The sequence below is a fragment of the Myotis daubentonii genome, chromosome 5 (genome assembly GCF_963259705.1).
Source record: "Myotis daubentonii chromosome 5, mMyoDau2.1, whole genome shotgun sequence".
In the NCBI taxonomy this organism is placed as follows: domain Eukaryota; kingdom Metazoa; phylum Chordata; class Mammalia; order Chiroptera; family Vespertilionidae; genus Myotis; species Myotis daubentonii.
Window position 1 is genome coordinate 90,260,773 of NC_081844.1, and position 566,797 is coordinate 90,827,569.

A 566,797-nucleotide genomic window follows, 5' to 3' on the forward strand; every position below is an offset into this window, starting at 1 on the left:
CGAGTCAGCAGGACTGGAGTTGGCAGGTAGTTGGGTGTGGCAGGTCTGAGGGAGCAGGTGGTGAATTCCATCCCCTAAGCATTTAGTGAGCAGCTGTTGTATGTCAGGCTTTTGGCGAAGGGCTTACTGGTGAGATTGGAAAGGACCTTGAATGCCATTCTGTGGCTTCTCCAGTGAAACAAAGTTGAGATCAAAATGTGAATTTGTCACTTCTCGCCTATGAGAGATAAAGATCTTCCCCATCTCCAGGCCCTCTCGAGTCTCCTTAGCTCACACACCTCCATGTCAGGGGAAGAAGCAAGACTGGACGCGTGTCAGAGGAGTAGGATCCCAACACCCTGCTTCCAGGATTTGTAACTCCACCCGGGGGCTAAGGGTATTGGGGAAGCAGATATTTGGAGAATTCTCCCAGGGGTTGTTATAACAGTTGATCTGGGCTTTGCCGTGGAGACCCACAGCCACCATCAGGGCACTACCCTCCCAGCTCTGGGTCTCAGGAGGGGCGCTGGGGAAGGGAGATCGTTATCTCTGAAGTGTCTTTCACGCACGAAGCCAAATGACCTTGGCCTGAATCGCTGAGGGTTATGTAAGGTTAGGTAGCCACTTAGTCAAAAATAGCTCTCATGCTGACTCCAGCCCACAGAACAGCATCCAGGCGAAGGGGGCACAGATGGGCCGGCGCTGGGCACGCACAGGGAAATCCCCTCCCCGGTCTTCACTCTGGAAAATCGTTCAAGAATGTTCGATGGGACGTCAGGGCTGCTGACAGATGATGCCCCATGCTCGTCTGTTTGGCAGCAGAAATGTGACTGTTTCGCTGACACGCAGAAACCAAGGGACCATAAAGGCAGAAATCCAGGGCAAACACTAAAAGTGAGTAAGAGGGGGTAGCAGGCAGAAAGAGCGCTGAACTAGGAGTCTTCAGATCTGCCATTACCATTGACCCTCTAGGGCCAGGCGTTTTTATTTAATCACTCAACAAATACTGAGCAGCCCCTACCATATATGCCAGAGACCGTGCTAACACAAGAGGCACAGCAGGCTGTACCTGGTCTCATGGAGTTTCGGCTTGTGGTGAGCTGTCTTGGACCCCACCGTGATGATAACGTTTTCTGAGATCTTCCCTGTGCCAGGCACTTTACAAGACATAGCTGAACAAACCAGACACAGTCCCTGCCATGTGTAGCTTACTGTTTAGAAACAGACAAGTAAGAGATGAAAAAAAAAAAATCCAGACAAATTGTCTTTATAATAGAAATTGCAATAAAGGTTTGCTAAGGGCCCTTCCAGATCTGAGAGTAGGAGCTCTCTGTTGAAGTGGGGCTGTTATGATCTCGTTTGGGGTTCTGCCCAGTGAAGGAGCATGTCAGGGCCGCTGGTAGTGACATTGGAGAAAAGTCTTTGGACCCTGTGTGAGGAAGAGGCACCTCGTCCCGCTGTTCAGAGTGGGTGTTGGTCTGGCATTTTTGGAGGACAATTTGGCAACATTCACCAAAGCTTTAAAAGTATGTCTCTCCTTTGACCTAGTAAGTCCGCTTCTGTGTGTACCCAAAGGAAATAATTGGATACGTGCACAAAGATATACAGTATAATGAAACTCATTGCCTCCTTAGTTATGATAGTTAAAAATTTAAAATAACCAAGATAGCCAATATTAAGGGATTGCTGAAACAAATGGTAGTATATTCATAAAGTGCTATGGAATGATTAGGTAGCCCTCTATCCCACTGAATTGGAAAGATGCCCATAGGTTAAGTTAAAATGTTTGGTTTTAAAAGTGGAGGGCAGAAAAATTTAAACTCCTGTGTACCATTAGTGGGAGTATAAAATGGTATAGACACTGTGGAAAAGAGTTATGGCGGTTCCTTAAAAAATTAAAAATAGAATTACCATATAATCCAGTATACTTCTAGGTATATACTCAAAAGAATTGAAAACAAGGTCTTGAGGAGATATTTGTACACCCATGTTTACAGCAGCGCTATTTACAAAGACAAAATGTGGAGGCAACCCAAGTGCCCATTGGCAGATGAACAGATTAACAAAATGTATATACACACAGTGGAGTATTATTCAGCCTTAAAAAGGAAGAAAATCCTGACACATGCTGTAACATGGATGGAACCTTGAAGACGTTGTGCTAAATTAAATGAGCTAGTCCCAAAAAGACAAATATTGTCTGGTTCCACTTATATGAGTCACTTAGTGTAGTGAAAATTATAAAGACAGAAAGAAGAATGGTGGCTGCCAAGGCTGGGGGGAGGGAAAAATGAGGATTTATTGTTCAATGAGTATTGAGTTTCAGCTTTATAAGATGAAAAGAATTCTGGAATTGGACAATACTGAGGAGAGCACAACATTATGAATGCATTTAATGCCACTGAATTGTACGCTTAAAACTGGTGAAGATGGTAAGTTTTGTATGGTATTCTGCCATACTTAAAATATTGTGTGCAATAGAAACCAAAAAAGAATAAAATACTTAAAAATAAATTAAACTACAAAGATGCAAGACTTGAGTACTGAAACTACAAAATATTGCTGAAAGAAGTGAAAAAAGACCTAAATGAATAGATATCCGTGGTCATGGTTGAAGACATAAAACTGTTAAGATGACAACACTCCCCAAAGCAATGTATAAATTCAACGCAGTCCCTAAAAAAAATCCCCAAATCCCACAAATTCCATTTTTCAGAAGCAGACAACCTGATTCTGAAATTCACGTGGAATTGCAAGGAATCTCAAATAACCAAAATAATTTTTAAAAAGAACAACAAGATGTGAAGGCGCACACTTCCTGATTTCAAAACTTAATACAAAGCTACAATAATCAAAATAGTGTGGTACTGGCATAAGGATAATCTTATGTATAGATCAATGGGATCGAACTGAGAAACCAGAAATAAACCTGTACATCTTTGCTAAATTGTTTTTCCACAAGGATGCTAAGACCATTCAACGAGGGGGAGGGGAGGATAGTCTCATCCACAAATGATGCTGGGACAGCTGGATGTCAACATGCGAAAAATGAAGTTGGGTCATCACCTTATACCAGTGGTCGGCAAACTGTGACTTGCGAGCCACATGCGGCTCTTTGGCCCCTTGAGTGTGGCTCTTCCACAAAATACCACATGCGGGCGCGCACGTACAGTGCGATTGAAATTTCGTGGCCCATGTGCAGAAGTCGGTATGCAAACTCGCGAGCCACAGTTTGCCGACCACTGCGGCTTATGCCATAAACAAAAATTAACTCAAAATGGATAAAGACCTAACTATAAGAGCTCCAACTGTAAAAACTCTTAGATGAAAGCGTAGGAGGTAAGTCTTCATAACCTTGAGTAAAGCAACAGAAGAAAAGATAAATTTGACTTAATAAATATGAAAATTTCTTAAAAGTTGAGATACAATTGACATATAATATTATATTAGTTTCAGGTTTGCAATATAATGACTCTATATTTGTATATATTGTGAAAAAAATCACCACAATAAGTATAATTAACATCCAATACCACATGTAGTTACAACATTTCTTTCTTGTGGTAAGAACTTTTAAGATCTACCTTCCTAGCAGCTTTCAGATATGTAATACAATATTGTTAACTAAAGTTGCTATGGTGTACATTACATCCCCATGACTTATTTATTTTACAGCAGGAAGTTTGTACCTTTTGACTTCCTTCACCCATAAAGTAAAAAATTTTAATGTATCAAAGGACACTACCCAGAAGGTGAAAAGTAACCCACAGAATGGAAGAAAATATTTGCAAATTATATGTCTGATGTTATTTATTTGAATATGTAAACAAGTTGTACAACTAAACAACAAAGTGGTAAACTAACCATTTTTTTAAATGGGCAAAGGTCTTGAATATATATTTCTTCAAAGAATATATACAGCCCGGCCATAGTGGCTCAGTGGTTGAGTGCCGACCTATGAACCAGGGGGTCACAGTTCAATTCCCATTCAGGGCATATGCCCAGGTTATGGGCTCAATCCCCAATCATGCAGGAGGCAGCCAATCAATGATTCTCTCTCATCATTGATGTTTCTATCTCTCCTTCCCTCCCCCTTCCTTTCTAAAATCAATAAAAATATTTTTTAAAAGATTTTTAAAAATAACATATACCAGCAGTTCTCAACTTGTGGGCCACCAACCTGTGGGTCGTGACCCCTTTGGGGGTAGAACAACCCTTTCACAGGGGTCGCCTAAGACCATCGGAAAACACATATATAATTACATATTGTTTTTGTGATTAATCACTACGCTTTAGTTATGTTCAATTTCTAACAATGAAAATACATCCTGCATAGCAGATATTTACATTACGATTCATAACAGTAGCAAAATTACAGTTATGAAGTAGCAACGAAAATAATTTTATGGTTGGGGGTCACCACAACATGAGGAACTGTATTAAAGGGTCGCGGCATTAGGAAGGTTGAGAACCACTGACATATACAAATCATCAACAAGCACAGGAAAAGATGCTTAGTATCATTTGTCATTAGTCATTAGGGAAATATAAATCAAAACCACAATAAGATAGCACTTTATATGCACTAGGATGGCTATAATAAAAACAAAAACAAAACGTGGACAATAAAAAGTGTTTGCAAGGATGTAGAGAAATTAGAACTTCTGTCGCTGGTAGGAATGTAAAATGATGCAGCCACTGTAGAAAATAGTTTGGTGTTTCCTAAAAAGGATAATATAGAATGGCCATTTGACCCAGCAATTCCACTTCTAAATATATACCCAGAAGAATCGAAAATAACTGTGCAATAAAAAACTTATCCAGACATGTTTATAGCAACACTATTCACAATAGCTGAAAAGTAGAAACAACCCAAATGTGCCTCAAGTGATGAATGGATAAACAAATTATGGCATATCCACACAATGGAATATTATTTGGCTATGGAAAAAGAATAAAGTACTAATATGTGCCATAAATGAACCTTGAAACTATGCTAAGTGAGAGAAGCCAGACACAAAAGGCCACATATTATATGATGATTTCACTTATATAAAATACTCACCCATAGGCAACCCATAGAGACACAAAGCAAATCATGGTTACCAGGGGTGAGGAAAGGAGAACAGGAAGTACCCCTTAATGGGTTTCCTTTTGGGGTGATGAAAATTTTGGGGAACTAGTTAGTGGTGATGGTTGTACAACACTGTGAATATACTCAATGCCACTCAATCGTACACTTTAAAATGATTAAAATAGTGGAAAAAACTGTGTGTATTCCAGAAAAATAACTGAAAGCACAGATGCTAACATGCTTAGGATTTTCTGGGTAACGGTAGGAGTGACTTTCACTCTTTTTTTTTTTCTTTTTTTATATCTGGTCATTTTACAATAAGTATATGTTGCCTTAATAATCAGAATGATAAAGCCACAATGAGCTGTTTTCATTTGGGGAAGCAAGAAGGAAAAAAGAAGGAAGGAAGGAAAAGGGAGGGCCCTTGAACCACCCCCATCTTTGTCTCGCTCGCCTACTTGGAGATGAGTGGCTAGAGTTCCTGTTTAGACATCAGTTAGGACCCATTTGGTCCATAGGAGTGAAGCTACCAGCCAACAGAACTCTTCACAGGTCTTTCGGAAAGTTCTTGAAGACACATTGTGTAAGAAACGAAGTTCAGAACATAGTGCCACAGCTAGTGCCACACACACACACACACACACACACACACACACACACACATATACACATACACACACACACACACAATTAAGAACGTATGTACATACATTTGCAAATGCAAAGATACTCTCTGCAAAACGAATTTAAAAACCTCAAGAACATGTTTCCCCAGGGAGGGGAACTGGGTAGCTGGGAAGCAGGACAAGAGGGCGGAGGCCGGCTCATGGCCGCAGCCACCCCTCTCTGTACATTTTGAATTTGGTAGCATGTGCTTTTAAAGGCCTGTACTTGTTTCCTGCTTCATGTCATAGAAACAGAGGTTCAAAACATAGGACCAAACATTTTTAAGTCAAAATAAAACACTTCTTGTTTGTCTCTACCCTGTTCTGTATTTACCAAATTAACAACAGACAGTAGTTAACATCAATAAGGCAGGTATTCCTTTTAACATTCAAACAACACAAATGTTTAAAGTAAACACAGAACATTCCTCATGGCTTATTCTCAAAGGAAAAATATATTTAACAATAAAATGTATTTTAAATAAGATAGAGGTATCAGAGAACTGGGCTTTTTTTTTTTTACTGTTCTTTTTCCTTTTTTTCCTACGTTTTCTCTAATGACATGTATTCTGTTGGAAAAGGTCTGCAAGTAACCGAGTTGTTGAACATAAAGCACCAGTTTTATGCAGCTGGTGAAGCAGCCCTGGCCTGACCTTGACCTCCCAGCAGCCCTGGACCCTTCTCTCTGGCCTGCTCTCCGCAGCCTCCTTGGCCCAGACGCTCCCGCTGCCCTCAGACGGCCTGCGCTGCCTGCCAAGCTGCTCACCAGCCCCCGGCCCTCAGGACTGGCTGGAGGAGCGAGGACACGCAGAGGGCACAGTGCTTCCGGATTCCGCTCTAGGAGGGGCCTGGGGCTGTTTTCAAGGTGTGTGTGTTCAACAAGCACCGTGTTTTCCTCTAATAGTATAACAGACAAACGGAAACGAAGTTTTCAGGAGAATTTTTTATTCATGCTTTATGTTAGGTTGAGCAAACATTGGTTGTCCGTTTTAAAGAAGGGGGCACACAGCCCTGGCTGGGTGGCCCAGCTGGTGGAGCCACTCAGTTGGCGTTCCGAGCACCAAAAAAGTTGCGGGTTCTGTTCCGTTTGGGACACATACCTAGGTTGTGGGTTTGATCCCTGGTCTGGGCACGTGCGGGAGGCAACAGATCGATGTTTCTCTCTCTCTCTCTCTCTCTCTCTCTCTCTCTCTCTCTCTCTCTCAAAAAATCAATAAAAACATATCTTCGGATGAGGATTACAATAAAAAGAAGGGGCACACAGATATTGGGGGACACAGGAGAAGTGGGCTAGCCCAGAGACCACCTGCCCTGGCCCCCCTGGGTGTGGCCACCATGGGGGGACCTTGGTATTTGACTGCCAGTCCCCACCCCGAAGACAGAAGAGGGAAGCAAAGACGCCTTCCGCCTCCCTGTCCTCGGACATGTGGTTGGAAAGTCTCCCGGGGTTGTCCCCATGGTCTGAGACCAAGGGTTTGGAAGTTTTCTCCTGGGATGTTTTCTGAGCCGTTCCCTGTCTCGGCTTCTCTGCTCTGCTGTCCCCGGCACACATCCGAGGTGATGCTGGGTCAGACCAAGTGGACCCATCAGAAACCTCCACGGTCCTCTGGGTCCTGCAGGGAAGGTCCGACTGCCCCCGGACAGCTCCTCCATCGCCTAAGCTTCGTCCAGTTCAGAACCAGGCGTTTGCGTTTTCAATTCTAAATTCCAATTTAAAAACGAACAAAACGTTCTTTTCCCCCCTGAATTACAAAGATGTAGACTGCGCAAGGCAGAAAAAAGCAGAACCTCCGGGCCCCACCGTCACCTAAAGAGAGCCGCTGTGATATTATGGAGCATTTCTTTGAAGCCTTTAAAAAGAAATCCCGGAGTCATTTTTACTGTTGTTGTTCTATAGTGTGATCCTTCCATGTATCAATTTTGATTCTTTTTAATAAAAATCACTTCAACAGAAGCATTTGTTTATGTTGCTGTACATCCCAGCTCTGCTGTGCTATGCAATCTTGGGCATGTTGCTTAACCTCTCTGTGCCCCCCGTTTCCTTGCCTACAAAACGGAGTTAATGCCAGGATTTACGTTTCGGGGCTCCTGCAAGGACTCAGTGAGATAATGCAGGACAGATGCTCTGTCAACAGCCCGATGCCGTCAGTGTTAGCAATTCATCTACTGCGGGCAGAGCCGCGGCTGACTTCGTTTTTCAGCCCGTGTGAATAATGCTACAACGAACACGCCTGTGGCCAGAGCCTTGTCCATATTAAAGATTAATTCCTTAGGAGAGGTTCCTGGAAACGGAATTGCTGGACCAAAGGTCTAGACCTTTTTGAAGTTGTTGATACCGGTTGCTATTGCCACTCCTGCCAGAGAGGAGGGCTCCTGGTTTCATGCACTATTGACTTGTTTGTTTACTTATTTTCAGTTTTATTGGGATAGAATTGACACAGAACGTTGTGTCAGTTTCAGGTGTACAATGGGACGATTTGATATATGTATATATTGTGAAGCGTTTACAAGGTTAGTTACATTTAAGGTTAGTCACCACCTCTTTTGCCTCATGTGATGACCATTTTGTTGTTGAGAATCCCGGTTTTAAGTGTAAATCTGTCCTTAGTTTAAAAGCCGGCTTTCTCTGGACAAGCTTTCTCTGGCTGGGAGTCTGATAAGACGTCTTGGCATCATCGAGGGGCCTCTTAGAATTACCCTGAGACCTCGCGCTCTGTAAAACCGGGGCAAGGATCTTGCCCAAGGTGTGGTGACGACTAATCAGTGGCTAATGGCTGGAGCTGACTTTTGTCCTCATGGCCATAAAAGACCTTTGAAATTCTTAGGAACAGTGATAACACTAGGCCAAAGTTCTTGCCAGTTGGCCAGCCTGCCTCTCTCCAGCCCCCACGAGGCTGAGGGGAAGGGAGGTGATCACAGTCCCCGGTGTATCGGGCAGGTTCACTGGAGTTGGGGTCATGGGGGTGGGAGATAGTTCCCAGGTGATCCATTCACACAGGACACCACAGGAACGAGCCCCACACTGTGTCTACCACCCCACCCCTGATACGCCCGAAGGAGGTAGGTTTGGACACACAGTAGCAGAGGACTTAGCATGAGGTGAGGCTCAGCCTGGATATGAGGAATGGATCCAACCGTTCCTGTCACTCCCTCTGTCACCCAGCCACCCACCAACACCTCCCAGAAAGTCAGACTCAACATCCTCTGCAGCGGGATCTGGGACTCTGTATTTTATCAAGTTCTCCGCAAGATTTTTATCATCCACCAAGTGTATGAAGGAAACGTTGGGGGTACATACCCCCATGATATCTGCTCAGATCTCTCTGTGCTCAAAAGCCTTGGAAAGCTCTCACACTTCAGACTGAAGCCGCAGCCCGTGAGTGTGGCATGCTGGACTCCAGTTCTCCTGCCCGGACCGGCAGCCCACCTCTCCCCTCACTCACCACCCCTGTAGGCACGCTGGGCTTCCTGGCACCTGAACCAGGCAACCTTGTTCTCGCTGCTGTGTTAATTTGGTGAAATCCTTCCCAGCACGTAAGGTCCACCTCCGGACTGTCCCTGGATCCAGCCCCAGAGAGAAATGATTCCCTTTCCTCTGGAATCCCGTGGACCCTCCTTATCTGTGCTCTCACGTGGCTCTGGTCACTTCCCACCTCGTTTTATAGGCTTTGTTGACCTCATCTTCCCAAACAGCCTAGCCCAGTGGTCGGCAAACTGCAGCTCGCGAGCCACAGGTGGCTCTTTGGCCCCTTGAGTGTGGCCATGAAGTTTCAATCGCACTGTACGTGCGCACCCGCACGTGGTATTTTGTGGAAGAGCCACACTCAAGGGGCCACAGTTTGCCGACCACTGGCCTAGACACGCCTGAAGGACAGTCCCCAAATCTGGGTTATCTCTGTGTCCCCAGAGTGCAGGGCAGGCCTTCCTGTCACGTAAGGTAATTAGTAAGTATGGCTGACATGAATTAATTCCTGCCCACCATGCCGAAGAAATGCTAGTAGAAAAGGTAAATTAAACAGAGAGACTTTCACTTCTTTCTTTCCAATCTGGTGCCCTTTATTTCATTTTCTTGCCTAATTGCCCCAGCAAAACCTCACATACAAGGTTGAATAGAAATGGTGAGAGAGGACAGACTTGCGTTGTTCCTGATGTGGGAGAAGCCGTTTGGTATTTCGTTAATAAGTATGATGTCACTGTGGGTGTTTTGTAGCTGCACATTATCGGGTTAAGCACTTTCTCTTCTATTCCTAATTTGCAGAATGTTTTTATCATGAAACGGTTTTGAATTTTGTCAACTGCTTTTTCTGCATCAATCAAGATGATCGTGTGGTTTTTGTCCGTTAGTTTATTGATAAATGGCATATGCATTACTTGATTTTCAGATGTTAATTCAACATTTCCTTCCTGGGGCCAAATCCCACTTGGTCATGGTGTCTAATTCTTTTTATGTATTGCTAGATTCTGTTTGCTAGTATTTTGTTAACTTTTTTTTTTTTTTTTTTTTTTTACATCAGGCAGAGTTTAAACTACCTGAAAAAGCTGAGCTCAAAGCCAGTGGGATAGGGGAAAAAATCTTATGGTGAAGAAGTGGAGTTAGAACCCTGATTTCTTTTATTATTTTTTTTTAATTTGAAATCTTTTTTTTAAAAAAAAATCTTTGTTTTTGAAAGTATTACATAGGTCCTCCTTTCCCCCCATTAACCTCTTCCAGCCTGCTCCCCATCCACTCCTCTCCCCAAACCCTGATTTCTAATCCTCATTTCCCTTCCAGGAACCTAGTGTGAGCAATAGTGCCTCCAAACTTTTATAGAGTGGGTGCTGTGAGCCAGGCCTCGTGCCTGATGCCAGGGGGAAAAAGACCGCCACCACGCTCAGGCATAGACAGTAACAACACAGCCTGGGAGAACAACAGTGCGGTGGCCCGTGGGGCTCAGGAGGGGAACGTGTTGGTTGGAGGCATTCGGAGAGGCTTCTCTGGAGAAACAGATTCTGGGGAGGCCTTGAAGGATGAGCATTCGCTGTGAGGGGCCGATGAGGTAGTAGCATGTGAGATTATCTGTAAAATGTAACACTGTCGCCGAGAGTGGTCTTTATTATTACGGTATTGTGATGTTAAAAAAAAAAACACAACAACCCCACTTAGACTAATAGCTTAATAGCTACTGGTCTGCCTAGGAAAGGTTTTTGCCAGAAGCACTGGTAAATTCCTATGCAATTTTTAAGACAAGTTCGCTAGGATTGGAATCAGACACAGAGTAGGGGGGCAGGGTAGAGGAGTGCTTCTGAGTGCAGGCTTTGGTATCAGACCCGCCTGGCTCCAAGCCCTACTGTCACTTGCTCTCCAGGTGCCCATCTGTGGGATGCGGGTGATGCTATAAGAAGGTTAAAGGTTAAATGACATGTATGGATGGAGTTGGTGGCTCATGGTGGGTGCTCTGTAAATGACAGCTACTGCTCAAGGGGAAAGGACTCACAGCTCCTAGGGCTCAAGCTCTAGTGAATTCAGTTTTCCTCTTGAAAAGGTATTTTTCCTTTCTTTTTCTTTTTCTTTGCCACCCAGTAGCCAAATATGTAACATCGAGGAAATGTTTTTTCTTGGCCCTTACCTTTCTTTTCAGTAAAATCTCTTTAGATTGTCTTTACAAGACCTGTCAAGGGAAAGGTTTTTAAAAATAGTGCAATGCCAGCCTAAACCACAAAGATGCTCACCTCAGTGTTGTTTGCCATGGGGAGGCGGAGAGCGGGAAATGACATAGATGTCCGAAAAGAGATGATTGTTGAAACATATTACGAGACTTCCTTCAATAGGGCTGTAAACAGTGAAGAATACAGGTCCCATGAGAACCAGATTATTTTTCTCTCATTGAATGATGAATCTCTCAGCACCCAAAACAATACCTGCCATATAATAGGTGTTTGGTTTTATTAAAAGAATGAATAAAGAATTGCGGTAAGTTAATTTCCCAGGGACATCCTGGAGGAACGCCATTGACTATTGTTGCGCTGCAAGGCATGTACAAATGGACTAGAAGAGCTAGCAGTGGTTTTGAGAGGCTGTGGGTGGGGGGAGCAGGAAAGTCAAGATTTTAGAGCAGTGGTTCTCAACCTTCCTAATGCCGCGACCCTTTAATACAGTTCCTCATGTTGTGGTGACCCCCAACCATAAAGTTATTTTCGCTGCTACTCCATAACTATAATTTTGCTACTGTTATGAATCGTAATGTAAATATCTGCTATGCAGGATGTATTTTCATTGTTAGAAATTGAACATCATTAAAGCATAGTGATTAATCACAAAAACAATATGTAATTATATATGTGTTTTCCGATGGTCTTAGGCGACCCCTGTGAAAGGTTCGCGACCCACAGGCTGAGAACCGCTGTTCTAGCGAGAACAGAGCTACCAAGCGGGATGTTTGAGGGTGTTTACTGGATGACGCACAAGGTAAGTCTCTCCTCCACGGCTCACAAAGTCTTCAGTAAAATATACGGTGCCTGGCAGTGCTTTGGGGATTGGATGTTTTTTGAAGGGTGAAATGAAATACAGAGGCTTGGCCTCAATCAGAGAATACCCATGGGCATCCAGTCACATCTGAGTATCATAATGTAGAAGGAAATTTAATGATGTGGAAAGATGTCCACAATATATGGTTAAGGAAAATAATTGGGTGCAGGACCGAACGTGCGATTGCAACCCCGTTTTGGTTAAAGTAGAAAAACATGTGTTCTTGTTGAACCAGTGAGGTTAAGGAATATTTTCCCTTTATGATTATTTATGCTTTGCATTTCCTTTAATGAACATGTAATGCCTGTGAAATTAAAAATAATGTGAAGTACTCAATGAGCTTGAGCTGTCTTTACTGCGTTTGCCTGGCTGGTAAAGAAACTGAGCTGCAGCTGAAGTGACATTGTCAAGGTCAAGCCAAGGCAGAGTGGCCCATTGATTCATGGCCAGTTCGGTGACCTTTCCATTTGACTGGAAGGAAATACCTCCCCAGTCGTGTTCTGAGTGCTTCGGACACACACCATCTGAAATATCTGGAAAAAAAAAAAATCGGAGCATTCTCTCTCCCGTTCACTCCCTTTTGCTAGATTCCAGGAATTATGTTCAGGAGAGTGCCAGTGGTTAGAAGTGCATTCCTTCTTCTCCCATTTCAAAGGACACTCACCAGGTTTCCTTTTGCACTTCAGGTCAGTAACATGACCCTCCAGCTCCTCTGGGCAGAGAATCATGTCAGCAGGATGGGCTGTAAGCCTCCTGCAGATTGAGCCAGTTGTAATCTGTGGCTCATATCTGCAGATAAAATTTTTTCTATAAACATGTCTGTTCGGTGAGAGGGACACCCAGAGAGACAGAGACAGAGGGGCAGCCAGGAAGCATACCTTGGGCATACACTTCCCGCTCAGGCGCTGAAAGGGCCCTTTGAGATCACGTGTGTCATCAGCCACGATTGGAGAAACTGAGGCTCAGGTGGCACAGACCAATGCAGCACAGCCAGGGCCAGAACCCAGGTGGTGTTTGCTCCCTAAGCATCTCTCATGCCATCCTTCCCTGTCCTTCTTCCCACATCTGTCACAGGGATGCCACAACACCTCCCAGCGGATCTTCCTTTGGCCCAGGGCTGGGTCACAAAGGGTCCTGTAACCCACATTGAGGAATTGGGACTTTAACCAGGGGCAACGAGACACCGTGGAAGAAGTTTTAGTCGGAAGGGCAGTGGGTCAGATGGTAGATTTCAGGTGGCCACTGGAAGCCTCTGCTATGTCTGGAATGAACTTCCTAGGTGAGAAGTTCGAGTGGACTCAGGGAAACCACTGAGGGAGCTGCTGGAATCACCCAGGGGAGAAGCGATGGCAGCCTGGACCAAGGCTGTGGCAATGGAGGCGGAGATACGTGGGTGGTCTCCTTCACTCCTCAGGTCCTCATTGATCTCCTTCGGCACTTACAGTCAGTACCACCCAATGTAATACCTACTGATGGCCTTATATTTGCTAGGACTCTTTTAGGTATGATTGCACAGAAACCCAACTCCAACTAGCTCAAGCTCAACACTGTTGAGCAGTGTTGGGCATATGCTATGTGTTCGGTGAATGATGAATGAATGAGAGAATGAATGGCTCTCGACTCCTAGACCATTGTTTTTGCTACTACACATTAGGCAATATTGACCTTAAGCCTAAATTCCATAACCCTGAGCACTCTAACGGCCAGCTATTCTGGGCTTCCACCCAGCTCAGGAATCCCCTCCACAACATGCCTGACGGATATCCATTTGGCCTGTCTTTGGAATTCTCCAGGGACAGGATACTCGCTACTTCAAAAAGCAATCCGTACTTAACACAAACAATAGGTGCAAATTTTTAAGCTCATCTTTATTGAAGCATAATTTACATATGATAAAATGCACCAATTTAAGTGGAAAATTCAGCGAGTTTGGCAAATGAATACAGTTAGGTAGCCACCACCACAATACAGTTTAGAACATCTCCGTTGTGTCAAAGAGTTTGCTTGTCCTCCTTTGTAGTCAATCTGCTCTTCCCACCCCTGGCCTCTACTTCCTGTCACGATAATTTTGTCTTTTCTAGAATTCCATTTGAAAGGAGTTTATACTATTTAGTCCTTTGAGTCTGGCATGTGTCACTTAGCATAATGCATTTGAGATTCATCTATGTTATTGCATGAAACCTGCTCCTTTTGATTGCTGAATAGTATTCCACTGAATGGCTTTTAGCACAATTCGTTCATTTGCTCAGTTTGTTTATTCAACCCACCATTTGGGTTCTTTCCAGTTTTTGTTATACAGTGGGGCCTTGACTTACGAGTTTAATTCGTTCTGAGACCGAGCTCGTTAAGGAGCTCGTTAACTTAAATTACTCTATCAACTCAATGCAAAAAATCGGCAGAGAGACAGTTGGTATCTCAAAAAACTCGTTAGTCGGGACACTCGTAAGTCAAGGCCCCACTGTATTGCTAACAAAGCTGCTACGATAATTTACATATCACTTATGTACACCTACTTTTTAAACATTTCTATTTTATAAATACCTAGAATGGGATTTCCGAGTCATATAGAAGGTAAAAGTTTAACTTTTCTAAAAATTTGCAAACCTATTTTTCGGAATGGCATCATTTTACATGTGTATCATTTTGTATTCCTTTCAATATTGCCTGAGAATTCCAGTTGCTCCACATTGCCGCAAACACTTGATATGGTTTTAAATTTTTAGTCACCATAGGGAATGGGTAGTGGTATTGCACTGTGATTGACATTTGTTTCCCTAATGACTAATGATGTAGAGCACCTTCCTATGTGCTTACTTGCTATTTGTAAAAAAAAAAAAAAAAAGATGTAATTTTAAAAACAACATTTTCTGCTGTTAGAAATCTCCAAGTTCTATGGCTTTATTTCAATGTAACAAATATCTCCTGACCACTTACTTCATGTCATTCACTGTGAGGTCTGGTTTCTCTAACATTGAGACCCATTCCCTGACTAGAGGCACCAGCTATGTCCTGATTACTTAGAGGTTTGTCAAAACAAAGACAGAAAGATTTAAAACCAGACGAATAGATGGGGGAGAACAGGTTGCGGAAGAGTTCAGCTCTTCTTCATTTGGGCAGAACTTGGGTAGAAAACAGCTTGGGTAGAAAAATTAGAAGCAGAAAGAATTGAGAAGTTTTATTTTCATTGACATCCTCACTCCAGAATGGGTGCTGACCCTTCCCCATCTCTCTGTTCCCTGCTACCTAAGATTTGGGTGTGGTGGCACCAGACTGCCAGGCTGTCTGGCTTTGGGCCCCAGCTGAGCAAACCCAGGGAAGCTATTGAGCCAAATCCAGATCCTCAAAGCACCTCAGCCATGTGGCCCTCTCGCTTCAGCCTGGACCCGTGTGGTCTTGCATGGCCTATCAGGCACACGCCAGTGACAAAAGGCTCAGACTGTTACAAGGGTAACACGAGTGAGCTCAAATCCACTGACAGATGAGGAAACAGGCTTAGATAGGACCGGTTGCCTCCGGGCACAGAATGTGGCAGAGCTAAAATTTGAACTGACTTTTTAAAAACTCCAACTTCTATCTTTGTCTTTGTTTCTTTCATCTTCCTACCACTTCACCAGAGGCATTTTCTTTAATTAATCCCAATATCAATATACTTCTTTTATGGGCCAATTTTTTAAAAATATATACTTTTTTTTTTATTGATTTCAGAGAGGAAGAGAGGGGAAGAGATTGAAACATCAATGATGAGAGAGAATCATTGATCAGCTGCTTCCTGCATGCCCCCCATTGGGGATGGAGCCTGAGACCCAGGCATGTGCCCTGACTAGGAATGGAACTGTGACCTCCTGGTTCATGGGCTGATGCTCAACCACTGAGCACATCAGCTGGGCTATATGGGCCAATTTTGAAAAGGAATAAGGAAGAGGTGGAGGAGACCCAGTCCCTGGTCTTGAACTTATAAAATTTTCTCACTGAAGGTATTAGTGTATTAATAAAGGTAAGGTAAGCACAGAAGACAGGTAAGCACACTCCTTCCCACTAGGGGTGATTAGGGAGAGGCGGTGGGTAAGTAGGACAGGGGGCTCAAGGAACCTTCCACCCTGAACTCTGACGTCACAGAGATGCAGGCAGGGTGTCATTGATTTATCACACACTCATTGAGCACCTACTTGAGTGGCCCAGACACTGAGATGGCCATGAACCAGACAGACATGGTCCTTATCTCAAGAATCTTACAGAATGAGGACAAGTTCACTATTTTCCTCTTGGCACCTTATATCAAAAATATATACCCACCTCCCTGGCCAGTGTTGCTCAGGTATTAGAATGTCGGCCTGTCCATCAAAGGTTCTTGGGTTTGATTCCTGGTCCAGGGCACATACCTGGGTTGTGGGTTCACTGTCCCCCACCCCCCATTATTGTGGTGGGTGCTGGAGGCAACTAATCAATGTGTCTCTCACATCCATATTTCTCTCTAACTGACTCTCTAACTCTCTCTCTCTCTCTAACAAGCTCACATCTGACACTTCTCTGTACCCCTGTGGAGTGGACATCTGTCATTTCTGCCTACTCACCACCTCTCTCTCTGGTAAAGGCTCCTGATTTCCCCATATTATATTAACAACTTTTTCTGTGTGTCATGGACCCCTGGACAGTCTATAGAAGCCTAGTGACCTCTCCTCAGATTAATGTTTTTTAAATACATAATATCAACTATATGTGATTTAAAAGAAGTCAATTATATTGAAATAGTTATCAAATGATTAGAAGAACAAATTTACAATATAGTAATATATTTCTTTATCAACACATTAAATAACAAGACCTAGTTGGTCTAATAACTACCATCATTTCAAAATAGTGATAAACATAAATAGCATTTTGAGACATCTATGACAACTGTGATATAAAATGAAATATCTGTGGTTTCTATTGATGTTAAAGTTATGGGTACTTTTACTAATTTTCTATGACTTACTTGCTACATTTATAATAGAAGGAAATGCTAAATTTCAGTTAAAAGTTAGCAAAAAGAGAGAGAGATAAATTTTTCCCATTCAAATGAATGGTCTGTTGTTAAGAAACCTTGGTTTGGGGGGTTTATATAAAACTGCTTGATTCCTGGACTCAGAAGTAGGCATGTAACCCAGTGCTGGCCAATCAAAGCAGCGATTGACTTAAGGATGGGCATTTGAGCCAAACTGATGCAATCAGAATGAATTCTGGACTTTTGCTGGACACTTGGGACAATTCCTTCTGCTGGACTTGCTAAGGGGATGGGGCTTAGTGTTGGAGCACACCACCTTGCCATCACCAAGATGCAGAATGAACCAAACAGATAGGAGAGCAGAACCGAGAAGTGATCATTCACATCTCCTTGGCAACATTCCTCCTTTTAATGTGTTAATTGTGAAAGCCAATACATTATCTGTTAAAGCCAGTGTGAGTAGGGTTTTCCACCACTGCAACAAGAACAGTTACAACTAATAGAGTCCTGCAAAGTTTAGCAGAATGCCTGACACAAAGTAGTTTGCTGATGAAAGAATGATGAATGAATTTCAAATAGTGTAGTCACATGATTAATATGATTTGCTCAACTCTTACATGCAGATCTGGCTTGATTCTGTATTAAAAGGTGAAGGATATACTCCAAGTAAGCATTCCATTGGTTGAATGAATAACGGAAAGTGTCCACTGTCATCCTTTCCTATCCCCAGTTTTGCATATTCATCAGTGACATCACCAGGACCATATAACCTCCTGGAGACATCACCTGGAGAACACCAATCTAAGAATTAGGGCAGATAACAGGTACAAATTGGGGCCGTGGCACACGCGCCCTGGGGAGGACCACACAGCAATGTAAAGGAATCAGGTAGATCTGTTATGTACTGATGTAAAAAGACCTCCAAACACATTAAGAAGAAAAATTACAAAACAGTAATTACAATAAGGTTCCATTTTCATTAAAAACAAAATCTCCCATGCAAAACTTTGAGCTTCTTTATACATAATAAGTATGTAAATCAGAGAAAAGGTCTGAAGGGCCACTCGTGAAACACAATCGGTGGGCACCTCTGAGGAGGGAGTGGTATTGGGCCGGCTGGTCACAGAAACTTACCCGTTCCTTGTGTAATTTACACTTTTTATACAGGAATAAAATAAATATGGGCCACTTGTGTAAATTTAAAATGGAAAAATAATATAGCAACTCTGATAGAAGCTGTTTTTGTTTTGTTTTGTTTTATCCTCTGTGGTATCTGTCAGTATTCTCAGGAAAGCTAAAGAGCAGGGCTGTGCCCATAATGTTCTGCTATGCCCATGACGCTGAGCCCATGACGCTGAGCCCATGACGCTGTGCTGCTGAGCCCATGACGCTGTGCCCATGACGCTGTGCTGCTGAGCCCATGACGCTGTGCTGCTGAGCCCATGACTCTGTGCCCATGACACTGTGCTGCTGAGCCCATGATGCTGAGCCCGTGATGCTGTGATGCTGAGCCCATCCGCTGTGCTGCTGAGCCCATGACGCTGTGCCCATGATGCTGTGCTGCTGAGCCCATGACGCTGAGTCCATGACGCTGTGATGCTGAGCCCATGACGCTGAGCCCATGACACTGTGCCCATGACGCTGTGCTGCTGAGCCCATAACGCTGAGCCCATGACGCTGAGCCCATGACGCTGAGTCCATGACGCTGTGATGCTGAGCCCATGACGCTGAGTCCATGACGCTGAGCCCATGATGCTGAGTCCATGACGCTGAGCCCATGACGCTGTGATGCTGAGCCCATGACGCTGTGCTGCTGAGCCCATGACGCTGAGCCCGTGATGCTGAGCCCATGATGCTGTGCTGCTGAGCCCATGATGCTGAGCCCGTGATGCTGAGCCCATGACGCTGAGCCCATGACGCTGTGCCCATGATGCCATGCTGTTTCCATAATGCCACGCTGTGCCCTCTATACCTTGCATGCCTGTGAGGCCATGCCTTTTCCCTGGGTCTGCAGTTCTGGCTGCTCCAGGAGCCAAGGAGATTCCACCCCGTAGAAAGTGGCCCTGGGGTGGCCTACTGACCTGGATTCCCCTCTCAGTATCCTGACTCCAACCACCTCTGCTGCCAAACTCCACGTGGCCCAGATGATTTCTCCCGCAAACGCAAACGGGAGAGGGAATCAGAGCACCTCACAGTCAGGGCAGGGGCCCGGGGAAGACACCATCTGAGGCATGTTTGGGGTGGCTGGTCCAGTGTAAGCCCAGCATTGTGCAGACTGGGACTCTGAGTCTCAGAGTGGAGAAGAGAATTATCCAAATGTGAATTCAGTGCCAGAGGGACTCCAATCTGGGTCCCAGTGAGAGCTTATTTTACGGGAGATTCCCTAAAGGTCCACCATCATAGCTATTTCGTTATATTGAGATCTTGAGTCAACAAAATATTTGTTACAGTGTGTAACTGTTATTTAAATAACACATTTAGCACCTGAAACTGTTTATCAGAGGAGCTGGTTTTTAATATAAAAAGCAGAAAGCCAGCTACATTTTACTTTATGTATTATAAGGACAAAATTATAACAACACAAGTGAAAATATTAAAAGGAATTATTTCTGCCATCCTAATCATCTTTCATTTGTTCACTTTAGTTCACTCTAAAATACATACTGTACATGTGCATTTATGCATAGAGCTATAATCATTTACAAATATTTTATAATCCCGTTTCACTTCATGTTGTACATGTTTTTCTGGATGTTTTCCATATAGCGTTTTACCTTCTGCAGAGTATTTCATCATACATAACTGCGTTGTCACTGCTCTTATATTATAAACTACTTTAAACATACAGAAAAGCATAAGGAAAAATACACTGCACAGATTCAGCAAACATTAATATTTAAAAATATTTTTGAGGCTTGTTAAGGAAATTAAACATTACAGGTATCATTGGAGCTCTCTTCTGTACAATGTACTCTACCTCCCCCCCCCCCCCTGCCCACCCCACCCAGGACAAGCTACATAGATTGCAAGGCCCAGAGCAAAATGAAAATGCAGGGATGTTTCAAAAATCATTATGAATTTTAAGACGATGACTTCAGAGCATTCCACCCAGCACAGGCCCTTCTAAGTGCAGGGCCCGGTGTGCCTGCGCAGGTCGCACCCCCCTGCTGCCAGCTCTGACTCCCCCTCTCCTCTGCCTTTCCTAATACTGATCTGGGTCTCTGCGGTCCCATCTTTATGCTTTTTCTTCATATCCATGTATTGACCAGCATTATGGAGTATTATTTTGTGTATTTAAAAATATTGCATAAGTGGCACAATCCTGTATGTGTCCTTAGGCTGCTTGCTTATCTCACGTGTTGTTTTTGTGATTTATCTGTGCGGATTCGTGTAGATTTTATTGATTTTCACTATTGTCTAATATTCCAGTGTGTGATCTCACCACAGTTCATTTTTCCAGTACCTTTTTTTTTTTTTTAACCACAATTAAAAACACTGCAGTGAACACAGCTCTTGGTGCACGTGTGAGCTTTTGTCTGCTGTGTGTAACTCGGTGCACAACCCAACTGTCTGTCTTCCTAGATGTTGAGATTATTTCCAATATTTTTGCTTGGCATTAGTGTGTTGTGCTTGTATGTCTCCACTTGGATGGCCCACAGTCATCTGAAAACCCCCCACAGGGACCCCCCCCCCCCCCGCCACACACACACGTTACCTCTCCTCTAAGACCCATCATACACTGAAGACAGAAGCACCACTTTTACCTATGACCCACGCCTAGTGTTTCCCACTCCAAATAATGGCTCTAACACATCCTCTCCTCCACATCTCTCCTTCTTTCATTGTCTTAGCTCCAACTCCACCTCTCCCCTGGGCTCCTCTCTCAGCTCCTAACTGGTCCCTGATCCTCTCCAGCCCCACAACTTCCTCCATGGTGAGATCTGAACCCAGGTCCGTGCATGGTCCATGCTGACTGCATGCTGACTTGCCTCTCTTCTGCACATCATAGAGATCAGAGCTGTGAGTTACACATGTGAGTTACACATGAACAAAGATTGTATCACCTGTGGGTCTGCAGTAGTGCGGGCATGTAGCAGATTCTAAAATATATACACTTTGATTCTATTTACTGAATCAAAGTATATATACATATATCTATCGAAGTATACATCATGCTATAGTTTTCCCATCGTTTGAATCAGACCCTTAGTATAAATTCCCCAAAGGAGCATTATTGATGACTTAGGGTAATGAATGCAAAGTTCAAAGCTCTTTGTAAGTGAACTTGATCCACACAAAACTCTAGGTCCAGTAGTACAGATAGGATGATCCTCACCAAGGACTGATTTTCACAAGGTCCCAAAGCCAGTAAGTGACAGTGTAAACAACAGGTAGTCCAGTATTCTTGCCATCTGTTTGCCTTATTTGATAGGGACACTAAATTTAGATGTTGCCCTTTCATCTCAGTTGACTGTCTCTTTAAGTGTTGCTTTTCTGGTGTATACCCTCCCCCCCCCCACATAAACACATAAATAAAATAAACTGATAGTATTTATGCTTCTATTTTAAAAAGCTCACATATCTGGGCCATTTTTTTTTCTCCATCTATCAAATGGGCTTAAGAAGGGCCCTGTCTAGGATATTTTTGCTCTGTGGGCAGATGAGGGGAAAAAACCCCCACATTTCTATGCCACTTTTTTATTCCACATTCTTGAACCTGGACAGTAAAGTCAGTGGCTAACATGCTCTGCACTGCCCCTCCACAGTCCTTAAGTCTTATCATTGGATGGAAGGTAGAGATGGCTTTCAGAATTAACAATACAATACAGGTGCCTTTTTAATTCATCTTGGCTGGAGTCCGTGCCTCCTGGAGGGAAGCTGGGAAATCGGTGTGTGTCTGGCTCCCTGGCCTGGGTCATGGAATTACAGAGCTGTGGGTGACTGGCTGGCAGGAAACCTCAGTGATTGTCCAGACTCACGTCCTACCTCCCTCACTCCTTCAACAAAAATTTACTAAGCACTCGTGTTGAATAGAACGTGGGCCGGGATGGCAGTTGTGTTCACCAATTTTCCCATGGCACCTATTACAGTGGCTGGCGCATAGTAGGGGCTCCTTAACCATCTGCTGAATGATGGGTAGTTCCCTGCCACAGGTCACCTAGGAGAGCGTATTAAATGCAGATTCCCAGGCACACCACAGACCTACTCCATAATAATCTCTAGCGACAGGGCCCAGGTGACTGTCATGCTCTCCAGAGTTGGAGAGCCACGGCTGTAGTGCGTGTCTGATGAGAGCATCCTCCTATTACGAGAAGGGAGAAAATGCTGATGTTTTCACTTTTGAGCATTTGTCGGTAGTGTCTGTGATATTCAAGTCAAATAGGTTCATTTTGCTGTAGCCATTTCCGCGGAGCCCGGAGGAGTCTGGGCTTCACCCGGAGTATGCGCAGGGCGAGCTCTCACTAATCTCGGGAGAGGCGAGGCCAATAAAAAGGCTGAGGAGATAGGAGTTGAGCCACATGAAATCCAGGCTTGGCATTATTATTGTCCTTCACTTGAAAGTCATAAAATAAGAAATGTGCCACCGTCCCTGGGAGTGGTTGCCTAGCGTGAGGCTTCTCTCAGTCCCTTTCAAGGGACTGTGCCGTGGACCAGGCACAGGCCTGGGTTCAGGTCTCAGCGTGTCTCTAACTGCTGGGTCTTGGGCTAATCACTTTAACTCCTTTTAAACTTTAGTTTCTTCAGTCACAGAATGGACATTGCAGTGCCAGATTCTCAAGATTGTCAAAAACAGTCTGAGAGGATACGAACTCAGATGTCTGGCACATGCCCAGGATGGAAAAAACTGCACCGTTTGGGCTGCTACCTATAAACTGCCATCCTATTTCGGCTGGAAGGTTCAGCAGAGGGTCATTTAGCCCAGCCCTTTTGGTTTTCCAGGTGAGGAAATGGCCCCGGAGAGGGTAAGCAAATTGCAGAAGACGGTCTAGTGCAGCCGTGGGCAAACTACGGCCCGCGGGCCGGATCCGGCCGTTTGAAATGAATAAAACTAAAAAAAAAAAAAAAAAGACTGTACCCTTTTATGTAATGATGTTTACTTTGAGTTTATATTAGTTCACACAAACACTCCATCCACGCTTTTGTTCCGGCCCTCCGGTCCAGTTTAAGAACCCATTGTGGCCCTCGAGTCAAAAAGTTTGCCCACCCCTGGTCTGGCGCCTTAGATGTCTTGAGAGCTTTTTAATCTCAATGAAGAATTTCCAATTCCTCCGTGGACTAGAGTGGGTGATGAGGCTGGTGCTGTGGGTGGCCTTGATGAAGGAATTCCTGGGATAAGATGCTTTTGAAAAGGAAGCTAGATATCCCAGGTGAGGTGCCTTCCCACCCGAGTTTCCTGCCAGCCAGAAGTCCGTTCTGAGGACACAGTGATTAGGGCGAAAGTTCCTGCAGCTGGGCAATTTCTGGCCTTTCTATCAACCCCAGTTTTAAAGACAAACACCTTTGGGTGAGCACTGCTGAGGCCTTCCCTGGGAGGCCCTATCCGATCTAGCAGTGTCCATGGGCAGCAGCAGAACAGCAGGGCTTTGGGAGAGTTTGAGGCCTTAATGCTAATGGTGATGACACTGGTGACAGGGATCATGGGGACGAGCATTTCCTCTCTGCCAGGCTCAGGGTCAACAATTTATGTTACACGCATTGTTTCGTGCAAACCTCCCAAGATCCCCGGGTGGAGGGAACAGAGGCCCAGAGAGGTTAAGCAAGTGACAAGGGCACACAGCTGGTTAGCACCAGGATTCAAAGCTAGATCTACTGGAGTCCGGGGTAGCCAGCAGCCCGTAACTGCTGGAAGCAAGGCAAGGAACACTGACCAGTGCTTTCAAGGGGTATATATTTTATTGCCACTTTTACAGATGAGGAAACAGAGGGCCAGAGAGGTTCATGTATTTCCCATGAGGTCAGGCACCATGCCAAGCGTTTTACATATGTTATCTGCTCTGTCATCTTAACAGCCCCACCAAGTAAGTAACTCTATGATCCCCATTTGTGCAGACAAGGAAACTGAAGCCTGAGACGAAATGACTTGTTGGGGTTCAACACTCAGCAGTCTGACCAGAGGGCCCATGTGCTGAACTTTCTGAGTTTCCCAAGATTGGAACACAATATGGCAGGCCGGGTCCGGCACCTAGGACTCCTGACTCCCAGACTAGACGTGAACTCTCTGTTGGATGCATTGTTCCTTAAAAGTGCGTTGGCCCAAAGCCCAAAGAGTGAAATCACACCCTGCGGTTCTGGGAAGTTCAGATGGGAGAAGGAGGCTCTTTCTTGCTCTGGTGTTCAAGTCTGAGCAGGTGTACTGGGACTCTCCCCGATTCCTCCTCTGGCTGGGAGGGAGTCCACGCTAGGGCAGGGTGGGGCAGCCCTGGAAGTGTAGGTGGGGGAAGAGCAGGAGGCAGGTCTAAATCTTCCCGCCTTCCTGATTTTATCCTGGCCATGCCCTCATCTCCTGCCTGGCAAACCGCAGGTCATGATGATGAGAGTTCAAGGCTGGAGCCAGGAAGCCTGAGTTCAGGTTCTGGCTCAGGCACTCAATCTATGTGCACTTTTGACTCTGGGCAGGTTTCTTATCTATACAATGTGTGGTGCTGGGAGTGGGTGGTGGGAATCAAAACCATCCTGGTTTTTAGCTAACACATTATTTATGAACTGCCCACTATGTGCCAGGCACTGGAGACATGGCAAGTGGAAAGCAGATTCAAGCCCTGCTTCCATGGGTCTTGGAGTCTCGTAAGGAGAGATGTAGATCAAATTTTTACTGAAACAAATGTAAAATGGCAAATGGGACCAAGTGTTTTAAATGAAGGTCTGCGGAGCTAAGAGATCCCATGATGGTGGGGGTGGGGAAAGAGGGATTGGGTTGACAGTCTGAGGGGCAGTAGGGGGAGGATGCCCTGAAGATGTGGTTATAAGGTGAATGGTCACTGGGCAGGGGCCAGTACTGGGTGTGTAGAGGCCCATTATGAGATGGTTCATCCGAAGAACTTAGAGAAGGCGGGTGGCCCTGGGGAAGTCAGCAGAAGCCTGGACACTTCAGGATGTTGTGGGCCATGGTAAGAGAGGTTATTGTTTTTCTTTGGTTGTTGTTTTGGAAGAGGTTTCGGGGATTGAAGGAAGACTTGAGAGAGAGAGATCGCCAAACTTAACAGAATATGAATCAACACATCTTCAAGTTAAAGGGGAAAATGCCACCCCTTCCGAGGAGCCTTCCCTGATTTCTCCACCTTTGGACTATGGTATCCCTCCTCCTCTGGCGTTAGAGAAACTCAGGGGCAGTCTGACCTAGGCTTTGTCTTTCATCTACTGTAGTGTACTACAGCTTCAAACGCGGCCCTCGGCTTTCCCGGGCCTCAGTTTCCCCATCAGTGCAGAAGCAGGTTGTTTAGACGGACCCGCCCAGCGCTAAGGCAACGTGATTCGCTCTGGCAAAACCTGGGGGCTGCCCGCATTGCTGCGCAGAAATCGGGCTGCAGGCTGGGGCACCGTCACCCCGTTTCAGGAGCTGTTCTCCCGGCCGGGGGGGCCGCCGGCGGGATCACGGTTCCAGACCTGGAGCAAGAAAGTGGGGGCGCGACCCCCGGCCGGCTCAGGCACCGCGCGGCCCCGCCCCCGCAGCCAGCGGGCCCTGCGGCAGCCGCGGCCCGAGCTCCGCCCTCCGCCTCCCTCGCTCCCTCCCCCGCCTCCCTCCGTCGCCGGCTCGCTCCCTCCCCCCGGCCGGCTCGGCGCTGACTCCGCCGCACGCTGCAGCCGCGGCTGGAAGATGGCGGGGAACGACTGCGGCGCGCTGCTGGACGAAGAGCTCTCCTCCTTCTTCCTCAACTATCTCGCCGACACGCAGGTACTGCCCGCCGGGGCCGCGGGCCCGGGGCCAGGGTGCTGAGCTGCGGGGGTTGCCGCCGCAGCCGCGGAGGCTGGGAGACAGCGGTGGGCGCATCGAGGGGATCGGGGGTTCCAGGCTGCAGAGCCCCCTGCCGTGCACCCGGCGAGACGCTCCGTTAGGGGGGCAGGGGGCTGGCGGTGCCCCGCGCTAGCCGGAGCGTGGTGGGCGCTAGGCTGCTGAGGAGGGTCTAGCCTTGGTCTCTTGGAATCCGCCCCCCCTCCCGCCGGCAGAGCTGGAGGAGGGGGGTGTACCGCGTTTCCTCGGGGAGGTGGAGCCGCGCCAAGGTGTGGGGGACCCTCGGGCTAGCTCCGGGTGCTGGAGGCGCGCCCTCAGGCTCCCGGCACTTGCTGCCGTACTTTCACGTGGACTTGTGGCCCCGGCACGGGCGCCTACCCCCGTCCTCGGAGTCACCTGCTCTTCCAGTCTCCAGTCCCCCCTCCACTCCCCATCGGCCCAGCGCTCCTCATCGGCGCCCGCAGCGCGGAGTTTGCTGCCAGTTGCCCGCTAAAGGCATAGGGGTCTACGGGGCACGTGGACATGCGGGCGGGTATAGCACCTTCCTGGTTGCGCTACTCGGCGGAGCGCCCGGGGTGGGGGTGGGAGGCCGGCAGGATGGGGGCGGAAAGACTGTCTGGGGGCGCCTGGGTCCCCCTGCGGCGCGCGGCCCCGGTGCGCGCTCGGCGATGCTGGGGGAAGGGAAGACGAGGCGGCAGTCCTGGCTCTGGGAGCCCCACCGGCGACACGCGCGTGACAGGAGAGGGTGCTCTGGTGTGCCGGGGGGTGGGGGGGGGGGCGCCGAGGAAACTGGTGACTTGGAGACCGAGGCGGGGGGTAGGGGACGGGGGGCTGCTGGTTCAAGCAGCCACCGAAAATGCCTGAACACGGCGTGCGCGCCCCCCACCCCTTCCGTGGTTTACCCAGCCCCCTGCCTGTTGAAAGCATAAAGTTTGGCCCCATAGTTAGGGCTTTTTCTCTGGGCGCCAGGCTGCGGGAAGCCGGGAGAATGGGGATGCGGCGGAGCCGAGAATGAGACCCCGGATGCGGGCGCCCGCCGGGCCGAGGAGAGGGGCCGCCCGGCGGAACCGGGCGCGGCTCCCGAAGGCTGGTCTGGTACCTGGAGCCGGAGCGCCAGTGCCGGCTCGTTTTGCATAACATTGAAAGGGAGGGGGGGAGGCGGAGGGGGCGGGGGTAGGAGGGCCGAGAGGGAAACTTTGCTTCTTGTTGTAATCTGCCTGTCTTTGGGCGGCAGCAGCTGTCATGGGACCGGTGGGCGGGGAGAGGCTTGCAAGCCGACTCCTAAGCCGAGAGACGCGACTTGGAGGGGACGCAGCGGCCGAGAGGTTCAGCTCCGGGCGGACTCCGGGAGGCGACTCCCGGCTGGCGGCTGGGATGGCGCGGCGTGGCTGGGTGTCGCCGCGAGGAAGCCCGCCACGCGCCGGAGAAGGCCAGCCCTCGTCCCTTGCGGACGTCCATGCGTCAGGAAGCCGCGGGGCCTCGTGGTCGGTGGCGGGTGCGCTTGGGTGGGTTCTGGTCAGGGGCCGAGGGGGCTGGTGACGGGCGATCGCGGTCCCCAGGGCGAGGGGGAGTGTGTGCCGAGTGGGCTGCGCGCGGGGGTGTGTGTTGGTGTGCACACGCCGCGCGCGCCGGGCGCGTCCCTTTACCTCTGACGAAACCGCAGTGGAGCTTCGGTGGCGGTCGCCGGCGCCGTCACACTCCCGGAGCGCAGAGCCCAGGTCTTCGCGGACTGCAGAGCCCGGTCCCAGCACCACCGCGGCTCCCCTGGCCTCCCACCCCCCGCGGACCACGGGGACCGAGGGGACAGAGTTGCCCCTGGGAAAGTTCTGTCCTCAGCCGGCGCACTTGTCTGGGAGTGTTTCCAAGCCTCTCGACTAAGACGCGGGTGAAGGAAGCCTGAAATAACCGGAGACTTGTTCAGGGGCCCAGAGCAAGAACTGACCGTGTTGGACCCGACTCCAGGTTTTAACTCCATCTTCAGTGGTCTTTGGCTCACCAATAATTAATTATTTGCCCTGCTCGCCGCCCAGCGGGCCTGTCCGGTAGGGATATTTTACCCAAGGAAACTAGAAAATTGGGTAATCAGGTGTCAGCAGAAGTGCAGTGAAAGTTAATCTGGGACGTTTGCTTTTTTTATTTCACCACGTGACAGGCTGAGGATCTTCTGGCGATCCTTGCCGGCCCAACTTGGGAAATGTAATCGATAGGGAGAGCTTTGCAGCCGTCCCTAGAAGGCTTAGGGAGCGCAGCATGAGAGGACTCGGGCGGGCCATCGCCAGCCGCCTCATTTTACAGTTGGGGTTAGAGGCTGTGAGGGGTGAGCCACTTGTGCAGGACCATGCAGCCAGTGGGTGACAGAGCCACCCAGGGCTCCTGACTCCAGGTCCTGTGTGTTACCTCGAAATAGCACTGGACTTGGAGTCAGAAGGCCTGAGTGGAGTCGCCTTCCCCACTCTCTGGCTGGGTGACCCTGGAGCAAGCCTTTTGAACCCTGGGAGCCTCCCTTTCTCCATCTGTCAAATGGGGCTGGTGGTGTCGGTAAGAGCAGCGAAGGGCCTGCCTGGTGGTGGGGGTGAGCGCTCTTTGCATGTGAGATGTCTGGTTTCTGCACTTCTCTTTCCTCCCCAGACCCTTCCTCTCCGTCCTCTTCTCCCATGGGAAGGGGTGGGGTAAGTGAATAAAAAGGAAATATACATGTTGTCTTTATCCAGAAGACTTAAGTTGTCTTTGGTGGCTAATCCAGGGTTAGGTCGAGGGAAGCGTTCTGTTTAGGAGACAACTTTTACTCATTCGGGCCAAAGTTCAGAAATCCAGCAGGCCAAGGATTGTGAAAGTTTCTTGGAAAGGTTTGGAACATGTATTCCAAAGGACTTCGGGTTGGCTTCACCTTTGCCCAGGCTGTGCCCCTTGCCTGCAATGCCCTCGTCCACCCATCCTGCATGGCCTCTTCTCGCCGGCCTTCCCAGCCTGGCTTGCCCTGCTTTCTTTCTCTTTCCTCAGGTTTTCTTAGTCTGTGTTATACCACCAGGCTCTTTGTTTGTGAGTCCTGTGTCCCAGGAAGATTCTAGAGCTAGAGTTGTGCCTTTCATCTTTTTGTGCCCCCACGGCACCTGTCCCTGTGCTGAGTTCCTTTGCTCGGCTCTTGGCTAGGCACATGAATTACAGGGGAAGCTCCCAGGCCGGCTGGGGAGACAGCTGGGCAGCGAGTATGAAGAGAGAGGAATGCAGAGGGCTGCAGCTGTGGGCAAGGACTTATGCTCCAAAGGCCACACCGTAAGCCCACACTAAATATGGGCTGTTTGAAGTCGCTTGGGACATCAATCATCCATGTCCGAAATGTCAGAGTTGGCAGGAACTTTATAAGTCTTCTGGCCCAAGCCCTTATCATTTGAAAATATTTTAATTGTAGAATTCATAGAAAATACTGGCAAGCATAGAGAAAGAAATTGAAAACATGTAATCTTACCCAGAGATAACCACTGTTAATTTTTATGTGTACTTCCAGACTTTTTTCTTTCCTCTTGATTCCTATTGATTATATCTTTGTAGAAAAATGGAGTCATTCTTTATATACTAATTGTAACTTGGAATCACACTGTCATAACTTGCTTTTTTCCCCCTTTTCCAAACAATATACTGTGACTACCTTTCCTCAATAATAAATATCCTACTTAATATCGTAATATCTTAATGGTTATATAGTATTTCTTTGAGGGTTGAGCCAAAATGTATTTAATCAGTCCTTTATTGTTAGTCATTTAAGCTGTTTTTTTTTATGTTTTTGCTATTGTAAGCTGTGCTGAAATGAATGTCTTTGCATATGTCTTCTTTCCTTCATTTAAATTCCTAGAAGTGAAATTACTCTGTCAAAGGAACTATGCAGGCGTTTGGTAAACACATTTCTGGATTGCTTTCTAGAAAGATTGTGCTGATTTCCACGCTTACCAGCATTGTGTGGGAATGCCTCCTTCGCCATTCCCAGATAACTCTTGGTATTTTCATTTTAACCAGTCTGTTCATCAATAAATTCTCTGTCACCCTTACTGTTTTAATGTGTATTTTTTTGATTCCTTGTGATGCTCAACCTTTCCCCCATATGATTATGGATCATTTACGGTTCTGTTCTGTAAAATGCTGTTTGTAAAAACTCGGCCCATTTTTCAGTTGGTATCCTCTGCCCTCATTGTTCTCAAACTGGATCTGAGCTCCCAGAAGGGCCCCCCCCCCCCCCCCCCCCATGGAGCATTGAAAAAACGGTTGAAGCCCTGGTGTTCACTTGCGAGGTCTGGAATAGTGCTGCCTCCACAGCTGTGGAGGCAGGGCCGGTTTCTTTTCCAAGTCCAAGTCCAAGTTCTAGCCTAGCCATCTGTAGGACCAAGTTGAAGTTGCAGCCTTTGCTGGGTGCCTTTGTCCACCCTTCACCTGTGTGAGGTCAGGGGGAGTAACTTCTTCACCTGAGCCCAGAAGGGGACCTGTTTGCTGGCTTTATGAGAAGCCCAGAGGCTACCTTCGCTGGGGCTCTCTCACTGGTGCTAATGATGAGATGCCTATGAACCCAGGAAAGGCAATAGCCCAGCAACTGGGCCCGGGGTGGGGGTGGGGGTGGAGGACTCATATTTCCCCTTCACCTTGGGGCCATCCTCTCCCAGCTGGTGTAAGCCAGCCAGCAGCTCCCCCATTACCAGGATGTGAGTCACCCTTTTCCTTCTCTCTGGAATAATAGGATACTGCTGTGGGTCAGAAGCAGCCTTGCAGATGGGGGCCTGGGCTTAGAAGTTAGGCCGTAACAAGAGCATTGCTGGTAACACTTCATCCGCAACGACATTTATTGAGCATCCTCTCGATGCCACGCACTCTGTGGAACTTTCAATGTGCATCATTCTGTTTCATTCTCATAAAGATTCTACAACGAGTAGGTGCTATATCCCCGTTAACTGGATGAGAATTGTAGTTTTCAGAGAACTCACTGACCAGCTGATGACTCTAACCTACACTACCTGTTGAGTAAGTAGCAAAAGCGGGATCAATGGGTGAGGTTCCCAGACTGCTTGATTCCAAGCTCTGTGAAGATAGGGACAGCTTTCTATTTCTGTCTTCACTGTATTTCCAGCACCGTGAGCAATTGGAGGCACAGTGTATAGAGAGAAGACAGAACTCAGAAATCCCTTTGCTTCTCTGGCCTCAGTTTCTCAATTTGTGAAATGCCCAACTCTCAGGGTTGGGCATTAGGTAATGTAATGTATATAAAATGAGCATCTGTCTGCTACTCAGAAAACTTGGCATTCTCTCTTTGAAGCACTTTAGAAAGGCAGCATCTAGTACAGAGCTAACTCCCATCCATTCAGTCTTTAAAAAAAAAAGTTTTTGTTGGTTTTAGAGAAAGAGAAAGAGGGAGGGAGAGAGAGATAGAAACATCAATGAGAGAGGAACATTGATCGCCTACCTCCTGCATGCCTCCCACTGGGAATTGAGCCCACAGCCTGGGAATTGAACCACTGACATCTTGGTGCATGAGTCCACGCTCAATCCACTGAGCTATCCCAGCCATACTAGCTGGCACATTCAGTGTTGTTGTTGTTGTTTTATGTAAAAAATGGGAGGCATAATTCTTGTTATGTGAGGGTGAAGAAAACACAAATAAAGTCATTTGGAAGATAATGAGCAGAGTTTTTTTTTTGTTTGTTTTTTTTAAAATATATTTTATTGATTTTTTACAGAGAGGAAGGGAGAGAGATAGAGAATTAGAAACATCGATGAGAGAGAAACATCGATCAGCTGCCTCCTGCACATCTCCCACTGGGGATGTGCCCGCAACCCAGGTACATGCCCTTGACCGGAATCGAACCCAGGACCCTTTAGTCCGCAGGCCGACGCTCTATCCACTGAGCCAAACCGGTTTCGGCAATGAGCAGAGTTGTTTACTATCTCTCCTCCTCCAAGATAGTCAAGCACCTCACATTCATCCTATGGACACTCGGTTGATGTAAGATCCCAGTTGATGTAAAATCCAAGGGATTGGATTGAACTTCCTGTTCTTCTCCCCATCTCCTAGGTCTTTGCCCATTCATAACTAGATTCCTGCAATTACTAACAAACAGATCTTGGCCACATTAGACTTTGTTTGTCCTTGGCCCTGATGGTAGATCAGTCCTCTGAGAGTGCATGTCTGAAGTCACTCCCTTGCTCACACATCACCCATGGCTCCCCAGTGCTTTTAAGTTAAATTAAGTTAAAGTTTTAAAGTAAACCTGATGTTCAAGGGCCTTCAGGTAGTTGAAGTTGGAGAGTGAGCCCCCCTCCCCCATCCTCAGTTGTGTGCTTTCCCTTTGGGGTCCAGGTCACACAGGATTATGAGTTTCCTTCCTGGAAGCCTCGGCTCAATCTCTTTTCTGTGTTCTCCATTCCCACCATTTCCATTACCCTGCAAGACCCAGCTCCCAAACCGTTGCTTTGGCGACGCCTTCTTGCTCACCTCCGGGCAGCATGCACTCACTTTGAAGTCAGCCTACCCGGGTTTGAGTCCTGGTTCTACAGATAGGTGGCTGGGAGACCTTTGGTGGGTCCCATAACCTCTCTGAGCATCTCTCTCCTCATCTGTAAAGATAAAGATAAATATTACTTCCCTTATAAGGTTGTTGCAGGGAGTCCATGGACATCAGATGACAGAACGCATGTAAAGCACCTAACAACAGCCCCCGAATAGTAGATGCGTCTCATTTAATCCAGGCCACATTAAGTGTTCAGGAAGCCACTCCAGGCTCTGAAGCTCCTCAAGGGCAAGGACTGTTGCTTGTTTCATTCAGAGTGTTTTCCCCACAGCAAATAGACAAGCGCCTGGACACGGTCATTCAGCCTCCTCCCTGAGTGAACAGAGATGCTAGGCCACGCGCCTCGTCAGGGTCGACACGGCTTCTCGTTTTGTATCTTCAGTCCATGTGTTCTGAGAAGGGACAGACTAAGCGATGAGTGTGGAATGACCTGGAATATCCTCCCCAGACCCCCACTCTCCCCATTATAATGCGTTCATAGTCTGCCTGCTCTTTAAGCCTCTGCTCACACCTGTCCTCTCTGGAAAGCCTTTTAACTTTCAAGAAACCTGTTTTTCTTCTGGTACCTCCCAGGTGGAGGGTGCCACTTACTGTCAAACGTATACAGGAGCCAGTGGCAGAAATGGTGTAGGACATCCCCATGGCCTCATCCCTCGGCTTTAGGCGTTTTGGACCCGTGGCTTGTCCACCCACCCTCACACCACATCTGTCATCAGTGACTTCTGCAGTGTGTATCTGCAAGGAGACTATCGCATGGGTTTCTCCCAATAACTGTGAGCTTGGTTCTATTTTCCCTATTTAGTAAGTGATGACATTGAGGCACAGAGGGTAAGTCACTCAGGGTCTTGCAGTAGTGAGCATCTAACCTGGGATTTGAACCTTGGCCCCTGAGCAGCTCCCTCTCCTGCCAGGCTTGGGAGGGCCCTTAGAGAGCATCAGATCTCCCCGAAGAAAGGGCATGGAGGCACAGGAGAAGACACCCAGCTGGAGGAGGCCCAGGTCCCTGACTCCCTGGCCAGTTCTTTTTTCAGTATCAGGACTTGGTTTTTTTGGTGTGTGTGTGTGTGTGTGTGTGTGTGTGTGTGTGTGTGTGTGTGGTAGTCTTGTTCCTGAGGGAGAGACAGGGTGAGGATGGTAGTATTGGAGAGACTCTTGTGCAGGGTAGCTGGGCTTTGTGGTGGCTGTGGGACTCTGGGTTGCCGCCTACCCACTAGCCCTGGACAGGCTGCATCATTTATTATTTTCTGTCTGTTCTCACCCCAAAGGCCTCACCTCTCCCCTTGCATTTGACCTTGGGTTTTCTCAGTAGATGCTCAGGACCACCCAATGGCAGAGACAGGGCTAGAGGGCCAGCACCCTGGGTTCACAGAGCTGAGAGGAGTGGCCTGGCTTGAGGTCACGCTGCTGGGCTAGGCATAGGACTGCCAGGCTCCTGGTGGCAGCTGGATTCCTGGGCTCCCACCCTGCCCTTTCCTTAGGGCAGAAACGGAGCTGCTGCCAGGTCTAGAGTAAGAGACCAGAGTGACTGTTACAAATGGGCGGGCAAAGCCATTGATCACTTATCCTCAAAGGCTGTAATTACTGCTCAGTCTTTTAGGTAAGAAAACAAACTTTTGCCCTAATTATTCCTTTTGGTAACCGAGGGCTTTGCATCCCAGGATTGAACTTCATGGCCTTGGCACAAGATTTCTTTGTGCCTCAGTGTTTTTATCTAGGTAATGGGACTAATAATAGCACACTATTAAAGGGTTTTAGTGAAGACTAATGGATGCCTGTCAAGTACTTACAAATACTCAGTCAATAGGAGCCATTGTTAGTATTAAAAACAGTCAAATGTAATGCAGACCCAAACTCTAGGCCAGTGGTTCTCAACCTTCCTAATGCCGCGACCCTTTAATACAGTTCCTCATGTTTTGGTGACCCCCAATTTCATTGTTACAAATTGAACATAATTAAAACATAGTGATTAATCACAAAACAATATGTAATTATATATGTGTTTTCCGATGGTCTTAGGCGACCCCTGTGAAAGGGTCGTTCGACCCCCAAAGGGGTCCCGACCCACAGGTTGAGAACCGCTGCTCTAGGCCCTTGATCCTGTCTGGGCCCTGGGATTCCTCTTTCTGAGTGTTAGGTTCTTCCCCCTAAACTTCTGGGGGGACTGAAGAGGAATCCATCCATCCTTCGCAAGTGTTACAATACTGGCTTTGAGGAAACCAAATTCAGTTAGATGCCACTTCAAGTGAGGAGAAGAAATATCAGATAGTGGTTAAGAGCTCTGGCTTTGGAGTTTAACTGCCAAGGGTTTAAATCAGGGGTCTTCACTTTCTAGCTGTGTGACCTTGAGCACGTGTCTTCTCTGACTGCAGTTGCCTCCTAAAAATTGGACATCATAATAGTAGGTTCTTAGGATAACTGCAGAGGATAAATAAGCCTGCAGCATGGCTGGGCCTATAGTAAGCGCTCAGTAAAGGGTAGCCACTATGATGGTGAGCATGACAGTGATGGAAATACATTAATGTAAATTTGAGCTTTCAGGGAGTTCAGAGAGCTTTAGAGACCATCTTGCTCAGTGCCCCTACCTTGAAGTGAGGAAAACAGATGGGGAGCAGACCAGGGGATGCCTTCAGATCACCCAGCCCCGGCAGGACAAGACCCCCATCTGCTGTCTGCGTGGCCAGGGCTGGCTCTGTGTGGTAGGGACGCAACTGTCTGGGACCCACTGTCTGGGAACTCAGCCGGGCGAGCCCTGCTTGGCTGAGATGGATGCTCCCCAGCAGCTCTGCGGCTGTGTTTTTTCCTTGTGCTTGCCTGGCAGAACATAGTCATGTAGCAGAGGGAGAGCGAGGAGACGGTAGAAACTGGGCCCTGATGTTGCCATGGCAAACATCCTTGGCAACGTGGCTGCTTGCTTGAGCCTTTATTTCTGGTCTCAGGCTCCTCTCAGGGAAGTGTGGTACCCAGGACACTGGGGAAGGCCCTGCCCTGGTTCCTTAGCACCAAGGATGACTGGCCACGATCCCAGGCCACAACCACCTCAGGTCAAAACGTCTGCAGGCCCACCCTGCACAACCTGCAAAACAGACTCCTGGGTATGGCATTCAAGGCCTCAAATGCATATCCATCCAACTACTCATCAAATACTGTGTGACCCACTGCTGCAAGAACAGAACAACATAATATTCTTAACATAGACCCTGGGGTTAGGTGTTCCCAGCATGGCATCCTCTTCAATCTTATCCTTTAACAATTATGGTGATAAGAACAGCTAACAACTGCTAACCCTTTCAAGCAATTACTCTTCCAGGCCCTGAGTAAATTAGTCACATGTACAATCACATTTAATCTCAGAGGAACCCCATGAAGTAGTCCCCACTGTTATCCCCATTTTACAGTTGAGTAGTCTGAGGCCAACTCCAGAATTTGCGATGCTGATGCTGCTCTGCAGTTCCTTCCCTAGACCAGGCAACCATGAGGTTTTCTACCATGAGACTTTTGTCCCCATCCCCTTCAAGGACACCTCCCCAAATTCCCCCTCTCAGAAGTGGCCCCCTTTTTGCTCTGTGATCCACATTTTTGTATGCTTTGCCTGCACTCTGTATCTATCATGCTGATGAGTTTATATCTGCCCTCCAACCCACTAAAAACAAAACAGAGAGGAAATGAGCTCAAGGGAGAGCTTTGAATGTCCTGGTGAGGAGTTTGGACTTGGCAGGCAGTGAGGAGTCAGCAAAGGCTTCCATTAGTATTGTTAATAATAACAGTAATCATAGACCATAGCTCACCTTCAGTGACCACTTGGAATGTGCCAGGTACTGGGGTTAGGTGTTCCCAGTTCTTGTTTAATCTTCAACTACCTGGTGAGGTTGGTACTATGACAAACAAGAAAACTGAAGCTATGAGAAGTCCAGGGACTTGCCCTAAATCACCCAAGCAGATAGTAAAAAGGCTGGGATTTGAACCTTGGTCTGCCTGGCTTCAGAGCACATGGCCTAAACCACTGCAGTGTCGCTAATCTGGCTGGGCACGTAGAAAGGACTGGAATGGGGGTGCTGGGTAGCGGGAGGAGGCATCTTCTCTTGGCTTTGGTGGGGGGCTCAGTGGAAGTGAGTGGGATGTGGGAGGAAGGTGGAGTGCAAGGGGCTGGCTCAGAGTGGCATCCCTCTAGCTGAGATAAGGCTGCAGAACAGGATTTGCTTTGGGGGGTTCCTTATGGGGAGGAATAACCATTTACTCAGGGTCCACTGTGTGCCAGGTTTGTCCCCATCCCTGGCCTTCCTGGAACTTTGTTAAATGTAAAACTCTGATCCCAGCCTGTGATAACCTTTGTTTATATAGTTACTAGAGACCTGGTGCATGAACTCATGCACGGGTGGGGTTCCTTGGCCTGGATGGCGATTAGAGCCATCAGGGCCTTCTCGCCCAGATAGGGGCCGGCTGGTTGGCGGGGAGGGACTGCGGGAGGTTGGCCAGATCAGGCTGGCTGGCCAGGGCGAGGGGCTGTGGGAGGTTGGCTGGCCATCCAGGGGGAGGGATCGCAGGAGGTTGGCCAGCCACAGGAGGTTGGTTGTGGGAGTTCACTGACCACCAGGGGGCAGCTCCTGCGTTGAGCATCTGCCCCCTGGTGGTCAGTGCGCATCATAGCGACCAGTCTGGTGGTTCAGTCACTTAGGCTTTTATATATATAGATTCTTTTCTCTACCCAGCCAGGACTGGAGTTGCCTAAGGAAAGGAACCTCATCAAGTTGGTTCACCATCAAACCCCCAGTGCCATCACAGTTCCTGGCACACTGTAGGCCCCCTAATAAAATAGTTGTTGAATATTTGATGAATATTGAATGACTAAACACACACTGTTTGATCTTTTAGAAAATTCACCAACTATTTGCTTGGCTCCAGAGGCCTGGTCTCTGTGCTTGGAGCTGAGTTGGGATGTGTGGGTGAGGGGAGTTTAGGGGGGTTATACCAGTCCCTACACCTTCCAAAGAGATTGAAACCAGCACCTTACACTGAGTTCATGCCCATTGCCCAGTGGCTGGTTCCAGCAGGACTGAGCAGGTTGGCCTCCTCTCTGGAGGAAGAAAGGGGGGATCCAGGGAGGTATAGGGGTGAGGGAGCACTTGAGACCAGTGAATCCAGTCTCCAGCCCAAGAGGGTGAACTCCATGCCCTACCAATCTTTCCCTTTAAGACTCAGGTCCTCCCAAATCTGATCACCCCTCACCCTTTCTGCTTAGGACCAATTAGCTCTTAGTTTAGGCATAATTCTTACAAGCCTGACAGCCTTGTCCTGGCCTCTGTGACATTAGAATCAGCAGGTTAGTTCTGTTAGTGTGTATCTCTGCAAGCACGGGTCAGGGGTGTGGTTCCGCTAGAGTCAGAAACACATGAACTGTGGCACCAAAGGCCATTTGGGTCCTTTAAGTGAAGGGGCAAGGAGGCCCCTTGCTCTTGAGTACCTTACTGGGTGCAAGTACCAAGCGCATGGGTCAGCGACAGCGCCTCATCCCCCAGGAAAGGTGTATACTGTTCAGTGTTCTCTGTGCAAGGAAGCAAGGAAGAGTGACACACATTTGGGTATTATCGTCTGAAATAGGAGGTCTGTTAAAAACAGGAAAAGTTTTATAGTTAGCTATAAACTTAGCTATTGCAAGAACACATTATTCCTTGAGGATGCCAGATGATTAAAGAGTTGGTCTAGCCATAAAAAGTTTCTTCGAAAGTGAATGCTGTCTCCTAATGTGAGATGTTGTCTTTTGTATTTCCGAGGCTGCACGAGGTGGTAGAAAAAGTATGTGGCAAATGCTGATCGGGCAGCTCAGTTGGTTAGAGCACCATCCCCATCGGCCAAGGTTTCAGATTCGATCCCCAGTCAGGGCACATAGAAGAATCAACCAATGAATGCATGAGTAAGTGGAACAACAAATCAATGTTTCTCTCTCTCTCAAATCAATTTTTAAAAATTCTGATTGGCTTCAAGAGACCATGTTGTTTAGTGATTAACGAGCACAGGCTATCTGGTTCAAATATTAGCTTTATGACTTAATAGCTGTGTGATCCACGGAGTGAGACAGCTGCTCTGTGCTCTAATTAGTCAGCCACCAAATGTGAACCATAATAGGTCCTACCTTCCTTCCGTTGGTAGAACTAATCAGTGGTTGTCAACCATGAGTGCCTATCAGAATCAACGATGTAGTTAAAAAAAATATAATAATAGTTCTACCTCGGGGCCACCCCAGACTTACTAACTGAGAATTTTTGAGTGCAGGCCCTATGCTTCTTTGTTTTCAGAAAGCTCCCTCTCATGGCAGCCCTGCTTTGGTCCTAAACAAGCAGGTACTATTTGTAGAGTGTCTGGCATTAACTCTGTTAGTCCCTTCCTCCCTCTGTCCTTCCTGCCTTTGCCCAGATTATGGGGTAGCACTTAGGATACAGACGACCATGCCGTACCGATCTTTATACGGCCTGTGTAAAGCAGGATGCCTTCCTTAGCTGGCATATCCGTTTGGTCTTCACATCAATCTTGCATTGTAGTCAGGAGGAGAGGAACATTCCCATTTTGTAGATGGAGACATGGAGGCCCAGGGAAGGATTTGATCGGATCCTGAAGTGAATCACTTTTCAAATATTTGTTTTTATCCCTGTATCTTGATCTCTTTGATCCTCAGCCACATATCTGCTTTCCCCTCTTCCAACCCACTCACCTCTGATGTCATTGTGATCCCCCCGCCACCACCACCTCCACCTCCTGAGTTGTCCCACAAGCAGATATGTGGCTGAGGATCAAAGAGATCAAGATACAGGGATAAAAACAAATATTTGAAAAGTGATTCACTTCAGGATCCGATCAAATCCTTCCCTGGGCCTCCATGTCTCCATCTATAAAATGGGAATGCAAGCCGTCTATGGACCCTCAGCCCAGAAATCATTTTATTTATCGGGACCCTTAAAGATCAGAGGGTGCTGCATGGCCCAGGCGGTTTAAGGGACGCAAGGGGATTAGAACCCACTTATCCTGACGCCCAGTTTGCTGTTGCACCAGCTATGTTCCGCTCTTGCTCAATGGGCAGGGCGGGGCTTAAGTGATAATAGAAGTAGTCTCCAGAGCTCCTGTACTTGCTGTTTCCTCTTCCCGGAATGCGGGGCTGCACCGTGGCCTGCTGCTCCTTCACCTCCGCATCTGCTGAGACCTCACCTCCTCAGAGAGGCCTCTCCTCACCCCCAGCTCCCACCCGCACTGTCCACTTTCTATCCAGTACCTGTTTGTCTTCTTTAAGGCATGAGCCTCTCCCAGACACTTTCTTGTTTATGAATTTGTTCCTCATTGATTACCTGTTGCCCCTGTGGGAATGGAAGCTCCATGACGACTGGACTTGCCTGTCTGGTTCCCCAGTATCCCCAGGGCCTAGACTAGGGCCTGGTAGATGGTTGGTGTTTGTTGGATGTTTCTTGAATGAATGAGTTTATTCAGTTCTGGTTGAGCTCTTAATCTGTACTGGCCACTGTGCTGAGCTCACTTCCAACAACCCCAGGAGATAAATACTATTAGCCCCATTCTTCAGATGAGGGTCCTGAGGCTCAGAGGGTGAGTGGTGGGCCTGGGGATTTAGCTCCTTTGCTGACCAAGCCATGCAAAAGCCCCCAGGGGCCCTGCAGGCTGGTGTGACTAGGGCCTTGCCCTAAAGGAGCCATGCCCCAGTGCCCTGTTGACCTCACACCACTTTCTCCTTAGGGTTGGGCAGCCGCTCCTCCCTGTCCTGTGGGTGCAGTCCCTGGTACCTGCTCAGCAGCGTGTGGGCCCTCCAGCCTTCTCCACACTTGCTCTTTGTCCTCGTGGCTGAGGGAGTGGCTGGCTGGCTTGCACTTTGTGGACCTGTGCCCCACGGGAATATGGCAGTCTTCTACTCTGGGGGTGCAGGTGGGGGTGGTCTGGAGGCTGGGTGCTGTAGCAGGTGAATGTAAAGAGGGAAAAGGCCCTCTCCCCAGAGCGGAAGTAGGCCCAGATTAGTGAATCAAGTCGTGGGAAGAGCAGGGTGGGCTGGAGGATGTGGTAAAAAGCATGGGAGGGAGGAGGGGGATTAGGAATCCACCCCAGAATGACGAGAAAAGACCTCCTTTGCTCAGATGACCTCACTGTGAGTTTTTAGTGATCCAGTTGCAGGACCACCCGAGGAGGAGCCGTGTCAGCCAGTTCCAGGTGACAGACTCAGCCCAGGTCTGGATTTGGAGGGCCAGTGGGAGGCAGACTAGAACAGTGATGAAGACCAGAGCTCAGAGTCAGGGTCTGCCCTTTAGCAGCTGAATGGATTATGGCATGTCCTTTAATTTGCCTGGGCCTCAGTTTCCTCACCTGTGAAATGGGATAATAATATGTATTTCACTGGGTGGTTGAAATGACAAGAAGATACACTGTCTGAAGAGCCTAGTGCAGTGTCTGGGTGTCGTTAACAATAATAGTGGTTTGATGGCAGTTTGGTGGAGGAAACTGGAAGACCCCATGAGTTACAGACCCCTGATTCTCACTTGGCGCCTCTTTTTCCATCCACGCAGCAATCACTCCCTCTGGGTGGGAAGTTAGGATTGCAGATTTGAACCAGGCCCATTCCCTGTCCTGGGAAGAACAGATCTGCCGTGGCCTTTTAGGGTAGCCAGCACAGAGGAGGTGGCCAGGCAGCTCGTGTAGCAGAAAGAGTATGAGGGATGAGCAGGAGCTGCTGACATGACGGGGAAAGGCATCGTAGGCAGAGTCCAGCCTGTCATAAGGCCCAGCACGTCCTGTGGCTGGGGAATGAGCAGCGATGACTGGGGGGAGACATGAGCTGGAGGAGACTCTCGTGAGGATGAAGAACAAACAGATACACTAAGTGCTCGGAAGAGTCACCAGCAGGAACACCAGGATTTCCAGCCCAGGAATCTAGCTGGAGGCTGCTCTGGGGCAGTGGGGAAATCTCGGGGAGGGTGACTGACAGTGACTAGGTTTTCCCTGGGCCTCATGGGCAGAATGGAATGAGTGCTATCACCCTGCTATCTGGGCAGCTCGAACCCAGGCCCTAGGCGTGGAGTGGAGGTGCAAGGCTGGGCACAGCTTCCCACCTGCAGTCCGGACTGAAGTCCTTTGCCCAATAAAGCTGCAGTCTCGCATGCCTGGTGGTTGGTAGGGGCAGGTCCACACAACCACCAGGTACGCAAGAAGGTTAGTAGCTCTACAGAGTAAGCCCTCAATAAGTGCAATCATGATAATTATTACCATAATTATCATGATTGTTACTCCTGTTACCCGTTAGCACGTGACTGAAAATCACAGAGCATTTTTACACCCATGGTTCACATCCTCCCGTGGATTTTCATTTTCATTTTACAGATGAAGAAACTGTGGCCCAGGGATATTGAAGTGTCTTGCCCAATACGGTCACTGTTGCAGGGACTCGACGGGAATGTGGACTTGTGGCCCACCAAGTCCACCTGTTGGAGGGAGGGATGGCTTTTGACCGGGGACCCTCAGCCATTCATGTCTGTGCCTTGTCTAGACCGAGTTCCCAGGATTATCTCCTTAGAGCAATGATCCCCAGTCTTTTTGGAGTTGCAACATCCTTCTATTGTGTGATTTTGCAATAGTTGCAACTCCCCCAGAAGAGTGTGACTTCCATAGATTCCCCTTGACATTAGAGTTGGGGAGAGAAAAATCGTGTTGAGAGAATTTTGTAGCTGCCCTGGAGATGGTGCAAGCATTGTACCTGGGAGTCTGGGTTCAGGTCCTGCCTGTCCCCCTTTGCTGTGTGACCTTAGACAAGTCTGGCCTCCTCTCTGGACTTGAGTTTCCCCATCTCTGCCATCTCTGCCATGCTGTGATTCATTCTTTCACTCTCGGGACAGGGAGGGCGGGGTGGGCTGTCTCTTACTTTTGTAAATTCTGCTTGGGGCAGAACTGCCAGGTGGTGTGTAGAGAGGGAGAGAATTGGTTACTGAAGACCAGAGGAGTGAGGGAACTGTCACATCTCGAACGGACAACATGGTTTCCCTCCATCCAGTGTGCAAAGCCAGTTGCAGGTTCTGGACGCCCCAGTTGCATCCCCTGTCCTGGTGGTAGGTACTGACTTCTCTTTGAACTGCAAGTTGGAAGAAATTTGTCATGGTTTCATGTGCCTTAAATGAGTGGGTTTGGAAGGAGGAGGAGGTGGAACGGAGGAGGAACTCCAGGCGAGAGAATCCCCGATTTCCAACCTCCCCAGTGAATCACGGAACATTTGGAAAAGTCACTCATGGGGGTGGAAAGATTGGGTGAAAATCAGGAACTGCAGGCCAGATTTTTTTTTTTTTCAAGGAGCCAATTATTCAAAATCCTCTACTGATAGATTCTATCTAAAATTGATTTCTTCCTTTTCCCCGCAGTACTGTTTTATCCATCTTGGACCCTTTTTTTTTTTTTTTTTTTTAAATCTGGAAAGTTGCCTTTTAGCTTTGTTTCAGCTAAAAACCTATTTTAATAGGGGAGACAAGGTGTCGGTGAATTCACAGATACCCCAGGGTCTGCAGTCCTGGCCTTGGGTGCTCTTTGAGGCTCAGGATGGCGGTTCTTGGGCTCTGGACCCAGCAGAGCTGCTGCTGGCTCAACCTCGAGGCCTGCAATTATTTAAAGAAAGCTCACATCAAGTGGAAAAACAGCAGCCATACTTACCACACCATGTGGCCAGTAGGCAATTCAACACCAGAGCTACCTAACTCCCTCCGGCCCTCACCAGCTGCCGCGTTTTGCAGCCGATGGATTAGGTGACGGGCGGGACTGACTGACGGGCAGGGCCATGTGCACATGGTGGGTGCCCTGGGTGCCCGCAGGCCTGGCCCTGCTTCAGCCTGGAAGACAGGATCTGCCTGCATCCAGGGGAAGCTCTGCTCTGAGCCTTATAGAGCAAGTTAATTTAAAAGCAGTTTTGTCAGGGCTTAAGGGAAGCTAAAAATTATGGAACTTAAAACAAAAATTCTCTATTGCTATAACTCAGACATTTGTTTAATTGCTCCATAGTTCACCATTAACCCCAAAGTGTTTTGGAGAAATAACGGATTGTCTTAAATTCCTTTTTTCATTTTATATGTTGTTGGTTGTTCAACAAATTTATATGCTTAAATTAATATTAAAAATCTTATTAAATAAAAAAGTTAAGTAATAATTTAAAAAATTCCAGTGTTAAGAACTAACTTAGAGAAAGTGAGACCACCTTTATCCTATAAATGCCTTTCAATTGACTATCTGATTATCTGCTTTTAAAACTTTTATATATGTTGTATTTTCTTATTGCAAAAGGGGCAAGTATTAATTTACTGCAATTTGAGAGAATACTGTTTGGAAAAAAAACAACAACAATAACCCAGCACCGAGAATTAATCAGTCAAAAGCAGTGCTTTTTTTTTTTTTTTTAAGTAACACAGGTCCCATCTCCAGCCAAGCTTCCCTCCTTGGACACACTTCTCCTGTTTCCCAGAGGTCATTTGTGGGCTCATTTCTGCCTGTGACCTTGAGAGGGAGTGAGCCTAGGCTGCAGCCATGGTTTAGTGTTGCTCACCCTGTGAGCTCTTCCAGCCTCTCTTCCTCTTCATGAAATGCGAACCATCCCTGCATGGCTGTGAGGATGCACGCATCACAGACTTAAAGCTATTTGCAGGTTGTAGTCATAAACCGAGGGAAGGCCGTGCTAGGACTCTGCCAGCCTGCGACCACCGCAGCGACTGAACACTGTCTGATCACCTCTAAGCATTTCACATGACCGATCACCATTATACCCCAGAATTTAATCACCGCCAAGATTTGGCGTTTATTCCACACACTGCATGTGTACCGCAACCGTCTATATATACATTTGTTAATATGTACAGACCAAGATAAACACTCTTGCTGGTAGAGAAGGCATTCAAACCCAGGCTTCCTGATTTAGAATATATTACTCATCCAGGCTGTTTGAAGTGTTAACTGATCCACCTTGTGATTCAGGCTGCCATTGGAACCAACCCAAGGGGAAGAGATTTGGGGGGCAGGGTCATGCAGAGCACACCCCAGGAAGAGCCAGCTACCTAACAAGTTAATTTTCATACTGGTTTCGACATATAGCATTGTTCAGTGGGCAAGAGACAATAGACTTGCTTTTGTATTTATTTTGAACATGTAATGCATGATCCTTCTTGAAAAAAAATGGTAAAAGTACAAATGGAAACCCTTGTAAAAGTTACAAATACAAGTCCCCGCTCCCATTCTTGTGTTCCTATCCCCAGAGCAACCCTGCTATCAACTTCTAACATGTTCTTCCAGAGATAAACCATGCAGACACCAGTATATATATAGATAGATATATAGATATAGATATATAGATATATAGATATGTAGATAGAATAGATATAGATATAGATATAGATATAGATATAGATATAGATATAGATATAGTCTGACTTCCTGCCTCCATTTTTTGCACAAATGGTAGTAAACTAAAAACATTGCTGTGCCAATTGCTTTTTTTCTAATCACATATCTTAAAGACCATTTCATACCAGTATTCAAAGAGAGATCCACTTCATTTTTTGGCTCGACCGTAGTTCCTTTAACCAGTCCTCGGTCGGAGATTCAGGTTATTCCTAATTTAGTGTTACTAGGAGGCTGCATGAGTATTTTTGAGTGTCATTTTGTACGCGTGTGAGCGGATGTATAGGGTAAATACCACAGAGGGGAATTGCCCAGTTAACCGGTGGGTGCATTTAAAATTATGATGCATATTGTCCCACATTCCCCGTCATGAAAGTATATCAGTTTTACATTCCCAAAGAAATAAAAAAGAAATGCTTGTTTCCTCCCACCTTCACCAACACAGATTGGCATTAAACTTTTCTGATCTTTGTCAATCAGGTGTCTCTCTGGAGTTTTGTTTCCTCTCCCATGAATTACCTATTCTGTTGTTAGTTTTTACTTATTGACTCGTTTTCCCCAATGTTCCCTCACAATACCCCGGGACCTTCTCAGGCTCCATCCTCCCCCTCTGGCAGCCTGGCTTGGAGGAGAAAGCCCACTGGGATTCGGGTAGGAATCTAGATCCTCGTCCTGCCACTTACCCACGGTGGGACCTTCACCAACTCCTCTACACTCTCTTGAGTCACTCACTGTCTCCCAGAAAGAGGAGGCTCTTAGTTCTACCGCAAGGTTGTTGGGTAGATGAGCTAACCAATGGAAAAGTGCTTTATAAACTGTAGAAAGCTGCAAAAACATCACATCACACTAATATCTACTTAATTTCAAATAAGTGATAAGAGTTTAGATTCCTAAAACTTTAGAGCCTAGGCATGTGGTTAAACAGGTGGGCAAAGGGAGGCCAGAGAGAATGGACCTGCTGGAGGCCTGTGCCAGAGGCGGGCCTGACCGGGGATGGGGTCCTTGTCTTGCTGAAGTAGGATCTTCCTATGGTAGGAACAAGGGCGATGTGCAGTTTTTTTGAGAGCAGCCTGATTTTTATAGTAAATGGTCCCAACTTCCACAACAGTCAGGGACTGCTATATGGCAGAGCCCCAAGAAGCCGGTCCTTAAGAATTGAGCAATACTTGCTGATGACTGCAGACGCTACACCAGGAGATGTCACTTTTTGGGCCACAGTTGCTTTCTCTGTGGAATGTAGAGGGCTGTTGAGAGGATTACTGTGACCACAGTGGTTCTCCATTTGGCACATGGTAGGGCTTGGTTGATGGTGTCATGATTACTGTCTGGCTTTGCCCGGGGGCGTGCTGACTGTAGTCAGGGAGCCAGGCACCGTGGGGTCTGACACCCTGGGTTCAAGGCCTTGCCCTGCCCTCCCTTGATGGTTGGGCATCTGATTTCTCCTCTCTGAGGTAATGATAGGGGTTCTGGCTGTACAAGGGCTGATTGGAAGAACCAATGGACTTTGTATATAAAGTACTTACCACGCAGAAGTCATTTAATAAAAGAATAAGTTATTAAGAAGGTATTTACAGAAGTGCCTATTATGTGCTGGCCCTGGTCCAGATGTTGGGGATTTAGCAGATAAGAAGCAGGGGCTCTGGCCTCGGGGAACGTACATCCCAATTTATTGTTGCTTTATGTTTCTCGTTATTGTTGGTCATAACATAATGGCAGTGTAGTTTTCTGGCCAGTGTTAGCAGAATCTGATGGAGATTCTGCTCGGCCCCTGCCTACAAACTCCAGGACACACTCTGCGGGGATTCCGGGATTTTTCCTGTCCCTATAGAGTCAGCAGATCACTTCCAGGAACCTTAGGGAACTTGACTCAGCCTGCCTCTCTTGACCTCCCGTGGGGCCTCACCCGCTCGCTGACCTGTGATCAGAGCTTCCTTGACTGGGCCCTCCAGCCGTATGGTCCATTGTCTTACCTGATGTCCAACCGATTGTTTGGCCAACGGGCGTGTCCCTCTCATCCAGCCCATATTTAATGCACATTTCCTCTGTGCCACCACCGAGCTTGGACCTGGAGACACAGCAAGTGAGCTAGACTCAGTGCTGCCGGTGGTGAGCTAGCACAGGGAGGCAGGCAGCAAACCAGATGACCTCCCGTGGGCCTGAGAAGGATAAGTCCTGAGAAGGGACTCAGTAAGACAAGGACATGCGACGAGGGGTGGTCTGGAAAGCCCTCTGATGTGATATTCACTCCGAGGCCTGAGAAACCAGGAAGGAAGCAACCTTTTGGGGAAAAGGGGTTCAAGGCACTGAAGAGAGCAAGGGCGATGGCCGTGAGTGGCTGAGCTTGTCATTCTCACGAAATATACCCACGACCCGTGCAAACCAGATCCAAGGGGAGGCCGTGTGGGGACCTGGGGTGTTTGAGCATCTTTTCAGAGCAGGTGATGTGCTACTTATAAATCAGAGCAGGCCCCACTGAGGGGATCACCAAGTCAGCCTGGGTGAGGTGAGTGAATAAATGCATTTTAGGTCATTGCGTGAGCTATAGTATATCTTTGAAATGAGTAAAATCTTCAAGATCGTTGTGAGTTGTAGAATCGAGGCCTTCCCGAGTTCCAAGTAGCTCCGGCAGGCTGTCTTAACGAATGAGGACTTCCTCACTGGCTCTCCATCTAATGGTGTCAGCATCCACAGCCACAGTGGACACAAAGTCAATTTCCACTCTTGGATCTGCGATTTAACGCCTGGCTGCTCAGATAGCTGCAGAGAGTTGAGGTCAGTGGGGGCTAATTGGGTGGCTTAATAAGAAAGAGGTTCTTAGAATTGGAATAGCTGGGCCTGGGCAGGGTCAGGATACAGAGAAACCAGCAGGGCTAGCCTGGGGGGGGGGGGGCTGTAGGGGGGAGGGGGTAGGCCCAGAGGAAGAAGGGAGGCCCTGCCAGAGGGAGCTGCTGGTCACAGAGCTGGAGTGACACGGATTAATGTGCAGGCGTTGGATTCTCATGGACACCCCTGCCCAGGTAGGCAGCTTGGGGCATTTTCTCACCTGGATTACTCTTTCCTAGTAACAGCCTGGGTGATGGGGACCTTTTCTCTTCCCTCCCTTTATACCATGACTCTTGCCCCCCATCCCACACATAGCACTGTCTGTGGTCTGTGCCAGCTGGTGTTGGGGACCATGACGGACAAATGAGGGAACATGGTGTAAGGCTAAAGGTCACTCTGCCAAATCATGTCCCACTGTGGGTTGGATTCTGGCTGTGTAACCTGCCTCTCACCTTATCCCCTTACATCCTTTTGACTGTTCATTTATTCAACAAATATTTATGGAGCCATAGTCCGTGTCAGGCTCTGTGTTAGGTGCTCAGGGCACAGTCACGACAGGACAGACCATGCCACTGTCTTAGAGCTTAGTGCCTGCTGGGATAGGAAGAAGTGGGCCTGTGCATTGCACATATTAGTATCATTATGATTATACTGTCACTGAAACTGCACATGACAGCTACGGTTATGAGACATACCTCAGAAGACAAGTACCGGGTCTTTTGAGGCTGGGAGATCCGACGGGATCTCCTGGATGGTCACTAGTTCTGCCCATTGTACTTGACCTTCCTCCCAGGCTCCATGACGTCCTGTGTCTCTACTGTGGGGCCATAGCCTGCTTTAAAAATGTTAACAAATACTTAATAATTATAAAATGTTCACATTTTACTTATAGATATAATTAATTGAAGAATTGGCCATTAATTTTATACATTCACAATCACTCTGATTTATATAAGTAACTTCTGCTTTGTTTTTAAATGTTTAAAATTTTTTTATTGTAAAAGAATTAGCCCTAGCTAGTTTGGCTCAGTGGATAGTGTCAGCCTGTGGACTAAAGGTCCCAGGTTTGATTCCGGTCAAGGGCACATGCCCGGGGTGCAGGCTCAATCTCTTTCATCATTGATGTTTCTATCTCTCTTTCTATCTCTCTTTCCCTTCCTCTCTGAAATCAATAAAGATATATTAAAAAATAATAAATTTTTTTAAAGAAATATAACCTCTAAAAGGAAATAAAAACCACCCCTAATTTCACTATGTAGAAGCTACCATCCTTGAACATTTCTTTTGTCTTTCTTGCCATATACATTTTTCCTTTACAAAAAATCAGATTGTCTTTGTGACTTTCTACTTAGCATTATAATGGATGATAGATCTTTATTAAAGTCTCATTCATCGTTACTAAGGTTTATGGAAGGTCTTGTCCATGGCCTTCCATTTTTTAACTCTCCGTTTTGATGAAAGCAGGTGATGTTCCTTGAGGATGTTGATTGAGATTCTGTTTTTTGTGGTTTGGTCTCTCCTCTGGGAGTCACTTAGATTTTACTCATACCTTCAGGCCAGTAATTGACTCCTCCTTTGTCTCTTCATCTGCTTGTAAAAATGGGAAATGACTGCCTGCCCCGTGGAGTGGATGTGGGGGGTTATCCTGCAGCCATACCAATAGCTGCTCCCCTGGAGCTGAGGGAAGAGGTGCTGCCACCATTAGGTCACCTGCCTGAAGCAGCTGTTGACCAGAATGGAATTTAAGCAGCACCTGAAGGGCGCTCCCCCTCCTCCTCACCCACCAGAGGAAGTGCATTTGGTTAAGAATGACTCACATCCCTCACCAGGCAGGCTTGGGGCACTCCTTGGGAGTTGGTGAAGGGCCTGGCTGCCAAAAGCGCCCCCAAGCTGGGGGCCACCCACACCTGCTCTGGATATTGAGGCTCAGAGACTAAGCTACCGACCCATCAGGCAGTGTGCTAGTGGCAGAACTGGGATTCAAACCCAGGGCTTTCCTACCACATCTTCCATGTTAGATTCTGTGGGGGTTCAGAATGAGCCACCCCAAGATGTGTCTCTGTGGTATGCGGATTGTTTTGAGGTGAAGACAACTTTAGCCAAAGGCTCTGGAGAAACTTCTGCCCACTCTGAACTACCTAGTAGAACTTGGATTAGGGGCCTTGCTCATCATAAGAGCTTACCAGAGATAACCTTTTGATTTATCTATGTGGCAGGGTATGCATGGAGTGTGTGTGTGTGTGTGTGTGTGTGTGTGTGTGTGTGTGTAGGGGGGGGTCTCTGACTTTCTCATGTATGCGGGGTTCCATACATATGTATGTAATTACATTTGCTTATTTTCTCTTGCTAATCTGTCTTATATCTATGTGATTATTAGATCAGCCAAGAGAACTGTGAGGGTAGAGAAAAGTGTCTTCCTTCCCTGCAATTGCTTCACCCCATGGGATGGAGCATTTGTTCATGCAAGGAGCTGGGAGGGGGGGGGGAGACAGACAAAGTAGGGTCCTTGCCACACCGGCACATACACACAACACCGGAGATGCTGCAAGGGCCAAGGCCATGGCCGGGATGTCCACTGGTTCTTTCCTTAGGCATATGCATGCCTAGCCAGTCCCTGTGCTCAGCACCTGGACATGGCCTTGGGCCAGCAGACCACATTGACCAACAGTCAGCCAACTGTCGGAAAGTCAAGGCCGATGGACCCAGGCAGGAAAAGATAGAATTCCTGGGCGGGGCTTGGTGTTGGGCTGGAGACTAGCTGCAGTGCCCCTGAGGCCAGAGGCAGGCCCTTGGCATTGAATAGTAGCTAAGGGCAGGGCTTTGCACTCAGACCACTTAAATGCTGGGTCTGAGGATTCTGCCATTGAACATGCTGTGTGACCTTGGGCAAGTGGCTTGGCTTTTCAGAGCCTCCCACCCTGTTTTGAAGGGTGTAAGAATGAGAGGAGAATAAAGGGACCTAATGTGTCTACAGCAGCCATGTGGCTATCATTGTCATTGTCCCTCACGGCGGTGACAGCAGGTGTGCGGAAGTCTGGGATCCGCTTGGGATTGGCATGGCTTGCCCCTTGTGGAGCACAATATAAGTGGAGCCCAAATGCTATGCAAATATGACAGACACTGTCCTACTAACAACCTCACGCACCTGCCACACAAATAGAAAGGGACGGAGGCCTGCTGTGCCTGGCTGCCTCTTAGAAGGGGAGGAGCGGAGTCATTTTTGGAATTTGCCCCGAGGGGTAGCAGATCCCGGCTGACCTGGTCCCAGGTGCACACCTAGCTGAGCACTCAAGGAGAGCCTGTCCGTCTTAAAGTAAATGCGAAAGAAAAGGCTCACGCCCTGAACTGGGGGCAGGCTGGGGGCGCGCAGGAGAGCTTCTGGAGCCGGGGCATATTTCCTGCTGCTCTAGTTAATAAAGCAGCACGGGCACCTGGGTGAGTCAGTGACTGGCACTAGCCCAGCATCCGGCTCCTCACACTTCACAATGCTGTTTTGGTTTCGTGGGCTCTGCAGAGGCGGCTTGGGGTCTAATCCTTCCTCTGTGGCTTATTACCTTGACAGGCTGTGGGTCCCCGCTGTCCTCAGTCTCCTCTTAACATGGGGAGCCCACCTTACCCTGTGGATGCCAGTAGCACCAGCCTCATCGTGGTGCCGTGAGGCTGAACTGGGATAAAGCGTGCTTAAAGAACTTAGCACAGTGCTTGCCACCATGAGCACTCCTTTTTTGCTCTCACAGCTAGGATGTCTGCCTCTATCTTGCTGTTCACGCCTTCGCTCAGTCTACTCCCTTCTTATTCTCTGGCCAGACTCTCATCCTCCCTGGGTTCCTGCCAGGGTGTAGGTGAGCTGCTGGGTGTAAATGCAAGGACAGTGACAAGTGGAGGAGCAGGTGCAGTGATTTGGTCAGGAGTCCCCGCGGCAGCCTCCCTGCAGATTCGCCCACCAGAGACTCTCTCTAGAACAGCGGTCGCCAACCAACCAATGGTCCGTGGACCACTTGTCGTCCATGAGGTTCGAAAGGTTGGTGACCGCTGGTCTAAGGAAACCTTTGGAGCAGCGGTCGCCAACCGGTGGTCCAGAGACCACTGGTGGTCCGTGATGTCCGAAAGGTTGGCGACCGCCGCTCCAGAAATCTCTCCTGCCTTCCCAGGCCCCGGCCTTCTCTTTGGCCTTGAGGGAGGATTCCAACACTCACTAGAGTGGAAGAGGTTTTAGAGGGCACCTCATCAGCATCCTCCCTGGCAGGGCTTGCATTTTCCAGCTGCTGCTTGCACACGTGGGAAGTCAGGGCGCTCACTGTCTCTGGCGGCCCCCTGTTATATTTGGGGGACAGTGTTGGTGATGTGTGGGCGTTGAGCTGAATCTGTAACTCCTGACCTCTGGCTGACTCTCCCTCGAGCCCTTGGGTCCCTTCAGGGAGGTGACCTGCCTGCTCCCTGCTCCCTTTCTCTCTCCTTCCCTGGCCCTGCAGCCTCCCTCCCTCTGGCCCTTGGCCCTGGTCCTGCAGTTTCCACTCTGGATTTCTGGGGGGACCACAGTGGAGTTGAGAGTGTCATCATGGCCCCAGGTCCTGGGGTGACTCTTGACCTTTTTTTTTTTCTATTCAAGTTATCGCTTGCTTGGGCTCTTAAGTTGAATGAAAGGCATCAAACACTCTGTGTTTCTTTCTCTTCTTGTAGTCAGGGCATGTTGATTGCACCGGGTGGAGTTCAGGCAAAGAGAGGGTGTTTTGCTCTCTTATTAATGCCCCTTGCACTTGGTCCCAGGTGTGGAATGTGTCCCTGAGATGAGGACATTAGAGTCCAGAGACAGCCCAAGGCCTCAGACGCCACCTCTCCCAGGGCTTTTACCCTTTTCGTGGGCAGAGCTTCCTTTCGGGGCTCTGAAGACAGTATGGACTCATTTTAGATAAGACTTTCAAAACACAAAATAGTTGGCGTGTAATTTCATAGACCGGTAGCCAGGCGCAGTCCAAAATAAGAACCTCTGTTGGAGTCCTCGTGCCTTCATTGGGCAGAGAAACTGAGGCCCAGAGACGCACTCCACACTTCCCAGTAATTGGTAGGAGGGCAGCGGGCGCTACGGATCAGGAGCAGAGGTGGTGGTGGGATGGCTCTGCCAGAGGCAGGGCTGGTGGGGTGTGCGCCCGCCCAGGGTTAATGGGGAGATGAGCAGGGATGAGGACCCGAGGGACGTCGGCCCCGGCAGGATGGCCTCCAGCCCTGCAGAGGAGGCTGGGTCAGTCACGCAGGCTAGAGAGAGGTGATGGGAGTTGGTTAAAGATACGGAGCCAGTGAATTAACTTATGGTCGAATTAAGACAGGCTCTGGTACAAGCATGACGTGATCCTTGGCCAGTGAAGGTAACAGACCCAGGGAGACAAGGCGTTGGGTTGGAAAGACCTCAGATGCCACCGTTTCAGAATTTTCCCAGAGAGGAGCTGAGGCTCAGCAAGGACAGGTAGCTGGAATCAAGTCAGTGCACGTGCGGGAGTGTACTCAGTCTCCAGTGTGCCGGGCTGGGGTGGTCTGCTTGGTGATTTGGGATGGCAATTTTATTTTAATAGCTAAGTATTCCAGTGCACATCTGAGGAAATATAGCTGGTACACATACCTTGTCACTAAGGATAAGTCTAAGGAGCAAAAAATGAGTAGATTTAAAGGCAAATATTAAATAAAAAAGAGTGGTGGGGTACAAAGATATGGTAAAACTCAGGCAGCTGACGTGGGGACCGGGCGCTCCACAGCACTCCGGTCCGATGACTGACACATTTGGCGCAGGCTGATTGATCCCTGGGTTCTGAGGATGGGAAAGGAGGGGACCCAAGCACCCATGCTCCTGCTGCCCTCCCTGGGTGGGCTTCCTCCCGAGAGTAATGCAGAGAAGGAGGGGCCCAGCAGGGCTGGGGCTACTAGGACTTCTCTCCAGAACCTGAGCCGAACAGGCAGTCTGATTCCAAAGCTTGTGTGTGACCTAAACCTTCTTTTTTTTTTTTTTCAAGTGAAAACTTCAAACATATAATACAGTTTCACTAACTCTAGTCCCCATGCTGTCCAGTACATCAGATTTTATAACTGGAAATACCTGTTGACCACCATTACTCACCATCCCTGTCGCCCCTGCCACTGGCTACCACCAATCTGGTCTCTGTGTCTTTGAGTTTGTTGTCTTTTATATTGCACATATAAATGAGATCATATGGTATTTGTCTTTTTCTGTCTGACTTATCTCATGTTGTCACAAATGGCAAGATTTCCTTCTTTTTTTATGGCTGAAAAGTATTCCATTGTATATATGTACCACTTCTTCTTTCTCCATTCACCCACTGGTGGACACTTAGGTTGTTTCCATGTCTTGACTATCCTATATAATAAAAGCCTAATATGCTTAAGTGTCCTAATATGCTTAATGACATACCTTGACCTGTCGGCTGTTCAACCAATCAAAGTGTAATATGCTAATGATTTGCTAAGGCCGATCAACTGCTCACTGTGAGGTGCATTGACCACCAGGGGGCAGATGCTCCGACCAGTAAGTTAGCTTGCTGCTGGGGTCCTGCCGGTGGGGACTGAGCAAGATGGGCCAGATATGCCTTGGAGTCCTCCCACGGTCCCTCCCCAGCTGGCCAACCTCCTGAGTCCCTCCCCGCCCCGATCCTGCACTGGTGGGATCCCTCGGCCTGTCCTGTGCCCTCTCGCAATCCGGAATCCCTCAGGAGATGTCAGAGAGCCAGTTTCGACCCAATCCCACAGGCCAGGCCCAGGGACCCCACTGGTGCACGAATTTGTGCACCAGGCCTCTAGTTGTAAATAATGCTGCAGTGAACACGGGAGTGTAGTTGTCATTTTGAGCTAGTGTTTTTGTTTCCTTCCTATAAATACGCAGGAGTATTCATCTTCTCACTGCCTCTCAACTAAACCCAGACCAAGTATCCTTCCAGCTCCTGGATCCCAGAGGGTTTAATGTGCCCTCGGTTTCTGTCTGCAGGCACCCTACAGAAGCCACGTGTCACTCCCAACCCGGGCGCATACCCTAGGGTTCTGCCCCTGTCCTTTACAGAGTACAATAGCACCCATCGTGGTTTCATTGGATTCCACTGAAGGCAAATGTGAGATGATGCAATGACCAGTTCCCCTACTTCCTGACCCTCACAGGGCAGGTGGCTGGCCTCTTTGGGGAAGGTGGATGTTCTCTGAGTGTGTCTGAGAGAGAAGCAGGTACCTGCTTGCACTTTGAGAACCTGAATGTGGACTCAGGGGGAGATGGCAGGGTGTGAGGAATAAGAAAAACCAGCGTGTTTCTTTCCAAGTCAGTTTGGCTGGTGGTGCTGGCCTGGCGTGGCTGGTGTGGAGAGGAGGACAAGGTCCCTGCTTGGAGTGGGTGGAGAGCTGTCCTAGCAACTTCCTGGCCCCTGGCAAGGATGTCCTGCGCCAGGGGAGGAAGTCTGCCCTGCGCTAGGGAACAACAGTCCTCTTTCTGTGACACTGGACGTCTTGGTTCATTTCCCACGCTGGCTGGGAGGGAAGGGTATGGGCTGGGGTGTCAAGTTCAGGGAGGTGGGCTCCTGGGCCTGATGGGGTGTTTGTGCAGGGAGCTACAAGAGCCCACAGAGACAATCCTGTGTCTCCAGCCTTTTCCCCTGCTCTGGGTGAGGCTGTCTGCAAAGATTCCTTGATAGTAAAGTTGTTTAGAAATGATGGTTTATTTAGGGTTCCTGGGGCAAGAGTCTGCCTGCCTTTTTCTCCAAGTCCACCTGGAAGCTTTGAGGATGTGTGGTGGGTGGCTTTGGGCTGTCTCAGAGGCAGGGGGTCTCAGACTTTATTGAAGGGTAGAGTCGGGTCTCAAACTGCAGGGGTCTCTAGAGGCTTGTTCTTAGTGTAGCGGAATTCTGAAATCTAGAATCTTCTCCAGTCATGAATTTTTGTGGATGTCCTTTGGTCTGCCTTTCTTCCCAAAGTGAGAACGCTTCTCTTAGCATTCCTGGAAATGCCGTACCTACTCAGCTGTCACCTCCAAGAACATTGATTCCCACCGGGCGTATCTCCTTCCTTTTGGGCATCTGACAGCTCAGGTGTTCCTTTCATTGAGCTGAACTCCGCTCTCCTGGAACTTTCTAGCATCTGTTTATATTGTCCGTACTCTCTTACGCTTCCCGTTTACAAATGATGATCGAGATGGCTGAAGGATGAGCTGCAGAACAGGTGGGCCCTCCCTGTCCCACAGTCGAGGGACACCGGCCACTCCCTTCTTTCTTGGCCTTGGTTTTTTTTCGCTTTAACATGGAATGAGGGTTGTATTAGCTTTCTAGGGCTGCTGCAGCCAATTACCACAAACTCAGTGGTTTAAAGCAACACACATTTATTATCTTCCAGTTCTGGAAGTTAGAAGTCCAAAGTGGGTCTCAGTGGGCTAAAATCAAGATATTGGCAGGGTTACATTCCTTCCCGGAGGGTCAAGGAGAGATAATCCACTTCCTTACCTTTTCCAGCTTCGAGAGGCTGCCCACATTCCTTGGCTTGTGGTCACATTGCTCTGACCTCTGCTTCCATTGCCACATCTCCTTTTTTGACTTTGACGCCCCTGCTTTAATCCTTGTGATTACGTGGGACCCACCCAGATAATCCAGGAAAATCTCCCATCTCAAAATCCTTGACTTCCTCACATCTGCAAAATGGGGCTGAAAATATTCCATGGGCCAATGCTCAACCACTGAACCACACCGTCCGGGGCTCAATCATTCTTGCTCTGCCCTCTACCCAGGTTGCTGGAGGGTGCAGTAGAGTGAGGCCTGCGGAAGATTCCTGGGTTGTAAAATTTAAATGAGATGATACAGGTAAAGTGCTTAGCACTGGGCCTGGCATGAATAAGGGCTCAATAAAGATTTGCTGCTGCTGTCATCCTCCTGGGGTCTGTCCCATGATGACCTGCCTGACTACAGTTGTCCCATCTAAGCATCGAGGGAGGAATGGGATGACCGCTGAGGTTCTAGCCGTGACATTATTTAGTCATTCAGCATGCAGACCCTATCCCTTAGAAGCCAGGCCCTTTTCAGGTGCCAGGTGTTCAAGGATGAGTGTGGCTGGGTCCCTGCCCCACATGTGATCTGGCTGGGCAGGGTCTGAGCCTCACCTCCTCTCCCTGTCACCTCAGCCCTACATCGGTCATAGACACTCCCCTCTCTAGCTAGGCCCTGGCCCTGTCGGCTTACTCAGAAAGTGGCTGAGATTCCCTAGGACCCACTCAAGGGAATCAGGGAGGTGAGGCTGCTGGTCTGGGAGCTGGGAGGGCCTTTTGCCCAGGGATTGTGTTCTGTCCCTAGGCCTGAGTCCATTGAGCAACCAGTTCACAGTGTAGATTCCAGGCTTTGGGCCCAGTATTTGCTCCCGTCAGGGATTGGGATTGGCCTATGTGTGCTCACAAGTCCCCATGCATGGGTGCCTCCGAGGTGGCTGGTCCACATACTGGCATTTGGGGCCACGCACCTTCGTTGAACAGATAGGAAACTGAGGCTCAGGGTGAGGTGCGGACTTGGCCAGGCCCCAGAGTGGGTGAGGGGCAGAGACGGATGGAACTGGTCACACAGCTCCACCTGAACCGGCCTCCCCTTTCCTCGTTTGGTGGGGGTGTGTTCATGGGCAGTTGAGGGGTGTGTCGGGGTGAGGTAGGGCAGCTCCCTGCCATGGAGGACTCTAATAGCCTCTTGATAGCCTCACGTGGCTGAACTCTCACCCCTCCTACAGAAGCCATAACTACAGGTCCATGAGGCTGCTGAGAAGGCACAACTGTGGGTCTCCAGGGAGCAAGGGACGGAGCAGTAATAGCAAGAGAGATGGAATCCAAGGTTCTTGTCCCTGTAATCATCACTGACTCATTGTGTAGCCTTGGACAGTTAGTTTCCCTGGACCTGTAGGCCTTCAATTTCCTTCCTTTCAAAGGGGCTCAGTCATGTGCCCTGACTGGGAATGGAACCAGTGACTTCTTGGTGCATGGGTCAGCGCTCAACCCTGAGCCACATTGGCCAGGCGGGACTCAATCATTCTTGCTCTGCCCACTACCCAGGTTGCTTGAGGGATCCAATAGAGTGAGGCCTGCAGAGGATTCTTAGAAGAGAGGGGGTCAAGCCTGAGATGGTACATGAGCTGAAACTTCCTTTTCAGCACTCACGGCAGACAGAACTAATCAATCACTGCACGTTTCCCCCTGCATCTGGACAGGCCTCAGAATCCTTTGCAAAACAGTGCTTCAGGCAGTCCTCCCAAACAATCGGAGCTGGCATTTGAGATAAGCATTTTCTAAGAGATCTAGCAAGGGATGCTGCGTCTGCAGCTGGGCATATCTTGCCTTGAAGGCTTCAGCTAGAGATACCTACTCCTCTTCCTCTGTCCTAGCATGGGAGCTGGGAAGTGCTCAGGGCTCGGGGTCTCTCCAATTCACTCATTTCCTTGTACCTCTCTCCACAGGCAGCACTGAAGGGAGCTGGGGAATTAGGTACACTGGATAGTTATAAGGAAAGTAAATCAAGTGAGGTAGAAATAAATCAACTGATGGGTCCTCCCGTCTTCCCTTCCCTGCCTCCTCCTCACATTCTCCAACACAACCAAGCTGGCTGAGGCCAACATTGCCTCCTAGTGGTTAGCATCAAGAGAGCACTGACTGCCCAGCCCTCTTCCCATCACCTCCTCTTTTCCCTGACCAACCATAACCCCACCCCTTTTCCTCTGTCATTATTAGCTTCCTCATACATATACATTTATTTTGGAGCCCTTCTGCACTGTGTTCTAACCCTTACAGGTGTTGTAGAAAAGACAGCAGAGTAGAGCACAGATGGGAGGAGGAAGAGCCTCATTTCCATTGCTACCTTATTGTGTGACCATGGGCACATTCCTTTCCCTCTATGAGCCTTAGTTTCCCCATGTGCACCATGAAAAGTTCGCCTGTGTTCAGTGTTTCCCAAAAGAAGTGCCAGAAGCGTTTCAAGCTGGGCAGCTCTTCATTGTATGGGACTGCCCGTGTATCTAGGACATACAGCATTCCAGGCTCCCAAATCAAATCATTGCTCCAACCTGGACTCCCAAATGCCACCCCCCCCCCCACCCCCCGCCCCGCCTCCCTGGGCAGGGGTACTATCCATGGCTGGCACTTGTAGACAAGGGGATTCTGAGATCATGTGTGAGGTGGGTGTTGGTGCCAGCCACAGCTAGGCTGCAATGGTTCATCCAGGAGCCCCGGGACTGACCCACCCAGAGGCCAGCGCTGTAGAGTAACAGACACCTGAGCAGTTAGACCCGAGTTTCTATCCCTGCTCTGCCACTAGCTAGCTCTGAGGCTTCAGGCAGGCTTGAACCAGGGCTGTGTGTGGTTCTCAGAGGATGGGAATAGCCTAGTAATCTTTTCCCTTTGGCAGCAGACAGGGGGTGAGGCTCTCTGGGCTGTTTGTATTCTGCACATGCATAGACATACACACATGTGCACACACCCTCACGTTCCTGCCTAGCTCCTGCCCTGAGTGCTAACCTCACCCTCTGCCCCCCTCTTCGACAACAGAAACAACCACTTCCTGGTCTGTTGCACTGGGCTCACAAGAGGGAGGTTATGATCTCCATTTTGCAGATGCAGGGCCTGAGAAAGGCGATGGGACTCGTCTTAGTTAAGCAGCAAGGCCAGGGCTGGAACTCAGTCGGCATCCATTTTTGTTGTTGTCATTATTGCCCAGGAAGTTCTGTGGTTTGTTTTATCTCCTTTTTATGGAGCACTTTGTATGCGACAGGGCTTTAGAGTTTTCTCAATCATCCGAAAGACACACATACACACACACACACACACACACACACACACACACAGCCTGCTCACTTTACAGATGGAGAAACTTCTGAGAGAAGTCCCCAAGCACATGCCAAGTTTGCCCAGGTTGGCATAGCCAGGATCCGTTCTCACCGTCTTTAGAGCCCGTTTCCCTTGTCCCCATACTCTCCCACCTTCTTCCCCAAGCCCACCACCCTGGGCCATGGCCAGCCCTGCTCAGTAGTAAGGCCTGGCCGGAGTGATGCTGACAGCCGGGAGCGAGAGGGGGTTTGCTGGCTCTGTGCCCGGAATGTGTTGGGGAATTCTGTTACTGTCCCACGCTGGCAGGGAAGAGTTAAGTGTCTGCCTCGTCCCTCATGGATCACAGAGGCCTCTTCACTCCTTTTACAGCCTGGGTCTCCTCAGGAGACTGCCTGTGGCCTCCCCCGCCCCCTCTGTCCTAACTTCTTGCCTTCTTTGGTCCTCTCTCCCCATGAGGGCTGCACCGCCCCATCCTCCTCCCAGAGCTCCCGCTTCCCATGAGGAGGACACTTGGATATGGGGATTTAAAACTCTCTTCTACACACACACACACACACACACACACACACACACACACACACAGCATGGACCAGCACCAGCGGGGTCTCAGCAGATGCCCCCGAACTAAGGTGGTGGGGAGGCCCACACTCCTGGCAAGAAAACTTTTGTCTGTCTCTTACCCTCAGCCTAGACCTTGGCAGGCAGGAGGGGGAGGGGTCTGTGAGGCTTCCTAGACCTCTAGCAGCAAGAGGGACCCCAGAGCAGTGAGTGAGGAGAGGCTCAGAGCAGGGCTCTCTGGTCGAGGGGACTTTCAAGGCTGTCTCATGGAGACTGCCCACCGTCTAGTGCTTGCAGCCCCTCCCATCCCACCAAGCAGCTTGTGTTTGCGCACGCCCAGGCCCAGTGCCCTCACTACCTCCCAGGGCTGCCTGTGGCCATCTTTGGGCAGATTGACTATCACAGGTGCTTCCTCAGGATACATGAGCTGCAGTCTCAGCTCCCTCCCTCGGCCCTGGCTCAGCCTCGTGGGACCTCAGAGTGAAGCTCCCCCCTCCTACAAGTCATAGCTCTTCGTCCCCCTCTCTCCCAGGTTCCCCACCAACACCCTCCTCCTCCAGACATTCTGCATCTGTAACTGTCCAGAGGTAGCTTAGGATCTTAGGCAAGACCTGGCATTCGTGCCCTCTGTTTCCTTGTTTTAAAAAAGGGAGTGAACTCATACAGCTTAACAAAAGGAAGACAAATAATCCAATCAAAAAATGGGCAAAGGAGCTAAATAGGCACTTTTTGAAAGAAAACATACAGAAGGCCAGGAGACATATGAAAATATGGTCAAAGTCACTAATCAACCTAGAGATGCAAATCAAAACAACACTGAGGTACCATCTCACACCCTTCAGAATGGCTATCGTCAACAAATCAACAAACGACAAGTGCTGGCGAGGATGTGGAGAAAAAAGAACCCTTTTGCACTGCTGGTGGGAATGCAGACTGGTGCAGCCACTGTGGAAAACAGTATGGCGTTTCCTCAAAAAGTTAAAAATGGAAATCCCATTTGACCCAGTAATCCCACTTCTAGGACTATATTCCAAGAAACACCAATCAGAAAGGATATATGCACTCCTGTGTTCATAGCAGCACAATTTACAATAGCTAAGATTTGGAAACAGCCTAAGTGCCCATCAGCAGATGAGTGGATTAAAGAACTGTGGTACATCTACACAATGGAATACTACGCTGCTGTAAAAAAGAAGGGACTCTTACCATTTGCAACAGCATGGATAGAACCGGAAACATTATGCTAAGCGAAATAAGCCAGTCAGAGAAAGGTAAATATCACATGATCTCACTCATTTGTGGAATATAATGAACAACATAAACTGATGAACAAAAATAAAACCAGAGTCATAAAAGTGTTGAACAGACTGTCCAACCTGTGAGGGATGGTGGGGGTGAGGGGGTAAGAGATCAACCAAAAGACTAGTATGCATGTATATTAGCATAACCAACGGACACAGATGGGGGTGGGGAGTGAGGGCATGTGCTGGGGGGTGGGGGCGTCCGGGGAGAAGTCAATGGGGGAAAAAGGAGACTCGATTCCAGTCAAGGGCATGTACCTTGGTTGTGGGCACATCCCCAGTGGGAGGTGTACAGGAGGCAGCTGATCAACGTTTCTAACTCTCTATCCCTCTCCCTTCCTCTCTGTAAAACATCAATAAAATATATTTTAAAAAAAATTTAAATAAAAAAAAAGGGAGTGTGACTGACTCTGTCATCTTAGAACCAACCCTCAGTTTCCATGATTTTATGGAAAGACTAGTGTCCCAGTGCATGGATTTGTGCACATTGAAACGAAATTAATTAGAATAAATATTTTAATATCGCTATTCGCGTCTTGCTAATAAAAATAGGATTCTACCTAGTCTCCTATCTACCTACTCCAGGACTTCTGTGAGGATCAAATGAGATGAGGCATGGGAAAATGCTTGACAAACATTTGGTTAAACTGTAAAACGTTTGCACCTGGCTATAAAGCAAGTCAGGTTCTTGGGTTGAAGAAACTCGAAGGAGGCTAGTCGCTAGGGAGAGGAAGCCGGGCGTTGTTACGTGACACCATTACCTGGCACCCACAGCCACCACTTCCAGGCTGGGCTGGGCTGTGGGCTGCATTTTGCGCCATGGGGTCTTGGCAGCATTGGCTGCGATTTGGTGGGGTGTCACTCTGGGGTGGTGGTGGGGCCTGTGTCCCACTTGGGGGAAGCCGAGTGCTGGTTTGTCGGCACCAGTCCGGTGGCGCTGTTTATTTTTAAATGGCCAGTGCGCTTTATGGCAGCTCCTGCATTGAGCATCTGCCCCCTGGTGGTCAGTGCGCATCATAGCTACCGGTCAGACAGACACTTAGCCTTTTATATATATAAATAGTATCCAGAGGTGCTAGAAACATCTCATAGGAGAGAGAGATGACCTGTGCCTAATGTCTGTATGTGACAGGGAGTTTATTCACAGACCAGTCTTTTATGGAGTAGGTGCCCTAGAAAGCAGTTACCCCCATTAAGTCTATTTTTTTGAATGTCACAAATCGAAGGGCTCACATCAGCCCCTCCTTGGTAGGGTCCTTCCCCGATTTCCGTTAACTACCAGGTAAAGTCCAGATAAGGGCCAGGCTCCAAATAGGAATGCAGCTCATGGAAGAGGTCTGAATTTTTTTATGTTTTTATTTTTTTCTTAACAAAATTTTAGCAAATTTTATTTATAGAAGGAGGTTAATACATTATGCATAATTAAGTAAGATTAATCACAGAAATACAAGGTTCCTTTAGCATTTGAAAGTCAATCAGTGGGACTTACCATTTTAGTAGACTAAAAAATAAAGAAACATTGGACAGAATTCACTGTCTATTCATGATTAAAAACTCCCAGTAACCTAGAAATAGAATGAACTTGTTCAACCTGAAAAGGAGCTTCTATTAAGAAACTTGCCGAAACCGGTTTGGCTCGGTGGATAGAGCGTCGGCTTGCGGACTGAAGGGTCCCAGGTTCGATTCCGGTCAAGGGCATGTACCTGGGTTGCGGGCACATCCCCAGTGGGGAGTGTGCAGGAGGCAGCTGATCGATGTTTCTCTCTCATCGATGTTTCTAACTCTCTATCTCTCTCCCTTCCTCTCTGTAAAAAATCAATAAAATATATTAAAAAAAAAAAAAAGAAACTTAACAGTTAACAACATACTTAATAGTGAAGTTCGAATGCTTTCCTCCTATGTTTGGGGGGGCGGGGGAGTTAGGAACACCTGCTCTCAATGCCTTTTTTTCAGCATTGTACTAAAAGTCCTAGCCACTGAAAGAAAAATTTCCATATAAATTGGGAAAAGATAAATAAAGTTGGCATAATGTATTTGTAGAAAATACTAAATAATCAAAACAGGTACAAACACTAATGGATGAGTTTATCAGAACATATGTTGAATACATAAAAATTCATTATAGGCAATAAAAACAATTGTATACAAGCAATAAATAATAATCACAAATAGAATTAAAAACAATAAGTTATAATATTAAAATATAAAGTAATTAGTGACAAATTTGACAAAAAATGTGCAAAGCTTATACACTTTATACACTGAAAATTACAAAACATTAATGAGCGATAAGGAAGGACACTCAACGAAATGGGATATACCACACACATGGGTAGGAAGACTAAATATTTTTAAGAGGTTAATTTTCTCTGAACTAATATATAGATTCAAAGCTATTCCAATAAAAATTTCAGCAGGCATTTTTTAAGCTAATAGTAATTTTCAAGCCGATTCCAAAACCTATACGACAATTCAAATGTCATACAACGGGGGCCTGAATTTTGTCTCTGCCACATCTTGGGTGTATGTCACTAAGGCTCTGTGAGCTTGAGTCTCCCCATCACTTAGGCAGTGATGAGGGTGGTTAGGAATCTGTGTGATGAGTGCAAGTGCCCAGCACATCATAAGTGCTCAGTAACTGGAAAACAACAGGCATGCCTGTGTCTGGCAAAGGGGACAAGGTCTGCCCTCAAGGTCAAGTTTTTGTATCCCCTTCCCCAAAAGTGTCATTGGACCTCCTCAGTACCCATGGAACATTCATGACTTCGGGTTTTTATTGAACATCTAATTATACTGGACTCTGAAGATACAGCTCCATGGAAAGACTGATAGACCGCTGCATCCACGATGCTCTCTGGAGACACAGACACAATGGTGACAAGCTCTGGGACAATGAGGAGATGCAGAAAGAGGAAAAAATGAGGGGCAGGGCCTCCAGGGAAGGCTTGTTCCAGGGTTGACTTTTGAGACCTCCTGTTTGAGGGCACACAGGAAAGGAGGAACAGAGCCACGTGAGGCTGGAGCATCCTCAGCCCACCCGGGAGGGCAAAGCCCCAAGCATGAGTGCTAACGCAGGATGAGCCCTGTGTGGAGACCAGCGGGAGCCCCAGGCCTGGCCCCAGGCCTGCAGAGTTCAGATTCTCACCCTGACCTGTCAGCCGTCCTCTGTATGACCCAGGTCGGCTCGCCTGACCTTGAATTGGGTGCAGGATTTTAAGTCAAACATTACCTAGTGTTTGGTGAGCAGAAGCCACGACTGGGAGGAGGATGTTTAGGTACTAGTCTGGCTCTTCATCATCTCAGCATTGAACCTAAGACAGGGCCCTTCTCACTCATCTGAGGAGTTTGAACTAGGGGTCTCTAAGGCCCTTCTTGCTCTGACAGTGTTATTCTAGTTTGTTCTAGTTTTGTAGAGAAGGGGTGTTTTGGGAAAGAGATGTACAGTGTGAAGCATGGTGAACTCAGAAAATTATTGATGGTTTCAAACATTTGGCTGTATTCATAGAAGTCCCGGACCTAGAATGAGGGGAGGAGATGATTCGGTCACCAAAGTAGGCAAACAGATGTGCTCTCAACGAAAGCAATGGAGAGCAAGATGCCTCTAAACCAGGTGCTCTTCCAGATGGCAGGTGCTGTAGAAGTGTGTTACTTAGAGGAAACAAGGTTCCGGGAGGGCCTGAGAGCTGCCTGCAAATATTTGACATGGGTGAGGGGTGGTACTGGCCAATGGAGTTCATGAGGAGAGGTTCCAGCTCAGGCTAAGAAGGAGCTTGCCAAACAGTCAGAACTGCCCCCAGATGGAATGAACTGGCCTGCACTGGATGTTAGGGAGTTTCCTGTCATGGGAGGTAGGAAGGGCAGGTGGGCAGCCACCTGACGGGTTGGCTGTCCTATGTCCTTTGGGGCACTGGACTGGATGATTCCTGCCAATTCTGGATGGCTGCCATTCTGTGACCTGGGTGGAGGTCTGAACTTGCCAACTCCTCTAGCATGACGTGGGGCAGTCACTTAACCTCTGTGTGCCTCGGTTTCCTTGTGTGAAAAGGAGAGGGAATAGCTGCCTGCCTCTCAGGCTTCTTTTGCAGATTAGTTGAGGTGGTGGCTATAGAGTTCTTTGCATGGTGCATCCAGATGTGAGCAGGGGATAATTGTCATTCCTCCCTCCCCCTGGCATCGTCTGCTTGCCCCCTTGCTGACATTGGGTGGTGGGCAGGGCGTGGAGAATCCCTATTCTGTCAGCTGAAGCTGACTGATCTATATAGCTGAGCTTCTGCCTTAAGGAATTTAGCCTTTGGGGGCAACAGAGTGAAGAGTAAGTACTAAAGCAGGTGCACCAAAACCTGGCATGAGGGTTGACACAGTCTATGGCCAGGGCAGACATCACTAATCAATTACCGCACTCTTTCCTGCTGATTTTGGATATAGTCTCACAATCCTTACCCAGCTATTATTAATTGTTAGGATTTGACCTAAGAAATAGACTCTATTCACCACTCCTAAATAAAGAAAAATAATTATTCATGACATTTTTGGTCAGTGCCAAGCAAATGACTGAGTAAATGCAGTGTTAAGGGGAGTGTATGTGTTTGGTGGAGAGAGAGGGTCGGGACAGCTGTGATGGCTTCTTGGTGGAAGTGGTATTGGGCTAAACCCAAGAAGGGGTGAGATTAAGAGAAGGAGAGAGAAGCAAGGAGGGCACTCCAGGCCACTGGCACAGCACAAGCAAAAGCCCCAGTGGTGCCGGGAGTAGTGCTCGTGACCAGCGTGAGGCTGCATGAGTGCTGACCTGCGAGTCGGGTTCCTGCTCTGCAAGTCATTTACTGTGTAACCTTGAGTAAGGCTTATTCCCTTTGTGTGAGGTAAGGGACAGTAGTTGGTCTAATGTCCTCAAAGCTGTAAAGAAGCTCAAAAATTTTTTCTGCAAAGACCAGCATCCCCAACACACACACACACACACACACACTCCCCTAGGAGTGGCCAGTGGGTCCCTAATGAATACCTTGTTTGTGGCGGCATATTCAAGTGTGATTCAAATGACTCAGAAATCTGGAGGCTGGAAGCAGTAGCTACACCAGGATAGTTATTGGGGAAAGAAGCAAGATGTGGGCTGAGTGGGCCTGGGCTTTGACAGATCCCTGAATTTCTGGAGGATGGAGCATTTTCCCTTAGGTCGGCAGAAGGTTTGGGTCCAGAGCAGCTGAGCTAGTTGTCTGGGCTCTGCACCCTTTCAAGTCGCCCTTTCATTCTTGGCCAAGAGGATGGGGAGGCTGGGTATGGGCAAGGGGGCTGACAGGTTCTCATCTATTTATAGCTGGGATTTGGGGTCATGGGGCCCTGGGTGCTAGGATGGCCAGATGCCAGATCTTTCCAGCCAATCATAGGATGGCTGGCCCCAGGGTCCTGCACACTAGCAGGTGCCCTAACATGAACCCACAGGGCTGGCCTGGGCTCTGGCCAGATGCTCAACATTCCCTCCTGACTCCCAGCGGGCCTCTGGGGTGCCGCCAAGTGCCTGCTGGGACAGAGGTGGGGAGGGGGCAGAGAAGAGGAAGAGAAGAAAGGGCTTGTGTGAAGGCCACCGGTTCTGAGCTCACAGGGTGGACGGAAGGTCAGGGTGCTTAGGGCAGAGGTTCTGGAATGGGCACCGGAACTCCTGGGTCCTGAAACAGGACAGAGCGAAGAGACCATTGGCCCACTCAGACCTTCCTCACCCTGGGGACATGCCTCTCCCTGCCACACTCAACACCCCAGAAGCCAGTTAGTTATTTTCACTGAGACTCACAGCCACCAGCAGCATCAGGGAACTTGTCTTGACCAATCAGCACATCTGCCCCATTTAACTGAGTTGCTCAACTGGCAACTCGGTTAAAGCTGTGCAGAGGTTTTCATAAAGAGAGTAGGGAAGGGGTTCTGTGACCTTCATGGTGACTGTGTGGGGCCTGGAAGACAGCAGACGTGGGCCGGAGTTGTGACCTTGGACTTCTGCCTTAGGGAGTTTAGTCTTTGGGGGCAACAGAGTAAAGAGGAAGTGCTAAAGCAGGGATAGCAAAACCTTCTGGGAACTCATCTAATCCCTTGGGTTTTAGGTTTTTCATCTGTGAAATGGGGAGAACTGACTGGGATGCTTTGAGGACCAGACAAGAGAATTAGAGAGGGTTTGAGTGTGCTCTGTAGCATTATGTAAATAGGAGCATTGCAACAGCCTTTTCACACCCCCACCGTGCACATGCACACACACAGGTGCTTGGCGCAGCCAGGCAGGGGGCGCAGGAGACTGCCGACTGGCCTGCCGAGGCTGACTGCACTGCTCACCTGTTTTCAGGTGCCCCAAACCCAGCAGGTCCAGGGTGGAGCTCCTTATTGCATTTCACCCCCACCCCAGCCCCATCCCCCCTGCCTCTTCCACCCAGGTGGCCGCAGCACTGCCCTCCTTCTTTACTGCCCACAGCCCGGCCTCATCAAGTCTTTCACTCCCACCCCAGAATACAGATCACAATCCATCCAACCGACCTGCGTCTCTTTGTTTTACTTCCTTTTTCCTCAGAGGCCACTCTGTCACACTGGCCATGAGACAGCCACCTAATTGGAGCCTCTGCTGCCAACTTGTCCCCGTCTCCCCGTAGCAGCCGGAGTCCAGGTTTGTCATGTCACTGTCCTGCAGAAACCCCCTCAGTGGAGCCCCATGACATTAGGGCAAAGGTGAACTAACTGTACCCCCCCCCCCCCCCACGCATGACCTCGAAGTCCTTCAGGCTCTGGCCCCACATACTTCCCCTCATCCTTCCCAGGTTCCCTGACCCACCCCCCACCCCCACTCCAGCCAACTGAGCTCTCAGTTCCTTCTCGTGTTCTGATCACCTGGGCTCCCCCACCTGACTGAATGGTGGGGGACCCCATCTTTCTATCACCGCTATAGTCCCAGTGCTAGGTAGTTGCCTGATGCAGGTCAGCGCTGAAATAGCTGTTTGGGGAAGAGGAAGGTGTTTATATACTTTCAGCGACAGAGAGTTCTCCATACTGATAGTCAGGGTTCAGGAGGTCTGGACCTTCCTTTGAGGCCTCAGTCTGGCCTGTGCAGCAGGGGTTGCGCCCTATGCCCTTGTCCGAGGGCCCTTTAGTTCTAAAGGTGGGACAGGAAAAAGGCAAAGAGGCTAAAGGCATGCACTTTGCAGCCAGACAGGCCCAGGTTTGAACCTTGGCTTTCATCTCTTGTTGGCCAGGTGATCTTGGGCCTTTCTGAACCTTGATTTCTTCCTCTGCGAAGGAGAGGGTGGAATGATCATTTCTACTGTCTCAAATGATACAGCACATGGCCTGACACTTAGTAAGCACCCAATAAACAGAGGCTCCCGCCTTTCTAGTTTACAGTCTGATGATGGAACGTGGCAGTTCAAATGACTCATAAATCTTTATCATTCAGAAATTATTTTCTCCCCATATGTTTTAGTGCCAAGTATTTACAAAGGGCCTGCTGTGCACTTGGTCTTGCCGTCTACTTGGTGGTGCCACGTGAGCGGTCCAGGTATGTCTCGGGAGCCTGCTGTCGGCTTACAGTTGTGACTGTTGGGGGCTGGTGGCAACCCCAACCCAGGTTGGCACTAAAAGAGGCCAGAGAATAGAATCCTTCACTGGCCCTCCCCCCACATTTACGAGGCTAGCTGCCCAGAGCAAAGGCAAACTGAGGTCTGAGCCTGAAAACCGTTCTTTGTGGGAAGACATTCCAGGGACAGGAGCCAGGATCCAGAGGCAGGTGTATCTGTGTAGATGCTTTCCCAGACACCCTGTCACAGGCTTGGCCTCACGTCACACCCCAGCTGCCTGCACGCTGCCGACGCTGCAGAAACGAGAGGCAGTCAGGAGGAATGTCTAGGTCAGTGATGGCGAACCTATGACACGTGTGTCAGAGGTGACACCCAAACTCATTTTTTTGGTTGATTTTTCTTTGTTAAATGGCATTTAAATATATGAAATAAATATCAAAAATATAAATCTTTGTTTTACTATGGTTGCAAAGATCAAAAAATTTCTATATGTGACACGGCACCAGAGTTCAGTTAGGGCTTTTCAAAATGCTGACACGCCGAGCTCAAAAGGTTCGCCATCACTGGTCTAGGTGGTAGGAAAGGGGGAGAAGAAATCAGAGGGTTGGAGTGAAGACCGTCCAGCAGCAGTAAATGTCAGTAAAATGAATAAAGCAATGAATGAACAGATTCATGAATGAATACAGGTCTTCTCCGGCCAACAGAAGCAGAATCCTCTCCCAGGCCTCAGAAGCAGAGCGCGAGCCCCCTCGGCTTATCAACATTATTAGGTGCCCAGAAAAGAAAAAAGGCATCAGAAAAACCCCACGGGGTTATGCTCAATGATTTTTAAACCTTTTAAATTCTACCCCAACATGCGGGTGAGAGAACACGGGCTCACGCCCCTAGTTAGCAGCTATGGATAAGAGGAAGCTGCGGGGCCACACGCCTGCTGGATGTTTTCCCACCCACCTCAGAATGTGAGCATGTAACGGCCAGGGTTGTTTTGGTTATAAGTGAAAGAGAGCTGTCTCGGAGTCATCCCCCGACAACCCCACCCCCAAGAAAGGGAACTTAACTGGGTCCAGAAGTTCCATCTCTCAACTGTGCTTTCCTTTGAGGGGGTGCCTTTGATGGCTGCTGTTGTGACCACCTTCTGTCCACAAACAGCTCAACGGGCAGCCACACTCCCTGTCTAAGCAGCAACAGCCCCAAACCATCCAAATCCAGAGTGAGCTGCTCTGTAGCCTGTGCTTCCTGGGGGCCTTTGAGGCTTAAAAATTATAATAAAAGGAGCACAATCGGAAGAGAGTCCGATGCTACGATGAGGCATCTTGAGAGGGTACAAGTGCTCTTGTTTTTGGAGCAGATGAAATAAGCAAAGACATGAATGACAAAGCGTATTGGTGGTTTGCTTTCCTGTCAATCACCCTGGGTGCATGCCTTCTGTTGGGAGCGGATCTCAGTGGCCCCACTGTGAAGTGGAACCTGGTGATCGAAAAGGAGTATGTGACACATACAGGTTCCCGGGCTGGGGCAGGAGCCTGGACAGTGGACAGTAACGGTTGTTTCATCACTTGGGAGCTTGCTTAAAAAGCAGATTCCTGGGTCTCCTCCAGAGATGGATTTAGGACTTCCCCAGGAGGTTCTGCAGCAGGGGGTCAGGCACCAAACCTTGGGAAATGCTGAGCCTCTAACTTCAAAAGGCACAAACTTCCAGTTATAAAATAAATACATCCTGTGTGTATTGTGCCGGATGACTCTAGTTAACAGTGCTGTTTTGCACACGTGAAAGTTGCTAAGAGAGTAGATCTGAAAAGTTCTCGTCACAAGAAAAAAATGTATAACTGTGGTGATGCGTGTTAACTAGACTTACTGAGGTAATCATTTCGCAATGTGTACAAATATTGAATCATTATGCTGTGTACCTGAAAGCAATATAATGTTACGTGTCAGTTACGCCTCAATAAAAACAACAACCGTCCTTTGATTCTATGAGGCTTCTCCTCGGCTCCCTTCTCTGAGCCACCTACCCTCAACTCTTGGGGCAGCCGAAGACCCTGCAAGAGGCCCAGAGCTCCCTCTTAAGAGCTTTTAAAGATGACCCCCAGCTTCTTCAGGAGCTCCCCATCCCAGAAGGCGTGCAAGGACCTGCAGGGTGTTCCTGCTCTGGATGGGGGCGAGGGCGCCACCCAAGTGCAAGGTCTCCTTTGGTGCTGTGATTCTGTGATTTCATTGCCTGGGGAGGCTAATCTTTTAGAGCCAAAGTCAGTATCTGCAGAATGGGTGGTGATTAGAGAATATTGGAGCGAGAAGGGAGTTTTGTTGTTGTTGGTTTTTTTTTTCACTGCAGGAATCCTCTTCTTTCTTCTGTGGACAGAATCTTCCCTGAAGACCCAATTAGTTAAGGAGACAAGAACAGCTACTCTGTTTGGACTGGCACCCAGCAGTCCCCTTCCCCCCTTTTTACAGCCTTTTACAGATTACGATAACGAGTGCCAGCCCATATCCAGGGCCTGGTGGTTTTTCTGTTCAAATATAAAAGGATACATCTATAAAGTTTCACTTATTCAATAAACATGGGATGAATGAGTACCTGCTGGTCCCAGGACGTCATTGTCCCCCCCCCACTCCCCCCCACCCCCCCGCTGCCCGCCCCGCAGCTGACCCGTGATCCCCGGGCCTTAGGTTCCAATTCTCCCCACTGAGAAGTGATGCTAAAGCCTTGGAGGGGTGGAAACAGGGCAGAGGGTGTCCTTGGGCAATACTTGGAAGGGCAGCGCCTTGAAGAGTGGTGCAGAAAACAAAGTCACCTTAGCAGGGAAGGCGGGAGCGGGCTGAGTGGTGGAAGATGTGGACAAAGGTGCTGAAATGGGAACATTCAGGGTGTTTAGAATAAAGGGTGGGGAGGGGCAGGGCAGGAAGCTGTAAAGTGGAAATTAGCATGGAAAGTCCTGGAACCAGCAGGGCTTTTCCTGGTCTCTGTGGAGACTTCTGATCCTTGGTGGCGTGTGGGGTGTGTGTGTGTGTGTGTGTGTGTGTGTGTGTGTGTGTGCAGAAGTCTTTCCTCTTGGGGCGTCTAAGATGTGGAGTCCCCATCCCATCATTCCTCACATTAGCAGCTTGCCCCAGACACAGGAGGGGTCAAAGAAAGACCCAGACCCCATCCCCAATGAGTTCACTCGGATGGAGGGGGATGGGGTTTGGATTCTGAGTGTCGTTTAGGGAGCATGGTTTTGTGCAGACACTGATGCTAGGAAGCTGCAGTCACATCCTGGCTTCCTGTCCTACTTCCCCCTCTCATCACTGAACCTGACTTTCCCCGTCTGCAAAGTGGGACTATTAATTTCTGCCTTGAGGATTGTTGTGAGCCTTAAAGAATATACTGATGAAGGATAAGAAACGGAAGAGCACAGACTTGATATACAGTTATGTTCACTAAAGCAGCGTGCATTTTGGGAGCGTGGGCACCCTTTGCAGTTGGCTCTGCCGGCCTCTGAATCGCAGCAAAGTGGAGGACATCGCCGCCTTCATTGAAACATTCTTTCTCCCATGGGAAAATATGACTTCCCCCCATTGGTGTCCTGGATCTGCCCCCGGGGCTCCCTGGAAAAAGCTCCTGTGCCTTTTCTTTGAAGACCTTCAGAGACGTGCAGACGAAAGGACAATGCCCACAGCGTTGGGACCGGACATCCTCGGCTTCATGCAGTCAGCGGCGAGGCGGAGCCCAGGCCACTGGGTTTGGTGGTGGGTGTGCCCTCCCTGCCCTCCCTCGGAGTTGCTGGTCTGCTGGATCTCCCCCAGGACAGCCTGCGGGGGCAGCTGCTGTTGCCTGCTCTTTCCTCATCCTCTTCCTGAGAACTGGGTGGAGGCAGTAGGGAGGGTCTCCTTGGGCAGGAGAGTGGTTTCTGGCTGCCAGGAGAAGCCCCTGACTCATAGGAGATGTTTTCCTGTCAGAAGGGAGAAGTGGTTATAGTGACAGGTCCCAGGGGAACGACTGAAGGAAGTTGGTTCATCAGAGCATCCTCTGTCTTCTGAAACTCCCAGGGCTCCATTAATAATAGCATAAGTAGCCCCTTGTTGAAAAGAATGCCCTTGCACTGCTGCACTTGGCATCCATGCAACAGATTTTGTGGGGAGGACAGCTCACAGCCCGGCTTCCTCATGCCTTCAGACACATCTCATCCTGCAGCCGCTGCCTTCGGATTCTAGCGAAGAGCCTGTGGTAGCCAAAACCGCTACGGTGGTGACAGGCACTGTTCCCTACGGGCTTTCTTTTCCTTCAGAGGCCACTGGTTCTTGGGTTAGAGAGCCTCAGCTCGGAGATCTGGTTGACCAGTCCACTGCAGATTAGAAACGGCGCCCAAGCAGAGAGAAGTGGGACTCGAAGACAGCAAGCCCACAGCAGGAAGAGTGCAAACCAAGAACCCAAAGGCCAGAGGTGATGACTGAAGGGCAGAGACAAGCCGCTCTGAAGACCCCAGGGCCCCAAGGGGAGGAGCAGTGCTGTGTCAGGGCAAAGGACTGCCTTGAGGGGGTGGCGGTTAAAACAATGGTTCTGGGGTTTCACTACTAAGGCCCTCAGGGCCAAATTCAATCAGCTGCCTGTTTTTTGGTAAATAAAGTTTTATTGGAACCCAGTCACACCCGTTTGTTTCTATGTTGTCTGTGGCTGCTTTTACATTGCTGCCACAGAGCTGAGCAGCTCGCTATTTATGGCTTAAAAGCCTAAAATATTTACTACCCGGCTCTTTACAGACAACGTTTGCCAACCCCTGATGATGTGAGTTATGAAGGAAGGGTTAAAATTCAGCCCGAGTTAGAGCAAGACCAGGAGGTGTGAAGTCTCTTGGGGAGGGACCTGCAGAAAGACTGGCTAATGGCTTGTCACTCATGTGATGGGGCTTTAATTGAGTGGGAAAGGTTTCGGATTGTGTGGGTTTCATAGAATTGCCAAATGTTAAGCCCGAGAAGGACACCGGACAATGTCTAGTTTGACTCTTGCATATCCATATGGGGAAACTGAGGTCTGGGGAGGCAAGAGGACTTGGTTTGGGAGCATAGGTGGCAGCTCTCAGTCTCAAACCCAGGCCACAGCACTCTGTTCTGATTTACTGTTTTATGGCACAGGCCTGCGTGCGTGTACACATACACACACACACACACACACACACACACACACACACTCTTCTCTAAGCAGGAAAATGGCAAAGAGATGTGTTTGCCTCTAAAGGGCAGTTGCTTATTTTGTCTTTTCTGTGTCCGTTGCCTTTGCATGAGGAGAAGGGGGGGCAAGGGTTCCTGCTTTGCCCTACATAAGGAGGCCGCTGTCCCCTCCTGGCCCGCCCCATAGCAACAGGGCTAAAATGGAAACAGGGAGTTCTGTTGAAGACCAGCTCCTGCACGACAGCTGCCTCCCGCCTGCTGTGGATGCAGCATTGTCTGCTGAGCACCTGCCCTTCCTGCTGTAACCCGATTGGAATGCAGGCACCAGGGGTGCACAGTCCTGGAGTGGGTCTTGGGGGAGGGGGGGGTCAGTGCCTCCCACCCCCCAGCGTGCCACCTCTACGCCTTGCCTTGTGTCCAGGGCCTCAGGGCATTCACCAGAAGCAGCGTCAAGCAGGCGTGAGCCTCAGTTTCCTCCCATGGTAAATAGGAGAGTTACTAGTAGAACCAGTTCTAAGGGCCCCTTTCATTCTGTTGTTCTCTAATTCTGGCACTTGTGCCTCCTTTGAAGAGGCTCTGAATCAAAAAGGGTTTTTTGTTGTTGTTGTTTATCCTCACGTAAGGATATTTTTCCATTGATTTTTAGAGAGAGTGGAAGGGCGAGGGAGGGACACAGAGAGAGAAACATTGATGTGAGACACATCAGTTGGTTGCCTCCACATGCGCCCTGACCAGGGCCCAGGATTGAGCCTGCAACCAAGGTACATGCCCTTGTCCGGAATTGAACCCAGGACCCTTTGCTCTGCAGGCTGATGCTCTATCCACTGAGCCAAACCAGCTAAGGCATAAAGGGTTTTGTTTTTATTCTAGCATGGGGGTTAAATGTCACAGCTTAGGGAGTCAGATTTCCTGGGTTACATCCAAGCTCAAAGACTTATTTACCTGGGTGTCTCCCAGGGAAGTTAGCACACCTCTCAGCCTCAAGTTTCTGCATCTGTAAAATGGAGATACGGAAGGAAGTACCTGCAGCTATTGTTTGGTTAAAGCAGAAGGAGGAGGTGGGACTATGTGGTTGTCAAGGTCTTTTCCTACATTCAGTTCTAGGGTTCCAACTGTGGCCTCCTGGGCCCCAGTGTGACTAGGGAATTTCCTAAGAGGACACTCCACGGCTCTGGAAACCCGATCTGGAGATTAGAGTCCTGGAAGAGGAACGTGAGGAGAAAGGAGAGTGGGGACTTTCCAGGGCACTGCAGGCAGAGGTGAGTCCAGGTGTCGGTGCCACATCCCTGCCAGCTGCTCCTCTAGGCAGAGCGGACCAGGAGGGAATGGCTTCTGAGTAGGATGAGGCCACAGCATCATGAGACCTGGGATACCATCGCGTCAGCCCCGCTCCTCTGCATCTTTCTGTAGAATCATCCTTCCCTTGTCTTCTGTTGAGGGATGATTTTTTGAAGGTTGTTTTTTGAAGCAGTATAATGCGGTGATTAAGAACCTGGCTTCGGCCTCAGACAGACCTGAACCAGCTGAGGAACCTCTGTGGGCCTCCTCAGTTTCTTCCTCTCTTTGTAAAATGGAAATAATAGCAGCTGTGAAGATTAAATGACAGTGCATGTCAAGAGCCCAGCCCACATCCCACGCAAAATAAGCCCCCTCAGTAAAATCTGAAGAGTGTCTAATATGTGCCAACATAGAGTAGGAAGCAAGACAGACTAGTTCCTGGTAGTCAGGAGTGTCCAGGCATGTGGGGGTGGACAGATAACCAACATGAAAAGATGGACAAGAGCATTTCAGTGATGTGGGTAGTGAAGAAAATAAGACATGGCCATGTGCTGGAGAGTGTCCCAGAGCAGGGAAGGGTGGCCACTTTATAGTGAGTGGTCAGGGGTAGCCTCTTTGAAGACGTGACATTTTGGTCAAAGTGTTGGAAGAAGCCAGCCATGCAAAAATGGCCTGTGCAAAGGCCCTGGGGCAGTGGCCAGCTTTTAAGCTGTGATCTAAATAATGCCAAGATGCTGGGGGCATAGTGAGTGAGGCAGAAAGTGGCAGGAGAGGATGCTGGCAAGATAGGCCTCAGATGTTTGGATTTTATTCTACATGTAATTGGAGAGTCTTTGAAGAGTTTTGAATAGGGAGTGGGGTGACATGGTCTGATTTCCATTTTTTGAAGGTTGTTCTGGCTACTTTAGGAGAGACCAGCTTGAGATGAGATGGACAGGTATGGAAGTGGGAGACCCATTAGGCAGCATTGTAAGAGTCTAAGCAAGAGATGATGACAGCATGAGCTATAGTATGGTGACAGCAGAGATGGAGAGAAGAATACTTTGGAGAGGCAGTGGACAGGGCTGGCTGATGGATTGAATGTGAAGGTGAGGGAGAGAGGAATCCTGTTTTGCTTCTGAGCAGCTGGGTGAAGGTTGTGCTATTTACTTGACAGGGAGGGGACTGAAGGAGACATTGCCTTAGGTGGAAATAGAATTCCATTTGGATATAAGCTTGAGATGCCAATAGACCACCCAAGTGGAGGTGTCAAAGAGGCAGATTTTAAATGGCTTTTTTGCAGGAGCAGCTGAGGACATAGGCAGGACACAGCCTGTTTTGAGCTGAGACAGCCTGAGTGTATATCTAACTGGGGCTTAACCCTCTCCCAGCCCTAAGCTTCTGGATTAGCTTTAAGGGCCTCACCCAACAGGCCGGCATGACCCACATCCCTCCCTGAGCTCCCGAAGGGCTCAAGGCTGCTCTAGCCACTCCCCTAGAGGACTCCTAAAGGCATGCAGGTGGAACCTTGGGCCCTATTGTGTCTGGGGGCAGACGCTGGCATGGCTTGAACCAGCTCGCCCTGAAGAACCTTGACAGAGCATGCCAGGCATGTGAACATGCTTTACAGTGGAACTTCGTAACCTCATGTCCATCAGCCAATCCCAGCGGATAGAATTCAGGGGTCTGTGAACTTGGATGGAAAAAAAATATTACATCTTTATTTTCACTGACCTCTAAGTGAAATTTAGCATTTCCTTTCATTGTGAATGTGGGTGACAAACCACAAAAGTATGAGTGGTACCTGTGATTTTTGTCACTAATGGAAATCATAGATATTTTCATAGCGCATTACAGTTACTTCAGACATCTAGAACTATTTATGTTCATCGCTACTTTGAAATTACGGGTGATCATTGCACTTGCTACTAGATATTACAGCAATAAGGAAGCCTGTTGTATTACTGTAACATAAATATACTCTTTTTAATAGTTTATGAATGTTTTTTTTAATATTATTGGCTTCCTTTGTAATCCTGTTTTATTTTAGGCTTCCCAGATTGCCAGTGGGACCTATGGCTCAAAAAAAGTTAAGGCTTCCTGCTGTAAAGCATGATCTTATTCCCATTTTACAGATACAGATGCTAAGGCTCCAAGAGGTTGAGTATCATGGCCGGGGTCACACAGCTGGTGAGTGACTGAGCCCACATTAATGCAGATCTTTCTGATTCCAAAGTCGCTGTTCGAACAGTCCTGTCACTGCCTCCACAGTAGCCCCATCAGTGAAACCCACAACCAATGTAAGCAGAATCTACAGCACAAAAACCATTCATATTTTATCTGAAAAAGTTAATACAGCATTTGCATTCTAGTTCTTAGAATACACTTGTGTTTTTTAATAATAGAAGATAGTTTTCCTTACTAGTGAAAATGTTTAATTTTCTATTGTGGGAGGGAAATGGAAGTCTGAGAAGAGGCATCCTGTGTCTTTGAGTGTTTCTCAGCCCGCCCACCCACCCCCACCCCCGTGCCCCCAGTAGGTATGTGACCAGAGACAGAGAAGTGTGATTCAGCTCAGTTGATTCTCATGCTTCCTTGTTGGCAGCCCTCTGAGCAGATGAGAAAACTGAGGCTTTGGGCTATCAGGTGGCTTGCCTGCAGCCATGTTGCTTCAGCCAATGGGATTCTAGTTGAGGCTCTTCCCTGGCTGCTGCTTTGGTCCAGTTCCAATGTCACAAACTTAGCTGCGGGTTCTCAAGCACATTACTTACCATCCCTGGCACTCAGCTTCCCCATCTGTGAAATGGACTGGCCAGTGTGTCTACCTGTCTTTACTTGGTTGTTATACAGTATGAGTGATATGACTGTAAAATGCGTGGTACCCAAGAGAGGCTGAACAAAGGATAGTGATTATCATGGGCCAAGTATTGCCAAATTTTCAGAGGTTCTCAGGCAGGGGCTGGGTGCTGAGGAGGGCAGGGACCGCCTTGCTGCCTGGGAGGAGAGATGGGACCGTCACCAAGTTCCCGCCAAGACCAAGAGCCAAGTCCAACCTTCGGTGTAGCCATAACCCAACGCTTCCTAGGTGAGCAGTCAGGACCGGGGACTAGGGGACAGACTCAGCCTCTTATCCCTGACTCTTTGTCTCTTCCTCAGAGCCCCAGCACCAGAGTGGCAGCTTCATTTCACGCGCCTCTATATTTAATAAGCAGGACCATGACAAGGTTTGGTGACCTCAGGGCCCAAATGGACTGTCTGCTGGCATAAGTGGTGCTTGAGTCATTTCCCAGGAACGAGCGCTGGGCAGGCTTCCAGGAGCTGAATTTACCCTCCGATTCTCAGCTTTCCTCTCCTCCTCCCCACCCCTAACCTCCATTATAGAGTCTCCAACTTCATTGTCTTCAGAAGGCCAAAGACCTAGATAGAAAGCAAAACAGCTATTCATTCACTAGCGTGTCCATGCCCCCACCTCTTCGGGGGCTCAGGTTCAGTGTCGGGGGAGACCCCAGAGGCCTGAGACACTGACCCCGGCCCTGGGGCTCCTGCCTGGCTGGGGGCTTCCACGTTGACCTCCCACTGTCTCCAACCAATTCCTTATTCCTATGGCCGAACTCTTAATATTTTCTTGTGCGGTCTTTTAGCAATAATCTCTGAACATCTAAACTATCCATCTGTCCTTCCATCTATGTTTTTTTTCTTTTTTTTTTAAAGTACAAACAGGATCATATAACATTAACTTCCCCTTTTTTCTTAACAGCTCCACTTGGTGATCGTCCCATGGAAATGCACATGGGGCAGGTGGCTTTGACCGTGGTGTGGTCCTTGCAGGTAGCTGGAAGGGCATGGGCCAGATGAGAAAACCCACAGTACGTAAGAGGAGCTTTGGCAGGGAATGAGGGAAGCAGTCCTGCCGAGTGGTTAGGAACCGAGCCTGATCTTTGAATTAGAAAGATTTGGGGTCGAATCCCAATCCTAGCACTTTGCAGCTGTGTGACTCTGGGCAAGTTTCTTCCCCTCTCTGAGTTTCAATTTCCCCATCTTTCAAAAGCAGCTAATAATACCTCCCATGAGGACTGTTGGGGACTTTCAGTGAAAGCACTTACCCCTCACAGAGGCAGGTAGCACATGCGAACAGGCCCCCGTTTTCGCTGGTAGTTTTTGCTGGTGTCGCTGTCGTGTGTCTGATGGGGCAGGGGGCAGCTGAGGCTGACAGGTAAGGCCAGGTGCATGCATGTTCGGTGTTTCTGGAGTGATATTTAGAGAGAGGAGGGCCAACAGATCGATCTGAAGCTTAAAATAGCCTGGAAGCACAAGAACAACAATAAATAAATGGGTTCCGGTGCTTTTAAACCTTGGCATTTTCTCATCTCAGCTTAGCTGGCCCAGACAGCTTCATCAGCGTTTACTGCTGAGGCTGGCAGCACACATCTCCCCTGGCCATGGCCCAACGCTGCTTTCAAGAAAATCAGATCTAGAAACATTTGGATCTTTGGTGCTGGGCCTGCCAGTCATGGATGTAAGTTGAGGGTGAGGCAGCATGGGGGACTGTCCCATGTGTGTGGAGAGTTAAGGCCTAGGATATCAAGTGTGAGGGAAGGTGGGACCTCCTAGGACAGGGGTGGGCAAACTTTTTGACTCGAGGGCCACAATGGGTTCTTAAACTGGACCGGAGGGCCGGAACAAAAGCATGGATGGAGTGTTTGTGTGAACTAATATAATTCAAAGTAAACATCATTACATAAAAGGGTACGGTCTTTTTTTTAATTTTTTTAGTTTTATTCATTTCAAACGGGCCGGATCCGGCCCGCGGGCCGTAGTTTGCCCACGGCTGTCGTAGGAGGTGGGGGTGAGGTGGTGGCCAGAGAATGGGGTTATTCATTCACTCCCCAAGTATTTATTAAGCACTTATTCTGCACCAGGTGCTGGGAATACAGTGGTGAGCATTAAGCAAATGCCCGTGCAAATAAATGTTGACCAACTATGATGGCTCTAGAAGGCTCAGGACCTCCAGAAGGCTGAGGCCAGGTGAAGTAGGGCTCCTCATCGGGTCTTTGGGGCTCAATGAAAGCTTCCCCCAAGGTGTAAAGAATAGATAGGAGGTAACTAGGCAAAGCGGATCTACATGTGGGGATGGTGTTCCAGGCAGAGGGAACAGCACATGCCAAGGCCCTGTGGGGGGAGATTCTGGCACATGCCAGCGTGGAAAGAAGCCAGTGGGACCAAAAGTTGGCATAGAGGGTGGTGTGTTAATTCTGGGAAATGATACAAGATGGGTAGGCAGGAGTCGGATCACACAGATCACGGGGCTTGAGGGAGGGTTTTGGTCTTTATCTGGGAGAAATCCCAGGCAGGCTTATCTGCGTCTTGGGAAGATGGCTGTGGCTGCCATTAAGGGGCGAGTTGATTGTCAATCAGAGCCTGAAGAGTTTACCCCGGGATTAGGTGGCGAGGACGCTCCATTGGCCCAGAGAAGCTGCAGCGGTTCCAGCAGTTGCTTCAAGACTCCCATGTAATAAGCTCCCTAATGGCCGCTGTCTTTTGAGCACTTGCTTTGCACCAGACACTATGCAAAGCCCTTCTCATTAAATGCTCATTAGAACCCTAAGGCAGTGGCTGGGGCTGTTATTATCCCCTTTCACGGAGGCCCAGAGAGGTTCAATCACTCAGCGAAGATCACATGGCTCAGCCCTCATGGTCCAGCTCCTCTGGGTTGACAGTTCCTGGATTGGTGTCCTCAGGGCCCAAGCCCTCGGCTTCTGTCTGTTGCTGTAGTGACCCTCAGCATCGGGTCTGCCCTGGCCATGCAGAGGACTGGTTCAGAGCTGGGCTGGAAAGACATTGTCATGTGTGACCTGAAGGGACACAGCCCCATGGCCCCTCCTCGCTCATCCCTCCCTCCCAGCCACTGGTTTCTGCCTGTGCTTCATACCCAGTTTTAAGCCATGAGCTGAAATGGCCACATCGCTGGGTTTCACGTGTCTCCTGCCTCCTGGGGATTCACACAGTCTCTGCTGCTTGTTTTTATTTTGCTTCTTTATTTCCTTTCCTCTCCTTCTTTCCCTCTGCTCCCACCCTGTCCCCATCTGTTGCTGCCCCGGGGGGGTCTTTCCTCACCTCCCAGATGTACAGGCAGGACTTGGGAGGGAAGCAGAGGCCTCCTTCCTTCTGGCCTTTCAGGAAGGAAAGAAACTGGCAATTCGGGCAGCTGTTACCTGCCGGGCACCGGGCTAAGCTGTGGGCATGCGTGATCTTACATAACCCTCACAGCGGTCCCGTGAGGTGTACACATCACCTCTACTCTACAGATGGGGACACTGGGGCTCGAAGGATTTAGGTGTCAGACCCAAGGTCACATGCTACAATCTGACTCCTGATTTAAAATATGTTGCTTCCCAAACTGTGCATGTGAGTCACCTGGGGAGCTTGTTAAAATGCAGATTCTGATTCAGGAGTGCAGGGACTCAGCATGAGATTCTGCAGAACTTAACAGGCTCCATGGAGGCTGATGCTGCTGATCCGGGGACCACGCTTTGAGTAGCATCTCAAGGAGCTGGCAGATCTCCCCGCGCCCCCCTCCCACTGCCTCCCCAACAACATCGGTGCAGACACGCCCCACCATGACGCTCCATCCCTCAGTGCCTGCCTCCTCCACAGGCTTTCCACCATGCTTAGCCATCCCAGGCCGACTCTGTATCTCCCAGACTCCATGCTAACAGACCACGGTCTCCAAGGCTGACCACTGTTGGAATGTGGGGAACGGAGGCTCAGAGAAGGGGAGGCCCCATGCCGATAGTGCAGAAAATTCAGGCTTGTGACTCCCAATCAGTGCTCTCCATTACTGCTTCATTTAGGAGTCAGGGGTCTTGGGCTTCTAGTATTGCCCCTCTTTAACTTGCTGTGTGACTTTAGGCAAGTTACTTCCCCTCTCTGAACTTCAGCTTCCTGTGGGAAACTGATATAGGGTTAAGCCTCGGACTGACTGGCTGGCAAAGCCACAAACAAGTCCTAGCTTAGAGGGCACAGTCCTCTTAGCATAATTAGGCTTGACCTTATAACACTCCCTAGATCTTATCTGGGAATCTAATGGGCTGAGGAAGTGCAGGAAGTATAACCATGGTGTAAACAAGTGAAACTCACAAGAAAAGTGTAACTTTGGTAACCACTGCATTGTTTACCGCTCACTATAAAAAGCTTGGTGAGGCCTGAGCACAGTGCAAGTCCTTCCTCTTGAGTTGGACTTGCCGCCTGGCCCCCCAATATTCCCAAATTATCTCCTGTCTTTTCTTTTTCATTTGTTGTGCGGCTCCTCTTCCAGACCCGAACCCTGAACCACGCAGAACATGGAGGGAAACACGACAGCTTCCCCATCGGAAAAAAATGCCTTTACCTCTGCCCTGTTCTGAGGATCAAATGGGAGAATGTCTAGTTTACAGCATAAAGGGTTTTTATGAGCCCCAAGACCCCCAATCTCAGTAGGTGGGAGAAACCTAGTAGGGCAGAGAAGCAGGTTCAGGTGGCACTTAGGTGCTGGGGTTGCGGGAACCTCACTCCCTGAAACATCTCACTGTTCTCTGTTTGAGAGCGCCACACTTCCTGCCTGCTTTCCATCAGGCTTTGGTGATCAGCATTGTCAGATGGTTCCCCTTCTTCAGTTCAGTGCCTGTAATTCCATCGCTAGTGCATAATACAGAGGACCTGGCCCTGGGGAAGGGGAGTGGGGGTGAAGCTGTGGTAATACCACCCCTCAGGACACATCACTGGTACATGAAAAAAAGGAAAGAAGACGTGTTATTCGTTTGACATAAATTTACTCTATGTGCCCAGTGAGCATGCTTTTTTACATAAGGCAGACTCACCTGTGGCTACATGGGACATGATGAATCAGTGGGGGTCTGCTAAGCAGGCCTCCTTGGCCTCTCTTCTCTGGCCCTCACCACATGACCAGGGAGGGCCTGCTGGGGCCCAAGAGAATCTGTTTCCCACCAACTTTATCTGGGAGCTCACAGATCTGGGATTCTCATCATCTGACTACTGGAAAAGGAAAGGCAGAAATTTCCATAAGGGAATAAATGGATGGGGAAGGAAACCAACACCTCCCCCCACCACCCCAGTAAAGGGGAGTGCATGAGAGGGAGACCTTGCAGGCATCACAATAATGTGAAGCAGAGGTGCCCAAACTGACCTGGGAAATGGGGTCTCTACTCACCCCCCACCTGCCCCCACCTACCCCACAAAGGTTTAGTGAGCACCTACTCTGTGCCAGGTACTATTCCAGGTGCTGGGAGTCAACAGAGACAAGCCCGGGAAACCTGCCTTCGCGTAGTTTACATTCTAAGGGGACACAGACAGTCCCTGGGTTCATGCTGTGGCAATCTACAGTGACTGGGAGGGGTACGTTGGGGAAGGACTTGCAAAGTACTAGCAGGGCTTTGAGACACCCCCCACCCCCACCCCCCGCCCCAATTTCAAAGTTCACCTGCTCAGAACAAGGAAAAGAGCTCTCTTCCCCTGCCCCACTGTGTTATTATCAGCTGTGGTCAACCTGAATAAACAGATGGCTAGAGGTTGTGGCAGCAAAGAATTTGGGAGTTGAGTCCGGATTCATATTTTGCATAGTAAAGCCATACTACGTTCCTGAACCTTAGCTTCTTCTGTAAAACAGGTGAATTTAAAAAAATAGTAATTTTTTTATTTAGAGAGAGAGAGAGAGAGAGAGACATTAATGTGAGAGTAAAACATTGATCAGCTGCCTCCTTCCTGGGGCTTGAGGCCACAACCCAGACATGCGCCCTGACCCATAATCGAACTAGCAACCTTTTGGTGCAAGGGACAATGCCCAACCCATTGAGCCACACCTAGCCAGGGCTAAAATAGATGAAATAAAGAAAAAATTTTTAATCCTCACCTGAGGATATATTTTCTTTCTTTTTAAAAAATTGATTTTAGAGAGAGAGGACGTATGAGAGAGAAACATGGATTGGTTGCCTCCTGTATTTGCCCAGGTGATCAAACCTGCAACCTAGGTATGTGCCCTGACTGTGAATCGAACCAGAAACATTTTTTTGGAGTGCAGGACAGTGCTCCAGCCAACTGAGCTCTCCGGCCAGGGCAGAATGGCTGGATTTTAATTATCCACTTTGCTGGGCTCCCATGTGCCACTCAGGCACTTTGAGTGGTGGATACCGCCTACCGAAGGAATGGCTTCTTAGTCTGAGGATTCAAATTAGCCTGGTAAAGCCCTTAAATTGCCCATGAAATAGTATGTATGAATAATAGCTATGAGTACGTGGGCATGGGAGGATATAGAATTCATGTACAAAATATAATGTCACCATATTTCTAATATGCAAGAAAGAAAAAGAAATTTGGTTTTATATGTATTTGTTTTTTGCCAAGTTCATAATGTTCAATTCACTCAGGCTAAATAAGAGTATGATGGGTTGCCCTGTATTGTTTTTAGTTCATAAAAATGGAAAACCTAATTCATCAGCTTCCTCATAATCCCTCCCACTTCAAAACCCAACGTCCTGGTGGGCTGTGGGGGTGGAGATCCTGCAGGGGGTTCCCCTGGGAGCCCAGCGTGGGAACCACAGGGCCAGATGGGCTGTAAGGCCCCTCCTGGCTCCCACGCTGTGCAGCAGCCTCAGCAGGGGCAGTTGTGGGTTGAATGTTGCTGAGTCATCTCTCTGCAGGTCAGATCGTGTGTTGGCTGACGAGCCGAGACGGGTGGATTAGTGGCAGAACCCTGGTCCTGGATTCTTGGGGAGCTGACTTCAGCCCCTGTCCACTGGGCTGGGGGAATCCTTAGCTATCTGCTGCCTTTTCACCCATGTGACAGTCCCTTCTCTGCTCAGATCCCCCAGGAGCCAGCCACCTTGGGGCTGCCCTTCCTGGGTGGCAGTGCCACCCCCTGGGCTCCTGGCACAATGGCAAGGCTACAGTCAGCTCTGGGCTGAAGATGTGAGCTGGCACCATGCTGGCCTGTTGAGCATGACATTTCCTCAAATGCCATGAAGGGGCTGCCTGACCTTCACTCTCCTGCCAGGACCCCCTTTCTGCCTCTTTCTGGGTTATTTATAACAGTGTTAACAGGTTTAAAAAAAAAAAAAAAAGGCTTCCCAGCCGAGTCCTGGCCCCACTCCCTCAGCCTCCCCTGCCAGCCAGGGCAAGAGACACATAAATAGAACCCAAGAACACGGACACTATAGGACCCCAGAGAACACCTGCTGACGGAGTGTGCTGGGTACTTTCTTTCTTTCTCTTTTTTAGGTCTCTGGCACTTTTTTTAGATTTATTTTTATTTTATTGTGGTAAAACATACACAACATAAAATTTACCATTTGGACCATTTTTAAGTGGGCAGTTCAGTGGCAGTAAGCCCACCCACAATGTTGTTCAAAGTCATCACTCTCCATTCCCAGAAATTTTTCATGATCCAGAGGCAGGTCTTTTTCCGTCCACCTGATAATGAGGATGGCTGGCATGTGCCAGTGCCCCTGCCCCCGGGCATATTCAGATTTTGAGGAAACTCCACAAAGGAAGGCACCTGCCAGCTGATGATTGCCACAGTTCGATTAGAACTTCGGTGGCTGCCCCTTTCAGTTGGTGTGGGATGGGCAGGTCCCCCAGGGCTAGTGGTACCCTCTGCCTCCCTTCACTTTGGGAAGGGGATCAGGACCTGAGTGAGTGCACTGGGCGGGGGGGGGGGGGGGGTGGTAAGGATCTCCTGGGTGCAGGGAGAACCTTGAATCCGCTCTTCTCTCTCTCTTCTTAAGCAAAATCTATTCCTTTATCAAACTTCATTCCTTTCCTTATAAATAGAGCAAGTATTTTGCAAAACGGAATGCTACTCACCACTCTGTTGGATCATTGATTATACCTCTGATAAAAGTTTAATGATAGTTCCTTACAGTGTATTAGAGTTTTCCCAAACACTCTCGCACCCAGAACACCTCATTGGACCAGGCTGGGACCGTTCATTCCCCAACAACCAGGGAGTTATGGACCCCACTGTAGAGATACAGAAACCGAGGCACGGAGTGATCTAGGATGTGATCTAATCTCATGTTAGTCACTTGCATCTGTAGTAACTCTCACTGTCTCATTCCACCCAGGCCAGGGTTAGGGTAAGGTAAAGGAGATGCCTTGGCTCAAGCATGAAATTCACAGAGATGCCAGAACATCAGTAATCAAGATAAATCTCATTTTAATACAGCATTTTTTTATGTATAAGTTAGTTAGTTAGTTTTATTGCTTGAAGTATTACAAAGGATATTACATATGTCTCCTTTTCCCCCCTCGCCCTTGACAATCCCCTGGCCTCCCCTACCCCTCAGTGTCTTATGTCCATTGGTTATGCTTATATGCATGCATACAAGTCCTTTGGTTGATCTCTTACCCACCCCCCACCCCCCGCCTTCTCCCCCCATACCCTCCCCGGCCTTCCCGCTTAAATGCAGCATTTTAAAATAATAACAATGGGTGCCAAAACATCCATGCTGAACAAAATACCAAATTAAAAAAAAAAAAAAAAAAGACAGGAACAATAAGAGTGCCATGCAGGGGTATAGAGGCGCCTAAAGCCAAAGGAAAAATCAGTACCACTAGACCCGTCTTTATTGTGAATTTTGATATTTTGCTCAGCATGTGTGGGGTTTTTTACATTCATTTTGACTGTCATTTTTTACAATATCGCGTTAAATGTGATCTGTCTTGATTACTGAGTTTTTTGGTGCCCACGTCAGGTGCCTTTCTCTCCTAATCCTGGCTCTGATTCCACTTCCAATCTTGGTGTCCTGCTGTGACAGAGGAGCCCCCTCCCGGGTCCCCAGCCTCGGGTCCTCATATGCGAAGGCCTTTGCAGCCGCCCCTGAGTGTCAGGAGAGCAGCTGAGGGTGGCATTTGATCCTGGCAGTCTATTTTTGTGCCTGCCCTTCAGCGACTGATAAAATGTTGCTCTCGGTAGAGCTGATGTGCTGAAATGGTGAGTGTCGACGTCAGGTGGCTTGTGTGATCGGATATCTTCATTCTTGACCTCGCAAAGGGGCCTGGAACCAGGAAAGTAGCTCTCGTTGGTTTTGCTCCCCCGGAGCTGGACAGAACTCAAAGCGTTGTCTGGTGACAGGCTGCCAGGCCATTTGGCCTCATCTTGGGGCTGTTACAGACAAAATGTCTGTGTGGCCTTCTCTTGCTTTTCTTGCTTTTGTGTACTGCCCTTGACGAGGTGCTGCCTCTTTTATTTCACTTGGATTATTGAGCACCTCTTATGTGGCGGGCATCATGCTAGGCACTGGGGAAACGGCAGGGAACCAGGCAGACATGGCCCCTGCTCACATGGAGCTACTCTCTAGGGAAGGCAACGACACCCAAGGAGATAAATGAAAAGTGGGGAAAGTTCTGGAGAAAGGTGGTGGCGACGGTGGCACAACAATGTACATATACTTAATACCACTTAGTCACGCACTTAAAATGGTTAACACGGTAACTTTCCTGTCATGTAGACTTTGCCATCGTTTGTTTTTAAATCCTGGGAAATAGGGGTAGATATCAGAGAGTTAGAAGCACTAATGGAGGGAATGACGGCAGGGTGACGGGTCAGAGGGATGGGGTAGCCACTTGAGAATACGGGGGTCAGCCAGGCCCATCTGGGAAGGACACTGAATCTGGGACGGGGTGATAAGAAGGGACCAGCCTGCAAAGATGGAAGACAGAGGAGGCAGCCCAGGCCCAGGGAGCTGCCAGCGCAGAGGCCCCGGGCTAGAAACTCAAGCTTTCCTGCAGTTCTTGAGGGAGCCGGGCTCTGGAGATGCCCCCAGGCCTGGTGATTCCCCATAACCAGCAAGTGATGAGCCAAGGGCGGCCCTGCCTCAACAGAGCTTAACAATGGATACCTCATAGGCTTTGCGGTTTACCAAGCACTTCTCCTGCCACTCTCTTTTGAATTCAAGAGGCCCTTGAATTCAAGTGCATAAAATTGACGGCAATCACAGACGAATACTAGTACAATTGTGTGTGTTACGCTGCCCCAAAACACCTTAGCTCGCTGGCTTGCTTGTGTCATGGAGTATATTTCAAGCTTTTGTTGTTTTAAAATAAAAAAAAATGAAACACACACCACCTTCCCAGGCCTGAGGCAGCCTTTACCCCTTAAAAGACAGCCCCCAACATGTACCAGGAGCTGCAGTGGGGCGGGGAGGAGAGAAGGGGAGGCATAGCTTCTGAGACATCAGTGCCCTGGGAGAGGAGTCTGGGCTCTGCACAGCCACCTGCCAGGATACCCAGGAGCTGTTCCATCCGGGTAACCTCACCTGGGCACCTCACCTGGGCACCGCTACAAGAGGCTTCACAGATCTGCATTGGATAAAGGGCCGCTTGCAGGCAGCAGGGAGTGGGAAAGGAGATGCCTGAGTGAGGTAACACCGGCCCCAGGAGACTCTCGGGTCTCACTTTCCCTTGCCTTTAAAAGGGGAAGAGCTAACAGAAAACATTTTGGTGTTCAGGCCTCAGCTGTTGAGGAAGCGGCCTGTCATTTTGGAAAAGCTTTGGATGGGGACCTGGAGATCCCTGGCCCTGCCAGGAAGAAGCTGGCTTTGCGGATCTTGGGTGACTCCCCGTTCGCTCTTTCCACCTGCAAAATAAGGCCTTCGTCTCTAGAATGCAGGCTCTTCCAGGGCCCCACGCCCTGGCTCTGCGGCTTGGCAGTCCATTGTGCGGATTTATTTCCTGGGCTGTGGAGGTGGGAATCCTATACAATAGTCACCTTATCTGGTGCGAGTGGGAACTGTGGCTGGGGGCGGAGGTATAAAGGGGAATTCCGAGGGAAGTGTCAGTGAAAACACAAAATCATAAAACATAACGCCTCATGTTATCTTTTAATGAAGCCGTATGTCACGTCCATTCATTTTGCCAGTCTTTTGCTGAAGACTGGTGCATAGACTACACCCCAGTGCCAGGGCTCTCAGTTCCAGAGTGGGGATTCAGTCAGTGGGATCGAGAATTTAGGATCTTGTCAAACAAATCTGAGCGCAGAGTCCTTCCAGATTCTTGTCAATTTCTCTTAATCTTTTGCTATTATCTCACCGGCACATACTTTTACGGCACTTTAAAATTTCATTTTATTTATTTTTTTAAATACATTTTCATTGATTTCAGAGAGGAAAGGAGAGGGAGAGAGAGATAGGAACATCAGTGATGAGAGAATCACTGATCGGCTGCCTCCTGCAGGCCCTCTACTGGGGATGAAGCCTGCAACCTGGGCATGTGCCCTGACAGGAAATGGAACCATGACCTCCTGGTTCATAGGTTGATGCTCAACCACTGAGCAACACCAGCTGGGCTCAGCACTTTAAAAAAAAATTTAAAAAAATCTCAACTTTATTGAATCCTTCCACAGCCTTCAGTGTAGTTTCCCTTGAAATCGCTTTTTTTGTACTCGTATTTTCGGTGTATGAACCATTTAATTATATTTTTGTAATTATAGTAATCAATGGGTTTGGGAAGAAACAACTGATTCCCAGTAAACAAACCACCCAGCGGTGGGAGCAGACGTGCGGGTGACGTAGAGCATCTCCTGCGGCTCCAGGTCGGTCACCTTGGGCGTTTTTACTGGAGGAGACGGAGGATGTTGCTTAACCTGGCTGGTTGATTCGGTGGAGGCTGGTCAGGGGAGCTCCGCTGTACCAAAGGCCTGAGAGGGGGCCTGGTTAGGATTAGCATTGGCTGCAAATAACAGACCCCCCCCCACCCCCCAAATGACTAGAAAGTTCAACAAGCTCCAAGTAGTTCTTCTGTCACAGCAGAGGTAGATGTCCCAGGGCCAGTTTGGCAAGTTACAGCACAGGGACCCCAACTTCCTCCATCCTGTTGCCCTGCCTACGATGCAGAGCTGCCCTCCCCAGGTCCCTGGTAATGCCATCCTCTCTGGTTGGCTGGGTCTGGCCTGGCCTTGTTGCTCAGTACTGAGCACTGCACCCCATTTTGCTCTCTGGGCTGGAGAACGCACTCTCACCAGGCCTGGTGACCCTCTGTTGGGTCTCCTTACAGCTGCATGGCTGGGGCTTGGGGCCCCACTGTGAAGGGCTGAGCATCACGAGGTTGTGCCGGCAGGTGGGGCCAGATGCTTCCACGTGGGAAAGGCCTTGAATGCCAGGCTGACATGTGAGTGTTTTTGTGGGAGATCCTTTCAATGGTCTGGTTCGTCTCTAAGTTCAGGCTCTTTTGCTCTTTTAAGCTGGGCTCAGGGCGAGGGTTGAGGATTCCCGAGTCCTATTTCAGAGGAGGCTGTAAGTATTTCTGTGGGAACTAAGACCAATTACTTTTCCTACTGTTCTCCTAGAAGCCTCTTTAGAAGTTTTCACCTAAGTTAATAGACTGGAAAGGTTTGAGTTTTTTTTTTTAATGTAAGAAAGATGCGTTAGTCATAACTTTTTCACTGATAGGTGACAGAAACTCCTACTGGCATGTAATCTAGAAAGGAAATTTACTCACAAACTGCAGAGTACGGGGACTAGCCTGGCTCAGGCACAGCTGGATCCACGTGTTTAAGTTATTTGTTTAATGTGGGGAATCTACCCCTCTCTGCATCGTGGTTCTGTATTCCCTGTGCCGGCTTCATTCTTACTCAGGCTCTTCGTGGGTGCTGACAAAGATGACTGCCCACTCTCCAGCCCCCTTGTCCAAATGCTCCGGCAAATTCCTGGTGTTCCCTCCCCTCCCCTCTGAACCAGTCAAACCTGTTGTGGTCCCTGGACAAAGCACATAAATTAGCCAGATTGTGCTTACGTGGACCTCCTGGGTAGAGGGGTAGGGTGGCTCGGGCTGCCACCACTGGGAAGGGCGGTAGGTAGGGGGCCAGCCAAATAACAGAGGTGGGAGGAGAAGATTGTCTAATGAAATGGCTTTGTGGGGACTTCAGGAATACCCCTCACTTCCTTCCTCGAAGGCAGGTCACAGGGCCACAAGTCCAGACCAGGCCAGGTCTCATCGATTCGGCTCCATGTTGGGCAGGCTCGGGCTCAGCAGGAAAGAGAGTCATGGTCACTCGACAGATACTGTGATGACACTGGGGTTGGGGGTTGGTGGAGGTTGAAGGGACACAGGGTAAAAGAACCAGTAGGTTTAGGACTGAGCGGAAGGGTCAGAAGACAAATTCGAGAAGCAGTGACCCTCTGAGAGCCCCAGTTTCCCCATCAGTCACATGGGGATGCCCACCATTGACTGCTCCCTGCATCTTGGGAAGGTACCAATGAGACCATGGCTGTGAATGTCACTTGAATGTCAACTGCAAGTGCGGTATCTGACCATCATTGCTGGGGTGTCTGACACATGCGAGGCTCCCACCCGTGTTACTTCATCTTTGTAAAAACCCTGTGAGGTAGGATACTTTCTTTCCTCCCCATTTTGTCAGTAGAAACTGAGGCGGCCAAAGGTATGCCCTGACCTCAGAGGCCTGGTGTTAGTTAGTGCAAAGCCAGGGGCTAGTTCTTTGTCCTCCTTGTCTAGGCCTCTTTCCTTTCCAAGACAGTCCTCCTCTCTGCACCTTTGACTTCCCCTCTGTAAAATTATTTGTTCATTAAATGCTGTTTTACCTAAATACTTCCTCCAAGCCTGTGTGGATCTCAGAAATGAGACTTGTACGGAATTGTATCAAATGCTTGAGCAAGAGGGGTCCATATGGTCTGTCTGTTTGACGCTCTCTTTTCCAGAAGGGGCAGTGAGAACCCGACTGAGGAGGTGACTCACTGAAGGATGCATAGCGAGTAGGGACAGAACCAGAAGCCAAGCTCTGTCACTGCCGCCACCCCTCCCCCTCCTGCTTCCTGCCACTCAGTAACTCAGAAAATGCTCTCTGGGCCCGGCACTCAGCGAGGAGATTTGCTGATTGCAGTCAGGAAAGTGGAGCCACCAATTTCTCTGGGAGATGCATTCTTTCTTAAGCAGGGAATCGATTTCCACCAAGATACACAGGCTTCCAATGAAGCCACTTACGTGAATCTGGATGAAGCACCATTAATTCACTGCCAGGGGCATTTATCTCCCTGGCTTGGGGCAGCCACGGTCCTTATCTGAGCAGGGTGTGGTGTTGCTGGAAAAATGGGTGCCGAAGGCCCAGCAACCAGATGGGTCTCGTGGCAGGGGTGTGAGCAGACCCTGGGGGGTGGGGAGGGGCCGAGGGACCATCCGGGTGAGGCCGGTGCACAGGACAGCATATCTAGCCCCTCACCTGTCCTGCGCAGCCCTGAACCTGCGACGTGACTTGGGTCTTTCTCAGCCCTCGTCTGCAGCCCTGTCTCCCCATCACTGAATGGGAATAAATGGTCTTGAATGTTCCTTCCCACGTTCAGAAGCAGGATGTCGGATGACAGCAGGCTTTGTAGGGAGCAAAGAGAGTTGGATTTGAATTTCAACTTCACCTTTCCGGGATCCTGGGTGCTATGGGTTGAAGTGTGCCCTCCAAAAAAAGACCTCTGGACCTCAGAATGTGTCCTTACTTGGAGATGGGGTCGCTACAGAGGTAATCGAGTTAGAACGAGGTCCCCTGGGTGGGACCTCATCCTGTATGACTGGTGTCCTTCTTAAAAGGGGACATTTGACACAGGGACAGGCAGACATAGAGGAAAACCATGTGAAGAGACAGCGGGGTAAGACAGCTGTCCTCGAGCCAATGAGACAGGCCTCGGGAGGGGCCAGCCCCGCCAACACCTTGATCTCCGACATCTGGCCGGGGGACTGTGAGGCCACCCATTTCTGTTGTTCAAACCCCAGCAAACTCATCCAAGTGACTCCATCTCCGAGTTTCCTGATTCGTCACTTGGGGACGGTGACACCTGCCCTGAAGGGTTGTTTTAAGAATCTGATGGGAAGATGCATGCACTGCCTGCAGCCTGGCCCGTGGCAGGTAGTGAGCCTCATTAATAGCAGTGGCCTGGTCCTGTGCTGTGACCTCCCAGCTCCACGGCGAGGCCCCCGGCAGGCGGCCGGTACAGAACAAGGCCTCAAGTCAGACCTTTCCGAAAGAACTGGGTCATCCCGGCATCCCTTCAGAAGCCTCTCCTAATATGGAGAAGGCCGGGAGATCACTGCTCATGCAGCGCCTAAAGGGTTTTCGCCAGAGTGGCCTCAGCCCTAATTGACAAGGCCGCAGAGCTGAGGTTTCTGCATTTTTATGTCCTGAACACACTTGGAGTGTGTCGAGCTGCTATGGGTAATCAATAAGGGCAGTAGTCATGGGCATTTTATGGGTGTTTGTAAAGGAGGTGACATGGTTTTGATGGGAAGGATAGTCACTGGGTGACTGAGTGAATCCTTTGTCCTCCGTGGGCCCCAGTTTCCATGTCTGCAGAGTGAAGGAGGGAGACAGGAGTTCTTAGGCAGCATCTCTGAAGGCCTACAAGTTAAGTACCAATTCCTTGCACGCGTATGCATCGCACATGCGTATTTTATGGAGAGCGTAAAAGCTCTCCATAGCTTTTGTCTGGTTCTTGAAGGGGCCTCTGAAGCCCAAATTGTCCACGATAACTCGCCTGGACAGCCTCTCAGGGCTGCTGATTCCTGGCCTGTCTCGGATTCTGATGATAACGTTATTTCTAAGGCTCAGGAAGCAAGTCCTACAGAGCCAGGTGCTCTGTTACTGGGATGAAGGGGATCGAACATAAAGGAATAGCTCCCCACAGAGGTTATTGCTGGGGGGTTTGCTGGCCAGGGAAGCCCCAGCTGCCCAACACCCTTGTGTCTCTGCGTTGGGCCCTCCTGTGTCCCTCCTGCCCTTCTTTTGGATGCTATACCTGCCGAACCCATCTGCCTGCTTCTAAGCTGGTCCCATCCCCATTGTACTTGGAGCAAACCCAAGTCTCTTACAATCCCTACCTGATCCGCCTCCACCTGCCTCTCTGAAGGCATCTGGTCAGTGCCTCATGCTCTGGGCTTGGTCCCCACTTGGGCCTCTGCCTTTGCTGGGCCCTCTGCCTGGAACGTTCTTCCCACGTCTTCCACCACCTGGCTCCTCCTTTCAGTGTCAACTCAGGTATCAGCTCCTCCAGGAAGCCTTTCCTGACCACCACCCCGCCCCCCCGCTGCCCCTCCCCCTCCCCGGCCCGCCCCGGCCAAACTAAGATAGATACCCGCCTTGTTAGCCTCCATCAGCGCACCTGGTTTGTTTCAGCAGCACTACCATGATCTATAATGAAATATTTATGTGTTTTCTTCCCCCATGAAGATGTCCACTTGTGAAGGAATGAACTGAGTCTTCTCTGTCACTGTGCCTGGCTCGAAGCAGTTACTAAGGGCACCCCCTAGCGTGGCTAAAATTAAAATGAGTGACAATGCCAAGTGCTGGTGAGGGTTTAGAGCAATTGGAACGCTCACACTGTTGATAGATGTCCAGTGCTACAACCTCTTTGGAAAACAAGTTGTAGCTTTTGTAAGTCACACACGCACTTCCCATAGAACCCAGCAAGTCCACTCCTAGGTATTTACCCAAGAGCAATAAAGACATATGCCACACAAAGACTTACAAACATTGTAGACTTCATAATAGCCAAAAATGAAAACCAAACCAGTCGTCCATCTAAGGAAGTCCCCAAGAGGGGGCTGAGAATCCACCCGACTGTCCCTGCGGCCAAGGCAGTTGAGTGGTGGTCAGGGTGTTGGCAGGGCCTGGAGTGACATGTGCTCAGTATTCGTGGTTGTTGAGTGCGCCTGGGCTGGAGAAAGACTGGGCAGGTGGGGGCTCAGGTGGTTGGGGGCGTCCCTGGAGACAGAGGCTGCCCGAGCACCGTGCTCCCTGGCCTGAGCAGGGGGCGGGCCACTCGAGAGAAGCTTGCTCTGGTGCTACCCATGCATGCCGGATTCTTCCAAAATGCCAATTAAGACATTTGACCTAAATTCGGATAAAAGCCTTTTTCCTGTGTCAAGTTGAGCTAATAATATACATTTATTCATAATTTATGAGGCCTAGTAAGTGGGAACAATTAAGGAAAAGGCCTCGCCAAACCTATTTCTCCTGTCACATAAGCTCTTTTTTTGTTCTCTGATGCAGTTCTGCCCCCTCTGCCTGCCATGAAATGCTGTTGTTTTTATTATTTAAAAAAATTGTTACTATGGCTGTGAGCTACCATTTCTCAAGCGCTTGCCGAGCCAGGCTATACCGTTGTTTCATCGTAACCTCATGAAGCAGGCGGGGGTTTCCCATTTTACAGATGAGGCAGCTGAGATTTGGAGGTGAAGGGACTGGCCCAGGGTTTCACAGCGGCTGACCGGGGCTCATGATTCAGATCCGCCAGACCCCTGGGCCTACGGTACTCCGTTTCAGTGTCAGTCTCCCAACTCAGGCTGTTTCTAAACTGGCAGAGCAGCCCTCCTCCTGGTAACTGTTAAACTTGGGAGATGGGGATGAGAAAGCGATGGCTTTCTGATTCGGGGGGGTCTGGGGTTAGGCCTGAGAACCTGCGTTATTTCTAACATGGTCCAGCTGCTGCTGACACTGCCGGTCCTGGGACCACCCTTTGAGAAGCGCTGGTTCAGGCAGTGATGTTACCAGAGTCCCCACCCCCGCTGGCAGGTGGGCTCAGGGCCTTGCAGACCTTTTCCTGTGCGTTGCATACGTGTTACGGTACACAGAGAAACGCGTAGCCTGGTTTTTCTCTTACACACGTGGAATACCTACTGACATCCTGCCGTTTAGTTTCTTGTCTAACATGTCTTACAGAGTGTATTCAGCCACCTCATCCTCCTCAACCATAAGATTCCGTGATACAGGCGATACTAGTTTTATTTACCTGTTGTCTCATGATGGGTGGGCTTCCCCATTGTAGACTTTACAGGTATTCCTGTCACGTCCCTGGGGACACGGGTGAGTGAGTGTCCAAACATAGTCCTCACTCGATAACATCAGCCATTATTATTATTATTGCGATTTTTGTTGCTTCCTTATTAATATGGAGAGATTGTTGTCTTCCAGAAATCTTTCAGCTGGGGGCAGGTATGGGAAGGAGTAGGTCTCTATTTACAGGTCCTCATAAGGTTTTCAACAAAACATTGCTGCTAAGAGAAAGGAGGGGCTACGTGGGTAGGGCCTTGAGGGATATATAGGAGTGCAGAGGAGAAGGGGAGAGAACAGCAGGCAGGATTGTACTGCCAGGGCCTGGCTTAGCTCCTGGTACATTCAAAAGATGCAAGAGAGTGGGGCAGAACTTGACATTTCTTGGTCATTTGGCAAAATGGCCTTGGCCAAGGGCGGTCGAAGGTCCGGACTGGCAGCATCATGAGTAGGATGGTCCCCGCTTGGGTTTAGCCAAGCTCAGCTCTGACCAGCCTCCCTCCCTCCTGTCTCCTCAGGGTGTGGGGTCCGAGGAGGAGCAACTCTGCGCCGACTTTCCAGAGCTTGACCTCTCCCAGCTGGATGTCAGCGACTTCGACTCAGCCACCTGCTTCGAGGAGCTGCAGTGGTGCCCCGAGAGCTCCGACACTGAGCCCAGCCACTACAGCCCCGACGACTCGGAGCTTTTCCAGGTATGACCTCCCGAGCCGCTGTCCCTGCCCAGCCGTGGCCCTCTCTGCCCCTGAAAGCCTGGCTCTGCTCGCACCACCTTCTTCCGCACTTGCTCGCGCAAAGAGGTCTCCTCTCGGGACTACCGAAGCTCTTACGACTGTGTCTCTTGCCCTGGATCTGCACTTGATCTTCGGCAGCTCTTGTCCTTGCCAGGCCTCTGGAAAGTGACGGCTGGGAAGAGCTGCTCTCTCTGTGCCCCCCCACCCCCATCCCAACCAGAACCCAGTCCCTCTGCGGTCAGGGCAGGTTCCAAGTCCTCCCTTCCCTGTGGTAGCTCACTCAGTTCTCTTCTCTATCCTGTGAGGCAGGCATGATCATTTCCCCATTTTGCAGATGAGGAAACTGAGGCTGGGAGGGTTGAAGGCATGTCGCCAGGGCCATCTACCTAATCGGTAACGAGCTAGATTCAAACCCAGCCTGCCTGCCTCCCAAGCCAGGGCTTTATAGCCACGATGATGCCGTGATGGGGATGCCTCCTGTTTACTGAGCAGCTGCTCTGTGGCGGGACCGCCCGGCTTGCGTATATTAATTCACTTAATTCTCTGAACAGCTCTCAGACATAAGTACAGTTATCTCCATTTTTCAATGGGAGTCTAGAGGGTCTTTAAATGAGGCAGTGCTGAGGACCGCTGTGCATACATATGCCTCTCATCCTGCGAGCTCCCAGCCCCGGGGCACGTACTGGGTGACGTTTCCTTTAAGAAGCCCTCTAACGTGGAAAACTAGGATGTCTGAGGTTTGCTTCAGAATAAAGCAAGCTCAGGACCACTCGAGATCTTGCTTCCTGGCACAGGGCATCAGTTTGGCTCAAATGAACTCCCACACAAAAAAGAATAAGGCAAGCTCTGCGTGCATTTGCGTGTGTGGGTGTGTGGGTGACCTGGAGGGTAATAGATGAAAGAAGATTGGCCATGCTGTTGAGGCTGGGTGATGGGTACATTCAAGTTCATTATTCTTTCCTGGAAATGTGCTCCCCCATGAAGGCTGGGGGAGAAGACCTAGCTCCCTGAGCCTGTCTGGCCCCGTAGTAATAACAGCAACAGTGTCCTATGTGCCACTTGCCATGCAGGTGTGCCATAGCATCACCTCGGACGGTGCGGAAGATGATAGCGTTGTCTCTAGACATGTTTACGAGCTCACTCTGTGTGTCAGGCACTGTGTTCATCAGTGCCCTGGGCAGCCTAGAGGGGAGAGAGACCCTAGACACGTAAACAAACCGTGCTCCTTGCATTGGGGGCACAAAAGGAAGTGAACTGGGACGAGAAGGGGTCCTAAAGATTGGGTGGCAGGGAAGGCGTCGGGGAGGAGATGCTTCAGCCGAACGGTGAGAAGGAGGAGCCTCGTGGAGACCGAAGAGCAGGGACGGAGGACACAGTAAGTGCAGAGCTGGGAAGCAGGAACAGAAGGGCTGGGGGGTAGAAGCTAAGGCGAGACCAGGAGATAGGCAGAGAGGTAGGCAGGGCCAGATCATGCAGGGTCTCTGTGGGCTAACGTAAGGAGTTTGATTTTTTCCCAAGGCTATTCTGATATACTAGGGGCCCGGTGCACGAAATTCGTGCACTGGGTGTGTGTCGGGGGGAGTGTCCCTCAGCCCAGCCTGCCCCCTCTCACATACTGGGAGCCCTCAGGCGTTGACCCCCATCACCCTCCAATCGCAGGATCGGCCCCTTGCCCAGGCCTGACGCCTCTGGCTGAGGCGTCTGGCCCGGGCAGCGGGGACCCGCAGCTGCCACGGCCCCACGATCGTGGGCTCCGCTTTAGGCCCAGGCAAGGGACCCCTAGCTCCTGGGACTGCCAGCTTCGACCGTGCCCAGCTTCCATCGCTGGCTCCACCCCTACTTCCTGCTATCACTGGCCAGGGCGGCAAAGGCACCTGATTCTCCGATCATGGCTGGGGGGCCCCCCAGCTCTTAGCTCCCCCCTGGGTTTCCAATCACTGTCAGTGGCAGGGGGCTTCTTCCTGCTTTCCCTTTCGCCTTCCTGCATTGTGCCTACATATGCAAATTAACCGCCATCTTGTTGGCAGTTAACTGTCAATCTTAGTTGTCAGTTAACTGCCAATCTTAGTTGTCAGTTAATTTGCATATAGCCCTGATTAGCCAATGAAAAGGGTAGCTCGTACGCCAATTACCATTTTTCTCTTTTATTAGTGTTGATAAGTAAAGGACTATTAATAACCCACTTCACAGGTGAGGACAGTGAAGCTCAGAGAGGCTAAGTAACTTGCCCAAGGTCCCACAGCTAGGAGGGTCAAGGTGTAGACTAACCTAGCAACCCAGAGCCCTCACTGCTACACAGCCTCTCTGCCAACCCCATGAGGATCAGCAGGGCCGGACTCCAGGTCTGGCTCCATCTGGTGACCTTCATTCTTTCCGTGAACAAAGGGAATGAGACCTACGCTATGCTGCTCCCTCCCTCAGAGGGCGCCAGCCTCCAGAAAATGCTTTTATGTGTGGAGACTGATGAGTGAGAGGGATTTAGATGCTGCGTGGGGACCATCCTCTGCTTACCCAGAGATTGGCCAGTCCCACTAGCAAGATCCTGCCAAGGTCCTACTATGTGCATGACATGGTCTCAGACACAAGTCAGCTTGGTGCACCCCCTCCCCCCGGCCCCCCACGGGCTCCCAGCTGGCAAGAAAGGCAGAATCCTCACTGATGCTTAGGACTATGCAGAACTCTGCCCACCCAGCCCCTCTCCCCTTGCTGGCCTGTGCCCCCCACCTGCTCCCAAGACCAGGCCAGCTCCACCCATTATACATGGATGCGCCTCTGTGCCTGTGATTATGTGATCGGTGCCTGATTCCCGCCCTGCCCCCTCGTGAGCCCCATGAGCACGGGGACCTGATGGCATTGTGCCTTGTTACAGCCCCAGCGCTCTGCACGGAGCCTGGCACTTTCTCAAGCTTAATATATATTTACAAAGTGACTACATCCTTCCGTGCCCAGCTCTCATGTTGGCTCCTTCTAAGGAAGTTGGTCAGTCACTTCCTCTCGTGGGTTCGCACCTTGTGTGTGTGTATGTGCATATGTGTGCACACGTGTGTGTTTATATGTGTCCTTTAGACTTCAAGCTCCTTGGAGGACAAACAGCATTTCATTCATGTGTGTGGGCCCTCACCCATTGTGGGGACTCAGTCGTACGAAGGCACCGATTGTAATGTTTCTTTCCTGCCCAGGGCCAGGTGTGAGCCAGTCCACAACCTTGAGCTGGGACTCCGGGGCCATAGGTTCTACCCGCCTCCTGCCACTAGCTGGGGCAGCTCCCTCACTTGACCAGTGGGACTCAGAGCAGTGCTGCCTTGGGTCACAGGTGTGAACTAACAGTCAAATGACACCGTTGCTATAGAAACAGACTGGGAGGGTGAAGAACAAGCCACTGGGACAGGTTTGACAACGCCTCGGGGGCCCTGCCCAGAGGCCTAGGGTTGGGGCACAGGCACTTTGTAAGCTTTTTTGGAGGAAGCAGCGTTTGGTTGTTCTGTCAGCTGTGCCGTGTGGCCCTGGGCAAGTAGCTAGCTTCCTTTGGTCGGGCCTCAGTTTCCCCATGTGAGCAATGAAGACGGAACATGGATTCAGTCAGTGGTTCTTAATCTGCTGGGGGAGAGTCGCAGGGTCCTTTAGATTCAGATGAAATCTATGGACCGACTCCCAGTGAAAAAGGGGGAAACTGATTTCCTGGGTTTCCCAGGCTCCAGTTAAAGCCCCCCACCCCCGACCCCCGAGACAGTAGAGGATTTCAGTGTCCTTGCCACCCTGATTGCCTAAATTCTGCCCTGTGACATTCCTTCAAGCACTCTGGGCCCAAAATGAAGCGTTTCCCCCCAGATTTCGTACAGACTCCTTTCCTCTAGCTTGAAATCAGCTCAGGAAGCTTGGGGGTGGGGCTGAGTCTATTAATATCCCTTCCTCCGCTGATTAACTCTCCATTAATTTACACTCCGCTTCCAAGCAGAGCTGGGGGAGCCGAGCTAATGGGCCAGGAAGAGGAGAGGGTTGGCCCAGCCCCTGTACTGTATTATCCTGCAGTGCCGATGGGATGATGCTGTGGGCAGGAGTAGCCTTTCTTCCCAGGGAGGGCTGAGGGGATGGCGGAGGCCTTCGGTTAGTTATTTTGTTGATGCCAACCTGTTGGGGGCTTCTTGAGGTCTCTGCCATTTTGTATCCATCTGAGCACAGCACCCGGCACACAGTAAGCCCTGACCCCCTCCTCTGACTTGCTGTCTTGTGTGACCTTGACAAGTGTCTTTCCTGGACCGTCATTCCACCACCCTAAAAAGAACAGCAACTGAGTTTCCTTGTGAGCGCCAGCTGTGCTGCACCGGCCATTGTTGCCTGGAGGGCTGTGCAGCGAAAGAAAGATGCTGGCGAGGAAGGAACGGCCACAGCTGCTTAGCAGGAAGGGATGGTACACTTAGGTCACGTGGTCAACATCCCTGGTCTCTGTATGATCCGGGAGGGATCCGCTGATATTTGCGATAATTCATAGTATCTCTGGGCCATCGGCCACCTCTGGGAAAGGGAATTCTCATTCCATCCAGTGCTTGATGACATCATTTCTGAGTAACATTCCTCTAGAATCTGTCCTTTGAAACCCTAATCTCAGTCTCTCCTCGTGGCCAGAATGCATTGTGCGGGTCATTCATTCTTCCACTCACAACATCTGCCTGGGCGCCTTCCGTGCTTCAGGCACTGTCTGGGCAGGAAGCGCTTTCATCATGGCTTCCATTGAGGCTCAGATCTGAGCCCCGAGCGCTCAGCCCCAAGAGTGGTCATTGAGTCCCAGGTTCCAAGACCTTAACTCCCCGTTCGGCTAGACAGATTGCTCTGGGGACACGGGGGCTCTGGTCTTTGGGTTGGGGAGGGTGGGGGGAGTCAAGTGAGCTCCATTGCATTCTTTTTTAAAAATGTATTTTTTATTGATTTTTTACAGAGAGGAAGGGAGAGGGATAGAGAGTTAGAAACATTGATGAGAGAGAAACATCGGTCAGCTGCCTCCTGCACACTCCCTACTGGGTATGTGCCGCAACCAATGTACATGCCCTTGACCAGAATCGAACCCGGGACCCTTGAGTCCGCAGGCCGACGCTCTATCCACTGAGCCAAATGGGTCAGGGCTCCACTGCATTCTTGAGCCAGAGTCCATGGATCCAGATCTACCCTTGGTCCTCCCCATCCCCAGGGCTCAGGTCAGGCCCAAGCAAAACCTTCTTGTGACCTTTCTTTTATTCTTAGCTGTGTTCCAAAAATGACAAACGCATTTGTTTTCTTCTCCCCGTGCCCCCCTTCGATTCACTCAGCTGCTGCTCCGGCTGCAAGGCCTGGAACAGATTTAGTGGGGCCAAACGGCTGTCACGGGATGTGTATTTCAGATGAACTTCCTGAAGGAAGGATCAGCAGCCTGACCTGGGTGGGAAAGCATGCTGGGGGAGGCATCCTGTGACAGCACGTGCTGCCAGAGCAGGCCCAGCAACCAGGGGTTACTAAATGGGGTCCTCGCTTCCTCGCCGAGAAGCAGGGTGAGCTCCGCAGTCCGGGCCCCCGGCGTGGGCTGGTGGGCTGGGAGGGTGCTCACGGGCCCTCCTTGCTGTGGATCTTCGACATCAGAGCAGGAAGGGTCTGGTTCATCTGTGCGTGGAGTGCTCGGTGCCCTGCCTCTGTCCTGGACTTGCTGTGTGACCCTGGACACCTCACTCGAACTCTACGAGCCTCAGTTTCCCCAACTGTGAGAGGGATTAGAATGGCACCCGGCTCTTACAGGCTGTTGCGAGGCAGTATTTACAAAGCCTTTCTGTTCCTCTTTTTAGCCAAATTCTTTGTCCCAGGCCTTTGTGCTTGCTTTTCCCTCCGCCGCGAACCTTCGTTCCTCCCCCTTTTGCCTGGCTGATGCCTTCTCATGTCTCAGGGCTCCTCGTGTAAGTTTCAGCTGCTCAGCGCAGCCTTCTTTGACCCCCCAAAATAACCTGCAAACCTTCACCATGTTCTTATTCTGCATCACAGCTTCCTTTTATCTTCTTCCCAGCCTCTCTGGTTCCCTGGAATGATCTTGTTTGTTTCCTTGTTTAACTCTTTTCTCCACTGGAGTGTAAGCTCCAGGAGGGGCTGTACCGGTCTTGGCATGTTGTATCACCAGTGCCCAGTCAGCGCCAGGCACAGAGTAGCCATTCAGTACGTATGTGTTAGGGGGAGGGAGGGAAGAAAGAGATGGGGGAGGAATGGTCACTACCACCACCACTACCACCATCATCATCTTCATTATCATCAGCACTATCAGTGTCATCATCATCATCCCATCACCATCATCACCACCATTATCACATGAATTATAGTAGTAAGTAGTAGTAGTAAGGACTTATATGTTAAATTGTTTAGTCCTCAACAATAACCTTATGAAGTATTACCATTTGACAGATGGAAAAAGCTAAGGAAATTGCCTAAGGACACATATTTGAAAAGTATGGGTTCTGGGATTCAACCTCAGCTCCAGAGCCCAAACTCCTAACCACCACACCAACTACCTCTCTGTGAGTGAGTGAGGCAGGCAGGCCCTGGGAGCCCGCAGGGAGATGGTAGCTGTGGTTGTCCTTGTCGTGGCTGAACCCTGAAGCTTCTAGCCTTTCCACTGCCTGCCTGGGCCCAAGGGTAAGAGCCGCTGGGACCCACAATGGGGTGCTGCTACCAGGGGCATAGACCAGCCTCAGGGCTCTGTCCCAGGGGTTGGATGCGGGAGGCTGTGGTGCAGAGCTGCTGTCCCTGGGAGAGGGGACAGGTCTTGGTAGCGCACAGCCCAAACTGGGACTCCCAGGGCAAGACCATTTCTTATCTCCTGCTGCCTGCTCCTACTCTTCTGAGATTCTTGGAGTGGATAACACATTTCCTGGGCATCTTCTACCGCAGCACTTCTGTGAGAATCTGATGGGGGAAGCATCCTAGAGGGTCTGGCAGGAGGGTGATGATGGTGCAGCTGCGTGTGCACAGCAGGCTTCTGCCGTGAAAACCGCTGAGCCGAGGTATGACTAACCGTGTTCCCTCTCTGTTCCACCCGTGCTCCCTACTTCAGATAATCGACAGTGAGAATGAGGCCCTCCTGGCAGCGCTCACCAAGACCCTGGATGACATCCCTGAAGATGATGTGGGTCTGGCTGCCTTCCCAGCCCTGGACGGTGGAGACACACCATCCTGCACTTCAGTTTCTCCTGCCCCCTCGTCTACGCCCCCCAGCCCCTCCCTGGAGAGCCCCCCTGCCAGGGCCCCTGAGGTGGATGAGCTCTCGCTGGTGAGAACCTATTTCCAATCAAAGAGATGGTGTTGGCCTGGGGTGTGGTGCTTGGTTATAGGGCTGGTGGGTTTTGGGAAACCGACTGTAGCCCCTGTAGAGGTCTCCATGCATCAGGGGCAATGGGGTTCACAGAAGACAGCCTGGATGGGAGGCCTCCCTGGGCCTCACCTTTACCACCCGTACAGCTGGGCTAGCCACAGAGCCTTCACACACATCTGCAGGCCCTTGGAGATTTCATGGATTGACCTTGTGTTGCAAAACCTTGAAATTACATGCAAGCATTTTCCTAAAAAATTATACATACACACACAGTAAAAACTCAAGCAGATGTGACAGTGAGAAGCACAACTTCCTTACTATCTCACGATCGCTTTTTCCTTCCCCAGAGCGTACTGTGGTTACTGATCTGTTATAGGACATTATTCCTCTTCCACCTTTTTATTTTTTTACTGCACAAAGGGAGCCTACGTTATATTCTGCTCTGCACCTTGCTTCTCTCAGTGTAACTGCGTGTCTTTGCCATGCTTTCAGATGAGTGCAGGTAGCCCTGTTCCATCCTTTTTCTTGGCTGCATAGTGTTCCTTTGTAAGGACATACCATGGCTTATGTAACCAATCCCCTTGTTGATGGATATTTCTGTTGTTCCAACTCCTTTATTGCTACAGTGCTGTAGTCACTGTCCTGGCTCAGTGGCCATTGCCACATGTGAGTGGATAAATTTCCTAGAAATGGAATTCTTGGGTCTACAGATACATGGGGTTTGTTTGTTTTTCCAGTTTAGACAGATACTTCCAGATTGCCCTCCAAACAGGTTGGACTGGTTTATACTTCATCAGCAAAAGTTAAATGCTCTCTGTGTGAGTATATGCAGAATGTGGGAATGTGCACACGGGGTCACAGCTTTCTGGGGAGAAGGTCTCAGCTTTTATGAGATTCTCAGAGAGGTCTAGACCTCGAGTTGCTCATACCATTGCCCTTGACTCAGGCTGAGGGTACAAATGCCAAGATCTCCTGGGGCGTGAAGTCCAGCTACACTCACCTGTGTTCGGCTCCTTACCTTGGTGCTATGGCTCCTGGAGGCCGGCGAGACCCAGAACTGAGGAGGTCTTGGGTCATGGAGAGTTTTGAGCTGGAAAGGCCTTTGACCACGGGGAACGGAGACCCAGAGTGGGGAGGCCCCTTCTGTGGTACAGCAAGTCGGTGTGCCAGTGGACACTGAACCCAGGACACCTTTCCTTCTTTCCTGCTTCTTTTAAGTTCCCCAAAGGAGTGTGAACCATTTAGTAAGCACCTTGGATGTGCTGGACACATGGGTATGTTCAGTCCCACATTGTGGCTCCTGCCAAGAGGGCCCTGCTTCCTGCAAGATTAGAATCAGACCTCCTGGGTTTGAATCCCCACCCCCATTCCCCACCCCCCACACCCATTTAACACTTGTGTGTCCTTAACCGCTCTGACTCGCTTCCTGGTTTGTAAGTGAGGTCAAAAACAGTGCCTATCTCAAAGGCTGTAGGTAATACATGAAAACCGCTTAGAACAGGGCCTGGCACACAGAAGTTGCTCAGTAAATGCTCTCTAAGTAATGATCCTGGCACGACCATTACTGGTAGTAACAAGGGGAATTCTCCCTGCCATTTCTGTATGGGGCTCTGGAGCAGGACCAAACCTCTGAGAGGCAGAGAGCGACCCCTGCTGGTCACAGACCGTTCCCTCCTGTGCCTGGATTGCCTTCATTCCACACGTTTTTGAGCAGTGTTTCAGGCACTGTGCTAGGCACACAGGAAAAAGACTCCTAGTAGACGGTCAGAGTTAGAAAGGCCCTGAGATGTCCACATGCTCAGTTCTTAGCCTGGAGTCATGGATGCCAGAGAGCCCACCATTGGCTTGACAAAGACCCATGGACCTCTACAAACCTGTGTGTTTTTCTGAGGTCAGCAGCTTCTAGCATATTCTTAGAGAGACTCTTAGGTAAAAAAAAAAAAAAAAAAGGTTCAGGTATAGTCATCTAATCTACCTGCCCCTGTTATTCCATGGAGAAACCAAGGCCCAGAGAGGGAAAGGACTTGCCCAAGGTCTCATGGTGAGTTGGGCTGAGCTGGGCCAGAACCAGGTCCCTTCCCTCCAGTCCGCAGAACTTTTCCTGTCCACGTCAGAGAATCACAGATGTGTGTGTGTTGGTGTGGGGTCCAGATGGGGATCCTCCAGCTCCTACAGGAGCGTGGAATGGCCTTTTCTCTGCTTCCTGGGCGTTTGGCACCCCTTGTTGGGACCACCTGGGGGATATGACCCCCAGAGAAGCACTCGGTGCTTTAGCAAAAACCTGCCCTACTTCCTGGCTTGCTCACGGCTGTGGCCGAGATGGCATCCCTGGTAGGACTCCAGTTGCACTCAGCTCCCTGCTATCTCGGCTGTGATGTGCTGCATGCCTGCCCTCTGGATGCAGACGTGTAAGCGTCTCAGCAGCTTTTATAGAAAAACGAGAAAAGCCAGACAAGATGAAGTGTCACATGCTTCTTCTTGTGTAGAAACCTTGGGTGGCCAGAGGCACTGTGTGTGTAGCATTAAGTGCAGAGAGCGGATTGTCTAACAACCCTAAACACACACACACACACACACACACACACACACACACACACCCCAATAAAAGGTAAATCCTTTTCAAAATTAATTACCTAGGAAGAATATCTGTGCCTTTGAGAAACCCAACCAGATCTTGGGTCATGGCTGCCCATTCTGTTAAAACGTGATGTGCAGGGTGGGGCAGAAGCAGGCTTCCAGTTGTGAGTCCGCGAAACACAGAGTTTATTCTTATGATGTATTCATTATTGTGTTACTTTCCATACAAACAACGTTAACCCTACTTTTGCCCCACTTTGTATATTGGGAACATAGTCTAGGTCCGTGGTTGGCAAACTGTGGCTCGCGAGCCACATGCGGCTCTTTGGCCCCTTGAATGTGGCTCTTCCTAAGCCTTAGAAGTACCCTAATTAAGTTAATAACAATGTACCTACCTATATAGTTTAAGTTTAAAAAATTTGGCTCTCAAAAGAAATTTCAATCGTTGTACTGTTGATACTTGGCTCTGTTGACTAATGGGTTTGCCGACCACTGGTCTAGGTCATCAGGAGCCCGTCCTATGCTCTTCCCAGTCCTGTGATGACCCGGGTCAGGCGTGGTCAGTCCGAGGGGCTAGCTGGGGCTCGGGCCTCTCCGTCCTCCATGGCCTCTGACTGTGGCTCAGCCCAGCTCCTCTTCTCTCTGCTTCTCCCGCAGCTGCAGAAGCTCCTGCTTGCCACGTCCTACCCAGCGTCCGGCTCCGACTCCCAGAAGGAAGGGGCCGCCTGGCGCCGGGCCGGCCTGAGGTCCAAGAGTCAGCGGCCTTGTGTCAAGGTATTTCTGCACATGCCCGAAACCCTTCTGGCCCCCAGGTGGCTGGGGGTGGGGGTGCAGCCTTCAGCTCCTGTCAGGGGTTTCAAGTTTAGTCGGCTTCCAGCTTCCCCCCTTGCTCCTCGAACAGTCCTGGTACCTGCTGTGATGGGCACCTCATGAGACCCAGGCCCAGGCCGGGGTTCCGGGAAGAGCCCCGCACATTCTCACACACACCCATGCTCAGGCAGTGTCAGACATGGGGCTAGAGCAGGGACAGGGGGCACGTGGCCTGTCCTCGGGGGCCTTTTCTATGTGGTGACAGCGTGAAACAAGACCTCGTGGTTTGGAGCCCACAGTAAGGAGCTGGGTTTCTTTCGGGGGAGCCTGTGGGGAGATGGCAGCTGTGTTATGAACACCCGGGAGCTAAGCCAGACCTTTTCCCCGCTTGGGCTCCATCTTCTGAGACTTCCAAGGAGAGGTTTCGGGGGTGATTTCCCAGCACCCCTGTCACTCATGGCCTGCACGCAGCCCTCCCCCTCCTGCCATGGGACACTCCTGCAGGGACTGGCCTGCAGTCCCACCTCGCGGCAGAGTGGGGTGGCCTCTCTCGCACCCCGGCTCTGTGTAGCAACCTGTCCCCGTGCCCTCTCCCTGGCTGAGTCCCAAGGTCTGCTCCTTATGTTCTGTTCTGTTGAGCGGGCAGCGGCTCGGCTCCTTGGTGAGCCGACTCTTTGTCCTGTGGGAGGCTAGGAAGTGGCCCAGAGACGTGAGACACACCTGACAGCCATTCTGGCCCCAGCAACGACACAGGTGCCCTGGAGGAACGCCCTGGACAGACAAGTGGGGACAGGGAGGCTGGTCAGAGTCTCTGGGGCCTCATTTCAGAGGGCCCCCAGTACCTGGCCACGGGGTCTTCCCTTTATCCGATGGGCACTGGGAAGCTATTGAATTTTTCTTCTTCTTTTTAATATATATTTTTTATTGATTTCAGAAAGGAAGGGGGAGAGAGAGAGAGAGAGAGAAACATCAATGACGAGAGAGAATCATTGATGGTCTGCTTCCTGCACACCCCACACTGGGGATTGAACCCACAACTTGGGCATGTTCCCTGACCAGGAATTGAACCGTGACCTCTTGGTTCATAGGTTGATGCTCAATCACTGAGCCACGCCGGCCCGGGCTCTTCTGTATTTTTCTAACAGCTTTATGGAGGTGCCACTCACAGATAAAAGGCACCTGTTTTGGAAATAAAATTCAGTGATTTTTAGTAAATTTACAGGGTTGCATAGTCATCACCACAACCCAGTTTTAGAACATTTCCTCCATCCCAGAAAGACCCCCGGTGCCCCCACCTATAGTTAATCCCTGTTCCCACGCCCGCCCCGGGCGGCCAACAGTGTGCTTCCGGGCACGGTTCCTGCGGCAGCGCAGGCTCAGCGTGAATCGGAAGGGGCGAAACCCAGGCTAGGAGCCGGCCGGCCCTTCGTCCCTCATCGCCTGAGCACAGCCAGGGGCCAGGCTCTGTGCTGGGAATACAATGAGTGAAACCTGGCCGTGTTGGATGAGCCCTCCTGAGCCCGGCCAGTGGCTGCAGGGGTGGGGCGGAGGGGAGGAGCAGGGTGGGCCTCCCGCCTCACTCCGGTCTCTTTCCTTCCTAGGTGGACAGCACCCAAGAAAAGAAGGGCCCCACGGCGCAGCCTCAGAGCCGGAGTTGTTCGGAACTGCATAAGCACCTCACCTCGGTGCCATCCTGCCTCCAGGCGAAAGCCCACTCCCCAGAGAGGGGCCTGCAGCCACCAGCCCCCCTGCCTCCCCGGCTCCCCGCCAAGGAGGATGAGGAGCCGGGCAAGGACTGCCCGAGCCCCCAGCCCGCGCCAGCCTCTCCCTGGGACTCCCCGGCGCAGGGCAGGGCGGGCCCCGGCGCCCAGGTTTCCCCGGAGGACATGCAGGCCGTGCTGCAGCTTATTCGCTACATGCACCCCTACTGCCTCCCCCAGAGGAAGCTGCCCACACAGGCCTCAGAGCCCGCCCCTCCGCCCTGCGCCAACCCCTCCAGGCAGGTCAGACCCTGGGCCCGGTCCCCGCACCCTTCCAAAGCCACGTGGGCTGAGTTTTCCATCCTGAGGGAACTTCTGGCGCAAGATGTCCTCTGTGATGTCAGCAAACCCTACCGCCTGGCCACGCCTGTCTACGCCTCCCTCAGGCCCCAGCACAGGCCCAAAGACGGTCAGGCCTCCCCTGGCCGCCCGTGTCCCGTGGAGGAGGTGAGGGTCGCGGCTTCACCCAAGAGCACCGGGCCCGGTCGCAGCCTGCGCCCACTGCGGCTGGAGGTGAAAGGTCATGTCAGCCGGTTGGCTAGGCTGCAGCAGGAGGAGGAAGAGGAAGAGGAGGAGGAGGAGGAAGAGAAAGAAGAGGAGGAGGAGGAGGAAGAATGGGGCTGGAAAAGGCCGGGCAGAGGCCTGCCGTGGACCAAGCTGGGGAGGAAGCTGGAGAGCTCGGTGTGCCCCGTGCGGCGTTCCAGGAGACTGAACCCGGAGCTGGGCCCCTGGCTGACGTTCACCGATGAGTCGCTGGGCCCCTCAGAGCCCCAAGGAGGAGGAGCTCTGCCCTCGCTGAGCCTGGCTCCCGAGGCCTATGACACGGAGGGGGAGCAGGGCAGCCCCACGGACGAGGATAGTGGCCAAGCCCAGCAGCAACCCCGGGGACCCCAGATCCCGGCTCTGGAGAGCCCCTGTGAGAGTGGGTGTGGGGACACGGATGAGGACCCCAGCTGCCCGCGGCTCCCTTCCAGAGGTAGTCGGAGTCCGTCTGCAGGAGAGGGGCAGGGGTGGGAGGTGGTGAACCCCCCTGTGCTGGGAGCCGGGAGCCCTGCATTGGTCAAGTCCCTTCTCCTCTCTGGATCTCAACTTTCCTTTCTGTACAATGGGCTAGCTGGGCGGATCTTCAGGAATTACCCGTACACACCATGCATGGGCCAGACGCCACTTAATGAACAAGGAGGGAGATGCCTGCCTTGATGGGGCTTGTGTTTCAGTGGGGGAGACAGGTGACCACAAAGTAAGCACAAAAGGAAGATAATTACATATTGTGATAAGTGCTCTAAAGAAGACTTCGTGGGTGATGATGTGACAGAAGGTGTGTCTGTAAATTCAGCTCCGCAATGAAGGTGAATTTTAAATGGCAACAGTAGTGATGATACTATTAAGAGTTACCTGTTCTTCTGTGTACTTGTGTGCTTACTGTGCCAGGCACTGGTCGAACACAGATGATCCCCATTGACCCCCTCGCACGATTATAATGACTCGTTATAATCCCCATTTTAAGACACAGAAATGGAGGCACCGAGATATCTAGTGATCCCTGCAGCTGGTTAGTCCTGCAACCATGGGTGCCAGAGCTCATAGCCGCTGGCCTTGGGATCCCAGCTCTTCCCCCTGTGCTACCCTGTGTGGCCAGGAGGGGTCGCCCTTCGCACTCGTCTGCTCTTTCTGGGAAACGGAGTAGATCTGCCAGGAGCTGATGTTGCTGAGACCCGGGGGTGAAGGTGGCTTTGGGTTGTTCCCTAAAAATGGCAGAGGCTTTTGGGTCGCATGCTGAGGGGAGCTGTGCTTGGTACCAATTGGGGTCTCCTCCTGAGGGAAGCATTTGCTAACGCTGCCCTGTTGAGGGATGTTAATTTTTTTCTTGTCTTCTTTTCAGACTCTTCCAGGTGCCTCATGCTGAGCTTGTCAGAAAGGTAGGTTTTGGAAATTTTCGGGTTATTATTCCATGAGACTTTGTTCTTTTGGGGGTGTAGGTTGTGGGGGGGGGGAGGCTGGGTGGTCCATCAGTCCTGAGCCTGTCCCTGCCCCCATGCCCATGCCCTCATTGCCCCTGGGGCCCTCGGAGCTGGGCTCCCTTAGAAGGGAGTTTGTTATTAGGCCCTAGTCTCTGCAGGGAAGGGTGGGGAATCTAGGCCTCCACCGTTTTGTAGGCTGTCCTCTCCAGGACCAGGGAAGGAGTTCTTTTCTCGATGGGAGAAAGCTGAAAATGCTGTGTGGCTTTGGGCAAGTCAGGCTCCCTCTCTGGGCCTCAGGTGCTCAATCTATACAATAAGGAGGCTGACGATCCTTGCCCTCTCTCCGCTCTCCAGCAGATCTCTCTTGCAGCTTTGAATTTCCTCTAAAAGCCAGGAAGGGGAGGGGGGTCCCCCAGCAAATTCTCCCCAGGCCTCACTTCCAGGGGCAGCAGAGCCAGAGTCTATCATGGTGTCCCCTTGCCCTCCCCCATGCTCGGGGAGGTGGGGCCTGCTGCTGACCGGCCTCTTTCCTTTCTGTCCTCCCCGCCCACCAGTGACCCTCCTTTTGGCAAGAAGAGTTTTGAGCAGACCTTGACAGTGGAACTCTGTGGCACGGCAGGTGAGCCGGGGCTGCCCTTGGGGGAGCTGGCACAATGCCTAGCAACGAGTCCCCACACCGAGCAGCCCCTCGGGCAGTGAGGGGTGCCCCCTTGAGCTCTCCCTGCCACTGTGGCACAGGCTGTGCCAGGTCTTGAGATGCATCATGAGGGTGTTATAAGGAGGAAACTCAGGGGCCAACCGGCCTGTGAGCTGATGTTGAGCTCAGCAAAGGCGGAGCCACTGTTTCCCCCAAAGGAGTCCGCAGTCCTATGCGGGAGACAGACTCACACCGTGATGAGTACCGTTTCGTTCCCACTAATTCCAAAGTATGTGTCAGAGCTCTGGGAGCACAGAGGGGCGGTGCGAGGGGCAGAAGTGGGGCCTGGGCAGATTTGCAGGGGGCGTTGGAGCTGGCCTTACAGAGTGAGTGGGAGTTGGGGAGACAAAGAAGGGGAAAGGCATCTCTGGCAGCAGAATCAGCAGGAGCAAAGGCAAGAGGAGGGGAAGTACAGAGGCCCCTGAGGGGACCTCTCACCAAGCCTTGTGAGCTGGCAGAACTGGGGGGTCAGCAAAGAGCAACCACAAGAGGCTGAGAGGAATGCCAGGCTGAGGGGCTTGGTGTTGATCCTAGAGACTTGGGGAGCCCAAGAGAGGAAGCGATCTGGGTGTTTTACCAAGTTCCCTCTTGTGCGTGGGGGAGGATAGAGGCCGAGGCCAGATGCAGGAGCACTAAGGACGCCGTGGGGATCAAATCCAGGAGGGAGGCAGCGGGAGGTCCTGTTGAACGACTGGACGGGGAGCAGGAAGTTATCCTGGATGGTCGGGGGCCTCGGCTGCCATCGCCAGGCTACAGAAGGGATGGCAAACGGGTCTCATCACATGTCAGCTCCGAAAAATGGGTGGTGGGCTCTGAGGAGTCCCAGGCTCAGCCAGGAGTGCAGTAACCGATCAGTGATGCCTGCCAGCCCATCGCGTTCGGGAAGTGGGGGCCCACTTTGCCATCCCAAACTAGGGTTTCGGTGTCTCTTGGAGAAGTGTTCTGACTCCACCTCACATGCGTCTCCTCTTGCATGGGTAGGACTCACCCCACCCACCACCCCTCCGTACAAGCCCACAGAGGAGGACCCCTTCAAGCCGGACATCAAGCACAGCCCAGGCCAAGACATAGCTCCCCGGCTCCCCACCCCGGAGGGCCTCCAGCTCAGGGCGGCCACAAGGGCGGCCCACAAGCTGCCGAAGCAGCACCCGGAGCGGAGCGAGCTCCTGTCCCACCTGCGGCATGCCACCGCCCAGCCCGCCTCCCAGGCCGGCCAGAAGCGCCCCTTCTCCTGTTCCTTTGGAGACCATGACTACTGCCAGGTGCTCAAGCCCGAGGGTGCCCTGCAGAGGAAGGTGCTGAGGTCCTGGGAGCCATCTGGGGTCCACCTTGAGGACCGGCCCCAGCAGGGTGCCCTGCAGGCCGAGGCGCAGGCCTCGGGCTGGGAGGAGCACGGAAGCGGTGACGCAGGCGCACCCCCCAAGGACAGTCTGCTGCTGAGAGACCACGAGATCCGCGCCAGCCTCACCAAGCACTTTGGGCTCCTGGAGACCGCCCTGGAGGACGAAGACCTGGCCTTGTGCAAGAGCCCCGAATACGACACTGTTTTTGAGGACAGCAGCAGCAGCAGTGGCGAGAGCAGCTTCCTCCTGGAGGAGGAGGAGGAGGAGGAGGAGGACAATGACGACGACTCCGGGGTCAGCCCCCCTCGCTCTGACTACTGCCCCTACCAGAGCCCACCGAGCAAGGCCAGCCGGCAGCTCTGTTCCCGCAGCCGCTCCAGCTCTGGCTCCTCCTGCCGCTCCCGGTCACCAGCCATGCGCAGGACCTTCAGGTATGGCGGGGTGGCCTCGGGGGACGATGGGCAGCTGAAGACCCCAGTCTCCAGGGTACCAGGGGAGGGAGGAGCCTTGAAACCGGGTCGGTGTTTCCCTGTGTGGTCCGTGGCCTGGTTAGAGGCCTGAGGGTGGTCTCCTCGGGGGAGCTGTGGGCTAGTCCTGCAGGCAGGCAGAGCCTGCTGAGTGACCGTCAGGAGAGGCCCAAATCTCCTGGCCTCAGGAGGGGAGAACCTCTACTTTCCACCATTTGGAGCCGTATGTCTAAATGAACTTACTTCTTAGTCACCTGTTTTCTGCTTACATAGTTGTAAAATGGCTGGGTTTTTACAGAAACACTAGAGGCCCCGTGCCCTCTCGCAGTCTGGGACCCCCCGCTCCTACCCGCCAATCACAGAGGTAGGAGAGGCTCCCGCCGCCACCACTGTGCTCGCCAATCGTGAGCCGGGCTTCTGGCTGAGCAGCACTCCCTCTGTGTTCCACTGTTTGGTCCATTTGCATATTAGCCTTTTATTATATAGGATATACATGCCCACACAGTTTAACACCTATGTGACACTTACATGTAAAAGGAAAATTAGCGTAATTCTATTCTGTGTTCTGCAACATACCTGGGTTTCAAGCAGTGATGAGGTTTTTTCCCTTTTCTCGGTGCTGCTGAGTTGCACTGTGACTTTCCAGTCAACCCCCCTTTTACCTTTGCTCAGGGATGATGCGAAGGTGCCTCATGAGCCTGTTTGCGCATCCCGTCTTTGCTCACTGAACCGGCCTGCAGAGGGAGCCGGTCCAAAAGCCAGTGGATTGCCGGGCAGAAAGAATGGAGGTTTGGCATATCTTGGTGGAGGCAGGTCGCTTCTCTCCCTGATCCCAGCCGGATCTTCCTGGGGGAGGGGAGCCTGAGGTGGGCTGGCGCAGGTCCCAAGCCCTCTCTCTGAGATGCACCTGAGTGACCACTACATGGTGCTACTGGGTCTAGAGCAGTGCCGCTGAGCCACCTGGAGGGCTGTTACCCGCAGATGGCTGGGCCCCACCCCCTGAGTTTTTGATTCTGTAGGTCTGGGGGTAGATAATTTGCATTTCTAACAATAAGTCCCCAGGTGATGATGCCCAGAGTCCCCAGAGTATGACTCCGAGAACCAGAATTCAGTAATAGAAAGATATCTTTTCTTAGAAAATTTCAGCGTCCTCTTTACCTATCTACGCCAGCAGCTCTTCACTGTTTAAAAATCTGATCAATGCAAAGGCTCCTCCCCCATTAAAAAATGTGCATATACGTCTAACTGGGCATTCGATTTTCATGGGACTCCCCAGGCACTAATGTCTAGAAGCCCTGGACTATGTTACTCAAAATGAGCTCCCCGGCGATTTCTCTAAAAGCCCTCCCCTATAATAAGCCAGGATGATCAGTCAGGACTGGCTTCCCTTAGACCTCTCTCCGCTCTCTTGCTCTCTTTCCGGCTCCGTTCTCCTTTCCCCCGGGGTTGCTGTGAGCTAAATGACTCAGTGTTTACATTAGGCAGTTTCTCTGCCACGTCTGTTCCTTGTTCCAAAGCTGCTGAGGTTCTATTCCTGTCAAACCCATCCCCCAGCACTGGAGCTGGAGCTGCTCAGGCTCCTCCCCGCTGACAGGTTCTGGGGTGTGTAGGCAGGGCCTGCACTCAGGGCCTGCTGGCAAAGAGTGGGGAGCCTTCCTAGAAACCCCCACAACCTCTTTTCCTCTGCTCGCTTTTGGGCCAAGTTCAGCCTGGCGTTTCTGCTCACTGGAGAAAGTTGACTGACTTCCTGCTGGGCTGCCTGGCCGAGCTCAGCACCTGGTAAGCCTGGTAAACTAGTCGTCAGCCTTCTCCAGACCCACAATTCTTTCCCTGTGCTTCCGCTATCAAACATTGATCGACAGGAAGCGTTGTGAGCTGGTTTAACAGCACAAACCCCTAACCCCGCAGTACCTTCCAGTCGCTCTCGGCTCTTCAGGGGACACTGCCAATTCCATTGCAAACGGATGGTGCTACTGTTATTGCAGCGCACTTTAAAGCTCGCACGCAGATCACGTCCCCGTCTCTTACCCGATCTGAGCTTCACAGATGCCTTTGGAGAGTGCATCCGCTTCCTATCCCCGTTTTATAGACGAAGCTGAGGCTCAAAGGGGTTCAGCAGAAATACAGAGCAAGCAGCTATTATGCACGTAGATCCTGGGCTGGGCATTTACCTGCATTTTCTGATTTGACCCTCACAAAAGGCTGAGGAGGTGGATGCCATCGATCTCCCTATTTTGCCGATGAACTGAAGCTGAGAGGGCTTACGGACCGGGCCCGATGTCACCCAACAGCGAGGCGGTAGAGCCGGGCTACAAGCACAGGCTGGCTGACTCCAGAGCCCTGCTCTATCCTCTGCGCTGTATCATATTCCCAAGGGTACAGACAGCATGTGGCAGAGCCGGACATGGGGCTGTGACGGCAACCCCAGCACCAACCACCAGAGGGCAGTGCGTCTGATTCAGCAGACCTCCTTCTTCCTCTGGCTTCTGCACGTTCTGGTTTCGGCAAATCCCATCCTGCACCTGAGCCTCAGGGTTTTCATCTAGAAAATGGGGAAACACAAGGCTGCATTGGTTTCTTCCTCAGATCAAATACGAGAATGAAGTGAAAGGGCCTTTTTATCCATAAGAGCCTGGGAAGGTGCAGATGGGTCATGATCAGCAAGGTGGTGGGTCCCAGCGATCTAGTCCCAGAAGGTGGCAGGAGGCGGGTGTCAGTGCTCAGCCCCACATGAGGACTGGCTGTCATTGCTCAGGGGGTCCTTGTAGTTCTGCCGCCCACCCCACATGGTCCCTCCTGAGAGTGAGTGCCTCTGCTTTGCTTGTTCACTGACAGATGTGAGAGCAGAGGGCCGTGTTCAGACGGAACGCCAAGCGTCCGGCATGCCAGGAAGCGGCGGGAAAAGGCTATTGTAAGTGACCTGGGGCCCCGGAGCCCAGAGCAAACGGGAACCCGCAGGGGCGTCAGGAAGGACCGGGACTTTGCAGGTCTGAAGCTGTTTCAGGGCAGGCGTGGTTGGGGGAACAGAGCCAGGCCGGCCAGGCCACACACTAATCCCGCCTCCACCTTCTGTGTGACATTGGGCAGGTACCCCTGCTTCCCTGAGCCTCCGTTTACTCATCTGTACACAAGAGAGTTGGGCCTTATGCTTCGTAAGGGTCCCCCAGCTTGATCAGGTCTAAGGGACCAAGAGAACCCATCCCTTGCTCCCCACTCACTTCTCTGATCCTCCCCCAGAGAGAGTGCACAGACCCAGCTGCCTGGTGAGCCTACTGCAAAGCCCCCGCCCCAAACATTAACCGGGAAGCCGGGGGTGGGGTTTGAGGGTGAGCCAGCCCCTCCATGTCACTGGAAAGGAGGGAAGGGGTAGTAAGACAAGGACAGAAAGACAGACGGACTCTCACTAGATTGCTTTCCCATGATGGGTGCTTTGGGGAGGAAGCAGGGGCACACACGGGGTCTCCCTGCCACAGGGGTACAGAGGTGTCTGCAAGCAGGTGCTTAACAGCACAGGCTGTGTGTGAGCATCCTCTTAGAATCCAGGTGTGTCCATGCAGGAGCTGTGACATGTGTGGCACCGTCCTAGGCCCTGGACGACCACAATGAACAAGACAGATGAGGGGCAGAAGAGAGTGCTTACAAGAAATAAGCACTGTAATGACAGGCTGGGAAGAACGCTGGGAGGGTGATCATGTCTCAATGAGACTGTCCGACTGTTGGGAGGATGTATTTATATGGTGGTCTGGAGGCGGGGCCTCTTCAAGGAGCTGAGCCCTGAGGGATGAAAGCAAAGACTTAGAACAAGGGGCAGAGGCAGGAAAGAGTGGGATGAATTCACGGAGCTGCCAGGAGGCCCGGAGAGGGGCTTTCTCACTGAGCTTAACGGAGACCCATCGTGTGCTGGTGTGGGGTGCACAGTTCCCACGACGGTTGACGGCAGAGCCTGGGAGGGCTCCAGAGTCGCTGGCCTTGACCTGCTCCTGGAGAAAGCCTGTCCCAACCAGAACCTGTCCGTGTTGCCCCTGGAAGCACAGGCTCCCAGGTCCCCAGGGACATGGCTGGAGTCAAAGCAGGTCAGAGTGACTTCCACTGGCAATGGCTTTAACTGGGCGCAGCCACAGGTCGAAGAGGAGAGGCTGGGCTTCCCCCACCCTCCGCTCTGCTGGGCTGCTCTCGGGGCCCGTGGGCATGGTGCCGAGCTCGCCTGAAGGTGGCCTCCGTCAGTGTGTCTAACGCCCTGGCAGAACCAAGGATATGTTGGCTCCAGAAGCCCTGTGTCTCCTGTCCCATCACGTTCCTCCCAGCCCACCTGACTCCCTGAACGACCAGGCTCCCAAGGGCTGCCCCCTACCACCTTGCCTCCCCACCCCAACACCTCCCCCACTACCCAGAAAAGTCTCAGACTCAAAACAAACGTGGATGCTCCTGAGTACGAGGTTATATTAACAGTGATGAGCCCCTCTGTTTTCTCCGCCCAATCTCTGCTCATGTGCTTCAAGGAAGCAATTGCTTCCTGTGGGGGTCACTTTCCCACCCCCAAAACCCCCTTCTCCAGCAGGACCGGTCCTCTCTGACTCCAGCCCCCGCTGGTACCACTCGCTCAGCCAGGCGCCATGGCCTGGGCACCAGGAATCCCTGGGAGCCTGCCACCATGGGATGGGGGCCCCGGGAAGCCAGGCAGTGACTGGGTCCCTCTGTGTCCCCTTCCCGAGCAGGGCGAAGGCCGGGTGGTGTATGTTCGAAATCTCTCCAGCGACATGAGCTCCCACGAGCTGAAGAGGCGCTTCGAAGTGTTTGGTGAGATTGTGGAGTGCCAGGTGCTGACGAGAAGCAAGAGGTGGGTGGAATCTGGCAGAGGAGGGGGGTGCGGAGGGGCAGAGGTCCCCATCCAGGGCTGGCCGTGCAGAAGATGCCCTACAAGGTTTGCGGAACAAATTTGAGGAAATGCACAGCCTGGACCTGGGGAAGGACCAGTAAGGATCGTGCAGCCCAGGAATAGCAGGGGACACGTGCTGATGGTTTGCTACGTACCCGTCAGTTTCCTTGCCTTCTCTGCACTTCCCAACTCTGTGCCTGTGACATAGACACTCATTCTTTCTATGGCTGACCTTTCGTTGGGGAGCTCAGACCAGGTGACTGAGCAGCTGGTTCGTGGCAGAGACAGATCTGCAGCCCATGTGTCTGCTTCAGGTTCTCCGCCCTAGACCTGAGACAGGGCAGCAGACAGCCCCTTGGGGGTGAAAGGCATGGATGCATTGGGACCTCCCTGCTGTGCAGGCTCCACACTGCTCACCCCTCCTCATTGCCCCACAGCAGCCACTCACAGACCGTCCACTCTCCTGGGCAGCCTGGTTTTTCCTCACTCACCTGGGGAAGCAGTGTTTCATCTGTCAGGGGCCTGCAGAACTAGGTTGTATATAAAGGTACAACTTAGATGTCAAAACCTTGGTCGGTTTTGAAATAATTCTAAAGTATCTCCTATTATACTTGCAAGCTACGTTATTAAAGTTGTTAAATCCTAATTTACTAATAATTTTTGAGGCTTCCATGAGAAAATAGTGTCTGCATAGAAATCATTGCATACGTCACATCCATCAGGATGGCCTCAGAAAATAACAAGTGTTGGCAAGGATGTGGAGGAAAGGGGACCCTTCTGTACTCGTGGTGGGAATATAAAATGGTGCAGCCACTATGGGAAACAGTATGAAATTGCCTAAAAAATTAGACATAGAATTACCATATGATCCAGAAAATCCCACTTCTGGGTATATATATATATATATATATATATATATATATATATATATTCAAAAGAATTGAAAGCAAGATCTCAAAGAGATATTTGCACAACCATGTTCATAGCACCATGATTCACCATAGCCAACAGGTGGAAACCAGCCAGGTGTCCATCCACGGATGAATGGATAAGGAAAATAATAGTATATGCATATGATGGAATATCATTCAACCTGAAAAAGGAAGGAAATCCTGTTATGTGCTATAAGCATGAATGAATCTTGGGGACATTCTGCTAAGTGAAATAAAGCCAGTCACAAAGGCATGCTGGATGATTCCACTTGTGTGAGGTCCTTAGACTAGTCAAAGTCATTGAAACAGAAAGTAGAATAGTGGATTGCCAGGGGCTGGGGAGAGAGGGTGAGGGGGAGTTGTTCCACGGGTATACAGTTTCAGTTTTGCAAGATGAAGAGATTCTGGGGATCTGTTGCGCAACAATGTGAATATACTTAACACGACTTAACTAGACACTTAAAAATAATAAAGATGGCTCTGGCTGGCGTGGCTCAGTGGGTTGGGCATCATCCCAGGCACTGAAAGGTTGCCAGTTTGATTCCTGCGCAGGGCACACTCCCGGATTGCAGGCTCCATCCCTGGTAGGGACCATGCAGGAGGCAGCCGATCGATGTTTCCCTCTCACATCAATGTTTTCCCCTCTCTCCCTCTCTAAAACTGAAGAAAAATATTTTAAAACAATAGTAAAGATGGTACATTTTATGTTATGTGTTTTTACCACAATTTTTTTAAAAGAGTCATCATACAAATGGAACTGTTTTAAGTTCTGTGCAGTCTTTAGGATACCATATGTAGATCACATGCCAAAGCAAAAAGCAAATTAATTTTTAGAGAAGGGTCAATTTGTTAATATTTTTGAAGCACACACGAGTCTCAGACGTACTACCAGCCTCAGACATATTTAAAGAGGCAGAAGGGGTTCGACTTTGGCCTGGCTCAGACAAGTGTCAGATTCAGTGGAGTGTTTATTAGGCACCTGCTGTTGGTAAGCCTGTCGGAGGGCGAGGGGAAACTCCACATTGTCTCTGCCCCTGAGTCTGCACAGCCGCCGGATTTATCAGTCGGGATTCTTTTTCTGGCTCATGGAACCGAAGAGCTGGGGGTGGGGTAGGACTGACTTTAGACTCCCTGAGCCTTGGCGAATGTCACAGATGTCTCCCATGAAGGGTGAGATGTGATGTGTACCAGCGATATTAGGGAGGGTGAGGCCAAGTTAGCCGCCGAGGAAATGGTGGGATGGGGTGTAGGCATGGCAAACCCCAAAAGATGGGAGTCATGGGGGAAATGGGAGTGTGAAGAGCAGCAGCCTTCACGGCGGGAGGCCTGAGTGGGGACCCCCTGAGCCCACTGACCTGTTCCCTCCCTGAGCTGAGCTGGCAGCAGCACCCACTGAGCGGGGGTGGGTGAAGAGTGGCGGCCAGCACTGGCAGGCATTCCGTAAAGCACCTGCTCTGACTGTCACAGAGGCCAGCTTAGCCATTGTCCTTGTCCCCGTGGGGGGGGGGGGGGGGTCCTGCGACATGGGTGCTGGGCCATTGGCTTTCTACCCCTCATCCAAGCTGGCCCGTGACCCAGTCCCTGCCCTGTCCCCGCAGAGGCGAGAAGTACGGCTTCATCACCTACCGGTGTTCCGAGCACGCGGCCCTCTCCCTGAGGAACGGCGCCGCCCTGCGGAAGCACAATGAGCCCTCGTTCCGGCTGAGCTGTGGGGGGCTCCGGGACTTCTGCTGGCCCAGGTACACTGACTACGGTAAGTCCACAGGCCCCACGTTCCCTGAGACCCAGAGCACGAAGGGCGAGACCTCCCTTCATGAGACCCAGACCCAGTGCCCCATCTGGACACAGCTCCCAACCCAGGCTCCCTGTGCCAATTCCTACAGCTCTGCAGCCACTTCCCCTGGTGGCTGCCGTCCTGCTTTCCTTCCGGTCTCTGGTCCATCTTGTCCTGTCCTAGGACGGGCACCAAAAAGAGATTCGGGTCTCCCAGGGCCTCTTGGAAGGTCCAGTCTTGTGTCCACAGCCACATGGCAGCACCATGACCTCACAGCACCACTGGCTGCCCTGCCCCCCTGGAGGGGCATCTGTGGTGGCCCCTACAGGCAGCAGCCCTGTCCATTAACAATACTGTGGCCATGCCCTCCCCATTTGGGGACAAGTTAGTGAAGAAAGACAAAGAAGTACAGTCCAGGAGAGAATTATTTGCAGGGGAGAGTCCGCCGCAGCCTCCTTAGCACGGGGCTAGGTGTCGGGGGGGGGGGGGCTGGGAGGGTTCCGGGCTGGGCAGCGCTCCACCTGGCGCAGGCCCATTTCTGGGACCCGGGTTCATGGCCAGACAGGGAGGGCACCCTAGTCTTGTAGCTGCCTTAGCGGACATGCACAAGGGCTTGCTAATGGGCAGGAAGCTCTTGAGGGAAGTAGGATTATAGGATAAAAGAACCCTGGGGTACTCTAGATCAGCCCCCCCCCCATTCTACCAATGGCACCCAAGGCCCTGAGACGTTGGCAACACAGCAGACGTGTGACAGCCGAGCGGCTGAGCTGGTGCCCGCTGTCCAGGGCTCCCCGAGGCCTTGGGCCACGTCCACTCTGTGGCGGCAGACTTTCTGACCGTACGTCCTTTCTGACCTGCTCACCGCCTTCCCCACTCACCGACTCCTCCACCCCCTGCCCAGATTCCAATTCCGAAGAGGCCCTTCGCGCGTCAGTGAAAAGCAAGTACGAAGCCATGGATTTTGACAGCTTACTGAGGGAGGCCCAGCAGTGCCTGCACTGATCACAGCCTTAACCTTCGAGGAACACCTCAATACCTCAGACAAGGCCCTTCCAATATGTTTACGCTTTCAGAGAAAATAAGTATATGAGAAGGAGAGCGAGCGTGCGCATGAGAGAGTACGAGAGAGAGAGAAAGAGAGAGAGAGAGAGAGACTTGAAACTGCTGTCCTTTTAAAAAAAAAAATCAATGTTTACATTGAACAAAGCTGCTTCTGTCTGTGAGTTTCCATGGTGTTGACGTTCCACTGCCACATTAGTGTCCTCGCTTGCGACGGGTTGTCCCGGGTGCGTCTCCAAGTGCTGGGTCAGTCACCCACCTCCCCTTCCCACCCCCCCCCCCCCCACCGACTTCCCCTCGTAGACGTGCAGCCGTATTCACCATAGCATCTCTTGTCTGTAGCGTGTGATGACGAAATTGTTACTTGTGAATAGAATCAGGATTATAAACTCATTTTTAATTGAAGAAAAAGTATATCCTTAAAATAATGTATTTATGGCTCAGATGTCCTGTGCCTGGGGTTATTGTATCGCTTCCTTGATTTTTTAACTATGCACTGTCGTGAGGTGTTTGCCACTGAGCTGCGCTGCTCCCTCTGCCAGGATGCCCCGCAGGTGCTGGGGGGCTAGGGAAGTGCGGCCTGTGGCCCCAAAGAGCGGTTTCTGGGCCGGACCTGCCCAGCCCTGCCCTGTCTCTCGTTGAGCGAGTTTGGGTCCGATGGCAGTCAGAGCCCTCCTCCGGTGCCCAGCTCAGGCTCAGAGTGTCTGCCTGGCCATGAGTCCTCAGATCCTCAGGAGGAAGGCAGCTCCCCAAGAGGTGAAATGACGTGCCCGAGGCCCCACGGGCAGAGCGGGGACCCAGCCCAGACTTCCTGCTTCCTGGTCCCATGCTGCCACCGTAGCTGGGGTAAAGGTGCAAAGTTTCAGGGCTGCGAGAGGTGAGGTCAGCTAAATTGGGCAACAAACTAGAAACCTCCAGGCTCATCACGGGAGTTATGTCAACAGCGGATTCGGCAGCATTGGGTGCGTTCAAGCTGTGGCGTGCGTTTTGATCCAGGGGTCCTGCGGTTTGCCTGCTCCCGTGGGCATGCATCAGAGCTTCAGTGACACGCCCGGAGCGTCCAGGACAGGTAGTCTGGGAGCAGTCACCCTCTCTGGACCAGTCGCCGCCCCGTCTTACTCCCTCCAGCTGGTCGTTCCTTTCCCTCAGCTGTGAAGTTGTTTGGGTGGCATGGGACAGGGAAGCAGGAAGAGGGTTGGGGACGGATGAAACAACCTCCCAGCTCCTTTCCCACTTAGGAAACATGCTGATTGGGCTTTACTTTAAATTTTGTGTTCTCGGGTGACGTCAGAGCCACGTCGGGTGGGGTGTTCCGCAGGTGCCTTGGGGGCATTCGTGAGGGAGAGCATGGCCGGGCAGGGGCTGAGCACGTGGCTGCTGCTTCAGAAAGAGCAGCTCCCACTGGATCCCTTTCCGACACCAGTGTTCCTTGGTACATTTTCACTTTGAAAAAGAAAAGAAAACAGGTCCTGCTGCTTCAACAAAGTTTGAAATTGACTCATTAAACTAAATAAGCTAAGTTAGTCCATTGCTAACGCCAGGCCTTGCAGAATGGATAGTTGGCGGTTGTTTTTTTAAGGTTTTCAAATACCTTAGTAGGTGAGCTGAGCCAATGAGCTTGTCCTGGGTGGTGAGCAGACGCCAGGCCCGCAGGGAAGGCTGGAGGAGGCAGGCTTTAGAAGGAAGAGGGAATCTGAGCTCCTGCATGATGAGTCACTTGATCTCTCTGGGCCCCAATTTCCTTTTCTGTGGAATAGACTGGGGAGGAATTAGGCAAGGTGATCTCCAAGGTCCCTGCCAGCTCGACAGTCTTAGCTTCTGCAGTGTCTAGCTCAAGATGTGTGCCACTACAGCCACATGCTTGGCCAGTGGCAGACATAACTAATTGACCACAGCACTGAAGTTCTTTGAACCTGATTGTGCTATGAGAATCTTCCTCTCAGAGCTCTGGGCAGACATTACTAACTGATCAGAGTTTAACCTATTTGACATCTTGGTCTAATCGTCTTAAAGGTTATGGTGGCTGGGTTTCATGCTGGCCCATTCCTGTCAATCATGTCCTGACCTATGAGAGGAAATTTCCCTGAAGCCATTACTTGGCACAGGACTCCCGATATTACTGTGACACATAACTTGGGGGGGTGGGGGGTGGAGACTGGACAAGCCGGTGTGAACCTGTTTTGGGGAGGCAGGGCTTATGAGGATGGACCAAATAAAGGGACTTCCCGCAGCACAGACCCGAACATCCTAAATTCCTTTTATAGCTACTCACTGCCTAGCACACAGTAGGCACAGAAGAAATGGCTATGGAATGGAATTTAAAGCCGTCTGCTGCCTCCTGCGTCCTCTTTTGCACCAAGGAGGGCCTTGAGATTTCACCCTGTGGTAGCCAGTAGGACTAGGCCATCTCTAAGCCCTTCCGATGGGCTTCTCCCGCCATTGCACTAGGCCAGAGGTTCTAGCATGGGCAGGTGGTACTTGAGGGTAAAGAAACGCAGATTGAGTGAAGGACAAGCCTCTCCCCTCCGCCAGGCCAGCTGATGCCGTCCTTTCACTTCAGATGAACACGGGGCTCTTGAAGTGACTGAAACTTGGCCCTTGAGCAGAGCAGAGATCTGAGCGTGGCAGGGGGGCGCGATGTGCCTGAGGTCAGAGCTGGGGGCCGCTGATGGGAGAGGAAGCCTGCCAAGGACACCCCGCAGTTTCTGCTCACCGTCCTCTCCATAAAAGGCCACAGGTTCTAAAGCTGACGGGCCCTGCAGACCTCCTGTGTCCAGAAGACTCGTTTGGTGCTGCGCATCACCAAGGAGACTCAAGGTCTCTTCAGAAGAACTAGTCCACCTCGGGCTCTTTCCCACCAACTTAAGGAGTCGCCCAGAGGGAGCAGCTGCCATTGGCAACCATCTCGTTGTAGCTCTGTCCTAGTGTTTGCTCTCGATGATGTTTACATGTGATTGCCATACAGCTTCCTGTAGACTGTGTCAGTAGCCGCCCACGCCGGGCAGGTTGTACTGTCCATCTCTGTGCCGTGCTGATGTTTTCCAAAAATATCCGATCCAACCGCTAAGTGGAATTCTTCCATCTCCTTCCTCAGTCGGTACAAGGCTGAATCAGAGTCCTCGCTCTCGGGGGCTCTGGTTACCGAAGGAAAATGCATCAAAGAGGTAAAGAATATGAGTGGATGGAGTGTAGCTAAGGCCCCCACCCCCTGGCCCCTTCACACCTTGTCCCCCTAATCAGAAAACGGCTTGGAGTCTAAAAGCACCATTTGGGTGTCTGCATCTACCGTGAGATCTGGCAGCGTTGCCTGTGGGACACGCTCAGGAGAGAGGCAGGGCTCCGGGGGCGGGAGGAGGAAGGGAGGAATGCTCTGAGCTCAACGATACAATACCCACGTCCTGATGTGGGAAGACATGATGCAATAAGAAGCTTCCATCGCCCACAGCCTATGCGCCTAGATCAGCGGTTCTCAACCTGTGGGTCGCAACCCTTTTGGGGGTCGAACGACCCTTTCACAGGGGTCACCTAAGACCGTCGGAAAACACATATATAATTACATATTGGTTTTGTGATTAATCACTATGCTTTAATTATGTTCAATTTATAACAATGAAATTGGGGGTCACCACAACATGAGGAACTGTATTAAAGGGTCGCGGCATTAGGAAGGTTGAGGACCACTGGCCTAGATGTTCTGACAGCGATTTCTTCTAGGCGTGTGCAATGCTCGTGCCCAGGCCGCTGTGCAGGGGGGGCGTGGGGGGAGCAGGGAGGACACTGGCAGCAAGATTCTTATGCCTGGACAGGTCAGACCCCACCCTGGGCTCAGGCTCAGTTGAAATCACAGCTGAGCCTGCAGCTCGAGAGATGGGTCCTGCCCACTGTGAAGCAGAAGCCACCCCCAGAGGGTCTGTCGATCTGACTCACTTCACGTCAAAACCGCGGTGGTTTTCTTAGCACTTGCGATTTAGCGGTCACCTTCAGATATGATCGAGGAAGGAAATTGGATGTACAGTCGCAAATAACGTGAACCTGATGGTTTCATAGGCCAAAGAAGAGGGACCCCCTCGTCCCTTCCCGCTGGGGCGAAAGGAAACCGCTTAGTACTTCCGTGCAATATGTTCAAGCTGGTCCCAAGTCCCTGAGGCATTTGCACACACAGATGGGTTCCAGGGCTGTCTGCCAACGCCGGAGGCACAGGGTAAAGGGAGGGAGAGCTTGGGAGCAGGGAAACCCACTTGCACAGAGATGCCCTTGGCCCAAAACAAGGCGGGGAGGAGAGCCCTTGGGAACCTGCTGCACGATGCGCAGGCAGTAGGCAGGGGCTGACTTTGCATTGACCCAATAAAAGCACTTTGAGAAAACCACAGCACTTCAGCCTGGCTCCATATGTCTACACTGGCAAATATGGGTCGCCTCTGGCTGTGTGAGGTACCGGGGCAGGGCCTTGGGAAGGGGGCTGGTGTGAGGGAGGAGAGAGGGGAGGGAGATACCTCTGAGACATCAGCGGCAGGAGAGCCAATCCTAGGGCTAGCCCTTTGCCGGCCTCTTTGCTGGAGGCCCTAGAAACGGGGAACCGTGAGTTTAGATCTCAGTACCTTTTTGTTCTTTAAATTAAAAACAGCCCAGCTGATTGAAATGGATTTGAAGACCAAGTCATTTAACTATAAGCCATCTCAGACTGAGAAAGTCGATGTTTCTCCCCAGCTCTGTGATCCTGGGCCTCTGTGATCCTTAGTCCAACATAGGAGAATATTGGATGAGCGCTGAAGTTCATCCAATAAGCTCCAAGTCCCTTCTCTGGCTGTGCCCAGCTCATGTTGAGGGTCACGTTCTCTGCCAGGGAACGGACCAGCAGCAGTTTCAAACACACACGGTCCTGGCAAACCTGCCTCATCCCCGGAGGCCGGCTCCCCAGGACAGACCTAAGCCATAGTTTCTGGTGGGGAGGGTGGGGAGTCACACCCCAGCGTGGCTAGGTGGCGATGTTGAATCTCACATTAGCCTCGTCATCATCCCCACCAAGCAGCTCTTAACCTGAATGTTCTGACCACTTGGCTGTTTCTCTCTTGCTCTCAGACAATACTAGCAATACACTTTTTTTTTTTTTTCCAAAACAGCTTAACGGAGGCATTTTTCACACATTTTTTTTCAAATGATTGTAAAACATACGGGGCAACAGGAGGCCTCGATCACACTGCGTATGTTCCAGGCAGCTTTTGTTTCTTGTTTCCTTACTGGTATTGCAGCGGTGGCTGGAGCTCCGTGATTTGGAGGGGCAGATTATCAGATATTCTGCCTCATCAGAACCCTTTGCACACCTGGAAGCAGCTCAGAGACCCAACGGCCCGAATCGGGAGCTGGGAAAAATCGTTTTGTAGGTGGTCAGCCCCGGGCTGGGCAGCCGCACCTCAGAGAGGTGTTTATCTAGCCAGAAGTCCCTCTGTGCTGTATTTTTCTTGTCAAAGGATCCTTCCAGGAAGCCTCATAAAACCTTTTCCACGTTGCTGGCCTTGCTCTGGGTGATGTTTGAAGGGATTGGTTCGCTTCCACTTAGCACTTTGCCTTATCAACGTCTAGTCGCCATCTAGTGGCCGAAGACTGTATCCACCAGCTACCCAGATGGAAGGCAAATAAATCCTTTCTGCCACTTTGCTGTCCAGCCCCCAACTTGGGAATGACATGTAATGTCATGAGTGAACTGTCTGTAATATTTAGAGCCCAGCGAACACTGCTCAGGAGACTTAAGCAACCACAGAGATGCACGCAGACCGAGCAGCATCCTAGCTCTCCTGTGGGCAGAGGAGGGGGCCCCTGTGTCCAGGTGCCCGGGAGGGGTGTGCTGGAACTGCACCAGTGGCCGCCCAGCTGCTGACCTTAAGTGAGCCCGCACTGTCCCCTCGGGACAAGCACCGAGATTGGGTGTCAGGATTCTGTGTGGGGGCTGCCATGGCCTTTGATAGGGTCCACCGAATAGCCAAACAGTTTATATACTTTCGTCGTTAGTTTTTGTTTCTGTATTTTGTATTTAAAAGTCTTAAGTGTTTTTTGCGTTAGGAATAAAAAGTCATAAACTATCCCCAGCTTAGTTTCCCGAGCGACGCTCCGATTCCGAGGGAAACGGGTTGGAAATCTATCTCAAGGGGCGTGTGGTCAGGCAGGCCGGTGGGACAGGGAGGTGGACCACTTTGCTCTCCAGGTGGCTTCTGGGGGCAGTGACCATCCAGAAGTCCGGCTCAGTGCAATCTGCTCTGGAAAGTCACAGCCACCCCCTTCACCTCCTTGTGCCACGGTCTTAGCTTTGGCTTTGAGCATCTGCTTCTTCCAGGGGCAGCTGCTAGTGTGGAAACCAACATCCGATCTCTCCCCCCAACCCCAGGTTTCTAGAGAGACAGTATTTGTAGCTAGCCTTAATCCACTGGGCAAGGTGGTCCCTATGTTCCAAGCATTTCCAAATCTTGGACTCAAATCCTTTTCTCTTGGTGTGATTATGCAGCCTGCCCTAGAGAATTCTGAGCAATAGGAAGCCAGGGCTTTCCCCGGCTCCGAGACAGGGTCAAACCAGGGAATGGCTAACCTTGTGAGGTGTGGGTATCCCCAGGGGTACTCCATAGGGGGCATTATTTATTAGGAAGCTCAACAAGGTAACTACAGCCTGGGGTGCGTGAGTGCAAGGCTGTGTGTGTGCGTGCGTGTGTGTGTGTCTGTGTGTGCGTGCACCCGCATGCCTGTCTGTGTGTATGTGTATGTGTGGAATTACATTGATGCATTTCTTGAGAAAGGTGCAAGAATTTCACCTACACAGAGGGACACATCGCTTTGTTATTTATAATAGTAAGCTAAATTTTAATTTTTTAAAGGACACTGCTAATGATTGGGAATCTCGAGTTTTTAGTTTTGCTATTTTTTTTTAATTGGTAGAGGATTTTTATATATTTTTTTCCATTTTGTTGGGTTGTGTCCTTATTTATATAAATACTTTATCCGTAAGAGGCAAGGAAGAAGCCTTCTTTGCTTTTAATTCTCGTGGTCGTCACCGTCCGTACTTTATTTCTGGCGTGATTCATCCGTCTTACCTTCTAAATGAGAAAATGTTTTCCTGTCTTTGTACATTGTCAGATTCTATAGTTTCATAGATAATTTAACCAGATTGCTCTATGTATTACTATTCTGTGAGTATAAAGTTCTATTTTAACGTCTGTAAATACTTCAGAACTGGCTTCTTTTCTGACTCCCACCGTGGAGTTATTGTTTACATCACAGAAACTGTAGAATCTCTATGCTCATGTACTGTAAATAGTGACGTGATCTGCTTATAAATAAACTTAACAAATACACTATGGAGATTAAAAAGGAAATACCACCCACCGCCCTGCCCAGGTGTGTCTTTCTTTGTTGGTCCTGCGTGCCATTGAGGGGCTGGGGAAAGGATTCTGGTCTTGGTGTCACCTTCTCAGCAAAGACCCTGGTCGAGGTGTGTCCCGCACCCCGTCCGGAATTTTCTGAGCTCACTTTTCGTTCCTTCACAGCGCTTTTCATGGATCATAATGAATCATTCAGACTTCCCTCGTATAACAGTGTCCCATGACCGGCTTTGGCCATGACTTTTAGAAAGCTCTACCACTTTCTACACAAGGACTCCCTTGTTTGGGTGTAGCAACTTTTCACACAGGCACACTAAATGAAGGTGCTGGATGCGATATTTTGACATTGTGGTTTCAGGCAGAAACACTCACCAACTGATGGACTCTAAAGCAACTTTTGGTCAGAGGTGGTGGCAAACAGATTTGAATTGTGCGCCGTAGTTTTAGGTGAGCTAGAAACGTTTCCCTTTGCTCACTTAACCCCCAGCCGGAGCGCCAAAGTGGCATTTTCCAAGACTGAGCCTTGGCTGTGTGTATATTTCCTTAGTCTCAAAGCACTCTGTGTCTAGCCTTTATTTTGCCCTAAAGCTGCGTTCATGTTTTGTTTTTTAACATCAGTATTTTTAAGTGCAATCTGAGTGCATGATACCCATGTGCCCCCAGAGAGTTGAAACGCTGGTGAAGAAAATCACATACAAATAACAGGTACAGTAAGCCATTCCATCTTATGTGCCAACAATTCTCAAATTGATGGTTTTTTGCCTACAGAAACAGTCTGTCATTGTTCGGGTGATTTATTTTTTTCCGATCTGGAATTTGTCTGGATTTCTTTGGTGGGAAGAGAACACGTAATTTTTCCCCTTAAAAATGAGCAGGGTGCCTACACTTAACGGCGGGCTCTCTGGCAGGAATGAGAGTCCTTAGAGAGGTTATGTGATTGATTACGCAGTATCTGTCACCCCATTACTAGATGCTCACCTCCAGGAGAACGGGGTGCTCCTCCATTCATGGCAGGGTGCCCAGCCCCACTAGTCAGGAACTCATGAATGGGCTAGTGAGAGGCGTCTATCCGTGGCCTGATGACTGTACAGAACCAGGGAGGCAACCAAGCCACAAAGTCTAAGGTGCAGTCGGTGGCGCAAGAAATAGAATGGGAGCCTGTGTTTGAGACCCGGCTCTGCCACCTCGGTGTTGTGCAAACTTAGACAAGGCACCTCTGAGGACCCTGGCCTCCCCGAATATGAAATAAGATGATCTGCTTAGATGGACTCCAGGGTCCTAAATCAGGCTGATGCTCAGCAGTACAAAATGATGGCAGGCAAAACGATGATAAGCCAGGACCTGGTGTCAGGCTGCTTGGCTTTGAGTCCTGACTTCACCACTTATCCGCTGGGTGTCCTTGGGCAGGTTTCTTAACCTCTCTGAGTCTCTTCCTCGTCATGTGATAAATGGGGCTAGTAATCATTTCCACCCTATCGGGTTGTTTGTGAGGATGAATTTAGACCATGCACAGTACCTAGGACATTAGAGGCACTTTGTCAGCATGAGGTGCAACCCTCATCATCTGTGTTCTCATTGGTACGAACCGTAAACGCGTGGCAAGGACCATGACCCACGAGGGAGGGCTGAGGACGACCGAGAGTGGAGGGAACCTGCCCCCGGGGCAGAGCCTGCACCGGCGGCAGCACCGCCTGTGTATTCCTGGGTGCCACTTCTGTACTCTGCCACTTAACCACTACATGTGACGTGCTCAGGGACATGCCTTTGCTTAAAAGACCACTGCTCTGAGAGTGTCCCTTTCAGGAGGCCAGGAAATCTAGCATGGGAGGTCAGAGATGAGGGTGCCAGGCCCAGCTCCCTGTTGACTTGACTGAAGCCATGGGCAGGGCTCATGCGTCAGGAACTCCGGCTGACCTGCTGTGGGAGCCCCAGGGACCCGTGCCCGCACACTGTGTTCTCTGAGTGTGGGCTTCGGCTCCTGGAGGGAAGCCAGGGAACTGTGCCGTGAACTTCGCACAGCCCATCCCCTGGCTGGCCCTCGAGCTCCTCATTTACCTAAAAAAGGGAGGTGTGGGCAGATCCGTGGTTTACAGACAGTTCGGAGGAACCATGTACTCCTCCTCCAAGCAACTAGAGCCAACACCACTTGTAGGAGAACCAGGGGCAGAGGAAACCAACGGATACTTCCAGAATATGGGCCAACTGACACTCTGCAACAAGAAAAAAGATTTAAAACCACTGAAAAGACGGCTAAAAGTGTAGAACTTGTCTGGGTCAGATTCGAGCAAACCAACTCTTATAGACATAGCTGCGCCAATGGGGGAGAACTGCTGTCCCGAGCTGGGTTCCCCAGAAGGCAGCCTCTGCAGTGGACCTCGTCCTGGAGCTGGGGTGGCCCTGCAGAGCTGTCCCCTGTTGGGCCAACAGGGCCAGACCTTAACTCCTGGCGTGGATCAGCCGTGGGCTGCAGGCCACCCGGGGGAAGGGTGTGCCCTTGGGCGAAGTGTCTCCGTGCAGCTGAGGTCATCCCCAAAGGGGCGGCACAGGGCTGTCTGCCGGCAGCACTCAGCCGCTGGGACCGCAGGCCTTCTCTCTACAGTAGAGGGTCCGGACAGCTCGTCACAGCATAACCGCCCTGGGTGCTAGGTGTCCGTTTGTTGCTTGTGATAATGATGTGGTTACATCAGAAAACGCCCAAATGTCTGGAGTGGTCTGTCTGGAATTTTCTTTTAAATACTTCAGCCAAGAAAAAGTTGAAGAATATAGAAGCACAGATGAAACAAAGGTGGCAGAAGCTCCATATTGGAATAGGGTGCTAGTGGGGGTGCATTGTATAATTCCCTACTTTTGAGAATGATTGAAAATGTTTAGAATAAAGTAGAGATGAAAGCATAGGACAAAAACATGACTCTGTGGGCAGTTGAACCTGGCGTTCCTTACATATTTAATTGATGTCTACGACAGCTAGAATGTCGGTTTTAGCTCAATCAAAAGTTCTCAAGGCTGAGAACTTGAAAGCCCCTCGCTAAGATGTAAGCTAAAGTCTCACTCAGCTTGCAACTCCTATGACTCTACTTCTCGGGAGGTGTCCTGTTCGCCCGTGGCTCGGGTGACCTCTTCCCACGCAGGGCAGTGCCATTCTGGTCAGCGGGTCCCCCGTGGGTTACTGGATACAGCAGGACTTGGATGCAGGCGCGCCCCCTCCAGGGCCGGGGTTCCCCCCAGGCTGATTTCCCGTGGCTGCTGCAATCAGACAGAAAGACAGCACACCAGGTGAGAGGAGGCTGCAGAGGGCTTCCCCTCTGCCCTGGTATCGACCAAGAGTTGCAAATTCAAGGGCTTTCAGAGGCCAACAGCTAACCACACATGCAGAAGGCAAGCCAAGTGCAAGGGGAATCAGAAAGCAGGAATGTTTCTCTACACTAAGAAAAATAACAGCAATCATGATGGTAAGTGGCGACCCACACTTGGCACTAATATCTGAGGGACAGCAGGGAGTGGCGGGGACTGTGGCAAACTGGGGAGATTCCCCTGTCCCATCTAAAGGGGTGGGGAGGGGCCCTAGCCAGTTTGGCTCAGTGGATGGAGCATTGGCCTGTGGACTAAAGGGTTGCAGGTTCAATTCCATTCAAGAGCACATGCCTGGGTTGCAGGCTCGATCCCCAGTAGGGGGCGTGCAGGAGGCAGCTGATCAATGATTCTCGCTCATCATTGATGTTTCTATCTCTCCCTCTCCCTTCCTCTCTGAAATCAATGAAAATATATTTTAAAAAAATAAAATAAAGGGGTGGGATGGGGTGCCACTAAGCTCCAGCTAATTGTTCCCATGCAGAAATGCCAATGGGTGTGGCCAGATGTTGATCTTTTCAAAAGACATGCCAGAAATCTAAACTTTTAAAATTGGAATTCTCTCCATTTGTAAAACACAGGCAGCAAATTCACACTTGAAACAAATGCAAGCCAAACAAAAGACATCTTGCAGGCTGTAAGTTAGCACAGCCCGGCCACTAGCCCATAAGACAATTTGTGCAAATTAGAAAAAGACACTTCTTCCCCTGGACACTTGACTGCCATTTTCTGGAAAATTGTAAGTATGATACAAATCGGTGGTGGCTGTCATACAGATCCTGGAGCTGTGAAAGCACGACTTACAAAACCCTGAGTGGTGGCCCCACAATTGTAGCCACCAGTTCAGAATCACCCCCACCCTGCAGAGCGGAGCTGGAGACCCGTCCCGGCTAAGAACGATGGGCACTGGACGTGTGCAGAGGAGGACAGTCAGTGTGGGGCGGGGACGAGCAGCCGTATCTTAGGAGGGAACTAGCGCCACACAACCAGTAAAGGAAATGACTTGGGGGCGCGAGACTGGGAAGAGATGGGAAAAATGAATCCCATTCGATTCCTGAAGGCAGGGCTATGGCCATTAAGTGGAAGTTTCAACCAGGAGAACAGTTTCAGTTCAAGGAAGAGTTTTCTAATATGACTGAATGAGGCTTTCCTGTAAGGTAGTGAGCTCTCTGTCACTAGTAGTGTGCAAGCAAAGGGTCATGACTGCATAGATAGGATTCAAACATCACACAGAAGGCTGGAAATGTGGCCTCAAATTCCTTTTAACCAGTAAGTTTAGGCTTTCTTCTTTGCCCCTGGGTAGGGCCCTCTGTCCAGTGCTGGTTGCACGCAGTCAGGGAATCCTTGCGGGGAGCCTCAATCCTGGGAACCAGGCTCTGCCACTTACTAACGGTGTGACGTGACCACAGTACGTCTGCCAGCCTCGGTGCCCTCCTTCGTAGGATGGGGACAATAATAGGTGATGGCAGGGTCTGAATGGGACCCCGTGTGTGTGGCTCTGCGGCCAGGCCAGGCCAGGCACACCGTGAGCACTCGGTATGGGGGTCAGGGCTCCCCCTCCCTCTCACTGAGAACCTTGCTTGGCTGCCTGCTGCTTCTGCTTCTCCTCTTCCAGAGCCTTCATCTTGGCCTCATACTCGTCAGCAAGTGCTTTCCACTCCTTGCGGTTGTTGGTGATCCCATCCAGCATGGGAGTGATCTCCTCATGGAAGCGGGAGAATTCCTGGGAGAGAGAGAAGCGGTCACCTCCCTCCCTCCTCAGAAACTCCTGGGAGGCAGGAAACAAGATTCACTCCCGTCCCCCCCCCACCCCCCCCCCCCGCCCCCCAACCACCACCACCAGAGTGTTAGGTGAGGAAACTGATATTCTGATATGCAAATCCGGGGCGGGCTGTGCTCGGAGCTGCCTGGTTCAGATCCAGGCTCTGCCAGGAGCTGTGTGACCTTGGGCAGGTCGCCTGCAGAGATAATACCTACCTCACGGGGCTGGTAACACACATCAAGCCCTTAGCCCAGGCTCCTTGTTTGACAACATACTGAGGATAACAGAGCATTGGCTGCTCTGCCCCGGTGCTCAGAGCATGCCCCTCCACCCCCCTGGCCCCTGAGCCTGTGTTATGTCAGAGAGGCACCTGTTCACCTCTGGGCGCACTTGAACTTCTTCCAAACCAAAGGGGTGCCGCTCACACAACAGAAAGAGCCCTGGACCGAGGGGGAGGCGGCCTGGCTCTCATCCCATCTCATGGCTGACCCCAGTGACCTCGGGCCTGTCATTTCTCATCTCTGGCCTCTGTTTCCTCACGTGGAACATGGCCTGAGTAAACGTAACAAGTGGGAGGTGAGCGGTGGCACAGATCATGTAAAAGTGGGTTTCTCAAGAGGGAGACGGCAGCTTTGAGCAAGAGCTCAGAGAGGAATTCCAGGTTATCTGCCGATGCTGGGTTACGCTGACCCGTCACATGCCCACCAGCTAGGGAAGTGAGGAGGGTGTGAGTCTGCGATGCTTCCCTTCCCTGCCTAAAACCTTGCTTAGTCCTTTGTCCCACAAGACCCCTGAGGCCTGTCTGAGGACCAGATGCCACTGCAGAGGAGAAGGGCTTTGTAAAATACCACCCGCTGGCCACTTGCCAGGGCTTAGGGTTCCTGCTGGCGTTTGGGAACCCCGGCTTTATCAACGACAAAGCCATGGGCCCGAGAAAACACAGGACCCACCTTGTAGACGAAGGTGCAGACAAAGTCAATGAAGCCGACCTGCAGCTTGGGGAGTTCGTCCGCCTTGTTTCTGTCCATCATGGGCTGGCGTGGGGGAGAAAGAGTTAACTGCGCTGGCCCCTCCTGCCGGTGAGGCATTCTTGCCAAACCAAGACCAAGCCTCCAACTCATCAAGTTTCCAGATCAAACTAGCACGTTTCAGTGCTAGTGGAACATGTTAAATAACACCACGAGGTGGACACTGCACAACAGAAGACCCACGCTCTTCAACAAATAAATGACATACGGAAGGTTAAAAAAAAAGAAAGAGGACGAGGAAACAACTGTTGATGAAAGAGACAAACACGGCAACAACAGGAGGGCATTGGTTCCTTGATTGGGTCCTGATCTGAGCAAATCAAATGAAATGATTTTCATTACTCAACAGAGAAAGTGAAGGAGCTGGGGATTAGTGGATATTCATGAATTATTACTAATCATTATCATGAGGTGATAATGGTACGGTGGTTGTGTGTTTGTTTAAAGTTCTTATCAAGCCTAACCAGTTTGGCTCAGGGGATAGAGTGTTGGCCTGCGGACTGAAGGGTCCCAGGTTCGATTCCGGTCAAGGGCATGCACCTTGGTTGCGAGCACATCCCCAGTAGGAGGTGTGCAGGAGGCGGCTGATTGACTTTTCTAACTCTCTATCCCTCTCCCTTCCTCTCTGTAAAAAAAAAAAAAAATCAATAAAATATATTTAAAAAAATAAAGTTCTTATCTCTTAGAGATACAAACTGTAACATATTCATAGAAGAAATGACCTCTGAGACTTACTTCCTTTAAAATACATCAGCCAAAAGATTAAAAATGCACAGGGAAGGGTCAGAGATAAAACAATGGCTGTCTGTGGCTAATGGTTGCATCTGGCTACAGAGAGCTCATTAGCCATGCCCTGTCCATTATAAGGTGTTAAAGGAAGAAGAGAGTCACAAATCCCACCGGCCCTTGCTGTTCATGCTCATTGCCGGCTCCTCACAGCCCTGCCACTCTCCTTCCGGCGCACTTTCAGCACCTCACAGGTGAGCCCATCCACACATCTGTGATTCTGTCCCCAAAAGGTCTCTCTCTTTTACCCACCTTTACCTCCTAGCCCCGCCCCAGACCAGGGCCCTCGGTGAACCCTCTAACTGGCCTCCAGCGGGGAGCCGGCTGACTGTCCAGTCCAGTTGAACTATCAACATCGGTGGGTCCTCAGCTTGACAAACAAGACCTTTCCTCCCCGGCACGCTCTGCTGTTAGAACAGGGCCCGGGAGGTGGCCGCCCAGGCTGTTGGAACTAAAAGGGAAATCCAAGTTTTGGTGTCCACTTGTCAGTCTCTGCTTAGCTGCGTGGGCTAAGGCCATCCCATCAGAGCAGGGTCCCAAACTCTGGGAGGGCCCCTTGCTGGGCTCACCCCCACAGTCTCTGCTGAGGGAGGTCTGGGGTGGGGCCTGTGAGTTTGCATCTCTAACATGTTCCCCAGTGAGGAGGCTGACGGTGGCCTAGGGAAAGGCCATCTCTATGTCAGGGGGTGGGGAGAGGACACAGTTCTCTGCCAGGGCAAGGTCACAGGTGTCCATCAGGAAGAGGTCACACACCCACGTCAGGCTGACGTCCCCTCGCTACTCACAATGGGGTTCTGCTGCAGCACCGTGCGCTCCAGGTCACCTTGTTCCCAGAATTCAGCAGCAACCAGCAGAGCTACCTGCAACAGGCAGACCCCCCCAACCCTGAGTCAGCCCCAGCCCCAGTCCTCCTGCCCGTGTCCCGCGATTCTATTCCACTCCACTTGGATTTCCAGCTCAACAAAAGCATAAACCCCACCCCGGCCCCGCCACCCCCACCTCACGGTCATCGTGGGAGGGTCCTAAAGTGAGCTCCTTGTCTTGCCGGAGGAGGACGGGGCAAAGTGGGCTGCCTCTGGAGCTGGGGACCCCAAGCTGCCTTAGCTGCTGCCACCAGTACTGGAACCCCCTCCTCTCGGCTCCGGAGGAGGCCATACCTTGCTCTGCACCTCCCAGGGCTTGGTGATGGCGGAGAGATCACAGGCGGTCATCATCATGGCCCTGGGCACAGGACACCACCCATCAGTCCAGAGCCATTGGAGGCTGCACGTACTGTTAACTCCATCTACCCCTTCTTTCTGTCCCCCAACTAGTGCGTGACCTCACCCCATTGTGAGGAGGGGGGGGCACTTCCCCACTACATCTGAGGGGGGGGCTTTGAAGTCAGACTATGGTTTAAATCCTGCCTCTGTCAATTACCAGGAGTTTGACATTGAGCAATTAAACCAACCTCTCCGAGCCTCAGTGTGCTTGACTGTAATAATAATGGTAATTTCTTCATGGAGTGGGTGCAAGATTGAATGAGATCATGTGTATCAAAATCTTAGCATGCGCCTGGGCATAGTATGTGCACAATAAATATTGGTAATTATCATGAACATATTCTGGGTTTTTATGATATACCACACACTGTCCTAGCCATTTCGTAGAGATCAATTTCATTTCAATCTCATCACATCTTCAGAGTTCCTTCTCGCCTGTCTAGTATAGAACAATGTTTGTCAACCTTTTCCCATCATCCTCCCCGTCTCCTGCCAAAAATCCTTCTTAGACAAAGTTTTTCTATAATTGCTCCACCATAAAATTTTAATTACCACAGACATACTGTGTATCTGTTTAGAGGGCCACAGGCCATTGAAACGTCTAAGAGTTTTTGCTCATCCCCCAAGAACCACTTGAGCCCCAGTGGGCAATGCTTGTGTGGCTCAGTCATTGTGAGGAAGCTTTGCATTAAGAAGTAGAGTAAGAGATTGTCAAAACTTATAAGCGGCACCCTTAGGATCTGCACATTTCATTGTAGGTAACGTTTGCCTTAAAAGAAAAAGGAAAAAAAGAGCTGTAAACAAATATTGACCTCTAGTTAATGAGATACGTGCTGATGTATTTGCAGGAAAGTGCGCTGATGCCTGCAACTTACTCTGAAACGCATCCAACAAATAAGCTGGATTAACAGATAAAGGGATGAATTGACAATGTGTTAATGGCAGAATCTGGAGGGTGGGCATAACATTCTTTCAACTCTCTGTGTGTCTGAAAAATTTTCCTAGTAAAATGTTGTTGCAAATAAAAAGTGAACTCATGAAATTTAAAAAAAAAAAAAGGAGTTGAGGAAAGGGTTGGGGAAAGAAAGAACGGATTGAAAGATGAACTCTTAAAGGAGTTTCCTAATAATAGGAAGGTGAGATAAGTATTATTACACAGGCAGGTACAACATAGGATGGAAAGGGAGGAGAATGGATAAAGAATTGGAGCAGGAGGGGAGTTCAAGAAGGTGTTTCAGAGACGGGGGGTAGTGGCATGAATGTCTTGGCGGGAATCCAGGGCCACGTGGTGTGGGGTTAATCCTTGCTGGGAGTGTAGACTGTATCCAACATGCATGGAGAGCTATTGAAAATTTAGGGCCCAGTCATGACCTCTTCAGAGCTGGGCTGTAGCGAAGCAGGTTGGCAACACTTGTAGGATGGAGAGGGTAGGAAGGAAGGAGGGGAGATGCTGCAGTAATTCTCAGAATCCTCTTCTGTTGAATTCCTGTAAATCATTCTTTTTAAAAAGTATATTTTTATCGATTTCAGAGAGGAAGGGAGAGGGAGAGAGAGAGAGAAACACCAATGATGAGAGAGAATCATTGATGGGCTGCCTCCTGTACACCCCCTATAGGGGATTGAGCCCACAACCAGGCATGTGCCCTTGACCGGAATCAAACCCGGGACCCTTTAGTCCGCAGGCCGACGCTCTATCCACTGAGCCAAACCAGCCAGGGCTGTAAATTATTCTTTATTTCAGTTTGTGTATGCTTAATTTCTGACTGGCCCTTTTTCATGTCTTTGACATTCTCACTAAGATCCTTGAAAGTCTCATGAAGATCCTTGACTAACTTTATAACCATGGTTTTGAACTCTGTATCCAGTAGTTAACTTATTTCCATTTCTTTCCTTTTGTGACCTGTTTCTTTGTCTCCACATTTTGGCTGCTTCCCTGTGTTTGTTTCTGTGTATTGGGTAGAGCTGCTATGCCTCCTGGACTTGGTAGAGTGGCCTTCTGTGGGAGGTGTCCTGTGGGGCCCAGTGGCTCGGGGTGGAGGTGCCCAGGCAGGGCCCAGCTGTGAAGCCAGGCGGGCTGGTACTAGTGCCGGGTCTGGGGCCTTTTATTGATAGGTGTGGAGCATGCTGTCATCAGCTGCAGCTTGCTTGAGAGATTTTAGTAAAGTCTGAAACCTGTGCCAGGACAAGCCATTGATATGGGAAAGCTGCTTCAAACAGCTTGGGTTGGGCTACAAATTGGATGGGGCGGGGTCTCAGGGAATCCTCAGGGCGGAGCAAACAGTGTGGGTCATGTTGATGGAAACTGGTTAGCTATGACAGGCCACCCCCCCACCCCGCCCGCCCCCTCTCCCCGCCCACCCCTACCCCCCCAGCACAGGCACAGTGACCTCTTGGAGCACCCTCATCTGGGAGAAAGTGCCCCGGAATTTCTGCCCCGATGTCAGACCACCCAGTTCCTCCCCTTATGTGTCTGGGTCCCGCGGTGCTGGAACTTGGAAGAAGCCAGAAGTGTAAGTTTGTGCGCGGGCCTTTAAGAGGAACACCTGGGATTCCAGCAGCCTCCGTGTCACTGAGCCCCAAACCCGCTGGTTTTTACAGCCCTTAATTGCGGGGACTTCTCTTCCCAGCTCTGGAACCCTGGGCTGGGGGTCTGGTGTGGGGCTGGGACCCCCTGTTTTTTATGGGCGGCCTCCGCAGGAACAATCTCCCTCCCAATTATAAAAAAAGCACACATCGGTTCCGCGCCACCGGCCCTGGTACCCCTCTCAAAGTGCTTTTTTCTTTACTTCTCTAGTTACAGGACTTCCATTCAGCCGGCTTTCAGGCGGTTCTAAATGATGGTTGTTCTGTATTTTAATTGTAATTCCGATGTGGTTGTGGGAGGCGGCGAGCACAGGCGGTTACTATGCTGCCATCTTGGTTCTTTTCTAAATATCTTTAATTAAGCAAACCCTCAAGCAAAAAAGCTTTCAGAAATGCATACATTTCTTAGAAACACCTTTATGTTTTGTAATAACTTCAGAAGACGCGCCTTTTGCTTAATGCTAAGTGTTGTAGATACCTTATGCTTACCGGCAAACAGATTAAACAAATGAACGGTCAGCTTTGCATACAAGAGTCACTGGCTTCCTGATACCTGTCAGGCCCTCAGGTGTGGCTTCACTGAGTGTTTACTGTGCTCGGCTGGAGAGATCATGTGAAAATCACTCCCAGCTGTTGGGGAAACACGCCTGTGTTTCATCGACAGATCTGGTGTGTGGGGGGATGGGGAGAGGACACTGGGGTACCAGAAAGGCCAATCCAAAGCCTCATGCCCTAAAAACAAGGCATTACAAGGACAAGAGATGAAGGAGATGATAAAAAGAAGTGTCCAGATAGGCAAGGCATTTGAGAAGTAAACTCAACAGGGCTTCGGGAGTAGATTAGACATGCAAAGTGAGGAAGAGGGAGGTGTCTGGGTGGAGAGTTAGGGACAGCATGGTTATCATGTAGAAGAGAGTAGGAGTATGTCATGAAGACTTTGCATGCTGAGAAATTTGTACCATTTCCTCTTGGCAAGTCTTCAAGAGCAGGGGATGGAGCTGAATGGGAGAACAGTATAAAATGCCATGCAGAACTTTGGAATCAGACACAATTAGATCCTCGGTCTTCTTACTTGCTGCACCTGGAGCAAGTGACTTAATGTGTTCGAGTCTCCATTTGCTCATTTGTAAAATGAGATAATCCCTAGCTGGTTTGGCTCAGTGGACAGAGCATCCACCTGAGGACTGAAGGGTCCCAGGTTTGATTCGGTTAAGAGTACATGCCTAGGTTGCAGGCTTGATCCCCAGTTGGGGGCGTGCAGGAGGCAGCCAACCAATGATTCTCTCTCATCATTGATGTTTTTATCTCTCTCTCCCTCTCCCTTCCTCTTTGAAATCAATAAAAATATATTAAAAATAAAGAAAGAAAATGAGATAACCATATTAGATTGGATCATATGAAATTCAGATTTTTGTGGATCAAAAACAGTAAAAAATCAGCAATTTCATATGTTCAATGTAATTCATCCGTCCTGAGATGATTTTGCTAGTGCACGCATTGTCCTCCTCTTCATTATCATTACCTTCATCACATTAAGCGCTTGTTCAGGGTTGCCAGGTGAGTTCAGCTGCCTGGCTGACACAAGCTGAGCTCCTGCCCGCCTTGGCCCATCCCCAGAGCAAATGTCTCTTCCATGCAGCTGTGCAGCTCAGTAGCCCTTCTCCCTGGCCCCTGAAAACATCCCAGCCAACCTGAACGGGCACCCAGGCACGCCCTGGCGTTACACCTGGCCTGGCGGGTATGGCCTGCAGGGGGAAGGTCTGAGGGAGCCTGAGAAAACTGTGGGTGTGCAGGAGACGGGTGGAGTGACTTGGGTTCCAGCCTTTGGTTCTCCACTAATGCCCATGTGACAGTTGGCGAGTCACTTTGTCCCTCAGGGCCTGACATTCCTCATTTGAAAAAGGTCCGACCAGGAGCTGGCAACTTTTTCTGAAAAGGGCCAGATAGTCAATATTTTAGGTGTTGTCGACCACAGTGATCTTTATAGCAACTACTCGACCTCATCATGATATGACGTGAAGGCAGCCATAAGGTCAGGGCCACTCATCTGTGAGGCTCAGGGCCCAGGATACTTTTAGGAGCCTATGATGGTGTTTAATTTTAATTTCTTTTAAAATTAGAAGAAATAAAGAGAATAATGATAGATATACAATAATGAATTCAGCCCGGATTATATTTGTTTTTATACCAACACAGTCAGAAAACATAAAATTTTAATTAATTTGTTTATTTATTTTAATGGAGAAAGAAGCCAGGAAGGCAAAGCACCCAGGGCCCACAGAAACGCATAATGCAGCCTTCCAGCCCTCCATAGAATAGTAAATTTTTCTATTTACAGGTACTGAAATTTAAATTTCTCCTAAGTTTCATTTGTCAGGAAATATTCTTCTTCTTTTGATTTTTTTTACCATCAACCATTAAAAAATGTAATAACCATTCTTTTAAAAAAAAATATATATATATATATATAAAATCCCTGATTTCAGAGCGCAGGGAAGAGGGAGAGAAAGAAACATCAATGATGAGAGAGAATCATTGACTGGCTGCCTCCCACATGTCCCCGACTGGATATCGAGCCCACAACCCGGGCATGTGCCCTTGACCAGAATTGAACCCCGGGACTCTTCAGTCCATAGGCCGAGGCTCTATCCACCGAGCCAAACCGGCTAGGCGCAGTGGTCGGCAAACTGCGGCTCACGAGCCACATGCGGCTCTTTGGCCCCTTGAGTGTGGTTCTTCCACAAAATACCGACTTCTGCGCATGGGCCACGAAGTTTCAATCACACTGTATGTGCGTACCTGCATGTGGTATTTTGTGGAAGAGCCACACTCAAGGGGCCAAAGAGCCGCATGTGGCTTGTGAGCCGCAGTTTGCCAACCACTGGGCTAGGGCATGTAATAGCCATTCTTAGCCCATGAGCTGTACAAAGTCAGCAGGATCTTCACAGCCCAGCACTAGAGGATCTCTGAGCCCTCTCAACTCATGGTTTGGTCAGACTGTCAAGAGTGGAAATCTGGAATTAAGTGGCAATACATGTAAAGGGTTTTATGAAGAATGGGAAGTCATTCCCCACACCCCCCACCCCCCCTCAAGAGTTATTTTAGAATCTTGGCCCCAGAGTAAACATATGAGCAGGGCAATCCAAGATTGTGGGAGTCTAGTAAAGTCAACAGACTTCAGACGTGTCAAGGGGTTAGGTCTGGACCTCTGACTAGAAGAAGCCAAGATAATCGAACAGGACAGGGGTGATGGGTGTTCCCCTCACAACGACCAATTCTGATGACCTGGGCATCTGTCCTGACCAGGAACCAAACCAGTGACCTCTTGGTGCATGGGATGATGCTCAACCAACTGAGCCACACTGGCCAGGGCTATCCTAATTTTTTACATATGTGTGTATGTAAAAATGTGTATATGTATACACATGTATGCATATTGGTCTCTATATATGTATGCATATATGTCTGTGTATATGTATATATATCAATGAAAGATTTTTGAGCATGTATATGTGTAATATATATTGTCTTTCGTTGATCTCCCTTTCATATTTATCTGCAACCAAATACACCCATCCGTTGAACTTATGTTCATATTTTTTTCTTTGACCATAGGCCTCCAAGTTTTGAAACTTTTTCTTTTGGATGAAGTTATTATTTTTACACAATTAACCAATAAAATACACATATTGCCTATTTTTATATTTAATTACTAAACACTCAAAGTAAATATTTTTGGAAATTCATCTCTTACTGACACAGGGTAGGACTATTTTTTAAAAATCAGTTAATGAATGGATATTTCTTATCGTTAGGCTGAGATAGGAATTAACAGCTATTTTCTGCCATTTTTAATTTGTATAGGTGTAGCTAATTAGAAACCTAGGGAATGGGTGGAGTTTTGTTACAACACTGTCAACCAATTCTTTGAATTTTTCCAAATTAACCATTAACAATCATACTGTAATCATTATTCTGAATGGTCTATCAGCTGGTGATTCAGTGAGATTCTCCTTCAGTTTTGTTTAAAGCTAACATTACGATCATTCGCTTCCTCAATTTCTGGGAGGTATGCCATAAAGGTTTGACCGAGACCTTCACATGAGTGTAAATTACACCCCTGACAGTTTCTCTGCAACACTTTGGTAAACCCAAGATACTCAGAATGGGTTAGACCTAGTAAAACATTACTAGTTATATCTCCCAGTGTTAAATGTTTTATAAAGTGCTTGTATCGAATAACAATTTTTAACTATTTCATCAAAACTTTGAAGCTACAAATATTTTTTAAAATATATTTTTATTGATTTCAGAGAGGAAGGGAGAGGGAGAGAGAGATAGAAACATCAATGATGAGAGAGAATCATTGGTCGGCTGCCTCCTGCAAAACCCACACTGGGGATAGAGCCCCGCAACCCGGGCCAGTGCCCTGACGGGGAATCGAACCGTGACCTCAGGGTTCATAGGTCTCCACACTCAACCACTGAGCCACCACAGCTGTGCCGAAGCTGCAGATTTGACTCATTTAATTTGTGGGAATGTTTGCCATGAACATAATTGGAAATGCCAGTCTTCTACTGTCAACGAAAGCAGGCGAATCAGATTTGTTTCTGTCAGAAAGAATCTGATTTTCTTTTTCAGCTCGAATAAGTATGTTAGAATGCATCCTTATTTTTTTTATTCTTAATTCTAAGAAAGGTAGAAGTAGATAGATGTGTAGGGAGACTAGATAGATAGGTAGATAGATAAATAGGTAGACAGACGGACAATAGTGATGTGGATGAAATCAAGTGCAGCTGCCTTCAGTACTTGTTATTGGTGAACTTTTGTCCTGATATCAGTGGTACATTCACTGAAGGAAGGAAGTTTGTAAAATGTCTCAGCTCCTGCTGCCCCGCTGTTCAATCCAAATTCCCTTTTGCTAATGCCTTGTTTTGCTTTTAATAAAAAATATGTAAGACAGGGAAGGCCTGAAGCCCGACTTGGGTTTATAATGCCTTGATTAAGAGGCTTTCAAATAGTCCCTCTGTTTGATGGCACAGAGGCCTTTGCTCCGTAAGAAGATTCAAAGAAGAGCAAGTTTGCCTTTATTTTGTGAAGTGGGAGAGGAGTGCGGGAACTGACAATGTGTCACCCTCTGTGCTTTCTTAGGAAGATACTGCTAAGCAAGAGAACACCGGTTCCTGCGAGGCCAGCCACACCACCATACATCTTGAAGGCTTTGGGATGGGAAGGCAGCGGGAGGGGTTTGTGTGCCTCAGTCTGAAGACTTCCACTAACACTACCTGGGCTTTTTCAGTGATTGAAGTCTGGCCTTTGCCTTTTTGAAAAAAATTGTATTTTGGAAATCCTTCCTATCTTTTTTTTTGTAAAGGCTATATGGCATTCCATTGTATGAAAAGTACAGAAACCTCATTTCAAATGTAGTAGGGCTCTGAGCAGTGGTTAGAGCGTCAACCCGTGCACCGAAGGGTCACAGGTTCTGTTCCCCGTCAAGGGCACATACCTGGGTTGCAGGTTCAATTCCTAGCCCTGGTCTCAGGGCACATGCAGGAGGCAACCAATAAATGGTCTCTCTCTCTCTCTCTCTCTCTCTCTCTCTCTCTTCCCTCCCTTCCTTCCTCCCTCTACTTTCTCTAAAAATCAATGGAAAAAAATATCCTCAGGTGAGGCTCAACAAAACAAAACATACAAATAAAAAAGTACTAGGAAGGCCAGAAGGGGGCGCTCTCTCATGCCCTACATAGTCCTCAAAGCATAATAGGGAGCTCTCTGTTTATGGTAGTCCTCCCAATTTCCTCTTCCCCTCTATAAAATAGTTTCCTCTTTGTTTTAGCAGACTTGTCTGCCATGGTTGCTTGTTCTGTATTGCAATTCTTTGTTAGTCCTGAATCAACCTATTTTGCCGGCAAAATATCTAGCTGACTTTTTGTTGCCCCCAAATGGATATTTAAGTTGCTTTCCATCTTTTTGTGTGATTACAAATAATGCTGCGATGAATAACTGTACATACTCCTTGGCACACAGGTGGGAGGATACCTCGGGGGTAAATCCTAGGTGTGGATTGCTGGGTCTGAGAGTATTTACAGTTGTCGGGGTGTTGCCCACAGTAAAGGCTGCGCCCATTTACTTTCCCAGCAGTGAATGAGATTGCCTGTTGCCACTCTCTGCCCAACCGCAGTGTGCTATCAAACGTTTAATCTTTGCCAGGAGGAGTGTAAATAATAATTATATCTCAGTGTAATTTGATTTTGCATTTCTCTTAATATGAGCACAGTCTTCTTCTCACATGTTTACACCCTCTGTATTCTTTTCTGGGAAAGAACTGTTCATGCCTTTTGCTCAGTTTTCTATTGGATTAGTCTTTTTCTTGAATTGTATTAACACTCTATTTACTAAGGAATTAGGTCTCTCTCTCTCTCTCTCTCTCTCTCTCTCTCTCTCTCTCTCTCTCTCTCTCCAGAAATGCTGCATATATTCTTCCCCAGATTATCACTTGCATTCTGACTTCAGCTATGCATTCCTATGTGTGTTGTGCAGAAATCCCTAATTTTTAGGTAGTCACGTTTACAAATAAATTTATGACTTTTGAATTTTATGTCTCACTTAGAAGCACTTACTCTGGAATTATTCTCTTTAACTCTACCAATTATCACAAAAATGAAGTAGATATTTTCCTTGAAATGACCTTAAATGAATAGTTAACTAAGGAGCATAGGCAACGTTTAATATAAAGTCCCCCTACCCAGGAACAGGGTGTTCTTCCCACTTGTTCACGTCTCCGCTGCGCCATTTTGAAATGTCAGGTGAGGCTGCTCCCTGGTCGGTAGTCTGAATGTGCCCCCTGCTCAGGGGAGCAGGTCCCACAGCTCCCAAGGATCGGGGACCCTGTGGAGGCCTGATTGGACAATGCAGGGCTGAGAGAATGGCAACTTGCCCCTTGTCCCCTCTTCCCTGTGCCTGTCCCAGCGGCTGCCCCTTCTCTGTTGCAGAGGTTGCTACATTTGTGACTTAATCAAGCCTCATCTCCACAGAAGCACCTGGAGATAAACAATCAACCTGACATTTCCTTGGAAAGGCCTGTTCTCCGTCAACACCCAGGACCCATCACAGGGGAGCCAGGGACTTGGGCCACGTATTCACAAAGGGCCTTTCATTTATGCTTCTCACCCCATCATGGATTGAGGTGACTCGTGGGAGCACATTGAGAGACGTGAAAGAAGGTATTTACCAGAGAACTTCTATTTGAGTCCCATTACCAGACCTCCTGCTAACAAGGCCACGATTCATTTTATATAAATCAGGTGACTCGTTTATGAATAGCACAGCTAGACTGCAGGAGTTGCTATATAGAAAGAAATACTAAAGTGAAGCCACATATTTTGAGTGACACATAGTTATCACTCAAATCATAATTAGCACAATACTCTGTTTTGTGCCGGGAGCTGGTCCATCCTTCCTGTTTCAAGGGACCTGGCGTATATGGCATACTGTTCTTAATATGTTTGCTCACCTTCTTGGCGCTGTGTTTTAACCAAGGTCACCTCTCTGAGAAAGGTTGTTTCCCCAGGTAGGGATTTTTCCCTGAAGTTAGGGAGGGGATAAAACCCCTTAACTAAGTGCCAGGCAGGTAGTTAATCACTTTAACTACAAACAATCACACTTAAGCTACATAATCTTTACTCCCTGGAATGGAGATAAGAAACGCCCTAACCTTTGGAATAGAGATTGATAGGATTGGAATCAACTGATATAAATACAGATGTAACAAGACAACAGGACACAGAACCTAGACACAGAACCTAGAGACAGAACCTAGCGAGAGAACATGGCAAAAGATCCTGGACAGAAACTGGCCACAGAACCTAGACACAGAACCTACACAGAACATAGACACAGAACCGACACAGAACCTAGACACAGAACCTACACAGAACCTAGACACAGAACCTAGAAAGAGAACCTAGAGACAGAACATGGCAACAGAACCTAGAGACAGAACCTAGCGAGAGAACCTGGCTGAAGATCCTAGAGACAGAACCTGGCTACAGAACCTAGATAGAACATGGCAAGAGAACCTGACTAGAACCTGGTGACTGAACCTGGCTGGAGAACCTGGACAGAACCTGGCTGGAGAACCTAGAGAGGGAACATGGCTACAGAACTTCGCTGGAGTTCCTGAACAGAACTTGGCTGGAGATCCTGACCAGACCCTGACAAGAGAACCTGGCTATGATGATCAACTGAACTCAGCCTCCGTGTCATTCATTCTTCACCGACTCCATCCACACCTTTGGGGACCCCTGGACCTGCTGGAGTTGGATCACAGCATTTTTGTAAAAAAAAAAAAATGGCCAAAACCGATTTGGCTCAGTGGATAGAGCGTCGGCCTGCTGACTGAAAGGTCCCAGGTTCGATTCCGGTCAAGGGCATGTACCTGGGTTGCGGGCACATCCCCAGTGGGAGATGTGCAGGAGGCAGCTGATCGATGTTTCTCTCTCATCGATGTTTCTAGCTCTCTCTCTCTCTCCCTTCCTCTCTGTAAAAAATCAATAAAATATATTTTAAAAAAAAATGTTAAAGTTATAATTTTACCACCAATTCCGAATTATATGAAGGAAACACTTCGAATATTATACTTTTTTTATACAGAGAAATAAAGTAACACTGTATTGTTTTGAATTTTAGTGCCAAAAAAAAAAAAGGTTAATCATATACCATGATTTCTACAATTCTGGTTTGGCATAACCTCATTTTCCCCCCAGATGTTAAAGGCCTCCAAAATGGACAGTACCCCAGGGGTCTTCTGAGGGCAGCAAGGCCTGTCACTTCAGCAGCTCATCTTATGATCCTGGGATAAGAGGATCAGGGTTTAAGCCCCTCTCAACTCACATAACGATTTCCTTCCGCGTCTGTTCCAGCATCATGTACTGCGTCCACTCCTGTTGCGTTTCAAATGTCTTCGATTGGTCCACGATCTTTTGGAACATTGTCCTCTTCCTACAAAACACACCGATGTGTTCATGGAGCAAATCTTAGAATAAGACACGCCTGGGCTTCTAACATCGGCCATTTCAGATAGAGGCTTCTTAAAACAACATGATTAACAAAACAGCATTAAAAGAACCAGGGCCTGGGAGTGAAGACCTATGTTTCTAATCCAGACTGTCAAACTTGTTATCTGATCTTAGCAAATCTCTTTTCCTGGATCTCAGTTTTCCATCTGTACAATGGGAGCGATACGATCTAACTCACAGAGCTGTGGTGAGAATAATGGTCCATAGCACAAGGGTTGTCTCGCACACAGTACACATGAATTGCTTGGAACTGTGATGTTTCTTATTGTAATAATCATTGCTATTGCTACTCTTATTCTTAAAATGAGAAGAAATACTAACTTGAAATACAGGGCGAGGTCTGTGGCAATGATGGCTATGTCCATCATGTGGATTGCATGTTCGTGCTGCCTGCGATTGAGGTTTTGGAAGATGTTCAAGCCCTAAGGAGAAAATCAGAGGAGAGGTGTGAGAAGTGATCCTGGCGGTAAAGTCACCCAACTACTGATGGTCACCCCAGATGATGGGAGAGGCAGCCCAGGCCAATGGGAAGAGCGCTGCCTGGCCACACGCGGGCTTCATGTGAGGTGGGGGCTCCTGTGCAGAGGGCCCTCCTCCTACCTCATCTCGCAGCAGTGTTTTTCCAAACTCCAAGTGGTGTCTTTCCAAGATGGAGGAGCCATGGAGCTTGGCCAGTGGGTTCTGGGATCTGAATGGCAAAGAAAGGGAGACACACACAGAGAGAATCAACATGGAATGGCGGAGATGAAGGTTAAAGACGTCACCCAGTCCTGCCACCTCCTAATTCTGCCGGCAGAGAGGCTGAGCCCAGAGTGAGAGGAACTTGTCAGACAGTGAGGTGGGAGCCGGGACCAGACATCAGGTCTCCTGGCCCTTAGGCTTTAGCGGATTCTGAGGGTCTTTGGGGTCATGGACTCATTAGAGAAGCTGTTGAATAGTGTGGACTCTCATCCCCAGAAAAAGGCACAAACATACACAATGCCAAGTGCAATTTTAGAGATTCATGTACCTCCTATAGTCATCCATAAACACTGGCGCTGGGCCATTCTTTAATGGTCACCAAGCCCTAAGTCCTCCATACCTGAGTCTTAGGGGAAGCCATTAAATCCCTCAAAGCAGTGTGTTTTTTCTCGTCTTTATTTAATAAATATTTTTTCAGCACTTACCATGGGTCACACAGTGACCTCAGTACTTAGCTTCTCACAAGATAAGATGTAAACACAGTCTCTAGCCTTGGAGCAGCGTGCAAGTATTGAGAAGACTCAGAGGAGCATGTTCTGGTGCTTGTTAATGACTTACAGATTATGGGCGCTGGGCAGAGCCTCAGTTCCTCATCAGTAATATGGGTATAACATTCATTCCTGCTCTGTCCAGCCCACAAGTTGGTCATGAGGGTCCACCAAGATCATGGTTCAAGGACTATGCTTCAGAGCCTATCTGGAATCTAAGCTCTGAGAGGACAGGGACTGTGTCTGTTTTGTTCAGCATGTACCTCCTTTGCATAGCTTAGGGCCTACCACACTTGTATTCAGAGCATTATCAATACAAGGTGGATGAATGATTATCAGTTACTAACCTCTTGGCTTAAATTAGTTCAGTAGGTAGGAAGGGAAGGAAGAGAGTGAGGGAGTTTAATGTATTTGTTTCCTGTTGCTGCTATAAAAAATGATGACAAACTCAATGGCTTAAAACTAAAAATGTATTTTATCTACAGCTCTACAGTTCAGTCTAAAATGGGTCTGCATACTGCCTTTCTTTCTGGAGACTCTAGGGGAGAACCTATTTCCTTGCTTTTTCTAGCTTCTAGAGGCCACCTATATTCCTTGGATTTTGCAGCTTATTTCCCACTTTCAAAGCCTGCCGTGTAGTATCTTCTCTCCTCTCTTACTTCCCTCCTCCCCCTTATAAGGACTCTTCTGATTACATGGGCCCCACTCAGATGATCCAGGATAATCCCTATATTTCAAGATCCTTCACTTCATCATAGTTTTGCAATCCCTTTTGAATATAGGGCAACATATTCCCAGGCTCCAGGCATTTGGGCGTGGAAATAGTTGGGAATCATTTATTCTGTTTGTTGCAGGAGTTTACCCAGACCCAAAAGGCAGGAGGAAGTGGGGGGCTATAGACAGCAGGACTTACTCCCGGGCCAGAGAGTCTGTCTAGAAGCTGTTCAGACTTGGGGAATGGATCCTGGGGTAGAGGGTAGGGAGGGGGGGCTGGGAAGGGCTGACTCACTTCATCTGGTAGAGGTTGTTGGTGCCTCTGTGGTCGATGTCGTGGCAGAAGGCAGCGGTGACCATGGCCAAGGCCTCCAGGTCTGTGAAGTATCGTTTCAGCTTTCCGGTCTGGAAGGACAATCAGAGGTGCCACTCACTCCTGTCTTGTAGGATTGGAAGCAGGACTGAAGGGCAAGTGGAGAGCCTCGAGCTTGGAAACATCAATCTGATCTTGGCTCTGCCCCTGTGGCTGCAGGGAGACCAGATGTTTGCCTGAGATGCAGGACTTTCCATGCTGGAACTGGAACTGTCCCAGGCAAACGGGGACGGCTGGTCACCCTCCCTCCTCCTGAGCGACCTTTGCTGGTCCCATCTCTCTCTGGGCCTCAGTATCCCAACCTGCACACTAGAGGCGAAGGGCATTGGGATAGATGACTGATGAGAAACTTGCGAGGTTGTAGGATTCGGAGGGTTTTTGAACATGGCCAGACTGGTAAAGCTAGCCATCCGAACCTGGTCTATCGGTTCAAGCACAGCCCTGGGGAATCTACCCCTGAGTCTCCCTCAAATACCTTGTTGAGTGTTGGGGGGGAGGGGAGGGTGTGTGCGGGGGGTGGGAAGAGCCTGGAGAGGTGATGCTGACTCTGTGACTCTAAAAAATAAGTCAAGTCTAAGCCGTGTCATCGTCACTTTATTTGGTGACAGGGCCAGAATTCCTGCCTCCAGGCTCCAGTGCCTACTCTGGCCTGACCATTCCAGCCACAGAGAAAGGAATGAGAATGAGGAAGGTGGGGCAGAGATTTGCATCATTATCTGCATGGGAAATCACTTAAGTGAACTATAAAGTGCTCTGAATCCTCTGAGCCAAAAATGAGGAACACCAACACACATTAGCACATCCATCCAAGGGCACGGCAGCGTTGTCTGTAAGGGCGAAAGGGCAAACAAGCCCATGCCCAGCACTAGTGCTGAGTAAAAAAATATGGTATATTTAAACAATACAGGATTCTCTGCACCATTCAATTATATAAGCCTTGAAAATAGTGTGCTGAGCAAAATAAACCTGCTTCTACTCAAACTCATAAAGATGGAAAGTAGAATGGCAGTCACCAGGAGCTCGGGAGTGTGGGGAACAGGGAGTTGTGTGGGATATGAAAACGTTCTAGATGGATCGTAGTGATGGTTGCACAGCATTGTGAATGTACTTAATGCCACTAAAGCAGTGGTTCTCAACCTTGGCTGCACATTAGAATCACCGGGGAATCTTTTTAAAATCCTGATTTCTGGGCCTCATCCTCCAGAAATTCTGTTTCTTTGTTATGGGGTGGGGCCACAACATTAATAACAAAGAAACAGAATTTCCGGAGGATGAGGCCCAGAAATCAGGATTTTAAAAAGATTCCCCGGTGATTCTAATGTGCAGCCAAGGTTGAGAACCAATGCACTAAACAGAGCGCCTAAAAATGATTAAAATTTTCCATTACGTATATTTTACCATAATAAAAAATATATAAAGAGTGTGATTGTATATTTATCTATTTTCAAATAAAAAAGAATATTATAGAATAATAAACAAAATAAGGGGTGTGTGTGTGTGTGTGTGTATGTGTTTGCGCGCGCACATACAAATAAGTTTTGAAGCTTCCAGTAGAGAATTTGGATGGTGCTATGCCAGGATTATCTCCAAATAACTGGACTGGGGTTATAATCTTGGAATTCATTTATGCTGAGCATGTGCTCTTTTGCATAATCTCAAAAAGCAATAAATAGAGTGGACAGCGCTGCTGCTGCTGCTGCTGCGTGGAGCTGCACCAGGTCGGTTGTCGCCGTACCACCAGCAAGGAGAACATGGTCTGCCCCACGTTGAAGCCGTGCCGCCAGTTGTGGTAGGTGATCCTGCGGTAGCCCTTGCTCAGGGAGTACATGAACCGCACCAGCGCCTGCAAAACACACACATCAGCCGGGCCCGCAAGGACCCCCCGCTGGGTGCCCTGCCTGCTGCACCAGGAGGTGGGAACTAGTCATTGATGGATAATGCTGTGCAAACCCTTTGCAACTGCTAAGCACTGTGGGAATGGACGTTATGAAATCAGGTGGATAGAAGTCACTCCGTTTATTTCCACCAATTGAGTTTCATCAGTGATTCCCAAACTGTGCCCCAGATTGCTACTGGCCGGGAAGAAGCTAACAGGAATTTTGCAGGGAAGGAAAAAACAAAAGGGGACTTTAAATCAGTGGCTTTCAAATTTATTAGAATCACCCAGAGAGATCGTTAAAACACACGTTCTGATTCGCTAGAGCTGGGAGAGAGAGATTGCATTTCTGATACATTCTCAGGCTGTGCTGATGTGGCTTGGGGTAACACTTTGAATCCAACAAATCTGGAAAATTCTCACACAATACACTCCCACCTCCACCTTCTCTGTCCATCTCCATACCCCTCCTTTTACAATAAGGAATTCTGCAGGGGAAAAGTCCTTCTTAAATGGACTTAACCGATGTTGCCCACTCTCATTTGACTATAGGACCCCCTTTTTTTCACCCCATGAACTCACAGCCTTCGGAACTCAGTGCCTGAAAGCCCACCTCAAGAAGCCAATGCACCCCAAATGCAGAGGAACTGTGTGTTTCATTTTTTATAAATGATTCATCTGTGCAACATGGCTAATACTTTAAATCCCAAAAGCCAAAGGTATAATCTTTTTAAGTATGGATTAAGTTTAAATTTCCAGATTGAGTTTTCAAAGCAAGGAAGCAAGAAAAAGGGAAATCAAAGAGATTTGACCTTACCTCCTGTGGAATATGAAATTTATCTACCACTTTGAGCTCATAATACATCTGTATCCCACATTTCACCAGCTCCAGTTCCGTCAGGGGCAGGTCACTGAAGTGGAATTTATTAATTTCATATTTCTCTGCATCTGGCAGCTCTTCTTGCTGTAGAAGGAATGGAGTCAAGTGACTGAGACAAATCAAGTGTTCCTGTGTCTTTCCCTGTCTCCCCCCAGGCCTGTCCCGGTCCCGGGTCTGCTGGGAGGATCAGAGCCACAAGGGTCACTCTTTGCAAACCTCCTCCCCCCTCCCCCATCATCCTCTTAACCCCCCACCCCTACACGCTCAGAGGACACCCTGTGCTTGTTAGGTCAGGGCCAGTGCTCACCAGGATCTCAGCCAGCTCCTCTTCCTCGCATTCCCACGGTTCCTTTCCATACACCTCTCTGGTTTTCTGCCCAACATAGCAGAGAGAAGAAAATAGGTTACTACATCTAAGGTCTAAATATGCCTCCACTTTACACTTCCCTTTGTCTCCTTCCTCTGAAGTCCTTGCAAGAGGACCATCAACTCAGAGAGGCTGCTGGTTTGGGGGAGTTGTCTTTTTTTTATATATATTTTTATTGATTTCAGAGAGGAAGGGAGAGGGGGGAAGAGAGAGAGAGAGAGAAACGTCAGTGATGAGAGAGAATCATTGATCGACTGCCTCCTGCACGCCCCCTACTGAGGATCGATCTTGCAACCCGGGTATGTGCCCTTAACGGGAAGCAAACCTGGGACCCTTCAGTCTGCAGGCCGATGCTCTATCCACTGAGCCAAACCGGCTAGGGTGAGGCTGCTGTTTACCATTCATGGATGAGCAAATTCAGAGTCGTGGGCTTTGGAGCTGGCATCCAAATTTGAGCTCTGCTACTTACTAGCAGTGTTATTGAATGCCTCTGATCCTCCATTTCCTCATCGTAAAATGGGGTCAAAGTACTAACTGGCCTGGCCGGCGTGGCTCGGTGGTTGAGTGTTGACCTATTAACCAGGAGGTCACCATTCAATAGCGGTCAAGGGTGCATGCCTGGGTTGGGGGCTCAATCCTCAGTCTGGGACATGCAGGAGGCAGCTGATTAATGATTCTCTCTTACCATTGATGTTTCTATCTCCCTCTCCCTCTCCCTCTCCCTCTCCCTCTCCCTCTCCCTCTCCCTCTCCCTCTCCCTCTCCCTCTCCCTCTCCCTCTCCCTCTCCCTCTCCCTCTCCCTCTCCCTCTCTTTCTCCCTCTCCCTCCTCCTCCCCCTCTCCCTCTCCCTCTCCCTTCTCTGAAATCAATAAAAATATATTTTAAAATAGTTTTTTAATTACTTGAAAGTAAATTGAAGTGACCCAGCAAGGGGCAGCTGTCCCCAGGCCTCACAGCAGCCATTATGTACAACCCTCTGGCCCTGGTCGGTCCATCCATTCATCCATTTCACTTGAGGGTCTGGGGCAAGCCCACCGCAGCCCATCCCCATCTCTCAGAGTTTTCAGTCCAACCCCCCCCCCCTCCCCCCGGCCACATCTCCAGGGCAAAGTCTCTGCCAGAGAGAAGGAGCAAGAAAAGGGCTTTACCCACCAGGATTTTCTGGATTTCTTCATTGTCACACTTCACATGATATTTTACCATATCCTGGAAAATATCCTTCCTATATTCCAGTTTGTTCATTGACTCATAGGTATCAGGATTTAAGACAGACCAGCCCAGGAATTGAACCAAAGACTGGAGAAAGAAGAAAAAAAAAGAAAAGAAAGAAAGATCAGAGGCAGAACAGCCAGGTTTGATCCTGCCTCTGTAACTTTGGGCAAGACTCTCAAAAACCTCCATTTTCTCCTATAAAATGGGTTTAATAAACCCTTCACAAAGAGATGTTGTGAGGATAAAATAATGCATGGAAATGCACTTTCAGTAAAGCACTAACATACATAAAGCTTCATTCTTGTACATAATAATGCCACAAGAGGGAATGTATTGTGTGTACGTTGGGAACAAAGGTAGGGGGGTAGATGGGAACTCTGTAACTTTTTGCTTAATTTTTCTATGAACCTGATGCTGCTCTAAAAGGCAAAGTTTATTGATTTTCTTAAAACGGGCCTGTGGCTTTCTCTAATAACATGTGGCCGTGCAGAAGGGAGAGCGAAGAAAGCAGACGTGGCAGTTAAGTCAGGGTCGCGTGAGCTCCCCGCCCTCCACAGATTGGGCAGCAGCACAGTGGGGTCCCCACCACGGGGCCCCCGAGACCACGCTCCGGGCGGGCTGACTCTGAAGCTCTGAATCTCAACAGCAGAAGACTTCCTTGCAAACCATACCTCCATGAGGGTCTCGTCCATTTCATCGAAGGGCTTCCCATCTTTGCGATTGTAAAACGTGGCCACCCCAACAATTTCTTCCTTCTTGTTCACAATAGGCATAGAAAGGACATTTTTAATCACCCACCCAGACTCGTCCAGAGGCTCTTTCTACAAGACAAGAACCAGAGTCGGTTTCCTTGAGACCAGGCTGCAGAGGCAGCTGCGATGCACTGCATGCCGAGTCATGACCCGGGTTGGCTAAGGGACCACGAGAGCATAGACTTTGTTGGGTTTTGCATAGCTTCAGTCACCAAACAAACGCTAAGAGCAGCTAGTCCATCTGGTTGGCGCTCCTTTAGCCAGATAGTTGGAGAGTCTTCCAGTTCAAATGTTCCCAAGATTCTTAAGGTGGAGAGATCATTGTTATTCTTTAAATAACACTGGAACTCAGCACCTGTGGGAGGGTGTTCCCAGAGGGATACAGAACATCCCCCAAGGAGCACAGGGCTATGGTCACAAAACGAATTCAAGACCTGCCTTCCCCCCGACTCTTTACTTAGACTTCAGGGAATCCTGTCCTTCTGAAGGCCATGATAAGGGAACAGATTTTATTGAAAGTGAATGGGAAAACAGTGAAGATTTTGAAGCAGGGAAGTTAGCTGATGTAACCTATGTTTTAACATAAAATATGCATCCTACAGAGGATGAGTGGAAGACGGAAGGCTAGAATCTGAAAACAAGATTAGATTTGAGTTATTAATGTGGGTAAACTGTAATCCATCAGATGACTTGGGTACAGACCAAGTCCTGTCATGGTTGTAATCAGGGTAACAACTCTCCGTAACAGTTGGGCCTGTCGCACTGATATAGACAAAATCACAACCCAAGACGGTATATTTTAACTTCGGAGGTATGTTCCCTCTGAGCTCTTTCATAATGTTCTTTAAGGAGTACAAAATAATTCAATAATTGACCTGGCAGTGGTTTTATTCTTCCCTTCTTAATTATTTCCTGATTGCAAAAGATTTGTTTTAGTTAAACTTAGCATAGGAAACTCAAATATTGACAGGATGCCTAGAGCTGAAGAGGTCAAGAAGGATAAGATCTAAACTTTGACCAAAAGAAGACAATATTTTGCTGAAAGGAAATTCGTCTAAAAGACGAGGAAGGATCATAAAACATGAAGGAGGTACATCAACAGAGAGAAACATTCCTTGGCGTGGCCTTCAGGCTCTGCATGATCTGGCCTCTGTCTGCATCTCCCCCTGCTCCTCCCCTCATCAGTCTCTCTCTCTCAGATTCGCTGGCCTCTTTACTTTCTTCCAATAAGCCTTCTCTTTCGTGAAATCTTTCTTTGCTGCCAAACATAATGTCTCAGGGACACATTCCTTGATTCTTCTCAGATTAAGTCAGCCCAACCGCTGTCCCCAGAGATTTCCTCCTCTATCCCGTGGCCCTTGTCCTGGCCTGCTTCTCCCGGCATGTGACCTGAGCTCCCTGGAGATAAAGACCATGCCTGGCTGGTCCACCGTTTTGACCAGGATAGCATTGTGCCTATACGCCTGACACAGAGGATACCCTTCACAAACATTTGTGAAAAGGACAAACAAAATCAACTGGAATACTAAACAATATTTCATGAAGATCCCAAGGAGGAAGACATGACATTCAGCTAGGGAAAACAGAATAAAACTTCACTGAAATTTCATAGCAGTTGAGATTGTCATTGAAGGGCAGAAGGGATTTGGGCAGAAGATGATGGTTGGGGAAAGAACAGCATAAGCAAAGGTCCTGGGGCCAGAAAGCAAAGGATATGAATGTTAAACTTGAATGGGACTTTGGAATTCACCAAATTAACTCCCTCCCCACTTCCCTGGGCACATGATCTTTTTTCCCCACTCACGTTTTCACTTGGTGGAGAATGCTTTCCAATAAAGTAGATGGAGTCTAATGTGTTCTGATATTCTTTCGGGGCGGGAAGTATCATGTGACTAATACAGAAAATAAAAATTACTTACCTGGAATTCAAAAAAGTCCTCTGCAGGTGCATTCATGATGTTGCAGATCTAAAAGCCGTGAAAAGGAATAATGGAGCTGTTGTTAGACTTGACAAAGTGCCAGGTGAAGCAATGCGTGCTCTTTCAGAAACACTGTGTCCTTGCCCAGGGCATCCACATTCTTTTCATCAGGTAGACACTCTAGAGATGGTTTTGAATTATTAACTGAGGCTACTGGACAGAAAAGCTGCCTTGTAAACATTACTTCTTAGCATTTGCTTTGCTCCCGAGTCATTTCCAAACTGTGAAAAAGTAAAGGCTACAAATTGCCATTATTAAGGGCTGTTTTGTTTTCCCTCTTTTATTGCATATTTGGGTTGTGTTCTGTTTTTTCTTTTTATTCGTATAAATAATGCTGCTCTAAGCATCTTTGAAACAATGACATTTGGGTTCTGTTTGTTTTGTCAGGGAAGAGTTTTTCCTTCCTTGGGGTACCAATGCCAACGTAGAACAAGGAATGAAGAGTGCTGTAGCCCTGCTGTAATTGCCAGATTCTTCTCCTGAACATGGGACCCCCTTCTTATTATTTTGTACTCCTACCATGCAGATGGCACTTCTCTGATCCCACGAGGGTCCTGCCTGTGGGGCCACTGTGTAGTTGTGTAGTGTGTAACGCACGGAGGCATGTGGCTAAGGGATGTCTAGGAGTTGAAATTCTGTCTGGTCTCGACTTGCGAAAGCATTTCCCTAGCCTTTCTCTTTTCATCCACTGATGAAAAGTGGTCTCAGAGGGCGAGCTGTCCCTGCTCCTTTGAGAACTGCTCACCCACTGCACCGTCCCTCTGGCCTCCCCTTGGACCAGCGCCATTGGTTGCCATCATTCTCTCCTGATCTCTGACCTCTCCCAGGACTCTTTCCCCTCAGCCCATGAGCATGCTTGAGTCTCTCCCGTCTTTGACAATGAAATCCTCCCTTGACCCCATGTTGTTTCCATTGCAACCATCCAGGTTTTTTCCTCTTGCTTTCACATTCTCTACCTCCTCATTACCCATCCACACCTCAGCAGACCACACACTGGTTTCTGTCCTCGCCACCAAATCTGCTCTCAGGGAGCACACCAATGACCTCCTCATTGCCAAACCCAATGGGCTTTAGTTCTTAGCTCACAGACCACTTGTGTTGCATTTGGTTGTCTCTATTCTTGTTAAAACTTTTTACTTCCTTGGTTTCCATTTTATTTCCTACATTCTCCTAAGTCTTTAGACACCTCCATCTATTTCTGTGTTGCACTTGGGGGATAATAGAGGGGTAACTAGACTCAAATATGGGGGTGATGTGCAGCTAACATATATGACCCTTCTCTCTGGAGCAGGGGATGCTGTTATTCCACCCTTGACCCTGAGCGGGTGGGGTATGGTAGGAGGCAGAGCATTTGAGCTTGGCTATCCATGGTAGGGCTGGAAATGTAGCAGAGATGAGGGGTTGGGAATGGTAGCTAAGTCTCTGGTAGGAAAGTTTGGGGTTTCGTCTGTGGTGAGCCTGGAAGACCAGCCAGTCATGACTTTGCCCTGGACATATGCATAAGTATCTTTATTTAGTCAGTGAGACTATTTCTGTGTATTTCATATTTCTCAAATGTCAATATTCTGTTCATCTCCTTGGACCAACTCTCGGGTGAATTGAGAAATTAGAGAATCGGGCTTTTCGACATCCTCACTTCTCATCATATTCTCCCCCACTCTTGAACTGAAATCCTTTCACTCTTCCACCTGATTTAAAACTCCCCTGCTTCTGAGTTGTATTACTTACCAAGCCATTTTGAGCAACATAAGTGGGGAGACCACTTGCTAAAGCCCAGTGGTCAGAAGGTGGATTCCTGTAAAGGCCAAAGACAAATGGTAACTTTTGCTATAAGGACAGTTGGACTAAAAACTTGAATCTGGGTTTTTGCCCTCCCTCCATGCTCTGGCTGCTCCTGCTCTGGCTGCAACTGCTTACATTACTATACCTGAATGAGTCTCAAATCTTGACTAAGTGTCTTAATGTATGCAACAGAGAAAGATAAAATGCTTCCAATTAATCTGTAATGCAATGCTTTTTGACCTTATAAATTATTACTTCATTAATGTCAACACAGCTCTTTTAGAATTTAGATATAGATTTTAATCATAGATTATACCTTTATCCTGTCTTTTTGTGCCATGCAAAGCAACTTTTGGTTTCAATGCTGCATTATAATATAATTTATTTTTTATTAAATATATTTTTATTGACTTAAGAAAGGAAGGAAGTGAGAGAGAGAGATAGAAACATCCATGATCAGAGAGAATCATCAATTGGCTACCTTCTACATGCCCCACACTGGGGATCGAGCCCGCAACCCGGGCATGTGCCCTGACTGGGAATTGAATGGTGACCTCTTGGTTCATAGGTCAATGCTCAATCACTGAGCCATGCCAGCCAGGCCATAGTATAATTTCTTTAAGTCACTTTATATGGCAATTAAATTTAATATGGATATAACCAACAATGTATATAACTCAAATGAAGTCATAACAATATGAATGGTTATGACCTAGTTCTTGCAAAGGCAGGCAATAGTAACTACATCTGACTACTGTCTGAGTGGCAGCAATTGTACAATGTCATGGATTCTATTTCAGAAATGTAAACAAGTAGAAAACCATATATTTTAGAGTCAATGAAATGGGAGGGATTTCTTTCTTACCCAACATGGCAACCTTTGTCATTTAACTGGAACATTCAGTTGATTTCTATTTAAAGTAATTAGTGATGTATTTAGATGGAAATATCATCTTTGTATTTTTTGCACCTACTTTATGTCCTTTCTAAATGTTTATTTTGTCTTCTGGTTTGATAAAGCATTTATTTACTATTCATATTCCCCCTTTATTTATTTACATGGCATATACGCTGGCAGCCGTTCAGGATACTTACAAATATTCTCTCACTTCCTTTTGGTAACATGATAGGGTGGCATTACCTGTCCTCTTGAAGTTGGGTATGGTCATGTGACTTACGGGATTACTTTGATGTCTTCCTTGCCGTGCAGGATGTAATCGATGACCTTGTAAAAGTTGATTTCCTAGGCAAATGAGATAGAGAAATATATACCCTCACCGTCTGAGACAGAACTTCAGCAGGGGTGTGCCCATGACACAGGCCGTGTTTTTCACTCTGTGTTCGTGGTTTTCCAGAAGCACCAGCCTGACTCTCCAAGGGTGTATCCCAGCTGCCTCTGCAGCTCACTGTCCTCAGCTGATTCTCATGGTTTACTGTGCTTCTCCTTAGACACAGCTCACAGTGGCCAAGCAGGGGCTGGGATCTGGGGCTGGTGAGAGGGATGGGAAGTGTTCTAAGGGGATCTGGAAGTTGAGCCCAGGAAGAAAGAGGGAGAGAGAGAGACTGCTGCTGAAGTCTAGGGAGAAAGGGGAGTTGAAAGGAGGCTCCAGTCCCACTTAGAATCATTGTCAACCCAGCCAGCCTCTATACAGGCCTCAGCTCTATGGTCATAGCCCCTTTTCTCATTCATTCCTATCGTCCAACTGCTCTCTTTGCTATGTCAGCTCTTTCATACCTGTCTGCCCAATCACGCCTCATGCCCCCTAACTCACTTTCCACCTCTTTCATCCTTCCCACCTCCCTGCACCATTAAAACTCCCATCCTCTTAGAATAGACCTGTTCAATTACATGACTTCCTAGCATGCATTTGGATACTGGCACGGCTCCTTTCCCTTAGCTCTCTGGGGCAAGTTCCAATACCTGATCAGATCCTTTCAACTCCCAGGTGTGACAGGCAAGTCAGCAAGCATTCAACAACGGGAAGAATGAGACTAGAGAGAGGAAAGGACTCATTTCTAGTGAGCCAGGACCAGAACCTTGACTTTTAGGCTCAGTGCTCATTCTGCTATGTCACTTACGGTTACCAGCTTAAAGCAGTGTTGTATTCTGCATCACTCTCACCTAGAACAGGGCCATTCAAAGTGGGGTCCCTGGACTGATACCTGTCTGCAAACTATTTATTGCTTTTCCATGATTATATGAAAATAGAAATTGAGAGTTGGCATTTAGGAACTTTTATAGCAGTTTGACTGAGTTAAGTTAGGTCTCTTGAAACTAAAAAAGAAGAGAGACTTACATTTTGCATGTTTGTTTAAATTCTCATTGTTTCTAGCTATATATTTTAACACATTTTGAAAGCATCAGTCCAAAATGGATTAGAAATTTGCAAAGAAAACAGTTCCTTCACTCCAGATATTTTGAGAAGTGCTGCTCTAAATATAGACATGTAGAAACCTGGGCCCCACACAAACCTCCTGACTCAGAACCTCCGCAAAGAAAAATTCCCGATCCAGGCAAGGGTGTCTGAAGGTCCACTTGGTAGGCAGGTGATCATGAGCTTCTTCATGTGGAAGAGGCTCTGCTCTTCAATGACCAGCACTGGCAGCAGCTACAGTGACCGAGTCCTTCCAGAAGGCACGCTCTGGCTAATCAGGAGGCAGAGGCCTGAGCTCTTCCAAGGACGACAGCTGCCCCAGGGTAGACAGGAGCCCCCTCGAGTAGGAAGCATCCAAGGGGAGACTAGATGAACCTCACAACTTGATGAAATGCTCTAGAGAGGTGGTCGCCAACTGGTGGTCCGCGGACCACTGGTGGTCCGTGAGGTCCAAAAGGTTGGCGACCGCTGCTCTAGAGTGAAGGCTCATGCTCTACTCTTGGTTTGACTAGGTGTACTCTCTGAGCCTCAGTGTCCCCAGCTGTAGTGCATGTGTGCTGTTGTTGTTAGGCACCAGAACTCTTTTCCCCAACAAAGCATGGGATCTAGTCATAAAAGGCAGTACCCTGTAGGCAGTTCTAGAAAGCAAAGATGGCTGCATTAGCTGCTGGGACTTTGGTCAAAAGCTTAAGTTTCCACTTGGGAGGAGGAGGAGGAGGCTGATTTCCATGAGCTTCTCGACCTTCTGCAGGTCTTTGCTGCAGGGCCATCTGTCCTTGGGCCTGGCTGCTCACTGCACTCCTAGGCAAGCTGCCAGCTCCCTGGGCGCCACAGCCTATCCTATCGAGGGAATTCACGAGACTCCTTTAGAAAGGTTAGAAATGGACGTGGGTTTTTTGAAACCTACAGGAAAACTAATATGCTTTCACAGAAAGCAACAAAAAGATCAGTGTGCCCTAGGTAAACAGGGCGTTTTCCATACACTGTAGCTCAGCCAAGTTGCCTTCAAGGCCATGTTCATGTAAGTGTTCTCAGCCGTTGGAAAGTCAAAACTGAGCCATCAATGAGCACCTTTGTTACCTTCCACCTGAGCTGCTAAGGCTACCACACAGGGGTCTTTGAAAGAGCCACAAATATAGCCGTAGCCAAATCATCGTGTGTGGAAATGTACTAGTTTTAAAACAAGTGCTATTTTTTGTTTTGTTCCCCTCCCCATAAAGCCTAATCAGCCTCTATAATTTTTTAATAATCAACACACACACACACACACACACACACAATTTTATTTTTAAAAGGAGATAAAGTGAGCGGTAACTGCCATTGGGGAGCTTTAGACCCAAGATCTGGGGAGGTTAATTAGTCAAAATCCAGACAAAAGCTCTATTTTTAATGTGAATGTGGCAGATAAAGTGAGGGAGTGATGTTAGCAGACAAAAGGGAATGTTAAAAAGCATGATGTGATGTCAGTTACCAGAAAGAAAAGCATTCTGGGTTTGAATATGTGCAAATTATTTGACCACCTCCTGACCTCCATCTCTTCAACTGCCAAGTGGGGAAAGTGAGGAGACCTCCTCCATAAACTCATTGAAAAGAGTAAATGACGTAATCTATGTTAAGTGCCTGGCAGATAGTGAGAGTCAACCCAAGTAGCCATGATGACTAGTGTGCCTACGGTGTGTCAGTGTATGATTCGCTTTAGTTACCAGGGCCCTCCTGGGTCAGCTTGATTACCAGGTGGTATAGATGAGGAAGGTGAGGCTTAGAGAGGTCCCCCAGGCCACAGAACTAGCTGGTGAGCAGGAATCTGAACTCAGGCTTTTTTCCCCCACGCCCATGCTCTTTTCAGAAGATTCACTTTTGGCCAATCTCATCATGCTGTATCTGGGCTCTAGCTCAGGCCTTTGTGTGCCATCCTCACTAGCTATCCAAGACCTGGAACTGACTTTGGAAATGAGTTCAGGGACAGCTCCCCTAAATGGGAAAATGAAAAGTCCAAGGAACTATTTGGCCAAGCTCACCTTACAAGTGAGCAACCAACCAATTCCAACGTCCTTTGCCTTCTGGCCTTTTTCCATCTCAATGTAATGACTCATAGTCTTGCAAGGATTGATTGAGCCTGTGCTACCTGAGATGGAGAAGGTTTTGGGGAAGGAAAAGTCTTAGCTATGAGTGTGCTAATTACCTCACTGAAAACAAAACTTCTTGAATTAAACAAATGACGGGCAGCTCTTCCTGGGCTGGTGCTCAGTAAGAAAATACCCTGTTCAGTTCAATCTTAAAGGTCAGGGTACTCGAGGGTGATGAGCCAGATAAGGTAAAACACGACATTTCTCTGGCCACCTGGGAGTTAGACATGACCTCTGATCTCAGGGCTCAGCTCAGAGAGCTGGATATCAAAGCAGCCACGGAAATTGAAGTTAGTTGAAGCTGATGGTGTCTGAAAGCTATGCTGATCTCTATTGCAGTTCCTCCCCTCCTAAATCCCAGGAGATACAAGTCCAGCTCATATTTTGGAGCAAAAACTCATAACATGTCAGCTATACCAACATGAAAAGCTGTACTTAAAAAGGAAATGTGCACCCAAATAGCTTGTGACAGTGGTATAGGATGCAAACCTTGAAGACTCCGTCTTTCCTAATGAAATCATGAACGTGTGTGAGTAAAAGAATAGTTTGAAACTGGACGACAGTAAGTGATAAAGGTCATTTTGGATAAGGCACAGCAGACCATGTAGATTCCAAAGTTGAAATCTCTTCTGGTGTGTTAATAAAGCTTACAGGCAAGGGTGTTCATATTGAATTCCCAGAGTTTGAGTCTACCACAAACTCACACACATCTTTATTTTGAGAAGGTTAGGGTTGGCTGGGTGGGGTCAAGCCTCCCAGCAGAAATCGACATGCCATTTCAAACAGGCTAAAAGGGCTTGTAGGAAAGCACTGGTTTAAAACTCACTCCAGGAAATGACTCTGCTGCTTGCTTACCCTGTGTGGCCTCAGCTAAGGTCACTCAGTTATTCCACGGGTTCTATAGGCCATTTGAGGGCTCAGTCTATTTACCCTGGACCATTTCCACATTCCCACTCATATCACATCAGTTTCTTTCAAATGTTTGTACCTCATCTTGAAAAAAAGCAATGGTATGAGCCCAGCGGTCACAAGCTCGAATGCCTAGAGGCCGGACAAAAACCAAAATGTGAGCAGGGGGGGCCAGGTGTTCACAGGAGGGGACTGTGGCAAACTGGAGAGCTCAGACCACATTCTACAGAGATAGCTGCCACCCAGCTCCAGTTGAATTTACCCTATGGGATTGTGGGTCCGGTTTTGACTGATCGTCTACTTTTCAAAAGAAACCGAGACTATAGATACGTATGGGAAATACCTTGATTTTTTTAAGTGCTAAGCTACCAATTCAATTTTTTAAAAGTAAAAAGATAGATTTTTAAATGTATGCAGTCAAACAAGTTTACTTATTCATTGGAATTGACCTCTGGCTACCAATTTATATACTCTCAATTAAATAGTAAGGATATTTCCAGGTCTTATTTTCTGAACTCCTGCTGGGTGAATTCTTAAAAAAGTTGCTTGATCTTTCTAGGGCTATGTCCTCTTTTGAGGAATGAGAATGTGGATTCCTTCTTGTTCAACCTACTAGGTTACTATGAAATTCCAACAAGATATTAAAGAACCTTGTAAATTATAGGACTTGGCTATAGGGAGGAATTATAACTTTAAGGGAGACATCCCAACCCAGAGAAGAAAAATACCCAGGTGATTTTTTTAAAGTCAGCAGTTTTTATAGTGCTTTACATTTGCATTTCATTCAACATTTTATCATATTGAGCAGGCCAGAGAGAGACCTACCCTTCCATCCGGAGTCCTTGGGCCAGTGTATGGTGGAGCTTCACCCATCAGGACTGGCCACACATCAAAAAATTCCTAGGCATGAAGAAAACGATAATTACATGTCTTGAAAATACATGATGGAAGGGTTGGCTAAAACAATGTCCTTTGCAGTATCATTTATAATAGTGAAAACTTAGAAACAGCCTAAGTTTGTTGTAGCATATAGTGACAATGGTGCTACAGATGTGTATGTATTGATTAAAAAGGTGTCCATGATATACTGACAAGTGAAAAATGTGAGGTGACAAAAGAATATAGATCATGTGACCCAAATGTTTAACTATATATAGAAAATGTTCTCAAAGAATTCACAGCAAAGGAGTAACAACTGGTTTTCCCTGGGTGATTGGAATGAGACTATAATTTATTTAGCAGTTATTCCATAGTAAAATATATTGCTTTTGTAATCAGGAAAAAAAAAATTTTTTTCCAAATGAGAAAGAAAAAGCAATGGTGCCGAATATGGATAGATAGACTTGTATCTGAGATTCAACAAGAAAGATGACATTGAAGACATCTGACAAAGAAAGACATGGGCAGAGAGAGAAGAAGGAGCCAGCAAAGGCACTGTACCATCGCTTGGACTCAGGAGAAGAAACCGACTGGGACACTGCAACAAGCTTCTTCCTGCTGCTCCTCTACTGGTTTCCCACTGTACTCAGAGCTGCACGGTCCTCCAGTGCCCTCTCTGCTCATTTGTGAATTTTTAGGGTCAGTGATAGATGAGTGCTGGATTTTGGTGGGTAGGATGCCAAGCCCTCTTGCTCTTGGCCTCTCTCTTATTTGAACAATCTTGTCTTGGTGGTTTGCCTATCCTAATATCATCCAGAGGACAACAGGACGAAATTCAATTCTGGGAGTGAAACATGAACTGGAGCCCTACCTGAGCCCCACAACATGCTTTCTGCTAGATATACAGAGATGGATAAGGCCCAGTTTGCACTCTGGAGAAACTTGCAGTCTCATGGAAGAAGCAATCAAGTAGTGGAGGACCGGTCAGGTGGATGGGCTAAGAACCAAACAGTAATGGAAGGAGAACACAAATGTTAGAGGAGCCCAGAAGGACAGGTGCTCTGGGCTGACACTGCCTGTGTCAGACACTGGGTGGCTCTGAAGATTGTCCTGAGGGGAAGCAGAAGTCGTCAGCAAGGGATTGGTGGAAAGTGGGGCATGTTTATGCCTGCCTTCCTCTCTCTCTCTTTCTCTCTTCTTCTTTCCTTTAAACAGCTTGGCTGAGATATAATTCACATACTATAAAGTTCTCCCAGTTAAAGTGTAAAAGTCAGTGGCTTTATTTACTCCTTTCATAATGACAATAGGTCAGGTAAGACCTTAGCAACTTGGGGGATAGGTTCTTAGAGTGATTGCTAGGAACACCTCTAATTGCTAGGGTGTTCCGTGTTTGGGGGATGACTAAATTAGAATGTTCCTGCTGAAATGTGACTTCCCCTTTCACAAGGAGTTTAAAAGAAATGGAGGGCGGAATGCTACAGCACAGAGCAGCTTGCACCTGGGGGCAGATCCTTTAAGGGAAAAATTGGGCACCTTAAGATGGAGTTTTTCTAAGTCAGCTACTCAGAAATTTTTTGGATTTAAAAAAGAACCATTGCCCTAGCCCAGTGGTTCTCAACCTTCTGGCCCTTTAAATACAGTTCCTCATGTTGTGACCCAACCATAAAATTATTTTCGTTGCTACTTCATAACTGTAATGTTGCTACTGTTATGAATCGTAATGTAAATATCTGATATGCAGGATGGTCTTAGGCGACCCCTGTGAAAGGGTCGTTAGACCACCAAACGGGTAGCGACCCAAAGGTTGAGAACCGCTGCCTAGCTGGTTTGGCTTGGTGGATAGAGTGTCAGCCTGTGGACTGAAGGGTCCCAGGTTCGATTCTGGTCAAGGGCACATGCCCGGGTTGTGGGCTTGATCCCAGTGGGGGTCATGCAGGAGGCAGCTAATCAGTGATTCTCTCTCATCATTGATGTTTCTATCCCTCTCTCCCTCTTCCTTCCTCTCTGAAATCAATAAAAATATATATATATATATTTTTAAAAGAACCATTCATTTGTATGATTCCATTCATATGCTACTTTCTGAAGGATTATCAGAGGGTTTTTTGCTACACTAGATCTAAGGTCTTTTCCAACCCCAGATTCTGCGATTCACCTACTCATTCAACCAAATATTGGGAGAGTCTCCATTGCTCTGTGCGCCATGCTCAGCATGACAAGGCATAAAAGTGAAACTGACAGGAATCCTGTACCTTGGACCTTTGGGATAGGAAATCACGAATCTAAATAACTCTGGAATGTTATTTGGTTATTCCAAGGCAGAGCATGATTAGGCTCAGGAGGCAGAGACAGAGAAAGAGCAAGGTGAGAGCTAGCGTGGGGAAACCTAGCTGAAAAACAATGCCAGGAACCTGCTCGGGCTCTTTCTCCTTGGCCAACGTATCTGGGGCAGACCTGGCCCCTGAGCATTCTGAGGGACCAGACCGAAGCCTCTGCCCCCACTTCCATTGCCTGGGTCAGCCCTGGGCTCTCCGAACCATAGGACAGGCTTCTGCCCACCTTTGAGTGCATTTTCTGAGCATTCCTGAAGTTGGCAGCTTTCTTCTTTCTGGATTGTCACCCTATATAGAAATCTCTTTGTCACTCACCCACACATTCTCACCTACACTTTCTTTTCTAGCTGACGAGGGAAGATGCGGGTTGTTTTTACTCACCTGTGCCCTAGATTGATTTCCCCCCTTTAAATGCTGGTGCTCCTCTCCTCAGGGTAAAACTGAGGCAGACTTTCTACAACTAGCCACATCCTCCCGTGCCAGTGACTGGGTGACACAAGGCTGGCTCCTCTCGGTGTATATTTAACCTGTTCTTGGAAAGGTTCACTCCTTTCTCACCTTCTGCTTGGTCATGTCTAAGAGCCCCACAGAGTATCTGTCGCAGTTGAGGAAGGCGCGGACCGTGTACAGGGCTTTGTGGAACTGCCTCTCAATGTCCGTAAGCTCTTCAAAGACTTTGCTCCCCGACCACAGCAGTATCTGCAGAAACACCAAAGCAGTCAATGTTTTCGAGGTACAAAGCGGCAGCTCACTGAGCTAGAGGGGAATGGCAACTCTGTCAAGTTCTCTAGAGTTTATCTCCTTTCACCCTCACAGTAATGCTGAGATAGAGACAAGGTAGTCACTTTATAGACAGAGAAACTGAGGTCCAGGGAGGTGAAATCATTGGCCAGCTTACCACTCTCTCCACTTCTTTGCTATCGTAGGTTGTTAAAGAGAAGGAGAATAACAAACACTGATTGAGCACAAGTGCTCCCCACACATCATCTCTTGTTCTGTACAATAATCTTTTGAGGGTAGAACCATAATGATCCCCGTTTTACAATGGGGACACTGAAGCTTGGAGAGAGTAAGTGGTTTGCTCGGGTCTTAGAGCTAGTAAATGACTTAGCAGGGATTCAGATCCAAGCTATCTGACTTGAAAACTGGCGCATATAATCACTCTGGAATAGAGCTTTATAAACATCCACTACCTCCTAACACCAGGGGTGTTGGGCAGAGACTGTGTGATGCTACTTACCACCTTCCTGATCACATCAATGTTCAGTAAAAAAGAAAAACACGTGTCCAGCCCATTCCCGTGAGCCAAACTCCCTACCTGGCCACGCCGAGTCTCACAGTTGTGCAGGTAACTCAGATGGAACACCTTCATAATTAGATTTGCAAAATTGAGGTACTTGAGCAGAATCTGAAAATCAAAGAGCATGTGGGGAAATAGATGAGAAGAAATCCCTCCTCTGGTCACTTCTACCATCAGCAAACTCATGAATATTTTAAAAGCTTCATCAGAGGCAATTTGAGCAGATGGACCGTGGAATGCTGACTCGCAGCATGTTGCATTATAAGAGTATAAAACTCACAGAATGTACAATGTCAATGTAGCTACTATTTATTGGGTTTGCAGTCCCTGTGCTAAGCCATTTATGTATGTTATCTTATCTGATCACCACAAACACCCCAAGAGATGAAAGCTGTAAAGTAATCCCCATTTTAAAACTGTTTATGTTAAAGCCCAGAAATCAGACACCAACGAGGGAAAGCCCCACGTCATTCTTTCTTACAAATAAAAAAAATAAAACAGAGGTTCAGGCAAATTAAGTAACTTGCCCAAGTCAAACAGCTCGATATTAGCAGAGCCAGAACAATCACCCCTCCATTCCTGGCTGCAAAGCCCAGGATCCTGCCGTGCCTCCCTCAGAGAGCGTCACACTAACCGCTTGGTCTTACGGATGGGGAAACCGTAAGACAAACCAAGCCAAATAGCAAGGTTCGGAAGCCTTCATGAGCTGGGAGAATGGGCTAGCATGGCCACCCCCACACTTTCCAAAGCATTCTTACCTCTTCGTCGCTCTTGGTGAAGTGGGGCCCACCCACTTTATTCACAGCCATGATTATGGCCACCACGTCCTTCCCATTCATTATGGGGGAAGCCAAGATGTTCTTGGTCTGGTACTCTGTGAGGGTGTCCACGAAGTCACAGAAGTGTTCATCCTGAAAGAAGGCAGAGAGGCAAGCTGGGTGGGCAGATGAAGGGCAAAGACAATAAAATGCCTCAGAGCTCCATGGTAGGGATGGGATGAGGGGGCTCCCTGTTCTCCGTTGACAAGAGAATGAAGACATTTCCATCGTCTCCCCTTCAGCAGGGCAAGGCAATCGGAGGGAATGTCTGCCCTGAAAACCTCTGGAGTCCAGTAGGAGAAGAAAGCCCGAGATGCACCTACGAAGGGCTGTGGAGGAGATGAGAGCAAAGCACGCGGGAGCCCTGGGATGGGGCCTTGCGGGGCTGACTTTGCCTGGGGAGGGAGGTTTAGAGAAGGTTTAGTTAAGCCCCAAACAGAAACTTAATGAGAAAAAGACCTTCGTGAGTATAATAAGCACAATTGCTAGCAGGCATCATGCCTGGCACTTCACCTGCACCATCTCAATGTAATTCTCCCGATAACTTACGAGATGGGGACCATGAGTGCCCCATCTTATAGAAGGGGAAACTGAAACTCGAGAAGGTTAACTTTACTTGTTACTTGGGTGTGTGTGACTCCAAAACCTGCCCCCAGCTCTGCTGCCTTTTGGGGAAGCCTGGATAAGGTCAGACCTCGGTCCAGGTCATTGAACAAAAGAATATGTTGCTTTCAGCTTTTCTGATAGTCCAGTTCTAGCGCCACACAGCCAGACCCATGGAAATCCCCCTCCTACAAACCTGAATGGGAGGCCCACTGTGCATCGGGCCTTATGCTGAACACTGGCGACACAGGGGAGGCTAAATGTCAGGCCAGTACACTGATAGATCAGTAATAGTGATATAGGACATGGTGGTTGGCTCAAAGCTGTGAGAGTACAGACACACACATACACACCCACTCCACCCTTAAAGCAGCCTGGGAGACCAGTATAGGGCGGTGCCGTTTGTGTGGTCAGAAAGAGGAGACAGATCCTAAATTGTTGTCTTCATTCCAAAAGAATCCACCTTCCTGTTTCCTGGTAACCCTGTAAGGTTTACCAAGTGTCAGCATTGCTTGGAACACATGCCAGCCCAGACATGCCCAGCTCATGCTATTGTGAGAATGGAGGTGTACTTCACAGAGCCAACTGAGAGAGCTTTGCAAGAAATGAGTGTGCAGAGTCTTTTCTCGATTCAGAAGTTCAGAGGGAGATGCTCTGCAGTGGGATTGAATAAATTGGCAACAGCATTATTGTCAACGAAGCCGTCTCAAACCAGGCGAAGGGTAAAGGAATTAAGAGAAGCCTGTCATGCTGTGCTTGAATTAGCATCGGTGGATTAAACAAAACCTCCAAGGAGGCATTAGCCACAGAGCATTTTCCATGTCCTTCTCTAAGGACACTGACAAATCCCTGAACCCAGGTCTGCGTGGGGCGTGCTCAGGCTCATTTCATGAGGTCAGTTCCATCTTGCAACATTCACTTCACCTCTACCAGGGAAAGCGGTATTTGGGCCTCACCTGCATCTGAGGCTGATGTTACCATCTTTCCCTTGAGTTCTCATCCTGGAATGCCCTTTACACATAATACAGCTACCAGTTGACTGGCACTTGCACAATTGTTGTCATCCTTACATTTTCAGCATATAAAGTGTTCTAAACTATGTCATAGAAACTCAGATGATCAGAGGCAGAAGGGGCCTTAGGAGCCATTTAGCTCAGATTGCTTATTGCTTAAAGTCTAGGAGTCAGACACCCCGCTAGGGAAAGCCTCAAGTCATCCATTTGTTCAGTTAACATGAACAGAGCACCTTCTGTAAGTATGTAGGTATTGTTCTAGAGACCCTGGGCTAGAGCAGTGAACAAGATGGGTAAACTTCTTTCCCTGGTGAAATGGGGTAGGCAGACAAAAAGTGGGTAAACAACTAAGCATTCTCCCTCCAGGTTGTGTGACTGCTCTGAAGGAGAAAAAGGGGGTGATGCTATAGACAGGGGTGGCAGGCTGAAGCTACTGTACTTAGTAAAGATGGTGAGGGAGGCTTCCCTGAAGAGGTAATCCTGAGAGCTGAGGACTCACAGGAGCCAGGCAAGTGAAGGGCATTCAAAGCAGGAAACACAGAGAAGGCAAAGGCCAAAGGCGGGGGTGCAAGGGTGGACGTGGACAATGATCTGAGAAACAGAAAGAAGACCAGTGTGGCTGAAGCACAGGGTGGGAGAAGGGAAGTGGAGGGCAAGGCAGTGAGAGACATGGGCAGGGCCTACCTGGCAGGGCCTTGGAGGCCACTATACAGGGTTTAGATTTTATTCCAATGCAATGCAACACTGCCTCTCATTCCCAGACTCCTCAGTTCCTGTTTTCAAACATTCACAGTGCCAAGCTCCATTGTGTCTCATGATGAGATCTACTGTTTATTGAATAATGACGATGTACTAGGCCCAGAGCCAGACAATTGACATATATTGTCTCATTACCCCTCATATCAACCTGCCACATAGAACTGCCACTTTTCCTGTTCTATAGACAATTCCTTGCTGGCACATGGTATAGTGACTTCATTCACTCATTAATACATTGATTGATTATTGATTGATTGATTCATTCATTCATATTCACCGAGCACTGACTTTGCCAGAGGCATTGGATATGCCAAGACTAGTAAGAAAGCTGAGGTTGTCCTCACTGGGTTCTCACAGTATAGTGGGGACATCATGTTAAACATGAACCCACAATTCCAACCATGATGTCGGGTGCCCCCATGGGATGAGTGGTACCTGGAGCCCCAGGGAGGGAGCGACTTGTCCTCTGAGTGGCTGCAGGGCCCATCAGTACGTTGTCAGTAATTGGAACCTCTCCAGGCATCAGCTTCCTCTTTGGTAAAAAGCAGAGTATTGGGACAGGTTCTCCTTGCAGTTTCTTTCTGATGTAGAGTGCTGGGTTCCCAGTCTTATAGGAGGAGGAAGAGAGCAGGAAAGCTGGATATCTGATAGAAGGGTCTTTGAGAGGACCGTCCTCAGAATGGGATTTGTCCGTGTCTAGGCAAAACTCACTGTTTTCCTTTACTCTCATCTCACATTACCACATTCCTATGCCACTTCTACAACCAGATGTGTGGGTGTTTTTCCTCCGCTGACTAATTCTCCGGCACCAGCTGAGTGTCCTACAATTCAGTTCAGTTCAGGCACTATCTACCTGGAGCTATGATCAGACCCCACAAGTTAAGGGTTCAGTCCCCTAACACTGTCCACACTTCAATCCCCAGTCACTGTCAGAGCCCCAAATAGAATAAGATTTCTCAAGCAGGAACAACAGGAGAAGCAAACACATGCAAATGCCCAAGTACACAAGACTTGGTGGCCTGCACTGGCTTCACCGCCAGGCCTGAGCCACCAGCCCAGAGACTGACCAAGGCTGGGAAACTTCCAGAGAAACACAGGCATGACTTCCAGAGTGAACCTTGAGGTGGAACAGGAAGTGGCAGGCTGTCCCTTAGACAGAGCTCAGCAAACTCTTGGACTGGGATCTTTGAAATCAGGGAACTAAATTCCCAGCCCTGCAACACCAGGGCCCAGAGAAGCTCTCGGTACCTCTGCTCTCTGTTTTTCCTGTAAATAGAATCTAAATCGAAAGCTCCAGAAGGGCAAGGAGGCATGACTGGACTCTTCTCCAAGTCCCATGCAGATCTGGCTCAGCGTCCATCCCAACAACAACAAAACAGTAATAACAGTAACAAGAAGCAGGAGCTGCCACTATAGGCCATTACAATGTGTCCAGAACCCCACTAGATGAGAAGCAATTCTCTCCTTTAATCCTACAGCAGCACTGTGAAGTAGGTATTCTCACCCATTTTATAAATTACGAAGTGAGCCCGGACAGGCTAAACGATTTGCCAAGGCCATGTTCTTAGAAAGTGACTGAGTCATGGTTCACCCCAGGTCGGACCTCAAAGCTCCACACCCTAACGTTCCGCTGTATGATTTGAAGTGACCTTTGGTTTTAAACAGCACCTGGCCCAGTGCCGTCATTTTACAGATAAGGAGGAGGTCTAGAAGAGTGGGGCAGTGAAGAATCTGGGCACAGGCCAGGGTGCCTGGGTTCCCATCCCCACGCTGCCCCTTTCTCTCTGCAGGACCCTGACCAAGTTACTTAACTGACCTTTCCAGGTTTCAGTTCCATCCTCTGTAAAACAGATATAGTCAGAGTGTGTCATAGACCATGACAATCCGTGTTGGCTACCCTTAAAATCTAGAGAGACTTGAAGGGAGGACACCCCCCAATCCAGTGATAGGCGAGTCCCCCGGAAAGCTCCCTGGGTGCAGGACCATTACCCTTGGCCCTGGGTGTCCAGGGGAGATGAGGGAGAGAGGAATTCCACGGGAGGTCCCACCTACTGTGTTTCAAAGAAAACCATCTCCCACACAGGCCCAAGCGTGTGCTTCTTATCTTGCCAAGGAATCTGAGTCAAAAAGAGGACCCGTTTGAATTCTTCATGGATGGATGTGAAGTCCTGGGCCTGCAGTAACTCCTTAGTGACTTTGAGCAAGCCCCTTCTCAAGCTCTCCTGGCTTCAGGCTTCTCACTCACTGAATAAAAGGTCAATGAGATGATCTCTGAACCCCATGGCTCCTCCTCTTTTTAAACTTAAAATCCTTAATTTGAAATAAAGTCAGAGGTAAGATGAGCACAGAGACACAAACTTCGAGGCTGGATCTTGGAAATGACCAAACACAGGCTCCTGGTTTAGCCAGTACAGCAATAAATGGGAACTGCATGGGCCTTGCTATCGCGGGGCAAACATTGTCTTAGGAGAGAATGTGTTAGAGCAGGGGTCCTCAAACTTTTTAAACAGGGGGCCAGTTCACTGTCCCTCAGACCGTTGGAGGGCCGGACTATAGTTTAAAAAAAAACTATGAACAAATTCCTATGCACACTGCACATATCTTATTTTGAAGTAAAAAAACAAAATGGGAACAAATACAATATTTGTATTTGCATGTGGCCCGCGGGCCGTAGTTTGAGGACCCCTGTGTTAGAGGAATTGATCCTTGGACTACACGGGTTTGAACTGCATGGGTCAACTTATACGTGGATTTTTAAAACCTGCACAGTTCAAACCGTATTGCTCAAGCGTCCACTGTCTGCCATAACGACCTGGTTGTGAATCTTTCATGCCAGGTGTTTACTGGGCATCTTCTGGATTCTGGGTCCTGAGATAAAGAAAAGAAAAAGGCAGGCATGGTCCCTGGCCCCCAGGACTTACTTATTGTGGTAACGGGTGTTAGGAAGGAGGCTGTAACAGGGATCTGGGATGGCCTCCTGGAGGAGGTGACCTTTAAGCTGAGATCTGAAGGATGAGTAGGAGTTGGCCCTGGCAGAGGCCTATGGGGAGAGCTGCATTCAGGGGATTTACCCCCGGAGATCAAAGAGGTCTTTGTCAGAGCTGCCAGTAGAATCCCACACAACGCTGGACTCTTAGAAGAAGGAGCCGAGTGCTCAACCAAGTGCTCGATGCTAACATGTCCAGGAATGAGGCAGACTGCCATCCTGTCTCCTGAGTTAACACACGAAGCAAAGCACCACCTCACCTCGGTGGTATCCTGCCAGAAACACACAACCTGAATCTAGGCATGAAAGCATGTCAGACAAGCCCACATGGAGGGACATTCCTGTAAAGTATTTGGCCTGTACCCTTCAAAAACATTCGCATCATGGAAAACAAAGACAGACTGGGGAACTCCTGCAGATTCAAGGAGACAAGAGACAGGGCTTCCATTGAGACGACTGGCCAAAAGGAATAGGACTGTTCATTAGATAATAGTATTGTGCCAGTGTTACATTTCCTGAATTTGATCTTGTACTGTGGATACTTAAGATCTTTTCCTGGTCTGGAAATACACAACAAAGAGCCCAAGGTTAAAAGGGCATTTCTCTGCAATTGACTCCCAAATGGATCTGAAAGAATGGAGACATAAAGCAAGTGTGGCAAGATATAAACAACTGATGAATTTAGATGAAAGGTATACAGTTCTCTGTACTATTTTTTAAATTCAACTCTTAAGTTATTACCCCCAAATAAAAAGTCATAAATAAGTAAAAAAAGTCATAAATAAGTAAATAAATAAAAAGAAGCACCAAGTCATCACCAGCTCAGTCATAGTGGCCAGCAGCTCCCCCATCCCAGTGGGCTTTGCAGTCAGAACGCCTCTAACCCCCCCAAATAATGCCTCCCTGCCCTCCCTCCTATGGGGAAGAGGGTACCTCTTCTGTGTTGGGGACGTTGGTGAGCTTTTTAGAGTGTGCGACGTGGCCCACCACGCCCATGTCCAGGGGGAACACAATCTCGGAGTCGGGCACCACCAGACACTCCTCAAGGACAGCATCTTTGTGGACATTGAAGAGGCGGGTGGCTAGCTCCGCGATGCCATTTCGGGCCCTGTACATGAACAGGCTCATGCGGTCTGCCTGCAGGAGGAAGCACAGCTTCTTCATGACATTGAAGATGCATTTCTCGGCCTGCAAGTTCTCCTGGAAGTCCCGCAGGAGGTCGAAGATGATTTCACTCTCCTCCACACTGCTCAGCGGGTGGTAGCTGCTGAAGTCCACGGCTGCCTCCTTGGCCCCCAGCAAGTCTGAGATGACCTTAGCTCGGTAGCGGAGGTCGTAATACTGTTTGGCAAAGCTGACATTTGAGTCCAGAAACTTCTCCACCTCCTCTTCCGTCACCTCGTCCATGGCCGGGAAGTTCGATGGTTACTTCCGTGGAGGGGCTGAGGCTGGCCTTCTGAGGACAGTTTGGTCGTCTGTGGCAAAACTGAGTCAGGATGCGTTCTGCTCCACCGCGACTTCTCTGGGTCTTGTCTGCAAATCTCACAGATGTGGCTGCATAGGACAGGGAGTGAGCTTGGGAGATTAAATCATTAGTATTCCCCAAGAAGAAGGATTACGAGGATCAGAGTGTTCCAGATGCCGCTGGGCCCCAGATGGGAGAAGGTGAGAGTTCTCTCTTCACCTTGGCCCACTAATAACTGAGAAGAGATTTTTGCACAGAGCAGAAAGTGAGCTTAACTAAAAAAACAGACATTGAAGCAGACGCTGCAGAGTAGGTGGCACAGGGACCATCTACTCCTATAGATTTGTTTTCTCTGCCCTGTGTAGTGTTTCTCAACAGTTGACAGAATCCTTCAATTACTGCTTAGATGTGTTTGGCTTCTCTTGGCGAATTGGAAGACGTAGTAATTGTGTTCTCTTTCCTCCATGGCAGGAATGGTTAGAGCCGAGAGGCACTGCCCACCCAGCTCCCATCCCCCAGCGCCTCACCCCTCCTCTCCATGGCCCCTTCCCCAGAGCCTCCCTCTCCAATTTGGAGCTTCAGGCTGCATTGCTAACCACTAAGACAGCTTCTCTCATGTATATTGTGGGTCTGGCACCTCTGGGCCCCTATTTCACAATCTCTGCATCAGAGTCTTTCCCAGCTTTAGATTTCAATGATTCTCTTATTTTCGAATTCGAAGGACCCTCATAAATACAACAGCAGGACAGAGATATTATAAGAAGACAGTTCCCAAGCTGCTAAAGGTGGAATTTTGGGAGTTAGACCTGGAACTGAGTCTGGGCCTGTCATTTGCTACCTGTATAAAGTATTTAATTTGTCCTAGACCTCACTTTGATTATCTGTAAAATCAGAGTTATTTTAGAGGGCTGTTGTGGAGATTAAATGAATAATATGCTGAATGGTGCAAAGCTATGCACCCAGTGTCTATTAAGTTGAAGCATATGAAATTGCCCCCCTTGGACCCTTTTTATCCTTCACAAGTGGCAATTTCATACTGTTCAATTTAATAGGAATCATCTAATCATTATTAGTTATCATAACTATCCAAGATTAACTGGCTTACCCTGTCATTGAAGATATGGGAGAGAGAATTCAGACATCAGTACTTAAATAAGAAGCTGAATCTAGGGATAGAAAGTTAGTAAGGAAGCTGTTGCAACCTTTCCAGAAATATGAGGAACTGGCCTGGGATGGAGGTTAAGAGAATGGAGGGAAGGAAGTGGGTACAGAAGCAAGAAGAGCATGAAAGGCACAGTGGCTGACTGGGGTAGTGAGAAACAGTGGGTAACTTGGGCACCAGTGGTAAACTTGGCACTGAGTGTCCCCCTTCAGGACATTTCTCTGGCATTAAATGTTGATTTAGCCTCTATGTCAGTGGTTCTCAACCTGTTGGTTGCAACCCCTTTGGCAGTCAAATGACCCTTTCACAAGGGTCGCCTAAGACCATCCTCCATATCAGATATTTACATTACGATTCATAACAGTAGCAACATTACAGTTATGAAGTAGCAACAAAAATAATTTTATGGCTGGGTCACAACATGAGGAACTGTATTTAAAGGGCAAGAAGGTTGAGAACCACTGAGCTAACCCTTAGGATTGCTCGAATAGCCTGCTTGGTCTGCCCCCTCATTTTATACTACCTTGGTGCACTCCCATATTTCATTTGTTTTTACACTTAACCTGGAGTTGATAGCAGTTCCTAATAGTTCAGCCACCTGTTGACTTGGTGACTCTTTGCAGTTACTTGGGTCTGTCCCTGGAGTGTGGTGAGTCTGTGAAGTTCTCCTTGTTTTACCATAAGGGTCTAACCTAAGTTAATAGATGAGCCATGTACTAAAAGTTTGTCTTTATGTGCATTTTAACCTCTGTGCATTGTTCGAAAGCTCTGATTCTAAAAGAGATCTGTAATTCAAAAGCAGTTAAGAACTTTGGGGAGTCCTAAAAAATCAGGTAAAATTGGCTCCTAAAAACAAGCTTTGTGATTATACTAGTAGAAAGGCAAAAGGTAGAAGGGTATACTTGGGCTTTAGGACTGGAGTGAGCTGAGTTTGAATCCTCTCCTGTAATTTAAAAACTTAGACATTGGGCAAATTACTTAATCTCTGGTTTCAATTTTCTCATTTGCTAATAATGATTAACAATGATACTTATTTTAGAGAATTGTTGTGAGGATTAGAGGCAGTATATGTATTGACTTTGGTTGATGGACAGTTTGCAATAAATGTAGCCACTAATAATGATAATGTAAGCTAAGCATACTTATAATGTAAGGTAAGCAGTGATATTTTGTAACAAGCAGAAGTAATGCAAATATATTTCCCTTTGTTTTGGGGGATCCTCACCCAATGCTATTTTTCCATTGCTTTCAGATAGAGTGGAAGGGAAGTGGGGGGAGAGAGAGAAACATCGATGTGAGAGACACACATTGATTCGTTGCCTCCCACATGCACCCCTACCAGGGCCCAGGATCAAGTCTGCAACCAAGGTACATGCCCTTGACCGGGAATTGAACCCATGACCCTTTGGTCTGCAGGCCAACGCTCCAACCACTGACCCAAACTAGCTAGGGCTATTTTCCTTTTTTTTTTTTTTTAAACCAAAACTTTTATTATTTTTCTCTTTGGAAAGTAATACATCTTTGTGTTGTAGAAAATTGAGAAAATGCAGGTAAATAAAAAGAATGATTACCACTCAGAAAAATATTTTGATATACATCTTTCTTTCCCAATCATCTACACTAATAAAAGAGAAACATGCAAATTGGTGTCACTTCGCTATGCCCACCAGCCAATCAGATGAGTATGCAAATTAAACCAACAAAGATGGTGGTTAATTTGCATACGCAGGCATGGAGCAAAGACTGAAGACAACGTAGAAGGAAGCCAAGCGCTACGGAAGGGAGCGAAGCTGCAGAGAAGCAAGCAGGGGGCGGAGGTGGGAGGGAAGCCTGCCTCTGTGGGTTTCGCTCCCTTCTCTGCTTTGCTCTGGCCGCAGGAAGCCCTATTCTTGCAGGAATCTTCCTGCAATGGGCCTCTAGTCTAAATATAATTTTTAAAACAAAACTATGACTGTGCAATATATATTTTGTTTGTTGAATACCATATGTAAACATTTCTGTGCATTAAATATTCTTTTACTATGTGATTTTTAATGGCCCCATAGATTTCTATTGGGTGACTGTAACATAATTTATTTAACACATACATCAACTATTGGTTATTTAGCCTGTTTCTAATATTGATGTTCTTTTTTTTTTTTTTTTTCAGAAGAAACAACAATTTTATTATAAAGGTGAATAAATAGAAAATAATCATATAGTTTTTGTAACTTTTGTTGAAAGTATTGCTAATTTTTTTAATGATGTTTATAATATTGATGTTCTTAATGAACATTTGTGTTGTTAAATCTTTACACACTTGCTTGATTATATTCTTTTTTTTTAATTGATATTTAGAGAGAGAGAAGAAGAGAGAGGAAGATGGAGTGAGAGAAACATCAGTGTGAGGGCAAAACATCAATTGGAGGGAACATATGTGATACTTTCAACAATAAAGATTTTAAAATTAATTAATTAACTAATTAATTAAAACATCAATTGGCTGCCTCTTGCACGCCCCTCACTGGGAATCAAGCCGGCAGCCTGGGCATGTGCCCTGAATGGAAATGGAACCAGCATTCCTCAGTGCATGGGACAATACCCAACCAACTGACCCACACTGGCCAGGGCTGATTATATTCTTGTCTTCTTAATAAAAAACTTGTTCAGAAAGACAGAATAGTTTCACTACTAATTATTTAAGAAGTTGTTCTGGCTATTTAAAAATATGAGAGTTTAAGTAAAAAATAATAATGGGAAAGTCAATATTTTAATGCAAAGATCATGTTCCATTTTGAATGGCCATCTCCCATAGAACCTAGCACATATCCCTGAAAGAACAAATCTGGGACCCCAGCTTGTGATAGCCAGGAAATGTCAAATAACAGATCACTTTCTGTACCTAAATATTTGTGACGAGAGTGAATTCTGCTCCACCCCAGGTATAAGAGTCACATTTCCTTTCTTTCTCCAAATCAAATGTTGTATGTTCCAAACTCCCACAATTCTAGCAGAATATTCAATCCTGATAATTATGGTGACCGCTGCCTCACCCCAGGGTCATGTGAAGGCTGTTGGTCTAACTCAGTCCAACCAGGAAAAAGCCCTCTGGCCTTCAGTCCACCCTGCTACCACGAATGTGCCCCTTGTCCAAGCTGGTATGGACCCTGACAGGCCAACAGTTCTGCTCTTCACTGGGCTCAGGGGTTGATTGTTATGGCTCCAGCTTCCCATGTCAGGGAGAGGCACAGATCCTTGCCACTCAAAGACCCTGAAAAACCTAGGCCCCATCTCAATCTTGGGGAGGCTTTCAAAAATCTCCTTTCCCCTGACTACATGGCTCTCCTGCCTTTCCCCCTCCAGGACAATCAGCCTAACTTCCTTCAAAGGTCCAAAGCAGGAGGGGATCTCTTTTTGAGCCTGAGAGTGGTTGCTTCCTGCCCTGCCACACAGTGGCCCTGAGAGGCAAGAGATCTAGAAGGGCCAAGCCCCCTCTGGGGATTGGGACCGAGGTGGCAGAGGAAAAATACCCATAATCATTCAAAGTACTATTTGTAATATATTTATAGAAAAGAAAACAACATGAATGTCCCAAATCAATGACAGTACACCCAAACAATGGAATACCATGCAGCTACTGTGGCCAAAGATGACTACAGCAATATTTCCCATACCACATGTTCTTCTTACAATGTGGCTTTGACACTTCTCCCATTGAGACTTGGGGTCTATTGCCCTCCCCTGAAATCAGGTGGGCTTTTACAACTTTCAACCAACAATGTGCAATAGAAGTGAGGCTATGTGACGTCTGAGACTAGATCGTAAGAGGCTATGTAGCATCCTCTTTGTTTGCTGGAATGCTGGCTCTTGAGGCCTTTAGCTGTCATTTAAGCACAGACTGCCCTGAAATTTCCATGGTGTGAGGAAGCTCAAACTAGCCCACACAGAGAGACACAAAGACAAGCCCTAGGACTACCTGCCGAGAGACGTCCAGACAGCCTTCAGCTGCTTCATCCCTCATTCTGTCCCAATTCTAGCCACTCTCTCACTATAGCTCTATGCGACACCACCGACCAAGCTTTTACCAAATTCCTGACCCACAGAAACCACGATAAATAACAGAATGCTTATTGTTGTTAAAAGCCACTAAGTTTTGGAGTGATTTGTTACTCAGCAATAGATAGCCAGAAAGCAATTCTGTATGCTCTGACATGGAACATCATCAAGGTATAATATTAAATTTTTAAAATTGTAGGATAGTGTATATTGAATGTCCCCTTTGTGTGTGTGTGTGTGTGTGTGTGTGTGTGTGTGTGTGTGTGTGTGTATTCTTGTATATGCATAGATCGCTGGTTTGCCAACTGTGGGTGTTCATTAGAATCTCCTGGGAGCAGGGGGACTTAAAAATATTACCAATGCTTGATCCCACTCTACACCAATTCAATCATAATATCTGGGGATGGGACCCAAACACCGTTATCTTTTAAAAGGTCTCCAAGAGCCCTGGCCCGTATTGCTCAGTTGGTTGAGTGTCATCCCATGCCCCAAAAGGTTGCCAGGTTAGATTATTTGACAGGGTGTATGCCGGGTCTCAGACTTGATCCCCAGTAAGGGGGCATGCAGGAGACAGCCAATGGATGTTTCTCTCTCCCTCTCCCTTTCTCTCTCTCTAAAAATCAATTAAAAAAAAAAAACTTTTCCAAGAGATTCTGATGTGCAGCCAGAATGGAGAATTCTGATATAGAATAACCTGGAAGGCACCATAGGAAACTGATGCTGTGTTTGCCTCCAGAAAGGGACACTGGGCAGAAAGGGACACTGGGGTAAGAATGGGAAGTGTTGGAGGGAGATTTACTTTTCACTGTAAACACTGATTTTTTAAATTTGTTTCATCTGCTTACACGTGTTACCTGTTTCCAATAACAATAAGTGTGTGTGTGTGTGTGTGTGTGTGTGTGTGTGTGTGTGTGTGTGTTTTAAGGAAAGCACGTACAGCAGTGAGAATGAATCAGAATAGCAAATTAGGAATAACCCATTCAATCATGGGAGTCAGTTTGGGGCCCACTATTTTGGGGCCTCAGAGGAAGGGACTGTCCTTGGGAATCCTGAAGTGGCCTCTGTCCTGAAATGAGTTATTTGCTGGCCCAAACACCCCCCACTTACTACACCATTAGTTTCTCATTAGAAAGCAGTTTGGGACAGAGCAATGGCTATAAAATGTGAGACTCCGGCTGCCAGTCACCCCTGTGAACAGGAGGAAAAATACTCAGGCTTAGATGGGAGGGGTAAAGAGATCTGGGTTCCAGTTGGCTCGGGTGCTGACCTGCTGTTATCAAGGAAAAGCAGATTACTAGCCAGCTCTCCATTAGCAGGGATTTGGTTTTCTGTTTCACCTTAGATTCCCACTGCAGAGAGCTGGGGCTTTGATCAAGGTAAGGTAGGAGTGGCAGGCCACAGTTCAGTTCCATGGAGTCCCAGGGATGTGTACATGGGGGCGGTGGGGGGGGGGGGACCATGGCACTAAATAGCAGCCTGGGTGGCTGACTGGAAGGGAGATAGGCTGACCCAAAGCTTCCTCTCTGGAACCATCCTGGCATTGGGTCATTGACAGCGCCCAGTTCTAAAGGCCACCTCAAAATTCACTACTTGTCCATTGCATGACCTTATTAACTAATTTAATATTCAGAGCCTCGTTTCCTCATCTGTAATATAGATTAAATCATCTGAAATAAGAGAAAGAAAATGATAACCATTATTAAATTGAGCCAGTCTTTATCGGTGTCTATTCCAGGCAAACATGGGGGTGGATTCTTCCATTTGACTAACACAGTGAGTGTAGTGGGTAAGAGCGGGCTTTGCAGTCAGATGTAACTGGGTTAAAATCATGCTATTGTGACTTATTAACTGTGGAACCTAGGGCAAGTCACCTAACATCTCTGAGTCTCATTTCCTCACCTATAAGGAAAATCATAATATAACACCTCCTTTTGTCAAAAAGCTGCTGTGAGGATTAAATGAGATAGTGAATGTGAAGAGTTTGTGCATCGATAAGTAAATATCCAGAAACTGGCAGCTGTTGCCATTCTGCTTATCTTGCAGCTTATAGGTGTAGACACAGTACTTTCCATCTTGTCTTACTTGACCCTCAAGACTCTGGAGGCAGGCTCTATAAAAGGTGAGAACGCTGATGTCCATTGAAACGAAGTGATTTGTCTCCAGTCATAAGCGGTAGAGTCAGGAGTGAATCCGGGTGTTCGGTTTCCTGATATGGCTTCTGGCTCTGGAAGCTCTGTATCTGGTGGGTGACAGAAACTTGAGGATCATCTCTAGATAAGAAAGGGAGTTCCTTAAATGACTGTGACGAGGTTCACTGGAAAGGGAAGGAAAGGAAGTTAACCATTTTGCTTCCTTCACAAGTCTTCTTCCTTTACCACCCAGTGGGCTTCCATAGGCAATAAACAAGAATGAATAACTTAATATATATACTCAACATCAAAATCAAATCAAAGTCATGTTTTGAGCCCTAAATTTAGAATGCCATATCTATGTTTAAATTAAAAGCAGGTACACTGGGGAAAATATAAAGATTCTTCAAAGAAAACTTGAAAACACACTCCAGTGCACTCTTGCGTCAACAGTGAAAAAGACTGTCAGGCTGAACAGTTGACTAATGACGACGCTCATTGAGATGTCTGCTCTTAGCTATGTTTTCAAAAGCATCCAAGTCATTCTGCTGGTAAATTGTCAAATCTGCCTGGAGTTACTGTTAGGTTCCAGTCATAGCTGTCTATTCATGAAAAGCTAAAAACAAACAAACAAAAAAACCCCCATAAAACTAACAATAAACTTTGGCCTTTGAATTTGAATGACTATATATATATTCATTCTCTCTCTCTATAGAATATATATATTGAATATAGATAATATACATATATATATTAGTCAGAGTGTGGACAGTTCCGGCTGATTAAATCAAGATTAAATCAAGACGGCATAATAGGATGTGACTGGCAGAGAATGTGTCGCTGAGGGGGGAGGCCTTAGGCTGAGACCTGAGACCCAGGAAGAAACCAGGTACCCGAAGCTCACAGGCCCCCGCAGAGGTCCGGAGCGAGCGGGGAGAGCGGGGAGGGAGGAGCCAGAGGACATCCAGTACCTTAAAGATAACAGGGACGATTTTAGTTTATCTGTAAATGTCAAGGAAAGCCACTGAGGGCTTTAAAAGGGAATTGGAATGACATTTTATATTTATTTTACTTTTTTTTTTTTTCATTTTAAAAAGAGCCTCTGGCCCTTGGGCCCTTGGATGGAGAATAAGTTACACTCGGGTAGGAAAATCTAACTTTCTAGGCGGCCTTTCCCATTCAGGGCCTCCATTTCCCCGTCTGTAAAGGGGTTTGGGAAGGAACCGGGTCCCAGGGCGTCAGAGACCCGCAAACGCGGAGCACTTTCCGGCTCCGGGCAGCGCGCTCCCGCGCCGTTCGGGACAGTTCTCCCCGCCACACCCCCGGGTTAAGGTGGAGACGCCGGGAACACCCACTTACGGACTCACCACCGCGGGAAGCAGCAGGGACCGCCCCAGAAACCCGGACGCGTGGCCTTCCAGCCAGGACAGCCAATCGCGAGGAGGAGAGCGGCGGGGGGGCGGCACCCCCTCCAGCCCGGCCCGGTCATTGGCCGCGGCCGCGTCTCCTGCCCGCGGTGCCACGTGACTGCCACGGCCTGGGCGTTCGCTCAGGATTAGCTCTCCGCACCCCTCGGCGGCTACCTGGTCTCCGCGCCCCCGGGTCCCGGCCCCCGGCCGGCCGGGCCCCGCCTCCTCGGGGCCGGAAGATGGGCGGGGAAGGGGACGAGCGGGTAAAAGGGAGGCTGGCTCCGGGCCGGCAGCCACTGCCCGCGCGGTCGTGTGCCCTCGGCTCCGCACCGCGGAGGACGCTGCGCGGGGCCTCATCGCGCGGGGCGGCCCGGACCTGAGAGGTGAGAAGAGGGGAGGGGACGCGAGCAGGGCGGAGGGCCGGGGAGCGATGCCGGCCTCCACGCGGCCAGCCGGCTGCCCTTAGGGTGGTCCCGGCCTGGGCCCCAGGCGTGCTGGGAGGAGGCCCGGGCCAGCTGTCGCCGTGGGCGTCGCGGGCAGCCCGCGGTCGGGGTTGTTCCGTGGGTGGGCAGAGGCGGGGCAGGGCAAGTGTCAAAGCCCCGCTCCCCCGCCGGCCCGGCTCCTCCGGCTGAGTGCTTGGCTCCTCCCTCCAGCCCACGCGTCGCACCGAGTGGCCCAAGCACGTCGCAGTCGCAGATAAAAGCGTTGCGCTTCGGTCGGGTCCTCGTCAAGCCACGTCGAACCCAGATTTCTTGGAGCAGAACCCAGGAGAATGAGCTGCCACCACTAACCCTCTTTCTCCTCCCCACAAACGGGCGACTGAGACCTGGACACCAGAGAGGACTTGATTATCTTGGTCTTTAAAATCACACACCTGGTTAAGTATAAATCAGGACCTGAATGGACTTCTTGGAGATTCATAGACTCACTTGAAATTCTCTCGTGGATGGATGGGGACACTGAGAGGACGCAGAGGGGACCAGGGCCTTGCCTAGAATTACACAGCAGATCCTGTGCAGAGCGAGGGCTTGTACTCCCCAACTCAGAGAACGGCAGACGGGACCCTTTCCTTGCACGGATTGGGGACTATGGAGCGTTAGAAGCATTCAAGACTTAAACTCCTTTCTGGTACCTGTTCTATTACCACCACCCCTCTCCTCTTCCCACCACCCCTCTCCTCTTCCCCTCCCTCCCCGCCACTCCCACACCTTTGTCCCTAGGGCTCTTTATGTGAAATCTGGAACTAATGTGATTATCCAATAGTGGGTTAAGCAGAAGTTCTTGTTTTTTGAAAATTGAGTCAAGCCCTAGCTGGTTTGGCTCAGTTCATGGAGCGGGGGTGGGTGGACTGAAGGGTCAGGGGCATAGGGGAGGCAACTAATTAATGTGTCTCTCTCACATCCATGTTTTTTTTCCTCTCTCTCTCTCCCTCCTTCCCTCCCACTCTCTCTAAAAATCAATGGAAAAATATCCTGGGTGAGGATTAACATACACACGAAAAAATAATAAATAAATAAATAAATAAATAAATAAATAAATAAATAAATAATTGAGTCAAGAAATGGAGAGTTAAACGTGTTGGAAAGAAATGAGCCCTTTTTTTTGCCCCTTCACGACTCTCAAGGGTCAGAGACTAGTAGCTGTCATTTATTGAGCAAATGCTATATGTCAGGCACTGTGCTAGGTACTTTACTTGTGTTAGCTTTTTAACACGCCTGCAAGTAAGTGATGCTGTCCCCATCTTACAGGTGAGAAATTGATGCTGAGTAAAATAAAGTTTTTCACCCAGTTCCATATTGCTGTTAGACAGTATAGCTGGGATCTGTCTGACTCCAGATCGTACCCAGTATTTCTCCAAGTTTGGCCTTCAGCTCACTGGCTCAGAATCATCCAGGCTGCAGAGTCTTAGATCTCATCTCTGGACTTCCCTGGGAACCTGCATTTTAATAGATCTCTGGTTTAATATAGTAAGTACAGTACTATAATTTGCTGCCTCCTAGGGGAAGATCTGGAAATGACACAGGACTTTGCAGAGATCTAGATGAGATTTACTAGGGGTGATTTTTTTAAAATATATTTTTTATATTTTATTGATTTTTTTACAGAGGGAGAGGGAGAGGGACAGAGAGTTAGAAACATTGTTGAGAGAGAAACATCGATTCAGCTGCCTCCTGCACACTCCCTACTGGGTTTGTGCCTGCAACCAAGGTACAAGCCCTTGACCGAAATCAAACCCGGGACCCTTCAGTCCACAGACCGACACTCTATCCACTGAGCCAAACTGGCTAGGGCTAGGGGTGATTTTTGATTATTGACATAACTTTTAGTAAGCATAAACCCCCAGGCAGATACTTGCTAAACTGTATAACGTCTTGACACAAGCTTGGTTATTGTGTGTGGAGGGTGGACAGAGAGGGGTAACTCCTTTTTACAAGACATTTCTTTCATTTATTCATTCAACAGTATTTGCTAAGAATTTAATAAAACAGCAGGTTATTGCTCTCATGGGAAAGATAGGAAAAAAAAGTAAATGCATGGTAGGCAATGATTAGAGGGTCAGGGAGAAAAACAGAGCAAAGTAAAGGAGATAGGAGTGGAAGGCAGGGTTGTGCCCAGGCGGGCAGCGTGGTGGTGGCAGTAGTGCTATTTTATATATCGTGTCTAGCAAGGAACTGATTAAGGCAGCATTTGAGAAAAATTCTAGCATTCCAATTAGAGGGGCAGCCAAAGTAAGTGGAAACAAGAGCCTGCTTGCCTTGTTTGACTATTGCCTGGGATACAAATTATTCTAACCAAAATGTAGCTACAGACGTAAATTTTACAACATTGTTCCTAATGGAAAAATAAAATGAAAATATTACCAATGCAGGTGTGTAATATGAAAGGTAAAAGTAACTATTCTTAACCTTTTACCAAACCTATGTCAAGCAGTTTGCTCCCTTCACCAATTAAAATTAACCATAATCCAGAAATGAGTTGAGAGCTTGGCCACCGTATGTGCCCTTTTTTCTCCTATTGACCCTTTATAACCCACCCCCTGCCATGGGGCCATGTGGTATTTTAGAGAGTTAAGCTTGGAAATTGGAAGATGAGGTTTGGGAATCTGGTTCTACCAGTTGAGCAAGTGACTAAACTTTGACTTTGCTCATATTAGAGATAGGAATTCATACACTGTTCTCAGATTTATTAAGGAGGCAAATGAGAGGTGTATTTGAAATCTTTTTGAAAGCAGGGAATTACTGTGCAAGTAACTAGCCTTTATAATAAAACCCTAATATGCACATCGACTGAACAGTGGAACGACCAGTTGCTATTATGTGCACTGACCACCAGCTGGCAGACGCTCAATGCAGGAGCTGCTCCCTGGTGGTCAGTGCACTCCCACATGGGGAGCGACACTCAGCCAGAAACGGGGCTCACAGCTGACAAGCACAGTGGCAGTGGCGGGAGCCTCTCCTGCCTCTGCGGCAGCACTAAGGACCCCTCAGGGAATGTCTGACTGCCTCGGGGAATGTCCTGGACTGCTAGAGGGCACTGGCCGAGCTGAGGGACTCCCCCCCCCCCCACACACACACAGTGCACAAATGTCATGCACCTGGCCTCTGGTTCTATATAATAAAAGCCTAATATGCTAAGTGTCTGGCCTTATGACCTTTCAACCAGTCGCTATGGCACACACTGACCATTAGGGGGCAGATGCTCCAACCGGTAGGTTAGCTTGCTGCTGGGGTCCAGCCAATTGGGACTGGGAAAGATGTCCCGGACACACACTGGAGCCCTCCTGTAGTCTCTTCCTGCCCCAATCGTGCATTGATGGGGTCCCTCGGCCTGGCCTGTGCCCTCTCGCAATCTGGGACCCCACGGGGGATGTTAGAGAGCTGGTTTCGGCCCGATCCCTGCAGGTCAGACTGAGGGACCTCACTGGTGCACGAATCCGTGCACCAGGCCTCTAGTTTAATATATTTGATCATGATTTTATATTAAGTTATTTTCTTCTTGGGTATTTTGTTATTTTGTCTTATATTGGGCTTTATACTAGAATCAGTATGTCATAGTGCTTGTAGTACTGATATAAGCCCTATGGTGGCTCTTTTTGCATCACACATAAATGAACAGTGCTAATAATTTGTGATAAGAGAATATAAGGAAGATTTTTTGTCTTCATTATATTTACTTGAAACTTCACCAAAACTTCACCAATAAACAGATACATAGCCATACATATCAGGTGTGAGGCATCGTGTTAGTGCTGGGTTATGTGGAAATGAGAATGACTTGGTGTCTGTCCTTGAATGTATACTCTAGTTCAGTGATGGCGAACCTTTTGAGCTCGGCGTGTCAGCATTTTGAAAAACCCTAACTTAACTCTGGTACCGTGTCACATATAGAAATTTTTTGATATTTGCAACCATAGTAAAACCAAGACTTATATTTTTGATATTTATTTTATATATTTGAATGCCATTTAACAAAGAAAAATCAACCAAAAAAATGAGTTCATAGGTTCGCCATCACTGCTCTAGTTACTCTAGTGTGAGAGACACGTAAACTTAAGTGCTAAATAGTTATATGTTACGTTTTTCTTATGACCCTTTTGCATATCTTAGGTTTGGAAAAGACTTTTGCCCACAAATCACCAAGAGTTGTCCAAAACAGAATGACAGGACATAAGTGCACTAGAGAGTGGCCTGAAAGTAGGAAGTGAGAAGAGAGTTACAGATTGGTTGCATTGAGGAATGAAGACCTGTGTGTATCCACCAATCTGATTGACTTGCTCAGGGTATGTAGCCATCTATATCTATTATTTTTTTCCTTATATACTTTAAAAACTATCAGAGTAGCTATTATTTTACTTTTGTTTAGTGGGATGACCCTTCATCCTAAACAAAATTAATGTGTGTGGTTTTACGTATCTTATGTTCTTAAATGGGTCTTGGGTCCTGGATTATGACATTTTGGTAATACTACGTTTATAGAACCTCACAAGGTCCTATTTTTCTGTCAGTTCCAAAACAGAAAACTTCCTGAGTCCTCCATCTAGTATATTTTATCTCTCTCTGGCTATAGTCATAAATTTGTTTATTAATTCAAACATTTTGTAAGCCTGTTCTCTGAGAGTTACAATATTTCATTCATTGATTATTACAATGATGAACAAGATGTCCTTTCCTCCCAGAGCTGGAGAGAATCCTACTGAACAAATACAAGAGTGTGGTTAGTACTATAACGGAGTGCAGAATGCTTTGGGACAGAGAGGATATAATGATTCATTTGGCCTAGGAGAGATTGGTCAGTGCTTTGTATAACAGGTTGAATTTTAACTGGGTTTTAAAAATGATTAGGATCTTGACAGGCAGAGAGGTGGATGGCCATGCTAAGTTAAGCAAGCAGCTAATACAGAGACACTGATTTGTGAATTATTTGGTAAACAGTGTAATACTTTGAGAACCTCTTGCTTTTTCCTCCTCTTTTACTCTTTTTTTTTTTTTAACTTTTTTTTTTTTTTTTATTGCTTAAAGTATTACAAAGGGTATTACATATGTATCCATTTTATCCCCCCGCCCTAGACAGTCCCCTAGCCTCCCCTATCACCCAGTGTCTTATGTCCATTGGTTATGCTTATATGCATGCATACAAGTCCTTTAGTTAATCTCTTACCCCCCTACCTCCTGCCCCCCAACCCTCCCCGGCCTTCCCGCTGCAGCTCGACAATCTGTTTGAGGCAGCTCTGCCTCTGTATCTATTATTGTTCAAAAGTTTATAATGGTCTCTATTGTCCACGAATGAGTGAGATCATGTGGTATTTTTCCTTTATTGACTGGCTTATTTCACTTAGCATAATGCTCTCCAGTTCCATCCATGACGTTGCAAATGGTATCCTCTTTTACTCTTATTACAAGATTTTTCTGTTGTTATAGTTGCCCCTTCTCTTTGGTTAATTTTATTTTCTTCGCTTTCCTATAGTTACTAGTGGAAGGTCTTATGGCACTAGTTCTGTAGTTTAGGACCCAGAGATGCAGGACTACCTAGTTACCCTCCAAGTAGAAGTACAGAGCAACATTATATCTCCCTTCAGTGTGTGTACTTAGAACAGTAAAGCGAATCTTTATTTGCATGAACACGACAGATATGACTCTATACTAAAAGAAAGTAGAATAGACCAAAACTTTCCAGAGCATATATCGGACACTTGCCCAATCAGCCCACCCAGGCTCTTGACATTCATATGCTTTAATAATCTTGTATCAGCTTCTCTATCCTCTTTCCTACCAAGCAAAGGAGTGTTGTTCAAAGACCTAAGTGCATTCTGCCCTAGTTTCTTTAAAAAAAACACACACACATTTATTTTTACTCTTTCACTTGCTTTTTCTTCTTTATGTTTATTTTCAACAATTAGGAAGTTATTTAAAGAGCCGCCCTCCTTTCCCCCGCCGCCCCCCCCCCCCCAAAAAAAACAACAACAACAAAGACCATCTTCCTTGTTTTAGGGACTTGCAGGTAGGGATGAAGGTTTGGGACCAGATCCTATTTGCAGTATATCTGGGTGTGAAAAACCTGAAAAGATAATTGATAGCATATAGAAAGGAGGAAATAGGCTACCCTGATACCTCTTCTGAAGGGAAAAACTATAGGGGAAACCAGGCAGGGATGGAAAAGAATCCTTAAATGATTTTTACTCTCAGTAAGTCCTGTATCCAGTGAATTATTTGCTTTGACTTGGCTGTTTATGGTCTGGTTCTTTTTTTTTTTTTTTAATCAAGACAAATGAGGCTCAACTAAATGTGACTGTAAGATACCTAACCTCAAAACTGAACTCCTTTTAACTCTCATGAATGACAAGTAGGGCTGTTAAAATGTTGAGCACTGAGAATTACTTAATGAGGTAACTCTGGTATTTTCTCTGGGGTAGGAGGCTAAAGCATCTGTCTTCAGAAATGTCTTCAGAAAATACAGAGCAACATGACCTTTCACTTGAAAGAAAAGACCAATACAGTCCTCCATCTGTGATCCATGTGGAGCTTGAAAAGGAATCAAGTACTGACTTCCAGCAACTTGAAGCCACAAATCAATGCAGACGTTATCCTAGGATCCACATGGAGCCTCAAGAGAAATCAAATACTAACTTTAAGCAATTCATCATCAAAAAACTACAGAAGAGTTGCCAGTGCAGCCCAACCAAAGCAAAACATACGATTTTTGGTTTCCTTCCCTTTTTGCAGTGGCTCCCAAAATATGACCTGAAGAAAAACATTTTAGGAGATGTCATGTCCGGCTTAATTGTGGGCATCTTGTTGGTGCCCCAATCAATTGCTTACTCCCTTTTAGCTGGCCAAGAACCCATCTATGGTCTGTACACATCTTTTTTTGCAAGCATCATTTATTTCCTGTTCGGGACTTCCCGTCACATCTCTGTGGGCATTTTTGGAGTACTGTGCCTTATGATTGGTGAGGTAGTTGACCGAGAACTACACAGAGCTGGCTTTGACACTGCCCATATTGCCCCGTCGTTAGGAATGGTTTCGAATGGGAGCATATTATTAAACCAGACATCAGACAGTATATGTGACAGAAGTTGTTACGCAATTACAGTGGGCAGCACCGTAACCTTTATGGCTGGAGTTTATCAGGTAAGAAACAATGGGATGAGATTGGTGGTCTCTGACCAAAGAAATCACTATGCATGAAATCTCAGATCTGTAAGGGATCTTAGATATCCAATAATTAAAACTATTATTTATTGAATGCTCAAGATATGTGAGGAGTAAAGCCAAAATTCAAACCCTGGTTTGACTCTCTAGAAAGATAAAGCTGCTTCTCTTTTCTCAACTCTAGGCTGCCCCTTAACCAATGAATTTCAATCAACCAGATTTTAATTATTTGGTTGTAAAAATTTAGACCAGAAAGGGACCTCAGACCACCTAATACAACTCCTTGATTTTATATGTCAAGAAAAATTGCTTTGCTTGAGATTATGCAGGTTGGTTATTGGCAGAGTCAGCATTAACAGGCAGGCAGGAATGGTAACAGAATGGGGATTAGGAGAGGAGGAGTGCAGGAGTTTTTCAAACTATAGATGACCACCCGCTCTTTCCTATAGAATTGTTAAGATAGTAGTTCTCTTGGATTGTTGCACAGGAAAAAGTTGAACACTATATTATATTATCAACCAGGAGAAAGGATTAGAAATGAAATTCTTCTTGGGTCTCCTATAGAATCCACTAATCTGCCATTGTCATCATGCCCCTGCCTTCTGGCATCAGGAGTCAGTGCCAACATTACATCTCTATTACAGGCATTTGGAACCAATAAGGGAAGGGGAAGAGTAGCTCGCTTTGTTTGGTGCTTGGATGAAGCGGAGAGGTGGTGTACAGAGAGTTGTTTTAGGAGTTTAAGAAGGTAGGAATCCTAAGTTATTGTCTCATCTAGGCTAATGAGTAATAATGTGCTTAGTCCTCTGAGTGTCAGTAAAATGAGCCCTGTCTCTAAAATGAGAGGATTGATATATGAGTGTGTTTTTCTCTAGCTCTGATATTCTGTGATGCTCTGATATGTCTCCATGCAAAAAAAAAAAAAATGCCAGGGTAATACAGGATTTAGTGACTCTTTTCCATTTATATTTAACACTTGTATATCCTTCCTTCCAGGTAGCGATGGGCTTCTTTCAAGTGGGCTTTGTTTCCGTCTACCTCTCAGATGCCTTGCTGAGTGGATTTGTCACTGGTGCCTCCTTCACTGTTCTTACATCTCAGGCCAAGTATCTCCTTGGGCTCAGCCTTCCTCGGAGTGGTGGCGTGGGCTCACTCATCACTACTTGGATACATATCTTCAGAAACATCCATAAGACCAATCTCTGTGATCTCATCACCAGCCTTTTGTGCCTTTTGGTTCTTTTGCCAACCAAAGAACTCAATGAGCGCTTCAAGTCCAAGCTTAAGGCACCGATTCCTACTGAACTCATTGTTGTTGTGGCAGCGACATTAGCCTCTCATTTTGGAAAACTAAATGAGAAATACAAAACCAGCGTTGCTGGACATATTCCTACTGGGTTTATGCCACCCAAAGCACCGGACTGGAACTTAATTCCTAATGTGGCTACAGATGCAATAGCTATGTCTATCATTGGTTTTGCTATCACTGTATCACTTTCTGAGATGTTTGCCAAGAAACATGGCTATACAGTCAGAGCTAACCAGGAAATGTATGCCATTGGCTTTTGCAATATCATCCCTTCCTTCTTCCACTGTTTTACTACTAGTGCAGCTCTTGCAAAGACGTTGGTTAAAGAATCAACAGGCTGCCAAACTCAGCTTTCTAGTGTAGTGACAGCTCTGGTTCTTTTGTTGGTTCTCCTGGTAATAGCTCCTTTATTCTATTCCCTTCAGAAAAGTGTCCTTGGTGTGATCACTATTGTAAATCTCCGGGGAGCTTTATGTAAATTTAAGGATCTGCCCAAGATGTGGAGGGTTAGCAGAATGGATACAGTTATCTGGTTTGTTACTATGCTGTCCACTGCACTGATAAGTACTGAAATAGGCCTGCTTATAGGTGTTTGTTTTTCTATGTTTTGTGTCATCCTCCGTACTCAGAAGCCGGAGAGTTCATTGCTTGGCTTAGTGGAAGAATCGGAAATTTTTGAATCCACATCTGCTTACAAAAACCTTCAGGCTAACCCGGGCATCAAGATTTTCCGCTTTGTAGCCCCTCTCTACTACATAAACAAAGAATGTTTTAAATCTGCTTTATATAAAAAAACTCTCAACCCAATCTTAGTAAAGGCAGCTCAGAAGAAGGCAGCAAAGAGAAAGATAAAAATGGAAACAGTGACTGTCAGTGGAATTCAGGATGAAGTTTCAGTGAAACTTTCCTATGATCCCTTGGAACTCCATACCATAGTGATTGACTGCAGTGCAATCCAATTTTTAGATACAGCAGGGATCCATACGCTGAAAGAAGTTCGCAGAGATTATGAAGCCATTGGCATACAAGTTCTGCTGGCTCAATGCAATCCCTCTGTGAAGGATTCCTTGGTCCGGGGAGAGTATTGCAAAAAGGAAGATGAAAGCTTCTTTTATAGTGTACATGAAGCGATAGCTTTTGCAGAAGAATGTCAAAATCAGAAAGAAATATGTTTTCCCAATGGTCTGAGTCTTTCCAGTGATCAGCTGGATAAATAGGTGAAAAGAAGAAAAATGTCTAGCCAATAGCATCTTGCATACTTGAAATTTTTGTGATCCTTATTAATGTTGTCAATGAATTTTTTTCCTTTATGTAGTGCTATAGATGAGCTATAGGTTCTTTTTGCACCAATGCAGATAATCCCTTAGCTTTCAGTAATTTAGTGTATTTTCCATGGCATCTGTCCTAAACTGCTATGTCTCATTACCAGTGACAAGCTTGCCAGATAAAAGGCAGAATGCTGACTCTGCAATTCTATACAGTATTTTAAATGAGCTCGAGGCAAACTGTTAAGGACAGATTACAAATAGGAATGATTGACAGTTTCCCTTAAGAATTTGTTACTTAGCAGTGATTTCTTTGCTTCCCATGGCATTTTAGCAAGGGTCAGTTGGGGATTGATAGTCTTTCTGAAATAGAAGTACATGCAGTAAGCATTAGCTTTGTTTTCACTAAAACATGTACAAATTAATTATTGATGTTCCTTTGGAAGCGTCTGTGCCTTCTTTTCTGTTGGTTAATCATTTGTTTTTAATATTTCTTGCCTTCCTCCCCAAAACTAGGTTTGAATCCAGACCATTATAGATGTCTAATGCTGCCTGACAGAGTAGAGTACATGTTTAAGACAACTCTATAATTTAGCAAACACTAGCACAGTAAAAAAAAAGTCCAAAAAATTTGAAAAACTCCTTAGCAAAATGGAGTAACAGAATTTGACCTTTACCTAACCTTTCTCTTCATATGTGGATATGAACAATTCTGGAGCTTTGTGCATTTAGCAAAGTCTTGAATTGTGCTCTGATTAGTACAGTGGGGCCTTGACTTACGAGTGTCCCGACTAACGAGTTTTTTTGAGATATGAGCCGTCTCTCGGCCGATTTTTTGCTTTGAGTTGCAAGCTCAAAAAAATTCGGGTTACAGGCCAACTTCAGATACCCCACCGCTAGTTGGCGCAGCGAACGTCACAGTAATTTGACATAGGAGTAATTTGAGTTATGAGCTTCATCACGGAACGAATTAAACTCGTAAGTCAAGGGCCCACTGTACCTCTTCCACTCAGACAAACGAGGTTCTACTTTTGGTAACTAGTTGTAAAAACATTTAAGATTTCTCAAGAATGTATACCTTACCCTTTCTGCGTGGGTAGAGTTTGGCCTATACATACATGTCTTAAAAATTTTTTGCTGGTATTTAAAGAAATCAAATGTGAAAACAAAGCTTAATTCACTAGCAAAACTAATGTTTTCATTTCCTTTGCTTTCTTGCTCAAAGCCTTGGATTTTCAGTTCACTATGTGATATTTTACAAGTTTTATTGATACAAAAATACCTTGCTTACTCTAGACTTCAGTGTCTAGATGAACATTTTCTCATTGCTTATTGACAAACGTACAAAATTCTGAATATCTTAAAATGGTCATTTAATTGAAATGTGTACATACTTAATGGTTAAAACTTTACAACCTTATTTATTTTTAAATTTGCTACAATAAGAGGAGTGGAGGGTACCCATGCACAGAGAGACGAAGGATTGACATTCAGGAGAGGGGTGAAAGGAGTAGATCATTGAAAAGACCACTGCTGACTAAATAAGGGAGAAAACAGAGGCATTCAGTTGAATAGGATCCAATCCCTGGTTAACCCCACACAACAGTAGGGAGGTCAGGATTAGAAGCCACACCTTAGTTTGAGAGCAAGGTCAAAACTGGGTTCTGTTTCTAGAAGGAGAGGGGCACAGACTCCCCAAGGATGAGAGAGTTGAGAAGCATGCATTAGCCAGCATTGGGGCAAAAGCCCAGGTTGACCTACTGTGGAGCACTAGTGACTATAGTACTATCCGTGCCTCTGATGGCAGTAAAATGGACAGATGTCTAGTTGACAATTACTTTAAAAAATTTTTCATTAGGACCAAAGGAAAACAAGATTTAGGTAGACTGACTTAGCTTTTAAACAATAGTAGACATTGAAGCCAAATTTGTCACTAAATTTACAGTATGGTAAATGGTGGTCTTTAAATGTATATTGTGTTCTCTTAGTAATTTGGGTGTTAGCTCTGCTCTTAGAAAAGGGCTGCAGTGAATTTCTTGGGAACTTAAAATTGAATCTAGGAATTATAATGATAAATTCAAGGTCTGTGAGCCTTTAATTAAAGTTTTTAAATATATTTTATTGATTTTTTACAGAGAGGAAGGGAGAGAGAGAGAGAGTTAGAAACATCGATGAGAGAGAAACATCGATCAGCTGCCTCCTGCACACTCCCCACTGGGGATGTGCCCGCAACCCAGGTACATGCCCTTGACCGGAATTGAACCTGGGACCTTTCAGTCCGCAGGCCGACGCTCTATCCACTGAGCCAAACCGGTTTCGGCTAATTAAAGTTTTTAATGAATTGTTTTCCTCTCTGTAGTGGTATAGATGAACTGTAAGTTCTTTTTGCATCAGTGTAGATAATTCCTCAAACACTTCCTGAAGACCTATGCAGAACTCTAGAGTTCTGTGCCGGGTGCTGGGACTCTGATACTAAATCCAGTAGGCGAACCATGTGGTAACTCAGTGACACAAGTGGCACTTGGAGGTGCTTTATGGAGGAGCTGAACTGAGCCTGGACAGAGGTCTTAGCAGGAGGCAGGCAATTGAGGCAAAGAAGGAGGCAGGGATGCCTCCGTCTGTTCAGGGAATGATTCCACAGTGACGTAGTAAAAACTCAATCGATAGGATTTAGACTTTGCTTAATTTTTCTGTTCTTTGATGTTTCTCTCTCTCCCCCCCCCACCCAATGTTTTCTTTATCTGTTATAGTAATGCCTTATTTGAAACTGGGCTTAAAAACTGCAAAAGGAGGAAATTGGATCTAGAAAGCTTTTAGGCTCTGAAGTAATTTGGCTTTTTTTTTTTAATAAAGATTTTTTTGTGTGTTTGTTTCAGATTAAGTTTATTTAGAAAGTTACAGAGGTAATAGAAGTGAGCCAGCAGGGCTACCTGGGCTCAGGAAACATGTTGCAGAAGCAAAAGAAGGGCCCTTGGAGCTCAGGAGAAAGAAAGGCAAAGGTAACTGCCTGGCGGGGAGAGGGAGGAAGGAAAAGGCTCAGGCATGCTCCCAAGAGGAGAGCGCTGGTAGAAAGATTTTAGATAATCATAAATGGAATCATTAATTTGAGTGCTAATAACAAGAATGAAAATTATAATGGAACAGGCCAAAATAATATACCAGCTGGTTTGTTATCCTAGCCTATTATTAAAGTAAAATTCTATTTAAAGGTACATTTTAGTTTTTTTAAAAAAATATTTTAGTAACTAGGAATGGAGAATTTGGATGTGGGAGTGGTGGAGATTTATTTTTATAAGGTAATTTTTATCCTGACAAGGATTATTTTTTTAAAAGTATTTTGCACTTTAAATTTTAAAGTAAATGTTAAATAAGCATTATATTAGATTGTAGGGTGTTTGATATGTATTTTCTTTTCCTCTTAGTGATGTAAAATAGGAAGGATATATTGAATTATGAAAACTGGAATAATGACACCAAATACCTTTACTGGAGATAGTATGTTTGTAAGTCTACACTGGAACCAGGCATATAACCTTTCTTTGGACTTGAATTATGACTGAAAAAGGCCATATAATCACAATCTTACTACAAAATACCAGTGACTAAATTTCTAATTGAAGGTTTTTTAGTTGTCAAACAGACAAGCAGCTTAAGCCAGAAAAGATTTTTAACTGCAGGTTTAATAAACTTATTTTAAGAAGTTCTCTTCCACTGCCACATTCTCCATCCCTAAAATAATAAGATAATACTTGGAGTGAAACAGCTGTTATCTTTTAATTCAAATCAGTTGGGAAATTACTGTTTGAATTCTGATGCTGCCATGATTTCTCAAAAATTAGTGTGAACAGATCAATCTTTATAAAATGCTACCTTTTGTCTCCTTGTAATTTTATACACAAATTAAGACAATAACAGGGTGATATATGAGTTAACTCAAATTCTGAGTCTTGTCACTTCACTAAAAAAGTATACTGCCTTTTTTGTTTTTCAATTATTCAAGGTTAGTGACTTTTAGGAATATGTTTTATACCACATATATCTTTTTTAATTAAAGCAAGTGCCTTGATGCTGTTACACATAAATCATGCTTAACCCTCTATGGCAGTGGGGGGTGGGTGTCCGGCCCAAGGTCCGCATAAGGCCTGCGAAATCATTTGATCTGGCCCTGCCAAAACATTAGGGGTGAATTAATTAAATATGGCAGGCTAATTTTTAAGTTGGTAATTTTGTAGGGCCTGCAAATGATGTTATAAATATCCAAATGGCCCTTGGCAGAATAAAGGTTCCCCACCTCTATGGAATGAGAATGAGTTATTGATGATTGCAGCCTATTGTAGGAGAGGGGGAGTTGGTTAATAGCAGATCCTTTTTCTCTGGAAGTATATGTTCATGATGTTTACTACATAAGATCCTATATGTGTTATGTCATTTGCTAATAAATTGTTATACTAATTAAATAATCTGTATCTAAATTATTTAAGTGCAAGGTGGGGTTCTAACTAAGAAGTACATTTAGGTCACCAGTGAGCTTTAAAATACCATTTCTTTACCTTTGGAGAGTGATTCAGTCATTAATTTTTCTCAACTGTAACAAGAGGATCTGTCCTTATAGAAAGCCATAAAGCATAAAGAAACCCAATTCTTTTCCTTTTTGCTTGTGATCCTGATGAGTAGGTCAACACTTTGGGTACTAATTTTTCCATCAATGAAGAGGAAAGGAGGACTAGACTGTTTGAGGACCCTTCCAGTTTTCATGTTACGTGACTCCTAAATCTAACTCATGTTTTACTACTGCCCAACCTCTGCATTTTGGTAAGTGAATTTGAGTCACATTTTTTTCATCAGTCAATTGAAGCTAACATCTTATACTGATTAAGAGAATTGGGAGTGGAATTCCTAACTAGAGCGCAACACTTTGTGAGCAATAATCTGCACCTCCATCATCTCCCCATACCTGCAGTGAAGCCTCCTCCCAGATGTCCTCCCCTTTCTACATCTCTCACCTCTTTGGAAGAAGTAGAAGTGTGGATAAAGGGATAAGGACAGTTCTCAGTCTTCCTTTTGCAGTACTTTTCCTCTCAATCTCTACTTTAAGAGAAATTACAAGTGACTGCTCCTAAGGTTTCTTCAGTTGGCTAAATTGTCTCCTTTATGTAGTCTACCTCTGCCCTCCGGTGGCCAGAATATGCTACCACAGTCTATTTCAAAGAACTGGCCTCAGCATGAAGTTCTTCAGTAGGTCTGCAACATTGGAATTACATTATCTGAGCCTATTTGTCCTTTTGTATTATGGTTTTCTTGAAATACTAATAAATGAAACAATGTTTGAGATATAATAGGCAGTCAATAACTCTTAGTTTCCTTTTTTTTGCTGCAAAAATCTTTATTAACATTTGGCTCAAAACATGGGAGAGTTAAAAGGATACCTAATGGTTTCAGGGAGAGGTTCAAACAAGAAGCCAGACACTATGGGGATGCAGAGGGGTCCTCAAAGGCCTCTAGGTTCTAAAGGTTCCTAGTCATCCTTGAGGGTGAGCCATTTGGAAGGATGCTCAACCTGCTCAGCCTTGGGGCTGGCCAGCCTATGGAGGTTAGTCAGGTGGTCACCCATCTTCCGGATGATTTTCACCTCCTCATCCAGGAAGTGGTTCTTCAGGAAGTCACAGAAATGAAGGTCTATGCTGGTAGAACCCAGGGTATGCAGATCCAAAAGGGCCTGGTTCAGGTTTTTCTCCAAGGACATGGCAGCTTCCATGGCATCCTAAGTTTTACCCCACTCATCTTGAGAAGGCTTCTGCACCTTCTGGAAGAAGGCCTTGCCACCACGCTGGTTTTGCATCTTTAAGAGACAGTCAGCACCCTTGTGCTTTTCCTCAGCCAACTCACGGAAGAAATGGCCCATGCCTTCCAGAGCCATATCTTGGTGGCTGAAATAGAAGCTCAGAGAGAGGTAGGTGTAGAAGATGTCATCCCTGACCTTACAGGCACTCTGGCCAAAGACCAGCTACCTCATGTGCAGAACCACGGACACCAGGACTCCAGCCTCCCCGGACATGGGTTCCTGTGGGTCCCGGAGTGCGCCTCCCTCCTGCCTGCCCACTGCATCGTTCCTGGGCATTGTGCAACCCGCCGGTGAGTTTCGAACTGTGCCCCCTGCCTGCAAAGCCCACAGCATTGGCCCCAGCCCTGTGCATCCTGCCAGCAAGCCTTGGACCGATGGTAGCAAAAATGGGAATAACCCCCAAAGGAAAGAAAAGGAGGAATTGCCAGAAAGGGAACTAAATGAAATAGAGGCATGCAATATGTCAGAAAAAGAATTCAGAGTAATGGTCATACAGTCCATAAACCAGATGAGAAAATCAACAACTTATGTAAGAATCAAGAGGAAATCAAGAGTGATATAGCGACAATAAAAAAAAACACGATGGAAGGTTTCAACAGTAGTCTAGAGGAAGGGGAGGACCAAAACTAGTGAGTTAGAAAATAGGGCAGAGAAACACACCCAATCTGAACAGCAATTGAAGAAAAAAATTAGAAAGCAGGAGGAGAGTCTAAAGGAGTTTTGGGACAACATGAAACAAAGTAACATATGTGTAATAGGGGTGCCAGGATGACAAGAAGGGGAGCAAGGATTAGAAAACCTATTTGAAGAAATAATGAAAGAAAACTTTCCTGATTTGTGGAAGAAAAACGTCACACAAGCACAGAGAGTCCCAAACAAGATGAACCCAAAAAGATCCACACCAAGAAATGTAATTACAAAGGCAAACGTTAATGACAAAGAAAGAATCTTAAGGGCTGCAAGAGAGAGACAGAAAGTTACAAAGGAACTCCCATTAGACTATCAAATGATTTTTCAACAGAAACACATTAGGTCAGAATGGAATGGAATGAAGTATACAAAGCATTGCACAGCAAGGGGCTGAACCCAAGAATACTCTATCCAGCAAGGCTATCATTCAAAATTGAAGGGGAAATCAGGAGCTTCACAGACAAAAAAAGGCTAAGGAAGTTTATGACTACTGAGCCAGCAATGCAAAAAATGCTAAAGGGACTATTGTAAAAAGAAGAAATAGAAAGGCAAGAAGGAACACAGGCACAAAGAATAAAAGTGGCTACAAATAAGTACCTATCAATAATAACCTTAAACGTAAATGGAATAAATGTTCCAATCAAAAGATATCGAGTGGCTGAATGGATAAGGAAGTATGACCCATATATATGCTGTCTACAAGAGACTCACCTCAGAACAAGGGACTCACACAGACTGAAAGTAAAAGGAATGGAAAAATATCTTTCAGGCAAATGGAAATGATAAAAAATCTGGGGTAGCAGTACTTATATCTGAGAAAATAGACCTCAAAGTGAAGGCCATAACAAGAGATAAGGAGGGCCACTTCATAATACTAAAGAGATTGATACAACAAGAGGATATAACTCTGGTAAATATATATGCTCCCAATGCAGGAGCACCCAAATACATTAAAAAATAATAATAAATTTTAAAAAAAACAACTTCTGGAAGATATCAAAGGAGAGATCAGTAGCAATACAATCATAGTAGGGGACTTTAATACCCCGTTGACATTACTGGATAAATCCTCTAGATCAGCGGTTCTCAACCTGTGGGTTGCGACCCCTTTGGGGATCGAATGACCCTTTCACAGGGGTCGCCTAAGACCATAGGAAAACATATATAATTACATATTGTTTTTGTTATTAATCACTATGCTTTAATTATGTTCAATTTGTAACAATGAAATTGGGGGTTACCACAACATGAGGAACTGTATTAAAGGGTCACAGCATTAGGAAGGTTGAGAACCACTTCTCTAAACAAAAAATCAGCAAAGAAACAGCAATCCTAAATGACTCAGTAGATCAGATAGACTTAATTGACATCTTCAGAACATTTCACCCCCAAGCTACAGAATATACTTCTCAAGTGCACATGGGACATTTTCAGAGATTGGTCTATCTCTGAAAATGTCCCATGTGCACTTGAGAAGTATATTCTGGCAAAGTCTTTCTAAATTCAAGAAGATTGAAATATCAAGCACCTTCTCAGATCACAATGGCATTATATTAGAAATCAACTACAATAAAAACAATAAAAAAAATTCAAATACTTGGAGGCTAAATAGCATGCTATAAAACAGTGATTGGGCTACCAAAGAGATCAAAGAAGAAATTAGAAACATCCTGGAAACAAATGAAATGAAAACAATACAATCCAAAATCTATGGGACACAGTGAAAGCAGTCCTGAGAGGGAACTGCATAGTAAAGATCAGAGCAGAAATAAATGACATAGAGACCAAATAAACAGTACGAAAAATCAATAAAACTAAGAGCTGGTTCTTTGAAAGGATCAACAATATTGATGAATCCCTAGCCAGGCTCAACAAGAAGCAGAGAGACAGGACCCCAATAAACAAAATCAGAAGTGAAAGGCAAAATAACAACAGAAGCCTCAGAAATACAAAGGATTGTAAAAAAAAAAAAATACTATGAACAACTCTATTCCAACAACCTGGTCAACCTAGAAGAAATTGACATATTCCTAGAAAAATACAACCTTCCAAAACTCAATCAGGAAGAATAAAAAAATCTGAATAGGCCGATAACTATGGAGGAAATTGAAGCAGTCATCAAAAAACTTCCAGCAAACAAAAGCCCTGGGCCAGATAGCTTCACAGCAGAGTTTTACTGAACATTCAAAGAACTAAAACCTATCCTCCTCAGACTAGTCCAAAAAATTCAAGAGGAAGGAACACTTCCAAGCTCTTTCTATGAAGCCAACATTATCCTAATCCCAAAACCATAAAGACACTACAAAGAAAGAGAATTAAAAGCCAATGTTTCTGATGAATATAGATGCTAAAATCCTCAACAAAATTCTAGCAAATTGGATCCAGCATTACATTAGAAAGATCATACACGTATGACCAAGTGGGATTTATTCCAGGGTGCAAGGACAGTACAATATCCACAATTCAATAAACATGGTATATCACATAAATAAACAGATAAGAATCATGCCCTAGCCAGTTTGGCTCAGTGGGTAGAGCGTAGGCCTGCGAACTGAAAGGTCCCAGGTTCGATTCTGGTCAAGGGCACATGCCTGGGTTGTGGGCTTGATCCCCAGTGGGAGACTGGCAGGAGGCAGCTGATCCATGATTCTCTCTCATCATGGATATTTCTCTCTCTCCCTCTTCCTTCTTCTCTGAAATCAATAAAAATATTTTTAAAAAATCTTCAATGAATCATCTTGGAAAAAAAAAAGAATCACATAGTCATATCAATTGATGCAGAAAAAGCATTTGACAAAATCCAACATCCTTTCTTGATAAAAACCCTCAGCAAAGTGGGAATATAGGTATCATATCTCAACATAATAAAAGCCTTATATGACACAACTACAGCCAACATAATACTCAATGGCAAAAACTAAAACCATTTCCCCTAAGAACAGGAACAAGACAGGGATGCCCACTTTCACCAGTCCTGTTCAACATAGTACTGGAAGTGCTAGCCATAGCAATTAAACAACAAGAAGAAATAAAAAGTATCCAAATTGGAAAAGAAGTAAAACTGTCATTATTCACAGATGACATGATATTGTACATAGAAAATCCTAAAGACTCCATAAAAAAACTATTAGACTTAATAAATGAATTTGGCAATGTAGCAAGATACAAAATTAACACTCAGAAATCAATGGCTTTTTTATACACCAATAATGAACTTACAGAAAGAGAGATTTTAAAAAATCCCACTTACCATTGCAACAACAAAAAAACGAAGATACCTATGAATAAACTTAACTAAGGAGGTAAAAGACCTGTACAGTGGGGCCTTGACTTACGAGTGTCCCAACTAACGAGTTTCTCGAGATACGAGCTGTCTCCTGGCCAATTTTTTGCTTTGAGTTGCGAGCTAAAATTCGGGTTACGAGCCAGCTTCAGATACCCCACCACTAGTTGGCACAACGAACATCACAGTGAACGCCACAACATCAGCCCAGAATCATGTGTCTCACTCGTTCACTTTAAGTGGTTAGCTCTTAGTTGAAGCATCAGTGTTGTGCTCACAGTTACTTTGCAAAACTTGGTTTTTTCAACCATGGATCTGAAGAAAGTAAGTGCGAAGGACAGTGCTGAGAAGAAGAAGCGGATGATGTGTATTGAATTAAAGAAAGAAATTATCGAAAAACATGACCAAGGTGTGCATGTGATCGACTTGGTGAAGCAGTACGAGCGTAGCACGTCTACGATCTGCACCACACTGAAGCAGAAGGGTGTCGATACAGGCTACAACTCCAGCCAAGGGCGTTAAAATAATTTCTAAACAGCGGACATCTATCCATGAAAACACGGAGAAGCTGGTAATGGTGTGGTTAACGGAGAAGCAGCTCCCAGGAGATACCGTGACAAAGGCTATAATCTGCGAGAAGGCACGAGCTATTTATGCTGATTTGCTGCAAAAGGCCCCAGGCACTTCAGTGGACGAGGCATCGGGCGAGCTATTAAAGCCAGTCGGGGCTGGTTCGAAAATTTTAAAAAGAGGACCGGCATTCACTCCGTTGTCAGACATGGTGAGGAGGTTATCTCTATAAGTGAGATAAAGGAAATGTTGGGAATGTGGGAGAAACTTTCAGACTTTATTCAAAAGAAACACCCAGAAAAAATTGCAACTGGGCGTGCGACGGAGCTATTTAATGACACTTGCCTAACTCGTTTCAGAAATATTCTGAAAGGGAGGATAAAACATCTCATTGGACAGGTTTTTATCGAAAACTCCTGTAGATGAAAGTGATGAAAGCGTGGCAAAAAGGGCAAAAATCAGCAAATAAGGTTCAGTTATTCAGTTCAGCCTTTCTCCTCCAACTCCATCAGCATCTTTAAGTCGTTTGATCTCCAAGGCAAATGCTGTACATTAAACTTAATAAAACAAGTTTATTGCACTACAGTCTATTGTTCAGTATTGTGTTTTTACACAATATTCGTTATTTTAAAACTAGGGGCCCGGTGCACGAAATTCGTGCACTGGGTGTGTGTGTGTGTGTGTGGGGGTGTCCCTCAGCCCAGCCTGCCCCCTCTCACATACTGGGAGCCCTCAGGCGTTGACCCCCATCACCCTCCAATCGCAGGATCGGCCCCTTGCCCAGGCCTGACGCCTCTGACAGAGGCGTCAGGCCTGGGCAGGGGACCCTCATTTTCCCCCATCACTGGTTCTGCCCCCAGCCCAGGCCTGATGCCTCGGCCAGAGGCATAGACCCCCATCACCCTCCGATCGCCTGATCGGCCCCTTGCCCAGGCCTGACGCCTCTGACCCAGGCTTCAGGCCTGAGCAAGGGGACCATCATATCCCTCCAATCCCAGCTCCGCCCCCCGCCAAGGCCTGATGCCTCGACCAGAGGAGTTGACCCTCATCACCCTCCGATCACCAATCACCGGATCGGCCCCTTGACCAGGCCTGAGGCCTCCGGCAGAGGTGTCAGGCCTGGGCAGGGGACCCCCAGCTCCCCGCGGTTGCAGGCTCCGCCCCTGCCCAGGCCTAACGCCTCTGGCTGAGGCGTCCGGCCCGGGCAGCGGGGACCCGCAGCTGCAGCGGCCCCACGATCGTGGGCTTCGCTTTAGGCCCAGGCAAGGGACCCCTAGCTCCTGGGACTGCCAGCTTCGACCGTGTCCAGCTCCCATCGCTGGCTCCACCCCTACTTCCTGCTATCACTGGCCAGGGCGGCAAAGGCGCCTGATTCTCCGATCATGACTGGGGGGCAGGGCAAAGGCGTTCCCAGGGCCGCCTTTGCCCTGCCCCCCACCTCTTAGCTCCCCCCTCGGTTTCAGATCACTGTCAGTGGCAGGGGGCTTCTTCCTGCTTTCCCTTTCGCCTCCCTGCATTGTGCCTACATATGCAAATTAACCGCCATCTTGTTGGCAGTTAACTGCCAATCTTAGTTGGCAGTTAATTTGCATATAGCCCTGATTAGCCAATGAAAAGGGTATCGTCGTACGCCAATTACCATTTTTCTCTTTTATTAGATAGGATACATTTTTCTTATTTAAAAACATTTAACAAAACAATTGCGGTGTTTTTTTGGGTGTCCAGAACGGATTAATGGCATTTCAATTCATTGTAATGGTGAAAATTGATTTGACATACGAGTAATTTGAGTTATGAGCTTCGTCACGGAACGAATTAAACTCGTAAGTCAAGGCCCCACTGTATTGGAAAAACTACAAGACACTGAAAAAAGAGATAGAGGAAGACATAAACAAATGGAAGAATATACCATCCATATTCATGGATTGGTAGAATCAACATCATTAAAATGTCCAGACTACCCAAAGCAATCTATAGATTCAATGCAATCCTCATTAAAATACCAACAGCATATTTTACAAACCTAGAACAAGCTCTCCAAAAATTCATATGGAATAAAAAAAGGCCTTGAATAGCCACAGAAATCCTGAGAAGAACAAAGTAGGAGGGATCTCAGTACCAGATATCAAGCTATATTATAAAGCCACTGTCCTCAAAACTGCCTGGTACTGGCACAGGAACAGACATATAGACCAATGGAACAGAACAGAGAACCCAGAAATTGACCCAAGCCAGTATGCTCAATTAATATTAGGAGGCAAGAGCATACAATGGAGTCAAAACAGTCTCTTCAATAAATGGTGTTGGGAAAATTGGATAGATACATGCAAAAAAATAAAAAATAAAAAAATAAACTTGACCACCAACTTACACTATACACAAAAATAAACTCAAAATGGATAAAGGACTTAAATGTAAGGTGGGAAACCATAAAAATCTTAGAGGAAACCACAGACACCAAAATCTCAGACATATGTTGTAGCAATACCTTCACCAATATAGCTCCTAGGGTAACGGAAATTAAAGAGAAAATAAACAAATGGGACTACATCAAAATAAAAAGCTGCACAGCAAAAGAAATCATCAACAAAACAATAAGAAGACTCACTGCATGGGAGAACATATATGCCAATGTTATCTCTGATAAGGGCCTAATCTCCAAAATTTACAGGGAACTCATACAACTTAACAAGAGGAAGATAAACAATCCAATTAAAAAATGGGCAAAGGACACTTTCCGAAAGAAGACATACAGAAGGCCAAGAGACATATGAAAAATTGCTCAAAGTCACTAATCATCCAAGAGATGCAAATCAAAATGACAATGAGGTACCATCTCACACTTGTCAGAATGGCTATCATCAACAAATCAACACACAACAAGTGCTGGCGAGGATAAAGAGAAAAAGGAAGCCTCATGCACTGTTGGTGGGAATGCAGACTGGTGCAGCCACTGTGGAAAACAGTATGGAGTTTCCTCAAAAAATTAAAAATGGAAATCCCATTTGACCCAGTAATCCCACTTTCATGTTCGTAGCAGCACAATTTACAATTGCTAAGATTTGGAAACAGCCTGAGTGCCCATCAGGAGATGAGTGAATTAGAAAACTGTGGTACATCTACACAATGGAATACTATGCTGCTGTGAAAAAGAGGGAACTCTTACCATTTGCAACAGCATGGATGGACCTGGAGAGCATTATGCTAAGCAAAATAAGCCAGTTGGAGAAAGATAAATACCACATGATCTCACTCATTTGTAGACTATAATGAATAACATAAAATGATGAACAATAATAGAGACAGAGAAGCATTGAACTGACTGTCAAATCTCAGAGGGAAGGCAGGGGTGGGGGGTGAGTGGGGTGTAAGAGATCAACCAAAGAACTTGTATGCATACATATAAGTATTACCAATAGACACAGACACTAGGGGGGTGAGGGCATGTGCTGGGGGGTGGGAGTGGCTGGGGAGAGGTCAATGGGGAAAAAAATAATATTGTAATAGGTATGTATGTACAGGCCGGGGTAGGGGGGATACTTGAAATATCAGGGGGACCACTCTGTAAAGTATATGATTGTCTAATCACTATGTTGTACACCTGAAACTAATACAGAATAATATTGAATGTGAAAAAAATAAAAACATCCCCATTTTGCCAAAAAAAGAAAATCAAACCAAAAACTACTTTTTTGAAAATTAAAAAAAAAAAAGTCCTCAAGTGGAGTTAATGAGACCAGTGGGTAGGGAGAAGCCAGAGAGGGCATGACAAAGACAGCAGATTAAAAAGGATTAATAACCTCTCAGTTTAAAAAACAATGCATCACACAAAACCCTAATGCCCAGTAGAATCAAAGGTTTAGCCAATGTAAACCTGACTGCAAAAGCTCTCTTTTGGTATCATTTCTGTCTACTGGGCTCTAATTCATATGATAGGTGAAATGAGTTAAGAATGTCAGTTATTTTTTAAAGCAAATTTAAGCATATATTTACTGAATACTACTAATGCAAAGCACTTAGACACCTTTAATACTAAAATCTTGTGTGTATAAATGGAGACTCCTGCAATGATGTTCATTGGAAGGAAACAGTTTAACTTTATATATTAGAATTCTTCATTATCAAAGAACATGCTATAACCTGGATTAGAATAATATATTAAGCAATGATATTCATGGAAACTTTTTGCAAATTCTCCTAAATAGAGGAAACACTACCTTATCTCCAAGTCATTTTCTAGTAGAATCAATGCTTCATACAAATTAAAAAGGTGGCTTTGCATATTACAGGTATGTATCAATGTATACACAAGTGTTTATTGAAGTACCTGTGATGTGCCCAGCACTGTATTAGACACCATTAAGGTCACAAAAGACTAACTGATCCCTGCTCTCATGGAGCTTTCAGTCTAGATCAGCAGTTCTCAACCTGTGGGTCGCGACCCCTTTGGTGGTCGAACGACCCTTTCACAGGGGTCGCCTAAGACCACCCTGCATATCAGATATTTACATTACGATTCATAACAGTAGCAACATTACAGTTATGAAGTAGCAACGAAAATAATTTTATGGTTGGGTCACAACATGAGGAACTGTATTTAAAGGGCCAGAAGGTTGAGAACCACTGGAGATAAAGAGCCACAGAACATTGATAAAACATTTAAGTGCTTAACTGAGTGGTAGAGACAAAAAGTGCTGAGGAATTGAGGGAAAGAAGGGTAAGGTAAGTACTAGAATCTCAAGAATGCTAGAAGAAAGAGGACTCACATTCTTTAAGAATGTGTGGCCTAGCTTGGTGGAGAGAAGGACCAGGCAGCCTGGCAAAGGCAAACTCAATGGAGTGAAAGGAAATAAACACGATCCAGCTGTAGCAGTTTTGGTAATTGCTTGCTTAGACCTTTTATCATGAAACTCCTCAAAGGACAAGAAAAACTGCTGTGGCATTATGCTGACTGCCTCTTCTGAGGAATGGCTTCTACCACCACCTCCACACATCTATCTATTCATGTCGTCCTCTATGTGTTAAGTATTTTGTTCGATGCCAGCCATACAGAAATGGAGTATAGTGCCCACCTTTGAGGAGCTTACCAGGGAAAAAGAGAAGACAAAACTGAAGTGTATGGAATGCTATCAGAAAGGTTACAAAGTACTATGACTAGAGCAGCCGTGGGCAAACTACGGCCTGCGGGCCGGATCCGGCCCATTTGAAATGAATAAAACTAAAAAAAAAAAAAAAAAAAAAAGACCGTACCCTTTTATGTAATGATGTTTACTTTGAATTTATATTAGTTCACACAAACACTCCATCCATGCTTTTGTTCTGGCCCTCCGGTCCAGTGTAAGAACCCATTGTGGCCCTTGAGTCAAAAAGTTTGCCCACCCCTGGACTAGAGCATAGAAGTAGGGATGATCAACTGGGTAAGGATATTTCCTTCATGAGATAGAAGGAAATATATGTAAAGGCAATGAAGTACTATAGGAAAAAATAAGTCCTTGAACACAAAAACCACAGAAAGGCCTAAAAAGGAATTTAGGTTGATAATGGGACAATTAGAGGCCCTTATGAGTTAATTTTTAAAAATGATATGATCAGAGTTGTACTTTACAAAGAGTCCTTTGGTTGCAAAGTGGAGAATCTAATGTAAAGTCCAGTTTCCTAAGAAGTGGCGCTAAATCTAAAGGCTAGTCTAGCAGGCCACATAGAGTTTGGAATGTTCATTTGAGTCCACAGGATCTTAAGCAAGAAGAAAGATGACTGCTGTGTGAAAAATAGAACTGAAGGTGTCACGGAAAAAGCAGGGAGACCCGTTAGAAGGCTGCTGCAGGAGACCAGATGTGGGATAATGCTGGCTTGGATTAGAGTAATTGTGGAGATGGGAGGAAGTAGTCATTTCAGGGCTATGTTTTTGCAGATCTTGCTGATGGACTAGATGTGAAGTGCATGAGTCAGGGATAACGCCCAGATTTCTGGCTTGAGCACTGAGCAATCCAGTGGATGGTGGTGCCACTCACTGAGATGAGAACCAGTTATTGAGGATCTACTTCATAAACATAATTTGTTAATTTACATGCTTAGTGCAGCTTATGGTACATGTGGCAGGATTGGAATTCAACCCCAGGTAAGGCTCACCAGTGTTCTTAATACTATAGAGTGTTATATAGCTTGTTCTGGGAATTGACATGGACAGAGAATGAAGCAAGAGGCAAACCAAAGTGTTGCAGGTCCAAAACCAAGAAATTTGATTTATAGTCTAAGTGAACAAAAAGACTCTGGAGGGTTGTTTGTTTTTTTTAAAAAAAAAAAATATATATATTTTTTATTGATTTTTCAGAGAGGAAGGGAGAGGGACAGAGAGCCAGAAACATCGATGAGAGAGAAGCATCGACCAGCTGCCTCCTGCACACCCCCCACTGGGGACGTGCCCACAACCAAGGTACATGCCCTTGACCGGAATCAAACCCAGGACCCTCCAGTCCACAGGCTGACGTTCTGTCCACTGAGCCAAACCGATCAGGGCTCTGGAGGGTTTTAAGCAGGGAGTGGCTAATCAGATTACAGTGCAAAAAGCTCAGTCTGGCTATCGTGTGGAGAATAGAGTGTAGAGGGACAAGAGGGAAGTGGGAAGAAATTGCATCAGTCCAGGCAGGAAGGATATGATGGTGACTAGCAGAAGGTTGGGTGACAGTGGTAGCTAGACAAGAGTAGGCATTTTGGAAACACATTTGCAAGACAGCAATGGTAGTGGGTGGGTGGAAGTGGAAGAGGGCATAGAGGGCATAAATGGTGTTGGAGAAAAATAAAATCTATACTAATAAAAGGGTAATATGCTAATTAGACCGGGAGACCTTCAGGACAAAGCCATGGTGGCGGGCCAAGGCAGAGGCGGTTAGGGGCAATCAGGCCAGGAGGGGAGGGCAGTTGGGAGTGATCAGGCCAGCGGGGAGGGGGACAGTTGGGGGTGAGCAGGCTGGTAGGCACAGTGGTTAGGGGCGAGCAGGCAGGCAGGCGAGCGGTTAGGAGCCAGGGGTCCCGGATTATGAGAGGGATGTCCGACTGCCGGTTTAGGCCTGATCCCTGTGGGCAGTCGGACATCCCCCAAGGGGTCCCAGATTGGAGAGGGTGCAGGCCGGGGTAAGTGACTCCCCCCCAAACCACCCCCCCCACACACACACACACGAATTTCATGCACCGGGCCACTAGTAAATATATTAAAAAGATAGTGAGGAACGTGCAGGGACTTGAACAAATGTGGGACAATCATCTGTGACATGGGCGGGAAAGGACAATACAATCCACATCTGATTCCGGAGCCTCCCCATAGGGTCCTTCAGTTCAGTTTGAAGCACTCCAGGAAACTCACAACCGTAACTGTGCGGGGAGCGGGGACAGGGATGGGTTGAGGGCAGAACGCCGCAGTGAGGAGGACGGCTTGGTGCAACACTAAGGAGAACCCTATCCTGAAGGAGCCGGCACTGACTGAGGAGTGAAGTGGTGCCTTAAATCCTTCACTCTCGGCACAGCCCCGCCCGTTACCTGAAAGCCCTACATCAATGCCTGGGGGCTGGGCAGCAGGGACCTCCCACAGCGGGCGATTGTAGCTTCCTCCTCCTCCCAGAACTTCCGGCCGGAAGCAGTCCGTCCGCATTAGCGGTCCCCTCTACATCTATTAGCAGTTCCTATGGGCCCGCCCCTCAGCTGGGGCTGGACTGCTGCGCTTGCGCAAGGGGTGCACGCAAGCACTCGGGTGGCCGCTTCCGGTGCGCCGCGAGGGCCGCCGGGACGGGTCTCCCAGGCGATTCGAGGTTACTGTTGCTGCTACTGCTGCTGCTACTGCTACAGCTGCTGTCGCCCCCAGCACCGACCGGGTGCCGCGGCGACGCCCGCGTTTCTGCTGTCTTCCTCGGGCTCCCCGGGGCCTGACCCCGGGGCCCTCTGCAGGCGTCGCTGAAGAGCCTGCGGAGTAACCTGTGCTCCTACACCTGCCCTCCAAGACCTCCTATCGCGACTCGGAGGAGGAGGAGGAGCAGCGAAAGGGGCTGTCGCGACTCCGCGCCGTGTGTCGCCGGGCGGGGCCGCGGGGCCTGGGCTCCTCCAGCCCCCGGGATGCGCGCGCGAGCCCTCGCCTCCACTTCCTTGTTGCCACTGTCACGACTGGAGCCGCCTCTCGCCGACAGCGGGGAGCGCGAGGGCGCAGGCCAGCCCGCTCGTCGAGCCCCCGGGCCGGGTGCCTCCGGGAATGTGAGCCGCGCGGCGTCCACGCTCCTCGGGGTAAGTCCCGCCCTTGAGCGCCGCGCTGCACCGCGCCGCGACCGGCGAGGCGACCTCGAGCCGGGTGGGGTGGCTCCGGTGCCCGTGCCTTCTGCAGAGTAGGAGCTGTGAGCCGTAGTCTCCCGCGTTCGCATTCGGTACCTTTGGGATATGTGGGACGCAGAGAGGGGAAGAAACTCGTCCAGAGTCAAACCGTGTCCAAAGCTGAGCCGTCAGCGCTGTCGCACGAGGTTGGGAGGAGGGTATGATGGGGCAGTGGAAGTGTTTCGCAAATTTCAAGGACTGCCCGTAACTCTGCTTTGCAGGTGAGAAAACTGAGACTTAGAGTAAGTAGATTGCCCAAGGTCATAGAGCTCTGCGGGCGCTGTTAAAATGTGTAACTGAAATTAGAATCCTGTTTTTCTGCCCTTCCAAGCCCTTGGTTTTAACCTTTATATTGTCCTGCATTTTTTGGGGGGTGGGGGTGGGGGAGGCATTGCTGTACTGAGGCCTAGGATCTGGGTGCTAAAACCCTATGTGATCTCTTGCAATTATTGCTTTTCTCTGCAAGACTCTGCAGGGCTGAGAAATCAGTTAAGGGCAAAAAAGTACGGTACCCACATAGCCCTGATTTGAACTCTGGCTTCCCTTACCCATTGAAGGCACTGGCCTCTTACTTACCCAGCCAAATTGCGGGTTATGTTCTCTTTCACTATGACAGACAGTATGTAGGGGTGTGTGTGTGTGTTTTATAATGGGGAGGGAAATAATTTAGAGATGACACAGAACTAGAAATAACTTTGGGAATAGAATAATGTGTTCTTATCCTAGCGTATATCTTTAAAGTTATAGGTGAAATATTTTTTTGTCTGTATTTTCTACGACAGAGGTTTTTAGCTTTCACAACATTCTCAAAGGGGTTCTTGCCTCCCGAAAAGTTAGGAGCCATTGATTCTTTATGTCTCACTTGAGGAACAAACTGAAATTTACGGTGTGTCAGAGATGACATAGAGCTCTAGACTTGGATCCAGGTCTCCTGACTCAACATGCTGTGCTGTCTTTCTCATTATACCCCATATGGTACTTATCATTTGCGTAGGGAGGGCTAAATGAGATGTGAGTGGGCTTGGTAATGCACAGATCAGCCCTGGGTTTACTAGCACAACTCCTTCCCAGAATCCTAAATTCTCTGCAAAAATTGACAGATTTTTAGGAGCAAGAATGTTATTTCTTTCTCATAAAATGCACTTGGTTTTTGGGAACCTTTCTCCCTCCAAGGATTGAGTCTCTTGGGTGAAACTCCAACTTAGAATGTAGTAGCCACAGCTAACTCATTACGCTGTTGTATGTCTTTCTTTTACCAGGAAAAGCTGTTGGTAGATTTTCTGTTTCTTAGACCAGTGGCAGAAAGCTAATGTTGGTCTGTCAGATTACTCTTTACACCAGTGCTACCCAATGCCGTACCTACTAGCCATATGTAGCTATTTAAGTTAATTACAATTAAAGCAAGATTAATTCCTTAATCATACCAGCTATATTCCGGATGGTCATTAGCCATAAGTGGCTACCATATTGGAGAGCACAAATAATAGGACATTTCTGTCATCGCAGAAGGTCTATTGAACTGTGCTGGTTTAGAGGGTTGCCAGTGGAGGTGGGGAGCAGTATAGTATAATGAAAGAAGGCCTAGATAATTGGGTTTTTGAATTGAAAAAAAAAATCTGTCATGCAAGTCCTATTTGCTACAGTGGCCTTGGGCAGGTCGTTAGCACCTCGGCCAAAGATTATTCATCTTTCATAATGAACCCTTTCTTTTGTACAGCAGTCGACTATTCTCAGATAGGATTGTAGCTATGATGTCCTTGAGCCTTGCCAGTAAAAATCTGTAGTAAGGTGGGTGAGATATCTTTTTTTATCCATGAGAACTGAGCCTGCAGCTAAAGGACCTGCCCAAAGTCACACAAGTTGGCAGAGTGTAAAGAAATCTCTCATATACAGTGGGGCCTTGACTTACGAGTTTAATTCGTTCCGAGACCAAGCTCGTTAAGGAGCCCCTTAACTCAAATTACTCTGTCAACTCAATGCAAAAAATCAGCCGAGAGACAGCTGGTATCTCAAAAAACTCGTTAGTGGGGACACTCGTAAGTCAAGGCCCCACTGTACAGGCACTTACTGCATGTTTGAATGAATGACTGAGAGAATTAAGCAGTTTGCTTAAGTTGATGAAGCATGAGGAAGGGAACTTCTGACTCCTGGCCACGCATTCTTTTTACCTGTTACTATATGGGATTCTTGTAACGGGGCACTAAAATCTTTGAGCCGAAGTCTTACTGTGAGTGTCCCATCAGTGAAAGGGCTAAGTTAGTGCTCCCACATTTGTCTGGTCAAAGGACTCACCTCGGGCACTCGTTAAGCATGCAATTTTCATACCCTCTAGAGATTCTGATTCAGCAGGCCAGGGGCAATCCTGAAATCTGTATCTAATAAGCACCCCCCAGGAATTTCTCAGGACCTACTGAGTTTGGGAAATGACTCAGCCTTAAGGCCCTGGCAGAGCTAAGGAGTCATTTGCTGTTCCCTTTAAGGTGGATTCTTGAAACATATTTGTGTTTGACTGTCTCCTAGCCATGGATTCATCATATGATGGTACTGAGGTAACTGTTGTGATGGAGGAAATTGAGGAATCCTACTGTTACACCTCCCCTGGGCCACCCAAGAAGAAGAAAAAGTATAAAATACATGGAGAAAAGGCCAAGAAACCCAGGTTAGTCAACATGTTTTGGTAGCTGGCATTTATGAACAGTAGCTGCTTGGAGAGCTATGTTGAGGAAGACTTTAAAGCTGCCATATTAACTGAGAGTGCCATGTCAGTAGAAGTCTCTGGATGGGCATTGGGGTTGTGGGAAAGGGAGATGGGGAGTGGGAGACTGATGCCAGCAGTTGCCATTCCTGGCTAGATTTTGGTCACGTTTCCAGGCTGTCAGAAGAAATTGTACCATACCAATGGTGGAAGCTATGTACATCAGGTCCTCAAATAACATCAGTTTCTTCAATGTCGTTTCATTATACCACTGATGGGATGCTATAGGGCAGCGATTCTCAGTCTGTGGGTTGCGACCCCTTTGGCGGTTGAACGACCCTTTCACAGGGGTCGCCTAAGACCATCCTGCATATCAGATATTTACATGACGATTCATAACAGTAGCAACATTACAGTTATGAAGTAGCAACGAAAATAATTTTATGGTTGGGTCACAACATGAGGAACTGTATTTAAAGGGCCAGAAGGTTGAGAACCACTGCTATAGGGCCTTAACTCTTGTTTATATCAATTAGCCTATGATAAATTTGGTTTCATTATACATTGTTTTGCCACAATTCCAAGAACCTGTCAGTGTTCTTGGGAAGATTTACTGTACAAAATAACCATGTTATTTATTATTACCATTGTTAGTATTTAAATATTTAAAATAAAGCATGAATAAAAACGTGGCATTATAAATAGTACCAAGATACCTATAAAGACTATTCAAATTATAACTCTGTTCTCCCTCTTAATTGTGAATACTTCTAACTTCGTGCTGCATTGGGTCACTGTGATAATTCTACTTGCTTCCCTCTCTCAGCCTGAGATGACCAAAGTCTGTAAAGGCAGTGAGTGGTGGTCCGACTATGTAATCAGCCCCCTAACTAACCTTCCTGAGGGTGGAATGACAGGGCAGCTGTGTCTGTCTTTGCTCATATTGGGTTTTAACGCCAGTCATCCTGCAGAAGAAGGTCCATGGAAGTAAACCAGACAAGCCTTTGCTTCCTGGTTTCTACAGAGATAAACCTCTGATGCACCACCATGTAGGGGTCTTATTTAAATGTTTCTTTGCGCCAGTTCTTATTTAGTTAAATGCTTTGAAATGAAATAGTGAGTTTTGTGTCTACCTCTTCACTATTCAAAACTAGTTAAATGAGGGAAAACCTTAAGAAGTCATTACTTCCTCAGGTCGGCTTACCTTCTGTACTATTATGACATCTACCTGAAAGTTCAGCAGGAGCTCCCCCACCTCCCACAGTCTGAGATCAATAAGAAGATTAGCGAGAGTTGGAGGCTTCTCAGCGTGGCTGAAAGGAGTTACTACTTGGAGAAAGCCAAACTAGAGAAAGAAGGTTTGGATCCTGTAAGTAATTTTTCCCCCAACTTATTTCTCCTTTGGTTCAATGATAAAGGCCTAAGGGAGATCAACCCCTGTTCTCCTGTTTCCTTTTCTTGGGAAAACTTTGAATTGAATTGAGTCATTTTTCTTTTGTCTGATAATACCTGCTTTAATTTTGATGATACTATGTACTCTTTTGTCCTCTGGTTGCAGCAGTACATGGAGATGGCATTTTCTGAGTTATCTGCAGCGAGCCTTAGATTCCTTTTCTGAATTTTAGCATATCTTGGAGCCCTTTTATTCTTATGGGTAATAAATATTTTCCTTTATACAGGGCAAAGGTAGGTTTACAATTGGTATGGAAAAATATAATACCAGAATAAACTCTGTTTCATGTACTTACAACTGTAAATCTACTTTTGCCCACCCCCTATTGGCATTTCTCCTACATCAAGAATGGTCATGTTATAAGTTGAACATAATATAATTAATTTGTGTTCTAATGATTACTGTCAGGTATAATGATCAGCATTTGGGCTCTGTGTTTAGAGATAGGTATAGTAGCTTTGTATAATATCACCACTGATGGCTGTGAACTTTGCTAGAAGCAGAAATGCAAGGTTAAAGCAGAAGATGATGAAGGAGAATGAAGGTTTGAGTGCATAGATTAAAGAATGAGCAGGGAAGCGTTTGGGTTTGTGTCCCTCAGCCATTTTGTTATTCTAGTTCACAATAACAAAATTCACTGACAACTGTTAACACCGCTATGTTTTTTAAAACTAAAATTCCTTTAGGAAAATAACCTTGTTATTGCTTGCTGAGACCTTTTAACTTTAACTCCATTTTTTTAATTGAAACAATTGTCTCTAACTTCTTTTTTATAATGTAAAGCAGAGGTTCCCCAGGAATGCAACTGTTTGGCAGAACAGGCTGTATTTTTCCTTAGTGGAGCTCATTCCACTGCCAATTAGATATTTTGTCCTTATTGGCTTGGCATTCCTCTTCCATGAACAGCTTTGTGTTACCTATAGTGTTGGAGATGTCACTGTGTACTTCCTCCTCCTGATAATTTGTTTATAAACTGTGGATCTGGGAAACAGTCACTGCAGGGGAGTGGGGTCGGGGGAGAGGAAGCCGAGGCCAGAAGAAGTACACATGCTCCCTTTGGTTTACCCATTATAAAGCCAACAATCGTTTTGCCCATGATACCAAAAAATTTTCACCTAATCTGTAGTGATTTTTTTTTTTTGGTTAATTCTCACCTGAGGATATTTTTTCTATTGCTTTTCAGAGAGAGTGGAAGTGAGGGAGGGAGGGAAAGAGGGAGAAAGGAAGAGAGAGAGACATCAATGTGAGAGAGACACATCAGCTGGCTGCCTCCTGCATGTATCCTCACAGGAGGCGGAGAACGAACCTGCAACCCAGGTACGTGCCCTTGACCAGGAATTGAGGCTGAGACCTTTCGGTGCCCACGCCGGTGCTCCATTCACTGAACCACACCAGCCAGGGATAGAGTAGAGATATGGTTCTTAAAAAGACATTACTGTAAGTCTTATTAAGACGTTAAAAAACATAAATCCTCTGCAGTGATTCTTTGTTACCATTTTTAATTTATATCTACCATTATTTTACCTCTGCCACCAGAACATGAATAGATTAGCTCTGATACTAACTAGCTGTGACCTGGGAAGAACCACTTAACCTTTTGAGTTTTGGTTTTCTCATTTGTAAAATGGAGATAATTGTATCTACTCACAGGGTTTTAAATAGATAATGTAAAGCACCTCGCTGAGTTCTTGGCACATGCTGACTCAGTCAATAAATATCACTCTTTAGTAGATTAAATGTCCAGTGACCATATAATAAGAAAAGGTGGCATTTAATGAGCAGCTGGACCAGTGGTTCTCAACCTGTGGGTCGCGACCCCTTTGGCGGTCAAACGACCCTTTCACAGGGGTCGCCTAAGACCATCCTGCATATCAGATATTTACATGACGATTCATAACAGTAGCAACATTACAGTTATGAAGTAGCAACGAAAATAATTTTATGGTTGGGTCACAACATGAGGAACTGTATTTAAAGGGCCAGAAGGTTGAGAACCATTGATCTGGACTATGCCAAGACTGGGGAGGCTTTATGTCAAGGGTGGGGAACCTTTTTTCTGCAAAGAGCCATTTGGATATTTATGACATTATTCATGGGCCATACAAAAGTATCACCATAAAAATTAGCCTGCTATATTTGGCCAAACATTTAATTAGCTCACCCCTAATGCCTTGGCAGGGCCAGACCAAATGATTTCAAGAGCTTTGTAAGGCCCACGGGCTGGACGTCCCCCACCCCTGCTTTATGTGCTGTGTTTGACCTGACCCACATTGCCTGGTGTGAAGGTGAGACCCTCTGCCTGCATACTTTGAAAGCGTATCAGCGTACTTGTGGCATGCTGTCTCCTCAGCAGCCCCTCAGGTCTCCTACCAAGGGGCAGAGGCCATAGTTCCAGTGTTATTCCTTCCAGTCTGTAAGATGAATGTCTTTTAGGCCAGTGGTCACCAACTGGTGGTCCGCGAGGTCCAAAAGGTTGGTGAGCGCTGATTTAGGCCATCCTGATTTCTCTATCCTTGAATCTGTTGATTAAGTCCAGACCATCCTGTGCATTTGCCATTAGTTAGTTTTGTTCTCCTGACCTGTCTGCTTCAAAGGATGACTTGAGAATATCATTTCTCCATTATCTCTTCAGTAAAGGTTCCATAAAGGATTCGGTCTGTCTGCTTTGCTGTTTCATCTGAGTGCTTCCTTTGTACCTTAAGTGGACTCATTGACTATTGCTTTTGATTTAAGATCCTTTTGTAATTGACTTAGTGTTTCTTTTAAAGTTGCTTCTGAAATATTTTTTGTTCCATTTCAGTTCTCACTTAACTGTTCACTTTGAGCTTTTCTATTTTTCTTATTGGGTAACTTTCAGTTTAAATTGAAAAAGAGGAAAAAACCACAAAAAGGAAAAAACGCACAAAAGCACCCTTTTCTTGGTGCCAATTAGTCATTCAGGGTTGTGCTTCTAGTAGTACCTGGTTTCCCTTAGTGGAGCCTGTCTGCCACTGCCATTTAGATATTTTGTCCTTATTGGCTTGGCATTCTTCTTCCAGGAACAGCTTTGTATTACCTACAATATTGGAGATGCCACTGTGAGTCTGGGAAACAGTCCTTGTGGGGGGAGAGGAGGCAGAACATTTTAGTAGACCTGGCCTGGAGTTCCAGCTTTTTACTTACTAGTTTTGTGTTTTGGGAAAGGTTACCTCCTTGAGCTTCAATTCCTTCATTGCCATGTGGGAATAATAGTATCTAACTTAATAGTGTTGTTTTTAAGGTTAGGAAATTATTTTCTGAATTTGAAGATCCTAGGTCAGTGTTAATATTGTATTCTTTCGCCCACCCCCAATGTATTTAGGCCCTTGTCAGATAACCCCTCCCAAAAGCACGTTCTCTCATGAGGCCTTGTTAGCTCCATGGTCTCTTCATCCTCTTCTTTGTAATCTGGGAGAAACCAACAATGTTTGGACTCTTGCTGCCGTGAGTTCCAACTAGGCCTTGACTTGTAATTTAAGCTTTTTGCTTTTTTTATTGCACATTATAAATTCTGTTGTTTAAATTTTCTGTTACTGTGGAATCCTAAAGTATCAGAGATGAAAAGGAACTCATAATTAGCCAGATTCAGATCCCTCGTTTTACAGTTTGGGGAGCTAGTCCAAAAAAGGGGAACGGATTTGCTTGAGACTGTGCCAAACATGGGGCTCCCATTCACAGTTTTGGATGCCAAGATCAGTGCCCTTTTAATCCATGTTCTCAGTCTCCTGTGTGAATGAGCAAGGAAACTATATTGGTTAAAGTGAGATTCAAATGAAGATGGCATTGCTGTTATAGAGGCTGAACCTATCTAAATCTTAAGTCAAGAGAGTAGAGTCTTTCTGGTCCCTTTTGCAGGGAGAAGAAAAAGCTGAGATATGTATATCCGTTACCTTACTCCATTTATCTTTGCTTGTCTCCCTTTTCCTGACTTCCTCATCTTCAGAACTCTAAGCTCTCTACACTGACTGCTGTGGTTCCGGACATACCGGGTTTCCGCAAGATCCTACCCCGCTCGGATTACATCATCATCCCCAAGAGCAGCCTGCAGGAGGACCGAAGCTGCCCTCAGCTGGAACTGTGTGTGGCCCAGAACCAGGTCTCCTCCAAGGGACCATCTCTTGTGTCCAACACAGCCCTGGAGACAGTGCCCAGCCATGCAGGCGTGGCAGAGCAGTGCATGGCTGTGGAGGCCCTCGCTGAGGAGGTGGGAGCCCTTGCCCAGCCGGGTGCTGTACAGGAGATCACCACCTCAGAGATCCTCAGCCAGGATGTGCTCCTGGAGGAGGCTTCCCTGGAGGTAGGGGAGAGCCACCAGCCTTACCAGACAAGCCTGGTGATTGAAGAGACCTTAGTGAACGGCTCACCAGACCTCCCCACCGGAAGCCTGGCTGTGCCTCAGCCCCAGGTGGGGGAGAGCATGTCAGTGGTAACAGTCATGAGGGTAAGTGGCTTTGGTACTGATGTCTTTTACTTCCTCGAGAATTACTAAAAATTCACAGCCAGCACCATGCCGTACGACTCTGGAGATGTGGACTGGAGAGAGCTGCTGACGGGGCATTTCTAGTGGGACTGCAGTCCTCCTGAACCTTCTTGCCCCTGGGCTTGATCCAAGTTGTTTCCTGTTTCTCAGGCAAGTTGCTAGCTCCTCTTGCCCAGCATAGGTGGAACTTTCCCCATATGAGGTAGTACATAATACATTAGCAGGAAGAAGGAAATGCTATGTGGGCTACCCATGAGATAAAGCCAGGGTCTGTCAGGTATAGTATCAGCCAGGATTTTATGTTTCCTGAAGATTGTTTCAACAAACAAAGTGGCACCTTGAACTGTGTAGGAAATTTCCACGTGGTCTTCATGGGTACGGGGTAGGTAGGAAGAAGGGGGAGTTCTCTTCAGGTTGATGGGACTAATCATTGAGGAAGAAGAGGCAAATCTCTCTCCAGAACTTACGTGTTACGCCCAAGTGAGGGGAAAGAGCAGTATCAGTGATCCCACAGCCTGGACCCCTGAAGTAGGAAGATGCCATCATGCCCTTTATTACACTTGGTAGGATGGTATCCTCAGAGGCAGGACCAGCATGCTGCAGCCCCTGTGGCCTGTGAAGGTGAGAGCAGGTACCTCTGCAGAAGAATCCATGCCAGGCCTGAATCCATTTTATTGTTTGTTGCCTCAGTGCTGCTTATGATAACGAAGCATGCACTGGCCAGTAAGGACATTGGATAGGGTCAGAGGGTTGGGTTCTTTCACTAACTGCTTATGTGATCTTAGGAGATCTAAGTCTCTGAGAACCGTTTTTTTTTTATCTGTAAAATGAGGATAGTACATTCCCTGTGGTAATGTTTCTTTCCTACTTTTATTTGCTCTTAAGTAAACTTCTTATTTTGAGACAATTGTAGATTCTTTATTTTTTAAATAAGCACCTTGTGGTTATTGGACCTGATCTGATCTTGGTGTTGGCGGAGGTCCTCGGTGTTCTTCACTCTCTCTCTCCATGTGCCCACAGGATTCCAGTGAGAGTAGCTCCTCTGCGCCAGCCACACAGTTCATCATGCTGCCTCTTCCTGCCTACTCGGTTGTGGAAAACCCCACCTCCATCAAACTGGTCAGTGTGTGGGGATTGATGGAGGCTAGGCCTCCAGAACAGTTCTCTTCCAGGTAGTTTCCTAGAAGTCTTAGACCTTCGGATGCTGGGACTGGCGAAGTTCTCAGAGATTATCTGGTCATTCAGGGTGTTGGTGGCCAAGCTGCAATCCAAAGCTTGGTCTTTTTTCCTGGTGCCACACCACTTCACACTCATTCTTGCCCTGTCGTTACCATTATCATAATCACCTTTTCCTGGATGTCCTGAAAGAGGTAGCCAGGTGGCAGCTAGGTGTTTTCTCAAGGGAGGTTTTCGTTTTTTTGGGGCCAGGCTAGGGAAGCTGGGATTGATACTGCATACACACTCATAAGTGACAGAACAGATCTGACAGGGAATGTTTACTTTCCAGCATTAATTTAGAAATGGTTCATAGCTAATTTCTACTTATAACTGCCATGTAACAGCCTATTGTAATACAGTCTGTTGAAAGGGAAATCAGCAGGGATGGTGAGAGCCAGTGGCCGAGTATATCCATATGCAAATAAAATTGACCCTTGGACAACAAAGCTGACCACCTGTACAACTTTGAAAATCTAGGTATAACTCAAGCAAGTCTGCCCTCTGCATACTTGGATGGCCAACCAGGTATCAAAAATAGTACTTAAATTCTGGGTTCTACCAGAGTTCCCTCTCATTTTTTAGTGACCATGGTCTACTTTTTTTTTTTTTATCTCTGAACCCTAGGTTCCCTGATTTTTAACTAATAAGAATGAAGATGAAAACACATTCTTTGAAGTATTCAGAGCCATAGGGTGCAGCTGGGTGCGTGGACATCGTGGACCAAGAATTAGAGAGATCTGGTTTCTAGGTTTACCTCTGCCCTTGAGTTACTACTATTTGAGGCAAAGCATTTAACCACTCTGAACCTCAGTAGGAATGAACTTGAGAGCATTGTTAAGAGCATTATATGAGATACTATGTAAAGTGTTCAGCACTGTGTGATTCCCTGCTCAATTAATAGCAACCACTCTTATCACAAGAAAAAAAATTATAATTATGTGTACTCATGGGTATTAACTAGATTTATTGTGGTGATTGTTTTTGCAACATATACAAATATTGATCATTATGTTAGACATCTGAAACTAATATGTCAGTTATATATCAATTTTAAAAATAGCAGCTATTACGATCTTTATTTTTCTGGTGCCTAACTATAACTTTGGACAGCTCTCTTTTCTCATTTGAACTCATTTGCTCCATTTCTAAAAAGTACACTAGTTGTAGCTAGTCAGACCTTTCCAACTCCAACCGTTTATACCATGAACTAGAGGCCCGATGCACGAAATTCATGCAAGAGTAGGCCTTCTTCCCCACCTCCCCCCTCCCCCCGGCTGCCAGCACCGGCTTCCCTCGGAGCCCCGGTTTCATCTGTACGGTTGTCCAGAAGGAAGTCTGGTCTAATTAAGCATATTACACTTTTATTATTATAAATTACCTATCCTTCTACAAGCTGCTATCCTGCTGGCATTGTTGTGGTGATAATGGTCATCAGGATCTGAGAGAGGTTAGACTGTGGTGTTGATTCTGACCCCCCCCCCTTTTTTTTTACAGACCACTACATACACCCGCCGAGGCCATGGGACATGCACCAGCCCAGGTTGCTCCTTTACATATGTCACAAGGCACAAACCACCTAAGTGCCCTACCTGTGGTAACTTCCTAGGAGGGAAGTGGATCCCAAAGGTAAAATCTATTGGCTATTGCTGATTTGGAAGTCCACAAAGTAGATTTTCCTTCAGAACAGATAACTTTAAAAATTAATGTTTATTTTCATTTTCTGACCATACAAGTAAGTCAATTTCAGTGTAGACTGTTTTAAAAAGAAAGAATAAAATGTTACCCATAAGCTTATGCCATCCAAAGAAAAGCTATTATTAGTTAATATTTTGGTCTTTTTTTGTGTGAATATACAAGTTCTGTATCTTGCCTTTTTTCATATAATATATTATGCCTTTAAATATTCTTCAAAAACGTTTTCTGTAATGGTTTTATAATTTCCCATGGATGACTATCCCATGTTAATTTATTCATTTTCTATTAGGGTTAAATTTTTAACAGCCCATCCTTTACACTGACTGTTTTTGCTATTTAGATGTGTAGCTCACGTTTTCTCACTCCTTAGCTCGAAGTCCTTTCAATCTATGCTCCTATTAAAAGTGGAGGTACTTAACTAATATACAAGATCTTTCATAGTCTAACTTTCCAAATATATACCATTTCTCTAGATAATTGATGCTTTGTAAATACATGAGCATCAAAGCTATGCCCTGTGAAGTTCAGTTCAGCACATGTTGTATGCTTGGCACTTAACTATATAAATCATACATGCTTGTCACATTTTTATATTAGACTGTAAATTATTCAGGGCCCAAAAGACTAAAATAGTCAGGGATGGTTTTATAGAGGGGATGGTCTAGATCAGTAGAATTTGGGTAGATAGAAAAGGAAAAAGGGCATTGTCTTTGTGAAAATAGCTTAGGCTAGGATTGTGTTTGTAATGTGTTTAACTCTGCATAGTCCAGGTTTATTTGTGTAGATAAAACTTATATTGCAGCATACTTATTAAGTTTATCTGGGGCAATTTCCACACAACATCTCCTTGAAAAATACTGGGATGATGATTTTTGCCCTCTGGCTCCGTGTTGAAGCTCAGGATAATAACAATTCCAGGAAACAGGCTAGGATAATAGGTAGGAAAACAGTCCTGGAGTTAGCTTCCTCAGTTCAAACCTCTGCTTCCCAAGTTTTTAGCTGTGCAACCTTGGGCAAGTCATTTTATGTTTCTACTCTTGATTTAGGTTTCCTTTCATTTGTAACTATAAGTAAACAATATTACCTAACTCATTAGGGTTGTTGCAGGAGTCCAGTGAGATTATGCATGGAAAATGGATGACACATTCGTGGCATTATTAAATCCTCAGTGAGGCTTCATTCCTGTCGTCGTCGTTGGCAGCAATGTAATTATTGTCTCTATTATTGTTAGTAATTCGATCTTTCAAGGGGCAGGAAGGATCTAGTGCTAGTGTGTCTCAGGAGGTTTTGTCCAGTGTCTTGTGCGTACTTCCGGTGTGCCTCTGTGAAGCCATCCCATTTATTCCCACCCTAGTTAGTCTTCCCAAAACGTACTTCCCCAGTGGTAGTAGGGAGATTGAATTGGATAGTAGTCGAACCTTCCTTGGCCTTTCTTCACTCATGCACAGAAGGTCTGTCTGTTGACCTTATTTCCTATGCTTTTGCATGGAACAATCTTAATGACCCTGTGCCCTTCACTTCAGACTATGTTTTTACTTGGCTTTCTTTTCTTTTTCATTTTATGTCTTTTTTCCCACCTTTGATTAAAATAACTTTGAGCCTTGGTTCTCTTTCTGAGATGAAACTCATGACATGAAGACAGTTGGTTTTTTTATCTACTTGTCCTCATATTGACTTGCTAAGTCAGAAGTTTTTCCCAAAGGTTTTTCCGAGTTACTGTGTTAAGAGTAGATTCTATGATTTCTAAACCTCATAGGAAGGAATAAGTGAGTACAAGAAGAAAAAGAGTAACATTTTAGCATTAATGTACTTTGAATTTTAGAGTTAAAAGTGACTTTGGTTATCAGCTAGTTCAACTCCAAGTTTCCAGCTGAGGGGAAATAGATTCAAGGGAAGTGACTTGTTAAGTTCACTAATTATGCCAGCGCCTTTTCTTCTACTAAAACACACTTTTTAAGCATTGCTAACATTTTTTAGTTCTGATTTTTTGAAGCAAATATAAATAGTTTCTAAAAGCTCCAAATGTGTCCACACCAGTCAGGAAATGACTCAACCTTTTCTTGTATTGTTCTAGAGCTCATACAGGCTAAAATTAGCCCCAAAAAATGTGTGGCATGGTTCCTAGTGAGTTGGATGGAACAAAGGATGGTATAAAAGGCTCTGTAGCTCAGCGCCTCACTCCTTTGTGTTCTCTGATGGTGCTAATTGAGGTCTCTGAGTGGGCAACTGGTACTATTTGCCTTTCATCTTGAAAGAAAGGTGACGTCTAAAAAGGGGAGGCTGAGTAAGGAAATCTGAGATCACCAACTAGAATTTTAGCTTATTGCTTAAGTTATCCAGTTTTCCTGCCAAGGATCTTTGTCTAAAATAGTCTACTTAAGTGGGCAGTGTTTTGCTCAAAGATCTCATCTTAGAAGCTTAGTTTAACTTGTCTCCTATTTTTCTGCAGACTTTTCCCTCTTTAGCAGTCAGTAAGCCCTGTATCCTTTACTCATCCTTATGCGCCAGTGGGTGTTAGAATCTGAGAATGCTTTATGGAGATTTCTTAAAGTTCTTAGCTAGAGGTGACATGCTGCCTGAGGGGCTTTGGAAGGGTGAGTGGTTTTTGCAAATCAGTCACTGGAAGGTAGTGATAAAATTTAATGACAGCACAGATGCTGGTGGAGTGGGGGTCACCTGAAAGGCTATCTTGCTGCTGTTGACAAACACTGAGAACCCAACTCTCTTATTTTATAACCAGAGGCCTGGTGCATGACATTCGTGCACTGGGGCACAGGGGGCCGGGTGGGGGGAGGGTCCCTCAGCCCGGCCTGCGCCCTCTCACAGTCTGGGACCCCTCGCTCCTTACTGCTTGCCTGCTCGCTCGCTGCTCCTTACTGCTCGGCTCACTGCTCCTTAGTGCTGCCACAGAGGCAGGAGAGGCTCCCCACCACAGTCACTGCGCTCACTAGCCGTGAGCCCAGCTTCTAGCTGAGTGGTGCTCCACATGTGGGAGTGCACTGACCACCAGGGGACAGCTCCTGCATTGAACGTCTGCCCCCTGGTGGTCATTGCGCATCATAGTGACCAGTCCTTCCTCCATTTGGTTGATTTGCATAATAGCCTTTTATAGGATGAGGAAATGAGGCTTCAGATAGAGCTTGCCTTGGGCCACTTGAGTAATTAGGAGTGAAGCTGAGCTTAGATGGAACCCAGCTTTTATGTTTCATGTCTCCTAGTTTACAGTGCCTTTCACTACACACATAAAAGAAAGAAACCTTTCTGAGACCTTTCCTGGAGACAAGTACTATTTAAAAAATTTTTTTAGAGTGTGTATGTATATAATTATAGGGTGGAGCAAAGTAGGTTCCCAATTGTGAGTATGTGAATCACAGAGTTTATTCTTGTATTATTTATTCATTATATTACTTTCCATATGAACAACTGTAAACCTACTTTTGCTCCACCCTGTATATACATGTATGTATATATGCTGATTGCATAAAAGCTAAAGCACCAAGGAATTTTTTTAAAAAAAATATTTTTATTGATTTTTTACAGAGAGGAAGGGAGAGAGATAGAGAGTTAGAAACATTGATGAGAGAGAAACATCGATCAGCTGCCTCCTGCACATCTCCCACTGGGGATGTGCCCGCAACCCAGGTACATGCCCTTGACCGGAATCGAACCTGGGACCTCTCAGTCCGCAGGCCGACGCTCTATCCATTGAGCCAAACCGGTTTCGGCACCAAGGAATTTTTAAAAGTAGTTCTGAGATAGAAGCTGGTATTTTTAGTGATTTTGAATATTTTCTAGCCCATAAATAATAAGTATATGAGTTATATTGACCCAGGGAGGAGTTTGTAGCATATGTGTAAGTCAGGCTTAATATTCACCTGGAAGAATTTGGGACAAAAGGTAGACTTTTCCCCAACAAAGTTAGAGGCCTCCAGTCTGTCTCTGTAGATTGTGAGCACATTGGGATTAACTGAATCTCATGAAGGGACCACCAAGATAAACAAATTAGGACTTCCGGGCCCAATATGATAGTGTGCCAGCCTCTTCCTACACGTAGAGGAAAGTAGGCTTTGAACAGTCAAAGGTCAAGGTAAAAAATGTCAGTGTTTGTTTGCTGAAACCTAAAGAGGCATGCCAGTAAGAAGTTTGTGAGGAGAAGAGCTTTATCCTAACTCGGGCATTAAATACTGTAGTGAAAGGGACCTGGAATCATAAGACTTAGATTCAGGCCAGTTTCATACTTGGGACCTTAACATTAGCTTCCACCTCTCTCTGGCCTTTGCTTCCTTATCTGTTGCCCATACATTATTGTTATGAGGATCAAATGAGAGAATATTTGTGAATGTGTTGTCAATTGTCAAGTGGCATATGCATACAAGGTATTTTTATTTTTTCTAGGAAAAGCCAGCCAAAGTCAAAGTGGAATTGGCTTCTGGCGTCTCCTCCAAAGGCTCTGTGGTTAAAAGAAATCAGCAGCCTGTCCTCACTGAGCAAAATGCCTCTAAGGAAACCACCTCCCAACTGACTCTGGAGAACTCGGAAGCTGTAAGCCAGCTCTTAAGTGTAGCTCCTCCAAGAGAAGTGGGTGAGGAGAATGAGTGGGAAGAAGTGATCATCTCAGATGCCCATGTTTTGGTCAAGGAATCTCCTGGGAATCGTGGTACAGCAGTCACTAAGACGCCAGTGGTCAAGAGTGGTGTGCAGCCTGAGGTCTCTCTGAGAACAACCGAGAATGACAGTCCTAGCCCAGACATGCCACCACCAGCCGAGGGGACCAGCACTTCCAGTCCACTTCCTGCTTCTAAAAAACTTACAGGGTAAACCACTGTGTTTATGCATTATAGGATTGCCTTTAGAGTAACTCATGTTTGTTTTGTCCCATGCCCTTACAGCACTCCTGAGAGGCGACAGAGCCATTAATGGCTCCTATTTTGGAGGTACAAAAACCAAGGCCTAGAAACATGGAATGATTTACCTTTCCTCTTATACTCTGCTGTCAGGTTCCTTATACATCTCTTCCTGTCAGTTTCCCTAAAGCCGTTATCAGGGTCTTGTTGGTACAGGCTATGGGCAATATTATAAACTATTCAGTCCTCATACTGGATTGGAAAGAGAAGCTCTGTTAAGCCTACCTTACAGAAAGATTCCTGTCATGGTGGTCAGAGAATTCAGTTGTTTGTGACTGTCCCTGGCTTCCATTTGACCTGGGCATAGTCACTTCATGCCTCTGTGTTCAGTTCTCTCCTCTGAAAAACCTTGAATTGAGTATTGAAAAAAATCTTATCCTCAGTGGCTGACCATATAGACGGAAAAAGATTGTAGGCCTTGCAGATGGGAGGAAGTCCATAAGTGTCAGCTTATCCCCCCAACCCCCCTTTACCTCTTTTTTAAAAAAAATCTTTATTGTTCAGATTATTACATTTGTTCCTCTTTTTTTCCCCCCATAACTCCCCTCCATCCAGTTCCCACCCCACCCTCCCTCACTCCCCATCCACTGTCCTCATCCATAGGTGCGAGATTTTTGTCCAGTCTCTTCCCGCATCCCCCTCACCCCTTTCCCCCCCAAGAATAGCCAGTCCATTCCCTTTCTTTGCCCCTGATTCTATTATAATCACCAGTTCATTCTGTTCATCAGATTATTCACTTGATTTTCAGATTCACTTGTTGATAGATGTGTATTTGTTGTTCATAATTTGTATTTTTACCTTTTTCTTCTTCTTCTTCTTAAAGGATACCTTTCAGCATTTCATATAATACTGGTTTGGTGGTGATGAACTCCTTTAGCTTTTTCTTATCTGTGAAGCTCTTTATCTGACCTTCAATTCTGAATGATAGCTTTGCTGGGTAAAGTAATCTTGGTTGTAGGTTCTTGGCATTCATCACTTTGAATATTTCTTGCCACTATCTTCTGGCCTGCAAAGTTTCTGTTGAGAAATCAGCTGACAGTCGTATGGGTACTCCCTTGTAGGTAACTGACTTTCTTTCTCTTGCTGCTTCTAAGATTCTCTCTTTGTCTTTTGCTCTTGGCATTTTAATTATGATGTGTCTTGGTGTGGTCCTCTTTGGATTCCTTTTGTTTGGGGTTCTCTGCGCTTCCAGGACTTGTAAATCTATTTCTTTCACCAGGTAGGGGAAGTTTTCTGTCATTATTTCTTCAGATAGGTTTTCAGTATCTTGCTCTCTCTCTCTTCTTCTGGCACCCCTATAATTTGGATGTTGGTACCCCTGAAGCTGTCCCAGAGGCTCCTTACACTATCTTCGTAATTTTGGATTCTTTTTTCATTTTGCTTTTCTGGTTGGGTGTTTTTTGCTTCTTCGTATTTCAAGTTGTTGACTTGATTCTTGCAATCCTCTAGTCTGCTGTTGGGAGTCTGTATAATATTCTTTATTTCAGTCAGTGTATGCTTAATTTCTAGTTTGTCCTTTATCACAACCTCGAGGGTTTCATTAGATTTCTTGTAGATCTCATTAAGTTTATCGGCAGTTTCTAGAAAATTCTTGAAAAACCTTAAAAGTGTGGTTTTGAACTCTATATCCAGTAGTTTGCTTTCCTCCATTTCTGTCATTTGTGTCCTTTTTCTTTGTCTCCGCATTTTTTATGCTTCCCTGTGTTGACAAAGTGGTTTTCTGTGCTGAGTGTCCTGTAGGGCCCAGTGGTTCAGCCTCCCCAATTACCTGAGGAGGACACTCTTGGTGCACCCCCTTGTGGTCTTTGTGCACAGTCTTGTTATAGTTAAGCCTTGATTGTTGTAGGTATCACTGAGAGGACTTGACCTCCAGACCAGTTGGCTGTGAGAATCAGCTGTGTCTGCAGTGGGAGAACTTCTGTGCTGGAGACACCCCTCTGGGGCAAGACTTGCTTCAGTGGGGCTTTGGTGCTCACTGAGTCTGCCCCCTGAGTATGTCCTTTATGGTTCCACGGAGCTGCAAACTGGATGGTCCCACTCTGGCCTCTGGGTTTCCTGGCTCCTGGATCTCTAGGGAGGTGCTAATCTAGCCTTTGCCTGAGGCTATCCAGCAAAAGCCTCCCTGCAGGGCTTGGGCTGGGCGGGTCCCACGGGATCACCAGGGCTGGGCTAGCAGTTATGGCTGCTCTCAGTCCTGCTCTCAGAGGCTCTGCTTCTCAGTGTCCCAGTAATCGCTGCAAGCCCCTCGGAGAGAAAGCTGCCCCCGAGTTCCGACCACTGCCAGATAGTCCCACTTCTCCTGTATGAGTCTGGGTCCCTAGAGACTCGCCCGGAACTGGAGCTCAGAGCCTGAGACTCCCTCCCGATTGAAAACGACAACCGCGCCCTCAGCCGCCAGCCCGCTCCGCATGCACCTCTGCACCTTAGTATTTTTTTTCCGCAGTGCGCCTTCTCTGAGTCTCGGTATGCTTTTCTCTCTCCTTCTAGTTGTAGAATTTCCACTCAGCCAGCCTTCTTGTGGTTCTGGATGATGTCCGATCCGTCTTTTAGTTGTATTTTTGAAGTGGTTGTTCGAGGCAGCAAACTCCGGTGTTTACCTATGCCGCCATCTTGCTTTCTTCCTCCCTTTACCTCTTTTAAGGCTTGACTGGATTCTCCATGTAGCCCCTTCGAAGAGGGGGTTGTGGTCTTGTAACTAGAAGTCCTTACTTATTCATACAGTGGTTCACAATGGGGAACATTTTGCCTCCAGGGGACATTGTGGCAATGTTTAGAGACATTTTTGGTTGTTACAGCTGGGTCTTAGGGTAGGGATTACTACCAGCATCTAGCGGGTAGAGGCCAGGAATGCTGCTACATAGCTTACAATACATAAAATAGCCCCCACAACGAACAGTTTTCTGGCCCATAATATTAAAACTGCCCATGTTTAGAAATTCCGATTTATGTTATAATTTTAAAAAAATCTTATTGTTGAGTAGGAAATATACTCACATGGTTAAATTCAAAAGGTATAAGGAATATATACTGGAAAAAATCACCCTTCTGTCCCATCCTCAGTCATCCATTTCCATTTCTCGGAGACAGTCAGTATTCTCAACATTCTGAACGATATATTTTGAGATGGTTCTGTATCCTTAGAGGATGAAGCTCTGCACTTCAGACCTTTTGTTTGGGCAAGTGAGTCACTTTAGCACACATGGATTGAGGCCTTCTATGGTACAAGCTCTGTGCTCAATATGTGAGCTACAAAGATGAAAAGAACAAAAATGAACAGACTGTTCTCCTGGGTCTCTAAGTGCTCTCATATGGAAGATTGATACACTCTAATTACAGGCAGATGAGATGTTACATTATTTAGGCACTGTTTTTGCACCTTTTTATCTTCATAATAACCCCATGAAGTATATGTAATTACTGCCCCATTTTACATATTAGGAACTTGAGGTTAACGGAAGAGTGAAATTACTTGCCCAGGGCCACAAACTACTTCAAGGTTTTATTTGAAGCCTTCTGTCTAAAGTTTGACAGTTTAACCACGAAATTGTCCCTCCAATAAAGTGCTGTTTAGAGACTGCACTTTTCTTTTTCTTTCTCTTGGTTCTGAATTTCTAGATTTTCCTTCTTGTTTTCTTCAGAGTTGACCTGATCACCCCTGGTCCCAGAGCTTCAGAGCTTAAAGGCAGAGCACGGGGCAAGCCTTCATTACTGGCTGCAGCAAGACCCATGAGAGCAATTCTCCCGGCTCCAGCTAATGTGGGCCGAGGCAGCAGCATGGGACTTCCCAGGGCCCGGCAGGCCTTTTCCCTGAGCGGTAAGGAGTGGGACAGACCTGGGAGGAGGGGCTGTCTAATGGGAAGGGGACAGGAGTGGGGGGTTGAGAATAGAGATGAGAGACTTAGGGAGACAGAATGCACTTAAGTTACCAGTTTGGCTCCTGGTTGTCCCAGATAAGACTCCCTCTGTGAGGACTTGTGGCCTGAAGCCAAGCACGCTGAAGCAGCTGGGCCAGCCCATCCAGCAGCCATCTAACACTGGTGAGGTGAAGGTAAGATGCATTCCCTTCCCTGAAGGAGCTGTTGCTCCGAGAACAGGGGTTCCATTTAGTGTCCTAAAGACATGCAAAAAGCAGGCCCTTATTCTTACACTGTGGACCTCTGGGAGGAGGTTAGCATAAATGAGTTACTGCTTTTTAGTTCATTTCTTTCCTTGTTTTAAAATAAATGTATGTTTTAAAACTATCTAGAAATAATTGAAAACTTAGAAAAACACTTGCACGAGTAAAAATTAGCAAAAACACAGAGCACCCATGTACTTGTTACTCAGTCACCTATTGATAACGTATTAGTCCATTTTGCTTTATAATATTACTCATGTGTCCTCCCATATATGTGTGTGTATAAAATATACATAAGTTATAGCCTTTTACTTCTTAATGCTCCAGTATGTGTTTCCTAAGAATAGGGATATTCTGTTACTGAAACACTGTTACAGTGTTCCAATCCTGTTAGTTTTACTCAATTATGTCCTTTATAGCATTTTTCTACTGGAGTACAGGGTCTGGACTAAGATTAGATACAGTGTTTAGTTGTCATGTCTCCTTAGCCTCCTTCAAAAAATGAATGCATGGTTCTAGAAAATATAGAAAATTCAGGTAAGGCAGAAAGAAAATAAGTCCTTTGAGATTCTGCCACCCGGAACTAACTCCTATTAACAGTCCAGTGTGTGCTCCTTTAGCCTTCAAGTCATTTCGGCACTTGTGTGTGTGTACTTCCTTAATACAATTTTTTAAACTAAAAAAATATACCTCTTACTCTGTGTACTGGTTTGTAGCTAGTTCAGTCCAATTTAACAATATATAGTTAAGTTTTCCGAGGTGTCAAAATTCCATGTATTCAAGCACATTTATTCTTAGATTTATTTTTTAGTTATTTTGCCATATGTGGCTAGAATAGTTATAATCAAAATTCCCTTAATCAGCATTGTTCACCAGACTGCTTTTTGACCAAGATCCTCAATAGGAAACACATTTTTACATCACAGCCCACTAAACATACATACAGCCACACATTAAAAGTTTAATGAAGCAATGCCCTTAATTGTTCCCAGTCACTGAGGTGTTTTCCACTTCTTTTTTCAAAGTGCTAGTTTTAGCTCATTAAATTTCACAACCCCTCAGTGGATTATGGCTTATAGCTTGAAAACCCTGTCATGGACCAAACTGAAGCAGGAAAATTGGTCTAGCATCTCCCTTGCCATGTGCACTGTTGGGTAACTTCCTTTGTCTGATAGTTCTAAATTTGCCACAACAAATATATCAGCTGGCTTTTACTTCGAAGGCTAACCTGCTTGTCATCCAGGTGTTGTCAGCACTGAGTGCACCACTTTGTAGATTTCCAGCCCTTAGATCAGTCCCTTTATTTTGTAAACTTCTCGTCTTCTCTATAAATAGCTTTCTTTGGTTTAAAAAATTGTTATTTGTTAAAATAAGCCCTTTTTTCTAGTCTTAAACTTTAAATACATGAAATTTTATGTTCTGTAAATCAACTTAAATTCAATATTACAAAATACTTTCAATTTAGAATGCTTTTTTTTTTAAAAAATATATTTTATTGATTTTTTACAGAGAGGAAGGGAGAGAGAGAGTTAGAAACATCGATGAGAGAGAAACATCGATCAGCTGCCTCCTGCACATCTCCTACTGGGGATGTGCCCGCAACCCAGGCATGCCCTTGACCGGAATCGAACCTGGGACCCCTCAGTCCGCAGGCCGACGCTCCATCCACTGAGCCAAACCGGTTTCGGCTAGAATGCTTTCTTCATCTTTTCTTTTTTTAAGTACATAAGTAGCATCCACATTGAGTATAGAACATTTGACATTTTATAGATAGTGGTAAAGGGGAAACAATCATGATATCATCTCACCCTGGAGCACTCTAGTGAATAATCCTTCAGACTTCTTTCTATGCCAACATTATTCAACCACATTGCTATTAGATGCTTTTCTCCCTTGATAGTATTTGTAGATCTGATTCATAGTGTTTCTAATGTGCAGTGTTAGAAGCTGCACAGAAGAGTGTGGCAGTCTGTGAACCTGCTCATTTGGAGCATGCCTCTGCAAATTCCCTTGGAAACTGTTCCCTCAAGCTATTTTTGAACACAGGATCTCAGGAGTTTGAGGTTCAGACACACTAAATAATTTGTTCTGATCCACAGCTACCAAATGGCTCAGCCAACAGGACGTCTCAGTTCAAAGTTGTAGAAGTCAAGCCTGATATGTTTCCTCCATATAAGTACAGCTGCACTGTCACGCTGGTAAGTGCAGCCTGGAGACGGCCCAGAGGTGGATTGATTTTGTGGTTCAGGGTGAGTAGAGGTCTGGTGGGTGGGGAGTAGTGGCAGTCAGGAGTGAAAGGAGGGTCAGGGGTAGATCACTGATTCTGAACGCCCTGTCACTAATACCAGTGAGAGCTCCTGGGCAAAGTAGCTAGATTTGTTTTTCCCAGGAGAGATCAGTAAAGCTGAGATCAGGGTATTTCATTGAAAGTAGTTGGAGATGAGAATCTAGTCCAGTTTAGCGTTCAGCAATCTTTGGACCTTTTAGCCTCAAAAGTGTGTTCCATATACAAGTTTGGGAAATGTATTCTTCCTCCCCAAAATAGAATCGCATTCCATCCTAGTATCTTACAGGGTTTGAAAAGTACTTTTAGTAAAGCAAGTTATTTTGTTTAGCCTGGCATTTTCCACCAAGGTTTTCCCTTTCCCTCTTTTTTATTTTTAACATAACACAGATGTGTGACTCTGGGGTCATTCTTCTGGAGGTAAGCATTGTGGACAGTGGAATAAACACTTGATGTCTAAAAATCCTAGTCCAGAAGTGGACCTGGCTCTGCTGCTAGCATGCCCTCTGACCTTGGGCAAGGCTCTTTCTTTCTCTGGTCCTCAGTTTTTATTGTCTCTAACATGCTGCGTTGGTTTCTCTTGTTCTTAACATTCTCGGATTTTGTTGATCCTTACGATGGCAACCAGCCAAATACCTTTGACAGATTCTCTGGCTAAATTGAGTAAGATACATAGCTTTTGGTAGAGCAGCTACATTTTTATAAATTCTTACCGGATAAAGAGTCCTTCACTCAAAAAAAGATGTATTGAGCACCTGCTGTGTGCCAGGCTTTGTACTGGGGATTCAGTAGTGAACGAGACAGCACAGGATGGTAGTTTAGTACGTAGTCTGGCCTGATCTTTAAGGAGAATGTGTCTCTTATCCCGAGATCTCAGGTTTCTTTTTCCAAAGGCTTAATTACTGCCTTCTGCATGCCGTGCATATCCTCGTCACGCCCTCCCTTTGGCTACAGTTGGCACTCTGGTTACCATCTGGTGAAAAGCTGCCCAGGACCAACCCTCTCTTTGACTGATTAGACAGCATCTCATCATAGGAGACTAAATGCCAGAGCTTTTAGCTTCAGTATTTTAGAGGTTACAATTTCTATGGAGACAGGGCTGGAAGTCTTTAGTACACCACAATCTCTTGCACTCTTCGTTAGAACAGGCCTGCTTCATTCTGCCAGCTGCCTGAGCCTTGGAGACATTCGAATCTCTGACCTTGGACAGCCAACTCACTTGTTTGACACCGGGAGAAGGACTTGACAAAATGATACAGGCTGTATTAGAGTAAAGGGGAAACTGCAGAAAAGGATCTTGCTTCAAGGCTCTTTGGAAATTAGTCTAAATCTGGTTTTGCGTTTGCCACTTTCTTCTCTGATTTATTGATAGCTGGTCATCCTGGTTCTTGGCTCTGTCCAGGTTTAACTCAATTTTTAAAGAATTGAACATTGGTCTTACTTTTTTAGGATTTGGGCCTGGCTACATCAAGAGGCCGGGGAAAGTGCAAGAATCCCTCTTGTAGTTATGTCTACACCAACCGGCATAAACCACGGATTTGCCCCAGTTGTGGTTTTAACCTTGCCAAAGACCGGACTGAGAAAACCACCAAGGCTCTCGTGAGTTCCTTCCCCAAACACATCCCTTGGCCTTGGGTTGGGCTCTGTTAACAAACCTATTTTAGTAGAAATAAAAGGATGCCTGAGTACATGATAGTACCTAGAGCACCAGAACTGGAAACAGATGATAGGTTCTGAACCTGGGCAAGTGCCTCCTTATCATTGCCAGGGTGAGGGAATTGATCAGATACCTTGATCTCTGAGACCCTTCTGGCTCCATGAACCAAAGAGAATGGTAACACAGGCCTTAAATAGGATTCAGAAGAAGAGGTGGAAAGATTACATTCTTTTAGCTCTGAGGTCTGATAGAGGGCCTGTTAATAGTATTTTAGTAATTAGAGAATGCCAACCCTAAGACTAGATTAAATCACTGCCTCTCACATTCCTTGCAGAGCTTTTGGCTAATCACAGAGCTGTACTTCTAGCAGCCTTGTTAGCAAGCCTACTCTCTGAAGTTGAATCAAACTATTTGAGTGATAAAACACTTGGTATCCTTAGGGCTTGCTTTTTATTATTAGAACCAGGAAAAATGGGCTTTCTCAGAGGTTTTGTGAATTTCCATATGTGAGTTTTCTTAAGTGAACAGAAAATGACAACATCTTTGGCAGCAAATAGAATGACTAGGATGAGAGTAATCAGAGGAATGTCAACTGATCTGCCTTGCAGGGGAAGGATGGCACATGGTCAAGGTCCAAGTTGGAGCCTGGCCACTCCACATCTAAGCTGGGTCTTACAAAATGGGCAGGATTTGGATGGAAGGGGAAGGCATGCTGTACTCACGGACAAGCGTGAGCAAAAGTGAAGAGCCAGAGAGTTGGTGGGTGTTCACATGGCCAGAAGAGAGGGTGTATGGGGAGGAGTATGAAAAATAGCCTTGAAAGGCACGTCAGGGCCCTGTCATGGAAGATCTTTAATGCTAGACTGGGCAGTGTGTCTTTTAGTCCTGGGGTCCCACTGAATGTCCTTGAGCCAGAGAGAGGCCCAGAAGAAGTTTAGGTGAGGAAGGATACCTGTATGGCTAGAACTGAGAAGCGGAAAGGATTGTTTCAGGCTTCAAGGTTTCTTTGCATATGGGGAGAGGCCTTTCTAGCAGGCGAGTCTCATCCCCTTGTCTCTAGGTCTGTTTCTGTGCTTGGGGTGGTATTCTGAGGTTACTGTCTTTATGAGAAAGGGAAGTGGACCTAAAGTCTGTGGATATTCATGGTTAGTGGAAAAAAACACTGGGAGTGGGAACCAAGAGACCCTGAGCTGGAAGCTTTTGTTTTCCCCATCAGGTGTATTAGATTTGGGCATTTTATTCTCAGGGCCGTGAGCCCTAGAGAAGACTCAGAATTGAGCATCAAGCAATGTATAACCCCCTGAAATAGCATGTAAATGGCTCCACAGTTTCCATCACATTCTGCTGTTCCACTGGTGCCCTCTGCTGGCAGTGAGCTTTCTTCCTGAATTCTCCATGTGTTTATTCGTTCCTCTTCATTAGCGTTTAATTCCTTGTGAGATTAGAATCTCCTTTAGGCCAAGTATATCTGTTTCCCCTGTACCTTCTAACCCTGGAGCTTGCATACACAATACAATAATGTATTGATCAGTAACTATGGGATGGAATTGCATTCTGTAGGTAGACACTCTGAACATTCCTTTCTCCTTCTAAAGGTGTTGGTTTGCAGCATGGAAGTGGGTGTTGGTCTCTAGGTCTTGGATGATGAGGTCACTTAACTTTCCAGGTCAGGCAGGAATTGTCTAGGGACCTCTTGCCAATTTATTTCAAATTCCACTCTCATTTATGTTCTTCTGTCTTTGACTAGCTAACTACACCAAGAACCCTTATCTTCAGCCATTCCCTTACCCTCCAATATCCTTAATTTTAGGAGAAATAAATGTCATTATGGTTTTCTATAACATAAAACATAGGTCAGAAACTCAGGGACTTTGTGTGTATTGCTCTTTGGAGCCTCCTGGCAGCCATACATTTCCTATGCAATTTTTCTTGGGCTGTAATTAAGATTGCACCATCTTTGGCTGGAACAGTCCTCATTCCTTTCCACCTTCCAACTGTGGTTCAGAGCCAAAGGAAAGTATTCCTGCCAACTTATATCCCAGCCTATGGTTCAACATAGTGATGACGAGGAACACACACCTCCCAGGGCAACGCATTTCTAGTATTACTCAGCTCTTCATTCATCCTTTCAGGCATTTCATATACTGAATACCTACCATGGGTCAGGTTTTTGAAGATACAAAGCTGAGTAGGACATAGTCCCTTTGCATAAGGAGCTAATGGTCTAGTGCAGGCGAAAGATAAGTAACCAAACTATTATAGACAGTGTAGAGGATGTAGAGTTAATAGAAAGCTTCTTTTATGAAGCACATAACTTCTACAAAGCAATGTATACTATGTCCAGCAACTATGAATTAGTATCTTCTGTGTACTCTGACCTCATGCAGGTATTGGGACTTAGTAATTAAGCAGGGACCCTATACTCACTGAAGAGGGGAAACAGTGGTTTACCAACTGTGAGACAATGCATTCTGCAATAAAGGAATGGACTCTGGGAGCATGGAGAAGGGAGTATTCAGGCTGCATTTGCACAAGGAACCTAATGAGCATTTCAGAACCTTGTTCCTGGAAGCCTCTGATTAGTATATAAAGACTTCTTATACCTAGAAGCCACAAAGCATTAAAGATAAACTAGAGGCCCAGTGCACGGATTCGTGCACTGGTGGGGTCCCTCAGCCTGGCCTGTGCCCTCTCGCAATCTGGGACCCCTTTGGAGATGTCGGAGGCTGGGACATGGATTCTGCCTGATCCCCGCAGGCCAGGCTGAGGAATCCCATGCACCGGGCCTCTAGTATGCATATAAGATCTTTGGTTAATCTCTTCCTGGCCTCCCCTACCCTCTTCCTCTGAGATTCATCAGTCTGTTCCGTGTTTCCATGCCTGTGCATTGAGTATCTGCCCCCTGGTGGTCAGTGCACATCATAGCTACCAGTTGAATGGTCGCTTAGGCCAGTGATGGCGAACCTATGACACGTGTGTCAGAGGTGACACGTGAACTCATTTTTTTGGTTGATTTTTCTTTGTTAAATGGCATTTAAGTATATAAAATAAATATCAAAAATATAAATCTTTTTTATACTATGGTTGCAAATATCAAAAAATTTCTATATGTGGCATGGCACCAGAGTTAAGATAGAGTTTTTCAAAATGCTGACACGCCAAGCTCAAAAGGTTCACCATCACTGGCTTAGGCTTTTATATATATATATTCTTTAATATGAATATTTGTTTATATATGAAAACTACCATTCATAGAGTTTTTATTGCAACCCAGGCACTGTACTAAGTACTTTACTTACAATATCTTCTTTACTCTGTACAACTACTAGTATTTTGATCCTCCATTTCACAGGCAAGGAAATTAAAGCTCAGAAAGATTAAGTAAATTGTTTTGGGTCACACATGTACAGATGTTAAAGGGCATAAACAGAACTGAAGACCAGGTCTCCAAATCCCCTACCTGGTGAATGTGAGCTGACACTTGAAACCTTTACTAAGAGATGTGTTGTGTATAGTCTTCTCATTTTATTGACAGAGGAACTGAGTGCCAGAGGGAGAAAGCACCTGCCATAAGTCACAAGTGAGTTATTAGCTGAGCTGGTTAGGAACCTAGTTTCCCACCTCTCTGTCATCGCCCATCCCTCTGTCACTCACAGCCTCTCCTGATGTAGCCCACTCTGGCTCTTCTTGCCCTGGGTTCTTGGTGATCAATCCACTCTCTTCCCAGGAGGCAAGCTCAGCACTCCCAGATGGGCTGAGTGTCACAGAGCCCCTGAGTGCGGCCCAGAGGGAGATCCAACGCCAGTCCACGTTGCAGCTGCTGCGCAAAGTCCTGCAGATTCCTGAGAATGAGTCCGAGCTGGCCGAGGTCTTTGCCTTGATTCACGAACTCAACAGTTCTCGACTTATTCTGTCCAGCGTCAGTGAGGAGACAGTCACCATTGAGCAAACCTCTTGGTCAAATTATTATGAGTCTCCATCCACGCAGTGCCTTCTCTGTAGCAGCCCATTATTCAAAGGGGGACAAAAGTAAGCAGCCCTTTCACATTTCCTGCCCCTACCTGCCCCGTCCCACATGGCCTGTACAAACAACTTTCTTTCTTCAAACAACGTTCAGGCTGTAACCTTTGAATATGTTAGTCTCTGTGTTTCTTAGGTTTCCCTTACTTTTCTGATTGTTAATTAATAATAATAATTAGTAATCATCTATTTCCATTGAAAAATGCCTGAAAGTTATTGTCACCAATTTAAGATTTAGTTTACATCTGGACTGCCCAGCATAATGCTTGGATTTGGGAGTTCAGTGGGATTGGTTAACTTGGTAACAAATTGAGAATTATATTAAATTTGAGGGTGATTCCCCAGACCAGGTTCCAACAAAGTGGAACACTTACCTAGAAAAACTTGACGCACAAGCTCTAGCACCTTCCTTTTCCTACTGTAGTAAAGTCTTGAGAATTTTGCTATTCATCACTGAATCTTGGAGACTAATTATTAAGAGGTTGATATTCCTTCTGTTTTTGTTGGTGATGTTTTGGGTACTAGCTCCCTGGCTGGGCCTCAGGAGTGCTGGCTGATGACAGCCAACCGACTGCAGGTGGTGACTGCCCAGGTGAAGATGTGTCTGAATCCCCATTGTCTGGCCCTGCATAGCTTCATGGACATCTATACAGGTGGGTGCCAGCCTTTCTTCCCTCAGTAGGCCCCCAAAGCAGGTTTGAGAACAGCCCCTGGGGTCAGACTCTGGTCCTGTGAGTCCTAGACCTTCTCTCAGATGGGGATTTTTCCTCCTGGATGTCTCAGCCCCAGTATACATGTACTTCTCAAGTGTTAGGATTATCCAGGATCATTTTTATTATTAATAATATATTTTTATTGATTTCAGAGAGGATGGGAGAGGGAGAGAGAGAGATAAAAACATCAGTGATGAGAGAGAATCATTGATTGGCTTCCTCCTGTACAGCCCCTACTGGGGATCAAGCCCATAACCCAGGCATGTGCCCTGACTGGGAATTGAACCGTGACCTCCCAGTTCATAGGTCGGCACTCAACAACTGAGCCATGCTGGCCGAGCTCAGGATCTTTAAGCAAAGTTACTTTTTAAAAAATAGATCATGACTGTAGAAAAACTGGAAAATGCTGACAAGTAGAAAGAGGAAACTGAAAATCAGTAGTAATACTACCGTGAGATAAACACTTAACATTATGCCCTCTAACCCCAGGTATATTATTCATCACTGCAGAATATAAGAAAGTGTGGAAAGATTTATAGGTTTATAGCTTTTCTTCCAACAAAAATGTGGTTGTGCTGGATTTGCTTTGGAATGTGCTTTTTAAAATTTAGCAGTACATCATTGGCATCTTCTTGTGCCAGGAAGTGGAGAAATACATGGCCATTTTAAAGAAGTGGCACTCCAACTTCGAGTCCTCTTTATAATTAAATCTTTGTGTACAGCCTCACTTATTTCCCTAAGGCAAATACTCAAAAGTGAAATTGCTGCGTATCCACCCGTTTCCCCTCTGTTCATCAACATCAAACATTTATTGAATATTCATTATGTCCCAGTCATTGTGAGAATTTGAATCTTGAGTTTTATATGTATAATTGGGTGCTGAAGATTAAAAAGTGTTTGTTATTTTGTCTTCAGAACCTTTTGGTGCCTGATTTTGAATTCATGCTTTCAGTGTCTTGCATTGCCAGATTGAGTTTGTACTATTTTATGCTCTTGCCCACAGTTAATGGAATGCCATTTCCCTGCATTCTGTCTAGGCCAGTAGTACCTTAGGAATATATATAACAGTTTCATCATCCCAAAATACTGTCTTCTACTTACTCTTTGTGATCAAGCCCATCCTTTACCCCTAACATCTAGCAACCATTTGATGTGCTCTTCATCTTTCCAGAATGTCATAAATCCAATAATAGAATGTAGAATTTCTAGTCTGGTTTCTAAGCATCAGGCCTTTTAGTCACTCATGTTTTTTAATGTGTCAATAGTTTGTTCCTTTTTATTGTTGAGTAGTTTTGCATTGTAGGCAGCACCACAATTTGTTTATCTGTTCACTCATTGCAGTTGAAGGACATTTGGATTGTTACCAGGTTTTGGGAGTTATGAATAGAGCTGCAATAAACATTCATGGGCAGGCTTTTGTGTGAACATAAATTTTCATTTCTTTTTGGTAAATACCTAGGAGTCAGATTATTGCTGGCCTATATGGTAAATGTATGTTTAATTTTATAAGAACTTTCCAAACCATTTACCTGATTATATGTATGTACCATTTTTGCATTCTCTCCAACTATGGCTGAGAGTTCTGGTTTGCTTCACTTGCCAGCACTTGGTATTGTCTATTGTTTGTTTGTTTTTTAACCATTCTAATAGGTATGTGAGTGGTTTTTCATTGTGGTTTTAATTTGAATTGACTTGATGACTAATGTTGATCATATTTTCACGGGTTTTATTTGCCATTTGTATTTGTTCTTTGGTGAAGTATCTGTTTGATCTTTAACTCATTGAATTGGGTTGTCCATTTTCTTAGTGTTTAGTTTTGAGAGTTCTTTGTATATTCTGGATTCAAGTCCTTGCCAGATAAGTGATTTGCAGGTATTTTCTTAGGATCTTTGACTTGTCTTTTCATTCTCTTAACAGAATCTTTCACAGAGCAAACATTCTTAATTATGATAAAGACCATCCTTAAAATTTTTGTTGTTGTTTTACCAATTTTTTCTTTTAGGGATTTGAGAGAGGAAGGGAGAGAGAGAAACATTGATCAGTTGCCTCCTGTATGCGTCCTGACTGGAGATGGAACCCATGTCATAAGTATGTGCCCTGACCGTGAATTGAACCTGCAATCGTTTGGTGCACCGGACGATGCTCCAACCAATTGAGCCACCTGGCCAGGGATAGAAATATGTTTTTTGTTTGTTTGTTTGTTTAAAAATATATTTTATTGCTTTTCCACAGAGAGGAAGGGAGAGGGACAGAGAGCTACAAACATTGGTGAGAGAGAAACACCGATCAGCTGCCTCCTGCACACCCCCCACTGGGGATGTGCCTGCAACCAAGGCACATGCCCCTGACCAGGATTGAACCCAGGACCCTTCAGTCCACAGGCTGACTCTCTATCCACTGAGCCAAACCGGCCAGGGCTAGAAATATGTTTTTGATGTTCTATCTAAGATTTCTTTACCTGGGTGAAAGTCATAAATATTTTCTTCTAATAGTTTTATAATTTTTGTGGTTTACATTTAGGTCTGTGAACTAATTTTTGTAAAAAGTGTGAGGCTCAGATTGAGTTCATTTTTTTGTTTTGGCCTGTGGACCTCCGATACCACCATTTGTTGAAAAAGTAGTCCTTTCTTCAATGAATTACCTTCATTTCTTTGTTGAAATCAATTCATCATACACATATGGGTCTATTTATGCATTCTATTCTGTTCCATTTCTTTATGTTGTTTACTAGAGGCCCAGTGCACGAAATTCGTGCACGGGCGGGGGGGGGGGGCGCGGTGTCCCTCAGCCTGGCCTGCACCCTCTCCAATCTGGGACCTGCGGGGATCGGGCCTAAACCGGCAGTCAGTCATCTCTCTGGCGATCTAGGACCACTGGCTCCTAACCACTCACCTGCCTGCCTAATGCCCCCAACTGCCCTCCCCTGCCAGCCTGGTCGCCCCCAACTGGTCTCCCCTGCCAGCCTGATCTCACCCCAAACTGCCCACCCCTGCCAGCTTGGTTGCCTCCATTGGCCCTCCCCTGCCGGCCTGGTTGCCCCCAATGGCCCTCCCCTGCCAGCCTGGTTGCCCCTAACATCCCTCACCTGCCGGCCTGGTCGCCTCCAACAGCCCTCCCCTGCAGGCCTGATCTCGCCCCCAACTGTCCTTCTCTACAGGCCCAATCTCGCCCCCAACTGCCCTCCCCTACTGGCCTGGTGGCCCCCAACTGCCCTCCCCTACTGGCCTGATCACCCCCAACTGCCCTCCCTTGCCGGCCTGATCACCCCTAACCCGCTGTCAGCCTGATCTTGCACCTAACCCCCTGCCAGCCTGATCTCACCCTTAACACATTGTTTGCGGGTAGTTTTTATCGCGCACAAATGGCAACGTTCAGTAAAATTATGATAACTTTAGTTTACGTATTTATACGTTACCTGCATTCTACCGCTAGTCTATAAAAACGTATTAATACGTGTCCCGCGCTCTACTACCAGTCAACGTAAAACGTCTAAGTAAAATGTATAAATACGTTTTCCGCATACAATGTGTTAACTATTCTCCCCTGCCAGCCTGATCTCGCCCCTAACTGCCTCTGCCCTGGCCCCCACCACCATGGCTTTGCCCAGATGGAAGTCGGACATCTGGAAGATGGCCAGTTGACCCGGTTTAATTAGCATATTACCCTTTTATTAGTATAGACTAGAGGCCCATTGCATGAAGAGATTCGTGCAATAGGCCTTCCCTTTCCCTGGCTGTCAGCACCAGTTTTCCTCTGGCACCCTGGACCCAGGCCTTCGCTCCAGCCGGAGCCTTCAGTCTTCGCTCCTCCGCCGCTTCGACCCTGTGTATGCAAATTAACCGCCATCTGTGTTGGGTTAATTTGCGTACTCTCCTGATTGGCTGGTGAGCGTAGCGGGGGGGATGGTCAGTTTGCATGTTTGTCTATTATTAGGTAAGATTCTTTTGTCCCTATCACACTCTCTTGATTACTATAACTTTATAGCAAGTCTTATAATTAGGTAGTGTGAGCCTTTCAACCTTGCCATTACCTGAATTGTTTCCTGAATTGTTTTGGCTAGATTGGTTCCTTAGCATTTCAATATAAAGTTAAGAATCAGCTTGTTAGTGTCTACAGAATCTTGCTGGAATTTTAATTGGGATTGTATGGAATCTATATATCAATTTGGGGAAGTTTGACATGCTTAAAAAATATTAAATTGTCCCATTCATGAACATGGTCTGTCTCTGTTTTATTGGGCTTTCTTTTACTTATTTTATCAGTGTTTTATACTTTTTAGCATATAGGTCCACACATGTTTTGTTAGATTTATTTTTTTAATATATTTTTGATTTCAGAGAGGAAGGGAGAGGGAGAGGGAGAGAGAAACATCAATGATGAGAATCACTGATCAGCTGCCTCCTGCATAACCCCCACTGGGGACCGAGCCCGCAACCCAGGCATGTGCCCTCAACCAGAATTAAACCTGGGACCCTTCAGTCTGCAGGCCGATGCTCTATCCACTGAGCCAAACCAGCCAGGGCTAGATTTAAACCTAAGTATTTTTTGTAGTAACTTTTTATAGGTTATTATAGTTTTTAAAGTTTATCAATTTAAAAGGTAAAAGCTGGTATATAATTTCTTAATTTCTTATATTTCTTTGATTACTAAGAAGATTGTCTATCGTGTGTGTGTGTGTGTGTGTGTGTGTGTGTGTGTTTTCTATTTTCTCCTCCGTGAATTTCTCTTGTGAATATTTTCATTCTGTTTTGGGTTATTTTGTTGACAGAATTCTTCCTCAGTTTATCAGTTATCCTTTTTTTATTTTAATTGGTTCAAGTATAACTTTATTTTTTTAATCTTTATTGTTGAAAGTATTACACATGTCCCCTTTTTCCCCCATTGACACCCTCCAGCCCAGCCCCCCCACCCCCACCCCAGGCCTTCAGCACCCTATTGTCTGTGTCCATGGGTTATGCATATATGTATACAAGGTCTTTGGTTGATTACTCCCACTCACCCTCGCTTTCCCTCTGAGATTCCTCATTATCTGTTGTCTTTAAAATTGTGATTTTTTATTTTTTGCTGTTTGTTTTTTGTTTCAATTTTTATGTAATTATTGTTTTGATCTCCTTTATGGCTTCAAAATTTATCATGCTTAGAAAGGGGGAATGTGTAATACTTTCCCTATTCCTTATACAAGCATATATTCCACAGTATGCTTTTGTGCAAATTTGTGCATTATGTATTGTGCAAATGTAAAATCACCCTTTTATTTGTCTTAAACTGACTGCATTTAAATTTCTCTGAGTCTTTTATCTCAAAATTTGGGTGGTTTTATAGCCTGTTTCACATTCTCCACACACCCCTGGGCTAAAAGATACTCCTGGTCTTTACCCTTGGTGCAGCTGTGAGAGGTCATGAGGACTGAACTGGGTGGTAGGAAGATGTTTCTTTTTTTTCTTGTATGTATTTTATTATTTGCTTTTTTCATTTAATAATGTATTATGGACAACTTCATGTCATAGCATTTAGATCTACCTTATTCTTTGTAATGATGCAGAGTTGGCTATTTTATGAATGCACCAGAGTTTATTTAACTATTCCCCTATTGGGCATTTAGTTCCCAATTTTTTGCCATTGTGGATGATGTTACAGTGAATTTCCCTGTTGCCTTTTCTTAACCTTCAGGTCTCTTTAATGTGGGAAACAAGGTGCTAGTGAGCCTGGACTTGCTTTTTGCAATTCGAAACCAGATTAAGCTGGGAGAGGATCCCAGAGTGTCTATCAGCGCTGTTCTGAAGTCGGTGCAGGAGCAGGCAGGTAAAGGTTGGCTCTTTCCCTTCCCCAAGGTTAGGTCTAAGCTCCCTGGGAATTTTCAGTGATGGGCTTTAGTTGAAAGAGTCCTCTTGGGGGCAAGGCTGATATTTTGAAAAGGAGACATTTTTAGCCTCCTAACACTTCTCTTGAATTTCACAAATGCCAAACTAAGTTTAGAAAGCGTGAGTCCGTGCATCCAGGGACCCTCAGCATGAGGCTAAACTGACGTTCAGAAGTTCATCCTTTGGTCATAGGTAGACTTGACCTAACTGCATGTTAATCAGACTCATTTTGAATGCACAGTTTTTAGAGGTCCCAGGGCTCATGCTGAGGGACCACCCTCCTTACTATTAGAAATTATTTCTGTTTGTGCTTTTCCCATCCCATCCCATCCCGTTTTTACAGACTCCAGTCCTGCACTTTTCCTGCTCTGAGGTCAGATGTATTAGAGCAAAGGTGCTAGAGCCAGACAGGCAGGCTGGTGCTTGAGTCTCGGCTCTGCCACTTAGTGTCACTGTGATTTTAACTAAGTTATTTTCTCTGTGCCTCAGTTTCTCTAATTATAAAATGAGGAAAATAATAGCTCCTCATTCAGAAAGATATGAGTTAAATGAGAAAATTTGAAGCTCTGCACATTATCTAGTGCCTAGTAGGTGCTTAGTACAGGCAGACATAACTGATTGGAATTGCCCTCCAGGTTGCCACCTGAGCACTTGAAGGCCAGGGTGCTTGACCCTTGGAGTGGCTGGTACTCTTGGGTGTTCTGCAGGAGAAGCCACCACAGAATTACTATTCTTGCTGGCCATTAGCTCATCCCCAGTGGCTTCGGGGTCTTTTTCTGTGACTACTCAGAGCTCTTGCTTTTCTTCCAGAGAAGACGCTGGCCCCAGAGGAGTTAAGCCAGCTACAAGAGCTGCTGTGCAATGGCTATTGGGCTTTTGAGTGCCTCACTGTCCGAGACTACAATGACATGATCTGTGGCATCTGTGGTGTGGCCCCCAAAGTGGAAATGGCCCAGAGGAGTGAAGAAAACGTGCTGGCACTGAAGAGTGTGGAGGTAAGTGCCTCTCAGTCACTGTGGGTAACATTTAGAACTGTCCTCACACTTCGCTGCCACCTCCTGCATGATGTATGTCCCCAGGGACAGACGCCTCCAGTCCTGTCCTGTGTGAGAAGAGAGGCTTTTTCCTGCCACTGCCCAGGTTTTCATCTAAGGAAGATCAGGTGGAAATAGAGGCATTTGTTATTCAACAAACTTATCAAACATGAACTAGGTACACTTTTTAGACACTTGGGAAATGGCAGTTAAGAAAAAACCCACAAAGTTTCCTGGTTTGAGTAACCAGGAAACAAACATTAACAATTTATTATAATAATAAAATATATGCCTATATTATAAAGAATAAGTTATAAGAAGCGTGGTAACAATGAAGCCAGGGTGTGGTGGGAAAGGGAATCCCTCTTTTATACAGGGTAGTCAGGGACAGCCTCTCTGATAGGAGGGTGTTTGAACAGAGATTGGAGCCCATGTTCTGCTCTGGGGGAGGAACATTCCAGGCAGAGGGAGCAGGAAGGATCTAAGGTGGGTTTGCGGGCATGGTTGAGGAACAGCAAGGAGGCCAGCGTGTGGCTGGCCGTGTGCGCAATGGAGAGAGGTAAGATAGTGAGGTTCAGGAGGCCAGACTCTGTGGGGTCGTGTGGGCCATTTTAAGGATATGCTGTGGAGGAAATGAGAGTCTCTTAAGGGTTTTGAGGATCTGATCTGATCTGATCTGTTGTCTTTGTGTGAACATTTTTTAGTTAAGAACCTAACGCCAAACTCAGGTTTGCATATTAACTCTAACAAATATCCAAGGAACCTGTGATTCCAATCATAGAAGAACAGCAAATATACAACTCATTGTATAAGGCCATATAACCTTAAAGCAAAACCAATGTTTACTATAATAGAAAAAAAATGGGACTGATTATACTCATGAAGATAGATGTTGAAGTCTTGAATAAGATAATAGCAAATCACCTTTAACAACAAATAAAGTAATCCATTGTGACTAAGTTTATTATAGGAAAGCAAGATTGCTTCAATATTAGAAAATACACTAATGTAATTCACTACTTAACAGATAGGAGAAAAGCCATATGGTTATTTCATTAGATGTAAAAGAGGCTTTCAATGTTGTTCAACACCTGTTTATGATAAATCTCTTAGCAAACTGGAAATAATACTCTTCCTTAACCTAGTACAGGGGTTAAAAAAATCCCATAGTTTGATTAACTCTTCCCCACAATCATGTGCCGTTAGTCTGAGCCTGCACATAGTCGCTCTGGGGTTCATAGATGTTCTGAGTTTCCATCTCTGAACTCTGACCTGAGGGCTGGAACAGAAAGTGACTCTTAAGGCACCAGGCCTGTAGCTCCTCCTGTTCACCACCAGGGGAGGTGTGGGCTCTTCCGAGAAAAGCTTTAGCCTGGCCAGCTGAGCATATTTGAGATTTAGTTCATATTCTCCTTTTCTTCCCAGATAAAAAAAAATTCATATGTTGATCAAGTATTTATACTTGAAGAATGGTAGTATATAATAAGACATATGAAAACAACATATGAAGACATACTGCATGCTGGAGTTTTCTAAGTGTTTCTTGTAGATAAAATGAAAGGAAAAAAATTTTGCTCTGTGTGTGATCTCACTGAGAGGCTATTCTACATTCATTCAAATCTGCTTGCCTAATGGTAATATTAACAGTAATGCAGCTATGATTTATTGAGCATTTTATTACATATGCCAAGTTCTTACTCTGTGCTCAGTGCTTTAATATATACTGACTTCTCACCCAATTCTGTGAGATTTGTGTAGATGAAGGGACTGAAGCCCAGAGGGTCTTGCCCACGCTCATTCAGCCAGGAAGGGTTGGAGCTGGGACTTGGCCTCGTTCTGGTTGTCTGACTCCGGAGTCTGAGCTTGTAAGGACTGCCATGCTCACCTGTACCTCCTGGGTCTCTGAGCTCTGATTTTTCTAAACACATTGGCCTGCAGAGACTTTGGTTTCCAGAATAGACAGAAGCCCTCTTCCCCACAAGGCTCACGGCTCTTAGTCCTCCCAGGGCTCTTGCTTCATGGAGTAGCGTTCCCTTCATTCTCAGTGTGCATGAGTCTTCTCTTCCATGGCATTGTTATTTCTTTCTAGAGACCAGGGCTTACTTTATTTTCTCCCTTTTGTGCATGAACAGTGGTGTGCATGTGGGGAGAAGGGGGCAGGGGTATCCTGAAGTTACTGACAAAGCTTAAATATGCAGTTGTCTATGAGGAGACCGCCGGTTTGGCCCCTTCCCTCAGGGACTGTATAGAGGAGGACCTTCCGGACTAATGACAGCAGCCATGTCAGTTGCTCACACAGCATACTTCGTTGGCATTTCTTGTCCCCTGTTCTTTGTGAAGAGTGCGGGTTCAGTTCCTTATGAAATTGTGGTGGGAGGCTTTGTCATGTACTCACAGCATGCGCTCGTGCCCTGTGAGGTAGGGAAGGAAGGGGGAGTGAGATGGGGAGATAGATGTCTTGTGTAGAGCAGTGGCCCTCAGATTAGTGGACATAGGAATTACATTGGACAGTGGCTCTCAGTCTTATTAGTGTGGAGGGCTTGCTCGACCCTACTCACAAGGTTCTGATTTAGTAGGTTTGCAGTGGGCCTGAGAATTTGCCTTTCTAACCAGTTCCCAGGTGGTTGATGCTCATGCTGCTGGTCCAGGGGCCACACTTTGAGAACTGCGCACCTGGGGAATCTGTTTAAAGTTCACACTTACAAATATAGTTCATACAGATTGACATGTGCCCTGGTATAAGCATTGATAAGTAACGTAAATGACTGCTCCAGGTAATAGGATCTGGGTCACACTTTGAGGACCATATAAGGGGGATGCCAGGAGTAAAACTGAATAACACAACTACTAGGTGCCTGCAATAGATAAGTAAGTGCTGCATGAGGTAGAGGAGATAGCTGTGCTCTGGCAAGGCCTGGAGGCCTTTCTGCAGGAGGTCAGGGATCAACAGGGCCTTGGAAGTGGGTAGAATATCACATTTTATTCCGGTGATTCCTGCCAGCCAGTATAGGCATTAAGGGCATGGGCTTTGGAACTAGACCTTTGTTCGCATTCTGTTCTACCTTTCTCCAGTAGTCTCACTCAGACACCTCAGGCTTGTATGTGGCAAAAGACAGTTAGGTACTGAGATGTCAGGTTTGGGGGCATCCCAGCAGTGCATGGCTGTCGTAAACCCCCTCCCCAGCCTTAGTTGCCCTGAGCGTATCAAGAGGGTAGGCTTTTGTGTTGCTAATATTCTGTGGCTCCTACAGTTTGACCTTTTTTATCCTGACCTTTTAGTTCACCTGGCCTGAGTTCTTGGGCTCTAGTGAGGTAAACGTGGAGGACTTTTGGGCCACGATGGAGACAGAGGTGATTGAGCAGGTGGCCTTCCCTGCCAGCATCCCTATCACCAAGTTTGATGCCTCTGTTATTGCCCCCTTCTTCCCACCACTCATGAGAGGAGCTGTGGTCGTCAACACTGAGAAAGACAAAAACCTGGATGTACAGCCAGTACCTGGTAAGGCCACCTGGTGGCTGACTGGGGTCAGGGAAGGGCCCAGTCAAGAGTCTAGAACATTGTCCATGGCAAGATGCACAAAATGGCAGAGCGGGAGCCAGGCCCACCCTGGGCTCCTTCTGAAAAGAGATAACCTGTGACAGATCCCCTAGAGATGAAAGTCATGGTGTGGAGGTTTGAAGTGCTGCCAGCCATATTGTATAGGACTGACTCACATAGCCCATTGTCAGCCTTCGGGGACGCACTGTGCTGTAGTGGAAGTCCTCCAAGAAATGCTGATAAGGCTCCAAACCCAAAGGTTCTCACTGAGAAGTGTAGCGGGGGAGGCCAGAGAGTCTGCTTTTAAACAGTCTTTTAGACAGTTTTACAGACTAGCTGTTGAGAGATAGGTTTCTGACACCCAGAGTTTGAGTCCCAGCTATGCCACTTAGCATTAGTAGCCATGTGACCTCCATCAAATCCTTCATTGCCCTGAGCCTCTGTTGCTTCATTCACAAATGGGGCATGATATGGTTACCCATTTCCTGGGCTGTTGTGAAGATAAAGTGATTTAATTCGAGGATAGCCTTCTACTTTTTTAAAAAAACTGCAACTCACAGTAAGAAATAGGTTCTGCATTACGACCCAGCATGATACTCATAAGTAGTGTGTGTGTATCTGTAATGAAAGCAAAACTTTCATAAAACAGCATTTTTCCTTACCAAGTGCATTATACTTTGTTTTCTATTTTATTTCATTTTTAAAATTCTGGATATGACCCACTGAAGTGATTTTTCTCAGTATTTAATATGTTGTGATCCACTGGTTCTCAAACAGTGCTTCCTAACATTAGATCTGAGACCCACCTCCCATTTGCTGCTTCAAGGCCCAGGAAGTGTTTTTTTAAGGCCCCCCCCCCCCCCATATTTCTGTTGATGAGGCAGGTTCAGGAACAGTGTATAGAGAGCATTTTAAAATGGGAGTTGCTGCTTCTTGTTGCTGTAGCTGTGGTAAGCATCTGAGATCTTGATGCTGAAAAACCTTAACAGGTTAAAGCTGGCCCATTTGGGAGTTCTTTGCAAGGGCACTCTGCCAGATATATCTCCCAGATGTTCATGGGCACAAAGCAGTCTGAGAAAGTTCAGATCTCTGCAGAAGTCATAGACCTGCCTTGAATCCACCTCTCCCAGCACCCAAGGCAGTGCTCAGGGCAGAGCCTGCTTCCACTCCTTGCTGTACTGTAGGCCTTGCCCCCTTGTTCTCATCCTCATGCATCAGCTACTGCCCATGACCCCTATGGCTGAGGCAGTGCCCTCCCCTCAGCACTGTTGTCTCTTGCAGGCAATGGCAGTGCCTTGGTGAGGCTGCTCCAGGAGGGCACCTGCAAGCTGGAGGAGATGGGCTCCTACAGCGAGGAGGAGCTGCAGCAGCTGCTTAGGCAATGTGGCGTCCCCTTTGGGGCAGAAGACTCTAAGGTGAGTGTTGGGTAGCAGTAGACAGGCATGTTGGGAGCAGGCTGGTGGTCCATTCTTCTGGGCAGGAATATGAACACCTGTGACTGGGCACCTGTGTTGGACAGAGGATGCTGGCAGTCAAGAGCGGCCTGGGAGATAGTTAGCAGTCGGATTGTAACATGCATGTGAGGCCTTTCCCTCCTGTCAGTTCATCTATTGATGGTAGTGGGTTCAGAATCTGGGGTTGGGAATCCTGGTCTCCTGCCTACTGTGTGTGACCTTGGGTAAGCACCTTATATTTCATATGTATATTTCTGAGAGGAAGGGAGAGGGAGAGAGATGGAAACATCAGTGATGAAAGAGAATCATTGATTGGCTGCCTCCTGAATGCCCCACACTGGGGATTGAGCCTGCAACCCAGGCATGTGCCCTGACCGGGAATCGTATCATGGTCTCCTGGTTCATAGGTCAATGCTCAACCACTGAGCCATGCCAGCTGGGCAGCACCTTATATTCCTGAGCCTTGGTTTTCTCATTTTGCAAAGTAACTAAAATACCGACCTCGAGAGATTGTTGTCAGGAAGGAAGGCACTTTGCACAGTGCCTGGGTGTCACCAATCCAGGTCCTAAAACGTGAGTGCTATGACAGCTCATAGAGTGTGTGTGTAGGAGGGCTTTATTTATGCATTATTCACTTCCCTTCATACTGATAAAGCTGTTGAACATGTTATGTTTCCTTCAAGTTCATACTCCAGTATTAGCTTCTCTTTGAAGCTTTCCCTGTAAAAAGCTGGAACGCAAGCCTCAGAGTGGCAGCTCGGTCAGTCAGGCTGGCTCTGTCTGTGACCCTTCCTCGGGGCCCTCCTCTCTACCTAGAGGACGTTGGGATTCTCTCGCGTTGGGTATTGAAGGGAGCATGTGGTGCTCTGCGCAGGCCTGGTCCTTTAGCATTTACTGCTGTTTTTAAACTTGACTTCTGCTCCAGGACCAGCTCTGCTTCTCCTTGTTGGCCCTCTATGAATCTGTACAGAATGGAGCCAGAACCAGACAGCCCCCGCCTCATCTCACCGGGGGGAAAATCTACAAGGTGTGCCCTCATCAGGTAAGAGGATAACGAGGAGGAGCCTGGGGTGAACTTGCTCATGACACATTGCCCGCAGCCTGAGCCAGCTCGTCCTGGGGGAGCTGGCACTTAGCTCACGGGCAGCCTGTGGAATAGTCCACAGGTGTCAGGTGCCACACTCAGGCCAAGCGGGGAGCATGGGTTGTCATCAGTGAGTGTTTATTAAGCCCCCTACCATGTGCTGGCCCCGCCTTCGCTGTTGAGGGTACAAATGTGAGCAACGATGTCTTTCCTTCCTAGTTGACCTCATTTTAATGAGGAAACAAAGTCACCGCAGCTTGTGGTACAAGGGAAGTGACAGTGAGGGACCTCCTGTCCATGCGACAGCCAGAGAAGGCTGAGAGCCCAGTGATGAGTGAAGGAAGGAGTGTTCCAGCAGAGGGACGAGCAGCCACTCAGCCCTCAGTGAGGAAGCCTAGTGAGCCGAGAGAAGGGCGGCTGCAGGGGCACCAGAGACCAGGCCATGTAAGGCTTTGTAGGCCAGAGTAACCGTTTGGATTTTTCCTGAGACCAGTGACGGACCCATTGAAGGTTTGGAAGAGGAAGGAAGAGGGAGATGGGATGGACGTGGCCTGATTCTGGTTTTAGGGAGGTCACTGTCTGTCTGTAGAGGGTGTGGAAAGGGCAGGCACCGGGGTCACTCTGGAAAGGTCGTGCTGTTTGACAGAGTAGGCACAGGAACACACTAGGGCCGTGGTCGGCAAACTGCAGCTCGCGAGCCACATGCGGCTCTTTGGCCCCTTGAGTGTGGCTCTTCCACAAAATACCACGTGCGGCGCGCGTACAGTGCGATTGAAACTTCGTGGCCCATGAGCAGAAGTCAGTTTTCAGCCTAGGCGAGTCTATTTTGAAGAAATACTGTTGATATTTGGCCCTGTTGACTAATTAGAGTTTGCCGACCACTGCACTAGGGTATAACACCCCGTGCACAAGCACTACATAGCGGGGTGTGGGGGCGGGGGGCGCTGGCAGAGCTTCAGTTCACTGGGATGTGTGAGTGGGCAGGGCGACCTGCAGGTCGTCAACTCCTTCAACAAAGCTGTGTCTGAGGGAGACGCTGGATGCCTCCACCCTGGCAGAGCAGAGCCTGCTCCCAGGAGTGTGTCCATGTGACTGGGGCCATCTCATGACAGCACAGGGACAGATGTGAGAGCTAGAGGTCTCAGGGCTCTGATGGAAGAGCCATATCACTTGGAGGTGGCAGCCAGGTCTGGTGGATGTGAAGGTGAAGGTGGAGGCAGAGGCAGAATTCTCCCGTGTACACAGAGCTGCCTGGCTCGGGGTGTGTGTGTGTGGGGGGGTTGGTGGGAGGGCGGGGGACGTGCTTGGGGGCCCAGTCAGTGGAGGTATTAGCCTGCATCAGGGTCTGGTGGGGAGCTGCTTCGAATACAGATGCCTTGGGTTTGGGGTGTAGGGCCCAGGAACCTGAATTTTTAACCAGCTTCTAGCTGCCGGTGCTACGCAGCTGGGTTAGGGAGGCACTGGGCTAGGTGGTGGTACTGGGTAGGGTGATGTGTGGCAGGGTGGAAAGGGAGGGTGGAGCAGATGACCTGGGAGTTTTTAAGCCTCAGCTAAGGACCTGACATTCCCAACTCTCCTCTCAGGAGGTCAGGGATGAGCTGGCGACTTCATTTAGGGACAGAGGGAAGACAGAAGCAGAATGTTATGGGCTCTGGCAGGATGGCTGAGGCTTCAGTCACAAAACCTGATTGTTCATCTTCCTGAGAAGAAGCCATTGAAGACTCCACTCATGCTGTGCCCTCCATCTACCCTAGGTGATCTGTGGCTCCAAGTACCTTGTGCGGGGCGAGAGTGCCCGGGACCATGTGGATCTGCTGGCCTCTTCCCGCCACTGGCCACCTGTCTATGTGGTGGACATGGCCACACAAGTGGCCCTTTGTGCTGACCTCTGCTACCCAGAGCTGACCAATCAGATGTGGGGGAGGAACCAGGGCTGTTTCTCTAGCCCCACGGAGCCGCCTGTGGTGAGTTTTCTTCTGAGGACCCGGAATAAATTCTGCAGGTCATGTCTCCCCTCCTGGTTCTTCGGGAAGGCCTTATCTCCAGCATCCTTTCTCCATTAGTATTTGCCTTGATGATCTGGAACCCTTTACTCCATAAAGTAAAGGACCAGCCTCTGTGTATGTGTGGCCACAGCATGTCACTTAGGGTGCCACTGTTACCTTAGGAGTCAAGGTTGCCTTCCTGATAAGCCTAGGAAATTGCCTTTTTTGATAGTCATCATGGACACTGATATACTAGGCCCCAATCAGCCCCGTCTTGGATTTAGCCATGAATATACTGCATGGCATGTCTGTTATGATCTGGAGGCACAGTGGCTTAGAAGACACCTTATCCAACCCTCTCCTTTTATTAAAGGGAGGAAGTAAGGCCCAAAGTGGGAAATAGACTTGTCCAATGTCACACAGCATGTTCGTGGCAGAGCCCTTTCTCTGTGTCTTGGTACATTGTACCAAGCAATGGCTCTTAACAGAGGCATGTGCCCTCCAAGGCCAGCTGAACCCTGCACAGATAATAGGAGAACGGCATCATTGCCACACTCACCCTTTCCTTATTCCCTGGGGCTCAGTGGCTCTGGGGGCTTGTGCTGAGCACTGCAGGAGATGTCTGAGCCTCAGCGGGAGCCACTCCCTCCCTACTGCCTTGCAGCCCTGCCTCAGCTGACCAGGCACGGCAATAAACAGCAGCAGCTCAGTTAATCCAACATCTGCTCTGGTCACTGTCCCCGTTCTCACATGAGGAAACCGAGGCACAGAGATAGAGGAGAGGGGACTTGCCCCAGGAGGCCCGGTATGTGTTGACAGGAGGATTTAAGCAGGGCTGATGACCCCACAGCCTTCACTCTCACCCACTACACAGGTCCCACCTGTTGTTCCCTCATGTCAGAGTGGCTTCTCTCTCTTCTAGAGTGTGTCCTGCCCAGAACTCTTGGATCAGCATTATCCTGTGGACATGACGGAGGCCGAGCACTCTGTCCAGCACCCGGTCACCAAGACTGCCACACGGCGCATCGTCCATGCAGGCACGCAGCTCAGTCCTGGTGACTCCAGTGCTGGGCACCATTCTTTGGCCCTGTGTCCTGAGTTGGCACCCTACGCAACTATCCTGGCCTCTATCACAGACAGCAAACCGAACAGTGTCCGCCAGCGGCCCATTGCCTTTGACAATGCCACCCACTATTACCTCTACAACCGCCTTATGGACTTCCTCACCAGCCGCGAGATTGTCAACCGGCAGATCCACGACATTGTGCAGAGCTGCCAGCCTGGCGAGGTGGTCATCCGCGACATCCTTTACCGCCTTGGGGTTGCTCAGATCAAGACGGAGACAGAGGAGGAGGGTGAGGAAGAGGAGGTGGCCGCAGTGACAGAATAAGCCAGGCTTTTGTACAGGGCCCGCACCATCTCTCTCAAGCCATAGTGATGCCCTTTCCCAAGGCAGATCCATTCAGGGGACCGGCAGGAGCATTCACCTGTGGGGAGGGCCTCTGATGCTGGCACTGACCAAAGAGCTCCCATTTTCTGAGCACAGTGGGGCCTGGGATTCTTGGTTCTCACCTTCTGGGGGGTCGAGAGAGGTACCAGTACACTCCAGCCCCGAGAAAGCACTTGGAGGACATAGTATATTCAACAGAGGGGAAGGGAGGCTGAGGGAAGGCTGCCTGGGCCTGCTGCGGATCAGGGCCAAGGTCGCCGGATGGGCTAAGGCGGAATTCGGCATTAGGTGGGCAGGCTGCTAAGGTGGCCCTTCCCACCCCTGGGAATGCTGTTTTCTGCTCCACAGCCACATGAGCTCCTCAGCCTGTTGCCTTTGACTCAGGGCCTTGGGGGCCTCCTTAGCTCTAGGGACCCCTTTGGGCTCCCCCAGAGGAAGGACGCACGCACTTCCTTCCTGCTTTTCCTGCACCCAAGTCCGGGGGACAGAGGAGGGAGAAACAGCCACAGCTCTCTTCCAGGACTGTCCTCTGCCCGAGCTTTGAGGAAGAGGGTCCTCTTCCTCCTTACCCTGGCCACTGGACCCTCACCGCAGAGGGGATGTGGCCATGGCATGACATAACCTGGCGCAGTAGGAAAAACTCCCTTCTGTGAAGGGGAAGCAGATGGGCTGTAAGGAAATAGCGGGACTGGCTCAAGTGCCCAGCGTTTGCTTAGGGCACAGGAATGGGCCGTGTGTTATTTAATTTATTGAGAGGAGTGGAACAGGTGGCTTTTCCCCTCCCTCTTCCCCCAGCAAGGATAAAGTTTATTAAATTATCTGGTTTTGGTGAAGCAAGAGTCAGTTTCATGCTCATTTTTGTGGGGCAGCTTCAGGTGCTGAGCTGGTCACTTGACGTGGAGGGATGGTAGGAGGGCCCAGGGCGTCCACAGTCCCCCATGAGGCGCAAAGAACCAGAGGCCAGCTGTGTTAATTCTGTTAGTTTAATGCTGACGGCGGCACCCCGCAGCGTGACTGTTAGTTATGATGAGTCAACTTGGGGAAGCGCGTGCTGCTTGCATGGTGTGGCCAGCCACACGGGTCGCCTGTCTTTCAGCTCAGGAGGACGGGGGACTGGGCAGAACACCCCAAACTTTAGCTGCCATCTGGCTCATTATAGCAGTACCAGGTCCAGGGTGGGATGGGGCTGTGGGAAGAAGACCAGAGGGCAGAGACTGGCATGTAAGTTAGATTCTTACAGAGGAGCCACCCTGCTCCGAGGAGTCTGCGCCTAGCAGCCTCTGAGTGGCTGTCTGCTCTTGCTGCTCCACTCGGTTAGAGAGGGGGTCCCTCCACTCTAAGGCCCAGGAGCCTTGTTTTCTCAGTACTGGGACAGTTCCTGGGGATGTCATAGGTGTGAAATCAGTCCGTTTCCATCAGGAGAGGGTAGGGAAGGAGTTCCTAGAAGTGGGAATAAGGTTAAGAGGGTGAGCTGGGGGTTCTCCCAGTTGGCATAGCGAACATGCAGCCACAGCGTTAAGAACAGAGGGAGGGGAGGGGCTCAGCCCCAGCCCCTGACTGGCAGTGATGACCCAGGTCCTGAAAGCGGGTCCTCTGATACCTCAGGGGTCCCACATTCCTGAGTTTCAGGGCTGGGCTGTTGAAATGACCGGAGGGACAGAGTCTGTGTTCTTTGTGGCGCCCCATCCACGGGAGTTGAAGCTCGGAGGAGGGGACAGGCAGTGCCCCCAGGTGTCACCTCAACAGAACTGGTAGTTGTTAGGCTGCAGCAGAGGCTGGGCAATGTCCCCCTGCTCACAGCAGGCCAGCTGCTCGCTAGAGCTCTCCTCCTGCTCGCTGCTGCTGCTGGGCAGGTTGGCATAGCCCTGAGGGAAGGAGAGGCGGGGATGGTCAGTTCTGACTGGACAGCCCCACCTGGCCTGCTACCGCCAGCCCCACCCTGAGCCTGGCCGCACTCACCTGCTCTCTGCTGTCCTCTTGGGCCTGCTCCTGAAGGAGGAAGCAGATCTGCTGGAAGGTGGGTCTGTGGGTGGGCTCCAGGGACCAGCAGGCCTGCATGATGCTGTATCTGAGACAGGACAGGGGCCGCCTGTGAGTCTGGGGACGTGCATGTGCAATGATCCCCAGTCAGCTGTAGGGGACGTGCATGTGCAATGATCCCCAGTCCCAGCAGTGGTCTCAAAACCTAGTCAAATGAGCTTAGCACGAGACCTGTGCTAAGCCCTTGGAGAAAGGGATCTTCATCATGCCCATCGTGACAGTTGGGAAGAAGCTCAGAGGTGCTTTGTTGCTCAAGCTCCTAAAACAAGAGGGGCTACTCTTATGACCAGCAGGTAGGTGTGAAAGGTGGGCTGAAAGAATGAGCAATTGTTGGGCTGTAAGGAGACTAAAGTGGAGAGAGGGCTGCCAGCGGCATGAATCCACCCTGGCAGGGAGACAGGAGGCTGCGTTGAGAGGGGCTGGAGAAAGGGAGCAGGTGACTTCATGGCCAGCGGCCTGTGGTGAATGCAGGGAGCCAGTGAGCAGCTTCCCCATGGTGGGCCGGCGGTGGTGAGTTATCAGGCTACCCCACAGATCACCAGGACAGAAAAAATGAGGGAGTGTTCCTTGAGGTCATAACAACAGTCTGAATTCCAAAACTATCTGCGTTAGGACCGGCCCGTGCTTCCTGGGAAACCAGAGGTAACCCTGAACTCTAACAGGGGCTTGTGATGTAGTCCGCTGTGGGGAGACGAAGCTGGCCCTGGAACACTGGGCTGGGAAAGCTGGGTCACATGCCTTTCCATGCCCTTCAACCAAAGTCGGGTGTCCTCCTTCCCTGGGGCCCTTCCCTTACATGTTCTTGGGTGCGAACGCAGGCTGGGCCATTTGGTATCCATCCTTCACCAGCTTATAGAACTTGCTGTTCACCAGGATGCCAGGGTAGGGGTTCAGCCCTGCAAAGGCCAAGATCACACCGTGCTCAGTACTCCCCCATCCCTATCCCAATCCCACACACGTCTTGATGAGGTTGGGGTTCCACGATAAGACAACAGCTCCTCTTAGTGCTATGTGCTAGGCAGCGCAAAGGGCTGAGGTTCTAGGAAGCCGAGAGCCATCACCCAGCCTCATCACACCTCACAATTCTAGCACAGCCCTTGGAGTAAGAGGCTCTTAGAGGAGTGCACTGAGGGGCTTAGCCCAAGCCCTGTGCCTAGCACTCCAGAGCACTGGGGCGCTGTCTTCAAGGTAATGTATGTTGTGGGTGTGGGGAAACCGCACTCTAGGAAGCAGAATGGCACAAGCAGACAGATGAGGGAATGCCTGCCGGGATGGAGGGCCTGCCCTGGGCCCCAAGCATCCTTGACTAACAGCCTCTTCGAGGCAGAAGACACTGCAGGGAACCAAACACAAGCCCCTGGCTGAGCCTGCACCAGGCCGGAGCTCACCGAGCGAGAAGATCTCCCAGAGGAGGATGCCGTAGGACCAGACGTCACTCTGAACCGTGTAGACGCAGTCGAAGATGCTCTCTGGAGCCATCCACTTCACGGGCAGGCGGGCCTGGCACAACAGACCCCAGTCACCTTGGGTCCTGGCTCACCCTCTCCCCCGCTGGGTCCGTCCCTCCCAGCACTCACGTTGCCCTTGACGATGTAATTGGAGTCATTCATGATGTCTCTAGCCAGCCCGAAGTCCCCAATCTTGGCCACACGCCCACAGGTGAGCAGCACATTTCGGGCAGCCACATCCCGGTGGATGCACTGGGGAAGTGAGACAGGTTAGTCTTGGCCTCTCCCTCCCCTCTCTGAGCCCAAAGTGCAGGAGGAGCAGCCAGGCCTTAGAAGGCCTCAGAATCCTGTGAGGGAGTGGGCATCAGTCCTAGCCCTGACCCTGACCGTGACTCCTGTCCCTACCTTTTCCATGGTCAGACAGTGCAGTGTTTAGAAACCACCATTACTCAGGGTCTTTTGCCCTGACCCAACAGCTGACTAGAGCTGTGTGTGCATCTACATGGGCCCGGAAGCAGTGAGCCCTGGCACTAAACCTTCGCTGCCCACATCAGCTCCTAACAGCCGCTGCCGTTTTCAAGGTCCTACCCTGCCAGGCCCTTCCCTAAGCATCTGCACACATTGTACCGTTTTGACCTCAACCCTGTGATGTGCCCATTTTAGTTGGTGTAGAGGCGGAGGTTCAGAATTTCAACATTGCTCCAAGTCACACAGCAAGTAACAGGGCCAGCACTCAACGACGCCCAAGTCATGCTCTTCATCGAGGAGGACGGTCACCGCTCCCACTCCCAGGCACTGCTTCCCAGCCGGGGTGTATTGTGCACATCATCTCAGCCTGCATCTATGCAGGGAGGTTCTGTTATCCGAGACCGTGTGCTTCACGCCATTGACAATGGTTGTCACATGCCCACTGTTGACTAAAACTAAAGCCTGTTGTTGAGAATGGGTGTGCCTCAGCCTCCTGCACACAGGCTTCCTGCAGGGCTCTGACACAGCCTCCCACCCCCATCACCCAAAGCTCCGAGGCTGCAGCCCAGATGCTGTGCCCGCTGCCCATTTGCTTCTGGCATTCTGGCTCCTAACCTGCTCCTTCGTGCTCACTTTCCTCCCACACCCTCTAGACTCATGGAGGTTCAGTGGCCCCCCAACCCCTGGGAGACCATATGGGGGACCTGATTCCCAACTCACATTCTTGGAAGCGAGGAAGGCCATGCCCTGGGCCACTTGGCACGAGAAGTGGAGCAGGTCCCGCAGTTCCAGTGGCCACTCATCCTTGCCCAGGTCTAGTGTAGGGAGAGGCATCAGGGCAGCCCGCCACACCCCTGCCCAGCCCCCAGCAGCCCCTCTCCCTCTTCCTCCTCACCTTGCTCAGAGAAGGAATCATTTGAAGAAGTAGAAACGGGCCTCATCTCCACATAGGTGTCCACACCCTGGCTGGAGAAGCCACTGTCCCTACATAGAGAGGCCCAGGGCAGTCAGTTCCCATTACGCACTGCCTAGCTCCGGCCTTGGCCTCCAGCCACTCAGCAGGGAAGAGACCTGCCACATTCTGATCACTGGTCCCTGCTCGGCCATCATGTGGGAGCGAACAGCCTGTTCTCTCTGGGCAGCTCTGCCCGTTAGAAATTTCCTCATCTAATGCCAGTCGGCTCCTGAGATTTTTCTCCTGGTTCTTGCTCTGCCCTAAGGGACACAGAGAATGGGCTCCCTCTTCCTCACCACAGTCCTGCAGGGATCTGAGCGTATTCTAGAGCTCCTGTGAGCTCTCTCTGTCTGGACAGTGGCTCTTACCCCTGGCCTCACATTAAAACCATCTGCGGAGCTTCAAACACTCCTGTGCCCAGGGGCAAAGCTCAGTCATTCAGTCATTGTCTTTTCATTCCCTCCAGGCAATTCCAATGTGCAGCCTGATGGAGGCCCACTGGTCTAGAGTCGTGCTTCTTGAACTAACTCATGTGCATAGACTCACCTGGGGAGTCTTATTTAAATGCAGATTGTGATTCAGCCGGTCTGGTGGCCTGAGAGGCTGCATTTCTAAGAGCTCTCTGGGGACGCCTAGGAATGAGCCCATGCTTTGGGGGGCAGGCAAGTTTGAGAGTCGTTGCTCTAGAATGAACAGTCACTACTGCTTCTAACATAGCAGCCAACCGAGTTCCGGGCCTCTCACCCTCCTGTCCGCTGGGCAGTAGACAATGGCCATGCTCTAGTGTTCCCCAAAGGAGAACCTGATGTTTCACTTATGGGCTGACCTGGGCAAAAGCATCCCCTCCCTTGGTCTAGAAACTATACTCCTATTACTGTAGCCTGGGATCCCATTGGCAAGATTGGTTCACATGCCATTTGCCCTTTAATCACCCCACTCTGTGGATCCTTTTCCCACCTGCAGATTTGAGGATGGAAGATAATACTTTACTTTGGTTCTCATTTTGATTTGATCTGGCCTGAGGTTCCAGCCTGCAGAGGCCCAGTGTCAGAGGGGTGTCCGAGAATCAGAAGAGGAAGTAGATGCGGCCAGCCCCCATATTCAAGGGCACTGGATGGGGTGCAATACCCTCCTTCCCCTTTTGCCTCCCCAGGCTAAGCAGCTGACAGTGGCTAGGCTACGGGCCCAGTGTACACCCTTCTTACTTTGATCCTGCCCCAGCCCTCCACAGCCTGGTCCTGAGACTCCACAAGCCCCCAAACAGACTTCCAGGAGAGCAGGGTGGCTCAGGTAGCATGGACCAGGAGTCAAAAGAGCAGCATGGAGTCCAGGCTCCACCTCTGCCTCTGACTCATGTGTGACAAACTGACCACTTCCTCTCTCTGGTTCCCCATGTGGCTCTGTCCATCTGCCTCTGCGTGGTTTCCAGGAATATCAGCATTACAGAACAACAAGGCTGGAAAGACCCTGGGAGGTTCATCCTCCTGATGACTCGCCTGGGGAAACTGAGGCCCAAGTGCTCCCCGTCACCCAACAACCCACAGACTCTGTCCCCACTTGGTGGTGATGTGGGCACCTGACACTGGCTACTCCTTAGGACAGTGGGTTCTCTGCAGCCCCCAGCAGCACATGCTATGGGGGAAACAGGGCGATTAACTTTGTCCCGTCTCTGGCTAGGGCTCTGAACAGTCTTGGTTGATCTTTTACATACATTAACACGTTAAGCGCCCTGTCAGTCACCGGTGACTGACACTATACTTTCCGACTGGAAGACATAACAGGCTGAGCGCTTAACGTGTTAAAGTGAGGATTTCATTAACATCCGTCTCCACCAGACTATGAGCTGCCTATCTTTGCCTCGATGTTTCTAGAACATAGTAGGTGCTCAAATATTGGAGATAATTAGTAGGAAAACACTTGCCCATCTAACGTGGTGTGACTACTCCCCATGGCACAGATGGGAATGTGAGGGCCATTCGCCGCCCAACCCTGAGCTGGTGTTGGGGGCAGACCTGAGTCAGGCCCCACCCCCAGTTGTAGCCTCCTCCTGTCCTTAGCCAGGGCCCTACCTGCGGACGTATTTCTTTTCCAGGTGGATGTTCTTGTAGCCGGGATCCTGGCCCGGACTCAGGCTGGGCCCCAGCATGGCCTCAGCCTTCCTTCGCAGAAAGTTGAGCAGGTCTCCATAGCAACAGTACTCAGTGATGACCAGGACAGGGCCTAGAGAGCCAAGAGAGTGGGTGAGTGCACCCCTTCGCACAGTCGCCATGGGGCGGGGGCAACGAGGCACCCTGGACTGGGACTTAGGAGCCTCATCTGGCCAACGCAGAGGAATCTCAACAACCAAACAAACGAACAAAAACCGCTATAAGCCAAAGAATTCTTCCCTCAAAGCAATCTGCGGCAGCTCCGTAAAGGTCAGCGCTCCTATAGAAGAGGATGGGGTGCACATGGAGTCCTGACAGGCCCTGGGGCTTCACTCCGGACCCGCAGGGCCCAGGCATCTGCACTGTTGGCTCCCTCTCCACGTGACTGACGCCCACTGGGTCTGAGAGCTCAGAGCTCCCAGAGCCGTCGCCTGCACAAGCAGCTTGACCAGCTCAGGTGTCTGGAATTTACGGGACACTGAGGCAGGGGTCCTACCTTCACTACGAGGAGGTGGGAAGTGGAAGATGGACTGAGGTGCCCTGGGGCCCTCAGATACCTGAGAGGCCCCATGCCCCCCAGGACCCCTCACCTCCGTGGGTACAGGCTCCCAGAAGGTTGACTATGTTCTCGTGCTGGCCCAGGTGACTCATGATCTTCAGTTCTGACATGAGAGCCTCCTTCTCGTCGGCGTGAGCCGTGGCTGCAAGGAGGGACCACAGGTCCCACAGATGGGGAGAGAGCAGGACATGGAGGGCCACATAGACGGGACAGCCGGGGAGCCGGCAGGGGTACCCAGAGTGCCGAAGCAATCAGGAGCCAAAAGGGGGAGGAGAAATGCGGACACACAGGTGGGTGTTAGGAAGAGAGAAGGGAGAGATGACCAGTCACTGAGTTGGTCTCAGGTAGCAGGAAGTCAAGCTGTGGCCAGGCCATGGCCCAGGCTGGCTTCTGTGTACCCCAGCCTCTATTGACCCCAGCTTAGAAGCCCCCCACACCTGGGAGTTAGAGGGAGCCTGGGACTCACCAAGGAACCCAGGAGTGCTCCCTGCAAACCCTAGGTTCTGTCCCCCAGGCTCTGACAGGCAAAAATGTGCGTGATCCCTCTTGTGACAACAGGGCACGCAGCCCTTCCCCTAGCCTGCAGCACCCCCCACCGGCTCCCTACATTCCCAGGCCCTTCCCCTCACTCACATTTCAGCATCTTCACAGCCACCTTCAGGACAGCATCTTCCTTGCCCAGTCCAAAGGCTGTGGCCTCTACTACCTTCCCAAAGGCGCCGGCTCCAAGGGTCTTACCTGCCGAACATACAGGCTCCTTAGGTCCCTGGCCGCCTAAGCCCTTTCTCTGAGGACCACGGGCTCCCTGCAGCCCATGCTGCCCTCTGACGGGAGGGCCTGCGGGGCCGAGACCCCATCTCACCGAACTGCAGGTTGTTTCGGGGGAACTCCCACTTCTCATTATAGGGCAGCTGGGTGGGGTCGATGAACGTGTAATTGTTGCCCTCGAAGCTCTCGATGATCTTCCAGCGCACCTGGTACTTGGGCTTCTGCAGAGGGAGAGGGAGGAGGCTTGTGGCAGCCAGGCCTGGCAGGATCTTGGATCTCATTCTGACCCCCGAGGGCAGGGGGAGTGGACAGTCCCATGGCCTTTGGCAGGAGGAGGCAGTGTGGGGCTCAAGATATCTGGTGAGAGTGGCCGTCTTCTCATGCCCATGGCACTGAGAGTCCAGTCCCTTCCTGGCTTGGCCTCACTGTGGGACGTCCCTTCCCCAAACCTCAGTTCCCCCACCTGTGTATTCACAGACTTGGAGGGGATCGCCTCTGAGGGCCTGGATGGACCTGATGATTTAGGTAATTCCTGAGCTGGGAGGGAGGTTGGAACTCTATCCACCCATCCATCCTCTCATCCAAATATGGTTTGTTTTTATTTTTTAATCACAGTAAGATACACATAACATGAAATGTATCACCTCGATCACTTTTGAGTGTGCAGTTCAGTGGAGTTAAGTACATTCACATTCATACCGACATCCAGAACTCTTCATCTCGCAAACTGAAACTCCACACTCTAAACAACTCAGCCTCAGCCCCGGCCCCCGGCCCCCACCACTCCTTCCACTCAGCTCAGCACTCTGACTATTCCAGTACCTCATGTAAGCGGAACCAAGCAGTTGTGCTCGTGTGACACTTAGCACATCTCCAAGGTTCACCCATGAACCTTGGGACTGAATGTCCTTCCTTTTCAAATCTGAATAACATTTCCGTGCAAAGCCTTCACTGAGCACACACTGTGCCAGGTACTGGGACTCAGAGTGGAGCAAAACAAGTCCTTGCCCCCACGGAGTCTGCACGCTAGTGGCTCAGACAGACATTCACCTCCAATAAACAACTAGACAAGCAGGAAGTTTTCAGAGCGCTGTGAGGAGAATAAAGCAGGGAAGGGGGGTCGGTCAGGGTAGAGCAGGAGCAGCAGAGAGGGAGCCAGCCCAGCCCGTGACCGCGAGAGGAGCTCAGGGAGCAGATGCGGAGGCCTGGGTGGGAAGGGTCCAGGCGAGTCTGAGTGACTGCCAGGTGCCCACCCCGTGGCTAGAGGGGAGCAGGGGAAGGTTCCAGTCAGGAAGGCCTTTAGGTCTGTGGTGAGAGGCTCTGCCCACAGGCAGTGTCTGGAGGACCTGGCCCTTTCTCCGGCTTTTCATGCTGTGCTGACCACCGGCTGGCACAGGGCTGTTTCTGGGGAGGAGGAGTGGTGGCCTCTCTCTTTCCTGCCCAGAGTGACAGCTGCTGGGGGCATCATGCCAGGGGCTGCCCATGAGAAGTGCTGATGGGAGACGGCATGGAGGGGGAAAGTGGAAGCCGGGCTGGGGCAGTGGAGGACACGGAGGCCTCGGGTCAGCAGTCCAGCTCCTTCCTGTCAGTCCCCCTGGGCCCGGGGACCAGCTGGGCTGTGCTTTGCAGCTGGACTCCTTCCTGGGCACCCAGCTCGGGAGCTACGGGGTGAATGAGTGGGTGTTGGGGAGGAGGGGCCTGTGGCTGTGTGTCTCGCTGGGTTAGAAACAAGACTCCAGTTGCCGTGGGGAAGAACTTCCCGGGGTAGTTTGGAAGAAATGCGCGTTTAGACACAAGGAAGAGCTTCCGGGTTCTGCTGGCGTGGGGGTGGGGGGTAAGGGGGAGTCCACAGATGAACTTAGACCCTCCCATGCTGGGGCTCGGGAGGAAAGTCTGAAATGGGACAGAGGAGGGACTTTTAGAGAGAGAAACATCGAATTGTTTAGCTACTTATTTATGCATTCATTGGTTGGTTCTTGTATGTGTCCTGACCAGGGATCAAACCCACAACCTTGGCCATACTGGGTCGACCCTCTAACCAACCGAGCTGCTCGGCATGGCAAGGAGGGACTTCTGAATCTCAGAGGACTCAAACCTTGCACATGGTGGCTTTCCAGCCCAAAAGACAGCGAGGGAACCAGGAGGGGGGTCTTTGACCCACCCCCACCCCCACCCCAGGCCACTTCCATCTCCAGGAGCCTCTGTGGCCAAGGCCTGTTTATCTCCTCACCACTTCCCCTTCCTCTGTCCCCCGCAGCTGGGCCTGAGTCAGCCCCCTCCCCACCGCTGCCCAGCCAGGCGGTCATCCTGGGGGAGGAGGGGGTGGAAGGAAGAGGAGGTCTGGAATCTCAGGCCTCTGGATGCCAGGCTCTACACCTGGAGGAGGAGGCCCTCCAACCTGCCTCACGCACCTCCTCGCCTCTTCCTGGCGGGCGGCCCCAGCTCTGCCCTACACCACGCAGGCTGTCCCTGGAAAGGGCTCAGGCTCCTCTCAGCGCTTCCACCGGGGTGGGGGGGGGGGCCTCTCCGCCGAAGGAGAACCCTTACGGAGGCCAGATTCCCACCAGCAGTGGTGGTCACTGTAGCCACAGCAGTGCCCACGGCCTCCCCACTAGGCCTGCTGGTTCTGGGTGGGTGGATGGTCTCGGTCTCAGGAAGGTAGAGACCTCGTAACTCCCACAGATACCTAGAGGACCCTCTTCTTTCACCGCGATCTGTCCCTGGTCCCCACAGCTCAGTTCTGACCCCCAGAATCCTGGCCTCTCCCGCAGCCTCCCCATCCCCTTCTCTCCTCCCTGCCTCCTCCTTTCCTCCTGTGCCCCACCTCCCTGTCTGCTGACTCCTGCCTTTCTCTTCCCCCTTAGCCCTCCTACCCTGTGGTCTCTCTGGGGGCCAGAAAGGCGATGACTCAGCCTGAGGCAGAAACAGCCCTTCCTCCAGACAGGGCCACCCCACCACCCCCAGCCTAGGCAGTGAGGACTGACCAGGCTGAGGCCCCAGTGAAGGGGCAAGTCTCAGATCCCCAGGGGGCAAAACAGGAGAACTGGGCTGCAGGCCCTGGGACGGGCGATGGGCCATCTTGACCCCTCAAGGTCTTGTCCCATGGGGTGCCCTCCTTGGCCGTGCGTGGGCTCAGGGGGCAGTTTCATTTCCTGGGTGGGAAATGAGGTGACTGGGAGTACATCTTCCAAAAATGGTCCCACAGAGAGAGGATAATGTGTCCCGAAGCCACGGCTAGCCAAGGGGGCAGGCAGCCCGAGGCAGAAGGGCTGGAGGGGGAACTGGACACTTCTCTGGAATCTCTGCCCCTGTCCTGGGCTGAGGACGATGCTCTGTGGGGCACTGGGAGGCAGTTTCAGTTCCATATAAGGAAGAACTTTGAAGTCAGAGCTGCTCAGACAGGGAACGGGTGGCCACAGGGAACGGGTGAGTGAGGTCCTGCCCCTGGAGGTGGGCGAGCAGGCCCAGCACCACTTCGGGTGTGTAGTCAAGGAGATGCCCAACCTCAGACGCCCCTCCCATCCCAAGAGCCATGAGCTCAGTTGGGTCCCCGGGCAACTTCCTCCTGGGACGAGGGTGTGTAGCTCCCATTCTGAGCACTGTCTGTGCCCAGCACCCTGTGGAGTCCCGTGGAGACAGCTGGGGGGTGGCTGCCATTACTGACTCCATTTCACAGATGGAGACAACAGAGGCTTAGAGACAACACTTTTTCCTAGTCCCACAGCCAGAGACGCAGGCAGAAGGAGGATTCAGACCCAGATCCGTCCAATTCACAGCCCCTCTTAGACCATCAGTAGGCTCGTGGAATGTCAGAGGAAGAGGGCTGTGAAAGGCCCCCAGTTCCAAGGTACAGGGGGGGAAACGGAGGCCCGAGAGAGCAGTGAGTCAGCCGAGGTCATATGACAAAACGGTGTCAGAGGTGGACCCAGATCCCCAAAGTCTTGACCTGGGGCCCTGGTTTCTTGGGGGCTCTGCTCTGAGCTGGTGCTGGCATGACAGAGAGAGCCAAACCCATATCCCATCCAGCCTATCTTCTTCAAGTCCTCTTCTCACAAGGTAGGTGCAGGGGAATGTTTCACCCCTAAGTCATATCACTACCCTGTTCAACCCCCTGACGGCCCCGAGCCTACAGGATGAGGTCCAACCCCTCAGACCCCCAACCTGTTCCCCACTGCCTCCTCTTCTGGGTGCCAATGTCTCCAGAACTCACCTCGGGCTTCCCCACCCTTTACACACATTGCCCTCGTCCCCAGTCTGACACCCCTTTCCCGGGTCTGCCTCTCCTGCTGCTCAGCCTTCCCGAGCCCCGGTTTCCTTATTGTGAAGTGCTGACTGCGATAGTCCCTGCCTCGGGGTGTTGTGAGGATAAAATGAGGTGATTCAGTGTTTCACAGAACGGTTACAAACTGGCTTTTTACAGACCAGCCTCTGCCACTGACCAGCAGTAGACCAGGGCAGCTGTCTCCACCTTTCGGACCCTCAGCTCCGACTAAGTGGGGTTAGTGATACTACCTGCATGCGTGGCCTCTGCGGGCATCGAGTGAGAGGGTGTGGGTAACACACTATAAAAAATGCCCCCGAAAGCACATTCCTGATTGTGCACTCAAGGTGACAGGCACTGCACTAAACGTCAACGTGTGATAAATAGCAGCTTTGAATAATAACATGAAATAACGAAGAGGCTGCTGATGGTCAGGCCGTCCTCCTCCACTAGACCTTCCCTGCCTGAGGGTGAGACACAGGCTCGCCCGTGTTGTGCTCTCTGTGCCGGAGAGCCCCTGGCTGGGACAGGACCCTGTGCTTAGTCTTCCGCCGCACCGTCCCTTTCCTCAGAGCATCTTTCGTCCTCCCGTCATGGTGAATTGATGATCGACCGCATCCTGCACTAGACAGTGAACCCCAAGAGGGCAGAGGACCCCAGCACCCAGCCTGCATTGGTATAGAGTAGGCGCCCACTAAAGAGCTACTGGCTAAATGACTGGAGGGCAAAATGAGTGGGTGCTCGGGGGCTGAAGGGGCGCGGGCGGCCTGCAGGAGGCCTGGCGGTGCTGCCTCAGGTCCACGTACTCGGGGCCTGGCTGCCCGCCCTGCACAGACTCACCTGCTTGTACTTGTACAGAAGAAGCAAGAGCAGCAGCAGCAGCAAGGCCATGGTGGACATGCAGGCGACCAGCACAGGCGTGAAGAGGGGCTCACCCAGGAGCTGCATGCTGGCTCCTGCAGGGGGCAGTGGAGGGCGGGGGGCAGAGGAGTGAGTGGGCCTCTGTGACCCCCTGACTCCACTGAGAACAGGTCGGTGCCTGGCCTGGAACACAGCTGGTTCTCAGTAAATGCTTTGAACAAAGTGTCCTGTCACCTGGAAGCCCGCCGAGCTTCGGGGAGCCTCTCGCAGACCGTCCCCAGCCAGGGGCAGGGAGGATGGGCCCCAAGCTCTGCTCATGCCCAGAGTCACAGCCTGTCATGTCTGGGGGAGCCCCTTATCACACAGTGCCCCCCGGCCAGGGCAAGGATCCCCTCTGCCGTAGCCTGGCCTAGTGCCTAGCCTTGGCTTGCACACGCGCATACACACACACACGCACACGCACACACACACACACGCACACGCACACGCACACGCACACGCACACACCACCCCTCCTGACAGGGTTCACCACTTACACCTCTGGGCAGCTCGAACAGAAAGACCTAGACTTTAGACTGAAATCCGCCTTCCTGGCTGTCCCCTGCTGCTTCCCTGAGTGCCCTGTGGAACCACGCAGCCCTTCTGAGGGTCTGAAAGCCAGGCTCATGGCCCCTGGGTCTCCTCTTCTCAGGTCAGTAACCCCCCAGTTCTCTCCATGTTTTGAAAAATGTAATTCCCATCACCTTGCCTAGATCAACAGCATGGGTCTGAAGCCAGATCTCACCTCCGCTATGTAGCGGTGTGTGACATTGAACTTGTGACTTCTCCCTAAGCCTCAAGTTCATCATCTCCAAAGTCAAAGGAAATTAGTGCTGACCTCCTAGGGGCGAGCCGTGTCACTGAGACAAGGCCTACAGAGCTTAGCACAATGCCTGGCCCAGGGAGACTAAGGCGGCCGCCGCAGCTGCGTGTGGAGTCGGCCCTGCTCAGGGGCCAGCTCTGAGCCAGACAGAGGTTCCCGCTCTGTCCTTTCTGGGCCCAGAGAGCTTGCTAGGCCTGGCACACGGGTGCTAAGACCTGCTTGTCAGAAGTCCGAGGGTGCTGTGGGCCTCTGCGCAGATCGGAGAGCTACCCACATGGAGCCTTTGAGCAACCCAGAGAAAGGCATCCCTTCCTCTCTACAGGGGCTGCCTGCGTCAGCCGGGGCTGGACGGCGGACAGCCCACACTCAGACAGGGGCCCCAAAGGACGGGACAGTGACTGGCAGGAAGGGGCTCGGGGAGGGGTGGAGAAGGCCGCCAAGGCTGGCCTGGGGTGGGCTTGCCGTTGCCTGTCTCCCTCGCCAGGCTCTAAGCTGCATGGAGGCACGCTCCCTGCACGTCCTGAGTGCCTGGGACGCAGCAGATGCCAAATACACACCCGCCAAGTAATGCATGAGTTCAAGCGCAGGGCATGAGCAGAGGGGCCGGTTAGGGTGTGCTGGCTTCAGGCTGCTGTCTCTCTGGACATCTCTCGGCTTCCCCTCCCCTCTCCCCCTACCTCCAGTCCTGGGGGTTCTGGACTCCCCATCTGGCCCTTTCAGGAGGGGCCTGGAGTGGAACCCACAGAGGTAGGACTCGGTTCGGCTGGGACGAGCTCCATGTTAGAACTCTGGCTCCCTGAGCCGGGCAGTTTCCTGGGCCCCACTCCTGTCCCACCCGGAGGGGCGGACGAAGGCTCACCTACAGAGATGGGCTGGAAGGCGTGGGAGCTGTTCCCCGCACGGTTGTGGGCCCTGCACTCGTACGTCCTGTTGTGTTCCAGCGTCCCCACGGGCAGCTGGCTCTGGACAGTCACCTTGTGGAAGGGCTCCTGGCTCAGGACCTTGGTGTGTGGGTTCTCGAAGACCTGCAGCACCTGGGCCTCATCGCATCTGGGAAGAGCAGAGTGTGGTTCAGGGTTGCAGGGTGCCCACCCCTCATTCCAGGCGAGAAGGCGAGAGGAGTCCACTTACCTATCAGTATGGCCCCTGCACAGCAGCCACGTCACGTTGGGCTGGGGGTACCCAGAGGCGTCACAGATTATGGCACCGGAGCCATTGACAGGGCTCCACGTGACCCTCACCTCAGGGGGGTCTGAGGAGGAAAGGAGGTGTGAAAGAGGGAGGGGTCAGCCCAGTAGCCCCAAGTCCCGTTGCCTGACCCCTGGCTCTGAGCTTCCTCTCCCAGCTGGTTTCTCCAGGACCTCATGTCCCAGCCCCCTCCATCACTCACAGAGAAGGGTGAGCTCGAAGGTCAGGGCATCCTCGCCTCCGGCGTTCCTGGCCAGGAAGGAGTAGCGGCCGGCCTCAGAGGGCTTCAGGCGAGGCAGGGAGAGGGTGGAGGTGTACCTGCAGGAGAGGGGCAGACGTCTGGGTGAGCCCAGTGTGGTCCCCACAGGACAGCGGGCTCAGACAACCACCCTAACAGGCGTTGTTTTATTTTTGGTGAAGTGTCCAGGCCACAGAAGCCTTGGCTGAGCCAGGAACCCAGGCCGGGTGCCAGGAGACACGGGAAAACCATCAACCCGATTTTCTTCATCAGCTCCCTTATGTGTAAAGCAGTTTTTTCAAAGGTTTAGTAGAGGAGAGGTCTGTGAAGTGCCGACACCGGGAGGCACATCACAGGCCCCACTGAGTGCACCTGCTTCCGCCACTACCACTGGGCTAAGCCATCCCTACTGAGAACGCTAGCACCAGGCCAGCTGCCATTCCTGAGGCTCCAGTCCTGCCCAGAGGAACTGGGAGAGGAATGAGAAGCAGGATGTAGTTATGGGGCTATAGAGACCAGGGGCCAAATCCTGGTGTTGCCACTTCTCAGCTGTGTGACCTTAGGTAAGTACTTAACCTCTCTGATCCTTCTCTTCCTTTTCTGTGAGGCAACACTGATGGAAATTAATTCACAGACTCGGCCTGAGGATTAAAGGGCTATGTATTCAGAGTGCTTGACACACTCACTGTATGCACTAAATTTAAACAGCTGATTGCAGGTAAATTTTTTTTCTTACTCTCTACTTTAAAATTTATCCACAATGGGCATGTATTGTTTAGGCCATGAAAAAGTTTTAAAAAATAAATTATAGCAAATTACCAGCTCTTCTTTATAAAATGTCTGTAATCACGAACCACGACTATAATACACTGGAGGCCCAGTGCACCAATTCAGGCATGGGTAGGGTCCCTTGGCCTGGCTGGCAATTGGGGCCCATTGGGGCCATCTCACCCAGTCCTGATCGGGGACGATGGGGGCCGGCCTGCCGGGGAGGGACCGTGGGAAGACTCCAGGGTGTGTCTGGACCTCTTGCCCAGTCCCGATTGGCCGGATCCCAGTAGCAACCTAACCTACTGGTCAGAGTGTCTGCCCCCTGATGGTCAGTGTGTGTCATAGCGACTGGTTGAGGGGTCAACCAAATGGTTGACCGATCGGTCGTACACTTAGAATATTATGCTTTTAGTATTATTATATAGGATGGTATTCAAAAGACAATCTCGCCCAGACCTTTGGCTGAACCTCTCTGCATGGGTCATTTTTTTGTGATAACTAACATTTACCTCTTAAACTGAAAGAATTAAACTTCTATGGATGACTCAAAGTCACCATTAGGAACACACCCATCACATGAGCCTAGTGCCGTGGCTGTTTGGTGCGCAGGCTTGACTGCCTTGCGATGCATGGCCCCAGACTACTGTTTGAGGGCTCCCCATGATTCCTTTCTGCAATGTTCCTGTTGCATATGGATCCCTGAAATCTGTCCATAAACCCCCTTCTCAGGGGTCTTTAGAATCCAGATTCAGAACTTCTGCTTTAGGTGAGAGGAAGCTAGGAATTCTGGCCATAAAGGATAAAGGAACTGGGAGGAAGAAGATGAGGACAAGGGAACATCCTTGTAGATTCTAATGACTGACAAGCAAGAGTCCAGGAACCAATGAGGTCTGGGTTCAGGAGCTAGAAAGAACCCAGAGAGTTTGGGATTGGAAAGGTGTCTGAGGGATTATCTAGCCCAGGGATAGCAAACAGGTCTGCTCTCGTGAGCCAAATGTGATGGAAATACTGCCTGGAAACTGTTGAGAAGGACTCTGAGGTTACATCTAGACTCTGTAGGCAGCAGCTTAGGGACATCTGTCATGAGTATGGAAGGGGATGTTATCACACACACACACTATATACTTGCTGTCCTTGATCGAACTGTATGCTCTCATTCAAATAGATCTGGGTAAAGAAATATTGATTTAACCTTTTTTTAAAATCATTAAAGAGTATTAGTGTTCCTCTTATGGAGGAAACGCTTGTTTAGAAAGCTACCTGGTTAGACCACTTTGGGTGGGAAAATAAGACCCGAGGACACAGTCCACAAAGAGACAGGACAAATAGATTCCTAGAATGTTGTGCATGTGGGAAGAGCAGGATTCTTGGAGAAGAGAAGATGTCAAATAGCACTTTGTGAGAAGAGTTTGAGCCTGCTGTGGAGTGGCCTGTGAGAAATGATCAGGGCTCGGTAGTCACAGGCCTTTAAAGAACTTTAGATGTATCTGTGATTGGGTGGTGTGAATTCCCTCTGCCCCACCCTGAAACCTGTGCATCTGGCAGATACCCTGTGCAGTCATTATTAGGAACATATCGAGGAGTGGAAATCACGGGCATTGTCTTCCACATTTGGATCAGCCACGAAGGAGGAGGATGAAAGAGATGGAGTCCTTGCATAACCATGAGAATGCACACCCCCAAGAAATGGTAGAATTCTTGAGGGCATTTCCCAAGCATGTGGTGTTTCCGTGTTGGAGGAAGACTTAAACAGAGGGGTATGCAAATTTGATCTAAATCTCAAACATAGATGACTGACATTTAGTTTCTACACAGTCAGGGAAAGTGAGAGACAGAAAGGGGAAGGGACTCACTCCAGGTCACACAGCAAGGTTGAGACATGACCCAAATGTCCTGACTCCTGGCTGAAGTATTCCCCATCCAGCTGTGGGGCTATGCAGATGGGAGCTGTAGTTGGTACCTGTATGTTTCCTTGTGGGTGTTAAAACTGAGCTTGGGCTGATGGTCATAGAAGGGTCCCCCGTAGGTCCAGTTAAAGCCTTGTAGGTCCGGGTAGGCCTCCACTGTGACTTGGAGATTGAGCTTCTCACCCAAGGCCACCTCCTGGAGGAGGTTCTGCTTAGAGGTCAAGTTCAAGTAGGCACTCTCTGGAAAGCAGAACACATAGAGATCTGGCATTAGTGGGATGATGCTCTGGTTTGCTAGTTCATTTGGTCATCTGCCCATTGATCCAATCATTCAGCTGGACCCTCCTGTGTGCCTACAACGTATCAGGCCCACAGTCCCCAACCCGTTAACCAGTGCTTGCCCTCTGACATCTCTCTTTCCACCACCCACCACAGAAGCCCAGGGTTCCAAACTCTTCTCCTCACTGAGTCCCTGGGAAAACTCCTATCCTCTCTCCTTATTTTCATAATTAAGAGGTTGAATATATCTGTGGCTATCACTTTTTGAAAAAAATTGTAGCAAGTAATGCCCAACTGATGTGGCTCATTGGTTGAACCAGGAGGTCATGGTTCGATTCCTGGTCAGGGCACATGACTGGGTTATGAGCTTCATCCCCTGTGTGGGGCATGCAGGAGGCAGCCAATCAATGATTCGCTTTCATCATTGATGTTTCTATCTCTCCCTCTCCCTTCCTCTCTGAAATCAATAATAAATATATATATATATATATATATATATATATATATATATATATATATATATATATATATATTTTTAAATTATAGCAGTAAAAAAAGTCTGTTTTTGTTTTTTTTTCCCACATGCCCCCATCCATTTCTCCTTCTTCTGGTAATAATTAAGCCAATGTGGCTTCCATATACAGCTCTAAAGTGAGCATGTGACTCAGGCCAGCCAATCAGAGTAATGTGTCACCTTTGGACCATTGATTGGTTTGGGGTAGGCATGTGAGTCCATGAATTCATGACACTTATTTTCATGATGTTTGTTGGGACTCTGGGAAAAGAGAAGACCTCATTCTACTGGGGTTATCATCCCCGGTGCTTTTTGGGGTTCTAAAAAAAAAAATTACAGCTGAGAGTTGAGAAGGAACAGAATCTTGTCTGCATCATTTGAACACCTAGATCCAACTGTACCTGAAGCTCATATCAATGGGCGTTTTAGCTATAAGGCCTATAAAACACTCTTTTGATTAGGCCAGTTTGAGTTGGTTTCTGCTCCCTGTACCTAAAAGAGTCATAACTAGTTTGTTCTAATTAAATCTTGCATAAATTAAAGTCAAGCTACTCTGGGAGTCTGAGGAGGAAAGGAGAAGCAGAAGAGAGAGGGAGCTCCAGAGGCCTTAAGTCCCCTCGGTATTGTAGGACACCCTGCACTTCCCCCATGATCACACTGGGTGAGCATTGTCTGTTCACGTGTTTATGTTTCGTGAGTGTCCCAGGCCTAAGGTAAGGGGATTCTAGCAGAGATATTCTGAACAGTGCCTTCTTCTCTGCCATCTGCTCCCTCCTCAATCCCTTATGTGCCTCCCTCACCCCAGGATCCCTGCTAACCCTCCCCCACCTTCCTGATGCTCACCTACCACCCGGAAGACCATGGAAGTGGAGCGGACGCCCTGGGCATTGGTGGCCACACAGGTGTAGTTGCCAGCATCTTCGAAGTCTACTTGATGGAGGTTGAGGGTCAGGACTTTTTGGTAACGGTCATCATGGAAGTCATTGTGTTCAAAGATATTGAGCTGCAGCCAGAAGAAATGGAAATGGTATATACCAAGGTTGTTTAGGGGTTAGGAAGATTTGGGTTCAAATCCTCATCCTTTAAGTGTTATTATCTTCCTTTCCTTGGGCAAGGGACTGAACTCTGAGCCTCAGTTTCTTCATGTGTAAAATGGGACTAATACTGGCCCCGTGCTTCCAGGGCTGCAGTGAAGAGGGAAGGAGATGTTATATGCAAATGTCCCCGCCGGCACATGGTAGGCACAGCGGGATGGGAGGGAGTTCTCAGAAGCAGCCCAGTGCCATTTCCCGCTGGGAACACTCCCTCTCCTCCCTCTCTCCCGAAGAAAGTCTTTCTGAAGTAGCCCTTACATCCCTGGGCTTCACAGGCGGCCCAGGAACCTCTTACTAGTCAGAAGTGAACCAACATCTGGCTCTTGTCTACACGCTGGGGCAGAGGTCATGGGTCAAGGGAGTAGAGTATCACCTCCCCTGCCACCCCACAATCTTCAGCGGCACGAGCCGGAGTCCTGGTTTTGGATGATCGCTAGTGACATCCTGGGTGAGTCCACTCCCCTCTCTGGACCGGGGCCACCTGCTCAGCCCAGAGGGCCAGCTAGTGGCGGGGCGGGGCTACATCCTGCAGGGCCTGGTACTGGGAAGATGGGCAGGCTCCACCCTGCTGTCCCCCCGGGGGCTGACCTTGGTGTTTCCGCGTTGGAGGAAGACCTCAAACTTGATATCGACGTTACTGGCTGAGCACACGATCTGGGCAGCCTCTCCTCGAATCCGCACCAGCTCTGCAGGCTCCAGTGTCACAGTCGGGGGTCCTGGAACAACTGAGGCCGGGGAAGCGACCCATGAACACTCAGGCCAGAGCTGTTGCTCTGCTCCCTGCCATGGGCCAGGCTACTGGCCAGGGCCCCCACCACGTTCCCATCTGAAATCCTGGGGGGCACCCTTGATGCTTCAATTTCCCCGCCACCAAGTCTTATCTCCTAAAGAGACTTTGAAGAGTCACTTCTCTCCATCACCCCCTGTCCCCAGCCTCACCGCCCTCTCTGCTCTGTACCCCTGCAGCCGCCACCCGGAAGGTCTCCCTCTTCCCCTCCGACCCTCACAGCAGCCACAGTGAGCACTGAAGAAGGGAAATTGGGTCGGGCCTTTCTCCGGTGCCAATATTCAGTGGCTTCCTGTCACTCTCAGAATAAGAGTCATCGTCCTTCCCACATGCCCAGGGCCCCCGGGCCCTGCTCCTGACCACCCCCCGCCCTGCGCTCACACTGCCGTCACAGTGGCCTTCCCACTGCAGACCCTGCTGCCCGACCCTCCCTCCGGGAATGCTCTCTCCCCCACACTCCGAATGGGCACCTGTTCTCAACCTTCAGATCTTTAGCTCAAAAATTCCTCAGAAAGGACTTCGGTGACCAGTTAGCCTCACACCTTCCCACACCCTCCCTCTCCCACCCCACCCCCCCCCCCGCCCCCCTGCCACACACACACAGCCAGCTTTCTCCAGCTGGGTTTCTTGTTCATCACAACTGGTACATTATTTACTTTCTCTCTGGTGGATATCCCCAGCCGCTAGCCCAGTGCCTGGCACAACGTAGGCACTGAATTAATATCTGTGGCTGTTGTTGAAAGGAGTTCAAATCCAGTTTCCTAAGAAATACTAAAGGTCCCTGAAGGGGTCATGACAACCGGGATCCAGGGCAGCCTGGGGCTCTGCAAGATGAAGTTGGGAGAAAACACCCTCATGGCCTCTGCCTGCAGAGTGGGGTCCTTTGACTTCCTGGGCAGTTCTGTGGCCTTGAGCCCCGGGCCTTGGGCCAGCCATGCTGCTCTGACCCTGAGCCTGGGCCTCCTTACTCACAGTCCTTCCGGAAACTAGAATCTCGTCCCCCTAGTCCAGCAGGGGCGAGGGGGAACAGTGAGCCCGCACCACCGCTGCCCCCAGCGCCCCTCCCCCCCAGTCCAAGCTGTCCTACCTGCCCACACCACCTCCCGCTCACTACCCCTCCTTCGTTGGCCCAGTGCCCAGCACTGGGCTGGCGCTGAGTGGGAATCCACGTCTGAGTGTGTGGGAGAGCTTCGGGCCCTCCTTCCGTTCCTGGAACGTTCGGAGCTTCTTCCCACCTCATGACTTTGTGCCTGCGGTTTCCTCTGCTAAGATACCCCTGTGAGGGCACCTCCTTCTCACCATTCACATTTCTGCTCCAATGAAATGTCACCCTCTCAACAGGGCTCCCCTCCCCCGTCCCCACACACCCGATTCCATCCCCTCGTTAATGGCTTTCCCAGCATGTTCCCTGGACTGAGCCGGTTCTGCCCACTGAGTTATTTACTGGCGTGTGGTCTGTCTCCCGCCCAACACACCTTGCTTGTCTCGCCCCACTGGGTGGCCCCTAGGTGACTGTGGCACAATTGGAAGGAAGAAGCGAAAGAAGGGGGGTACCCGTACGTCCCATCAGGCCCGGCCCAGCTCCCACGAGCATGGTGGCCAGTCCTCCGTCCCTGGCCACCAGGCCTGGCCGGCCCCTCCCGGCCCACGCACCTTTCTGCACTTTGAGACGGATGGCGAGCGTTGTCACCGTCCTGCCGGCTACTCGAGCGCTGCATTGGTAATTCTGACTCTCAACGAACTTGGCCTGGTGGATCGTGAAGCCGTGCCGGGGTGAGAAGGAGTAGTTGGTTTGGCGCAAGACCTGCCGGTTACGGTCCCGCATCAGCGTGACACCGGCCTCCAGCGCCGGGTCGGTGAGCAGGCAGGGCAGCAGGGCATCCTGGCCCTCGAACACCTTCACTTCCTGGGACAGCAAATTCCAGGGCCGAGCAGGGTCTGGGGTACAGTGGGATACAGGGTCACAGCTGCTCTCCCTCTACCAGGCCAAACAGTCTCTGGACCTTGGTGACAGGGAGGCTCAGAGACGCTGCGCATTAGCCTGAGGCCACCCAACACCAGGGAAGCTTCGCTGATGCTTTGGAGTGGGGGTTTGGAGCCAAGTCCAGCCCTACTACCTGCTGCCATGTGAGCTCGAGAACATGACTCAGCCCCTCTGAGCTCTGAAAAGTGGGCATCATATGGAACCTACCCGACAGGGTTATTGTAAAGACTACAGTAAATTAGAAGTGCCGCCACAGGTCCTCGTTTGTGGCAGACACGTGATGAGGCGGAGCTGGTTTTTTATGACGGGCAGCATTACAGCCCAGCCCTCCTGCCCATTCCTGCTGGGGCTGCTGGGCCAGGCCTCTCGGGCGTGGGCCAGAGTCCTCACCTTTGACGTAGAGGTGAATGCTGGCGCTGCCCCCTAGGGAGTCTCCAGCCTCTGTGCAGCGATAGGTCCCCGTGTTTTGGAAAGTGGCATTGTTTGTGGTCAGGATGCTGCTGGGGGCATCTGGGTCCAGGGTCCAGTGGGGGTAGGAGATGGGGCCGACCCATTCCACGCTGCCGTTGCCCACACATCGCAGGGTCACGGTCGCGCCTGGCTCCACGACCAGCTCAGGGACACTGGGTTCTATCACCGGGACCCCTTGAGCTGGTGGAGGGAAGAGAACAGACAGAAGTGAGGCCTCAGGTGACAGCCCCTGGGCCTTTCCCTGCCTCTGAGATGGGTGGTGCCCTGGCAGGGGTGGTGCTGGGGCAGGGGATCAGCTGTGACTTGCAGGATCACCTTGAACAAGTCTCTACCCCTCTCTGGTCAAGTCTCTGATGTCTCTGGCGCCCAGCAGTCCCCTCCTCTGAGAAAGGAGGGCTGGAAACTTTCTAGGCCTCCACCAGCCGCTGTCCCTCGGGGGCCCTAGCCCCTGCCTCGCTCGGACTTCCCAGCTACGACTGCATTGTTCTTCTCCCGGGAGCAGAGTCCTCCTGCCTCCTGAGGGGGCTGCACACTTAGTGCCACACGCAGGGCCTGGCTCAAAGCTGGGGCTCAAACAGGGACAGGAGACGACAGATGGATGGGAAGTTCACGGCCAAGTCCTCCGACTTAATTCACACGGGGAAGAAGAAGAAGAGGTGCAGGATCTTGGCCCAGCAGAATGTAAAAGGTTTTAATTCTTCTGTGTGCCCGCTCCCACCACTGGACGTCTGGTCTGCGGCACAGTGGGATGGTTCAGAGGCTCCGTGCCTCAGTTTCCCCACCTCTAAAACGAGGACAATAATTGTACCCATGTTTTGGGGATGCCGGGAGGTTTAAGTGCATAGAAAGCCTTTAGAACAGTGGTTCTCAACCTTCTGGCCCTTGAAATACAGTTCCTCATGTTGTGACCCAACCATAAAATTATTTTCGTTGCTACTTCATAACTGTAATGTTGCTACTGTTATGAATTGTCATGTAAATATCTGATATGCAGGATGGTCTTAGGCGACCCCTGTGAAAGGGTCGTTCCACCGCCAAAGGGGTCGCGACCCACAGGTTGAGAACCGCTGCTTTAGAACAATGGTTCTCAACCTTGGCTGCACATTAGAATCATCTGGGAATCTTTTTAAAATCCTGATTTCTGGGCCTCATCCTCCGGAAATTCTGTTTCTTTGTTATGGGGTGGGGCCACAACATTAGTAACAAAGAAACAGAATTTCGGGAGGATGAGGCCCAGGTTGAGAACCACTGCTTTAGAACAGTGGTCGGCAAACTTCGGCTCTCGAGCCACATTCGGCTCTTTGGCCCCTTGAGTGTGGCCCTTCCTAAGCCTTAAGAGTACCCTAATTAAGTTAATAACAATGTACCTACCTATATAGTTGAAGTTTAAAAAATTTGGCTCTCAAAAGAAATTTCAATCATTGTACTGTTGATATTTGGCTCTGTTGACTAATGAGTGCTGACCGCTGCTTTAGAAGGTCACCAAATAAGTACTCAGGAAGAGTCAGCATTGCGCTTATGACCCAGTCTACCCGACCCCCAGCACCGTTGTGTTTACAGGAGAGCCAATCTCTTTTAAGGAAACTGTTTTGAAGGAGAAAAGAGAACTTGAAGCCCGTATCAGGCCCTCCGGGAAGAAGCCCGTTGCCTCTGCAGGGTCAGCGTTTCTCCAGGGCCGAAAATAGGGGCGGAGGAGGGAAGTGAGAGCTGATTTAAGGCCTCGGAGGGGCTGCCAGGCGCCCTGGCCTGCGCCGGCGGAAACACATTGCTGGCGCCCGGCTGGGCCCCCGGTTTCCGCTCCACCTGTGGCCCGGCTCCCTGGGATGCTCTCACTTCTGCTTCCTGACCCTCCTGGCCACTGTCCCCTCTCCGGGGCAGAGACTCCAGGAGAGGCAATGCCACCTGCTGGGGGGCAGAGCACCCTGGGCTTCGGGCCTGGCTCTGCCGCTGACCCACTGGTGTCCCTGGTGAGTGCAGCCCCTTGGCTCTGACGGTGGGAAGCTGGACACTTCAGCCCCGAGGGCATTCAGGGCGTCTCCACTGTCCTTCCTGCAAGCACCTTAAATGGATCTATCCACCCCGCCCCTGCCATCAACCCCAGAGTCAGGAAGTTCTTCTCTGTCAAAGATTGCAGAAGGCCCTGGCCCTGGCCAGTGTGGCTCAGTGGGTTGGAACGTCGCCCTGTGCACCAAAAGGTGATGGGTTTGATTTCCAGTCAGGGCACATACCAGGTTGGGGCACATGTGGGAGGCAACAGATTGATGTTTCTCTCTCTCAGTATCTCTCTCTCTCTCCCTCTCTCCCCCTTCCTCTCTCTAAAAACAATGAAAAACATATTCTCGGGTGAGGATTTTAAAAGATGACTTCAGAAGGGTTTAATTTGTATTTTGAGTTTGTACCCATCAGAGGTGGGCAGCCTCCCTGACTGAGCTTCTTTTTTTAAAATATATTTTTATTGATGTCAGAGAGGAAGGGAGAGGGAGAGACAGAAACATCAATGATGAGAGAGAATCATTGATCGGCTGCCTGCTGCACACCCCCTACTGGGGATTGAGCCCACAACCCAGGCATGGGCCCCTGACTGGAATTGAACCCGGGACCCTTCAGTCTGCAGGCCGATGCTCTATCCACTGAGTCAAACCGGCTCGGGTCTGCCTGAGCTTCTGATCAACACAACACAGGGGTTGAGGAACTGGTGGATACTGCCAAGGCCAATATGGGGGCGGTGGGGACCAGCCCTCCTGTGCCGTGTGACCAGTGTGGGGAGGGCAGCAGTGTCACCCCTGGCAGGCTGTCCGCTAATCCCCCAGAGCTGGCGCTGCCCTGGAGCAGCTCAGTGACGCAGGCCCCGCTGGGGGCTTCTTGCAGGGAAGAGCTCAGACTGTGGGTTCCACGGTGCATTGGAAACTTGGTCCTCCCTTACAGGCTGGGTACGTGCCATCCCCTGTCTGCCCCTCAGGCCGCCCTTCTGTCCTCTGGGACAGTTCAGTGAGCTACAGCTCCTGTCCCGGCGCTGCCTCGATTGCTGCATTTCTAACCTCCCTTCTGGTTTTGACACTGATGTCTCAAGTTTTTAACCTTTAAAGGTCAGAGTCAGACTGTAATCTGTGATCTCATCTGGTTCACAGGCACCTCCCTCTCCCTCTCCCTCTCCCCTGCCCTGTCCCGCTAGTCTAGCAGGTGCCCTGGTCTCCTGGAAATGCGGTCAAACAGAGGCATCTGTCCTGTGTTGTCCTGCCCTGTTGTCCTGGGCATTCACGCAGGACAGGGATGACATCCTCCACTTGGCCCCCTCCCCAATTCTCCTCCTGCTGGCTTAGCTGGGACAGGAAGGCCTGCTCAGGCCCCGTCCTCCAGGGTGGAGGCTGGGCACGGTGAACACTGACCGAGGCCCCCTTCTACGCCTGTCCGGCTTCCCCCTCTCTTCTCAGCTCCCCAGTCCTCCCCATGCCCCAGAGTCCCTTCCTCCCACTTATTTGAAGGACCCTCCAAATCATCTGCTCCCAGGATGTCCCTCGACCTCACTCCTCTCCCTAACACACACACACACACACACACACACACACACACCACACCAAGGCCTGGAACACTGTCCCTAGCCCAGGGTCATAGCAACCCTCTCCCCATCTATGGTGCTCTGACCCCGTCCCCCGACTCCCTCGCAGCAGCACCCCACAGCCTTGCTCACTCGCCTCTTCTGTCTCCTTCTGACCCTTTACCCAAGCCTCTCAAGGAGGGGCCCCTGCCTCTCTGGGCCTTTCCAACTCAGGTCCTGCCTACAGTCAGTGAGCCACAGGCCCACAGGGCTGAGCCCTCAGGGCTCTGCAGGGCCTCCCACTCAGTGCAGTCCAGCCCAGCAGCTCTGGCGTCTCCTAGGAGCTTGGTAGCAATGCAGTCTCAGGCAGCACCGGAAACCTACTGAGTCAGATCTGCGTTGTGACAAGATTCCCGGGTAATTTGTATGCACAGTAAAGTTTGAAACGCTTTGCTTCAGTCTAGCCCGTCACTGCCCCTGACACCTGCCATCCAATAGGTGTGGACTCTGAAGCCCTGAGAGCAGCAGGGACTTGCTCAGGACACACAGAGTCAACATCTGAGCTGGGACTGATCCACCGCCCTGGCCAGGCTGCTTCTGCCCCTTCAGCACCTTTCCAAAGCAGATAGCCCCAAACCAGCAGCCCAGGTGGGGAGATGGAAGCACTGAGTGGGTACACCCAGTGAGGGGCAGGGGGTTAGAGTCCTTCTGCAGGGAACCTCTCTGTCACAGCCCCCCACCCCCAGGGCCCTCAGTTCTGCTCTTACCATGCCAAGTTGTGGCCGCCAACAGGACCAGCAGAGGCCCTGGGCCCATGGCTTCTGCGGGGAGGCGGAAGGCTGACGCAGGGCTGGGGTGCGCAGGCCCTGGGCTCCCGGCTGCTAGCTCTGCAGGGACCAGGAACGCTGGCTGGACACGTTCCTCTCACGCACCAGCTATTTGTCTTGCTTCCCTCTTCTTCCTCCTCCTCCTCCTGGGCTCATCCTTTTCTTCCCCTTTTAGCTGGGCAAGGCAACCACAGAGTTTGGAAATCTTGGGTCTTTAGAAGAAAACAAAGCCATGACCCCCAGGGGGAGGGGTTGGAGTCTGGGGCAGGGCCAGCCGGAGTGTGAGGGAGCTGGTGAAGGTTGGTGCCCTCCGAAGCCACCTTCAAAGGGTCCTGGTGGAGGAGATACCCCCAAGGTCAAGCCGTCAGCCAGTCAGTAGCACAGAGAGGTGTTTCCACGGTGACCAGGTGGCTCTGGCTAAAACATGAGGGAAGTTAGGTTGGTTTGGGGGAACCTGATAACAGCAGTAAGAAGCTTCAACTTGTAAGACACTCGTCAGCCAAGCCCTTTACAGTCAAGACCTTTGGTCCCCACAAAAACTCTGTGTGGTGGGCACCGTTATCATTATCATCTCACAGACAGAAAAGCAGGTTCAGAGAGACTAGACACCTGAAACTTGCTGTGTTTACACAGCTTCCCAATGGTGGAGGTGGGATTGGGATCCAGGCAGCCTGGCTTGTAGAACTGCCTTTTCATGGATGCATTAAGTTACTTATTTTAGCAAAGAGTCTAATTGTGCTGCTATATTTCTTAAGAAAAAATAGCGCCCTAGCTGGCTTGGCTCAGTGGATAGAGCGTTGGCCTGCGGACTGAAGGGTCCCAGGATCAATTCCGGTCAAGGGCACATGCCTGGGTTGCAGGCTCGATCCCCAGTGGGGGTGTGAAGGAGGCAGCCAATCAATGATTCTCTCTCATCATTGATGTTTCTATCTCTCTCTCTCTCCTTCTCCCTTCCTCTCTGAAATCAATAAAGAAATATTATTTTTTTTAAAAAAGAAAAGAAAAAATAGCATTCTTCTGCCCTTCCCTTTCCTGGAGGCAATTACTTTTATCCCTTTTAGTTGATTGCTTAGTATTTCCTTTCTTATTTCTAAATAACATGGCTGTAAAGTTACTTCCTAAAACTGAAAAAATTCCAATATAACATTAACTCAGGAAAATGATTATTCTTTCCATGTACTGAGATATATGTAATATATTTCATATATACATTTTTTTTCAAGAACATGTTTTGAACCTTTGGTAATCATGAATAGCAAGCAAAACTGACTCAAGAAGAAATAGAAAATTGGAATAGATCCAAAACTAGCAAAGAGATTGAATCAGTCATCAAAAACCTCCCAAGAAAGAGAAGCCCAGGACTAGATAGCTTCCTTGGTGAGTTCTACCAAACAATTAAAAAAGAATTAATCCAAATTATTTTCTAACTCCTTCAAAAAATAGAAGATGAGGGACTACTTTTCAATTCATTCTATGAGACCAGTATTACCATGACACTAAAGCCAGACAAAAACATCACAGGAAAGAAAACTAGACCTATATCTCTTCTAAATATAGATGCAACATACTTGAAAAAAATATTAGCAAACCAAATCCAAAAACATATTTAAAAGATTATACATATAACCAAGTGGGGTTTATGCAAAGATAGCCCAACACATGAAAATCAATTTAATACACCAAATTAGTAGAAAGAAAAAAATTCTGCATGAGCATCTCAATTGGTGCCAAAAAGTTTTTGACAAACTCTAACATGCTTTCATGATAAAACAGCAAACAAACTAAGAAAAAAGAGCAATATTCTTAACATTATTAAGGGCGTATATAAAATATGCACAGCTAACTCAATGGTGAAAGATAGAAAGCTTCCCCTCCTTAGGTCAGAAATAAGACAAGGAAGACATTTTCACCACTTCTATTTAACATTGTGCTGGAAGTTCTAAACAGAGCAATCACAATGAAAAAGAAATAAAAGGCATCCAAATTAAAAAGGGAAATGTAAACTATCTCTATTTATAGATGACATGATTCTATATTCTAAAGAATCTATAATAATAAAAGTGTAATATGCTAATTAGATTGGACAGCCAAATGACCTTCCGGATGTCATTCCGGACATCCTTCCGGACAAAGCTGCTCCGGCTGAGGCAGAGGCAGTTAGGGGTGATCAGGCAGGCAGGCAGAATGGTTAGGGGCAATCAGGCAGGCAGGCAGGCAGGTGAGCAGTTAGGAGCCAGCAGTCCCAGATTGCAAGAGGGATGTCCAACTGCCAGTTTAGGCCTGATCACACACACAGGGATCAGGCCTAAACTGACAGTTGGACATCCTCCGAGGGGTCCTGGATTACGAGAGGGTGCATGCTGGGCTGAGGGACCTCCCCACGTGCACGAATTTCATGCACTGGGCCTCTAGTTCAATATAATAAAAGCCTAATATGCAAATCAACTGAACGGCAGAATGACTGGTCAGTGGGGGATGAGGCCAGCAAGTGGGAGGCACCAGGCCAGCCAAGGCAGGTGCCAGTGGGCAGAGAGAGGGGACAGCGATTGGGGGCAGCAACCGGCAATGGCACGGCAATGGGGGGTGGGGCTGGCCACTCCCCGGCTGGCGCTGTCTCCCAATCGGCCCACTGGTCGCCCCCTGCAGGTCACAGGGAGCAGTCCTAAGCTGTCAGTTGGACATCCCCTGAGGGATCCCAGACTGTGAGAGGGCCCAGGACAGGCTGAGTACCCCCCCTCCCAGTGCATGAATTTTTGTGCACCAGGCCTTTAGTCTATCAGAAAAACCCTACCTACTAGAGCTAGTAAATGAATTCAGCAAAATTGCAGGATACAATATCAACACACAAAAAACCTCCACGTGGTATTTATACTAGCAATGAGCAATCCAAAAAAATTTTTTTTGGTTTACCATAACATCTAAATGAATAAAATACTTGGGAATAAATTTAACCAAACAGATGTAAGACATATACACTGAACACCCCAAAACAATGCTGAGAGAAATTAAAAAGACTAAATAATGGAAAGACATTTTATATTCATGGATTGGAAGATTTAATACTATAAAGATGGCATATTCCCCCAAAGAAATCTACAGAGCCAATGCAATCCCAATGGCCTTTTTAAAAAAATGAAAAATGGAAAAGCTGATTCTCACATACACATAAAATTTCAAGAGACCCCCAAATAAAGCAAATCAATCTTGAAAAAGAACAAAGTTGGAGTCACACTTTCCAATTTTGAAATTCACTACGAAACTACAGAAATCAAAAGAGTGTGGTATCAGCATAAGGATAGATATATAGATCATCAAAATAAAATTGAAAGTCCAGAAATAAACCTTTATGTCTATGGTTAATTGGTTTTAACAAGGGTGCCAAGACCATTCAATATAAAAAGAACCATCTTTTCAACAAATGGTGTTAAAAGGTTCTGGTCAAGATAGTGGAGTGATGGACACTGTACTCACCTCCTCCCATGACCACACCAAAATTACAACTACATTATAGAACAATCACCTGAATAACCATCTGGAGACGAGCTGAACAGAAGTCCTATAACTAAGGATATAAAGAAGCCAGGAGAGACCGGTAGGCGGGGCTGAGACGCAAAACAAGCTGGCCCTATACCCATGTGTGGCGGTTGAGAATCTGAAGGGGTATCTCAGCTGCAGTGGCCCCCTTAGAAGCAAGGGGACCAGCCCCAAGCCGGGCTCCCCAGCCTGGAACACCAGTGCCAGGAAGAGGAGCCCCCATAACAACTGGTTGTGAAAATCAGAGGTATTTCATCTGTCCTGGTAAGACGGAAGGTTGCTGGAAACTCAGGCATCTTCTTAAAAGGCCAGTGCACAAATTCTCGCTTGCAGGCACTCACCTTGGGCTCCAGCAGGAAACAGTGACTCCAGGGGCACCAGAGACAGGTAGGGGGAACCTGAGTTGTACGGCTTCAGAGTGAGGCCTGGGAGGATACCCACTGTTTTCCTGTGTTGAGCCCTCCCTCCGCGTGACCCCATCTGAAACCTGTCACTGCTCCTGCATGACCCAAGGCTCTCCCAGCGACAGTCAAGTCTGGGCCTGCGTTGCCATCATTCTTAAAGCTCTCAAGGAATTTCTGCAATCTTTCTTAAAAATCTCAAGGAATTTTGGTCAAGTTTGGAGGTTCCAGAAACATACAGGGAAAAACTGAGTTGTGTGACTTTAGGGCACGAGCAGGAGGGACAACTGTCATTGTCCCCGTGTGGAGCCCTCACCCCACACATTCAATCTGATTCTGCATTCGCCTGGTGAACTCCCCTAGCTCCACCCTCATGACTCCTTGAGACACTGACCCACTGCCAAGGTCTGCAGGCCGCACGCAGGTGGCGGCTGGGCTCAGTGTACTCTGAGACCTTTGCTGGGTGGCCTCTGGCTCAGGACTGGGGCCAAATTTAAGTCTGTATGAACCATGTAAATACCACTTACCCCACCCTGGCGACTCCCTGAGAGGTTGCCTCACTCAACTTGTGTAACACTTTATACCCTTTAGGCAGCTGAGTTTTGCTGGCAGCTGGCCGGTTGTGGAGTGCCTTGGGCCTTTTGCTGACCTGCTGCAGGCCCAGTACTGGTGGCAGCCAGCCTTGGTTCACAACACGGCCTCTTCCATGTACGTCCAGGCCCAGCACAGGCAGCTACCAACCATGGATCGCTTTGTAGCTCCCAGCAGGTGGCCGCAAACTAGTCACAGGCAGTATATCACACTGAACTGCACCGGATCCCCCCAACAGTGCCCCCAAAACCAACACACCTGGTGGCCAGCTTCAGACCACCACAGAACACCACCCGGTCAGCCCCACAGGCAGCACACCAAAGGGTAGCCTTAGCAGGCACCAGACCCTGCTGTGACGAATCCCTCTCCATGGGGTCTGCGCCCCCACAGCAGACCGTACACTGTGGTGACGGCCAATCCTCAGAGCCAGTCAGCCTGAGAGACAGTCCCACTCACTGATGTGACAACAGCAATCAAAGGTCAACTACAACAGGAGGGCACATGCCACTCACACAAGAGACGTTGCTGGAACGCACAGCTCAGGGGGTCAAGGTGACTGTGCCACTGGGGCCCACGGGATACCTACTACATAAGGTCACCAAGCCAAGACTGGGAGACGTAGAGATCTACCTAGTACATAGAAACAAATAGAGAGGGGCAGCCAACATGGGGGGAGAGAGAAACATATCCCAAACGAAGAACAGGAGAAATCTCTACAAAAGAATACCCCATTTAACAACTGCAGAATACCCATTCTTATTAAGGACACATGGACATTCACCAAGATAGACCATGCCGGGGCCCAGCCCCAGCGGTCCAGGGGTTCCCAAAGGTGTGGACGGAGTTGGCAAAGAATGTTTTACATGGAGACAGTGTTCAGAACTCTCTAGCTCTCTTTAGTCTCCGTGGATCTTCCTGTGCCTGGCTGAGGCCACAGAGAAAGATCCCGAGGCAAGCTGAGCCTTTATTTTATAGTCAGAGGTAAACAAGGTAGTGGTTACCAAAGTTACACTGTTCTTGTGAGTTTCACTTGTTTACACTGTTCTTGTGAGTTTCACTTGTTTACATTGTTCTTGTGAGTTGCACTTGTTTTTGTTCTTGTTGCACTTCCCTCAGCCCATTAGCTTCCCAAGTAAGATCTAGGGAACTGTTATAAGGTCAAGCCTAGTTATGCTAAAAGGACTGTGCCCTCTAAGCTGGGACTTGTTTGTGACTTTGCCAACAGGTCAGTCCAAGGCTTAATCCTATATCGGCTCCCCACAAGACCATTTCTGGACCATAAAAAAAACACACAAAAAACCCCAAAAAACATAAAAAATTAAAATAACTAAATTATACAAAGTTTTTCTTGTACCATAATAGAAATTATTGGCAGAAAGATATCTGAGAAATCTCAAATATTTGGAAATTGAACAAACTAAACTTATAAACCTTGAGTCAAAGAGGAAATCGCAGGGAAAATTAGAAAATATTTTAAATTGAATGAAAAAGTAATCATCTGAGTTTTACTTTAAGAAACTAGAAAAGTGAAGAACAAATTAAACCCAAAGCAACTATAAGGAAAGAAATGAAGATAAGAGCAGAAATCAATGAAATCCATAACAAACAAAAAAAGAGAAATTAATAAAACTAAAACCTGTTTCATTAAAAAAAAATCAGAAAATATCTAAGAAAAAATTTAAAAGACACAAATTACAAATACCAAGAATGAAAGAATTGACATCACTACTGTTAGGTCTGATCAAATAACTGAATCCAAATAATTGAATCAATACTCCCTCCCCTGAGAACGGACCTTTAGAACACTTCACAACTGACATTCCCTTTCGCTTAGTCCACATTCCACTTGCTAAGACCATTATCTTCCCCCTGCGGACCCACCCAGAGAATTCTCTGCCCAGAAAAAGCCCGCCTAGAGTCCTTTAAAATCTCTGACTCCCTGTGCCTGGGTGCTGGTGCCAGTTTGGGGCTCAGTCATCTAATTTTTCAGATGACCTAACAAATTCATAATTCTTTACCCCTTTTGGCCTCATGCATTCCTCCTTCTGCGACCCTAACAACTACCAAACCTACCGACACTAAAAGAATAATAAGGAAATACTATGAAGAACTCTAGCCCAATTAATCCAACAAGTTTGATAAAATGGAAAAATCCCTTGAAAGATACAAACTGCCAAAGCTCACTCAAGAAGAAATAGATAACATGAATAGTCCTATATTTATTAAAGTAACCAAATTTATAATAAAAAAGCTTCTAACAAAAATAGCCCCGCAAAATTCCAGGCCCAGTGATGTTGCTGGTGAATTTTACCAAACAGTTAAGAAATAGCCGAAACCGGTTTGGCTCAGTGGATAGAGCGTCGGCCTGTGGACTGAAAGGTCCCAGGTTTGATTCCGGTCAAGGGCATGTCCCTGGGTTGTGGGCACATCCCCAGTAGGAGATGTGCAGGAGGCAGCTGATCGATGTTTCTCTCTCATCGATGTTTCTAACTCTCTATCTGTCTCCCTTTCTCTCTGTAAAAAATCAATAAAATACATTTAAAAAAAAGAGAAAGAAATAGCAATTCTACACAAACTCTTTTAGGATGCAGCAGCAAACACCATTCTATAGTACTATTTGCTTTCACATTCCCCCCCTTTTTTTTACATGAATGCTCACTGTAAGATACTCATCTATAAAGAGGATCTAGGCCCCAAATGGAAGTCCCCCCCAAATGCTTCTCCTTCCAACCACAGCCCATTTCCCAGCAACAACCATTGCTAGAAGTTATGTATATAGCCTTCCCAAAGTTTGCACTGCATGTGCAGGCTCATCCATGCATCCACTCATGCATTCATCCATCCACCCACATATCCATACTTTATCATATGCTATTTATCGCATTGGGGCTTGGGTTTTATCACTTACCAACACATCTTAGAAACCTTTTCATGTCAGTACATAGAGATATACCTTGTTTTTTAAATTGCTGCACTGTATTCATGGTATGAACATATCATAATTTATTTCACCATTCCTCTACTGAATGGATGCCTTTGTTATTTTAGATTTCCTCCCCTTGTAAACAATATTGCAGTGAACATCCTTACACATGAATCTGTGTACATGTGCCATCATTTGAGCAGGATCCAACCCTAGAAGGGGGGTTCTTGGGTCAAAGGGTCAGTACATTAAAATGTGGAACATGGTTAAATTGCCCTCCAAAAACGAGACTGTATGAATGTAGACAGTGTGTGGGAAACCTAGCTTCACTATATTCTTGCTGATATCAGATATTATTGACCTTTACAGTATTTCCTAAACTGATAGAAAAAATTTTATTTCATTGATATTTGAATATGCATTTCCCAGATTAGTGGTGAAATGAACTTTTTTTTTCCATGTATGTATTGGCTATTTGGATTTCTTCTGCAGATATCCTTTGTCCATTTTTCTATTTGTTTCTTGCCTTTTATTGATTTGTTGGGATCTTTTCTATTCTGCATCATGTCTATTAACGCTATTATCATATGTGTTGGAAATATTTTCTATCAGTCTATGACCTCTCTTTTACCTTTCTTTTTCGGTGTCTTTATTTACATAGAGGATTTTACTTTGCATGTAGTCAAATCTGTTGTCTTTTCATTTCTGGCTTCTGAATTTCGTGACTGGCTTAGGAGGAGTGAGCCCTTTATTGTTTATCCAGCATTTTCATTTTCATTTTTTCATATGGGCCTGGGACTCAGTGAAGTACATATTGTCTCCACTGTAGAGATAAGAAAAGGGAAGGCCAGAGAGGGTGACATCTCGTGTCACACAGCTACTTCGGGGAAGACTCAGAGCTGAATTGGGAATCTTGGGGTCTCACACCCAAGTCACTACTTCCTGCTGCCTGGGTCATTGGGCAATACCATTCCCCACAGCCCCACAGCATTCCTGGCAGGTCACCTGCGTGCCTCCTGTCGTTGGAGAGCTGGGGCCCTTGCTTCCCTGCGGGGGACAGATCTGCTTCCCTGGGGTACCTGCCTGCTGCACATTGGACTCCCAGGCAACTCTGTTCCCTGTCCCTCCAAAGGCCCGCAGCAATGTGGGGCACCCTGCAGGGCACCACCTCTCCAGGTTGAGCACTCTGATCTCTTAGGTCCTCCTAGAACATGGTCTCCCAAACACATCTGGTCATCATCACTCTCATCAGATCTTCAGCAATGTGCAGGCTCATCAATGTGACATTCACTATTTCAAGTCCAACCCGTTTGGAGGGAGCTCCTTTGTGTGGTGACAGGGGTACATTGGATGCCACAGGGGGACAGAGATGGACAGTCTGCCAGGGCTTCAGAGCAGCGGCTTTAGAGCTGGGCCTTGGCTGAGACCTCTAGTCAAAAAGAAATCCAGCAGAGAGACTGGAGTGGGAGCAAGAGAAGGTGAAGAGTCAGGGCTCCCTGTGGCCAGCCAGAGGAATGGAACAGCGGTGGAGGTGAGAAGGGGGTGAGCTCCAAGGGCTTCCACCTGGCTGGGAGCTCAGGCTGCATCCTGTAGGCTGTGGTTCTTAATAGGAGCTTCTAGAGGGGGGACCTCCAAGTATAGTCCAGAGATTCCAGCCTCAGAATCACAGGGGAAACTGCTAAAATGCAGATTCCAGGCTGGCTGAATTAGGGCTGGAAGGTGGGAACCTGCACAGGTAGCAGGCTCTAGGGGACTCTGATGCTCATTTCTTGGCTGAGGCCACTGCCCTTAAAAGCTCACCAATGGCCCCGAGGAAACCTGCTCATCTCTAACATGTAGGTGAGGTTTGTGTCTGATCTCAGGACAGGATGCTTGGCTTTCATGGGATTCTCACAAAGTCCCTGACCCAGGCTGGCAGAGCTCCCTCTCAGGCGGAGGGTGCTGAGGTGAAGAAAGGATGTGGTTGGAAGGGGAGGGTGGGGCCACAGTGGCCCTGAGGGGTGGCCCAGGCCACCTCAGCAGAACCCACCTTTGTCCCCAAGATTAGAGGAAGCTGCTCGCCCTGTTATGCCTGTCTACCCTAGAGCTCCTCAGACTCCCTACCTCCAGGAGGCCTCCCTGCCTCTGGCAGATGACAGGTGTCCTTCCTGTGCACCCCAGGCCTCCTAGCTTCACCCCTATTCCAGTACGTTTCTCACTTGGCAGGCCTCAAAGGTCGATCATAGCCTCACTGTGTGCCACGCAGTGTGCCAAATGCTCCTTGGAGATTTCTCATTGAATCCTCAACCCTGGAGGTACGTGTGGTTATTATTCCAAGGCTCAGAGCTGTTAAGTCACTTCCCCGAGATCACACAGGTGGGGAGGGTGTTTCTGCCTCCTGAGAATGTGGTGTACCTGATTGTTCTGATCCACTGACGTTAGCTGTCTGAAGGATGAATGAGAGAATGAGTGAATGAATGAATGAATGAACAAATGAATGCTGTATTGCAAAGCTCTCTGAGCAGGAAGGTACTCGGTCCTCCTGGGCATATGGCATTCGGAGGCTCAACATTGCCTCAGTGTTGTTTCTGAGCCAGACACCATGCCGGACTCTCTGCATATTTAGCTCCTCTACTTCTGTCCACCATGAAGCTGGTTCTATAAATTATCCCATTTTGCAGGCGAGGAAACCAAGGCTCAGAGAGCTTAGGCCACTTGCCCCCAAATCCCAGAGCTGGCAGATGACAGAACTGGCCTGTGCTAACAACCACCACGCTGTCCAGGGTGACCCGGATCTTCCCCAGCAGCAAGCATGACGACCACCAGGCGACATGGGTGGACGTGCCCTGGGGCCAGTGACTCCTGCCAGAGGAAGCCACAGCGATGCCATAGGGATAGTGACGAGCAGGGACCCCAGATTGACATCACTCTTTCCTGTGGCAGAGGAACTCCAAAAGGGTTTGCATGTCAGCCCAAGGATTAGGAAATCCTGAGGCGACTGCGTGGGCCATGTCACGCTCCTGCACAGACTGAGGCCTGCCCTCACCTCCCTGCCTGGCTCCTGGTAACTCCAGACCCCATGGCAGGGCCAGCTTAGGCCCACCCTTCTGATCCCTCAATCTTAGCCCCCGCCCCTGCCCTAGGGACAGCCCATGCCTGGCAGATGGGAACTCGGTCAGTGCTGGACACCTGAATAAATGGGCAAACGGATGAACACGTAGAAGGAATTCTTTGCTCTCAGAAAACATTGGGCAAATGCTCTGTGGGTTGGGCCCTGTTTGGAGCCCAGGAAGGAGAAGGCTCAGGGCTCTTCCCTGCTGGCAGGGCCCTCCCCGTCCTGCTGGGAGGTAAGACAGGCACCGCGGTGGTGGGACTAGATTGCAGGTGATAACCCTGATGTGGATTGATATTGGCATGATTTATCATCAAAATGGGGACCTTTGAGGCCAAAATGGATGCTATTAATAATTGCACTAACTCCGGGGCCTAAAGAGGGACCATTCTGAGCCACCCTGTCCACTGGGCACTCTCTGTGCACCAGTCTCTGGACTAAGCTCTTTGCACAGATCCTCTCGCTTGGTTCTCACCTTAGGGGACACTATAATTATCCCCTGATCCAGGTGATGAAAGACAGGCTCAGAGCCACAGAACTGATAAGTGACAGAGCTGGACTTGAATCCAGGATCCCAGTCCCAGAGCCCATGTGTTTAACCACTTGCCTTTGGCAATGGCCAGGGCTCTCAAAGGTCAAGGTAGAGAGGGATGGCCTAGGCTTTGGAGCCAGACAGACCAGGAATTGCATTCCCCACTACCTGTGTGACCCCAGCCAGGTCCCTGGCCTCTCTGTTTCTTCATCTGTTATTGACTCAGTTCCAGTGAGACCATAATGCAGGTGACGCGCAGCCAACAAACATTGATTGAGCATTTACTTTGTGCTTGGCCCTAGAAACACAGTGGTGAACGCGGCAGGCATGGCCCTCCCCTCTGGAGCTCACAGCCTGATACCAGAGCCAGGAGAGGAACCAGGACAGGGGGAGATGCAGGACATCCTGGGAGCACGGAAGAGGGGAGACGAGGAAGAGCCTGCCTAAGCTAAGACTGGAGAATGAGGAGCTGAGGGGAGGTACAGGGAGGAGTGGGGGATATTCCAGGAAGGAGAGACGCATGGTGAAGCCTGGAGGTGAGAGAGTGCATAGGACATCTAGGGACTCAGGGTGTCAAACAAAAGGGCCCATCAAAGGCACAAATACTGGACTGGGCAGAGAAATCAGTTCCAGCTGAGAGATCAGGAAGGCTTCTTGGAGGAGGTGGCTTTGTGCTGGCCTGGAAGTTAGAGCAAGAGTTTGCCCTTTAGCCATAGGGAGCTGGGCATTCTAAGTAATAAGGACAGCACCAACGGAAGTGCAGAGGTAGGACTTCTGCACAGCCAAAGAAACGATCAACAAAATGAAAAGGCAACCTACAGAATGGGAGAAAATATAGGCAAATCATATATCTGACAAGGGGTTAATATCCAAAATATAGAAGGAACTTATACAATTTGATAGCAAAAACGTATCAGATTAAACATGGACAGAGGAACTGAATAGACGTTTTTCCAAAGAAGATATGCAAATGGCCAACAGGTACATGAAGAGATGCACAGCATCAGGGAGATGCAAATCCCAACCCGCAATGAGACAGCGCCTCACACCTGTCAGGGCGGCTGCACCAGCCAGACAGGATTGGCGAGATGTGGAGAGAAGCGGACCCCTGTGCTCCGTTGGAGGGTTGGCAAGCTTGCGGCCCACACAGGGGTAGGCAGGCCTTGGCCGGCAGTGGGAGAGGCAGCAGGAGAGGTGTGGGTTGGGTCAGGGAAGCTTTGAAGCCCACACGAGGGAGTCTGGACTTTGTTGGGCCATGGCGGGCCACCGAAAGTGTTTGAAGGGAGGACGGCCAAGATCATCGATTGCTCCAGGAAGGTCAGCAACGAAGAAGAGAAATGCTCATGTGTGGGAGCTTCCATCTTGTCCCCGCAGAAAGGGAACAAGCCCTCTGAGAACTCTGTGATTTTACAGAAGCTGTTACTTCCCTACGTTTGTATCTTTTTAGTTCCTTGCTGTGATTACCCTGAAACCCCAAACCAGAGACTATGGGACTACCTCCAAGCCGCTAGGAGGAAAGGATCCCACAGGGAACCATTTGGCAGGGCAGGCAAAGGGGGCCCAGAGAGCAGGGCAGGGGCCGAGCCGGCGGGAGGGGTCACAGGGAGACGCCTGGCATCTGTGATGTCCCTGCGTCTCTGCTGGATCCTGAGAAGAGACAGTCCCTGGCCTAGGCCGGCCCCCTCATCAAGTCCCTGAGCTGCAGTGGCAGATCGGTTCTAAGCTGTGGGAATGTGTCACAGCTCAGAGAACCCCAGAGCCCTACTTCCAGGAGGAACCCCCCCCGCCCCCCCCACACACAGGAATTCAGGAGTCGCACCCTGAGCAGGCAGCCGACACCCTGACCCCAGGGCCCCTCCTGCTCTCCGCCGAGACTCCCTAAGGGAGGCAGTTGCCAGGACACCAGACTGTGTGTGACCGAGGGCCAGCACTCCATGGCTCTGAGCCGCAGCCTCCTCACCTCAGAGGGGAACTGATCTCCCCTTGGCTGGTCTCGTAGGTTGATTGTGTCACCTGGGGCCACCCATGGCAACGCACTCTAAAGTTTGAAACAGTGAGGGTCCAGGGTACAGAGGGCACTTTGGGGTTCCCAGTGGGTGCGATGCCCTCTCTGGGAGCCCACCTTCCAGAGTTGACTCTCGGGAAAGCCCCGCCTCTGAAGCCTGGGAAGCCCTCTGGTTCCGCCAGGCGCCCTTCCATCTTCTCGACCACTTGCTTGCGGGTTTTTTGTTTTTTGGGGTGTTTTTTTTTAGCAGGCAGAAGAGGCTCCAGACTTCCAGAAGGCCACAGAACCTCTCTAGAATTCAATAATGCCATTTTCAGCATTTTTGTGTTTGATTTTCTTAGCCTCCCAGAAACTCTTATGAATTTGTGTGTGTTTTATTAAAAAGGGAACTTTTAGGCTCCAGGACCATTTTCAATGTCTATTCTCTCTACTCAGCAACTCTGTGTCTGGGTATTTGTCCCACGGGAAAAAAAAAAAAGTGCAATTATAAATATACTTCATAAACAGTGGCCATTCCAGCATAAGCTATAACTTTGGAACACTAAATGTGCATCAGTGGGGGTTGGTGAAATATTTTATGGCACAGGCACGTTTTTAAATTACATGCAGCTTTCAGAATGAATGAATGAATGAATGAATGACTATCTGTATGTACCACTGACCTGGGAGTGTGTTCCTGATGTATTAAGTGAAAATCGAAAAGCAGCAAAACGGTAGTGCTGATTGTGTTTTAAATTGTAATTATGTCTCTGTATACCTAACTACAGATACAAAATGCAAATATTAGTATGGGTATAAGGGATGGGGGGACGACTGGGAGAATATCACTAAATGATTAACAGTGAGTCTCCATAGATAAAGTCCTACACACAGAGTTGCAGAATAAGGAAGACAAGCGCTAGAAATGTTACTGGAGCTTAAAATAGAAAATACAGACTTTCTCTTTCTCTAGTATGTATTTGGTAGTGGATATTTTAAGTGCAGGCAGATGTTGCACGTTTCATAAAGACAACTTTTAATTATTTTGATGCTGAATAAGAAACTAAAATAAAAGAGGATGTTTAGAGACAGTGCCCTAATTCAAAGGAGGGACATGAATGGGAGGTTGTAAGGCACCTTATCCACTGAAGGTCAGGGCCTGGGAGCAGCAGTTTCTTTCCCTCTTTTTCCAGGAACAAGGGCCCTGGCTGTGAATAGGGCGGCGGAAGAACAGTGTAGTTCAGGTGGCTCATCTGTCTGGGAGGAAAATGCCAGCTCACCCATTCCCTTGGGCCTGCCTGAGTGGCGAGGTGGGGAGGCAGGAGCCAGCCGGGGCTGACCTATGGTTACCCTTCCCCTTCCCCCACCCAGGCTCCCATCCCACCCAGGACCTGCACAGAGGGCTGTGAGGTCCAAGCCCATCAGTGAACACTTTTTTATTCTTTTCATCTAGCCCTCAGATTCACTTAGCTTCTTCCTCTTATCAGCACATTCCTACCTCTCTCTTGGGGACACAGCACCAGGAAGGCCTGGAGTCAGGAGATGGGTTGGGACCCAGGCTTCCCCACTCCCCAGCCCTCTAACCTTGGCTGGGTGCTTTCCCTCCCTGAGCAATGACGTGGGACTTGGCCGGGACCAGGCCCCTATCCCATCTCTGTCATATTGACCAGATGACCTTGGAAAGACACTTCACAACCTCCCTCAACTGGTTTCTCCTTTGTAATCTATAATAAAAGCATAACATGCAAATCAACCAAATGTCCAAACAGCGGAACCACCATCCGGACTATCTTCCAGAGGAAGCCGGAGCTGCGAGGGCCGAGGCAGCTGCTGCAGCTGTGAGGGCCCACTCTTGCACTAATTTCGTGCATCAGGCCTCTAGTCTATATATATAAAAGACTAATATGCTAAGTGTCCCTCTGACCATCCACTGGCCACCAGGGGGCAGATGCTCAATGCAGAAGCTGCCGTGATGTGCACTGGCCATTTACAAAGAAACAGCACTGTGGACCTGGCGCCCACAAAGCAACACTCAGCTTCCCCCAAGTGGGACATAGGCCCTGCCACCACCCTGGAGTGACACCCCACCAAATCGCAGCCAACGCTGCCGAGACCCCATGGCGCAAAATGCGGCCCACAGCTCAGCCTAACCCAGAAATGGTGGCTGTGGGCACTGGGTAATAACGTCACATAGCAATGCCGGGCTTCCTCTCCCTAGCAACGAGCCTCCTTGCAGTTTCTTCAGCCCAGGAACACGACTTACTTTATAGCCAGGTGCAAACATTTTACACTTTAACCAAATGTCTGTGAAGCATTTTCCCGTGCCTCATCTCATTTGATCCTCACAGAAGTCTTGGAGCAGGTAGATAGGAGACTCGGTAGAATCCTATTTTCTTTTCATTAGCCAGAAAACGGAGATTTAGAAAGTTTAGAAACTTGACCCAACTGAAAAGAAGAAATAGTAGATATTGAAAATGACTTCAGGTTTTCTCACTGCACAGAATATAGTCAAACACTGCTGCAGTTAAATATTTTACCCTTTGTTCTCCCTGTGTGACCTACAATAATAATGTGCTTTGTGTTGATATTTACTGCTGTGTTGCTAACAATGACCTGAAAGAGAATTAATTTCCAGCTCCACTGGGCTGGAAAAAGTTTAGCTAAGTCAGAAAGCAGGTCTAATTAAGCGAGTTTATTCTATATCTATAAAAGGCCAAGTTGACTCACACATGCGCGATACATATAAAGTTCTCGCTGGCGCCAATCGCACACGTGTGTTTCCATCTGTCATGGTCGATCGTGAATTTGGTTGACGCTTCTATTATAGAGAAAGGGCGAATAGCGATATTAAAATATTTCTTCTAATTAATTTCCTTTCAACGGATCCATGCACTGGGTCACTAGTATGAGAATAATAGTGGTACCTGGCTCATAAGGTTCTTGTTTGGGTCAAATGAGAAAACGTGTGTGAAGCTGGACAGCCCTGGCACCTAGTAACGGCTCAGCGGTGCTCAGCTGCGTTTTATCATCCCTGCTCTCTGCACAGCCGCATTAGCTCCACTTACTGCTGGGGCAATGGAGGCCGGCGTGGTGATCCACCAGGTCCAGTATGGAGCAGCCTGAGGCGGCAGGAGCAAGCCTCCTGCCCTCCAGACGGAGGCTTTTTCCGTGAGGGAGGAGAATCCCCGTCTGGAATGTGCTTGTTTATTCTCTTCACAGGGTCACAGGGTGGATACGGGATTGGCTTATTCATCGGCTACCACAGCCAGCAGAGAAGGGTCACGGGCTCTGTTGTTTTCTGAAGTCAGGACCCCGGGAGGGTGGGCTTGGCCTGGCTGGGCCCTGCCTCTGGCGGGGTTTCCCCTGGCCTGGCTCAGCTGCTCCTGAGTTGGCGGCTGGGCTGGGACGTGAGTCAGAGCTGCCCCGTCTCCCTTCCTTTCCCCAGAGCAGCCACAGCCCCAGACTCCTGGAGGCAGTTGAGGGAAAGGCTCCAAAACAAGGTGCCCTCCCCCAGCAAGATGCCCCTCCCCAGCTCAGAGAGAGCAAGGGATGGCCAAGGTCACACCGTGAGCTGTGACAAACCTGGTTCCACCTCAGATGACCTCTCCCAAAGGGCCCAGGTGGGAGGCCCAGGAAGGTCCAACCTGGGCCCAGGACCCCTGCAGTTGGCCCCCTGCCCCTGGTAGCTCGGTGGCCTCTGGCCCCTGCTCCTGCCAGGGTCTCCCAGCTGGACCGGGCAGTGGAGTCAATGGGAGGAACCGAGCTGACCAACAGGTACCAGGATGCCTGGCTCACGGCAGCCCCACACCCCTGAACTCCTGCAGTCGTGAGGGGCGGGGGCCTACCAGGTGTGCACCCCTCTGCCCAGCCTGGCGAGCCTGCCCTCAGAGCCACAGCCAGCCCCTCTCCCTCCCTGGCCTTGCCCTGGCTGCACGCCCCAACATCCTTCTTCATTCCTCTTCCTTTCCCCTTCACCCTGTCTCCTCACTTCTTCCCGCTCTGTCCCCTTGGGTGCTCTGTCTGCCCTCCTCCTACCTGGGACCCCATTGCTCATGGGGCCTGGATCCTGGGCTGTAGTGGACGCCGCGCCTCTCAGGAGTCACTGCGGACACAACCTGGCCCCAGGCAGAGTGGATGGGGAGGGCGGGGCGGGGGGAAGCTTAATAGCCAAAGCCAAAGCACATGGTGGCGTGGGGTGGGTGGGGTGGGACGGCAGGAGGGCCTCAGGCTTCTGAGCCTGTGAACAGTCCTGCCCACCCTGGGGCCAGGCACCTGCAGAGCCAGGGGAGCCCTCCCATTTCCCAGCTTGGAAAACCGAAGCCCAGTGTCCAGGTCACCCAGCTACTAGCAAGGGGTGGGGTCGGGTGGGGTGGGGTGTGAAAATGCCCATCTTCCATGGAACCAGACTCAGTGCTGAAGGGACCTGGGTGGGGTCCCTGTGGCTGGGGTGAGGCCTGTTGGCCCCATTCCACTCCCGCCACCAGCCAGACACAGGTTCCCAAAGCCGCCAGAGATCACCAAGTCTGTGAGAAGCACCAGTTTAATATTAAAATCTTTCCCTTACAAAAACGTACACGGATAGGAAATTTTGCTGGCATATAAAATAGCACTTCTGTGGTATAAATGTGAGTTAATGTGAGTCCTAAAAATACTTGTAAACCTAGGTGATTACATCTTTGGTACCGTAGTGAGGGCCCAGTCCCTCTCCTAGGGGCCCAGGGCAGGGAGGTGCCAACAGCATAGGGGGTGGTGCCACCCCCTTCACCCCCTGCCGTCTTGGCCACAGCCCTCACTCCTTGAGCACTTCAATGCCCACTGGGCTGGGTGGCTGGCAGAGACAGTGCGGTGAGTGGGCCTGGGCAGTGACAAGCCAGACCTCAGGCGAGAAGGCAACCCTCAGAGTACCCACCTCTTGTACCCCTTTCCCAGGTTCCCTTCCAAGTCTTCTTGTCGTTTCCAGAGCCCCTGGGGCCCCTAACTGTGCACTGTCTTCAGCACAGACCTGGACAGCAGGTGCTGGAGCGGGAGGCACACCGGGCGCTCTGATTGGCCCTCTCCGCCTCCGTGGCCCCGGGCAGCTCCAGAGGTCATTGTGGGTGCTGAAAGGGCTCCCGTGGTCTTCCCGTGTCCCTGCTGTCCCTCGAGTCCAGGCCTGGGCAGCTGGCCTTTTGGGACTTGCCGGGGCCTGGGGAAGGGGCACGTTGCTGAATGCCTGGAGTGTGTATGTGGACTGGAATCTCAGATCCCAGCTGACCCCCAGGATGGAGGTTTGGGGTGTTTGGCTTTGCTTTATCCGGGCAAGTGTGCACCCTAGGAATATTTCAGAATGTTCGTGCTGGCAGGCACCAGAAGTCAATGAGTTCAACCTGCTCATTTCAACCGGGAAAGCGGGCCCAGAGAGGGCCAGGGATTCCTGCACGGCCTCTCGGCGGGTCCAGTGCGCATACGGTCCACAAACTGGTCCTCACGTGTGGATACGTCGCACAGGCACGTCACACACTCATCACAGATGTGGGTCCGGCCGGCCCTGGAGACTGGTGATGGATAAGACTGGCAGTGATGAGGACACAGGAGCCATGGGGAGGTGGCTCCATGTGCCTGGGGCAGGGGCTACCAGCCCGAATGTCCTGGCTTTGGCTCAGCCCCTAGCTCTCATTAAGCATGGACGGCCCCAGACCAGCTCGGGCCTGGGAGAGTGAAGACTGGCGTTGAGGGAGGAGGCAACACTGTCCAAGGCCAGGTCCCAGCTAAGCCAGGAGCCAGAGACACCAGGTCCCCTCCCCAGCTTTGGGGCAGATAAAGTACAAGGAGAGAGCTGAGCTCCTTGCGGGGTGGCTGGCAGAACAGAAAACAGTTCCTCTACCACCTCATGAACCTTGAGAATCTCCCAGGATTCCAGCTTTCCCCCCGTCAGCCAGGGGGAGAACCCCAGATTGTGGGTCACCAAGTCTGACTTCCCCATCTTACAGATGGGCCAACTGAGTCCTTTGGGAGAACTCTGGCTCAGAGTCACATGGCCTCCCCAGAACAGAGGGCTGGTCGTGGCCGCTGCAGGGCTCCTGCCTCCTAAGCCAGCCCCAGGGGTTGGGGTACAACATGTCAGGAGCAAAAGCTGATGGGACAGCGATGGGAGGCCCGGCAGGCCAGGCCAGCAGGCGCGGGGTGCTGGGAGGTAGAGGGGGAGCTTCGGGCAGGGCAGGGTGGGGGCCAGCCCCCTACAGGAAGCTGTCCTCTGCCTCAGCCTGGTGCCCGGGGCAGCTTGACTCCGGCAGCCACTCCGGCTCTGCTTCTGGCTGCGCCTGGGACTCAGGCTGGGGCTCTGGTTCTGGTTCCTCTTGGGGCTCCAGGGGGCTGTCACAGGAGATGGTCGAGGAGGTGTTGACTTCATTCAGGGTGGAGCTAGAGGGAGAAGGCCAGTGAGCGAGAGGCTGAAGGAAAGCACAGTAAAACAACAATGGCGTTCAAGAGCTTTCTGTGTCCGGCCTGGCACTGTGCGCGTTATGCCCTTTGGCTCATTAATCCTTGTAAGGACTATGCAGGGCAGGCACCGTGAGGAAAGTGCCGCTCAGAGAGGTTCGGTCATTGTTCGGCACCACACAGCGCTTCATAGCCGATCCGGCTCCTCCAAAGCCTACTCCTCACTCATCAGTGTCGCCATCTCCTGCACCCCTGAAGGTGTATACTGCCTCATGTAACCCTCACAGCAACCTCCAAACTGAAGGGCTGATGGTTTTCATTTTACAGATGAGGAAAATGAAGTTCAGAGACGGCAAGCAGCTTGCCTGAGGGCACACATGGCGGGGGTGGGGGGTGGCATTCGCACCCCAAGCTGTTTGAACCCTGAGCTTAAGTCCTCTGCACACTGTCTACCGGAGCCTTGGACTGTTAGCTGCTTCCACAGGCCGGGGGCCTTCTAAGTCCTGTGTGCTCCTCGTGCTCAGAGAGAGCAGGCACCTGCAGGTCTCCAAGCAGAGCTGGGACCCAGGTGGGGCTCCTGCCACTTCACTGTGGGCTGGGTCTGGCCTCATGGGGAACCCTTCTCTCCAGCCAAGGGGGAACACTGTCTGAACAGCAAGTCCAGGCAATAGCTGGGACTTCCTCCAAAGCCCTCCCCATTCTCTAACTTCACCACATCCCAAGGCAAGGAAAGCACGAACCTGCTTCCCAGTCTGAATTCTGGCCTGAACTGTAGGCACCTCTGCCTCCTACAACCACGCCAGCTCCCCAGAGCCCCCAAGGCGTGGTTCTAAGGACAGACCTCAGGCCTGGGGCTGGCAATGCCCCATGGGAACACATGGGAGCTGGGGTGATAATTAGGTTTCTTCCTCTCCTCCTTATGGCTAGGACAGGGCCTAGAGGGGAGAGAGCAGATGGCCTATTTGTTGTTTAAATATATAGAGAGAGCCTGACTCTGGTGTGGCTTCGTGGCTGAGCATTGACCTATGAACCAGGAAGTCAAGTCGGATTCCTGGTCAGGGCACTTGCTCAGGTTGCAAGTTCTCTCTCTCTCTCTCTCTCTCTCTCTCTCTCTCTCTCTCTCTCTCTCTCTCTCTCTTTCTCTCTGAAATCAATCAGTCAACTTAAAATAGACTTTTATTGATTTCAGAGAGGAAGGGCACGAGAGAGAAACATCAATAATGAGAGAATCACTGGTTGGCTGCCTCCTGCATGCCCTCCCTTGGGATTGAGCCTGCAACCCGGGCATGTGCCCTGACCAGGATCACAATGTGACCTCCTGGTTCAAAGGTTGACACTCAACCACTGAGCCATGCTGGCTGGGCCTATGAGGGCTCCTTTAAAGGAAACAACTACTTTGCAGATAAATCCCAGCCCATTCTTTCTCTCACCAACCTGCCCTTTCCACTTGAGGGCATCAGAGGTCAAATGAGTTCAATTCACTGGCAGGAATAAGTGCTCACTCTAGGAACTTACTTCTAAGGCAAGCCTGATGCCATAGACACACACACACACACTGTGCACAGTATTGCACACCCTGGGCCACAGTGATTACCTGGCAAGGCTGGGGGAGCCCTCCAATGGGCCCTCATCAGCAGCCTCGGGTTTGGGGTCGGGCAGGGGGATGATATAGTCATTGTCCCCCTCGTTGGGCTGCACAGCCGTATAGAGGACTGAGCTGGTGTCCAGCGGGGATCGGAGGCCAGGGAAGCCGGGGAAGCGGGCTTGGGACCGAAGGACAGCCGGGTGGTCGCTCCTCAGAAACTCCTCGTCCACCTGCTGGTACTTCTGCTCCGAGGGGCAGGGGGCACCCAAGAGACAGGGAAGGCCGGGTCAGGAAAGCCTTTAGGGGTCGTCCAACAGTTAGATTCTGACCCAGTCACTCGCGTCTTGTGGAAATTCGGCAACTGGTGCTCAGAGGGGAAGCACAATTGTCCAAAGTCTCACAAGACAAGGTGAGCTTAGGGCCACCCAGGGAGGGGGCTGCCAGGGGACCAGCACCCGAGACGCTAACACGTCGCCCACTTCAGACCAGACAGGTGCTGTCTCATCCTGCCTCAACCTCCTTCAGTGGGTCCCGTTTCCCAAACTTCCGAATGGGGACCACCCGACTCCAGCTCACGGGTCCCTGAGTGTAACCAGACCCGGGGCAGGAGCGGGGTTAGGAATGGGCCTAGGGAAGGGGCTGTGTCTGGGCCAAAGGAGACGGGCATCTCCCTGCTCTAGTTCCTGCTGTGGGCAGGGAGGTGTGGACCAGCTGGCTCCATCTGCCGTGTCTGAGCCCGGATGGGGCCCAAGTGGCCAGGCCCTCAGCAGTCATCTAGCCTCAGGAAGTGCAGGCCTCTGATGGAGACGCAAGATTTGGCCCAGGTGAGACGGCGTGAGGCAGGATGCAGGATGACGGGCGCGCTGGGCTCCCTTCTCTACTTTAAACCCATCAGCTTCCACGTGGGTTTCATTTCAGAACTCTCTGTGCTGCTAAAATAAACTCCTGTCTCCAGCCCATCCCTTATTGGTTCCAGCAGGGAAACTGAGGTCAGGTGAGGGTACAGGGTGGCCTCCCAAATACCGGCATGTTACAGCAGCCTTGTGCCGGTGTCTGACTTCTGGACCAGAACTCTCCGTCCCTCCCCAACGCTGCCTCGACATACCTTTTTGTAACCCTCGCCCAGCAGCCTCTCCAGAAGCAGCACCAGCTGGGAGAAGGGGGGGCGGATCTCAAACTTCTCTTCCCAGCACTTCTGCATGATCTCGTAGCTGGGGAGAGGCACAAGGGGTCAGGGTCTCTGACACAGGGCACGGGCGGGGGGGAGGGGTGGTGAGGCGGCTGCCACCCCGGAAAGGTGAGCCATGAAGGATTGGGGAAGGGGGGTGGATAGGTGTTGTTTTCCCGTAGTCGCGCCTGGATATCCCCTTGGGAAGCCCTCCCTCCAGCCCTGGCTCAGTGGTTCAATGGGGTTGGCCATGCCTGGGTGAGCATGTGACCCAGGCCTGACCAGTAGGAGTTTGCATCCCCTCAGCTCAGTGGCTGGTTCTGGATGGGCACATGACCCCAGCTGAGCCACAACAATCAGCTCTGGTCTTTTGCTGGAACTGAGGTGAAAGCAGCCAGGATGCAGCCACTGGGCAGTGCCAGCCTGAATAGGAAGCCGGCAGAGAGAGCGGAGCCCGGGGTAGAAGGAGAGATCGCCGATGACCTCAGCTGCACACCTGGATCCAGCTAGACCTCGGTTTTTCTAGATCTCTGCACCAATCAAGCTACTGTTGGCTTAAGCTGGTAAAGTGGGGTATCTATGGTTTGCACCCAAAACGTTTTCCCAAATGCGCCACTCACATCTCGTCGGAGGCGTGGGCAGGCTGGGCCATGCGGTAGCCCCGCTTGATGGCATTGTAAAACTGCTCATTCATGGGCAGCTCTGGGTAAGGGGTGCCACCTGCCAGGGAGCAAAGACAAGAGAGGAGATACACGGGCTCAGGCGTGTTGAAAAGTAGTGAGAAACCTTCGTGCCAGGGCTGGGTGGTGGGGAAGGTGACCTTGGGATTGAGAACTGTGGCTCCTTCATGGCTCTGGACAGGCTGCAACCCTCCCAGAGCCAGGCAGGCTTTCGGACGTCACTGTCCAAACCCCTGGACACTCAGATGGGGAGGTAAAGAGGTCCAGAGCGGGCTAGAGCCTTGCCAAGGACACACAGCAGGAAGAAAGCAGCAGAGCTGGGCCCTGAGCCTGAGCCTGAGCCCTGATCACTGTCCCAGAGTCTGATCACAGCCCTGCCAGGCTGGAGGTGTGAGTGGTCAGGGAGGGTGCCCCGCCAGGCCGCTGAGGACCGTGGGGAGAAGGAGGCATACCCAGGGTGAAGATCTCCCAGAGAAGGATCCCAAAGGACCACACGTCGCTCAGGGTGGTGTAGAGGCTGTTGAAGATGCTCTCGGGGGCCATCCACTTCAGCGGCAGGAAGGTCTGCGGGAGGGCGGGTCCGTCTGAGGGCGAGGAGGAGCTGAGCCCCACCCTGCACCTGGACGGGAGGCGGCGGGGGCAGGGGGGGGGAAGGGGGGAGACCTGGCAGTTCCCACCCAGCTCCTCTCCCTCCCTGGCCCTGAGGGCCTATCTGCTGGCACACGGTTCCCATGTCCATCCCAGTGCTGGCCAGAGGGTCAGGCAGCTGAGTTCCTTTTCCCGCAGCTGCGGTCATGGTCACCCCAGGGTCTGAGGCTCCTCACGGAGCAGGCTTCCTCCCTGACCTGGAGAGCCCCTGACTGAGCTAGCAGGGCAGCGTGGGAGCCAGGGACATGCCAAGGTCCACCCGGCTCTGATCCTGGCTGCCTCCGATCTCCGCGGCCTAGCGTCCCTCCAGCTCTGGGGTTCACTGTCCCAGTGTAGAAAGTGGGGATATGAATGGGAGGCTGGTGGTCATATTTTAACCAGATCCTGCCTGCCACCTATCCACCTGTCTCAGCTGACACCTCGGCTTCCTCCTCTGCCTCCAGCCACCGTTGGGACAACACATTTGGCCTGCTCCCCCTCCAAACTCCCCGGGACCCATTACAGCTGGTCCCTTGCCCCCTGTCATGACCAGCAAATCTGAGCCCGAGCTCACCCTGCAAGCCTCAGCATCTCTGCCTGCTCCCACCCCATGCCCAGCTCGTGGCTCCCTTCCTGTCCCTGCACACATGGCTGGGCAGGCAGAGCCGTCACTGCTGGGCAGGTCAGACCATGAGGAGCCCTGACCTGATCCCCTCTGAGCCGCAGCCAGGCTGACCGGGAGGGGCAGAGACGCAGGGGGTGGGGAAGGTACTCACGCTGCCTTTGGAGATGTAGTTAGAGTCGCGCATGATGTCACGAGCAAGGCCGAAGTCACAGATTTTGACCAGCTTGCCTTCACAGATGAGCACATTCCTGGCTGCCAGGTCTCGGTGGACACACTGGGGGAGGGGAGGATGGGAGCTAGGCCTTGGGCAATTGTGGGGAAAGACCCTCTGTGTCAAGTGCTTTGGGAAAAATGCATCATGTCCAGATGAGAGGGGCCACGTGGTGTGAGGGACCACAGAGGGGGGAGGGGCCACGTGGTGTGGGGGACCACAGAGGGGGGAGGGGCCACGTGGTGTGGGGGACCACACAGGTGAGAGGGGCCATGTGGTGTGGGGACCACACAGGGGAGAGGGGCCATGTGGTGTGGGGGACCACACAGGGGAGAGGGACCATGTGGTGTGGGGGACCACACAGGGGGGAGGGGCCACGTGGTGTGGGGGACCACACAGGTGAGAGGGGCCATGTGGTGTGGGGGACCACACAGGGGAGAGGGACCATGTGGTGTGGGGGACCACACAGGGGAGAGGGGCCATGTGGTGTGGGGACCACACAGGGGAGAGGGGCCACGTGGTGTGGGGGACCACACAGGTGAGAGGGGCCATGTGGTGTGGGGACCACACAGGGGAGAGGGGCCATGTGGTGTGGGGGACCACACAGGGGAGAGGGGCCATGTGGTGTGGGGACCACACAGGTGAGAGGGGCCACATGGGGTGGAGACCACACAGGGGAGAGGGGCCATGTGGGGTGGGGGACCACACAGGGGGGAGGGGCCACGTGGGGTGGGGACCACACAGGGGAGAGGGGCCACGTGGTGTGAGGGACCACACAGGGGAGAGGGGCCACGTGGGGTGGGGACCACACAGGGGGGAGGGGCCACGTGGGGTGGGGACCACACAGGGGAGAGGGGCCACGTGGGGTGGGGACCACACAGGGGAGAGGGGCCACGTGGTGAGGGCATTCACTGTCCTCATCCACCCGACGGGGCAAAGCTACTGTGTAGAGCAGTGTACCTGGAGGACCTGGGTGGCTGGGTGACCCACCTCCCCAGGACCTCCATCTGCCCACTGGGACCACACGTACATTCTTGGAGGCCAGGAACTCCATGCCATTGGCCACCTGGTAGCTGAAACCCACAAGATCCGTGTAGCTAAGCACCGGGGACTCGTTGATCAGGGTCGCTCGACAGGTCCTCTCGGGCGCTAGAGGAGAGCAGAAGGTCAGTACGTCTTGTTCCCATGGCCCACGGGCCTCTGCTCTTTGGCTCCTGGAGGCTAACTGTCCGAGACAGGGGCTACTGATCCTCTACATCTCCCCCAAAGGAAAGCAGTTTCTAAATATCTAACCTCTCCTACTTTACCAGAGCCTTTCTTGTCCAGAAAAACTCAGCAAATTTTCCCCAGACCACTCGGCCTGGCCTGCCCTTTACAGGGGCGCCAGCTCAGCCTGGGGCCTACTCTGAGCTGATCCCTCTTCCCCAAGGCCCAGGAGGCCAGGTACTCCCCGACCGTAGCTTCCCCTCCATGTAGGCTGCATGTATAAGTCTGGACCCAGAAACTGGAGTTCATATTGGGGCTCCACCACAGCAGCTTTGGGCAGGTGGCTGCCCTCAGTTTCTGCATCTATGAAATGGGCACAAGGCCAGCTCCCTCCCAGGGCTGTTCTCCAGCGGGACATGTGAAAGGCTTTGAAAAGAATGTGTCATTGTGCAGGTGCGAGGGCCATACAGGTGAGAGGACCCCGCGCACCCACCAGAGGGGACGTAGTTATCATAAGGAGCCATGTAATTGGAGGACTCGATGTCTGCATATTTGATGTCTCCTTTCATGTCCAGCATGGGCACGTAGTCCACCGATTCGTCCTTGCTCATGTCCATGTAGCCACCGTCACTCTCCCCGGGAGACATGTGGCTGAGGGCGAGAGGAGTGTCACAGAAGGAGAGGTCACAGGCTTTCCCTTCTTGTCCCCCTCCTGCCCCTCTGCTCACCACTGGGGCCTCAAGGCCCCATCACTCAGGTGTTTCTTCTCAACCTCACTCAGTCCTCCTCCTCCAGTCTGTCACGGTCATGTGAGTGAGCTCGAGAGCCCTTTTAACCAACCTGTGGGGCCCTGAGTTGGGCCCCGGGCCTGCCAAGATGACATAGGACCCAGTGTGTGTCCTCAGAGAGCTCAGGCCAAGCTATGATCTGAATGAAGCCTCTGCCTGCAGCATCAGCTCCCTGAAGAGCTGGGGAACTACAGACACGTGTCTCTATAGGTGGAAAAAAGACTGGAAGAAAATGGATCAAAATGTTGGGGAGGACAGGGATGAGTTTTACTGTCTTTTAATGCTTTTCTAAAGTTACTCTTGTCTCTGCAATAACTACATATTGCTTTTGTAACCAGCAAGAGAACGAAGGTGTTATTTTTGGAAAAGAAGAAGGAAGGGGCTAGGTTGACCTCAGGGCACAGAGAGGCTGGTGTGCAGAGGGTGTGGGAGCTAAGCGAGGAGTAGGGCGTGGAGTCAGGCCTGGGGACCATGGGAGGGACCAAGGGGTCACATCTGCAGTGCTTAGCACAGGGCCTAGCACACTGCAGACAGCCAGTAGGTGGCAGCAGTTCCCACCATTATCATCAGTGTTCTTGTCATGTCTTCTGGGGTGGCCAAGACCCGGGCCCACTCTACCCTCCCCAGCCTCAGTTTCCTGTACTGGACAAGGAGGGAGCAAGCAGGTGCTCCTCGGGCCTCCCCACCTTCCTCCAGGTACCTGGGCAGCGGGAGCCCGACCGGCAGAGCGTTGCTGTAGAGCTCGGTGCCGGGCTGGTGGCGCTTGTCGGAGCAGTGCTGCAGGAAGGTGTGCTTGTTGCGGTGCAGGTAGTCCACCAGGTCCCCGTAGCGGCAGTACTCGGTGATGATGTAGATGGGCCCTGCGGAGGGACAGGCTCAGGGACAGTCCCCAGGGAGGCCTCGGCTTCCGTTAAGGGCCATGAGAGTAATGACAGGCTGCCCGTGGGAGAGGCGGCTTGGTAAAAAGGCGAAGAGGCTTTGGCTCCAGGCAAACCTGGGTTCTTTTCCTGCCTCTGTAACCATGAGCAAGGTACATAGTTTCCCTGAGCCTCACCTTCCCCATCTGTTAAATGGGGCCAGCTGTTGTTGATAGGTTTTCAAACTGAAGCTTATTTTGGACCCTAGTTTATAAAGCAAATAGTGGCAATTATTTACTATCAGGTTACTGCTCAAATTTAAATACAGTACACTTACTTAAAGTCAATCTGTGGGAACTTGAAGATATTAATGGGGACAAAAGTTGTGAAATGGGGTGGTCACTGCAGACATAAACTGGCCTGTGTGTGCAATGTACTTCTGTATTTTTTTGGTTGTGTAATATTGAGGAAAATCCCAAACCTCACAATAAGCAACTGTAAATGGCAATAACATTATTTTTGCAGCCTGACAGCCTAACTTGTAATCACAGTTTCAAATAAACATGCTTAGCCAGAAAGGCTTGATTCTATGACCTGAATGAAGGCAGCTCCCAGTTAGCAGGCTGGTGGTCTCCAGTAGTGGGGACACAACTCATCTCAGTGTCGCACGAGCTATCCTTTATTACAGTTGTTAAAATGTATCAAGAAAAAAATAAAACAAAAATACAGACACAGACAACAGTATGGTGATTGCCAGAGGGAAAAGGGGGGAAGGGAGAGGTGGATGAGGAAAAAGGGGGGATGAACGGTGGTGGAAAGAGATTTGACTTTGGTGGTGAGCATATAATGCAGTGTGTAGGTGGTGTTTTGTTGAGTGGCACACTTGAAACCTGTATGGTTTTATTAACCAACTAGAGGCCCAGTGCATGAAATTCGTGCACGGGTAAGGTTCCTAGGCCTGGCTGGCGATCAGGGCCAATCTGTGGGGTGACAAGCGGAGTGATCGGGGCCCCTGCTCACAACTGCCTTGGCTGGCCTGGCGCCACCCACTTGCCGGTCCCACCCCCCCCCACCACCGCTAGTCGGGACCTGCAGGCTGGGGGCAGATCCTGCATTGAGCGTCTTCCCCCTGGTGGTCAGTGCGTGTCATAGTGACTGGTCATTCCACCATTTGGTTGATTTGCAAATTAGGGTTTTGTATAGATAGATGTCACCCCAATAAATTCAATTATAAAATATATTGAAAAAATTTAAAAATATCAGAGGATCCCCTAATTTGGGAACCATGGACTGATGGCCTGAACAGCCCTCTGGCCTTGTCAGTGCTGTGATGCTGTGCGTTTCTAAATCCCATATCCATCTGGCTCTGGAAAGTGAGGGGGTTGGACGCTCCAACTCGAGTGTCCTGATGTCCCTGGACTGAGGAGCGGTGGAGAGGGCCAGGCGTTGGCCACTGGCATTTCCCAGAATCCTCTGGGCAATTGGGTCTGTACCTCCTTTGGTGCAGGCTCCCAGCAGATTGACCACGTTCAGGTGGGGCCCGAGGTGACTCATGATCTTCAGCTCTGACATGAGGGCTTGCTTCTCACTGCTGCGGGCTGTGGCTGAGGGAGAGAGGGGGCCTCAGGCCTGGCCCCGTCACGGGGGCCCCACGAAGGCCCCACTGGGGCCTATTCTGGCCCAAGTCTGTGCTGTAAGACACAGGTGGCCAAGGGTGGCAAGGACCCACATGCGAGGAGAGGGGAAGAGGTGGGGGGAGGGAGCAGGGGAGGGAAGAGGCTGCCAGAGGTGGGAGCGGGGTTTGGAAGCCTCTTTCCTCAGAGTGGGGCTGGCCGCACGCAGAGTGACGGTACTCCTCGTGCCCAGTGAATCCGATTCCGAATCTGAATCAGGCCTGGCCTGCTCTGGGAGTGCCTGGTATGCAGGGACGGGCAGGAGAGAAGTGGGGGAAGCTCCCAGGACTCACATTTCAGCATCTTGACGGCCACTTTCATAGTGGCCTGAGAATGGCTCAGGCCGTGAGCCGTGGCCTCCACCACCTGCCCAAAGGCCCCAGAGCCGAGGGTACGTCCTGGAAAAAGATGATCCCTCAGCTCCTGACCCACCAGGAAGCTGCATCCCCGCCCTCAACTACCATGGACTTAAGATGTTCCCCCCAATGAGGCTCCTAAAACCACAGCGCTTCACGGTCCTTCCTGGTGTCTCACCGAAGTCCTGTCTGCTTTCTGGCCCATCTTAGTCCCTGGAAGCCTTCCTCCCTCCTCAGAGGGGAGCACAGCTCCTCTGCACCCCTCAGCCTCCCAGCTAGACTAAGCACAGGCCTGTCCTCAATTAATACTTCCTTTCTCGTCACAAAGGGTCCCATCTCACAGTCATAGGATCATAGGACCTCCATGCTGGATGGTCCCTGGGGGATTGTCTTGTCCCCATTGTACAAACAAGGGACTGAGGGCTGAGAGGGCAAGACATCCATCGGCCCTAAGTCTCAAAGCTAGTCACGGCCAAGCTGGGACCAGACCTCGGGTCATCTTCCCACCCGCCCCATGTCCACACAGTGCCGGTGAGGGCTCCTCGAACTGACCAAGCACAAGCTGGTCCCGGGGCAGCTCCCAGGTGGAGTCGTAGGGCAGCTGCATAGGGTCCACGTAGATGTACTCATGGCCATCGGAGCTCACAGATTCAATCACCTTCCATCGGATCTCATAGCGGGGCTTCTGCAGGACCAAGACCGGGGATGGGTCATGAGAGGAGGTCTTGAGGCCCCCTAGGTCCAGCCCCTTATGGAACGGATGGGGCAGGAGACCCAGAGGCCCAGAGAGGGGCAGGGGCATAGCTGAAGTCACACAGCAAGTTATGGATAGAGCCAAGGCCTTCATGGGTTCAGTGGGAACTGATGCCAAGGGGCTGAGAAGTGGCTGAGGAGTAGCTGACAGCCAAGGGCCCAGCTCATCAGAACCTCCTCCCCAGCTTCTCTCAGGGCCTCAGCTGCTCCTCAGATGGGAATAAAGGAGCACACGGCCCCAGAACGTGACACCAGGCAGGGGTACTCTGCTGGATGTGGACAGCCGTCTCCACACTGGGTCAGTCACAGCAGGAATCTCAGAAAGATGTAACAGTGGGATCTTGAAACCATGAAGTGTTGAAATCACTGGACTGGAATCTTAGAAAGATAGACTGTGTGGCACTGTAATCCTAACTCAGGAATCTTAAAATGTCTGAAGCATGGAATGATGAAATCTCAGAACAGAACATGGAAATTGCAGAGTAACAGGATTAGAATGCAGTTCAGCAGGATCCTGGAGTCTCTGTGGGTAAGAGCTGGAAGGATCCTGGGGCCCATGCAGTCTACCCAGCAGGTCCCATACCCTGTGTCTGGGAGGGGCAGGAGTGATGTCCGAGCAGGACCCGGACAGGGGAGCAATAGAGACAGGGAACCCTGATGGCCTAAGACCGGGCTGCTGGGGATAGAGGTAGCTCAGACTTCCAGCATCTCTCTACGTCATTTTACACCTGAATCCCGTGCTGGGCCCCAGATGTGGCCAGATCCTGCGGGATTCAAGGACGGCGGGGGGTGGGGGTGGGGGGTGTCCATACAATATAATCGTGTGCCAATCTGTATCCCTTAGGCAAGGGCGGGGCTTACCTTCTGCCAGAGCATGATGAGGATGATGAGGGAGATGATCGTGAGGACCACCAAAGCCAGGATGGCCGAGATCACCACCACCTTGAAGGGCAGGGCTGGAGGTAGAGACAAGAGCTGGCCATAAGCCAACAGGGCACTTGGCAGCTACCTTTCTCACCCCACCTCCAATACCACAGATCCCTCTCTGCCCACCCTGCCCAGAACAGAAGCCCCCTCTCATTCCCTCCCACAGGCTATAATGTCAGACCCTCAGCCTCTCCCTCTGGGCCACACCTTCAGCTTCTCCCATAAATACCCATGCCCTTCAGTAACTACCCACTGTTCAGATCGCTACGGCCTCCCTATCCCTTCAGCCCTTGCAGGGGTCAGTGTGGCCTGTCTGCCATGGCTCCAGATCAGATGCAAGCTCCTGGCGGCCAGGCTGTGGCTCACCTTTCCTCTCCATGCTCACAGACATGCACCATGCCAGTTGCCCACATGCACAGGAATTGTACATGCATGCTTACACACTTGTATGGGACTGTGCACCCACAAGGACATGCATAGACCAACACTCGTGGGTTTACACATGGATCTGGGTGCATTCTTCAATACATGTTTACAAACCTACATTTGGAGGGTTTGTGCCCATGTCTAAGGGTCAGGCATGCTCATGTACATGGCTTACGACACACATAGTGTACACACACTGGGCATAAGGAGACACGGTTATTCATAGCCATGGTTTTCAGACATATGCTTGTGGATGTACACATGTGGCAATACTGTGCTGTTGTGTGAGCGTAGGAACATACTCCGGTGAGCGGAGTGCCCGTGGACATGCTGACTCGGGCACACGGGCACAGTCACAAGTGTGGCAGGCTGGAGGTGGGGGTGAGGGGTCATTGGGGGGCCACTAAGGCTGGGTGACTCACACTGGGGCACCAGGGTGACCTCCTGCACATCATCGCCCAGCAGGTTTCGCAGCGTGCAGCGCACAGATAGCGGCTGATCCACGCGGCGCAGGCGCAGCGTGCTCACCACCTCGAACTGCTGCTCCTCCGCCCAGTACGTCACGTTAGTCTCCAGCTGGCTCGCCTCCTCCGAACTGTTCCCCAGCGGCGTGGGTGGCAACTCGCGCGGACACCTGCCCAGGGAGCCAGCCAGGTCAGCTGGCAGGCCCTGCCCTCCGCAGGAGCCTCTAGGCTACTTCCCGCTTCCTGACCCTGAGCCGGCTCTTCTGCGGTCCCTCGACTGACTGACCAGCAGGGGGCGCTCCTCCCCCAGAACTGAGAAGCCTGATTCACAAATTCCATTCCCTTCGTTTGACCCTCAGAATAAAGTTAAGGAAAAGGGGGCAATTTAGGTCGTGCAGGGCATCTCCACGAAGCCACATCTTCTAGGATGTGACTCTAGCCCGGAACAATGTGCCCGGAGGAAGGGGCTGGACTAGATGACCTTCGGTGGGTCCTTCCAGCCAGCTGTGGGTTCCCTGGGAGACTGAGGCAGGTGTTCTGCTCACCTTTTGAGGTCACTGCAGATAGACCAGGTGAGGTGCGGCTGAGGCATGCCCCGGCCGCGACAGCGGACTGTCTGCTCCCCGTCGGCAGGATGGCTCTCACTCAGCTCCAGCACATGGACAGGCACTGCATGGAGAAGGCATGGGGCCAGGCGGAGGGAAGGTCAGAGCAGGCAGGTAGTGAGCAAGATCCTCTGGGAGGCAGGACATGGTCCAGAGTCTCCCTGGGGGAGGGGAGCTGCAGACTGCAGGTGAACGTTAAATACTAGGAATCCCCGTGTGAAAACTGGCGGATTCCCCTTCTGGCGGATTCCCCTTCGGGGTACTTCAAAGGGGAAGCCCCGGCAGGGTGCTAGTCTGTCTTTAACACCTCTCAGAGACTTGCTAATCTCCCCTTTTAACAAAGAGAGAGCAGGCCTCAGGGCCCTGGGAAGGCAAGAGCAGGGAGCTCGAGTTTAATAGCTTAATAGCATCGCTTTGTTGTCTTGGAGTCGATTTAGTGGTGCTTTATATTTATGATGCTTAACAGTGTTTCCCATCCACAACTGAGAGGTTAAATTCTCTTTCAAAACACGTTTTTAGAAAGTCAATGGGCAAAACATTAAGTCACTATCATGTCATTCCTCTGCTCAAAACCCTGCAGTGACTCTTCATTTTAGTCACAGAAAAAGCCCAAGTCCACCCAAGAGCCCATGAGGACCTGCACAATCTGTCCCGTCCACCCCACCACTGCCCCGTCCCAGCTCTGACCTCGTCTCCCACCACTCTCCCCACCACACTGTTCCGGCCGCTCAGGCCTTTCTGCCGTGACTCCTGTCTACACTGCCTGGTATGCCCTTTCCTCAAATAGCCACTCGGCTAATGCCCTCACCTTCTTCAAGTCTTCACGCAACTGTCACCTCCGTGAGGCCAGCCCCATCACTGCTATTTAAAAGGGCAACCCTGCCCCCCAGAGCTCTCAATCCTCCCCCACACCCCACCCGGCAGCGTTTGCTATTCCTTTCACAGTGCTTGTTACCTTCTAACCTTCCACATAATTTGCTGGGGATTTTAGCCCTACTGTTGAATGGTTGTCTTCCCCCACCAGCCACACAAAGGCAGGGCCTCAAGAACCTTGAAGAGACGGGCATACTGGAGTTGTTCAATAAATACCTATTTCATGAGTAGTGTAGTTTAAGGGGCATGTGAGAAGGGAAAATCGTGGCATTGGCACATGAATGCCTGAGGTTTTGAAACACCAGTCTAGCCCAATGGCCAACTTGTACAGCTGGGGAAACTGAGCCCCAGAGAGGGGGTGTGCACAGAGCAGCAGGTCAGCGTTGGAGCTAACACTGGAACCCTGTCTCCTGAGGCTCCCTCTCCTGCTCCTCCTAGGGGTGGGTGACAGTGTAGGGAGGGAGAGGAAATGGGGGTGGGAGGGGAGGGGAAGGGGGGTGCAGGGCTCCTCACCATTGATTTGCAGCTGGAAGGAGACCAGGGCCTCGGCGTCCTCATGGAAGGCCCGCATGGTGTAGTGACCAGCCTCAGCCACCTTCACCCGCACCAGGGTCAGTTCTGACACATACCTGGGGGGCAGGCCAGGCCAGGAGACCCAGCTGTCAGCGCTGCAATAATGCATACAGCCCTCCCCACCCTCCTTGTACAGACATGGCTGGGGGGGGAGGGGCTTGCGGATCACCCACAGAATTAGTCTCCTGGCTCCCCACCCATAGGCAGTTCCACTGAGCCAAGAGGGAGGCTAGGAGGGTTGGGGATGAAGGGCTAGCACCATTGCCCTCCTCTGCATCTCTTGTCTTACAGAAGGGTCTGACACTGCTTTATCCCAACATTGGTAGCTCAGGCCAGCCTGCTGATCCCCAGCCTCAGGGCTCCCACCATGCATAGGTGGCAGGGGCCTGCCTGGCACCCTCTTCCTCAGCCATCCTGCTTTTTTCTCCTCAGCTGCCCCCTGATGGCTCCACCCATCACAAGGACAACTACACATCTGGGAGACCATCTGACCAGTGTCTGTTTCCCCACTAGACCGGAAACTCTAGGAGGCATGGAACTGTGTGTCCTGTTCTCCACAGCATCCCCAGGGCCTAGCACAGCACCTGGCGGGGTGCCTGACACATAGTGGGCCCTCAGGAAGGATGGGCCCAGGTTTGTGGAGTAGCTGAAGGATGGGCCTAGGTGTGTGGAGTAGCTGAAGGCTGTGGGCTGTCTGGCAGCTGCAGACCCTAACTTCCAGAATGGAGCAGGCAGCCGGCTGCTCACCGAGTCTCGGACACATTGCGCGTGGACAGGGCGATCTCGCCGGCGCTGGAGTCACCCAGGGTGTGGTTGTCCTTCAACCACATGACAGTGGGCGGCGGGTAGGCCTCGAACACCACCTGCAGGGTCCGGCTCCGGTGCAATTCCGCGAACTGTACAGCGTCCAGCTCCCTCAGCAGGCGCACATAGCCACTCTCTGCAAGGGGCGGCTGTCAGGGCAGGGCTGTGCCCAGCCACCAATAGGACCGTGTCTCTGGGGGCGGGGCTTCTGGAGGCAGGGCCTCAGCTTTAGGAACTACCTGAGCTGGGATTGAAGTTGGGGCTGGGGCTGGAATTGAGTCAGATTTAGGGCTGACACTGGTTTGGAGACCAGGTTTCAGATGGAGGCTGGCGTTGTAGTTCTCACCCGGGCTGGGGGCTGAGATGAGTTGCAGCCTGGTTGGATTCAGGGATGGGGCTGCCTGGGCCTGGGATGGAGTCTGGGATTAGACACTGGGGTGGGGCCAGGCTTCTGGCGAGGAGGAGAGTCTAGGTGGGATTAGGGTTAGAGTTGGGGTTGGCACTGCGTCTTGATTTGGGTTTCTCCTGGAAATGGAGCTTTGGTTTGAAATGTGGCTAGAGCTGGGCTGAAGGTATCCCGGGGCTGTGACAGGGTGTGGATCCAGCTCAGAACGAGGGCCGGGCTGAGCCCAAGGAACGCACCAACCACGGTGACGTTGATGGCTTTTTCATCCTGATTGTCGTACACACTCTCGGATACATTGCAGATGTAGGTCCCCGAGTCGCCCAGCTCGGCACTGGGGATGTGCAGGGTGGAGCGGATGTGGGGAATGTCAAAGTCGGTCACTGGCTCCACTAGCCGCCCACTCTGTAGGGACAGGTAGGACAGGTCCCCCAAGTCAGGAAGCGTCCAAGAAGGCAGGCTGCCAGTCAAGGTAGCCATCCCTGCCTGGCCCTTCCTTCAACCCCTGGCCCAGCATTACCTCCTCGCGGGGGTACGTCCACTCGAAGTTGACCACCTCGTTCCCAGTCACAATGCACGTGATGGTGATGTTCTCGCCCTGGCGGACCACAGTCTGCGCTGCACTCATTGAGACGTTGATGGATGACGCTGGTGGAGAGAGACGGGCTTAGGTCTGAGGAAGTCACCCCCAGCCGGCTCCCGGCACTTCAGCTTGGGGATGGGGTCAGGGTCCAGAGAGGGAAGGGATGATTGATATGGAAGATTCATTTATTCAGCAAACATTTATTAAATATCTGCTCTATGCCAAGTACTATTCCAGGCACTGGGGCTTTAGCAGTAAACACAACAGACAAAATTCCTGTCCTTGCGGAGCTGACATTCCAGAAGGGATAAGTCTGGAAATCAAAGTCTTCCCAGGCAATTTACTGCGTACCAGATCCCCTCCATTTTCTGTTTTATTCCATCTTTCTTTTTTTTAAAATATATATTTTATTGATTTTTTACAGAGAGGAAGGGAGAGAGATAGAGAGTTAGAAACATCGATGAGAGAGAAACATCGATCAGCTGCCTCCTGCACATCTCCCACTGGGGATGTGCCCGCAACCCAGGTACATGCCCTTGACTGGAATCGAACCCGGGACCCTTCAGTCCACAGGCCGACGCTCTATCCACTGAGCCAAACCGGTCTCGGCTATTCCATCTTTCCAATCATCCCGTTTACAGCAGGAGAAGAGAAGCAGGCTCGGAGAGATGGTGTGCTCTGGGCACAGTCACTGAGGCAGGAAGTGGCAGAGCTGGGATTCAAACCCCACAGGCTCCTAAGCCTGTGCCTTTGCCCACAACTATATGCCACCCAGCTCTGCCACTAACACATCCCAGGGACCTTGGGCAAATTCCATCCTCTTCCTGAGCCTCCGCTTCCTCATCTGTACAACGGAGAAACGGGACCTGCCTTCACAGGCTGTAACTATAATCCAGTGGAAAACGGAGCCACACACGTTGGGAAGGGCTATACCTCTGTGAACGGTCCTACTTGCGTCTGCTGAGCACCAGGCCTAAAGGGGGCTCACCCTGGAGGCTGTAGACGTAGTAGGGCTCGGAATCCACCTCCTTGTCCCCAATGGTGGTTTTGCAGACATAGGTCTTGTCCTCAAAGGTCCCAGAGAAGCCACGTTGGTGGTCGTAGGGGATGGGCAGTGGGTCATCCACCTTCTTCTCATGCAGTGTCACCACCAGCTGTGGGTCCGTCACTCGGCATGGGATGGTGGTCTCGGTTACTTCCGTGAGAAAGATGAAAAACTCCTCGGGGGAGATCGGGAGGAAGCCCATGGTGGGATCTGCCAGGGGTGGGGGTGGGGTTAAAAAGGAGGGTCAGGGGGAGCTGGGTTTCTGGCTAGCCCCAGAATTGCTGTGTGACCTTGAGCAGGCCTATTTCCCTTTCTGGCCCCCAGTTTTCCCATTACAGAATCAGGATGCTCTCGGAAGTCCCTTCGAGCTTTAACATTTGATGTGGACAGTACCAGGGTGGGGAAGCCCCCAGTTGAAGGGCAGCTGGTACCTGGCGCGTGGGGAATGGGGGCGATGGGACGTAGAGGCCCAGAGGGAGTGTATTGGAACCAGCTGAGAATGCAGAGTCCTTGGGAGCCGGGAATGGGGTGGGCTGCCAGGGAGCAGATGGATACTCAGACCAAGGGGTGGGAATGAACATACTCCTGGGCTGAGCCAGGCTGGATTCCACGATTCGTCTGCATTTCTAAGGCGGCTGCATGTCCCCGCGTCACTGAAGCACCCCCTGAGCTCCCCAGATGCCTGCAGTTGAGGAGGAAGGGCGGGAGCGCAGGCCGGGGCCTTACCTGGCACAAAGATGTAGAGCCGTTTTTGCTCACCAGCCTCCAGCTCATGGGAGCTATTATAGGCACAAAAGTATTCTCCCGTGTCTGTCCCAGTGACATTGGTCAGCGTCAGGATGCTGGAGAAATTGCCATCCTGGGTCCTGCCCATTTCTTGCGGAGGCTGCTTGGACATCCGTTTCCACACCACCGGGTCTGGGCCCGAGCAGGTCAGAACCAAGGTGCTGGAGACATTGAGGACGAGCTCTGGCCCCGGAGGGGTGATGACCAGACCTCGGGAAGCCTGCGGTCCCAGCAACAGCAGCAGGGGCAGCAGCAGCGCCCGGCCTTGGGGAGAGGAGGCGTCCGGTAAGATGTCAGAGGCCAGGAGCCTCCGCACCTCTCCCCAGAGCTGACACATACGCACAGCCCTTGACCACCACACCTCCCGAATCCAAACATAGCCGGGAACCCACGGCGCGGAGGCCTGCTCGCTCAGCGCGCGGGCCCAGGGCCTCCTGGCCTCCTGACCTCAGTGCCTGTCCACCCCCAGCCTCGGAGTCCCTCAGCAGGCAGCCTCAGGCTGTGGGCCCGTTCTCACAAAGGCGGCAGGAAATCCTTGGGAAGTCGTTCCCAGCCTCCAGTTCCTGCATTATTTCCCAGGTCACTTTCGGAGCCTCTTCCCTACAGCTGCCTCAGCTGCCCAGGTTCTGCCCAAAGCCCAGAGGTGGCTCTGCTTGGGGAGGGTGGGGCAAGGTAGCTCAGAGTGGGGCAGACTGAGGCAGGAGAGATGCTGAGACCCCTGGGAACTCAGGCGGATGGGAGTTGGGGGCTGCCAAGTGACTGGCTCCACTTCCCATGCTGACATCCCCTGGAAGGATTCTGTCAGCCACCCTACACCCCCCAGCCAGTCAGCCATCCTCAGTAAGCTGTCACCTAGTCATCGATGGCCAATGCCCATTGATTGCTTGGTCAGCTGCCCAGCCCCTGGAGAGCCGAGGACATGTACTGGGCAGTGAGGGAAGGGTGTGCTGAGAGAAGCCCAGCCAGGACTTGGGAGTGCACAGCCAATGAGGGGTCCAGGCAGGGTGGGGAGTCCCAGACCGGAAGCAGGCCTGCCAGACCGATGCCAGACCAATACCAGCAAGTGCTGAGAAGAGATGGGAGGCTGGGTGACTCTTAGTGAGTTGGGTGAGAAAGCTGGTGAAGGGGCATGGGGGTGGAAGGCCAAGCAAGGATTTGAGCCAAAGGCTCTGGGCAAGCAGGGCACCCACTGGGGTTAGTGAGCTGAGGGGTGGGCAGTGGAAAGGCAGGACGTTGAGGCTGAGAGCACAGCAGTGCCCCTGGGTTCCCAGGCTCTGATGTTCTACCCTGCCAGCTCCAGGGTCCTGCTTAGTGACTCCCCCTGGCCCCTCCCAGGCCCCCGTCTACCTACCTTTGAGGATAGGAGCTGGCATGGCACTCAGAAGCAGCATGGTGTCCTGCAGAGTTAAACAGGGACCAGTCAGAGCCCGGGGCGGGCAGAGGCATCTTCGCACCTGGGCCCTGCAGAGTGAGCCCCAGCCTGGGCCACCGAGCCTTCGTGTCCAAGGTGCCGAAATCAAAGGCTACTCGTGTTCCACGGCGAGGGGTCTCCCCTGCCCATAGGTCCCCTCCCGCTGCACGAGGCGCAGCCTCAAGGGGCCTGGACCCTTCTTTGGCTCCATGGTGACCCTGGCTGAGCCCCCACCTCTCTTTGGGCCTTAGTGTCTCTATGTATACTGGGGGGGGGCAGGGGCGGGGGAGCACGGGGCAGGAGGGCTTGGACTGGATGGTGTCCAGGGGCCCACCAGCTCTAACAGCCTGTCCTCCTGGTGACAGTTCCAATACCAGGCTCTTATCTGCCAGGACAAATATTTGGGAAAGTGTGATGAAAGGCCTGGAGGAGAAGGAGGGGGTAAGCCAGAACCCAGAGAACTCCCACAGCCCCACAAGCACAACAGGAAGTGGAGGTGGCTGTGGGAAGGGAAGCGGGGGAGTCAGGGCTGTGGAATGCGGGGGGAGTCCCCCCACACCTGGCCCCCTACCCTCGGTCCTGAGCTGCGCAGGGAGTCCCAGGGGAGAGGGGCCGGGGGCTGGGGCCCGGGGAGGCCCCACTGCACAGTAAGCCCTGCTAGGTCTGTGGAGACTGCTGAACCCACCCCACCCCTAGTGTCCAGATGGGGAAACTGAGGCTCTGAGAGAAAAAGAAGTTTGCCCGAGGTCACACAGCAGAGCTTGTCTGAGAGAGAGACAGAGAGACCTGGACTGATAGAGGTGGAGAGAGACGAAGACGCAGAGCGGCGGAGAGAGGGGAGACAGTGATGGAGACAGAAAGCGACAGCACCAGGGGCACTCCCTGAAAGACAGGCTGAATTGGGAGCGTCTTTGTTCTGTCTCTTCCTGTGGCCGCCGCCTCCAAGGATCCCAAACAACCACCAAGAGCCAGGCTTGCAGGGGTCCGCCTGCAGCATGGGCGGGAAGGAGCCCAGAAGCAGATGGGAGTCACAGCGAGAAATGTGGGCAGTAGCCACATGACGAGGCAACAAGGAGCCTCCCGGGGCTGTGGGTCTGCTGACTTCTCTGAGTGGCTGCCCAGCCCGGCCTGCTCCCCAGCCCACACCCAGGTCATCCCCGCTGCACCCCCACCCCCACCCTCACCCCTTCAGTTTCCAGTCCAAGGCTGGGGTCCGGGTCTGAGCCCCAGCAGGGCTACCTTCTGCACCATCACTCTCTCTGTGGCCTTCGTCTCCAGCTCCCAACATGAGGTGATGCTGAGTGTACCACTTACAAAGCTGCGGTTACTCGATGGTGGGGCAGAGGCAAGCATCCTGGCCTGTGGACACCCAGTCTCCGCTCTGCCCAGCACCCTGATAAGCTCTGTGAGTGAATCTACTCATCTCCTCCTTCTCCTGATCCCTTCAGAGCAGCCTGCCTAAGGGTCTCCTCATTGCTCCCCTCTCCCAATTGTTCCAGGCTGAAAACCCAGCCCTTCTGATGCACCCCCTCCTTCCCCCATCCCTCCTGCCCCAGCCCCTCCAGCTGGATGCCAGGCCTCCTCCAACGGGAGGGAGCAGCGCCATGGTGGAGCCAGCAGCCCCCACAGAGGCCCATCTGCCCCTCGGTGGGTGCCCCTCTGACTCCCCCCTTCCTGCCAGAGATCTCAGCCAAAGAAAATCATTAGCAGCCGAGGCTGGGGGAGGGAGTCAGTTCAGCCTCCCTGCCCCTCCCCTCTCAGCCTCCTTGGCTGGCCGCACTGTTTATTATTCTAAAGGAGGAATTTGGTCGGCTGGCCTGGAGATGGGAGGTCACTGCAGTTGGGGCTGGCCTGGCTCTGGAAGCCTGGGCTGTGTGGGCTGGGCCCCCTGGGCCAGCAGCCCCTGACCCTGGCTCCTCTCCTGCTGGGCCTGGGCTGGGGGCGGCTTAGAGTTTCTGAGACTCAGCTGGGAAGGGTCTTCTTGAACCAGCAGCAGAGGTTCAAAGATGGACAGAATCATGGCCCGGTCACACAGCAAAAAGGCGGAAGAATTGGACGCTGGGGAGAGGCTAGATAGGCTGGTCAGAGGAGCTCGGGAAAGTGGAGACACCTTAGAGAGAGTGTGGATTCCTGGGGATCTGGGACTGGCTTCTCTCTTCATGAAATGGGCATTTGGCTCTGGTCACAGGGACCTCAGACCCCCCTGAGACGGAGCAAGTCTCTAGCTCGCTCTGCGACTCTGTTTCTCCATCCATACAAGGAGCCAGCAGCCCTCACAAAGGCCCATCTCCAAGAGCCATCCTGCTCTAAAGCTGCCAGGAGGAGGCTCCTGTCACTGTAATTCCCGCAGCTGGGTGGTTTGGGGGCTGAGGAGAAGGAGGGGCTGCATTTCTGAGGCTGGAGTCATGTGAGAATTCGTAACCATCTCTTCAAGGACTGCTTTCCCCGACCACTCAGTCACAAGCTTGCTGTGTGAGGTTTGACAAGTTGTTTCCCTCTCTGGGCTTGATTTTTTCAGACAGATAAACTGGTGACATGGAAATCCAGGAGGCGGCAGGGGAAGGGTGGGATGGACCACAGGCCACAGGCCTGGGACGGACCAGAGTGTGGCCTGAGGCACATGGACATGACCTCCTGGGCCATCTCAGATGAGCCCCTGACACCCCTAGCTGTCTACCCAACGCCTTGTGGACCTCGTCGGGCTTCCCAGAGGCTGCCATGGGTCCAGCTACCCAGAGAGAGTCAGAGAGCTGATTTGAGGGAGAGGGGGGCTTGCCTGCAATAATTCCCTTCTTCAGGGGGAGGGATACCTGGGACAAGGTGGGAGTCCCAGTCAGGGAACAGACATCCCCCTACTTGCCGAACTCTCATGCCCAGGGAGGCCCCTGAAACAGAGAGAGGGAGCCCCCTTTGCCCATGAGAAGAATGCCGTGTGCCAGGGAGCCCTCATGATCTCTTTTATTTTAGCCAGGTTGGGGGTCAGAAGTCCAAGGATGGAGTCAGTAACTTCCCAGCTCCTCACAGTGAATCAGAGGGACCCCCTGGGGGAGCAAAGTGAGGACCCCAAGTCCAGGGGAGCAAGCAAGCTTGGGGAGCCTTTCTCAGAGCCCTAGCCTTCTTTCCTTCCTGCACACATGAGTCTCCACTCCTTTCCCACCGCCTTAATCTAAATAAATCCAGTCCATCTTGGCCACATCCGCCGACAGCAGCTTCTCTCCCTCGGGGTCCTGAGGCTCCCACGACACAGGCAGGGCGGGGGCGGGGGGGGGGGGGCGGGGGGAGGGGGGCCTGCACGGCTGCCAGTGGCAGAGGCCTGCGCACCGCGCGCACGTGCGCACACAGCACAGACTCCTGCCTACGCACTCGTTCACACACTCCTCAGAAACACATCCGTGCACAGCGGACCATGTGTGTGCCCGCCCTCATGCAGACCCTCAACATGTGCACGCAACGGCCACACAAAACACGCATGCATACAGCTCCCACTGTGCCCAGCACATGCACACATAGCAGACGACTGCCTGTGTGCTCTCCCAGTGCACACGTGTGTGGCACATCAATCAAATACGTACAAACAACCTGTGCACATACAACATGCACACAGGACATGTGCACACGGGACCCTGAACTCCTCTGAACACACATCCATATGTGTGCAGACGGGCCACAAAGCCAGGGTGTTGTGAATTTGCTGCACCCAACATGCGTTTGACTCACTTGCTCCTCGGCCGACTCCATGAGCTAGATACAGTGATCATTCCGGTTTTAGATGGGAAACTGAGGCAGAGAGCACTTAAGGAACTTGCCTAGGAACAGAGAGCAGAGACTGAGCCAGGGTGAGAGCTCTACCAGCATTTCTCTATTGACTTAGTTTGAGCCGGCGGGGGGCGGGGGGCGGGGGGGGAGACGGATAGAAACAAATGGGTTTGAGGTTCATCTAGCTGAGAACGGCAGGACCTGCTGATTAGATATTGGGGGGCTGGAGAGAGAGGTGTCATAAAGGAGCCCCACCCCTGCTGCTGGCTTGGTGGGTGCATGCTGGGGCAATGCTAAGATGAGAATGAACGGAGGAGCAGGATGAAGAGCTGCCACTGAGCTGGTTAAAGTTACGAAGGGGCTGTGGCCACCTGAGGGGACAGAAGGACACTCACTCCGGCAGCAGGACACAGGCTGGGCAGAAATAGCTTTGAGATGGGGGTGGGGGGAGCCCTGCCTTGAGGAGGAAGGGGGTGCCAGGGATGCTCTGAATAAATAAGATGCCAGAGGGAGGAGGAGGCCTGGCATGGGGTCGTGGGGTTAGTCTTGGAATGTCAGAGCTCCACGCCCTCGGGGATCATCTGCCAATCCAGCCCCCTTCCTCAGCCCCATTGTACAGATGGGGAAACTGAGCCTGAGAGCAGGACAGCAGCAGGTCCCAGTGTTCTGACGGCTCAGGTGGCCGGTGGGGAGCCGAAGCTCACCTGACTGGGTAGCCCTTGCTCCAGCCCTGCCTCAGATGTGAGTCTGATGGCTCAAGGCCCCAGGGCTCAGATGACAGCGGCTGCCCCTTCCTTCCACACAGGATCCCCCCCTGCTCTGCTATGCACAGACCTTTATATCAAAGTCACGTTTCTTGCACCATCCCAGCCAGGCGGGGATTGGAGACGTGTCAGAGGAGTGGCTTGTGAAGATGCTGGCAGAAACGGGATAGACTCGGCCTCCTGACCAGCAGGCTAGTCCTCTCTCCTCCACGCCAGGGGCACTTCACAGCCTCTGGGACAAACTTTAGGGGACAGATCCCTGGCTGGGAGTAAGGGGACGTGGGTTCTAGTCTCTGCTCTGTCACCCACCTGTAGTGTGGACCTGCCCCTCTCTGGGCCTCAGTTTCCCCATCTGTACATGGGATGGGCAGGGCTGTCCTGGGAGCACTTCTCAGGACCCTGCTCTAGAAGGCAGCTGTGCTGAGTTGGAATGCTGGGTGGGGGTGGGGGTGGGGTGCTGGGGAGGGGCCCTAGCCAGGATGTCATGACTCAGCTCCGAGAAGGCAGCCAGCTCCAGGCCTGGGAGTGTGTGGGGGCAAGAGGCATCTGGAGCCAGAGATGGAGTCCTCCCGCCAGCAGTTGGGAGAGTGCGGGAGTGACGGCGGCACAGGCTGGACACGGCAGCGTGCGGCCCATGTGGCTTTACCCGGAGTTGGCTGAGATGTAGGTGTGAGCCTGCAGCATGGGAGCCAGGCAGGAGAGCAGGGTCGGTGACAGGTGGGAGGTAGAAACCTGGGAAGGGGCTGAGGTTGTGGGGCTCCCACCTGCCCCCCTCAATCCTATGCCCCACTTCTATCTGTAGGGAAGGCTCAGCATTCCACCCTTACACATGAATCTCCCCACAGGCCCCAGGATCACATTGAAGCCAGAGAGGGAGAGCAGCGTGGCCCAGTCACAGTGATGCAGCTCGGCCACCCAGGCTTGACCTGCCCGCTGCGGCTGGGCCAGAGGCCCTTCACGTTGCCAGGTACCTGCCAGGTCCCCCAAACAAAGTGGCAGAAATCGGTAAGTTGGAGCCTGGCACGGACTCTAGCTGTCCTGGAAGTCCAAGTGGGTATAAGGACGGTGCCAGTTTCGTGGACCATCATTCTGACCCCCTACCCCTACCCCTTCCAGCATAAGCGCGGTGGCTTCTGGCTGCCCCACTGCACTCCTCTTCTCACCTCCAGTTCGTCCCCTCCCACCTCTTCTCACCTCTCAGCCTTTCTGAAACACCCTCTGACCATGCCCTTCCCTGGCCCTCCTCTGGCGCTCCATCACCCCCAGGTGCAGTTGGCCTCCCTTATTCGCAGTTTTTCTTGCCGCGGCTTGTTACCCACAGTCTGAAAATATTCAATGAAAAATTCCAGAAATAAGCAATTCCCAAGTTTTAAATCGCACACCGTTCTGAGTAACACGATGAAATCCTGCACCTCCCCCCCTCCATCCCACTCAGGACGTGAATCATCGCTTTGTCCAGCGCATCCACACTGGACGTGCTCCCTGCCCACTAGTCACTGAGGAGCTGCCTCTGTTATCCTCAGATCAGTTATCAGAGAGAGACCACAGTCACAGAGCTTGCATTGCAGTGTATTATTACAGTTGTTCTACTTTACTGTTAGTTATTGTTGTTACTCTCTCACTGTGCCTAATTGATAAATTACCTCTTCATAGGTACACATGTACAGGGAAAAACATAGCATAGAGAGGGTTCGGTACTATCCAGGGTCTCAGGCATCCACTTGAGGGCTTGGAATGCATCCCCCGTGGGTAACGGGGACCACTGTTAGAGGCCGGCTTCTTAGCCCAGCCTTTAGGAACCTTCACACCCTGGCCCTGCAGACAGCTCATCATGACTGAGGGAGGGAGGTTGCTGCCCTCCCAGCTCCCCAGGGCCCATGTGAGGCCCCCACACTCGTCACTCACTCCGTGCTCCTCTCCCCGGGAGGCCTCCCCAGGGAGACAATGGAAAAAAATGACCTATTTTCTGGAAGTTCAGAATAAAATGAAACATCTGTCTGGATCGGAGCCAGGCTGATAAAGAACGGACTGATCCCCCCAGCCTGAGCCCCCTCCTCCTGCTGCACACCCCCTCAACTGCTAGAGTGTGAGCGCTGGGGGTAGGGGAGCTGTGCGGGCCCCCGCTACTTGGAACGGTTCGTGGGAAAGCACTCAGTGTGTGCCTCACGGTCGCTGGTGACCCAGAGGAGGGGACCTGGGTTCCCACACAGGCTGGGAACCAGCCTGAGAAGGAGGTCCGTGAGGAAGTGAGGCCAGCTGCACGCCCCTGTCCACCTGCTGCAGAGCAAGCACTTCCTGCCTCCTCAGGCGCCTCGCTGGCCTCCCTGCTCGTCCCCGCGGCCACCCTCCAGGCCAAATGGCCTGGCTCTTCCCGGGCCCAGTGGATCCCTGGATCAGAGTCCTCTGGATCCCCTCTAGGCCCCCAACAGGTCCTTCAAAAAAGAATAAGGACTTAAAGGCCTTGACAATAACCACAAGAATAATAATAGCTACCGCTGACTTAGTTCATCTCACCCACCCCTGGGCTGGGCCCTTTAAGGGAATGATTGCAGAGCAATCCATGAGGTCAGTGTTGCCTCTCCATTTTACAGATGAGGAAAGTGAGGCACACAGAGGTTAAATCATTCGCCCAAGGTCGCGGAGCTGGCCAGTGATGAAGCCAGTGCTCGATCCTGAGCAGACTGACCTCAGAGCACACAGGTGCAACGCCCAGGGGACAGCCTCTCTAAGGCAGGAGGCAAAGATGACCAGCACACAGTCCCAGCTCAATACACGAGTCAGCAGCCCTGTCCTTTAACCCTGTTTTCAGCTGAGTGAGGCTAACGCTGGCAGGCAGGCGGGGAGACAGCCATGCCATCTTTCATAGAGCCCCACAGCCTTAGAACTGGGAGGGCCATAAGTACTCCCCATTCACATCTCCCCCACCCTCTCTGCAAACAAAGAGGTTGTCCATCTCACACTTGCACATCTCCCCGTGACAGGAATCTCACCACCTCACCTGAGGCCCGTTCCATTCTTGGCCAGCTCAGGGTCCTCAGATGCTAGGCTATTCAGAAATGGTCATTACATTGAGCGCAATTTATCTCTTTGTATCTTCTACTCACGGGTCCTGCTTCTGTCCACCAACCACCCCACCAACCCAGGACATCTTTCTTCTCATTCATTGTCCTGATGCCCCACAATCTGAAAACAAACCGAAGCCCCTACTAATTTGGGACGGAGCACTCTGCTAAATGAGATGGCCCAGCGGTTCTGTTTTATCTTCACAGCAATTCTGTGAGGTGGGTACAATCATTGTTCCCATTCCACAGAGAAGGAAACAGACTCTCAGAAAGGTTTGGTAACTTGCCCAAGGTCACACAGCCAATAAGCAATGGAGCTGGGATGCAAACTCAGGCCTGTCTGACTCCAAGCCTGTATGCTTAACTGCCATGCTAGCCTGCGTGTCTCCCACCCAGAAGCAGGTCTGTGTCCCGAGAAACATTCCCATGTGGGTTCAACCTCAACCAGGCTCTCAGGGATGGAAGGACCCTGAGTTCGGAGCCCTGTCCCTCCCCTCACTGCAGTGCAGAGCGACCAGGGGCCTGCTCCAGCTCACCCGGGAATGTGAAAGTCAAGCTGGGATAGAGCTCAGAACCTTTCTGCAACTTCACCACAGAGCCTGAGGGTCAGCCCACGGGTGCAGGAGAGGAGTCCTCCCTGAGGACAGCCTGGGGTGCAGGGGCAGGGCCGGTGGGGCCCTGGCCTGCCTTGAGGCCTGTTCCAAGGGCCTCTGAGCTGGAGCACCCAGTAGTTGGGCAGGGTGTGTGGCCAGCTCTGCCATAGGCCCTCTGTGCTGGGGTCCAGGCCTGCCCCTGCTGGGCCCCAGCACTCCTTACCACTGTTCACAGGGGGCCTGGGCCTCTCTCTGTAGCTCCAGAGTTCCAGGCCTCTGCCATCCCTCGGTTGCCCTGCCTCACACCCCACCCCCAGAGCCTCATCTCCGGCGGTGCCATGGCAACAGAGAGCGCCAGGCCCTGGCAGCCAAAGGAGCCCCTGAGAGGGGTCCCAGGCTGAGGCTGGGGAGGAGGTGGGGGTGCAGCAGGCACAGACAAGCAAACCTTCTGTTCCCCGGGCTGCTGCCAGCCCCGGATCAGCCCTGGGCAGGGGTGGGGGCCACAAATAGAATGGGTTCTCAGAGCCAAGTGGGCAGGGGCAGGCAGGCCTCAGGCCATTGGGACTGACCCACCAGCACGCGGCCTTCCCCCACCAGCCCAGAGCCCGCAAACGGTCCCGGGTAGCTAGCTATTAATTGGTGCCAATTATAGAGCATTGAGATTCCCCTCAGAGCCCTCCTGGGCAGCAGAGCCGGAGAGGAGAAAGCTCCCATGTTTCACTTCCTTCTCGTCATCTCGGCGGCATCTGTTCCTGCCCCCTGCTCTTCAGTCATTCACCCCAGTTCTCCCATTCACTCGTCCTCAGCCTCTCTGTGCCTCGGTTTTCTGATCTGAAAGTGGGAGCTTGTGGAGGCCTCGAATGAGTTAATACAAGAAAAATGCTTAGAGCAGGGCCTGGCGTACAGCCCTCTGCAGTCAGTGGTCACGATATTATTATTCTTTATCCACTCAGGGGAGAGGCACTCACTCACTCACTCACTCACTTGGCACCGAGTGCACGGCCGAGACCCTGCTGGTTAGGCTTGTCAGCAAAGGGATACATGTGATAAATGAGACGCAGGAAACCCCTCCCAGAAGGGCTCCTCAGGAAGGGGCGCTGCTGTTGTTATTGGTGTTGTCAGCAGGCGCGGCCGGGTGGGGGCAGGGTAGTCCTCCTAGGTATTCAGGGGCTTAGAGGCCGGGCCAGGACCAGAACCCGCGTCGAACGACCTTCCAACCCACTGTCTGTCAGCAAGCTCTTTCCTGTATTTTTGTCTTAGTCCCTTCATTTGATTTCTCACAAATGAGGAAACCTACTTCACAATTTGTTGGGATGTCTCCAAGTTCCTAAGAAGGGATTAGGGTTACAGTAGGTGCTCAGTCGATGCTTATACAGCAGGAAAGGTCAAATGGCTACGCAGGGTCAGCTCTTCTGGTTCTCATGCCTGGGGCCGCAGCTGCCCTGATCAGTCAGAACTCACCAGGCTGGGGAACTGGGGTGGGCAGGTGAGGGTGACCTTCCTCCTCCAGGGAGGTGATGGGACAGGCTGGTGAGGGGGCAGAACAGACAAATGGAGCCCTGATGCCAGCATGCTGTGCCTGATGCCACCCAGGACACTGAAGTGCATGGGACCCCAGCCCGGTCAGGGCAGCAGCCCCAGCTTGAAGCCACTTAACCCAGGACCAAGTGCCAGTCCTGCTCCCTCACAACTGTGTGACCTCCGACTTTAACTTCCCCGAGTTCCAATTTCCCTGAAAATGGCAGAAGAGATCCCCTTCCCGTTGCTGTGAGAGCTAAAGACGGTGATGAAATGCTCCTGACACATAACGGGTGCTCGGTAGATGGTAACTAGCATGATTATGATGACTGCAATGGAGAAGGGGGTGGCCTTCAGGTTTAGGTTTTGGGGGGGATGATGCCAGGGAAGGGCATTCCACAGGGGTGAGGGAAGTGGGCGATCTCAAGGCATCTGGGAGAAATGGCAGAAAGGTATCTGTTAGGCTAGAAACTGGGGCTTCTCCATGAAGAGGTAGGTGACAGGCAGGGAAGAGGACAGAGGTCACTTTGGGAAAGATTTAGGGTGCCAAGCCAGGATTTGAGCTTTGCCTGAATGTACAAGGAAGCCAATTTTCAGGACATTGATAGTGAAGGTGGGGGCTAGCTGCTGGCTGGGCAGCCATAACGGTGCAACTCCAAGTACTATGGGGGGGGGGGGCTCCCCTAGGAGAGAGGCAGGCACAGGTTGGCATTTTGTGAGAGGGCATGGATAGAATAGGGACAGGAGGCAGTGAGACCAAGTGTGGGGATGAAGCCACCTCAGACCCAGCCTGAACTTCCTGGCAGGGCCAGCTATGTAATTTGTGGGGGCCAAGAGCAAAACAAAAATGCAGGGCCCCTTGTTAAGAAAGGATGAAGGATTTCACGTGCAGGACCCTCCTAAGCATGGAGGCCTCTGTGACTGCGCTGGTGGGTTGCTCGTGAAGTCACCCCTGCTCCCTGGACTACAGGGAAGGCCGTCTGTCCATCAGGCCTTCCATCCACCCACCAGTCTGCTTATCTCTCTCTCTGTGCCTGCCAGGGGCTCTCAGGGGCCAAGGGCAGAGCTGGATGGAACCTCTGGGGTCACCTCGCTACTCCCTGGCCCTCCCCCAATTTAACATAAAAGGAAATTATGGCCAGAATGGAGAAGCCACGTAAGGAAAGGCTGTGTGGCTCAGAAACTACCCAGGGCGATTCCCACCTCTTGTCAGGATGGCCTTGCTCCTCTTCAACCCAAGCTCTGCCTGTGGCCGTGGCCGGGGAGAGCTGCAGCCTGAGCATTCTCGGTGGCAGAGCAAAGGCCATGCCTGCAGCCTGGGCCCTAGGCTCAGTGCTATGCTGCAATCCTATAACCTGAGGCGCATTCCCCCTCTCTGGGCTTCAGTTTCCCACCCATACAATAAGGAAGTTGAACAGTGGCCACAAACATCCTTTTCATCTCTGACCTTCAGGAACTGTCTGACCCCCTGGCCCTGCTGCCCCCACCTCCCAAGGGACAGCCCTTCCCATCAGAGGGCGGAGAAGCTGGTGCCTCCAGATGAAAGGTACCTGAGACATCAAATAGCGCTGATCTGAAGTGAGGCGAAGAGAAGGTATCAATGCAGCTCAAGCAATACACTTTGATTGCTTAGACTGGAGGCGGGGTGCCCAGAAAGCATCTGGGAAGCGGGGACGGGCCTGAGACCTGGGCCTGAGGGTTCAGGAAGCCCTTTGCCTGAGACTTCTCCTGCCCCCACCTCCCAAGACGTGAGGTGGACCTGACGTCTTAGGAGGGACTTGAGGTGGACTTCTACACTGGAATCAACAAGTGTGTGAGTTCTGCCATCCTCACACCAGAGGTGCGTCTCAGCATCCATTCCCTCGCCTCTGGACCCCACCAGGTGCCACAGCCTTACTTCCGCTTGAAATCAGAGCATATGAGGTCACAGCACCACACACACACCCTAACAGGCGCACCTCCAACCCTCCCTCCTCAGTATCCCGGGAAAATGGGCACGCGGGCTCTGCTCCCTGGGAAACTGAGTGCATTAACAGGCTGCTCTTAACTGTCTGAAAGTTCTCCTAGTTATTGCAGGTAACAGTTTTCCATTAGTGGTCATCGATCCCGACCACTTTCTGTAACATGGAGAAAAAGAGTAAGAAAAAACGCTTCCACTGTGAAGTTAAATATGCATGATCCCTGAGTACACAACAGGGCCGGTGCGGCTGCCAACCTGGGCTGCATTGGCCCGGAATCCTGGAATTGTTTTAGGGCTGGAAGGAGCTTAGATATCGTCTAGGTCAACTTCCTTATTTTACTATTGGGAAAACGAAGGCCCAGAGAGGGACTGACTCCCCCACTGGCATCCGAGGTGAGTTTCAGGGTCTGGTGACCACCCCCACGGCTGAGGCACATTCTGAGTTTATGCTGTCTGTAGCGGGGACCCAAGCCCCACCCAGCCTCTCCTCAGGGCGCGAGTGAGAAACACCCAGGTGCAAGTTCCGGCTCCACAACTTCCTCATGGTGGGATTTGGGGCAACTGACTTAACCTCTCTGGGCATGTCCTCATCTGTAACCCAGAGAATGTTTAGATCTACTCCTGGAGGTTGATGTCATGATTAAATTAGTTCAGCAAATATTTAAGCACTTACTGAATGCCGGCCTGTTCTGAGAGCTGAGAAAGACGGCAGTGACCTTCGAGGGAATGGATGTAAAACATGATGGAAGTGCTCAGAAAGGGCTGGTCCGTCCTATCCTCCTGTGCACACTGCTTTCCAGCCAAGGAGCCTCTGGGGAGGTTCGTGGGGTGTGTGTGGGGGTGGGGGATGGCAGAAAGCAGTGGAGGAAGGTCTCCTCCATTCCCAGGTCCACTGACTGCAGGGTCTGAACCAGGCAGGGGGTGTATTTCAGGGATGTCTGGGGACCCTCTCATTCCTTCCTCTCTCTTTACCAGACTCAGTTGCCTATCCCGAGCAAAACACCCAGAGTCCCTTGCCTCAGCTGAGAGGCAGCTGGTCTCAGACAGGCTGTGCCTGGAAGATGGCATGAGCCTTTAGAATGCCACTGGTGGCCAGGTCCCTCCCACGGGCATAGCCCTTTGCAGACTGCAGAAGAAATTCATAGCCAAGTTGTTCTGTGCAGGAGGCAGGAGAGCGTGGCCCTTGCCCAGACAATGGCATTGGGTCCAGCCCATGAAGTGCAGGGACCGTGCTGACAGTCTTACCTACACTGTTAGCTCATGGAGCTCACACACTGCCTTGCTGCTCACAGAGTTGGGGACCAATGCCAGAGGGGCAGAGAACTGGCCCAGGGTCACACAGTCAGCCAGAAGCCGAGTGGGGGATGATGCATGGTCAGCGGATGCCCAAACCTGGCGCTGTTTACCCACGGTGCCCACTGCCTTCCAGGTGCGGACGCAGCCCAGAAAGAAGACACGGGCCTGAGGTTGGCCGCACAATGGATCTAAGTTGAGCCAGGGCAAGCGCCAGGTCTCCTGACTCTGAATCCATGGTGCTTCCCGCTGCCCCACATCTGTGGGCAATTACAAGTCTCAGCTCTTCTTCCCACAGAGGAGGGAGGGCTGCCTGAGCACTGCTGAAGGGAGGGTGTTGACCAGATGGCCCTCATTCAGGACCAAGCCAGGGCCAGGTGGGCCTGGGAGCAGGTCAGGCCCGATGCAGAACTTTCTGCTGCTGTTGGCGCCGGAGCCAGGAGAGGCTCTGTGGGAAGAGGGCAACGCTCCCCCCTGACCAGGGTAGCGAGGGGCTTAAGTCTTTGGATTCAGACAGACCGTGGTCTCAAGACCAACTCTAATGTGTGACCCTGGGCAAGTCACTCAGCTTCTCTCAGCCTTGGCTCCCTTGTCGGCAAAGCAGGGAGAACAATACTGATCCAAAGACCTGCTCTGTGCCTGGATGGGGTTGGCGCTTAATGACAGTGACCGACACGGTCCTCCTGCCCCCGAGTGCTGTGGAGGCCGGGATGGCTATATGACTTCAGATGATGTCGCTAGAGGCCTCTGTGCGCTGTGGGATCACAGATGCGGGCAGGGACACCCCTCCTGGTTTGACATAGACAAACGCAGCCTGGGGGAACTGCACGGTGTTCTGGAAGGCTACCTGAGGGAGGGCAGGAGGCCTGGGGTTCCGGTCTCACACTTGAGAACAGAGGCTCCTTAGCCAGTCCCTCCTCCCTTTCACCAGGACATTTTCTTAGCCCCATTGCTGACAGGAGGACATGAGGGACAGGACACAAGATGGGGAAGCCCAGGGCCTGAAGGATCTCTGATATGCAAACAGAACACAAAGGGGAAGAAAGGGCCAAGCAACAAGTCACCAGTGAGGAGGGCATGGCGAGCACTTGGAAGACTGGAAGAACCTGGGAAGGCTGCCTGGAGGAGGTGGAGTGGGAAGGCTCCTTGAAGGGAAAGTGCAGGACGTGTCCACAGGCAAGATTGTGCCAGTTCCTTGGGGAAATCCTGGGGTCTGACTGGAAGGAACGGGAACACGAGGACAAAGTTTGCAGTGACAGCGCAGGGAGCTTACTACGTGCCAGCTCTCTGCCACTTACTTGCTGTGTGGTAGTCGTGTTGCTGCTGTGAGCCTCAGTTTCCCCGCACGTAAGGCGGGAGCTGCTGGTTAGCACTGCACGAGATCACACTTATAGAGTACTCCGCATAGTCCTGGCCTGCAGTGAGTGTCCATCAGGGGCAGCACCGTTAGGAGGCTGGGCTTTCCACAGGCCCTTTCTACACGAAGATGCACAGCGGAATTGTGATCCAATTTTTGTTTTAGGATAGAGTGGAGAAGCCGTGGAAGGAGGCAGCTGGCCCGGAGGCCTGAGCAGCTGCCTGGGACCAAGGGGAAAGGGCCCAGCAGCCGATCCCCCTTTTCAACAGAGGGGCCCCCAGATCTGAGGGCCCGGTCCCTGACCCCCAGCCCCAGCTGCGTGAACACGGCCTGCCAAGCCCCAGCCCCCTCGCTTTCGAACTTTCCCAGCCACTGGGGGTTTGGAAGGACATCTTAGGAATCTGGAAAATTTGCAAATCCACTTAAATCCCCAGAGTTTGCCTGGCGCCCTACTGGCCTAAAGCCAGACAGATTCTTAGGGACAAGGCTTGGGCCAAGGGATAGGGCTATGGCTTTGAGGTCCCCTGTCCCCTTCTAGGTCCCCTTTCCGTGTGCCCTGCTTGCCATCTCCCAATTTCCTTCTCACTCCCCTCCCGGCAGCCCCCACTTCCAACAGGCGCTGCTGTGCTTTGGAGACCCCCACTCAGCATGGCACCGAGAAACTTCTGGGGTTTATTTGATGAGGTCAGGGGGCAGCAGGATTGAGGAGGCCTGGGCCACTCTCCCGCAGAAGCAGCCTAAGCAGGAGAGAGGAGAAAGCTGGTTCCTCCATCCCTGATGTTGCCCACAGCCTCCAGGCTCCTCCCATCTGGTTTTGTTAAAAATATTTTCCATTTTTGACCTACTTGAGAAGGCACAGGCTGGGGTAGGGGGACAGGACAAGGAGTTGGGGTTCCCCCCTGTATGAGCACTTACCTTGCTGTTGATGCCTTCTGGTGTGGGCCAGGTCCAGGCTCTGGGGCTGTCACCCCTTCCAGGAAGTCCTCCTCACTGCCCTCTCCTGTTATCAGAAAGTCTTTGCTGGCCAGAAGCGGGGAAGCCGCTGGGTAGGAGGGCAGAAAGGACCGTTGTGGGCTCTGGGAGCCTCTGGAGAGGGGAGAGAGTGGGGGGCTGCGGGGTGAGGAGTGGCCTCACGCCCAAAGCATCCTTTGGGAGGAGCAGGGTAGCCAGGAGGGGCCGCCCTGGGTCTGGCTGTCTGTGTCGCTCCACACAGGCTGCTGCCCCGGGGGGGAGCTGGTCAGAAAGGCCCAGCTCTCTCCTTGTCCTCCTCCTCTCCCAGTCCAAGTTCCTCACTGAGCGATCCTGGGTCCCAGACGGGGGCGGGCGGGGACTGCGGGTGGCTGGCAGCCCCCAGAGCTCACACCATTGTGGGCTTCCCTGCCCTCCCCACTTAGGGGGAAAGGCTGCAGGGCGGCCTCTGATTGGCCCAGCTGGAGAAGGGGGGGTGGGGGGGTGGAGCTGGGAGGGTGGACGCCGCGTGTGTCTGTTTTCAATTTTAGTTTTTTTTCCTCCTCTCTTTCTTTTCCCCCAAGTTTCTTGTTTTTCTTCCTCTTTTCCCTCTGCTTTCTCCCTCCCGCCGCCTGCTCTCTCAGGATGTGAGGGGATGTTTAGAAATTCCACAGCCCACGCCAGCCGCTGAGTCACTTTTATTAAAGAGTGCCCCAGCCCCACTAGCCTAATGCCTGTCTCGGGTGGCAGCCTCCCCTTGCCATAGCACCTGGGGGCCGGTCCTTTCTCTGTGCCTCAGTTTCCCCATCTATAAAGAGAGCTCCGATCACTTATACAGTTGATTCACTCAACATCCATTCATTGAACCAGTATGTTGAACACCTACTATGTGCCAGACACTGTGCTGAGTGCTGGAAATGCAGCAGCCAGTAGGATACAGTCCTTGACCTCAGGGGCGCCCAGGCTGCTGGGAGAGAGACAATGTACAGGCAGGGACTCCAAGGGAGGGCAGGGGGCTGAGAGGGGCATCTAACTGAGCTTGGAGGAAATCAGAGAGGGCTTCTGAGAAGGGGTGACTTGGAAAAGATGAAAAGATCTTCCAAGATTATCAATCACTTCTCAAAAGAAGAAACCAAGGCCCAGGGGTGAACTGGTGAAGAAAGGGAGAAATACTTGTCTAAGGTCACCAGCATACTTCAGATCTCAAGACATATTTCTTTCTATTATGTCAAAGCTCCTGGAGTTCCAGGGAAGGATTCTTTCCCCGTTTGATAGACGAGGAAACTGAAGCCCAGAGGAGAGAAATGAGCTTCCCAAGCTCACACCGCAGTGGCAGAACTGGAGCAAAATCAGGTCTCCTGAGGGACACGCTGGGACAGACACAGGGACCTGACCCAGCGGAAGACCCACACTGCCGTGTAGACCAGCTCTCCTGCCCTGCCTTCTTTCTAGGTTATCCCTTCCTCTGTCTCTCATTCAGTCACTCAACAGGTATGTCGAGTACCTGTTATATTCCATTTCCATCCTCCTGCCTTCCCCTCCCCCCCACCAGGGTCTCCTCCAGGATCACTGCTGGGGGTCCTCGTCCCCTCACTTCTCCCAGCCTCACCTCCTCAGATAAGATGACTCTAGTCACAAATGCCTGGCCCTTAGATGCCAAAGGGCATCATTTAATTTTTTAAAAAAATATTTTTATTGATTTCAGAGAGAAAGGGAGAGGGCGAGAGAGATAAAAGCATCAATGATGAGAATCATTGATTGGCTGCTTCCTGCACACCCCACACTGGGGATCAAACTCGCAACCCAGGCATATGGCCTGACTGGGAATTGAACCGTGGCCTCCTGGTCCATAGGTTGACGCTCAACCACTGAGCCATGCCGGCCAGCCGGGCACCATTTTACAAGGGCTTAGAGCAGTGATGGCGAACCTTTTGAGCTCGGCGTGTCAGCATTTTGAAAAACCCTAACTTAGCTCTGGTGCCGTGTCTCATATAGAAATTTTTTGATATTTGCAACCAGAGTAAAACAAAGATTTATATTTTGATATTTATTTTCTATATTTAAATGCCATTTAACAAAGAAAAATCAACCAAAAAAATGAGTTCGCGTGTCACCTCTGACACGCGTGTCATAGGTTCGCCATCACTGGCTTAGAGAGTTGATCTGAATCACCCCCACCGCACTACTATACACAAGGACACTGAGTCCGGAGAGGGGAAGAAAGTGTCCCCGGTCACACTAGACAGAGCCTGTTCCTCTGCCTACCCTCATCCCATCCTGGGACTCACTCGAGCCCTGCTCACGGGGCAGGGGGTTGCTTGAGCTGGGATTTTGTGCCAACTACAGGACAGCGGAAGGGATAACCTAGAAAGAAGGCAGGACAGTCATTGCTTGGTCTTGTCCCAGTGGGGGTTGCCCAACAGAGCATCTGGGCTGGGCCACACAGGGAGAGGGGTCTCAGACTGACCCCAGGCTGCAGGGTGGGGGCCAAGACAGCCTCCAAGAGAGGGGGCCTCGCCCAGCTTTGTGGCCTCGGGGTCATAGGGGAATACAGGGCACTTTAAAGACCACAGGGATTTCTTGTGCCCAAAACTCCATCAGTCTTTACAACCCCCCCTGCTGGCATTTGCCTTGGTCATTCACCTCTGAAGTCTTGGTCCATCTGCTGGGACAGCTTAGCTCAGGGGCAGTAGGAGGTGTTTCAATCCCTAGTCCCCCCAAACTAGTCTGGGAGTCAGGAGACCTAGCCGAGGACTTGTCTTGTGGCCTGTACCTTGTCCTCCCTGAGCCTCAGTTTCCCCAACTGTACAGGGCACTCACTGCGCTGGTAGGCCCCTGGGATGCTCTGTCTGCAACTTCCTTGGAGTTGGACTCTGGCTAAAGAGAGGAGGTTCGTGGGCCCCAGGGCAAGGGGACAGCTGGGGACCAGAGATGCAGCACAGAGGGGAGGGGGTGGCTGGTGGTGCCTCCCCTGGGAAGCTGGCGGCCGCCAGTTTCCGGCCAGCCCAGCCGTCCGGCTGGCCCATCTGGAATCACTTAGCCCCTATTACCATTAACCCTTGGCAGGCATCAGGGCGGTTACACCTCCTCTCAGCTGAGATGGGGTTGGGGGGTGCAGAGTCACACAGAACACCATAGGACGCTCTCTGAGGGCTGGACAGTTGAGGCAGAAGGGTCATGACTGACAGGGCAGGTTCAGAAACTAGAGATTGAGCTGGGTTCACATCCCAGCTTCTGCAGTGCCAAGCTGCATGGTCTTAGGCAAGTCGTTTAGATTCCTGAGCCTTAGTTTGCTCCTCCGGAAAGTGAAGCAACAGCAATGCATTTAAAGGGCTTAATACAGTGTCTGGAAGTGTTACGATTGAAATAGTGGGTTTCCCTCATTCTGGCTGCAGCCCATCACTGTGTGCTCTGGGCTGAGCTCTCCTTCACTGGGCCTCTGTTTCCTCTGTGCACTCTGAAGGGTGGGCAGTGGGCAGTGCCCATGGGCCATACAATACTGACATTCTGGGGTGGTCAGCATGGCCCCAGCCCCACTGTGAACAGGAGGAGCCATTAGTAGTATCCCATCTGCCCAGATGCTAGGAGCCCTGTCTTGGGGGAAGCTGGGCTGACAGTGGGTGAGCATAGCGTGTGGGGAACACTGCCCGAGGTGCAGTGGGGTGTGGAGCGGAGGGAGAGAGGAGCTCTGAGCTTTAAGGTTCAGTACTTCCCCTCCCCACTGCACGGTGGCACGCTCAAGGGGAGCTCTGATGTGGGCAGTTCCAGCCCAGCTCTGCCTTTTCCTAGCCGTGGGAGCCTGGACAAATGACCTGATCTGAGCTGTCTCAGCCTCAGTGTTTTCAGCTGTAAAATGGAGACACAAGTGCCTACTTCAGAGTTGTTGAGAGGCCTAAATAACTGATGCACAGAAAGCACTTTATGCAAGGGACAGAGAAAAGCAAGAAAAATCCACACAAGGTAACGGATTCTTAGGTAGCTACTGTCATGGAAGTCCTCCAGAAGCTGGGACAACCCCTTGTTTTACAGCCGGGATGACTGAGGCCCAATGACTCAAGTGACTGTGTGCGACCAGGACTGGAAATGAGTGTTTTGTCTATACTCACAGGCCCATGCTCTTCCCTGAAGGAGGGAACCAGGCTGAACTGACCCCCACCTCAATCTCCCCCCCCCCCACCCTGTGAGAGCCGGAAGCCACAGTTCTCAGTGGGGCGGGCTTTGGGGGGGGGGCGCGGACAAGGGGTCCGGAAAGGGCGCCTGTGTGGGAGAATTCCCAGGAGGTTGCTCAGCACTCATTCAGGCAGGGCCAGCGGCCACCACATCTGTCTCTCCCACGCTCCCAGCACTGAGCCCCCCACCCCCCACCCCAGGCTCCTCCTGGGCCAAGGAAGCAGCGCACATGTCCCAGGCCTCAGCACAGTCATCTTGGATGGCTATCAGGGCCCCAAGAGTCCTAAGAGTGAGTCCATTGTACAGGCATGGGAACTGGGGCCCAGTGCACAGAGGGGACTTGGATGAGGTCAGCAGAGAGAGAAAGGGCCTGGAATGCAGGACACCTGACCTCTAGCTCAGTGTGCTCCCCACTGCACACCCTGAGCAGGAAGATCCTTATCCCTGCAGCTGGGGAGCCAGGTGCGGCATGCAGGGGGAACTGCCCCTTTCCCTCCTGGACAGTAAGCATGGTGGCTGTCTAGTTGAGCGCAGGGACCAGTGGGGACTTCAGGCCACATTCCTGCCCTAGACACCTAGGACTGCTCTTGTTGGGCCAGACTGTAGCCACCAAGGCCTGACAGGGTCCCAGGATATAAGAGCTTCAAGACCCTGCCACCAAGCTAGCGTGGCTCAGTGGTTGAGTGCCGACTTATGAACCAGGAGGTCATGGTTTGATTCCCAGTCAGGGTACATGTCCAGGTTACAGGCTCAATCCCCAGTGGGAGGCATGCAGGAGGCAGCCGATCAATAATTCTCTCTCATCATTGATATTTCTCTTTCTCCCTTCCTCTCTGAAATCAATAAAAATATACTTAATAATAATAAAAAAAAGACCCTGCCTACCTCAGCCTCTCAGCTAGCCTCAGCCCCAGTGCCCCAGGGAACAAGGGTGTGTCCTGTGTGCCCTACACAGGTGTCTCAAGGTCATCAGAACAGCAGGATCCTCAGAGGCCACAAAGCTCCCCACATCAGACACACTGGGTCCCAGAGAGGGCCAGAACCTGCTCCAATGGCACACAGCAAGTCTAGAATGGGGCCTCTGACTCTGACTCCAAGGCCATCCTATTCTCTCACCATGGGCTGGCTGCTTGCCCCCAACCATCTGAGAGGCTGCAGGAAAGCACCTGACAGGGAGTTGGGACTTCTGGGCCCCAGCCCATGCTGCCCACTGACTCACCTTGGAACCTTCCTTTCCTCCCCTGACTTCTCTAACTCCTCGAACAGAGGGTCAGACACAGTGCTCCTTCGGATAAGGACATTCTGTCCCCTCTGCTCCCTAAATGGCAGTGTTCTGGGGGGCACTGTTTCCCCACGGGGAGCGGAAGGAGAATCAGTCATGGTCCCTGAGACCAAGCAGCCAGTGAGCCCTCCAGTAGTACCTGGCAGTGACAGCAGATGGCGCCCCAGCCTCTGGAGGGGCAGGAAGAGAAAAGGAAAGGTACTTCCAGGGGAAGGGAGGGGCTGCAAAGACACCTGACAGAAGCCTCGCATCTGCCCCCTGAAGGTGAACAAGGTGGGAACTACCACCCCTGCTTGCACCTCAGGCACAGCTGAGAGAGGGAGATTTCCTTGCCCAAGGTCACGGAACGAGGTGGAGGCATGGTTGGGCCTAGCCCGCAGTCCAGGTGGGCCTAATGCTGGCCCTGGTGCCGACCAGCTACTCTTAAGTAAACCACTTCCAACAGAAAGCTGAGCCCAGAACCTTTTCTCTCCCAGGACCATAAACCTGATTTAAAAACCAAGTTATCACCAAGATCTTTATGAGGCCATCCTCTCAGCACCCCACCCAGGAGGCCCCGGTGGGGTGTGTGGTGGGGTGTGTGGGAGCAGCCCAGAGGGAGGACTTCCAGAGGGAAGAGGGGCCCACCCGGAGCCAGCAGGAAGGAGAGGTCCAATAAACAGCCGCTCCCAGAGATAAGGGGCTGTCAGAGAGGAAGAGGCTGCGCCAGCGAGACGTGGTGGACGGAGGGGGGTGGTGCTTCCCCACCCACACGTGGTCACAGTGCCATCGCTGGACCACCCTCTAAACCACCCCGTGCCTAATGGTCACCTGGGAACACTGAGGCCCTGGGAGGTAAGGGCAAGTCAGAGGGGAGGACCTGCGATTTCAGCCACTCAGCCTGGGACTTTCAAACAAGGTCTCAGTGTCCTTGGGAAGAAGCTGGGGGTGTCACATCAGGGCTGGCACGGGTCCCTGATGGGGGGTGATCCACCCAGAAGTGGTCATAAGGGATTCCTGAGGGTCTTTTGCACGATGAAGCCAGAGAAAGAAGAAGAAACAGCTATTTGTTTAAGCAAAACCCTGGGATGGGGGTGGGGGTGTTGTGAGGCACACACAGGCTCACTATCCTCCCAGGTTGGCCCAGCTGGAGAGCAAAGAACTTCCACGCAGGCCCACAGGCCCGCAGGCTGCTGCCTTGCTGGGCGGCCTCAGGCAGGTGACTTCACTTCTCTGAGCTGCAGGTGCTTCATCTGCAAAATAGAGATAACAATCCAACTCTACCGCATGGAGGAAGAACTGAGATAATACAGGTCCCCACCCCCATCGGAAAGTAGAACGTTCCTATGAAACATTTCTTAAGCAGAAGTAGCTTAAAGCAGAGAAACAATTACTTAGGACGCATCTTACTAACGGATGCACAAAATAGATTGGGATGAAGCACAGGTACTTAAGACGCAGAGCAAAGCTGCGATGGCTTGATGCTGAGATGCTGAGCATAGTCCTGGGGAAGGAGCTTGGTGAGGCCACCCTCCCTGCTCAGGGTACACACTGCCCCTCTAAGGGCTCATGGCAAAACAAATGCTGAAAGCTACTTGATTCTTTGCCTTTTTCATAAAAGCGAAAATCCTCTATCTGTCCCTTAGCAAAACCAGGTACTAATGTAGGTCTTTCCTAAAAGCAAAGTGGTGTGAAGTGAACTTTCAAAAAGTGGGGGATACCTGTGCATGCAAACTACTTGGTATGTTGCCTGGCACTTACTGATGCTCAATAAATAGTCATTCTATTGTTATTATTGCCCAGCACAGGTAAAGGGTCCAACTCTGCAATCTCAGAGATGCCGTGGAGGGGCACTGTGCTGGGGGTCAGAATACCTGGGTCTGTTTCCAATACAGCACTGACCTGCTGTGGGGACATAGGAAAACCCACCTTAGTGTAAGCTTCTGGGCCTTCATGTTGCTGTCAAGTGAGCGGGTTGGCTCTCTGAGGGTCTTCCATGGTCAGGATGCTCTGGATCCAGGCCGCCCCTGCTCTGCCACCCTAGGTGGATTGGAGGATCCGCAGGGGACCCCTCAGGTAATCTGGGCATTGAGAATGGCCAGTGAGGTCAGGAAACCCAGCTTCTCTACGCAGCCCTGCACCTGTGTGACCTTGGCCAGGTACCTGGACCTCTCTGTGCTTCCTTTCATCACCCAGCAAATGGAATGAATTTGCTCCATCCTTCCCTACACCCAGGGCTCAGGAAAGAGCAGCCTGGGGAGCAGGGGGTGGGGAGGCTCACCCTAGGGGTGTGTGTAGAAACGAGGGAAGTCCAGCCTTCACTCTGAGAGAGGACAGCACTGAGGGGACCACGGAGCAACTGGGGTGGCTCCCCTAGACCTCAGGGCTCCCTGGCTCCGCATTCTCCCTGATCAGGGAACTAGTCCCTGCTTTGCTGAGAAGTCCCCCATTTCGCAGCCACTTCCCAAGTCCTGGACACCATCTTCCTCACTCCTGAGTCCTGCCCCGTGTCCATGCTGCTCTCTGCCCTCTCAGCCCTCCTCTGGCTCACTCTCCACACACCAGCCACAGCCATCGTCCCACTCTCACCCTTGATAACATCCTTCATCATGCCTGGTCTGCTGGGCCTTGCTCCACCCACCCCTCTCCGGACTCATCTCCTGTCCCCCATCTCCTGCCCCCATCACTAACACCAAACTGGTGTTTCAGTTCCAGGGACTATGTGTCCCCTTGGGCCTCAACACTGTCCTTCTGCTCACAACGTCTTTCCCTACTCCCAGGGCCTTGACTCACATGTCACTTTCTCTTGCAAGACTGTCCTGTCTCCTCCAATTGGGCCAAAACTGTGGATTCCTGGCCCTCACCAAGATGTAATTTTACCTTTATTTGTGATTATTTGATTCATCTCTGCATCTCCCCTTCCCATTCTGTAAGCACCCTGAGGCAGGGCCTCATCCTGTACCTAACAGAGTCAGCACAAAGGAGGAGTGTTAATACATAGTTGTCAAATGAATGAACACAGATGAATACCTTTTCCCAACCTTTAAGCCTTCCATTTAGATCTGATTTAGCATATTCTTGGAGTCAGATGGCACTAACCTTCCCACCCCACCTCCCACCCCCCGGATAGGCATCTTTTCTGCAGCATCCCTGACCAGGGACTTCCAGCAGTCACTTACATATGTCCTGTGATGGTGAGCTCACTCTCTTTTTCATGACAACCCATTTCCTGATGGATGGCCCTTTAGAGAACACTTTATTATGGGTGGGTTGAAATCTACGTCTGTGCCTGCAGCTTTTCCTTCCTTCCTTCCTTCCTTCCTTCCTTCCTTCCTTCCTTCCTTCCTTCCTTCCTTCCTCCCTCCCTCCCTCCCTCCCTCCCTCCCTCCCTCCCTCCCTCCCTCCCTCCCTCCCTCCCTCCTTTCTTTCTTTCTTTCTTTCTTTCTTTCTTTCTTTCTTTCTTTCTTTCTTTCTTTCTTTCTTTCTTTCTTTCTTTCTTTCTTTCTTTCTTTCTTTCTTTCTTTCTTTCCTTCTTTCTTAGGTCCCAGTTCTGCCCTGTCCCATTCCCCACACTCAGACCTTCAAGTCCCACTCCAGGTTTTGTCTTCCTCCAGCCGCAGCAGTCCCAGTTACCTCAGATCAGAGAGGCGAGCCCAGTCCTCCTTTCTCTGTACCTTTCCAGTTTCTCACTGACCCTGTGAAAGATTTTACATGACTTCTGAGTAAAATGTTACCAACACATCCAATTCCTGACACGGGAAGGGGGCCTTCCCTGCTGAGGCAGGCATGTCTGCATCCATGTCAGCCACAACCCAGGCAGTCTCTGCTCCCCTCTCCAAGAGCAACCTTCATTTTAGCACATAAACTTGGGCACAGCCTCTTTCCTTTCTAGACCTCAGTGTTTCCACCTGTATAAGGGAAAGGGTTCCTCTGAGCAGGAAGGGGAGCCCTGGGCCTGCTGTCCCTGCTCTGTGTCCATCCGAGCCCCAGAAGAACAAGATCCTGACTGGGGCCAGCTTCATGGGTGGGTCACCTGTGCAGTCATACAGGGCCCGGTGTTTAGAAGGGCCCTGTGCTTGGTTGAACTCTCTGCTTTTGCCATCTTGAAATTCTTAATACTTTTCTTTCTTTGTTTTAAATAATACTTTTTTTCTTTATTGATTAAGGTATTACATACGTGTCCTTATCCCCCCATTGCCTCCCCCTGACTCATGCCTTCACTGCCCTGGTGTCTGTGTCCATTGGTTAGGCTTATATGCCTGCAGACAAGTCCTTTGGTTGATCTCTCCCCCTTAATAATTTTTGAATGCGGGATCTCATATTGTTACTTTTCACTGGGCCCCGTCAATGGTGTCCTGATCCTGACACGTCTGTCTAGCCCTGAGATGTGCCGACCTGCCCCAGGCCCATGTGGTAACTCACGGGAGAGACAGGCTGCATACCCCAGGCCCATGTGGTGACTCATGGGAGATGGGCTGCATAGATAAGACTGTCTCATTCTGTCTACTTCTGGGGGCCACATGTCCCTGCACATTTGGGGGCCCCAAGAAATGTCAGAGGTCAAACCCCATAGGGGGCTTCTCAGCAGCTCTTTGGCTCTGACCCTCCTGCAGCCTTTCCGACCCAAAGCCCTGCCCTTCAGGAGTTCTTCCTCCGACCCCTCAGCCTTGTTCCCCACTCCCAGCTCACTCATGGCCCCTCAACTGCCCACCCGCCCCTCCACTTGGGTTGCGGTGAAATGCTTGCCAGTCTGGGAGTGGTGGGTGCTAGATAATACCCAGGAGTTTGTGTTAATTTTATTAGATGTGACAATGGCAAATTATGTAAGAAAATGCCCATGTGTTGCAGGCTGAAGTATGTGGGGGTAAAATGACAGGCTGTTTAAAATTTGTTTTAAAATACGTTAGCAAAAAAAAAAAAAAAAAAGAAGGGGAGGAGATGAAAGGAATCTTGATAATGGCTGGAGCTGGGTGACGGGTATCTAGCGGTTCACTATACCATTCTATGTTCGCATAACCTCTCATTAAAACAAAGGGGGCAGGGGATCGCCAAGAGAATTGTGAGAAGTTCCTTAGAACGTCCCTCCCGAAGATGCCCCTACCCCACCTCTTGAAAGAACTTGTGTATGTGCATATGTGCATTTTCCCGGCAAAAACATCCACAGCTTTCATCGGAGACTCAGAAGGGTCGTGACCCCTGCCCCCCAAAGATGAAGAATTCCACTACCTTCCAGACAGGAGCCCCGTTTGAAGTCAGGCTGCGCCCTCCCCTCGGGCTGGTCACTGCGGAGTGTGCCGCAGGCCTGGTGGCTGTGTGCCCCGGGCCTGGGGTCCCGGTGCAGCCCCGGATCCCTGTCCTCCTCGGGGAGATGGAGGTGCCAGGCCAGCCGCTGGGCCGCCGGCCTCTCCGGAGGCTCCTCCGCTTCGCGCGCCTCGACGGACCCGGGAGGCGCCTCCGCGTCCCCACCTCTTCAGGCCCCGGCCCGTCCGCCTCCCGCTTGGGGTGGCAATTTGTCTCCTTTTGAACCCCCCGCCCCCCACGGGTTTCCCCCTTTGATTCGCGGCCCTGAGGCTACCCCCGCTTTGAAATGCAAACCCGCCCCAGCTGGGGCCGCGGGCCCGGGGCTATAAAAGGCTGGGTGGGGCGTCGGCCGCGGGCGGCGAGTTCAGGTGCGCTGTGCTCGCCGGGGCGGCCCGCAGCCGCGGCTCCCGGGCCCAGCATGCGCGGGGGTCCCTGCGGCCACCATGTACGTGGGCTATGTGCTGGACAAGGACTCGCCCGTGTACCCCGGCCCCGCCAGGCCCCCGAGTCTCGGCCTGGGCCCGCAAGCCTACGGGCCCCCACCCCCGGGGCCCCCGCAGTACCCCGACTTCACCGGCTACTCGCATGTGGAACCGGCCCCCGCGCCGCCTGCGGCCTGGAGCGCGCCCTTTTCGGTGCCCAAGGACGACTGGGCCGCCGCCTATGGCCCGGGCCCCGCGGCCCCGGCTGCCAGCCCGGTCCCGCTGGCTTTCGGGCCCCCTCCGGACTTTAGCGCGGTGCCCGCGCCCCCTGGGCCTGGCCCGGGCCTCCTGGCGCAGCCCCTTGGCGGCCCGGGCGCACCGTCCTCGCCCGGAGCGCAAAGGCGGACTCCCTACGAGTGGATGCGGCGCAGCGTGGCGGCCGGAGGCAGCGGTGGCAGCGGTAAGGACCCCTCCCTGGCCGTGCGCCTCCAACGAACGGCTCCCCTGGGCACCGGCAGGTGCTAGGGCGAGGCCCGGCTGCCCCCTGTCTGACCCCCTGTCTGCCCCCAGCTGACCTCTGCTCTGGCCCTGCTGGGGTTCCTGGAGTGCAGCCTCCGTCCACCCTGGCGCTGGGGACTGCTCTCTCAGCTTCCCTTCCGAATCCCAGCCTGCGAAAGCACAGCCTGTCTGTCTAGATAGGGAAACTGAGCCCTGAGAAGCAGAGGTGCGTGCAGTGTGGGTACTGGCAAGGCTGGAACTAGAACGCTGCCCCAGACTTTTATCCCAGGGCTCTTTTAGCCACACCGGTTTCTTCCACCCCCATCCCAACCCCAAGCGGAGGCTCCACCCCACCCCAGAAGGGAAGGTGCCCCGATGGTAAGGATGCGGCCAGGCACTTCCCTTTCCCGGTCTCAATCCCCCCGACAGTGAAGAGATGGGTGGGTCATGTCATCTGGACTGAAAAAGAGTCTCTTTGGTTAGATTGGCGCTTGGGGGGCTCCCTACCTTCCCATCCAGGGTCCTTTCTGAACTCTTGACCCTGGGGGAGGGGAAAGCAGGAGCAGTTGGGAAGGTGGCTGCTGTTTGGCTCCTGAGCCTGTGAACCTCCTGCCCCCAGGCAGGCCTCTCTGATCCACCCTCTTCAAAGGCAGGGGAGGGGGCAGGACAAAGGCCCAGCTTTAATGAGGGGCGGCCTGACCTCCTTTATAGGCCCCCCCTTTGTCATGTAACAGGCTGCGCCTTGGCTCCGTAGTGACTCCTGTTGGCCGGAACGTGAACACGATACCCCATTGTCCTGACTGTGTCGGGCCTGTCCTGACAAAGGCCACCTGGCCTGGTGGGCGGGAAGTTGGCCTGCCCACCCTTTGATGTCCAGCCCCTCCTCCCCTTCCCCCAGCTGGGAGGGAGCCTGGGACTTCCCCACCTCCTCTCTCTCTTCACCCCCAAGTCTCCACACATGCCCAGCTCACCCAGGGGGCAGATGCTGGGGAAGGCTTGATCGGTAGCTACAGGTCTGGCTGCAATCAGACCACCTTCTTGGGAGGCTCAGGGACACATAACCTCCTAGCTGCCTCCAGAGGCCTCAGAGGACTGGGACTGAAGGCCCAGCTTTGCCCCTTGTCTCAGTGACCTTGGCTAACATTTATAGAACACTTACTAATGGACCAGGCACTGACCCAAGGTCTTGCATGTGTTAACTCATTTAATTCTTACACCATAGTAGGTACTGTTATCACCCCCAGTGTTAGGATGAAGAAAGAATGGCACAGAGAGGTTAAATACTTGCACAAAGCGGTACAACCGGCAAATGGTGAGGCTGGGGCTTGAAACCTGGCAGACTGACCACCAAGCCTCTGGGCTAATTCTCTAAACAGCTTCTCTTAAGTCAGTCATCTTTTTCTGAGTCTCAGTTTTACCATTGACAGGAAAGGGAAGGGCCTTGTATCTTTGTTTGAGTTACAAAAGGACCTCTTTGAAAAATTAATGGAAAGTACAATTCTTCTCTCTAGAAAAGAGTGTTGCCTAATTTGGTAGACAGTTTCAGGAGTTCGAGGGGCCCCAGAAGCTTTATCCATAAACCCCTGTTGAGATCCTTGCATTAGATTATATGAGAGAGGGTTGTGGGGCCACACCCTCAGGGTCCTGCAGTTCTGTGTGTGTTCCCTGGAGAAGGAAGCCCGCATTTCCTGCTCCACTATTCCTGTTGTTGCTTCCTGCTGATTGGGTGGCTTTGGAGATGGATGGGGAGGCTCTGTAGGGGCGGGACTTGCAGAGAGGCCCTCACTGTGTGAAGCGGAGAGAGTGGGCCAGTGGGGGTCAGAGGCCTGGGGGAGCTTGCAGGCTGTGAGATGTCAGTCAGGTAAATCACCTCTTCTCTCGGACAGGAGCCGAGAGCCCAACCCAGCCTCTGGCCTCAAAAGTCATTTGGACACAGTTGTTTCCAGGCGAAAAGGGGCCTAGGAGTAACTCTGCCTGAAGGCAAACCACTGTTCTTCCTTTGCTCCCAGACAGTAGAAGGAAGGGCCAAGGGAGGCAAGGGGGCTCCCAAGGAAAGTGGCTGCCCTGAGGAGTCAGGTAGGACCCATTCTGCCAAGGAGGCAAGAGCCTTGGCCTTCTGAAAGCTGGACACTCTGCCCATCGGCTCAGGGGGCATCTGGCTCTTGACCAGTGCTTCCGAGATTCAGGCAGAATTGGGGTGGGGTTACAGACCCTCCCTGAGAAAGAGGCCAAGTTCCTCCCCTATTTGGCCTCAGTTTTTCCTTCTGGGCAAGGAAGATACAGGCTCTCTCAGGGGTGTTTGCTGTGTCCATGCTGTTGTCTCAGATGGCAGAGGGAAGTTCATGCATCAGGCTCCCCCCTGCCTCTCCCCCCGCACCACTCCCCCCCCCCCCACCCCCTGCCCCCGCTGGATCTCCTGCAAATGTGGCTCCCTGGTCACCTGTCTCCTGGTCCATGTGGGCCAGCCCATTTTCCCTCCCTTGTGAGGCTCTAGCATTCTACAATATCTGAACTGGACATTTAGAGACCAGACATACAGATGGAGAACTGAAGCCCAGAGTCTGGAAGGAATGTTCTAGTTTCACACAAGTGGAAGTTGGACTAGAATAGATGCTGGATGAGTCAGTTAAAATTTTTCCAAAGGTTTTCCATCATTTTTAGGGCAAAATCTTCACTCCTTCCTGAGAGCTCTGAGACTGTAGAGCATCAGCACCTGGTCCCTTCCTGCCATCCTGACCTCAACCTACGCCACTCTCCCTTCAGCCACCAAACTAGCCGCTCCAGCCTTCCTTTAGCTTTTCAGACATGCCATGTCCTACTGCAGGTCTTGTGCATATGTTGTTCCTTTTTTCCAGAAACCTCGTTTCCTTGACTTTTGGCAGGCCTATCTCCTTCTCACCCTTCAGGTCTCTGCTTAATGGTCACCTCCTCAGAGATGTCCTCCATGATTTCTCAAGGAAGACTCCCCCTATACCCACCAATAATCTTTACCATGTTTCCTTTAGAGCACTAACCCCAACTGCAATGTATTCACTTATTGGTGTGTTTGTGTGTGGTCTGTTCCCCTATCCAGACACCAAGATAAACACCTATGAGGTCTAGAGCCATGTCTATTTGGCCTATCACTACATTCCAGACACCCAGCTCTGTGTATGGCATTTAACAGGTGCTCAATACATGTTGTTGAATGAATGAACAGGGCAAGTGTGAAATCTTGGCTTTAACATAGATTTCTGAGGTCCCGACCCTGGAGATGGGACCTATGGCTGCCCAGGCAAGCAGTTCATGCCAATGGTTGCTCTTCTCTCCCTGCTGGGACAGTGAGGTGCCAACCTCACCTGGGAATTGGCATGGCTAAGGCTGGGACTAAGTCCTGGCCTTATTCTAAGGAGGTGCCCGTGAAAATGGGGAAGCTAAGGGAGAGGCTGTTGGCCTTCATTCCACAATCAAAATATTGAACAGTTCCAAGTGATTATTGTCACCCGATTGAGGCCAGGGTAGGAAGTGACTACAAGGGGTTCTATTTGTTTGCCTTCCCCCTTGGCATCTATAAATACCAGCGTTTTCACCAAGAGGGTCCTACTTCAGCCTTCTGTCAAATAAACAGGGCTTCACGGGTTAACGACCCATGAGGGTGGCTGAGGTCCCACACAACCAGGGAGATGTTCACTCAGATGATGAGACGGCTGCAACAGGGTGTAGATCTTGGTCCAACCCCTTCAGCTTTCCGATGGAGAAACTGAGGTCCATGGAGGGGTGAGCCACTCCTTTCCCCACCACATTCCAGACCCTCCCCCGGGCCCATTGCCACAGCCTCCACACTGGCCTCGCAACTCCAGCCTCTCTGATGCCCCAGCTGCCTTCTAAACCATTAACAGATTTACCTCTTCCAGACACATCCCCCGCTCAAGAGCATTGCATAGCTCCCCACTGCCATGGAATCGCCATTGCGTTTTATGCCATTTCGTTGCTGTAAAATCCAGCCCCATTTTTGTGCCATTTGAAGCCCTTTTGAGAACTGGCCCCCAACCCACTATTGAAGCTACTCTCCCACTGGTTTGCCCAGAGAAGAGATGCTTATTTGCAACAGTTAAGATCTGAGCCTTAACTGTGAATGAATTTCTGTTAGAAGCTGTGTGAGCATCAGGAAAGCTAATTTGGATCATTTCTCCGAGCTTCCTATTCTTCCGCTGTAACATAAGGATCACAATAGGATTGCACCTTGAAGCAATGGTACCTAGATCCCTGAGCCTGGCAGAGTAGGTGCTCAGTGACCATCGGTACCTCTGACCATCTCTTCTCGTCCTTAGCAGGTGCATTCAAGCACACACCCTGCCTCCCCAGTCTGGGTCTCTCAACAGGAACTACCCTCCCTTTCCTCTTCTACATTTTCAACCTCTTCAAATGCTGCTCCTTCTCCCAGGTCACCTCCTCTAGTAAGCCCTCCTTGGTTGCCCCCTCCTGGCACTCCATCAGGCCCTTGTATTAACAACATTTACCACTGGCTGTATTTATCTCTATCAGTTCCGTCCTTCTCACCGTCCCTTGCCCATAGTAGGAGCTCATGATAAACCTGATAACTGTGGTTTTGGCTGAGTCCTTACCGTGTGCCAGGCACTGCGCCAAGAACTTTGCCTGAGTGATTCCACCTAAGCCTCATAACAACCCTCAGAGGTGTGAGGTTCTATTATTAGCCTCATTTTACAGATAAAGTTAATGAGGCTCAGAGAGGGTAAGGTGGCTTGCCAAGCTCACACAGCTGAGACACAGGGTTCCAGTCCGGACACTACGGCCTAAGGAGCGCCTATCGAATAAAGCAACACCCTGGGCACAGGAGCCCAAGCCCCCTTCATGTGCGCCCCGGCCCAGGTGGGGAAAAAGGAGGCCGGTCAGGGAGGAGCTATAGGAGGCTGGAGGGGGAGGGTGGGCACAGCAGGGGCCGAGCTGTTTAAAACTGGCTCTCAAGGCAGGAGCGCCATGTGACACCTCATCTCTCAGATGTAGCTGGGAAGGGGGATGACCCAGTTAGGAGGTGGCAGAAGGCTGTTTTTGGTCGAGTGTTTTCTCGCCCCCGTTTTGGCAGATACTGCTGCTGAGAGCCGAGGGAGTCTTTCTGAAGGTCCAAAACGGCTTTGTTAGCAGTCGTGTCTGGCTTGTCAGGAGGAAGTTATCTTAATGGGCTGACCCCTCAGATGTCTGTCTGGGAGCTCCTGGGACTTGGAAACAATTGCATCTGGCGTCAGGTCCATCATTGTGTTAACAAGCTAAGCCCTCTTTCCACACTCACCCCTTCAGTTTGTGAAGGGGCGGCTAGATCCCTCCGCGTGACAGAGCGGGTCCAGGCTGATGCTCTAGGCTCAACACCCTCCGGTGACTTCCCATTGCTCTTGAAATCAAATCCAAACCCCTTATCCCAGGGCTCAGCTCTGCTAGCCTCTCCAGACCCATTATGTGCCTCATTCATTCATCCATTCATTCATTCAGGCAGGCAGGCAGGCTGGCCTGTGGGCAATACTCTTCTCCAAGTGTCTCTTCTGTGCCAAACATTCTTCTAGGTGCTGGGGGTTCCATCCAGAACAAGGCAGACAGGGTCCCCTCAGGGAGCTGGCACTGTCTGCCCCCGACTCTGCTTACTTCAGCGTTGGGGCCTGTGTAGATGCTCTTCTCCCTTCCCAGAATATTCGTCCCCATCGGTGACATGGAAACCTCCTTCTCAACCTTTAAGTCTTGGCTTAAATGCTGCCTCCTCCAGGAGACCTCGCCCACACTAAACGAAGTGTGCCTCCCACCTCCCACCACTGAACCCAGCTCTCAGCTCTGTGCTCGCTTTCCTTCATACTAATCACAGTTTGTAATTATTTCATTCGTTTGTTTTTAATCAGTGCCGCCCCCCAGTGAGAGAGGGGAATGAATTATTTAACAAATGAATACCAAGCATCTACCATAGTAATAAAGGGACTAGCATCTATTGACTGCTCAGCTTTTTTTCAAATGCAGGTATTTCTGACCCCAGAACCGGCATTTGTGCATTAGATTAGCGGCTTTGAGGACGGCTGTGGGAGCAGTGCAGGTGGACCGAGAGGAGGTTGAGCTGACCAGCTGATGGATTGGATGTGGGGAGTGGGGAAGTACCAGCAAGGCCTTTGGCCTGAGTGGCTGAAGAATGGGGCTATTTCCTTAGGTCAGGAAGACCAGGACGGCAGGTTTGTGTTGTGTACTCAAGGAGATCCAGCAAGTACTTGCAGTGTACGGACTGGGCGAACAAGGTGGCATGGTGCCTGCCCTCACAGAGCATAGGAGGGGCCGGGCACGGGGGAAGGGGGTTGCCATGGTCACACAGTGAGCTAGAAAAGGGCAGGGTTGTCCAATAGAACTTCCTGTGCGATGAGCATGCTGCCTCTCTGTGCTGTCCAGAATGCGAGCCACTCGCTGCGTGTGTCTTTCCAGCACTTGAAATATGGCTGATGTGACTAAAGACCTGGCTTTCAATTCTGTTTTATTACTTTAAGTATGAAATAGCCACGTGTGGCTGGTAGCTGTCCCAGGGGACAGTGCAGGAAAGCCCCTCTCAAGAGTTCTGAGGGCGGTAATCCACTCCAGATGGGCCCCTTTCTCTCCGTCGAGGAATCTCTCCGGCCTCTTCCATCTCGAAGTGCTCTTCATCGTTATCTTCCTCGTCACAGCTAGCTTTCAGTAATTGTCTGTTAAGTAGATTGTCGCATCTAATCTCTGCAACTACGGTGTATAAGGAGGAATTCATGTCCCCGCTTCACAGATGAGTAAACTGGGGTTCAAAGAGGTTCAGTGACTTGCCAGGGTTCACACAGCCGGCCAGTGGCCGGGCGGGTGAGAGCCACCGGGTCTGTCTGACTCTGAAGGCTCTGTCCTCTTCGCTGCCTCCCAGAGCCAAGCCAGGCTGTGGACTGCCAGGAAGATGATAGGGCAGGGGATGGCACACAGGTGGCCTGGGGGGAGGAGGGTGACAGTGGGGAGGAGAGCCTTGCCTGAGGCTGCAAGGATCCTGGTGTGGCTGGCCAGGCCATTTCTCCCCACCCCATGCCAGCCTCACCCCTGTTCCGGGGTTTGAATGAGGAACTATGATAGAGCATCAGCAGGAACAAGGACCCAGTCGAGAGCCCAAAAGAAAGCTTCACGGCCCACGAGACACGTCTGTCCATCATGGAACTGGCCGGGTCAGGGCTGCCACAGCAGAGGTCCTGCCCCTGGCAGCACAGATGAGAAAACGGACCCAAACCGAACATCACATGTGCAGTCGGTGGCCCAGCCAGATCTCCCCACACCCAGGCCAGCGTGTTCTTTGCCCTGCTGCTCCCCATCAGGCGGCATTCCTCCCGATCCCAGGGGAGCCTCCAACATCCGCTTCTACAAATAGCTCAGTTCTCCTGGTCGCCTCCATAGCTCTTTGCCCTTTACAAACTGCTTTCACATCCATCTGTTCCCCAGGGGGAAGGAAGCCCAAAGAGGTTCAGCCACTTGTCAGCTCCTTCAGCTAAGGGTGGTCAGACAGCAGCCAGCCAGTTCTGGGGACCACTCCCCTTAGGCCCTCCCCCCTCCCCCCTGTGTAGCGAGCCTTCCCCAAATCTCAGGACAGTGGCAAAGCTGCTAGGATCAGGCCTCAGCAGAAGCGCCACCACCTCAGGGCTACCCTGCCCCCTTTGCAGCCTTCTTATATATGTTATCTGGGTAGCACCTCACATGTTTTATATTAAAGCTATTTGCATGCTCAACGTATATGTAATTCTTTCCTCCTCCTCAGTATACCTTCCCCACTCCAGTTTCAGGACTCCTGGCGGTGGGATTCCATGGCCACCCCGTCCTTCCCCCTTCCCCGAGCTCCCTCCTGCCAAAGGTCCCTAAGCTTGCATTTCTCTTTGTCCTCCCCAGACCAGCGCTACAGACAGGTGCCTCCTGCCCCTCATGTGTCTGAGGCACTTGGCTGGAGGATGTGCAGGCCATGCCCTCCCTGTGGGTGCTGCCCAGGTAGTGGACAGTGAGGGAGTGAGGGGGGCGGTGTCTGGTTCTTATGGGAGGGCTCAGAGCTGCACAGAACTTCGGAAACTACAGGGCCCTGAAAGCTGACACCCCAACCCTCTTCTGATGCACAAGAGAAACTGAGGCTCAGAGAGGGAAAGGGACTCACTCAAGGCCATACAGATGACACAGAACTGGGCCGAGGTCCTGCTGACTCCCACTGACAGGCCAGATGCAGTAGATCAGGGGTGGAGCGCCTGTGTGTTGGGGGAATTAGGTGCACAGCCAGGGCTGGACCCCACAGGGAGGGGTGACAGAGGGTCCAGGGCTGGGTTTGTGTCCCAGGCTCTGAGAGCCAGAGCCGGCAGTGTCATCCCTCAGGGCCACAAGAGGGCAAAGGAAGTGCTGACCCAGAGTCCACACGGTTTTCCTGGCGCTACCCACCCCGCCCTTGAGGCAGAGTCTGGACTCTGTCCTCCGCTGGCCCAGGCTGGATGGGGGGGCCCCGCTGAAGGCTGTGTGGCTCTTGCCCCCTGTCCTCCAGCTGGGCAGGCTCTGCATCTAGACTCTCAGACAGGGAAATCAGTCTTAGAATTCTTTCAGCAACAATAACAAACACAATCAGAGAATCAACAAACATTGGGAGCTTCGCGTTTCCAAGTTGGAAGGGACCTTATAAATAAACAGTCTCGTCTAACACACCACCCATGGCACAAATCATTCCCCAACATTCCTGCCATATGGTTGTCCTGCCACTATTGGAAATGAATGCGATCTACCCTTCCCCACACACCCACTGCATGCCAGGGACTGTGCGAGGCGTCCTCCATCCATCTCCAGTGATCCCCTGGACATACCACGGTTGGGTGGTTGCAGGAGAACTTACACTTTGTGGTAGGTGCTAGTGCTGATCTGAGGCTGGACAGACCTGGGTTTAAATCCCACCTGCCAGATGTGTGGACTTCTCTGAGCCTCATTTCCCCGTCTATAAAATAGGGATAATAGTTGCACAACTTCATAGGTTGTTGAGAGGTATATACAAGCTGCCTGACCTGTGGACATGTTGGCCCTTATTAGAATAATAATGATCCCCATTTTATAGTAAAGTAAGGCTCAGAGAGGTGGGGTGACGGTTGTGGGTCACGCAGCCAGTGAGAAGCTGTATTGCACAGCCACATGCCAGGGTTACCAGAGAGCTCTTCAACTATCAAATCCCGGAGCCCTATTCCAACCCCACTGAGTCTGAATGTCTGGGCTAGAATCTGCGCTTTCTAGAAAGCTCCAGCCAGTTCTGAGGCTGCTGGCCAGGCGTGTGTGCCGTTCACCTGTAGCTTCCAGGCCTCTGCTGTGCACACTGAGGGGATGGGAACTTGACCTCCACGGTGGTCTGGTGCACATGGGTGGCCATTCCTCAAGTCCCAAAGCCAGAGCAGAGAGAGAGCCTCTCAGTTGGGTGAGTTACCCAAGGCTCTCCCTGCCATGCTCACCCCTGAAGATCTGGGGGCTCCCCACCCTCCCCCTGCCCACTCACACTGGCATCTGGCCCAGAGAGTTGTTTATTAGGTGGCTGGGCGCGGAGGCCCCCATCAGACACCTGTTACTGGAGCCTGGACTTCCCCCTCAGCCCCAGCATCCCAGCGGCCTGTAAATCATTGATCCTGGGCCCTCTCCCCGCCCCGCCACTCTCACGCACCTCCCTGTTCCCTCCCTCCTGGGCTTCAGGGTGGCACAGGTGCTCCTAGGAGGGGGGAGGGAGGGTAGCTTCGGGCATTCGGGAGTTCTGGCCCAGAGCTGTGACTGGAGCCCAGGGATCCTGTCATTAAAAACAAGTTCACAACTGCACATGGTAAAAATGTAAGCACCCCTAAAACTCCCTCCTACCCGGGGCTCCCCAGTTCTCTCTCCAGAGGCAGCTCCTGCTAATGGCTTCTTGTATATTCTTTCAGAAAGAGCCCTATGGGTGCACAAACATGTGATGGGGTATATGTGAGTGTGTGTCCCCTTTTTTATACCAAAACCAGTAACATTATTCACAGCATTCAATATCTTGCTTTTATTTTTGCTCAACAAAATATCTTAGGCATTGCTCCATGTTGGTACAGATGGAGCTTTACAGTCTCTTCCGAATGATTGCGTAAAGCTTGTCTCCATGGATGTGCCATCTTTTATTTAACATGTTCCCTACCTGTAGCATGTACAGTGATTTTAGTCTTATGTCGCTTCAAACAGCTGCAGCTTTGGACATTTCTCTGTGGGACCCGCTCCTGGAGGTGGGATGATTGGGTGAGGGCGATGTGGTGCTCAATGAGGCGACACATCACCGAGCTGGGCTCCTGTGGGACTCCCTGGCTCCTGGACCACATGGTGTGACAGCAAACATTTTGTTCTTTAGCAGAGCCATTTTCTAAACTCTTGTGTTTTGAGCAGCTCTATCAATAGAAGTTGGTCAGTAGGTTCCTGAGCCCACCAGCCCCTCTCCTGGGCCCAGAGGGGAAAGGGGGACGGGGAAGACCAGGTCTATGGGTTGTGTCTTCACCGGCCGCCTTGCTAGAACAGAGAGGACTAATTATGCAGATAGAGTCCTACCTCCCAACTGGTCTCACCCCCTACCCCCAACCTGGACCCTGGGAAGAGCTGGGCTAGAGGTCAGGAACCTGAGCCCGGGTTCATACCACTACCAGGCAGAATAGCCCTAAGCAAGGGCCCGTTTTTAAGCCTTAATTTCCCCCATCTATGAAATGGGTGTGATGGATCCCTGCTTGCTCCTGAGAAAGGATGGGAGTGAGAGCTGGGTGTCTTGGGGGACAGGTAACTGCATAACCACTGCTTGGAATCTCAGGCTGAGGTTTGGGTGGGCAGGGAGCCTCATTCCCCACCTCAGGCTGTGAGTCTTCTGGGCATTTCCCAGGCCCCCAGAAGTACCAGTAGATGGGTGGTCTGCTGTTTGAGCTTCTGCTGTCAATGCTGAGGTGGGCTCCATGGTGAGTCCTGCAGCCCCTAAACCTGGTGGGTGGGGAGTTGTGAATGAGAACGGAGAGTGAGAGCTCTAGGCCACGGGACGTGGTCTTGGGCGAGTCCGACTGCCAGGGCCTTCAGTGACCCTGACCACACAGGGAGGCTGGACTGGAAGGACCCACCAGGCCTCTTATTTGGCTCTCTGGCAGCTGTATAACCATCCTGAACCGTGGTCTCTTCATTTATAAGGTGGGAGGAGACGAAACTCCCATGACCCCTTCTGGGTTTAGCCCTGCGAGCCCAGTGGGCTGTGGGTGCAGAGCTCTGGGCTCTGGGGGTGGTGGCATTAGGCAGAACTGATTTTGAGCTGCGTTGAATTTTCTAGGCCAAGGAGGGGCTCTATCTGGACCAAAGCCTTAGCAGCCACTCCCTTGTGCCTTTCTTGGGCCAGGCCGGGCGGCGAGCCGAGGCTGTCCCGTGCTGCGTCGGGCAGTGAGCTGAGGGCAGTGGATGTGGGAGCGTCCAGCGCGGTTCCGCTGCTCTGGCAGGAAACCAGGGAAAAGAGCCCAGTAATATCTGTTGTCTCCCATTCTCCACAAAACCATTTGGCTCTGGAGGAGCCCAGTGCTGTCCTGCCAAGTTGCGTGGGCTTGGTGGAGGGGGTGGGGCCTGGATCGGGGTATGGGGTAGTTAGGACAGGGGTGCTGAAGGACAGGGGAGACCAGAGCTGTGACCCAAACAGAGGTGAAGGCTGGGGTGTTACGGGGGCACTTGGGTGAGGGAGGGGGGGATTGATGGGGATTCAGAGACCCACCGTGCCCTGGTGGGACGCATGTGTAGGTCTGAGAGTGCTTGCATGTGCCTCCTATTTATAGCCATGTGCTCAGCTTTTTACAAAGAAAACTCATGTTTAGTCAGGCCTCCACACCAGCCCAGGCCAAGCATGACTCTTAATATTCTCTCCAGACAGACCTCTGATCCCAGCCCCAAAATAAGCCCTGACATTAACCCCAGTCAGTCCTCCTATCCAGTTCCTGGCCCCAGGCTGAGTCCCATTTAGAAGCCAACCCACCACCGTCTCTCTCCTGGGTTATTGCAGGTCTCTGTGTGCTTCCTGCTTCTTCTTGCCAATCTGTTCCCCGTGCAGCAGCTATTGAAACGTACTTCAGACCTCGTGTCTCCTCTACGCAGAACCCTGCAATGGTTCCCATCTCAGACACAGGAAAACCCAGAGTCTTTTCAATGGCCTGTAAGGCTCTGGGCAGCCACCCCTCCGCCGTCCCTCAGTGCATTCCAGCCACGCCTCACTGTTTCTTACACATGTCAGGTGTCAGGCATGTTTCTGCCTCAGGGCCTTTGCATTTGCTGTTCACTCTGCCTGGAGCCCTGAATCTTTCAGTTTTGCTTTTCCTGATGTACCCCAGTGCCTGGCTCACAGCAGGAGCTCAGTAAGTACTTGTGAGCTGAGCAGTCATTCCTGCTCTGTGCCCGGACACAGGCAGAAGGGTGGATGGCTTCAGGAAGATGAACCCCTATTCACCCCTAGCTCAGGGCTTGGTGTTCAGGGCTAGGGCCTCCTTTTAAAAAATATATATTTTTATTAATTTCAGAGAGGAAGGAAGAGGAAGAGATAGAAACATCAATGATGAGAAAGAATCATGGATTGGTATCTCATGCACGCCCCGCATTGGGGATCAAGTCGGCAACCTGGCCAATTGAACCGTGACCTCCTGGTTCATAGGTTGATGCTCAACCACTGAGCCACGCTGGCTGGGCAGGGCTAGGGCCTCTTAAGGTAACTTCTAGGTCCTCAAGGGTCACCAGCAGCCACGTCCAACAGGAATCGAGGTGCCTTATACCCAGGACAGTCCAGAAAGCGTCCGCCCTGCCTACAGTGGCTCTTCCCTGCTCTCCTCTGCACAGGAGAAAGGAACAGCTGCCATCATTAGCCTCCACCTGCCTTTGCCAGCCAGATGTCCCTCCAGCTCACTGGTGTTCACACCTGTGGTCTGAGGACCTGGAATGGAACCACCTGGGGAACATAGTAAACATGCAGATTGTATGCCGAGGCTTTCTGACTCACATGGTCAGGGATGCCCTGGAAGCTGCTTTCCACAGGCTCCCGGACTTCCTGTCACGCAGCCACGTCCAAAGCTGCTGGGTTAAAGCTGGAGGAGCTGGTGGTCAGAGTAGGGCTCTGGGTCAGGAGACCAGGATTGAAACCCACCCCCACCAGCAGCTTGCTGTGTAACCCTGAGAGAGTTGTAACCCTCTCTGTGCCTCAGCGCCTCCCCAAAGTGCTTGCCTCTCAGGTAGTCTTCAAGCCTGAGCCTGGGGGGAATGATTGTCACCCCAGGGCTGGGGTGTACCTCCCTCCCCACCTCAGGGTCCTTCTTCTAAGGGCTGGGGACCCTGCCTGTGCCTTTTGCAGGCTGCCCCTCCACACTCACCTCCCCTCCTGGTCCCTCTGCTTCTCAGGAAAGACCCGGACCAAAGACAAGTACCGCGTGGTCTACACCGACCACCAGCGCCTGGAGCTGGAAAAGGAGTTCCACTACAGCCGTTATATCACCATCCGGCGGAAATCGGAGCTGGCTGCCAACCTGGGGCTAACTGAACGGCAGGTGTGTGGGACCCCCACCTCAGCCACAGGAGCAGCACTGGGAGTCTGGCCTCCAGGCTGTCAGGCAGATTACGGAGCTCAGTCAAAGGAGGAGAACAGAGAGGTTGAGCCTCCTGACCATGGTCACACAGCACAGCAGAAACTGAGCCACTGCCAAATCCTCTCCTGCCTCAACAAAACCCAAAATCCCTAACTCCCAATAGGGAAATAGGGGATCTGATTAGCTATAGACCAAAGCCGGCTATGATCAGTGCTGTTTAAATCCAGACAAGGGAGTAGTCACAGGCAGAACAGGGAGGGCTTCCTGGAGGAGGGGTGTTAGAGTATGGCCTTGGGAGATGGGGAAGAAGGCTGCAGGAGAGCTTGTCACGAGAGTAGGGGAGCACGTTTTAGAAAGGAGAATGTGTTCAGGGTCCACGAATGGTCTGGGTGTTGAGAGCAGGAGGGAGTCCACAAACGCCACAGCAAGAAGTGAGAGCTCAGCTGTCCTCCCGCCCTTCCTCTCACTGTCACCGGGTCTCCGCACCACCTACCTCTGTTCTCCAACCACAGGTGAAGATCTGGTTCCAAAACCGGAGGGCGAAGGAGCGCAAAGTGAACAAGAAGAAACAGCAGCAGCAGCAGCAGCAGCAGCAGCAGCAGCAGCCCCCACAGCCACCACTGCCAGCCCACGAAGTCACCCCCACTGCCGCTGGGCCGCCCCTGGGGGGCCTGTGCCCCAGCTCCACTAGCCTCCTGGGCGCCTCCTCCCCAATGCCTGTCAAGGAGGAGTATCTGCCTTAGCCCCCCGCCCAGCCTTGTGGGCTGGGGGCCTGGGGACTCAGATGCTGGGAATGTGGCTCCCGTTGGGGCTCAGGAGGCCTGGTCTGAGTCCCAGCCCTGTCACTGACCTTCTGAGTCACCTTGGACAAGTCACCCACCCAGCCCCTGTGTGCCCTTGGCCAATCTGTGCAGCGAGCTCTTTGGATAAGGACATTTTCCTTTTCTAGGCCTCAGGGGCATAAAGGAACCCAGGGTGGGAGGTCTCCATCCCTAGAGGGCTGGGTGAGGGAGTCAAGATAAGTCCCCATCCCTATCTCCTTCTCCGTAGGTTCAAGGGCAGAAGGCTGCTATAGGGACTAGACTGATCCTGGAGAAAGGAGATGGAGCTGAGGGAAGATGGAATGTTGGCCTGTGGGGAGGAATGTGATCAGCTCCTACCTGCCTGGTCCTGCAGCCTCGCCTCCACCTGCCCCCATCCTAACACACCCTGAACCTCTCCAGACTGACGCAGAGCAAAAGCCCGCAGGAATGGGCCCGAGAGGCTCTGATGACTGTCCCCTCCGGGTTGCAGAGCCATGTCCCCTCACCAGTATTCTCAATGGGGCTCCAGGGTAGGGGAGGCCCTTGGAGGGGGACAGAGGTCAGAGCCCTCCCTGCCAAGTCCCACCTCGCCAGGCTGTCCCTGGGCCCTCAGAGGACTTCTCTGGACCAAGTAGAGCTCACAGCTGGGCAAGTGTTGTACATAGAGTGGAGCCTCTTGGATACAGCTTCAAGAATAAACTTTGTTTCCTCTTTTTAAAGGTGTATAAAAATCATTTTACGTAGCATTAAAGGAAATGTTAAGCATAAATCATCCTCCCCCTTTCCTGACAGTTGCATAAGCCCTTACAGCCTCCGTCGGCCTACAACAAGGTCACCTTTAAAATGCATTTGAGCGATTAAAACATGACATTGTTAGAGTGAGTCTCTGAGACCCTGTAAAATTTTAAGTCCATTTTGTCAGCAGAATCATCCGACTCAATAGAGCAGTCTTTTGAATTTTTCAAACACTTTCAGCTCAGGATTTTACAAAATTCATTGGGCACCCTCATGTGCCAGGCATGGGTGTGTCCCCCAGAAGCCCCCAGTCTGAGTATGCTCTGGGCCTCAGAGAGCAGAGCATTCAGGGACTGCGCTTCTCCTGGAGGGCCTGAAAGGCTTCTTGGAGGAGGTGAGGTCTGAACAGGTGCCTAAAGGACTAGTGGGTGCTGTCAGGCCAAGAAGGGAGGAATGATAATAAAGAATCTGAGTTGTATGAACGTAATGCATAATTTTTTAAACTCCTGAGAAAAGCTGCTGTTCTCAACTCCCTTTCAGAGGTGACCAGGAGTCTGCTACCTGGAGAGCTCCAGTGCCAGCTGCCTGCCCCTCTGTTTACTGTTCTGGGAGGTGGCCCAGCCATAAAAGGTGTGCACAGCCTGCCCTTTGCTCCTGGGGCACATGACAACAAGGCACGGGGTGGATCCCTCCCACACACAAGCCCCTGCAAGGCAGCAGGCACTCCTCTCTCTCCTCCTGGTGGTGACGTGGGAGAGGCGGCCTCACTGAAGGTGCTGGGCATCTAAAGCACGGGAACCAGGTGTACCAGGGAAAGGACCAGGGTCCCAGGAGCAGAAGACGGTTGGTGGGAGGGTGGCTGGCAGTGAATATAGTTTTCTGATCATCAAAAACATTTGCTGTGTGACCTGAGGTAACTACTTCCCTTCTCTGGGCCTTGTGCCTCATCTAGAACTGGGGAGCTGGTTTACCAAAAACAAATGGCTCTGGTCAAGTAAGTTCGGAAAGTCCTACAGACTCGGCCCTTCTGGGAGAGTCAGGGTGGTGCATCAGCACAGCAAAGGCTCTGACAAGTCCCACAGCAAAGACACCCCTTGAATCTTCTTTAGTCCAGCATTCCCCATGCTTCACTACCCAGGAGCCCCCTACTTGCACCTGCCGGCACCCCAGGTATGTGGACACCCTGCGCTCTGGAGTGGGGGGTTCCGTGGGCTGGAGGGCCGCACTTGAGCTGTGACTCAGTGTTTAGTAGCAGGTTTTGTCGGTGCCCTGGACTCCAGCCTAACTATGTCCAAGCTGTGAGAGTTCAGGTAAGTGACTTAGCTTCTCTGAGCCACAGTCTCCTCATTTGTCAAATGGAGAAAAAAAAATACTCTAACCCAGCCGTGGGCAAACTACGGCCCGCGGGCCGGATCCGGCCCGTTTGAAATGAATAAAACTAAAAAAAAAAAAGACTGTACCCTTTTATGTAATGATGCTTACTTTGAATTTATATTAGTTCACACAAACACTCCATCCATGCTTTTGTTCCGGCCCTCCGGTTCAGTTTAAGAACCCATTGTGGCCCTCGAGTCAAAAAGTTTGCCCACCCCTGCTCTAACCTATCTCGGAACAGGGCCCAGCACATAGTAAGTTCTGGGTTTCTGCCACCTGCTCATAGAGCTGATGCATCCCCGTGTGACAGGCTGCCAGGCCTGACTGATGTTTCAACTACCCCACCCCCAATGCTGAGGACAGATGGTGGCTGGGAAGGTCTGAGGCGGGACGAGCCTGTCCCCAGCTACCGGAAGACCTTCCTGGCAGGAGGTCAGTGGCCAGGCCTGGCAGGCTGGGTGAGCCGCAGCTGCTACCTACATGGGAGACCAGGGGTTGGGTGGGGCCCTCAGGTTGGGTTGGTGATCACCTGTCAAGTGAGGTGAATGCTGTGAAAAAGGAAACTTCTCTAAAACAACTTCCAAGCCGTGCCACAGGCTGGCTTGTGAGGCAGTGAGTTCCCTGTCGCCTGGAGTGTTCCACCAGGTGTTGTAAGACTCAGGAAAGGGCCCTCTCATGTCCTCATAGACCCCAGTGCTGACGGATGTTCCAGCTGGTTGGCAGGCTCATTGATACTGGAGACCCGGGGGCCAGACAAAAGTCAGATCTGGCCTCGCCTGAAGGCTGTGGGCCTGGTCACAGCCTCTACTGACCCAGAAACATGCCCATCAGCACCACGACTTCCCTTCTAGGCCCTTCATGCCATGCTGAAAACATCAGTCTAGTGGAAGCCATCATTGACTGCCCAGAGGTTGGTGTGGGCTGAGCAGAGAGGGTCACTCCACTCCCAGCCCTGGGAGTGGAGTCACACAGGAAGTCTCCAGCAGCCCGTGTGTGTGTGTGCGTGCATGTGTGTGTGTGTGTGTGTGTGTGTGTGTGTGTGTGTGTGTGTAACAGGTTACAATGGGGGGACAGAGGACTGTGGGGCTCCAAGAAAACCAGCCTGGCTCTGGGTGGCTGAGAGGCCCAGCTAATGGGATGCAGAGCCTGGGGCCCAGCAGGCCTGGGACAGGGCAGCGTTGGAGGGCAAGCCTCTCCTAGCCTGGCTGCTCCAGAACCACTTCCTCGGAACCACACCAGATGGGCTAGCAATCTGGATCCCCATTCTTCACAGTCGCCACTCACGGGTATAACAAAACACATGCTCTGCAGCTATAAAGCCTGAACATTAAAGCAAATTAAAAATGTTTATTTATATGCATTTAAAAATATCTCCCTATATAATAACAGGAAGTGCATTTTCATCTGGCACTTTCCTTAAATTAGCACACATCTCCATCTCTCTTTTGATGTGAGACCAGAGGAGAGAGAGGAGGGGAGAAGGGGAGGAGATAGATTGAGCATTCCCCGGTTTGGTTTCCTCAGTAGTTCCTTTGCCAGGTAGTACCCCGACTTCCTCTGGGATGGTAGCAATGGTCCACCATGCTTGGTAGCTGACTGCGTGGTCAGTTGTATGATCATAAAACCGGGGCTTCAGTGGGTAGATTGACTTATGTGGACCATGTCTTCAGATGCTGGGGTTTTGTTTGTTTTATAAAGTACCGATTTCCCCCACAGCAGCTGTGGTGGGGAGAGGACAGCAGAAAGGTGTGATCTGAGGGCCCAGCCTGGGTGGGGTCGGACTCCTAGATTCCAGGCCTCACCCTGCCTCTACTCCACAGAGTGATTTTGCAAAGTCCTACCTCTTCTGGGCCTCAGTTTCCCCATATGAAAGGTGTGGGCCCAGGACCATGTGCGCCCGGTGACTACGGCTGATGCTCAGGAGTCACCCCGTGATGCGTTTGCTTCAGGAAGGCTGGAGCCCCGGCCCTGTTCCTTCCCGGTCCCCCAGGGCTGGCTCCCTCCAGGGCTGAATCTAGAGAGAGCAGGTGCTGCTGGGAAGGGGCCATAAGAGGCTCTGAAGCTCATGCCTTGCTACTGTTTCCTGTTCCTATGGTTCTCTGTGCCTTCCTTGGGGTCTAATGAAACCAGGGTGCCAATGGGAGGGGGTGGTTCAGTAAAGCTGCCTCCAGGGAGGGGGGGAAGGAGGGTACTGGCTGGGCCTCCTTGGGATCCCCAGGCACAGCCCATGACCCCCTTGTTTTATCTCAGAACTCAGAGATTCAGTGACATCACTCCTCTGAGACGGTGTCCTCAGGTGCCAAATGGGGCTGCACAAACCTGTCCTCCCAGGCTGCTAGAAAGAGTTGAAAATCAATATTGGGTAGGAGTTCATCTAATACACACAGTGGGGCTGGGTGAATGCTCCTTCCCGTCACACTCATGGCCAAGGGGCTCCTTCCTCCTGGGTCCCGAGAGCCCCTGGCCGGCCCTGGGAGGCCAGGTTCAAGGAAGGAGCAGCTGGTGGAACTGGGGGAGGAGAGGTGGCCTGGGGTGGACCAGGCCAGGCCTTTCCCCGATCTTTTGCTTTGATTTAACTCTTCCCACCTCCTGCCGGCTCCAGGGTGTAAACAGCGGCTCCCATCTTCACTCTCCTCAAGGCCTCCCCATGCTGGCTGATGGCAGGATGACCCTGTGAAATAGTGTCTGAGCTGGGACACTTTTAAGAGTGAAAGGGGCCCAGCCGGCAAGGCTCAGTGGTTGAACATCGACCTATGAATCAGGAGGTCACGTTTCCATTCCCGGTCAGGGCACATGCCCAGGTTGCTCCATCCCCAGCACACTGGCGTATGCAGGAGGCAGCTGATCAATGATTCCCTCTCACAATTGATGTTTCTATATATCTCTCTCCCTCTCCCTTCCTCTCTGAAATCAATTAAAAAAAAAATTTTTTTTCAAGAGTGAAACGGGAACAATTTTTAATGCATATGCCGGGTTCACTAGCATATACTGGTTCAGCCCCACAAACCAATGCATATATTCACTCTAGCTAATAATTTTCCATCCTAGCCACAGGCTCTCTGGAACCTTATAACACTCTAAGTCAGCAATTTTCAACCGGTGTGCTGCAAGAATTTTTTAAACATGTAATACCTGACTGTTTAGTCAGGGGCACTGACCTCTTTTCCCTTAGATTGTCAAATAAAAAAAATGACAACAGCCAACACAACAATAGCCATCTTATGTGAATGTATCAAAATTATACTTATTTTTGGTCAGATTGGCAAAAAATAATATATTTTTTGGTGTGCCGCAGACTTTTAGTAATGCATTTATGTGTGCCATGAGATGAAGAAAGGTTGAAAATCGCTGCTGTATGAGGTCAGCCAGGCAAGGGCTGGTTGGTGGCCCATTTGAGTATTTGACAGATGTGCAATCATAACATTCCCATGGTCTTACTGCTGGTGGTGGACAGGAGCCCAGGTGCTCATGATCTAAGTCACAAACCATCACAATGACCCAGTGGCGCTTGCCCTGTTTCTTCTTGCTCAAACCTCCCTGTTTCACTTTCAGCTCAAGGGAAAAGGGAGTGTTCAGGACCACTACTGGCCGGGATACTCCATGAGGCCTGACTCTGGCACTGGTGTCATTCATCAGCTGTGTGACCTTGAGTGAGGAACTTAACCTCTCTGTGCTTCAGGTTCCTCATTTGTAAAATAGGGATAATACCATCTGCCTCCCCAGGTCACTGTGTTGATGAACCAAGACCTAGCCTAGGATCTGGTACACGTTAGGTACTCAATAAATATTGGTGGATTGAATGATTGGGTAAATATCTGACTAATGGCTGTTTTTCTTTTGTTGGCAGGAGTGGTCAGTTAAATGTTACTGAGCCCCTACTATGTCCCTGCCCTCCTGCTAAATGTTTTCCATGCACCATCTCCCTGAGTTCCTCATAAGGGGAGTAAGATTCTTTTATTTTTTTATTTTATTTTATTTTATTTTATTTTTTAATATATTTCTTTATTGATTTCAGAGAGGAAGGGAGAAAGAGAGATAGAAACATCAATGATGAGAGAGGATCACTGATTGGCTGCCTCCTGCACACCCCCTACTGGGGATGGAGCCCGCAACCCAGGCATGTGCCCTTGGCCGGAATCGAACCTGGGACCCTTCAGTCCGCAGGCTAATGCTCTATCCACTGAGCCAAGCCGGTTAGGGCTATTTTTTTATTTTTATTGATTTCAGAGAGGAAGGGAGAGATAGAAACATCAATGATGAGAGAGAATCATTGATCTGCTGCCTCCTGCACGCCCCCTACTGGGGATGGAGCCCACAATCCAAGCATGTGCCCTTGACAGGAATCGAACCCAGGACCCTTCAGTCCATAGCCTGGCGGTCTATCCACTGAGCCAAACCGGCTAGGGCAGGGAAGTAAGATTCTTATTCCCATTTTCCAGATGCAGAAGTGGCAGTGCAGGGAAGTTAAGCAATGTGGGAAGGTCACACAGCCAAAAGGAGGAGGCACTGGGATGCTGGAACCCACAACGGACTGTTAGTGCCCAGCCGAGGAAAGAGAGGCCCGGAGAGGGGAGGTTACGTGCCCAAGGTCACGCAGGAGACTGTGGCGGAGGCCTCCAGACCTCCTAGGATTTCCATCGCAGACACCCCCACCTTACGCGCTTGGCCCCTCCAATCCTAGCTCTGCGCGAGGGGACGCGCATCCCCCCATCCCTACCCCTCCGCGGTCTGTCCATTTGGGTGTCTACGCGGGCGCAGCCGTGCACCCCTCCCCAGCCTCCGGCCCTGCGTAGAGAGAGACTGGCGTTCGCAGCTCCGCTCTGCGCCCCACACCCGCAGCCGACAGACGGCAGCGCCTGCGCTCGCGCCCCCAAAGCCGGTGCACGGAGCCGCCGGGGCAAAGGCGCGGCGCTGGCCGGCGGCGCATCTCCCGCTCTCCCGCTCGCTCCCTGCTCTCTGCGCTGAAGGGGAGACACGCCGGGAAGCCCCAACAACCTGCCCTCCAAGATGAAGAAGCTCCAGGAAGCTCAACTCCGAAAGGTAGGGCACGAGGGCGGGCTGGGGGCGCACCTGAAAGGGGAGTGCGGAGGCCCGCCCCCAGCGAGGCCGGGGAAGGCAGGGGGGCACCAGGACCCAGTTCAGAGCTCCGGGGAAGGCCGGGCTGAGTTGGATAGCAGGGAGGGACGGGTCACGGCCTGTGCCACCCCATACCACCCCACCCCCGGCTGAGGGTCGGGAGGTAGCGTGTTTAGGCCTGGGGTTCATTGGGCCAGGTCCTGGAACAGGTGTCTGCAGCCCAGGAGGCAGGAAGTAGGGGTGGCTAGGGCCAGGCACCCACCCCTCTCCAATCGCCCTACCCCGGGGAGGGGGTTGGGGGTGGGATGGTGGCGGAGGGTGGGGAGGAATTGCTGAGCACCAGCCTTGAACTTGACTAATTTCGGGGGTGGGGGTGGCGAGGAAGCTGCCTGGGCCTGGTCCTCCCCTGTGCACTCTAAGCGGAAGCAGCCTGTGCCATCCAGCCCCTGCTCCTGCCTGCCGGGCCCACCACCTACCTGCTTCCTCCCGCTCCCTTCCTTCCCCAGGCAGCTTAGTGTCCCTGCTAAGACCCCATGCTGCCCTTCAGCAGGGCAGAAGGAGGCAGAGGCAAGGAGTAAGGAACGTGGAGACCCAAGGGATATGGGGGTGAGAGCTGGCATGAGAGAGGCAGCCAAATCTATGTGATCCTGGGACCTGGGCCCTGGGCCCTGGGCCCAGCCCTCAGCCCCTCCCCACCTTGTCCTATGGGATTGGACCTCCCAGCCAAGTGGCACAGGCCTGGGGAGGGAGAGTATTGGCCATGTTTCCTGGCTTTGGGCTTAAAACTACCAGTCCCAGCCAAGGTGTCAGAACTCCAGGGCATTATTTCTGAAGATGCCCCTTACCCGGTGGCTTTGGGCAAGTCCATTCTCTAACCTAGACCATTGCCTGCCCATCCCCCATGTCAGCACCAAAGCAGGACCCCCGGTCGAAGGTGCTAGTAGATGCGAGACAATTGCCCATCGGGGCCAGTGTTATTGACCACTCTCTTCCTCCAAGGGTCTCCCCTATTTATTCAAGCTCTCTGCCCTTGGCCAGCCGCGTGGGACCACTGATAAGTGGGTCCTTTTTCTTCCTGACATGAGTAACTTCTTTGGGCCATTTGAGGCTCTCTTGGGTCTTGAGTTCTGCCTGGCTATTTTCTATTCTCTTCTTCTCATCCCTCTCCTCCCCTCCCCACAAGAACCCCTCCCCTCATTGCCTTAGGACCACACATTATGTAAATAGCCATGTTTTGTGAAGCCGTATCTCCTGTAATCCCCCAGCAATTCTGGGAGCTACGGCCTATGATCCCCACTTTATAGACAAGGAACCCAAGGCAGAGAGGGGTGTAGCTTAGTGCTTTCCTGAAGGTGGGCTGAGCAACCTAGGACCAGCAGAGCAGGGGTGGGGCCACCTAGCCGCAGGGTCCCCTCCCTTGGTCTGAAGGAGAAGGGGACAGGGAGGCAGGAAATGCCAGGAGCAACAATGCTCAGAAATGAGTACTGAGCTGAGAGTCAGGGATCTGGGTCCTGGTCTTGCTCTGCCCTTAACTTGCTGTTTGACCTTGGGCTCATCCCTTCCCCTCCCTGAAACTCATCTGCACACTGCTGAACGTGGGTTCAGGATTCCTATTGCCTCTCACCCTGAACAAGGTATGAGAACCTTGGCGTAGGCGGTCCTACCTCTCCCAGCCCCTGGCACTGCCGGTGACCTATACTGCTGGTCCCTAAAAGAGGAGGTGTAGGCCTGCCAAACTCAGGGGTGCTCCTTCTGACTCTGGGTGGGGAATTGGGGGGGGGGTAATCTGGAGAGGGAGCCTCACACGCAGTGGAAGTGTAAACGGACTCATTAAGCTTCCAGTCCTGCCCCATTGATGTGGTTGCTTCCCTCTGTCTCCCAGCTGGTTCCATCCCCTGTTCCAGCCCCTGGGACTCACTCCATGGTGGGGCTGGGGGCTCCTCCAGCGATGGAGGACCCCATTCCCTGCCCCTGGAGCAGAAGCAGGCTTCCCTCTGATTGGGGGAAGAGAGGGATTGAGAGCTGGCAGCATCCAGCTCTTGGAACTCTTGTCACCATGGAAACAGAGAGCCGGGCCGCTCTGTGAACATAGAAAGGGCAGCAGCTTCTCAGAAGGGATCAGAGGAACCTCATTATCGGGCCTTCCTGCCAGCTGGCCGGGATGGGGCTGGGGGGCTCTCAGGGTGACAGGCCTGCCTCACCACTCAGTATCCGTCCGTGTCATCTGGCGTTACCCATCCCTCCTGGAGCTTACCTAGGAGGGCGTGGTTCCAGCTGGTGAGGGAGCCTGGAGGGGAAAGGCGTCCGGGGGAAGGGGCAGTTTTCAGATAGGTCTGAGAGCTGCTGCCACCCTAACCTCAGCCGAGGTCGCAGCTAAAGAACCGCCAGGCATATATTTCAACCCTGGGAGCCCATTTTCTTAAAAAGCAGCTGTTCATGTTCTTCATTATTGTCACCATCACCCATAATCATGCCAGGCTGTCCCGGTCACCACTACCCTTCCTCAGGCAGGATCACCCCCATGCTCGTCACTATCACTGAGAGTCAACCCAACATTGTTACCCCATTTCTGCCACCTGAGCCTAATGCACCAACCCTGTCACCACAGCCGGACACATCCAGTCCTCTGACACGTGCACCCTTCATCCCAGCAACGCTCCTGTGACAAATGCCCAGCAAAGCCTCCTCTGTCGCCAGCTGATGTGTGTGTAGACACTTTCTTGGTCTGGTGGCAGGAAGGGCAATTTTAGGGGAAAACACAACCCTGATTAGTAGGTCGTCCTGAGCCCCCATGTGTGAATATGATATGATCCAGCGCAGAATCTTGCCTCACACATCAGAGCCAGAGACTGTTAGGTAGAGATGGTCTAGACCTGTATTTCCCCAAGTATATCCTGGCAGGCCAGCTCCTTGAAACCCTTTTCTTAAATAGGATTGGGAAATACTGTCTACTCCAGTCCCTATTTGACAAGTCCTGTGAAAAGAAACCTGTCTTACCTGTGTTAACTCAGCTTTTCCCAAGTTCTTTGAAATCAAGAATCATTTTTCCACGGAATACCAAGGCATGTGTTTTTGGAAACACTCGTCTATCTAATCCTCCCAGTGTCCAGATGGGGAAACTGAGGCCTGGAAGACTATTCCCTAAAGTCGTACAGTGAATTGGCACAGACCTGGGACTAGAATTGTGGTCTCCTGACTCCCAGTCCAGTGGCATCAGTGTTTCCCCACAACCAGTCCTCAGTGGGAAGCAGGGGGCTCTTTCTCTCTGGGAACCATGGATGTCTTTCACAATTGGCCTTCTTTGCAGTTCCGTCTTTTCTGCCATAAGGCGAGACTTTCAGAGGCAAGCAGGACAGGGAGGATTGCCCCTTTCTCCTGACCCATTCCTCGAGTCACGTATGGAAACTGCTCTCTGGATTTTAGGCGGCCTTCCTGGTACCTTTGAGCTTACGTCCAGGCCCTAAGCCCAGGCAGTCCTTGGACATGCTAACTCACATCCCTTGGGGCCAGGATTTCAAGCAGCTGATCCATCTCCTAGCCCCAGCCTGAAGGGAGAGTGCCGGGTGGACTTCCCCGCCCTCCTTGAATCACAAGGGGAGCCCGTAGGGACAGCTGGCCTCCATTCCCTCTGTATACATCTGCCCTTCAGTGACAAGAAGATTATGACTTCTGAGACAGATTGGTGCCTAAATAGCAACTTCCTGCTGCTCGTGTACTAAAATTCACAGTCCTCTGTAGGCCCCCTTGAGCATAAATCTACTCCCTTCCTCAGGGGAGCTCAGAGTCCCTCCGAGCCCTCTCCTTTCTATGCTCAGCCTTCCCAGTTCCTTCCTCTTGTCCTCAAGTAACCGCTTTTCCTGAGCAACCTCCAGTCTGGCCACCCGCCCTTTGGACACCCTCCAAACTGCCTGTGTCTTTCTAAAATATGGTGCCCAGAATGGAGTAGCTAAACTTCAGCACTGTCTGAAGACATGGGCTTGAACTTCAGGAAGCTCTCCCACTCCCGAGCCTTGTAAAAACCTCAGGTATGGCAGGACTCCCCTTTGACCTTCAGTTTTCCCCGTCATTGAAACGGAGCTTAGGTGAATACTTAGCTCACAGGGTTGCTTTGAGAATGAAATCCAGTAATGGGAGTAAAATGTTTATTGCATAATCATAATAAGTGCTCAATGCATGGTGACTGTTGTAAGTTCACCATCATTATCATCGTTGTTGTCATCTTCAAAATAGGACCATCCCTTGATTTGACCTCTGTGTTAGCCAAGCCAAGACCGTGGTGGCTTTCTTAGTGCCCGAGCAACCCTGCTGGTCTCCTAAGTTTGCAGTCACCCAAAACCTCGAGGAGCTCCTGCTTATGGGCCATGTTAGCCCAGATGAGAGGAATTGGTCACCTGAACCAATAGAATGTCTTTCTTGCAGCCCTATTCAAGGCTATATTCTTGTATTGGTGGTCACAGATCCATCCTAGCCTTACCTTTCTCTTTCACCCTTTCGGTTTCTCTTATTGGCAGCCCGTCACTCCAGACCTGCTGATGACCCCCAGTGACCAGGGTGACGTAGACCTGGATGTGGACTTTGCCGCAGACCGGGGGAACTGGACAGGCAAACTGGACTTTCTGCTGTCCTGCATTGGCTACTGTGTGGGCCTGGGGAACGTCTGGCGTTTCCCCTACAGAGCCTACACCAACGGAGGAGGTATGGGCCTGAGCTCCTGCCTGAGGAGCAGCCGAGTGATGGGTCAAGGCTCCGGGTGGACTGAGGTTTGAAGTGGCCTTAGCTACCGTCTCCTATTGGACCCTGAGCAGAATTAGTTGAAAGTGGTTTTATAGCAACCTGGGACTGGAAAGAGGGAGTTGTCTGCCTTGTCCCTTTTCATCACCCAGGCCCCTCTTCCCTCTCTCTCGACCCCAGCATGGGTATGACACAGTAAGCTCTAAGCCTTGGCATTTCCTGGGCCCTGAGTGATGGGCAGAGGGCTGCCTCTACTTCATGAGGAAGAGCTGAATCTGCCTGTCAGTGGTCACTGCACTCTCAATATTCTCACCACCACCACCACCACACCTCCTCCAGAACCTTACTCTGTCAATAATTCCTGCTCGTGAATCCTCTATCTCTTCCTCTCCTGGTTCCTTCCATTCTGACTGTGAACACAGAGTCTCTGCCATCTTAAACAAATTATCTGTTGTCCCTGCTTCTCCATCAAGTGACTGTTCTTAGTCTTATTACAATAGCTGGGGTTGAGCACTCACCATCTGCCAGCCCCGGGGTGGATGCTCTCCATGCCTGTCTCATCTAACCCTGACGACAGCCCTCCTGGGTGGGCACCTTTGTCCTGACGAGGACGCCTGGGCTTGGAGAGGCCAGTTCCTTGCCCAGGGTCCCACAGTGGCCGACCCAACATCCCACCCAGAACTATCTTCCGCAGAGCCAGTGCACGCCCACCAGCAATCCATATCTCCTCCCATCTCTACCAAACCCGTTAAAGAAGCCCACATTGTCAGGGCGACAGAAATCCAAATAAACCTACACGAAGCAACGACAGATGAATGATATGACTGGGAAGAGGTCTGGAGCTGGGCTCTGAAGCTCCAGGAACTTCACAGTATCCACAGTTCTCTCTGCACCTTCCCTCCCCCCCACACCATCCCCCCAGTTCCCGACTCTTTTTCCCTCTGTATGCTGGCCTCATTTTCTCCCGGGACAGGCTTCCCCCTTGCAGTTGGGTGGCCAGAGACAACTCTGGAATGACTTCCTCCTCAGAACTGCCATCCGAATGAATCTATATAGAATTGCAGAGAAGGTCTCTAATTGGCCTGGCTTGGGATATGTGCCCATGAGGAGGTGGGCAGGGGTTGGCTGCTGTCACTGGCAGCCCCTCCAGAGCCATATGGTGGTGGGAAGTTCTCTAAGGAGTTGGCTGCCAATATGTGAAGAAAGGGGGGAGAGATGTTGGGCACATGGGACCACAGGTGGCAGCCACGAGCATCTGAGGTGGCAAAGTGGGGCGGTGTGGGGACAGGTAAATGGGAGGCTTGATTTCGGCACTGAGGAGCTTGCCCTTTCTTCAGCAGGGAGTTCACTCGTTTATTCATGTATTTGTTCATTCATTGTCTGCTCTGAGCCCAGCCTTTAGGCACTGGGGCTATAGAGGTGAGTGAATCTCTGTCCACCCCTTGGCTCTCAGTGATGGATGGTAGAAAAGAAGACAGTCCCAAGCCACAGGAGAAGTGTTCCCTCAGGTCACAGGTGGTGTCCACTGGTCAGGGGTGGGGCGGGGCTAGAGCTGTGCTTTGGGGGAGCTGACCCCCTGCGACCTGCCCCCACCCCTCCCCACAGGTGCCTTCCTCGTGCCCTACTTCCTCATGCTGGCCATCTGCGGCATCCCTCTCTTCTTCCTTGAGCTTTCTCTGGGCCAGTTCTCCAGCCTGGGACCCCTGGCCGTCTGGAAAATCAGCCCCCTTTTCAAAGGTGAGGCCTCAGGGGTCCCCGGAGTGGTCTGGGCCTGAGGGAGGCCAGGTGATTGCCCCCTTACCCTTTAACCTCCAGAAAGGGAGGGCTTCCCGGAGGAAACACAGCCGGCCCCAAGGAGGGCATGGCCTAAGGGCAGCCCCTGTCGCCACGCCAGGTGCCGGCGCGGCCATGCTGCTCATTGTGGGCCTGGTGGCCATCTACTACAATATGATCATCGCCTACGTCCTCTTCTACCTCTTCGCCTCCCTCACCAGCGACCTGCCCTGGGAGCACTGTGGCAACTGGTGGAACACAGACCTCTGCCTTGAGCACAGAGGCTCCAAGGATGGCAACGGGGCCCTGCCCCTCAACCTCACCAGCACCGTCAGCCCCAGCGAGGAGTACTGGAGGTCTGGGACAGCCCATGCCCTGGGGGGTTGGGGGAGGGCAGGAATGAGCCTGAGTCCCCAAAGAGCCCAGTGTTCAGTTCAGATGCTAGTATTAGGTGGACTCTAGGTTCTAATCTTAGATAGTCACCTGACCGGCTATGTGACCTTAAACAACTTATTTGGTTTGTGATGCTTTATCTTTTATATATATATATATATATATATATATATATATATATATATATATATATATTGATTTCAGAGAGGAAGGGAGAGGGAGAGATAGAAACATCAATGATGAGAGAGAATCATTGATTGGCTGCCTCCTGCACGCTCCCTACTGGGGATCAAGCCCGCAATTCAGGCATGTGCCCTTGACTGGAATCGAACCCAGGACCCTTCAGTCCACAGGCCAACACTCTATCCACTGAGAAAAACCAGCTATGGCCTGATACTGTATCTTTAAGTGGGTGTAATAGTATTTCAGAGCGTTGCCATGAGGAGTAAAGGAAAGAAGGCATATAAATTTTGCCATCCAGTCTGGTGATATAGCAAGTGCTCAATAAATGCTAGCTGATCATACTGACAATGGTGAAGGCACTAACAGTAATAGTAACCTTTTGGAGCCTTGGTTTCTGCCTCTGTAAAAGGGGATGAACATAGTCCCTCCTCCATAGGATGTCACCCATTGGCTGACCAGAGGACACAGACCAGGTACCCCCAACCCTTCATCTGCCGAGGGCTGCTCTTTCCATCTGCCCCCAGATGGACCCCATGTCTGGAAATATTTTGGTCTCCAACCTACATGTATTATGCGGTTCCCCCGTTTGTCCATGTAAAGTCCACTCAGAGTGTGTGCACCTGCTGAGGAGTATGTCTGGCCAGAGGGAAAGGCGAAGCTTGGGCCTGCAGCTTAAAGCCAAAGAATGCGACGTGGGGGTCCAGCAGCTGCTGGGGTCTCCATGGAAGCGTTGGGGGGGTGGTGCAGGCAGAAAGCAGACAGCACTCTCCCAAGACATTAGCAAAGGGAGTTCAGTGGAGGGAGGTGACAGTGTGAGGGAATCCACACAGAATAGTGAGGCCCCAGGAACTAGCAAGGGGTCGGCTGTAACACCCCCGAGCCAAGGAGCAAGCGGGGGGACCCAGGGAACTGGAGCCAGAGAGATCGGGAGCCTTGGAGGAAAGGCTGCCCACCAGAGCTTGCTATGGAAGAAGGCAGTCACAGCCCTGCCTTCTCATGCATGTGTGTGTGTGCGTAAGCATGTGCACACGTGTGGGTGCAAGTACCCCAACCCCTCACTCCTCCCACCCTCCAGTCTCCTACTGTTGCCTCCCCTCACCAAATCCAAATGGCAATCAAAGGGGATGGCAGCCTGGGCGATGTGGTCTGTAGAGGCAGCCTCCAGGTGCAGAGCTGGTCTGGGGACAGCCCAAATCAAGTGGACGCTAGCCAGGATCGCCTCGCAGGCTGGCCACGGCTTTCCTCCACGTCAGTGGAGCGTGACCAGCAGACACTCAGACCTTCGTCTCCCACAGCCGCTACGTCCTCCACATCCAAGGCAGCCAGGGCATCGGCAGCCCCGGGGGGATCCGCTGGAACCTCTGCCTCTGCCTGCTGCTCGCCTGGGTCATCGTGTTCCTCTGTATCCTCAAGGGTGTGAAGTCCTCAGGCAAGGTGAGGCCCGAGGGGCCGGGAGGGGTGAGGGCCTCTGGGAGGAGGCAGGGCATGGACTGAACCTAAGAGGTGAGGGGAAGGGAAAGGGCACGGAGCTGGGGAAGATGTAGAGGCAAGGACGGGCTAGGAACTTGCCGAGGGCAGGACCTATTTGTTATTCAGGTTTATGTCCTGACCGAGTGCTGGCACTCTGAAGCGGCTAGGCAAGTGTTTCCCGGAAGCTCAGAGGGCGGCTGTGAATCAGAGCCCTTTGAGAGGCAAGTGGCCAGAACCCAGTTGTCACAACTGGAAAATCCAGAGTGTGCTGGATTGACTGGGTCCAGGAGGCGAGTGGAGGGAACATCCCGCCCACAGGCCCCATAAGGCCCGAGAAATCATTGGGTCCGGCCCTGCCAAAGCACGAGGGGTGAGTTAATGAAGTGTCTGACCAAGCAGAGCAGGCTCATTCTCAGTTGGTAATTTTGTGTGGCCTGCGAATGATGTTATAAATAGCCAATGGGCCTGGGCAGAACAGAGTCTAGGGCTTCCATTAGCATGATCAGGACTGTGGTTCTCCCGTCCATCTCGCAGCAGTCTTCTCGGGCTTCATTCCGTATGCAGTCGCCCAGCAGCTCTGGGCCACACTTTACATGCTGAGGGAAGGGCTCTCCCTTCCCCAGTTTGCAGAATCCTAGACGTGAGTCTTACTGGGTAAGCTGGGTCGCCATACCCATCCCTGAACCAGCCACTGTGGCCAGGAGGGGGGCGTGCTGGGCCCACCGCGGGAGCCAGAATGGAGTCAGCCCAGCTGGGGAGAGTCGGGGCTGTTCTCTGAAGGTCAGCGAGATGCCGGGCAGACTAAGCCACAGGTGTCCACTTTAGGTGACGAAGGGAGAGGAGGCCGTAAAGCAGTCTGGAAGGACTTGGAAACCTGAGCGGTTTACTTAGTCATTTATAAATCAGAACTGGTTCCTCTGCAAAGCACTCAGAAGTGATGTCCATCTGGAAGAGAACCATTAAAAGAAACACTAGGAAGCCAGAGAAGAAAGCCTTTAGAAAGAGAGGAGAGGTCATCGGGTGCAAGCCAACACAGCGGGGAGCCTGGGACTCACGGTGTCTGCTGAGGGCAGAGACAGGGCAGCGGGGAGTCTGGGAATGCCCAGCTGATGATCATGCTGGCTGATGACCACATGGGGTGGGTTTGCTGGGGGGAGGGGACATGTGGGGCAGGAGGCTCTTCTGACCTTCAGGGGAGGGGTGATGGTGGCCTGGACTGGGCCACAGTAGACCTGGAGGGGGTGGATGGATTTGGGCAGCCTTGGGAAGCAGTGACAGGACTTTGCTGATGGTATCGGTGTGAGGAAAGAGGGAGGAAGGGAGAGGGGTAAAGAGGGAGGGAGGGAGGGAGGGAGGGAGGGAGGGAGGGAGGGAGGGAGGGGAAAAGAAGCATCATAGGTTGATGGCTGTTTCCCACCTTGGGAGTAAGATGGGGCTTTCTAGAAGAGGATCAGGGCAGAGGAAGTCACCCTGCCTTCCATTCCCACTTAACGCCTCTCAGGTGGTGTATTTCACGGCCACGTTCCCCTACCTCATTCTGGTCATGCTGCTGATCCGCGGAGTCACTCTCCCAGGGGCCTGGAAGGGCATCCAGTTCTATCTCACCCCCCAGTTCCACTACCTGTTGTCTTCCAAGGTGAGGCCATTGGGACTAGGGTGCGGAGGGAGGGGGCAGGCCTGACCTGGGAAGTGGAAATAGGGATCCCTGGAGGAAAGAGTGGGCAGGGGGTGGGAATCCCTCACGCGGTCAGCCTCCAGTACCAGGCACTGTGCTCAGTCCTGTCTTCTTCATTTATTGTTCTCGACAATTCTATGAAGTAGACATTATTCTCCCATTTCACAGATGAAAAAAACTGAGGCCTGAAAGAGTCAGTGATCAGCTTACAGTTACATAGGGAGTGGCAAAGCTGGGATTCTAACCTCGATCTGTTTGATTCCAAACCCCACGGAGGGCATTTTGTAATATTAGTCACAACAACAATGTTACTGATGGCTATCATTTCTTATTTATTGACAACTGACTGTGCCTAACCACGCTCTCAGCACTTTGCATATATGTAGTCATTTAATCCTCATCACCACCCTACTCCCATTCCCTTATTGCAGAGGGACCTGAGGCCCAGAGAGGTGATGTGGCTTTCCCACGCGATACAGCCAGAGAGTGGTAGAGCTAGGGTCCAAACCCAGGTCCCTCTGACTCCAGGAAGGAAGTTTAAGGGTTACATGGGCTTGTTGTCCACATGAATTTCCTGAAAATCTTACATGAGGAACTGCTTCCTTCAGAACGAGACCAAACTTAGAGGTTGCCTTCTAGATCCTGGATGGGGAAACTGGGGCCCTGAGAGGCACAGTGTGAGTGTTGGAGCTGGGTTTGCTCCCAGCCCAAGTCACCTGTGGGCCAGGCCCTTCCCCACGCCATCCCTGGACCTATTGGCTGGCTCTCTCCCCACCTCCTTCCTCCTGTTTCCCTGGCCCTCTGACACCACGGTGTGCCAGCTGCCTCTCTTTGTGCTCCGTCTGCATCCTTCCTGCCACAGGTGTGGATCGAAGCTGCCCTTCAGATCTTCTACTCCCTGGGTGTGGGCTTCGGGGGTCTCCTCACCTTTGCCTCCTATAACACGTTTCACCAGAACATCTATCGGTCAGTGCAGCCTCCTGGGCCCCAGGGCCGCAGCTGGGAGGAGAGGGGGGGGCGGGGAGGACTTCTCCGGGCGATGTTCACCCGGCCTGCGCCTGGACTTCTCCTGGCAGAGACACCTTCATCGTCACTCTGGGCAACGCCATCACCAGCATCCTGGCCGGCTTCGCCATCTTCTCCGTGCTGGGCTACATGTCTCAGGAGCTGGATGTGCCTGTGGACCAAGTTGCCAAAGCAGGTGGGCAGGCTGCCCGGCCCTGGTAGGCAAGGGTGTGTGTTGGGCACAGCTGGGGCTGGAAAGTGAGCCTGTGTGTGGACCAGAAAGGATGTGGATGGGCGTGTGGAGTGTGTGTATGCACATGCATGCAGGTGCGCAGAGATGAACGTGTCTCGGCTGGTCTCTGGGTGGCCACGTGCAAGTGAGTGTGCATTAACCTGTGTCCAGAGATATAGGAACTTCTGTATGAGACTGTCTTATATTTGCCACATTAGTAACTCTCCTTGCTTGTCCAAATGAGTCATATCCTGAATTGAGATGTCTGTGTGCAAGTGAATCGATGTTGTGAGTGATCTTGGGAATCAGTGTCTTGTGCCATGGACATGTTTAAGCACGTGTGTTAGTGGGATTGTTTGTGCAAATGGTCGTGTACATAAGTGTATTCAAAGGCGGTATTACTAATTTATTCATTATTCATTACTAATTCATTTATTCTATCAACTTACGTTTCCTGAGCACTGACAATGTGCTGGCATGTGTCCTAGGAGTTAATAGAGTATCAGAAGTGTGCAGTTAGTGGACAGCTTTGGGTTTGCTCAGGTGGGTGTAGGCGACCATGAGTGTGTGAGTATGGATGTGGGGCCTGCCACGTGCCCCAGGCTGCTGACCCCGTGTGCCCTTGGCCCAGGCCCCGGCCTGGCCTTTGTCGTCTACCCACAGGCCATGACCATGCTGCCTCTGTCGCCCTTCTGGTCCTTTCTCTTCTTCTTCATGCTGCTGACTCTCGGTTTGGACAGTCAGGTGAGCCTTGTCCGTACCACTAGGTGCCTCGGGGCACGTGCGCTGTGTGTACCTGTGTGTGCGTGAGAGGTGTGACTGTGTGCGTGATCTGGGTGTGTCTGTGATGTCTGTGGGTGTGATATGTGCGTCTGTGTCTCTGTGTGTGCCTGTGATGTGTGGTGTGTGTGTGTGTGTCTGTGTATCGTGTCTGTCTGTGTGTCTATGTGTAATGTGTCTGGAGTGTGATATATGTGTGTGTCTGTGATGTGTGTGATGTGTGTGTGTGTCTGTGTATCGTGTCTGTGTGTCTATGTGTAATGTGTCTGGAGTGTGATATATGTGTGTGTCTGTGATGTGTGTGGTGTGTGTGTGTGTCTGTGTATCGTGTCTGTCTGTGTGTCTATGTGTAATGTGTCTGGAGTGTGATATATGTGTGTGCCTGTGTGGTGTGTGTCCATGTCTGTGTGAGTGTACGTGTGTGGCGGAGACAGAACTCAGAAACCCCCTTCCTTCCCCGCAGTTTGCCTTTCTGGAGACCATTGTGACAGCTGTGACGGATGAGTTCCCCTACTACCTGCGACCCAAGAAGGTGGTGTTCTCAGGGCTCATCTGCGTGGCCATGTACCTGATGGGGCTGGTCCTCACCACTGACGTGAGTGGCTTTGGGGACAGGTGGCTGGTGGGCGAGGCTGGGAGGACACTTGGGCAGTGTCTGTGGCCAGGCTGTGCACTCCCTGAACCACCCACTTTCTTGACCTCTTTGGGAGGAGCCTAGAGCACCTCAGACCCTCTCTCCCAAGGGGCACCTTGGCCTATGACGCAGGGTCGTGGCTTTGGAGTCTGAAAGACCTGGTTCAAGCCTCGCTCCTGCACTTGCTGAGTGAACTCAGGACAAGTGGCTTCACCTCCCTGAGTCTGTTTTCCCATCGGTTAAATGGGGGGCCTGCACCTAAGGCTGCTGTCAGACTCAAATAGGGCGTGGCGGGTGGACGGTGGGGGGGGGGGTGCTGACATCAGCTGGCTCTCCCCGCTGGCCTGGCTGCTTCCTGCCTAGAGAAGGGGCTGCAGCAGGGAGCCTGGCTGTGGTGAGGGGACCCCAGAGCTGTGACTTGTATTCCAGGGGGGCATGTACTGGCTGGTCCTTCTAGACGATTACAGCGCCAGCTTCGGGCTCATGGTGGTGGTGATCACCACATGCCTCGCTGTCACCCGGGTATATGGTGAGAGGGGCTGGGAGAGGTGGAGTTGAGGCTCCCCCTGTGGGAGAGGGGAGTCCCCCAGCAATTGGGTGCCTGTTCCCAAGGGCCCATGTTTTGGGTGGGGGCCACTGGGGTGGAGGAGGGGCTGCTGGCACTTGTGGGGCCTCTGGAAGGGACCTGTGGGAGGGGCCTGTGGGAGGGACCTGTGGGTGGGGCCTGTGGGAGGGACCTGTGGGAGGGGCCTGTGGGAGGGGCCTGTGGGTGGGGCCTGTGGGAGGGACCTCTGGGAGGGACCTGTGGGAGGGGCCTGTGGGAGGGGCCTGTGGGAGGGGCCTATGGGTGGGGCCTGTGGGAGGGGCCTGTGGGTGGGGCCTGTGGGAGGGGCCTGTGGGTGGGGCCTGTGGGAGGGACCTGTGGGAGGGGCCTGTGGGAGGGGCCTATGGGTGGGGCCTGTGGGAGGGACCTGTGGGAGGGGCCTGTGGGTGGGGCCTGTGGGAGGGGCCTGTGGGAGGGGCCTGTGGGAGGGACCTGTGGGTGGGGCCTGTGGGAGGGACCTGTGGGAGGGGCCTGTGGGAGGGGCCTATGGGTGGGGCCTGTGGGAGGGACCTGTGGGAGGGGCCTGTGGGTGGGGCCTGTGGGAGGGGCCTGTGGGAGGGGCCTGTGGGTGGGGCCTGTGGGAGGGACCTGTGGGAGGGGCCTGTGGGAGGGGCCTGTGGGTGGGGCCTGTGGGAGGGGCCTGTGGGAGGGGCCTGTGGGAGGGGCCTGTGGGAGGGGCCTGTGGGTGGGGCCTGTGGAAGGGACCTGTGGGAGGGGCCTGTGGGAGGGACCTGTGGGTGGGGCCTGTGGGAGGGGCCTGTGGGAGGGGCCTGTGGGTGGGGCCTGTGGGAGGGGCCTGTGGGAGGGGCCTGTGGGAGGGGCCTGTGGGTGGGGCCTGTGGGAGGGGCCTGTGGGAGGGGCCTGTGGGTGGGGCCTGTGGGTGGGACCTGTGGGAGGGGCCTGTGGGAGGGGCCTGTGGGTGGGGCCTGTGGGAGGGGCCTGTGGGAGGGGCCTGTGGGTGGGGCCATGCTCCTCTCCTCCTGGTGCAGGCATCCAGAGGTTCTGCCGGGACATCCACATGATGCTGGGCTTCAAGCCGGGCTTCTACTTCAGGGCCTGCTGGCTGTTCCTGACCCCGGCCACCCTCCTGGTAACTGGGGTGGGTGGGAGGGCTGCTGGCTGGGGCCCAGGGCTGAAAGCAGGGCCCCTCTGGGCATTCAGTCTGGTAGGGCTGAGGGGGTGGGCTGGGCACCAGGATCAGGTCTCCTCTCCTCCCCCGAGATGCCCTCAGCCTTTGTGTCTGTGCTGGGCCTAGTCCTCAGTTTGGTTGGCAAAATGGATGCGGCTTTCTCGGGCCTCTGGGCCTTGGGCTGGGCCTTGAGGCTCCCCTTTCTCAGCCGTGGGGTGGGAGCAGGTCAGAGATAGACCATCTCAGCAATTAGGGTTCTTCAGAGCTGGGCTGTCCCAGGCCTGGGCATCGGGTGAGCTTGAGCAGAGCTAGCTCAGGCTCCAAAACAAAGATGGACCATCACAGGTTCTGGCACCACGTAGGACTGGGCTATCTCAGACACTGGGTGTCTCGGCTGGGCTGTCTCAGGCTTTGGGATGGCCCTGGGCTGGGCTTTCTCAGGCCTTAAGGTAGCTGAGGCCCGGGCTATCCTAAGCCCTGGGGCCAGAAGGCGCACTGTGATGCTGGGAGCCCCCTCCCTGCAGGCCCTGCTGGTGTATAGCATCGTCAAGTACCAGCCCTCCGAGTACGGCAGCTACCGCTTCCCAGCCTGGGCGGAGCTGCTGGGCATCCTGATGGGCCTGCTGTCCTGCCTCCTGATCCCAGCCGGCATGCTGGTGGCTGTGCTTCGAGAGGAGGGCTCGCTCTGGGAGGTGAGTCGGCCGCCACCTTGCCTGCCCTCAGCCTCCCCAGCCTGTGGCCTGGCCCTGGCTCACCTGCTAAAACGGAAAAGTTTTGCACCAATACCTGATCCAGGGCCTTGCAGGCAGGCTTCTTTTAAGAGCAGTTTTTCTAACCAGTACCCTGAGCTCTGAATCAGCTCAAACCTGTTTGGGCGGAGGTAGGCTCGCAGGCCTGCCCTGCGGCCCCTCATATCACACAGGGACTCTGGGGGCCACAATCCAAAGACCACCAATGTCAGCCAACGACTGCTTGTCCGGGGAGAGGACAAGGGACTTACCCCACAGTGAGTCAGGCAGGGTCAGGACGTGAACTCTGGTCGCCAGCCCAGAGCTTCCCTAAGGGACTCAGGGGCAGAAGGCAACATTGAGGGACCCCCGAGGGGGGCTGTCTCCCTCTTCCTGTGTCCAGGAGCCCTGCTGTGGGGCTCCTGGGAAAGGGAGGATGGCGTGAGCCCTCCTCATGGCCAGGGCTTTGTGGAGAGACCCACGGGGATCTGCAAACCTCAGAAGAGGGGGGTCGTGACCCTTTGTGGGCGCATGGGCTTGCTGTGACGCTGTGTGGTCACGGAGAGATCCCGCCCCCTCTGAGCCTCAGGGTGCCCTCTTTATACTGAGCCCTTCACCGCTGAGGCCATGGGCGCGGAGTCCTCTGGTGGCAAGAGGCTGTCATAGTGAGCAGAGCTGAATGAGCCTGCAGGCCAGGAGAGAGAGCCTGGGAACCCCACCTCCTACCCCCGCACCCCATCAGAGGTGTGTGGGTCCAGCTAGTACTGCCTCATGAGAGCCAATTGTGAAATATTCGGGAATGTCGTTAGCCACTTGTCAAAGCATTGATAGCTTGAGGACACTGGGGGGAATATTTGCACGACTGCACTTGACTGCACATCAGGCCTTCTGTCCCCTCACCCCCCTCCCCAGCCTGCTTTCCAGCACACTACTCCCCACTCCCCAAACAGCTGCCCTGCCCTTCGGCTGTCCCTCAGGGGGCTCGGAGCCCTTCCTGGCAGAAGTGGGTGTGGCCGCCCTGCCCAGACCACAGGGGTCCTGGAGTCCAGCCACCGCTCTGCCTCCAGCTGCCGTGTGACTGGAGGCAGACCCCTTGCCTTCCCTGAACGTCAGGAGCCCCACTCGTGCTACCACAGAAAACGCGTCTCCCTGCTCGAGAGCCAGGGTGTCTGTAGAGGGAAGGAGGAAGAGGGGCTGCTCAGGTGAAGGGCTCCAGTCCCCCTGGAAGGTTATGGTTCCCAAGCCTTGCTCTGCCGCCCCAGCTGCCCACAGCCGGTTGGAGAGGCATGTGGTTGGGGGTGGGGCTGGGGCAGCAGAAGAGTCATTGTCCAGCTCGAGTGAGGCCTTCAGAGACCAGGGCTTCTGGCCCGGACAGACGCCTGCCTGACTTGACAAGGTGATCGGGATGGAAGATGAGGGGAGGGCGTTCCAGGCAGAAAACCATTAGTGCAGAGGCCAGAGGCAGGAGGGGCTGGCATGTTTGGGGGGAACAAGGAGGTCAGTGTGACTGCACCAGAGAGGGTAGAGGGAGAGTGGCAGGAGGAAGTCAGGGAGGAAGGCAGGGGCCAGGACACGGAGGCCGTGACGAGCACTTAGGATTTCATTCCAAGTGAGGTGCCACGCCATTGGCAGGTTTCTGAGCAGCGGGGTGACATGCTCTTCATAGATTTTAATAAGTGTCGCCATGTTTGAGTGCAGAGCCATGCTAGGCCCTGGGCTGAGGGCATGGCGTACACTCTTACCCCTGAACCTGCACCGCTGGGCTCCACTTACTGTCGGTTGTCTTTCCTTCTTGGAGAGTCTGGGGCCCTTTTTCCTGGCAGGGCAGTGGGCTTCCGAAATGTGGTTTGAGGAAGAAGGAACCTAGAATGTCCAGGCTTACTCATCCCTGTAGTCAGCTTCCTCCTTCCATGGAAATGGGGCCTCGGAGAGGGAAAGGTCGGACACCAGAGTCCGAATGAGGCCGAGAGGAAGGTCAGAGCTAAATCCTGCCTCAGTTCTCCAAGTCCACGGCTCTTTCCCCAAAGCCGCCAGCTCCTTAGGTCGGAGCATTTTAGGGAAAGGGACGCAGAACGGGCCCCTGTATTGGCTTCCACGCAGCCATAACCAGAGCCACCGTTTCCTGGGCCTTACCCTGCACAGCAACCCTAACCGGCATCCTGAGTCCCAGTTACGAGGAAACAGAGCTTACATTCTGTGCCCAAAGGCCACCCAGCCTGAAAGTGGCAGGCAGAGCACGAGTCTCATCCAGGCATGTGACTCAGTCCCCAGGGCGGGTAACAGCACCCCCATCCCCGGGCTGTTGCAAGGACTAACCCAGGGGATGTGGAAGGTCTTTGCTGGGTGCCGGGTGCCGGGTGCCGGGTGCTGGGCCCCAGGACGCACTGCTTGAGCGCGGGCTGTTCCCACCGCTGTCTTTGGTCCGCTGCAGAGGCTCCAGCAGGCCAGCCGGCCGGCCATGGACTGGGGCCCGTCGTTGGAGGAGAACCGGACAGGCATGTACGTGGCCACGCTGCCAGGTAGCCAGTCGCCCAAGCCGCTGATGGTGCACATGCGCAAGTACGGGGGCATCACCAGCTTCGAGAACACCGCCATCGAGGTGGACCGAGAGATTGCCGAGGAGGAGGAGTCTATCATGTGAGGCAGGAAGCAGATGGACAGGAGGTCCTGCCCCAGTGCAAAGGCAGCTGCGACCTCTGGGGTTCTGGGAGGCCCGAGGCTGTGGGAGGTTGCCATGGTGTGGCCAGTCCTCAATGCAAGTCCTTCTTTGTGGTCTCTGCCTCCCCTGAAACCTCCATCTACCCCCTACACACACACACACACACACACACACACACACACACACACACATTCCAAGCTGAGAATGATCTAGCTCAGCCCTCACTTCACAGATGGATAAACCGAGGCCAGGGAGGAGGACTTGCCTGAGGTCTCATGGCAGAGGGGACTGAACCCCAGGCCTCCTGACCAGCCAGCTCCCTTTCTCTTGTGGCAGCTGGCACTACCCTCTCATCTGTGTCCAGGGCACAGGCCCCTCCCTTTTCTCAGGGAGCCTGCCCCCAAGCCCTCCACACAGCCCGAACCTTGAGCAGGCAGACACTCAGAGTGTCGGGAGGCCCATCGGGCCCCGGGCATCGAGGGTTAACAAGTCGAGTAGGAGAAAGATCCCTCCTGGTTCGTGTGTGCAGGTCAGGTTTCCTGGAGGGTGGGCAAGTTGGAAAGAGAGGAAGAGGAAGGCAGGGTGGGGAAGGCCTCTGGGCAAGGGGCTGACCCTGCCGGAGTAGAGATCAGCCTGTAGCCTCTTCCTCCTGCCCCGGGTCCAGGAGGAGGTCAAGAGCTGAGGAGCAGGAAGAGTGGCGGGAGAAGAAGGCACTAGGTAACAACAAGGTCTAAGTAAGGATGAGGAATATTGGGGAGGGGCTACGGGGTGGGCAGGGGATTGGCACGATCTGTGTGTGCTTTAGAGAGAATGTTGTTCTGGGTCAGTGTGCAGAGTGGTTAGAGGGGACGGGTGGAGGTGAGAGGCCTGTGGAGGACAGGCAAGAGGGGCTGGTGGCCCAGGCAAGGGTGATGGAGGTCACCCGAGCATGAGGGTGGAGATAGCAGAAGGCAGCTGACACCCCAGGCCTGGGGCCAGAAGCCTTGGTATCTTCAATCCCCAGGCACGGAGGGGCTGCCCTGGGTCCCTCCTTCCCTGAGAGAGGAGGGTGGGGGGTGAAAATGCCTGAGCAGGTCTGCACACGGCGAGCTCCCCACCAGTGGGGCACGGCCCCCACGTGCAGCTACACCAGCCTCTGCGCCCGTCTCTCTCCCGGTGTCTCCCCGACTCATCTGTGTTCTGTTGGTTACTTGTTAATAAAACCCAATGAGGTCACCCTCCTTACCCTGCCTCCTTATTGCAGAGAGCCAGGAGGTGGGCAGCACAGGCCTTCCAGCTCCATTGCTCAGATGAGGAGACGGACACCCAGCTGCCTCCTGCCCTGGCTCTCCTGGCTTCTCTCCTGACACATGGGTTCTCTATGGCAGTGGTGGGTGGGTGGGTGGGGCTGACGAAGGATGATGAAGAAGGTGAGGAAAGCCCCGAAAGCCCACTTGGTTCCCCATTATACGCACGAACAAGCCCAGGCCCCCGGTCAGGGTTACTCAGCTGAGGCCGGCAGAGCTGGGACCGAACCAGGGCCTGCAGCATGCCCTCTCCCTCCAGCTGCTCTGCCTTCCCGGCAGGGGAAGCTGGAGCTGGGAGGCCAGGGTCAGAAGGAGCCAAGAGTTTCCCAGGCTGGAAGAATGTCCTGGCTCCCCCCCCCCCCACCCCCCACCCCTGGCGGGACCTGCCATATAAAAGAGCCCAAAGCCTTTCAAATGCGAGGCCCAGGTGTTCTCAAAGACTTTGATTGGGGTGGACAGGAAGGGCTTGCATGCTGCATGTTTCGGATATTAATAAATTTCCCCTAACAAAGGGCCAGGCCCCCCTCCCACTCCTCTTTGTTTGGGGCTTTAGGTGGGGGAGAGAGATGGGTTTGCTAATTTGCAGAGGATGTAAGAGTGGACTTCACAATTCAGCGGGCTTCTCCCCACACCCAGGGGGTAGGCTCCGGCCTTGCTGACAGAGCCCCTGGCGTCAGCCCTGAGAGCGACCCTGTCCCGGTGCCCATCCCAGGCCCTCCCCACCAGCTCTCAGACAGACTCTAGGCCGCCACGGCCTTGCTTGTACTCCTTACACCGATGCATACTGGGAGTCAGGAACGGAAGATCCTAGAAGTCTAGGCTTCGCTCTGGATTCTGAGTCTGCAATTGGAGCACCCTAGGTGTCTGGACCACTCCCAGCTTCACCTCCCCCTGCCTCATCTCCCTGACTGGCTTCCTCCGGCCTCCCTTCCCCCTGCTCACTACCCTGTGCTGGGCCTGTGGTTCCTGGACTGCCCTCCCTGGCCCAGTCCTCCAGGCTGTCCTGCTTTTCCCATTTCCGCTGCTCCCAGACAGCCCGGCCTACCGCACTACCCTTCCCTCCCTCTGCCGCCCGCACCATCTCCCAGCTGCTCCCCTCCCAGTCCTCAGTGGGAGCTGACTAGGGACCAGGGACCCCAGCTAGAGGACTCCATGGCAGCGTAGTGGGCACCTGAAAGGAAACACAGACCTGTCTGGAGTGGAAGCTCAGCCAGGGATCCTGGATGGTCCTAAGGGGGGATGAAACCCAGTGCCTTCAGGGCCAGGCGGGGAGCCCAGGGGAGCAAGGCTCTAGGTGTGAGCACGTGAGGGAGGCCTGCCTCTCTTAAGAGAGAGGTTACCCTCAGAAGTGTGGGCTCAGGTTGTAAGATGTCAAGGCTTTTAAAGGGAAGTTGGAAGTCTGAAGTTTTATGAGAAATTTCCCATTTTTAAACAGGAGCAACTGATCCAAAAGATGTACAGCGGCATGGCTCAGCTAGAGCCTCCTGTCGGCCACTCTGCAGTCTTAGGGGATCAGCAGCCAGAGGGGCGGGGCTTGTCCCAGGGCTCCCCACCCAATTCAGTGCTCTGGTCTCCTGGGCTAATCTCTGCGATCATAGTCCCTTGACCTTGAGAGGCTGGTGGGGGCCTGCGAGGCAGCGTCTGGGCCTGCTGGGTGTGGTGGAGGGTGCCCTCGGCCCTTCATTCCTGTTCTGGGGCTCCTCAGAGAAGGTGGTCTCTTGGACGGTGCTGGAAAGCGCTGAGATCCGTAATCACTTCCAGCCCATGATCTGAGAGCAGACGTGGGGGGAGGGGAGAGAGGGGAGGAGCACCTTATCGTTAGGGCCAGCCACATTCCCAAGGTCAAGTGAGGGTCAACAGACAAAACCAGGGGTCACAAGGGTTAGTGTTTGATCCTCAGTGGGCTTTGCCCCAGGTGTTCCTCTCCACGCCCGGCCAAGTTCATCTGCATGGTGCCCTGAGCAGGCCTAGGCTCCTGACCCAGGGTCTTCCCCATCCACCCATGGGAATCCTGCCGTTCTTGTAGGTCTTGAGTCCATATACCCTCCATTCCCACCAGTTGTGAGCATGGACTCCTAGAGTCTTGGGCTGGGGGCAGGGGGAGTGGGCTGGCTCAGTCCTCCCTCTGGTGAGCCCTGACAGCCCAGCCAGCCTGCACAGGGCGCTGGAACTCACCACCTTCTGAGACGACCCATTTTATTTCCAGGCAGTTAAGGCTCTTATCACGCTCCTTGGACCCCACAGGGCTTGGGGGCAGGGAGCGCAGGCTGCTCAGCCACACAGACCCCGGTTCATTCCCGGCTCTGCCCCTCCCTGCCTGTGTGTCCTTGGGGACCCACAATGCCAGTTCACAGCTTCGCACACAGCCCCGTCACGCTGCAAGCAGCTTGCTGGTGGCTCTGACTGCCAGCAAAGAGTTAAGATGTTCCCAGTCCCTCCGAATTCCACGTGACCCTGGGTTGCTGAGCCTTCAGGTCTGCGGTGGACGCTCTTCTCCAGACTCATTTTTTGCTGGTGGCTCATGGAAAGTTTGGCTCCTTGAGCTCAGGCCACTCCCTCTGGGGCTGAGGCCTCGCTGACGCTGGCCCTGCCCTGGGAGGGCGTCCATGGCCGCCCTCCCTCCCTCCCTCCAGCACCCCCTTGCTCATCTCCGCCTGACCTTCCCCCCCAGGACAGAGCAGCAGCCTGCCCCACTGGCCACTCGAAGGCCTCCTCCCAACACCCCCTCCAAGATTACTTTTATTTGGGGGAAAGGATGCCTTTTCCTGTAAAGCCCACAGCATCTCTGAGCTGCATCTCTTCGAGAGTTGTAGCAGGTAGGTGCCGAGGTCAACTTGGACATCGCCTGTCTGGGATGCAATGCTCAAAAACTGATCAGAGTGCTGAGAGAAAAACACGGCATATAGAAACCCTCCGGGTGGGTTTCTCATGAGCCTGCTGGCCCTTGTTTAGATAAGGAAACTGTCCCAGCCCATTTTGCTCAGTGGTTAGAGTGGCAACCCTCGGACTGAAGGGTCGAGGGTTCCATTCCGGCTGAGGGCACATAACTCCGTTGCAGGCTCGATCCCCGGCTCCTATCGGGGTGCATGTGGGAGGCAGCCAGTCGATGTATCTCTCTCACATCAATGTTTCTCTCTCTCTCTGTCTCTTCCCCTCCCTTCCACTTTCTCTAAAAATCAATGGGAAAAAATATATATCTTTGGGTGAGGATTAACAACAAGAAAGAAGAAGAAGAAAAAAGTAAGAAACAGGCCCACCTCCTGCCTCCAGCCAACCCAGCAGAAGGAGGTTGAGCCAGAAACAGCCAAGATAGAGGCCCAGGGCTTGCCGGCACCTTTCGGTTCCATGACAAGGAAGCAGGGCCTCAGTGTGTCCATCTGTAATGAATGGACAGAAACAGTGTGCCCCATAGAGGTGCCTGGGGGAAGAGCCGTGGACAGAGGGAGCCGCCTGCCCAATTCAGCCTCTGCTAGAGCCCAGCATGGAGGACGGCAGGGGGAGCAGAGCCCCTTCTCTGAAGCTGGACTCGGGGCTTGGCCTCTCTTGCCAGATGGAGTTAATGGTTAGGGGCCCCGTGGTTTCTCCAGGGAGCCTGGACGCCCTGCCAAACCAGGAGGAGATGGGAGTGGGACAGCAATAAAACCCTCTGGGCCCCAAGCGTTACTTTGACCTTGACTCTGCTGACCTGAGGTCAGGGTCTCAGCTATGGGGCTTTGGGGTGGCTCCGGAGTCAGAGGCAGGGGAGGGGCCTATGGTCAATATTGACCCAGCTGAGTCAGGAGAGCGCCATGGGGAAGCGGGAAGGCTGGGGTGGGGCTTGCCGATAACTCGATCTTCCAGCTCCAGTGTGACTGTGGGAACTGGGGAAGGGGGTGCTTAGAATTCCCAAACAGGGTGCTTACTAAAACTACAGCTGCCTGGAGCCCTGCCCAGCCGTCACATAGCCTACTCTCTAAGGGTAGGGCCTACAACATCTGTATTTTTAGCAAACTCCTGGGACGACTCTGTGGCAGCCAGCCCAGTTCCCGTATTTGGGGACACAGGTTCAACCCCATTGTAGTAATAATGAGGAAACTGAGATCCAGAGGGGGAAAGTAACTCACCCAAGGGCACACGGTGGGGGGCGGGGGTTGGTGATAATTCCCCCCTTTCCTTAAGGGGAAGGAATAGTCTACCTCTAGACAGCTCTATCCACCCCCAGCTGTGGCGCAGGGCCCAGGAAGGGATGGCGGGCCAGGCTGCCCAGGGGGAAGTGGCCTCTGAGACCTTGGCAGGCCCAGGTGGAGAAGGAAGGGTGGGGCTTGGCCCGGGGAGGGACAGGAGAGGAGGCCATTCCCACAGGACTGGGCCTGCTCGGCCTTGCCCTGTGCAAACACTGCCAGAACCCGCTGGGGGTGTTTCCTAAAAGATTTACTAGGGCCTCAGGGTGGGGAAGGCCGTCTCCATTGCTGGGGACCCACCCGTGCCCTGGAAAGGCATGCCCTCAGCCCAGTAGGTTGGGCACACTTCTGGCCTTCCTCAGCCTCCTCCCCAGCCCCTTCTCCCTGACCCCTCAGCCTCTGCCTCCACTCTCCCCCACATGCCAACCTATCCAGCACCTGCACCAAGCCCCCCAGGACCCCCAGCTGCTGCCACGCGCTTCCTGCTGCTTCCGGCTTCCACACATTTTGCACCTCCAGGTCCAGCCCCCGACCCTACCTGCCCTGAGTTCTGGGCTCTGCATGGCTCATGCTTACTGGGGTGGGGTCAGGGATTTCTGGGACAGGGGCCCAGTTGGCTGCAGCCCGGAACTTAGAGTGGCCAAGAGTCAGAATCTCACTTCCCTCCCTCACATGTGGGGCCATCTTGGGGTGATTCCTTCACCGTCTGCACCACAGGCTCCTCATTCATGGGGTGAAGAGAAAAGTCATGCCCAGCAGAGGGTGAGAGCTCACAGAAAGGAGGGAGGGTGCGCAGATGTTGTTGCAGAGGTGGGTGTAACGCTCAAGCCCCACAGCAGCCAGTGCTCCTTCATTCCAGCAGCAGAGCTCTGCCAGGGGTCTCCTCCGTGTAAGAGTGACGGCCCCTGCTGCATGTGGCCTGCGCCTGGATGAGACGCTGTCGAGACTTCAAGGAGTGCATAGGTTTGCAGATGCTTGCTAAGGTGACTTCAAACCAGAGGGCTGGGCCCTAACTGGTTTGGCTCAGTGGCTAGAGCGTCGGCCTGCGGACTGAAGGGTCCCAGGCTCGATTCCGGTCAAGGGCATGTACCTTGGCTGCGGGCACATCCCCAGTGGGAGGTGTGAGGAGGCAGCTGATCGATGTTTCTCTCTCATCGATGTTTTGGGCTCTCTATCCCTCTCCCTTCCTCTCTGTAAAAAGCCAATAAAATATAAAAAACAAACAAACAAAAATACAGAGGGCTGTGTGAGGTGGAAGAGGAGCCATGGAAGCCATAGAAGGACCTACCCTGGTGTGTGCTGGGAGAGAGGGGGACTTCCCCAAGGAGATACCAGAGCTGTGTCCTGAGGGCGAGGAGGTGTTGGGCGGAGCAGGAGAACGCGGGGTAACCAGCCATCCGCAGTGGGTTTTGGAGCACAGGGGCAGTGAGGAGGTGGAGACGGCGGGTGTAGACAACTGAGACATGAGGCAATAGCTGGAAGGGACAAATGAGTTCCTGAGAACCCCCGTCACTATGTGCTGGCTGCCCGGAGATGAGCCCAGGAAACGGGCCAGGGCAGGGAGATCCTGGAGGAAGCGGAACCCAGCCTTGGAGCCCTGACTGTCTTGCGAGAAGCCTTTGCCTCTGAGTCTCATTGTCTTCATCTTCAGAACAGGGCTGTTGTGGCTGGGACAGGAGGTGTGGTGAGAGGCCTGTGAACTATAAAAGGTCATGCTCCATTAGCTAATAATAGAGTTTTAAGTGGAGCTGGCACTGTCGGAGAGTTAAAGGTCAACTGGGAGCGCCCAGAGCACAGTAGCCCCACGGGGCCCAGGACATCCTGTAACCTGCTCCTGTGCTTCCACCTGCTGGCAAGTGTCTGCAATGGCAGCCCCAGCCTCAAGCCCTGCCTTCTGCCCAGGCGGCAGATCCAGGGCTCATGAAGGCAGAGCTGGCAGCCTGGCACTAAGATTTGCAGGCTCCAGAGCCAAAGTGTCAGTGGAAGCCTCCAGGCCCCTCTGCAATCAGCCTTGGCCTCTGCTCTCACTGAGAAGGTCCTCACGTGTGTGCTAGGGGCACATGCCCATGACACGCCCCCTGGCCACCCCACATAGCAGCAGTGAGGATAGACCCAGAAAGTGGCTGGTGCAAACATTCTGGAACCCCGGGACACCAGGAGCATGATCAAGAGGGGACTGTGGGCTCCAGAAGGCGCATTCCCTGGTCCTGTGGAATCTACACCTAACCCATCTGGTTTGCCCAAGACTGTCCCAGGCTTAGCACTGAAAATCCCTGCCTGCAAACCAGGATGGTGGGTCACCAAAGCCTCTGCATTACCCCCTGGCTCAGTCTGGGCATCTTGGACTCAAGAAACCGAACTGGCCTCAAATGTGGCTTCAAATGGGCCAGTGGAACCTCTCACGCCTTCCCTCTGTCCAGCCCCAAGGCCCCTGTCCCCATGCACTCTGTCCACAGATAGTTTGTGGGTAAAAAGACCCTTGTCCAATTCAGTCTCCAGGGGCTCTGAGGCCTGGGGCTTGTGTGTGAAGTTGGGCTGAGGGAACAGAATGGGTGGGGAGGAACTTCTGGAACAATCTCCTCATTATACAAGGAAACAAGGAACCCAGGCCTGGAGGAGAAGAGCCTCGCCCCAGGCCCCCGAGGGAGACTTCGCTGTTGGCTCCTTAGAGCAACCCCTTTGCTTTTGTTAAGGGCCCCCAGGTGCCTGAGAGCCCCATCCCTGTCTCTAAGGGTGTGGCAGGTGGTCCAGGCATAATGTCACAGTGATTGGCTCAGCCTTGAGTATGTGACCAAGTTGGTCCAATCACAATGAAGGCCTGGGTTTTCATTTTGCATCTAGGAAGATCCAGAACCGGAAACAACCTGCCGGCGTGTGCTTGACTCAGACAGGGAGACAGCCTGCACAGAAGTTTGTAGCTATTTATTGCACTGAAAACACCAAGAATAAAACAGACGCCCCTCCTTTCCCCCCTCCCCCCCAATAGCAGAAAGTTTGAGCAGTGGTCATTCAAGTTCACAGCCACATATTTTTTAAAAACAGAAAAGAAAAAAGAAAGAACTGAAACAAAACCCCAAACAAATAGTAACAAAGAAACCAGCATGGGGAGCCTGGCAAACACATCCCCCCAGAGGGTCTTCCCGTGAAGGGCGACGGGAGGCCATGGTCGGGGTTAGCGCCACGTGGGCACCAACCCGGGAGAATGCTTTCCTGTAAACGTGTTTGCATGCTGGGACCTAGGCCTTGTCTTAGGTCTGGATTTTTTGCTTCTATAGGATGTTTGGAAGGAGCACAGAGTTGACTGTGTTTGGGGAGGGAGGGGCATGGGCTCTGGGCTGCGTGGTCCGTCCGTCTCCCCTGCCTGCTGCCTCAGGATCACACGGGTGCCAGTGCCGGTGCCCTGCAGTCCACACCGGCTGGCTGCCCGCCCACCCGCAGGCGAGGCCTTCACACTGGGGCCATCTCAGCCTGGGGTAGGGACCTGCCTCCACTTCCCTGATACTTGGTGGGCAGGAAGGACATGGTGGGCAGGAAATGTGTCAGCAAATGGGAGGCACGACCTCGGCGTCCTCCAGCTCAGTTTCCTCTGGTGGGAAAGTGAGGACCAGAGCGGGAAAGGGTTTGCCCGGGGTCACCCAGCAAGTCTGGCCAGAGCTGGGAATGGAATCCCAATGACCCCCAAACCACAGCTCTTGCCCCAGTTGACAGGCACGAACGAGGAGAATGAGCGGGCAGGCGGGGGAGGGGACTGGCCACCCCATTTGATTCTCCCATCAGCCCTGCAACACAGGCCGGGCAGGAATACTTAACCCTATCACTGATGGGGAAACCAAGCCTGAGGAAGGGACCAGACTTGGCCTTGATGGCTGCAGCACCCCCGGGGAAGGCCACACCTTGGCTTGGGCATGGCTGTGGGAGCTGGCAGCTCACAGGGAGGCAGGCCTCTTTGCTGCTGGGATGCTGGGATCAGCGGGCCTTACAGGGAAACCCTCTGGGCCTGGGGCAAGCCAGTGCCCGCCCCTGGGCCTCGGCAGCAGGGTCTCTACCAAGAACAGAGGCTGGCGATCGACCAGTTTGGAGGCCAGGAGGCCTGGGCAGCCTCTTGACTGGCCTGTGGCCCCAGCCTGCCTGCCTCACCTGTCCCCAGGGCGTCGGCAACTGAGAGAAGAGCCCACCATTGGGGAAAACGCAGAAAGGTCTGGATCAAATATCCCCATCAGTCCTGCTCCACCCACCACCCAGGACTCCCGGGAGGCCTGGGGGAATCAGTGCCTCCTCCAAGCCTTGGGGATGCGGCTCTTCCTCCCCTAAACCCTCCAGAGGGGACAGCATCTCATGCTGGCAAAACACGGCCACACAGAGGCCAGAAGCACAGAGAGGCAGCAACATATTTCCGAGTCGGACACTGAGAATACAACCTCTATTTTTTTTTTTTTGTCCAAAACATGTAGATTGGTTTTGCTGTGATTTTTTCTTCTTTTCTGTTTTTTTTTTCAACATACTTACTGCATATAAAGTCATGCAAAGAAAATAGTGCAGACAGTAGATCCTAGGGGTGTGCCAAGGCCTTCCACATCAGAGTCAGTCCCAGGGAAGAGGGCAAGAGCAAGGAAAAGAAAAGAAGAGGCAGCGATGCGAACCCGCGGCTGCAGGACGAGGCGTGGAGAGTAGACGTTCGGTGCCCTGCGTGGGCCAGCAGACACCGAGGGGGTGGGTGATGAAGACACGTTCTCAGGGTCCTCCGCCAGAGACGGGTGAGGACGCTGGGGGTGGCACACAGATGAGCTGGGATGAAAGCTTGGGAATCGTGGTCGTGAGGACTCCCGTTTGGGAGGCAAGCAAAGAAAAATCCAGCTATTTCCATTCTGAAAACCTCCCCCAGGCTCTTGGCCCCATTCACTGTGTGTTATCAGCTCTGACATCTGATTCCATCCTGAAAAGAACCTTGGGACCAAAATTTCGGTGAGGTCCTCCTCGCTGCGGCTGGGGAACCACTGGTGACAAAGTCCATCTCAGAGGTGACATTGAAAAATAAATAAATAAACGAACAGGAAAAAAGCTACCCCTCTGTCCTCTTCCCACCTCCCTTCCCAACCCAACCCTCTTACAATAATGGAGAGGTCTAGTTATTACATAAATATCAGTGAACGTGAGATTCATTTACGAAACACATGGGAGTTTGGCTATAAAAAGGCATGCGGTCCAAGTAGAAGTGATAACCTAGATGTTGCTTTCTTTTGCCCCCAAGAAGCAATCAGGTTTTCTCCCTCAGCTATGATGGGGCTGGAATCCCCCGGGCCCGATGGAGGGTGGAATGGGTGGTGAGCGATGGAGGTAAACATCAGAGAAGGAAGAAGGAGAGAGTGGAGGCACCCTGAGAGGATCGCGCTCCCCACACTGAGGGAGAAGTGTCAGGCGGGGGCCTGGAGGCCGGGACGGGACGGGAGACGAGTTAGGGAGGCAGTCTGCGGCGGAGGCTCCTGCCATCGGCTCCTCTCTCACTCTCTCCCACAGGGGAGGAGGGGGCAGGGGTGGCGGGTTCATCTGCCTTTCCCAGAGGAATCCTGGAAGAGGAGAGATCAGGGATCTCCTGATTCCCCAGCCCCTGGGTGAACACACAGCTGGGCACTCTGCAGCCAAGGCAAGTCAGGCCAATGGCAGCCGGGAGGGGGGAAGGGGGTGGCGGGGGGTGTCCTCAGGGCCAGCACCCAAGGCGCCCTGGCCTGAGGAAGCTCCGCCCTGGCTGGGGACAGGCGGCAGGGAGATGTGGCCGTTTGCTCTGAAGACGCGATGGCTTTGTGAGTCGGTTTTCTTGATGCAGGTATGAAAGTGACGGTGGTGGTGGTGGTGGGATGATGTGAGTGGGGGGATTCCAGCAAAATCCAAGGTGGGAGAACCAGCAGCAACATTCCACGGACGGACGAACGACGAGCAGATATCTGCAGTACAGCGCCCCCGCCTGGCCCTTCAACTGTAAGACACAACAATGCCGTGGGTCATGCAGGTGCATCCAAGGTGCCCCATTCTCCTCCGGCGCCCGCCCTGGCCTGCCTCCTCAGATGGAGGTAGCTACCACCTGAGGGACCCGCCCAGCTCTTCCCCTGGGACCTGCAGGCCTGGTCTCTCCCGCGGTCCACCCGCCCCATCGCATGGCCTCCCTTTAGATGGTCCTAATGGCGAGGCAGGAAGGAGGGGCTCTTACTGGGGCAGGACAGAGGGCGCCCCCGATCTGTGGAAGTGGACAATCTGCCATTTGCCATCCCGGCGGTGCCAGACGCGGGTCTCCTCCGACTGGGCCGTGCGCGGGATGCCGCCGGCGTCCAGGTACTGAGTGATACGGATGTAGGCGATGCAGGCTGACTCGTCGCCCATCAGATGGATGTGGGGGTTCAAAATGGTGGTGTGCACAGGCTTGCTGTTCCGGGACCACACTGCGGGCGGGGACGGGAGTGAGCAGAGCAGAAGCAACTGAGGGACTTCTGCCTCGTGTCCTTCACTCCCCCAACTCCCAGCACATTCCCAGGGGAGCCCCTCTGCCTGCCTCATCTCCGTGACAGGGCTCAGCCACCTGGGTGTCGAGGCAGAACTCCTAGGTGACTAGGTCACATCCCCGCTTAGGGATGATGGATTTCAGACACCCTGACGTCTTCAAGCACAGGGAAATGGAATTTTAGAATCACAGTGTCTCAGACACAGAAAAAGAGAACTTAGATGATTATAGAATCACATCATTTGAGACCAGAGTCTCGAACCCAGATCCCTACAGAGGCCAGGCAAGTACATAAGTGAGGGACTGAGCTGGGTACAAAATGCTAAATGACAACTGACCCCTTGCCTCTGGGTGAGGGAGACAATAACCAGTGGTGGACACTGGTGAATGGCTGACCACATTCCATCCACAGGGGGCGCCCTGCACACAGCTCCCTTAGTGGTTGCTATGTGAGTAACTGGGACCCCTGGTGCCACACTTTCTGACTTTTCAAGAGAATCAGGAAATCTGGATTTTTATGTGGAAATGTCTCCTTTTTAATTATTGGCATCTAATTCAAGTTTAAAACATCATGCAGGCCACATAAACCATGTGCGCAGTCCAGGTATGGCTTGTGGGCCCCTCATTGGGCACCACTGCTCTCAACATGTAGAATGAAGGAAACTTGGGGAATATTAAGATTGTAGAACCTTAGACTCTTGGGGTTGTAAGGATGGTATTTGCGGTTCATAGGGTGAGGTCATGGAGCTTTCCAGAGTTAGAGAGAAATGCATAGCTCTTACAATCATAGGACTGACAAATGCATCGTTTGAAAGATCTGAAACATCTTTCTCTATGGAAAATGTTAGCTATCATTATTATTATTATATTTATTATTATTATTTATTTTGATTCTAGGAATTCTTAATTTTTTTCCAGCAAAACAAAAGCACAGAAAGATGGTGATGATGACCCAGGGAGGAACTGGACAGGGTCTTGGGAATAACCCTTAGCTTTCCCTTCGTATAGCCCAAAGGTAGGCCCACACCCCACAGAAAGCACACGTCCACCCTTGGAGATGCCAGTTCAAGAATCTGTAGTATTAAGAAGCCCCTGTCCCCTTCCCCACCCTCTCTGATTCTGAAGCCCAGCCAGGTTTGTGAGTCACTGATTTCTGGAAAAATGCCTCCCCCCCCCCCGCCCCCGCCCCCGTGACTGTAGAAAGCCTCCAATAGTATCCACCCCTAATATTATAATCACACGCTACCCAGGCTTTGGATAAAGGGCTCAAAATCACTGAGTCTTAGGTATGTAGACTAACGTAGTTTTACAATTCTGGGCTCGTAGAGAGAATGTACAGCTTTTGTGTTGTAGGCTTGGGAGTGACTTCAGAGGTCAGAGGTCACCAGTGGCCCTCCTCCAAATGCAAGGAAGCTTCCGTAAGCATCCTTGACAGCATCCAGAGCTGAAGGCAGTCAAGGTGGTCTAGTTTAACGCGTCCATTGCACAGATCTGGAAACTGAGGTCCAGAGAAGCAACCTGACTTGTTCTAAGCTGGGCCAGGTTTTGAAAGAAAAGCAGTAGAACCTAAAAGAAGTCCGTGTCTCTGTGGGACTGAATTAGAGCAATCTAGAACAATCCCAGGGGGGCAGACAGGGCTTCGCATTGCTGAGGGCACTGGGCCTTGCTGTTGGTGACGAGGGCAGGGGTCCTGAGGGGCCTTTCTGAAGCAGACACCTGATGTGGTGTCTCTTGAACAGACTGGAGGCTTTCAACATCCGCTGTGGTGGATAGCATGGGCGAAAGCCGCCGGGGCCTCCAGCAGGAGAAGGTAGGGAGTACAGTGGGACTCGGCCACAAGCAGGCAGATACTCTGGGTCTTGCTCTCAGGGGTCCTGTGATGTGACCAGATGGTCAAGCTTAGAGTTTAGGGGGCTGGGGCGATGCCGCAGGCCAAGGGCTAGCACGAGCTTCTCTCTGTGTTCTTTCCCTTGGCTCCCCAAGCCCTGAGAGTCAGCTCAGCCTGGTCTCTGCTCTGTGAAGGCTGGAGTACACACTGGGGAACCAGCACCCCCAGAGGACACACCAGTAGAGAGATGGCCTCAGTGACCAGCCAGGGAGCTCTAGGGTGATGGGGACCGATTGGAGGGGGAGGGCGGGGTCCAGCCACCTCTCTTCACATGAAAATTAAACTGCCATTGCTAGCCTTAAAGAATCAGAGTTTGACTGATCACGGAAAATGCAGCTTTTCTTCACAGCTTTCTGGGGTGCTCTTGAGCCCCTGTACCCTGTAAGACTCAGTCGGAGTGGGTGCAGGCAGCAGTGTCCAGCTGATGGCCGCTGATGCACAGAGGAGAGGGGCAGCATGTAGAAGGGAAGGGAAGGGAAGGGAAGGGAAGGGAAGGGCGCTGCAGTGAGTCGGGACTGGGGTCTGCCACCGACTTTCTGGGTTCCTTTGGACACGTCACTTCCCCTCTCTGAGCCTCAGTTTCCCCTTCTGTGTGATGAAGAGCTGGACTAGATCCTACTACAGCCACTTAAATACCTCCTTTATTTTAACCTACAACTGCCACCTATACTTCATTAAAGTATTTCCTTAAATCGATTCCCTTTAGTAATGGATATTTTAAAAGAAAACTTTCTAGCTCAGCCATTCGTGACAACCAGTATCACAGAACACAATTTTAATAAGTCCAGCGGAAATGAAATGAAGCGCTGTAATCCTAGCTCCGCACTCCTGCCTGCAAGAGATCTGAGCCACGCTCTTTGATGAAGAGGGAAATTAGAAAGTGTTACGGGGCGTTCAAGGCAGACTAGCACCCAACTGAGCCTTTCCCCTTGAATGAGCCAGATGTACTGAAGGAGAATTTAGAATGGGACCAACTTTCTCACTGTGAGGACCAATGTGGCTTGGAGCGGTGCCCACGTGCCCCGGAAATCACCTGGTGACGCCTCAGTGGTCCCTGCCTTCCCTTTGGAAGACCCTGGACATGTCACCTCCAAGGCCTTCCTCCAAGCCCCGAGCTGCGGGATCCTAGCCTGCATGCGCTTTGGTTCATCCCTGTCTGACCCCTGGCCAAGGTGAGAACGGACGCGGGCAGAAAGCACCCTGGGTCAGGCCCAGCCTCAGCCCCGACAGCCCCTGGTTGCAAAGCTGCCGGGTCTCTCCTGCAGGGGAGAGGCCCAGAGAGGACAGACATGCGGACAGAGACCCAGACAAACAGGCAGGGCACAGCAGTGTGAGCTGGGAGCCTCTCCGCTTCCCCACCCAGAGGGGGCACCTGCATAACAACCCACAAGCCAGCTTGTGACCAGGTGGGCAGCTGGGGTGGTCCCAGGTGTCAGGATGACTATCAGTTGGATGTGTGCCCTCACAGGAAGGGTCGCGGGCAGGAGAGGGCTGGGGGGGGGGGCTTGCCATGCTCATCCCAGATCCCCATCCTCAGCCACAGGAGGGGCAGCTGGCAGTCGGGCGGACCAGGGTTAGGAGAGGGAACCAAGGTGGTACCCACCCCTGTCCACACGGGATCTTCCTCTTCGCTGGCTCCTGAGCCGCCCCGGGGGCCCTGCCCGTCACCCTGCTGTGCCATCCGGCAGGACACGGAACGAGAGCAGACAACAGGCACCCCAGACAGAAGGGATTGCTCACGGTTTTCAAAATAGAATCGATGGAAGTCCAGGCCCTCGACCAGGTTCCCCAGGGCCTCGGGTTCGAAGGCTGTCATCCCGGGGTCACACATCTTCCTGGGGGAGGAAGTCAGAGGAAAGAGGGGCTGGGGCGGCCTCCCAGAGCCACCGTCTCATCCAGGGGCCCGGACCCACAGGGGGCGAGCCTGTCAAATTGGAGTAATCGCACCCGCCTCGCAAGGCCAGTGAGGCTGATGGATGGGGAAGGGGCTCGCGAACTGTGCTGTGTGGGGCATCACTGACTGGCTGGTGCCATTTAGAACTGGGCAGCCTGGGTTTAGGTCCTGGCTCTGCCATGTTACCAGCAGGCGGCTTAACCTCTCCAAGCAAGAGCCCCATGAATGCGTGCAGAGCTGGCCCTGCACAGCCCAGCCTGGAGGTTACTCTCCAAATTGCACCCTGTCCTGCCCAGGCAGCAGATCCACAGGGTGGGGAGTTCCTACTTGGTCCTGGGTTCCTGGGAAGGGGACCTTTCCACTCACATGAAAGTGACTTGCGCTCACCAAGCAGGTCTGTCCCTGGAGAGGGTGCGTTTTGCTACTTTAAACAGAGGTGTCCTGCTGAACAGCAGCCCTCACTATGAGATGAGGAAAACAGCATTCCACAAAGCAATGCCTGGGAGGAGGGCACCCGGGGCGTGGCCAGGGAGGCCCTCGCTGTGTATTTTCAGGGCAATGCTCCCTGCCTGTTCTCAGTTTTCTGAGAGACCCTGATGCTGGGAGGTGGGGGGCGGGGGTGCGCGGGTAATGGTCTCTCCCACCCCCAGGTCTCTGCGGCACAACATGGACTCCTGTGACAATGACAGTGAAGCCAGGGACAGAAAGAACCCCAGGAAAAGCAGAGGTCCCAACGCGGGGGGGTGGGGGGGGGGACTGAAGACAACTGGAGGAGGGGGTCAGGCCCAGCATTTTCCAGCAAGTGCAGGGCGCTCTGTTCCTGGCTGCCGTGACTGCTCTGTCACTGTGACCCCAGGCAACTGGCTTTTCCACTCAGAACCTCAGATTCTTCAGGTGGATTAACCAGGGGCCGGGGGCTGTGCTCAGACCACATGGGAGTCTGAGCTGTAAACATCAGGGAGACTGAGCACCATTGGGGCAGCCCCTCTCCAGGAGGTCTCTGGGCATCCCTGCCTCTGAAGGAGACCATCTGCTTCAGCCTCATTGTACATGTAGAGAAACCAAGGCTCATGATATGAAGGGACTTATCCAGGGGCACACAGGGCCAGACTCAGGGCCCCACAGGCACCAAAGGGCATGGCACGGGGTCCAAACTTAGAGTACACTACAGATGCCAGAGAAAGTGACAGTGACATCACAGAGTGGGGGAGTCCCCAGAAATGGCACTGAGAGACTTGGGGTCCACAGGCGCCACCTCTCTTTCCCCCCTTTCCTGGCTATGTCCTCCCGGCGCCATTCTCTGGCTCTCCCATGGCTGACTGAACTCTTTCTAGGGCCACTGCAAAACCGATTTAACAGCGCATTTCCATGCTTTTGTGCAACACCCAGTGCACACACCCCTGTGCATACAATCGCAAACCTGCATGCATGAACAAGTGCATGCACACACGTACCTGTGGCCTCAGTCTAACACCTGCACCTTCCAAGGTCCTGTTCCTCCAGAGGTAACCAATAGAGTTCTGAGGCTTTGCCGCCCGTCGCTGTGGAAACCCTCCCACAGCGACTGCCAGGCCTTTGGGAAACCTACTTCAGCTCCTGGGCACAGTGGAGAAACCAAGAACAGGCTGCCCAAGGAGCAAATCTAGCCAGGTTGCTCTCCCCTCACTGAACCCAACAGGCAAGGGTTATTCTGCCTTAGCTGGCAGTTTCTGTCCACTGAAAGCATATGTGGGGTCTCCGGGCCCAGGCCTTAACAATCCTCGCCAAAAGATTGAGTCAGCCTGGAATCCTGGCTCTCCCTGGAGCAGCTGAAGACAGGCTCGGGGCCGGCTTCTGGGCCAGAACAGGAAGGGTGTCTGAGTGACCACCAGGGGGCGCATCAGCTCAGCTTTTGCACACAGCTGCCCCTCTGAGGGCTGGCCCAGGTGTGCAGAGAACATCTTATACCACCTGTTTCCTTTCATGTTATTTTTGCACACTGCCTTATTCCCTAGAGAGTTTTAGGTTCCGTTTTGAGGTTCTTTGCTCACCCTTGCTCACTGGAGGTACACACCCTGTGGATTCCTGCCCACTCCTGCCCAGCTGAGGTCAGAGGTCTGAGAAGGTCCAGGGTGAAGACCCAGGCCCACAAGGCAAGACTAAGGAGGGACCTGCCTCCCTCTCCTCCTTCCCAGCGCATTTCCTGAGGAGGCCCGTGCTGCAGTGGAGATCACCCCCTCTTTCCTCAGGGAAGCAAAAGAGTCCTGGGGAACGAGAATGAGGAGCAGGAGGAGCAGGACTAAGGTATAGAGAAGCATTTTGGACAGAAAGCTTAATAAAAGCATAAAGTCTGAACGCAAAACAGAAACTCGAGTTCATTCTGATTCACAGCACATGCAGAGTGAGCGACTGAGGGTCAGAGACGAGACCCCAAAGTTAGCCATCAGCCCCCCGAACAACAATCCAGGCAGGTCATGCAGGATGGGCCCAGCCGACTCACGTGTAGGACTCAAAATCTCCATTGCTTATGGCTTCAATCAGCTGCTCTGTCACTTTTATAATTTCCTGCTTCCGCACTGTAAGGCAGGAGGGGACACAGAAATAGTAGCAATCGTGACAGTAATGAAGCACCAACTACCATTTCCTGAGTCCTCATCATGTGCCAGACCCTGTACTGGGACCTGAGGGCCTCATATACATCGTCTCATTTATCCTCACAGTAGCCGTGACAGGTAGGTATCATTACTCCCATTTCACAGAAGAAGAAACTGAGGCCCAGAAAGGTGAGAATGGTATGAAAGTTCCCTCAGCTACAAAAGACAGAGCCAGTGTCTTAGCTGCCAGCCTTTGCCTCCAAAAAGCAGCCATGTAGGGCATTCCGCCCCTAGGCCTGTTTTGACTCCAAATACAATTTCCTATCAAAACAAGGTCAACTGTCATGGTTGTCACTAGCAGCCATGACCAAACTGGGGCCGCTAACAAATGTCTCAGGGCTTATTCATCCCTTAGGTATGGGGAGCTTTATGCTCCATTTGGGTGCCTGTAGGAAACAGGTTCTGAGCTTTCCAGAACTTTCTAGGCATAATGATTCCCAGTTGCTGAGACCCGGCCTCCCCTGCCGCCACCGAAACAATACAAACAGCTGCTGTCTTTCTGGTAGAGGCTTAGACATCACTTTTCTTATATGTGTGATTTCTGAGCTCCAGTTTTCCCATCTGTAAAATGGGGACAACACCTCTCATTCATTCACTGCCAAAAGTATCGTGGAAAGAACCCAGGCTTCAGTACCAGACAGGCTTCATCTAAATTCCAACCCAGGCCCTGGCCAGTGTGGCTCAGTTGATTGGGCATCATCCCATGCACCGAAAGGTTGCCAGTTCAATTCCCTGTCAGGGCACATGCCTGGGTTGTGGGCTCGATCCCCGGTCGGGTGTGTGAGGGAGGACACCAATCAATGTTTCGCTCTCTCTCCTTCTCCCTTCCTCTCTCTCCAAAAATTGATAAAGAAAAAAAAAAAGCTCGGGAGCAATTATAGGTAGAAGGGCCTTTCATTCTAGGCCTTTCATTCTCTTTAAAAAAGAAAATAAATACATTCCAACCAAGGCCCTTACAAGGTGTGCAAATGTGGGCCACAGGTGGTTCCCTGGTCTGTGCGATGAGATGGTAGTGCTCCCCTCCTTGGCATGAAGCTGGGAGGAGGCGATGAGCACGAAGCACTCAAACCAAAGCCCGGCACACAGTAGGTACACGGTGTAAGTACCTTTCCTGCATCCTCCCACATGGTTGCCACATCTGCTCTTCACAGACACCCTGGGAGCTTGCCGGGGCCGGTTTCCCCCAGCCGACACCTGAGGAGACTAAGCCTCAGTAATGCAGGACTTTGAGGCCAGGTCTCTTGGTCCCAGAAGGACAGTTCTAGGAGAAGCTTCGCATGGTTTCCCAAAGGTATGCCTCCCCCCATCCTCCCCCAGGTTCAAGCTCAGCTCCAAATCCGGTCAGTTCATTGGCCTATGGAGCAGCCTCAGGTGAGGTAGATGGACACGCAGCCCATTTCTCAGTTTGGAATGTGGGAGACAGAGAGAGAGAGAGAGAGAGAGAGACCATGCCTGGCTGAGGCTGTCCCTGCCCTTTTCCTCATCACTGCCCAAGTCACCCCACCCCATCTCATACCAGATGCTCACCTCAGACCCAGAGGACACAGAGTCATAGAACAGCCAGGCTGGAAGAACCCCCGGAGACAGGGACTCAGCCTTATCACGCTACTGGGGAAACAGAGGCCCGGGAGGGGTTGCCACTTGCCCAGGGACACAGAGCAGACAGGGTGCAGTTTGGCTCCCAGCCCAGGACCCTTCCACCGGGCCCCAGCACCCCACCATATTTCCTGACGCTCAGGGCCTGTATGCTGTCTATGCCCCAACTCAAATACAAGTTCCATGGAGGCTGGGCTGTGGCTGCCCTTAGCTACTAGATCCCAGGAGCTTGGAACAGGCCTGCCCCCAGGGGAACTCATTATTAAATAAATGAGCGCACCAGGCCTTGTGCTGTGTGCTCAACCTACAGGATCTTGAAAGCTCACAGCACAGCTTCATGTGGCTATCACTTCCACATCACAGGTAAGCAATCTGGAGGTGAGAGAAGTTAAATTGTCTGCACCGTGGACCAACAGCCCAGCGTTTGCAGCTCCAAAGCCCATCACACTCTCCCCCACAACACATGCCCCTCAGAGCAGAGGCCCCTGCCCAGCACAGCTCTTGGCACATGGTGGGTGCTCAGCAGATATAGCAATGTTCATCTTCAATGTCTGTTACCACCATGAACAACAAAATTATTTTTGAATAATCACCAGGGCTGGGAATGAGTCCATCTGAGACCATGAGCTCTGCCAGGTCACTCTGGGGCCTTGCCTGAGGTTGGGGCAGAGGCAGCAAGAATGAATGAATGAGTGGATGGCACCAAACCAGGGTCTAGGGCTGCTGTTTTTGCCCTGTTTCCTGGAATTGCCCAAGTCGCCTAGTGGCCTGTCTCTGGGAGTCCAAGAGCCTGGCCTCCTGGTCAACTTTGCCCTCTTGCATAGAAGCTGGAGACTGAGGATGGAAAAAAGCCACCGCTGCCAGGAGACACCTCATCCCAGCCTCTCCCACGCGGAACCAAGGTGATGACCCAGAGCGAGTCCATGTGCTCACGGCAGGCATGGGGTCAGTGCCACCTCCCTTGCCTCCTCCATCTGGACTTTAAGAATGCATCCAGCTTGACATCCCAGGAGCCTGTGCTTAATGCCCTGTCCCCTGTGGGCTGCTTCTCAAAGGCCATCTCAGAGAGGCTAGCAAAGTGGTCAAAGGCATGAATTCTATAGCCAGAATCCCAGTGTTTGGATCCTGGCTCTGGGACCTTGGGCAAGGGACTTCCCCATGCCTCAGTTTCCCCATATGTATAATGGAGCTACCAATAGCACTTACCTCATAGAGTGGTTCTAAGGACTATGTGAGTTAAAATATATATATATATAAAAAATAGCTGATACATATGTGGTCCTCACTAGGAACCAGCTACTGTTCCCAGCCCTTTATAACAACTTCTTTATGTAAATAATGATGCAATATGTAAACCACTTAGAGCAGAACCTGGCACTCCCTACATGAGAGCTGTGGTTAGTTTCTTTTTTAAAACATAAATTTATTTTTATTGATTTCAGAGAGGAAGGGAGAGGGAGAGAGAGATTGAAACATCAATGATGAGAGAGAATCATCGATTGTCTGCCTTCTCCACGCCCCCCAGTGGGGATCAAGCCCACAACCCAGAAATGTGCCCTGATCGGGAATCGAACTGTGACCTCCTGGCTCATGGGTCGATGCTCAACCACCGAGCCACACCAGCCGGGCCTGTGGTTATTATCGTGTGCAAGTCTCTGAATTGGAAGCTGCTCCTGAGGATGGCCTCTAACCTCAGCGAGGACGCTTCCCAGCAGCCTATATGTGAGGCTCTCGTCTTGGTTGACATTTGGGGGCTTGCAGCCCACTGGGCAGCCCCACTGCACTGTGGGACAGCTCTCACCATTGGTGCCAGCCTCCCTCTTCTTTCAAGTTGAAATCTGTCGCCCTGAAGGCCCCTAGCTATAGTTCTGGTTCCTTTCTGCCGTCTGGGGCCCTGCACTGAGTTGTCTGCTGCCTGGATTTATGCCTTTTCCCTTGCCAGTCTTCTCTCCTCGGGGCTGAAGGCCTCCAGGATGTGGTTTGCAGGATCTGACTCAAGCGGGCCATCTACTCATCAACGCCTCACTGAGTGTAAGCATATAATCCCAGGTGTGGCTTGGATTTTACACAATGTCAAGTCTGGAGTAGCATTCTCTCTCCCCTCCCCATTTTGGACACTATACCTCTATTAATGTAGCCTGAGATAGTACCTAACTTGGTTTTGCCTCCAGCCACTCAGGACACCAATTATACCAACAGCCAATGCCTAGTGGGCAGGAATCTCCCTAGCTTCATTCTCTGGGACAAAAAAAATCTGGGAGTCTAGTGTTCCTTAAATCTGGATAAATACACTCTGGTTCTGGGCCCCTCTCGTGCCCTCAGCAATCCCATTGCTGTGTGAGGGGTTCATTCAGCAGCTGCTCAGGAGCAAGCTGTGCACGTCCACCTGCCAGGTATTCACCCAGACAGTCAGGAGTGCTCCCCTACAGATGGGAAAGCTGGGGCCCCAGAGAGGCTAAGGCACTCTCTCAAGGTCACACAGCATGCCAAGGCTGAGATGGGATCAGCATTCCTGGCTGATATTCCCCAGAATGTCTCTGCTGAGATTCTGAGGCAGCTCTTTGGGCTGTAGAGGAAATTAATTTTTCATGGAGCTGACCAGGAGGAGGTAGGGGAATGAGGAGAAAGCCTGGCAGAGCCCAGTGAAACTTGGAGGGTGAGAGTCCTGTGCATGAGGCCCGAGGTGCTCTGAAATATTAATGTCCCTTCCTTTGCTCATGGGAAAACGTTCCCTGGAGGATGACATTTCTAATTAATTTTAATGTTAGGTCGGAATCCACCCCACCAGCTGCTATTCTCACTTAGGAAGAAGACTTAGCAGATCAACACCAGGAAATGGTTCTCTGGAAAGTTTCTCTGAGGCCTGGAGAAGCTGTGGGAGGCACAGGGCTCCTCTTTCCTGCCAAATGCGGGAGAAGCTCCTGGCTGAGCCAGTGTCTCTCCCATCAGACAGGGCCTTCTGCGTGTGGGGAAATGAGGCAGGGGATGGGTCCCAGTTCCGCCATCAATACCCCAATGTGCCCTTCCTCCTCCTTGAGCTCAGACTCCCTCCTGTAAGAGGGCCTAGCCCTGGCTGGGGTTGCTCAGTTGGTTGGAGCACTATCGGGTACACCTGAAGGTCACGGGTTCGATTCCCGGTCAGGGCACATACCTAAGTTGCAGGTTCGCTCCTCTGTCAGGGCATATACGGGAGGCAACCAATCAACATCTCTCTCACACATTGATGTTTCTTTCTCTCCCCCTTCCTCCTTCTCTAAAATCAATAACATTTGTAAAAAAATAAAAAAAGGGGGGGGGGAGTGGGGACTAGATGAACTAAATAAAATTCAAGGCTTCACAAAATTTCCCATGGTGTTCTAAAGCAGAGAATGATGACTGTAAATGTGGGGCCTTGGGGGTGCAACCCAGAGCCATTCCCCCAGGTGGGAAATGTCTTTGGCAGCTCATATTTTACATGTACAGCGCACACGAATTTTGTATTCTCTTCCAAATATTTCTCTGTCTGTTTAATATATAAATATTTGCCTTAAAATAATCTTTCAGTAAAATTGATGTTCCAAAAATGGCATGTGGCTTCCTGTCAACCACAAGCTCTAGCTTCACAAAGAATTTAAGATTCACTAAACAATTTCCATGTGCCAAGCACCGTGTAAGCACTCTACATGCAGCCTCTCATTTCACCTTTACAGCAGTCCTCTGAGGTTGGAACTATTATCATCAACTCTTTATTGTTAAGGAGGCTCAGAGAGGTTGAGTAAGTTGTCCAAGGTCCACCAGCAAATGGACCCCAGTGAAGAAGCACAGAGCTAGCTCACCTCCATGGTCCCTAACTGCTCTGAGACCAGAATTATGAGGCCACGGCAAGTCTCCTCAGAAATCCCAATCTTACCATCAGGACAGTGAGCCCTCAACTATGGGGCCGGTCACAGAAACACCATGTCTCAGCCCAATGCAAAACCATAGAATCGGAATCCACAGGGGCAGGGGCAGGCATGGGTGGAGAATTATACTTGAGGGACTTAGAAGGCTGATTTGACCCTAACGAGGAATTCTTCTTCAAGATCATATATTTTTAAAGGTTGGCACTAGTGCCATCATGGAAAACGGATTTGCTCTAGTGCCGGGCTATGGCGTTAGTGAGTCCCTCCCCACCCAGCCCCCGCGCCCCCACAGCTGGGACTGATCAGAGAGGGCCGTACACGGGTGGGGCTGATCTTCCAGGGTATCCTGGCAGAGTCAAGAGGTAGTCATGGCATTTATTGTATCAAAGCTGTCTTAAAACCTGAATTACAATTGTGCAAAAATATTTACTGCACAATGAAATGCTCTTTTCCCCACTATTATGTTCTTTTAGAGGAAAATCATCTAAACTACTGAAAAATGGCTAAACTGGTCCAGCTGCAATCTCTCCGGGTCAACGGCGTCTTCCTAGATTTCAAGGGCTCCCAGGCGTCTCTGACATGTGCCCAAGTGTGGGAACCCTGAGCTCTCTGGTCTCCCTGTCCCAGGGGGATGAGGAGGGCCGGGTGCAGACAGCACAGAACGTCACCAACTCATCCAGCAATTTGGTGTCCCCTGGCCAGAAGACACACGCTTTCCACACACCAAGGCCCCCAGCGTGGTGGTTACGAGCCAGGCCCTGGAGTCACACTGCCTGGATTCAAATCCTGACTCCACCCTTGGGAGCTATAGGACCTGAAGACACTCCTCTGTTTCTGGGGCTGTGGAACGAATGGGGTTAATTACAGCACCTCCCCAGAGGGTTGTGATGAAGTTCAGGTCAATATAAAGCACTTCCAGGTTAGCCCACAGCACAGCCATTGTTTCTGTTACTGTCCTTAATACTTCCTCTCTTACTATCCGATCACAATTATATGCGGTTTGCTCCCTCCCTGCTGGTCGCTCCTGCGTTCCAGGTTGCTCCTGGGCAGGGTTTCCCATGCTTCCCATACAAATGCTTCTCATTCTGCACTTTTGCTTTACCTTTCCTTACAATTATTCATGTTTTAAAAATCAGCACACTTAAAAAAATTCAAAAATGCTTATTTCAAAAGGCAAATGCATACCAATGTGATACATTTATGACATGACTGTATTACATTGATTTTTTCTAACACATATGAAAGTTAATGCATAACCCCTACAATAAGAAAAGTCCAGCTGTGTGCCACCAGTGGGCTGAGTATCCCACACCGGGAACAGTGTACTCAGCCTGGAAGGAACCAAAGGGAGGTTCGTTGCAGAGCAGTAGGACACCAGGTTGGCACTGGGGTCCTTTCAAACCAGGGGCTGTCAGTGAAGGGGGCCTGAGGAGGCCTTGGGGCCCAGACGCCAAAGGCAAGGCCCCCCTACCTTTGGTGTCTTCGTCCTCAATGGTGGTGTTGGTGCTCTCTGAAGATTCCTGCCAGAGAGAACAGGGAGGCATTGAGGCCTGCCTGGCCAGCAGGAGGGGGCGCGGCCAGTGGGGGGCTGCCCCGGCTGCCTGATGCTGCGGCCCGGTTTCTGTAAGCCTCATTGGCTCTGCCATCCGGATGCTCCCCTGAAAACCTGTCAGACTTCTGAACCTAATGGGGGGAAGGGCCCAGCTAAGCAGGTGGCTGGTGGTTGGGGCATGGATGGAGGGATGGATGCAAGGAGAACCCTGGACTTTTTGGAGGGGCTGGGAGGGGTTCCTGGGCCCTTTCTGCTTAAGGGATCATAGAGGGGGTGTAGGGGGGCAGAGAGGCACATGGTGGCCACAGAATAGGGAAGGAATACACACATTGGCAGGAGAGGAAGAGAGAGAGAGAGGGAGGCCCAGTGTGAGAGAGCTGGGCTTTTCAGGGAGAGAAAAACCACACAACTGAGGGAGATAACAGTGGAATCAGAAGAAGAGGGACATGGGCCACCATGCCACCACTGGAACGTTTAGACAGAGGCAGGGCTGGTGGCTCCTCTGCCACCGGCAGGCCCTGTATAGCCTTGCTCAAGAAGGGCCTCTACGGCGCCCACTATATTGGCCAAACCAAGTCCCTCCACCCTTCGTCACAACTGGCACAAACCAAGCCCTGAGATGAGTTCCAGAGCAGAGGGTGGGAAGAAGCGAGAAGCCAAGGGCTGGATGTGGGATGGGGTTCAAATCAACCTTCATACCCAACAGAGTTCTCAGGTCTACTGTCAGGCTACTGGTCTGGTCCATGGAGTTGGAGGTGTCAACAGAAACACGCAAACAACACGCACACGCAACACACATATTTGTCACACGAGGCACACGTACCAAGCACGCCCTGAGCACCCTCTCCCCGCCCCGGGTTCCCAGTGCAGCCTGCAGGAGGGAGGCAGGAGCAAGGGGTCGAGGCCCAGCATTTACCGGCGTTGGGAAGACGGCAGACACTCACCATTAACTGAACGCTGGAACTGGACTTTCTTTTCTGGAAAAACAAGGAGAAGAGATGGGACAGGAAAAGACACAGCGTGAAAACGGCAGAGAGCAGAGGGATGGACGACAGGGGAGGTTCGGAAGGAGGATGGGCCTCAGGGTCATCCTCAGTGGGCCTGTGCCGGCAGGGCATGGGGGCAAGGAGTCAGGGCCACCAGCAACAGCTGACCTGGTGGGACCAGTCCTCTCTCAGCCTAAAGTTCTGGGGCCTCACGCACAGCTGCCTGGGTCTCACAGTCTAATCACCAAGCTCCAGGCCAGGCCTCCCCTGGACCAGGGCTCCTTCTACGCCCCGCTCTGCTGGGGGAAGTCAACCTGGGTCTCGGAGGCCAGTTGCCTAAGGCCTCCAGAATCCACAGCTCTTGAAGGACAAAGGGGTGCTCGGGTCTGGAGATGAGGCCCAATCTCTCCTCCTAGACTCCCACGCATCTCTACTGAAAGGCCCCAAGTGTCCTAGTCACATATAACCAGGCCCCTTCGAGGAGTCTGGGAACTCGGCCTAGGGTGGGGCCAAGGGATCTCCGTTTAAAACAATATCTCCAGGAGATTCCAGAGCAGGGCCCAGTGTGGGAACCAGTCCTCTCAAATGGCCTTTGAACTTCCGCTTGTGTTCCCAGCTTCCCAGCGACTGGCCTAGCCAACTCCTTTATGCTGAGAGAGAAACTGAGGCACAGCCAGAGATAGAGCGGAGCCCAGAATTTGAGCCGTCGGGCCCTGCCATTCAGCCTACTCTACCTTGTGGGGAGTTTGTAGCTTTCCCTGTATTACTGGCTATGGAACCAAGGGAGGGAAGGAGAAAGTTCAAAGGTAGATTATCTTCTTCTCTCAGCTCTAAGCCAAGAGTCCTAAAGACTCATACAGAGGGTTGCAGCTCAAGACTGACACTGGATTGCACAGATGAGAAACTGGGGCCCAAAGATGGGCAGTGATCTGCCCGGGGTCTCTCAGCTGGCCGCTAGCAGAGCAGAGGCCAGAACCCCTGAGTGCCGCTCTCTCCTCTGTCCAGACCTCAGGCACCCACAGCCTGGCCACTCTTCAAAGGTTTATCCTTCCCAAACCATTCACTTCTGAGGCCAGGAGGCTGCTCTCCTCCCTGCACTGCAGGGGGTGGGAGGGGGAGCTGAGGAGGGAATAGAGATGCCCTTAGGGTGGGTCCTCCAGGGAGAAGCACAATGTTCTGAGGGTCTAATTCTGGGCTGAGATCCTGTGCTCTCTCTCCAGGGCTTCTGCAGACATGGCAGGGGTGGCTCACTGGGCACAGCCCCTGCACCTGCTCCAGCTGGGCTGGACAGCATGACTTCCAAAGCCAGCAGCCTACAAACAGCCCTTCCTCTCCTCTCCTCCCCTCCCCTCTCCTCTCCTCTCCTCTCCTCTCCTCTCCTCTCCTCTCCTCTCCTCTCCTCTCCTCTCCTCTCCTCTCCTCTCCTCTCCTCTCCTCCCCTCCCCTCTCCTCTCCTCTCCTCTCCCTTCCTCTCCTCTCCTCCTAGAGTCAGCCTCACTCCTGGATGGAGCCAAGCCAGGCACAGTGTTTGTGGGAGGGCACAGGCCCTCTCAGCTTGGCTGACAGCAGAAACCTGAGGACTGGCCCGGGGGCCAGGAGGTTCCAGGCAGGACACGAGGAGGGAACACAGAGCAGAGACTGCATCAGATTCGGACGTACAGTGACAGGATGGGACATGGGAGAGAGAAGTCACAACGGCACGGATGGGACACCAACAGGGGCGGTGAGTGGACTAAGGGGTGGGAGCAGGCGGCCCCTCCTCATAGCAGTGGAGGCCTCGGGGTGGTTGGACGGGGGCATCGCTTCTTGATAATAGGAAGACTCAGTTTCCCTGAGTCACAAATGATGATACTAACAATGATCCCACACTGACCGGCACGTTAGCGTCTAATTTACAAGTCTTTCACCAAAAGTAGAGTCACATCTCTTAGAACCACCTGGAAGAAAGCATGGTTCTAAGGTTAGCAAGGATGATAGAAATGAGAAGTGTGGTCGAAATTAGCCTCAAAAGCCCTTAAAAGCCCTTACAGTACAGTATTGTGCCATGTCTCTAACTCCAGCTGGCCGGCTGGCCTCCAGCGGCAGGACCAATCCCTGCTTCTTCGGCAAAGCCCCGGGTGGAACCGGTGGTTTGTCTCTAGGATAGTGTTGTAGGAAGATTTCCTCACTTGGACTGAACGTGCGTCAGTGGAAGAAGCACAGGATGACCACCAGGCTCGCAAGCCACTGCCATCTTCCTTTGCACGGATGACAGAAGCGATGACCCAGGTCCCCAAGGGAGGGACAGCGGGGCCCAGAGTCAAACCCTTGGCTTCTTGAGTAGAGCCAGTTTCACTCATGGTGAAAACATGACTGGACCCCGGAGTGACACATGGCAGGCAGGGTGCCCCGAATCCTGGGCGAGGCTCCGGGAGACTTGTCTTCCAGCTGGACTTCCCCCTTGGCCAAGCCCCAGGAGGGGAAGGAGGCTGCACTACAGAGAGACGGTCGGGCCAGGAATAGCCTTTGAGCTTCTGTTCATCCACCCAGGCTGCCCTGAGAAGTCACTCAGGGTCTGTCTTAGCTGCCAGGAGGAGGGGCACTCTCCTCAGCTGCACCCACTGTGACTAGCGAGAGCCCCACCATGCCATGGCCTTGCCCTCCGGCAGGCTCCGCCTCCTGGCTTTGCCTGGGAAGAGCCAGACCAGAGCTTTGTCCCAAGACCCTGCCTGAGGGAGGCCTTGACCTCACAGCAGTGGCTCTGAGCTAGCCTTTGCCAGGGCCACACCACGAGCCAAGCAGACCCTCCCTCTGCTGCCGCCTCCTCCTCCACTGACCTGGGCCACCGCACGCCAGCACCTGTGGCCTCGGCCCCCTATCTCCCAAATACAATTTTCCCCAGGGAACCCCGTGCCCCAGTGTCTACCAACCAGGGCCAGTGAGAGCCCCAGCGGCTCCAAACCGGCCACCCCCACATTGTACATCCCCCCCATTTCCCTTTCAAATGGTGAGCCAAACAGCAGGTGAGCCAAAACTCAATTCTGAGTTCCGCTACGGGACTCGGGGTGCGTGCATGACAACCTTAGAAATGGTGCCGGCTTTAGGTCTGTGGATTACCAAATATCCTCTTGAGCAAACTCTGTTTTCAAGACAAATCTGAACCCGGAAGTCCAATAGATAAAACAGAAAAGATAATAACACGGCCGGCACCTCATGAACATGTGTGGCACGCCCTGTGCCGTGCTAAGCCCTCGACACACGTGATCTTGGCTCATCCTCACAAACAGCCCTGCGAGGTGGACACCCCTGTGACCCTCTCTGCTTGAACGAGGAAACACAGGCTCAGGGGACTCAAATAGCCAGCCAAGGTCTGCGGCTGCTAAGCCCGCCCAGGCTCTCTTAACCACGGTGCTGGCTGTAACATGGAGCCGTTCCGGCTGACGTGGGCATGGGAAGCCCAGAACCTTCTCTGCTTGCCGCTTCCAATCCCACCCCACCCCATCTGCTGCTGGAGGTGCTTCCCCAGAACCTTGGGGTTCCAAGGACTTCAGTTTGAAAACCACAGACTTCAACTGATAACCAAATACTTAGGTAACCCTCAAGCACCCAAGACGAGAGGGAGAGTGATTAGAAAGGGTTTTGTCGGTTTGTTTTGTTTGTTTGTTTGTTTGCTGGTATGTTTTTAAAGCTGAAATCCTGGCAATCATGGAGTCCATACCCTTCCACCTGCCCATTGTACCTATGGGAAAACTCAAGCCTGCAGAGGGCTAAGAGCAGAGGGGAGGCCGGAACGCTGGCCTCTGAGAGCCAGCCCAGATCCCTCCCATGTAACCATGACAGACCAAAGCCTGCGACCTGAGACTGTAAATGCCACTACAAATGAAGCCACAGAGCCACCAGCCTGCCTGGTGGCTGTGCTTGGACAACGTCCCACACCTTCCAGTGTCCTGGGCACAGCCCAGCCCTGGGGCCCTGGCCAGGCAGGGCTCTGGGCCCAGAGAAAGGCAGGGTCTCAAGAAAGGAGAACCCACAAGGCGAGCCAGTGGCAGGGAGAAGGGGGCTGCAGAGAGTGGGACCAGGCCCCAGAGAGCAGAGGGAGAAGAGAGAGGAGGGGAGCGGGGTCAGGGGTGTGTGGAAGTAGCTCGGGCTTCGGGACTGGGAGGGAGGACAGAGGGCAGGCCTGGGTCGGGGGAGGCGGGGATGCTTAGCATTGAACCGCAGGTCTTCAGGGGGAGAGGGCACCTCTGGACCCCAAAGTGGAGAGAAATTGCTGTCCATCCTCTTGGACTGCGATGTATTGGGTCAGGGATCCATTCCTGCCAGCCCACACTCGGGAAAAGGGAAGTTACTCCTCATGGTCATCTCTATCCATTCCTGGTACCCCCTGCTCACCAGTCCTCCAGCCCCAGAGAACCCCAGAAACCTCCTTCTGACATGCCCCTTTCCTTGTGCCCACTCCAACCCCAGGCCATCTGCATCTCCCACCCGCTTTCAACCCCCCCGTCCCCCGCTTCCTCCCCTGATCCTGGTGAGAGGTGGGCACTGAAGCCCAGGTCTCTGGGTCTGGGGGTGGCCCGGCGGCAGGAGAGACCGCATCTGCCCAGAACACCACCGGCAGGGCTGGGTCTTCGCCAGGCCTGAAAGCCGGGCCTTCCTGAAGGAAACGCTGCCAGAACAGGCCCTGGTGGCTCCCGGGGGGCTTACCTTCACACCATCGCTCTTCTTGTTTCCTCCACTCTTCCCTCCTATGGAGGAGAGAAAGTAGAGGGTTACCAACACCAGGCAGGGCACCAGGGCCCAGAGGGCAAGGAAGAGCAGCATCCACGGGCAGCCGGACGGCAGGGAGCCGGCTCAGCGATCTGGGAGACCTCCTCCTGCTTCTCCTCCCTCCTTGGAGCCTGGGACTGCCAGTGGCCCCCTAGGTGGGCCTGGGCTCCCACAGTTCTCAGCGATCGCAAGTGTGACCCCCCAGCCCCATGGGTTGAGGTTGAGGAAGGTATCCAGTGCGTCCCAGGACTGTGAGTTACTGTTTGAGCCCGGGGATTCCCTCTGGATCCCGGTCACCACCCGTGCTGGTGTGGCCAACCCGGAGGCCCGGCTGCCCGGCCGGGGCAGGATGCTCCCTCCCCAACCCAGCCGGCTCTAATTTTAGCCCCATGCTGCTGCAGAGGTCATGTGTCAGCCCTGCCTACTCACGCCGGACAGCTGCGAGCCGTGTTTTGCCAGTGACAAGAAGCAGATGCCCCCTTGTGGGGCCCACCGCTGCCAGAGCACCCATCCTGGCGGAGGCCTCCCCACCCTCAAACTCCAGAGCTCCAGGCTGGGGTTGGCTCTGCCCCCGGTAGCCAGGAAAAGCAGAGCAACAGATCTCAGGGCGGCTCCACCTCTGTCACTTCCCTTTCCCTCCCCCTCACCTCCTGGCCAGAGCCCAGGGAGAGGGAGGGCATCAGCCAGGAAGTGGCACGAGTGCCCAGCCTTGCCCAACCCGACAACCGGCTGCTCAGACCTCAAGCGAATGCTTTACGTTGAAGGAGATGGGGTGTCTATAAAGAGCTTACTTAGCACTGCGCTTGACCTCTGCGCAGTAGATGCTCAATAAATGGTGCCACCTGTGCGCCTCCTGGTGGCCTGCAGGGTGAGCCGGCCACAAGGGGCGTACAAGACGTTGCAGCCCCAGAGGCTTTGAAGGATGGGGCTCCTGGTCTGTCCAGCCTCCCAATCACCCTCACATTTCCAATGACCCCTACCTGGCTCTCGTCCAAAATTTACCCTCTTGTAAGCAAGTGGGTACCGCTGGATCCAAAGCCGAAAGGAATGGCTGTCCCTGCCCCACAGGCCTGTGGGCTGAACCAGGCTGCTCAGCGGGGCCGGGAGTGTTTGCCCCTCCAGCCTCCAGGGGGCCCTCGCAGCTCCAGCCACTATGGCAAGACTGTGGGGGTCTGTGAGGCCACATATTCTGATTTTCGAGAGAAGACAGAGATCTGGGCTTTTCTGGGAAATCTCCTGATGTTTAAATGCTGGGAACACTTTGCAAAAAATTTTTAAACACCCCTGCCCGCTTTCCCCTCAACCCCCAAGCACATCTAGAGATTGGAAGTAACCCCATGGGCACCATCTTTTAAGTTCTGGATTAGAGTTCTCTGGGGGCACTTCAGTTGTTAAAAAAAGACTCTGTCTGGGTGGCTCATGTTTCAGTTTGAGGAGCTGCAGGATCCTTGTCTGGGGAGAGAATGGGAAGGCAGTTCAGGCTGTGGCAAAAGCTCAGATCCGAAGTCCCAGGTTTTCCCACGCTGGGTCTCATTCTCCCAGCTCATGAAATGGGCAGGGGGACCCTCTCACGAGGCCTGGGCCGTAGCTGCCCAGAGTCGACCTCTTGCTGCGGAGCCAGCCACGTGACCACAGCAACCTTCTCAGGCTGGCTCCAGCCCCAGGCAGAGGGCCCCTCAGGTGAGCTTTGCCATATCTGCTCGGCTGCCCACTCAGCCTCCGGGCTCCCAGAGAGAAGCCTCTGGCAGCTCTGGTCCTAGAACTCTCCAGTGTGCCAGGGGGAGCTTCTTGTTAAACCCTGACACTAATCCCTTCCCCTTCTCTCTTCGGGGGCCACATGCCACAGGTCAGCGGGCACTCCCTGCCCTAACCAGCCTGGCTCTGGCCAAGGCCGAAGGCTCCTGCCCTGGCTACGGGCATTGCACTGAGGTTGGTCAAACCTGTGCTGATCACAGGCTCTGCCTCCCCCTAGCGATGCCACCGGGGCCTCCCACGTCCAGCCCCCTGAGCTTCAGTTTCCTCCTTCAGAAAGCAGGGATGGCGATGGCCCCCACTGCCTTGTCGTAAAGGCCATGGAGACTGCTCAGCACAGGGCTCTGTAACCACGGGGAGCAGGAATACTGCTCAGTCCCACCCGGACCTGGACCCACATTTGAGAGGCCTTCCCTCTGGCTGGCCCAGCCTGAGAACCCAGCACTCCTGTGAGGCAGGGGACACAGGCTGAACCGCTGACCCTTCCCTTCCTCGTGGGCCCGTAGCTTGCCAACCTCTGACCCTTCTCCGTTTCTGGGTGCAGGTTTGCATCACGTGAGCAAAGCCCCCAGTCACGGGGTCCCCTGCAGCCCCCGCTCTCCCAGGCCCCCGGGCCTGAGGGTACCCAGGTATCCGACATGGCAATGTTCCCACCTTCTGCAGGATGTGTTTGGGGCTTTGAGGTCCTACCACCTACCAGAGAAGTTCCTGGTGGCCAGCATCGTGGTGAGGATGGCTCCCTGCACAGGTGAGAGGAGAGGGTGTGGTGGGGAGAGAAGCCAGAGGTGAGTGGGGAGAAGAGAGGCAGAGAAATGGGTGATGAGTGGGGAAGGAGAGGCAGGTGCTCCACTCATACACAAAGCCAAAGCCGCTGCCCCTCATAAGTCCCCCATTCCACAGCCCAGGGACCAACCCCCACCTCCCTGGAGAAACCAGGGTGAACTCAACCTTAGCTGGCACCGCTCCAGGGACAGGGCCATTCTAGAAGCAGATATTAATAGGTCCCACCGGCCTGGCCAGAGCTGGTGGATGGGCCCGGGGACACCTGTCAGGGGGCTGCTAAAGGCCACGGAGGTGTCCTGCCTGAGCAAGGACAGTAGACCCTGCACCCCAGGGCCCCTCCTGTGTCCACCCTCCACCCGGGCACTCAGCACCCACTCTAGTATTAGTACATCCCTGGGCTTGAAACCCTGGAAGGTTAATGCAGAAAAGCCCTTCCTGTCAGCAAGCGGGCTGGGGGGCAGTGGCCCTTCTAGTCTGATGCGCTCTGACTTGGACACTCTCTGAGTCCGACAGCCCCTGGTTTTAAGAATCCCTGATTCTGACACTTTGAGACTTCTTCTGTGACAGCTCCCACTAGAGGCTGGGGGTGATACTCAGTTTTCCTGGCATCATGCTGGCCGCCACCCTTGGCCCAGGTCCCCATCCTGAGCCACCGTGCCAAGCTTGGGAGCAGTTGGTGAGAAGGTTCCCAATGAGCCGGGGCCTCAGTATCTGTCACTCAGCATGCTGATGGCTTCCCTCCTCCGACCAGATGGGGACCCCTCGGTCACTCTTCCTACCTGCTCATGGGGTCCCTGGCAAGGTCTAGGCCAGTTGTCATGGCCCCGAGAACACACAGGACCTGCTGAGAGGCTGCAGCTCGGGGCCCACCTGGGTCTCCATGGAATTTCCTTGGGGTCACGACCCCTACCCAAGTCTCTGGGCCATTCCTCACCAGTGGTTGGCAGCTGGGGCCTCACCCCCATCATGACTTAATGCCTGCTTCTCCTTTGGGGCCTCAGCTTATATGCTGCTTGCCCAGGCAGGCTTCCTGGGTCCTTCCTTGGTCCTTCTAGACCTGGCTCACGGCCCTGCTGTGTACACCCACAGCCTCGGGGCGTGCAAGCACAGCACTCACCACGGCCCCATCACGTCCCGGTTATGTGTCTGTCTCCACCGCTCACCGCCCTGCCCAGACAGCAGGTGTTCAATAAATGTTTGTTGGCTCAGTGAAGGAAAGAACGGTGAGTGGTTTCCTGGGCACTGTTCCTCCCAGGCCACGCTACTCCCACGTCGGGGGCATGGAGGGCGAGGGCCTGTTACCTTCAGCTTTCTCCTGGCGTTGAACTTCTTCAGGCAGTCCACGGTCTCCTGTCTGTGCATGCAGGAGGCCACGGTGGACCGGTGCTGGGGGGAGTGGGGAAGAGGTCTGTGAGTAGACGGCAGGCCTGCCCAAGGGCCCCTCGCAGGGTGTCTTATGGGTGTGGTTGGTGTCTTGGGGGAATAATTCTTTGTTCTAGGGGATGTTGTAAACATTCTGTCGTAGCATTTGGTGCACTAGACATTCAATGCCAATAGCACCCCGTCCTGATGCACTTTCTTTCCCCTGAGAACCACAGCAGGGTCAGCGTCTCTTGGATAAAGCCCTTCACCCCAGGGACAGGGACAGGACTCCGTGAAGGCCTTAACCCTGAGGTCTGGCGGGGTCCCGGGAAGGGTCTTGCTGAGGAAAGCTCACCGAGATCCAGGGGTGCTTGAGGGCCTCGGCGGCCGTGATGCGTTTGGACGGGTTGATGGTCAACATCTTATTGATGAGATCCTTGGCTTCTGGGGTGACGGTGTCCCATTCTGGTGATGGGAACTGAAAGGGGCAGAGGGGCCAGGTTTGCCCAGCCTACCCCAGGCCACCCCTGCGATCCCCCAGCCCCTGACTGGCAGGGGAGCAGGCAGGGGTCCTACTGCCCATCCACTTGGGCATCCATAACCAGGAGGAGTTGGGGCAGGGTGCCCTCACCCAGGAAAAATCAGAACTATGGGCATAGGAAAAGGGGCCTCCCTCTGCTAGTCTGAGGATGTGCCTTATCTGGAAAGCAGCAGGCCTGTGGTGATAGCCCAGACTTCAGGATCACCAGGCTGGGTTCAAGTCTGCTTCCTGGGCTGAGTGACCCTGGGCGAGTCATGTGACCTGGAGGTGTTGTGAGGATTAAGTATGTATAAAACACGGGGCTGATAGAAATCAGCCATGTAAGAAAGCAGTATAATTTGTAGTTAGAAGCTTAGACACAAGAGCCAGACTGCCTGAGTTCAAATCCCAGCTCTACCATTTCTTAGCTATAGGATCTGGGCAGTTATTGAACCTCTCAGTGCCTATACCATAGATTGGTGTGAGGACTAACTATAATAATATATAGAAAGCATTAGAAGAGTGCTATATAGGTGTCAGCTATCATTATTTGTGTGTATATAGATCTATCTATCTATCTATCTATCTATCTATCTATCTCTATAAATCTATACCTAGAGAGAGAAAGAGAACTTGGATCTAGGGCCTGCCCCCGCCCCCACCCCCACCCCCCAACCTCTTGCCTCACTTTGCTGCTGTTTCTGCCTTCTGGAGCCCCATGGGCTAGACCCCATCCCTTAGAGGCCCCCAGTCATTAGACACAGGCAGCTCATCGCCTGGCCTCAGTCAGCCCTCGAGCTCCGCCTGCCATTCACCCCCTGGCCCACAGCTAGAGGGTGGCAAGGAGACCTAGAAGGACTGGGAGGCCAGGAGGGGGGCATCCTCGGGTCCTGACCTCACTGGCCATTGGCTCTCACTGGAAGGGGCTCAGGGAATGGCAGGGAGGCTGGAGAGAAGAGTGACACTCACATCATAGGCGCCGGCTTTGATCTGCTGGTACAAGCGGTGCTGGTCCTCATCCCAGAACGGGGGATAGCCCACGAGCAGGATGTACAGGATGACTCCTGGGGAGAGCGCCAGGAGGAACTTCAGCCCCTTGTGAGGAGAAGCAATGGGGAGGGGAGTGATGGGAAAGAGGAGAGCGGGCACCAGAGGTGCCAGTGACCAGGGGGATAGAGGGGCCTTTGGAAGGACTCACCGCAGGCCCACAGGTCCACGGGCTTCCCGTACGGGTCCTTCCGCAGCACTTCTGGAGAGAGGTATCCAGGTGTCCCGGCAAACCCTGCTCCCCAGGCACACAGACAGGCAGACACACACAGAGGGTGGCACATAAGTGAACCAAGGCAAGGTCCTGCTGGAGGAGGGATGAGGGCTGCCCTGGAGATGGCAACAGCACCTCCTGCCCTCAGATGGGGCCAGCAACGCCTCTAGACCAGGGGGGACAAGTACAAAGGACACTGGGCACCGCCCCCGCTCCAGAGCCTAGGGCAGAAGTCACTGATCAACCCCAGAGCCCTTCCCATGGGCTCCTGACTCAGCTCCATGAACTTCTAGCACATCCTCCCAGCAGCCACTACCAATCAATTGCTGGTGGCACTCAAGATAAAATGTCCTTGCCAGTCGGCCCCACGCTGAGCTGGGGCCCACTTCTACCCTTTGAGGAGCTGGTCCTGGGATGGCAGGAGGCTGTCCCTCACTCTGCCTTTACCCTCAGTCCCTTGGGTAGGTCTCTTTTCTAGGCTTCATTTTCCTCATCTGTCAAATGAGGGCTTAGGGGTTCCTATTTTAAATACCTTCCAGCATTGTTGCGAGGATCGATTGAAATAATGGACAAGTAATCATAAGAATGGTTCCTATTTATTGAGTGGTGTGCTAAGCAGGGCTGAGCACTTTCTATGCCTGATCACATTTAACCCTCACCCAACCCTGAGGAACATTCTATTATTGTCCCCATTTTCCAGATGAGAAAACAGGCTAGGAGAGGTGCAAGGAGGCCCAATCACACACCCCATATGTAGCAGAAGCGGAACTGGAACCCGGAGCTCTGGCTCTTAACCACTAGGCAATATGGCCCACTAAAAAGGGTCCCCGGATAGCGGGAAAGACTCAGTTATGCCCAAATCTCAGAGCATGCTGGATCGTCTGAGCTTAAAACCTTGCTCTGCCCCTTGTAATCTCCTTTGACCTTTTCCAGGTTTTGTAGCCTCTGTTCCTCATCTGTAACGTCAGGATAATAATCTCCAGCACTCAGGATGTGGGGGAAACCCCTGGAAGCCTCTAGCCAACAGTGTAGGTATTTATGCATGTGAAGAAGCTGTGTTCTGTTTGGTTGGTAACCATGTCCCTGCGCCTAGCCCTACCCACTGACCCAGAGGCTGGGTGGGGAGGGACCTCTAACTCTGCTACCTGAGCTCTGGCTGGTCCAACACCATCTCCAACCTGCCCCTGTTCAGGAGGAGGTTCCTAGAGGCCAACATAACACAAGGCTGACCCCCAACACCCCCTGCCCCCACTCACCGAACCATGCCTGCTGCTCCCCCTCCACCTCTATGGCCAGGCCAAAGTCTGCCAGTTTCACCGCAGCGCCCTTGAGCTTGGAGGCCAGCAGCAGGTTCTCCGGCTTCCCAGGACCAGAGAGAAGAGGGGACGGTGGGGAAGAAAGGGCCAGAGTACAGTGAGCAGGTTCAGGACCTCATCTCCAGGGGCCTAGGCTTACAGGTGGAGCAGCTGGATAATCCAGAGGCACGCTGCCCCCACCTCCAGCTCCAACCCCAGGACCCTGAATTTAGTCCCCAGAGAGAGGGCTACCCCACTGCAAGTCTGCAACAGTAAGAACCTTCCTCCACCAGCCATCCATCCCCTCCTTCCCTTCCCCTCAGGGTCTGGACCTGGGGCTGAGGGGAGGGCGGGAGGTGCGGGGAGGGGACAGCTACCACCACAATAAGAAAAAAGAAGCAACATCTACTGTGTTCCTACAATGTGCCAGCCACTAGGTGAAGGGCTTTGCACACATAACCTCATTTGTCATCTCAACAACTCTTTGGGATAGGCATAATTATTCCTATTCTTATAGCCCTGAAATAGTCATGCTAGTTGTCACCTCAGGGCCTTTGCACTTCCTGTTCCCCCTGCCTAATTTGTTCTCCCTCTGAGCTTCACAGGGCTGGCCTCTTCTCTTCATCTGGCTCTCACCTTCATGCCACCCCTTCCAGGAAGCCCTCCATGACTACTCTATGAAGAGCCCCCAGGTATCTTCTATCTTAGCTTCTTGTTACCTTCATAGATCTCATTGTGATTTGTACTGTTTTCCCCCCATCTGTCTATGTGCTTGTACATTATCTGTCGCCCTGTAGTATGCGAATTATCTGTTTTGTCCACCACAGCATCGCCAGCACCTAAGACAGGCCTGCACATATCAGGTACTTAGTAAGCATTTGTCGTAGAAAGAGGAGGAAACTGAGGCTCAGAGAGGTAAAGTGACTTGACAAAGATCACAGAGCTGATAAAAGACAGCTCCAGAATCACGGCACAGTCTGGCTCCCAAGCCAGGCTCTTAACCACTCTAAGCTGAGAGACAGGGGTGGGGAACGGAGGTCATGGGGGCCTCAGACAGGCCTCCTGGCCTCTGGGGTGTTGAGGCTGCTGTCTCCTGCTGGGTCTAGAAGAAAGGAAATCGCCCTAGTTAGGACGGAGAGGAGTTAAGAGCGTGGACTTTCCAGTTAGATAGCCCTAGCTTCTGATCCCAGCTGTGGAATTTGGATAAATTATTTCACCTCTCTAAGCTTTACTTGCCTCCCAGAACATGGGGATAGTGCCTATCATTGGGTGGCAGACGAGTTAATTTCAATCATCCACGTAAAGTACTTCACAGTGGCAACAGCAAGTGCCTGATAAGCATCAGTACTCATTTCCTGCATGGGAAGGGGCTGGGGCTCCAAGTCTCTGGGGACAGCTGGCTTCCTCTGACCCCTTCTCCACTTGGATTTCCAAGAGGGTCCCAGAGCTGACCTTTCACTGCCCACAGCTAGATGGGCCACAAACAAATATAGCTCATTACGGCCCCTTTTGTCCTCTGGGGACTGTGTTCCCAACATGTCCTGGGTCTCAGTAGCCGTCCTGCCCTGATTTGATGAATGTGCCACTAATTATTCCATCCAGAGTGGCCTAAATTTATGCTGCCTCTCCCCCCACCTCCTCCCGTGCAGGGGCTGCAGCTATAATGGGAACAGGCCTTCGGGGAGAGCCACCCGGCCGTCTGGCCAGAGACCTTCCTGCCTATGAGTCTAGACTGAGCCGTGGGGAGCTCACCTGCGTTCAGGTGAGGAGCCATGGGCTACTCATGGCAGTCAGAGGTGGGCAGGGGTTCTGCTCAGAGCATTTCAGCCCAAAGAGGAACCTGGCCTGACTAGAGGGTGCCCAGGGTGAGAAGGGCCTAGAAGTCCTATCCCGAGTGGGAGGACAGCCTGCGGTGACTCAGGAGCTACCACAACGCCACCCAAGTGCCTCCAGGGCTGCTCTGAGCTGGAGGCTTGATCTGTGTGGCCCCAGAGGGTAGAACTGGGGAAACCCCCATAGCAGGGAGGAATGAAGGAGCATTTCCCAACGGTACAGGGGCTACCCAGTAAGAAGTGACTTTGTAGTCACTGGAGACCAAAAAGCGGATGTCTGATGGATATCCAGAAGTTTGATGGTCGCCTAGAAGGGGCTACTGCAGAAGCAGGAGCTGGATTGAGTGGTTTTTGGCCTCAGACCACCCAGGGCCTGGGATCTAAGGCCAGGGTTCCAGTCTTAGCTCAGACACGACTGAACTGCATGTTCTCAGGCAAAGCCCTGGGACTCTTTAGGCCTAGTTTCCTGCTCTGCACAAAAGGAGTGATGTTATGAGCTACCAGCTGCTGAGGCCATGAGGCCCAGCAGAGGAGAGCTGTGAGGTCTGTGCTGACCCAGCAAGACCGTGCGCTGATGCCACCCCAGGACTCCGCATCTGCTTGTCCTGCCCATCTCCTTCTTCAGGTGGGGAGAGAGAGGGCCTGAGGGCCTCAACACCTGTTTTCATTCTCCTCCCCGCCCCCCGACCCCGCTGCCCCCCGCTGCCAGAGACCTGGAAAGAGTAACCGCATCTGTGTACCAGGCACTGTGCTGTCTCCTTTGACATTCTCGCCAACCTGTGCAGAGGTTGCTATGGCAACACCCACTATAAAGAAGCTGACACTGCGAAGCTAGAAAGTGGCCTAGCTGGGATTTGGACCAGGCCATCGCCACGCTTGGCATTCTAGCCGTGTCTCACCTGCTTGGCACAAAGCACGCGGGGCTGGGAGCCGGGAGGCCTGGGTCCCGAGCCCAGTGCTCCACCTCCCTAAGCCCAGCTTCCTTATCTGAACAGTGAGGGGAATATTCTCCCTCCAGCCCAACAAGGGGAAATTAAAGGGAACCTGACACCACCGGTGGCTCTGCAGGTGGAGGGAAGGACAGGGGGTGGAGGAGCAGTCCCTGGGGAGCTGCACCCTCGGGCTGGGGGCTCACCTTCAGGTCCCGGTGCACCACCCCCATCTGGTGGCAGTGCAGCACGGCCTCCAGGATCTGCTGGATACAGTGACTGGGGAGAGAAAGGCAGGCGTCACCACGTGAAGACGCCCCCCCCCCCCCCCCCCGGGAAGCTGGCAGGCGAGATGCCCTGCCAGGCCACATGGGGAACTCACCTGGCATCAGCCTCGCTGTAATACTCCCGGGCCACGATGTCCTCAAACAGCTCCCCGCCGGTGACCCTGGGGACACAGGCACCGTCACCCTCCCACAGAGGCCCCAGGTGCCGCCTCTGCTGGAAGGGTCTCCAGGGAGCTAAGGGCGGGGCCTGGGGACTTCAGAACCTCAGCCCCAGAGGGAGGGACTCACAGGGATGTCCCCTGCTGCAACCCCCTTCCTGGCTTCCAGCCCACCCTCCCACTAACTTCCCTCCCTCCCACTCCTGGCTCTTCCCCGACCAAGCCCAGGTGGGAGCTAGGGTGGGGCCCTCAGAACACATCACTAGGATTCATTCGGTTCCTAGAAGCCCAAGGGCCCGGTCTTGGTTTTGTTGTTCAATAGACTTTATTTTTAGAGTAGAGTTAGGTTCCCAGCAAAGCTGAGAGGAAGGCGCTGTGCCTGCCACATGCACAGTCTCCTCCATTATCAACATCTCAAGGGCTGTTGGGGTTTTTTACAAATGAGACCAGTGTCATCACAGAGCCGCTGCCAGCCCAGGAACCACCAGGCCTCTCATTTAATTATGGTTTTTCACTCAATCGACTGGCATTCAAAACTTTAACATTATTCCAAAAGGGAACTTTCTATCGCCGGTAGCCACAAATACAGACAAAGCTAATGTGCTGGCGTTTCAGGATCACCAACTTGCAGCCACTTCTAGGAAAGTCTATCAGGAGAGGGAGTTCAGCCCAGTCTGGGGGCATTTGAGACCCAGAGAAGTCCTCCCTGCTCGGGCCGCCCTGATGTGCCCTGTACATCCCAGGATGGGCGCAAACTCACAGGTCGAAGATCAGGTAATGGTGCCCCTCCTCGGAGATGCTGTCATGGAGCCGGACTGCGGGAGGAGCCAAGGCAGCCGGTTACAGGAGAGCACACTGCTCCCTACCCCTGCCCCCCCCATCCCTCCCGCAGCAACACTGCTATTTCTCAGTCACCCACTGAGCACAATGAGGTACGAGGTGCTTTGACAGATGCAGGTGAACAGGGGCTCCCTCACTTCAGGCACTGCCAAGAGGGCCTGGGCTTAAAGACAACAGACCGCCCCCCCCCTTTTTTTAATATAATATATTTTGATTGATTTCGGAGAGGAAGGGAGAGAGATATAGAAACATCAATAATGAGAGAGAATCATTGACTGGCTGCCTCCTGCACCCCAAACGGAGGATCAAGCCCACAACCCTGCATGTGCCCTGACTGGGAATTGAATCGTGACCTCCTGGTTCATAGGTCGACACACTCAACTCCTGAGCCACACTGGCTGGGCCAGACCCCTTTTTGGGTCAAAGTTTGGTTTCCTCCACGCCCCACCTCTCCATTTCCTTTCTGGGCAGACAAGCATCATGGAATGATCCTGTAGCTCCAACCTCTGCCACTTGCTGGCTGTGTGCCTTTGGGCAAGTTGCTACACCTTTCTGAGCTTCTCGTTCCTTGCCTGGACAATGAGAATGAGACTCTTGGACTTGGAAGCGTACAGTCGGTGCTCACTCAGTGCTGGCCCTGGCCAAGTGAATATCCCCAATCTGCTTCCAGGTCTGAGGAGATGATAGAGTATGTGGAGGCGGCAGTGACAGCAGTCCCCGAGTTCTGGCATGCTGAAAAACTGTCCTCCCTTCATACCTCATTTACCAAGAACAGAGCCAGGCTCCCAGGAGCCCAGAGCTCCTGAAAATAACCCCTGAGCTTCTGAAACAAGGTGCCCGAAGCCTGGGGCTGACTCGGGGACCTGCACCCTGCCAGCCAAGTGCAGGTTCTCCCCAGACAGGCTCACACCCTCCCCTGCGCCACAACCTAGAAATGTGCGCCGAGCGGGTGCAGGCCGGAGGATTATGATGGATCGCACGATGGGAAATTACCCAGCTGTGAAGATCACGCGGTGGTTATCTATTCACTCGTTCGGAATCAGCTCTCAATTATGTTGTTTGGTGAAAAGCAAAATGCAAAGCTGTGTGCGTTGTCCTTTTCTCAAGGATACATTTAAGCTTGTATATGTCATACGTCTCCCTGGAGGAGATGGAGATGTGGGCATTGGGGTGCCTTGGGGAGGGGAATTGGAGGAACAAGGGTCATGGATAGGTGAGACTTACTGTTCACTGTGAACCCTAATGCCATTGGATTTTTGCCATGTGCATGGATTTCCGACTCAATACTGAATCCCCTAAATTCTTTATGGCTCTCATATCTGCACATAAAAGTTTGGAGAAACAGGCATCAAATACCCCAGACTGGGTGCCTACTCCGGGGAAGGGGGAGATGGGGACCAGAGATGGAGGAGGAGGGAAGGGACACAAGATTAAATTTTAAAAATGTTTAATTCTTAAATGATGATATATGTTTATAAATAATGCCTGAAAGATGTTTTAAATCTATTTCAAAGCAAAGCTAAAAAGCAGGTTGCCTCCGAGGACATATAATATAATCCTGTTTTGATTTTTTAATCAACATTTTATTATAAAAAATTTAAATGTATAGTCAAGTGGACACCCATGTGCCCACCACCTGGGTTCTACCATTAATGTTTCCTTATACTTGCCAAACTACATTTATATCCCTTCCTCCATCCATTCACTGATTTTAATTTTTGAATGCACGTCAAAGCAAACGCAGGCTTCATTTTTAGAAGGTAGATGTGTTTTGAACTAAGCATTGTGCATTTTTTGTGTGCAGACTGTAGCAACCCTGCACAGGGGCTCTGCCCGGCCCTCCACGGTAAGACGGTGCAGCCACCTGCCGCTGCTGGGAAGGCGGCCTGCTCACAGCACACAGCTGCCTTTCCTTTCTGGAGACCTGCCCACTGCTGAGGGAGCCACCTTGCCCAGCAGGTGACCTGCAGCTTCCAGCCAATGACTGAGGAACGTGAGGAGGCAAGGTCGCTGCAAAGGTCCAGTCTCCTGGCCTTAAGGAGGGACAACTCCAAGATGGAACTTATGCTCCAGAGGCCCCCCCACTGCACCCCTCACCTGGGATTAAGTCAGTTAGACTTGACCTCAGGCCATTCCTTCCCCTTCTCCTTCCTGCTCCCCCATCCCCATCCCTTACAGGTCTCCGCTGGGAGTACAAGTACCTAAATCCCTGCCTCGGGCTAAGCTTCAAGGAAACCCGACCCAAGGAGAGATGTATAGGTGTCCTTGAGAGGTACAGGCATTAGCTATCATATGGAAGCATAATCATACAGTCTTAGCCCTAGATGCTGAGGTTATAGGAGATACTTTTAAAATTATTTGTCTTCTCACTTATGGACAATAAACTTGCATTGTTAGTGTATCAAGGCCAAGGGTGGGAAAAGACAATTTTCACCCTGGCCAGTGTGCTCAGTGGTTAGAGCGTCAGCTCGCACACCAAAGGGTTTCCGGTTCGATTCCCAGTCAAGGGCATGTACCTAAGTTGCGGGTTCCATCCCTGGCCCCATCAAGGCGAGAGACAACCAATTGATGTGCCTCTCTCACATCAATGTTTCTCTTTCTCTCTCTCCCCCCCCCCTCCCACCCCTCCTCTCCACTCTCTCTAAAAATCAATGGAAAAAATATCCTCAGGTGAGGATTCACAACCAAAAAAAAGACCCTTTTCTCTCCCACCTTCCTCTGGGTAGACCAGAATCACCTGGGAATCTTTTTAATCCCAGGTGATTCTAATGTGCAGCCAAGGTTGAGAACCACTGGGTAGACTCTCGGCGATAGACTCCTTCCTACCTCCTCTGCTCCAGCAGGTGGGAGAGGTTTTGACTTCCCTTTCCTGAGCGTGAGAAGCTCCAAGAAGCCAAGTTGCAGCCAGAACCATCTCAGAAAGGCCTTCCGGGGTCTGCCCCACAGCCATTTGCAGGGAGCTCCAAAGAGACGGGGTTCCAGGTCCACCCTCTCACTAGGAGCCTCAGCCCCTTGAGAGAGGGTCCTCGGGGTTCGAGGGAACAGACAGAACTGGATGGGGGTATTGTTCCTGAAGAGCTGACTTCAGCTCAGACGATGCCTTTGTGCTGATTGTAAAAGGCTGCCCCTCTGAGCAGCCAGGCGAGCCATGGGGGCTGGACTCCAGCCCGATCCAGGGAGAACTCTGGAGTCAGCTTCGGTCCCTGGGGGGTGGCTGACACCGTTTGGAGCCCAGCAGACAGGGCCTCTTCTCACTGCTGTTCTCACATACAAAACCTCCCATCGGTAGAGGCCTCCCTGACGACAAGCTCAGCCCAGCGCCCAGGAGGACAGCCGAATCCAAGGACCACGGGCTACATGACAGTCCCACCCCCGGTGCGGAGACGGGCATGTCTGTGCCCAGTGAATTATGCTGTCACTTTTTTGAATTTTTAAAACATTGTCATAGAACAAACATTCTGTAACCTAGTTTTCATTTATGTGGCTGAACTCACGAATCTCTGACATGCCTGTCATAGTTCTAACAGTTATCATTTTTCTCTTAGAAGTTGAAGGGAAGTACTTTTCCCCCTATCCACACGCCCCCCCCCGCCTTGACAGCACACCCCTGAGGTCCACTTGGGACGCTAAATAGAATGATTGAGAAGGGCCCTGGAGTCGGACTTGCTGGGTTCACCTCCCAGCAACACCTCTTACAAGCTGTGTAACTTCGGGTGAATTCCATAACCTCTCTGAGCCTCCTCTCTTAGTAGCAAGGGTGCTGGCAAGGTACTCAACCCGGTGCCTGGCATCCCAAATGACCTGCTAAACCCTCAGGGTGTCCCCTGCTCCTTGGGGTGGTCTTCTGGGGTCTGCAGGTGGTAATGATACAGAGAGCTACAGTCTGTCAGCCCCAGAACCCATACTTACTGCTCCCCGTTATAGCTGGGAATGAGAGGGAGATGGGGTGCAAATCGGAGGAGGCAGCATTGACCTGAGACAGCGGCAATGAAGTAGCAAAACACATACGCGCGTGTACACACACACACACTCACACCTCCTTTATAGGAACTGTGGGATGTTGTAGTCGGAGATCACTCACAACCTCCTCCGAGATACCGTTGGGGAGTTGGAGCATGGGAGGGCGCCGCACCGTGAGGCCAGGAGCAGACCAGGGACCAGAGTCCAATCAGAGTTCCTCCCACCAGCCACCAGCCGCCCCTTCTCTGGTTCTGGCGCTGGAGCCTCCACGGCTGCTGCTGTTTGTGCCCTGCTCCCCTTCCCAGGCCCAGGGAAGGGGAGGTGCCTTCTGGGTATAAATAGCAGATGGAGATGCTTCTCTCCAGCAGAAGAGTTAACCCTTGGGGCCCTGGGCACAGAGAAACGCTTCCCTGGAGGGAGAAGGTGTGGTGGCTGTCAGAGTGGGTACAGTCCTTAGAGGGCACCGAGGCCTTGCTCCTCAGCGTGTGGTCTGTGAACCGGCAGCCTTGGCATTGCCTCCAAGCACGTTAGAAATGCTAAGTCTTGGGCCCCACCCAGACCCAGATCTGCCGAACCAGAATCTACTTGTTAACACGATGCTCAGGTGGGTCCGACAGCACTCTCCTTGTGAAGGTGAGAGAAAGTGGCTCAGAGAGGGTAGTGCTCCTACCCAAGGTCACACAGCCATTTCCTGCAGAACTTTATCTAGAATCTGTACTTCTTTACCTCAGGACTCTGAACCCTGATAGGCAGGGACACAACCCCTCAGACTGTGCAGGGGTGAGGAGGCGAGTCCGGCCTGCCCTGGGCCCCACCCCTCCACACAGCCTCTGCATGCATTCTATCCCTGGGCAGGGGCCACCTTGCTGCTAGCCTTGAAGGGGCAGGCCAGCCACAGGGCTAGGCAGGTGGGCAGGACCACCGTGCCAGGCTGACTCAGCATGGGGGTGGGTTAGGGAAGTGGGCTGCACTGGCCAAGGCCAAGCTCGGCCTATTTTTGTCTCTCTGGAGAGATGAAAGGCTTCAGGAGTTTTCCTGAAACAGCTTTTCTGAAGGAGGCTGCCGGCAGCGTGGGCTGCGAGGAAGGGCCCCTTCTTCACCTTCCCCCCAACCAAGCTGGTCGCTGAAGAATTTGGAAACCATCAAAGACACCCCCTTTTCCCATCTCCCTTGCCGCCATCCCCAGAAAAGAGAGCAGCTGCCTCCTCACCCTATCAGCAAAACACACACACACACACACACACACCACACACACACACCGCCCAAGATGAGCAGGGCCAAGCCCCACCCTGCACCCCTCACTTGTCCCCCTAGAACTTACCGATGTTGGGGTGCTTCAGCAGGCGGCAGATGCGGGCTTCACGCTCCAGCTTCTGATGGTCTGAAACAGGGATAGAGAGACGCCCAGGTGAGTCCCAGGTGAGGAGGAGCCTCCACCCTCTCCATGTCTCCCTCCTACAGCCTCTTATGATCACCATCTCCCAGGGCAGCCCCGGGCCCTTTCAGGCACGGCTCTGGGTTATCCGGGCAGTGAGAGAGAGGCCGGGTTGCAATGATGCAGAAGTCCCTTCCCTTCTGTGGGCCTCAGGCTCTAGGGCCTCAAAGGAAGACCATCCTTGAGCCCTCCCTATATTGGACCCAAACTCCATGAAGCCAGGCCCGGCTCCTGCTGCCCCTCCTCCAGCGCTGCCCCTCACACTACGCTCCCGCCAGATGAACCGCTGAGGTTCCCTTCTCTGGGCACATCCTGCTCAGTCCTCTCACTTTGGGGCCCTCACACAGCGATTCTCTCGGCTTGGAACACTCCCCCTCAACCTCCCACTGGTCCTTCACTGGCCATCACTCACTCCTACCCGCCCTTAATGTCGCCCTCTCCTGGCAGCCTGCCCTGATTGCCAGGCTGGTGGGCCCCTCCTCTGTGCTCTCCAGGCCCCTGGATAGCACATCTCACTCTTTCTTGTTGATATCTCTACCCTTGAGTGCGGGGACTTGGTCTCTGTTGTACCTCTGGCATCTACCCAAATGCCTGGCACATAGTAGGTGCTCAAAAAATAACTGAATATAAAAACAAATGATGAAATGAGTGAACCTTTCTGAGGGAGTGGGTATTCTCTGCAGAAGAGCTGTATTAATTTGCAGAAGACACCTCCTGTGCAGAGGACACAGAGAGCCCCCCAAAAAATGCAGGGTAGAACTTGTATGTGGCTGAGCCAGAGCTCTCACACCTGCCTTCCAGGACTTTTGTCCAAACCCCTGGGTCTCCCCACTCACCTGGGAGAGAGGCCTGCTTCAGGATCTGCCCCCTGAGGCTGCTGGGCAAGTCATACCCCATTCAGTCCTCCCAACACCCTGGCCGTGGGCATCACTGACCCCACTTTACAGATGAGGAAACTGCAGCCCGAGAAGCCGGGGCCTCATCAGTGGCAGAACTGGGACTGGAAATGTATTTTCTAATTCCTTTCCCGGTGCTTTACCCACAATTCGGTCATTAATGCCTTAATTAAAAAAACACCACCAATAAAACGGAGCCAATTACAAATGTAGAATATTTACCATGTGCTAGGCACTGTGCAGAGAGCTTTATATGCTTGTCAAGCCCTCACTGCAACCCTTTGAGGGGGTGTAATTACTATTCTGCCTTTTAAGAGGAAGAAACAGAGGTTCGGAGAGGTAAGTACCTGCCCAAAGTCACGCCCGTGGTGAGCAGTGGAGCCATGTGTTGTACCCGGGCAGCCAGACTCCAGGAGGGAGCTTTAAAGCCCTGTGCTATACTGTTCTCCACGCCCTGACAAATCCCCACCTCTGCCTGCCCCCCATTCTCAAAGGGGAAAATCGAGCCCCACGGGAGGGCTCTCACAAAGACACTCAGAGGTGGAGCCAGGACTAGAACCCTGGTCTCCCAAGGGCCTCTTCAGAGCAGGTAAGCACCAGGGAGGACGATGAGGATGGAGTCCCAGCCCTTGCCCCCTGGCAGCCAGCCCCCCTTTCCCCGCCCCCTCCATGAGAACAATCACTGGCCATCCTCCAAGGGCTGCAGAAGCCAAGATCAATACTGAAATGTGGCTTTTCCATCAGCAAAGCAATTAAATCCAATCAAGTTTTCATAGAGTGTAAGCTCAACTCCCCAGCTAACGACCAGCTGCAGGCTAAGGAGGGGAGGTGGACCCAGGGGCATCGCCCTAACTCCCCTTCCCTCCCAGCCTCTTTCTTTACCCTTTAGGGTGGGGGAAGGGCAATGCCAAGGCAAAGGAGGGGAATCCCCATCTACCCAGGAAGGCTGGGCCCACCCCCTGCTCCATACCCTGTCCCTTCATCCCTCCATCCCTCCAGCAGAGCCAGAAATCAGACAGGTCAAAGTTGGGCCTATCAGAGGGGGCTGGGGGCCTTCTGGCTCAGGCTACACATGGGGAGGGGCAAATTCAGAATTCCGGTGTTTCCTCCATGTGAGCTTAGCCAGGAACAGAATTATGCCCAGGAATGGAAGAAGAAACCGTTGGTCATGCAACTAACTTGTGCCTGGTCACCAGACCTCACTGCAGGAAATGCTAGGGACTAATCGTTTTTATAAATCTTGTAATCATCTTGTGTGTAGGACAGTTACACTGCATTGCCACTTGCTAAAAGCATTACCTTGAATAGAAACACACGTTACACAATAATTTTTGTGACTCTGTTTGAAAATGTTCTCATTTTCTAATACTATACAGAAAACCTCAAGAAATGTAGGAATTGTATTTCTCTTGACCTCTGAGGCCTCATTCTGTTATGTAGATGGGGAAACTGAGGCACAGGGATAAAGAAGCAGTCACTTTATCAAACTCACTCAGCTAGATGGTCCAGCCTTATTAGAACTCAGAGCTCTGAGAAGCCACTCCTGGACACACCCTCTAACCCTAATCTGTCAAAAGTCCTTAGCAGCCAAGGAGCTCATATATATATATCCTATATAATAAAAGAGAAAAATGGTAATTGAAACGATACCCTTTTCATTGGCTAATCAGGGCTCTATGCAAATTAACTGCCAACAAGATGGCGGTTAATTTGCATATGTAGGCACAATGCAGGGAGGCCAAAGGGAAAGCAGGAAGAAGCCCCCTGCCACTGACAGTGATCGGAAACCCAGTGGGGAGCTAAGAGCTGGGGGGCAGGGCAAAGGCGGCCCTGGGGCCACCTTTGCCCTGCCCCCCAGCCATGATCGGAGAATCAGGCGCCTTTGCCGCCCTGGCCAGTGATAGCAGGAAGTAGGGGTGGAGCCAGCGATGGGAGCTGGGCACGGTCGAAGCTGGCAGTCCCAGGAGCTAGGGGCCCCTTGCCTGGGCCTAAAGCGAAGCCCACGATCGCGGGGCCGCTGCAGCTGTGGGTCCCCGCTGCCTGAGCCGGATGCCTCAGCCAGAGGTGTTAGGCCTGGGCAAGGGGCCGATCCTGCGATTGGAGGGTGAAGGGGGTCAACGCCTGAGGGCTCCCAGTATGTGAGAGGAGGCAGGCTGGGCTGAGGGACACTCCCCCCACACACACACCCAGTGCACGAATTTCATGCACCGGGCCCCTAGTATATATATAAAAGCCAAACAACCAGAATGACCAGAACGACCAGAATCCAGAACAACTGGTTGCTATGACGTGCACTGTGGCCAGCCAACCGGCCCGATCAGGGCTGGAGCAGGCTGGCCAACCTCCTGTGGCCCCTCCCCCTCACTGTCCTGGCCCCAATTGGCCTCGATTGGGGCGGGCCAGCCGGACCCCACCCATGCACAAATTTGTGCACCAGGCCTCTAGTTAATATATAAAATAGACCTTGTCATTGCCAGGCTTCAAACTCCCCAACAGCTTCCTAATGTCCTTATAATACAGTCCAGACTCCTCACTACAGCCAAGACCCTGCTGGGTCCTGCCTCATCTTGGCCTTGCAGTTCCAGCCACCTTGGTCTCCTTTTGAGCCTCAAGCACACCAAACCCTTCCCACCTCAGGGCCTTTGCACTTGCTGTGCCCTCTGCCTGGAATGCTCGTATCCTGGGCCTTCTCGTGGCTGCATCCTTCTTTTTTTCCGAGTGTCCCTCCTGCCCCATCACTTCCCCGTTACCTTGTCTTATTTTCTTCACAACACTCGTCGCTTCCTGAGATTGCCCAGCTTATCTGTCTGTGTTTAATGCTCTTTTCAGTCCCCCTTCCTGAAAACAGGTGCCATGAGAGCAAGAGCTTGTCCGTCAGTCACTACCGCGTTCCCAGGGCTTTAGAGCCCAGCTGGCCGAAGATCCCAGAGCTAAGAATTGGCCGAACTCGGACCTCAATCCATGTTCACAAAGACTACACCATCTTGCCTCCCATGATAATAATTAATTCATTGCTAAAGCCACTCATCCAGCTCAGTAGAGTCCCACGATGGTGAGAGGTCTGAGGGAAGCAAGTCTGCAGCCCTGGAAGGGTCGCCCCCCAATGCCCACAACATGCCTTGTGAACCTTCCCCCTCCCTCCCTGGGGGCAGGCCTCCAGGATGTTGGGGTTGTGGGGACCAGCCCTGCCCAGAGCTCAGCAGGCAGGGGTGGGTGGGGGTAGGTTACAGGGGCCAGCAGGGTGCGGTGGGACAGAGCAGAGGTGGGGGGGCTGCGGGGATACAATCAGGCAGCTCCAGGGCTCTCTGCCTGCAGAGGGGCAGGTTCCTGCTGAGGTGGGCTCCAGGGGTAGATGGGCTCCAGAGGCAGGTGGGTGGCAGGATTGGGACCAGAGGCACGGGCACCAAGAGAGAAAATAGGCCTCCTAGTCTGGGACAGGAAGTGTCCCACCCTCCATGGGCCTCAGCAGGGCTCCCGATCCTGGGAGGTTGGAGAAATAATCCCCAGGACTGAGTGCCAGGCAGGGTGGGAGGAAGATGAGGAGGACAGGAGAGATGCTCCCTCACGTGGGCCTGCGGCTCTGGGGCAGCTGAATGAGCGCAGGCCCTGCTTCCCACCCCATGTCCGGAGGCTGGTCACCAGGGAGCTGACAAGTGGCCCCTCAGTGCCAAGGTGGACAGTGAGGCCTATGGAGGTCGCTGTACCCAGGCCAGTCACCTCTGGCTGCACCAGCCAGGCCCACGTGCCCAGCCATGGTAATGAACTCTCTGGGTGTGCCCGGCGAGCCGGGGCTGGAAAGCACACAGAGCCCCTGGCAGGGACTTCGCTGAGCAGATACTCGCTGACAGGGTTTTGTCAACGCGGAGCCCGGGCCTCACCTACTGAATCCAAGTCCGGGGGTGGAACCGCCCAGGGCAGCTGCAATTTTATAAAGGCTCCCAGGGGATTTGGCAGGGGGCCGGACAGGCAACATTTTTACTTCTCATTTCATGTCTATATGGTTTCTTGGAATTGTCTGTCCTATGAGCATTTTATTGAAAAGACTAGTTTGAAAATACATAAAACAAATATCTCCTGGGTTTTGGAACCGCTGGATAGAAGAGGCTGCCCCACTGAAGGGGAAGCCATAGCTCCATGGGGGTTGGACAGACACCCCAGGTGGGCACAGTCCCCTGCCGGGAGCTGCCAAGGAGCAGCTTAGCGTGCATTGCCAAATAGTCTCAAACCGTTGCCCGCCCCAGGCACCTTGACTAGCAAACAAAGAAACCAGCAAAAAGGAGCTCTGCTCTCCTCCCGCTGGGGAGAAAGCATTGGCAGCTGGCAGGCTCCTTTGGAAAGGTTCCCCCAAGAACATCCCCACTCCCACCCTCCATGCTCCCCCAGGCCTGGGCCACCTTCCTCCCAGGAGGTCAAAGGTTCAACAAATCAAAAGAGGGGGCATGGAGGTTACTGCCTGGCACAGCCCATTGCATACACTGCCCAGGAATGCTTAGCCGCCTTCTAAAAAAGAGGCAATTTCTCTCCATTCTCCCCCATACACGTGTGTGTGTGTGTGTATGTGTGTGTGTGTGTGTGTGTGCGCGCGCGCGCGTATGTTGAACCCACTCAAGACCCCAGCACCCAGGAAGGACCTTGGTTCCTGATCCTCCCTAGTTTCAAAGCAACGTCAACCTGTCACCCCAAGTCATAACTCTGGTCCTGCCTCCACTATTTTTCAGGGATTGGGACAGCTCCCTTGTTTGTCAGAGACACAAAACACAGAGGGCACCAGGCTGCCACTAGTCACCCAGCAACAGCAAGGCCAGTTCCACCATCTGGACAAGAGGCAGCGCTCTAGCTGGCCCTCCTGCCTGTCCTGGCCCCTCCCCACCCTACCCCCACCCCCTGGCTCTGGCTCCAGACCTTTCGTCGGACAGATCTCTCCCCTTCTTCCACATGGGCTTTCATGCTGACCATGTGTCACCGGGGCCCTGGGCTTTCAAAGAATGCCGCCCACCCCACCCCCAGCCTCTTCTCCCTGCAGGACACTGGTTTGCCTATAGGAGAGCTTGGTAACTAGGAGAAAGTGCTGGGCTCCCAAGCACACTGAGTCGGAGAGATGAAAAGCAGCAACACGAGGTCTAACACGGGGCCTGCTGGAAGGCCTGCGGGGGACTGCGGGAACATCCTGATCCAGCCTCCATGAACCCCACACCTGCTGGGCCCCAGCCCAGACACAGCTGCCGCCTGCACCAGGCAAACTCCTGGACTCTGCCAGCCCTAACCCAGCACACGGTGTCTCCCCACCACACAAGCCATGGCTGCACAGCCCACACCTGCACCGTGCCACCCGCCAGAATTCCCTCCACCACCCAGTGATCCCCCCCAGGTCGCTGTTCAGACCAGGGATGGAATCTTTGAAGGGAACCCTCACCAACACCCAACACCCAACACCCTGACCGTGGCCACCACCATGACTGCCCTAGTCACCTGCTACAGAGAGGAAGCAAGACTTCTAGGCAGGCTCCCCAAGTTTTACCGTCCACGTGAATCGCCCGGATCTTAAAATGCAGACTCTGATTGCTTAAGTCTGGAATCAAGAATTTGCATTTTTAACAGTCTCCTAGTGATGATGCTGCTGCTGGTCTAGGATCGCTTCCAAATTAGAATTACCTGGGGATGTTTCCCAGGTCACACATCCCAAGCTAATTAAATCACGACCCCCCCCCCCCCTTGGGAGTGCCCAGGCATCAGGAGTGTTTGAAACTCTCCAGGAGATTCCATGGTGAGCACAGGTTTGGAAGCCACTGTCCCAGGGAGCATCAGGGACCGGAGATCAGACTGGTGTGGTTGACGCCCAGCACCTGGAGTTTGATGGACACTAGCTGAGCACCTTGGCTGTGCAGGGCGCTGTCCTCGGTACTGAGCATGTCACAGGGAATGAGACCCGTCCTTACCCTCTTAGAACTTAGAGTCAGGAGGAAAGATGGATGTTAAACAAGGAACCAAGACAGTAAATGGATTAAGCCCAGGTGTGTGTTGGGGGATGGGGGAAGCCACAGGAAAGTAAACAGTAATGAGAGATATAAAATGGGGGAGACGCCCTCAGATTTGGGGGTCAGGGAAGTCTCTCAAAGTATGCGACCTGAAGCCAACCTTGTAAGGAGCCAGGTAAGGGCATCCGGGCAGAGGAAACAGCGGATGCAGAGGTCTGGAGGTGAGAATGGAGGCGAGAGGCAGAAAAGAAGGGAAAGGAAGTCCCGCTTGGCATCCTCGCCTTCACCTGGATGTTCAGGCAGAGAGCTTGGCCTATCAGAAAGGCTGCGGCCTCCAGCCTAGACCCCACAAGGGTGGAAAACGGAGGGATCTGTTTGCATAGCACCCACCAGAAGAGCTCTCATCCCGGCCCGCAGCATTGCCCCTGGGGACAGACTGCGGCCCTGGTTCTAAGCCGAGGGGTAGAGGGAGGGGTGAAGGGAAGGAGACCCCCCCAAGGCGGGAAGGCGTGGATCTCCCACCTACCTCTGGCCGAGAGTTTCTTGGTGTTGATGATCTTGGCAGCATACTCCTGGCCAGCCAGCACCTTCACACACCTGCGCACCACCGAGAAGGCTCCCCTAGGAGGACAGAGAAGCCAAAGGGGGTGAGGGAAGGCCCCGGAGATGCTGGTGTTGTTGCAGCTCCACCGCGGTGGGTTAGGGAGCCCTCCTTCGGGACTGCTCGAGCTCAGAGGGGATGCTGTGGCCGCTGCAGGGACAGAGACCCAGGAGAACCATGGCTGATGAGCCTTCCAGAGGCCTAGTAAGTCAGGCTCACCAAATTATAAAACATTAGAATCACGTAGTGTTAGAATCACAGAATCTAGGCCCCTGAAAGTGTTTAGTGTGGTTTTTTTTTCTTTGAGTAGGTAACACATTGACATGCTTCAAAGCTCAAAAAATACAAAAGTGTAGATAGTGAAAAAACTCCCTCTCACCCCTGGACCCAACTCCGAGGTCCCCTCCCCAGAGACGGCCAGTGTTACCAGAGCATCTTTCCAAACACTCTCCCCCATGCAAATGCTACTGGGTCTCGCAAGCTGTTCTGCATCCTCCATTTTCCATTAGATGTTTAGGTGAGCCGCCTTCCATTACACAAAGAGCTCCTCACGAGATTGTATTTAATCACATGGCTGTAGTTTACCTAGCCAATCTCTGCTGACGGGCCATCAGGTTAGCTCCAACCTGTAGCGATTACAAACACCGCTGCAACCACTAACCTTCCACATGTGTGTTATAATTACTTTTCCCATGTGTGCAAGTGTTTGTGGTTAAATTTCTAGAACCTGTGTTGTTTGGTCAAAGGGTGGGTGTTGTTTGGTAATTCTGATAGAAATGAGAGATTTTCCGTCTTAGAGATTGTACCGACTTACGGTGAGGGGCCCATTTTCCTCCACTCTTGCCCACGTGGTGTGCTATCAAACTTTCTTATCTTTGTTCGCGAGATCGATAACAAACGGCAACTCAGTGTAGATCTGATTGGTAATTCTCATACTAAGAGTAAAGCTGGGCATCTTTTTCTATGTTTTAGGAGGTTCCTGGGATTTTATCTTCTAAGTATTGGTGGTTTGAAGAGAATTTGAAGTATTTATGTGAAATGTCTCAATTTTTAAATACTGGCACCTTATTCTTTTTAAATATAAACATAGTCTCTGGCCAAACAAAACTAGTTGGAGTATAGAGCTGGCACCTCGGTGCCGTGTTGCACCCTCCACCACAAAGGTCATCTGCTCCAACCCCTTCCCATCACAGAGGCGGCGGCTGGGGGGCTGGAACGGACCGTGGTCGCCAGCATTACCACCCTGAACACAGGCTGACTAACGGTAAGAAGCCAGTCTGTGGGGCAGGCTTCCCCATTTTTAAGGTTCATACAAAGGACCCGGGTGTCTTGCTAAAATGTAGATTCTGATGCCTTCAGTCTGGAGTGGGACTCAGAGCTTCAGCTTCCGTGTAGCTCAGTGTAGATTGCACGAGGTCACACCGCGAGTGCCAGGCAGGGCCGCATCAAGAACTCAGCTATTTGCGTTCCCAGGTTTTCGGCTTTTCCCCCACCACTGAGCCTGCTGCTTCCTGGCCTGCACGTCCAGGCTCCTGCCGTGGGCGCACCCCGTCATATCCTCCAAATATTGATCCCCCTCCTAAGCATACGAGCAGGTCCCAGCCACCAAGGTGTGGCTGGCAGGGACAGAGAAGGACGCTGGCAGGCACCGAGGAAGCCAGCAGGCCGGCACAGAAGCCCTCTCTGCACAGACCCTGGGCATCGTGTCACCGGCTTTGCGTCTGGGCAGCATGAGGGAGCCTGCAGGGAGTGGTGGGACGCTGTGGAGAAAGATGGGAAGAAAGAGCTGGGAGGGAGCTGGGGACTAGGGCGCATGTCCTGGGAGGGAGCTGGAGAAAGCCAGAGCTCACGGGCAGATGGAGAGTCTCGCACAGCAACAGGCCCTCCCCGGGGTGTGCAGCCCCTGCCTGTCCTGCACCCAGAGTAAAGCAGCAGGACCCAGTCACCGTCCCTGGGAAGCCTCCCGTGACGGAGCCTCTGGTTTGCTCTCCCAGACACCGAGACCCCCGCCCCCCCCCACACACACACACACACTCCCCCTCTAGCTCAGGTGTGTGGCTGCTGGTCAGGTTGTCTTCCCCAGGGAGAGGATTCTCAGTCACGGGTGTCAGGACGAGGAACAGGCGCCTGAGGAGCATAGGGCCCAACGTGCCTCCCAAAGGTACCCATGCTCGCCAGGCAGGGGCTGGACCTGTAGACCTTCAGGTCCCTTCTCGGGTCCCCTGCTCAGCCACCGTTTTCAAAGGCCCCAGGAGAGAGACTGGTGCAAGTGGCCACTTCTGGGAAAGGTTCCGAGATCTCCAGGGGGAGACAGGGCCACGAAGGAGGAGGCTCTAAGCTCCCGAGCAGGGCCGGGTTCAGTGCTGCTCACCAGCACCCAGGCCCTGCGTGGTCCGAGCGGGAGTTCAGTTCCTATGGGAGGGAGGGAGGGAATTTCCCCACCAGAGAAATAAAGCCCCATTCTAGATAAAGACCTTAAATCAGTGGTCCTCCAACTGGCTGCTTCAGAACCCCTTGGGGGTGTTTTAAAAATGTGTATTCTAAGGCCCCGTTCAGACCTCTGAGTGGGGCCCCGGGAATCTGTATTTTATTCTAACATGTTGTCCCAGCCAGCTTGGCACTGTCTTGCCCACCTTCTGGGGAAGTCCCGCCTGATGCCCGCCCCGCCCTAGAAACGAGCACTGGTGGGCGTCACAGGGGGCTCTGAGCACGGAGGCCCCAAAGAACCTGCGTCCAGAGTGGGAAGGCTCCTCCGCGCCTGCCCAGGGGCTGGGGCCAGGGAGAGGAGGGGCAGGGGAAATCTGTAGGAAGAATGAGAGCGGGGGCAGCGAGCCTGCTGCCCTAACCTCCTCCTCTTTTATCTTCTGCATCAGAAGGGCATGCTTCTGCATTCTGGTCCAGCGTGAGCGAGTGGCCACAGCGCAGCTGCCTTGGCAAACAGAAGAGCCAGCCCACTCCTCCCCCGGGCCTGAGCTGAGCAGGTGGCCAGCAAGTGGGTGGGCAGGAGCTTGGAAACAGGACAGAGAGGGAGAGAGGGGAGGAGGCCCAGGTGGGGAGGGCAGGGCAGAGGAAGTGACCAGGGCTCCCAAGAGGAAGGGATGAGGCCTGCACGTGAGGGCTCTATGTGAGTGCAGGGTGTCATGGGAGGGTCCTGGGAGTGCCTGGGAACGTGTCCTGGGTGTAAAGGGGTCGAGGAAACGTGTCTGCTCACAGGTGTGTGTCGGCAGCCCTGTCAGTGCCCTGATGTCCGTGATGCCATGTGGCTCTGGGTGGGACAGAGCACAGATGCATCACCCTTGGGTCTGAAGTGTGTATCCACGTTATTAAGAGGGTCACAGAATGTGGGCAGGGAGGGGTGCGTGTGAGACAGAGAGACACTGGGGGTCAGGATCTCAGGCCTCCGTCATGCTGGGAGGTCTTGGGCAGGGGAATGGCCTCAGTGGGCCTCAGTGTCTTCATCTGCAGCATGGGGGTGGGGTCTGGAGGAGGCGAACTAGCAGAGGCCTTTCCATCTTTAATATTCCACACCAGCGCCGCCCAGCAGAACGTGCTGTGTGTGATGATGGAATGAGTCCGCGCTGTCCGATGGGCAGTCGCTAGCTTCCTATGACTGTGGCACCTGCCATGGGGCTAGAGGACTGAAGATCTGAGTGTTTCATTCTAGCTCACGGAAATAACTGTATGTGGCGAATGATCCCGTGTTGGGTAGTGGAGTCCTATGTGGATGACAGGCTCTTCAGAACCAGAGCAAGCAGAGTTCAAATCGTGCTTCAGCCGCTTACTGGCAAGCGCCTTAACCTCGGTGAGCCCCTTTCTGCCCTGTGAAATTCGCTGAGAGCTGTGCCCACCCTGTGCAGCTTTCTCAATGACTCATGGTAATAAGGTATGCGATGGGTTAGCACAGTCCCTGGAGTACAGTAAATGCTCAGGAAACAACGCCTTTTATAGGCGTCATTACCTACGAGGTGCTGCGAACAGCTGGCATCATCAGAAACAAAATGGACCTTGTTTGCCAGGCCCAGGGAAGAAGCAAGCTAGGAGAGGAGGTGGGGGCCATGGTGAGGAGGGGCTGCACCCCCAAACACAGCAGCCTGCCCCGGGGTGTGTGCGGGCATGAATGTGCGCGGGAAGGAGGCCGTGCCGGGGCTGCCCAACCTCTCCCACTGACAGATGGAGAGGGCGTGCGGTGAGAGTGGGTCCAGTATGGCCGAGAATGTGGGAACGTGCTAATGGGCTGTGAAAAGCAAGAATCACACTGGGAAATTGCTTTCTGGCTGCCTGGCAGGCGTGTGTCCTGGGACTTACTGGCCGCCAGCCCACAGGGGCTCATCACCCTCTCCGGCCGGAAACACCCTGAAATGCTCACATGGCAGTGAGGTGCAGCGCCAGGAGCATTGCATGGGGAGTGGGAAGACCTGGGTCCTCACACAGCTCGGTTTCCAGCTCGCTTATCCTTCTGGGCCTCAGTTTCCCTGTTTGAAAGATGGAGACGAGGAGCCCCAGCCCCACTTCTTTCTGAGCCATTTGTGGGAGCCTCTACTCCGCAGGGATGGGGAGAGATGCCTGCTACCCAAGACTGGTCACTGCCAACACCCTCTAGAGCAGCGGTTCTCAACCTGTGGGTCGCTACCCCTTTGGGGGTCGAACGACCCTTTCACAGGGGTCGCCTAAGACCATCGGAAAACACATATATAATTACATATTGTTTTTGTGATTAATCACTATGCTTTAATTATGTTCAATTTGTACCAATGAAAATACATCCTGCATAACAGATACTTACATTATGATTCATAACAGTAGCACAATTACAGTTATGAAGTAGCAACGAAAATAATTTTATGGTTGGGGATCACCACAACATGAGGAACTGTATTAAAGGGTCGCGGCATTAGGACGGTTGATAACCACTGCTCTAGAGGACCCCCCCCCCCCCCGACCTTCCCCCGAGTACTCAGAGCCTGCAGGTCTCAGCAGACAGGGACACTGTTAATGACCCTGTGGAGACCACACAGTCACCAACCCCTCCCTCCACTCTGTACTCCTTGGAGGTCTGGTTGCCAGGGGTCCTGACAATCTTCAGGGTCTTCACGTCACTGGCTACTTCCTCCAACACACCCAGGTCTCCCTCATTCTGGAAAAATAAACAACCATCCTGCCCCCAATATTTAAAAATAAATAAATTTAAAACGAAGAACCTTTCTCTCGACTCAGCAGCCTGGGCCACTTCCTTCCTCCCTTCCTTGCTGCCAAATTTCCAGAACAAGTGTCCGACATCCGCCACCCCCTCTTCCCACCTCCCACACTCCGTGCACCCACCACAATCTGGCTCCCACCCCCGGGCTCCCTGGGAGAAAAGCTGTGCCAGGCCCGCCCACCCAGTGCCCCCCCAGCCTCAGCCCCACTGCTGCTGATCGGCCTTGCCTGCCCGTATCAGGTGGTTGGCCCCATTGACCACCCAGCTTCGAGCCCCCCTCTACTTTTGGTTTCTGGGTCACGGCATCTGCCTGGCACCCCCCTCGCTGACATTGTGTTCACTTCGTCCTCTTCCTCCCAACATCGCTGTTGCCCGTTCTCTCTCCATCATTCTCTTACCATTTCCCCTTCATCCCATCAACCCAGGCCATTAGCTGGGGTCTCTGGGGAGACTCTGGGCATTCGTGAACACACGTGCAATTTTAATAAAATTATTCTGTGTCTGTGCATTGTTCCGAGCAGAGGATGCATATTTTTCGTCAGCTTCACAAAGGATTCTGTGAGCCCCCTCGCCCCCCCAAAAAAATGGTGGAAGCCATTGGCCATCATCCAAGATGGAAAGTTGCTTCTAGCTAGCACCCCTCTCTCCAGAATTCTAGTCCTAGATTCCTAGCTACTCCATCTTGTCTGGATGTTGGTGACAGGCACCGGACAATCGATGTCCAGTCTTCTCCCCAAAGGCCTCCCCACTGCCAGTGAAGACACCTAAGCATTCTCCCTCCCTGAGATGAGGGTGGTTTCAGAAGTGCCTGGTCAAATGCAGGCAGACCTGCTATCTGTGGGAGGATTCGCATCCAAAACCTCTTGGTGGCCAGCAACTCATAGCCCAAGTCAGCGGATCTGATCGCTCAGCACAGAGCACGGCCTGGGCATGTGGAACCCAGAGCAGACAGGGTTAGAATGTCTGGGGAAAGGGACAGAGCTGGGGTAGGCCATGGGAGCAGCTCCTCAGGGGGCCAGTGTGGGCCACATGTGGCTGCATCAGAAGCTTGTATGCCTTGTAATATCTTACCATAGAGGTCTACCATCTCCCCATTCCACAGATGGAGAGACTGAGGCCAGGACCTTGAACCCAGTATTCCTGCTTCATCTTCCAGTGCTCTTTCCAAGACCCATACTCTCAGATCAGAAGGGCCCCTCCCTTGGGGGTCCACAGGTAGGCTTTAGAGTAGGGGGACCTGGGGAAGTAATATACAACATTCTGTGTGAGTCACAGTGAGGTGCATTTTTCTGGGGCGAGTGGCCGTGGCTCGTAGGAGAGTCTGTGAGGGCTCCTAGATTCCCAAAACAATTAAAAACCTGGTGTCAGATTTGTTCGGAAACAAAAGGATTACCCTGTCCCCACAACATCCGCCTCTATGTACTTCGAGTAAATCCCTTCACTTTTGTGGGCCTCAGTTTACTCATCTGTGAAATCACCTGTTGGTCAGTCACTTTTAAGCCCCCTCTCTTTGTATTTCTTTTTAAGCAACAGTACCCTTTCTTTATAACAAACAAAACATAGCTATGCAAGTCCCCGAATGGCCAACAGAGCAGGGGAAATAGGCGTTGGGGCTCAGGATCCCCTCTGCTTGGTTTTCTCTCTCTTCTCCCCAGCTCACCACAGCAGCTCTGCCCAGAACTCCACAAATGACAGCATTTTACAGCCAGAAAATCCTAGGCCCTGTTACAGAAACCGCGCGTCCCTCCTCCCGGCCCGGCTGCAGCCGCCCACTCTCAGACGCCAGAAGATGCCGCAGGGACATTGTGTGTTGGAGCTGTCCCGCACCCCCGGGCCTGCCCCACGCCAACCCAGCAGAAGTCTTGTGGGGGACACAGAAGGCCTGGGGACCGGAAGATTCTGTTTGCTGCAGGGAACATTGAACCAACAGAAGTTCCTTGTTTGGGCTGTGCCTGGGTTTTCTTGAATGGGTTACCAAAAGGGAACTGAAAAATTATTCACAGAACTTGGAGACAGGGCCAGAGCAGGCAAAGCAGGGGGGTGCTGAGGGGCTGTTTCCTCTCCAGCCTCAGATGGCCTCCTGGCCGGCTCTGTCCACCTGCACACCCCCAAGGCTCCCAGAGGCTCAGAGAGGTGCCCCAAGGGCCAAACACTGGACTGGAAAGAGGCGAATGATGTGCCCAAGTCTCCTGTGTTACTGGCTTGTGTGACCTCAGGCAAGCGTCTGGCCCTCTCTGGGCCTCAGTTTTCCATCCGTAAGTCAGGGCGCACTCCTCACTCCACTATTCTGAGTGGGACCGAGGATATTCTGGCCCCTAAACCATCTCCCACGTCACACATGCAGCAAAGCATCTCACTGGGCGAGGGCAGGGAGGTGGGCACGAGGGGACAGAGGCGCGGGGGTGGGACAGGGCTGTGAGTGTGCATATCCCTGCTGCCAGAGTGCCCGCTGTCTCCTGAGGGCATGTCCATCCAGGGGGCAGAGGAGCAGTTCTGACCATTAAAAGGTTCTTTGTTTCGTTGAGCTGGAATCCACCTCCCTGTTCCTCTACACACTTGGTCCTGCTCTGCCTTCCGGGGCCACATGGAGCAGTCTGCTCTCTGCCCTAGGGCCCCAGGACATCCCCGCAGAGATGAGGGGAAAGGACACCCCCATCTCAGGGTCTCTTCTTCCTGCTGAAGTCCCCCAGCTCCTTAGCCCTCTCTCACTTGATGTGGCTTTCAGACCTTCGACGCCCTGCCTGCCCTCTCTTCTAGACAATCAACAGGTTTTTCACATTCCTTCTAGGCTCCCGGAATCCAAAGGTTGGGGGCAGGCTGAGCAGGTCTAAGAAGAGGGAGACCCTCCATTCCCCCAGGACTGACATGTTCCATCAAAATACACACCTCAGAGCCTTTGCCTGTGCTGTTCCCACTCTGAGGAACACTCTTCCACCTCTGCCCTCTGATGAACTCTTATTCAGCCTCCAGCTTCCCAATGTCACCTCCTCAGGGAGCCCTCCCTAATACCTTCCTTACCCCAACTAGTTGGGGTCTCTTCGTAGCTCATAGCTCCATGTTTGTGCTCATATCCTTGTCCGGTTGCATTTAAATAACTTCTGGCGTGATTTAATTAACGTCAGCTTCCCATTGAATCCTAAGTCTTGCATGTGGCACCTGCTGGGAGCAGAGTATGGGCTCAGGAAACACTTGTTGAATAGATGCCAGAGTCATAGATGCTCCTCCTTTTAGGTGATCCCCAAGACACCAGGCCTTCAACCTTCTCCAGCACAGAACATCCCACTGGCCTTACAGCCCCACCTGCCGTCTTGGTGGGCAGCCACGCCCCAGGAGCACCCAGAGAGCCTGGGCTGTGCTTCAGCCGGTTTCGACATGCTCTGGGGGCTGCCCCAGGCTGGCCTGGGATAGGAGGCTTCCTACTGGCCACAGAGGGGCTCCAAGGAGAACGTGACATGGGCAACATGCGCACAGGAGGGTGAACTGTGTGGCCAAGAGACCCCCACACACAAAGACAGGGCAGGGAGGAGAAAGAAAAAGAGATAGAGGAGACAGAGACCAGAGAGACACAGAGAAAGGGAGAGAGGGAAGGGGAGATAGAGATATAGAGACAGAGGAGAGAGAGAGAGAGAGAGAGAGAGAGAGAGAGAGAGAGCCCAGAAGCCCGGCCAGGTATCATGTTGCTCTCTCTGCACTGGGAGATAAACTTGTACTTAAAGCCCAGTTGGAGCCAGTGTGTGTGTGCCCTCATGCATATGTATGCACGTGTGTGCATGCATGTGCATGTGCATGTACGTGTGTGCGCGCACTAGCAAAAGGATGCTGGTGTTGCATCCCAGGGCTCTGCCCTCACCCCGCTGAGAGAGCCGGGGCCCCAGCCTGCAGGGGTGCTGGCAGCAGTGTCACTGTGTGCCTGTGCAGGAGGCGGGCAGGCGGGCGGCTCGGCAGAGTGTCAGTGTGTCTCAGCCTGTGTGGGGGCGGCTGCGTGGGGGCGGAGGGCTGCCGCATGCACCAGAACATGTGCGTGCCTGCCGCTCTGATGGCTTGCAGGGGGAGGGAGAAAGGCTGTATCCTCCCTTGTCCCTGCCACCCCCTCCTGAGGACCTACGCCCCAACTTTCCATCCTTGGCGTCTGGCCCCTGCACATCATCGGGCCCCCTCCCCTGGCTTGGCACTGCCTCTCCCTGTGGCCTTGGGCAAACCATTTCATTTCTCTGTGGGTATTGACTTCACCATCTGTGCTATGAGTAGAGACGTGCCCATGGTCCTTTCAGTCCTGAGGTTCTGGGAGCGTGTGCCTCCCACAGAGGGAGCCTAAAGAGGACAGCAACTCTAATGGGGGCGTTTTAGCATCTGCCAAGTTATTCCGATCCCATTATACAGATGGCAAAGTTGAGGGACACCGAGGACAAGGGATCCATCCAGGGTGGCCCAGTAAATGAGAGGCAGAATCGTTATTGGAAAACAAGCCACAGCTCAGAGTCCCTTCGCCCACCAGACCATCGCCCCTCTTCCTAGTAGTGTTCCCCAGACACAGCACCAGGAGGGGACCCTCTCATCAACGTTCCCCCATATGCAGGTGCCGGAGACCTACATGCAAGTCTAAGCCCTGTCCCCAGTCCCCGGAGCCAGTCATCCCATCTGCTCAAGCGTCAGTCTGCTCATCTGTGAGATGGATAAGTAAGCCCCCGGCCTCCTGCCAGATGAGCTTATCGGGGGAGAACAGCCCCGCCGGCCCCACAGTGCTATGAATGTAATAGGTTATTAGAAGCAAAACAAACACACGACACCCATCTCCAGGCGGTGCGTCCATGCCCAGGTGCCCTCTCTCCGCAGTGTTACATCATCGAGCCTCCTAACAGCTCGGGAAGGACCAGAGAGCTACACACATTGGGCAGACATTAGAGTTTGGGTCCCCAGAGGGGCACCCAGGACCCTGGACACCCAAGTGCAGGGAGCTGCCTCTGGACCCCAATATGGACCCCTGATCAGCCCAGCCCATGGCCGATTCACCACACAAAGCAGAGGGAGCAGCGGTTCCAGAGCCAGCTCTCCGTCCGCCCTCTGCCAACCTCGCTGGCCCTTGAAAGCCCTCCCCCAGCCCCACACGCCCTTGAGACAGTTTCAGATCCCTGTGTCTCGGGAGAAAAGAGTGGGCTGCACCCACTCTCCGGTCTCCCTCCCTCTCCTTCTCTCAAGCACTGTCTCCTTCCGAGGCTCCTTCTTATGCCTGGTGATTACACAGGCTGCAGGGCAGTTCTCGCTCCCTAACCTCCCCGGGCAGTGGGAGCCAAAGCCCAGAGAATGTCAGAGGCTGGAGGAGGCACCCCCTGCTCCACCTGCTGGAAATAACCCCTTCCCCTGATCCCAGTCTCCGGAGAACGGAGAACGCCTGTCTGGTCTGCCGGGAGCGATGGCCCGACTGCCAGGCCCACCCTGACCCTGAGCTGGTGTCGCTGCAGCCTGCCTCCCAGTGAGCTTCTGTGCTCCTGAGGTCCGGCTTTCATTTCTCTCGTTCCCTGGGAGGAAGGAGGATTGGGGTCGAGGGAGGGGAGAGTGAGCGAGGCTCTGGGTCCAAGAGACAGCCCCACCTCACCCCTCTCAGGAACCTGGAATCAATTCCTGGCTTATCTGACTCACATCTGCAGTGGGACCTTCCTCCAGTGGCATCGAGAGCCCTTAGAAGCCCCTGCCCAGGGCACTGACTCCAGCCCACACCCCCAGCTGGCTGCCCACCAGGAGGGAGACGGGCAGCTTCGGTTCCATCCACAGCCAGCCCTACCCCTGGGCTCCTTGAAGGAAGGCCTGCAGTCGCCAGCCAGACCTCATCGGGCAGGACACCAGGAAGCCCTCGAGAGGCATGTGCCCCCCTCTCCAGCTGGGCAGCCCAGGGCCCTGCCGAAGGACGTCTAAAGGCTCCCGTGTCCCCTTGTAGGGCCCACGCAGCTGTCTCTGCCAGTCACCCTGCCAGTGATCTGGAGTGGGCTCCTGGAACAGGGGCTCAGCTTTGGGTGGTGACTGCAGTGTCCTGAAGTGCTGCCATGGCCCAGGTCCCTCCAAGCTGGCAGGGACCTCGAGTCACCAAACTGAAGGATGGGCCCTGCACGCATCTTTGGTGCACCAGTCCCCAGAAGCAACGCTGTCTGGAAGGCCCACTGTGTGCCGGGCTTGTCACTACGTCTTCACGTGCGTCATCTCATCTCATCCTCACAGCCTTTTTTTATCTCCAGATTAGAGGTGTGTGTGTGGGGGGGGGGGGGGGCGGCGGGGGAAGAAGTGCCATAGCCTGTCCAACATCACTGTGGGTGGTGAGGTCCAGAGCCTATACCCTGTGCTGGGCACTGTTCCTACTGGCCTCTTGGGCTGAAGCTGTCATGCAGAGCAGAAGACCCCCTCCCCGCAGTACCTTGGCCTTTTTAAACTAGGATCAGAGGTGTGGGTCCTCATCCCCTTCTTTCCAATGCAAGCATCCTTAACCTGAGGCCCAGCCGCAGCCTTCCTGGGGCCCTGCAAGCTCCTGACATTGCATGCAACACATCTTAGTTTTGCGCATTTTCCTGAGGAATGTAGACTTAGCCTTTCGTCAGATTCCTGGAGGAATATGTGACCTAGAAAAGGTTAAGAGCACTGATGATTCTGGAAGGGAGAGATCTGAAATGGATTAGACAAGGCCTGGCCACGCCTGCCACCCTCAGCGTTCCTGCCATGGACACACCAGGGCTCCCTGTCTCCTGAAGTGCTGCCATGGCCCAGGTCCCTCCAAGCACCCTGGCAGGCAATGGGGCTGAGAAGGCTCTCTGCCAAGTCGCCCCCACAGCACCCAGTCTTCATGAGCTCCATCTCCTCATGGGGTAAAACATCACTTTTATTGTCATTTTGAGCACCTGAGTCACACTTTAACTCCATTTCACTGCGCTCTGTGACGCAGTCCTGCCAGCGCACCCTGAAAGGCAGCTCCCAGCTAATCAGGGACTCCTGCCTTCCAGTGGGCCCTGGAAACCAGCTGAGAAGGGGGTCCCCACACAAACTTGGCAGACAGCCTCAGTCCTCCAGGGAAGCCCTAAACATTTTGTTCCTGCTGCCTCCCCAGCACAAAAACACACTCAGAAAGACAGGTAGTCTGCAGACAAGAGTAGCACACGTCTGCACAGGGGTGTCTGTACGAAGGAACTGGTGTGTGCCTGTAGGTGTCAGGCTTGCCCAGTGTGCAAGTGTGTGTGTGTGTGTGTGTGTGCAGGCAGCCTACTTGTACACAGCCACAGGCCCACCTCCTACACATATGCAGGCACCAGCAAGAGCTCAAAACACCCACACTCCCACCCTAGCCTGTGGGCTCAGGCCTCACACGCACACACATAAACCTTCCTGTGTGCATGTTCCCAGGTCCTCACACGGAAATGCATGTCCAGACCTCATAGGGACACCACTGTGCCTAAGTCTCAGATGTGCATCCTTACACAAACATATATTTGCACATGCCCAGACCTCACACATATTTGCCGGCTGATGTGCACACAGCTGACTTGCCATACATGTAACGCACGCTCACACCTTCACTTCCATGCAAACCAGCCAACAGCGCTCCTTGTGCCACTTGCACACATCCACGCTTGCAGGGCACACTTGCATTTTCAGGCTTCACACACTAGCACCTCCTCCTGGTGCACACACTTGGACACTCGCACACCCTTTCAGTGCACAGAGTGTACGCCAGAGTCAGTCCTTATACAACACACACCAAATGAACACTTGTGTGTGCACTTCCTGACCTCACAGCAGCCCGGACCTGCTTACAGAGCCCCTCTCCCTGCACTCCTGCCGCTACACCGAGGGCATTGGAGTGGTTTTGCCCAAAGGGCAAACTGCCTCCAAACTGTACCCTTACCCTGGATCCATTCCTGCATCTTCCACAAATTCTACTGGAGGCATCCAGGAATGCTTCCCTAACACTCCATCACCTTAGGGCTACCCCAAGGGGCTCTTCGTCCCCCATCTTCCCACCCTTCTCTCCACACCAGTCATCAGAGGCAGAAAATGAGCTCTGGGCTGGACAACTTCGCCAAGGACCAGCGCTGGTGCACCTCACACCACTAGCCCCTGCAACTGCAGTGCCCCCTCCCAACTTGCCTGGCTGCCCTTCCCCTCCTCCCAACCCCTGAAAGCCTCAGCCTTTGCTCAGTTATTAACCCCTGCTGTGCCGATAACCTCACTCCTACAGGAGCTGGGAGGGGAGAGTTGGGGAGGATGAGCTTCCAGGGAGAAGTTGGCTGTTCTGCCATCGTGGAAGCTGCCTAGTCAGGGAGGACTTCCCGGGAGGTGCTGAACTCTCTGTCACCAGAGGCACCCACATGGATGCCAGTTGGCCGCCTCCAGAGAAATTCACAGGGAATTCCAGCCTTGGACTCAGCTGACAGGAAAATCCCTTTTTAACCCCGAGTTTCTAAGAATCCGTGTGCACCCAGGTCATGGATGTGTGTGTGCACATACATGTGTGTGCACTCACTGGCCTGCATCATCAATCCTTCACCTCTATACTCACACTCGCGCAGCTGGTTTTGGCACATCTGTGTACCCACAAACATGCCCGTGCCAGTTCTGGACACTCTGCACATGCAAGTGCCCCCAAACACATACAGCCTTCCTCCCTCTGTGAGCACGGGAAACACCGCAGGTGCACACCCCCACCCATGGCACGGAGTCCCTGGGCCCTCCAGGACTCCTTAAGGTGTAACTCACTTTCCCAATTCCTCGAAGAGCTGGTACTCTTCCGTGAAGCGGGTGCAGGTGATGGTGGCCATCCTGGTGCCGTGCGGGCAGGCGAGGACCAGGGCTGGGGCACTGCTGTTCTGCTCCCGGAACCAGGAGCCACTCGCCTGCCCGTGCTGCCGAGTGAGAACCTAGAACCGGCTTGACTGAGGAGCCCCCAGCTTCTGAGCAGGGCACTGTGGCTGCTCACAGCCTCGCGAGCCTTCGTCAGCATCCAGGTCCCCATGGCAACCAACTCGGAAACGCCCTGTTCCCGTTGCCCCGGTAACTGCCTCCCCAACACCTGCCTGCCTTCCACTGTGAAACCTGCTCCTCCAGGACACCCTGGCCTGACCGCACACAATACTGCAGGCATGTGTGGGCTGGGGGCAGGTGGATAAAGCACCCTGAAAGGGGGGGGGGGCGGGAGGGGGAGGACTGGAGGAGGGGGAGGAAAACAAACTTCATCCACAAGTGATCTGCTCTCTTCCCACCTCCCCCACCTCCAACTGCGGGGCCCTCAGATGGGATTAAATGGGGCAAAAAGGCAGTTGCCATGGTAATGGTGGATGCCACATTCCAGGATGGTCCCCAGGAAAGACAGGATGCAGTTACCCTGGCAACTTCAGCTCCTCTGGAGAGACAGGTATTGCCCCGTTGTCCTGGCAACAGCGGGGTTCTAAGGTTTATAGGGAAATGATGGCTAATTCATTGGGATCTCTCTCTCTCTCTCTCTCTCTCTCTCTCTCTCTCTCTCTCTCTCTCTCTGTAGTCTCTATAACTGTCTCTCTGCGCCCCTCTGTATTTTTTTCTTCTGCTTTTTTTTCTTATCTCTGCTCTTTCCCACTTTGCCCATCACAACGGTGCTCTAGCTTGGGGAAGAAGTCCCCCTTTCACAGCTATAACAGTTGATCCCTCCTGAGGCTCTTCCATAACCTCTCCCCTGGCCCATGCCCCCGAGGGACCTTGGAGAGCTGGTCTCCTGGGGCTCATGTCCCAGTTTCTGCTGGCGCTTCAAGTCAAGGTGAAAGAGGTGGAGGAGGCAGTGGGGAGGGGAGCATGGCCTGGCGTGGAGAGAAGCGGCCACAGACCTGCCCTGAAGCCCTCATTCCCAAATCCTGTGGGTACTTTCCCAGCCAACTTCAACTCTTCAGGGCAAGAGCCATATATGTGGCCCCAAAATCTCACCCCAAGGCCTGGGGGGTTAAGAAGGAAGGAGACTGGAGTCTGAGGATCTGAGCTCACTTGGAGCTCTGACATTTGTTGGCTGTGTGACCCTTGGAAAGTCAATGTTCCCCTCTGAGCCTTCAGCTCCTTTTCTGCAAAACAGAGCAAAGCTGCCCCTCAGAGGAGGGTGTGAAGATGGAGTCGGCTAATGGTTGCGGAGGCCTCTTGTTAGTTTCTAGAAGAGGAAAGGGAAGGTCTAAGGCAGGACCATGACCACCTGCACCACTCCCAGCTTGCACTTAGAATCTCAGACCCTTCGCACCCTCTCCCTCCATCCAAGACCATTTTACAGCCCACCAGGCTGACGTCTCAGGCCAGCATTTGCCCATAATGAGCACAGGTTGGATAATGGGATCCGAACCCTCTGGGTTTCTAGCCCAGCCCCTGAGAACCTCTAAATTGCCTTACTGGTCACTTCATTTTCTGGACATGGTGTCTGCTTGTTGGTAATCCCCAACCCCAGCAGGTCCCCGACTCACATCCCTAGGTCCAGGGGTCCCTGGAGACATCAGGTACCCCATCCCCCAAATTCTACCCCTATTCCTGGAAGTCGAAGGTGGGAACGATGCAGCCACTTCTTCCCAGGAGAGAAACAGGAGGGAGGCAGAGGGGAAGGAGGAGAAGCAAGCAAGGGAGGAGGGGTGATGGCTTAGCCACTAATTGTACCATTACCACCTTCAGAAAAAGGAAAAACCACTCAGTTTTGTTTCTGTGCACAATATGCTTCCCGCTTCTGCCGCCAACGTTGCAATTCAGAGGCAAAGAAGAGACGCCTGTGCTCTGGGCTCACAGCCGGTGGGCAGCAGGCAGGGCACGGAACACCGGTAGAGGCTAGCTATGTAAATGGGGACGTGGGGGAAGGGCCGCACCACCGCTCCCTGCAGACCTTGGAACCGGTTCCCAGGAGGGATCGCTTCCACACATGAAAATGCTGGAACAGCCCTTACTGACCACTGAGGACACCCCGGTTATTGTCCAGGAGAGAAGGAACTGTGCAGTGGTTAGAGCAACTCCACGACCTACAGGCTGTGTGATTTTGGGTAGGTATCCTAATGTCTCTGTGCCTCAGTTGCTTGTCTGCAGAGTTAAAAATATTCCCTACCTCCAGGGCTATTCTCTGCCTTAAATGAGATGAGCCCAGTGGCTGACCTTGTAAGTACTCAATAGATAGGAACTGCTATTATTAAGGGACTCCGAAGATTTCCCAACGCATTGCTCTCTCTGCACCATGGAAGCTCACACCACCACCTTCAAGTCCCAGCACTGTAGGGTGTCATTCTCTGAGGCCCCACTGGAGTAGAGCTCATGATTTGAACATCACCTTGCCCAGGCCTGGTTTGCAGCAGTTCCTGCAGAACAAAGGACTTGGAGCTAGAGCGAGAGGGCTCACAAGGCCTGAGGCCATAGTCATGGGAATCTAATGTTCTGAACAAAGGAGGTGATGGCTTGGCCTGACCACCCTGTTTCTCCTCCTCGCCTTCCCCCATGAAATGGAGAATGTCAGAAGAGAGCAGAGCCCATGGGGGGAGGTCTCAGGATCATCCCAGTAAGAGCCAGCAGTGACTCAGGGACATGAAGGAGAGAGGCATAGAGGACCAGCTTTCACCCTGACTCTGACAGGGTCCATGGAGATGGCTTCAGGGGGCAGGGCCAATCCAGCCCCACTCCAGCCATCACTCCCATCACCAAATCCGCCTGTTCTTCTGCTTCCATTTCTCCTTTCAGCTCTCCTTTTTTCTTTCTTGCCTTTCCCCTGTTTTCTTCCTTCCCTCCCTAGAGCCCTTCTTCCTCAGTGCCACCTATCTCCCCTCCCATTCCTTTTCACCTCCCTTCTTGTCTCCATCTTCCTTTCCTTCTGTCAGTCTCTATCACTCTTCTCTCCATCCCAGCACTGGCCGGACCCAGTGCACAGGATCCTGGGGGATGGGCTGGACCCAGACTGCAGGATCCTGATGGTAGAGAGATGGCTGGAGAGTTGGGCGGGGGGGGGGGGGGGGGGGGGAGAAGGGAAAGAAGCTAAAAAGGTCTCCTTGGCAACTCTCTCTCTCTCTCTCTCTCACACACACACACACACACACACACACACACACACACACACCTCTGAACCTTTGAGAACCTAGCACAGGCGTGCGGACACTGCCTTGGACGAGCACCCCCATCCATGGTGTAACTGCCACCTGCTAAAGAGGCCCCGCTAATTCACTGCCTCCCGTGTGCCAGAAAGGCTGCCAGCTGTGCCCAGTGGTTGCAGGGAGCAAGGAGCCGGCCCTGCCTCCGTGGCGCTGAGAGAATGAGTTGATGATTGCATCAGGGGAGACTGTTCCTACCAGACTCTCCACTCCCCAGGGCCAAGGCAGGCATGCGAGCCGGCACATGTGCCCCTATCCGCAGCATGTGTGCGGTACTCAAGAGCAGGACTGCATGACGCGGGCTGGTGGCCAGCGACGGGAGCTCTCCAGGGCACTGAGCACAGCTCTGACATGCTAGGATAGGGAATGTGAACATGAATACAGGCTGTACCCCTTGTATATGGGGAGGAACAACTGGGGACCAGGGCCAAGTTCCTAGGCCATGGTAAGGATGGGGGGTGGGGGAGATTGGAGTCCCAGGAGCACCGTGACAGCTGACTCTAAGTCCACAGCCCTCTCAGGTGCTCATGTGCACATGCCCAAGTGCCTCAGGGTCCTGCAGGGCCTGGACAGGCACCACGGGAAACGTGCCAGCAAAAGGGTCCCCATGAGGCCTGTCCCACTAAGGGCAGTGAGCGTAAGGGGCAGAACCGGTGGAAAGTGGGCCAAGAGAGAAATGCTCCCGCAGAGGGTCTAGGCAGAGGGTGATGTGGTGAATTCGTTGTAGTAATGCCAGGCTTGACTCGGAAGGGAGAGAAGTCGGGGGTCAGGGAGCAGCACCGTCCTCTGAAATGTCCCCCACAGGAGGCATCCCTGCAGGGGAGAGGGAGCAGGGAGCCACGGGACAGAGGACAACAGCTGCCGGGCCAATGTCTGCGCAGCACGACCTGCAGTTAGATGACCCAAGTTCAAGTCCTCCTGTAGGCTGTGAGTACTCGTGGCACATCTTTTCCCCACTGGGGCCTTCACTTCCTCCTGAAAAGTATGGGGACAAGATGTTCCTTCACAGACTTCAAGGATATGAAAAATAGCTATTTCCACTTTAAAGCCAGGCCCTGTGCTAAGCACTTGACATATTGCACTATTTGTACCTCACAATGAATGTCCATGAGACAGGTACAGTCATTGTCTGTGTTGCAGAGATGAGACGTGATTTACCCATCTGGGGTTTGTGTGACTTCAGCACCCGGCCCTGAGCTCTTTGGCCTCCACTAGGATTGGAAGGGCCCTGAGGGAGCCCATGTCCCCTACAGATCGGTGGCCGAGGCACAGAGGAAGGAAGCTGCCCTCCCGCAGTCACACAAGTCAGGGGCAGAGCCAGGGCCACAATCTGAAGCCCTGACTCCCAGGTCCTTCCCTTACCCTGCTCTGCCTTTCCCCTTTCTGACACTGCAGGGCTGCTTGCCCAGGTCCCAAGAGAGACAACAGGCACTGAGGAGGGGAGGAAATGGTGCCAAGGCCCAGGGTGGGGCTCAAGCCCCTCCAGCCAGGCCTGGGGCTCTCTCCTGGTTTCTAGGAGACTGGCCGTCACTGTTCAGGATTCTATAAGTGGGGCCCAGCTCAGATAGGGCTGCCCCTGGCTCAGACCCATCAGGCTGGCAGACCTGCTGCCATCTGGTCCAGCCAAGGGGGAAACGGGGCTTGTCTGGCATCCCTGGGCTGCACTCCCCCAGATCAATGACCCAAGAGGTCAGAGCTGCCTCTGGTCTGCCTGCCGCCCATCCCTCCCATGGTGCAAGCATCTGCCTGCTGATACCAATCAGAGGCCTGACACAGAGTCCAGACCAAGGTGCCCTGGCTGGAGGGAATGCAGGGGCCATGAGAGGCAAGACAGGGGGCAGAGGGAGCATGCTGACTGCTGGGCAGAGCAGAAGCCACAGCAAGCAGACTGAGCCTCTTGTCACAATGTCCTAGGTCCTGGTCACTTCTCATCTCAAGCCCTCCCTCAATCTCAGGTCAGGGCCAGCTGCCAGCACCCCTGTTAGGCAGGCTTGGGGGCTGCTGGGCTGTGGATCAGATGGCAAGCTGAAGCTTGAGGGGGGCTTCTGGGCTGTTGCTGGGCTCTGAATTAGGTAGGACTCTGCCAGGTGAGCTCTAGGCTGAGTTGGAGATTAGACCAAGCCTCCTTCTCAGGAATCAGAATGGAGCCAGCCCCCAACCCCAACCTGTTTGGGGCCAGGTTGACCAAACGGTGGGCCTTGGTGTGTAGGAAAGAGCAGAAAGGACTTTTTATGGCTCTGCACTTGTGCAGAGAAGCAGGACTGGAGACGGAGGCTGGGCCATCTTGGGCAGAGCCAACTCAGCAGGCATGGGCAAGCCTATCACTCAACTGGTACAAGCCTAGAGCCACGGGGGAGCCCGGTTCCACGTCACTCTGGCATGGCCCAGCCCACAAAGCTGGGACGAGCCTCCAACAGAGCAGGGGTATCCTGGGTAATGGGCAGACTATGGACAAACCCCCCCCCCCCCCCCCCCCCGTGGTACACTGGGCCTGGGACACATCCCAGTGGGTGACTTCTTCCAAGTCTCCCTCCTGAGCAGGCAGAAGCTGGGGCTGGCTGGAATCAGAGGCCTCAGACACTCCTGGTCCCTGCCCACCATGGCCCTGGCACCAACATCCTGGGAAATGGGAAAGGTTTCAGTTGGGGGACCAGGGTTGGGAGTAAGGAGCCCAGGACATGAATGGTCGCCTCTGCCCTGCAGCCCCAGAACAGACCCTCCCTCCTGGGTTGAGCCACCTTTGCAGTGGGGATGCAGCTCTTAAAACCCAAACCCTCTCCACTGCACCGCACCCACCGCACCCCACCCCATCCACAAGCTGACGAGTCCTAACAGGCCTCCTTTGCCAGTGACAAAAATAACTATTTTCAAAATTCACAGCAGGGCTTTCGCCTACACACGCTGTGCCGACTGGAACCTGAAGGGAGATCTGCAGAACGCAGTGTGCGGATGAGGCACGCTGTGCAGCAAGGAGGCTCTGAAACCCCCATGCCCCTCCTCCCACCACTCAGCCCATGTCCCGCAACACACACACATACACAGGGAAACCCAGAGCAGCCAGGTAGGAAGGGCTCTTAGATCATCCACTACACACAGGGGACACTGAGGCCCAGAGCGGGTCTGGGATTTACCTGAGGTTACATAGTGGATTTGTGCCAGGATGTGACCAGAACCCACACATTCCACCTCCAGGCCAGGCTGCCCACCTCCTCTCCCATTCACTTGGCCAGTAGTGAGCTCACACCTGGATGCACGTGCACACACCCACCTGTGCTCATAAACAGCACTACAGCCCTTGCTTCTGTGTTACCGCATTTTAATCAAGTTCATGGGCTCCTCCACAACCACTAGCTGGGCCAGTCCTCTACAGCCCTGTGAGGTAGGCAGAGCCAGAGATAGCATCCCCATTTGCAAGTGGGGAAATTGAAGCCCAGAGGGAAAGGACTGAGCTCAAGGTCAAAGCAGAACCCAGATGTCCTGAGTGTTGGTCCTGCAGCAGCTGACAGCCAGGCCAATTCCTCTGGGTGCTGGGGACAGGAAGGAGAGCTCTCTACCACAGCCACCCCCACCCAACAGCCTGGCCCCAGGCCATGTGAAGAACCAGGAGGGCCACCTCCCTGGACCCCTGCTCTTGCACCCAGCACTCAGGGGTCTCTTCGGAGAGTGGCCAGATTGCCATGCCTCGGCTGGAGTCCAGGCCTGGACTTGCCTCCATGTGGCCCCTCGCCCAAGCAGTACCGCAGAGGGCAGGGTATGAGCTAGGAGGTGGTGAGGTCCCGGGAACTGCACCATGGAACCGGCACCGGGTCCACACCACAAAGCCACAACATCATCAGAGATCATTTCACAGATGAGGAAAGTGAGGCCCAGAGAGCTTGTGCAGGTCACCCGAGGTCACAGAGTAAGTCAATGGAGAGGCAGGACAGGGATTCAGGCATCCATCCCATCTAGTTTATTCTACCCCTACGCCCAAGCCAAACTCCCTACCCTTCAACTGAGCGGCTATATGCCCTACATTTCCCTGCAGATGGAGCCGTGACCTCAGGCCCCTCCCTGGTTGAGGACAGGACCAGGCTTGAGAGGAGGAATACATTTAGGAGGACAGAGATCCTCCCCCCACTCCTCCTACATCAGATCCGGTGGGACATCAGTCTGGTGTTGAGTTTACGGAAAAAGGATCGCAGCTTGCAAATCTTGCATTTTTTCTTGCGGCGCCCCCGGGAGAGGCTTCGAGACCTGGCTTCCTCCTCCTCCTCCTCTTCTTCCTCATCACTGGCCCAAGGCCCCCAAGCACCCCCATTAAAGTCAGGATGGGCCCGGGGATTCTCAGCCGGGTAGCGCACAGGGATGGCTGTGCGGTTATAGTCCACCAGGCGGGCCAGCAGGGCTCGGACCACGTCTGGCCGCTGGCCAGCGAGGTCCTCCCGTTCGTAGGGGTCAGCACTGATGTTGAAGAGCCACACAGCCTGGCGGGCACTGGCCATCCGCTCCAGGTTCCACCAGCTGCCTGGGAAGGCGGCCAGTGTCTGCGGTGGGATCCAGTCGCCGTAGCCCGGGTCTCCCGTCAGCAGCTTCCACTCGCCCACACGGATGGCAGCCTGCACAGCAGTGTTCCAGATGCCGAAGCCACCCTCCAGGGAGCCGTGCCGGGCGTGGTTGTAGAGCGGGTCAATGTTGTGCAGGATCTCCGTGCGTGGCGAGGCCCGGCCCTCGCTGATGGCTGGCCACACGTCATAGCCATCTAGCCCATCGGCCACAGAGACAGTGCCACCTGCCAGACCCACCAGGGTCGGGTACCAGTCAGTGATGTGCACCAGTGCCCGGCTGGTCCGTCGCTTTCGCTTGAGCAGAGGGCTGTGGACGAACCCCAGGCCCCGCACACCACCTTCCCAGTACGTGCCCTTGCGTCCTCGCAGCGGCCAGTTGCTGCCCCCGGAGAAGGTCTGGCCGCCATTGTCACTGGAGAAGATGATGACACTGTTGTTGTAGAAACCATAGCGCTTCAGGGCCCAGGTGATATTGCGCACGGCCTCGTCCATGCAGGTCACCATGGCTGCGTATTTCCGCCGGGCCACGTTGCCCATGGAGCGGTAGCGGTACAGGTACTCACGGGGGGACTGCAGGGGCGTGTGCACCGCCTGGAAGGCCACGTAGAGGAAGAGGGGCTGCCGGGGGCTGTGGCTGGCTAGGATGTGGCTGACGCGCTGGGCATAGAGCATGGTGGAATACTGGCCACTGAGCCCCCAGGCCACGTTCTCGCCCTCGTGCAGGTCAAAGCCACACACCCCGGGGCCATCGCAGTTGTCGTAGGTGTAGTAGTCCACGTTGCCCGTGAGCGAGCCCAGGAAGGTGTCGAAGCCCCGGCGGGTGGGCAGGCACTCCTTCCGGTAGAAGCCCAGGTGCCACTTACCCACCATGTGGGTAGAGTAACCTGCCTCCTGCAGCTTCTGGGGCAGCGTCACCTGGTCCAAGGGCAGGCAGTTGGGCTGCCGAGGGCGGATGATGGAGTGCTGAAGTCCCGTGTGGATCTGGTACCTGGTGACAAGAGCAGAGGGCACAGAAGGCACAAAGTGAGCTACAAACCACTGCCCTGGCCACCCAACCCCAATACTCACCCTGAAGTGGGCTCTGGTCCCAGCGTTACGAGCATGCATAGTAATAGTAACCAGCAGGTAGTATCCAATGTGCTGAGCACTTCAAATGCATTATCTCTTTGAATCATCAAACCCAACCGAAGCGGATATTATTACCACTCGAGGAGACTGAAGCTCAGAATGGTTAAGCCACTCTCCCAAGATAGCACAGCTAGGAAGCTGGGGAGTTAAGCGTCAAACCCAGGTTCATCTTAACAACAAAATAATAATAGCTAACACAAGTACTCACTATGTGCTCAGTACTGAGCGAAGCCCCTATATGAATTATCTCACCAAATCCTAACTGCAACCTAGGAGATACATATCATTATTTTCCCATTTCTCAAATAAGGAAACTGAGGCTCAGTAAAATAAATCACTTACCCAGTGATTCATACAATTAGTAACTGGCGTTGGGATTTGTATCCCTGGCAGTCTTTAGCGTCTTCGGAGTCCCGCAGTTCTAAGCCACTAACTTGCTATGGGGCCTAGAGAAGTCCTGCTCTCTTGGGCATACTCCTACTCACTCTTCAAAGCCCAACCCAAAGTCTCCCACTGTAAAGTCTCTCACAAATCTTTCAAAAACTGAGTCACTTTTGCTTCTGAGTTCCCTCAGCATTTATTACCCATGGCCATTGTCACAGTTGGCCATGAGATTCTACTCAGTGTACATACTCAACTCTGTATTCCTAGCACTCAGGTGGTATTTATATTTATTTATTTATTTATTTTTGGTGCCCGTGACTGGAATCGAACCTGGGACCCTTCAGTCCACAGGCCAACGCTCTATCCACTGAGCCAAACCTGTCAGAGCTCAGGTGGTATTTAAAGAAACAATTACTTATGGAATAAAAGAATGATACTCACAGGATTTAGAGTCAGAAGGTACCTAAGTCATCTTCTAGCTTGGTCACCTTGTCTTTAAAAGGAACTAAGATCTAGAATAGGGGAAGGGCCTTCCCAAGGTCGTTCATTAGTCAGGGGCAGAGCCAGGACTTGAACCTAAATACAAACAGAGTCCAAGCACAGACTCTTTTCCAGCAAACTAGGCTGCCACTTGCCTGCCCTGTTTGCTCATGTGCAGGAGTGAGTTGGTTGAAATGGAAGATCTTTACAAGTCTTTCCAGCCCTGCCCAGGTAGCTCAGTTGGTTAGAGCATCGTCTTGATATGCCAAGGTTGTGGGTTTCATCCCTTGGGCAGGAACATACAAGAATCAACCAATGAATGTATAAACAAGTGGAACAACAGATCCATGCCTCTTTCCCTCTCTCTCCCTTCCTCTCTCTTTTAAAATCAATGAAAAAAATCAATAAATAAAAAACATTTCAGTTCCCAAACTCTATGAGACTAGTTCTTCTGTGCCTGCCTGTAAATTCATGTGGCCCCTGGATCTGGGTCACTTACAAAGGCTAACACCCTGAGGCAAAAGCAAATGGTTAGCCTGCATTCCTCATTGCTCATTCATTCATTCAAATCTGTGGTAAAGGCCCTCATGTGCTCTGCTTATGGGGTCTTGCCTTTACTCAAATCTTAAAAGTCCAGAGTAAATAAGAAGCCTGGAACTTCACAGGAGTATTAGAAGCCCACACCTCTCACCCCCTTTTCCCTGGGGTATCCAAACTAAGTCAAGACTTGAATAATTGACACTTTTAACCCAGGTACTGGGGGAGTGGGGGAGGGATCTGTTTTGGTTTCCTTATCTTATAGCTGTTATTATTAGCTATCATTAGCTACTACTGCCATTTTTTATTTTAAAGAGAAAGGAAGAGGGAGAGAAAGAGAGAAACATTGATGTGAGAGAGAAACACCAATCAGCTGCCTCCAGTACGCACCACAACTGGGGATCAAACCTGAAATCCGGGCATGTGCCCTGACTGGGAAGCAAACCTGTGACCTTTCAGTTTGTGGGACGGCACTCCAACCCACCAAGCCACGCCACCCAGGGCTACTGCCATTTTTAATACTATATGCCACATACATTATTTCACTTAATCCTCAAAAAACCCTACAGGAAACACTATTATGACCTTCATTCTACAAATGATAAGACTGAAGCGCCCAAAAGTGCAGCCACGGGCCCAGACAGCTGGCAGTGGAGCTGAGCTTTGAACCCAGTGTGTGCAACTCATGCTCAAAATTTCTCGGCGATGCGGCCTCTGCAGACCTCAGCCGAGCTAATGAATGATTAGAGTGGGTTAGAGGCCAAGCCTCTCTTTCTAGGGGCTGAGCACCATGGAGCACTGTTGTATAAAGTGGGTGGGCCGGCTCAGAGTCCCTGAAGCCCGTGTGCAAGTGAGTAACATGAGAAACCTTGGCTCTCTCCAGCTTCACCAGACACGACTGGACTTATTAACAAACACTAATGAGAGTCGTCAGCATCAGTCAGATGGAGCCAGCTGCAAGGGGCGGAGGGCGCTGCCCAGCCACGCTCAGCTAACTTCACCGATCAGGGGGCTGGAACGCTGCCCTGCTGGCTGCTCATTCCCCTGCTTACACCAACGTCACCTCTTGGGACAGAAACGCTAACTCGTGCACAACTCCCGAGAACACAGATTCCTCCTCCCTCTGCTGGAAGTTAGTCACCATTTGCTCTTCACCACCACTGCCACGCGCACCACATACAGTGGCCCCTCTTCCTCCCGTTCTCTCTCTCTCTCTGTTCTTGGGTGGAAATGCTGAGTGTCAGGAAGAAAAGGCAGCTATCGGCCTCTCAGCCCCTCATACAGACCCCAAAGTCGGTACAAGCATGAACGAGTTGGGTCTTGCCTGACTCCACGCCTCAGTTTCCCCCATCCAGGAATCAGGGAGATTACCGCTCTGGTTCCCGAGTTCACGCTAGTGGCTTTTGGGTGGAACTTGGGAGAAAGCAGGCTTTGGACCCCATCCAGGGAGGATTAGCTTCAGCCTTGCCAAAGGATTTTCTCTTAAGTGGCCAGAGTTTGCTTTCCACACCCCCACGTCCTGTTCCCCTGCTCTTTTAATCCTGTAGTCCTGCCACCTTGCCTGTGGACAACTCCTTAAGAGAAAGCAGCAGGTCTCCTTGGGACCCCCAGCCAAAGTGGGAGGCTTTTGCATATGAAAAAACAGATGTTTGGAGAAATTAAGTAACTAGCCTAAGGCTACTGAGGTCCTGGCATTCTGTGTGTGTCTTTCACCTCCACCTATCAATTCTTTGGTTTCTTCCCAATATAGTCATCAGTTTGGGGATTCGAATCCCTCCAGTAACATAGAGGCTGCCATATACTGACAGCCAAGCAGGTTACACGAAATCCATTCCATCCTTACCACTGTTTCTCACGATAAAAATTGTTCTTCACCCCATTTTATGGGCAAGAAAACTGAGGCTTAGAGATATTAAGTAATTTGTTCAGGGCCTCAGGGCATGTAAACAGGAGCACCATTCAGACCTAAGTGTCAGAGGCTGTCACTCTCCTCTAACGAAGGGTGACCAGATGTCCCCTTCACATGGTGTGCAGTGTGAGTGTCCTGGAACACCCGAGGGAGAAGACCTCAAAGATGATCCAACCCCGTCAGTGTACAGGCAGGGAAACTGAGGCCCAGAGAGGGCAAAAGATTTACTAATGATCACACAGCTAGTTGGAGACAGAATTGGCCAGGAGCCCTGGTTTCTCGGGTCCCAGAGGGGCGACTGTAAATGCCGGGGAAATCTCCGACTGGGTTTCTTTGGGACTTGGATGGCCAGCGGCCTGAGCCATGCCTACCTGCCCGTGAGAAGTTGGCTCCGCGAAGGCGTGCAGATGGGCTGGATGTAGTAATTCTCCAACTTGACACCCTCGGCGGCCAGACGGTCCAGTGTAGGGGTCTCAATATCTGAGCCATGGTAGCCCACGTCGTGGTAGCCCTGGTCGTCGGTAAGGATGAAGATAATGTGGGGAGGCTGGGGTGGAGCGACGGAGGGCTGCTCGCTGGCCTCACTGGGGCCGTCAGCCACCAGACTCGGCTTGGTCCAGTCCCAGGACAGGTAGCCGAAGCTGAGCAGGCTGACCAGCGAGAAGCCAGTAAGGGCGTGCATCGCCAGGCCGGCCCGTGCGTCCGGGCGCGCAGGGCTCCCCAGGCCTCACCGCCGAGCGCGCCCAGGGCGCACGGCCCGCACGCCCGCCGGCCGCCGGCCCGGACGAGGCAAAGCGCTTAGCGCCCCCCGGGGCGGCCCGGCGAATTTTCTGGTACTGGAGACCGGACGGCAAGGCCGGACCTGCGCGGCCGCAGCCGGGCGCTCTGGGGAGGTCAGACCCGCGCCCAGCTGTCTCCAGCCGCCCTCTCGCCCGCCCTGTGCCGCCCTCGTTCCCTCTCCCCCAGCTCAGCCAGGCCAGCCTGAGACGCGGCGTGGTGACTTCCAAAATGTGCTCTCCACCATCCTCGGACTCTCCTCTCCTTCTAGCCCTCGATTTCTCCCGCCTCCTAATTTCTCTCGCCTCTGCTTTCCCTTTCTCCTCCCCCCGACCCTCCAGCCCCAGGCCCGGCCTCTCGCCCCGCCCGGAGTCTCGAGAACAGTTGGCCTCCCCGCAGGAAGGTGGGCAGGACCCCAGCGGGGAAGGGGAGGGAGGCACGGGGCGGGCGGGTCTGGGGTTGACACCGCCAGAGAGAATGAGAAAAAGTTGTAACATCTGCCGGCGGAGCTCCAGGTGGAGAGGCGGACGCCGGGAGGCGGCTCCGCCCCCGGGCGGGAAGCCCAGGCCCGCTCGGCCCTCCAGCTTCAGCGCCCGCCCTCGCCCCGGGGCTGGGGAAAGGAGGGAGGGGGCTTCTTGGAATCCGATGGAACCGCTCCGGCACGGCCCGGTCTGACATTCCTCGATTATGGAGTCTTGGCGTCTCTGAATTGCCAGCCCTAGAAGGACGCGCCTAATTTTCTGTTCCAACCGGGTCATCCACAGTGAGAGAAACTGAGGCCCTGCGATGGGTGGAAACTCTTCTAAGTCACGGAACAAGTTAGTGGCTTCTTCCCTGGGGCTCACAGAGGCTGTTTGAGTGGCAGCAGAGAGAGCCGTGGAAAATAGGAGATGACTTTGGCAAGCACCAGGGCCTGGAAATCAGGAAACTAGGTTCTGGCCGTGCCAGCTTCCCTCTCCTCAACCCCTCCCCCTCCTCATTCTGCAATTCACAACTGGAATCTTAGAATGCCGCGGCGCTAGAATCCACAGGGCAGGGGTTGCTGATTACATCTTGTACCCACAGGATCTAGATAGAAGCTCCATCAGTATATGTAACATGCGTGAATGAATGGATGAATGGGCCTCAAGGGTCGTCCATGCCAACTCCCACCCAAGAAAAGCTCCACTGCCTGGAGAGCAGGGGCCCGCTGTATGGCCGAGAAAGGCAGTGGGAGAACGTGGACCAGCGCGCCTGGATCTTCTGATTTTTTTTTTTTTTTTAAGGAAACCCAACTGTAGTCTATTATGAGAAATATTCCAGGTGTTACGTCCTAGTACCTGATTTCAAGCCAAATTTAAACACCATGCAGGCCAAATCAAACCTATTTGAGGACTATTTTAGGCCATTGGGTGCCCGATTGCAACTTTTGGATTGTTTTCCAAATGTTTACGCGACTACATTTTTAAATGAGAGAACTGAATTAAACACCACCAGTTAGGTTTCTTTACCACCAGGACGTCAAAGGTTTAACAGGCTAATCTCCAGGAGGGAGGCTGGTGAAGCTGTATTTCTCAGTCTCATGTGACCGAAGACCCCCTTTTTCACAGAGCCTCTCCAAGAGCCAGTGTCTTGTGAACTCTGGGGAACAAAGACTGCCCAGGTGTGTGTCTTCTCTTCTAGCGCCTTCCCCCTGCCAGTGTTCTGTCGAGATCCCTCCCACTTCCTTAGAACCACGGTGTGTGGGGAGAGACACCATTCCTCCAAAATAGTCGATCTGCATTTGGAAATGAGGGCTGCGTGGGGCCGCTGCTCCGGTTTGCTCAAAGGCCCATATTTAGGGTGACCAGATTTATCAAAAGGGAAAACTGAGCCTGTTCCTGCACAAGAAATGTCGAGGACAGACGGGGAAAATGCAGCCTCCTGAGGAGAAGGCTGCTAAAACGGGGCTTCGACAGAGGCAATCCTGGAGGTCAAAGTGGGACAGGTCACAGGGGGTCAATGGGCTTGGGTTTTGCACTCTTTGCATTGTCCCAGACCTTGGCCAGGAGGAACTGGAGAAATGGCACAAGGATAAATGGCAAGGGAGAGGGGGTGAGGACTCAGCCTAAAAGAAAAGCAGTCTCGGAGGCTGACAGGCCGCAGACCTCTATAAGGCTATCGCAAGGACAAGACAAGGCAGGACAAGCAGAATTTCTGCGAGTTCATGACTGTGGCCTCTGACATCAGACTGCGTGAGTTCGAATCTTGCCACTTAATTGGGCAAATTATTTTACTTCCATCAGCCTCAATTCCTCCATCTGTAAAATGGGATTATTATATTAATGAGATACAATACAGTGCTCAGTAAAGTGGCCGGCACATAGTAAGCACTCAGTGAATGTGAGTGGTTTTCACGATTGTCCTCCTGGGTTCTGAGAGAGAAAACTACGTCTTATGAGTGAGAGGGACTAGAAAACAGATTTCAGGCCAATTTAGGGAATTACTTTTGTAAGTAATCTGGCAGCTTGCTTAATAAAAGGATGACAGTGATGGATGAATCACCATGTGGAGAAGAGTGGGTGGAGCTCTTGGGCCTAACTCTTGTTCCCTAATAGTCACATTTCTTTTAAGAGCCCCTCAGTAATCACCCAAACCCACGGTGGCCTCAGAGGACACCATTCCCCCTCTAATGTTCTAGGGAGATAAATACTGAACCTCAGTTCTTCTTTTAGTGCCATTACACAATGAGACCAGGCTGGAACGTTTAAACCAGACATTTTCAAAGGCTCAGAGTTGACAAGGGGAAAATAACTGCAAAGAGTAATGTGAATTCAGGTCATATCTTTTTCAAGGTGTGACTCACTCATCTTCCCTTTGTGTCCGCTACAGGATGCCTGCCTGCCTTCTCTCCTGGGTCAATGACCATCAGCCCTACTCCCACCTAGGTAGACTCTCAACAACTCCAAGGTCTCAGAGAAACAGAAGCTAGCCTTTGCAGTCTCTAACTCAGGACCTACCAGCTTCCAAGACGATCGACAGCTGGAGTATCTACCCCATACAGGTAAGATCTGTCCATCCATTCACTCAGGTGAGCACTCACCCCATAACCCCCACAGGACAGCTGGGAGAAGCCTAACATCTGCACACGAAATGCAGATCAGATGTGGGAGGGATCCAGTGTGGTTACTTCCTGACAGAAATTTCCATTGATGAAATCAGACTTCAGAAAGCACTGAGCTCCTCCTTACTGGTATTATGCAAGAAGGGGATAGAGTGCCCATCTGTCCAGGAAGTAACAGGAAAGATTCCTGAACTAAAAAGGGGAGCAAAACTCAAGGACTTTAAAAGTGCTTTCCAACTTGAAAATGTTATGATTCTAATTATTTATCCTCAAAGCTTTTTAGGGCACAGAGATATAGAAGTGAAAAACTGGGTGAGTCTGTTTTGTGGCTTCGTCTTTCATTGCTATGCATGACATGTATGTTAGTGAGTGTGTGTGTGTGTGTGTGTGTGTGTATATGTAGTTGTGTGTGTATAGGTATGTTTGACCACCTTTAAATTTAAATTATTTCAGTGCAGATATTATTTCCTTCTGACTTCATTGTTCTTGGCAAAGATCTTATGTCCAGATTATGCCTGCTGTCACCCTCTGGAAGTCCATTTGTCTTAGGCTGGAAGGCCTCTGAGCAGTCAAAAATGTCAGAGCTCAGTCCCTTAACTCAGAGGAGCGCTCCTCAGGCTTTCTTCACTCCAAGCCCGTGGGCTCTTACTTTGTGCACAGTTCTTATGAGGCCTATGGTTTCATTTTCTAGCCCAAGAATATGGGAAGCAGCTCAGAAAAAAATATGTAAGGTGGGCGTGAGGAAACTGTCGGTTTTATACTAATACAGTTTCAAAGTGAAACATTAGGGAGAAACAAAAGAATAAAAATCAGACTGACGAATGTCGAAAGGCTGGGAGTTGGGGGCCATTTATACAGGAGAAATGAGCCATATCTACCTGAACAGACCCAAGGGCATCACCAAATCACGCCCCAGCACAGAAGTGAATGATGGGTTGCCCCCAGAGTTTAAATGTAGTTCAGGATCCTCTCTCTAAGGAAGACGGGGAGGGCATGGGCTATTTTTTTAAGTTTTCCATCCAAAAGTGGTTACTATGACAAATTCATGGTATGAGCTCAGCTTCAGTTCTAGAGCATCCTCCCTGAAGATGCAGGCCTAGGAGGCAGCAATGTCTGCAATGGGTTCCATGGTGATGAGGATGCTAGAGGTCAGGCTCAGAAACCCAATAGCATGCTCCTCCCCAGCGGCAGGCCTGGCTCGTCCACCTCCTGCCTCCTCTCCGCAGCTCTCAGATGCCAGCATGATGTTCCCTGCACTTCGAGCCCCAAAGCCTCTGTATCTTGAAAGGGCGCGTGGCCCTGGGTAAGAAGCACGCTGAGTGGAGCGCAGAATTCCGGCTCCGGTGCCCTTCCCGACAGTTAAGCCATATCCTCTGAATGAGCAGCTTCTCTCTCTCTCTGAAGAAGACCTCCACAGGGGAAATTCCACAGGTTTCCTTGGACACCTCGTCTAGTGACCGCTGGTTCTCACGTTAGCTCCCATGATCTCGACTAAGGCACCGTTAATTAGAATTATTTGTGATTCATTGAAAGCTTGGGGGTGTTTGAGAAAGCCATGCTGGCTACATCATGGAGAATGTATTGCAAAGGCCCCCATTAAGAGTCCACGTAAGAAGGCCCAGTGGAGACAGGCCTGCCCAGACGAGCTGTTCTCCCCAGTGGGCAGGCTGCGGGGCACCTGAGGCCCAGTTCTTCCTGAATATTACTTTGGGAAAATGCTTCTTAGAGGAAAAGTGTTTTCTTTGATGCTGGGGCACCCCCGTTAGCATTTCCGGGAGAGACACACATGCCCCCTGACCCTTGCTTCTGGTCCTCTCTGTGGTCTCATTGAGTGTCCCTTGGTGTCGAAATCCCCATATCAGACATTGGAGCCAGGAGTGGCAAGAGCCCGGGCACCCGCAGCCCCTTGCCTTTAACCCTTCACGGGGCCCCGGCCGGGGCATTTCAATGGCTCCTTTCTCTGGCGCTCAATGAAACATTCTTCCAAGTAGATTATTGAAAGCAGAGCTCTGAGTACACAATGGGTGCTCTGTGCTCACAGCCGCTGCCCAATCTGTTTGCCCAGCCTGACTGCGGCCTCGCCTCTCCGCACACTCCCCACCCTCCACCCACCCGACCCCGGCCCCACGCCCCATCTCGAGGCCAGCTCAAAGGGAGGCCGTCTGAAAGGACTTGTTCTCTGTCTTCTCAGAAGTCCCCGCCGTGGCTCTGCCAGCCTCGGAAGGAATTAGCCTAACGGGACCCAGGTCTGCCTCCAGCCCATCCATCCGGGGCTCCGCCCACTTTAATGTCCAGAGGCTTCTCTCCTCGCTGGTCAGCTGAGATTTCTCTCTCTCTCTCATACACACATGCACTCACGAACACACACACATGGAGTGGGGCTGCTGAGATCAAGGTAAATGGAGGGGCTCCTAAAAGTGAGAATGACAGGCTGCCCACCAGCACCCCCTCCTTCCAGATTCAGAGAAGGCAAAAGTGTGTCCTGGTCAAATGTGAGAGGCCGGGAGCCAGATTGCCTGTGTTCCAGCCCAGCTCCTCCATTTGCTAGCTGTGTGACTTAGCGACCTGAGTTAGCCTCTCAGTACCCTGTCTGTGAAATGGGAATAATAGCAGTACCTGCCTCATGAGGTTGTTGTGAGGATTACAACAGACAAGGCATGTAAAGCCTTTAGCCCAGTGCCCGGTGCATAATGGGCTCTCAAGAAATGATCGCCATTGTTATTATTGCTCCTATATTTAGATTCTATTGTCATTGCCCGAGGAGTCTGTTCCTGCAAATATATAGCTTCCTCGGGAACAAAAGCCTGTATTCCCCTGATCAAGTCAGTCCTCTCCTCCAAAATTTCCAGTGGCTACCAACTGCCTGCAGTAGCAAGCTCAAGCATCTTGGCTTGGCATTCAGAGATAGAACTTTAAGTTCCTTCTTTATAATAGCCGCTGGCTATCTGGAAGGTAAATGGTGCCATCACTGCTATTACTGTTGTTCCTATCATCTACTGTATTTGGAGAAACTGGCTAGTAGCACAGCTATAAGGAGACCCTGCCTAGGTGCAAAACCCTGAATCAACACCGAATTGACATTTGAAAGTAATAATCAGAATATAATAGCTTGTATTGATTGAACATCCACTACAGTGTTAGGCACCATGCAGGACTCTGCTTAATTCTCACACAGTCCAGTGGCGTGGGTAAAATTATTATCACTACCGGAATCTTACAGATGGAGAAACCAAGAAGCCAAGAAAGAGTAAGTAATTTGCCCAAAGTCACACAGCTAGAAAGTGTCGGAGATGGGATTTGAACCCAGGTCTGGTGTCTAATGCCTGCTGTATTAGATACCCAACCTTCCATTCTCCTCTTAGAGACAGCCAGCCTGTCAGGGGCTCTTCACTTACAGCCTCCCCTCGGCACTTGAGTGGTTAGATGCCAACTCTGTTCCCAGTGCATTGGAATAGCCTGGAAGTCCGCAGGGGCCCTGGGAGGTCTGGGTGGGCCTAGAAATGACACAGATACACAGTTTGGGAGGCTCCCTTCCTCTCCGACATCCAGTGACTTTTGCATTGCTCCACCCTCGGGCTCCAAGTGGGAATGGAACCACCTGGCAAGCCTGCTCTCAGGCCTGTTCCCTGCCCTTCACATTCCTTCCCTGAGCCCCCCCCCCCCCCCCCAGTGCGTCCTTCTAGTAGCTTCTGTATGTCCCAAAGCCCTGCCTCGTCACCTGTCAGCTCAGCCTCCCCGTGAAACAAGAGTCAGCCTCCCAGAGCAGCAATCCTGCTGGGCTTTTCTTGTAAGGGATGTAGCACAACCCTCCACCCCCTTCCCCACAGTTCCTGGCCTTGACTAGACAGCTTGAAGCCAGGGAGACTCGCTAATGACAGGGACTGAGGCGTGCTTCTGTTCCCATGGTTACTGCTGTGCTCCACTTAGTCGATCACTTTTTGAAGCTCTTGCTGGTGTGAAAGTTGTTTTGCATAGAAGTGCTTAACTCTTATCCAGGAACTCTACTCTGGGTCTTTAGATCCTTCCAGGTTCCTTATAAAGTTGATTTTCTCTTTCCTCCCTTTGTGGAATTCCTTTCATCTTTAACGCTCAGCTCAAATCCCACCTCTTCTAAGAGACCTTTCCAGACCCCCTCTCCCCTCCCCTCCCCTCCCCACGTGGAGTCAATCTCTTGCTCCCCACACTCCCTTGGGGAGTGTTTATGGCTCTATTAGATCACAGCCTGCCTGTTTCACAGTTATTTATGTGTCTCCTTCTGAGCCCCTGGTGAGTGATCAGCCCATAGTAGGTGCTAAACAAACATTTGTTTGAATTTATTTGAATTTCCCGTTCAGAGTCTTTTTTTAAATAACTATTATGAACAGTACAGGCCATTACTAATAATCCCTTATGCTTGTAAAATTATTTACAGTTTATATATAGCTTCATGCTTGAGGGCACTGCTTTAAACCCCAGCTCCACCCTTGCTAGCTGTGTGACAGTGTACAAGCCTTGTAACCGCTCATAACCTGCTTCTCATCAGTAATGGATTGCTGTAAATATAAAAATAAACGTGTAAAGAGTTTGCTTAGCTCAGGGCCAGATGCCTAGCGATGCCTCGACAAATGTTAGCTATTATTCTGAGTCATGGTCTCATTTGGACCTCACAAAAGCTCTAGGATGTGAAGACGGGCAGAGCTTTCGTTAGTGTCATCATCATCGATGACAAATGAAGAGATGAAGCTCAGGGAGCGAGTGAAAGGTTTGCCGAAGTGTTCAGGCTTTAGTCAAATGCTGTGGTGGGTCTGCAGGAGCAGGCTTGGATATTCGAGCATCACATGTCCCCGGACACCGTGATTCGTTCGGGGATGGGCAAGTGACCCAAATCTGTCCAACGAGACTCGATTCCGAGATTTCGTTTGAATTTTTGAGGACGAAATTGCCTCTTTTCTGCTGGATTCTAAGCCTGGGCCTGCCTGGGGCTCACTCTAACAGAGAGGACAGCGAAGCACAAAGGTGGAGACAGAGTCATAATATTAGTTGAACACATGAGTCCTAGATGTAGAGCTACCCCTGGACTTCAGCGATATGAACTGAGAATAGTCTCCTCATGCCAATTTGCACTGGTGTCTAACGCTTGCAACTAAGCCAGTACCAGCCATTCTAAGTATGTTGTCTCCTCCATGCAGAAGTCAAGGATCTCTTGTTCCAGTCATTCACTCAGCAACGCTTCTTGAGCACCTACTATGTGACTTCCACTCACCTGGGCTGAGACTAGGGGTGTGTGAAAGACAACCTTGTCTGGCCCTCTGGAGTTGACAGTCCATCATCATTTCCCTTGACATGAAGAGACTGAGGCTCAGAGAGGGGAATGTCCTTCCATGATTTAGAGTGCCACGGTCTTCACTGAGGCTGGGCAGGAGCTGGGGCCGGCAGCTGGGACTGGTTGGCCCCTGGCAGGGAGGAAGGCTTGAGGCATTCATGAGTATCTGCTCATCCCAGGTCAAAGCAGGAAGGTTCTGGGCCAAGGTCAGAGGTTGGACTTGAAGGCTGGGTGAGGCTCTAGTCCTCCAGGACCAGGACTCTGAGCAGGGGAAGGTTCCTGGGAGCAGCATGGTTCCAAAGTCTGATTTCAGGGATTTGACTCCCATGCTCCTGGCTTCATGGATAACCCTGCCCTTGGGGCTGGAATTCTGATGGTTAAAGGCTCTGCAGCCTCCAGAGTATCCTGGGAGGAGGCTTCCTCTCACAGGATCTTTCACTACATTTCTTAAAGGGAAAGGCCCTGCTTTCCAGCCTTGGCTGAGGCTGGTGTTTCTCCTGTAGCCAGTGACTCACCCCTGGGGAAGCACAGGCTCTCTGGGCTGAGCCCCTCGGGGAGGCTGTGATGTCTAGAAGTTGGATTTGCACTCGGCTTGCTTGTCTGTCTCTGCCTCATCCATATCTAGCACAGCATCTGATATGTAGGAGATGGATTAGTGTCGGGCACCATCCCAAGCAGACTGACCATGAAACTAGTACAGCTTAAGCTTCAGGTCCTCTCCTGGCATGGGCCCCTCTCTCAATCCCAGGAGAGGCCCCAACAACATGTTCACATGGTCATGCGCCTCTGTGAAATTTGCACAAGTCATTTTAATTAAAAGCAATTGAGATCACTGACTCTTCCCACTCTGACCTTCTTTCTCACTGTCACATTTTTCTCGTGTCAGCTGGCTTTGGAATAGCAGTGGCATTTTGGGGCTAAGGGGAAGTTGAATTCAGGATACATTTAGTTTGCATTTGGTGGCTGTCAGGGTTCCATGCATAGTTAGGTTGGCTGTCTTGGTACAGAAGCATCTTGCTGTCCGCTGAGCTGACTCACCTGGCATAATGACACAAAGGTGCAGGCTCAGAGCTTCGTGGTGATGTGAACGTGCCCTCCGGTACCTGGCAACAGGACTGTGTGTGTTGGAAATCTAAGGAGCCAGCAGCTAGGCTATGGAAAATTCTTCCAATTATGAGCCCTGCACAATTGTAAGCAGAGGATTTGCTGTTCAGAGATGCTTAGACTAGATGGAAGTTATTTCCTGTCAGGAATAGTCTTGGTAATACAATGGATACAATTATAAATGCACTGTAAACTTTTTGCCCCCTTTTGATGGTATCACGTTGTTAATGAGTTGAATCGTATCCCTCCAAAGAGATATGTGAAGCCCTAACCCACCACTACCTCAAAATGGGAACTTCTTTAGAAATAGGGTCTTTACAGAGGTCATCAGGTTAAAATGAGATCGTTAGGGAGGGCTCTACTCCAATGTGACTGGTGTCCTTATAAAAAGGAGAAGTTTGGACACAGCTACAGACATACACGGGGGAAACTCCGTGTAAAGATGTAAAGACGAAGGCAGAGATCAGGGTGATGCAGCTATAAGCCAGGGAACACCTACAATAGTCAGCAAAGCACCAGGAGCTGGGAGAGAGACCTGGGACAGAGTCTCCCCCACAGCCCCCAGAAGGAGCCAGCCTGGCTGATCTCAGACTTCTGGCTTCCAGAAATGGGCGATAATACATTTCTGCTGTTTAAGCCACCCAGCCTGTGGCACTTGGTTATGGCAGCCCTAGAAAACGAATACACACGTGAAGTAGAATTTGTCAGAAGACCTGTGTCTGCAGGGGCTGACCAGCAGACCCTGAGCGACCAATGAATGATTACTCTGACACACAACTGCTATGAAAGAGAGGGCTAAGGGACTGCCTGGTTATAGGAACCAGAGAACCTCGTTTGCCTATCTCTTCAGGCTTCTATTATAACAGCAGTTTGAGCTAAAGTTTAACTTTTAGATACAATCAGTAAAGTAAGCATTCTTGGGAGGACAAAGGCAACAGCAGTGCTCTTTAAGCAAGGAAACATAAAGATGAAGCATAAAGATTCCGCTAAACACCTGAGGGTCTGCACATACACAGACTTGTTTGGAAAGGTCAAGGAACAATCAGGTCTGGTTGCCTTCAACCAACTCCTCTAGGAAGTTCCAACCTTTTGGAATTTCCTCCTTACAGACTTTCCAACCAAGTCCTGTGCTCCCCCACAGTGTCTTTAGGCCACAAACGAAGAGCAGGACGACGAACAGTGAGTGCATCCATGTGTGAACTGCTTATGCATTCAGACTATCAGAAATTAAGAAAAATTCAGTGAACTGTGTAAGAGGGAAGAGTAGCTTATCTTTCCACTTTCTCTATAGAAAATGAGTACAAAATCATTTTCCTACCAAAAGTATGCCTAAGGTAGCACCTGTGGCCTGCCCTCATCCTTCAAATACTACACTGCTCCCGTCATCCAGAACTTTCTTTCGTTGTCCACAACTAGGACCTCCCTACCTCCACCCCTAGAACCCTTGTCCTGGTGCCTAAGTGTGCTCCCCAGATCCTATTTAGAAAAACAACTGGCTGGGCTCTGCTCTGAAGGAGCAGATTGGAGATCGTTAAGAATTAAGGGGTCAGAATGGTTATGTCCAAATCTGCCCATCCCCATCAGTTTCCATTCCTTTCCCCTACCCAGAAAACAAAATCGGAGTTTCTTTTTCCTTTCAGAATCTGAAGGAACATTGCCTTCATGTTTGGCCCCGAATGAGCTTTCTCAATTACCCTGGAAAGGCCATCTAAACATTGGCGATTCTGCAGGGTTTTTCTTTCCACCTTTCCCTCCTCCTCCCGCTGGCCTGGCCTCCCTTCCAATTTCCCTGCTCCAGTGTCCTCAGGGGAACCCCTGCCCTCTTCTCTCCTGCGACCTACTTCCCACCTGCCCTCACCACCAGCCTCTTTGACTGATTCTCTTATCAGATGACCCGCCAGGGTCCAGTCTTTCTCAGGGATCTGTCTGGGCGCCTTGGCTAATAACCTGGGAACTAAAGAGTGGTTCATCTGCAGGGTCCAGGTATAGATTCGGTGGTTCATAATGTAGAGGATTCTGCCTAGAGAGCACCTCAGACACAACCTGAGCCATCAAGATTCTGAACCCAGCACTCCTGGGGGCACAGAAACCCAACTTGCCAGCTTAGGCAAGAAGGGGGAGTTTTCTGATTTGTGTAACCACGGGGAAGAAGAGGAGATAGAGCAGAGCTTCAGGGATGATTTGAACTCCTCCCATTCTTCACCTTTTCTCCTCCTTGGATGTCATTTGCATTCTTCCAGACAAGTATCACCCAGAGTCACTAGGAAGAGACTCAGAGATACTCTTTTTTGGGTCTAAGTTACAAAGTCCCAGAGAGCTCATACATTGCTGATAAGCATATAAAATGGTGCAGTCACTGTGGAAAACAAGTAAACATAGAATTACCATATGACCCAGCAATTCCACTCCTTGCTATACACCCAAAAGAATTGAAAAACAGGGACACAAACATATACCTGTGCATGAATGTTCACAGCAACACTATTTACAATAGCCCAAAGGTAGAAACAGCCCTAAAGTTCTTCAACAGATAAACGGATAAACTAATTGTAGTAAATACATACAATGGAATATTCATCCTCCATACAAAAGAATGAAGTACTGATACATGCTACAATGTGGAGGAACCTCAAAACTAGTATGCTAAGTGAAAGAAGCCAGCTCGAACGGTGTGGTTCAATGGTTGAGCATCGACCCATGAACCAGGAGGTCATGGTTGATTCCCAGTTGGGGCACATGCCCCAGTTGTGGCCTTGATCTCCAGTTGGGGATGTGTAGGAGGCAGCTGATCGATGATTCTCTCTCATCATTAATGTTTCGACTAGTATCTCTCTCTCTCCCTCTTCCTTCCTCTCTGTGAAATAAATAAAAACATATTTTTTTAAAAAAAGAAGCCAGACACAAAAGCTCATATATTATATGATTCCATCAATGTGAAATGCCTAGAATAGGTAAATCCATCGAGACAGAATGCAGATTGGTAGTTGCTAAGGAAACTGGAAAGTTAAATAGCGGGAGCAACTGCTTAATTGGTATGAGATTCCTTTGGAGGCGATGTAAAGGTTTAGAACTACATAGAGGTGGTGGTTGTACAACATTGACTTGAATTACTCATTTGCTCTTAAAAGGTTACTTTTCGGTCATGTGAATTTCACCACAATAAATTTAGAAGTCCCAGAGAAGAGCTCTGATTGGCCTTGCTTGGGTCAGGTGCCTGCCCTGACCGATTAACAGGGGCTAGGGTGGGATCTGCTAAGAAATGGCACCTCCCATTTGAGGCACCTCGTTGTAGTCAGGGGGAGTTACATTTCCCGAAGAGGTGAGAGACAGGGTGCTCTTTGGAGAAAATGAAATTCTAGTTTAATAAACAAAAGAACCATCAAACATCAGAGCCCAAAGGAAATTTAGAACTACACCATCCATTTCGTGGCCCCTAGTTAAGTATGACTATTTCGATTTAAATGAATTCAGTTTCTAAATAGCATTAGCTCCTTTGAAGAGCTAGCGGCTACCATATTGGACAACGTAGATACAGAACTTTCCCATCATTACAGAAAGTCCTATTGGAGAGCAGTAATCTGAAGACTGTAGAGTCCAAACCCTTCATTTTAGAGGTGAGGACAATGAGGCCTAGAGAGGGGAAGGGACTTACATAAACACGCACAAGAATTAGGGCCACAGCCAGAACCAACACTCAGGCCCCTTAACTCTTATTCCCTCCGTCCTTTTCCCCTATGTTAGCGTAGCCTTTGGGGTGCTGTCTCTCTGCAGGGGGCTCTCAGGTTCACTGGAGAGCAGACATGCCCACAAGAAGGATAAGGCAGCCCCCTCAATTCCATTCACAAATGGAATTGATAGCTGTGGTGGGCCAAGCACCCAACCATACTGGGAAAACCAGTGTATGCCACGGAGAGGGTGACAGCCATAGGCCATATAGATATAGGAGAAGTGGAAATGAAGCTTTTAATTGGGAAGAAGCTCTAATTTTTCTGTTTATAAAGGCAACAGGCTTATTGCATGCAGTTTAGAAAACCTCAAAAAATATTAAGAAAAAATCAATATCACCATAATTTTCATGACTTAGAGACTGTAATATATATATATATATATATATATATATATATATATATATATATATATATATATATCCTACTAGGCCTTTTTTTTCTATACATTTCCAATCATATACACACATCTATGGATAAAAATGCATTTTTCCTATCTCTTGATTTTTTTTTCCTGCTTAATATATTTTGGACTTTTTTATGTCATCAAAGTAGATTCATGCTGTCATTTTAATATCTTTGTGAGATAAAGTTTGTTTTGTTTTTTAATATATTTTTATTGATTTCAGAGAGAAAGGGAGAAGGAGAGATAAATAGAAACATCAATGATAAGAGAGAATTATTGATGGGCTGCCTCCTGCACGCCCCCTACTGGGGATTGAACCTGCAACCCAAGCATGTGCCCTTGACCAGAATTGAGCCCGGGGCCCTTCAGTCCACAGTCCGATGCTCTATCCATTGAGCCAAACCGGCTAGGGCGGTGTGAGATAAACTTTGAGTGGAAGGTTCCAAGAGGCTCCTTTAATGAAGTGGCATTTGAACAGGCCCTTCACAGATTAGGAGGCAGAGATGGTGGCCAGGGGATTCTCAGCAGAGGGAACAGTGTGGACAAAAGTCAAGTAAGCGATAGTCCACTCCGCCCACTAGAAGCTGGCCTTTGATAGAGGAGGGAACTGGGGCCCAGAGAGGGGAGGTAATTTTACCGAGGTCACACAGTGAGTTGGTGTTAAGGGTAAGACTTGAACCCAGGGCCCACACCTCCCAGTCCAGGGCTTTGGCCTCTACAAAGTCCTGCCCAGAGTCTTCACGTTGGCCCTCGAGGACCTGTATCAGCTGGTTCTCATCCGCTTCCACGCTCTGCCTCTGCTTCGTGCACAGGCAGGGAGATCGGGGCCCCGGGAGGGAAGGGCTGTCTCAGTTCACTGAGCTAGAGGTTAACAATAGCATGCGTGGAGAAGGTCCTCACAGGAGTCAGGCCGCGAGCTGGGGCTGGCCTGCATTCCACCTCGAGACCCTGTCTTCCTCTCCCACGGGCTGTGCCTCCACCACCCCTGAGTCACAGTCCACCCGCCTGCCTGCTGTGCGTCAGCAGCGTTCTTTGGGGCTGAGAGCACCACAGCGTGGCCACAAGGCCCTCCCATGCCTCAGTGAGCCTGGGGTAACCCAGCAAGGCTGCCAGATGAGTGGGCTCAGGTCACAGCCTGGGAGCTGACCTGTGGGGGCCTCGGGATTCAGATGACTCAGAGCAACCCCAGCTGCGTCTGTGCTGCGGGGAAGTTGGACGCTGACCCTGCGCGCTTTCTGGGAAGGAGCCCGAGGCAGAAGGCACTAGCAACTGTCTGGGCTGGGAGAGAGTGGGGGAGGCAGTGAGATAGTTCGGTACACTCGCTCCACCCCTCTTCGGGCAAGTCACTCCCCACCTTTGGGTGCAGGGGGGGTGTTAAGAGCACAGGCTTTGCCACAAGACAAACCCAGGTTGGGGCTGGAGCCCCAGCTTTGCCTGTTACTCACATGTGACCTTGGCAGGTGACTTAACCTCTCTGGGCTTCTGTACATGGGAAAACCTGTGTCTGCGTAAATGCGATAATATGATGCACTTTGCCCAGTGAACAGAGAGGACTCTTAGGAATTGGTAGCTATTCCCACGATAATAGTAACTATTATCCAGGGTCTCTTCGGGCATTCTCCTTTTACTCATTCACCGTTCACTCCTGCGTTCATGTAACCAGTATTTATTGAGTGTCCACCAGGTGGGCTCAGAGCTGGGACGGGGCTCTCCAGGGACTGGAGGTCACCCGATTGCTGATGTCCATGGTTAAGACCTCAGTTGAGCAGAGAAAACACAGATGTTGACAGTCATGGTTTCTGCGTCATGGGACTAAGATTCTAGTGGGGAAAAGTGAGACCCGGAAAAGGCAAATGGATAACAAGCAAGAAAATGACAGATATGTTAAGGCTGATGGAGGAGGCGACTTAGATGGAGTGCTGTTTTCTACTGAGAGGTGAGGGCTGAAGCATGAGAAGAAGCCAGCCTTCTAAGAGGCAGGAGGTGTCCTTCCCCCGGGGCCAGAGCAAGGTCAGGTACAGAGCCAGGCGAAGGTCTGCTGCGGAGGGAATGGCAAGGGGGTAGGTGGGGCTGCCATGAACACAGTGACTACAGGGAGAAGGGAAGCGATGCAGGATGGAGACAGGGAATGCCCTGTTAAAACGTGTTCATTTCTCTCTAAATGCAATCCCATGCCCCCGTAGTCTGGAGCTCCAGGGCAACACCACCCCACCACACACACCCGGAATGCCTGAATCAGAACTAAGCTGGGAAGGGCTTGACCATTTTCCCAAGGGGGCAGCCTGTGTCCTGTCCAGACTGCTGTGACCCTCAGCTCTCCCAACACCAGCAGGGCCCCTGGAGGTGAGCACCTCCCTGGAGCAAGGAGACCACAGCAAAGCCACCCCACCGCTATTTCTGGCAGGGCCCGGGCCCTCCAGTGGCATTCCAGGAGCAAACCTGCCCAAATGGTTGGACCTGAGGAATGCAGAGCCCACCCCTACCCCAGACACAAGGAGCCTTTTCTCACCCAGGTCCCAAGGGTGAGGCTTTTGGGGGGCTGGAGGTCACCCGATTTCTACTGTGGATGGTGAAGGCCTTTACCAGGCAGAGAAAAGGGCAGCCAGAGGCCCAGCTCAACATCTGCAGGGAGGGACCAAGCAGGGGAGGGCAGGGGGCTGCCAGACTCACTGGGGTCCTCTCCCTGCCTACCACGTTCAGTCACACTGGCATTCAGGGACCTGCAGCTTGACTGTCCTAAGGAGAGATGACAGCCTGCCATAGCTCATCCTCTGAACCCACTTCAGAGACAGGGAAACTGAGGTCATATAGGGGAAGGGACCCCCAGCGAGATAGTGATAATTTCCAGCATTGAGAACATGCTATAGCCGTGTGGTAGGAGCTTGACCAACACTTCCCAACAACCCTGTGATGTGGCTACTTATATTACCACCATTTCACAAATGGGGAAACTGAGGCTTAGAGAGGCTCAGTGACATGCCCCTGGTCAAGGAACTAACGACTGAATGGAGGAATTTGTATCTGAACCCAGGCCTTTGGGCTCTACAGTTCACTCTGGGTTGTTGTGTTGTGTGTTTTTTATTGTTTTATTTCCTTAAATTAATTCTCTTCTGAAAGGTAACTTCTTATTACTACTATTAATAAAAAGCCCATATTGAACAAAGGTAAAATTAAATGCACCAAAAAACAAATAATGTTAGTAAATTCGAACTAAAGTCTCACTAAATGCTGTGGCTGTTCAAAGACCTGAGCCTGCGAGGTGTTCTCAACGGATCAGCAAGAGCGATGACCGCGTGTGGAAAGGTGTCAGCGCTACTGAACTGAGGCTTTCTCCTCAAAAGAATATGGGAGCTACGAGGAGACTGAAAGGGGGCTCAGTGTTGCCCTGTGTGCTTCCCTGTCATGCAGTGCCGCTTAGCCCTGCGGTCCTCATTAGTGCTGTCCACCACGCGCCTGTGGTTGTCTGCCTCCCAGGCATGAGGAGGATGACACCACCTGGTCCCTCTGTGGTAGGTGGGGCCACAGGACCGGTTCTGGGTCTGAACTGTACCCTGTCGTGGCCTGGAGCCTTCCGTGGCTGGTGTGAGGCCCTCCACACTCTTCCAGAGAGTGGCTTCCGTAGCCTGGGTTCCAGAGCGATGACAGTGCAGAAGAGAGAGAGGCTGCAGCGGAGCCACAGCGAAGATGTGACACGAGCAAGAAATAAGCCTTGATGTTAAAGCCATTAGGCCTCCCAGATTGCTTATTCATCGTAGCATAACCTGGCTATTCTGACTGATACAGCATGTCGTCCCGAGCCCACAGCCTTAATTCCTGGCTGCGCGGACACTGGCCAAGCCCAGGCCTTCATGTTCCTGTAGAGTGCTCTTACCTTTACCGTGTCGCCTTCCCTGAGTTCACAACCTTAGAAAACTATTTCCCCGAGGTGCCCCTCCTGGGGCTTTGCTTAAGCATTTCTCTCTGGCAGGAATGACCAGTGCCGTGGCGGAGAGGCAGCTGCCTGTGTTTGGATCGGGGCTCTGCTCTTTCCAGCTGTGTGATCCTAGGCTAGTCCCTTCCCCCCTCTGAGAATCAGTTTCCCCTTCTGTCACTGGAGATGGCAGTCGGACTACTAAACGGAGCACTAAAATGGTTATAGCAATCAGACTCTACCACTCACAGAGCTGTTGTGAGGACTCAACGTGTCGATATCTGTAAAGCACATAGAACCGTGTGCTTTATAAGCATTAAACTGCCGGTATTATTGCTGCTCCTTGGAATTCTGCCTTGGCCTTGCCTCTGGCCTGTGCATGGAAGGTCTGGGACACCTCCCCCTTATTCCTGAGGCTTACTTTGGATACAAGTGGAAAGATTGGATACCGCATACATTAGTTTGCAGGGACTTCCATAACAAAGTACCATAAACTGTGTGGGTTGAAGCAATGGAAGTTCATTCTTTCACAGCTCTGGAGACTTGATATCCACTATCAAGGTGTCCATAGGGTCATGCTCCGTCTGAGGCCCTGGGAGAATCCTTCCTTGACTCTTCCTGGCCTCTGGTGGTGGCCGTAGGTCCTTGGCTTGCAGGTGTATCACTCCACTACCTGCCTCCAAGGTGTTCTCTGTGTGTGTGTCTGTGTCTTCACGTGGCGTTCTCCGTGTGTGTCTTCTCTTCCTATAAGGCTGGCAGTCATATTGGATTAGCTCCCCACCTCCATCCGGGCTGACCTCATTTACAACTTGGTTCCATCTGCGAGACTCTATTTCCAAATATGGCCACAGTTCCAGGTACCGGGCTGAGGACTTCAACATATCTTTTTGGGGGACAGGATTCAACCCAAAAAACCCAGAGTCAGGAGACGTGGCCCTTGACCTCTGGCTTTCCCCACAGGGCCAGGGGCACAGGGTGGGAGGAGGGAATCAGGAAGGCCTGGCCTGGGCACCGGGACACCTGGACTCTGCCTGCAGCTCCAGCGCGGCCTCAGGCACTCCCCTTTTCCTATGCCTTCTTCTTCTTCATGGTCAGATGAGCTAAAGCACCCCACCCTCAGCCAGGTTCTTGTGAGACCCACACAGGCGCGGGATGTGAAGGAGCTATGCAGCCCGAAATCCCACACACAGACGAGGAGGCTTGCTCTCGGGCCTCGTGCTCTCGGGCCTCCCACATGAGCGGGGCGTTACTGCAGTGGTGGGTTTTCTGCGCACCCCCCTAATTAGACACGCTGGAGGCTGGGCCCCCGGCGCTCCACCCTGGCCATCCCCAGGGTTCTCTCTGTGACTCCATCCTTTCTCCTGGTGTCTTTAGTTCAGTTACTTGGCTCTCCAAGGATTAGCTTCCTTCTCTGTAAAGTGGGAAGAGTGGTGGCCATTCTGTATGGTGATGGCAAGGCAGTTCGGTAAGCACGGAGCCTGACACATGGTAAACACGAATAGGTGTTTGTTGATATTGATTCGATCAACACCATAGGGAAGTCGCACACACGGCCTGTGGACAGGCAGTGCATCGTGGCCACTGTACCCTCAGCCGGTGGCCTGCATTCATGCATTCACCCAGCAGCCTTTGATTCCGTTCCCCACTCCGTACCTTGCCAGGCTTCAAAGAGGAAGGACCTGGTTTCCTGTGAAACGCTGCTGCTTAGGATTGCTGTGTGGCTTGGGGAATGGCCCCTCTGCCTCTGGCCCCTCGACTTCTCATCTGCACAAGGGGCCGTTAGGCTAGGCAACATCTGAGAGGCCCACCAGCCTTCCTGCTGTGAGGTTCCAGCCTGCGGTGCCCTTTAGGGCACTCGGGCCTCAGACGGGACGGGCGGAGGGCAGGCACAGTGGGCAGGAGCGCAGACAAAGGCCAGCACTCCTAGTTCTGCTTCCTGTTCTGCCACCAACATGCTTGGGCGATTCCTTCCCCTCCTCGGGTCTCTTTCCTCCTTCATCGCAGAAGAAGCTGGCGGGGAGCAAAGCCCTCCCCGTCTGCATTTCTATAGCTCAACAAACAACCCCCGTCTGGAACATGCCCCTCACCACCTGGTCTCAACACCTGCTGTGCCCTCCGCCAGGAGCACCTCTCCCCCGTGTCCATGTGGTGCACTCCTCACTCCATTCAGGTCTTCCGCATCCAGCAGAGCCTTCCCCTCCCACCCCACCTAGAACCACATGCAGATGCAGCCCTGACACTGTTCTTCCCTGAAACAATGATCGTTACCGGATGTCAGCCTACTTTCTCCCTGGCTCCCCCACGAAATTATAAGCCCTATAATATCAGGGACCTTCTCTCTCTTGTTCAACATGGTACCCCAGTGTCTAACATAGGATTGGGCACATAGTCAGTGCTTGATATATTGTGGAAGGAAGCGAGAGAGGGAAGGGAGGGAGGGAGGAAATGTTACCTACATTCATGAATTTAGCCTAAAATCACCTAAAATCCTTTTCCTTCTCACCATTGCTGTTGCTAAGCTATGTCTTTTTAGCTTGTATTTGTCTGTTTGATCAATATTTACTGCCCGCTGGCTCTGCTCAGCAGCTCAGAGCTGAGCCCGAGGGAGATGGAGGTGAAGCTGATGCCCTGACCGCCTGGCTCTTATATCTTCTGGAGAAGAGACAAGTGAACACTTAACTCGTACAGTAAACCAGGCTTGCCGTCCATGCCACGAAGGAGGACAGGCCCCGTGTGACAGCGGGACTGGTGTGACAGCGGGACTGGGGACCGGCCGGGAATGGGGAGGAGTCAGAGGAAGGCTTCTCCCAGGCAGTGGGCCGTGGGCGGCTGGGGAGGGAGGCTGGTGGAGCTGGGCTGGCTCCCAGGCCTGGAGCATGGCAGCCCAGGGCAGGGCTCCTCTGCCTGTTCCCCTGAGACCCTTTCTCCCTAGCTGCCCCCTCCAGCCACACCACGCTCCGCTCCTCTCTGCACACAGAGGTGGCCAGCTCCTTTCTCTCTGGGCTGCCCCTGTCTTGCCTGGGCTCCCAGCTGCCTGACACTCCCCCACCCCACCGAGCACTCCCCTCCTGCCCGTTTGACTCACTCTGGGCCAGGCTCTGGACGCCCTCCCTGGCCTCTGTCCTGCTGCAGATTCCAGACCAGGCTCACCTCTGGGGCATCATCTACCTGATTCCCTCCGTGCTGTTCTCTCCTTACTCATCCTTTGCCTTCCCCAGGGGCTTGGGTGCAACCCTAAGTCTCTCCCGGAGTCAGCACCTTGCTCCCCACAGGCGATGTTGGAGGACATCCAGGAGGCCGTTTCCAGGCAGGCTCCACTTAGTAATGATAATAGTCATAATAATGAAGAGGAAGGGGGGGAGGGGGGGAGGGGGGGAGGAGGAGGGGGAGAGGAGGAGGGGGGAGGGGGAGGGGTGCTTCCCTGCACCACACCCCGTACAAGTACTTCTTCCTGCGTCCTCAACGAGGACTCTCCTCTTAGGCCTGTTTCACAGGCCCTAGAGGTGGCTGAGCCAAGCGCCTGCTCCTTTTCCGGAAGTCCAACCATTTCCTGTCCTGAGAGAGTGGGATAGGGACGCTAGGCGACCAGGATCATAGAACTTTCCAAGTTTGGGCAAGACCTCGGAGAAGGGAATGAGATAAGCACTCATCCTGCCCTCTAGACACTTCTGTAAACAATAATGATTCCCATAGCTGCCCCGGATCCAGTGCTGACATGTCCCAGGCACTGTACACAGCGCACAAGCATTAACTGGCCTGCGGAAAACGAGAATCTACACTGCACAGCTGAGGCAGGGAGCAGTTCCATCCACACGGCTGCACGGTGACGGTGCTGGGATTGGAGCCAGCGGGCTCGGGAGTCGAGCGCCTAAGCTTGACTGATACCAGTAAAGCAATTCTCAGTGGAGGACAGCCCTTGTGCACAGAACTGTCACCCAGCTTGGAACACACACAGACAAGGGGACTGGTCGTCACAGCCCCCATGCACCCCAGCCCTTGTCCTCAACCCCCTGAACGTTTGTCCTCCAGACCTGAGGCCATGTTCATGGTGATGGGCCCGGATGCCTTTTAGAAGAAAAATACAATTTTCTTTTCCACTCAATGAGCCCGTGTTTCTCTCTCCTGCCTCCAGCCCCAGTGTTTATTTCGGCAAGGCAGGGCCTTTGAAGTCCTCACTTCTTGAAAGCTGAGAGGGAGAGGGAGGCACTACAAACATTTCAAAGCATGTCCACATTTTGGTTGGAACTTGGAATTTTTTTTAAGGATTAATAACAGTTTTTGGAATCCGCAGACCTTGCTGCTCTTTCAAGGTGAAAAAGAAAACCCCTTGAATATCACGGCTGGGGCAGGGAGCAGGGCCCGGGGTCTCTGGGAGAACGAGGCAGCGAGGCAGCGTCTGATGGGGACAGGCCCAGATGCTGGTCCCAGGGGAAGATTGAGCGGACAACAATGGAGTTTGCCCTGAAGTTCCCTTCATTCCCTTTAAAAGATTGCCTCTTGCTCGGTGGTTAGGCCCTTCCTGCTTTGTTGGATGTCGAAAGTCCTTTCTTTAAGGAGGTCGTGGCTATACTAAACAATACCTTTTAAACATGTCTTTGGCAAAAGAAGATCGTTGGCCACCCTAGCTCAGTTTTTAATTTTGGGGGAATGTCTGGCCTATGGAACCCCAGGTCTGAGCGTACAGTTGAGGAGGAAGAAAGAGCCGGACACCGTTATCACAACCCGAAGTAGAAACGGGGGCCTCCTGAGACACCGCCCACGTGCCATGGAGGTTCAGGGGAGGTGTCTGCAGACGCAGATCCTGGGAAAGCTCCTCGGAGGAGGGGCACCGGCCTGCACTGGGAAGGGCAGGGACCGCCGCACACCCAGGGCCAGGGACTGCGCCGCGGGGAAGGCAGGAACCGGGCAAAGCCGCAGAGCGCCGAGGGGACGCCGCTTGCCCACAGGCTCCCCCAGAAGCCGACCTCAGTGACTTCTCATGACAACCTGCAAGAAAGGTACTGCAATCCTCCCCCCATCTGACACCCCGGGAAACAGGGGCACCCCAGGGGGAAGTCATGCACAAGGTCACACAGGGCATTGAGACAGGGCTGAGTGCTACCTGCCATGACCGGCCGCATGATGTGCGGGCCCAGGGCACAGTGACAATGTTGGAACCCCTGGTTCAAACATTATTAAGGATTTCAAAGCGGTGACCACCGAGCATTCAGCCAAGCATGAGCCCCTCTAAGTTCAGGGCTCTGTGCAACTGCCCAGGTCACACACCCACAACTCCCCAGTCGCCCCCGCCCCTGCCACCTAGCCTTTCTGTGCTGCTGCTTGCCTTTAGATCAGCGGTTCTCAACCTGTGGGTCGCAACCCCCTTTGGCGGTCGAACGACCCTTTCACAGGGGTCGCCTAAGACCATCCTGCATATCAGATATTTACATTATGATTCACAACAGTAGCAACATTACAGTGATGAAGTAGCAACGAAAATAATTTTATGGCTGGGTCACAACATGAGGAACTGTATTTAAAGGGCCAGAAGGTTGAGAACCACTGCTTTAGATGGTGCAGTTCAGTTAAACAGAGAAAGCACAGCCACCGTCTGCAATGTACCAGATTATTCATCAATGGCTATGTTTGGGGAGTGAGATCATAGGTGAATTTTTTCTACTTTTATGTATAACTAATTTTAGCATAAGTATGCATTTCTTTAAAATGGAAGAGAAGCCGATGCTTTGCTGTGTTCTAGTGGTTTTACCTGTACAACAGCAAAGGATCGTGGAGTTTTCTGGCCATTCTCTGAGCTTCTCTTCCCTTCCACTTGGTTCCTCTTTGTCTGTCATTCTCTCTGACTCTAGACCCATACCCACCCCCCTTTGGGACCCCGGCCTGGCCCTGGCCTATGGCTAACTGTCAGGGCCAGAGTGTGTATGATAAAACATAGCATGTGAATCAGTGGAGAGACCCTCGGCCTGGGAGGGAAACTAAGTCTACTTCCTTCACTGCCGTGCTGTGTGGCCTTGAGCAAACTCCTTTCCCTCTCTGTGCCTGATGTTACAGCAGGGTCTTTTCATGTACAATGACCTACGTCTCAATTGCTGCAATGGTCAAGGAGACAACCCCACCCACCAAGATCTTTCTTGCATTTCCTCTTTTTCCACACAAGAGAGCAAAGAGGGAGAGAAGCAGGACAGCCTGGGGGCGGGCAGTGTGGTATAGCGAGAAGTGTGCTGGGCTTTCCCTTCGGAATTCTAAGTTGGAAAAATACTTGATGAATGAGTGAATGAATGACTAGAATGGGCCTCAATTTGCCTCGAAACACAATGAGAGGATAGGTATAACTCAGTAGTCCTGGTCACAGCTGCCTTTTCAGATATGATGCAATTTAGGGGTCCTCTCCCCAAAAAAGCACAGACCCACAGCAATTTGCATGCGGTTTGGAGAGGAGGTCCCTTCCCCTTCGAAGCCCACGCTGGACTCCTCTCTGAGGGTTGCAGATTTGGGAACAGAAGACAACGAAGATCTGACGGCGGTTCCTTTGGCTGCCCAAGGTGCTCAGGCTCCGGTGCGCTCCTTCTGCAGAGTTTGCGTGTCCTCATTTGGAGGCAAAAGTGACTCTGGGTGCCCCTCTCACATCCCTCACTCGGCAGATCCCTCGGCGGTCTGGCTCTTTCTTCTTGCTCCTGGGTTGGCCTCCCTGGTTCCTCTGGCCCCCTCCCCTCCTCCTCCTGCCGCTAGGATCTTAAGACAGCAGACTTGGGGCCCCCAGAGACATGGACTCCCTTAACACCAACACAGTCCCCTGTCTATAAAACCTTTCAACATCATAAACTCGTAACTGCAGAAATCTGTCCAAACATTCCAGGGCAGTTGTAACTATTGCTGTTGGCTCGCCGACCTGAGCCGAGCTGCCAGCGCCTTAATGAGGAAATACTTAACAGTCCCAGCCCAGGGTAATGGCCAGAGAGGACGGGAGCCCGCGGGTGGGTGCCAAGGAGCCGTGAGCTGGCCTCCACGGCACGGCGGACAGGACAGGCTGTCGAGCGTTTTCTCAGAAAAGTGAAATTGACTTAATCCTGTCATCCTTTGCGGGTGTGGGTCGAAGAGGCTGAGATGGGTGGGAGGCGGCGGGACAGCTGTCAAGAGCGAGAGCTTAGCCAGGACTGAACTTTTGTGTCGAGACCCGCGTAGCCAGACAGATGAAAAAGCCACTTTCTCCCTCCCAGGCCGGAGCATGCTGTCTTTTCCATGATTAATGTGGAGAGAATGGCTTAGATGCTTTGGAGCCCCGGCGGCGAGAGAAGTGGTCCTTTTTTCCCTCCTCCTCCGGCGCCTGCCTGGAGCATGGTGGGCCGGGGAGGGTCAGCCGTGGTGGCGGGGGCTGCCGCTGGGCCGCTGGGAACTTACTCAGGAATCCACATGACTGCACACCCCTGGCACCCAGTAGGTGGACTGCGGGCCACCTCAGGAAGAGGGGGCTGCTCTCCCCCAGCCCCCACCCCCCAGCCGGCCAGCTACAGAGGAGCAACTGCCCACGGTATTTCCCCTCCCATGAGCCACATGAAACGGTTCTTGGGGCAGAGGGAGAGAGCACACACTTCAGAAGTGGGTGTGAAAAGTTGGGCCTGGCAGATGAATGAGGTGCCTTCCATGAGAAGGGGCAGCTCTGGTCATCCAAGGAGCTCCCTTAGGTCTGGGCCTCAGGAGAAAGGGGCCATTGGCTGTGTGGTTGGAGGGAATTGCTGCCCACCCCACCCCTGCCAGAGGCCCCTTCTCCCCGCTGTGTGAAGAAGGACTGGGACCTGGATGGGCCACACTTTGTGCCAGTAGCTAGGTAGCCATTCTGAAAGTTGGGTACCCAGAGGTACCAGGTCAGAGCAGCATTGCTGACCTTCCCAAAGGGTCCATCCCGTCGCTACACCTTGTAGCCCCAACGTTCAGGGCAGTGGGCCCCTGGCCACGGCAATCCCATCAATTCCAGGCACGTGGAGAAATGAAGCTGAGGCGTTGGGGTCTTTCCCGACAGGGTGATGGATCCCTTTCCCTTCGTCACCTCAACAGCTCTCAAGGCCTTGTCTTGCCTAATGTCCTGTCCCCACTGAGAGTCTCCAAGATGCCCCAGGGATGGAGCCCGACTCTCTTTACAAACAAGACCCAGGAATTATGCTGACAGCCCTGGGGGTCAGGAAGAGCAGTGGTTAAGTTCCCAACTATTGAACGGAACCAGAAACTGAGGCCCCAGAGGAACACGGAGAGTTAGAATCATAAAATGGGTTTTCCCTTGGAGGCCTTCTGGCAACATGCTGGTTTTGCAGGTGGGACCCTCCACCTCCCCTCCCTCTGCAGATGTCCCCACAACTCCCGGCAGAGGCTGGGCCTGGGCCAGGGGAGCCTCAAGGGCCTCGTCATAGCTGAGGGTGGGGTGGGGGTGGGGTGCCAAGAAAGCAACAGCTGCAGGGACAGGAGTTAAGAAAGCTGATTTTGGTCCCAGTTCTCTCCTAGAAAACACAGTAACTTTGCAGGGGGGCAGGGGGGAGCCTTTTACAAATACCCCTAACATTTGAAGAACACATTACATTTTATACGCCTCTTTCACATGTTATTTCATTCTATCCTTAATCTCCTGGAGCCTCAGTTTCCCCACATCAAAATGAGGGGATTGAACAGACAGATGGCTTCAAGGCTTTCCCCCCACATGCTAATATTTTCTGAGAGACAGTGTTTCATAGCATCTCATATGTTAAATTATTCGTTTTAGGGTTGATGGTGCTAAGATTCTGTTCTGGGATTCTAGAATCCTGGGCTTCCAAAATGCAATGGTGTCTGATTCTGAGAATCCATGACTTTTTTGTTCCACGACGGCATATATCAGTGTTTCCCAAATTTCAGGGCTCGCCGTACCACCTAGGCGATGTCTGCCTGCCACCTGTATTATTATTCATTTAGTATTTTTCTTTAAATAGACTCTTTTTAACCTAAATAAATGTCTTTAGAATGGAAACTTTATATCACTCCTGCAAATGGAAAACCAGTCTCACCTGCCATAAATAGGAGCTAAAAGTAAAAATAAATACAATAAAAACAATGTTATTAAATTCTAACTAGATACTGTTGCCTGCCAAAGGCTCCAAGCCCAAGGCCTGCTTTAAAAAAACACACACACACAACAAAACACACATCTTTTTTTAATACACACACACAAGCAAGGCTTAGAATGGTATTAAAGACGTGCTAGCAGCAAATTAAAATGATATGATGTGAAGGACTGAAAATATAACTGAACTTTTCATCTCTTTCTCATTAAGTGATTCCGTATTCAGCGCCATCCATGGCTATCGCCTACGTTCATCTCAGGAGCATTGGTGACATCACAGGTCCCAGAGCTGCCAGCAGGACTCCACCAGGCAGAAACGCACTGGCTTCAGGTCCGGTGACATCCAGGCCTGAGGTGCCACCTTGGCCTGAGGGGCAGAGAGTGCATGCACAGCTCTGGGGGTGCTGCACCCTTAGAGTCAGAGAGGGTGGAGGCTGCGGGAAGAGCCTTGCATGGCCCAGCGCACCCCTGGAGGTTCAAGGCTGTGCTCACCCTCTTTGGGGGCTGGCTACAGAGCCAAGGTGGCATCAGGAAAGGCCCTGAACTGTGGGCAGGAGGAACCAAGTCTTAATCCACCCCCTGCCAGCCCGCTGAGGGACCTGGAGCACGTCCCTTCTCTGTGGAGCCACTCCCTCACTGTGAAGCCGGGATGGCTACTCTGGCTCAGGCTAGTGCGTCTGGTTGCTTGCTGGCTCACAACTCTGTCTTCAGCACACGTTCACACGCAAATGAATGGCTGCTGCTGTTATTGTTGTAACAATAGTTATTATTATTTGATCCTCACGATTCTTTGAGGAAGGCCAGCAGCAATTTTCTCATTTACAGGGTCAACATGTATAAATGTTTTGGTACATAGAAGGACTTTGTAAATTTGATAACAATTCTTTTTTTTCCCTCCTGCCAGGCCTCTGGTGCCTGAGGGCAGCATTGATCCCTGGCCTGGGCCAGGTGACAGCTTCTCCGTGATGGGGACTGACGTTGGCCCCACATTCAGGACAGCTCCTCTGAGTCCAGAGCGATCTATGGAAAGCTAGGGCAGCCTTACTCCCTGCTCCCTCCTCCCCAGGTGCCCTCTTCTCCTCCCCTTGTTGGACCCAGCCCTTAGGACCAACCTCTGAGATCCACGTGATGGTCCTGGTTGGGCCCCCGATTCTCTGATTGCTTGGGGTAAGTCCCAACATGGCTGCCCTGGACCTGGGTTTCCCCGTGTGTGACAAAGCCTTGAACTGCATGACCCCCGTTCCTTGCAGTCTTGGCACTGGGAATGGCAGATGCAGTCGTGCCCACCTCAAGAAGGAAGTGATCCTGGCCACTTGGATTCCCTGGGCTCAGTGAAGACCTGTCAGATCTGCAGTCAGGAGGGTGGGCCATCGGCTCTATGGCCTGTGAAGGTTTGTAGCCATCACCTCATAGACTGTGGGCAACCAGAAGACAGGGCCATGCTCAGACTTACTGACCCTCACATCCTCAGCGCAGTGCTCAACACACAGAAGTTGCTCAATAGCCCTAACCGGTTTGGCTCAGTGGATAGAGCGTCAGCCTGCGGACTGAAAGGTCCCAGGTTCAATTATGGTCAAGGGTATGTACCTTGGTTGCGGGCACATCCCCAGTAGGAGGTGTGCAGGAGGCAGCTGATCAATGTTTCTCTCTCATCAATGTTTCTAACTCTCTATCCCTCTCCCTTCCTCTCTGTAAAAAAGTCAATAAAATATATTTTTTAAAAAGTTGCTTAATAAATAATGATTAAATTAATCCATGTAAACTGAAGTTGGAGTTAAACAAAGGCAAGTTAGGGCTTCTTAACATTAAGTTCCAGGGAAAGGAGTCCCCTCATCCCCCTCAACCCCTCATCCCCCTTAACCACCTCTATCTTTCCCTCCAGGCTCAAACTGCTACATCAACCCAGTCTAGGGTGTGTGTGTGTGTGTGTGTGTGTGTGTGTGTGTGTGTGTGTGAGAGAGAGAGAGAGAGAGAGAGAGAGAGAGAGAGAGAGAGAGAGAGAAAGAGAGAGAAACAAGACCATCCACTTATTTTAGCTAACTAGAGAAAACTTCAACTCTACAGGCACCCTTACCCTGCCCAATACGCATTCATTTATTTCACAAATATTTCTTAAAAACATCTGTGTGGCTAAAACTACAGAGAGGGTGTAGGCGTCAGCACTCCTTGTATGACCTCAGGCAAGTCCCTCCTCTTCTTAGTGGCTGTAGTGTCCTCGCCTGTGAAATGGGGGTGTTGGACTTGATAATATCCGAGGACTTTTCATTTCTTATTACCCATGACCAGTCTCACCCTGTGAGCTATAGGTTCCTGGAGAGGGCTTTTTAAGAGGTCTGGGAAGCTGTGGGTGCATCAGGCAATAACTGTAAACTAAACACATGAAAGTACAACTCCTCTCCTGTGTGTTGGAGTGAGGAGGCCATTGCACTTTGCAAAAGGGTCTTATACTTCAGAATGCAGAACCTCTGACGTGAATGGCGCTGCAATGGAGCTTCCAGCTTTGCAAAGAAGATAGAATCCTAGTAACTGGAACATAAGGAGAGAAACAAATGTGGGTCTTGAAAGTTCAGAGGCAGGAGAAACCAGTGACCTTTTAGGGGTCACAGACCACCGAGAATCTGAGAAAATGACTGACTCCCCCCTGTAAAAATGCACACATGAACCAAACTTCACATGCAACTTCTTGGTGACTACAGGCCTCCTAGTTCACCTCACACACCTCAGGTTAAGAACTGTTGATTCAGCCCGGCCAGAATGGCCCGCTGGTTGAGTGTTGACCTATGAACCAAGAGGTCATGGTTCTATTCCCAGTCAGGGCACATGCCAGGGTCGTGGGCTCAATCCCCAGTGTGGGGCGTACAGGAGGCAGCCAATCAATGATTCTCTCATCATTGATGTTTCTATCTCTCTCTTCCTCTCCCTTCTTCTCTGAAATCAATTAAAAAAAAATTTTTTAAAAAAAAAAAAGAACTGTTGATTTAGATAAACCCATAAACAAGTCAGGTGAGTCTGGAGCAAAGAGTTAGGAGAGGCCGGGGACACATGGGGTCGATGGCCTAGGGACCTGGGGAGCCTCTATCAGAGAGAGAAGGGGGATGGGGAAACTTGGGTGAAATAAACCATGAGCCATCTTCTGTGTTCCTTCTGCTAGACAAAGCAATTCTTTAAGCTATTTCAAAAGACCAAACTCATAAGCTTCAAGACATAAACAAGCAGAGCCTCTTCCATCATTGGGGAATTGTTTATGAATATAATTATTGTATTAAATTGTCTGTACATAATAAACAGACTGAGCCGAGAGTCCACAACCTCCATGATTGGATACAGAAGAGCAGAGAGCCGGAAGGGCCCCAGCTGGGATGAGACCCCATCCAGATGCTCGGGTTCAACGGCAAGACCACCAGCTAGATAGCTCTCCGTTCTCGTGACGGTGTTCTTTCCGGCGCTAGGGCCCTGCTGGACATGCAAAATTTAAAAGGTGGAAATATGCTTCTGGTCCTAGGGTGGTAATAATTTTAAGTCACAGCCAAAGCTGCCAGCACTACAATTACACCCAGCAGTCTCATGGCAAAGGACAAGTGCATTTGGATTGCGGCTGATTGTCAGCCAAGGGCACAGACCCCCTGAGTGGTTGTGGGGGTGTACTGTGGGGGAGGGGGTGCGAGCCATGGGAGACCAGCTTCCCACATTTTAAGGCACTGCATCTGAACCACTGGGGCGATTTGTTACAACTCAGATTCTGAGTCAATAGTTTTGGGGTGCAGCTGAGATTCTGAATTTCCAACACGCTCCCAGGTGGTGCTGACAACACTGGTTCTCAGGCCACACTTGGACAGGGAGCTCAGAGGTGATGGCCATGACAGCAGAGCGTGGCTCAGTCTGTGACCTTGGGAGTCAGGCAGACCTGGGTTCGAATCCTGGCTTCCCCATCCCACTAGTCAAATAACCTTTGTTATTTTGAGACTCTGCTTCTTATCTCAGCAGGATTCTGGGTCCATTCAACAAATATGCATTTGCATCCTCTCCGTGTCAGGCTGCTGCTAGGCCCTGGGGATGCAGTGGTGAGTCAGAGCAGGCCCTGCTCCTGCTCTCGTGGGCCTGACATCCTAGGGATGATGGAAGGGAAGCATTAGCACAGTGCCTGGTACATGGTAAAAGCTCCACAAATGATACCGATTTTTATTAGGAGGAGGAGCATCACTTTCAAGTGCCCAGGGGAGAGAACGCCTCCCTTAAATGCTGACTGCACGAAAGGACATGGGATTCATTCTGTAATCCAGGGACACAGATGCGAAAAGCGACGGTCCCTCTCCTGGAGGGGCTCCGGGTTCCGTGGGGAGGTGCGTATTTAGCCTGAGTGGCCCCTGGGAGCCACCCAGCTCTCCCCAACAGCACAAGTGAGACAGGGGTTGGGGAGAGCTTGGCGACTGGCCTCCGCTCCCTCCTCGAAGCTGACCTAGGTCCTCTCTTGGTTGTCTCACCCCCAGCTTTAGTTCCCTGACTCGCCTCCCATTTGTCTGCCCTTTCCTCCCCGCTAGGACTTGAGAGGCGCTGCTCCCCTCCGCAGTGATTCTCACCCCACTCCTGCCAGCCACATGGCCTTACACCTCCCACTCGGAGCTGGGCACCCCCCCCCAGGCTCCCTACCTTCCTGCCCACCAGGACCCCACCGATCCATCAGTGTAGACACCAAGTGGACACCGATATCATGGGGTTCTGGGGGAAATCACGAAGACTTGGATGGAACAGACTGCAAATCTGCATCCCATCCTCAGGCAAAGGCCGGGTGAGCCAGGCTAGGCCTGATCAAGAGGCTGGAGCTCCCGGATGGAATGACAGCTTGCTTCCAGGGGGGCTCAGCTTCAGTGCCCGGGTCTGGGCCTCCCTGTGCGTCCTTCCTGGTCCAGACGCCGCTGCAGCGGGCTTCTGCGTCAAGGCCACTGAGGAGAACAGGGGCGACTCCAAGGAACAGCCAACGATGAGAGACCCAGAGGCAGCCTTAACCTTCAAATGCAGGTAAATGACAGAGGCTTATTGACAAACTCTGCTGTGCAGTGCTGGGCCCTGGGGACACAGCGGAGCGGGATGGGTCCCTGCCCGCACGGAGCTCGCAGTCTAGCTCAGAGAGCCAACCAGTGGGCAGGGCATTTCAGTACAACGTGGTGGGTGCCGTCGCGGGGGACACACGGAACCGGCGTGAGCGACGGGCAGGGCCTTCCCAGGAAGAGGAACGTGAGCGGGGACCGGAAGAAAGGCAGCAGGCAGGGAAAGAGCGCTCCAAGGTGAATAAACAGCACACGTGAAGGCCGAATGGAGAGGGCTGGTCTGAGTTGTCAAAGTGACAGGGTGGGAAATGGGCCTGGCGAGGGACGAGGACAAGGGCAGGCCACGGAAGGCTGACCATTCTGAGGAACGTGGACACCCTCCTGAGGGTGACGGGCAGTCACTGGGGAGAGTTCTGCAGTATAATTCAGCAGGACAGCTGAGCAGCCCACTGAGGAGTGGCAGGTGACGGTCCTGAGGTCAAACTACCAGAAAGTCGGGAAGGTGGAGGGCGGGGGGGACAGGATTCAATCTGGGCAGTCAGAGGCCAGAGCCTACACTCTCAAGCATGCACATACACAGATACAAACACACATACGTTAAAATTTTATTTAAAAAAACGGTACCAGGGTGCAGGGCTCAGCCAGAGGCTGCACAGGCAAACTCTATTTAAACCCATTTAACAAGGAGCCTCTTAATGATCTCATTAGCCCGGACAGGGCCCTTAGGAAACTCGAGGCGAGGCCCTGCTGCAAATGGGGCTTCTTTGAAGTGGCCACCACCTGAAGCAGCCACCTGAGAGGGCAGAGAACAAAGCCAGCCTTGAGCCCCGCGCCCGCTTGGGCAGGCGCCACGGGCCTTCAGCACGCAGGGCTTGGCCTCGCTGTGGCCCAGGGCGCCGTCGGGTTTCCATTAGCTCGCTCCCAGCCGTCTTCTCCGCGGGCTGGTTCAGATGGGCGAGCTGGCTGGCCACAAGTGAGACCATCCATCGTGACGGTGGTGGCAGGAGGAGCCTGTGGCCTTCTCCAGCCTCACTCCCTCAGGCCTGGACTTCCAGGCTCCCCTCAGCCTCGGTCTGGCTCAGGACCGGGAATGCCCCATGCATGGGGTCTCCCTTTCCCCAGGCTCAACCTCCACCCTCTCCGTCCCCCAGTTCTCTTCACCAGCCCTGTTTCTAGACTAACCCCCATTCCCTTCCAGGCACCAGCTCTGATGTCGCTGTGAGCCCTTTAAGGGCAGGGGCCTATCTGCCATGAGAACAGCTGTGGAGACTCCATCCACATGGAGGTGTGCTTCTCCGGCCAGCTCGGGGTCCTCTGGGCTCCCTCTCCCTCTGGCCGGGTCCCCATGTAGTGGGCGGGCCGGCATCCAGCAGGGCCATGCCACACACCTTCCTAACTGCCCCAACGAAGGCTCGGGGCTGCTGACCTTCTTCAGCACCCAGCCAGTTGTCCCAACACGGGGTACAAAATGCAGGCAGGCAGAGGAACCGAGTCACCTTTCCAGAGCGGCACGCCGAGGCCCTCCCAGCAGGCTGCGGCTGAGGCCCTGCCTATTAATAGTCAAGCAGCTGTTTGCCTCCCTGAATGAGACTCTTTATTGCAAGCTGCATTGACAAAACAGATCCTGCTCCTTCCTGCCTGAAACATTTGGGGGTGGAGGGGCCGCAGGGAGATGTTCCTTCCTTCCAGGGAAGTTGAGAAGGTCAGCGCTAGACAAGACATCGGAGAGGCCAAAGCCAAGCTCATTGGCACCATCCCCTGTGCCCCGTCCCTCACTCCTCCTCCCACGTTCCCAGCTTTAGCCGACAGCCACTGTTCCCCTGTACTTCCTCAACACTCTCACCCCTCCTTTGTCCCAGCCCCAATCGAGAAACCTCAAAGTCAGGGCCCTGGGTGACTGCCCTCTGCTGATGTCCTGGCCTCACTTCCCCCCCTCACCCCCCGCCCCGCTTCAGTCCACTGTGTATGTGACTCTATATGTGCTCTCTTTGCGCCTGGACTTTGCACATCTTATTCCCTCTGCCGGGGCTCCCTTTGCCTGCCCTCTTCCCATGTGGTAAGAAGCCAGTGAGATAATGCTTGTAAAATGCCTAGCCTAGCCCAGTGCCTGGCACACTGAGCAAATGTTAGCTGCAAAAATAATTTAACTCAACGTTTCATTCACCACAGCACCTTTCCTCCCCTCAATCACCATCGTCCATGATGGTCAATGCTCCACAGCACATGCTTTGAGAAAGGCTCATCTAGGCTAACCCTCCTATTGAACAGGTGAGGAATGTGGGCCCAGAAGGAAGAGAGGGAAGAGCCATGAGCCTAAGGGTTAGGCACTGTCACGTGGCCACATCCCTGTGTCTTGGCCTGAGCAGCTAAGTCCATGGCCACCTGCCGGCCCAGCAGCCCCAGGGAAGGACCAGGCCCGAGGGGGGCAGCCAGCTTCACGTTAGAACAGCCTGGACATGAGTTTGGTTCCCAAAGCTCTCAGGGTACCTAAGGCCAGGAGTTGAGGGTTAGAGTAGGAGGTAAGGGTAGGAGGAAGGAAGGAGACTTCCATTCAAGCCTTAGAGCTGGTGCTCTCTGCATTCAGGAGGTTGGCTGGCTGCTCTTGTTCCCTCAGCTTCAAAACCTTTTAAAATTGTCTTCAAGCCTGGCTGGTGTGGCTCAGTGGTTGAGCATTGACGCACGTACTAAGAGGTCACCCGTTTGATTCCCAGTCAGGGCCAACACCTGGATTTCAAGCTTGATCCCTAGCAGCAGGTGTACAGGAGGCAGCCAATCAATGTTGATGTTTCTCTCCCATCCATGTTTCTATCATTCTCTCCTCCTCCCTTCCTCTCTCTCTAAAATCAAATTTTTAAAAAAAAAAAAAATTTAGAGCTCCAGGGCTGCCCCTACTCTGCTCAACCCGCCAGGGCAGCCTTGGAGCTGTACTGCAACCCCTCCAGCGAACATGGCGCTCTGAGGCAGCCTGCATTGCGCACTGTAAGGGCCACCTGCTCCACCCTGCCCACCGCAGCCCTGAGGACAGGCGCCATCTGGACCCTGCGCACCGACCCCAATCTGGTGTTGGTGGGTAAATTCACTGAGAAACATGAATGGATAACAACAGAAAATGGTATTGGAACAGTGGGAATCAGCAATTTTGCACAGGAAGCTTTGGGAGATGTTGTTTACTGTAGTCTGTCTGGAATTGGGACAAAAATGAACAAGCAAGATGAGTTTGGTGCTTTGGAAAGTGTGAAAGCTGCTAGTGAACTCTATTCTCCTCTGTCAGGAGAAGTAACTGAAATTAACACAGCTCTTGTAGAAAATCCAGGACTTGTCAACAAATCTTGTTATGGAGACAGTTGACTGATCCAGATGACACTGAGTAACCCTCCAGAACTAGATGAACTAATGCGTGCAGAAGCATATGAGAAATACACAAAATCCACTGAGGAGTGAAAAATGGAAACCCCCCCCCTAAATAAAGTAGTATGAAACAAAAACAATTTTTTAATTGTCTTCAAGGAGGGACTACTCATTCCCGCCTGGTACAGGTCTTTTCAGTCCACAAAGCACATTTACTTTCATGATCTCATTTGATCTCTTAGCTTCTCTCCTGTAAGCCAAGTAAGGCTCTCCCCAACTTGACTGCTGGTCAAATTGAGGTGCAGAAGAGGCAGATGACTTGCCTAAGGCCACAGAGTGGGGTTGGGATCAGCTGATGCTGGAACCCAGGTCTCCTAGCTCCCTTACCGCTCAACCTGGCTGTTGTTTGAGGCAGGTAGTGCAATGATCTCTATAGTGTCAGACACATCCCTTAAGCAAATAGCATCCCTTAAGCATAAGGTGTTCATCCTCATTAGGATTCAGAGAAATGCAAATTAAGACCATTATGAGATATTATTTTATATCTACTAGATTGGCAACAAATAAGGAACCTGCACTACCAAGTGTTGACAAGGATGTGGATCAACCAGATGCTTACTGCTAGAGGGTATGTCTATGGGGATAAGTGATTTGGAGAACCAGCCGGCATTGTTTTATAAAGTTGATCATTCACTTTCCCTAGAACCTGGAAATTCCACTCCTGGATGTATATACTCCCAGGCACATGTACACCTGTGCTTACCATTTTGACCACACTGACAGTTAAAATTTTGAAATAATCCCACGACAGTTGGCAAATAGCTACTACTCTGGGTTTCTCCCCAGTATCCCTTTGCCATGTGACCTCTTGTGCTCTGGCTGCCCCCGCTGCTCCCCTGGGGACCCTCCCAACATTCCCCAAGATCCAGGGCCTCTCAGAATACCTCAAGCACCAGCTCCAGCTCCATAGCATTCATTCTTTTTTTTCTTTTTTAATATATTTTATTGATTTTTTACAGAGAGGATGGGAGAGGGATAGAGAGTTAGAAACATCGACCAGCTGCCTCCTGCACACCCCCTACTGGGGATGTGCCTGCAACCAAGGTACATGCCCCTGACTGGAATCGAACCCGGGACCCTTCAGTCTGCAGGCCAATGCTCTATCCACTGAGCCAAGCCAACCAGGGCCATAGCATTCATTCTGATTGCTCAGTGTCCTTACCTTTCCAGCTGTTTGTTATTACTATGTATACCCTAGAGAAACTCTTGCTCTCGTGCACTGGGGGAAATGTACAAGTTTATTCATAGCATCAATGTTCTCCGTGAAAACAACAACCACACCAACAACCACAATAACAAATAAACTATAAATAACTGGATGTGTGTGAGAGGGCGATGCCCATCCTGTTGGGTCAGAGAAGCTACTCAGGGCTCAGGGCAGATGGAGGAGACGGGCCTGTCTTCCAGCAGGGCCCAGGCCCAGGCAGATGGTCATGCTGGGTAGCAGGTCCTAAGCCCTCACGCTGGGTTGGGCGCTGGGTGCCTTAGCATCGTATCTGATCTGCCAGCCAGAGAGGCAGGCATTACTCCTCATCCCATTTTCCAGGAAAGGAAACAGGAAGGTGGAGAAGTCAGTAGGAGTGAAAAATGGAACCCCCCCTAAATAAAGTAGGGGTTTGAGCCGCTGGGGTTTGAGCTCATAGCTGTCTGACTCCAAAGCCCAAACTCTTCTCCACCACTGTGAGCCCATTACCATAGACAGGAGGCTCCTGGGGTACTGGACTTTCTCAGCTCAGGACCCCCAACATCCAGCCCAGAGCCTGACATTTGAAAGCTGCTTGGCTCAGAGACTGGATACAAGCAATCGATCAAGTGGTTGTGTCTGACCTCAGTCTCTGAACCAGGCATCACTCCCTGCTTATCTGCTGCCTGGTCCCCGAAGTCCATTTCTGCCCTGAGGTCCCTTGCTTCCTGGTCTCCTGATTTTGAACCCAGATTTGTGAGACATCTTCTCTGAGAGGCCCCTCCAAATCTTTAAACACACGCAACATGGCTCTCGTCACTCATTTCTTCATTCTCTAACTGCTGATTGAGCACCTACTATGTGCAAGACCTTGAGCTGAGCTTAGGTCCCTGTTCTCTTCAGCTCACAGCTGGCCCAGTGACCCCAACCCTGAAACCATGTCCCCCCCAGAGCAGCAGCTGCTGACATGAAGCCCATGGGCCAGGCAAAGTGGTAAGTCAAAGTGTGGAGCCCTGCCATAACCGGTTTGGCTCACTGGATAGAGCGTCGGCCTGTGGACTGAAAGGTCCCAGGTTCGATTCCGGTCAAGGGCATGTACCTTGGTTGCGGGCACATCCCCAGTAGGGAGTGTGCAGGAGGCAGCTGATCGATGTTTCTCTCTCATCGATGTTTCTAACTCTCTGTCCCTCTCCTTTCCTCTCTGTAAAAAATCAATAAAATATATTTTAAAAAAAAAAAAAAAAGTGTGGAGCCCTGCAGTCCTTGGTTTGGTGTCCTGTCCCCACATGCCTCCTCTCTGACCTATTGCCTGAGGAAGAATTTATTTTTTGCTCCAGGAAGAGAGGTACAGCTGTGGGCAGTTCAGTGTGTTAGTTTATTTGTTTGGTTTCCTTAATTTAATCTCTTTAACAAATAAAAATAAAGGTAGTATGTTTGCCCAAACAGTGACAGGCCCCACCGGTGATGTTATTATTACGCTTTCCGGAATTAGAATCACACCACTCCTGCCGGTGGCCTAGGTGACCCCACCAGTGGAGGAAGTGCCAGGTGGGGTCAGGAGCTTGCGTTCCAGCCCAGCTCTGCCAGTAACCAATGTGGAAAAGCCATATCACCTCTCCAAGGCCTCGTTCCCCTACCTTGCAAAACGAGAGGGTGGAACACGCCCATGGACAGAACTGCCACATTCACTATCTCATGTTGCCTCCACAATATCCTGTGAGGAAGGCACTTTGATCCCGATTTTATTGATGAGGAAATTAAAGCCAAAGAGACAGAAGAGTCCAGGTGACCAAGCCAGTAAGTGGCAAAGATGAGACCTAAATCCAGGTTCCCAATCCTGACCTGGTGCCCTTTTGTCCTCGCTGGGGTTTCTCATACTTGAATAACAGACAGATGCCTTTAAAATATTCTCACCGATCCTAAGAATGCATCCAGGGATCTTCGGGACCTGCAGACACAAAATATAAGAAGCTTCCCAGCTTGGTCTACATGAAAATCTTGGTGATTTCAGGGGGCTGTGGAGTATTGATTATCCCAGTGCCCATGGGATCACAAATACACACGCCGACACGGGTGTGGGCACATGGCTACTCACTGCTATCAGGCAGACATCCAGATGATCCCAAATCCCAGCTTTACATTATCATTGAAATGAACGTTAAAGAATTAAAGTCTTAAAGAACTTGTGGAAGAGCACCACTCCCCCCCCTCCCCTATCTGAGATTCTGTCAGAATTGCCTGAAAACCCCTCCCAGTTCTAACATTCTCTGGGTTTCCCTGGTAACCATCTGCTGGTGGAAATGACAATTAAGTTGTTCAGCTGCCTGGTTCACTTAGTTCCCCCATATGGCTCTGTGCCAGGGTCAGGAAGGCCCGAATGTGCCCCCCTGCAGCGACACCCCAACGGAAGAGGGACCCTCCCGAGGTCGGGGATGAGTCTCGAAATACATCGTTCATTCACCCACCGCCCCATTTGCTAATCTGTCCATCCGTCAACACTCGCTTCTGCCTGTTATATTCGAGGTCCTAAATTTGGGAGAGAGAAGATGGGGTTGCAAAAATAATAAGCAAGGTTTGCCGTCGTTGGCCTAATGCGCTACGATCACGGTTCTAGGCATACCCCTATGTACATACTCTCCGATAACATTGCCGCCTCCTGGGAAGGTGGGGGGCTCACTTTTCTCTGCATTCTCTTTGTACCTCTGATTTGCATCTTGAATATATATCGCCTACTGCAGAAATAAGTTTCCACTGGACACAGTATCCCTGACTGCCATCCAGTGCTTGGGCCACTCGGGCAGCCTGACCCCTCTGTGGTAGTGATGGTAGAGGGATTTGGGGGCCAGTAAAGGGTGTGAATGAGGCGGCCTGTTGATCATGGGCTCTGTGGCCTCGTCCAAAAGGCTGCCCACCCCACCCCACCATGCCCCAACAGGGTGCTGTGCCCGGGACGAATTGCTTGAGGGTAATAGGGGTAACCCCCCTCCCTGCTGTGGCCTTAAGAGACCGGGGGGGGGGGGGTGGCATGTGGTCACAGATGAGTGAAAGTGATCGGGCCCGTGCATCCTTTTCTTTCCCCAAATATTTTCCTTGGAGCCATCAGATGCTCTCCCCAGCCTGCTGCCACGGGTGAATGGGCAGCTTTCAGCGGCTGGGCTGTCCACACTCCCTTCCCTGCGAGATCAGGAGTGCCATTCCACACGTGTCCCTGCCTCTGGAGTCCCCAGACACAGGCTCAGGACCCTGGGCCATGGTGGAAGCGGGGGGGTCATAGACCTGGGTTCCACGCATCCCAGTTCCTCCAGAGACCCGGCCCACTCTGAGACAGAGTAGAGCTGGGAGACCGTGCTGATTCCTTTGGGCCCGGCAAGATGGGGACATCTCAGGTGACAGCTTCTCCGGAGACTTTTCTCAGTGAGTCTCTCCTCCCCTTGGGGTCTCGGGACTTCTGCCATGGCCTCCCTCCTTCCAGCATCCCTGAGAGCTAGAGACTGAGCTTGCCTCTATTTTATGTGAGGAAGCTGGAGCCCAAAGTGAAATAACTTCCTCTCAAGTTCACCTCGCCTGCCAATCCTGGCTGGGCTCAGAACCCACTCCCCTCTCACTCTGCCTGCCACGGGCCTCCTGCGAAGGGTCCTCCGCCAGCACAGTGGCCTCAGCTTCCTGCAGACCTGACTGTAGAGGAAGAGAGGGCCGCTGTTGGTCACACTAATATGTCAAACCCTTGGGCCTCAAAAGACTCCATGAATAAGGTGAAAAGACAGGCCATCAACTGGCAGAAGATAGTAGCGACAGACCCAGGATCAGAGCTCCCACGAATCGATAAGAACCACACACAAAAAAAGAAAACACAAACAAACAAGGAAATACAGCAGGAGAGGAAATCCAAACGACCAATCAAATGATGAAAACGTTTCAGCCCCACTGATCAGAAACACAAAAACTCGAACGAGAGACACTTGGTGGCCAAAACCTGACAATTGCCAGTGATAATCTGGATTCGAAACTACAGAAACTGGCCAGCCCCTCAGGTGCGGTCCAGTGATGGTGGTGATGGTGGGCGAGGTGAAACATCCCCGCCACAGGGACCCCTCCCTGGGCACACACGGTGACACGTGCGAGGATATTCGTGGCAGGGTCCTTGGATGGTGGAAAACTGGAAATAACTCAAATGCCCATCCACAGGAAGTGGATTCATAAATTGCAGTACATACTAGTGCTTAATGAAATAATTAGGATAGTGGCAACATATATGCAGAGCTCTGCCCATCAACACAGATAAATTTCAAAAAATTGTTGAACAAAAACAAGCAAATTGCTTGTAGAGGAGGCTATGTATAATATTAGGTCATTTATAAAAGCTTTAAAAATCTGCAAAGTATTGCTTTAGTATGTGTTTCACATATGGAGCATAAATATGAAAACATGTACAGGAATGAATCACACCAACCTCAGGAATGGGGGTATTTGACTCTCTGGGTTGGAGGGAGGGGCGTGGGCCAACCAGCATCTATTTATTTGTTTCACAATCCAGGCTCTGGGAGCATGGGAGCTGTATGTATTTGTCCCCATATTTTTCATGTGTTACATATTTTATAATTTAAAAACAGCAGGGGGCCAGGCAACTGCTCCAAAGTCAATTGTGTCCCAGGTCACTGATCACTGTTAGAAAATGCCATCTGGAAGTTACCTCCTAGTCCTTCCTCCTAATTCTCTTCCTTAGGGATCCCGCTGGAAAACACAGCTGCTGGTGGCCTACATCTGAATGGGCCCCTGCCCTCAGCAAGCTGATGTGCAGGCTGGCAACTGCTGGGAGGAGGCTGCGTCTCCCAGCCACGGCCTCCCTGGCCATCTACTCCCACCCCTCCCCACCTCTTCTGGCTTCTCAGCAGGTGGCTGGCTGCTCACTCAGCAGGTTCTCTTCTGTGGGAAATCCTTGACAAGCCCAGAGACGAAGGAGGTTCAAAGAAACCCCACCCATTTGTCAGTGGAGTGCTCTGCTAACCACAGACTAGGCTCAACAAGGGACGCTCAGCGGGGAGAAGTGAGCTGGGAGTCAAGACGTCTGATCATTTGCTGACTGACTCTGGGTCAGTGACACAGCCTCCCTGGGCCTCGGTGTCTCCACACCGAGAGGATATACGGCCTAATGTGGTTCCAAGCCCAGAAGCATCAGAGTCAAGGGGGCGGGGGTGGGGGGGGGACTTTTAAAAACATAAAGTGCAGGGTCCTCTTAATTAGAATTGCCTGGGGTGGGCCCTGGAATTGTGTTTCTATTGAATCGCTAGGCGATTCCAATGCATGGCCAAGTTTGGACAGTCATTCCAAGTTGGACATCCATGTATGTGAGAAAACTCGGTCCACATGGCCTTATTCTGTCTCCCCACCCCCAGTGCCTTCCTGAGTCCTTGTTAATCATCACCCTGAATAGTTTATGCCAAGCGGGGTGCTGGGTGAGAAAGGGAGAGCAGATGAGCTTCCAGAATGCAGCCCCTCTCAGCCTCCCACTCCTTAGTAACCGCAGGAAAGCTGAGAAAGAGGGGAGGGGGCAAGCACTCACCCTTCCACAGGTGGAGGAGGGTCAGGTGGTAGGGACAGGCCCATCTGCTGATTTCCTGCCCCTTGGCAGGGCTCCCTTCCTCTCTGCTCCACCCCTAGCAAGGGCAGGAGTCACCACAAATCACAGAATCCTGGGACATCAAAGGCAGACGACGTTTTCTCCATCACAGCCATTCACCACCGTCTTACCACTTGTACTATTACTTAATTGGCACTTTCTTTTATATTGACTCACTGTCTTTTTTTCCTTGAATGCCTACTTTCGCCTCGTTCTAAGCAATAATATTTATGAAATAACAGGTTTCATGTGCTAGTTATTTTTTGTTAATACACATTAAAATAAGCACATAATGATTTCCATTTTTAAGGGTCCATCTATTTATCTCCTGATGTTACTTTGTGCGTCACCACACTTCCAGAAACACTGAACTGGTCCCACCTTCTGATTTTACAGTGATGCAAAGGAGGCACAGGGAGGGGGGCTTGCCAAGGTGGAACCCCGTATTCCCACAGGCAGCCACACCGAAGGGGTGCACACCTACAGGTCTGTGATGGGCTGCAGGCACCCTGGTGACCTTGACCTTTGGGAGACCTTTCTTTGGTTGTGTACTGCCCCCTCCTGGCAGGTCCTTCTGCAATATGGCTCTTCCTAGAAAGAGCAGCCAGAAGAGGGGCCTCCTTATGGAACAGAGATGACCCCGCCCAAGGTGAGGAGTCGGGACAGTCAGGGGAGAAGGCATCATTGAGGAGATGGCATTTGCACTTGGCTTTGAAGGATGAACAGACTTGGATGGGCTTGAATGCCTGTTAAGAAGCTGTGACTTCGCCCTAGCTGGTTTGGCTCAGTGCATAGAGCATCGGCCTGTGGACTGAAGGGTCCCAGGTTCGATTCCAGTCAAGGGCACATGCCCGGGTTGCAGGCTCAATCCCCAGTAGGAGGTGTGTAGGAGGCAACCAATCAATGATTCTCTCTCATCATTGATGTTTCTATCTCTCTTTCCCTCTCCCTTCCTCTCTGAAATCAATAAAAATACATTTTTTTAAAAAAGAAGAAGAAGCTGTGACTTGATCCCGTGGCCAGTGGTTCACCCCTGGGAGGTTGGATAAGCAGGGCAGTGATGCGATGCCAAGCGCAGTGTGGAGCAGCGGGCACCAACCGGGGGTCTGCGGACCACGGGCGACCGCTGGTGCGGAGAACAGACAGGAGAGAAGAGAGCAGTGGCAGAGGCAGCATGAAGGAGAAGCTCCAGGTGAAGAGGGACAGGGCCTGTCTCTGCCCCTACCCTCCTGGGGACCTCACCGCGTCCATTCCTACCTCTGGGCCTGCTTCCTTCTCAGGAAGAGGAGAGAGCCGGGCTTAATGCTCTCCAAGGACCCTTCCAGCTCTGAGAGTAAAACCACATCAATAAGAAATTATGCTGAAGGGACTGCGAATTGCTACAATCCTTTTGATAGTTAATCCGGCTTTTGGCTATTAAAATAAGACCGGCGTCCCCTTTGGCCTACATTTGATGCTGTCCTGCCATAATGAAAGCTCAGGGCTATAAGGATTTATTTAGAGCAGCACCATTGTATCAGCCGGAAAGCTAGAAGTGAGTAATCTATGTCATGCTGTCTCCCACCTCTGGCTGTCATTCATCTTGCCCGGGGACGGCGCTCTCCGGCAGCCGGAGCACGTCCAAATCCTGCCACGGACTGGGTGCGTGGCCCACGCCGTGGCCTCCCTGCGCTTCCGTTTCCTCGTCTATAAACAGGGCTGGGACCCAGTTACCTGCCTCCTAGGATGCTCTCAGGGCTAAGCCGGTTTGTGCTCGTTCACTTCACAGCACAGCGCTGGCTCAGAGCACCCGCTCCGCAGATGTGAGCTGTCACTCACTGTTACTCAAAAGGCTATTTCAGATCCAAATGTCTGGAGAAATGGCTCTGATATGTTATTAAGTGGAAAAAGCTAGTTGCAGAGTTGTGCGTTTAGTATGACCCCTTTGTCAAAAAAAAAAAAAAAAAGAAATGAAAAAGAAAAGGATTAAAGCCTTATGAAGGAGGTGTGTGTGTGTCCCTGCAGAGGAAGGATGTGAAGGAATCTGACACCAGCTCCAACCCCACCTCCCCTCCCCGACCCCCGCCCAGCTTGGTTGTGGAGGGGAGGGCCTGGGATATGGGTAGTGGGCTGGGGATGGATGAGAGGGAAGATTAGCTTCGTCTCTGTACACCTATGACTTGTTTGACTTGTTACTTCAGTAATCACTTGGCAACCTTTTATAAGCCTTCAAAATCTCCAATGGGATTAAAGAAAGAAAGAGAGAAATTGTCATCCCATGAGAGAAAAGGAGGCCAGGGGAAACCTACTGGCCCAAGGGACTTGGTCCAGGGAGAATCCGTTGTTACAGTGGATGAAGGGACTATCTCTGGGTCCTGGGGTCAAGGGCAACCTCCCCAAATGAGCCCCTCACGTGACAGTTCCAATATTGGAAGGATCCCTTTCCAACCAAAAGAAATGCTGAGGATCAGAGAGGCCAAGAGAGTGGCCAGGGTCACACAGCAGAGCCAGGCCCAATGGGTAATTTCCTCATTCCTGGCCCAGCACCCTCCCCGTGTCATGGTACCTACCTCCCACCTCTGTGCAGGAGCCCTCCTGCTGGGAGAGGAAGGGGATAACGCCCCACCTGCTTGGCTTCCTTTCCTGCTGACAGTCCTTCTTTGCTCATTTTCCCGTGCCCTCAGTGTGCCCTGCTCGAGAATTCACGATGACTAAGCATGCTGCTCACCGGAGAGGCGCTCCCAGTCGAGTGGTTTGGAAGCTTCTGGCTTCCACTACTAACAAAGACATCTTTTTCTAACGGGTAGGCAATTATTTTTTTTTTCCAATGCACTGTTTTGTTTGCTGCTGTCTTAATTGTTGCCGTGTTATATTCTACCAGTTTAATGTTTTAATTTTGTGCTTGGGCCCTGAGGCAATTCAGTGAAGGGTATGATTTGGAAAATCAAGGAAATAAAGAAATTGTCCACAGAAGAGCCAGCCTCCCAGGAGCCGAGGACAAGGCCTAAGTGCCTCAAATGAATTTTATTAGGAACAAAACAGAAACAAACAACCTGTTGCCAGACAGAAGGAATTAGACCATCCTGGTTGGTTTTGTTTTGTGTCGAATTTAATACCAGTCCTCCATGTCTTCCAAGGTCGGCCAAGGACTCAGCCCCCGCTTCCTTCTCCATTACCTTCTAGAAGCCTTCACATGTCTGCTTCCAGGCCTATACTCAGGGCAGCCGGCCTCTGCCTCCTCTCCTCCGCAGGGGACGGACTGTAGCCACCCTTGCACTTGCCAATACTGATTGATTGGGGTGCAGCCTCTAGAGGATTTACATTCTGTTAAGGTGTGCATTCTCCTGGAGCGGTAATGCCCCCATGGGGGTGAAAATGGGTTCTTGGAAGGGGGAGAATATCTCTGACCTTCCTAATTTCATGCACTATTTTGTATGCTCATCACCCTGTTCACTGTCTCAGTGAGTAGCCCAACTAGCCATCTAGTCAGTAACCTGGGCAGCACCATCAATTCAAGTTGCCAACCCTCTCCGAGCTCAGGCTCCTGATTACCAGCCTCTCGGCAGCCCAGTCCATGAAGACTTCCTGTCTCCCTAAAAATTAACCCTGTCTGTCTCCACTGCCCGCCCTGCCCAGATTCCAGGGCCCAGAGCCTGGGCATCTCTTTGGCCCTTGCCCCCCGCCCCCGAATCTGGCAAAGCCCTAGGCCTGGATAAATCCCACTCAGTGCTTTCCCCCTGCCTATATCCAGGTTGGTGAACTATGAAGGCAAATCACTCAGCAGAGCAGGGCAGGACACACATAAATGAATGACCAGCGCCCTCAACTAGGTTGACAACACCATCCAGCAATTAGGGATTCTCTAGGCAAGTTTGCTCTTCAACTCCTTGAATGCTCATTGTCCTCCTTCCTTCAAACGCCTCCCCACCTCTTCCTCTCTCACAGCAGACCTTGCCTCCCACTTGGCAGAAAAAAATAGAAGTTGGAGATGAAATCTCCCTTAGCATCCCACTGCAAACCTACATCTACATCTGCACCCGGCCTCTCTTTGTTCCTCCTTTTGGTTCTGGAGAAGCCATCCCTCCTCCTCTCCCAGACCAGCCCCTCCACCTACTTGCCTGATCCCACCCCTCCCACGTGCCTGTGAACATCCGTGCTGATTGTCTCCCCTGTTTCCTGCACCCCTCATTGATCTCTCTCCCTTTGATCTCCTATCAGCCTTTAAACACACTCAAGTCCCTTCCACCTCACAACACACATGGACCCTGGCTCACAGACGCTCTCTCCTTCCCTTCACACAAAAACCCCTCAAAGGACCCACAGCCTCCCTCAGCCCTCCTTCACTCCGTGACCACTGCCATCTGACCTTCTCCATCGTTCCACAGAAGTAGCACTCTACCTAAAGCCACCAAAATCCCCCGCCTGTCATTAAACCAAAGCCAGTAGTTCCACTCTCGTCCTGTCCCACCTCTCAGACTCTCCCCACTGTCCCGAAACTCACCCTTGCCTTCCTTCCCTGCAGCCACTCCCCGGGGTTCTCTCTTCCCTCCTCCTTCGCAGACGTATCTGTCTTTATGCAGCCCTAAGCTGTGGGTGTGCCTTGGAGTTCCATCCTGGGCCACTCCTCTCTTCATGCTCTCTCTCCCTGGGCAACCCTGCCCTCATCCACAGTCTCATTGATCATGTCTCTACAGACCACTTCCCATCTCCATGTGAGTCAAACCCAGGCTTCCAAGTGCTTACTCAACATCTGCATTTCCGTCTCAACATGTCTAACATGGAACTTTCACTTTCATGTCCCCTCCCCAGCTTTCCCTCATCGCTCATTCCCCCATCCCAGTCCTCTCCGGTGTCCCCTGTGTCTGTGAAAGTCACTGTGTGCCTGTTTGCACAGAGACCTCTGAGTCCATTCTAGTACTCACGTCTCTTACCTTCCTTTTCAACACTGCCGGGAGCCGGTCCATGCTTGGTGTTTCAAGGGACCTGGCATATATGGCATACGGTTCTTAATATGTTTGCTCACCTTCTTGGTGCTGTGTTTTAACCAAGGTCACCTCTCCGAGAAAGGTTGAATCCCCAGGTAGGGATTTTCCCCTGAAGTTAGGGAGGGAATAAAACCTCTTAACTAAGTGCCAGGCGGGTAATTAATCATTTTAACTACGAACAATCATGCTTAAGCTACATGATCTTTACTCCCTGGAATGGAGATAAGAAACGCCCTAACCTTTGGAATAGAGATTGATAGGATTGGAATCAACTGGTATAAATACAGATGCAACAAGACAACAAGAGACAGAACTTAGAAGAGAGAACCTACAGACAGAACCTACACAGAACCTACAGACAGAAGAACTTCGCTGGAGAGAACATGGCAAAAGATCCTGGACTGAACCTGACTACAGAAATTGGCAAGAGAACCTGACTAGAACCTGGTGACCGAACCTGGCTGGAGGACCTGGACAGAACCTGGCTGAAGAACCTAGCGAGGGAACATGGCTACAGAACCTGGCTGGAGAACCTGGAGAACCTAGCAAGAGAACATGGACACAGAACCTGGCTGGAGATCCGAACCAGAACTTCGCTGGAGATCCAGACCAGAACTTGGCTGGAGATCCTGGCTAGAGATCCTGGCTAGGCTACTGATTAACTGAATGCTGTCTCTGTTTAATTCCTTCTTTGCCGACTCCGTCTGCACCTTTGGGGATCCCTGGACCCGCTGGGGTTGGACCCCAGCACAACACATCTCTGTGATGATTTTACTGCCCAATAACTCTGGAAGCTTCCACAGCTCCCCAACTCCACTGTCACCAGCACTCCCTCCATTCTCTCTGGATGCCTGCCTGCACTCCTAACCCTAACTTATCTTCCTGCATTTACTCATACATACTATACACTACTCTCCTCTCCCCTGGTCATTCACACAGGTCACGTAAACATTCAAATGTCCTCCTGTCACTCTCAGGCTATTCTGTCAATGGCTTACAGTCACTCGTAGGATGGGAAGAAGGTCCTTAATGTGGAATCTATCCTCCACCCACTTTCTATACTCCCCAGTCCCTCTGCTGTCCCCCGGGGCCCTGCTACAAAGCACTTGACTACCTCTTCTCTCAGCTATATCTTCTGCCTCAGGCCCTTTACACAGCTTCTTCCCCCAGGATTCTCCGCCCCCCCGCCCCCTCCTCCGCTACACATGGTTAAGCTTTCCTCACAAACACCACTTCCTCAGAGACTCCTTCCCTAACACTCAAGAAAAGATAGATCCCTCCTTCCTATTGGATGTTTTCACGGGAATGGCTAACATACACATACACACAGCACTGCTGTTAGCAGCTCTTCTGAGCATTTCCCCTGAGAACTCATTTACTCCTCATGATAACCTTACGAGGTAGAAATTATAATTATTTTACAGATGAAGAAACTGAGGCACAGAGAAGTTACGTAACTTACCAAGGTCACATCATTAATAAGAGGCAAAGCCAAAATTTGAACCGGGGGCAGTGTGACTCCAGGGTAGAAAACACTGTCCTTTTCCTTTCTGCACTTACTCTAGCAATGAATTGGCATAACTATTTGTTTAACGTGTGTCTCCCTCATTAGACTGTAAACTCTATTGGGATAGAGACCATTTCATCCTCAGTAGTGGGTACTCAGTAAACATTTGCCAAATAGCTATTTGTAGATCAGTCTCTTCCCTCTTCTTCCTTCACTGCACTCCGTCAGTCACATGGTCCTGTCCCTCCCCTCCCCCTTTCTTCCTGGTGCATTCCTAGGAGGTTCAGTATGTGCTTATCTATGTCCTGAAATTTGATGGGAAATGTTAAGTGTCTGTACACATTCAACGTTTTCTAGAGCAAAGACTGTCGTGCTGTCTTCAGATTCTTAACGGGTCCACGAAGTTATAAAACAGCTCATTCAAATAGTCCCCAGCCTGGCTCATCCTGTCCCCGCCAAGTTCCGCTCAACTTCCTCTCAACAACCCCACAGCCTCTAGTCTTTATCTCTGTGAATCCATCCTCCACACTTAGATCATAGCAACCTTTTAAAAACACAAATGCAGGCCACCCTCCTGAATAACACCGGTGAGAGACTACCTATTGTTTTTTGAAGTGCAAGCTCTGCTGGTGGATGAGGGGGTGCTGTAGGCACCGTCTAGTTCTTCATTCTCGTGTGTTCTCGCGTGTTCCCTCTTCCTACCCCCACCCCCCACCCTACAGCCCAGCAGCATGGACTGAGTTCTATGTTTGGGTTTGCCAACCTATACCAGCCTATGGCTTTTCCTGTCTTTACGCAGGTAGTGTCTCTGCCTGGGATGCCAGGCCTTTCCTCTGCATCTAGAAATCCCTACTCCATCTTTAAGCTTCAGCTTAGATGTCTCTCTGGGTGCCCCTCATCCCTGCTCCCGCAGGCTCTGCCTGGCCCCGACAATGCACATAAGGAATTGAATCATAGTTGCTTGGTTACCATGTCTCTCGTCCCTGTGAGTTTTGTGGGCGGTTGCCATGCCTTATTGGTCTTTTTATCCACCCCCTCATCCTACTAGCCCATGCTACTCAAGATATGGTGCTCAGTAACTATTTGCTCAGTGAATGAATGATAAGGACAAATAGTTTGCCAATATAAGAAACATCCAAACCTGTAAGAAATTTTATGAATTTATTTGAGCCTAACTGACAACTGTTGGGAAGCAAAATCTCAATGGATTGAGAAAATGTGCCAGAGAATGGCAGTTTTGCATCTTATTTTATACATTACAATCAAAGGAGGAGGTGTAAAGGGGTTACATAAAATCCATTGGGGATAGGTTAGGGAGGCAGGAGAAAGCAAAGCAGGGGCAGGGGGGATCTAGGAGATTGTATGTAAAATTAATGCCTGATGGTGTTGCTCAGTGGTTGAGCATACCCGGATTCTGGCCGGGACACATGCCCAGATTGTGTGCTCCATCCCCAGTAGGGGGCATCCAAGGGGCAGTCGATCAATGTTGATGTTTCTCTCTCATGGATGTTTCTATCTCTTCCTCTCCTTTCCTCTCTCTCTAAAAATCAATAAAAACATGTTTTGCCCTAACCAGTTTGGCTCAGGGGATAGAGCGTCGGCCTGTGGACTGAAGGGTCCCAGGTTCGATTCTGGTCAAGGGCATGTACCTTGGTTGCGGGCACATCCCCAGTAGGAGGTGTGCAGGAGGCAGCTGATCAATGTTTCTCTCTCATTGATGTTTCTACCTCTCTATCCCTCTCCCTTCCTCTCTGTAAAAAATCAATAAAATGTATTTTTTTAAAAACACAGCACTTTTATTTAAAAAAAAACATGTTTTAAAAAATGAATAGACACATATTTCTTTTCCTTTGGTGGGTATAGGATAGCTAACAGTTAACATCAATCATGATAATAACAATGAGGGAATTTGTGGTCTCTGCTCTGGGATGGCGGTTGTATTTTGAGGGGTTCAGAAAAAAGAAAATTACTTTGATGTTCCAAAGGTATGTTATCATAGGTGCAGAAAAAGACAGCACAATTAAGGTAAAGGTTGATCTTTGTCAAGGAAGGTCTAGGACATGACTACCCACCATGACTCGATTTTAGTTAGGAAGTTTTAATTTTAGGCTACTTTCTGTCTCTGAGTTTGTAAGGCCCACCATGTAGATCTCTCCTGAGCCTCTCAGGTTTAATATTGGCCCTTTTTCATCCACATGTTTCTAGTTCACGGGTCCTAAAAAGTGTGATGTGAATAACTGGAATGTATGTATGTAACTGGAAATTCGAGTCTAGAAAACATTCAGATTAGGATTTTCAGAGATGAATAAACCCAATCGCATCACTCAGGGAGCTCAGGTGGAAGACGAAGTCCTTCAAGAGACAAGACTTAAGAGGGAGTCATACTTATCCTGGCTGGCCCAGGGGGCGGGTTCAGGTATAGCCACACCCCCCAGCCAATGGGCGGGCTCAGCCTCCACCCCTGGGACCAGGCGGGACACTCCGGGGGATAAGACTACAATTCCCGGCGTGCCGCGCGTCCCGGTTAACAAGGAGCCGGAAGTGGGGCGCGGGAGGTCTAAGGGCACGAGGGAAGTGGCGGGTGGGGATTGAGGGGGGCGTGCAGGTGAGCTAACCGGTGGCAGGTCGCGGGCATGGCCGAGGCCAGGAAGCGGCGGGAGCTGCTTCCCCTGATCTACCAGCATCTGCTGCAGGCAGGCTTTGTGCGCGCGGCGCGGGAAGTGAAGGAGCAGAGCTGCCAGGTAAGCGAGTGCGGGCCGTGTGCGAGGGCCGCGTGTGAGATCTGCAGAGCCGCCCCCCACGCCCCTTCCCCTGGCGGGTGCCCACGGCCAAGCCCCCCGGTGCTCGAGGACGCGACCAGGGGTACCCGGATCCGCCGCCTCCGGCCTCCCTGCCGTTCCCAGTCCCTCTGGGCCTCAGTTTCCCCATCGCGTGCAGTGGGCGGACCCGGGCGTGGGATCCACACGCAGGGCTCTGTGATTCCCGCGTCGCGTACTTCCACGCTCCCTTTCTGGTAGCGGCGTTTTCAAGTTTCCTACGTGCCGGGCCACGTGGCTCGGTCCGGCCCCTAGGGTGGAGAAGGTAGCAGCAAGTTTGAGGGGTGGATTGCCACCGCCCCGAAAGAGAGCGCCCAGAAAAGGGGCCTGTGACCCCGTCTCTGAGCTGGAGCTCGGGCCCTTAAGACCCCCCACCCCCACCCCTCCCGGTCTGTACTGAGTCAGACAGCTTTGAGCTTTCAGCTTCTGGTGTAGTAGTCATGTCTTCATTCATTCAGCAGCTGTTAATCCGGCGCTCTGGCTGCTGGTGACAAAATGATGAGCAGGGCCCCCCAGCCCTCCTAGAGCTTACAGTCTAATCGTGGTAGGAAGCCCTGGCTGGTTTGGCTCAGTGGATAGAGCATCGGCCTGGGGACCGATGGGTCCCAGGTTCGATTCTGGACAAGGGCACATGCCCAGGTTTCGGGCTCAATCCCCGGTGTGGGGCCTGCCGGAGGCAGCTGGTCAATGATTCTCTCTCATCATTGAATGTTCCTGTCTCTCTCCCTCTCCCTTCCTCTCTGAAACCAATAAAAATATATAGTTTTTTAAAAATGTGGTAGGAAAGATAGATATAAATCATAAAAGTGTACACTCAAAACACGACGTTAAGTGCCAAGAATGAGAGGCATCGAGCCCTAAGACAGGGGTGGCCGGTTCACCGGAGGAAGTGGTGTAGGTTTGAGATCTGACAGAAGGGAGGTGTATATTCCAGGCAGAGGTGCAAATGCCCTGTGGTGGGATGGGACTTGTTGCTGACTGTTGGCCTTGGGAGAGTGTACTGTGGCTGAAATGTGGAGTCCAGGGGGGATAGAGGTCCCTTGGGGGTGGGAGGAGGTGTGGTGGTGCTGGTTGGAGCCCTGGTGTAGGCTGTTTGGTCTTAATCTGAAAAGCCCCGGGAGGGTTTTAAGCTGTTAAAGTGATAAACCAATATCCTTTTAGCTCCAGTGGATGCTTGCTCTGAGGATCTCCTGGAGAGACTAAAGGATGATGGGCCCTAAGACATTATCCATGCTTTTTCCAACCCTCCCTAGACTTCAGTTGCTCTTCTTACTCCATTTATATCACTTACCAGCTAAGGAGGGCAAAGACAGTACCTGTCTTCATTGGGGCATTTGCCTAAGTAAAGGTAGGATCTTGCTCATGGAGGGTACATTCTAGCAGGAACAGACAGGTGACAAATATTTTTAAGGTTAATGATGTAATGTGCTAGCTATAAACATAAGACAGGAATGGGGGATAGGAATGCCCAGTTATAACAGGGTGGTCAGGAGGCCCCACTGAGGAGGTGACATTTGGCCAGAGACCTGAAGGGAGGGAGGGAGGGAGAGAGCTGTGTAGTTAGCAATAGAGAGCATTCCAGACAAAAAGAATAGCAAGTCTTGATGGGTGCAGGGCGGCCTGACACATTTGAGGGGCAGCGAGGGGGACAGTGTGCCTAGGGAGGAGTAGCGTGAGACTGACCCTCGATGTCTCAGTGTTACTGGCTCACTGTGCTGGGCACTGACTAGATTTATCCCATTCGGGCCTGATAGCGAGGTGGGTACTGCTGTCATCCCCATGTCATGAGGAGGAACATGAAGTGTGAAGAGATGAGCCCAGCTATTCAGCAGGAGTTCTGCGTGACTCCACATGTACCTCTTGGTCACTCTGCCCAGGGCCCTCACGCCCTCTGCCTTCACCGCACGTTGCTCACTCAGCCTCCTGGGGCGCTTGGCATCCCAGGTTCTTGATACTTGCAGAGACAGTGGGCCCTCTGGCCTGGGCTCCACAGGCCTGGATTTCACCTGGTTCCCTCGGCTTCTGTCAAGGGACTGGCACCATTTGGTTCCAGTACTTTCTCAGGGGATAAGTGGGCTGTAGTCATGCCACCTGGATGCCTCGGTGTCTGGGCTGTGGTTCCTCCTGCCCTGGGGAGCTTGACCAGCCTGGCCTTTAAAAGCCTTTTAAAAGGTCAGGGGCGGGGAAAGCCCTGTCTTGTGGCCTCTACGCATGGAAAGTGCCAGGGAGGCTGGGGACTGAAAATGCTGGCCTGGAGCATTCCAGTCCAGTCTCTCAAAGGCACCTCTCACCAACATGTTGTCTTAAAAGGTTTTAACTGGAAACACTTGCCCTGCTTGTCTCTACAAGGTTTGGGTGGTAATGGCAGGGCAAGCAGACATATTTCCCAGAGCAGAAAGACCCCCTTCTCAACCACCTGTCTGTGCGAGTCGTGAGATTGTGGAGAATTGGAGCCAAGGAGGACCCGTACTGTGCTGGGGGGTTAATTGCTGCTCTCTCTTTACTTCTCTGCAGAAAAGTTTCCCAGTTCAGCCTGTAACCCTTCTGGACATCTATACGCACTGGCAACAGTAAGTCTGACGGTGTTGAAAGTGTGGAGGAGGGACACCCCAAGCTGTCAGCTTGGAGTAAGCTAGGGTACTAATCTGGCCTAAGATCTGTCCCCAAAGCCCACTGTAGACACCATTATCACCCCCAGGAAGTCAGGTCACACGTAGGAGTGTCTGGTAGTAGAAGAGGATATTGAGAGCTATAATCAGTATTGAATAATAATAAGGGCAGAAGCTTCTCAGTAATGTTATTCGTTCAATCAGCAAACATTTATTGAGCATTTACTAAATGCCAAGCCCTGTTCTAAGCATGGAGGTGTTATGAGATGAGACAGACATGCCTCCTTCTTTCCTGGGGTTGACATTCAAGTCAGGGAGGTAGGCATACATCAAAGAATGAAACGAATGAATGTGAAATTACAATGCTTATAAGGATGATGAAAAAGAGGTACCCAGTGCCAAAACCGCATAAACCTCTTGTGGGGTTCTAGGGGAAGTTTCCCTGCAGTGACCTTTGATTTGAAAGCTGCAGGGAGTGGGGGAGTGACCTAGGCAATAGGTAAGGAGAAGCAGGTGGAGTGTACCTAGTAGAAGGAACTGCTGATGCTGAGGCCTGAAGCCATGAGCACAGTGCAGATAAGGCCGGGGAGTCGGCAGGGCTCACCCCATGCAAGGCCTGATCATCCACAGTGAGAAGTTGTCTCTTTATCCCAAGAGCAGTGGAGCCATGGAAGGGGGAAGCAGTGATGGGCTCGCTCTGTAGCTTGGACGTCATCATCCAGGCAAGAGCTGATGGGGAATAGTAGAAGGTAGGAAGTAGATTCCAGGAATATTCAGGGATGAACCCAGGATCTATGGATGGGTTGGGGAGGCAATCCAGTCCAACCCCAGGTATCTGGCTTGTGCATGGAGTTGCAAGGGAGCCTGACTTGGAGGGGAAAATTTCAAGGACATGTTACAGAGTGTGAAATGCCTGTGAAACATGTAAAACTTAAGTACTTTTCAAGGACTGAAAAATAATTGAAGGGTGCATAAACAGGAATGGTTTGAGAATGAAGGAGGGGACAATTGTATTCTCTCCATGCCCTGGCCTGACCACAGCGGACCAGGTGAGTGAAGGACCTGGAGCCATGTCCCATAGAGAATACTGAATTGCCCAGGATGGAAAAGAGATGGCAAAAGGGCAGGTGAGGGGACCATTGTTTGCACATCTGTAAGGACAAAGGCAGTGGCATGTTCTCTGGGGCTCTGGGTGACTGAGGTGGCATCTGTATGTGCCTGCTTTAGGAAGAGGTTTCAGCTTCTGAACACAAGTGCTTGGTCATCAGAACTATCCAAAAATTAGATAGGCTACAGCGGGAGTGGTGAGCTCCCTGTTATCAGAGGTATGTAAGCAAAGGCAGGAATGGTACCGTTGGGGTCTCAGCTTCCAAGGTCTTTAAAAGCCCAGCCAGGCCTTAATTTTTTACTCTTCTCTGCTGCTACAGCAAGCACAGGGCACACCCCACACTTCCTCTCTCTCACCCTCTCCGACTTGCCCAGGTGTCTTGGGTATCAGTCACAGCACTTCCTTCCCCAGAGACCCGCTCCAGTGAGCTGCACCACAAGCCCTTTCCTGCCTCTGGCCCCTGTGGATAAGGGGTACTGAGTGAGACGGAGCCTCATACCCACCAGAGGAAGCCGAGCCTAGTGCTTCCTGGCAAATTCAAACCCAGCAACTAGCTGTATGACCGTGGAGTAACGGTTTCCCTGAGCGTGTGCCGTCTCTGTAAAATGATAACAGTAGTAAGTAAAGTGCTAAACCTGGCCATTGGAGGCGTCTTCTCCCCCCACCCCCATGCCCCCAGTTTATAGAGCACCCACTGTGAGCCAGGACTGTTCCTGATATAACGGAACAAACTAGAGAACAACTCCTTCCCTTGTAAAACCGTCTGTTAGGAAGAGAGAGGCAGAACAATTGATACACGTTAAAAATGAGACCTGTTTTTAACAGGATAGTCTCAACAAGGAGACCTGAGCAGGGAACCAGGGACCTGAGCAGCACACCCCAAACTATGGCAGAGCCATGTCTCATAGCTGGAGAGCGTGGGCATAGCCAGTGACTCCCTCGGGGTGGGAGGGTGAAGTTGAAGAGATGATACTTGAAAGTTCCAGGGACTCAGCCATCTGAGTGCTTATTCTGCCAGTGCCCCAGCCGAAGACTTGCTCTTTGACTCTGGGCAAGTCACTTAGTCATTCATTTTTTGGGATGTGTGCTGTGTGTGAAGGGTACCTTAGTGAGCTGGAAAAGGTCCCTCCCCCTCCCCGGACCGCCCTGTGTAGTGGGGGTGTCAGGCAGGAAGGAAGTAAAATCACAGGAGCGAGAAAGTGCTCTGAAGAAAATGAAACCGGATGACAGGCTGAGAATATCTTGGGGGAGGAGGGTGATCAGGGAGGCCTCTCTGAGGAGGCTGGGCTGGAGCTGAGACCTGAAGACAAGGAGGACCTGGGCAGAGTCTTCTAGGAAGAGGGCACTGCAGGTGCTGAAAGTTCTGGAGGAGGGAGGAGCCTGGCTGGCCTGCAGATGCTAGCACCTGTCACTTGACACCGCTTAGCTACTGTTAGTATGTTACTGACCATTCCGGATTGTCTTGAGACCACTAGACAGTTATAAAAAACACTTTATGACAGGGGTGGGGGGCGTCTGGCCCGCAGGCCGTATAGGGCCCGAGAAATCATTTGGTCTGGCCCTGCCAAGGCATTAGGGCTGAGTTAATGAAATGTTCGGTCAAATACAGCAGGCTCATTTTTGTCTTTTTTTTTTTAAGTTGATAATTGTGTATGGCCCAAGAATGAAGTTATAAATATCCCAATGGCCCTTGGCAGAAAAATGGTTCCCCACCCCTGCTTTATGAAATGAGTGAAAATGCAGAATTTTACCTACACTATGTCTTCATCGCCATTTAAACTCTGCGTATCTCCTTTGGAGGTGGGGCAGGATGTGGGAAGGTCTTTCTTTCCGAATCTCCTGGAGTTGTCCCTGTCACCAGTTGGTGTAGCCAGTCACCCTTGTCCTGCAGAACCTCGGAGGTTGGCAAGAAGCAGAAGGCCGAGGAAGATGCAGCGCTGCAGGCCAAGAAGGCCCGGGTGTCAGACCCCATTAGCACCTCGGAGAGCTCAGAAGAGGAGGAGGAGGCGGCAGCTGAAACCGCCAAAGCTGGTAAGGGCCCTGCATGCTGGGCACTGCTGGGGGCTCCCATGATTGGTGCTTGTGGGGGCTTAGCCCAGGGCCCGGCCCCTTTTAGGTACAAGTTGTTGGGTATTGGATTGTTTCAGAGGGACCGCCTCCAGCTTCTTGAGTGAGCTGTGGGAAGACCAGGACCTTTTAGGGGGAATTTCAGAAAGGCCTGCCTGTCTGTTTCAGCCCTTCCTCTGCACCAAACATTGTGTCCCCAGTGCCTTCTTGGTAGCACGTGGCAGGACTGTGAGCCAGGCCTTTTCCTCTGGGGTCCTCTGTCTCATCACCAGGGAGTTGGGACTCCATCGAGGATGCAGACATGTAGCTTTCATTTTGCCTCTCTCTGGCTCCTGGTGGACGTGGCTGATGTACCACAGAGCTCTTTCCCACAAATCTGGGCTCAGCCTCAGATCCGTATACAGCACTAGGCGCCACACCGATTCCTGCATGAGCAGAAGCCTGTTTGCTGTTCCTAGATGAGAAAAGGCTCACCTGGCTCATCCAGTGGGTGTTTGTGTTTTGCAGCCCCAAGACCAGCATCCACCAACTCCTCAGTTGTGAGGGCGGTTTTGCCATCAAGCATGAAAGGAAAAGCCACGGTGAGTGGGACCGTGTCCCAAGCTGTTACCCGTAAGAGCTGAAGTGCCCTGTGAGGGACAGTCTCCGTGAGAGAAGGGTAGGGTTGTGGGTAATTGTCCATCTTGGATTCGAATCTCAGCCCAACTTACCAGCTGTGGGGTCTTGCCGAGTCCCTTCACCATTCTGGGCCTCCGTTTCCTTTCTGTAAAAATAATTATAAAATAGTGGTAATAACCACAATAAACTGTTAACCAACCACTTAGCAAGCAACAGCTGTGTCCCCAGAACAATCACCTGTTCTCCACACCTCCGTGAGGGGAGGCACCATTTTTAGCCCCACTTTAAAGGTGAAGAAACAAACAAACTAAAATAAAATAAAATAAAATATAGGTGAAGAAACAGAGAGATAGGGAGATGGTTTGTCCAAACCCACAGGGCTAGGAAGTGGTAGAGCTGGGTTCAGATGTGGTCCATGTTCTCAGTTCACCAGGCCATACCCAAGTGTGTCTGTCACCTGTTCTCTGTAGGCAGAGACCAAGAAAGGCAACAAGACAGTGAACTCCACACCACAACCTGCCCTCGGAACCACTGCCAAGCCTGGTGAGAAGCCCCCTGAGTGGGCGGGAGGCAGGCCTTTGTGCTGCTTCCAGCTCTGGGACATTCTGGAATTCAGAGGCATCTCCATGACAACGAGGCCCCACCTCAGATCATTTTCCCCTCCCTTGATGAGGGAGAATCAACCACAGGGATGCGTCAGGCTTTGCTGAGGGAGTTGAGTAGCCCGGGTGGTAGAGTATTTTCTGGTTTATTGGTCTCGGGTATAAGCCCATCTCGGAGGCTTAGAGACTAAACTGAGAGGCCTGGGTTTGGGCGTTTGCCCTGCCTGCCTCCGTGTATGCAGGAGGGAGATTTTTCTAAGCTGGCACAAGTGTTAAGGCCTCAGAGGGGCTGGGAGGGATGGCCCTCAGTGCCCTCCCTATGCATCCTGCAGGATTGGCATCAGCGGGCCAGGTCGACAGCTCCAGCGAGGAGACCTCCAGCTCGAGCGATGAGACCGATGTGGAGGTAATTGCACCCATCCTCAGGAGCTGCCCCTGCACAGCTTGAACTCTCCCTCCCAGGAGCCTGACTTCACAGACAAGTGGGACCAGATCAGTTCAGCTGGTGCTTCAGGGTGACTGGGAGCTAGGAAGGTGGGTTCGGGGAGCCGGGGGGTCTAGCGGGCCCTGGCCGGGGAGGACCAGGTGCTGCTCATTGCACTCTGGGCCTGAGAAGGGTCTAGGGCTGTGGGGGGAGACACCATTTGCCTATGTGACAAAAGAAGGCTTCCTGGGAGAGGTGGCACTGGAGCAGGGCCTTAGGCACAGGGCCTCACCTAGGGGAAAGCTGTGTGGGACCTGGAGGAGGAGGCCAGGTGAAATGGGCAGGGGGGTGAAGGATTCAGGGATGGAGCTGACAGGCCAGGTCAGAGCATCGGTCAAGGCAGGGAGTGAGGAGAGAAGCAGGGGGGTCCCGAGAGCCCCACTAAGGCCTCTGCTTTATCCTGAAGGTGTCGCCAGGGAGTTTTCAGGAGGAAGGGAACAAATTGCCCTTTCTCTTTCACTAGGTAAAGGCCTCGGGGAAACCCCTCCAGGTCAAAGCTGCTTCAGCCCCTGCCAAGGGGTCTCCTAGGAAAGCAGCGGCCCCAGCACCCCCTGGGAAGGCAGGACTTGCAGCTGCCCAGGCCAAGGCAGGGAAGCCAGAGGAGGACTCGGAGAGCAGCAGTGAGGAATCGGACAGTGAGGAGGAGGCGCCAGCTGCCAAGACCTCACTTCAGGTGAGGCCGGGGACGGAGAGCCCGCAGCCTAGACCCCTCCCCAAAAGGCTTTCTGAAGACTGGGTCTCCCACTGCCAAAGAGCCCCAGCTATGCTCCGAGCCTGCCCCAGCCCTTCTCAGTATGATGTGTGTGGCGTCATTGCCCTGTGTGTTTTCCCAGGTCTCCTCACATCCACCTCTGGGCTGCCTCCCCTAATTCTGCTTCTCTCACTCCAGGTGAAGGCCTCGGGAAAAACCCCACAGGTCAAAGCTGCCTCAGCTCCCACCAAGGAGTCCCCCAGGAAAGGGGCTGTCCCAGCACCCCCTGGGAAGGCAGGGCCTACAACTGCCCAGGCCAAGGCAGGTAGGCCAGAGGAGGACTCGGAGAGCAGCAGTGAGGAATCGGACAGTGAGGAGGAGGCGCCAACTGCCAAGACTGCGCTTCAGGTGAGGCCCGGAAAGTAGAGCCTGTGCCCGTGCCCATGCCTGTGCCCGTGCTGAAAGGCCTTCTGAAGACTTGTTCTCCCACTCTAGCCAGTTTGGCTCAGTGGATAGAGCGTTGGCCTGGGGACTGAAGGGTCCCGGGTTCGATTCCAGTCAAAGGCATGTACCTTGGTTGTAGGCTTAATCCCTGGCCATGGTCAGGGCTTGTGCAGGAGGCAACCAATCTATGTGTCTCTCTCACGTCGATGTTTCTCTCTCTATCTCTCCCCCTCCCTTCCACTCTTTCTAAAAATCAATGGAAAATATCTCCAGGTGAGGACTAACAAAATAAAGACTTATTCTTCCATTCCCAGGCATGCTCCGAGCCTGCCCCACCCCTTCTGATAGTGTGATGTGTGTGACGTCGTTGCTCTGTCTGGTTTCCTGGGTCTCCTCACATCCACCTCTGGGCTGCCTCTCCTGATTCTGCTTCTCTCACTCCAGGTGAAGGCCTCGGGGAAAACCTCGCAGGTCAAAGCTGCCTCGGCCCCCACCAAGGAGCCCCCCAGGAAAGGGGCTGTCCCAGGATCCCCTGGGAAGGCAAGGCCTGCAGCTGCCCAGGTCAAGACAGGGAGGCCAGAGGAGGACTCAGAGAGCAGCAGCGAGGAATCGGACAGTGAGGAGGAGGTGCCAGCAGTGGTACCTGTAACCTCAAACCTGGCTCAGGTGAGGCTGGAGGACACTACATGGCCTGTGCCCTGCCTGCAGAGCCACCCATGGGCTTGTCCTCCCCCTCCTGCACCTAGAGTACTGGTCCCCCGTTTACTCTCCTCACCTATCTTACCTCACACACATGCCCTCTGTGGCCCCCTGCCCTAATCCTGTCCTTTGTCACTCCCAGGCAGAGCCCTCGGGGAAAAACTCCCAGGGCAGAGCCACCTCAGCCACGGGACCCCCTGGGAAAGGCAGCGTCCCAGCACCCCCTGGGAAGGCAGGGTCTGCAGCCACTTTGGCTCAGGCCCGGAAGCAGGAGGAGGACTCGGAGAGCAGCAGCGAGGAGTCAGACAGTGAGGAGGAGGCATCTGCAGCCACAGCTCCAGCCCAGGTGAGGCCACAGCATAGCCTGACCCTGAGCGGTCCCCACTGGTCAGCTCCACAGGGAGCTCTGGGGACTGCATGAGCTTCACCCCAGGGCAGATGGTGGCTCGGAATCCAGGGTCCTCCTCCAGCCTCTAACTTCTGTGTCCCTCAGGCAAAACCAGCTATGAAAACTCAGACCAAGGCCTCCCCAAGGAAGGGCATTCCCATTGCCCCTGCATCTGCCAAAGTCCCCCCAGTGCGAGTGGGCACAGCCTGCACATCCTCCCCAGCTGTGGCCAGGGGCACCCAGAGGCCGGGGGAGGATTCTTCAAGCAGCGAGGAATCAGAGAGCGAGGAGGAGGCAGCTCCTGCCACAGCAGGGACACAGGTGAGGCCAGTGTGCTTGGCTGACTCAGGGCCAGCCCCTGGTGGTCCTTTGGGTTCCTGTGACATAGCTCTCTTCCATGTCCTTCTAGGCTAAGTCTGCGGGGAAAAGCCTCCCAGTGAAAGCTGCCTCAGGGCAAGGGACCTCCCTGGGACTCCCTGGGAAGGCAGGGCCCATGTTGGCCCAGGTCAAAGCTAAGACGCACGAAGACTCAGAGAGCAGTGAGGAAGAATCAGACAGTGAGGAGGCTTCCTCGGCTCCAGCACAGGTGAGGCCTAGGGGGAGCCAGCCCATCCCACCCACGTCAGTGTCTGGGACGGGGCTGAGGGTAGGCTCTGCTGTTTTCCTCAGGTGTGCAGAAGCCTCAGGAGCAACCTCAGCTCAGCCCCAAGCAAACATGGGGGGTTGGTGCCTGGGTTCAAGTCCCTAAAGAGTGATATAATCCATCAGGGCCTGTGTACTCTTCTGTAAATTGAAAATCAACCCTTACAGGGTTAAGAATTTAACAAGATCTCACCTGCCACACCCAACAAGGGGCCTGCACACAGCCAGCTCTCATTTTCCTGAGGGCGGCCTGGCTGCTGTGCAACAGAATGGAGTCATCTCCCAGCCTGGAAGAACTGGGAGAGGTGAAGATAGCTCACTCCCTACACTCACCCACCCACCGTTTATTATTTTTAATTGTTGCTTTTCTTTTAATAACCACTCAGAAGTTAGTCATTTCTTTTTCCCTCTACCAGAGCACACATTTCTAAGGATTTTTTTGGTTCCCCTCTCACTATTACCTTGTGGGACTTTTAAACTACACGTGCCCTCCCTGAGTCTTGGCCCAACAGGCTCCCATCCACTTTTTCCAAGCTGTGGACACATTCCAAAACAAGTTTCAATATGCTGATCCCTTAAATATTTGTCTTCCCATCTGAGCTTCCCACCTGTACCATGAGATAGGTGTTCATCTGTGTTGATTTCTGCAGAAGGAAATTGGAGTTTAAAGGCATTGTTTGGTGATGTGCTCCAGCTCAGCCACCCAGTGAGGGCCAGAGCTGGGCCTCTGCCCCAGAGTGCCTGCCTCAAAAGCCTTTTGTCTTTCTCACTTTCTTCTGCCACATCTTGGCCAGAACTTTTCCAGCCACAGTAATGATTATGGATTTGGGGTCTTATTTTCTCTCAGGGTGAACAATAGAGATGCTAATCCCTCTCTAGGGGCTAGCTGTACAGCCCCATGCCCTTGTCAGAGATGGTGCTGTCATTGCTTCAGGAAGCCTGTGAAGAGCTTCTGCTAAAACAGACGGGGCGGATAAGAGGAGTCGTGTTCACCTTTTCCATGCCTTCGCCTGAAGGATGAGGATAGTAACTATGCCTCTGTTGTGGGATTATGAGGATAAGTGACGTAATGCTTACATTGCCTCACCCTCAAAATGCTGTGCATGCTAACTGGGTTTCACACTCAGCTCTCATGGGGTCAGAAATGAGTCAGGTAGTCTCTGATCTGCTCAGAGACACCAACCCAGCTCAAATTAAACCATCCGTTTGGGAATCGAGGTCCAAAACAGACAAAGTAGCAAAGACAGAGGATTGGTTCTAGAAAACTAAGTTTGCCAGAGACTCAGGAAGATGATTCAGGATTTAAATGCCCTTGTGTGCGAATGGCTGAATAAGCAGTAGGGTGTCTTCTGGCCTTTTGTTGTATGTTGACATTTTTACACTTGCTTATCAGTTCTAGTGGCTTGTAGATTCTATACACAGATCATGTTTGCAAATAAGGACAGTTTTACTTTTTTCTTTCTGATCTAGATGTCTTTTTATTTCTTTTTCTTGCCTCATTGCACTGACTAGCACCTCCAGTACCGTGTTGAATAGTAGTGGTGAGCTCAGCCGTCCTTATTTCTACTCTTAGGGGTAAAACGTTTAGTCTTTCACTATTAGGTACGATGTTAGCTGTAGGTTTTTCATAGATACTCTTTATCAAGTTGAGAAGGTATTCTTCTAGTCCTAATTTATTGAGAATTCTTATGAGTTGGAGTTGGATTTTTGTCAGATTTTTGTTTTGTTTTATTCATATATTGCATTAGTTAATTTTCAGGTATTAAATCAAACTTTCATTCTTGAATCCCACTTGGTTGTAGTGTACTCCCTTTTATTTGTTGACTTCCTTTGCTAATCATTTGTTAAAGATTTTTGTATCTATATTCATGAGGAACATTGGTCTGTAGTTTTCTTTTGATGTGTTGGCCTGGCTTTAGCATCAGGGTGATACTGGCCTCATAAAATGAGTTGGGTCATATTCTCTCCTGCTTTCTGAGTTTGTTAGATTGGTACTATTTTTTTTCTAAATTTTTCTCTAAGGACTACATTAGCTTCATCCCGTGGATTTTGAAGTGATATAGTTTTTATTTTAATTCTTTGTGGTTTTAGAAGTAGGTTAATTTCCAAATATCTGGGATTATGCAGATTTCTTTCTGTTATTGATTTCCAATTAAATCCTGTTGTCCCTGGAGAGCACGTTTTGTATGATTTCAGTCCTTTTAAATTTATTAACACCTGTAAGGCCAGGTTAGTCCCTTGTGCCTTTTGTTTTATCTACAGAAGAGTCATTATTCCCCTATGGATGACTTGAGTGCTGCACTGAGCACCTCGGTCTTAAGTCATACTTGGCTGTGCTTTAGGGGATTGACTCTTAATTTCATTTGTTCTCATGTGGATGTGGAGTCTAGGGTATGGATCCAATGACTCTGGCACTGATCCAATGACATCTCTGACAGGCAGGGGCCTTGAGGTGCTGCCAAATTGCTCCTTCTATTTCATATTAGCAGGGCTTGCTTTCATACACTACACCAAGCATGTCAAACTCAAGGGCTAACACTGGCCTAATAAATAAGGTTTAAGTTTATGTAGGCCGCAAAAAAGCAAAAGCTTCAATTTTCATAGAAACATAGGTTTATTTTGATAGAGACATGCTGAATACAAAGGGCTGAAATAAATGAGTAATCGTTAACATAAAATAATAGCACATTTTAATAAAAATTAATGTTTTTTCTTGAACATTAACTTACCAGACACTGAATAACTGCACAAGTTAATAAACATAACGCAAATAAACCTATTTTTCTTGTTCTCTGAAAGCGAAATAGTTCCTGTTGCGCACGCCAAACAAGTCAGTACAAGACTAATGACTTGACAATCGGCTGCTAAAATATTGACTGCTAGTATTAGTGGAGAGAAATAGTGCGCCTGTGTGTAAGGCACGTAAGGAAAACGAATGCAACATGATTATGATAGTCATTAGCGAACATTGTAGTTCGTTATTAATAATTATATATAACAGAATATTGTAAAAATTAAGTTACAAAACTTTTATTAAAATGTATCTTACATACCGTTATATTGGCTGGGCTGCAAAAATATTTGATGTGGGTCACACGCGGCCCGAGGGCCATGAGTTTGACATGCTTACACTACACTGTCGAGGATTTCGCTCTTTATTGCTCTCATCTCTGCTGGCGACCCTGATAGGCATTTGGGGGGTTCCCTAGGATCAATTAACATTAGGTTAAGCTGAAGACAAACTCAAACTATGGTTTTCTGCCTTGTTCTGCCCTCCTCAGTAGCTGGCCCCCATCTCATAGACCAAATTGGCTGCTTAAGCTCCAGCTACGACCTCAGCCAGAAGGAAGAAGACACGTTTCCTACATGTGTAAGAGAGTCAAGCGTGTGCTCAACTTATATTCCATTAGCTAGAACTTAGTCATATGGAAGCACCTCGCTGAAAGGGAGCCTCGGAAGCACCTCGCTCTGGGTAGTCTTGTGATTAGCTAGCACTAGGAAGTGCTCTCAACAATGGGTTTCAGTGCTTACGACGTACCAGGAACTGTTACACACTGCAAACCTCTCAGTCCTCATGGCAACCCCATGCGTGGGCCTTATTATTACCCGTTTTACAGAGGACACTGAGGCCCAGCAGGGTCAAATGGTTTACCCAGGGCCACACAGCTATTACATGGAGGCGCCAGAATCGGTGTTCTTGGCTGACTGCTCTGCCGCATCTCACCTTCTCCCTTCCGTGGTTCCCTTTTTCCTTCCAGGTGAAGGCCTCAGTGAAAACCTCTCAGAGCCAAGCCCAACCCGCTCCCACAAGAGTGGCTTCAGCCAAAGGGGCAGCATCAGCTCCCGGGAAAGTGGTCACTGCAGCTGCTCAAGCCAAACAGGGGTCCCTGGCCAAGGCAAGTGGGAACAGCGCCCCAGGAGGTGCTGGGGGTGGAGCGGAGAGGAGGACCAAGCAGTGGCCCAACCTGGACAAGGGCCCTGCATGGGCAGGAGCAACGTCGCCACCATCACACTGTGGGTGGGGTTTAACCTAAAAAGAACTGCTGTTTACTTCTTTCCTCAATACCGTCACCTCCTTGCAATTCAGGCAAAGCTGCCAGCGAGAACCCCCCAGAGCAGTGCCGTCTCGGTGAGGGGCCAGGTGTCTGTGCCAGCTGCGGGGAAGGCAGCGGCCCCAGCAGCCCAGGCCCCAGGGCCAGTCGAGGACGACTCGGAGAGCAGTGAGGAAGAGACGGACATCGAGGGGGAGGCACCCACTCCGGTGAGGCCCCGGGAGGGCAGAGAGCAGCCCTGTGCTTCCCCCACAGCACACCTCCGTATGCCCATCCATCCCGTGTCCCTCTGCGTTCCCTGCCCTGATTCTCTTTCTGTCACTCCAGGCAAAACCCTCAGGGAAGACCACCCAGGTCAGAACTGCCTCGGCCCCTACCAAGGGGTCTCCCAGGAAAGGGGCTGCCCCGCCACCCGCTGGGAAGACAGGACCCACAGTCGCTCAGGCTAGGAAAAAGGAGGACTCGGAGAGCAGCAGCGAGGAGGAGTCGGACAGCGACGGGGAGGCACCAGCAGCTGTGACCGCAGCTCAGGTGAGACCTAATGAGGAGGCAACCACAATGCCAAGCCACCGTCACCTATTCCTGGGTCAGAATTCGGGCTCAGGGCCAGGTGGGGAAGGAAGATTAGGTAGATTAAGGCTCTGTCTCCAGGGAGTCTTCCACGTCTCCTTCGGTGAACCCTGCTGTAAAACTTCCCCAAACCCGGCCTCCCTGATGCCGGGCATCCTAAGCATTCCCATACCTACCAAGGCCTCCAGTTTGAGTGGACATACCAGCCCCATGGAAGGCGAGGCCAGAAACTCCCATTCTTTGCCAAGACACATGAGGCCAAGAATCCAAAGTTGTCAGAGTCGTGGGAGGCTTGGGTGGTAGTGCAGGTGCCACCAGGCCTGGGGAGCTGGAGGAAGTCACATCCCCTTGCTGGGCCTGGCCTCACACCGGCACGTGCATCTTCCTGGGGAGAGCTCGTCAGCTTAGTGTGAAGCCTGGGGTGTGGGGAGAGGGAATGAAGAACGGACTTACCCGGGTCACTTTCCCTCTGCCTGCCTGCAGAAGGCAGCGGGGTGGCTGTGTCCTGCCGAAGTTCATGGTAACAAACCCTAGGACTTACAGGGCTCAGGCGTGTAATGGAAATGATTGATAGTGAGCCTTGGTATCAGGAGAGACAGGAGAGAGTGGTGGCAACCAGGGCAAAGTAGAGGCCCCTTGCCCCATCCGGGAGATAGTCCCTGTCAGCGCCAGCCAGTTGTGACCTTGTGGAAATGGGTCCTCCCTGAGGCAGGATCTTCCTTTTCGTAAGGAAAGCTGGAAGTCCCAGTGCCAGGCTTTCAGCTGGGGTGTTGCAGCCAAGTGTGAACTGTGCTGGGGCCACTGGCTCACCCCTATAACCTCATCCCGGCTGCTGTCACCTCTCATGCACGTGCCGGGCCAACAGCACTTAGTCCTCAGGCTTTAGCAGTGTCTTATTCATGCATCCCTTTCAAGTTCAGAGTCAGCTCTGGCAGGAGGGTAAGCAGAGTGGAGGCCGGTGTTTCCAGCAGCCCCATGTCCGTTCACCTCTGCCATCTTTCCCCCTCCCCACCATGTGCAGATAGGGAGGGGCACATTGCCATCCCTGGTCGCTGCAGCTGGCCATGGTTTCCCAGTCCCTCAGTCCTGCTCCCCCTCGACTAATGCCTGCTTCCCCCCACCTTGTGCTTGTCCCATCAGAAGAGTAACTCCAAAGCTTCCAAAAGTAACACAGTGGCCCCAGCAACCCCAAAGAAGAATGCAGAGGGGTCCTCAGAGAGCAGTGACGAGGAGCTGCCGGCAGGCCAGGTAGGTTGCACCTTCTCTCTGAGGACACGGCAGGCTCAGAGCTGGGCTGGAGGGCCTGTGGGGTTGAGGGCAGATCTTTCCCATTTAAACAGCACTTCACAGTTTCCAGAGCTCTTGCCTCTATTTTGACACATTTGTCTTCACAATAACCCCATGAGTGAGGCCACAGTGTCTGAACATCCAGGCCTCAGAGCCAGATAGTCGAGGGTCAGAGCCGGCACTCCCACCACCAGCCCAGTGATGCTGGGCGTGCTGGCTGTTCTGAGGCCTGGGAGGCTCAGCTGTAAACAGGCAGGGTGGCGTCCTCCCTCCTGCGTCTGCCCGCTCGCGCAGGTCCACAGCACCCTGCCTGAGAGCAGGCGCCTGTTCCTACAGGAGGGCAAGTGGTATTGCCCATTTGAAGTTAGGAATCAAGGCCCTACGAGTTGATTTCCTGAAATCCTCGTGGCCCATAAGAAGCTAAGGAAAGGACCATGCGGTGTGGCTCAGTGGTTGAGTGTCGACCTTTGAACCAGGAGGTTACGGTTTGATTCCCTGTTAGGGCACCTGCCCGGGTTGTGAGCTCGATCCCCAGAAGGCAGCCAATCAGTGATTCTCATCCTTGATGTTTCTATCTCTCCACCTCTCCCTTACTCTCTGAAATCAATTAAAAAAGAAAAGCTGAGGAAGGGCAAACACCAGTCCTCAGCTCCCCGAGTACCCCTGCCTCCTGTTGGGACTGGAAGTCTCTGTGGGGCTTCTTGGAATCCCAGGGCCTGGCCTGAGAGCCGCTCAGGCACCTGAGGCTCATCTTCACGTGCTCTGCTGCTGCGGTCATCCTCCCCAGATTGTGCCCCGAGGGCGGGACCAAGCCCACCTGTCTCCCCAACTCAGGTCCAAGCCTGCTGGGCTGGTGGCCAAGCTTCTGTGTGGAGCCCAGGCCTCTGGCAGATAACAGTGCCCTTCATCCTCCTCCAGCCCCAAGCTCCTGGAAGCTCCTGCCAGGCCCCTCAGTGCTAGATTTCTGCATCGCCCAGACCAGTGGTCGGCAAACTGCGGCTCGCGAGCCACATGCAGCTCTTTGGCCCCTTGAGTGTGGCTCTTCCACAAAATACCGACTTCTGCGCATGGGCCACAAAGTTTCAGTCGCCCTGTACGTGCGCACCCACACATGGTATTTTGTGGAAGAGCCACACTCAAGGGGCCAGAGAGCTGCATGTGGCTCGCGAGCCACAATTTGCCGACCACTGGCCCAGACCATAGGGTCTCTGCCCTTCTCCCCTTACATGTCAGACCACATGCTGATCAGTAAGGTCAGGTGCTGCTTGCACCCCAGTGATGGGCCCACTCAATACCTAATTACAGAATATAACTCTGAATTACAACTAGCATTGTCGGGTCACCTGTGCAGCAGGCTCTGTCCTAAGCCACAGACTTGCATATTCTGTTTAATCCCCACAACCAGCCTGTGAGGAGGATAGTTCCTTCCATTATTCCCATTTTAAGGAGGAAAGAATGAGGCTCAGAGAAAGCAATTGAACTGCCCCAGGGTGACATGGCTGAAAACAAGTGGACAGACCTGGTGTTGGAACCAGGCCCACCCCACTCTGGCCCGCTCCCGGTCCTGCCTCGACACTGACCTCCAGGGAAGGAGCAGAGGGGCTGGGGCTGCCCTCTGCTCTGCGGAGCCTCTAGGAGGCTGCCTCCTCCCCAAGAATCTAAACAGCTGGGAGGGAGGGAAGGGGCCGCTTCGCCCTTCTGCGGGGGTGGACTAACACAATTAAAATGAACATCGTGCTTAAACTGAAACATTTAATTGGTACGTTGGTCCTGAAGATTCTGGAGTCCCTATGAAAAACGGAGAATAGTCAGCAGTCTGTGCATTCCCCAGGAGGATCCAGGGGGAAAGGCACAGCCTGGGGACACGGCTGCCTCCTCCAAACTAGGGGATTTTTGCTCCTAATCCCCAGCTCACTAATTATGATTATTATCGTTATTATGCTGTTACCAAGTACTTCTCTATGGACAAGTTTTGCTCTGTTTTTATTATTAGCCCATCAATAGAGGAAAGGGATTGATGCCAGAGTGGTGGGCAGAGCCCCAGGCTGGGAGGTGGAGAGAGGATTGTGGCTCCATTCCCCCTCACTGTGCCTCAGTGTCCCCCCTCTAGCTTAGAGAGAGACTCCAGTGGGTGGTCTGTGGCTTAGCCCGTTGTGCTGGCAGTAACCCAGCCACGGTCTGTGTCGGGGCTTGGCCTAGCTGCCCAAATAAAAGGCATAGGCCCTGCCCTCAAAGTTTCAGATTGAGCAGAGAGAGAAAAAAGACCCGAAAGAAACGAAATTAGGGTGCTAAAGCACAGGCTTAGCTGGTTGGTCTGGGAAGGAGCTCATGCCTGGCCCCTGAAGAACTGCCAGTCCCGGTTCTTGCCCCGGTTTGCAGGTCACCCAGTGTGCGCCCCTTCCCTCTCTGAGCCTCAGTCTTCTTGACCCCTGGGAGGGAGTCCCTGGGGCTCGTGAACGTGGAGGCTCCGGGCCACATTCCCAGCAAGTGGGATGTCTCGGTCCCTGGGATGGGGCTGCCCGGGGTCGGTTAACCACCCCAGACCGTTCTGAGAGGCTTCGGAGAAGAGCTGCACTCGAGCCCTGCCACCATGGGTGCCGGCATGTGCTACTCGGCTCCCCCCACCCTGCTCTGCCCAGCCTAGGATGAGGGCATGGTTGTGATGGGCCCAGCTCCGACATGAGGTGGTGAGCACTGCCCGCAGGTTTGGTTCTGCAGACGGTAGACCATGCAGTGGGACGGGAGTCTCTGTGCTCCCGCCGGGTCCTTACCTCCCGGCGTCTATGTGGAGGCACAGCCACATGTTCAGGCTGCTTCATCTTCCCATGAGCCTTTTCCCACCACCCTCATCACCCCGTGTGCTCGGTGCCCCTCTGGTGAGTGGACGCAGGCTGACTTTCCTAACAGCCTTTCCAACAGGTGGGAAACTGAGGCACAAAGCTCGGGGCTTGGCCACACAGTGAGGTCATGGCAGAGGTAGGGTCACCACCTGAAGCTGGGGCAGGGGGGGTGGAGGGGGGGTGGCGCGCAGGTGGCGTGGGCAAGTGGAACAAGGAGGAGGCGGCGTTTGCTGCTGAGCTGCTTTTAACATCCCAGACGCTATTGTTTGCCTCGGTGGGTTCGTTGCCTCTCTGCGTCCTCAACAATCTGTTCCTCTGTCTTCTCACATATATATAGATTCCCTCCCTCAACTGTAAGCCTTCTCCCACTTCCCGTCCTCTCCCTTCCATCACGTGGGCAGGCAGGCTCTGGAAGTGGCAGATCAGAGCAGAGCAGCCGCGGGGGAGGCTGTTGGCAGGGGTAGAAAGGGCCTGAGCCCAGCAGAGCTCCCCCCTCGGGCGGTGCCTTTCTGCTTTCTTTTCACTTTTCCTCTCCCACAGCACCCTGGGGCTGAGGCGTGGAGTCAGGCTCGGGGAGGTGGGCAGGTGGTTCCTGGAGGAGACCTGGGTCCCCAACTGTGACCTCGGAAGGTCCCTCCTGGTCTCCCCACTGGGCAGAGAGAAAGCAGAACTCGGGCCAGACCTGATCTCTGGGGAATGGGAAGCAGGCTCCCCACTCCCCGGCTCTGGGCTGCCGGTGCAGCACCTGCGGTGGTCACAGTCGCCAGCGCTGCGTCCCAGGCTAGTCCACAGGGGACCAGGGCACAGCTGCTGCTGGTTTTTCTTTAATGCCTTAACTGGAAAATAGAAAGCGCATCCACAGATAGACCAACATGAAGAACCCGCACATACCCTCCCAGCCCGTTTCATCCAAACCCTCCACGTAGTTGGTCCTTTAAGACACAACCACCATGTAATGTCGCACCTGGAAAGGGACCTGCCCGTTGCGCCCCGTTTCCCACATGTCTCATGACCGATATTTTTCATGTTGTGGGTCCAGATGAGGGCACTCGCGTGTGGTCTTCTCCGTGTCACCTGGTGGTCTTCCCCTGGGCAGTGTATTTGTTGAAACTGCTGGGCGATGGAGCTGGGTTGCTGCGTCCTGGTCCCGTCTCAACGGCTGCATCCACATGTGGGTGGGACCAGCAGACGGAGCTACTCCCCAGGTGGATGTATATTGTGTCTGTTCAGCAGGACTTGCAGAGCTAATCTTACTGACCTCAGGGGTTCGTTGTGAGGGTTGGAGGGGCTCCTGTGAGCTGTGAGGTGCTGTGCTGGGTCTTAGCAGGTGCGCGGGCTTGGGGAGCTACGAGTGCCCGGGGGAACAGCCCCTGTCTGGCTGCCCTGAGCTCTCAGGACCCCCTTGCCTTGTCAAACCCTTCCCCGCCCCATCTTTCCCTCCCCCTGGCCCAGCCTTTAATCACTGGGGGGATGTTCTTGTTTTTGTTTTTTAAGGTGATTAAAACCCCTCTGATTTTTGTCGACCCTAATCGTAGTCCAGCTGGTCAGGCTGCTACCCCTGTGCCCACCCAGGCTGCAAGTGCCCCAAGGAAGGCCAGGAGCTCCTCGTCCGAGAGCGAGGATGAGGATGTGATCCCCGCTACGCAGTGCTTGACTCCCGGTGAGCATGGCCCGCCACCAAGGGCCGAATCCTGTGCTGCAACGGCCGGGCTGGGCTCAGCTGCCAGCGGCTGCCCGCATATGCCCAGAGGGGAGAGGATGCTGGCAGGGCCACAGAGCACGTTGTTGGTCAGGAGGGCCTCAGGGCAAGCAAGGTCTGTGAGCACTGCCTTGGCTCACCTCAATGAGGGACTGCTCAGGAGAAAGATTTGCCAGGGCTTCACTGTACCGGCTCCAAGGCTAGAACCCAGGCCAGAGGCTACGGGCAGCAGGGACCAGGTTTCTCCATAGTCTAAGGAAGTTTTGTCACAGCTGACTGCCTGAACATGAAAAGGACTACAAGAGGTAGTGAGCCTCCCGTTCCTGGTGGCATGTAAAGGGGGTTAGGTGATCCCTAAACAGACATTGCAGGGAAGATTCCATCTGTCAGTGGGAGACAGGACCACATCTGGGATTTCTTTGATGTTTGCAACCTGTGCTCTACCAGTGATAGCAGGAAAATGGTTAATAAATGTTTTTATGATGCTTTTTAATGAGGATATTAATGCCTAATTTTGGGAGGCTAATTAAGCAATGCAGACTAGCACCAAAGGAAAAACTTACCTATACATAATCCCACTGCCTGGAATAATTACTGTTAACATTTTACAGCTGTTAAATTGGCAAAAACCTAAGCTATACCTGTGTGTTTTAGTGAGACCATGCTGTACGTATGCTCAGTAATCTTTAATTGACAATATTGTGGCATTACACATTTACAGCGTGATTCCCTCTGGCTACAAAGCAGTCCTTTGGGTGGCATGCCATAGTTTATTTAGCCAGTGCCACGTTGGAGGAAGCCGGGGCTTTTGTTGGGGCCGTTGAGGCGTTTATATGTAGTGCTACAGCAAGCGTTGTGTACCGGAGCCTTTGCAGGTGACCAGCGTGGTTTTCCTGAGACTGTGTTAAATACACGGAGAGTCTCGTTTGGCAGCGGCCGGCTGGGAGGACATCACGAGAACTGGAGCGTGGGGAGGGGCTGGGGAGAGCCGGGGTCACTGTCCCAGCAGCCATGTGACCTCCAGAGCCTTGGAGCATGGACAACGTGACAGTTCCTGCCTAGAGGCCTTGGGGAAGGCATGGCACAGGCCCCTGCTGCATAAGCCCTGGGCACCACACCTGGTCCCCGGGAAGGGCTGATGAACTGGGTGTTGCCACAGCCACAGCTGGGGAGACCATGGGGCTTCTGTGACCTAATGTGCACTCCATTCCCCTCCATTCCAGCCATTAGAACCAACGCAGTGATCATGCCCACGGCCCACCCAAGGGCAGCCCTTGGGGCCAGCAGCAGTGAGGTGTCCAGTCGGGTGACAAAAGGCAAGAAGCAGGAGGCACCTGCCACTCAGGTATGTGGCAGACAAGGGAGGCCTTGCAGACCAGCAGGGTGGGGGGCTCCTTGCCCTCCCCCCATGTGCCCACACATGCTGCTAGCAGGGCTGCAGGTGCTCTCACCCACCCCCACCGCCAGGAGTAGCTGCTCCTCGCAGCCAGCGTGTTCCTGGCCTCTGGCTACACCCATCGGAGCCCCCGGGCCCCTGGGGGTGGTTAGGAGGAGTAACCTTGGAAAGTGGCACCGGCCAGAGCACTGCTGCCCCGAGAGGCCCTGTCAGCTCGTTCTGTTTTTTCCTCCCAGTTTTGAGATGCTGTGAACAAAGGCCGCCTCTCTCAGTGGGCGTACTGGTGACTTTAACTTCCCAGCCTCCACCGTTTCAGTGTGTTTTTGTTTGGTCCTTGCCTGGATCTAAGTGCTGGCAGGTGGAGCTCATGCTCACTGTTCTGGTGATGGGGCAGGGCCAGAGCCCAGGTCTCCTGGCTCCCAGGCATTGCTCTGTGGGCCATACCCGTTGGTTTTTCCGTTTCCTCACTCTTCCTTTCTGAGAGGACAGGAGAGAGGTGGGGGAGGCCGGAGCAGGAGTCGGGACGCCCAGTTCAGAGGGCTCATCACAGCTGGACGGGTGTCTGGGCTGTGGTCACTGCATCCATTTGGCCGTTTGACCAGCAGATGGTGCTGAGTATCTGTCTTCCAGGCAGGGGAGGGTGCAGCAGGAACAAGAGGTGCCTGCCCTGGGGAGTTCCCAAGTGAGTGGGGTGGCAGCCACTATAAATAGAGCACTCACGAACTGGTGGGTGCTTCGCAGGAAACAATAGTGACGAGAATAATGGGGTGAGCTGCTTTAGAAAGGATGGGCAGGGATGGCCTCCCTGAGGAGGTGATGTGGACGCAGGAGGAGCAGCCAGGCCAGCGAGCTGGGGTCCACTCCAGGCAGGGAAACCCAGCTGCAGGGACCCTCTGGGGAAGTGCACGGAGGTCAGAGCTGAGGAAGTCGTGTGAGGTGAGGGCTGCATGGCGCGGAGGAGTCACCCCCAGTTCTCTTAGTTCTCTCTCCCTATTGCTGGTGGGTGTGGAAAGCAGGAGTGGCCTGAGGGAGACTGTTGGGGAGGCAGTTCCAGCCACCAGACTAGAGACTTGTCCCAGTGGAGCTCAGATTGGCTGGTGGGGGCTGGGAGTGTTCTTGGACCCTCTGAGAATGATGTGATTGGCTCATAACCCAAAGCCTGGCACCATTTCCTGCCCAGGCAGTGGCATGGCCCCTTGGACCACCCCTCAGTCCCTACTCCAGTCCCATGGCTTCTTGCAGATACAGGTCTCCTCCCACCCTAGCAAGATGGGGTCTGCTCAGGGCGTGGCAGAGGTGACGCCTGAGAACCCAGGGGTCTCAGGGCTGCCTTTGGCTGTCCACAGGTGACAAAGAGGAACCTGGCTCACCTCCCGCTGACCCAGGCCGCCCTGAAGGTCCTTGCCCAGAAAGCCAGTGAGGCCCAGCCTCCTGCTGCCAGAACCCTGTCTTCAAGTGGGGTGAGCTGGGGAACCCCCAGGGGTCCAGGCCCTACCCTGGAGCAGACAGTAATCGAAGACCACAGAGGGTAGAAGGGAGGACCAGGCAGAGACTCAAGTCCCAGCATCATCACCCATTGGCCCTGTGACCTGAGCACATGCTCGCTTGCCTACCAGGCCAGGGCCGCCTGGCTGAGAGCTGTGGAAGGATGGAATGAGGCCTGTGCGAAACAACCAGCATGGTGCCTGGCTCTTAGCTGAGGTGCTCAGTAAGATCAGATCTCATTTCCCTTAACATTCCTCCCACTTTCTCCTTTCATCAAATTAGATTGACGGTGCCCTAGGCTCACTCCCTGTGGCGAGTCCCCAGAGCACCCCCGTGAAAGCAGGAGTGACCAACAAGCCCAGAAAGCCCAAGGTTCCTGCAGTCCGGCGGGCCACAGCCCCTCCCTTGGGACGCCCCAAAGCCAAGGCCTCTGGGACCTCAGGTGATAGCGACAGCAGCAGCAGCTCTTCAGGGAGCGAGGAGGATGCGAAGAGGCCCCAGGCGGCCCTGCTGGCCCACAAGCTGGGTGAGGATCGGGGAGGGAAAGGCTGGGTGGGCCTGGAGCAGGGGAGAGGTAGCTTGGTGGAGCCCGAGGCTCAGGCCGTGGCTCTGTATCTCCACTGGTTCTGCCACCTTGGCCTATCGTCCCAGGCTGGGCTGTTTCCCCTTCCCCAGCCCCTTGAGGAAGTTGGTCCAAACTCTGTCAAAGGCCCCTGATGCTACTGTTTGATCACTCCCGACTTTTTGGAATCAGGCTCCCATAACTGACCCCACCATAATCCCAAGGCCAGCTGAGCCGCAGAGCAGCGTGCCGGCGTCAGCGACTAGAATGGAAACGCTTAGCGTTCAGGTGTCTCGCCTGGAATGCCATGACCACAGATGGGAGGGTGAGGCGGGGACCCGGCCATCCCAGGCGCCTCCCTGAGAGGCTCTGCTCTGCCCAGCTGGCAGGGGGCGTACCTGAGGCTCCCAACAGGATACCTATACTTCTCCATAGGCCCAGTGCCCTCTGGGAATGAGACCTTGGTGGAGGAAACCCCAGCAGAGTCCAGCGAGGATGAGGTGGTAGAGCCTTCCCAGGTAACAGCAGGGGGGCTGGCAACATCGGGGTCGTAGGCCAGGAGCCCCAGGTCAGAGGGCTGGGCCCTCCTCTTCACAAGGACCCTGGGCAGGGCCCTGCTGTGGAGCCAGGATGTTTCCCCCAAAGCCCGTATCAGCATGAAGGCTGAGGAGCCGACTTGGAGTCTATAGAAAGGGCTCACCTTGATGTTAGGTGATTCCCAGATAAAAATGATCTTTAACAGATGGGATTGTTTTAAGGTTATCATCTGCACATGGCAGGCGCTAGTGATTTTCCATTTGCATTAGTAATAAGAATTTTCCTTTGTAAATGTGCCTGCTTAAGATATGTGCGAATTAAAATAGCACAGGAAGTACGCACAAGGGCTGACGTCCCACCACCAGCCCGGTATGGCTGACCCAATCTTGGGGGTCCCTGGGCTGGTTCCTTCCCAGCAGGCCCTGCTCCCCGGACTGAGATGGGGTCCCAGCCCCTTTCACACTGGGCTTCTTCAGTCTCTCCTCTCAGGTCATGTGCCCCTTGGGCTGACTCCAGCCAATTCCCAGGCTGCAAAGGCCACTCCCAAACCAGACCCCAACCCCTTGGTTTCCGCTGCTTCGGCCACCAAAGATGCCCTGGACGGCAAGCGGAAAGTGGAGCCCCAACAAGCACCAGGCACCACATCCCCTAAAACAGGTGAGTCCAGGGTAGCAGGAGGGACACGGGAGGACAGGGAGGGGCAGGCAGTGGCCTCCTTTCCCTCCCTCAGAAACAGTCTCACCAGTGTGGTCCTGTCTCTCCAGCCCTGGTGCTCATCGAAGTGTAGGGCCATGCCCAGGTGCCTGGCTCCTCTGGTCATCACCCCTGTGGCTGCTGGTGCACCTGGCAGGCCACCTGTCTTAGAGAAAGTGCACCTTGGCTGGTGGAGTATAGGACTGGGCTCTCTGTGGCCGACCCTGTTGACTTTTCTTCCTAACAAATGGCTCATGGTGTGGGGTCTAGGGAGTCTGGTAGCCCAAAGGAAAGGCAGAGCCGCACTTGGGAAATCTCTAGCATGTGGCGAAGACGCCGGGCAGCGGGCTTACTCTAAAGCCTCAGACGGGCCCCTGGCTCTGCTGGGCCTCTGTCCTAACCAACCACACGGGGCAGAGTCGCTGCATCCAGTCGGTGTCAAGGTGTGGCACACATAGAAAGTAGTCATGTGCTGCCCCCAACTCTGCCAGAGCCGAGGGACAGGGATCTCAGGTGGGCGCACCTGGGACAGCGCACAGGGTCCCCAGCCTCGATGTTCTGGGTGTTTGTAAACAGAGAGCCGGGAAGTAGGCTGTGGGGGAGGAGGTCGCCACGGCCCACTGAGCCCTCCTCAGTTTCCCCTCTATCCGACTCGTGCCCTTGCTAAGCACCAGAGGACGGAACTGGGCCTCTGTCTGTCCTGGGACGCTTGGCTGGTGCAATGCTCTGGACCAAGAGCTGCTTCAGGCCCCACTGCACGCCACAGGGAGCAGCCCAGCCACTGAACACCTCTGAGGCCCGGAACCGGAACCGAGTCCAGACCTGCCAGTCACCTGGGAAGTAGTGGGGAGGGGTAGTGCGGGGGCAGTGCTGGTGTCCCACAGACTGGTGCCGGGGAGCAGAGCAGCGTTGCTCACTTTCTTCCTCGGCGATCTCTCTGGGGACGGCCGGCATTTTCGAGGGGCTGTGGAGGTGTCCATTTTCACACGTCAGCAGTTATCAAAGGAGAGCAGAGGCGTGGGAAATTCTAAACAAAGGCTGCTCCAGAAGTCACTGGCAGCCGGTCAACCTGCTGATCAACACCACGTGTGCACACCACGGGTCCTGGGCAGGCAAGGGGTGGGCCGAACGGGTGCACAGCCGTCGAATTTATGTGGATCTACAGTTCAGAATACGGGGACCTCGCTGTTCACCCAACCCCTCATTTTACAAACACGGAAACAGACTGGGAGGAGCAGGGCCACACAGCCAGTCAGTGGGAGGCAGACCCAGAGCCCAGTCTCCTGCCTCCGGGCTCTGGACTCCTGTCTGACCTTCATTGTGTTGATAGATTCCAGGCCTTTCACTAACACTCTGGATTCCTGGTCAATTCCCAGCCTGAACTTGAGATTTCAGTGTGAGGAGACAGAAAAGAGCTCTAAGGTGGAAGGTGGGAGGAAGATGTGGCCAGAATGACCTCGGACCCCCCTGGCTCTTGTACTGTGAGAGGACTGTTTCCCGGTCCCGCAGGTCCATGTCACACGTCCTCTCCCCACAGGCAGAAGAGAGGCCAGCACCACACCTCAGAAGCCTGGGAAGGGGGCCGGGAGCCCCGAAGCCTCGACGCTGGCCCTGCACAGCGACATCGCCCGGCGGCTCCTGAGTGAGCCCTGGCCCCTGAGCGAGGCCCAGGTCCAGGCCTCGGTGGTGAAGGTCCTGGCGGAGCTGCTGGAGCAGGAGAGGAAGAAGGCCGCGGGCGCCGCCAAGGAGGGCAGCAAGAAGAGCCACAAGCGGAAGCTGTCGGGAGAGCAGGCAGCAGCCAGGGCCCCCAAGAGCAAGAAGAAGAAGAAGCTGGCGGCCGGGGGAGGCGGGGAGGGTGCTGCTTCCTCCGAAAAGGCCCCCAGTACTACCCAAGGGAAATCTAAGAGAGACACAGCAAGTGGTGGCAGCAAGAAGGACAAGCCAGAAGGGGAGCCAGCGATGGTGATGGTTGAGGGTGGAGGCCAAGCCAACCCGAAGAACAAGGAGAAAAAAAAATCTGACAAGAGTAAGTGTCTGTCCTGTGCTGAGGGCTGTCGGTCACCACACGGGCGGGACGGGCGCTCAGCCAGCACAGAAGGGGGAGGATGAAGATTGTCCAGGGTCATGGGGGGCAGCTATTGACAAAGCCAGAGTGACCCCGGAGCGCCTGGGCCCACTGGCAGGGAGACCCAGCGCTCCAGGGCGGGGCCTGCTCCCCACAGTGCTCAGTGCACCTTCAGCTTCAGGCTTCTCAGGTCTGCGCTCCTGGACCACAGCTCCCTGTGAGCTCTGTGCCAGACTGCATGTGGCGGGACCTCATTTAACCCTGTGTAATAGGTGATACTGCATTCCCATTTTCCATAGAGAGTATCTATGCTAATAAAAGGGTAATATGCTAATTAGACCAGATAGACCGGACGTCCTTCTGGACACAGCCATGGTGGCGGGGGCCGAGGCAAAGGCATTTAGGGGAGATCAGGCCAGCAGGGGAGCACAGTTAGGGGCAATTAGGCAGGCAGGTGAGCAGTTAGGAGCCAGCAATCCTGGATTGCAAGGGGGATGTCCCAGATTGGAGAGGGTACAGGCTGGGCTGAGAGACACCCCCCGCCCTGCACGAATTTCGTGCACTGGGCCTCTAGTCTATAATAATAAAAGTGCACTATGCTAATTAGACCAGATGTCCTTCCAGACGAGGGAGGCTGGTCCCGGCAGTCGGGGGGGGGGGGGGGGGCGGGCAGGGGAGGCCTACTCTTGCACGAATTTCATGCATCAAACCTTTAGTCTTAAATAAATGTGTAAAGTGAGTTAAAAAGTAGTAATACTCCAGGTGTTCCATAGATAGGGCAGAAATTATGAGGCCAGGGCAGGTGGTCATAGGCCTGAGGGCCTGTTTTCATGGTTCCCCAGGGTGTGGGGAGAGCTGGAGACCCAACTGCGGGAGGAGGGGCTCCTAGGATCCCTGGAGACCTGCCCTGCGTGTCTCCCGACATTGGTCCCGACACTTAAATTTAACATCTGTTATTTAGGAAGTTTACTTTCTTCCCTTAGAAAAAAAAGACAAGGAAAAAAAGGAAAAGAAGAAGAAAGCCAAAAAGGCCTCAACCAAAGACCCTGACTCACAAATACAGAAGAAAAAGAAGAAAAAGGTAGAGTGAGTTCCTGGGGGTTTCAGGCCAGAAAAGGGACCTAACCTCGTCCCCAGGGGCAATGTGATGAGCCCCATCCTGTGCATGGCAGGTGACAGGGTGGGAGCTAGACCAGGGTCCTGCCCATCTCCATGGGCGGGGAGTGTGCAGGGGTGAGTTGTGACTCTAGAGGAGAGCCCCCCAAGGAGGGACAGGTCTGTGTGGAAGTCCTGGAAGTGACCCTCTGCCCTGTCTGAGGTAGAAGGATGTCCTGTGGCTGGTGAAGGGAGGAAGCCCCAGGGCACAGGGAGGCTGTCACAGGTCCCAGGTAGGAGAGGAAGTGTGCCCCAGCTGGCAGGGACCCCTCCACAGAAACATGCACACGTCTGCTTCATGGGTGATCAAGGCTGCTCACCTGAAGGCTGGGGGTGTGGGGACTCAGCACCTGTACAGATGCTCTCACTGGCCCTCAGGCCTTGGCTGTGTTCAGGGAAGCTGAACATCTGTGCCACAGTTCTGGGCTCCTTCCTTGAGAGTGTGTGGGGCACTGTCCCTGTTCTCAGGAATCCCTGTGCACCTGGCAGCAGTTCTGGGGGGTAGGGGGGGAGGCCTCAGATCCTCAGGAGGCAGCCCTCATGCCCTCCTGGTGGGGGCAGCATGGGTGAGGAGGCCGTCAGGTACAGGAGTCTCTCACCTTCTCTTCTCACAGAAGAAGACAGAGCAGCAGCCTGTCTGAGGAGCACAAGACAGCAGGTACACTTCCTGGCCCAGGGACCCTTGCTGAGCATCTGACCCCTGGAGAGGGCGGGGGGGTGGGGGCTGGAGTGAGGGGAGCTCCAGCATGGCCGTGGTCCCCAGGAGCCAGGCAGGACCTGGGAGGTGGGCCCCACAGGAAAGGGTGGAGAAAGAGATTCTGTCACTCACGGTCAGTGGCCGGCACCTGGTGCTCCCTGGGTGCAGACACTGCACATGCCCTAGGAGATGGGCACTGGGATGGCGCCTCTTTGTGGATGAGGGTAAGGCTTGAGCTCCTCTCTCCCTCCCTGCAGTCCACTTCCTTTTCCTTGTAATCATTAATTTGAGGGCATTTGCTCATGGGAAAGAAGGTGGTTTCCCCGAGAGGAGCCATTCGATGGGCCTGTGCTTCCGGGTGGTGGGGAAGGGATGACGTGCTCTGTGCTGAGCAGGCCCAGCAGCCCCACACCTGCTGTCAGTGCCTGCCTGGGCTGATGGCAGGCGTAAGGGAAGTTAGGCACTCAAGCACTCAGCCCACTTCCCAGGGCGTGACCAGTGCTAGTGTCCTCTGTAGTTAGTTAATGCCTGTCCCCTGCATCTGGATGCCAGGTTTTGAATTGATTTGATTCTCCTTGCTGCAGAAAAAGTCAGGAAATCTTCCATCTAGATGTGTTTCTTTCCGCATGGGTTGGAACGAATGTTTAATTTCCCCTTCCTCCCCAGAAGATGGCCAGCCACAGAGTCGGTGCTGGCCCAGCCCACAAGCCCTGCAGAGGTTGGTCCGAGGAGGAGGAGGGAGTGCGCCCAGTTCCGAGACCTCCACTCGCTGACCCCGCACCTGACTTCCATCCTGACACAGGGCGCTTCGTACAGATGTGTACAGTGTATACATACATATATCTATATTTTTAAGTGACATGCCCCTCCCTCCTGACCCAGCATGCCCAGCGGCCTCAGGACCTCCCACCCCTTTACCCTGCAGACCCGGTGAGGCCCAGCCTCCCGCCCCTCCCACGGCCCTGGTCCCTGGCTACTGAGGGTTTGTCCTCCTTTTGTCAGGTTTTTCCTGTTTCGTGTTTTTGTAAGAACTCAGAAAATAAAAGACTTAAGGAAAGGTGCAAGTGCAGTGCACCTGGGGCAAACATTTTGCAATTGACTTACTCTTGGGAGTCTGGCTGACACTTGGAGGTGAACAAACCATTGCTCAGGATTTGTTCTTGACTACATGTCGAGGTTCTGGGATGCTATGCTGAGTGGGACAGTTTGCCTCAGTTAAGTACCTGGTACTAAACTGGTGGGGGGGCTTCCTGGAGGAGGTGGCATAGCTAAGAGGGAGCGCAAGCATGGCCATGGTTGGTTGCCAGGTGCTGGGGTAGGCCAGACAAATACCCAGAAGGCAAGAAATGGAAGGGGGGCTTTCTAAGCCACCTTTTGAAGTTCAGTTAGGACTGGAGTTGTGGGCAGGCCCTTTTTGAGGTACCTGGTGGAGAATGGCTGTGACGGGCACAGTAGGAACAGAAAACCAGTTAGGAATGAGTTGCCCTTGTATCCAGGTAACAAAGCTTCTGAAATAAGGCAAGGAGTAGATAAACTCAAAAGACAGGTCAGGGTCTCCAGGACTTGATGGCCAGCAGTGCAAAGGCCCACTTCCCAGGGCCCAGGGCAGTGAACATGTCGGGTTGGGAGATTTTCCTTCAATGGTTTTAGCCACCTGCTAAAGACAGCAAGGGGCTGGGCAGAAATAGTCAGCACGGAGCTGGGGAGGTCTTGGAGACTGAGGTTAGCATCCATCTATACCAGTGATGGCGAACCTATGACACGTGTGTAGAGGTGACACGCGAACTCATTTTTTTGGTTGATTTTTCTTTGTTAAGTGGCATTTAAATGTATAAAATAAATATCAAAAATATTTAAAATATCAAAATATATATATATATAAATCTTTGTTTTACTATGATTGCAAATATCAACAAATTTCTATATGTGACACGGCACCAGAGTTAAGTTAGGGTTTTTCAAAATGCTGTCACGCCGAGCTCAAAAGGTTCGCCATCACTGATCTATACCCTTACCTGGGGGCCCTTAGCCCTCAAAGCTTCTCACTCCCCATAAGTGTGTTGGTCTAGAAGTCCTGGTGGGCTTCACTGAAATGGAGACTTTACCCAGAACATTTTGGTTTTGGCCTCCTCTTGAAAGTCAAGAAATTTGGCAACAGGGGCTTCTGCTCCCTTCTGGCAACGACCAGCTGCTGGGTCCTTGTGTTGTTGCCATTTGACTTCTTAGTATAGCAGTGACAAGGGTGTGAGGAGGAGGAAGCGGGGCCAAGAGGAGCTGTGCTTAAAGAACTTTGGGCAAGAGCCTACTTCCTTTTGAAGCAGAGTATTCCTCTGGTTAAACATGGAAACCAAGCCCTAACCAGTTTGGCTCAGTGGATAGAGCATCAGCCTGCGGACTCAAGGGTCACAGGTTCGGTTCCGGTCAAAGGCATGTACTTTGGTTGTGGGCACATCCCCAATAGGGGGTGTGCAGGAGGCAGCTGATCGATGTTTCTCTCTCATCGATGATTCTAACTCTCTGTCCCTCTCCCTTCCTCTCTGTAAAAAATCAGTAAAATATATTTTTAAACACGGAAACCAAGTGTGTCTGTGTCCTCCTGGCCCCACAGGCCTCTGTGTTTGGGCTCCCCCAGTTGCTTCCTCCCACCCAGACCATTGGATTCAAGATCTTCAGCCAGTGAACCAGATCCCAACAGAACAGCCAGGAACCGAAAGTGTTCTACTTACTACCTTTTATTAGAAGCCATGTTGCTAAGGGCTGATGGCAAACTTGCTGCGCCGAGGGAACTGGGCTTTGGCAGGGTGAGGGGGGGCTGTGGTGGAGAGGCGGGTTCTGGGGAGAGGGAAAGGGTGGTTTATGCCCCAATTACATAGGCTGGAAAGCCAGAGGGGAGAAGTGTCGTCCCCTCTCCTGCACCTTCTCTCCTTGTCCATGGGTCTAGGTCTTGGGGCTCCATGTTGGAAGCTGCTGTGGTGTCAGAAATGGGGGTCAGCCTAGCTCATGGTCCAGCTCCTTGGGCCTTGTGTGTCTGCTGATGGATGGGGGCTTGGGCAGCAGGGCCCTCCTGGATTGTTAATCTGCTGTTCTGATGTGATTTCTGTCCAAGGATGATGGAGAACCAGGTGCCAGAGTCTCACGAAATGAGGTGCAGGGTGGGAGACGGCGGGAGCAGGGCATGTAAGGGGGAGGAGTATGTGGCTAGGTTTGGGGGACGGAAGAGAGCAAGGAAGCTGTGGCCATGCAGGGCTGACTGGGTGCTGGTGTCTTCAATTGCTGTTCTCACATGATGGCTAGAGAGATAAGCAGCAGGTTAGGCTTGGAGTCACCATTGTTCCTGCCCCTTCCCAGCGTCCAGGGGCCTCAGAGCAATTGAGGACTCTCCAGTGCCCCCTGCTCAGGTACAAGTACTGACTATGATATAGACACCCACAGCACTGTTCCTCATCTCTGAAGTAGACATCTCAGGGAGGGTCCTGGAGAATGGACCAGGATCATGCTGTGCTGGGCATCCACCCATGAGGGAGTTGGCCCATGGGGACTGGGTCCCCTCTGGAGGGGCCCTTACCTTGGACCAGATCCTGCTTGGTCACACCCAGCCCAGATGACAGATCCTCCATGTCCAGTGGTTCTGCAAAGGAGCAGCAAGGCCATTTGTTATGTGAAGTCCAGCTACTGTACCCACTGGTGAGGGGCCTGGGATTATTTCTTCCCAACCTGGGCACAGGCCGATCCTGGGAGAGCAGGTGCTGCCTGGAAGGATGCGTGCTGGATGGCGGCAGTGAAGTGTAATTGGGGAATTAAGGGAAAGGCCAGGAAAGGGGTGGATGAGATGAAATGGGTGGGTCTGTAGGACTTCTGGATGCACAGTGGATAGTGCACGGGTGGGTGAGAGTCAATGAAAGGGTCAGATGAATGAGTAAGTAGGTGAGTGTGTAAGTAAGGAGAGAAATGATAGGTGGACGAACAGATGAGGAATGCACAGGGATGGAGATGGACAAAGCGGTGGATGCATGGTTAAGTGGCTGCCCCCCGGGAGCTTACACCTCAAGTGTCCTGGCCACATGTGTGCCAGGAGGAGCCTTTGGCCCTCAGCCTTCCTGGTCCTTCCTGCTCCTTTGACACTCCTTGGCACAGTGGCCACTGCTTACCACTGCAGTTATGGCGCCCACGGCTTCTGGTGTGGGGGACCTCGGTGCCGTTGGGGAAGACGCACCAGCAGTAGCCGATGCTCCCAAAGCACTGGAGCGGCATATAGTTGCCGTTCTCGTCGCACTGGGGCTTGAACCTGCCCGGGTGGATGGCGGGGATGCGGCTGGCCTCTTCCAGGCATTTGGTCAGTACTGAAGCGACAGGCATGGTGAAGACAGTGAGTGAGCAGACTCTGAGCCCAGGTCTCAGCAGAACAGAGATCCACATACCACTCCTGTGGGCCTAATGCCTTCTGCCCAAGTGGCTGTACTTGCTCTACCCATTGCACAGATGGGAAAACTGAGGACTGGACCAATAAAGTCCAAAATCAAAGAGGGAGTGAATTGCTGTGTGGCTAATTCATTTTAAAATTTGATGATTTCTTCCAACACTCCATGCCTATTAAAGCTTGGAATTTCACCCATGATTCTGATTTCTAAGGAAAAGCAATGGACACCTTGGTAAGTCTGAGCTTCTGTTACTGGGGGTATCCAAGTAGAGATGGGGGTTTGTTTGTGGAATTTGTAGAAGGGATTCAAACATAAGCTGGGAGTTGGTCGAGATAGCATCCAGTGCCTTCTATGAGTGTCATGAAAAAATCTGAGGCCCACACGGTGGACCCCTGATTTTCTACTTCCTAAACTGAAGCCCAGAGGGAAGAAATGCCCAACGCTGCATGACAGATTATGACCAGGATTAAACATGACATTCTTCAAGGCTTTAGAGCTGAAAATCCTGGTGTGCATTGTCCATAGGTGGGAAAAAAGGTTCTCTTGTCTGGCATCCGCGGTCTGTGTGACCTCGGGGAGGTCCCTCTGAGGGGTGGGAAGGTCATTGAAATGACTCCTGGGATGTTTCAGGTGGTTTCTGCTCCAGGCCCACTTGCCCAGTGCCATCCTCCACAAGCAAGATGTACTCTGTGGGCCCTCAGATCAGGATGTGGGCCAGGGGGGCAGCCAAGCCCAGAGGAACAGGCAGGAGAGACAGGAGTGACAGTTGAGAGGCTGGGAGATCCAGTCGCATCAGGGAGCGCTCTAGGCTCTAACTTCTGTGGCTCTGGGAGAGCCCTGAGAGGGGTCTCAGGAACCGAACACCCCAAGGCTCCCAACTCCCTGTACCTTTTGGTGAACCTTCAGTGAGCTTCTCCCCCAGCGAATTCTTGCTCATTTCAAACAAGAGCCACTGATGCATCCAGCTCTCAAAGATCTAAAGGGGACAGAGGCAGAGGGTCAGGCTCAGTAGCCCTCCAACCCTGCCTGGCTTTGCCCCTAAGGGCAGAGACATGGAGGGCCAGGCAGGGCCCCTGCACCCCATGGTCCAGCTGCATCCTGGTTCCCCCTGAGAGAGCCAGAGGGCTTGGTCAAGTTCGTTACTCAACTCCAAGTGCTTTCCCGTGTTGGTGGCTTTCTAAGTTCTGATAAGCCGGCTCCAGTTTCCTGAGAATGGCCTCCCCAGCCCCGCCTTAGGAGAGAGGGCGCCAGTGCAGGGAAGCCTGCTGACCTTCCAGTCCAGGCCCTCCATGGTCTTCTTAAGGTGTTTCAGGTTCTCTGGGAAACTCCCTTTCATCTGTGGGTACACCTTCAGGGGGTCAGCCTTCTGCAAGATAGCAGGCAGGAAGGAAGGTTAAAAACTCCCTGGCCGGTAAGGTGAAATGTGCAACCCATGTTCCCCTCATCTTCCATTCCGAGGGGTGGACCCAAGCTGCAGCCAGCTTGGACTCTGGACTGCAGCCACAATGGAGCTGGGGGGAGGGGAAACAGTAAAGGCAGTCTAGCTGCACAGGTACAAGACCCCAAGGCTGGAAGGTGGGAGACCCAGGTTCCAGGACCAGTTACACCAGTAACCCTTCTACTCCTACAGATGCCTACTCACCTTTCATTCAGGTGTACCTCCTCCAGGAAGACTTTGTGGACCCCACCCTCGGCTAGGTTGGGTCCTCTGTACCGTTCCTCACAAACCCCCCTGCATGTCCCTCATCACCTGGTCACTTGCCTATTTCCCATGCTAACCTGGGATCCCCATGGGATTGGGACCTGGGTCTGATTGCTCCCCCTTGTGGGCCCAGAGCCTTGCACAGTGCTTGGCACAGAGTAGACATGCAGTAAAAACTTGAGAAGGAAAAAGTGGGTACCTCGGTTTCTCAATCTCAAACACTCAAAAAAGGCGGGGTAGTGGCGGGACTGGAATACATACAAAGTTTAAGGGCCACTCTTGCATTCCTTCACTAACTTGGTGAGCCCATATTGAATGTCTACTATGAGCCAAGGTGTGGGTCTTGGAGTGAGGCCTTGCCAGGGGCTTGTGTGTGCAGGCAGGGCTCCCCAACCGGGTCCCACTCACCAGGAGCAGGTGCATCACATGGTCCATTGTGGTGTTGCCGTACTTGGTGGCGTTCTGCATGGGCTGTGGGAGGAGGAGTGGGGGTATCAGCACTGGCCCCCAGAGGAAGACCCTGGCATGGAGGCAGTAGCTGGGGCCTGGGTAAGAGTCTAGAGTCCCAGATGCTCCACAGGCCATCTCTACCACCTCCAGATGCGAGAGCTTGTGCAGGTCACTTTACCGTTCTGCCTCCATGTCCCTGTTGGTCAGATCTGCATACGCTTTCCCACCCAGGGCTTTGTGGATAGCAACATTACCCGTACATAAGGGCTTTGAGAATAGGAGGGACCGTGAGATGCAATGGAGCATGAGCAGCACCTTGTAAACTGTAGAGGGCAGGCCCTCATGTCAGGAATGGCCCCCAGCCCTGGGATTCTTCCTCTTCCTGAGGTGGCCCTGTCCTCCCTCAGCTGGACTTTTCCTGGGCCAGCTGTTCTGCCATCCTTGGTCCCTGCCCTCCATCCAGGCTAGATAACATTGTCTCCTTGCACCGCACCGCAGTTGTCCTTACCCCCTGGAGCAGGCCTTCCATGGGCAGCGCCTGCATCAGCATGGGGGTGGCCACCCGCATCTTGCCCACAGGCTTGGCAGCTGTAGAGTCAGAAGGTACAGCATGAGTGTGGCCCCAGTGCCCAGGGAAGAGGGTACTCAGATCCAGGGCCCAAGATTTCAGACCCAGATGAGGAGGGGCTCGACTTCAGAGAGGACAGTGGGCCCAGCCACGTGCAAGAATGGGGACTCGGAGGTGAGGAATGGTGGTGGTGGGGTGTCAGGATGGAGGTGGGGCACGCACACTTGGGAAGCTTCATGCGCAGGTTCTCCAGCTGCAGGTTCTGCGAGGTGACAGTCAGCTTGTCCAGCCGGCCCTGCTGCTGGTACAGGAAGTAGGCAGTGGTGGCCTGACCAGCCAGGAGCAGAGCCACCAGGACAGAAAAGCCTGTGTACAGGGCTCCGCGGCTGCACTTGCTGTTGGAGGGAGGGAGGATACGTCACAGGAGAGTCCATGGAGGTGGCTGCCCTGAGGACTGGCTGGGAATGGGGGAATGTGTCCCCCCATTTCCATCAGCCCACCCACCTCCAGCTACCCCAACACACACACACACACACACACACACACACACACACACACACACACACACACACACGAACAAGCGCCTATGGACATACAGCTTAAAGACATTCCCCAGCCCCTGCTTCCAACCACTGCTGGCCCTCCAGCCCTTCAAGTTGAAATCCTGGAGCTGCCCCTGGGTCTAGGCTGAGTGGAGAAGAGCCAAGGACAAGTGCCTTGTCCTCTCTCGGCCTCAGTCCCCTAGGTTCCCCCTGCCAGGGGGTCTCCTGAGAATCAGGCCTGCCCTCAAGGAGGGGGGCGGGGAGTTACCATCCTATCCGCCCAGCCCCCGCATTAAAATCAGAAAAGGGAAGGAAGTGGGACGTGGAGAGCAGAGCTTGCAGGCCCACCTGAAAAAGAGAAGTGAGGCCTTGCCATTTTAAGAGTAGGTTGGGGCATCAGACTGTGTCGGGCTGGAGCTGGGCCAGGCACCACCCCCACTGGTCCAGACTCTGTGTCTTTGAGCAAGTCTCTGCCATTCTCTGGGCCTGTCACATGGGTACCTCTCACTTCAACACTTCTAGGCTTTGGTAATTTTTGGAGAGCTGAGTGAGGGCATAGAAGTATTTCAAATGGTAATGTCCACTCAGAAGGGATTTCTGCAGGAGAATGGTGCCTAAGCTGGGTGACCTGGGGGAATTTCTCATGTTCTCTGGACTGGCTAGCCGCATGGGGAGGTGGCCAGACCTCAGACCTCAGGGAGCCCTAGCAGCTATTGCCTTGGGTGCAGTTTGGGGCACATGCGTAAGTTACATTATGGGCGTTGGGGGGTGTAAGGATCCTGCCCCAGGACCATGAGAGCTCCTGGCCTGTTTCTCTGACCTCACCCCAGCAGTGGCACTGCTAGGACACCATTGGACTCTGTCAGGATGAGACTACCCTATTTACTCCAGCAACCAGCAAGGAGGTTTAGGAGACTCCAGGACAGCCTTCTGCCTAGTAACTCATGACATCACAGACACAGCTCATTCTCACTGGCTTCCTGCTTGTCAGCCCTCTGCACTTTCTGGGGCAAGGCCAAGCCCAAGGCATTGTTATTTTAGAAGGAGAAAGTAAAAACTCTGTGTGGGGAAAGGAGGAGACCAGACAGGAGGGAAACAAATCCCATTCTTGGCCTTTCCGAGCCTCTAAGGATGGTGGAAAGCCCACCCAAGTCTGAGGCTTGCCTGGAATCACGGTCTCCAGC

At 51.3% G+C, this 566,797-nt stretch overlaps 12 protein-coding genes and 1 pseudogene across 33 annotated transcripts in view; 6 read left to right on the plus strand and 7 right to left on the minus strand.

The window, feature by feature from the left end:
* Positions 1–25,947: 25,947 nt before the first annotated feature.
* Positions 25,948–130,048, plus strand: PPARGC1B (PPARG coactivator 1 beta). Its single transcript, XM_059698876.1, has 12 exons — positions 25,948–26,100; positions 96,893–97,066; positions 104,166–104,381; positions 107,658–107,774; positions 109,412–110,546; positions 111,453–111,489; positions 112,086–112,150; positions 113,210–114,002; positions 116,874–116,949; positions 118,754–118,875; positions 121,445–121,599; positions 122,522–130,048. The coding sequence occupies exons 1-12, from the start codon at positions 26,023–26,025 to the stop codon at positions 122,620–122,622; spliced, it is 3,069 nt and encodes a 1,022-aa protein (XP_059554859.1). The 5' UTR covers positions 25,948–26,022; the 3' UTR covers positions 122,623–130,048.
* Positions 130,049–132,958: 2,910 nt separating this feature from the next.
* PDE6A (phosphodiesterase 6A) lies at positions 132,959–178,719 on the minus strand. 2 transcript variants are annotated; one of them, XM_059698878.1, is made up of 22 exons: positions 178,088–178,719; positions 171,734–171,886; positions 170,994–171,083; positions 170,234–170,374; positions 167,289–167,363; positions 162,232–162,296; positions 161,000–161,066; positions 159,212–159,259; positions 157,212–157,295; positions 156,481–156,624; positions 155,269–155,334; positions 154,899–155,045; positions 153,941–154,048; positions 152,128–152,237; positions 150,490–150,577; positions 150,211–150,311; positions 149,705–149,812; positions 138,125–138,188; positions 137,753–137,827; positions 136,104–136,187; positions 134,967–135,114; positions 132,959–133,286 (listed from the first exon to the last, which is right to left on the minus strand). In XM_059698878.1, the coding sequence occupies exons 1-22, from the start codon at positions 178,559–178,561 to the stop codon at positions 133,207–133,209; spliced, it is 2,520 nt and encodes an 839-aa protein (XP_059554861.1). In that variant the 5' UTR covers positions 178,562–178,719; the 3' UTR covers positions 132,959–133,206. The 2 variants fall into 2 exon arrangements, with proteins under 2 accessions (XP_059554861.1, XP_059554860.1); XM_059698877.1 differs by having other exon boundaries at positions 157,212–157,361.
* An 8,743-nt stretch (positions 178,720–187,462) lies between these two features.
* Positions 187,463–202,037, plus strand: SLC26A2 (solute carrier family 26 member 2). Of its 3 annotated transcripts, XM_059698880.1 has the most exons (5): positions 187,464–187,737; positions 188,008–188,231; positions 191,962–192,134; positions 194,265–194,982; positions 196,000–202,037. In XM_059698880.1, the coding sequence occupies exons 4-5, from the start codon at positions 194,290–194,292 to the stop codon at positions 197,527–197,529; spliced, it is 2,223 nt and encodes a 740-aa protein (XP_059554863.1). In that variant the 5' UTR covers positions 187,464–187,737; positions 188,008–188,231; positions 191,962–192,134; positions 194,265–194,289; the 3' UTR covers positions 197,530–202,037. The 3 variants fall into 3 exon arrangements, with proteins under 3 accessions (XP_059554864.1, XP_059554863.1, XP_059554862.1); XM_059698879.1 differs by lacking the exon at positions 188,008–188,231; XM_059698881.1 differs by lacking the exons at positions 188,008–188,231; positions 191,962–192,134 and having other exon boundaries at positions 187,463–187,737.
* A 917-nt stretch (positions 202,038–202,954) lies between these two features.
* LOC132236164 (ferritin light chain-like) lies at positions 202,955–203,695 on the minus strand (annotated as a pseudogene).
* Positions 203,696–215,920: 12,225 nt separating this feature from the next.
* Positions 215,921–262,813, plus strand: HMGXB3 (HMG-box containing 3). 9 transcript variants are annotated; one of them, XM_059698886.1, is made up of 21 exons: positions 216,325–216,535; positions 218,835–218,973; positions 220,204–220,378; positions 224,424–224,921; positions 225,981–226,079; positions 227,673–227,804; positions 232,269–232,415; positions 232,512–232,687; positions 236,416–236,591; positions 236,728–236,825; positions 238,994–239,092; positions 240,628–240,777; positions 244,563–244,864; positions 245,381–245,508; positions 251,239–251,370; positions 252,240–252,424; positions 255,743–255,962; positions 257,283–257,416; positions 258,381–258,497; positions 260,294–260,503; positions 261,447–262,813. In XM_059698886.1, exons 2-21 carry the CDS (start codon positions 218,837–218,839, stop codon positions 261,912–261,914), a joined length of 3,783 nt encoding a protein of 1,260 aa, XP_059554869.1. In that variant the 5' UTR covers positions 216,325–216,535; positions 218,835–218,836; the 3' UTR covers positions 261,915–262,813. The 9 variants fall into 9 exon arrangements, with proteins under 9 accessions (XP_059554867.1, XP_059554873.1, XP_059554874.1 ...); XM_059698884.1 differs by lacking the exon at positions 216,325–216,535 and adding an exon at positions 215,921–216,230 and having other exon boundaries at positions 232,269–232,687; XM_059698889.1 differs by having other exon boundaries at positions 216,321–216,535; positions 232,269–232,687; positions 261,399–261,513.
* A 126-nt stretch (positions 262,814–262,939) lies between these two features.
* On the minus strand, positions 262,940–290,107 carry CSF1R (colony stimulating factor 1 receptor). The gene is made up of 21 exons (XM_059698894.1): positions 289,879–290,107; positions 285,496–285,756; positions 284,775–285,059; positions 282,923–283,059; positions 282,084–282,243; positions 280,501–280,687; positions 277,734–277,849; positions 277,475–277,595; positions 277,203–277,393; positions 275,461–275,576; positions 270,454–270,580; positions 270,225–270,329; positions 269,623–269,733; positions 268,955–269,105; positions 266,826–266,914; positions 266,651–266,745; positions 265,592–265,714; positions 265,403–265,514; positions 264,811–264,910; positions 263,934–264,042; positions 262,940–263,839 (listed from the first exon to the last, which is right to left on the minus strand). The coding sequence occupies exons 1-21, from the start codon at positions 289,925–289,927 to the stop codon at positions 263,714–263,716; spliced, it is 2,871 nt and encodes a 956-aa protein (XP_059554877.1). The 5' UTR covers positions 289,928–290,107; the 3' UTR covers positions 262,940–263,713.
* Positions 290,108–307,516: 17,409 nt separating this feature from the next.
* Positions 307,517–344,530, minus strand: PDGFRB (platelet derived growth factor receptor beta). The gene is made up of 23 exons (XM_059698895.1): positions 344,059–344,530; positions 328,781–328,826; positions 327,370–327,693; positions 326,587–326,853; positions 325,536–325,663; positions 325,255–325,420; positions 324,556–324,748; positions 323,749–323,864; positions 322,303–322,426; positions 321,716–321,927; positions 320,802–320,896; positions 319,740–319,872; positions 319,125–319,229; positions 318,652–318,762; positions 317,002–317,161; positions 316,007–316,164; positions 315,338–315,456; positions 314,248–314,370; positions 313,297–313,408; positions 312,785–312,884; positions 312,102–312,207; positions 311,006–311,238; positions 307,517–309,393 (listed from the first exon to the last, which is right to left on the minus strand). Exons 2-23 carry the CDS (start codon positions 328,818–328,820, stop codon positions 309,210–309,212), a joined length of 3,309 nt encoding a protein of 1,102 aa, XP_059554878.1. The 5' UTR covers positions 328,821–328,826; positions 344,059–344,530; the 3' UTR covers positions 307,517–309,209.
* A 10,632-nt stretch (positions 344,531–355,162) lies between these two features.
* CDX1 (caudal type homeobox 1) lies at positions 355,163–370,875 on the plus strand. Its single transcript, XM_059698896.1, has 3 exons — positions 355,163–355,705; positions 369,169–369,314; positions 369,866–370,875. Exons 1-3 carry the CDS (start codon positions 355,267–355,269, stop codon positions 370,094–370,096), a joined length of 816 nt encoding a protein of 271 aa, XP_059554879.1. The 5' UTR covers positions 355,163–355,266; the 3' UTR covers positions 370,097–370,875.
* Positions 370,876–376,957: 6,082 nt separating this feature from the next.
* Positions 376,958–396,557, plus strand: SLC6A7 (solute carrier family 6 member 7). Its single transcript, XM_059698897.1, has 14 exons — positions 376,958–377,305; positions 381,853–382,036; positions 383,678–383,809; positions 383,967–384,201; positions 385,717–385,855; positions 387,393–387,527; positions 388,429–388,532; positions 388,643–388,767; positions 389,435–389,547; positions 390,047–390,178; positions 390,647–390,746; positions 391,811–391,911; positions 392,475–392,642; positions 395,110–396,557. Exons 1-14 carry the CDS (start codon positions 377,273–377,275, stop codon positions 395,317–395,319), a joined length of 1,911 nt encoding a protein of 636 aa, XP_059554880.1. The 5' UTR covers positions 376,958–377,272; the 3' UTR covers positions 395,320–396,557.
* A 7,133-nt stretch (positions 396,558–403,690) lies between these two features.
* Positions 403,691–464,455, minus strand: CAMK2A (calcium/calmodulin dependent protein kinase II alpha). Of its 4 annotated transcripts, XM_059698898.1 has the most exons (19): positions 464,266–464,455; positions 450,261–450,355; positions 442,750–442,809; positions 437,389–437,443; positions 436,566–436,631; positions 436,390–436,462; positions 433,384–433,486; positions 432,065–432,148; positions 431,836–431,930; positions 430,702–430,824; positions 430,287–430,370; positions 428,899–428,941; positions 426,387–426,427; positions 421,662–421,694; positions 420,637–420,685; positions 413,535–413,610; positions 410,902–410,996; positions 406,986–407,214; positions 403,691–406,754 (listed from the first exon to the last, which is right to left on the minus strand). In XM_059698898.1, the coding sequence occupies exons 1-19, from the start codon at positions 464,325–464,327 to the stop codon at positions 406,751–406,753; spliced, it is 1,470 nt and encodes a 489-aa protein (XP_059554881.1). In that variant the 5' UTR covers positions 464,328–464,455; the 3' UTR covers positions 403,691–406,750. The 4 variants fall into 4 exon arrangements, with proteins under 4 accessions (XP_059554881.1, XP_059554882.1, XP_059554883.1 ...); XM_059698899.1 differs by lacking the exon at positions 421,662–421,694; XM_059698900.1 differs by lacking the exons at positions 410,902–410,996; positions 413,535–413,610.
* Positions 464,456–470,929: 6,474 nt separating this feature from the next.
* ARSI (arylsulfatase family member I) lies at positions 470,930–477,870 on the minus strand. Its single transcript, XM_059698903.1, has 2 exons — positions 476,987–477,870; positions 470,930–473,165 (listed from the first exon to the last, which is right to left on the minus strand). Exons 1-2 carry the CDS (start codon positions 477,295–477,297, stop codon positions 471,761–471,763), a joined length of 1,716 nt encoding a protein of 571 aa, XP_059554886.1. The 5' UTR covers positions 477,298–477,870; the 3' UTR covers positions 470,930–471,760.
* A 50,410-nt stretch (positions 477,871–528,280) lies between these two features.
* TCOF1 (treacle ribosome biogenesis factor 1) lies at positions 528,281–557,888 on the plus strand. 8 transcript variants are annotated; one of them, XM_059698911.1, is made up of 25 exons: positions 528,282–528,468; positions 531,058–531,113; positions 534,152–534,291; positions 534,835–534,908; positions 535,416–535,488; positions 535,880–535,953; positions 536,495–536,704; positions 536,921–537,130; positions 537,611–537,832; positions 538,008–538,211; positions 538,359–538,574; positions 538,663–538,839; positions 542,654–542,791; positions 542,983–543,156; positions 543,275–543,478; positions 544,658–544,765; positions 549,139–549,304; positions 550,567–550,688; positions 552,086–552,199; positions 552,507–552,750; positions 553,222–553,304; positions 553,800–553,980; positions 555,554–556,042; positions 557,065–557,162; positions 557,851–557,888. In XM_059698911.1, exons 1-25 carry the CDS (start codon positions 528,361–528,363, stop codon positions 557,875–557,877), a joined length of 3,912 nt encoding a protein of 1,303 aa, XP_059554894.1. In that variant the 5' UTR covers positions 528,282–528,360; the 3' UTR covers positions 557,878–557,888. The 8 variants fall into 8 exon arrangements, with proteins under 8 accessions (XP_059554890.1, XP_059554894.1, XP_059554889.1 ...); XM_059698907.1 differs by lacking the exon at positions 542,654–542,791 and having other exon boundaries at positions 528,281–528,468; positions 555,554–556,052; positions 557,074–557,162; positions 557,854–557,888; XM_059698906.1 differs by lacking the exon at positions 542,654–542,791 and having other exon boundaries at positions 555,554–556,052; positions 557,074–557,162.
* Positions 557,889–560,649: 2,761 nt separating this feature from the next.
* The window catches only part of CD74 (CD74 molecule), an 8,868-nt gene continuing 2,720 nt past the window's right edge, over positions 560,650–566,797 (minus strand). The window contains exons 2-9 of the mRNA XM_059698912.1: positions 565,294–565,466; positions 565,012–565,091; positions 564,462–564,524; positions 563,622–563,717; positions 563,240–563,327; positions 562,082–562,273; positions 561,499–561,561; positions 560,650–561,223 (exon numbers count right to left, since the gene is read on the minus strand). Coding sequence (XP_059554895.1) covers positions 561,213–561,223; positions 561,499–561,561; positions 562,082–562,273; positions 563,240–563,327; positions 563,622–563,717; positions 564,462–564,524; positions 565,012–565,091; positions 565,294–565,466 — 766 coding nt within the window. The 3' untranslated portion in view covers positions 560,650–561,212. The remainder of the gene's footprint in view (positions 561,224–561,498; positions 561,562–562,081; positions 562,274–563,239; positions 563,328–563,621; positions 563,718–564,461; positions 564,525–565,011; positions 565,092–565,293; positions 565,467–566,797) is intronic.

Coding starts and splice junctions, on each gene's coding strand:
- PPARGC1B (XM_059698876.1), top strand. CDS start 26,023: ATGGCGGGGAACGACTGCGGCGCGCTGCTGGACGAAGAGCTCTCCTCC. Junction 97,067..104,165: donor ACGACTCGGAGCTTTTCCAG/GTATGACCTCCC, acceptor TCCCTACTTCAG/ATAATCGACAGTGAGAATGA. Junction 118,876..121,444: donor GTGCTGACGAGAAGCAAGAG/GTGGGTGGAATC, acceptor CTGTCCCCGCAG/AGGCGAGAAGTACGGCTTCA.
- PDE6A (XM_059698877.1), bottom strand. CDS start 178,561: ATGGACGAGGTGACGGAAGAGGAGGTGGAGAAGTTTCTGGACTCAAAT. Junction 150,312..150,489: donor AAACACTGCTGCGAGATGAG/GTAGGAGGAGGG, acceptor TTTTCTCCTTAG/GGCTTGAACATCTTCCAAAA. Junction 135,115..136,103: donor TCTGCACCTTCGTCTACAAG/GTGGGTCCTGTG, acceptor TCTCTCTCCCAG/GAATTCTCCCGCTTCCATGA.
- SLC26A2 (XM_059698881.1), top strand. CDS start 194,290: ATGTCTTCAGAAAATACAGAGCAACATGACCTTTCACTTGAAAGAAAA. Junction 194,983..195,999: donor TTATGGCTGGAGTTTATCAG/GTAAGAAACAAT, acceptor CCTTCCTTCCAG/GTAGCGATGGGCTTCTTTCA.
- HMGXB3 (XM_059698884.1), top strand. CDS start 218,837: ATGGATTCATCATATGATGGTACTGAGGTAACTGTTGTGATGGAGGAA. Junction 218,974..220,203: donor GAAAAGGCCAAGAAACCCAG/GTTAGTCAACAT, acceptor TTACTTCCTCAG/GTCGGCTTACCTTCTGTACT. Junction 258,498..260,293: donor ACAAGGTGTGCCCTCATCAG/GTAAGAGGATAA, acceptor CATCTACCCTAG/GTGATCTGTGGCTCCAAGTA.
- CSF1R (XM_059698894.1), bottom strand. CDS start 289,927: ATGGGCCCAGGGCCTCTGCTGGTCCTGTTGGCGGCCACAACTTGGCAT. Junction 285,757..289,878: donor GGCGGCCACAACTTGGCATG/GTAAGAGCAGAA, acceptor TCCCTCCACCAG/CTCAAGGGGTCCCGGTGATA. Junction 283,060..284,774: donor CCGTCTCAAAGTGCAGAAAG/GTGCGTGGGCCG, acceptor CCCCGGCCTCAG/TTGTTCCAGGACCCCCGACT.
- PDGFRB (XM_059698895.1), bottom strand. CDS start 328,820: ATGCTGCTTCTGAGTGCCATGCCAGCTCCTATCCTCAAAG. Junction 312,885..313,296: donor CTGGGAGATCTTCACCCTGG/GTATGCCTCCTT, acceptor GCTCCCTGGCAG/GTGGCACCCCTTACCCAGAG. Junction 312,208..312,784: donor GCCCACGCCTCCGACGAGAT/GTGAGTGGCGCA, acceptor GCCTCTCCCCAG/CTACGAGATCATGCAGAAGT.
- CDX1 (XM_059698896.1), top strand. CDS start 355,267: ATGTACGTGGGCTATGTGCTGGACAAGGACTCGCCCGTGTACCCCGGC. Junction 355,706..369,168: donor CGGAGGCAGCGGTGGCAGCG/GTAAGGACCCCT, acceptor TCTGCTTCTCAG/GAAAGACCCGGACCAAAGAC. Junction 369,315..369,865: donor TGGGGCTAACTGAACGGCAG/GTGTGTGGGACC, acceptor CTCCAACCACAG/GTGAAGATCTGGTTCCAAAA.
- SLC6A7 (XM_059698897.1), top strand. CDS start 377,273: ATGAAGAAGCTCCAGGAAGCTCAACTCCGAAAG. Junction 377,306..381,852: donor AGGAAGCTCAACTCCGAAAG/GTAGGGCACGAG, acceptor TCTTATTGGCAG/CCCGTCACTCCAGACCTGCT. Junction 388,533..388,642: donor TTTCACCAGAACATCTATCG/GTCAGTGCAGCC, acceptor TTCTCCTGGCAG/AGACACCTTCATCGTCACTC.
- CAMK2A (XM_059698898.1), bottom strand. CDS start 464,327: ATGGCCACCATCACCTGCACCCGCTTCACGGAAGAGTACCAGCTCTTC. Junction 450,356..464,265: donor CTCTTCGAGGAATTGGGAAA/GTGAGTTACACC, acceptor CTGTCCTCCTAG/GGGAGCCTTCTCGGTGGTGC. Junction 428,942..430,286: donor ACGCCAGGAGAAAGCTGAAG/GTAACAGGCCCT, acceptor TCACCTGTGCAG/GGAGCCATCCTCACCACGAT.
- ARSI (XM_059698903.1), bottom strand. CDS start 477,297: ATGCACGCCCTTACTGGCTTCTCGCTGGTCAGCCTGCTCAGCTTCGGC. Junction 473,166..476,986: donor AGCCAACTTCTCACGGGCAG/GTAGGCATGGCT, acceptor TCTTGTCACCAG/GTACCAGATCCACACGGGAC.
- TCOF1 (XM_059698911.1), top strand. CDS start 528,361: ATGGCCGAGGCCAGGAAGCGGCGGGAGCTGCTTCCCCTGATCTACCAG. Junction 536,705..536,920: donor CTGCCAAGACCTCACTTCAG/GTGAGGCCGGGG, acceptor CTCTCACTCCAG/GTGAAGGCCTCGGGAAAAAC. Junction 538,840..542,653: donor CTTCCTCGGCTCCAGCACAG/GTGAGGCCTAGG, acceptor TTTTCCTTCCAG/GTGAAGGCCTCAGTGAAAAC.